This window comes from Antechinus flavipes, chromosome 4, assembly GCF_016432865.1.
Source record: "Antechinus flavipes isolate AdamAnt ecotype Samford, QLD, Australia chromosome 4, AdamAnt_v2, whole genome shotgun sequence".
Taxonomy (NCBI): Eukaryota; Metazoa; Chordata; class Mammalia; order Dasyuromorphia; family Dasyuridae; genus Antechinus; species Antechinus flavipes.
Genome location: NC_067401.1, coordinates 344,476,413 through 344,915,662, shown reverse-complemented (window position 1 = coordinate 344,915,662; position 439,250 = coordinate 344,476,413). Strand labels below are relative to the sequence as shown.

The following is a 439,250-nucleotide window of genomic DNA, read 5'->3' as shown; positions in this document are numbered from 1 at the left end:
AAGTAGAATGGGGTAAAAAATAAAATTTAATTAATTTATTATATGAAAAACCCATAATGAAATAAGGTGAAAATTAGAGATACACTGATATACATTCCTAAATTTTTAAAAGTTAGACATCAAGGAATGTACTCATGCTATTTCATAAAACACCCCCATTATGTCACAATAATTGATAGTGGGCTGAATGAAACATAATTCTGACTAAATATAATATTTTTTATGTTCTAAAGGGCAAGACTCTTTGCACTATAACCTTAACTTCTATCTTACTGTCTTCACTGAGTTTATCTTCAACAGTGATGGTGACCAGATAATAGAAAGGGTGAATGATATGGCACCAAGTCAAAATGAAGCTGTTTCCATTTTGGAAAGGACAAAAAAGGAAAAACAGAAATAAAATATCAAGGCAATAAAAAGTTTATAATAATTTGTGAACATAAAACTTGTACAACTGTTAAATGGGACAGTGTCAAATAGATTAATTAGTTAACATTTGGAAAGTGCATTGAAGAAGAAAATTGCCAAATAAGAACCACACATAGCAGCTAATTTCTCATCCTTTGTAACTTGATGGAATAAGAAACTAACCAATGAGTAAGTCAACTAATTTATTGGAATGCAAAGCATCTTATGCCCCCTGGAGGCAAAGGTTAGAATTATTGCAATCAGTGAAATAATAGCATGATAATCAGCAATAATGGTAAAGATGAGAGTAGCTGGCTAGTTTCAGCTAGTTCAGAGTAGACAGTTTTGAGCCTTAAATTACTCTATGGATTAAAGAGACTGTTAGAGTAGACTTCTAAACCTAAATACTGCTTACAATATTGTTTCTGTGGGAAAATGGATTCAGTGTACCAACCACTGACTTAGATCCAAAATTAAAAGAATATAACTCTTCTTAAATTGTGAATTGCCATTGATAGTATATCAACTCTATTAAGTCTACCTTTTTAAATGTTACCAAGAACCATACCAGTACTTGGTAATTTATATAAGCAATAATAATTAACTTATGAAATACTTAGCAATGAGTTTCCATTCTGGGATGATTATGAATACAGGGTCAATAATCTATCATCAAGCATTTATTAAATCCTTACATAAATGAAAGTTTCTTCCCTCAATAAGTATCATAGGAAATTATTTATATATATGTATGTGTGTACAAAATAAATACCAGATGATTTTGATTGGGGAGATACTAGCACTTGAAGAGATCAAGAAAAGTTTAATGAAAAGGTAGTATTTGAGTTGAGCTTTGAAGTGAACTAGGAATCTAAATATCTAGCAGCAACTTCTAGAAATCTATTCTTCCTACTGCTCCAACTCCTCAGAATCTTTTAGTCCTTAAGTCTGCTTATATCTCATGTAGGAGTCCACCTAAGACCAGAATGTTAAGGTCCTGGAGGGATGATTCAGATCATTATTTGGATTATAATTAAAAGATTCTGAGTTTCAATGAATGAATGGATATCACTTCCAGAAGCACAGAATCAAGGAAAAGTTGTTTTAAGAGAAAATGAAAGATAATTACTTCTACTTTTGAGCATATTGAGTTTCAGGTGGTTAAGATATTCAAGGAGAAATGTCCAATAAACGTTGACATATAAGTCTAGAGCTCATTTGAGTATATGTGCTATATATATAAAATTATGATATGATCAGATAGAAGGTTTAGTTGAAGCCATGGGAATAGAAGAGCTTTTAGGAGACAAAATATAGAGTGGAATCATCAGAGGGCTAATTCTTATGTTTTAGTTAACCAGCAACCAAAAAATGAAAAGCAGTGTAAATAAAAGCTAGTATCTAGTTTGGGCATTAAATGGCTTTTCTTCTTTTATATGCAAATCCCATTCACTTAAAAGGTCTCTGATCTCAAAGGTACTTCTGGGATACAAAGAAAATGAAGAATTTTTTTTTTAAAGATTTGAGAAAGCACATTATAACCAACTTTCCTCATACTCACTCAAATATATATGCTAGTTCACCAATTCATCTTCTTCATTGTGCTTCCTCATATAAACTTTTATATGAAAATTTGAAGTCAACCTCCATGTATTTCTCTAACCATCAAAATAGCCTTTCTATGTTTTCATCCTAGAGGGGAACCTTTTTTCAAATAAATTTTGCTTGAATTTCCCTTTGTTGGTCTCAGTAGAGCTCCTCTGCACTTCCAGCATCTAACTTACTTATACACAAGCCTTTTCTTTCATCTTCATGAGTTCAAATCTGGTCTCAGACACTTATAGCTGGGCAAGTAACTTCTGTTTGTCTCAGTTCTTCATCTGTAAAATGAGCCGGAGAAGGAAATGGCAAACCACTATAGCATGCTTGCAAAGAAAATTCTAAAAAGGGTCATGAAAAGTTGGACATGACTGAAAGAAGAAAAAACTTCTTACCTCAGCACTGTGTTACCTGAGTATTCCTATCTATCCAGAGATAGCATAGTGGATGGAGAGTTAGGAAGATCTGAGTTTGAATTTTACCCCTGAAATATACTAATTGTATAGCCCATGGTAAATCATTGAGAATTCAGCACCTTAGGAGACTCTCTAAGATCATAAATTGTAATTTATCTGCATTTTTTGAAATTTCTCCCTGAGAAATGAGAAGAACGAGGAGAACAGTGTATATAGTAACAGCAAGATTACAAGATGGAAAACTATGATAGTCTTAGCTCTTCTTAGCAATGCACTGATCCAAATAAATTTGGGATAGAAAATACCATCCACAATCCAAAGAGTGAATTATGGAAACTAAATCCAGATCAAAGAATAGTATATTCAACTATTTTTTTGTTTGCTTGTTTGCTTTTTTCTTTCTGTCTTTTTCCCTTTTAGTCTGATTTTTCTTGCATAACATGACAAATATGAAAAATATGTTTAAAAGGATTATACATGTCTAACCTATATCAAATTGCTTGCTATCTTGTAGAAAAGGTTGAAGGAGAGGAAAGGAAAAAAAATTTGAAACGCAAAAGAGATGAATGTTAACAACTCTCTTTACATGTATTTGGGAAGATGAAATACTATTGAGGAAAAGAATTTCCTTACTGAAACCTCCCTATACCAATATAATCATAGTTCTAGTAAAAAAAAAAAAACACCCTATTTCATAGGATTGTTTTGAAGCTCAAATGAGACAATGCATGCAAAATATTTTGCAAATCTCAAAGCTTTCTATAGTAGCAAATTATTCTTATTATAATCTGGGAGAGGAAAACAACTCATGATTTTGCTATATATATGAAAGTCCCATATATATGTGGGGAAACACTTCCAAGTGATTAAGATTGGAAACTCATCTGTAACACATAGTTCTAGAATAGATGTTCTTTATCCTTAGATCCCTTCCCTCTGATAAAATCTACACCTATGGTCCCCTTCTCACAAAAATGATTTTAAATGAATAAAATAAAATGCATAGGATTAAAAGGGAAACCCCATTACTTGAAATATAATCATCAATTTTTTTAAGTCCACAAACATTTAAAAGCTATGTTGTAAGAAAATTGCCAAGGATTGGGAGGGAGAGGAGGTAGAATAAAAGGTTACATTATTTATCCTTAGTGACACAGCTAGTATGTGTCAGAGGCAGGATCTGAGAGATTTTCTTGACTCTAAGGCACCTCCTATCCACTATTCTAGATTGAATCTTTTTTTTCATTTTAACTCTTGACAAACAGTACAAATAATTTTCATTTCAATTCTTGCTGAAACAAATAGTAGATTATATATCAAAATTTATCCTTGTAATCAGCAGTTGAAAACCTTGACTTTTTTCTCATCCTTTCCCCAGTCCTGGCCCTCATTTTCCTTTCCTAACCTTCCAATTTTATTGAAACAAGGCATAACTGATTTGTTGAAATAAGAATACATTTGTTTAATTTTGGAATAATAATACCTTTGTGAAATAAAAATTACAATTTTGTCATATGAAATGCATATATAATATGCTATGATTAAAACATTTTTCTATACATGATAATATGTCCATACCATTCCTTTGAAAGAAAAATTTTGTGTCATTTATGGGCCAGCTAGTTGGTGAAATGGATAGAGCTCTGGGCCTAGAGTCAGATAGACCTAAGTTCAAATTAGCCTCAGACTCTAGCTATATGAACCTGGAGTAAGTCACTTAACCCTGTTTGCTTTAGTTTCCTCATCTGCAAAATGAATTGGAGAAATAAATGGCAAAGTAGTCCAGTATCTTTACCAAGAAAATTCCAAATGGGGTCATGAGCAGTGAGACATGATTGAAATAACTTAGCATCATTATAGCTAGAGCATTTTACCAAGGGAAAAACGTTTGTAGACTATAACATTGAAGTTAATCCTTCCAAACCTTGTTTTGCATACATACACACACACACACACACACACACACACATATACATATACACACACACATATATATGTTTTTTCTAATGTTATTTATTCATGACAAATACAGTGATGATACTATTGGATGCATAGAAGGTATTTAATAAAAAAAATTTAATTGAGTTGATTTGATAGGGAGGAAAAGGCTGAAAAAATAAACTTCAAATGTAATTTAGAAAAGAACTGAAGCATTTCTATAATTCTTTACTTTTCCCTAAGTATATAAATAAAGGAGTTTTCATATCCTTCCTTTTTATAGTTATCAATGAGTTGCTCTTGGAGTAGAATCATAATTCCAATGTTATATAACTTTTTAATATAAATTATTGTTAATAAGAATTATGATGCTACCTTATAGTAAGATAAGGTCAATGGGTGCATGATTTACATAGAGGGTGATGCCATGAGCAAATTAGGAGAGCAAGGGACAGTTTACCTTCAGATCTTTGGAAAAGAGAGGAATTTATGATTAAAGAAGATCTAGAAAGCATTATAATATTCAAAAGGAATCATTTTAATTACAATAGATTAAAAAGTTTTTGCACAAACAAGATTAAAAGGGAAGCACAAAGCTGGGAAGAATTTTTATAGCTACTGCATCTGATAAAAGCCTTATTTCCAAAATACATAGAGAACTAAGTTAAATTTATAAGAATATAAGTTATTCCCCATTGACAAATGGCCAAAGGATAGAAACAGACAATGTTTCAGATGAATAAATTAAACATGTCTATAGTCATATGCAAAAATGCACTAAGTCACTATTGGTTAGAGAAAGCAAATTAAAAGAACTCTGGGGTACCACCTCACATTTATCAGATTGGCTGAGATGAAAAGAAAGCATCAAATGTTGGAGGGAATGAAAGAAAATGGTACACTAATACATTAGTGATGAAGTTTTGAACTGATCCAGCCATTTTGGAGAGTAATTTGAAACTAAGCCCAAAGAGCTATAAAACTGTTCATACCATTTGATCCAGCAGTGTCTCTACTGGGTCTGTATTCCAAAGAGATCATAAAAGATGGGGAAAGATAGCAGCTCTTTTTGTGGTATCAAGGAATTGGAAATTTAATGGATGCCCATCAATCAGTGACTGATTGAAGAATTTATAATATGTGAATGTCATGGAATTCTATTATTCTATAAGAAATGATGAGCAGGATAATTTCAGAAATGCCTGGAAAGACTTACGTGAAATGATGCTGAGTGAATTAAGCAGAACCAAAAAAAAAAAAATATTGTACATAGTAACAGCAAGATTGTGCGATGATCAACTATGATGGACTCAGCAATGAGGTGATCCAAGACAATTCCAAGAGACTTGGCATGGAAAATGTCAACTGCATCCAGAAAGAGAACTATAGAGACTGAATGTAGATTGAAGCATAGTATTTTCACATTTTTGTTTGCTTGTTCACTTTCTCTTTTTTGTGGATTTTTTCCATTTTGTTCTGCTTTTTCTTTCACAACATGACTAATATGGAAATATGTTTAAAATGATTGTATATATATATACAACCAATATCATATTGTTTATTATCTTGGGAAGAAGAAGATATAAGGGAGAGAGGGAGAAAAAAATTGAAACAAAAAAATTTTCCAAAGTGGATATTGAAAACTATTTTCAAATGTAATTATGTATGTATCATTTTAGTTCATAAAATAGCACCCATTTTGCTCCTGCTGAAGTATATCACTAAACAGAAAACACCTTTTTTTTTTAAGGCCCATTTCCCTCCTAACTGATGTACAGCTGCCATGACAAAGCTTGTGAAGATACCGATTGACAGGCTGATAATAAATAGACACTTGAAAAGGAAAAACCAGGAGGTAGTTAGTATTTTGCAGTCTCATACAATTTGTGTTCCTTTTGTAGTCTCATACAACTTGTGGTCCTAGATTTATAGTTTTGTTTTATTTTGTTTTAGCATCACTCTGAGCTGAGAATCAAAATCAAATTTTCTTTGACTAATAGAAGAAAAACAGAAATGATTTTAATTTAGCTCAGAAATATTTTTGAATGAGAAATGTCATTTATAAAACCTTAACAGAATGTTACTTTTGTTTTGTGTACAGATTATGAGACAAACAAATCTATTCAAAAATAAACTATAGCTTTTCTGTATTGTAACATTGAACTATATAGCATAATTTTTTTTCAGTTTTTGCCTTCATTCATGTTTAATGCTGTCCAGGCTATCCATGTGAATGGTCACATTTCTTCTCTATTTGAAGACTGCCCTATTCTCTGGCATTTTGTGCATCTGAAGCAATCTGAGACATTGAGTACACATAAAAGAACTTAGCAAGATTTGCGTGCCATCATAGCTTGAAAATGTGAAAATATGAGTAAAACCATTTAAGTTAATGAGTGTGATTCATGGTTTGTTGAGCCTATATTACTGGGGATGCTTTTTTTTTTTTAATGATGATCTACACTCAGACAAAGTTTAAGGGGAACCATGTTTTTTAATGGTAAATTCAGACCCATCTATAAATCAGAACAAGAATAGAACCAAACAGGGTAAGTATAAAGATTCATAAAATCAGAAAGGTTTTTTTTTCCTTTTTAAAGCTAGAAAAGAAGCATTCAAAGCAATTTTTTGTTAATTTGAACATTTTGCCCATAATGAAAACTAGATTTTGCAAAATAGCACAAAAATTAGCACTAGTCAATAAGTATTTTCAGTTTTCGCTGAAAATAAGTAAACATAATATTTGCAGTGTGACAGAGGGGAACTAGATGAAAATTCCAACCAAGAGAGTTGGAAGAGTCTTACTGTTTTGGGTCAATGTCAGAAATCACTCACTAATAACTCCCTTTTGAGGATCCCCTCTGTGCTGATGATACCTGAGAGAAAAGAAAAACGAGCATTAAATCTAAAGAGGGACACTGCAGGTGGAATAAATCAAGGAAAGAATGGTTTGGAAACATCCATTCCCTGATCTTCCTGATAAGTTCATATTAGCTGCAGAGGATATTTTCTTTATCTCATCAATTCTTTCAAAGTTTTAGTATATCATTTAACATTCTATAAAAAGTATTTACCAGGGAGACTGATGGCAAAGTGCTTATTCTCAAGAAATATTCTATTCATCTTGTTTCATTATGGAACGAAATCAAAAATGCTACAGAATCACAAGGTTAGGAAGAGCTTAAGAATTCACTGAGAATATCTCTCTATTTTAGGTTTGGTCTGCACCTAAACCATTCAAGACAGAGGCCCCAAACATTTTGAAGATTTTTTTTAAGTAAATTATTTTGGTGATACCAAAAATGTATTTGTTACAAAAGAAAAATGCGACTATTTTACCACATTCAAATCAATTTGATTATTTTCTTTAAACTTGAGTTTTTATCCTTGCTATCTGCTTCCAGCTAATAGCTGGAAGTATACACACAAACCACAATATTATTATTGCTGACTTCAAAAAAAGTTTTTTATTTGCTACTAAATTATAAGAAAGTTTTATACCTGAAGAACATTTGACTTTATTGCCTTATCCAGAAACAGTTTAAAAAGTATCTTTAAAAAATTTCAAGAAAATAGATTCTATTACCCTTCTTGTCAGTGTCTAACAATCTTATCTTCCTTCATTTCATACCTCTTCAAACATATCTTATAGAGGTATTTGAAAAGTGAACTGATTAAACTACTTGTTTATTAAAAATGGTGGCATAGATTCATGGACTGATTAACCATCTTGTTTATTAAAGAAGATGACACAGATTCAGGGGATCAATAGATTTTAAGCAAGAAGGGCTATGTACTTGAATATCTTTATTTGAAGAGAATAACTGAAGAAACTGAGAAAAACTGAAGCTCAATGAAATTCAGCAATGTGCCCAAAGTCACAGAAGTTAATAAGTAGCAGAGACAGAATTTCAAGTCTAGTGTTCCAGTTCAATATGGTGGACACTTTCATATCATTTGCCAAATTCTGTGGGTCTGTCCAGGAAATTATTTTTTAGATAATCATTTTGGGTGGAAATGGGATAAAATTAAAACATTTTACAAACTTTAAAGAGCTCTACAAATGTTAAACATTATTACTATTATTTAATTATGAGATCATAATTATGAGATCTATGTTTAGTCATTTATATAAGTCTTAGAGAATTGCCTGAGACCCATAGAGATTGTCTATGATTTGTCTAAGATCACTCAATTTAGTAAACATATGAGGGAAGAATTTAAGAGAGGGGGAAGAAAAGGGGGACAGAGAGAGAGACAGAGACAGAGAGACAGAGAGAGACAGAGAAAGAGACAGAGAGACAGGGAAAGAGAGAGAGAGAAAAAGAGAGAGAGAGAGAGAAAGAGAAAGAGAAAGAGATTTTTCATTCTTGATTTTTTGGAAGGAAAGTTATGCCATCTGGATGTATGAATTACACATAGCCTGTTATCTATATTGTTTCATTTCACTTACTGTATCTTTAAGTTATGATCCAGTCACTCTTAATTTTTTTCATTGTACAGTTAAGTACATTTATTTGATAGAATATCCTTAAGTTTTTTTTTAATTACAATTGATACTGCCCTTTGCCCACCTTAAAAATATGAGTACTTTGTAATCAGTCCAATAGCCAGTACAAATTAGAAGTATGACATGAATATTTTTGACTAATACCACTAAACTGAACTAATCTTCATGAATGGAAAAAACAAGCTCTAATAAATACCCAAGCATTGCTTCAATATGAGTATATCAAAGACTCCTTCCTCATGAGTAAATCCATTAAAATTTTGCTTGAACTCTAGTGACCTGTCTATGTCTGGAGAAATTTAACTTTTTTTGGTGCCTAGAGTACTATTAGGTACCCTAAAAGAGATAATTCACTGAACGATGCTTTGATAACTTAAAAAATTCATTACTTCATTTCTACAAATGAATTAGCTTAAGCCATTCAAGAACCATAGAAAATTGATTCCTTTTAAAATAGAGAACAACTATATCAGAGGCAAACTCTTAAACACAGCAACAAAATCATTCCAGCTTCTAATTACAAATGAGACTGCTTGTCCATTTTATCTAACAAAAAGAGATTTGTTATTTAAAGCTACAGTTAGTTTTTAGTTTTTTAGTTATTAAAAGATTGTTTATCCATTTTATGTATCATTGATCCTCTTGTGGGAAAGTGACTCTACTAGCAGAAGGGATTAAATATTGTCATTACTATAAGTTTATATTAAGTTTGACATTAAGAAACTAAAATATTAAGATTTTAGAAAATCACTCCCCTATGCAGAAGGAAATCTGGTTGACTAGTCCAAAACTAAGAAGAGTATATGTTGTTGCCTTAGCTAAAACAGTATTAAGATACTTTATTAGTTCTGTTTTTCATATGTTAGGAAATATATTGACAAAGAGATTTTCAAAGAGGCAAGTGAACTAAAGACCAAATTGCCAACATTCACTGGATTATGGAAAAGGCAAGTCCACTTCTGCTTCATTGACTATAATAAGGTCTTTGTGTGAATCACCCAAAAATGTGTCAAGTCTTCAAAAAGAAGGGAGTACTAGATATCTCCTGAGGCACTTGTGTGTGGGCCAAGAAGTAACAGAAGTGAACATGGAGTAACTGATTGGTTTAAAATTAAAAGGAGCACAACAAGGTTATGTATTGTCACCTTATTTTGCTACATAGGTATATTTACAGTATATCATGCAAAATGTCAAGCTGGATAAATCAAAATTCAGACTTAAAACTTCCAGGAGAAATTTCAATAATATTAAATGTGCAGACTACTCTTATGGCAGGAAGTGAAGGAGAATTAAGAAGCCTTTTGAGGAGGGTAAAAGAGAAGGCTATAAAAGTTGGCTTGAAGCTTAATATGCATATTAAAAAACCCTAAAATCTTGGCTACTGGGGCCATCACTTCCTAAAGAAAAGAAATGGAAACAGAGTCAGATTTTATATTCTTGGGCTCAAAGATCACTCCAGAAGGCAGTGGAGTCCACAAAATTAAAAAATTTTGCCTCTTGGAAGGAGTTATGGCAAATATGGACAGTATACTAAAAAGCAGATATCACCTTACCAACAAAGATCTACATAGGCAAAGTTATGATTTTTTCAGTTGTAATATATACCATGAAAGTTGGACTATAAGGAAAGCGGAAGGCTACAGAACTGATGCTTTTGAATTGTAATATTAGAAGATATTTTTTGATAATTCCCTTAAATATAAAGAAGATCAACTCAGTAAGTATTTAAAGAAATTAATTCAAACGATTTACTGAGGTCAAATATTAAAGCTGACGCTTAAATAGTTTGAGAAATAATTGAGAATTAATAGTTTGAGAAATAATGAGAAAACAAGACTAAATGGAAAAGTCACTGATGCTGGGAAAGAGTGTTGGCAAATAAAGAAGGGGAAACCAGAGGATGAAAGAGATAGAAAGTGTCATGGGAGCAATAAACATGAGATTGGACAGATTTGTGAGATAGCAGAGGATAGTAGGGCCTGGTGTTCATGGAGTCGCAAGGAGTTGAATATGATTGAATGATTGAACAACAATAAAAACAATTGGTGAACTGATGCCTATCCAGAGGAGAGTGACCAAGAGAGTCAATTAATTAGACAGCAAGGAATATTTAGCATGTAGTAGAGAAGATTTAAGAGTAAAATTAAAATATTTGGAGGATCTCATTTGGAAAAGGGATTAATTTTTTTCTGCTTGGTTCCAAGGATAAAACTAGTCTCAGTGAGCAGATTCTGTATAGAGACAGACTTAGACTTGACAAAAAGGGAAAAAAATTAATTGTTGAAATTTCCCAAAAATAAAATGGGATTCTGTACAATACTGCAATTTTCTCTATATTAGACATCATCAAGCAAATGTTGTTCACTTGTTAGTCATCGTGAGAAGGCATTTTTATTGTAGATATAGGTAAAGGATGGATTAGATAGCCACAGAAGTCTTGTCCAACTCTGAGTTTTATACTCTAATTCTGTTATGCTATGAGATGTCACCAAAAAAGCCCCAGGTGAAGAGTAGGATAAACTGCTAACCTGAGCTTCAGAAAGGTGTGAACATTCATTGAGCTCAGCATCTGTTCATTTCAGCTCTGCAAGTTAGCTAAAGGGTAAAAGCAGCCCTGAAATTAAAATACAAATTCTCTATGGGATGTTCAACAGAGGGCAGAGATCTTGAAACATTTGTATGAATGTACATGGCATATTTCATGGCAAAACCAGGTCCCCCAAGCTGGAAGCAGCTGTCATCGTGGCACATGTTATTTAAAGGCCTCAATCTAGTTCTACCAAGATCATTTAATTCATTCAACAAGTATTTAAATGCCAAATGTATGTAAAGCATTATTCAAGACAGGGTGAGAGGTACAAAAGATAGATATGATGTAATCCCCACCTGAATAGAACTTAGTAGGGGAATGATACATTTACACTTTAAAGACTTTTATAATTTTGTAACTTTTTTGTTAGTCATTGTAGAGAAGAGAAGGGGAAAAGGAAAGGAAAGGAAAAAGAAGAGAAAAGGGAAGGGAAGGGAAAAGGGAAAAGGAAGGGAAGGAAAAAGGAAAGGAAGGGGAAAGAGAAGGAAAAGAGAAGGAAAAAGGGAAAAGAAAAAGGAAGGAAAAGGGGAAGAGAAGAGAAAAAGGAAGGGAAAAGAAAGGAAAAAGAGAAGGGAAGGGAAGACAAGGGAAGGGAAGGGAAGGGAAGGGAAGGGAAGGGAAGGAAGGGAAGGGAAGGGAAGGGAAGGGAAGGGAAGGGAAGGGAAGGGAAGGGAAGGGAAGGGAAGGGAAGGGAAGGGAAGGGAAAATATAAGAAAAGGACTCAGAGAGAAAGTCTGAGGTGAGAGAAGCAGGTTTCACTCATGTTCATTTTTTTCTCCCCCATTCCTTCCAATTTTATAAGACCAAAAGAAATTGATAAATTTCCACATTAATTTTAGTGAACAAACTTTTAAGATTCTATTGTGCACCTGGCACAAAATAAAGTAAGTGTATCAGAGAGAATCAAAATAAAGTAGAAGGGAGGTTTTTCATTATATAAAACCAGTAAAAAAAAAAGTTAAATATGAAAGAGATAGAAACTATTAACTGAAAGATATTTAGGGACAGATTGTGTACTTTATTTATGGTCCCATTTTTATAGGAAATTGTTAGTAACTTTCATAATTTGACTTATACTACTTGCCTACTTGAAGTTATCCATTTTGTATAGTCTCTCTTTTTGATCAGTTAGCATTCTGATATGTTTGGGGAGCTCAATTGTTATATTAGCTGTGTGATTTTATATTGTAAAAAAAAATAACATTTTAAAATAGATTGTTAACTTGAGAACTCTTTATTACACCTTGTACAGTAAAGTCTCAATTACCTGGAGGCCATTTATCTAGTAACTTCACCTTACAACAAAGCCAAAAACCCAGGAGTAAGTAAAGAAGTCTTTTGAGCAATTAAAATAGGTCTCACAAAATCCAAGTATTAAAGCTCAACCACTTAATTCATAAAAGAGTCCTTGGGTCCCCATTCAAAGCAATTTATTCTCATGCTAGATAAGGAGTTCTTAACCTTTTCAGTATCACTGATTTCTTTGGCAGCCTGTGAAAAATCTATGAATCCTTTCTCAGAATTTACTTTTAAATGCATATAATAAAATATTTAGGATTACAAAGGAAACCAAAGATTAATTTTTAAAAATGCATTTTCCCATTCAAATTTATAGACATAAGATTAAGGATCCTTTAGTTTAGACAAAGTTTTAATAATAATTACTTGGGCTTTTTTAATAATTCTTTTGAAATGAGTTATATTATATCTTGTATAATTATAAATTTTTTAAAAACTTCAAAAAGTAACCACTTAAGCCTTGCTTGTTGTATAAATTCCATTCACACCTCTAATTAGATATATATTTCATTTGGCAGCTAGGGGGACTCATGGGTAAAATACAGGATTTAGATTATAAGAGTTAAATTCAAATTATGCCTCATTCTTTTTCTAATCCTGGACAAGTCACTAGTTCTCTCAGTCTTATTTTCCTCATATATAAAAGGGTGCTAATAATAGTTACAACACAGAGTTGTTGAGAGACTCAAATGAGATCATGTAGGTAAAGTATTTCACAAATTTTAAAATGTCAAATAAATGTTAACTGTTATTATCTGTTAACTGCAGTCCCAGAATTAGAAGGGGCTTCATGATAGAATACTACTGTACTAGAAAACCATGGATAAACTTTTATGAAATAATGAAGAGTGAGCAGAACCAAAAGAACACTGTATACAGTAACAGCAATATTGTTTTTAAGAGCAACTTTGAGTAACTAAGTCATTTTGACTAGTATAAATACCCAAATTAATTATAAAGTACCTATGAAGGAAAATGCTATTAACATACAGAGAAAGAATTGATAAATAAAAGTACGTATACAATGGTTTCAAATGTGTGTGTGTGTGTGTGTGTGTGTGTGTGTGTGTGTGTATTTAGTGGGAGTTGTCTTGGAAGGGGAGGGGAGAGTTACATGATAAGATTATTAAATATTTAACAGGCATAGCAAGTTATACATAATAGATTTACAATATCACATGCAATCATCTCTTTTTCTATTCTACTATGTTTGAAAATGCTAGTTTTATTTCTTAAGTTCCAAATAAAATAAATTTTAAAAAAGAAGGAAGAATCCAACTCCAACATCCTGCCCAGTGGTCATTTAGTATTTCAGTTCTTATTTGGCACAGTGCTTGGCACATGGTTAAAGTGCTTAATAAATGCTTTTAAAAATTCATTTTTCCCTTAGCTTGAAAAACTCTAGTGAGAAGAAATTCATTTGTTTTTGAAGTAACTCCTAACTTTCTAGAGAGCTGTTATTTTTAGGCCTCCACAAAATCCTACTTTGATGTCTCACAACATCATGAAAATGGTCCTGGGTCTTCTAAGGTCATGCCTTAATTGTGCTTAAAAGGCATTCAGAGTCCCTGCTTTTCAAGCTTTTCAAGCACTAACTTAGCTACTCAAGTATTAAAAGGCTGATCACCCATAAGCTGGCAACTTGGTGATGAATTCTTTGACCATGACAAACCAGCAAAGCCAGTTAAAATACAAAGTCCTGGGCGACTCCTTTATGTCTACAATAACAATGGCAAGGAAGAAGAAGCACAACTTTTGGAGTGGCTATTTCTATTCATTTATCTGTTGATGCTCTAAGTGTGAAATCATCCAGTGACTGACCAGTCAACAAGTATTTATTAAGCTACTACAATGAGCATAGTACCAGAGGGATTGACTCATAGCCTTCTTAATGGTCTCATTATATAGACAAAAGAAAGTTTCAGGAAGATGACAAAAAAACAACAAACAATTATCCTTACTATTAAATTCCTACTGTGTACACCATTACAAGAGCTTTATAGATGTCTCATTTGGCCCTCATATTAACCTTGTTAAGTAGGTGATATTTTGATTCCCATTTATACAGTTGAGAGAATGGAGGCAAACAGGTTAAGTGATTCCCATAGTCACACAGCTAATAAGTGTCTGAGGGCAGACTTGAAACCATGTTTATTAACTCCAGACCCAGCACTCTAGCTGTTATATCACCCAGCTGCCTAGCAGATCATAGGTTCCCCTAAGAGGGGCAAATAGAGGAGTTAACAAGGTTCATTTTTATCATGCATCTAAAGGCCACAAGAAAAACATTACTTCATGAAGCACTTGGTCATCTCTTATTGAAGTAACTATGAGAAGCTTTTATGGAAAGACACCCATGAAGATAATTGCAACTTATCAACAACAACAATAGTCAAGGATGAAGAAGTAGAGAAATTCTATTAAGAAATTGTTACTCCAAATTAAATCAACATGTATTTGAAAGGACTTAGAGCTTACTGGTATAAAATCTGTAGAAAACATTTAATTATTAATTCTTGATGACATGGTTTTGGTAGCTTTTATGCTGTTTTTTTTTAAATTGATCTTTAGTACCTTAATTAACATTTTAAAACCTTCAATTCTTTGAATCTTTCCTTATTTCTACTTAGAAAAGAAGATATTATTTTCTAAAGATGGAAGGATGGAATGGGTAGCATTCCAGTTCTATCTTAGAAAACTTTTTTGCCCCAATTGGCATCTAGAACACATAACCTGATGAGAAATGAAGCCAAGTCTCTACTCTTCTGCTACATGATAAGATGTGGGCCTCCTCTCCTTTTCTCTTTCCATTATTTCTGCCTGTTTTGGGGGAGGAGGGGAATGAAATAAAGAAGTAATGGGAACCTTCCCCAAATAAACTGACCACTACTTTCCACAGGTGAAATCTCATGAGATCTTTGTTTGACACTTTAGCTGAGAATTCTAGTCAAATTATTCAATAATTAAAGCTAACAAACATATATTAACTATTTTCTAAGTGTCAGTCACTGTGCTAGGCCCTGAAAATACAGGCAAAAAAAGAAACAATCTAGACCTTCTATTAGTTTACATTGGGAAAATCAAGAACATTAAAAATTAAATGAATAATATGTGCAAAACAATTTCTATAGGAAGTATACCAGCAATGGGGGAAATCAGAATAGGCTTCTGTAAGAAATATCAATTGAACTTCGAAGGAAGCTAGGGATACAGTGAGATATTAGTGAGGAAGGAGACCATTCCAGATATAGATAATAGACTGCAAACAGAAGGGTTAGGTCTATGCTGGAAAAGTTTAACAGCTGGCTATTAAGGAGAAAAACAGAACACACGGCACACTTTTAAATTTAATCTCCATTAACTAACATTTTCCCTATCACTGTCTTAATTCTAGACAATCACCAAGGCAATAAATCAAATCCTAGCTTATAATATTTGCTCTTTTCAAAGGTGTAAATTATACTGAAAATTAACTATTGGCTCTCCTGGCTGGTTAAAGTTGCTTCCAGCCTACCCTCTGGTACAATGAATACAGGTTGATTAGCTGGTAGGTAGAAATTGTGAAGGAGAGTAATGTGGGAAAATCCTGGGAAGGTAGGCTGTAGCTAGGTTGTGAAGGGCCTTAAAGCCAAACCGAGGAGTTAATATTTCATCTTGGAGATAAAAACCACTTGAGCTTCTTGAGGAATGGAGTGATACAGTTAAACTTGTGCTAATCTGTGTTATCCATGTTGCTTCATATCACATACCAAATGCTTTTAAAATGATAGAAGTATAATTGGAAAGGAACTTAGGGTCCATCAGATCTAATACTCTCATTTTTATAGATTAGATTACTAAGGCCTGCAGAGTTGCAGGAAGTTGTCCAAGATCATACAACTGATTGATGGAGCTGGAGTTTGAATCAAGAACTGACTCCAAATCCAGTACTTTTACCACATTGTTTTTCTGAGGCTGTTTTGTCCCCTTTTTGATGGGGTAATCGAAAATTTCCAAGAATATGTTCCACTCCTTAAAGCCAGAGATTCTTTGAGGGAGAAGATATAACTCTCTCTCCACTGAAGAAGACAAGAGTTCTTCTGTTGCATGATTTCCCTGCCAAATATCCAACTTCTATTCTTTCACAATTTGGAAACTTAGTTCAATAGTCTTAGAGTTCTAAAATATCTCCTCTTAATTCTAAAGAGAGAATCTTCTATTCTAAAATTAGTACCCTGTTTCCTTGGAGTTTAATCTACTATACTGAGTTTCTTCCTTTTTCAAAATTTCTTGCATCCATGATCTGAGAAACAATTTCCTATTTTGTTTTTCTTGCTCCATTAAAAGTCTACTCTTCTCATTAATGTTTCCCTGGACCAAGTTCTTTTTCCCAGGGTATATTTAGAATGTTGAGTACTCTGTATGGCCAACATAGCTGTGTTTATTCTGTATCCCTATCACCTCACCTATCCCAAGCTCAACAAACTATTGCTTTAACAGATGAGGAAAATATCTCCCTTTAATTAATTGTGTTAATCTATTCTCCTAAGTAGAGGTCCACAGAGAAGCAAATTTCAGTTTGATAGAAGGAAAAAAAATTCCTAACAAGTTGAATAATTCAAAAGCAAAAGGCTAGGAATCAATCTACCAAAGCACAACAAATACCTGCATAGATTCAATTACAAAATACTGCTTAATGAAATAAAGAACAACTTAGAGAAATATCTAATGTTCATGACTAGATAGTATTGTCAAAGTTCATTTAAACTTTTGACATTATCCAAACAAATTATCAAAAGAATGCTTAGAGAACTCAATAAAATAATAATAAAATTCATTTGGAAAAACAAAACATCCAAAATATCAAGGAAAATTATGAAAAGAATATAAAGATGAAAGGCTAATATCACTTCTAGACCTCAAAACTATGTCATAAGGCAGCAATCATTAGAACCATTAAATACTGCTTAAAAAACAGAGGTAGATCAATGAAACAGACTAGACAAAAGAGAATTAGAAACAATGGAACTCAATAATTCAGTGTTCAATAAACTGAAAAACATAAAGTGCTTAGGAAAGAACTCTCCATTTGCTTTTAAAAACTGTTAGGAAAGTTGGAAAGTGTTTAGCAGAAATCAGGCTTGGACTAATACTTTACACCATATTCTGCAATATATTGTAATGAATATATAACCTTTATATTAAAACCCATAATATAAAAAATTTGGAAGAGAAGCAAATCATATCTTCCCACAACTATGGGTAGGAGATGTGTTCTTAGCCAAAGGACAGAAGCAATTACAAAAGATAAAATAGATAAATCTGATTACATTAATTTTATTTTGTAGAAACTTTTCATTTATGAAAATGAATGATAGGAAGAATCTTTACATTAAATTTTTCTGATAAGAGGTTATTATCTAAAATATATAAATATATATGTAAGATCAAAAACCATTTCCCAAAGTCAAGGGTCAAGTTTATGAACAGTTTTCTAAAAAATTAATGTAAACTAGTAACACCAATATTTTTAAATCATCCAGATCATTACTAATAAGAGAAAAGTGAGATTTTGTCTTCTCTTCTTAAAAATGGCAAGGATAATAAAACTGGATATAATGCATCTTGAAGGGATTATAGGAAGATAGGCATACTAACGTACTGCTGGTAAAGCTGTGAATCAGAACAATCATTTTGGAAAGCAGTTTGGAATTGCAAATAGTAACAAAAATGTCCATACCCTTGAACCTAGAGATTTCATTACTAGATTCAATACCCAAGAAGGCCATTGATAAGAAGAAAGTTCCTATATAGGCCAAAATCTTTATAGCAGCATTTTTTTTGGTAGTAGTAATAGTGAAGGATTGCAAACATGCCCAGTGACTAGAAAATGGCTAAACATATCATGGCACATGAGTATAATAGAATATTATTCCTATGCTCTAAAAAGTTATGAATGTGATGACTACAAAGAAATATGGGAAGCTCTACATGAGCTTATGAGTGAAATAAGCAGAAGCAAGAAAACAATATACACAATGATTATAGCAAAGTAAAAAGAAAGAACTACAAACAAAATTAAAATCAAAAATGAATGTTGCAAAATTAAAAAGAACATATATTCTTTAAAATAAGAAATATAAAAAGAATACTCCTGTTCTACCCCTTTGCAAAAGTAAGAAATCTACAAGTGTTGTACAGCATATATATTGTTAGATTTTTATCAGTTATACTGATTTTTTTTCTTATGTAGTTTTGGTCTTTTTGGAAGTCTTCTACTTTATTAAAAAAATCTATTTTTCCCCTTTTAGGATTATACTGATTTTTGCTGAATAAATTATTCTGATTGTAATTTTATATGCTTTGCTCACTGGAATACTTTATTTCAAGTTCTTTACTCTGAATCCTGAAGATTAAAGTCTATCAGGAATTAGGAACATGAGGAATCTAATCTAAGATTAAATCTGATCACTGTACCCTTGTTAAGGTCTTTTCTTGCCTGATCCAGGTTAGGGTCTGAGTAACTAGCCAGTTTGGACTTCACTAGATTGCTGTTGGACTTAATCACTATCCACCAACTGAAATTCTGATGGTTCAGAGGAATAAAACTGTCAACTTCCCTTTGGCCTAAGATGTCTGCCCTAGTTACTCCTGAGGTATAAACCACGCAGTTCATATTTTGTACTTTTTTAACAGCCTGTAACCATTCTTCACAAGGGAATACTAACCCTAGCCATAGATCCTTTTCTCAGTATTCTCTGTATCTGTTACCTAGAACTGGATAGCATATGACCAGTTGGTATCTGTTTTTACATCTTACACAAATTTAGGACCCTTTCTGCTGGATCTTGCCAATATATATAACCTTTATCTGGACTGGGATGCTCTACACAGTGTGCTCCTACCAGACAATGTATCTAATATGCACAGAACTCTGTCTCCCTATAGTGACGTAGGCTAAAAAAATGAACTCCATGAGATTTTCTTGGCTTTCCTGATAAGAATTCAGTCCAATGTTTTGTTTTTATTTTGTTTTGCTTGGAGGACATGGAGTTATAGGGACAAAGGCATCTTACTGCAATGTAATTATTAATGCAACTCAGGCATCTTGACTCCACACATCTCAGTGGAATTTGAAAGGAATGACTTCACTATTATTTATCATCTCTCTTCCCATCTGTTGAGCTTGGGTTCAGAGTTTGAAAGCATCTTTCTTGTACTTCCTATGAGAAGAGCAGGGACTCCTCTCTTCCCAGAGCCCATAGTGACTGTCTGCTCATATGTGGAAGTGGACACAGGTACTTAATAAGAGAGCCTGAGGCAATGGTTGTCCGGAGCATGGAGTCCAAATAGCTGTCATGACATATGGACTTTCCTCAGAGAATTAGATTATCTACAAGATAATGAACTCAAGCCAAATCTTGGCTTTTAGATGATATGGATTTGAAGGAAACTTTCCATATAATATATACCTGATGACCTTCAGCAATCCAACTACGTGTTTCATGCTTCATTCACTGTTTTGAGTACCTAACTTCTAGAAGGATATAATTGAAGTTGTGGGTTTCTGTTTCATGTTTAAAGATTTCATCACTGACTCTGAGGTTCCATTTCACATCTCTCAGATTGATTAAGAAGACAGGAAAAAAATACTGATAAATGATGAAGGAGATGTGGGAAAATTGAGACATTAAGACATTGTTGGTAGAGTTGTGAACTGATCCCACTATTCTGGAGAGCAATTTGGAACGATGCACAAAGGTCTGTTAAATTGTGTAAACCCTCCGATTCAGCAGTGTCTCTACTGGATCTGTATTCCAAAGAGTCATAAAAAAAGGAAAAAGAACCCACATATGCAAAAATGTTTGTAAGTGGCAAGGAACTGGAAACTGAGTGGATGCTCATCAGTTGAAGAATGGCTGAATAAGTTATGGTATATAAATGTAATGGAATATTATTGTCCTATAAGAAATGATGAGCAGGTTGATTTCTGAAAAGACATGAACTGATACTAAGTGAAATGAACAGAACTAAGAGAATATTATACACAGTGACAATAAGAGTATGTGATGATCAACTGTGAAGAACTTGGCTCTTTTCGACAATGAGGTAATTCAAGACAATTTCAATAGACTTGTGATGGAAAGAGCCATCCACATCCAGAGAAAGAGGACTATGGAGACGGACTGTGGATCAAAGCTTAGTATTTTCATCTTATTATTGTTGTTTGTTTACTTGAAGTCCTTTTGATCAGATTTTTCTTGTGCAGCATGATGAATATAGAATTATGATTTGAAGAATTGCACATGTTTAACTTACATTGGTTTGCTTGCTGTATAGGGAAGGGAGAAGAGAGAAAAATTTGGAAAACAAGGTTTTGCAAAGGTGAATGTTGAAAACTATCTTTGCATGTATTTGGAAAAATAAAAGACTTATTTAAAAAAGATTTTGTAAATGGACATTAATGAATCTTTTTTGTGAAGGAAACAAGTAACTATCTACATTGTTCTATGGGACAACCAAGTAATGCAGTGGATAGAGCACAAAAACTGGAATTGAGAAGAACTGAGTTCAAATCCTGCCTCACTTATTAACTATATGACCCTGGCCAAGTCACTTAATCCTGTTTACCTCAATTTCTCATTTGTGAAATGAGCTAAGGAAATAGCAACTACTCCAGTATCTTTCCCAAGAAAACCCCAAAGTGGAACACAACTAAAACAACTGAATGACAACAACCACAAATATTGAACTAGATTGAATAATGGGTCTCTTTATGATCCCTTCTGAGGGTACTTTACATTTGAGGTTAATCTCAATTTGAAGTCATTTTTCCTGGAGCTTTGGGATAAGTGAATAAAAAACCAGGGACAAGCAAAGACTCTTACTCCTGTAGATAAAGGCCACTAACTTCAAGAGTAAAGCCTTGTGAACCCAGAACTGTGGTTACTTAGTAGGAGAGGGGACCTTCAGCTCCTCTAAACCAGTAGAATTACACCTCTGTCAAAATTATCAAAGATTTCACAATAGAAATAATTTTATTCAATGACCTAATTCTCTGATGAATATCAAGAGAAACATGTGTATGCTCTTTAGAGCATATACCTTTCAAGGAAGATGTCCATACAGAATGGAGATATCTACCAAATGTTCATTTTTGTGGATAATATTGTTCTGACTGCATCAAACATTGGGTCATTACAGAGTTTTCTAAATTATATCTATAATCTCAAAAAAAAAAAAAAAGTTTGACCCAACCTTTTTGCACAATAAAATTCAAGAGGATAAAGAATGCCTATTGTTTAAACTTGCATATTTAGTTGAAAAGACTGTTCACAGAGCCGAACCCAATACCTATATCTGGGCAGAAACTTCCCAAAGATAAGAAGTGGGACTCAGTATTGAACAGGAAGAAGTGGGTAGGCTTAATTGCCTTTAGAAAACTTGAGAACTTGCTGAACACCCAACTTGTATAGAGTAGGCTCCTTTTAAAGTCTTCATCTCCCAATACAGACTAGATCTCTCCCAACCATTAAATTGTTCTTCAGTGGAATTCCTTTCCATTCCTGATTCCAGCTCTCTTCTTTTTTCTTCTTCTTTCAATCTCTTTCTTTGCTACCTCACTCATTCCCCTGTAGCTGACCATCTTTACTAGAGACCACAAGAATTATCCTTCCTTCATTGTTTACCAGTAACTTAACTGTAATACCTTACATTTTCCCCTTTTTCTTCAGCTTCCCCGCTCCCATTTTACATCCTATATCTTTCTTCAATTTGATCCCATGAAATATATAGATTTATATGTTAAGAAGATTGGAGGATGAGAGGAGGAGAGTCTAGAAGTGCAATTCCTTTTGTATTTCCTCTGAAGGTAGCAATAGAAGCCTGGGCCTGGAGTCAGGTCTGTGTGATCATGAGTAAATTACTTAATCTTTGACTGCCCCAATATGCTCAACTATAAAGCAGAGATAATAACAGCACCTGCCTCCAAGCATGTTGTGGGGAAGAATGAGTTAATATTCATAAAGTGCTGAGCAAAGTGCCTGGTATATAGTATTGCTTAATGAATGCTTATTTTTTCCTTCCTTCCTTTGCCTTCAGAAAGTTGAAATTATTAGCAAGCTCTGAATCTATCAGATACCTACTTCCAGCAGAAAATTACAGCAAATGTACAAAGGGATAAAGTTTCCCATGTTAACAATATGTACCCTCTGAATAGTAAGCATCCTCAGTTTAAGGAAACAGAAGTTCATGAAAATGAAACTGCTTATGCAAGGTCCCAGAGCTGAGCCAAGACTGAAATCTAGGTTTTCTAACTCCAAATCCATTTCTTTTTCCTTTGAACCACATTATTTCCCTAATAAGTTCAATTAGCTGGTCTCTCAGACCACAGTGGATCAGAAACAATATGTTAAGTACTACCAAAGTAGCACACCTGCAGAAGTGAGATTGGTCACTTGAATACCAAAGAAGGAAGTAGAAAAATATGGAAGCACATTAGTCTAAAGATACCAAAATCTAGAGACATACCTCAATTTCCTCTCAGACTTTCATTTTATTATTGAACAAATAAAGGGATAAATAGGAAAGGAAAGGGTCATAGATGCCTACTATGTGCCCCAATGGAGCACCTTACAAATATTATCTCATTTGATCCTCACAAAACCATTGGGGTTAAATGCTATTATCTCCAATTAACAGTTAAGGAAATTGAGGCAAACAGATATTAATAACTTGCCCACAGACACACAGATCAGGGCTTCTTAAACTTTTTCCAGTCATGACCTAATTTTCCCTGAGAAATTTTTTCATAATTCTGTGTATATGTTTATAAAATAAGTGTACAAATAAAATATCGATAATAAATCACAATTTTGTGACCCCCACATTCAATTACAATTTCAATTACCCTATGTGGAGTTGTAACACACAGTTTAAAAAGCTGAGAATAGATTAGTCTAGATTTAAACTCATCTTCCTTGATTACAGGTCCAGAACTTTATACAATGCATCACCTAGCTCGCCCAAGAGGTTAGAATAATGATCTCTATAGTGTTTTCAGCTCTAGATTTAATGCTTCAAAGTTCATAATAATCCACTGGGTTATCAAGAAAAAATTAAAAGATACTTTATAAATTTTGTTCTGGAAATCAAGAAAGTATATAACACATTTAAGAAAGATCCATATTAAAAATTATTCAGATAAATATGTGATGCTTACAAGGTCAAATCTTGGGCTATTCTAAATGACACATTCCTTCTGGTATAGCTAAGTTCTTTTAGGGATATCTGAGGTTTTACTGTAACCTGGTTAAATAAATTGTCTTGCTATAGAAATATTGGAATCTACCCAAAATGAGTGGGCCTATCTAAATGTGTCCTCTTTCCTGGAATGAATATGCATAAATAGCAGCTGAATATAAGAATTTATATTATGAATATACATATAAAAACTATTTTCAAGTTTTAGCCCTTTTTACTTCCTTAAAGCCTATGGAACCTATGGTTTTATACCCCGTCCTCCTTCCACATGCTTTTCTATAATGTTCTTACTCATTTCATCTATCTCCTATAAAGACAATCTGAGATAAAAACCTTTTTCTTCTTTTATCCCTTCTTCAAAGGTTTTTTCCCTCCTAGTACTTAGTCTTGAGTCTACTACTCTTCTCATTTTATATTCATCTTTCTTAGAAAAACTAGTCCACAATTTAATTCCTTATAAATAAAAATAGTTTGAATTTATATAGTGCCTTTCATTAAGGAGACCAAAGTCCTTTCCAAAAACTGACTCATAAAAAAAACTTGAAGAAATGCTGGTCCCCACTTTTCTTTTGAAAAGCTTTTTTCTCAACTTCCTGCACAACAATTAGTGTTGGTTTTTCCAAATCCATGCTCAGCTTGCCTCAATTTGTTCAAATGTCACAATTAGTTTTCACTATTCATATGGTTCCCTTAAATAAATTTTTACCTTGATCAACAGAACTACTCACCAAACTAATCCTTTTAATTGTTTCTATTTTCTTTCTTTAAATTCTCATATTCTTAACCATTTTTGCAAAAATGCCATACATTTTCTCCTGCCTAAGAATCTCTTTCTACCTCTTTTTTTTTTCTTTCTTCTTCTTAAGAGGTAAAGTCTCACCTCAGAGTTTTGCTTTTTTCCTACCTTGAAGGACATTTTATGGTTTCCCTTTTTTCCTTGGGTTACACCTATGCAAAACTTTTATTAGGAATTATTGGAGATCTATCATATCAGTAACTGAGCCATATAAAACTTCCACTAGCTTTTCTTTTCCCACCTATTGCCATCAAGGTGCTAAAATGTGAAAATGTAAGTAAATCTTACTTTAGTAAATCTGACTAAAGACAGGGTAAAGTAAATACCTTTACATTTCACATTGCATACTTTCTAAATTATTTGTATGCGTTCTAGTTTATTGTTCTGTTTGCTGGGATAGTTTTATTAAAATCAATTGATAACCTTCTATCAAGCTATATTGTCTATGCTTAGACAGTAATTCACATTTATATAGTGCTTTATAAACTTAAAATCCTTTTGTCTTTGTTAAGTAGGTAGTGCAAGTATTATTATCCCTATTTTACAGATAAGGAGCCTGGGGCTCTGAGGGATTAAATGACTTTCCCATGGTCACCATAAGAACTTCAATAGCCTCCTCTCTGCAGAGTCACCCTGTCAAAGTAAGGCCTGCAGTAAAAAAATCCCTTTTCCTGCTGGAGGGGGCCTTTTGAATATCAAATTAGATGTCAATTCCCAGGCCCTGGCTCTAAGTTATTTGATTTCTCTCTCCCAATGTCTGGTCCTCATGACTCAAGTAAGAATTCTATGAACAATCCACTGGACTTTACTGGTTTGGGTACTCTTTTCCTGGGAGACCAAGCAGACCTGAATTTCTTCTGTCTTTTTTGTATTCCTCCCCAGTAAAGGTGGTTTATTTACTTTCTTTATACTGACTCTATCTTCTTGTGATCCATGCTTCCTTGAATTGGTCTCTGAGACCCCAACATAACTGAAAGCATCAAGATAGTCACACAGACCACGTGAGGCAAAGTCAAGACTGGAGCCCATGTTTTTTAACTAAAAGAAATATATCCCGTATTGTCCTACTATAAGACTATCTCTCTCTCTCTCTCTCTCTCTCTCTCTCTCTCTCTCTCTCTATATATATATATATATATATATATATATATATATATATATATGTATATATATACATATATATATATAAAACAGAGGTCTAATGATTAGATAAATATACACATTAATTATATATACTAATAAGTATCTGCATTAGAAAACACAAAAAGAAAAAGAATGAAATAAAGATAAAATAATATCCTATCCTAGAGTCAATAGGAAGCTATTGGAATTTATTGAGTAGAGGAGTAACATCATCAGACCTTCATTTCAGGAAAATCTCTTTAGCAAATATATGGAGAAGATGGACTAGAAAAAGGAAAGATTTAAAGCAGGGAGACCAATTTGGAAACTACTGCAATAGACCAACAGATAGCAGCACCTAAAATAAAATGGTTGCTGTGTAAGTAGAGAGGAGACAGAAAAAATTAAAATACTTGGTCACTGATTGTTGGATGAGTAAGAGTAAGGAGTTAAAGATGACACCAAGGTTGAGACCCAGGATAAGTGAAAATATGGCAATATTCTTGACAGTGATAGGAAAGTTCAGAAGAGAGAGAGATGAGGGGAAAGATAATGTAAAGAGCTTTTATTCATGCTTGCTTATTGTGTATCACTTACTCTATACCATACAAAATGAAAAAGTAGAATGGAAAAAAGTACTGTTCTTATCCACTAGTTATTGCCACAGAATGAAGACAGACCCAGCTCTCCAAGAGGTGTTTTCTATAGCCGTGAGGGGCAAGGATTGTTATATAGAAAATATAAGGAAGGGTAATTTTCCCAGTGGCATTTGTACTGTTGCTTCTGTGATCGCCAGCCTTCAGGGCTGCCTGCCATCAGAAGGATGGGGCATGGGAAGGTTGCTTATCAGAGGTAGGGGGATAGAGCAGAGAAGTGTTGTGGGATAAAGATAAATGGTTAACCAAGACCTTAGTTAATAATATAATATAATATAAAACTTTCTTTGGGGTATTTCCATTTCAATAGGTGACTCAAAAGATTTTTTTTTTTTAAGTATTTAAGACTCAAAGGCTAAAGTTGGTGTAATCACAGGATGAGGGGTAGGGATGAGGTGGGAGTGGACTAGTCATTTGGGGATAGGAAGTTTCCTAATTCCTCTTCCTAGCTAGCTGATGTCTTGTTTTGTTTTGGTTTTTGTTTTTGTTTTTTGATTAAAGCTTTTTATTTTCCAAACATATGCATGGATAATTTTTCAGTATTGACCCTTGTAAAACCTTGTGTTCCAAATTTTCCTCCCTTCCCCTCATCCTCTCCCCTAGATGGCAAGTAATCCAATATATGTTAAACATGTTAAAATGTATTCTAAATCATATATATATATATTTATACAGTTATCGTGCTGCACAAGAAAAATCATATCAAAAAGGGAAAAAATGAAAAAGAAAACAAAATCCAAGCAAACAATAACAACTTTTTTTGAGAGTGAAAATGCTGTGTTGTGATCTACACTCAGTTCTCATAGACATCTCTTTGGGTATAGATAGCTTTCTTCATCACAAGATCTTTGGAACTGGTTTGAATCATCTCATTGTTGAAGAGGGCCATGTCCATCAAAACTGATCCTCGTAAAATCTTGTTGTTCCTGTGTACAATGATCTCCTGGTTCTGCTCATTTCACTTAGCATCAGTTCATGTAAGTCTCTCCAGACCTCTCTGAAATCCTGTTTGGTCATTTCTTATAGAACAATAATATTCCATAACATTCATTTACCATAATTTATTCAGCCATTCTCCAACTAATGGGCATCCACTCCGTTTCCAGTTTCTGGCCACTACAAAGAGGGCTGCCACAAACATTTTTGTACATGTGAGTCCCTTTCCCTCCTTTAAAATCTCTTTGGGATACAGACCCAGTAGAGACACTGCTAGATCAAAGGGTATGCACAGTTTGATAACTTTTTGAGCATAGTTCCAAATTTTAGCTGATAGCTTTTAACCTGAAAGGAAGCGATATAGGATAGGTGAAGTATTGAGAGAGTTATTGTTGTTGTTTAGTTTATCAGATTTGGGGAAGGACCTTAAAACTCTTCTAAACCAACCCTCTATTTTTTTTTAACAAATGAGGAAATAGAGGTAGAATAACTTGTTCAAAATCATATGCATATATTCACAGAATCTTGGAGTTGAGAGGAATCCCCGAAGTTATCTAAGCCAAAGTATATATGGACAAGAATTCAGCATCCCTGTCAAGATTTTGATTAAAAACTTCAAGTCAGGGCTTCCCTTCCCTAGAGAAACCTATTCTGTTTTCCCATAACTACTGTTATGGATGTTGTTATGATAGTGGGTTTGTTTTCCTCTTTGAAATGAAGCCTGAATTTGTCTACCTTTCACTTCCTTGTTTTGCCCTCCAAATCGTAGGAAGAACAAATAGAATTCCTCTTCCCTATCACAGGGAATATTTGAAGGCAGATTATCATTCCTCCCTATTCTGTGAGGGCAAATCTCCTTTCAAGTGCTTAGACTTTTCATTTCTCTTGTTATATAATCTCAAAGCCTTTGAGATAGGTAGAAGACATCAAAATCTGAAAATGAATACAGGTCCTCTCTAATTTTAAATGGAGTGCTCTTTACTGTGGTTTATTACTTCCAGTGTTGTTGTGGTGATTGGTAGTGGTCGTGGTGGTCATGGTGACCAGAGGAACACACCAGAAATTTGAAGCACTGAAAATGGTGATAGGGAAGGGTAGCATGAAAGGACAAGAGAAAAAAAAATTCAGGATATATATATAAGGCATATATATATATATATTCAGGTTATATATTTTTATTCAGGTTTTATATATATATATATTTTATACACACATATTTATATATACACACATATATATTCAGGTTATATATAATATATATATATATTTTCAGGTTATATATATATATCTGTTCAGATTTTAGATATATATATATATTCAGGTTTTATATATATACACATATATATTCAGGTTTTATATATATATACATATATACATATATATTCAGATTATATAAAGTAGATGCAAATGGGGTAGAGTGTAGGTTCACAGATAAAGGGAAAACCATGAGGGTTCAGAGGCATCAAATTCCTATTTCCAGAGCTTCATATTCTAACAACTGTGGACCCCTCCCAGGTCTGCGCTGTGAGATGAGGAAGGAAATTCGGGAGAGAAATGGAGGGAAATTCACTTAACTGCTATCTGTTTCTTCTTCTATAAAACAGATCTAATACCACTGACCTTCCTCATAGAGACTGTGTGCAATAATTAATTAATAATCACAAAGCCCTTTGAAAGCATATAGTGCTATATAAATGCTAAGCATTATTTCCCTGTGCTCTCTGCTAGCTCTTCTAATGCACATCTTGGTCTCAGCGCCTTTGATCTGCTGTTACCACCTGAAATATAGCAAACAATGCCATTTTATCATTAAGCAAATGCATAATGAATACTGTTCATTGTTAAGGGGTTACTTAGCAATATAACTCTTTTTATGCCCCTCAAATGAGGACATCCTCCTGTGAGCGGATTATGTAAGCTAATAGCTCATGTATCAAACTGAAGGGGAGAAAAGAAACAGCCATAGCAACCAGAGCACAGAGGCCAAAGCTTTGGCCCTCAGAAGAAACCTGTTTCCATTCATCAGAGCGGAAAGAGAGGAGGTAACCGGGATGAAAATCAGAGGGGAAGGAGAGCAATTCGGTCAACAAAGGAAAATTGCAAGCTGTTGCCTTCAGTTCCCTTCTCCATCTGCCTTCCTTTCACTGCCCTGTAAACAGTTTTGCAATATCTGGGAATGAAAACCTTCCACGTTAGAATTCCAGCCTGCCACTTATGCATCCGGGCCTTCTCCCTTACACCTACGGGACTCTACCACCTCCTTGGTTTGGGAGCCTTTTTTTTTTTCTTTTTAATATCACCTCTTCTTGAAACTGAGATGGCTCACAAAGCTTTTATCTTCTCCTTCATTCCTCCTGATCCCTGTTCATCACCACAGAAACAGGCCTTTGAGATGGAATGCACAGCAGCCTACCATGCAGGGTAGGTCAATAACTAGAGGAGGAATATTGCTAGTTTCAAAAGAATTACCTTAAAGAGGCACAATCAACTTGAAAATGGGAAGATCAAAACCTGTTGAGTATTATGCATTTTAAAATATTAGAATGGTATATGTGAGAATTAACATTTATGTATCTCTACACACACACACACACATTTTGTTCGGCTTACACAATAGAAAAACTGCTGGCTAATTCACTTTGCTTTCTTTGTCACACCCCGATTCATATAGCTTAGCATAAGCTCAAGATATTTGTTAGCTGAAACTCTGTCAAAGATATGTGAGAAGAAATCTACAAAAATCTGAATCTGGAAAATAAACTTGCTTTTATATCAGGATTTTAAAACCTTTTCAAAGAAAACATAAATTTAGGGTCTAGTTTACTAGCCTGTATCCCTTTAAATAATCTAAAAGCCACAACTCTCATTTATCCTTTTATGTTTTGCTACATTTACTTTAGGGTTTTTATGTCTATTATTTGGCAGTGCTCTGTTTATCATTGTTCCTCCATGTTGTCCTGTTTTTGCTGACCTGCTTTTATTTCAGTGTTCTTCAGAAAACCTGACTTCACTAGGCTTAGTTAATTCAAACTTTGCGACTCTTGGAAAGGCTGTAAAAAGTCTCTTAACATGGAACAAGATTGCCACCCAGTGGCCAGGCCATTCTCCTCTCTGATTTAATTTTTAATTTACATTTCATAGAATGTCAAAAGCTAGGTAGAGACAATTTAATCTGGACTCTTATTCTATATTGTAGATGAAGCAGTTAATAGAGAGGGTTAATAATTACACGAGGTCATGCAATTAGTCAGTGGAAAAGCCAAAACAAGTACTCAGGTCTCCAGAATCTGAGCTCACTTCTCTTTTATGAAACCATAGAATGCTTAGGGCTGAAAGAGACTCAAGAGACCAGCTAGTTCAAATCATCATTTTGTAAAGTGGAAAGCTAAAACATTCAAGAGAAATTAAAGTGACTTGCCCAATGGGGTCAGGACGCCATGTCTACATCCATTATACAATCTAATTTGTTTTGTTTTTAAAAGCTAAGTGGTGACGTGCATAGAAGTCTGGGCCAGGCATCAGGAAGACTTGAGTTCAAATATATACTTAGAAGCTTATGAACTGTATGACCCTAGGAAATTACTTGAACTCCATTTGCCTCAGTTTCCTCAACTGTAAAATGGGAGCAATAATAGCTCTTCTCCCAGAATTGTTGAAAGGATTAAATGAGATAATATTTATAAAGCATTTAACACATAATTGGTATTTAACAGATACTTGTTTCCTTCTTTCTTGGGTGACCAAGATGAGTAACTTAATCTTTCTGGGCCTTAGTTTCTTTATCTATAAAATGAAGGGATTAAACTTTATGGTCTCTAAGCTTCTTTACAAATCTAAATTTTTTATCCTATCTCTCTGGTTCAGAAGGGCTTAGAGTTGAAGGCTCATTCTACTAGAGTCCGGTCATATTGTAGATTAGATTTTTTTTTTTTTAATGAGGGAAGAGGTAAGAGGGAGGGCTAGCTATAAACCTAACCATCATTTGTACTACTATTTCTGTAAAATAATGCATTCTAAATTCTAAATAACTAATTTAGAAATGCACATTTGGAATGCAACCCATATTTAAATTGGGAACCTCTTGTACAGTATTTAAAACACTCCACAGAGACTTCCAAAATGAACTCAAAAGTTCGCCTGTGGCAAATTTTCCTTGCCACTTCTAAATCCCCCAGGGCAACTTACAACCTACATAGTGATGCTATCTTGGCATGTGGAGAAACCTGGGTTCCTATCTATTTTCTGAAATTTATTCTTTGTGTGGTAGCCTCTCTGAACTTTGGTATCTGATTTGTAGAATAAGTGTAATACTAAACAGGAGCTAGCTGACAGGATACTTAGTATTTAAGAGTCTTTGCAAAGCTTAAAATGCTAATGTGAGCTGGTATCCTCATCTTCATCCTCCTCATCATCATCACCCTTCTTCCCTCCCACCAATTCCACCAAAATAGAATAACTAGAGTAGCAATAACATTGTCACTTTCTTCCAAGGCTCCTTCATGGTTTGCCATATTCACTCTCATGATGTCAGTGAATAGTAAAGTTAATTAGTTAAAAGAATATATATCATTATCATCATATTGTATAATACAATGTACATATCAAAAACAAGAAAATGAATTGCTTTAGAGATTTAGAAATTCGACTTAGTGAGTGTCTCCTTTCAGTGTGTTAAAGGGTCTCTTCAAACACAGTATCTTCCTTCTTTCCCAATGTGAAAACCAGGGACTGAGACACAAAATTCTCTATTATCCAAAGCCTTAAACACAAGATGGCATTAAATATCTGAGGCAGGATTCAATCTTAGGTCTTTCTGACTCAAAATTCTGCAATCTATTCACTATATCATCTATGCCAGATGGCTTAGTAATAGATCTATCAGCAGGAACTGAGGCCTTCCGTTGCGGGGAGGATTGGAGACTGCTTTTCTAACAGCAGTATCCGAGAGAATATCTGAGAAAAAAAGTTGACTAGAGAGAGTCTAGGGCCTAAGTTAGTAAAGGAGATGGGATTTGGAGTAGGATTAGGTAAGGTTATATAATTTTTTACTATTCAGAGTTGCTCAAAAGTTAGGTGTTGGTAAATTAGTTTTTCTAGGACTACTAACATTTATAATTGGCTGACTGGAATAGATAAAGTGATGGATAAAATGATCTTGAAAACAGGAAAGTATAACTTCTACTCATGATCCCAATATATTCTGGTTATGAAGCTATGGGAAAATTATTTAACTACTTAATAACATGAGACAAATATTTAAGAATATAAGCTATATAATTCCAGATAATCCTTGGTAGAAGAAGTACTTCTAGGAGATCCTTTGCATCTATAAAATTACAACTATAGATAACCCCTTCCTTTGTCCCTCCAAAAAATAGTAATGAAAATGTTAATTTTACTTGGGAAAGATGGTTGATGGGTTTTGTGTGTGTGTGTGTGTGTGTGTGTGTGTGTGTGTGATATATATACATATTATGATGAATAAGATCATATTAGAAACTATAGTTCTGTGGAAATAATTTGGAATCAAAAGAGCTAGGTTCAAATCCTGGCTCACTTTCTAACTGCATGATCCTGGATAAATCATTTAACCTTTCTGATTCAGATTCTTTATATGTAAAATTAGGGAGTCAGAATAAATGACCTTGATAATTCCTTCTAGCTCTAAACCTGCAGTATGATACTATGAACTTAGACATCTATTAATGTCTCATTGCCAGACATTTCAGAATATTTTACATTACTTAAAAGGATAATGTAGCAATAATTACAGGTGTAATTGGCAAAAATAGAGATGGTATAAGGATGTTTTTCAAGAAAGACATAAATGATGGAATTTCATTTATAGCCCCATTTTAGAACTAGACTTATATATCACTTTACAGTACAAATGAATACTTTATCATTTGAATTTAGTATTTTCTGCATCATTCAACCTTTTGAAACAGAAATACATAATTGTTACATATATTTCTCTGCCAAGTTGGAAACTTCAAGTAAAGTAATAGACATTGCCTTTTGATTGAACAAAATGAATATATTTTAAAACCTGGGAAATGGTAATTGCAAACTACATATTTGCCTTAAAATTATAATGATTTTAAGTATATCCTTAAGATAATTTTCAAGTGTCAATATTGTTAATGCCTACAAATCAAGAACCAAGGTGTAAATAGTTAATATGACAACTGCTGAGTTCAATGTAAATCTGCAAGAGGAAACTGCCATCATCATTCATGAAAGCAACAGAATAATAAATCATTATGCATCCCTCTGAGCATACTTGCCACATGTGACTACAACAATAAGAGAAAGCCATGCTAAGAGTTATTGGATTTCAATGCCACAAATACATTACCAAATCACAAATTCATTCTACATTCTACATTCTACATAGATATTCACAGTCTACCTGTATTATGAAACTTAGAAGTCATGAAAAACCTGAAAGACCTAGGATCAACAAAAAACTCTAGAGTTTGTCCAATAATCAATCAGAAAAGAAACTTGAAGTGCCTACAAACCCAAAAAAAAATGCCAACTCCTGGGATAGAGACATATATACTTTTAAACCATCATTTCCCCATAACTAATTTCCATTCTATTTGATCAGCCTTGTTTATTAGTAGATTGCAGGAAGAGGTAAGTCAGACCTCAAGAATGTAAATGATGAAGAATAGAATGTTAATGTCCAATAGACATATTTTTTAAAGTGTACCCCAAAGTATATACAAAAACTAATCCTAAAATATTACCTGAAACTATAGAAGCTTTAAAAGTGGTTCTCTCTTGTATATGTCTAAATGGCTTTAATTTGTGAGAAAAAAAAATACTGTGCCAGCAACAAACTAGGAAGCCTAAACACAGGTGGCCACAGTCTAGGGTTGTGGTCAAACAAAATTTACAATAGTTAATAACACATTTCATATGTGGATAATTGTTATTGTGTTGAATGATAAGTAGTAAAAGTTGCTAAGCAGTTTACTCAAGTACAAGTACAATTACTTGTACTCAGCCAAATCAAACAATTTCTAAGGTCAACTTGGAGGGGGAAAGAGGGAGAAACTGAATGAATGAGGAATATCTCAGCAGTCAATGAAGACCCTTAAATGTGTTACACAGCAGGAACATGAATAGCCAAGTCTACCTGCCTCTTTAGTAAGTAGCCTGAGTATTCTGGAAGCTGGAAGTCACAACTCTCCACTCCACAGCACTAATTTCTAATTCCTTTCTCTACTAAAGGAAAAAATAGGGAACACTGATCTTCTATCTCTTCCTTCATTAGTTTTCTATCTCTAACCTTAGTTTTCATTCTTCCTCTCCCCAATTTCATAATATTGTATGCTTCAGACATTCATTTATCCTTTTCCCCAAAGTTGGCCTTATAGTACATACTTTCCCTCACTCTGAGTTTCGCTCCAATTGTTGCCTGTGCCTAAAATGTCCTTCTCCAATTGTTCATAATCCACACATTTTTTTGAATCTCACTACAAATGCCATATCTAGTGTAAAATCTTCTCTCCTCTAACCATTTGAAACTGATTTCCTCCTCATTTGTTCTCCTAGACCTTTATATTTCTCTCATGAACATTTCAAATTTGTATTGTACCTATCTATCCATACATCTGGGTTATTCATCCAATTGCATATTATTCTGCACAACGAGCATTTTTTATACATTTGGTTTTCCCTGTATGAGTAGTTAAGCCAAACTCTTTTGAGTGATTTCAGATCTTATTTAGAAAGCTCTGCAATATTCCAAGGTTTAATGCCATCAAAAACATTGTCATATACAAACATAAGCATCTGGAGGACCTCATGATCTATTAGGAATCTCTCCTATATTTGGATCCTATGTTAAACATCCCTCATCACCATGGCAAACAATCTATATTCTGAGCCCATTTCATCTGCAGTGTCTGTTGAAAATTTCTGTAATTGTTTCCAATCTCTAGAATCTTTATGAGATTTAACTGTACATTCATTGAAGGTATCCTTGATAAAAGCATGAGAAGAAAAAAGGCAAAGTTTGCTAACCATGTTCTACAGTGGACTTTATAGTTATAGAACTGAATAAAACATATAAAGAATGGATAAAATAGTATTACTAAAAATAACTTTTTAGTTCAGTGAGTAAAATGCTGTCTTAAAGATTTTCTTCCAAGGAATATACAAAATCATGTAAGATTCTTTGTAAGATTTAACAACAGAAATAATTCCATTTGATAAGACTGATTTTTAGTAATATGAAACATAAAATAGGGTAACATTTTTCTAAAAATATTCACCACCATTGTGGAAGATGTCCAGTGTGAGTCCAAATAGAAGAGTTTTGACAAGAACTTTCAGATTATGTTGATCATATTCAACCTAGGAATATTTTATTTTCTAAATAGTATCCATTAACCACGCAAAGGAATTTGGCCTAACTCTCTATAAAGATGAATACATGTATGTATATGGATATATAGATAAATATAGATTGACACAAAGATATAAAAGCATATCACCTATATTATAATATGCAGCTGGACAGATCATAAAGATGGTCAATCTGTACAAACATACAAATATATTGGACCGAAAATCTAGCTGAAAACTATATGAAAAGAAAATCTAGCTGAAAACTATATGAAAACTTTTTTGTATGTGGAACATTTAGAAGAAAGACATACACATATGAAATTTTCAATGAAGATTCTCTCAGTATCTAGACCTCCTCATTGCCACTGCCACTTAAAAAAATGCTATTTCCACAGACTCTCTTGTCCCCATAGCAGACGGTGAGGTCTTCCAATGATGAAAGATTAAATACCACAGCACTTTTGAACAGAGCAATACCAGTCCTGACTTTCGTAATGCCTGTAATGGTAAGATATAGAAGAGTGAAGAGGTTTCACTTACCTGTGATTAAATGCCCCACTCTCAGACATTCACAAAGATTTATTCTTAGAAAGGGAAAAAAAGAGTATGATCATTAAATTTTATTCTACCAATGGTTCAGTTATTGACCATTTCTTGCCTCAATTTTTATTTTGCAAACTGTTGGACATATTCCCTAGAGAGTCTAAGACTTTCTTAGAGTATATAAAACAATAACCCAAATTATTAGATAACATTTTACAGGTCCTGCATAAATATGTATCAGTAAAAACAAAATTCAAATTGAAGCCATCAAAAGCAAGACTTAAATAATGAATTTACTTCAAAAGTTGAAACAGTGAAGTAATAATATTTACTATTGCCTTAGAAATAATCTCAAAGTTGAGTCAATATACATTTTTGATGCAGGTATAATTTTCATAGTCATTGGTGAGAGCAGGCTCACAACCCAGAAAGTTTTGCTATTGTGCTTCTTGTTGCTTTTATACATGGGATATAAATTCAAAGTTAAATAATTTTTTTTATAAAAGTTAAAATTATCATAATACTGTCCTATTTATCAATGTAATCCCTATCAATAAGCACAAAATGGTGAGATAGTTTCTCCTCCTAAGTTAATATATGTAAATTATTAAAATTAATTAGTAATTAATAAATTGAATTTAATTAAAAATTAAATAACTCAAAAATCATTATAGGTAATCAAAATTCTCAAAAATTATATTTAAATTAGATTGTCTTAAATTTTTATTATTTTTAATTTTTTTAGTGAAATAATATTAATCCTAGTATGCCAAATAAATATAGAACAAGAGAAAATCAGAGTAGCTGATTTAGTGTAAGCAGATACTAAAAACAAAAATAGTGCTTACATAAGTTTTGCATAGCACTTTACTCCTATTATCTCACTTGATCCTCAAGATAACTTTGTGAGGTAGATGGTATTTTCATCCATATTTTGCAGGTTTTGAAATGGAGGCTGACATATTAAGTGACTTACTCAGGTTCACGCAGTAAGTATCTATGGCCAGATTTAAACTCATGTCTTCCTGACTTCAAATCTACCATTCTATCCATGGTAAAGGTACATAAATATAAAATTTAAAAGTCAGAAACATAAAATGTGATCAACTATACTTATCAATGAGATTCACAAGCACTGTTATTTATTGAAAAGTAAGATCACTGTATTTGCTTTGCGTGACGAACCTAGTTACAGATAGCAGGAAACATAATGATTTAAAATATATCTTTAAAACAGATGCAGAATATATTGGCCAAAAAAAAAAAAAAAGGATTTTTCTGGAGGAAATATGCTTTTAAAAAGCAAAAATAGATTTATGATATGCAAAAGCCATGTGTGTGACATCAGATGAATAGCTTGTTTTATACAAGGTTGTTCACACTGAATTGCCAAATGTAATTCTTTCATTCAACTGGGGCAAAAGGACAAATTGTTTTGATACCTGTCATTAAAATGAAGCTTAGCAAATCATATGTAAAATAGCTTCAACTGTCTCCATATATAATATAATGTAAAAAATTGCCCATATATCTGAAAATATTGTCAGGAAATTAACTGAATTAACTGTTTCGCATTGCTAGTGGATGAAGGAATAGATATTGTTAAGGATGTTCTGGTTAGATGTTATCAAAACTGATATTAGGGAAGATTTATTACTATGTAAGTCTGTTTATGGTGATGCCAAATCAAGGGTAACTTTCAACATATTTAATGGATTTTGACATAATATGGGACAATTTCATTAAGTTTTTCACTGACAGAGTCAATGTCAAGATAAAAAAGAGAGGGTGCTAGCACTAGTTCAATTGTTATTCTTCTTGTAATTTGGACTCATTTTATGCTTCATAAGGAGTAACTTCTATCAAAAAAAAATTAGGAGTTACATACATTTTTCCATGTTCTTATGAGTAATCAATTTTATATTTTAAAAAGTGGCTTTAAAAGAAAGCACTTTATAAAAACTGTATGACAGTATTAAAGCATAACAAAAGGCATTTCTAAAACAAATTGCATTTTTAAACATGTTATTTTTCTTAGGACAAAACATTTCATGAGAGGGGTTGAGTTTTTTAAAATTGACATTTTTGTTGGAGATTATTTTTAAAAGTAAATAAAGTTATTTTAGACAAAAATTTACTTCTAAAACATTAATTTGGTAGCTATTTTATGGGAAAAAGTATACTCCAAATCCCAGCTTCTTAAACTATGGTTCAGGACTCCATATGGAATCTCATAACTGAATGTAGAGGTTACAAAATTATGATTTGTTATCAGTAAATGTTTGATGTATATGCCTATTTTATATACTTTTTACCCAGGGTCTTGTAAAATTTCTTGGGCAAAAAAGTTCTTTGTAAATAGAAAAAGTTTAAGAAGGCTTGCCCTAATAATATAAAGTCCTCAAATATATACCCTGATCCAGTAAAATTAACTTCATGCATTAAATTTACAAAATAATATTTTTTATGTTTCTCAACTTAAAAAATATTTGTATAGGAAATTAAACAGAAGGATAAAAACAGGATTATTAATCATCTAACTGGTCTACAAAAGCAATTCTCATTTGTTATAAGATCTAGATATTTCTTAATATGAATTTGCCATTTGGTCAAATAGGATCTATTTGGGATCATGCTATCTAAATAAAAATTGTTGCATTTTGAAAGTATGTTGAAACAAGAATTTGAATCTGACTTTACTACCATTTATAGAAACTTATTTATGTGAAAGGGCTCTTCCATTATAGTAGTCATAAAAACAAAATACTGATCTCAATTTGCTGTTGAAAAATTATGATAATAATAAAATTATAAGTAACACCATATTTTGAGAAACTTTTTACTGAAAAAAGATATCTACTACCTTGTTGATATTATTGTTGGTTTTTGTTATCTTTATAAGTGGCAAACATGAAAAATGTAAGGATTTTCTCAATGAATATCACTGTATATTACATTATTAGTCTTATTAGTCTGGCTCTAAGTCCAGTTTATTTTCTTAATTGACTTTAATGGCTGTTGTAGCTGAAAAAAAACTCACAAAGATGTAAAATTACATATATATATATATATATATATATATATATATGTAATGCATCATTAGCAATATTTGATAAATATGAAAATCTTTTTTTCAAATCTATCCAGCAGACCTGTCAATATTTTTCTTGAAATTTTATAAATTTCAAAATCCTTGATGTCAAACAGTTGTCTTTGCAAACAAATCAGGTAATGCATTTTTAAAAATATTGTTAACAAATGTATTAAAACCCATTTAAAACTGGAAGAATTTTAAATGGGCTAAAAATGTGTTTCCAAATTTTCAAAATATTTAGCAATGCAAGTAAATTTTACTTGATTTGGGGCAACAAATGTTCTATTTTTAAATGCCTTATTAATTATAATGAATTCATGCCAACATTAACTAATATTTCAAGGCACAATATAGCTTTAGGATAACAGTATATGTCAATGAATATATCAAATAATATAACACAATTATAATATAAAAATACATAATCTAAAAATAAAATGTAGTATCTTATGATCTAATGTATCTTCTCAAAAGAATTTAGGGGCTCACATTCTTGTCAGATTTGACTAGATCATCAATGGTTTTATCTAATAATGTGGCTGACAAAGATCTCACATTCTAGGAGCAGGACAAGTATCAGGCCTAATATTTGTTTTTAACTAGCATTCAGATTATTAGTGTTGTTTTCAACTCACAATTTCACTGTAGAGAATCTTTTAAACCCAGTTATCCATTTTTAAGAGTGAATCTGATTAAAATTAATTAGCATAATCTATAAATTCATTTAACCAATTATCCATACATAGTTCCATGATTTATGAGTTAGAAATGGTATGGTCTTGCTTGTTTTGTGTAAATGGGAAGCACACCAGTGGGGACTCTGGAGTTACAGTTTTAAGTAGTTGAAGTACAACTCTCCCACATCAAGGTTACCTCTAGAATCCTAAGAGTTACTTGTAGCAAGCACTCCCTAAATATCCCTCAAACCTGGATAAATGAGCTAGCCCCCAAAAATGAAGAGAAGATTTGAAGGTCTAAGGTCACACAACTACAAAAATAGTAAAGAAAAAAAATTTTATTCATTTAGGTTAAAAAAAAATAGAAATTCTATATTTCTGAACCTCCATCTTCCCAAAACTCATGTCCTTAGAATTTTTTGCTGAAGAGCTTATTTTAAGAAAGCTACAATGAAAGATCCCTTTTTTGGACTTCTAGCAGTTTCTATCTGAACACAGTCACTGAAACTCTCTTATTTGTTCTTATGTTCATATAATACCTAAGCGCTAAACCATTAGATGATACCTATTATATAAAATCTAATCCTGAACTAGGTCCAAAGAATCTAATTTCATATAAACAGTAATGCTCTAGATAATTTAGGAAGACTTCTATTTAGAAAACCCATGATACTGAGAATCCCATATCCACATCCACACCACCAGTTCTGCAGGGATGTTTTCAGGTCTTCTTCCTGCTTTTATAATCCTAAGGTATTTGTTTTATGTTTTGAATTTTTTTAAGAAAATTCTTTTTGGTACTATATTATGGCCCTCACAGACATAATATCTAATTTGCCTAAGTATGGCTCATATTTTACTTCTTCTATAAGAAATCAACTAAATAGCCATCTGACTTTCTTACACCCCCACTCTCCTCTTAGTGTAAGGCCAATTTGAGTGGGTAAATCTGGTATATTGAGTTGAGACAGATGTATCTTTATAATAGCTTTCCAAAACAAAGTATTTTATACACTGATACAATTTCAATTACCACCACTTAGATTCTTCTGAACCACTTCAATTGCTTCAGTTCTTCTAAGCTGAATGAATGCATAGCTGCATAAATTATAAGATAATACAACTGAAAAAGTAACAGGTTGTGGGAGAGCAGTCCAGAATGTGAAGAATTCACATCAGGCATTATTATAGTCAAAAAGGCCTTTTGATGTGAAAAGGTTCACTGACAAAATCAAAACTGATTTTTAGCAATAGGTTGTGAGTGAAGGGGCTTTTTGAAGGTCAGAGGATAAGGGGAATTGAAATAAGGAGGGATCTAGGTAGTTAGGGAGGATCCTAATTAAGAATAAACTCGCATGTGTATTATGTCTACATGAGCAGCTGTACAATGAGAAAAAAGGAATTGAATATATCTTTATATATGTTAACATGACCATCTCACTGAGACATTGTTGGTGGAACTGTGAATGAAGAGCAATTTGGAACTATGCTCAGAAAGTTATCAAATTGTGAATACCTTTTGATCCAGCAGTATTTTTCCTGGGCTTGTATTTCAAAGAGATCTTAAAGGAGAGAAAGGGACCCACATGTGCACAAATGTTTGTGGCAACCCTTTTTGTAGTGACAAGAAACTGAAAACTAAGTGGATGCCCATCAGTTAGAGAAGAGCTGAATAAGTTATGGTATATGAATGTTATGGAATATTATTGTACTGTAAGAAACGAGCAGCAGGATGATTTCAGAGAGGCCTAGAGAGACTTACATGCTGATGCTGAATGAAATAAGAATAACCAGGAGGTCATTATACACGGCAACAACAAGATTATACTATAATCAATTCTGATGGACATGGGTCTCTTCAACAATGAGATGATTCAAAGCAGTTGCAATTGTTCAGTGATGTAGAGAGCCATCTACACTCAGAGAAAGGAGTATGAGAACTAAGTGTAGACGACAACATAGCATTTTCACTCTTTTTATTGATGTTTGCTTTCATTTTGTTTTCTTTCTCAATTTTTTTCCCCCTTTTTGATCTGATTTTTATTGTGCCTCAAACACTTAACACTTCCTAGTTGTGTAATCTTGGGCAAGTCACTTAACTCCAACTGCCTTAGCCAAAAATACACACACACACACACACACACTGGATTTAACATATATTTTAACATATTTAACATGTATTAGACTACCTGCCATGTAGGGGAGTGGGAAGGGGGAAGGAGGGAAAAATTTGGAACAGAAAGTTTTGCAAGGGTCAGTGTTGAAAAATTACCCATGCAAATGTTTTGTAAATGAAAAAGCTTTAATAAAAAAAATTTTTTTTAAATGACAGTCTCCGGAATTTAGCCTATCATTGTATGTGACATTGGGAACAGGATGGGTTTGATTTTAAGTTCTAAATCATTCTTGACAATGGAGGCTGGATGAAGTGGTAAAAGTTTCTGTGCAACATACATAATGATATTTGTTTGCTATTATTCAGCTAATCTTGCGTCAGTCTTTTTGAAGAGCTACTATGCTATTGCATCTGAATTAGCTCTGTATAACTAGAATTAGTATTGCTCTGAGAAAGAAGAGTTGGTTAGCCACTCTAACTACTTCTCACTGCCTTAGCTTCCTCACTTGACTGCCTCCAATTGGGTATTCTGATTTGAGTACTGAATTTTTTTCATTTAAAAACAAAGCTAAAAAGAGGTCAGAATAGTTATAGCTTGTTCTCATGCCAAACTTAAAATTTTTAAAGACTGAAAAAAGAAATATATTAATATTCATTAATATAAATATTTGAATTTAAACCTAAACTAATTGTTCATTAATAGACTCCCTTCTTCTCTCTCTCCCTCCAGCAGTCTTTATATGTGCTTGCTTTTCATTGATAGACAAAAAGCTTTTTTTTTTTTAAAAATCAGACTTTTATATTAAAATAATAATTCACAAACAAGGGTCAAATACAGTCTAGCATATCTCCCATCACTTCACCTCATTAGAATATTTTTTAAACAATTTGCAAATCTTTAGGGATAATCAGAAAGCTTTCAACTACTCCCTAGAATAGGGGTAAATACTACATTTAACAAAGTACTATAACTGTATTGTAGTTCCCTCAGGCAATTACCCTATGTTCATTGCCACAGGCCCCATTTTCTATCCCCACTGAATAAGCATTTGGTCTGAGTACTCAGTTATCTTGTTATTTCCTCCTTCCCTCTAGGTAGGTCATGAAATTCCTTTGTGAACAGTGTGAATCAAACAGTCACTTTTAAAAACTAAATATGTGCAGAATTCAGCCTTTAATGCTTCTCAGGAGCATTGATTCATATTATATGGAATTATAAAATAGTATCAGAAAAGGGCACTTTACATACTATAATAGTCATTTTATAAAGTTCAATTTGGCAATTCTGAGCCACATTTAATTTTCTGTGAAAATTCCCATATGGCATGAAGAAATTGCTCTTTGTGACTCTCAAGTCTTTTTCCAGGGCTTTAAAATGACAACCTTTCAGAATTAGCACTTTGTCCAAGAACAGGCACTAAATTAATTATACCAAATAAAATCACATAAGTATCTTCATTAAAATAAATAATAAAATAAAAACTATTTTCTCCCGTAATACCCTTTTGGGACTTAAATGCAAATCAGAATACTTTTCCATTCTGTATTTTATTTTATTAGGAATCATTTGTAGTTCTTCATTTTCACTGATAGGTGGGGCTAGTAATTTCTGCATTAATTATAATATTTTAGCATTTTAAAATCTATACCTAGATGAAGTAGATACTTTGAGGCTTTAGAACTGATGAAACAGCATAATTTTCTTTAAATGGATAAAATCATTTCCATTAGTATGTGAAGTATATCCTGATAACACTCTCTTACCGATTGTAAAAGCTATCTATGTGGTTTCTGCCTCTTTTTTTTTTTTTAATGAAACCTAAAAAATTCTGTAAGATGACATTCTTGACAATGACAATTGAAACTGAGGGCATTATAATTGCATAGACCTTTGAGCTGAAGATAAAAAGAAATGTTAATACATTGAATGGACTCTTCCATAAGTAAGATTTCTCATTGCCCTATTCAGTACAAGTATTTATTTTATACTAAAATCTATTGTAGAGATTCTTAAACTGGGATACAGAAATAGTAACCATCTCTCAATATATTCATGGAAAGATTTTAAAGTGTTTCATAAACTTAGACAGAAAAACTAATCACATCTCTATTTTTACTAATTGAAATTTAGAATTTCCATCAATTATTTGTTTATCCAGGTTGTCAAAGTAGTTCATGACCCAAAACCAGGGATCTCCTGGAGAATAGTAGTCTCAGGTACCAGCTTCCTGTTTCCCTTCCTGTAAAGAATTTAGGTCTCCTTTGCAGAAGAATTGGGGGATTGAACTGTGGGGAGAAGTTAGAATATCCATTTTTGCCTGCCTTCAGATAACCCAAAGACAACCATTCCCACATGTGGACCTCTTTACATATGTAAAATCCACTTTCTCTATACTTGAGACTTTTCCTGTGCCAAGAGCTAGAGTTACAAATTTAAAAAGGACATTGTGCCCACTCTCAAGGAATTTATAATCTAACAAGGGAAGAAAAAGGAAGCTTAAAAAAGTGGGAAGAGAACAGTCAGCTCTGAAAATCAATGACCAGAGAGTCACAGAGGTTTTGCAACCAATGTTAATTCTAAAAATACTGAAGAGCTTACACAGGTTATTATAACCACAGTAAACTCTGAAAAAAAAAGTTAAAAATAAAATAAAATAAAACCAGGATAACAGTGATCATAGACAAAAAACTTTCTTTACTCCATTGGGGGAGTAGCAACTATATACATGTACCATGTACCTGGTCCTCTTCTAAAAGGAAACTCACTTTGGTGTGAGCAAATCTCAATATATATCCTATTAGCTTCATAGTGAACTACTCCCATAATAATGATGGGTAACAGCAATGAGACAAGTTTAATACATAGCAAGACTTCATGACTGAAATATAGCTACTCCAGGTGCCTTTCTAAGCTCAGAGATCACCTGGTGCTAGTTTTAAACAATTCTGGAATTTTGCTGTGGCTGAGATCATTCTGAGGATATGTGCAAAGAATTGTTATGTCAAACTCTAGTCACAGCTTGCTTGCTGAGTTTTAGCTCTGGAAAAGAGGATGTCTCCTAATAGTAAAAAGAGAGGGGTGGTTTTGACATGGATCCTGAATGACACCAATGGATACCTGGTAAGAGAGCATATTGTTTCCTAGAATCAAAGTCAAGTAAAATAGTTGCTAGAAAATAGAATTTACCTGGAAGGCTGTCAGTCCCCAATAAGGGAAGATTTTTGGAGATGTTAAGTATTCTACTCTCTAGCCCTAAAATTAGTAGAAAAAGGCATTTGAAAAAGAATTGAAAAAGTCAGGAATATAAAAATATGAATCATTCTTTTTAGTGATGAGATTTCTAGTGATCAGTTTATCTTGTGGGGGGAGGGCATATTTCCTGGATTCTGAAGTCAAGCAGAATAACTAATGGAGTATTCTCAGAAGTACTCAGTTGCGCAAGTTCTTATGGAACAAGGATATTTCATTATATTCATTCATCACAATTTGTTGAACAATTCTGTTTGATAGATGACCATTTTATTTTTAGTCTTTCGTACCATAAAAAGGATACCATAATCATTTGTGTGTGTGATTATTCTATCCCTTTGATCTCCTTGAGAAATATGCCTAATAGTGCTAATCATGGGGTTAAAACAAGTGCAGTCTGTATCCCAAAGAGATCATAAAAAAGGGAAAAGAACCCACATATGCAAAAATGTTTGTAGCAGCCCTTTTTGTAGTGGCAAGAACTAGAGTAGATATCCATCAATTGGAGAATGGCTGAATAAGTTATGGTGTATGAATATTATGAAATATTATTGTTCTATAAGAAACAATCAGCAGGATGACTTCAGAAAGGCCTAGAGAAACTTACACGAACTGATGCTAAATGGAGAGAACAGAACCAACAAGATTATGTGATGACCAACTGTGATGGATTTGATTCTTTCCAACAATGAGGTGATTCAAGGCAATTCCAATAGGGGCAGGAAAGATAGATTTGAGACTCAACAGTACAGAGACAGATGGTAGTTAAATCCATGGTAGCTGATAAGATGTAATGAAGGAGAATATAGGAAGAATCTATGACTAAGTGTTGGAGGAATAATTGAAAGATATGATATAGATGAAGATTCAGAAAAAGAAACAGAGAAAGACTGGTCAGATAGGTAGGAAGAAAACCAGGAAACAACAAAAGTATCAAGGAGAAGTGAGTGGTCAACAGCATTAAAAGCTGCAGAAAGGTCAAGGAGAATGAGGATTGAGAAAAACCCATTTTACAATTTTCTTTTTGTTCCTGCATTTCTATCTTGTTCATACTCACAGACCATCCTCCTAGTTGAGGCCTTTAATATTTTTTACCTAAACTATTAGAATAGTTTCACAATCAGCCTCCCTGCCTCAGTCTCTCCCTTTATCCTCCAAAAAAGCATAGGCCTGTCCTTGTTACACAGCAGCTCAAAAAGCTGTCTCTTACCTTAGATAACATAAAATTCTTTAATACTCAATATCTTTTACAATATGATCCAATCTACCTTTCAAAGTAGACACACACACATATATACACACAAATATATGTATATATACATATGTATGCTGTATATTTTATATACATATGTATATAAGTATCTGTGTATGTATGTGTATACAATCCCCTTCATGAACTCTACTTTCTAGTCAAACTGACCAACACAATATTATACTGCCATACTCTATACCTTTGCTCAGACCTCTAGTCTGGGATGAAATCTCTTTATGCTTCTTAGAATCCCTTCAAAGTTCAGATCAAATGCTACTTCCCAAAGGTGCATTTTCTGACCTCCCTCATCTAACTCATCTCCCAAAGTATACTTTTTTCTATTGTCTACATATTTTTGTATTTGTGAATATATATATATATTTTATACTGTTTCCCCAAGAGAACACAAAATCTTTGAAAACAGATATTATTCTGGTTTTGTCTTTGTAACTCTAAAAAGTAGCAAAATGCCTAGCATTTAGAAGGCACTTAGTAGAAGGCACTTGCTTGTTGATGGTTTGTTCTCAACCTGTTAGAATCTTTTTTTGAGACCAGCTTAAATGATATTTCTTCCATGAAGTATTTCTCTATTTTCCTTAAGCTAAAAGAGAGCACTTTTCTCATTAAACTGGATGCTTTTTTCTCTTATTTTCATTTATCATATCCTTTCTTGTACCACACTCATATATATCTTGTCCCTGTCTTATAGTCAGCAAATTTTAAAGCTAGCATTTGAATCCAAATCTCCTGACTCCAAGTCCACCATTTTTCCCAGGATAACAGCCTGCCTTTTACATTTGCTGGGCACATTGAAGTTCACAGAGTACTTTCCTCACAACAATCTTATAGGGGAATGCAGATATCATAATCCCCATTTTATAGCAATGGACACTAAGGCATAGAGGTAAATAAAGTAATTTGACCACACTTATACAGCTTGTATAATAACTGATGGCAGTTATTCCTTCCACATCATAGAGGTGAGGGTTGTAGCACTTCCTGAAATCTGGAAAATGTACATAAAAGTTTTGGGGCTTCATACCAGAGAAGAAAGCTGAATTTTTTTCTTTTTCTTTATAGGATGTTTATAGTACCTTACTATAAATTTGGGGTTAAATATAGTTTGTCATAGGTTCTGTGTCATCTGCTGGCTTTCATGAATCTTCTCCAGTTTCTGTAAAATTCCCCCCAAATTCCCATTTAATTTCTTATGTCGCATTGGCAAAAGTCACAATGTAGAAGGAATAACTGCATTGCATTCTTCCCACTATGCCAAACTGAAAGCTCCAAAAGACAATGAATGAATGTCCATTTTTGACCTTAACAATTAGCAAAGTAACATCCATACTAGAGGCTTAATAAATTTTTGTGGAGTTAACTTTACTAATATATAATAAATTCCTATCTAGAATGGCTGGGCTAATAAGCAGTCTGGTTCTCTCATTATTTTTCAGAGGTACTAGATTTTTTAAAAAATTAGCCAACAAAAAAAGATAATTAGTTTCTAATGTTTTTGTAGTTACTAGGAAGCTAGTTTGAATCTTTGACAGTCAACAACTACAGAGGATGGAATTTAGCCAAGGTAGTTTCCTTTCTCTTCCATTCTCTGACTTTGCAACTAACCTATCTAGGTTTAATTTCTCTAAATTTCCTCAATTGTAAAAATGGAAATTTGGACTAGATTAAACAATTAACAAGCATTTATTGAGTGCCTATTATTTGCCAATCAAAGTGTCAAATGCTGGACATACAGTGCCAGCACTGCCCCAAACTTCAGACCCTCAAGGAACTAAATTTCATTAAGGACATTCTAAGTACTGAATTAGGCTACTAGGTGGCGCCATAGTGCACAGAGTGCCAGACTTGCAGTGAGAAGGACTCTTCTTCCCTAAATTCAAATTGATGTCTCACACACTGACTAGCTGTGTGATCCTGGGCAAGTCACTTAATTCTATTTACTTCAGTTTCCTCATCTGTAAAATGAGCTGGAGAAGGAATTGGCAAACCACTCCAGTGCCTTTGCCAGCAAAATCCTCAAATGGGGTCATATAAGGAGTTGGAAAGGAATGAAATAATTAAATAACAAAAAAGAAGGGCAAGTGAAGGACATTCATTACTTTTACTATTTCCAGTGAGAGTTGCCATTAGTACTATTTCTAGCTTCTAAATGCTAAATTGCTAAAACACTCTGTTTCATAGTTTCTTTAGACTTTCCAGGTCTAAATCTATGATCCTTAAATATGACTGAAAAAGTAATAGAAGCATGGTTCTTCATTCTACTTGAAATAAAGTATTATCAATTAGTGTGCAAACAAAAAGGACATCTAGATATATATCACTGTACTTTGCAAAAATAAATTTATCCACACCTTCTCTGCTACCAAATCTCTCCCTTGTTTTCAGTACCAAATTACCAACTACCTACCTGAAATTTCAAACTGGATGTTATACTTAATGCCTCAAACTCAACATGTCCAAAACAACTCATTGATGTTCCTCCCACAAAATTCAATCCTCTTCCAAATTTTCCTCTTTGGAAATTCTTGCCGTTTTTCCATTTTCCCCCATTTGTAACTCTTACAATTGAAGAAAAAAGATGGTTTCAGTTTCATGCTTCAGTAACTCTCCCAAAGTCACACAGCTAGTAAGTGTCAGGTTGGATCTAAATTCAGGTTTCCCTGACTCTGGGCCCAATGCTCCATGTGCTACCTAGCTGCCAGTTTTAGCATTTTATATGGTCTAGCTAAAAGTTTCCTAAATTGTAGATCACAGCCCTATATGGGGTCAAATAACTAAATGTGGAAGTCATGAAAAATTTGGCAATGGTAAAAGGTTTCTGAATTCAATGATCAAAAATTAATTCAAAATCAAATGCATAATGAATTTGAGGTGTTTCTGGTAACACTTGCCATATTACATCCTGCAACTTAACTGCAGCCTTGGTTCTGAATACACACAATATGCGTACTCTGCATTCATACTCTGCACTATGTATGCATGAATGCTGCCAGAAATACCTTGGCTCAGACTGGAGACAGGATTGAATAAAAATTTCTCCAGTGAAAAAAAAATAGAAAAAGCTGAAGAAGCCCTAGTTTTAGCTAAACAGGCTTTCTCTTTACACCTCACACCAGCCTCCCAATCTCCTGTTTCTATGCTTTTGCACTATTAGTCCTTTCTGTCTAGAATTCACTTGTTCTCCACCTCTACTTTTGAGGATATTTTTTCTTCAAGATGTGGTTTGAGCACCACCTTTTATCCCATATTGAAAAGCACATGACTTCGTGGTCAAAAGGGCCTAATGGTTTTCAAAACAGTTTTTCTGGGAGCCACGCTAATTGCTTTTCATAAAACAACAGAAATTCAAAATTCAATTGAACCTTAGAGATCATTTGGCAAATCCTTTTATTGACGACATAAAAACAAAAAAGAATCATCTCCAGTTGTCCTGATCTGTATCTGGCCACTGGACCCAGATGGTTCTAGAGGAGAATGTGACACTTGTAAGGTCACTTAACACAACCTTACCTCACTCAAATCCAATTTACTTGCATGTCATAGAATCACCTTCTTGAAGTCATGGTCATCTTGGAAAAGGAAAGACAAACAATAGAAACAAAGGCATAGAGAGGCTGATTTGCCCAAGATTACACAAAGCTTGTTAGCAGCACTTATAATACAACTTTATCAAATGTCAATGAGGTGCAGAAAACTATTTGGTACAGGAATAAAGGAGACAATAAAATGTAAATTGAGCATTTTTCCTGCTTTTAAGAAGCTTACAATCTGGATAAGATATCACCAGATATACACAAAATACTTAGGTTCAAATTTTCTTTTATTATTATTATTAAAGTTTATTTTCAAAACACATGCATAGATAATATTCAACATTTCCTCTTGCAAAACCTTGTGTTCCAAATTTTTCCCTCCCTTCCCCCCATAGAAAATAATCCAATATATGTTAAACAGGTGCAATTCTTCTATACATATTTTCACAATTATGCTGCACAAGAAAAATCAGATCAAAAGGAAAAAAATAAGAAAACAAAATGTAAGCCAACAACAACAAAAAGAGTGAAAATATCATGTTGTGATGATCCATACTCAGTTCCCACAGTCTTCTCTCTGGGTGCAGATAGCTCTCTTCATCACAAGACCATTGGAACTGGCCTGAATTATTTCATTGTTAAAAAGGGCCCACGTCCATCAGAATTGATTTTCATATAATCTTGCTGTTGCTGTGTACAATGATCTCCTGGTTCTGTTCACTTCATTCAGCAACAGTTCATGTAAGTCTCTCCAGGCCTCTCTGAAATCATGCTGCTGATCATTTCTTATGGAATAATAATATTTCATAACATTCATATGCCATAACTTATTTAGCCATTCTCCAAATGACAGGCATCCACTTAGTTTCCAGGTTCTTGCCACTATAAAAAGGGCTGCCCCAGCATTTTTGCATATGTGGGTCCCTTTCTTAAGTTCAAATTTTCAAGGAGAGAAATATAATTCTGGCAGTTGTATGATGATGAATTGGCAGAGAAAATGAGGGTAATACAAGAATATGCAGTTGTATGATGATGAATTGGCAGAGAAAATGAGGGTAATACAAGAATATAAGGAGGGGGTGGTTTAAAAAAAAAAAAAAAAAAAGATCTTTCCTGGACATGTAGCTGTGGGCCTAATTATATGGTAGGAGCTATATAGTGATGTAATCAGTAAAACCTCAAAACTGATTTTTTTATGAAGTTAGCAAGAAAGAAATGTCAAACACTAAGGTTATGCACGAGAAGCCATAAGGCTTATATAAGGATGAATATATAGTTTTGTAGTTTATAGAAGCATTTAGCAGTTCTAGATCAGTAGTGGACAAACTAAATAGTAGAAACTATTCCAGAGATGAGAATTCAAAAGTGTGGTTGAGAAGTTCAGTGGGCAAAGGATTCTAAGGTAATCATAATGGCAACATTTACATAGAAATCCATGGAGTTAGAATTGGAAAAGGAGGTATGAAAAAGCAAAATGATGTCAATACAGTTAGAGGATAAGAATCAAGAGACCAAAGTCACAAATAAGAGCTAAGATTAGCTAAGGTTAAGGGCAATGTGAATGAAGAAATAAGAAAAGTAAGACTAGAGGTTATTACTAGCAGGCCGAAATTTCAAAGTTCTGAACTTAGAGGTGCAATTCTCCAAAAAAGGGTGGTTTTTAAATGTGCAAACGTGATGATTTGTGGCTGGATTAAAGCTTGGAGAAGCATGACCTGACAAATGAGATAAGATGAATTGTATTGCAAAAAATTACTTTCGGTTACTTTAATTAGTTTTAATTTTCATCTTCCACAATTTGACGTCATTTCCTATTTCCAGCTTTATCTTAAAAGACTCTCCTCCATACAAACTAGACTCATCCTCGTTCTCTCACCTTACACTTTGTCTTTGCTGAGGTGGTTGCTTATGCTTGCGCCACTTCTTCCACCTTTGCCTACACAACTCTCTATTCCCTGTTAACCTTAATTCAACTATCACTTTATCTAGGAAGTCTCTCTGATACTTAGAAAAAGTGTTTTTAGCTGAAAGGAATGCTTGTTAATAACAACCTCCCAACCGGAGCTTTGTTTTGCTTCTCTATTATTCAATCATCAAACAACACTACATCTGTTATGCTCTTTAAAAACAGAGGCTGGCACATGACAGGTGCTCGTAAAGAGCTTGCACACAGTAGGTGGCGTGCACAAACATTGAACAATGCTCTTCATAAATTGCTATTGTTTTTGGAGCCCGGGCACCAAGGCACATTTATTCAAAGGGAAGATGATTGGCTGCTGTGGAGGAAGCAGCGGAAAGCAGATAGCAGAGCCCAATCGCTAGCTGCTGCCGCTACAGGATTCCCAACGGATTGGGGAAAGGGCATTCCCCGGGAACTTGGCGTCACGGAGGGACGTTTACGTCAGGAGGCGGGCTTTCCTGTTCCGATTTTTTGGCAACTTCCGGCGGCGGGACCCAATCGGAGACGGGAACCGAAAGGGGTGGTCCCTTGTCCAGGCCAATGTGAGGAGTAGCTTGAGCCGGACTCATGGGTGCCCACATAAAGCAAGCTGCTTTCCGCCTCCCGCTGTTGCCCACGATTGGAGAGATCATTAAACTTTTCGGACTCCGAGCCCAGAAACAGCTATCCCAGAACTTCCTCCTGGACTTGAGACTGACAGGTGGATAAAGTCCTGACGCTACCGGAGCTTCCTCCCCGTGGTTCGAATGGTACAGGAAAGGGGCGGTGATACCGTGCGACTGAAGGCGTGCGCGCGGACGTTAGAGGCGTGTACGCGCAATCTGCAGGGGTGCATGCGCTCTCCTGTCAGCACCTTTCACGTGGGGAAGCTGTGGCTCCTTCAATCTAGAACTATTTCTATTACACGTGCAGTATTGACCTAATGATATATATGAACTTAAATGTTTTCAGAGCTGCACTTGGTCTAGAAAAAAATCTTATGAGTTTTTAAAGTGTGCCCCTCAGAAACTTCTTGCAAATGCTTTGGAGTGAGATTCTGAATTCATTCATTCAATAAGCTTAAAAGACCTCTCCGTGCCTACCAATACTTAGCAATGGGGCAGGGAACGGGGGAGCTACGTGGAAAGAAAGTTGTGGTAATCCTAAGAATTTAAATTTTTAATAAATATTTAATTTTCCCCCAATTACATGTGAAAATGAGCACTGTCGTATCTTTTGCTATTCCCTGGCCCACAAGTACATTGGCAGGCACGTAGTAGGTGCTTAATAAATATTTATTGAATTGGATGTATCTTGCAGATTTGAACTTCCATCCAAGTGCCGTATTGTAGAAAATCACCCTTTGGATTAAATAAGTTTCTTTAGTGTTCAGTTGTCAGTCTTGTGGAAGATACTGGAGTAGTTGGCCATTTCCTTCTCCAGCTCATTTTACAGATGAGGATCTGAGGCAAGCAGAGTTAAATGGTTTGTCCAGGGTCATATAGCTAGGAAGTGTCTAGGGCTGGATTGAATTCATGAAGTGTTTCCTGACTCTATTCACAGCTACCCTACATAAGAGTCAAACCCACTTCTGTGTTTTGATCGCTGGTCGTTTTTATTTCATTTAGTTCTGTTCAGTTCAGGCAGTGGATGGAGCATTCCACAGGGAATCAGGAACCTCAGCTCTTGAGCCTGATCTATGTAAATTTTTCATGTTATCTTAGAATTATTCTCTTTCAAATAGTTGTTTTTGTGGTTTATTCTTCAATCCACTCCTTCAGCAAATGATTATATCTCCTGTTAGTTCTGCTTCTTTTTCACAGATAAATTGCAATTTTTATTGTGTTATCATCTGTAAAGGAAATGTTAAGGTTTGTTTTTTTTTTTTTTTTTTAATGTGTTATGTATTTCATAATTTCTCAAAGTCCTAACAGGTAAAGGTTAAGGCAGATTTTTTTTTTTCCTCCTGGAAAAAGGTCCTTGGATTTGGTGACTTGGTCATTAATAAGGAGAGCAATTTAAATTTATTGGTGAAGATAGAAACTGTATTCTACAAGGATTTGAAAAGGTAGTTGATAGTGAGAGACCTGGAAATAGGGAAAAATTTGGCAAGAAAAGAGAACAAAGTGGCCTGAAGGGTAAGGAAAAGGAAATTGCCTACACATTCCCCTTCCCTCCCTCTTTCCTGCCCTCCTTTTCCCCCTCAGTTAAGTATAAAAGAAAACCTGGTCTTGTTTATAGTTGGAGGGGAAGGAAATAGAGAAATTGCAGATAAAGAGACAGGGCAGGTGATTGATAGAGAAAGTAAAAAGGACACAAGTGAAGGGAATTAGTCTGGGCAAAAAGACCATTCTTGATGCATGAGAGAACAAGGAAGGAAAAGACAGATGAAAAAGTTTTGAAGCATGGAAAGAATTAATGCTAAATTGTCCTAATATTATCATAATTGGAAGTTGAGGTTGCCACCTGAGAATCAAGGAGTATAATATTATATAGTATACTATATAAGCATAATATTATAGTAAAATCTTATAATGGTATATTTATTAATATAAATTGCTGTTTTGGTCAGTCTTTTGAAGCTTTGGGGTTTATGAAAGGTTTCATAAAAGGATCAGATTTATCAGTAATTGCTTAAAGCAGTAAGCTTTTGTTTTTAACATGTTTTAATTCAAGCAAGGGATAGCTTAAGACAGAGGTGTCACATTCATTGAAATGGGAAAAATTCCCAAATGTGGTCTAAACCATATTAAAGTGAAATTGGGAAATGATTAACAAAATAAATAAAATACAATATAACAATATTAATTTGTGTTTTTCTTACAATTCACTCATCAGAGATCCATTTCTATTTGAATTTAATGACTGGCTTACGAGACTCCTGGGATGGAAGAGGGTAGTTTGGAATCACTCCTCCCCATCTCACTCCACCTTTCACCTCACTGGCTATATACATGGCTTAAGAAACACCTTTAGGATACAAGAAAAGATCTTTTTTAAATCTTGAGCAGTTTGAAATTCACTCTTCCCTTTCATACACAGGCAAAAAGTACTGCCAGACTCTTGTCAAATCACCTGCAAAACAGAGAAGAGAAGGGATACAACTGTGGTATTCATTAAACTTCTGATGCATTTGTTTTCAGGCTGCTGCTGGTTGGATAGGGGATGGAGGAAACATATTAACAATGGTCCTGTGGTGAAGCTGCTCCTAAACTCAGCATCACTAAGTCTCTCTCATTTTCCAGGATCCTTTGTCATCTTCCTTCCATGACAGCTCAGTAACATAAGATATAGCCAAGAGTTTTTTAGGGAGGAATGTGTGCTCTCTTCTGATTCTCTATCTTTATAGAAAATATTGAGGATTAGCTAATGCAAAAGATCATTGACCATTGACAGAGACAGAGAAAGAGAGTATGTGTGTTGTTGAACATGGAGGTTTCTAAGAGTTTTCAGAAAGTAGTCTTTCTGGAGCCTGCTGCCTTTTTTAAATTTTATTTTAATTAATGAACAAAGAAAGGAAAGGATCAGTCCCCAAGTTCAAAACTTTTCAACCATTACAGTTACATTATTACAGGTTTTTAAAGGAATATAATAACTGAACAGCAATTAAAGATAAAGACTGTGTGCTCATTATATGTTGTTTACTACAGGTATTTATTTTAAAATTATCAAATAGATGGAATAGTAGATATTGTAATGTTCAGGCTAGTTTTCTGTAGGATCTCGGGATCAGCCTGAGGCCTTGATCTTAGTGGAAGAGTGAAGGAGGCAGGACAGCCACCAAGAGGCTAGTCAAAAATGGAATGTCTCATATCCAATCCTTCTCAGCCCTTATATACTTTATTACAATTACCTCATTACAGCATACTGATGATGTGTGAACCAGAGAACCATTACATCATCATGCTAAGTACTAAGTATATATATGAACTAGAGAACCATCATCTCATCAATTCCACAGAGTTAACATCTTGTTTCAAGTTTACTTTTCCAGAGTTCCGCCCTTTACAGGATATAATGCTAGACCTGGAGTCAGAAAAAACTGAATTTGAGTGTTATCCAAATGCTTACCAGCTGTATGACAGTGGGCAAATTATTTAACCTTTCTTAGCCTCAGTTTACTCATGCATAAAATGGGGGTGGTAATAATGACACCTACCTCACACTGTTGTGAGGTTCAAATGAGTAATGTAAAATTAAAAAAAAAAAATGTAAAATTTTTTGTAAACCTTAAAATGCTATAGAAATGCTAGTCATTATTCATGTGAAAATGATTGATGGGTGTTTGCATACTCATTTCACTTATAAATTCACTTCCAAGATTAGTATTTTACAAGATACATACATACATACATACTTAATTTTTTTTTTCTCCTAGATAAGATTGTACGAAAGACTGGCAATCTAAAAAATGCTTATGTTTATGAAGTAGGCCCTGGGCCAGGTGGCATTACCAGATCTATTCTTAATGCTGAAGTAGCTGATCTTCTTGTGGTTGAAAAGGACACTCGGTTTATTCCTGGGTTACAGGTGAGAAACTTAAGCTGTTTATTTTGATGGGCAAACATTTAATTTTAAGCTTTAGGCATAGAAGCTAAGCAGACAGATTATTTTAGGTAAACTCGGTTTATCAGAAATAACCACTCTTTATGTGATTGTTTTCTTTTACTAAAATAAGGGAGTAGTTTTAGGGAGATGTATGTGATTTTTTTTGTCAATTTAAACATAATTTAGAACTAACATCCTTAATTACTGATCAGGCTTTTTCATATTACATTTTAATTTTGTACGTTTATAAGATTAGGGGATAGTTGAGTTTTTTGTGGGGCCAATTTTAAATATATTTTATTCTCTAGGAGAAGATTTGTATTTCTATTTATTTACAGTATTGATAAAGTACAATATTATTCATTTTTCCCCCTCTGAAAATATTCAAGTATTCAGAATGCCAAAATTTATATAGGAGCTTAAAATTGTACTTTTCAATTGCTGTCTTGCTTAAAAATTTAGGTCTCTTAGTTTTGGGAAAGCTGTGTGAAATGTTCTTTATTCTGATACATTTAGTCAGCCTCTTTAATGGTGAGCTGGAAGAAGCACCTCCAGATGGGCTGCTCTATCCCTAGACACCCTCCAGTCGTGCCTCCTGGCATGCTCCTCTGAGCTCTGGTGTAGCTTACTACAAGTGTGGCAAATCTCCAGTTCTTTCTGCAGGTGCTCCTCATATTCTTCCTTCTTAGCAGTCTGATTCTTATCTCCTTAGTTGATTATTTTATTATATTTGTCAAAAATCTTCTGTTTTTGTTCATCACCAAGTTTGCCTTGGATTTTCTCTTCTTCTACAGTAGCCCTCATAAAGTTCAAGAAAATTCTTGGAAGACACCCTGTCTCCCTGCTTCTCCTCTTCATCTTTGTATTTCTCAGCTTCCTGAACCATATGCTCCATTTCTCCTTTTCTCAGACAACCTTTGTCGTTCTTGTCTTTCACTGTATCCACAACAGAAATATTGAGCTGCCATTTGCGTGGATACCAAATGTTGCCTAGTTCTGAGGAACAGAGGGAGGAAGGGGATTTCTGAGGCTCAGACTAGCCAAGCAGGTTGTTATCCTTTGTCGTTGATTGCTCACCTTCATAAACAGAAGCAGGCCAGGCTGGTTGTCCTAGTGGCTGGTAAAGTTTGCTTAGTAGGGATGGTTGGATTAGAACTGTTAGGACCCAGTCAATAGTTTCAGTTCCAAGGACAGCAGCAAGTCTTATATATTCTTGGATTTAAGAGGCAGCACAGGCAGTAGCCTCATCAGGGCTGATGTCTTGTAGAGCTATTTGCCATAAAAGAAGTCCTGCAGAAGCTTCTGAGTTTGGAGGATCTGAGTGGAACTACTCACCAAGACGGTCCTGAATTTTTAGTTTATCTAAATTGGCATCTTTGGGGCATTTTTCACAGGGGCCAGCATGCACGGAAGAGATCAGCATTGAGCTCTTCAAAACAGATGTGAGTGAAAGGGGGATAGAAGTTAAAACTTTCCTAATATCTTCACAGAAGGGGATAGTTTCAGTACTGATAGGGGTACCAGAAAAGAGGGTGTATTTTCAACATTGACAAGTGGTGCACAAATGGTGGACAGCCTTCTTGTTTCCATTACTGTCCTTCTTGGGCTTTTGTTTGGACTCAGAAATGAAAAGATGAACCATCTGTTGGCAAAGTCCTCGCCACTCTGGCGAGTGTCCCCAGCTGTGGACTTGACTCTAGAGATGCCTTCTTTAATGGTAAGAAGGGAGACATTGAAAGGCCCTTCTCCAAGGGCAAAGATCAGTACATTGCTCTTAGCACCAGCTTTTTGTCTAAGCCAAAGCAATGGCGGCAGCAGTTGCTCCCTGATGATTGAGACACATTGAGACAAATGGTCCCAGCATCCTTTGTGACCTGACATTGGGAATCCTTGAAGTAGGCTGGTACTGGTGCAGCAGCATTTGTGACAGTCTTCCCAAGGTACGCTCAGCAATTTCTGTTATCTTGGTTAATACGTCTTCTGGACAGAAACTTTTGGTCTCCCCTTCACTTGGGCCTTAGTACTGCCTGCATCATTCACCACCATGAGAGGCCCGTGCGCCATGTCTGACAGCTTCCTCATCAGATCTGTGACCAGTTAGACATTTGCATCAAAGACTTACTGTAATTTCATTCTTTGTAGCACCACCAGTTAAATATTCTGTCAGCGGAAGCAGTGTAGTTTGGGGCAGTCCTGTTTCCTCAGTCATTAGCAGTGTTCCTCATTTCTCCATGTTAGACGACTCCCACGCAGGAATAAGTGGTGCCAAAATCATTGCCAACTTAGTTCCCTTGACATGGTGGCTGGGATGTTGGAGGTCAGGGCCAATTACTGCGGAGCAAAAGGGTTGCTGTTGTACTGAGTAGCAAGACCTAACTCTTATATGAAAAAGATTTGGTGGTTTGGGTTTACCAATTCTTAAAAAGATTACATAATAGCTAACGTCTTCATTAATATGTATACAGGCCCAAGATCAAAAAATGCAGTAAATCTAATATATCCAGTACTTATTTGCTGCATGTGGAGTTCCATATTCCACAATGTTTAGCACTTTTAAAAAGAACAAGTCCAGATCTCTTAAATCCATGTGCATTGTTCTTTCTATTCTACTCAGCCAGTTTCTTAAACATGTATGTGATATTCCAAATAGTGAAATATAAGGCAATGCCCTTGAAATTCATAAAGATTTCTACTTCTTACATAATATATTTCTTTACTAGGCAAGAGGTGTATCACATTTAAATTTGTTCCCAAATTAATCTCTTTCCCCAAAAATGGTGTACAAATATACACATATCTTTTTCTAGCTTAAGTGAGCTAAGTCATGTGGTTTTCAAACATAGAAACTTAGTTTTCTCTACGTTTTCTAGGGCTAGTCTCTTAGCATCTAATTATGTCATATACTCTGTGAATACTTAATAAATATTAATAGAATTTAATTAAAATAAAAAAGCCTATAGCAGTAAAAGAGAAATTAAAACTATAAATAATAGTAAAGATGATAAACAATTATTTCTTATTTGCATTTGGCATTATGGTTTACTTAAAAAACTCCAGAGAAGAAACTTAATTGGGGCAATTAATAGCTCTAGTTAAGTAGTAATCCATTCTTCTTTCTTTTCTTCCTCCCTCCTTCCCTCCCTTCCTTTTTTCCCTTCATTCTTTTTCTCTCCCTTCTTTCCTTTTTTCCCTCTTTCTCCTCCCTTCTAAACCATTTCTTTTTCCCTCCCTCCTTCTCTTCTTCCTTTTTCTCCTCCTCTGTAATTTCACCAGGGTAGAGAGCCACAAATAATAAACATGTTATATGCATATCATTACCTTCCCTACAAATTATAGTTATAATGTTGCTTATATGCAAAAGTGCAATACTTAAAATAAATTGAAAAAAAATCACCATTATTTTTATTCAGTACTGAAAAAAATGAGGAAAGGATAGAAAAATCTCTTTTAAAAAACAATAAAATACATATGAGAATTGGTGATTAGTCTGAAAAAGGTTTTATGTATGATTTATAAAGACTATAGAAATCAAGAAAATAGAGCATATTTGTTAAAGGAATAGAGATATTATCATGGTTGGACCACAAATATACAATTAACATAATTATACCCAAATTAATTTATAGATTTTTTACCATAGCAAACAGACTACTAAGGAGAAATTGTATATAATTAAACAAAATAATAAAATCATTTTAGAAAAAAAAATTATCTAGACTCTCAAGAGAAATAATAATTATTTTAAAAGGTTGGAATGAAGGGGTACCTTGTAGCTTCAACTATATAATGAAGCAGCAGTTATCAAAATATTTAAATTTGATAGTTAAAATAGAAAAAAATAGGTCAGTGGAATATATTAGGTAGGACTGAAAAGCAAATGAGCTCAGCAGCTCATCCTTCCAAAAAAATTTCATGAATACAGTTTACTTTCTTATGGCAATACCATCAAATCACCAAAGATGATAAAAGATAAAAATCAATATTTTAGGGACTGTGGAAGCAAAGACAAGCAATCTAATCCACTGTTTGAGAAGCTATAAATTCGTCCAACTTTTCTGGAGACAATTAGAATTATGTAAGAAAAGTTACTAAACTATTCCTATTCTTTGACCCAGAGAATTTACTGCTGAGCAGATATCCCAAGGAAATCTTGACAGCAAGAGAGGTTTCATAAATATTAATGACCTCACTCATTATAACATCAAAAATGTTGGAAACAGAATAGGTACCTAGTGATTGACGAATGATAGAATTAATTGTGGTATATAAATATAATAGAATACTATTGACCGCTCTTCAGGCATTGATGCTGTTGATTTCTCTGTCCCCCTTGATACTCTCTTTTCTTTTTTTCTCAGTAGTATTTTGTTTTTCCAGATACATGTAAAGATAGTTTTCAACATTCATCCCCACAAAACCTTGTGTTCCAAATTTTTCTCCCTTTCCCAACCCCCTCCTTTAGACAGCAGATTATCTAATAGATGTTGAACATGGACAATTCTTTATATATATTTTCACATTTATCATGCTGCACAAGAAGAGATAAAAAAATGAGAAAAAAATAACAAAAAAGGTGAGAATACCTATGCTGTGATCAACATTCAAACCCCACATTCCTCTTTCTGGATGCAGATGGCTCACTCCATCACAGGTCTATTGGAATTGACCTGAATCATCTCATTATTGAAAAGAACCACATCCTTCATAATTGATCGTCACATAATCTTGTTGTCTTTCTATGCTTTTCTGAAATCGACCTGCCCATCGTTTCTTATATAACAGTAATATTCCATAGCATTCATATACCACAACTTATTCAGCCATTCTCCAATTGATGGGCATCCACTCAGTTTCCAGCTCTTTGCCACTACACAAAGGGCTGCTACAAACATTTTTGCACACATGGGTCCTTTTCCCTCCTTTATGATTTCTTTGGGATATAAGCCTAGTAGAGACACTGCTGGATAAAGGGTGTGCATGATTTTATAGCCCTTTGGACGTAGTTCCAAATTGCTCTCCAGAATGGCTGGATCCATTCACAACTCCACCAACAATTCAACATTTATTTTTGTGAAACTTTGTGTTCCAAATTTTTCTCCCTTCTTCCCAAGACAGGAAGCAGTTTGATATAAGTTAAATATATGTGTTATCCTTTTAAACATTTCCATATTAGTCATGTTGTGAAAGAAAAAATCAGATCAGAAGAAAAAAAACACAAGGGAAAAAACCAGAAAGATAAAAATATTATGCTTTGATCACATTCAAGCTCCACAGTTCATTCTCTGAATATGATTGATTTTTTTCTATTACAAATCTATTGGAATTACTTTGAATCACTTCACTGTTGAAAAGAGCCAAGTCCATCACAGTTCATCTTCATATAATCTCTCCAACATAATCTTGTTACTGTGTACCATGTTCTCTTGGTTCTGCTCACTTCGCTCAGCATCAGTTCATTTAAGTCTCTCCAGGTCTCTCTAAAACCATCTTGCTGGTCATTTCTTACAGAACAATAATATTCCATAACATACATGTGGGTTCCTTTTCCTTCTTGTATGATCTCTTTGGGATACTGACCTAGTAGATATCCTTTTTTCTCTAGGTTTTTAGGACACAAATCTTTCCTGGTTGTCTTCCTTTCTGACTACTTCTGAATCCTTTTCTGAATCCTCATCCAGATCATGCTTTCTGATTGTGAGTGTTACACAGGATTCCGTCCTGTATTCTTTTTTCTTCTTCTTCATCAGCTCTTATGGATTTAATAGCCATCTATGCTAATGACTCTCAAATTTCCATAACATTTCTCTTCCTCTCTGCTAACTTTCATTCTCACATCTACAACTACCTTTCAGATATCTCAAATTGGGTGTCCAGGAAACATCTTAAACTCAGCATGTTGAAAACAGAACACATTATCTTTTCCCCTAAATCTTTCCCATTTCTTTCCTTCCCTGTCATAGTACAAGATAACGCATCTTCCCATTATGAGTTTTACAGGTTCCTCAGAACCTAGCACAGTGTTTAGCATATGGTAGATGCTTGGTGGATGTTTATTGATTGGTTGATATAGAGAGAGGTCCATAAGAAATTGAAAGCCATATGCTCTCAATGTGATGTTCTTTTTGGTGCTAAAATAAGGTGTACTTGATTCTGTCTTTACCATCTACTACTTATGGCAAAAGCAGAAGAACATAGTAAAGGAAGAGATCTGGGAGAATGTATTTTGTTTTGATTGACTAAGTGGGTGATAAAGAGGAGTTACCAGTTAAGTCAGGTCAGCAAGCATTTATTAAGCTTCCACTAGGGGGAAGGAAAAAGCATTTATTAAAATCTTCCCTATGTTCCAAGTACTACATACTAAACTTTTAGGGATACAAATATAATCAAAATGACTGTCCCAGCCCTTAAAGAGCTTACATTCTAATGGGGGAAGTTAAACCATAAAAAGGGAGCTGCAGTTGTAGGGGAAGGGACTAAGGCCAGAGAAATGAAATGGCAGGGGAAGAAGGAAATATTATTGCAGTTTAGGAAAAAAAAACAAGACCAACAGGCCTGTTTCTTCACAAAAATCTTATTAAGTAGGTAATAGAGGCACCTTTTTCGAGAAAACTACCTCAGAAATGTTAAATAATTTGCTCACAAGTGATCTAGACTGCACAGTGGACCTGGAGTCAGGCCTGGAGTCAGGAGGATCTGAGTTTAAATCTGGCCTCAGACACTTAACATTAGTTGTGTGACTGGGCAAGTCATTTAACCCCAATTGCCTCACTAATAATAATAATGATAATAAAAATAATAACTTTCCCATAATCATAGAGCTGTTAAGTGGTGTTACCAGGATCTTTATCCAGGTCTTTAGACTCCAAATAAAGAATTCCTACCACTTTGTACTTCATCTCTGGCTGTATTATTTGATTCAACACCTCCATTTTAGTACTATTATATTAATTTGTTTTTCCTATAAAATTTCATTACAGCAGTGTTTCTTACTATGAATTTCAATAATATTATATCATATACCAGTAGGCACCTAGTGAATATTTGAAGATAGCCTAAGTCTATACTTAGAGCTGACAAAAAATTCTTTCAAAATTAGAATTTAATATCTTAATCAGACTACTTTTCTCAAAGTATTCCTTAAGGGGTAGGTGGAGAAGGGATAGAAAAAATGATTTTATGAGTTGAGGATTTTTTCAGCAGAGCTCCATCTTTTATTAGATAGAGTACAAAAGGAATGAGAGGAGAAAAAGGAAAGAGTTATGGAAATGGGCTATAACTATGTCCTAAAGCACTTGTGAAGTATTAACTTCAAATAGTTTTTAGAGAGTCTCTTGGTATTTCAGGGAGAATAATTTAGTAGATTTAATATAGCTAGTGAGTAGTAGTCAATCAAATTATATTTTGTACTCAGAACTTTATTTATTTGTTTGTTTTAGAAAATATGCTTTTTGATTTATGTAATGTGTCATGTTAGGTCTGGAATGGACCATAAAGTTAGGTCTTTAGATCTGAAGTGATCCATCTAGTTCTGTGACTTCATTTTAAGGATAAGAGGGAAAAAAAAGGTGCCAAGAAAACTAAAGTGATATGTTCAAGTTGGTACAATTCATTAGTAGCAAATCATAGAGAAAACTCAGGTCTTTTGCTCTCCGGATCAGGACTCTGCTTTGAGATCATCACCAGGGAGAGAAAGAAGTATCCTAGGAGTAAAGTATGGTAAAGCAAGTGGTAAAGGCAAGGATGTCCTCAGCTAAATTTCCCGCTTTCTTGGGAACCCTGGTAAATTGGAGAGGCCATGGCAGAGCATTATTAGTGAATACAGTGAGATATAGCAGTAAATCAAATAGTTGGGGACACATTAAATAAAAGTAATCTTATCTTAATAAAATTTGAAAGTTAAATGAATATTTAAATTTCATATGCTTCATTTCCTACATTTCATTCCATTTCCATTTTGTTTTTAACCTGTAAAATAAGAAAATGGTATCTTAGATAGAAGTTGTTTATTCAAAGTTTAAACTGAAATAAAAATCTGCTCTGAAGATAGAAATGAAAAGCAGCTAGACACAGAAAGCTGAAGGGAGGATAGGATCATGAACAAGTCATATGCTTCCATTTTACAGAAGAAAAACAAGTATTAGGATTTTTCCCCTATGGCATAGTTGTATGAAATTTTGGCCACGTGACAATAATAGTCAGAGTCAATAGAGACAGTGCTCCCTTGAGAATCAGCATGGCCAGCCTCTGACAGTGAAAGTACTGGCCCGATGAAGTATGACTGGTCCCTTCATCTTTCACTGCTTCACAATCTTTTTTAATCCTGAACTGCAGAAGGGATGTGACCAGCCATTTGTAGAGGGGAGTTCCTCGTTGGGAGTTGCCAGCACATCTAACATCTATCATCAGACCTCCTCCTTGCTATTAACAACTATTGAAATTTATGGAGCATTTTCCTTCTGATGATATTAAGAGGTCAATAGAACAGGAAAGTTTGTGACCATTTTACACCAGAGGAAACTCATGCTGGAAGGGATTAACTAACTGCCCAGAACCTCATGAATGATAAGCTCAGGCCTAGTTCCTTTTTTGCTTCAACTCTTCACCTTCCAAGTCCCAATACAGTAGTGTTTCTAGGCAGAGAGGCAGCTCTGATCTAGCTCTGCTCATCCCTTTCTACCCATGTACCCTTGATCAAGACACTGAACTTGCCTAGGCCCCACTTTATTTATCTGTAAAATTAGGTGGGAAAAAAACAATCTAAGTTTTATTCCAGCTCTGAAATTTAGTCACTCTTAGGTATCTGCCTGCACTGATGTAAACTTATTTTAAAGAGGCATGTTAGAGTTAAGATTATAATTTGTGTTGGTCATTACTTCTCATATCAGATTCTGTTCATGGCTTCTTATTGCTTAACCTGAAAAGCTTAAAATTCCTCAGACTGGCATTGAAAGGCCTTCATGATTTGGTACCACTGGTCCTCTAACCATGGAACCTATATTCTAGCCATCTTGGACTATTCAGCAACCCTGTGTTCTCCCTGTCATACTTTTCCCTAAGGCTTTCATCATGTTTTTCCCCTAATCCTGTAATATTTTCCCCTTCTACCCATGGAAATCTTTTTTTTTTCCTAATTAAAGAAATTACAATAGCTTTTTATTTTTCAAAATACATGCAAAGATAATTTTCAATATTCATTCTTTCAAAATCTTGTTTTCCATATTTTTTTCCCTCTCTCTTCCTCTTTCCTTCCCTAGAGAGCAAATTATCCAATATAGGTTAACATGTACAATTCTTCTAAACAAATTTCCACATTTATCATGCTGCCCAAGAAAAACCAGATCAAAAAGAAAAACAATGAGAAAAAAGGCTAGCAAACAAACAACAACAATAGATGAAAATATTATGTTATGATCTATATTCAGTCCCCATAACCCTCTCTCTGGATGCAGATGGCTCTCTCCATCACAGGTATATTGGAATTGGCCTGAATTCCATTGTTGAAAAGAGCCAAGTCCATCACAATTGATCGTCACATAATCTTGTTGTATGTACAATGTTCTTTTGCTTCTACTTACTTTGCTTAACATCAGTTCATGTAAATCTCTGTGGAAATCTTTAAATCTCAGTTCAGATGATATTCTTTTTCTTGAAGATTTCCTTGATTCCTTAATCAAGCATCATATAACAGTAATATATATATAATTATATGTAATACAATAATATAACATCATAATATAATATAATTACATGTACATAATGCATAATAGTATCTAATCATATAATGTATAATTGTTATATATATATAATTATGTAACTCTATAATCTTCATCAAGCATTATATAATACTGTAGCTTTCGTTCAATTACTGTGAATTATTTTGCGTTATAGTTTATCTTATGTGTATAATATCCCAGAATTGACTATTTCTTTTGAAGTTTCCCCCATCTAACTTAGTGCTTTATGTAGGATAGGTACCTAATGTTTCTTGAGTTGAATTATTAATAAATTTAGTGATAATCACAATATCACCACTTAAAGTAAAATCTTTATTAGTTTTCTTTCCCTCTTTTTCTATTCATTTTATTTCCTTCAAAATTTCATTTTATGGAGCATTTGATGTTGCAGTGGATAGAGCATTGACCATGGAGCCAAATGTGAAGTCAGGAAAACTCTTATCTTCCTAAGTTCAAATCTGGCCCCAGAAATTTTAACACAGTTACTAGCTGTGTAACCCTAGGCAAGTTATTTAACCCTAATTGCCTCAACAAAACAAAACAAAAAAACTTTCATTTTATTTCCTTTAAAAATATGATTGAAATTTGTAAATCCCAAGATGCCAGGAATTGTGTTTTAGTCATCTTTGTATCCCCAGTGCTTAAAACAGTTTTTAACACAGAGGTGACATTTTATAAATACTTGTTGAGTTGGATAAAGCATGCAAAAATATTTTTTTTCCAGTAAATTACACTGTTCAGAACAAAAGTAAGTCATTATTACAATGTTTTTTTAGGTTTGAAAGTAATTTTTAAATGTTTTAAAGGTGTTTAAGTATGCCTCTTAAGTTTTATATAATGTGAGGCTGTAGCAGATCTGGAATGAGGAATTTATATGACTTCCTGAGGTTGATTTATTCCCACATAAGTTTGAGATTGAAAATGTATAGATTTTTCCATAGCACCAGGAATGAAATAATGAATTTTATTTGGTTTTCATAAAATAGATGCTATCTGATGCAGCACCTGGAAAACTGAGAATTGTCCATGGTGATGTGTTGACATTTAAAGTAGAAAAGGCTTTTCCAGAACACCTTAAAAAAAAGTGGGAAGATGGTAAGTATTTCTTTGTGATTTCTATTTATTTTTAAATGTTTATTTCATTATTTCTCTGAACAAATATTTTAAAAATCACTTGAATTAAACTACTGAAAATAAAATGTGTTATGATTTTCTTATAAAAACTAACCATTTTTTCTTTGTTGAAATTTTTTTTAGTTCATATGTTCAAAATTTTGTTTTGTATATTTGTATATTGTTTTGTATTTATGTGTGCATTCCCCTCCAAAAGTGATATAAGCCACATATCTCTGATATTATAAAAGTATTGAAGAATGTTTAAAAATATCTGTCTCTCCTCAGTTTTTGGAGGTGGGGGAAACAAATGATTTAATAAGCTTAAGTAACAGTTTTCCTGTGTTCTTATCCTCATTCTATAGCTACATAAAAATTATATAGCTAGGAAGAGGAAGGAATTTATGACCAAAGAAAAACTAGAGATCATTATTGATCACAAAATGGAAAAATTTGATTATATCAAATTAAAAAGTTTTTGTACAAACAAAACTAATGCAGACAAGATTAGAAGGGAAGCAATAAACTGGGAAAACATTTTTACAGTCAAAGGTTCTGATAAAGGCCTCATTTCCAAAATATATAGAGAATTGACTCTAATTTATAAGAAATCAAGTCATTCTCCAATTGATAAATGGTCAAAGGATATGAACAGACAATTCTCAGATGAAGAAATTAAAAACTATTTCTAGCCATATGAAAAGATGCTCCAAGTCATTATTTATCAGAGAAATGCAAATTAAGACAACTCTGAGATACCACTACATACCTGTCAGATTGGCTAGAATGACAGGGAAAGATAATGCAGAATGTTGGAGGGGATGTGGGAAAACTGGGACACTGATACATTGTTGGTGGAATTGTGAATACATCCAACTATTCTGGAGAGCAATTTGGAACTATGCTCAAAAAGCTATCAAACTGTGCATACCCTTTGATCCAGCAGTGTTTCTACTGGGCTTATATCCCAAAGAAATCTTAAAGAAGGGAAAGGGACCTGTATGTGCCAAAATGTTTGTGGCAAGTCTCTTTATAGTGGCCAGAAACTGGAAACTGAGTGAATGCCCATCAATTGGGGAATGGCTGAATAAATTGTGGTATATGAATATTATGGAATATTATTGTTCAGTAAGAAATGACCAACAGGCTGATTTCAGAAAGGCCTGGAGAGACTTACATGAACTGATGCTGAGTGAAATAAGCAGGACCAGGAGATCATTATATACTTCAACAACAATTCTATATGATGATCAATTCTGTTGGACGTGGCCATCCTCAGCACTGAGATGAACCAAATCAGTTCCAATAGAGCAGTAATGAACTGAACCAGCTACACCCAGCAAAAGGACTCTGGGAGATGACTGAACCACTACATAGAATTCCCAATCCCTATATTTTTGTCCACCTGCATTTTTGATTTCCTTCACAGGCTAATAGTACACTATTTCAAAGTCCTATTCTTTTTGTATAGCAAAATAACTGTTTGGACATGTATACATATATTGTATTTAATTTATACTTTAACATATTTAACGTGTATTGGTCAACCTGCCGTCTGGGGGAGGGGATGGGGGGAAGGAGGGGAAAAATTAGAACAAAAGGTTTGGCAATTGTCAATGCTGTAAAATTACCCATGCATATAACTTGTAAATAAAAAGCTATAATAAAAAAAATTATATAGCTAGATGATATTTATTTAATTGTAGATGAAAGAATCGAGGCATAGAGTGACTAGTATAGGTTGAAATAAATGATTATTGCTATATTGTTTACAAAGTTATTTAAATTTTACTAATACTGCTATAATTGCTTTCAAGATAAAAGTTTGTTTAAAAGAAAAAAACTAAATTGTATAGTAGTTTGGGAACATTAAAAATATAATTACTTGTAAGTAAAAATTTTTATCAGACTTTATTATTGTTAAACTTCTTAATATATGTTTTATGTTTTTTCCTAAATCTTTTGGGGTCATTGTAAAGCCATATGCAAGAATTAAGCATTTAATTTTAACCATTGGCCTTTGGTTTTGCAATGAAAATTTTTGATCAAGTGTTTTTGTTTTGTTTTGTTTTGTTTTGTTTTGTTTTGTTTTTCCAATTCAAAAGTATCTTTTCATGGATGCTTTATGTTAGCACAATAATTACTCAGGCCTAATTTATACTTAAAATGTGTTCATAATATATTGATAAAATAATCTTAGACTTTTCCCTTGATTCCCACAGATCCTCCCCGTGTGTATATTATTGGCAACTTGCCTTTTAGTGTGTCTACTCCACTAATTATTAAGTGGCTTGAAAATATTTCTGAAAGAAATGGACCTTTTGTTTATGGCAGAACACAGATGACTTTGACCTTTCAAAAGGAAGTGGCTGAGGTAATCTTTTATTTGTCTAGGCTTCTTTACCAGGAGATCATATTCCAAAGGAATGTTGTTTTATTTTCTTTTTAATCAAATGGATTATATATATTTATCAAGTTTTAATGAAACAAAAACTAAACATGCTAGATATACCAGTTGTTATACTAATGTATACTCCATAAAGAAGGTTAAATGTAACTGTGGTATTGACATCTAAGTATATTAAACAGAATGAGGCACGGAAGTAGAGTCAGGAGAACTGAGTGTGAATTCTAGCTTTGACAAATACCTGTGTGATTACAAAGTCAGGGAATTTAAGCCATAAAATTGTCTGATATTAAGTAGGGATAATAATATTTCTACAACTTTGCTCAGTGTAGTTATATAGAAAGTATCTTTGAAAGCTCAAATAATTATAGAATATGAATTATCTGCAGAAGTAGCTCATAGCTTGAATGCTGAAGCTTTAAGTGCTTTAACAGAAGAAGTAGGGTCATGTGGAATGACTTGCCTTGGGCTTCCCTTACCACTTTGTTTTGCTCTTTATTGCATTCGCCATGTAATATTTTGTAATGTGGCTATTTGTAATATGACTATCTGTATATGTATCTTAGCTTCTTACATGACTGTTAGCTTTGTGGGATCTAAAACTGGCTTTTGCCCACAACAGGTGCTTAATAAATGTTAGCTAAATGAGTTAAAGGTAAGAGGGAAGACTTAGATTATTTAAGACACACACTCACTCCCTCCTTGTTAAAATTCCATTGTGCTTATATAAGATGAGGCAGAACGTATTAGACAGTTGAAAAATGTCAATCTCTTTATCTGTACTGATTTTTGAACTTATCTTGCAAATCATATATTTCAAAGCATTTTTTTTTTTTACACATTGTGTCATTATAGTCTCAGTTCACAGTAGATCGAAATTATCTTAATTTTGGACAGCACGTGGTAGAGTGGATAAAGTACCAGGCTTGAAGTCAGGAAGACCTGATTTCAAATTCAGCTTCAGATATTTACTAGATGGGCTCACACTTCTAGTGTCAAATCTGAATCTAAATTTGAACTCAGTTCTCTTCACATCAGAACTGGTCTTTTATTTATTGCACTACCCAACTGCCCGTGTATCTCTCTTTTCATTGCTGTAGATATAATGCACCATCCTATATCTTCTCTGAGCTGATGGACCATAGGAATATTCTTAGAAGAAAACTACAGTTGATTAATTTGATATGAAAATTGCTATTTTGCATATGTGATTTTCTGCCAAATTAAAATTTATGGATCTACGTAGCATTAATGTTATCTGACAAAGGCCCTTGCTGTGAGGCTCTGGAAATTTTAGTTCATCCTGGTTGCCTCTACTAGTTGATATTATTTCAAATTTGGTATGCTTGTCCTTAATACTTTAGTGTATCTATTATCAATTTGGCCTCTTTTGGAGCCCAGAAACTCTTTGGAGTGATTTTGGATCTCAGAAGATTCTATAAAATTCTAAAGATTGATGCAAACCAAATAATTCTGTCTATCAACAGGAAGATTTGGAGAACCACATCATCTTTTAAGAAATTTCTCTTCTAGGACAGCTAGGTGGCACAGTAGATAGAGCACCAGCCTTGAAGTCAGGAGGACCTAAGTTCAAATGTGATCTCAGACACTTAACACTTTCCAGCTGTGTGACCCTGGGCAAGTCACTTAACCCCAGTTGCTTCAGCCAAAAAAAAAAAAAAAAAAGGAAAGAAAAGAAAAGAAAAGAAAGAAATTTCTCTTCCACTTGAACTAAGTGCTAGATATAAATAAATTAGGACTCCCTGACTGCAGAATTTGGAATGAGGGAGTTTTGTGTTCAAGGGTCTTTTAAATCAGAAGAAAACTTGATGATTTCATTATAACCATTTCATTTCATTCACTTTGTCACAAATGCCATTTTAAAGTGCACAATTATGCAGTAACTGCAGTAAAGAGGGGAAAAGGAACCCCCACACAAAACATAATGTATCCACAGAATTATTTATTAAGAGGTATTCTTTCTAGCAACCTGGAGACAAGAGTGGGATGCTGTAGATTCAGGTAATAATGTGCCAATTTATAGATGGGAAGGGGGCAGGGTGTGGAAAGCTCCAAAAATGATTTCTAAGCTTTTCCTTTTTTGTAGAAAAGTCACAGTCTTTCCCATGTCTTAGAAAAAGGAATAATGGTAGGAATAGGGCCTGTGATTTCACTGATAAAGGAAATTCCTGGTAAGAAACATCCTCTGCTCTCTACAACTTAAATTGTTAGAGAGCTCTCTACAGCATGAAGCTAGATGTATTGCCAAGGTCTATCTAGCCATTGTGGGTTGAAGCAAGACTTGAACTCAGGACTTTCTGTCTCTGAGGACAGCTATCTATGTAACCTTTTGTGTTGGAAATTGTTTAGTTGTTTTTCATTATGTCTAACTCTTTGTGAATCTTGGGGTGAGGGCAGAATTTCTTGGCCAAGATATAGAGTAGTCTGCCATTTCCTTTTCCAGCTCATTTTACAGATAAGGAAACTGAGGCAAACCGGGTCACATAGCTAGGAAATTTGAAATCAGATTTGAACTCAGGTCTTCTTGTCTCCGGGCACAGCATTGTGCCACCTGGCTGCCATGTTAGAAATATCTTCTTTTTAGGGGATCTAGGAGAGTAATTAATGGGGAATAAGATAGTATTTACTACCTTTGCTCCCAGATCTGTGCTTTTCATCTTTGAATCTAATAATTTGTTGAGTTGGATGAGCATATGGGACTATAATATCCACCGATTTACATGGGATTAGTTGACAAGGAGTATGTGTAGTGTCTTATATAGAGAATCATAAGGCTATCTGGATCCAGATGTATGGATGGGAAACATCTTGTTGTAAAAAAGCTATAAGATGGAGCTTTCTTCTATTGAGTCAGATGCTGGTTTGAGATCTCATATTCTCTATACCTTTTGGTTAGTTCTGAGCAAAGAGACAGTCCATTATGGAATATTGCTTGTGAAAGTCTTGTTTTTTCCTACTAATATACTCTTTGAGGTGTACAATACACTAATTTACTCAATTTATGTGTAAAACACCCGCAGAGATTTTGTATAGATGTGAGAGTAGTGTAAGTGGATTCTAGTAATTTAAGTGGATAATTGTTCGTGTTTTCAAAAACCTTTTTTTTTTTTTAAATAAAAAGGGTCCAAGATTTTCTTATACCTTTTGAATCTTCCCTTTCTTCAAAAACCTTTTAAATCATTCTTCCCCAGTAACTCAAATCTAGCACAGATCTCCTGGGTGTATACTTGATACAATCTAGATGCTTTTCATGTCTTTGCTCTTTTTAGTAAGCTCTCACTTTTGCTTTCTCTGTAAGCACCTCAGGGACTGTGTAGGGTCCAAGTGTGATGGCTCCATTTTCCTTAATGGAAAAAAAAAGTTTATTTTAATAATTTATGCACATCTTTTCTAATTTTCTTCTGTTTTTTTTTTTTTTTTTCATTTTCATCCTTGAATGCCCATGGAATCAATTTGCTTAGTTGGCCATTTTGCCAAGTTTTCTTTAGACTGGTTTTACCCTCTGCTATATCTCACTGCTTTGTGAGATGACACTGCTCATAATTTCCAATCATCCTTCTTCATAGCAATTTGCAAATGGGAATCCAGTTTTGCCATTGATACCCCTCTGAATAATATGTTCTCTGGGCTCTTTTTGTCTCCTTATTGTAGCAATTAATTTGTATTGTTTTAACTTAGGAGTGAAATTAATATAGTTGATGTTGTCATTTCTGTAGTCACTTCTGATTTTTTTTTATTTAAATAGTTCAGAAACAAATCATTTTTATGGTATGTCTTCTCATTACTATTCTTCTTGTTCTTATAAAATCAGATGAGCCAATGGTTGGTCTGCACAAATACTAAACCCCAGGAATAATTCCCCAGGGACTTTGACAGGAACATGAAAAATACCTAGATGGAGAAAATGTTTAGGGCAATAGTTTGTGTTACCAAAGCAAATGGTTTTTTATAGTAAAAAAGATTAAGTATCATGGGATCTTATATTCTCTATATCTTTCAGTCAATTGTATGGTTGTAAAAATATGGTCGATTATAGCTTATCATTTTTGAAAGTCTACCTATCTTTTCCTCATGATTTTGTGGAGATAGGAACGTAGACAGATGTGTATAATTATTTGTATTTTTCTATCATCTATTTTCAATGAGGTATTTTGAGACAGCAGTGCCTTTAAAATTATAACCTACAGCAAAGATCTCCTCTGTATATACTTTGTTTATTAGTCAGTTCAATTCAGTAAATATTTCTTTAGTGTCTACTGTATGTCAGGTACTTTGCTAAGCCCTGAAGATACAAATAAGAAAAAGACAGACAATTTCTGACCCCAAAGATCCTACAATCTCATGGGGAAAGGAAAAGGGACATATTTAAGAGACGTAGGAAAGATGAAATTGACAAGCCTTGGCAGGAGATTGGATTTGAAGGGTTGAGAGATGAGAGTCAGGGAAGAATCTATGATGAATTCTAAGTTCATCTTTTGTAGATTTTAACCTCTTTGAGGCTTGAGAATATATCATTGCATTTCACTTAGTACCCAATGTGGTACATTACTTATAGTAATCACAATAAATATTTTCTTTGAATTGAGATATTTTGGTTCTTGCTTCACTTCTTGAATTGACAGCTTTGATAAGCAGTAATCAGCTACATAATATATATTTCAGAGATCTGAAGTATAGGCAAGTGGATAAACTTTTTATCTTTTGAAGTGATGAAAATTGCATAGACATTTCTTTTTTCCCTTGTGAGCTACTTGAAGGAATTATTGTATCCATTTTACAGACAAGGAAAATATGATTAGGAGATTTCAGTGGCTTACATAGTTATAACAATCATCTTTATAATGACGACTATGACTTGGCTTTTTGCTGTTACTCATTCTTCATTGCTGTCATATTAATGTGAATAGAATCTCAGTTTTGACATATTGTCACTTCTATAGCAACATGAGAAAATCCACATGACACTTTTTTCCTATTATATTTGTAGGTATTATTTTTAAATTTTGTGGAGGACATTTTAAATAGTTCTGGCACACTAGAAAAAACATTTTCCAACCTAAAAGCATGTTTTAACAATATGTACATCTTAGCTGAAAAGTCATGTGCATTTTTTGCAAAATTTTGTAGTGAATATTCCCCCATGAAGTTGTTCAACTAAAAGCATTTTCCTCTGAATTTTTCCCATGGAAGTCCTATTTTGATGTATGATTGTGACATCTAGATGTACATGGTGCCTGGATATCACATAAATTCTGACAAGAGGGGTAATGGTTTTATGTATGAGCCTAGTGAAATATATCTGTTATTCAAATATCAGTCTAATTAAGTTCAGAAGATTGGCCATCACATAATGACATTTTTTTGATCACAGCAATCATTTTTTGATCACAACCAAGATTGTGAAGTTTTAAATGAATGTTAAACTGCTGTTGAAGTCTTAGAATCAGGATTTAGAGCTGAAAGGAACATCAGATATAATCTAGATTTAAGCTTCTAATTTTATAAATAAGAAAATTAAGACCCAGAGAGATTAAATAAATTGCTGTACCACACAGGTATTCTGTAACAGAAACAGAATTCAATTTTGGGTCTTCCTTCTCCTGCACCATTTTATGATGCCCCATACTATAAGTGTTTTGATTGTAACAAACATAGTGCCATGTCTCTAAGAACAAATAACTTAATAATTTTATTAATAAAATCTGCCAAGAAATAAAAGGAAATAATTACCACAAAGCCATGATAAATTGTACTTATTGGGGATGATAGTATTAGATAAGTTTAATTTATAAAATGTTTTTTTAAAAATACAAATTTATTTCAATTATTCATTTAAAACTGACAAAAAATGTGGTCCATAGGGATCTGTGTTAATAATAAAGATAATTTGCAACTGACCAATTATTTGTATATATAACATATTGCAAATAGTTTGTTCTCAGGTTCATGCCTCCTATAACCTTGTTTACAAAATTTATTTGTTTAGTCACTTTTTTTTTCCTCCCAGCATGAACCTATTGCTTTATTTTTGTAACAGATAATGACAGATAACGCTATGAGAAAACACATTCCCAATTCCAAGACTCATGAGCTCACATTTCTTTAGGTACAAACGATTTTATGATTTTATACTTTCTTATTAGTGTATTTTTCTTCTAATCACTTATTGTAGATGAAATCTCTTCATTTCCTAGATCAGATAGGTTTATTTAGGATCAGGACTTCCTAATTTTGTATTACTGACTCTTTGGGCAGTCTGGTGAAGCTTATGAATTCTTTCTCAGAATAATATTTATAAATTCATAAAATACATAAGATTACAGAGAAAACCAAAAGTCAAAGGTTAGCAAAAATAAAGCTGTAATTCTTTTTCTCATTCAAATGTATGTATCCCTTCAACTCTATCCATGGATCACCAGTTAACCTGAATTAGAGGTTTCATTGAGCTCTTTCTTATTCCCTGTAGTTACATCTTTCTAGATAAAACAGAGGGAAACCAGTTCCAAACTCTTGTTCAAATAACTACAAACTCCAGTTTGTGATTTAACTATATGATTAAGCATTGTTGATTAGGTGATCTTTATTTTAGATCTAACATATATACCTTAGCTTTTGGGAAGCTCATTTGTCATTTTAGAGTTTTATATAAACTCTAAAGCTATATGTAAATATTAGAGATTATTTTTATTACTTAAGCTTTATTTTTATTATATAGAATTGTTTGTTTACCTTCAACACACGATAAATAAAACTCTTCTTTGATCTTGTAATATAAATTTTAAATGCAAGAAATACTGAAAAATATGCTTTACTAAAAGACATGCAGACATCTGTATAAACAGTGACAGATCATATAATAGAATCAGAGAACTTTATATCTGAAATGGATGTTAATATGCTCCACCTATCATATTATAGATGAGAAAACAGGTGTTGGTTCTAGGTTCCCTGTAACATTTAATTAAAATGTGGTCTCTGTCTTTATAAATTTTACAGTTAATTAAGGAGTTATGAAGATAATACCAGACAGATAACTATAAAATTATTTGATGCCTTTGGCCATATGTGGGGAGTAGGTGAACCAGAAGATGAGATCCAATGTTTCTCTTGCCTAACTGTTACAGCTTTTCACAGCTGTGACCTGATCTATGAAAATTGTACAAAGCACTTTACAACTGTTATTTCTCTGTTTCTTTTTCTAATAAATCAAAATAAAATTTATGCTATTTTCTGTTAAATTGGAATAATATCAGTAGATTAACTTGAAATAATTATTTTGTTTAAGGAAATATACTTAAATTCTTTAGGCCTTTTGAGGTCAATAGAGAAAAAATATCATCCACATGTTAGATAATATGTATCAAGCTTGTGTGAAGAAAGGACTATATTTTATATATACTATATAAAGGAATATATAGATTTTCATGAGAAAACAATCCAGGATAGGATTAATTTGGAAAATTTGCAACCATTTCTTTGGGGAATTAATTTTTATTTTTTTGTTAATTCTCTCATCAGTCCCATTCTATTAATCATTTTCATTAGAGATTCAGATGAAATTATGATTATAAGATTTGAAAATCACACTAAACTGGAATGGATAACTAACATACTCTATAATAGAATAGGGATTCAAAAATCCTAAAGGTTAGAATAATAGGTCAAATTGAAAACAGTGAAATTAAATAGCAACGTTTAAAGTCCCAAATTTGGAATTTATAATTTAGCTTTACAAGTACCGAATTGATGAGGCATAATTAAACAGTTCTTATAATGAAAACCTGGTTGTTTTGGTGTTACTCTGTAAATTTATTCTGATTTAACAATGTGACATGATAGCAAAACAAAAAACTAGTGTAACGTGATATCTAATTTAATCTTAAATGACTTTAATAGAAACATAAAGTTCACAGTGGGAAAAATGGTGGTCTCCTTGTACACTCTCCTAATAATACTTTATATAGAGTATTGTGTTCAATTGCAGACACCACATTTCAGAAAGGGCTCTGATAGGTTGCAGAGCACTTGGAAGAAGATGGACAAGTTGGAAAGAGATTGATCAGTATGTCATATGAGCATCTCTCAAAGGGCATAGGGATGTTTAGCCTAAAGAAGAAATGACTGAGGGTTTGTAAAAATAACTGTACTTAAGGTATTTAAAATTCTGTCATATAGAAGGAGGATTAATTTATTTTCCTTAGCTCCACAAACTAGAACTAAGAATAGTAGATTGTCAATTGGTCGATTTTGGCTCAGTACAAAAAAAAAGAGAACCGTGCATAAGTGGAGTGTGCTACCTTGAGAGGTCCTCATCTCTGAAGGCTCTCAAGTAGGTAACTACTTACTTGAATATGTTTTAGGAGAAAATCTTCACATCTAGATTGGGCTAAAGTGACTTTAAGATCCCTTTAAGCTCCGATATTCTTTAACTCTAGGTAATTTAATTTTTTAATTCCATCATGGGATATGCTAAGAATATTCTAGAACCTATATTTTAATTGTATTTTGAATTTTTGATGTATTTTTCTGCTTTTATAATTCCATGGTAGATATGTTTTTCCTAATTTATTAAAGAGAATTCTTTAAAACCAAGCATTTTAAAAACAATATAATACATTTGTGTATTCATATATAAAAATATGCATGTACATATATATGTATAAATAGATACTGATATCTATACATCTATTTAAATGTGTAACTGTTGATTCCTTTTATTTTCTCAACTTTTTTTTGTCTTTACATTGGAATTTATGCTTTTCTTGGTTTTCTTTTATGGCAGTATGTTTTTTGGTCGGGGTAGCGTTTTTTTTCATTCAATTATAAATTAGTTGCTCTTCTCTGTTATAGAGACAGGGTTGTAGAGTGGAGAGAAAAAGACAGATCTGGGTTGAAAGCCCTATACTGACACATATTGGCAGTATGACCTTGAACATGGTATTTATTTGTGAATTGCTCAGAGTCCTGAGCCACTCTGAAGCTTTTAATTGCTGAATTGCTTGAGTAGAGAAAGTTTCATCACTGAGCAATCTCCTAAATCAATGAAATTATAGGTTTGAACCAAAAAAAAAAAAAAAAAAAGAATAGTTCACTTGCCCAAGAAGTTTATATATTGTTGTGGACCATAGATACATCTCTATATTACAATGCAGTATAATAAGTTAGATAGAGTGACTTTGTCATTTAGAAAAAATATATTATCTTCAGTGTAATGTGTTTAAGAAGACAAAAAAAAAGTAAGCAGATTCAAAAAAGGGTCAGTTTTTAGCTCCCCAAAAGGCTTATATTCCTGGGATATGAGAAGCTAATGATTTTACTGGGTGTAAGGTTAGGGAATATAGACTAGACCTATGATTTCATTAGTGTAATAAACTTTGAGATGAGGAAATTCTCTCAATGCAAGTTGGAACCTTCTGTGTAATAATAATTAGCAGGTAACAGAGTACTGAGAGATTGTGACAATAGTTGTACAATGTATTTTTTAAAGATTCAGTTAAGTATTAAAAATCATTAAGTATCTATGTTAAGCAGTGTACTGGGCCCTGGGGATAAAGAATTAATACAAGATAATTTGAAAAAGGAGGGAGGAAGGGAAAGTGGAAGGAAGGAAAAGAGGGAGGAGAGAAGGAAGGAAAGGAGAGAAGAAAAAAGGAAAGGAGGGAAGAAAGAAAGAGAGAGGGGGGAGGAAGGGAGAGAAGGAGAGAAGTAAAGAGAGAAGAAGGAAGGAAAGAAGAGAGGAAGGAAAGAAGGGAAGAAAAAAGGAAAAAGAGAGAAAGAGGGAGGACATATTTATTAAGTGCCTATTCTGTCTTAAGTACTATGTTAAGCCTTTTACATATGTTGTTTTGCTTGATCCTCCCAACATCCCTGGGAAGCAGGTACTATTTTTATCCCTATGTTATAGATGAGGAAACTGAAGTAAACAGAGGTTAAAGGAACTTGCCTGGGATCCCACAGCTCACTAGCGTATACTGCTAGATTTGAGCTCAGGTCTTCCTGATTCCAGGCCTAGCGCTGTCCAATATATTAATAGCTGCCTCTAAAAGAACCAGAAGGATCAGGTCAGGTTTCACATAGAAGGTGACTCCTGAACTGATCCTTTTAGGAAATGGAAGCATCAAGGATGGGGTGGCGGGAGGGAGGGGAGGCCTAGAATGCCACTTGTATGAAGACTCAATGAAAGAGATGTGATGTGGTATTCGACATACAGTGAGAAGGGCAGTTTGAGTGGAATGGAGTAAATGCATTAAGGGAATGATTGAACAAAAGCTGCAGCAATAGACACCAAGACATTTGTATTTTATTCTAGAGGCAACAGGAAGCCATTAAGAGAGACAGCTGGGCAGTTAGGTGACTATAACAGTTCAGAGAAAAGTTAACTCATGTGGAATTAGTTTCACTCATAGATTAGATGTCCTGAGCATAGAAAGGGAAAGGAAATGGTTCAGGATGGAGGCTTAGCTAGTAGTTATGATATGGAGGAAAATATAGCAAATGAGCCTAAGAAAGAAGTATCAGATAGGTAGGAGGAGAACCGAACAAAATTAGTTTTTCCGAAGGCAAAGGAGAGAGTATTAGTAGAAGGTAAGTCAACACTGTCAGAAATATTATAATCACTCATCAAGCGTTAAGATATCTAGGTAGCACATTGGACCAGGAGTCAGGAAACACACCTGAGTTCAAATCCAGTCTCAGATACATACTAGTTCTATGGTTCTGTGCAAATCACAACTTCTACTTCAATTTCCTCATGTTAAATGTACGTCAAAACACCTACTTCTCAGGCTTGTTGTGAGGATGAAATGAGATCCTATTTGTAAAGGTATTTTTAAACCTTAAAACACCTACTTTTTTTTTTTTTTTCAAATTGGTCAGTAGTTTTTCACAAAGTGCACATAAATAATCAAATTTTTAATCCATTTTCACTGAGTGATTTTATTGTATGTAGCAATAATTCTTTTTTCTTAGAGGCTGATTGCCGGTACAGGAAATAAACAACGAAGTCGACTTTCCATCATGGCCCAGTATCTCTGCAAGGTTCAGCATTCCTTTACTATTCCAGGCCGAGCTTTTGTTCCCAAACCAGAGGTAAGTTTTTAATTGCAGTTATTGTTAGGAGAGAATTCAGCTTAGCAAATCTGACTCTAGAATCTAACTTACATAAGCATACAGACTAGATCCTTTGATTTTCTTTTCTTTTTTCTTTTTTTTAAATAAGAACTGTGACATATATACTTGATTCTTGCCATGAGTGAGATACATGAGTGAAATAAATCTAAATCAAAAATATATCATGTTGGTTTTTTTGGTTAGCCTTCCAAGTAAAGTTTTATTAAGCAGATAAATCATTTTATCAAAGGAATCTGTCTTGTTTTTTAAGAGATCTTATTTTAAAAGTAACTTATATGTAGGTGGATGTTAACTTTTAAATTTTGAATGCTGGTATTTTATAGAGTTGAAAGTACTAAATTATAGACAGAATAGTTCTCAGCAAAAAAAAAAAAAAAAACTTGTGTCCATGAGGAACAAATACTTGTTTGATGCTTGGTGAATTGTTGTAAAACAGTTAATGTGAAGGAACTAGAAATCCACTCACACTTAGAAATCTGAAATATAAAGTCTAGCAAAATTACTGTTCCATGCTGCCACCACATGTCACTAACTTTTAATGCTAGGTTTTTTTTAGTAGTTGAATTTCTTTTTATTCTCTGGCTGATTCAAGTTATTTGTAACTCACACTTGGTGACTTATAGGCAGAATAAATATCCAGAGTAATTTGAAACTGTAAAAGAAGTAAGATCTGAGTACCTATGTAGGACCTGTGTACTGGTCAACTAGTGAAAGTGGTGACTAAAAGCCAGTCTAAATGCTACTCCTCGTACTTCTGAAGTCATCAGATACAGGAAGGTTTCTACAACATTCACTAGATTGTCTGTGTGGATATTATGAAGAGATCTGGACAAGAAGAATGAGAATGTATAGTTTGTGATCTGCATAATTGAAGGGATTCTCCATACAGACAAAAATATTAGATTAGATTGATAATTGGTCCCCAGGTATTCATTTTATCATTTATGATCTGTTTAGAAGTTATAATCGTATTGTTAAATTCTAAAATAGAAATAGATCCTTGATATACTGACTTAAAAAACACAAATTAATATTTGCCTGTTGTATCATATATTTATTTATTTTCTTAAACATTTCACAATTGCATTTTGGACTCTACTCAGGAGTTTCTGACACCTCTGCTGTAACTAATGATTATAATAATAAGAGACATTTATATAGTGTTTATACTTTATGAAACACTTCTCAGAATAATGGCTTGCATTTTGCTTAATAAGGGAGTAGACCTGTGATTTCATTAGAAGAGTGCAGGTAATCACTTCCTATAACGTATCATCTAAAAGAGTTGCCTTGAACACTGAGAAGTTGTAACTTGCCTGAGGTTCAGTAGACAAGTATGTATCACCTGTGACAATTGAGCCTACATCTTCCTGGCTTTGAAGCTGAGTCTCTGTTCACTAGATTATATTACTTCTGGGAGAAATAGATAGAATAATTATTATCCTCTTCATTTTATCGATGAGAAAGTAGAATTAACCTACTTTAAGTCACTTTTTCATAAAATACAGCAAAGCCAAGATTCAACTCCAGGTCCTTTGAATTCAAGTTCAGGCCTCTTTACATTTAATCAATGTTGCTTTTATAATTGTAGAAAGGGAATATTCATTTTAATGGAGAAAAAATGGAGAATGGTAATTGTTATTAGAGGAAGTTATTAGTACTGTATACTAATTTTTGGTTTTATTCAGATAAAGCATTATGTTCATTTTATTGTATGCTATTTTCAATAGCACACACAACTCAATTTATCTTGTTATAGGAAATTATATTAGTCAAAGTCTTTGTTATCATCTCAGTTTGTCAAAGTATTCCTTAGGATAGGTGTCAAAGTAAAAAGCCTCAGCATTTGGCTTCTGTTTATCTATCCAGTTCAGAATTTTTGGAGGTATTCAAAAAATGTCAAGCTTGTCACTGAATTACATTTTATCAGTACTATTAGCATTTCATCTCCTGAGATATAAACTGTAATCTTGAAAAATGAATTTTGGGAAGGAATTATATTTTTTTTAAACCACACTGATGGCTATTTCTTTATTTCTTCATAAATTAAGTGTCTCATACGCAGTCAGTAATTTATTAACTCCCTGCTTTTTGCCAGGCTTTGTGTTGAATGCTGCAGTAGAGTACTTAATGAAGACTTTTTCAATTTAATTGATTTAAAATGCATGCTTTTACCTATATTTGTATATACTATGCCTCTCAATTGGTAGTTGCTTTCCTCTTTTATAAACATATCTATAGTCATATTCTATTTTGAATTACTATTTAAATATTTTATTTGCATTTGAATATCTTCGATGCTTATCAATATTTTAAAATCCTTAAGAGATATGTCCATATGTTATGCATGTAAAATGCTATTTACATAGTAAATGTTTCCTAAATCAATAAACAAATGAATTAATTCACTTACTTTTTTAACAAGTAATAATGATGAATAACAAAGTTGAAATAGATATGGCTATAACATTTGTTATCTGAATCATGGTTTACCTCTTCACAATATCAAATTTGCTTTTAGCAAAACATTTTAATGTTTTAATAAATATAAAATGTTAACATCTTAAACAAATAACATCAATCTTATTTTACAGCTTTCTTATCATTTTAATCTTAATTATAGTTAACATTCCTACAGTTAAATTTATCTTTTCTCTTTTTGTTTTCTGCAAAATATTAATACAACTCCTTAATTGAGCATAATTACAAAACAAAATGGTACTCTTCATTTAAGCATCTTTGAGTATATTTATGGATAATTTAAAAGACTACATTTTAAATATGCTTATTTCAGTGGTGAAGCAGGTTTAATAGCTCTTGCATGTTTTAAAAATAAAAATCACAGAATTTTAGAGTTGGAAGGGACCTTAGTCAACAGTACCCCTCAAAAAAGAATTATCTACTACAACTTATCCAACAAGTAGTCATTTAGCCTCTGTCAAAAAAGTTCTAAGGATGTAGAACCCATTACCTCTTAAGGTAACTCATTCTACTTTTGGAAGGCCCTAATTATTAAGAAGCTTTTCCTAACATTAAGTCTAAAATTGCCTCTCTAAAAATTCATTGTTTATAATACTTCCTCCTGGGGTTAAACAGAACAAATCTATTCCCTATTCTGTAAAACCTCTCTTGAAATAATTAAATAAAACTATTATGTTGTCCCTGAGTTTTCTCAGGATTTTTATTTTACAAAGTTCTTCACCATCCTTATTGCCCTCCTGTAAATACTCTTTGGAATATCTATACCCATCCTTAATTATGATTATGAACATACCTGACATGATTTTTGACCATGGCAAAGTATAATGGGACTCTTACTTCCTTATTTCTGGAATTTGTATCTCTGTGAAGTGGACACCTGAGTGACACAGTAGGTAAAATGCTGGGATTGGAATCAGGAAAACTCATCTTCCTGAGTTCAAATCTGTCCTCAGACACTTCCTAGCTATGTGAATCTCAGCAAGTCATTTAATCTCCTTTGCCTCAGTTTTCTCATCTGTAAAATGAGCTGGAGAGGAAAATGGCAAACTTGTCAAGAAAAATGCTAAATGGAGTTGCAAAGAGTAGGATATGTTTGAAAACAACTGAATAGCAACAACAATACCTCTGTAGATGCAGTCCTAGATTACGTTAAATGTTTTTGGCTGCCATATTGTATTGTTGATTCATTGAGCCTGTGTTCCATCAAACTTCTTAGATTTTTTTTTAAAGACATAATGTATTGTCTAAGGTCATTTTTTTTGAATATGAATCTAAAACATTATATTTGTCCCTATTAAATTTCATCTTGTTACTTTCAGCTCAATGCTATACCTATGCACACCTTTTTTGGATTCTTATATTGGCATCCATAGTGTTAACTTGTCATGTGTAAATTTGATAAGTGTGCCATCTAAGCTATTATCCAAGTCTGTTAAAAATGAAAAACAGCATTTCATTAGAGACCTCTTTTCAAGCTGAAATCTTTTAATGACTATTCTTTATATCCAGCCATTTGCCTGGTTTTTGAATCCTTCTAATTATTAAATCATCCAGCCTGAATTTGTACATCTTTTCTACCAGAGTAGTATAAAAGACCACCAAATATTTAAATTTACATAAACTATCCAAAACATTTCTTTGACCTATCTAGTTTAGTAATGCTATTTTTAAAAGGGAAAACAAAACTAGTTTGCTTAGACCTATTATTCTTAGTGAAGCAGTGCTGCTCTTTGTAATATTTCTTTCATGTTTACAAATAATCTTTTAAAAACAATAATATTCTAAAATTTTTCCAGTAATCAAATTTTAACTTACTGTTTGCAGACTTTCTCTTCTTCCATTTTAGAAAACTGAGGCAGCATTTGCCCATCTCCAATCTTGTGCTATGTCATTATAGGTAAATGAAATATATATTTCACTCTCTACCATCTTTCATATATCATTGTCAGTGCCATTCACATCTGCCTATTCTTTCACTTCCTCAAGATATAATTCCTCGAGGTCTAGTGTCTTTATTTTATTTAGGGCAATTGAGTTCTCTTATCACCTTATTCATATTGGGTATTAGTTCCCTATTATCAATCATTGTTTTCTTTTCAGTCCAAAGGCAAAACAAAAAAAAAAGGGAAACAAAGAATTAAGGAATTCTGTCCTCTCATTCTTATAAATTAGCATCATTCTATTTACCCTGAGCCACAGTTTTATTAGTTTGAATTCTTAAGATCCCTTGTCCAGCTATAAATCTGTGAGCCTATTACAAAGAATGTATTTCTCTAAAACTTAATTTTTAATTCCTTGTGAAAATAAAGAGATACACACTTGAAATGGATAGTGTTTTCATTCTTTATAGTGATAGTAAGATCATGCTGATTTGAAGTAGATATCCATTTTGGCTTATTCTTGGCAAACCTTGTTTTCAATTTTATGTTAATGTTAATACCTTTGCTGCTTACTTTACTACTTAATTTGTGATCAAAATCATCTTATTTTATTCACGCCTTCACACTTTTTACAACTCAGCAGGAGCTCTAGGAGAACCTGTGAAGCTAAAATACAAATTATCCCTATCCATAGGAAAAATAAAACTAAAAAGCTATTTCAGAATATGTAATAGTTACAAGACTTTTGAATGGATGTGGTTTCCTAAATTTCTTTTGTACTTAATTTGTATATTAAAGCTCTTCTTAGGTTGATATCTTGCATCCGTTTGAGTGATTATATCCTTCCCCTAACAAAGACTGGTGCTGAACAGAGCATTTAGTTCTTGCATTAATTTGATTATATATAGCATTTTTCCTTTCTGTTAGTACATTTGACAATCCAAACACATTTAAGCAAAGTAAGAAAACATATCAATGCAAAATTATTCCAGCTAATATATAAAGTATTGGATTAATATTTTTGTCTTACAGTATTTCTTTAGATTCATTTACTCACCTAGAAAATGATGACCATGAACAGTTAAACTAAAAACATTTTGTATAGCTATGGAACCATCTGTGATTTTCACATGAAATGATTTTTCTTCACTTTAGTCATCTTATTTTAAAAATTTCACTATAATGCTGATATGTGTTAATATGCACAGTAAAATAGTTTTGAAAATGAGTTTCCCCTATATGCACAAAAATCTTATTTTTATTAGCAACATATAAAAGTTACTATTTCTAATGACAGCAATACTATATTAGTAACTCATCATCTTATGTCACAAATTAATGAATATATATTATTAATAAATAACAATAACAAATACTTGGGGTAGCACTTTAAAATAATTGGAAAGTTATATTATTTGATTTTATAAAATTTCCACACATAGACACACACACATACACACACACACTCAACTACTTTAATGCATAATCCCAAATCAAAACTGTCCTAAATTTCCTTTCTACCTAAACAGACATAGACAAGTCAGATTTTTTTTTTTCTTTCTGATTAGAATTTGATATCTCATAACCTTAGATTTATAAGAGACAAAATGTTATAGTGAGGGAAGTCAGGAAGACTAGGTCAGAGCCAGCCTTTAACACATTCTGATGATATCATCTTAAGTGAGTCATTTTACCTCTCAATGCCTTCATATCAACCCTTTGAGAGATTATTATAAATTGCAAAACAACTAGTGATTGGCTTTGATAGAGAGAGCCTTATCAGGAGTTCCCTACACTTTTACAGATTTGGACCAAAACACAATAGTTTCTTTTATTCAAAACACTTTCATTTTAGTTATTGTAGGGGAGGTAGTTTATCTGTTTAAAGGAAAATAGTCCCCTAGTCTATTTAAATCATGGCTGGAAAAAAAAAGGCAAAGAATTTGAAAATAAACCCTTATTATCAACATATATGACATTTTATCTTAGATTAAATGAAAAAAGTGGAAAACCTAAATGATTGGAAGGAAATAAAAGAATACATCCCAAAGAGCTCACATCTTGAGAGATATGGAAATAGAAAGGATAATCATATAATTTTTTTCCCATATTGTTATCATAAAGGTTAAAAGTCCTACATCTTTTCTTTCTCCTTATAACATTTACCAATTTGTTCCCTCTTAGATTTAGCCTGAATTGTTTGGCTGAACGATTAGCAACAGTTGGAAACCTATGTAAACCTTTCCTTTGAAATGCAAAAGAAAAAGAGGGCCAAAGATACTGAACAGCAGGTGGGGGCTTGGGAGGGACATTTTTGGCAATATCTGAATGGCAATGACAGCTCTTCAGCTTCTGACATGCAATTATATATTGTGGCTCAAAAAAAAAAAAAAAAAAAAAAAGAACTGAGTTACCATGGTGTTAGAGAATTGGAAAGCAAAAACAGATGTTACTTTTGGTTAAAAGCAGGACATAGAGCTTTAGCCTGGATTTTAGTCCAGTTGAATACTCAAAATGAAACATCAAAAGCACACATTTTGGAATGTAGTTAATCCACTTTAAACGAATGTTTCAAGAAGTAAGCTATAATATTAATAAGCTGCCAATTGCTTTATAATGTTTTTCAAATAAACCTTGAGTATTAAATGTAAAAGTAACTATCAGTTTAAAAAAAAAATCTTGATATAAAATAGAATAATAGAAACACAGTATAAGATCTAATGAAGACAGTTAAATATGATTTTGATTTATTTTCAATCTAAAGTTAAAAAAAATAAACATTTCTAGTATTTCATTCACCATCTATAGTATATAATAATTTATACATAATCCTTCAGGTTATATCCTGCATTGTTCTCTGACTGAGTAGTTAAGATATCCTGCTGTGAGGAAGGATAGTGCCTAGCTTCTTGATGTCTTTTTAAACAGGAAGTGCAGAAAATCACACCTGCTACAAGTAGTAATGCTGTTGAAATAATTCCAAGGTAAATAGCTCCACCAGGTTCATGCTTATTGTGCTCTGGGACTGTTGGATCCCAAAAATTTGAAATGATCTCCTTCATGTACCATGATGTAGGTATTAAACCAGATACCCCTGAGAGAATAAAACATACTCCTCCGGCAAAAGTAGTACGATTTTTGGTTTCTCTGTCCCCTCCTAACCGTGTACATTTCATGCCAACTGTAGAAATGCAAATCCCCAAAGCTGAGAGGATGCAAGACAATACCATCGTGGTCCGTGCAGTCTGCACATAGACAGGGAGGGATAGGATTGAGTGTTTCAGTGTGCAACTGAACATCCCGGTGCTGAACCATGTGCAGTCCATCCACAGCCCTTGAAGTTGAATAATAGCTGTTATGATATTTGAGCCCACATTTACATTTACCTTCCAGTTTGGCAATAGTGTGGCTATAATTATGCCACAAATGCCAGATAAGGCTAGAATAAAAGCAATGAGCTGTAGACCTGCTGATGCCATAATGTTGATCTGTCTGTCTCCTTTTGTCAGCCCGATCCTCTCTCGTAGATACTGTCCAATAAACTGCAGTTGTTCCAATGAAGACTGTAACTGATTCTGTACAAGGGGAAATAAAGATAGTTGCAGATGAGTAATGGAAATCAGGGAAATGGAAAGGAAGGAGGAATGAGTGAATAAAATGCTTACATTTATAGTTGGAGTTTATCTGAAGGCACAACTGAATGTGACCCTGCAGTGAATGAGTGAGCACTCTGTAAAACAGCTGAGAAGGGAGATTACATAGCTCTCAGATACTTCTTTTTCATGCTTACACGACGGATTATTCAAGTTGTAGACTTCAGAGAAGTAATGCCTTTGCTTTTTCTTCAAGCTCAAAATATGTCCATTATTCTCAGAGGAAAGGTGTATTCTATTAAAGAATTGAATCACATATAAATCAAACAACTGAATTTACTTTCAAATTTTTGTTTTTTAGTTAGGGGAGTTCTCTGTCACCATTTTCAACTGTATAAAAAGAAGGCTTTTTCCTACTTTGTTTTGCAGAAGGATAAGATTATGGGTGGGGTACGCTATAGACCATGTCAACTTTTTTCAGTGTATAGGTTGGTTTTGTTGAACTGTTTTTCTCTCCTATTTTATTCTTCTTTATGAAGAATAGCCCTCTGGGAAGGGGAAGTATATATTGGGAAATCTAGGTCATGTAAAAAATAAAAGTTATCAATAACATTTATTTTGCATGTGATATATTTTCCAAAACCAGTACTTTATTTATTTAAACTTCATCTGCTCAAATCTCCTAAAGAAGTTAAACTATTGTTGTTTACTTTTCATCACATGTACTTCATAGTTCAAATTTGTGTGGAGATCTATATATGCTGCTATCTTAAGTATTATTATCTGTATCTTAATAAAATAAATAACTTAAATTGGTTTTTAAAATAAGTTTTTTGGCAAACCAAGATGGCAGAATAACAAATACAGACTGGTTTCCCAATCATACCTTCACACAGTTCTAGAAAATTCTCCAGACTGAATCTGTTTGGAAAATTTAAGAAAAAATAACCATGAGTGATCAATGAAGTGGAGACAGATCTGTGGTGTTAAAGTAAAGGTCTATCCAAGGACTTTTGAATAGATTATTTTAGCCTTAAAAGACTGAGAGAGGCTTCAGGTTGTATGCTAGGGCAGGAAGAGGTACCCAAGCTCTGTTGTTTATTACCCAGTTCTGAGTCACAAAGCCAGGAGAACTAAGAAAGGGACTCATGTCTAGGGGTAACAGAGAGGAGTAAGTGGTCTTAGTCATGAGCCCCATTTCTCAAATGAGTTCCATTTGAGGAGTAAGGAACAAATTCACAAGCAAATAAATAGTAGCTATGTAGCTTTGACCTCAGGAGCAGAGCAAGAACTCAATTCTACCTTTCAGCTCTGGCTGAAGCCTAAAATAGAATAACCAACACTGGAATCCCAGACTAAAAGGAAGCGTACAATTCATTCTCTCTGAACCTGCCGGGCTTCACAGCTGTCTGATAGTGTCGGAGTCCAACATCAGTTTATTAGAATGACTTCAGATGCCTGCCTAGCTCAGAAACTTGCAAAGCTTAGAACCAGAAGGTAATGAATATACTTCTCCATGGGTCACATCACTTTTCATGTCACCAGTTTGAGCTGTCCTTGAGATCTTGAAATAATGATGTTCAACATTCCCAGAAAGAAGACAAATCCTTAGTTTAGATAATTTCCTAGAAGTGTGCAGAACCCAGCCCTAATATAAAGTTCAATATCAAAAAGCAATTTGGTAAAATGAGCAAACATAATCCCACCTTCAAGAGATATTATAGTGACAGAGTAGCTCAAGACACAAACTTAGAAGAACATGACTATAAAACACCTATAAGCAAAATGTAAAGAAAACTATAGTTTGGGCATAAATCCAATAAGAATTCCTAGAAGTAGTTGGGGGTTTTTTGTTTGTGTTTTAAAGAGTAGGAAAAATGACTTTTAAAAACCAAATGAGAGTAATAAAGTAGAGAATTAGAAAAGAAATGAGTGCTATGTGCAAACACGGTACAGAGAGGCTCAGACTGAGAGGCCCGGCACAGGGAATCTAGCAGGAGGTTCATAAGCAAAATTTAACAACATTGGCTACTTTGTCCCTAATTCAAAAGGTCAGTGGATTAGCAGACCAGCTGTGAGACCTCCAATACAACTATGGAAGGCCAATAGTGAGCCCATGAACCCAAGCATAAAAAACTGAATTTGACCAGGCTCACAGTGCAGTGGGGAAACCTGCAGCAACACCAGTCCTGGGGCAGTCCGTGAGACTGTCATCCTGTAGAGGAATCTTGGAACAATCTCCCTGTGCCCTGGGTGCAGACTTCAACCTTTAAAAATGAGCAAAAAAGCAAAAAGAACTCTGACCATAAAGCGCTACTATGTAGACAGAGAAGAGCAGAATACAAACTTAGAAATGGATAGCAAAGGCAAAATATCTCCAGATGAAACCTCAAAGGGGGATATGAACTGATCTCCACCTCAAAAGGCTATCTTGAATGGATTCAAAAAGGATTTTAAAAGAGAGTTAGAAGAATAGTGGGGGGAAGATATGAGAGCTTTGCAGGAGAGTTTGGCAAAGGAAACACAGAAATTGATTGAAGAAAACAACTCGAAAAATAAATTTGCTGAAATGGAAAAAAAAAAAAACTAAAGAAAACTCTTTGAAAAACAGAATTAGTGAAATGGAAAAAAAGAAGAACTTCTTAAAAAAAGAATTTATGAAATGAGGGAAAAAAATCCAAAGAATAAAACAATTCCTTTAAAGGTACAATTGGCCAAATACAAAAAGAGGCAAAAAGATTAGTATTGAACAAACGGAAGTGAATGACTCAGTGAGACAACTAGAATCATTCAAATATAACCAAAAAAATAAAAAAATAAAAATAGAAGATGTAAAGTACTTCATTGGAAAAACAACTGACATGGAAAATAGATCCAAGAAAGAAAGACAACGTAACAATTATTCAGCTACTTGAAAGCCATGATGGAGTGGGGAGTGGGGAGGAGAAGAGAGAACCTAGACAACATCTTTCAAGAAATCAAGAAAAACTGCCATGATATCCTCAAACCGAAGGGTGAAATAGTCATTGAAAGAATCCACTGATCACTGCCTAAAATAGATGCCCAAATGAAAATTCCAAGGAATACTGTAGCTAAATTCCAGCATTATCAGATCAAAGAGAAAATATTGTAAGCACCCAAAAAGGAAATAATTCAGAACAGCTTCTACTTTAAAGGATCGAAGGACCCGGAATATGATTTTCTGAAGGGCAGAGGAGCTTGGACTATAACCAAGAATCAACTACCCAACATTATATTTTAGGGGAAAAAGATGGATAGTCAATGAAATAAGGGATTTTCAATCATTTTTTGCTGAAAAGACCAGAACTGAATAGAAAATTTGATCTTTAACTATAAGACACAAAAGAAGCATAAAAAGGTAAAAAGAGAAGGGAAAAAAAACCCTTTAATGTTTTAAAAGTTAAAAGGTACACATTCCTCCATGGGAAGATGATATATGTAATTCTTGAGAACTGTCCCTTTTTCAGGGCAATTAGAAAGGGTATAGTTAGAGGGTGTTGGTATAAGTTGACTTTAATGATATAAAAAAGAAATTACAGGTAGAAAAAGGATTGAACTGGGAGAAGAGGAAAGAGGAGGTAAATTGAAGTAAATTCTATCACATGAAGAGGCACAAAAGACATTATAGTTGAGGGGGAAAAAAAGGGAGGAGGATGAGCATTGTTAGAACCTTAATCTCATCAGATTTAGCTCAGAGAGGGAATATCATACATATTTAGTTTGGTATAGAAATGTGTTCCTCCCCTCCACTGAGAAATAAGAGGAGAAGAAAGAAAGGAAAGAGTGGCTAATAGGAAAGGAAGGCAGAAGTAAAAGAGGAAAAGGATAAAAAATGGGGAGGCCGAAAAAAGGGAGGGCAGATTGAGGGAGATGGTAATTAGAAGCAACACCCTAGTGAAGGAAAGGGTGAAAGAAGAGAGAAAAGTATAACTTGGGGAAAATAAGATGGCAGGAAATACAAAGTTAATACTTTTAATTGTGAATGTGAATGGGATTAACTCTCCCATAAAACCAAGTGGATAGCAGAGTGAATTAAAAGCCAGAATCCTACAATATGTTGTTCATAAGAAATACATTTGAAACAGAGAAATACGTAGAGAGTAAAGATAAAAGCCTGAAGCAGAATCTGTTATGCTGTTTGTTGTTGTTGTTGTTGTTGTTGTTGTTGTTGTTGTTGTTGTTGTTTTGCAGGGGTGGGGGAGGGGGAGGGACCCAATAGATAAATTTTTGATCAATTTGATTAGAAAAAAAGAAAATCAAATTAGTAATATCAAAAATGAAAAGGGTGAATTTATCACCAATGAAGAGAAAATTAGAGCAATAATTAGGAGTTATTTTGCCCAGCTGTATGCCAATAAATCTGATGATCCAAATGAAATGTATGAATACTAATTCAAAAATATAGATTTTTCAGATTAATAGAGGAGGAACTAAATTACTTAAATAGTCCCATTTTAGGAAAAAAAAAACTTGAACAAGCTATGAATGAACTCCCTAAAAAAAAAAATCTCCAAGGCCAGATGGATTTACAAGTGAATATTTAAAGAACACTTAATTCTAGTATTATACAAACTATTTGGGAAAATAGGGAAAGAAAGAGTCTTACCAAATTTCTTTTATGACACATATATAGTACTGATATCTAACCAGGAAGGACCAAAACAAAGAAAATTTAGACTAATTTTCCTAACGAATATTGATGCAAAACTCTTAAATAAAATATTAGCAAAGATATTATAGTATCTCATCACCAAGATGATAGACTGTGACCAGGATGTATACCAGGAATGCAGAGCTAGTTTGGTATCTGGAAAACTATTATCATAATTGAACATATTAATAACCAAACTTGCAGGATAATATGATTACATCAATAGATGCAAAAACAGCATTTGAAAAAATACATTAGAGAACATAGGAATAAATGGAGTTTTCTTTAACATAATAAATAGCATCTGCCCAAAACTCTCAGCAAGCATTAGATGTAATGGGAACAAACTGAAAGCATTCCCAATAAGATCAAGGATGAAACAAGGTTGCCCAACTATCACCACTACTATTCAATATTGTACTAGAAGTGTTAGCTTTTGCAACAAGAGAAGAAAAGAAATTGAAAAAGCTAGAGTAGATATTGAGAAAACAACATTATCATTCTTTGCAGATGAAATGATGGTATACTTAGAGAATTAAGTAAAAACTACTAGAAACAATAACTTTAGCAAAGTTACAAGATATAAAACAAATCCATATAACTAACAGAATCTAGCAGTAAAAGATAGAAAGAGAAATCACATTTTTAAAAACTGTAGAAAATATAAAATATTTGGAAGTCTTCCTACCAAGACAAACCCAGAAACTACAGAAATATAATTACAAAACACTTTTCACACAAATAAAATTAAATTTAAATAACGGGAAGACTATCAAGTGCTCATAAGTAGGCCGAGCCAATATAATGAAAATGACAATTCTATCTAAATATACTTTTTCAGTGCCACGTGAATCAAACTGCCAAGAGATTAATTTAAAGAATTAGAAGAAATAATTACAAAATTCATGTGGAAGGACAAAAGGTCAAGAATTTCAAGGGAATTAATGGGAAAAAAAGTGCAAAAGAAAGTGGCCTAGTACTGGACCTAAAACTATATTATAAAGCAGTAATCATCAAAACCATTTGATACTGGCTAAGAAATAGAGCAATGGATCAGTGGAATAGATTAGGTTCACAAAACCCAATAGTCAATGACTATAGTAATCTTATGTTTGATAAACTCAAAGACTCTAGCTTTGGGGATAAAAAAGTTTCTGAGAAAACCGGAAAATAGTATGGCAGAAACAAGACTAACCAACATCTAACATCCTATTGCTAAAATAAGGTCAAAATACATTCATGATTTAGACAGAATTATAAGCAGATTAGGAGAACAAGGGATAATCTGTCTTTCAAATCTGTGGAAAAGGAAGGAATTTATGGCTAAAGAAGTAGAGAAATTTGTGAAATACAAAATGAATAATTTTGATTATATTAAATTAAAAAGATCTGGTACAAACAAAACCATTGCAGCCAATATTAGAAGAGAAGCAGGAAACTGGGGGAATTTTTTTTTTATCCAGTGTTTCTAAAATGTATAACTCAAATTTGTTATAGATCTATAATATAGATTTCTCAGATTAATAGAGGAGGAACTCAATTACTTAAATATTCCCATTTTAGGGAAAAAAAAATGAACAAGCTGTCAATGAACTCCCTAAGTAAAAATCTCCAGGGCCAGATGGATTTACAAGTGAATTCTACCAAACATTTAAAGAAAAAGATAATGATAAATATTGGAAGGGGTGTGAGAAAACTGAGGCAGCATCTTATTGTTGGTGGAGTTGTGAACTGATCCAACTATTCTGGAGAGCAATTTGTAACTGTGCCCAAAGGGCTATCAAACTGTGCATATCCTTTGATCCAGTAATGTTTCTACTGAGTCTGTATCCTAGAGATCATAAAAAAAAAGGGGGGGGGGAAGAACCAGCATGTGCAAAAATGTCTGTGGCAGCCCTTTTTGTAGTGGAGAGAAACTGAACATTGAATGGATGCCTAACAGTTGGGGAATGGCTGAATAAGTTATGGTATATGAAGGTAATGGAATGTTACTGTTCTATAAGAAATGATGAGCAGGCTGATTTCAGAAACGTGTAGACAGATTTATATAAACTGATGCTAAGTGCAGAAAATATTGTACACAGCAACAGTAAGATTATGTGCCGATCAACTGTGATGAACTTGAATCTTTTCAACAATGAGGTGATATCAATAATTCTAATACACTTGTGCTATAAAGTGCCATCCGCATCCAGACAGAGAACTGTGGAGACTAAATGTGGATCAAAACATGATATTTTCACCTTTGTTTTTGTTTTTGTTATTGTTTGCTTGATTACTTTTTCCTTTCTTGTGTTTTTTCCCCTTTTGATCGGATTTTTCTTTCAAAACATGAGAAATGTGGAAATATATTAAGAAGAATTGTGCATGTTGAAGCTTTACTGGATTGGGGGAAGAGAAGAAGAAGAATTTGAAACATAAGGTTTTATAAGGGTCAATATTGAAAACTATCTTTGCATGTATTTTGAAAAATAAAAACTTTGGGGGGTTTTTAGGGAAAAAAATGAGTTCTGTGGAAGAAAGATATAAAAAAGAGACTTAACAGCTTGGTTAAATCATACAAAATGTTAGCAAAATAACTTCTTTAAAATTAGAAGCAACCAAAGAAAAGCTAATGACTCCATGAGATATCAAGGAATACTAAAATAAGCCAAAATTCTAAGAATAGAAGAAAATACAAAACATTCAATGAAAGTGGTCAGAAAGGCACTAATCTAATCATCTGGAAGCCATGGTAGAGGGGAAAAGAACTTAAACATCATGTTTTAAGAAATAAATTTTTTTAAAAATCTAACCTGATCTCTTAAAACAACAAATTAGATATAGAAAGAACTAATCAGTCACTTGAAAGAAGCCACAAAATGAAAATTCCCAGGAATATTATAGTCCCAAATCCAGAATTCCTTGGTCAGAGGAAAAAAAATTTTTTCAGCAACCACAAAAAAAAGTATTCAAATTCCAAAGAGCCATAGTAAATGTGATAAAAGATTTAGCAGCCACCAATATAAAGAAACAAAGAGCTTAGAATATTCTATCCCAGAAATCAAAATATTTGGGCTTATTGCCAAGAATAACTTAGCAGAAAGGGAAAATATAATCTACAGGAGAGGAAAAGTGAATCTTTAATGAAATGAGGACATCTAAAAATTTCTGATAAAAAGACCACACTTGCACAGAAACTTGAAAATATAAACTCTGAATTCAAGAGAAACCAAAAAAAGGTAAATATAATTGAGCAAGATCAAATAAGTAAAAAACTGTTTACCTTCTTATATGAGGATATAATTTTTCCTGAAGAATTCTGTCATCCTCAAGGGTCACAGAAAAAAGCAACTAAATGGTCTAGGAATGGTTCTGTTAAAAATGGATGATCTTAAAAGAATGGAAAGGGAGGGAAAGAAGTATATATTGTTGGGAGTGGAGTGAAAAGTGAGAGGATTGGGGGAAATTATTTCATCTAATTTTGTTGCAAAAGTAAAAATCTATACAATAAGGAGAAGGGGATGAGATGGGGCAAAGAGTAGGTGATAACTGAACCTCACTCTTATCTGATTTGCTGAAAGGAGAGTGGAATATACATTAATACACATCCGGATCCAGAAATATATTTAGCCCAGTGGAGAAACAGGAAGAAAAGGAGAAGAAATATAAGGAAGGATAAAGAGAAAGATTAGTTCAAAGCAAAATAAAGTCTCAAATGAACAATAAGAAACAGAAGAAAAGATAATATGATGGAGGGAAATGCACAGTCATAACTATGAATGTAAATAGGATGAATTCACCCACAAAACAGAAAAGGATATTAGAATGGATTAGAAACTAAAATCCAACAATATGTTGTTTATAAGAAATATATTCTAAACAGAGTGATACACATAGAGTTCATTCATAGAATGAAGCAGAATCTGTCATGCTTTAGATGAAAAAAAAAGTGCAGGGATGGCATTTGAGATCTCAAAAGTACAACAAAAAGTAAAACAGAGAAACTGAGAAACTAAATATCTTTAAAATGTACCATACACAATAAATTAATCTCAGGATGAAGCACATGCACTAAATGATATAGCATCTAAATTCTTAGGGAAAAGTTAAATTACTTCCATATTTAAAAAAAAATCATATTGAAAACAAGAAACTTTCACAACCATGATTCTATCTATCAGTACCAAAAAATGCCTTTGACAAAATACACAACTTATTTATGCTGAAAATCCTAGTCCAAGCACGGAAAGATCTTTTAAAAAAAATAAAACCAAAAGCAAGTATATTATGCTATGAAGATATACTAGAAACTTTTCCAGTAAATATAGGAGCAAATCAATGATCTTCATTCTCTCCAGTATTACTTGATACTATTTGATATTACTTGATATAGTTCTAGAAATGCTAACATTACATTTTACATTATAACTTTACATTAAGAATGTAAAGATAAGTAAAAAAGACATAAAAATCATCCCTGTTGACTTGTGATAAGATTTACATAGAAAATCTTAGGGAATCAACAAACACTAACTAAAACCATTGTTTCATCAAAGTTGCCAATTGCAAAAATAAACAACCAAAAAAAAAAAAACCTTCCAAAAACAAACCATAAAAATTAATAGTATTTTTGTACAATTATTAAATTTGACAAGCAGTAATAGAGAAATACCATCCAAAATAACTAGCAAACACATAAGATTTGGGAGATTCAATATACCAAAACATAAAAATATTTGTATAGAATCGATTCAAAAGTACTTCTTAGAGAAATAAAGAACAACTTAAATAATTCGAGGAAAGTACTCAGAATATAACCATATCAATATGAAAGAAATGATATTATAATTTTATATACAGTTAAGATACAGTTTTAATTTATGTGAATTAAACCAGAAAAGATTACTTTAGAATTCAATAAAATTTTTAATAATTTTTTTTGGAAAAAACAAAGATCTAAAATACCAAAGGAAATATTTTTTAAGGTAATAATGAATGGAGAATAATATTTTCAGACCTCACATTAGATTATAAAGCAGTTTCATCAAACTTCTAGGAAGTGAATAGAGAAATAGCATATAGAACAGGCTACATAAGGGAGAATTAGGAAGAATGAGAAACATTAAACTTTTATTTGACAAACCTCAAAGCATAAATCATTTAAGAAATAATTCTTATTTGCAGGAATTTAAAGGAAAGTTGAAAAGCAATTTGGCAGAAATTAGGCTTAGAATAATGATTGTACAGGTATGACCTATGTCAGATCATTTGCTGTCTTGGTAAGGAAGAAGAAAAAAAAAATTGGAACTCAAAATCTTACAAAAATGAATGTTGAGGAGGCAGCTAGGTGGTACAACAGATAGAGCACCAGCCCTAAAGTCCAGAGGACCTGAGTTCAAATGTGGCTTCAGACATTTACTAGCTGTGTAACCTTGGGCATCGCCTCCATCAAAAAATATATATATGAATGTTGAAAATCATCTTTACATGTAATTGGAAAAAATACTCAATATAAAATTGAAAAAAAAAGTTTTAGATAAATATCTTACAGTATAAGTAGATATGACCTAAATAGTAAAGACCATAATATTTTTAAAAATTAGAGTAGAGTAAATCATGCATAGCAATTGGGTAGGAAGTGTGTTCTTATCCAAACAAGAGATAGAGGAAATTACAAAAGCTAAAATACATCATTTTGATTACATTTAAAAGCTTCCATACAGACAAAATGTACATTGGATAAGAAGGGAAACAGCGTAATGGGAATAAAAAACTTTCTATCAGATTGGCAATAAAAGATGAAAAAAGTGTTGAACATGTTATGGAACATAAATGCACATGAATAATATAACCATTTGGAAAGGAATTTGTAATTATGAGAAGTGATTGAAATGTCTTTAGTTTTTTACCTATAATTTTATTACCAGACCTAAGGAGGTCATTGATAAAAAGAAAATCCCCATAAACATCAAAACTTTATATCCACTTTTTGTGGTACCAAAGATATGGAAGCAAAGTAAATGGCCATTGTTTAGGGAATGATTAAACCAATTATGTTACATGAATGTAATGGAATATTACCAACTTGTGAGAAATGACAAATGGGAAGTGAACATCATGGAATTAGATGAATTGATGAAGAGTGAAGTAAACAGAGCCAAGAAAACAATTTGGGCTAATTGTAATAATGTAAATGAAAAGAACAACTATCACAAAATAGTTGAACATGAATATTGCAGAATTACAAAGAATCAGAATAATCCTAAAAAAAAGATATAACAAAACACCTCCTTTCATGTCTTTGCAAAAGTGGTGGGTGTGAATGTGGAAGTTAAATAGGTATGATTTATTGTATATATTTTTGATATGGTCAACAGTTCGCTAGATTTTTTTCTTTTACCACTTTTAAAAAAATATTATTTTATAAAATGTCTCTCTGGGAAGTGGAGGGAAATGGTGCATAGTAAAAATTTTGACAAGATAAAAATAATATCAATAAAATTTACTTTAAAAAAATGGGATTACCTACCTCATTGAATTGGATACAAATAGCCCTCAAAAGTAGTGAACCCTAATTTTTAGGATTTATTTGTAAAAGAGAAAAAAGTTCTTCTTTTAGTCAAAATTTATTATATTTATGACATACCACTATCTAAATCACTTAAGTTCTAATCTCAAATTTTTGCTGTACTTGATTTAAATCTGTAATGTGATTCTGTGCTACTATGATCATAGTGGCATTTAGGTATTATAATGTTATATTTCTCAAAAAAAGTTACTTTAAAGAACTTTAGTATTCCTGTACATAATTTCAATTATAATTATGTAACTTGATGTTGCTGATTGTGATAACTTTTGAACCTTTTCCTTTCTTTCACTTATAAATAATAGGAAGTTTTTAAAAATCTTCAAGTCCAGGAATTCTTAACCTGGGATTTATGAACTTAATTAGTTGTTGTGCAATTTTAATAACTGTATTTCAATTTAATTCCTTTTTAATCATGTGTTTTGACACTTTTGTTGCACTATTTTATGCATTTAAAAACATTTCTTTGAAAGATCCATAAGTTTTATCAATTTCCAAGTGTTCCTCACACACAAAAAGTTTAAGAATTTCATATCTAGTTCATATCTCCCATTTTCCAGACAATAATCAGAGGCCAATTGAACTTAAGTAATTTGCTCAAGATTACAAATCTAGGGAATGGCAGAGTACTGATCTTTTGATCTATGTTTTTTTCTGTATGACACATTTTTTAAATACTGACTTCATGATATATTCTGCCCCTGTTATACTAATTAGACCTTCTTTCTCGTAGTATTTTCTTTTTATGTATACTCCAGACAGGTTTTGAAGCTTCTACAAAGCCATATTTATATACCACTTCTGAAGAGCAAATATTCACCATTTTCCTCTTTTATCAGCCACACTTTCTTTATTATCACAGGTAGGAAACAAACAAACTATTCAATGAATGGTTCTTTGAATAATTCACTTAGAAGATGAGGGCTTGTTTTTTATTAACCATCATAAGCAATTCTTTTTTTCCAATTTTAAAGCATAGGTGCTGTCAGAAGCACAAATACTCTAATGCTAAGAGAAACTTCCTTGGCTATATATATATATATATATATATATATATATATATATATATATATATAAACTCTTGATGACCCCAGGAAGCCTTGGAATCTTTTTGAGAAATACCAACATAAGTACAGACTATGGGATATTTTAGAATGATTTTGGAAGAAAGTTTTGGAGTCATTGTTGTTTTTCCTTATATGATTACAATAAACCAAAACCATTAATATCAAAGTTGCATTGCTATAGCTTGCCTAGCATCCATCATTAATGACTCTCCAGGACTGATCATTTAAAATCTTTTGGAAAGTTTCTGCCCCCTCCCCCACCTCAAATTATAGGATTTTAATATTTAAAATATTTTTTTTACTCATTTTAGCTGACTTACATTTAGCTGAATTTAAGTAGTTTTAAATTTGGGGTTTGCTTGCCCTCCCCGTGGTTCATCTTTGTAATAGCCATAATCTTTTTCTTATCTAAAAACTAAAGTTGAATGGAAGTGAATAAAAATTGTTAAATATCTTTACAATTCATTCATGATGAATATTTTTAAGATCTAAATTTTGATGATTTGCTTTTCAGCATTACAAACTCTTGTCTACTCCCTACATATTTTTATATCTTTACAGAACTTTTCGGAAATTTCTAGAGGGCATTTCTTTTATCTCTTCCTCATATAGTCTTTTTAAATTTTGATTAAGTAACTCGATTAAAAGATCTTCACCCTTTTCTATTGATCTGATTATACTCAATTTTCAGATTGTTGAACAAGTTTTGCTATATTCTCTATACAATTTGCTATTATTTGGATTTAAAAATTTCTCAGCTTGCTCTCATTTTTAGACAGATTATTCATCATAATTAGCTGGTCTGTGCTTTGCTAAATTACAGGTCTAGGAAAACCAGCATAAACAGTACAAACCAAACTAATATTTCAAATATAATCAAACCCTTTTGGTTGCTTGGGATTAACACAGCACTTACTTGTAGAATTCCAGGTTTCAAACTCTTTCCTCAATGTGAACAGACTCCATGAAGAAACCTTTTCCTTATATGCAGTTCAGTATTCTTTATGTACAAAGCACACTAGAATCTTAGTTATATTTTATGAGCATTTTTTCTCTCTTAGGCAGTACAGCAGCCTTTTCCTTTAAATTTCTGTCAACTAGTGAATAAAGACATGCTTTGTTTTTAATGGTGGTGGGGTGGTAGTGGTGTGGAGAAATACTGTATTAGTAAGCAAAAGCAGGAGATCCCTTTGGTTCTGAATAGAGAGCTACTTTGAGGTCCTACAACAAAATGCTTACATGACAGAACCTATGAATGTTAAATGTACACGAGGATATTTTTGCCAAGAGAAGGTTGAAAATGGACTTCATTTAAATTCAACTCCCAGTTTCTTATGTGAGTTAAAAACTAGCTTCTAAATCATGATTCAAAATCTGTCATATTGTCAATGGTTTGTAAATTTCCCATACCTGTTGTGGATATACTTCAAGACCTTGATTGTACTCTCATCAATCTTCCTCAGAGGAACTGGACCCAGTTAGGAACAAAGAAGGAAAGTCAACTAAACAAAGCTTGCTTTTCCAAAGTGTTTTGAATTGGTGATAAAAGTCTCTAACAAGTTAGCTTGCTGTGTAGCAAATAAAGAATAGCATATCAAATTGAGAAGTAAAAACTGCTGATCATGCTGGAAGATAAATACCAGGTTCTCTAGCTCATTTTCTGAGCTGTGGGAGAATTAGAAAAGGGGAGGCAGGGAGGAAGGAGGGAGTTACTGTTACAACATGATTTGTTGGAACCAAAAAGTCTGAAATGCCTCTCAGCCACTATTCGCTAGATAATTTACAAGTTGATTTGATTTTAATATCATGCTTTAATCATGTACTTATAATTTGTTACTGAATTTTTTCTAAGCACTCAATACAAGTTATCAAATTAATTGAGTCAATAATTTCTTTCAAATAGATAAAAAAGATTCTAAGAACATTTTTGACCTTATTATGGTTAAAATTGCTTTGTGATTTTGATACTGGGAAATTCAGAAATACCTCTCAGAAAAAGAGACTTCAGTGTTTTTGTGCTACTTTCAATTTTATATCTACAGCTTAATTTTTTCCCCTTTGAATCACCATTGGAAATATTTTCTCAGATAAAATCTTAGTAAACTAGATTGTTCATGAAATATTTAGAACTACATTAAAGCAACACTGATATCTAAATAAGAGGTTCTTAAGAACTAGAGTTGTGTTGACCAACCAAGCCATAAATTGTGGGTTGTTTTTTTGTTTGAAAATTATAACAGACAAATCTATACGTATATTTGTCATGTACCATTCTTTATCCCTTTTCACTTATGAAATGTCAGTACTACCCAAAGGAAACTATGATACTACAGTTATAGAAAACACTAGTTTTAGATTTTCTCAATCAAGAGTTCATATATGTTTCATTTTTGTCTGTTTATCACTTCCTGGATCTTCTCTAAACATTGTCACAATATTGGATTCCTTTGATATGCAGGGAAAATAGTTTGTACATATTCCCAACCTGAGAAAGCTCAACAATCGACAATTCCATTAAGATTTTTATTTTAGCCTCAGCTTTTCATTTTGAAATTTACAACCACTGTACTTCACCAGAAAAAACTTACTTGCTTTTGTAATATTGAGTGACTTTATGGTCATTAACAGTAGGTGATTAAAAGACCAATGCAAATGCATGAGAATTTCACTTTTACCATAAACTTGCAGATGTTAAAAAGATCCTTCTCTTTTATCACATACAATATTAGATTAAGAGCAATTTGCTTTTACTTTAGATTGCTAGAGGTGAGCTACTTTCACAGAATAGAGAATGTTGAAATGAGTGTCCATTATCTAGAGCTTTAACTTAGTGTATTTCATAGTCTTAGCAAGAGTCATTTTTGTATTATTCACAGAAGCATAGAACATCAGCAATGGAAAGGAAGGCAAAGGCAAATATATCTTTCTTACATTCTGAGACAGCTCTAATTATCATAAAGATTACCCTTAATTCAAGCCTAAATTTGTCTTTTTTGCAGCATATACCTTTGCTTGCCTCTTGAGCAAAACAGAGTAAATCTCTTTTCTCTTACTAGTGGCAGCCCTTCAGATACTTTGACAACTGTCATTTCCACCCCTCTCAACCTTCTGCATTACAAATTAAACATCCCTACTTCTTTCAGCTGAATCCCTTTAATATGGCATGATCTTGAAGTCCTGATGTCTCTTATGTTTATTGATTTTATGGATTTGTGGATGCTTTGTTGCTTTGTGGATTCTTTGTTACTTTTCTTAATAATGCATTGGTATTTCTCAATACACGTTGCAGTCAAAGCAATCTATTTGCTATTAGCTTAGAATTGTGTTTTCCCATTTCCATGCTTTTACCTATGTCCTCTTTGATCCCATTGACTGGAATATATGCCTGTATACAACTCTACCAGTTGAAGTCTTTTCCACACTATTAATGTAGTTGTAAGGGAAAACAATAATTTAAATAATAACTTTAAAATCAGTAAATATTAGCTAACACTATGCGCAGACTTCTGTGATAAATGCTTGAAGAAGATAAACAATTTCTGGAATTTACATGATGGGGTCTCTGACACATAACTGTAAATAACCATAAATAACTTTAAATTATATTTAACTGTATATTAAAAATAGAAGAAAAATTCTTTTTGAGTTATGGGGAGAATTATTACTAGTTTGGGAGAAGAGGGAATGAGGGAAGACTTCTAGAGAAACTGGCATTTGAGTTGAATTCTAAAGAATATATAGGAATTCCACAGAAATATAGAAGGGGAACACATTGGAGACATAGGCAAGACTGAAAACATGGGGTGTGTATGGAATGAATAGTCCAGTTTGTCCAGAGCATAGGGTAGAGAGAAGAGACGATCATAAAAGAAGGTTTAAAAAAATGTAGTATCCAATTATGAAAGACTTTGAAAGTTATCTAGTAAAATTTCTTTTTTAATTGATTGATGTAACTTTATTTCATAATGATATGAAAGATTGGTTACAATAGGGAGAGTAGAAACAAGATAACCTCTTATGCGATTGACAGAAGGGTTTTACAGTAGGCCAGGTAAGTAAGTGATGATGAAAGTACGAGAGAGAGAGAGTGAGCAGTATATTTAGAGAGGACAGGATGGATGTGAGAGCCATTATTGAGTTACCCTCAATGGAATTTGGTAGCTGAAAGGATAAAAAAGGTGAAGATGAGAAAAGAGGGAAAGCATTAAACTATAGTAGGAGTGCTGGATTTATAGTCAGATTTTAGCTTTGGTTCAAAACCTGGCATTTCTGTATGCTACTTGTGTCACTTTAGGGAAGTTACAAATCTCTTGGGATTTATATCAAAAAAAAGAAGTTGATTTTATAAGGGAAAAGAACCCCTGTGTGCAAAAATGTTTGTAGCGCCCTTTTTATAGTGGCAAGAAACTAGAAACTGAATGGATGCTCATCATTTGGAGAATGGCTGAATAAATTGTGGTATATGAATGTTATGGGATATTATTGTTCTGTAAGAAATGATCATCGAGATGATTTCAGAGAGGCTTGGAGAGAGTTACATGAACTGATGCTAAGTGAAATGAGCAGAATCAGATCATTATACACGGCAACAACAAAACTATATAGTGGTCAGTTTTGCCTTCCACATTTTAGGAAAGGAATTGATAAGCTTGAAAGTGTCTAATTGAAAACAATCATGTTAGTGAAGAGCCTTGTTTTAATTTCATGAAGATCAATTTAAAGAGATTTGGGGGCTGTGGGAGGGGTAGGAAGAGGAGGAAGCAGAGCCAAGATGGAGAGAAGCCAGGAATTTGCCCAAGTTCTCCCTATTTCCTTTGGAAACAATGTTAATCCTCTAAAAGAATTCTGGAGCAAAAGAATAGGCAAAAAAGATAGAGTGAATCAGTTTTCTAGTCCAAGATAACGTAGAAGGACTTTAGAAAGGGTCTGTCTAATTTGAGTAAAGGGAAGCATGGCACAGCCATGCTGTGGTGTCCAGATAAATGAGTGGGAGGCTCTTTCTTAGCTACAGCACAGATCTGCCACCAGTGCCCTGCAATCTGCACTCAGCAGGCTATCTATGAGGTTTTCAGCTCCAGCACAACAGGCAAATTGCCAACAGGGAACCCAGGGCATAATAGGCATGTAGACTTGGCTACTCCAGTGTAGTGGGCAAGCCACCAGTCCCAGAGGTCCCAGTGTAGAAAGCCAGTGACCCAGACTCCTGGTCTCTATTACAGGAAGCTTGAGACAGTGTCCTCTATACCCCAGGTGCAGAGTTCAATTTTTTTCAAATGATTAAAATATCTATATTCAGAGAAAGAATTGTTGATTCTGAATGCAGATTGAAGCATATTATTTTTACTTTTTTTCATTTTTTGTGTTTTGTGGCTTTTCTCTTTGTTCAGTTTCTTTCACAACATAATTAATGTGAAAATATGTTTAATATGATTTTACATATATAATCTGTATCTTGGAGGAGGGAGGGAGGAATAAAAATTTGGAGCTCAAAATCTTATGAAAAAGAATGTTGAAAATTATCTCTACATGTAATTGGAAAAAGAGAGAAAAAGACAGAAAGAGACTTAGGGGGATGGCATTTTCAAGTATTTAAAGGGCTGCCATTGAGAAAAACAAGTAGTCATTTTGTGTTTCCCTTCACAAGACAGAATTAGGAAATATGGCATAGAAGTTGAAGAGAAGCAGATTTAGGCTTTGAACAGGTATTCTCATTTACAGATACTCATTAACATAACAGGGTCACAGTCTTCCAATACTGTCAAGCACCCATTTAAATAGAGGTTTTACATTAGTCTCAAGTCTCTTGTTCGAAAATGGTGTTTGAAAGCTTCCTTGCTCCAGAACCCTATGAAAGTTGCCCCTCATCCATACTTTATCACCATGATAACATTGTAATCCTTCATTATTACTGATTTGATTGCCCAAGAACAAAATCTTATTATTTTTTCTTCCTTGCTTTCCCAAATAATTTGAGAAAAGGGCTAGTACTTCAGTGCTCCATAACTGTTAAAACATACACACACATATATTAGGCCTTTTGGTGCCAAAACACCAACCAAGAGAAAGATCTTAGATTCCAGCCCCCAGTAAGAACCAAGTACATATTCTGTGAACAGGGTATGTTCTGGACATTCATCACAATCTATCATTTTGGGGAGGAATCAAAGGAATAACTGTTATGGATTTTACTAAGTTAGAAGCCCTATCTAATTTTTCTTCTTCCCTAATACTTTAAAGAAACAAAATGACACTATCTTCTGTCATCTAGTATACTTGAGAGTGGTACCTCACATCAGTTAGTGTTTACCATTTCAATTGTAGGCAAACTTTCATCTCCTCCTATAAGTGTAGTGATAAAATTGCCTTCTGTTGAGGCAAAACCCATTCTTTGCTGATACTTTCTGCTTTCATACCAGTTTCCCTCACTTCTACCTCCTACCAGTCCTTTTAAGGACCCTTTTAAGACTCCTTTTTCCAACTCTAAATCTAAGATTCATCCTTGTAAAATCTTTTTTTTTTTAAATTCTTTCAGCCTCCTCAAATTGTTTTGTATCTCCTTATCTGTTTACAAATAATCCTCCTGTAGAATATAAGCACTTGGAAGATAAGAACTGTTTTTCATTATTTTCTTCTTGAGCTTTTTCCCAGAGTCTTTCTCTGCCTTCAGAATACTCAAAGTTTCTGTAAGCTATAAATAAAAAGATCAGGGTCTCTCCTTTCTTAAGCTCCCAAAAGAAAGTGTTGAGTAATCAATTTCTATTACTGAGGAAAGTCTAGTGAGCTTTGTCCTCCCCTGTATCTTAATATCCTCAGTGCTGAACACCATACTCTGTACCACTTAATGTTTATAAAAATAAATTAATGCATAAGGAGAGAACTTGTTAACGATAGAGGTTAGCCAGATTTGGAACAAATTGCCCCAGGAAATAGAGATATCCTTGTCACTAAAGATTCTTGTGAAGGTTGAATGACCATATATTGTTAAGGAAAGGATTCTTGTTCTGCACTAATTGATTAGATGGATTCTCAGGTTCCTTGGAACTGCCAGGATTTCCAGAATTTTCTCTTCCCAGTCTAAATCCAGTATTCTATCAACAGAAAACAGAATAAATGGTTATACCCCCAACAGATGTAATGAAGCTTTATTTAGCATGTTATGCTTATTTAAAATACTTTCTATACATCATTTCATTTGATTGCCACTACAACCCTGTGAAATATGTATATAAATACTTTTTATTCACATTTTACAGAAGAGGAAACGGAAGCCAAAAAAAGCAAAGTCACTTGTCTAAAGCTGCTTCCATTTTAAGTCCTTGTACTTAAAGAGATGGGATTTTAATTGTTCAGGAGAAATGACAATATACACCAGTAATTGTTGAAATCCTTACAAAGTGTTAACTCATTAGAGGAATCTCCCATACTTGTGAACTCCAATGAGTACTTAAATACATTAGTGAGTTAGAGAATTTGCTAAGTACCATCCAACAAATAATGACTCTAGTGTTTCTAAAATTGGATTTTACTAAGACTAATTGAAATCCTATTTCTTCTATATAACTTTTCCTGATCCCTAAAATTAAAGGGATCCCTTTTCCCATGAAATCTCATATTACTTTGTGCCAAGCTTTACTTGGCCTTATATTTTTCTTCCTTTGTCATAGTTTACTTCAGTGCCTCACTGTAGTTTAAAGCTAATCCTATCTTCTCAAAGATATCCCAGTGGAATGGAATCTAAGCGTTTTAGCTATATGAGAGCCTTTGTATTTTTTTTAATCTAAAAACAATAGTTTTGACATATATTTTGAATTCCGACTATTAGCAGATTTAAAGCAAGGGAAAAAATATTCATCAGTGACATGTTTTGTCTCTAAAATTGTTGATTAAATTCAGCTTTCACTAGCTGAATTCTAGTTTTAACACTGACTTGGAATACTTAATGATATTACTTATGTAAGCTTTAAATTACTCTTTTATTGGCCAAAGCATTACTTGGGACTGAAGTTTAAGTATTTTTGTATCTTGAAAAGTCAAAATGCATCAAGAGAGTGAGTGTTCTAATTTTGAGTTAGAGGACCTAAGTTTGGTCTCAGCTATGCTGTTTGCTCCCTGTGTAACCTTTAGCAAATCAGTTAACTCCTTTAGGCCTCAGTTTATTCATATATAAAATTCTAAGTTTGGACTAGATAACTTCTTAGGGACTTTACAAAACAAAATCTAAAATCCTGTGAAATTATTTGGCATATATTTGAATTTTTTTTTAACCTTTCTCAGTTATCTCTTAATTTAGGGAACAGTGCTTATAAGGGTAAAACCTGGTTGAAATCCTCAGTAGTTGTTAGAATAAATTAAATGTATGATTTCTTCTTAAATAGCTATAACAAAGTCAAATTTATGTTTAAGGGAAAGGGAAAGTTAGTATGGGCAGTAGTCTATATTGTTTTTTTAATTGCCAATATGAAGGCTAGATATAGGTTCTGGATCAACATTCTCCTCAGGGTAATTTATTATTGGATATAAATCATTGCTCTGTTATTTTAGTCCAAAGTATCTAAAGCAAAGGCGGAAGGTTGATGGAGAACTTAAAGAAATTCAAGATGACTAAAGTTTGAGTATGTAAAGATTTGAAATGAGGATTTATCATGCTCAAGTAAACTCTGAATAGATTATGTAATGATATTTAGTCTTACTCTCTAAAAAACTCAAATCATTTTTATGATATGTCCTTAATCTATTGAATATTTTTAAAAGAAGAAATTTAAAAGGTGATTTTTTCTATTTTGCATCAAATATGTGTTTATCTATGAGATTATCTTCCATTTGTCCATTATGCATTTTGTATTTATGTTATATATATGTAGTTATTTTCCTGTTGTCTCCTCCATTAAAATGTGAATTCCTTTAGACATTGTTTTTGCCTTTCTTTATATCCTCAACACTTAGTGCATAGTATCAGGTACATAGTAGGGATGGTCTTAATAAATAGTTGTTCACTGTCTGACTGACTGAAGGAAACTAGAAATTTTAAGAGATAAGGCATGTATTCCAGACATAAGAAACAGCCTATGCAAAATTATGGAGATGGGGAAATGGGAATTTTGTAAAGGGAACAGAAATAAGACCCATTTGACTAGAGCAGAGCTTGCATGAATGTATAGTAGATTTTGAAAGGCAGATTGGGTTTAGAGTAGGAAATTTTAAATGCCAAACAGAGGATTTTACATTTGATTCTTAAAATTATAAGGATGACCTCAACTTTATTGAATAAGGGAGTGATGTGGAGAGCCCATCCCTTTAGAAAAATCTCTTTGATAGCTTTATAAAAAGAAGATAGATTATTAAGGAAAGGGACTTGCTTTTATGGTGTTGTTTTAAATGATCTTGTAACATCCTTCCTACTCGCCTAACCTATGATCCTAGGAGCATCTATGTTGCTAACTTTCTATGTAGAAGCCACTAATATAACTTTATTTTAAAACAATTATGTTCTGTGTGTGTGTGTAAATTCTTTTGTATCCCAGAGCGGTTCTCAAATAGTGTTGCAGTGGCAAAGCTCATTAAGCAAAAGTTTGGCAAAATGCTTTAGACAGACCATTTTAATCATTATATATATATATACACACACACACACACACACACACACACACACACACACATATATGGTATTAAATAATGTAAGGTAAATTTGTTTTTATCGTATTTTAGCTTGTTTAATAATTTCTTACTTATTGATTCTGACCATAACTACAATTATCCATTAAGATGAATCTGATTGCTATCAATAATTGTTTTATGATTACAAATATTACTGCATTCAACTCAAATGCATATAACTACATATAAAAATATATTAGATATGACAGCATGTTTTCATGTTTTTATTAATTATCTAAACCAATAAAAGAGAATGCAAGATTACTTCAGGTTATGTTTTTGTGTTAAAAGTTTATTATTTTTAAATTCACTATATAATTTGTAAATGATTTTATGATTTTTCTGGAATAATGAAACAAGCTATTTTTAGTAATGTGCTAACATCAGACACTTTGAATCAGGGTAACAAGCAATAAACTTAGATTTGTGATAAATGTGATATATGTTTTGCCACATTCTTTTTCAATTTGGCACTAGGTTCATGGATGTTTGTTTAATTAATTTTTTGTATAGCTAGAGGAACAAACCTGGAGTCAGGAAGACCTGGATTCAGATGCAGCTTGGAGTCAGGAAGAGTCATCTTAAGTTCAGATCTACCCTCAGATACTAATAGCTATGTCAGCCTAGACAAGTCACTTAACCCTGTCACTTAACCTCAGTTTCCTTATCTGTAAAATGAGCTAGAGAAGGAAATGGCAAACGACTCCAGAATCTTTGCTAAGAAAATCCTAGAAAGGGTCATAAAGATTCAGACAATAACGAGAACAACTCTTAAATTTTGATTTTATATAATTATCGATAGTGGTCATTTAACCAAAATTATTTGTAATTAAACAATAAGAGTGTGACTAGACCCTAATTATTTTATACCAGACCTGCTGAGACAGACCTCTTCTCAATTAATTGTACCCTCATATTCATTGATTATTCATTGATTAGTTCATGATATGTCAACTTTTCAATGTTCTCATCCAGTTTTTGAAAACTCACTGAACTGACTTTCTACACTATGTTCATTGACCATACAAAGTAAACCTTTATGACATTTTCTTTGCAAAATCCCTTGGGTTTAAACTTAGAGTTTTTTAGGATACTGTTTGTAAAATACCACTCTAGATGTCCCAGTATAGTGGTAAGCTCACAACAGGTTCTTTATATTTACATTTGGTTAACTTACTTGATGAATGTCATTAAATGAGCTGGTCTGACCTAAGATTTGAAGTTTGAAAGCTTCTGACATGTGTTCTCTATTTAGTCCCAAACATAACTTCCTCTGAGCCTTTTGCAACATAGGGCTAAATACACTGAACTATAAAACCAGTCAATCAAAAAGTATTTATTAAGTATCCACTACATGCCAGGTATTGTGCTAAGTATTAAGAGATATTAACTCAAGTTCAAGACTAATATTTGGAATTTCTGCTTACGAATAACCTATGATATCTATTGTGTGATCTGTCTTTTAATCAAAAATGTTAGTGCTGACAAGTTTTTCACAAATTTGGATTTGGCATTGTTGTTGTAGAGTCGATGTATAATTACATTTAATCAACTTCTATAAACTGTTTTGACAATATTTAGGGTTGGTGTCTTTTACATTATTTTATCTATCTTGTCTATCCCCGGTCACATAATGTTCAAACTGAAAAGGGACCTTAAAGATCATTCAGCCTAACCATTACCTTGTGAGAAAACTAACAGTTAAGAGAAGTTGTGTCTTGTGCAAGGTCACAGTGCTACTAAGCAATGGGACCAAGATTAAAACTGGAGTCTCATGGTTTCCTTTTTCATCAAATACTTTTTCTGGAGGAATCTTTTGAAGATTCCTGTAGTTTATGCCTTCTGAGAATGTTGAAGGTTACTTTTGAAGATTTTTGATCATGCATTCTGAATTGCTGAGCACAGTTAATCAATATTAGTTCCCAAATTTTAAATTGATGTAATAAATTCCCTTTCTGGGAATTTTAAAATGCAGTGATTCCCAACCTCCCACCTTTCTTCTCCATATTTCAGATTTGAGGGATAGCCCTTAGTGTCAATAATAGTAATAGTCAGTAGTTATTTTGTTTACTAATTCAAAAGCTAAGGGATTCTTATCTGACAACCTTCACAAATGTTAAAATGCCATTAGTTATTCAGTATGTCTAGAAATTTTCATTGTGAATTAGATGTCCCTGGCTCTCATTTCATTGAATCCTATCAAGTGCTAATGTCATATTTTATAAATCTAGAAGAGATGTAATTTAACACGAATTTTTTGTGCTTTTTAGAAAACACTTTTTGAGAGGCATTTGGTATGAGAAATAAGGGTTATTGTTCTCTCTTCATCAAAAATTATACAAAAACCATTCTTCTTTCTTTCAATTAAGGTGGATGTGGGAGTAGTTCATTTCACTCCCTTAGTGCAACCACGAATAAATCAGCCATTTAAGCTTGTGGAAAAAGTTGTTCAAAGTACTTTTCAGTTCAGAAAGAAATACTGCCATCATGGGATTGGGTAAGAAATTTCTTCTTTGTATTCTCCTGATGCCTTATTTTAGTGTTCTACTACATTAGACTACCTTTTTTAGGCCAGACTGAATATGTATGGCTTGGTTTCCATCAATCATTCAGTCAATAAGCATTTATTAAGTGCTTAATATATGCTAAGGGGACCATCTCCAGTCACCTTGATCTATATCTTGCCACTGGACTCAAATGGCTCTGGAGAAGAGAGCGAGGCTGCTAACTTTGCACAGTCCTGCTTCATTTAAATCCAGTTCATTTGCATGTCATGGCATCATCTCCCTAACGTCATTGGTCCCCTTCCAGAGAAGCATAAACAACAACAACAACAATGAAGATTATCACAGTAAGGAAGGAGAATCTGTGTCAAGGTTGGAAGAATTCTATTCCAAGCATCAATTTGAATTTTAAGTACAAATTTGTAAGTTATTTCTATCCAAAGTTTGAAACCACACAAAAATTTGATGACTACCTCAGTGCTGTTGAGAATTCATGATGTATCAATCTTGAATAGTAGCTCATTTAGGGAGCTAAATCGTACCCACCATAAAACTTGAGAAAATTTAGTTAAGGCAGCCAGAGCCAAATTTTGTAAAATGCTACACAATTCTTAGGATATTAACACTTTAGATCTCTGGAACATGGACAAAAAGCATGAGGGGGGGAAACCCTTGAATGATGTCACCTAATTAGTTTACTTTTTTTACATGCAAATCTAACAAGCTTGACTTTTTGGTTTCCCAGCCCACAATAAACTGGAAAAGCCCCTAATTTTAAGAGATCTTATAAGAGAGCTAACTTATATCTAGGCAAACTAATAGGAAAGAAGAAAAAGGCCAGAAGGACAACAGTCTGGGCTAATGAGATAATGAATTATACTGAAGATGTTAAAAGTGATGATTATAGTAATGTTTCTCAAGTCTCAATAAAAAGACTAATTGCTATTGTAATGAGCATATTCTAATTCATACCATATATTTTTAAAAATTTTAAATGGTACTTAATGGGGTACACTTGCATCTTTATGAAAACTCGGTTACTTAGATTGTTAAAATGATTTCTTCTCCAAAAAGTTTGTCTTCTAAGGTTTTAATGATTTTTTTTAAATTTCCTTCATGCTTTATAGAAATATCAAATTTAGGGGCAGCTAGTTGGTGCAGTGGATAGAGCATCAGCCCTGAAGTCAGGAGGACCTGAGTTCAAATTTGGCCTCAGACACTTAACATTTCCTAACTTTGTGACCCTGGGCAAGTCACTTAACTCCAATTGCCTCAGCAAAAGAAAAAAGGGAAAAAAAAGAAATATCAAATTTATTACCTTTTAACTAATCCCTATGGAATTTCGGATTATTGGATCATAGATTTGGGCTAGAAGGGGCTTTAGAGGGCATCTATCCCATCTCCTTGGTTTTACAAATGAAGAAACTGAGTCTCAGGGAGGTTACATGAGTCCTTAAAATAAGGCAAGATATGATTCCATGCCCCCCAATTCCATCCACAACTAGTACTCTTTCTACCATACCTTGCTGCCTCTCTTACTTTATATGTTTTTATAGACCCTCACAACTAATAATAATTTAAATAAAAAGACAAATTACAAGTCACAAATCAGTTGGATTACATGTCATCAGGCTGGCTAATTATTAATCTTTGATGATGCTATAAAGATTATAGACTTAGAGCTAGAAGGCTCATCAATTATAGGATTCAATACTTTCATTTTTCAGATGGGAAGTTGAGGCTTATGAAGTTTAAGTGATTTTGCCCAAGGTTACACAGCTAGTTAAATTTCAGGGATAGAATTTGAGCCTAGTTTCTTTGGCTATAAAATGAGCTGGATAAGGAAATGGCAAGTATCTCTGCTAAGAAAACCTCAACTTGAGGCAGCTAGGTGGGGTAGTGGATAGCGTGCCAGTGCTGAAGTCAGGAGGATCTGAGTTCAATATGGCCTCTGACATTTAACATTTCCTAGCTGTGTGACCCTGGGCAAGTTACTTAACCCCGATTGCCTCAGCAAAAAGCAAAAAACAAACAAACAAACAAAAAAACCTCAAATGGACTCATAAAAACTCAGACATAACTAAAGTGACTTGTCAGCAATCATACCCCACCTTATCCAGGGATGTTATGAGAATAAATATGGTATTTGTAAAGTACTTTGCAAAGCAATATTCAAATGTTGACTTCTATTAATACTACTACTATTACCCCATTACTATTAATACTGCACAACTGCTTCTCATTAGTAATTGAAGCAAATAAACTCAAATCCCAAAATGTCTCTGTATTTAAAAAAAAAAAATTACAACATAGTCCAAAGCCAAAGAATTCTACATCCAGCTGGCCCTAGAAAAGTGTATTGCAAAAGAATATAAATTTTCTGAGCTGCTCTTATGTGACTCATTAGCCCCCATGGATCAGAAGCAGGGAGGAGAAAAGCCACTTGATAAAACTAGCTCCCTATTGAGTCAGCCATCAGATTAAGTACAACTCAGTCTTTCTTCAAGAAATCTTTTCTTTCAAACCTTTTTGGACTGGTTCCTTGGCATTTTTGAATCAGAATTTCATTCAAGAGAAAAATTTGAATTGAAAAAATCTCTATAAAGCAAAATAAACCACCAGCTGGTTAATTAAAAAGGTCATAGCACATGTGGTTTAATGAAATGATTTATACACTTTTAAACAACCATATTTTTACAATGCCTTCAACCCTGTAGAAAAAAGATTTATCTCAAGTCTTATGATTTTTCTTCCATTAAATGCCAATGTCTTCTCATGAAATGAAGGCAGCTTTGAATTCTTGTGGTCTTGCTAGCAGAGCACATGTTCTATCAGGTTCTATTGATTATGCTACCAAGTTGGAAAGATAGTGAACACAGGTTTTTGTCAGTAATTGAATTGTTTTGCTGAAGCCTTTGCCTGTGTGATTGTAAAACCCTTTTGCTATAAATTTGTGGAAGGCTCATTCCCAGAAAGCTGCTAAAGCACTTTGTGGGAATTGTTTACAGTATATGTGTAAGGGTTGTGATTTGCATTCAGAAAATTATCTACACTGAATTAGGTGATTATAAAAATGTTTACTATATAATCTGTCTGGTTTTCAAAATATTTTAAAGTATAAAAACATGCCTTTGAATGGAAAAGACTATTTCTTGATATTCAGATGATTTCAGAGTACCATAAAGAGGTAAGATCCATAGGTCCAAGTGTTCTTGGACCAAGTAATTCTGGTGTGATAGACATTCTTCAGTTCCCTATGTATAACAACCTAGAAAACGTGTTTGTGAGGTCCTGTGCCCAAAAATGTCATCACAGAAAGCCAACCTTCTACTGCTAAGTATCTTTAAACTTAACCTAGTAGGTTGGTCATTAGGTGACAATACCCAGTGTTATCAGACCCATCCTTAGTCTCCTTCATTCCAGAATGAATCATCAGAGAATAAAGCAAATAATTCCTCTGTACAAGAACTAGGGTAATGTTTTGGGTTTTTTTTTCCAGAAAGGCTACATGTAAACATATTGGTTAATAAGATTAGAAATGCATGCAGTTTACAATAACAAAATGTTATTTTGATGATAGCAACACTGCAGTCTAAAGGAAAAAAAAAAAAAAAAAAAAACTGTGTCTTTCAGCATATGCACCCAGCTCCTACCTTCTTTGTAGTTCAGTGAAGTATAGGGGCTTTTGGTTATTTAAGCTCTTTAAATAAAACTTCCCCCTCACCCTTTTTCTTCCATCAGAATCCTATTCCCACAAGCTGAACGCTCAGAAAACACTCAAAAAATGTTAATGTTGGCTGATGTGGACCCTACTTTACGGCCAGCCCAGCTCTCCATGTTGCATTTCAAGAACCTGTGTGATGTCTACAGAAAAATGTGTGATGAAGACCCAAATCTTTTCACCTACAATTTCAGGGATGAACTCAGGCAAAAAAAAAGCAAAAAGCCTTTAAAAGAAGATACAGATGATGATAATGATTGATTTAGATTCAATATAAGTTTCATTTGGACTATAATTAATAATGTGCATAAATTTTAAATTCATAATGTCAAATTTCAGATGTGGATTTTTTTTCCCATTTACTCTAATTGGGATAGAGATATTACTATGTTACATAGATTATCTAAAGGCTTTTTCATAGTGACAATGTTTCAGTAAGTTTTAATAAAAATACCAATACCCAGATGTGACTTATTTTTTCTTTTACTAGACAGGTTGATCGATAGAGAAAATAAATACAATTAAATAAGATTAAAGTACAAGCATTTTTAATAGATATACTGCATAGATATATTTATATATATATATATATGTTTATTATAAACAGCCTCTCTTATAACCTTACAAAAATGAAATTCTTGCACATTGTGCCCCCTAAACCATATTTAAAAATAACTTTAAAGCGTAATTAAGTAAAGATAAACAGCTGAAAGAAAATGCCCAGAGGATAAAAAAAAAGTTAACTTTTAATTAATCACAAATTTCCCACCTTACTTTTTTCACATAACTTAAAATAATTAAAATGCATTTTTATTTTAAAGACACCAAATAATTTTGATACCTGCTCAAAAAAGAATATAAACTAAGTAATTTACAGATTCTGACCAGCTTAATCTACTTTTCTGATATACAATAAATTAAAATAACTTAAACCTTTACAACTATTCTTTTGTGGGAAAACATATAGTGCACAAAATCAAAGTTAGTAGTTTTCCAGCAATTTCCACTTTACCACTAGTTGAAAAGCAAAAGGAGCCTTTAAACCATATGTGGATTAATATTAAAATTTTAGAGTCAGTGCTATGATTTTCCATGGCTCTCAGTCTCATAAAAGCACTCCTCATTAACAACAGATGTTAAGCTCTGGACACTGAATTCTCTCTCTAGTATGGAATTTAAATCAATGTTAGCATTTTCAGATTTACTGTCAAGAGACTGATGGCGTGCTTGTAGCGTTAATAAAGTCCCTCTATCCCTTTTGGTACTGTTTGCTTTCCGTTTAATGGGACAGAAATGTCCACGCACCAGTTTAGGATGCTCGACACTGTTATGATTGTTTGCAACCTCTGTTTGGGGCTGCTCTTCATTTGTGCTGCCACCATCAGGGTCCTCAGAGATCTTCAGCCTTTGGAACTGAATCTCAATGTCTTTTGTGGGGCTGCCCTTTTTCAGAGTCTGATGAAAATCATCATCTTCATCACTGAGAATATCAGACTCTTTAATAAGACTGTCTGAAAAATCAGATGAACATGTCTGTGGGTACTTCTCAGGTGATGAATCCTTGGATTCTTGTCTACTTTCTGTAGTGTGACAACCGCTGCTTTGTGTACTACTACTCAGGCTACATTCATCAGAATCCAGTAAATTTCCTTTTCCAGTATCACTGTTCCACTCATTGCTGGAAGAATTTTTTAATACCCTTAAGGACCTTGATGAAGCTGAAATTAAAAAAACACATTTTGCCTTAAGATATAGAAACATGATTTAAAATATTGTAATAGCATAAAGCAATCGAACACTTTAATACCATTTCAACTTGTAAATTTTACACATTTCACCTTTTAGTGATTTAAATAAATATGTGACATTCATTAACTATCATATTCAATAACTATAATTATATAATTCAATAACTATAAGTACTTATATAAAAGAAATACGTATAGCGACAAAAGGGACAATAGTTGTTTCTACTTTCTATTAAGATTGCTGGGAAAACAGCGAAAGTACTCTGGGAGATGACTATAAACCACTACATAGAACTCCCAATCCCTCTATTTTTGTCCACTTGGATTTTTGATTTCCTTCACAGGTTAATTGTTACACTATTTCAAAGTCTGATTCTTTTTGTACAGCAAAATAACTGTATGGACATGTATACATACATATTTAATTTATATTTTAACATGTTAAACATATATTGGTCAACCTGTCATCTGGGGGAAGGGGAGGAGGGAAGGAAGGGAAAAATTGGAACAAAAGGTTTTGCAATTGTCAATGCTAAAAAATTACCCATGCATATATCTTGTAAATAAAAAGCTATAATAAAAAAAAAAAAAGATTGCTGGGAAAAGATGATATAGTATTTTTATAATGGCTAATTAACAGAGCTTGAATTTTGTTTTCTTCTTAGGGAAGAAAATATCAGAGGTACAAAAATTCCACACTAGTCCACATGAAGTCAAAATACTGATTATTGATGAAATCTAGACTTGTTCCTTCCACTGCAAGTACTTCCTGCCTAATGACAAAGCTCCTCTTATTCAAAGAATAAGATTTGGGAAAATCACAAAATTATGTCATTTTTATTTGAGTAGCTTTCTAACCTTGGATATATCTCTTACCAACTTGGTTTGGAATTGTTTTTTTTTCTTTTTTATGATTTCTATACTTTGAATAGATAAAAATGATTGCATTTACTAATTTGTGTTAATTTTTGTTATTTAAGGAGGAAAGAATTAGACGTACCAGAATTTTTCATAAAATAACAACATATTGATAGTTTTTCTAATATAATTTGCATTTCTAAGCCATGGTATATTTGAAATGTTCTAAGTTATGAAATCAAAATTCTAAAAATAAATAAGGTTTTGAGAGACAGAATAAGTGGGATCTCAGAGATTATTATCTAATCTAATCTCTTCAATCCACTAATAAGGCATTTGGCATCAGAGAGCTTGTTTTATGTTACCAGTACACAAAAAATAATGTGTTATTCTTTTTCTTTTCAATATCTCAGTACTACAAGGATCAATGACTTTGTCAATGTGTATACATCCTCTTCAATTAGGACTTAGTAGTTTAAGTCAGTCTAGAGCAATTTGTAGTCCCACTAAGCTGTAAACCCAGCTACCAGAGAAGCTGAGTGCTTTTTGAATTTGAAACAGAGTAGGTCAAAACTGAAACTGATGTATAGTGAGATTGAAGGAAAGAGAGAGAAAAAGACAAGAATTCATTCCTGGAGACAGTCTAATGATGAACCTCTCTAAAATTAACTAAGTTGGTCTTTAGATCATAATTAACTTTTTCAAAGGCAGTAGAATCTTCCAAAGCTTATATTCCTGGAAATTGAGTTGATGCCCCTCAGCTTGGAAAAGGCTGAATAAGTTATGGCATATGAAGGTAATGGAATATTATTATTCTATAAGAAATTATGAGCAAGCTGATTTCAGAAAAGCCTAGAAAGACTTACATAAGCTGATGCTGAGTGAAATGAGCAAAATCAGAACATTGTGCACATTAACAGCAAAATTAGGTGACGATCAACTATGGTAGACTTAGCTCGTTTCAGCAATACAGTGATCCAAGACAATTCCAACAGATTGGGATAGAAAATGCCTTTGGCATCCAGAGGGAGAACTACGAAAACTGAATGCCGATCAGAGTATAGCATTTTCATCTTTTATTTGTTTGCTTTTTTTTTTCTTCTCATGAGTTTCCCCTTCTGTTTTGATTTTTCTTTGACTACATGACAAATATGAAAATATGTTTAAAAGAATGGTACATGTATTAGATTGCTTGCTGTCTTGAGAAAGGAGGAAGATAAGAAAGGGAAAAAAACCTGGAACTCAAAATCTTACAAAAATAAATGTTGAAAACTATCTTTACATGTAATTGGAAAAATAAAATGCTATTGAAATTTTTTAAAAAGCTTATATTTCATTTCAAGTAGCCTTGAAAAATTCTGTCTTGATAATACATTATAATTTTTAAAGGAAGTTTTTGTGATAAAACTCTGATAGTCATAATATATATAAGGAACAAATTCAAATATATAAAAAGGGCTATTCCCCAGTAACCAAAAGCTCAAAGGATAAGAATAGACATTCTTAGAGGAAGAAATCCCAGTGAATCAACAACCATATGGAAAAAAGCCCCAAATCACTAATAGAGAAATTCAAATATTACCTCTTTCAGACTCCATCTCATACAATCAGATCACAAATATTATAAAAAGGAGGTGGAGGATTGCAAGAAAAGAAATACACTGATGTATAATATTCCATCATGGAAAGTAATTTGGAACTTTGAGCAGAGACAGTGGACTGAGCATAGTTGATTAAGTGATACTAATCTGAGGCCTATACTCCAAAGGATCTATTTGTACAAAAAAGATGTAGCATATGATTTTTAGTCACAAAGAACTGAAAACCAAAAGGGTACCCATCAACTGGGAAATGATTAAACAACATGTGCAGATAAACAGAATATTTTTGCACCATAAGAAATTATAAAAGTATGATATCACAGAAACTTGGAAAGATTTATATGAACTAAAACAAAATGATATCAGGAGAAGATCAGATACAGTAACAACATTTTAAAGGATAATATCTTAATCAGATAATATCTTAATCACACTTAAGTCTGATTGATTGATACAATCACCAGCAATGATTGTAGCAAATCAGTGATGACTCCTGATAGCCACCTTCTAACAGTAAGGCAATAGACTCAAGATGCAGAACAAAATATATGCTTTTAGGCATGGCCAATGTGGGAACTTGTTAAAAGGATTCCTTCTTATCCCATTTGTGGGATGGGGGAGTAGCAAAAGGAGGGAAGATGAAAGAAAGAAAAGGGAGTAATTGAAGCATTTAAAAAAAAATGCAAAGAGAAAAAGACCAAACCAGACAACTTTGTAAGTTACACACTGAATTTATATGTTTAAAAGGAAAAGTAAGATGTATGTAAGAGAAATTTGTTTTGTCCTACTTTCTATATAAAACTGCTTTTATGTCTGTTAAATTTGGAATTTTCTTTAAAAAGTTTTAATCAAATTTGACTTTTAATATTTTCATATTTTCCCTAGAGGCTAAGCATTTCAAATAATCACAGTTTATAGCACCTTTAAAGTCTCCTTTGCTAGATATGCTATGTCCAAAGTTCTCTTTTCTTTTGTTCTACACATTTAATAACATCACTTCTGCTTAAATGGGTTTAATTAGTATCTTTATACAAATGGTTTCCAAATCAACACATTCACTCCAGATATCTCTCTAGAACTTCAGTCTCACATTATAAACTGTCACTGGGGCATTTTGAACTGAATATCCCAAGATTTCTCAAGCTAAAAGAGAACTCATTTGCTCCAAAATCTGCTCCTCTTTCAAACTTTACTTTTTGAGGGAACTATCTTCTGGTGCGTCTCATAATCCAGTTTACAACCTCAGAGTCATGTATTCTTAGCTCCTGATTTTTCCTCACTCAATATATCCAATCAGTCACAATTTCATGTCAATTCTGCCTTCACAATACCTAATATATCATCTACATTCCACACTGATATTGCTACCACTTACCATTTTAATTAAGAAGATCCTTTCTAAAGTTATAAAGCTCTAAAGTTATAATGTATGATTTCCTTTAGATGCTTGAACTTCCCTTAAAATTGTGCGCTCTCTCTCTCTCTGTTTCTCTTCCCCCCACCCCCCGCCCCACACAATTTCTCCTAAAGAATGTAAACTCCTTAAAGGCAGAGATAGTTCATTTGTCTTTTTGTATTTCTAATGCCTACCATAATACCCAGCACATAGTAGGTGATTAATAAATGCTTGCTAATTGGTTGCTATAAGTAATTATCACTGCTCTTTGAAATTCTGTTCATGGGAACAATAAACACTGAAAACTTTCCCCTCTGTTTTAGAAGTAAAGGGATCTATGAAGAGGGATCTATTATAAGTAAATATAATATAGAATAAATAAGCTAAGATTAAATTGATATTAAAAGAAATAAGACAGATATTGACAGCTATGTATAGAGGGTAAAAAAATAGAGTAAAATGAAAGCTAAGAGAAATGAGTTCACTAAAATTTTGGCAGATGGTATTGACAGTTTAAGAATTTCTACTGAATAATGTGTCCAAACACTGAGTAAAGTATAATAATCTTTGCTTCTATCAACATTGTTGTTATGTTCTTGAGAATACTAATCTGCTGCTCTGTTAACTGATGGAAGACTCCTTCCTCTTGGGATTTTCTCTGTCACAGATAATGTGCTCTTTTTCAAAAACAAATTGAATCACAAGGGTATCTTAAAAAAAAAAAAAAAAAAAAAAGCAATAACAAGCATGGAGCCCTGTTCTTTTTAAAAGAGAGCATATAGGTTATGTCAGGTTACCTCACCCAGGCTTCTTCCGTTATTTCATATGATGTGTCTATGTGACTCTGAATGCATAATTTTATGTCAATTTTCAGTGTTATTATGCAGCCTAAAAATGACGACAGATGATATTCTTCAGAGAATCAAAAACCTGAATTTAATTCCAGATGTATACACCTAGCACAATTCTTTCTTACCTAATTTGGCTGAAACGGGAACACGATTTTTTAGTGGTATCAGGCGATCTTTACATGACTTTTCCAGTGGCAATTCACTCTTTATGTGACGCCTGAAATTCTCCCTCAGGATGGAACGGATCACCTTTACAATATTGGTTTTACTTTCACAATCACTGCAATGAGAAGAAAGACCAACAACATTTAAGATGTTAATGGCATTTTACCTTTCCTTATCTATAAAATCTGAATATGAACTCATTTGAACAAAATTTTCTATCTTTTGAATTTGGAGTTAATTTTCTTCTTTAATTAGGCTGTCTTCATACACAGATACACACACACACAGACACACACACCACCATCCCCCAACATGTTGCTGTTCTTGGGAGTTACTGAAGGACCAAATTCTTTGAGCCAAAAATGTGACACCGGAAAATAAAAATCACCTTTCAAAATGAAATTGCCCTATCTTATTTCCACTGTGTTTAAGTTTATGAGCAATTAAAAAACTTCAACTTTACCTGCAACATAACTGAAAGATAGTTTCTGGCCGCCCTTCTATCTCTGATTTAGTGTGGATCAATTCCCATATCGAATTGTTTTCTGTACCTATAAAAAAAGAAATAGACAAAACTAAGCTAGAACACAATGAATCCACATAATCTCTAAGAAAAAGTATTCCTGCTAGAAAAACTTGACGGATAGGAAGAGATGAGGTGATTTTTAGACAAAATTTTTTGTCTTTCAGCCGTGTTACTTCCTGAATTTCGTTTAAATTGTACTTTTAGCTGAAACAAAGACATGTTCAAAAATATCTTTAAGAAATTTTAGGTATACTGGTAATCTCTCATACTTTTGCTAATTTTTTTTGCCTTAACCTCTTTCTTTTTTTCACTACTTAACTCTAGCAGCCCTTTAATAATCCATTCATGTTTTACTTCCTCCCCACATTTCTTGTCCTCTTCTGTTAACCTGAGTTCCTAAGCCAACTTAGTATTTAGAAAGCGACAGTACTTCACAATATCCAAGATTCCAGACAAAGCATAAACAATGCTCTGCAAACATAAAGTGGGTATATATATGTGGGGACAGAGGAGTTCAAGATTGACAAATCAAGGCCCTATCCTAATCATTTCCAAATAGCTTTCTCTCCCTACCTCCAATCCCACCCCGCAGGTCAGCACATGAGGATATATATAGGATCTTGAAAGATATAAGACTGAGGAAAAGTCAACCAAACTATGGGATCCAAAGTCTTATTGAAAATCTTTACCCACTGCTGCACCATCAGATTAGTTCCCATCCTTCCTTCTTCTTCTATCTCCTAAACTCTTATTCTATACTTTTCATCCTTTTCATACTCACAAGGTAAAAAACTTCCTATGATCCTTTGACTTAACTGAAATGGCCCTTTCCAAATTTGCTAATGATCTCTTGACTGCCAAATCTGATTGTCTTTTCTCAGTTGTCCTTAATCTCTGTAGCATCTGCCACTTTTGATCATTCTTTCCTCCTCAATGCTCTTTTTTCTCCTTAAGAACATACAGAGAATGAGGTTTTGTTATACATGACAATTTGATGAGACCATACAAGGAAAAAAATAGGAAAAATCAGGTAATCAAGATGCCTCCTGTCTGAAAAAGTGTCTTCCATACACATAATACATAATAACTATAGCATTTTGCTAAATTTATTTTTAGAATTGTTCATAATTCATAAGACTATACAAATATAAAATATTAAACTTTTAAATTATTTTTTTTAAAAAAACAAGTCTGTGGTATGAATACTTTTGAAGTTACTTAATTCTTAAAATTGCACTGAGACTTTTGGGACATCTCATATAAATTCAGGTTTTCAAAGCTCGTCACAGCTTGGCTCCAATCTATCTTTCCAATCTGACTTTATAGTATTCCCATGGAAATATTCTGGTCCTACAAAATGGTCTTTTCCCTCTTTCTCACATATAGTTCTATAATACTCATGCCTAGAATACACTTCCTCCACCTCACAACATACTTCATTTTCCTTCAAAATGCAGTTCATCACCATGGGAAGTATCAGATCTGAGAGCTGAATTGAGATCTTCAGGCACTAAATCCAGCACACTTTATACAAAACTACAATCCATTTCTGGGGATATCAGCCCTTTAGAAAAGCATTAGAAAAAACATTTCTAGACCAGGAGTTGTTGGAGTTGGGAGCGGGGGATGGGGAGGATTGGGAAGAGAAAAATGTATCTAGCAAGCCTATTCTGACTTAAAGATTTTCTCATTTTTAAAAACTAAATTTATTTAATATATTTAATATCTACTGGTCATCCTGCCATCTAGGGGAGGAGGTGGGGGGAAGGAGGGGAAAAACTGGAACAAAAGGTTTGACAATTGTCAATGCTGTAAAACCACCCATGCATATAACTTGTGAATAAAAGGCTATTTAAAAAATAAAGAAAAAAGAAAAAAAAAAAAAAAGAAAAGAAACTTAAAAAAAAAAACTGAGTTTAAAAAGGCTTAACTAAAAATACATTTCTACACAGCATTTCAAGTTATGCTACAGAAAATCAAAAATTACCATAAAAATAATTAGCTCTAGAAGCAAAAATGGGGAAAGTGAAAGATGCTTACAGCATAGAACCATGTTCTGACATCTGACTGCCAATATATTTTTTTAAATCATCAAATTTATAACTGACTCTATAGTGGACATTTTTCCTACCTGGAAGTCAGAAGGTCTCATCATAGCTGTGCCATTAACTAGCTGATTTTTCCTTCAGCCCTCTGGGTCACACAGCTTTCTCTTCTTGAAAAAAATGGTTTAATTTAGTTGGAGTCTAAGGTCCCTTTTAGCTCAAAAATTCTAATGTTCAGATAAACTTTCTTTCCTTTTCCTACTACTCTATTATGTGGGGATTTTTTTTTTACCTGCTGCATTTCCCAGTCTAACTTGAAGAGCAGATAAGGGAATTAGCCACCGGAATTTGAATGAGTCCAAGTCACCATGAACATGTGAAGGCCGGGAAGTGGAAGGCTACAAATGAGAAAACCATGAAGAAGAAATGAATAATTTTGCCCAGGAAGAGCTGCCTCTATTTCCTATTTGCAGTGAACTTTACCTCCCCTCCAGGAGAACATATTTTCTTTGAGAGTAAGGGTTGTTTAATCCTGTGATTATATTGCAAGCTCCTAGGTATGCCTAATATATAATACTAATGTTTGATAATTTATTGTCTCAAATATACAAATGGACAAAGTAGTCACCATTTAAAATAAGGATAATATTATTTGACCTGCTACTATCTAATAATCATTATTATAAGAAGTTAGAAGAGTTTACCATTAGAAGATAAACCAGTTTTAGTTTTAAATAATCTATAATAACAATATTTGCATCTGCTTTTGCTACATGTTACTCTATTTCCCAAAATGAAAAATGTCTTCATTTTTTTGGTCAAGGATGTTGTTACTTAGCAGCAGAGATCTACACCCCTGTCTAGCACTATAGCAGACACTTAAAGCATAAGAAGTAAACACAGGAAGAGGAAGAAGGTTATTTATCCTTCTTGTAGCCTGGCATAAATAGATACTACATTCCTTTCTCTGACTCTATCAGAATTTAACTTCCAGTCTTAAAAAAAGTGAAAATACAGTTTTTAAAGCTCAAACAAGAAAAAAGAATTGAGAAATGTATGAATTATCTCAGCTGATATTACAAGTCTCAAAGCTAATGAGAAGTTAGTTGGATTTAGGAGACTGGGCATAATGAAACATTAATAAGAAAAACTGATGGATTTCACAAATATTGTAAAAATTAACAGACATTATATTTTATGTGAATAAGTCCTGGTTGGCCAATATTTTGCTATAACAGAGGCATAATTAAGAGGAATTAAGAGAGAAACAAAAGAATTGATGATCATTTGACATTCCTGGTCTGTCACCTGGCAAGGAACTATTCTGTGCATTTTTATATAATTTAAAGTAATATAGGCTTTCTCACAAAATCTAAGTTATTTATTTCCTTTTAACTTTTAAATGAAAACATTTTCTTAATGTTTCTCAAGGATAACTAAAATTTGGTAGTTATCAGTCGAGAGAGACAGAGAGAGAGAGAGAGAGAGAGAGAGAGAGAGGGAGAGGGAGAGAGAATGAAACCATTAGCATTTCTTTTTTTTTCTCTATATTTCCCATATGTATGGTATAGTAGATGAAGGGAGTTCATAAGACTAATAGTCATAGACTGAAAATCCCCACTAGCCTATGAATAGGTGAAGCAGTTGCTGTTATATAAGCTGAAGACGTCAGAACCCAAATTTGGGTTTTCCAATGCCCCGTCCAGCACTCAAACTACACTCTTGCTCTCCTTATGTTTAGTTATAGTATCTCTTTTGTGCTCTGTTAAGAAATGTAAATTGTTATCATGTTAACATGTGTTCTGTGTTCTGTTAAAGGCACAGTACCTAGCACATAAGTACTTAATAAATTCTGGTTAACTGACTAATTCACCATGTCTTATATACTTATAGTTTCTAAAAACCTGGAACACCTAGTGGCCAGCAGGGTACGGGCATTAGGAATTTCTTGATAGAAAAAAAATTATATCTCAATAATTCCTTAACCTTGTAGTTGTAATCAGATAATACACTGAAGAAAAAGAGAACTGGACACATTTCATTTTTATTTCATTTATCTCCATTATATTTCCTGCTGGGTTTTTAAGTTGTCAGTTACATGCAAATACCAATCTTTTTCTTTTTTTAATGTCATGATTTGGAAGAGCCCTTGTCTAGAATTTGTAGCTTTTCTTTTCTTTGCCCTTTCTAAACACTCCACCATATTTCTTCTCCTCACAATTCTTTCTGATGCTAGAAATAACCTAATGTACAAGGGCCAATGAGATAACAATTACTTTATCGGTCCTTCTCCATCACTACTAAAATGAATGTTTTCCCTGTGGGGTAAGTGCCAAGACTCCTATAGCCTCATGCATGTGATCTGCTTAACTATATCAGGAATAAATCAAACTAGCCAATGCATGTTTTTAACTGTAATGCAAGAATAAAGGTCAGGTACATAGAAAAGGGTAATTTTTAATGATTGTTATTTCCAGTCTTACCAATTTCTTCTTCAGTTTGCAATTTTCTTTATAAACCAGTATGACAGCTCTTTTAAAAACTAAAAAAATGGAAAAGGAAAAGAAAAGGAATTAACCAAAGTGGAACAAAGTCCTTCAAAATAAATGTTATTTTTTTAAGATATCAAAGTATGCCAAAATATGAAGCAAAAGATAGCGCTTCCTTCTGTTCCTATTTGAATTATGCAGAAGAACCTGCTTATTTAAAAGCTATTCTCTCAAAAGGAACATGGCATTTACTTTGGGGAGGTGGGAAGAGGATATGAGCACTCAATGTTCATCACAATAACTAAACACTGTCTACTCTTGCTCTCTTGTCCTTGGGAGAACTTTGATAAGATTAAAATGGCAGGCTAATAAGAGAGCAGGTTTCAAAACAGCTTCAGGAGATCTGTTCTCATCACTTTTAGTGAGAATTACCAAGCTGAACAGCTTGGGGTGAAAGTGGGGTAGGGAGGAAAAGATAAAGACAAGATAATAAGCATGTAGATAAGGTTCTGATACAGTCTTTAAAATAGCAAGGGCCAGCATTAAGTCACTTACTAACACATAGCAAGGAGCTCTAATCTAACTCCCACATCAAAATTAGGCAGAAGGCTAATTTCTAGTGGTTTGCTAGAGAAGGGCTCTCTATTCACCATCAGCATTTTATGCTCCAGAGTCTGAAGTCTTTAACCCAATACTAACCAAATACTGTAAGTTCAAGATCCTTTCTTGTTTTTCCTAGAGACAGAAAGGGATTCAACCAGGAAACTGTAGAATGGAGCAGGAGCTCTCCCATGGAAAGTTCTGTAACCTGTATTGTCATAAAGATACATGTATATACAATTATCACTCAGATTCATTCATTCCATCTTTCTTCGTATCTCATGTTGTATTTTCATGCACACTATTATACCTTCAAAAATGAATATGAAGGTGTTTTAGCAAATGTGCAGCGAAGGACAAAAGACAGAGACCAGACTGACATTTCATTGCTATAGGGATTTCCCAGATTAGAAGGTTCCCTCTTTATCTCCTTTGCCATATAAACTTTTCAGAGATTATTGAGCTGATTTGGGAAATAATCACTGAAAGTACTTCCTTTTCTTATGATATATCACAAAGTTAATAACCTATAAACCTAGGAGATGAGTCTTATGATGCACATGTATGACCATTAATAAGACTATAGTATCCACAGTGACCTGAAAGTTAGTTTTTTACACATGGTCTTAAGATCAACTGAATTTATTTTCTCTAATTCATAAACCTCTGCAGGCCTATTAAAAAAAATTATGAGACCAGAAACTGACAGAATTAGGACGTTAATGTTTTAAAAACTCCTTCTGGCTTCCAAATATTTTCTTTCTTCTTACTTAAGCCATTCTGGTCCTTGTCAGAAGGTTAAAAGCAAGGTTATATAAAAATAGTTATGGATCAACTAGAAAAGAGCACAAAAAATAAAATCTGAATCTCAGAACTGGAAGGAATCCAAGAAGTCATTTAGTTTAACTTCCTGCCCAGTGCATCAATTTCTCCAGGAACGAGAATTCACTACCTACTAAGGCTGCCTCTTTTATTCCTCTTCCTACTCTTACTGTTAGATTTACCTTAAGCTAAAATCCACTTAAACTTCCACTCCTTGTTAGCTGCTTCTCTCTCCTTCACTTTTAGAATAGGCAGGCACCATTTTAAAACTTAAATTAAGAATCATTATCTTCATTAGTTGTGTTACTCTAAAAATACACAGGTACACTGTCCCACCCACATTGATTTAAAAAAAAATCAATCAGATGGATATCAAGCAAACATTTAAGTGATAAAAATGGTAAAAATTTATGTCTCGTTACAATCACCTCCCCAAATTCCCTCTGTAAATTTCCATTCTTTCTTCCTCGGTTTCTTGTATAATTTCCTCTTTCTCCCATACTGGTCTACCGAAAATTCATCTTTCATGCTTTCCTGATTTTTCTTAAACCATTCCCAAAGATTAAAATGACCTCTTTTTTCTGTTCTCCAATTTTAATCCATCTTAAACCTTAATCCCCAATTCTATGAAGCTTTTTCCAACTGTCCCAGCAATCCACACTGGTCCTCCTATACTTTGAATTCCTATAGCAATGGGCCATCAATTATTTGTCTATTATTACTTTGAACAACTATTTATTTTTCTATGAGGAGATATCTTAAATCCCAAATTATGCTGTAACTCACTGGACAAAGGACTGTCTATTCTTTTTTGCATGCCCCACAGAATCTTGCAAAAGAAACTCATTAAATATTTTGACTGGTTGTTAAACAATATAATATTTAATCACATTATCTCTTGCTCAAAAATATTCAGCAATTTCCTGCTGCGTCTCAAATTCTTTTGCCTAGAATTCAAGACCCTCTATACTCTTGAGCAATTCTATCTTTTTGACTTTATCTTATATTATTCCTATCCCATTCTCTGTTCTCAAGCTGAACTTTGTTATTGCTATTCAGTTATAAGTTGTATCTGATTCTGTGTGACCCATTTGAGGTTTTCTTGGAAAGTAATTTGCCATTTCCTGCTCCAGCTCATTTTATAGATGAGGAAACTGAAGCAAATAAGGATTTGCTTTGGTGACACTGTTAGCAAGTGTTTGAGGCCAGATTTGAATTCAGGATGATGAGTCTTTCTGATTGCAGACCTGACACTCTATCTACTGTGCCATTTTGCTGCCCCCAAATTGAACTACTTGGCTCCTAAATTTACCCCCTATACTGACCTGCTCAAAGCCTTGTTCATATTTTCCCTTACTCCTCACATGTCCTTTATCTGCTGAACTCTTCTCTATGTGTTAAAGACTAACTCAAATGTTAAATCCATTCTTGAAACTTTCCCCAGTTCCCACATTCCAAAATCAACTATTCCCATTGAAATCACCATTACACTTAAATGTGCACCTCTCTAATGTAGCTTCATTTTTATTATAGTATTTCTAACTGTCATGAAATGTAATATAGTGTCATAGATAGAAAACTGTCCCAAACAATAGAAAGGCATGTTTTCATCCCACTTTTGATAACTTCAGGCTGTGGTATCCTGAGCAAGGAAGTTCACCTCTCAATTGGCAAAGAAGGTACTGTCTCACTGAATACAGGGAAGTTTTCTCATTGAGAAATCCCTATATCCTTAATGTCATAAGTACAGTCTCCTTACTGAACTTACAACTTAAAGCACCATGAAGTAACTAAATGTTGTATCACAGCACTCTACCCAAGAGAAACCTAATAAATGTCTACTAAACTGAATTTTTAGTAAGAATCTGCTAAATTACATTCAGGCTTAAATTACGTTATTCTCATATGCATTAAGATGATGCTATGCAAAGATAAATAAGAAGGTAACATTATTGAAATGAAAGTTTAAACATTGGAATAAGCAAAGTCTAAAATGTTTTTGAAAAGGAAGGGCTTTATTCCTTTCCTATCATTTAAGCTAATAATAAACTATTATACTTGCAGTCTAACTTTTTTGGGGAGATCAATTTACAAAGAGTTCCCTAATTCAGTCTGAGATGAGATGACCTTTCAGTTTCTGCCAACCCAAGAAGTCAATGATTCTAAACTGTCCCTCATGCACAAATAGAATCCCAAAGCCTTACCTCCTTCTCTGTCCCACTCTGCTCTGCTACAAGCTGGTCAAACACAGTGCCATAATCTTCATATATCTTTTGCATTTCATTGATATGGCTTGCTACCTTTTCCATTGCCTTCAGCGCTTCTGCAGTATTAAAAACAAATGCCATTTACTTTTTGTATATTATTAATGAATTACCTTATTATATGTGTGTGTATTTAGTCATCCATAGCCGTAATATGAAAGCTATAAAAGTAGTCAGGAACAAAAATTAATGATACTCCAAACTCAGTCTGACCTCGTGGCAACGCTCTATAGTTTCTCAAATCACACATTTTCATTTTAAGCAATTATAACAAGATATTTTTGTGTATTATGATGAATTGTAAATAGATTGTAATTGTAAATATAACTGATCCAACTTCAGAGATCCAGAGTAACACAGCTCTAGACTACCATTAGAGGAAAATGGAGGAATTGGGTTTACTTGACTATGCACACTTGACATGGGTAACCAGTTTCTTTTCTTCCTTAAGAATTTGGTGGATGGGGAGTGAGAGAAAATAAATATTAGCTAATTGAAAAATAAAATTGAAAAACAAAAACTACTCAATCTTAAAAAGTAAGTTTCTGCCTAAACATTTGCTAATTTCTGTATATATAAGTAAGCAGCATGGGTTAGTGGAAAGAGAACTCAAGTAGGAATCAGGACCTCCAACCTTTAATCCTTTCTCTGTCATTAAATTGCTCTGTGACCTTTGGCAATGGGCTTCAACTTCCTCACATGGAAAATGAAATACTCAATGAATAAGAAGTTTTTAAATGGAGGTCTTAAATCATCCCTGATTACTTAGGGTTACCCCTATACTTCTGAGGAAAAGATATAGCCAACCTCTTCGGATCTGATTCATCAATGGGTGTGGAAGCTGGAATAAATGAGCATCCCTCTAGTTTATATGGGGTATCTTGCTAGGAAGTAGTCTGGGGCTGATGGGAAAATAGTAACACCAAAAAAAGGTATAATGACTTGCCTAAAGTCACAAAGCAACTAAGTATAACTTCAAGTCAGTGTTCTTCACAGGAAGTAGCCCTATTTAATTTGTTTAGTTTCAGAAACTGAAAAAATTGTTTTTGGTAGAAAGATTAGGAGAGAAGATTTTAACTGTCCCCTTTAAGAAATCACAATTGTGCTGGATACTTCTTATTCATTGTGGCTAGAATGGGAGTTTACAATTTCATATAGGAATTAGCTTGATTGTACATACCCCCTCAAAAAAAAGGTGTAATTTTAAAGGATCAATTATATTGATCAATTTAACCCCATATTTCTCCCCAAAAGGTACTCCATGATTTTTGGTACTTGACATTAAAGCATGAATGACTTTTAAAAATATAATTTATATTCAGCATTTTAAAAAAAGCTTATTCATGAAAGATAATACTTAATAATAGATTGTTTCTTCAATGATTTTCTTTATCTCCTCTAACTGAAAATATAACTAAATGCCTCTTTTGCTTATTAACAGAGCACTCTCCCTCATATCAAAAGGAATTGCTTATATACTATTTCAATCAACAGCATATATTTATAGCTTCTCTATCTCTGAAGTCATACAAAGTAATAAAAACCAGGATGAGCCCAAAAAGCATAAACATTTGGTCCCTGCAAAATATTTGTTTTAAATTGAGTTCTGCCAGTAGATGTCCACAAGATGGAGCCTCCCCCAGCATTTTGGATCAGCTGAATGTGGCTACAAAATAGCCAGAAAATTCCATCTATTCAAGAGGCTGTGTCTGTTTCTATCATCACAGGTTCAAAAAATTATTTCCAAAATGTTAACAACATTTCTAAAATTGCAACAGTACCTAAAACTAAACAAATTCAAAAATAATTTTGGTGAGGAGGGGAAATACAGGCATAAGGAGAGGGGCAGAGAAAGCCACAGCCATATGTTTTCTTTTCCTTTTGTAAAAGTCCATTAAAATGAGAAAGTGGTCCCCTTACCTGTCAGGTGATAGTGTTCCTCACTCTCATTGTCTGTCAATGACACTAGCTCTTTGAGCAACAGAGGGTACTTCAGAACTCTCTGAACAGGCTTGATGAGGTATGACTCCAATGTGGAGGCGTGCTGTTTCGTAGGGTTCCGGGCATCCAAGAATGCCTTAAATGCTTTGTCTGTTTTAGCTGTAAATTAAGAGACAGCAAACTTGTTCACAGCTGCAAGTTCAGGTCACCTTATCAAACAAGAATAATTCTTTATATCTCTAAACCTTTATCATATTGTGTAGCTGGGTATGACATATCTTATCCAATTAGACTGTAAACAACTTGAGGGCAGGGATGTTACCCTACTCAAATAATAAAAGTTTTCTGAAATAAAGTAATGGATGAATTTAAGTAGTAGCCTCTTGATTCCAGTATTTATTCCTAGTTTTAGTGACCCATATACTTTTGCATTTTATTTATTTATTTATTCTAATATGTTCTCTGGTGAAAAAAAAAATTTGATGCATCTAGTCAGCAAAGTCTCAACATCTGAATTATTGCCATAAAAGTCACTTTAACAGGAATGCCACAAAAGTAAAGAGTGAAAATCAAATTCAGTTTCTTCAGATCATTCAAACATGGAAATTTGCCATCTGGATTTTAAGTACATAAAAAATAGAGGGGAGGGGAGTTGGATATTTTCTTAGAGAAATTAATAAGTAAATGGCAAAAAGTTTAATGACATACAAAAATCATTTCTCATACTAGTTTATACCCAAGAAGGATTCAGATGGGAAATAAGATCTACCCATTTTTTGGTATTTGTTCTGTCCCTTGTCATAAATGACTACCTGAAAAGCACTATTCTCTTCCCATAAAATATTGAGTAAATGAAAATATGTTTGACCTTTGGAAAGCAAAGTCTTCATGAGAACTGACATACAGTGGAATATGATGGATGGGAGATTTTGCCAATAGAAAGCCAGCTGGTTCTGAATCTTTTTGCTTTTAAAAAATATCTTTGTAAGTTCTGACTTTAAATTGCTCATAAATGAGACTTGGGGTTAATATGACTTCCTATAATGAACATTTAGGTGAGAATTTAGATTACTTATGTTTTTGGTCCTAACCTCTTAAAAGCTATGATTCATGACCCCATATAGAGTTTGGTAATTGAATGAGGGAAATCACAAAATTATGATTTATTATCAGTGAATGTTTGTTTTTTATGCCTATATACCTGAAGTCATGTAAAAATTTCTCAGGTGAAAAGAGGTCACAAGTGGAAAAAGTTTAAGGACCCCTAGTTTAGGAATGGAAATATAAAGAAGAATGCCAATATAAACATCACTGTAGAACAGAAAACAAATGTTTTTAGTTATTAGCTGCTACCTGATAATAAAAATTATTATTTAAGTACAGGCTAATTAGAAATTTTTTATTTAACATTACTTTTAAGACCAAAACCAATGGCAAATCAAGTCAGTAAACATTTATTAAGATTTACTATGGGCCAAGCAACGTGCTAAGAGATGGGGAAACAAATAGAAGTGAAATGATGGTCCTAGTCTTCATATAGTTTACATTCTAATGGGGGAAAGACTCCACATAAAAAGAAGCTTAAAAAAATGGTAGCAGGGGCAGAGGAAGTTAATAGAGCAAAAAGTTTAAGTCATAAGGATACTCCCTATTTCCTTTACTACCTCAGTTTGCTAACTACAGACCTTCCACTTATCACAACAGCAAAAGAAATTAGTAAAAAGGAATATTGCTCAGAATTGTCACTTACCTCTCTCTAGAACTTTTTGTACTTTGATATGATTGGCACAGAATCCACTGTACAATTTAAAATGGTCTGCATAATAAAGAAAAGAACCTCCAAGGGAGAAGAGTAATTTCTGGGGAGAGGAAAAAAATCAGAATATATTAGAGAACTTTTGTTTAGGTTTAATTAGTGTTAGTAGTATATAATAAAGCGTTTGCTCACGATAGAGTCAAGCTAAAAAGGATAGTTGCCGTATTCTGAGAAGTGACCCAAAGTGTGTGTGTGTGTGTGTGTGTGTGTGTACACACAAATCATTTAGAGATATTGATCCAGTATGGAGAATAACTAAGCCCGTTCCCTACTAAGTCCTGCTGCCCATCTTTCAGACAATTCAGTACTCATCAGCATCTCCAATGGAAGAATTACTTTTAAACTGTTCTAGTAAAGATTTCAGTATGACTTTAAGTCATATCTAAATAGAGGTTTTAATTATTCATGTCAATTTTTCTCTATAATAATGACTTTAAGTCTTAAAGCCTTGTAAAGTAGGTAACCTGTAGGTAATACAGATATTGTATAGATGAAGCAATTAAGGCTCAAAGATTAGTTACTTGACCAGGGACATACAGTAGATAAGAATCAAAGCTGGTGTTTATAGATTCAGGAATCTTTCCACTCTATCACACTGCCTCTCATGCATTTCTTTTTAAAGCTCACATTTTTGTCCAGGATTTTCTTTATTATGTCTAGTATTTCCTTTAGTCATCCCAACAACTTTGTGAAGGAGCTTCTGGTTTTATTTCCATTTTACATAAAAGGAAACGGAGATAAAGTGATTGCTTAGGAGTCACCAAGTTGGCAGTGTCTAATGCAGGATCAAACTCTGGCCAAACTATCCATCAGTCAATCCAATAGCATGGGTTTTTTTTCCTCTCACATTTCCCTATGCCTGATTATTGTATAGCCTCACAGTTCTACTCAAGTACCAGTGGACCCCATTCCACCTCCATTTCTTCTAGAAAGCCCAGGGCTTTGGGTGAGCCAACTGACTTTTGAGTTTCCATTTCCTCAACTACAAATTAAGGGCATTGGTAAGGATAATCTCTAAGGTTTCTTCTAACTCCAAAAAGAAACATAAAACCCAAACCACTTTTTAGATGGGGTTGTGTGGAAACCTTTGCAGAAAACATAAAATGCAGTAAAAAAATGTAAGTCTCAACAAGCATGTGACTATTTATTTTCCTTTGGAACAGCAAGTCCTAAATACTCACTCTGAATTGAGAGGGTGTTTCAAGTATGTTAAAGTCAGAGGATGAAGAAATACCATCCTCCAGGGTCTCCAGAAACACCTTTTGAAACTCTAGCATTTCTGGCAAACTTCCAAAAAGGGACTCCATCTGCAAAGAGGCCAGAAGTAGAACAGAAGATAGCACATAAATATTTAAATAGCACATGATAGGTTGGTTGAATTTTAGTGAAAGGTAATTGCAAACCTCTCCATTTGAGTAGATGCAATTTCACTGGTATAAGAAACTCCCAATGAGGAAACTCCCTTTGCCAATGCAGACAATCTGCTCTTTAATTTACAGTATAGAGAGTTCCCTGGAGGCATGTGAATTAAAAGACTTGCCCAGGGTCACATAGCCAGTATGTGTCAAAGTCAAAATTTGAATTCATATCTTGATGACTCTGAAGCTAATTTTCTACTCATTATATCACATTGATTCTCTATAATCTTTTATATTTTCAAAATCCACTACTGACTTTAATTCAATTTGATCCAATATTTGTTAAGTGCCTCCTATTTCACAAGATCTCATACTACATTTGGGAAAAAACAGATATAACTATATCCTGATATCCAAAGAAGAAAATTTATTTTATAAATCATAAAATAATGCATAATTTATAAATTCTAAATATAAATTATATTGAATGAAATGAATACTATAAAGTATACCTTGATAGAAATGCATAAATGAACAGCTGAAAATGAAATCTGAGTTAAAATACATTTTAAATATATTCCCAATGAAATATTTTGTCAAAAAAAAATTGTTTAAGCCAGCAATTTACACCATGTACCACAATGAATTCCAAATAGACACTTGTCAAAAATTTAAAAATGGTGAAGAAAATAGAGGTGTCTTTCTTAACTAGCAGGTGCTGATATGAGAGAAAGAGAGAGAGAGAGAGAGAGAGAAAGAAAGAGAGAAAGAGAGAGAGAAAGAGGAGGAAGTATATGCCAGAGAAGTCAATCCTGACAAAGAGCTTGCCTCAAGACCCTACATGGGAACAGCCTGAGACAGACCAGGATCCCAAACCCAAGAACCATGAGAAAAGTAATGCTTGGAGCCCCCTTAGCCATCATCTTAAGAATCATTCCTGTAGAGACACAACTTAACAACTGTTTCTAGAGGGGTGAGAGCCACAACTAAAAACTCAGGAAAGCAAGTTCTTACCACCAACATCCTTGACGTGGTTAAATGGCTCTACATCAGAAACTATGCTTTCATCAGTGGAAATGGCATTCAAGAAGAAGCTTCAACATGTGCTTTACCTTCCAGTCTAAGGATTGTGGGGCTTTTCCATTTGAGCTGAATCTCATGTTATAGCCAAATAATCAACAAACATTTATTAAGCACTTAGAGCGTGCTGGCAAAGTGCTAAGTAATGGGGATACAAAAAGAGGCAAGCGATAGTTACTGTACTCGAAGTACTTATAATTTAATAGAGGAAACAAATATATACAAAGCAAGTTATATAAAGGATAAATAGAAAACAATGAACAGGGTGCAAGTGTTAGAATTAAAAGAGGTTAGAGAAAACTTCCTATGTTATTCATTAGAATGTGAACACCTTAAGAGAACAGAGACAATCTTCTATTTGTTACTCCAGGGCTTAGCACAGGGGTTTTGCATATGATAAATACTTAATAAATACTTTATTCTTTCCACTATAGCTGGAAGTAAAATCTTAACCCAGTATGAGAAAAGTTAGTTCTGATTATATGAAATTTAAAAGCTTTTAAATGATCAAAATCAAATTCTCTGCAAAAACGCTACTTGAGAAAAATATTTGCACCAAATATCTCTGATAAGAATCTAATATCCAAAGTTAACACACATATGACACCAAGGTTATGTTGAGGCTTCCATTTTCGAAATCTGATTAGCAGCTCCTCTAATATACATCTGCCTGGGATCACAACTTTGTTGTGATATCATAGATACACAGTAGAAGGATCTCTCACCTCATCTTGGGTAAGGAATGTCTCATTCTGAAGGGGTTCTAAGTATAATTCAAAAAGGCAGGTCAGATCCTGAAAAACAGAAAAATAAAAACGATCAATTTTTTTAAATCTATGTCACAAAAATAAACTGCATTTAAAAACATCATTCTGAAAAGTAAAGCTTGGATTTCTCCAAGCTGTCAATGGGTTCATGAAACAAAAAAAGGTTAAGAACCAGTGGTCTAAAGTAACCATCGTTATTTTCTCCAAGGACCCACTTCTGCTTTATGCCTTCCTATGCATCGGTGAGAGTTGATTGAGGCCCAACAAAAGGGGTGGGAAAGTGGAAAGAAGGGGAAGTTGGAAATTAACAATGTAGTTTCAGAAAGTATTATAAATGCCCCAAATACTGGAGACATCCATATTCAAACACAAATAAAATCTCCAGAATCAAGGAGAAAAACTTTTTTGGATTATCTAGACACCTCACACAAGTAGCCTAATAGCACAGTTAACGTGAGGTATTTTATGTAAGGACTCTTTTAAATAAAAGGAAAGCAAGATCCTGATAATTCAATAGTGGAATGAATCTTTTATTTTTTTATTAATTTTATGTATTCATAAATAAATGGAATATATCTACTACACTCTGGGAACCTAGCTAGCCAAGGAAGGTGAGGCTCATCAATCTCAGAATTGCCACAAGAGCTGAATTATTTAATCCTAACGATGACCTCCTTTAACAATGTTAGACCTGGAAGGGTGAAAAACATTTTGTTTCAGATGATCTTGGGCAACATCAAGACCAGGAACTCTAAACTTGAGGTCCATGAAGTTTTAAAAAAATATTTTGATAGCTATAATTTAATATAATCTATTTCTTTTGTAAACCTATGTGTTTTTATTTTATTCATTTGAAAGTATGATTCTGAGAATTCCATAAATTTCCCTCAAATTGCCAAAAGGATTAATGACTCAAAAAAAGCTAAGAATCTCTGATTTAGCCTAATCATCTTATATTTACATAGGAAAGAATTGAGGCTATATGAGGTAAAAATAATTTAGAACTCTGTTAACAATAATCTATGGTCTGGATCAGATTAACAATCCATAAATTTCAGCCAAAGGTGAAACCTTTGTTCCTTGCTTCCTTTCTTTCTAATTTTTTTCTCTCTCTCTGTTTTTTTCTTTCTCTGTCTTTCTGCTCCAATTCAATAACTATATTTTCTTATAAGGAAATTGGGGCCTATAAAACTCACAGGACTTGCCTAATACTTAGTGGTAGAAACGAGACAAGACTAGAATGTCAAGGCAAAAGAATAAAACAATTCAGTCAGACTGCTGTCTAAGTTCCGGTGCGGCCACACTGGTCAGTCGCCTTCCTCTCTGTGAAACCCTATTTCCTCATCTAAAGGAAGGGGACCAGATGATCTCTGAGGTTCATTCTAGGTCTGAGCTGTGTGAGCTCAAATATGTCACTCCTATAAAATAGGGGTGGGTAAAACTCATGAACCCATAATCAGATCCTGATCATATAGTTCTGAGAATTGTTCACCTCAGCCTAGCCTAGCATTATCAAAAAGAATCAAATTAAATGCTCTATCTAATGTGTTTTTCAACTATACAGGGTTGTATTGTGATACAAAACCTAGCATTTATATAAAACTTTAAAATTTGCAAAGCATTTTATATGAGTTTCCTCAATAGATTCTAACAACAAACCTATGAGGTATGTGCCAATATTATGCCCATTTTTGGGGTGCAGATGAAACTCAGGGTTATATAGCTAGTCAATATTTGAGGTTGGATTTGAATTCAAGTTCAAGTGTAGATTAAAAATATTAGAGAAAGGAATTAATAAGGTGATTTCATTAACACAAGGAACTCCCAGGTAAGAAAGCTCCTTCTACTAATGAGATCAGCATTTTTTCTGCAATTTATAATCTTATTTTATTATTCATTGTTAAGTGTTTCACCAGAAACACTAAACATCAGTGTAAGCAATTAAACTAAATTTACTACTAACTTCAGATTTAAATGAATTTTAATTTATAATGCACCATAACACTATTTCAATCTTTCTTTCCATCCCCCCAATCTTTTTTCCCCTTTTATTCTCATTCACTTTCCTTCATATGATTGATTGTATTTCATTCTTCCAATTCACCTCTTTCCTGTGTCTGCTTCTTAAAGCAGGTGAAATGTGGTATGCTTTGGAGAAGGGTGACATTGAAAAATCTAGGGGTCATAATTCTGACAAAGGCACAACTGCTCAAAATCATTTCAGGAGCATGCTGGGAGTGTAGTTAAAGCAAGCAGTCCCAGCAACATTAAATAACTGTACAGAAAAAGACACTAACATCATTAGAAGAGTTGGGAGGTACAAATCACATGGGATTACTAGGTGATTTGGTATTTTGCCAGGAAAGAGGGAAGAGGCTTTTTTTGTTTCACAAGTGGTATTTCTCTGGAAGAGTAATTAGGATCCTCCATGAAGAAGCTCCAGGGCTAGCTTGTGGCAGAGCCCTGGGACACTTGGGATCTGAGAAAAAGTAATGATAAAATGTCTTGCAGATAGAGAAGGTAGATGACTCTTTTTGTTGGCCTCCCCTGCTGTGGAGAATCACACGTCAGGACATTCAATGTCTCCTTTATTGTTTTAGTGAAACAACTGGTTTAAGCTTCATCTTTTTATCTCCCTTAGAACCAGTACATGACAATTATTTAATGAATGCTTAGTGAGTTAAATTTATTAAAGTATAAACATTAGAATACCAGTGTTGTCTAGTGATCAAAGAATTAGGAGCCTTGGGATTTATAAACATGCTATTCATTTTGGGGTGGACTTAAGAAATTCTTACATAAACTCTTAAATGTTTGCCTTTTTGACAATCTGTGAAATCTGAGCCCCACAGCTCTCCCTACTTCTGGAAATGGAGAGCTATATTGGACTTCAGGTGTCATCTGGTTTAGCCCCATTCAAACCAAGAATTTTCCTGTTACATCTCAGACAAGGGGTTATCTAATCTCAGCCTGAAGTAGACTTCTAGTCTAGCTCCTGAAGCAGCTCGATTTACTTTTGGACAATTCTAATTATTGATAATTTGTCTTTAGTCAGAATTTATCTCCTAATAGTTTCTAGTCCTTTTCTGTCATCCAAGACCAAAAAGAATATATCTTCCATTATGATAACTCTTTATTTATTTAAATGTGGATGCCCCAAATCTTTTTTTCTCCAGAGTAAATTTTCCCCATTCCTTCAACTACACCAGTGACTTGTTTTTGAGTACACTGCTCAGCAACCTCTTTGCTCCATTTTAGTCACTTGTCAGCTTGTCAAAGACCTTAATATAGCACTCCCAAAATGTTTTTTGTTAATTAAAATTTTTGGAAATTTTTAACTTTTAAACTTAAATACAAATAATAAAAGAAAAGAATAACAACACTGCTATGCACACAGCAGACCATAAGAGAAAATTCGATATAAAACAATAAATTTCCATTTCAAGCAAACTTTTATAACAATTACTATACATTGTTTTCAAAGATGCCCAACTTGTCTTTGTTTCCTTTTTGGTTTTCCTTTGTTTTCTGCTATGTAGTTTTAATTTTATTTTTTCCTTTCCCTCTCCCTACTACCTTAAAGAAGGCTACATGGATTTAGATAGAGATTTTATATCTATATATATAAACACATATTCATATATATTCAGACATATACAAACATATACATATATACTCATGTACTTATATAGAGACTGTATTATGCTTATTTCCTCCAATCATCTGTTTTTCCAGAAGGTAGATAGTATCTACCTTCATAAATTCAAGTATTTTCGTGTTTTTCTAAATCAACCAGCTAATCATTTCCTATACCACAGCAACATTACAACCTAATCACATCTTCTCTGAGAGAGTGTCTATAAAAGGTTTGCTCTCCCACTTTTCTGCATTCCTTCTTTTCTTGGATATTTACTTATAGAAGAAAATTTTAACTTAAAATCATTGAAACTATTCTTTTTACACTTTAACAATGTTCTCGCTTCATAATATAGTTTAAGATCTGATATTGCTGAATCTACTTCCTTTATACTTCTTCACCCTTCTTTGAAGTTTTGTAATGCCAGAGAAACTGAGCAAGACAGAGATTAGAGACCAATTCAATAGTTTATTAAATGGGAGAGATATACTATAATCTCTCTTAATGTGGAGAGTATATTTTTATTAATGTAGTGTAAAATTTCATTAGTTTTTTACTCTCCCCTGGACTCCCATTATGCTACACAATTCAAGTTGACCTTGCAGTCATATAAAACTAGAAAATTCTTAAGCCTAACTCAACAGCATCTAATAGTTATGAGCCACCTGGATGAAATATGGCAGCAGCAAATGGATACAGATAATTCTATCGAGAAAGCAAGATTGGATGCCATGAGTGCCAAATAATTGCTTCCACTATCTAACTGATCTATCAGGATAATAAATATAATGGAAAATGGAGTTTTAGGCCAATTAGTTTTGCTCTAAGACAGACAAATGGTCACTCAGGCATTTTGTTTCCCCAGAGACCCAAGCACTGCAATAGAAACATTCCCCTGAGCTACACGTCAATCATTTTTTGGAATGAAACTGACACTAAGAGAAAATACAATTTCAAGTTTTGATGGGGTTTTTTTGGGGGGGAAAGGGGGGAGCGAAGAAGGGAGAAAAAGAAGAGAATATTAGCAAAAGTGTGAGAAAGTTAAAGTGGGAAAAGAACCCTAGACATCACCCACCAACTTCAACCTTCTTGAAACACAAATAAGGAAAGTGGGACCCAGAGAACCCCTCCTCCAACCCGGGGCTCTACTCATACTGCCATAAAACCTGCAACCATCTGAAAATAGTAGCTCAGACATCAGTGTCCCCCGGCTGCTGGTCTTGTTTGCAGAATTTCCCTTAACTGAAGACTTACTTTGAGACTTGTCAGATGCTTGGTGTCTGATTATATTCTCTTAACACTTGACCTTGTTTTAGCATTTACTCCCTCTTTGGATATAAAACTATTTCCATGTTCTGTCCAATGCACCCAAGCTCTGGCTCATCTGTGTAGTTGCCCTAAGTAGCATCTTGAGCTCTGGAGTGACAACAGGATTCTTCCTGATCCCAAATTGGATTTTCTTGGCAAGGATACTAGAGTGGGTTTGTCTTTCACTGTCTGACTCATTTTACAGATAAGGAACTGAGGTAAACAGAGCTAAGTTGTAAAGGGCTGGAACTCTTGGTAGGTTTGAGCACTTAAAGCTAATTGGACAATACTCTATAAGCATATGCTTGGAGAATGGCCCTTCCCACTATCCTGTGCTGGCTCGATAATTGGTGTATACAGAGAATTGTAGGAGGGACTAGGGGATGGAATAAGACTATCCAGGGTCACTTCTGGGCGGGAGACGAAGAAGGAAGGTCACAGAGATTCTGCTTTCATCCAATTCAATCCTACCTCTAAAGACCAAGAATAAAACCTAAAGACTTTTGCTTATCTTTACTCGGGTTGATTCTAAGGTATCCAGGGTGTTAACTGGGTCATCACATTAAGTAACTTGTTCAGGGTCACACAACTAGAAAGTATCTGTGACCAGATTTGAACTTGGGAAGATAAGTCGTCCTGATTCTAAGCTCAGTGTTCTATATACTGAGTCACCAAGCTGTCCTACCCATAGAACATAAGCTTTTTTTTTTTTATTATTAGCACCTAGCTCAATGGCCAGCACAATAGTAGGTTTAATATATGCTGGTGAAATGAAACTGAATTTAATTTAATTGAATAGTATCAGTGGATTTCTTTGTGTTAAAAGTTTGTTAACTGCCCATCATCAAGTAAATCTTACTAAACCAACACAGTTGCCTCCCTTGCTATTGATTACAAAAGATAGATTAGTATCTATCTTTTATATAGAAACAGATATACTAATTTCCTTGTGGGTTTTTTTTAATTGTCTTGGAAACCAAAAGAGACATGAATTTAACATTTTTCCCTCAGAGTAATAGTACCTCTTTTTCATCTCTGAATTTTCCCTTTTCTTAATTTCTCATAGTCTCAAGCAAGAGGCATCTATTTTGTGATTTAAGGGACAAATCTTTTGTGGGTATACTTGACACAATACAGGCGTCACAAACACACAAGTCCATACTATCAAAGATTTATTTTCTGGTACCTTGACATAAGACTTCTCTGTGTCCATGAGCTCCTGGATAACTTTTCTTAGTCGATCTGCATCAGAGAGATGCCGAGCCAGTGGCCTTGGAGGTGGCTCCTGAGCCTCCTTGGGTCCTTCCATGCCGTCCGAGTTTGGCTGAGTCTCGTTAAAGTTCCTACACAGCACAGCGATTTGTTCAGCACTCTGAGGAATAAAGAGAAATGGAAAAAAATGAAAGCTGCTTCTCTCCATTATCACCTCTATACACTAAAACAAGAGAGTTCACAGTTTGCCAGAAGATTCCTTCACAAGAAAATATTTATCTGACATGTGACTCACACTTCTACAATGCTTTAGAGACTTATCATCAGCATTTTGTCCACAATGGCACTGAATTAGGTTATACAAGCATCATTATCCTTATGTTGAAACAGATTCAGGGTCAAATGATTCCATGTTTACACGGCTAGTCAGTGGAAAAGTCAGGCTTTGTAGATCTGACCATCATTGATATCAAATGATAATATCACCCTATATCGCCATATAACATTTACACTGCATCTTTCCTTAGTGGCCCAGTGTATTTTCATATGCATCTTTGCATTAAAAATATAGAGGACAGATATAGGTAGGGATAGAAGATGGAAAGCAGAGAGGATTTACTCTATTTCTCATTAATCATCCTCTAAGAACAAATATTTATAAAGATTTCTAAAGAAAAATCTCTTCTAAAAAGACAAGCAAATCTTGTATTTCACCTATGTTCAAATTCAGGCAAGAAAAAAACATTGAGACCACTCTAGATATATTCTATGCATGGTTTAATCAAAGCGAAAGCCTAATTGGTCTGCCAGCTTCATATCCTTGACATCATTCTTAACTCCTCATTATCTCCCACCCCAACTGCCTAGTCAGTTGACAAATCCTGCCACTCCATTTCACCACATTTCCTACCTCTGACTACTTAACTCTACTCAAAGAATTCCCACCTTAATTCAGAACCTCATCACTATCACCTGAGACCTAAATTATTGCAACAACCTTCTAACTGGCCTCTTTGCCTCAAGTATGCACATCCACCAAGTCTGACAGTACTATGATTTTCTCCATTCCTTGTCACAAAGAAGAAAGGAAAGTGACTTAAGATCTCTTTTTTTGGAACTAAGAGTGGTTACTATAATTAAACAGTACTCAGTTTCAGGTGTTTATTTTTTCCTTTCCTCTTCCATTATTGTATTCACCTATTCTTTCTTAAAGTAAAGGCAGAATCTCAACTTTGATTATCTTCCTCTGATTGTACTTTTTTTTTTTTAACAAAAACATTTTTTTGCTGACTCTACAAAACGGAAAGGGAAAACAAAGTTGTGAAGATTGTTGTTTGATCTTAGGATCCTAAGTACTTCCCACATAAACAACTGCAGATAAAAGTAAAGCATCCACAAAGAAAAAACAACACAATGCTGACATACATTGTTTCCTGGGTAAATTTTATTTCTCTGGTTGTAGATTTTTTAATACTAAATTTTTAGAATCAACTCTTTAATTCAAGAAGCATTTATTAATCATCTACAGCATGCCTGGTCCTGGGCTTAGTACTGTGGGAGGTATAAAAGAAATAAATGGCCCAGTCCCTGACCTCAAAGATGTTAAATTTAATAAAGGAGATATGCCCTGTATTAAAATTTTTAATACAATAAAAGATGATTATGATGAGACATGCTGAAGACCAGCAGAAGTCTAAAAAGAAATCTATAGGAATTTTAAGAATGAAAACAATACTCTGGACTAAGTATAATTGGGGTATTCAAAATAGAGCTGCAACATGAGCAAAGGTTTTGAGGCAATTATGTGTGTATGTATATGAAACAGCAAAAAGAATTGTCCAACTGGAAGAAAACAGCTGATCTGAGGTTTATTCTTCAAATACACAGAGAGAGCCCAAATTTGTAATTCAATTTAGCAAGTGCTTATTAAGCATCTAGTATATATTGAGGGGGAAGAAAGACAGCTAGATAGTGTAATGGGTATAATGTCAGGCCCAGAGTCAGAAAAATCTAAAGTTCAAATATGAGCCTAGAAATGTAATAACTATTATGGAGGAACATCATACACAGTCTTAAAATGTTCATCCTTTAAGAATGTTTGAACATTCATTTTGGTTCCAAAGTTAAAGCATCAATCAAAAGCTTCAACTAAAGAAATTTAATGTAAAATAATATGTTTCTAATTCAGCAAATTCATTTGAAAAGCAATGATTCTCAATGAATAATATGTTGCATGCAGAGCTCTGGGGGAGATATTGAGAGGCACAGAATTGTTGCTGCCCTTGGAAGCTTAGATGTAAAGGACCTAAAAATTCTTGTTGAATGGGGAAGATATGAGTCTCCATTCTTGCACTGCAAGTGCCAGCTTCGATAAAGATAGAACCAGTTGGCCTTATCTTAAAACTCCCATGAAAGCAGCTTGGAAAACCCAGTTCTTGGTCGTATTTGTCAAAAGATATTTTTTTTCCTATGAACATGACAGGAAGAGTGAAAGCAGGTGCAAATTGTTCTCAAGAGGGTAAAATGCCTGGATAGGATTGCAGCATGGACCCTGAAAGAAGTTCATTGTTAGGTTATCAACACTGGACAGTCACCTAACCACTCCAAGTGTTTCCATGTCATGTGGAACCTCTTTGTGACATTATGCTAGTTATTACGTAAATTCAGATGATTTGAATGTTCTCTTTCTAAGCAAGTCTTTGAGTCACAGCTTTTCACTCTTTCAACTAAACTGCTACCCTGATGGAAAGATGCTATCCTGTCATATTTAGTAAGACATAAATAATACAACTAACAATTCTTGCATCCTGATCCCACCAGCAGTGCAATCACCATAATGATCCCACCTGCAGTACAATGGGGGTGTTCCTTATGGCTCTTCCAGTATTGGTCAAGGATTTGCACCCTCCCTTCTTAACTAACATCATACTATGCAAGGCGATCAAGGTGACAAACACTGGACTAGCACCTCTGGTGCCTTGCCCTTTTCGGGGCTGCTCATCCAATTTTGGTATCTACCTTGTTCACCCAACTCTCACTTCAAGAAGTGACCACACATCCCCTGGCAAACCATTTCACCAAACAGGCTAACCCAGGTTGAGAGGAACTCAAGGGTCCCCAAACCATGAATGAGTTGGGGAAGATCTATGATAAGCATGTGAAGATTTCCCTGGGGGAACAAGTAGATGAGAACAATTTGTTCCAATGGCCATGGAGAAAGAAGGCCATGAGTAGTGGCTCAAGAATGAACTTAGAGCTTGGTGAGACATCAAAAAATGCCAAGGTCACTCACTGAATCCCAGACTATCACCAGTCCTTCTGACGTTTGTCTTGTCAGTGAACTCGATGACTCTGGAAGAGAGAGTGAGGCTGCCTCATTTAAATCCAATTCACTCCAAATGTTAAGGCATAACACAGGGCATCATTGATCCTATTCAGAAGCAAAGGACAAACAACAACATGGCAGTGGAAAAAGCCAAAGTTATCTTGGGCAATGGGAATACAAAGATAAAAAGAACATAGCTCCTGCGTTCAAGGAGCATATAGTCTACTAATTTTCAAAGACTCATTCATGTTAATTTCTTAAAAAGGGTACTGCATCATAAATTTATATAAGACAATTTTACATGCAATCCTGAACAATGACAGAGTCAGGACTGTGGAATCTATATTAAGCATCATATATACTGCATAAAATAACAAAATGCACCATAAGTTAAATGGCATCTGGTTAGATTACAGTTTTGCCATGCTGGATGTCAAAAATCACACCTAACAATCCAGTGTTAAAATAGCAAGATTTTAAAAATAAAACATCTTGCCATTTTGTAAAATTAGATTTTTTTCATTTTAAAAACTTTCAGGGCTAGGTTAACTAAGAAAATGATACTAGTAAACATTTTTCCCCACTAAAAATTTACTTTTTTCACACAATTCAGAAGTAGAATTAAAACTTACATGTTCAAAATCTTGCTTGGTCTGAGTATTAGAAAAAGTTTGAGGATTTCACATTGTATGTTGGGAAAGTATAGACTAGAAATAGAAATTGTTCTATGGTGATTTACTGCCTGGAATACATTAAGAAGTATCAGTTCTTACTAAACTTAATATAAAACTTCTGGAAAATTTAAGGACAAATTCAGATAAGATACTTAAAGAAATTTAATTTAAGTAAGGTTGTATGTTTATATATTTAAAATTATGTATGGCCTTGTAAAAATCACTTAGGCTCTCTTGGTCTCAGCTATCTCATAGATAAAATGAGTATGTTAAACTAGAGGAATTTGAGGTGTCTTTTAGCTCTAAATCCCATGGCTTTATGAGTTTGAGTTGAATAGGTTACATAATCAAAAAGAAAAATGTTTTTCCATCAAGCAGTTTAAATGAAGAGTCATTTAGTATTTAGTCCCAGTCTTTTAACCAACTCTTTGTAGTATCTCAGGTAAGTCACTTAACTTCCAAAGGTCTCATTTTATTCACCCATGAAATGGGTATAACAATATCTGTCCTACTCACTCCATAAGTGGTTCTATAAAAAAACAGAAACTATTTGTTGTAAGAATAAACCACCACAATTCTTTCAAATAAAAAATGTTACTTTATCTTCTGTTGTTTGTCCTTTGTTCTTGAAGAGCACAATGATATCATAGATGAGATAGAGGCAAGGTATATTGACTAAAATGGGGGTACATGCTGAATTTCTTGGTCAAAAAAGCTCCTCAAAAAGAGCTGAGGAAGCAATACCTGAACCTTTGCAGCATTCCCAGGGCTGAATCTACATCTACAAGGCTTCTTAGAAGCAATTCAGGCTGGGACACTGATGCATTGTTGGTGGACCTGTGAACAAATCCAACCATTCTGGAGAGCAATCTGGAATTATGCCCAAAAAATTATCAAATTGTGCATACCCTTTGATCCAGCAGTGTTTCTATTGGGCTTATATCCCAAAGAGATACTAAAGAAGGGAAAGGGACCTGTATGTGCCAAAATGTTTGTAGCAGCCCTGTTTGTAGTGGCTAGAAACTGGAAAATGAATGGATGCCCATCAATTGGAGAATGGCTGGGTAAATTGTGGTATATGAATGTTATGGAATATTATTGTTCTGTAAGAAATGACCAGCAGGATGAATACAGAGAGGACTGGCGAGACTTACATGAACTGATGCTAAGTGAAATGAGCAGAACCAGGAGATCATTATACACTTCGACAACGATATTGTATGAGGACATATTTTGATGGAAGTGGATTTCTTTGACAAAGAAACCTGAGTTTCAATTGATAAACGATGGACAAAAGCAGCTACACCCAAAGAAAGAACACTGGGAAACGAATGTGAACTATCTGCATTTTTGTTTTTCTTCCCGGATTATTTATACTTTCTGAATCCAATTCTCCCTATGCAACAAGAGAACTGTTCGGTTCTGCAAACATATATTGTATCTAGGATATACTGCAACATATCCAACATATAAAGGACTGCTTGCCATCTAGGGGAGGGGGTGGAGGGAGGGAGGGAAAAAAAATCGGAACAGAAACGAGTGTCAATATAAAGTAATTATTAAATAAAAATTAAAAAAAAAAAGAACCAATTCAGGGACACTTTACACTAGGATACTACTCCAAAGTGACTTCCTAATCAGAACCAGGATGGCACAGGGAAAGGGAAGTAGATCTAGAGTCAAGACAGTCTTGGGAGAGAGCTGAGGCTTTAAGTTTTAAAGGAAGTACAGATTTAAGTACATCACTTTACCCAAAACTCAGTTTTCTTATCAACAAAATCTTGCCTTCTAAAATTGCAGCAGAGAACATACCTTTTAAATCTTGAAGTGTTTGATTATTATTATTATTATTATTATTATTATTATTATTATTATTATTATTATTATTATTATTATTATGAAATGCTCAAGATTCCCCTAGTGCCAATGGAAATTGAGATAAACACAAGATAAAATGACTGGGAGCAGAGAAAGCTAAAGCAACCTCATTTTGTTGGTAGTTCCTCTAACTTGTCCCTGATTCTGTTTGTACAGCAGCTCTCCATCCCAGCTTCCTTACTGATGACCTTTTTTACTGCTGGCACAGCAAAGACAATGCTTTCTATTAGGACACAGTTACAAGACATCGCTAACCTGATGAGAAGCCTTTTCTGTTACTAGCCCACAACAAAAGGCTTGTCCAATCCTGAGGTACCAAATTGAAATTTATGTAAGTTTTGTCCTTTTATTCTTTGAGGAAGGAAACTCTGCCTGTGGTGTGGAGATTTCCTTTGTTGACTAACTCAATATATCTTCATTGATCCAAAATTTGTGGTATTACATTTGGATTATGGTGTTAGGATTTTGCTTCTGGTTCTGGTTTGTTGCAATACCAACAATTTTAACCACAACATTCAGCATTTATTAATGGCTTCTATGTACAGAATTAGGAAGTAATATAGTCCATTTTTCCATTAGTCATATATCCTTTTGGTATTAATTCTTTGTGGGACTATAGGATCCATGACTATTTGAAAAGTTTATGTCTATCTTACACCTACCTCTTCATTAAAGTAGTTCTATAAAAGCAAATGCCAGAGGTTCAGAATGTCAATGCCAGACTTACATGAGAAACTCAAATGGCCTAATTATATGAATGTGCATAATGAAGAGAATTTACAATCTTCAAATACTTGTTTCTTTTATTAATTAAATTTTAATTTGAATATGGCCAAGTACTTATTCCAATTATCTGCCTTTCTATTTAATGGTAAACATTAAAAACTTTAGGTTTATCTATGACTTTTTTAAGCGCTCAAAACAAATACCATATATAGGAATATATGTACATACATATATTTAAAAAACAGTGTAAGGCTTTAAAAAATTCCTTGTTGAAAAATATGGATATTAACAAAAAATATGGATACTGGCAAAAAAAATTTAAAGCTATTCTAAGCAAATTCTTACCAACAACAAAAAGATTTTAAAACAGAATCTCACACTTAGCTCTAAGAGACCACTTCTTTCTTTAAAAATCAAAGTATGAATATAAATTCAATTTTTTTATATTGTAGCTATAAATGTCTCCATTTGCAAGGAGCCCAAAGTAATTAAGCACAAGAAAACAGTTTAGTGTAACTATGTGTCTTCTCTGAGATTCTCTGCTCAAGTTGGATAAGATCTTGTCTATGGCAAACCAATCTCTGAGTCACTAATATGATTTCCTATCCTTAAATATATGCTATTACTTTTCAATCTGAAAATTATGACAGCCTTCTTTTAGATTGAATAAAGAAAACTTCTGTCTTGAAAATAACAGGGTTTTTTTTATTTGTTTTGCCTACACTCAATATCATAATCTGAAGCTTTTTGTATTCTCTATAACTTTTAAAACCCAAATAAAATCCCTTGAAAAAAGAATATATTAACTAAATAGAACCATTTAAACACTATCCCTGAGATTTTTATGGCTGCTTTGTGAAATATTCTGGTTTTATAAGAGTTATTCCTTTCCATGTTAGATGTTGAATTCAGTTGGCATCTATATTTTGGTTTATGGCATTGCCACTCATTTAGGGATACTGAGTACTGTCAATTCCATTCTGGTATAAGGAATCCACTTATTCTATTTCAGACTTAGAAAATATTTTCAACCAAAAGAAGGCTTAGCTAAAATGTTTTTTAAAAGTTTAGAAAATATTAATGTTTAAAAAATAATTAAGATAGTAGTGATGGTAAGGACTGGTAATAGCAGCAGTGGTAATGATAATAGTTGACATGTCTGCCACACTTCAGGGTTTAAAAATGCTTTTAGATGTTTGTGGCAGGCCTTTTTGTAGTGGCAAGAAATCAGAAACTGAATGGATGCCCATTAGAGAGAGAATGGCTGAATAAGTTATGGTATATGAATGGTAAATAAATGAATACAGAGAATTACATGAACTATGCTAAGTGAAATGACTAGAACTCAGAGGTCATTTTACACAGCAACAACAAGATTATATGATGATCGATTCTGATGGACATGGGTCTTTTCAACAATGAGATGATTCAGGCCAGTTCCAGTGATCTTATGATGAAGAGAGCCATCTACACGCAGAGAGAGGACTATGGGAACGAAGTGTGGATCACAACCATAGCATTTTCACTTTTTTTGATTGTTGTTTGCTTGCATTTTATTTTCTCAAAACTCCCCAAAACACCATTATGTATCTACAATTATATATTCCTCATTTAAAATGGAACAGGCCAGCCTCAGGGAAAAGAAGTCATTTAGGAAGGACAAAGAAATAGAATCTCTCCATCTTACCTGACTTGGAAAGGGACCTTTCCCACTAATGATTCCCATAGAAACTTTGATCTACTCTATTTCCTACTAGGACAATTTTACTCTTTCCTTTGATAACTTGGTAGTTATCTCTCTATGCTATACCTGGGCGCTAACTATAGATGCCAAATTTAGTATGGCCAGTCGATCAACATAGCCACTGTAGTTCAGAACTCCTGAGTTCAAGAGATTTTCCATGCTGACAACTAGAAGTTACTTGTGATAATTATGGGTCAATTTTTTTATAATCATGGACATATCCATCTATCAAATTAACCACTATGATCCATAACCTTTCACATCTAAAATTATGACTATTTTTAAGCTAAATATGGCAAGAGAGTTTGCCTAGCTGCCCTCAAATGAATTCAAGTTGCCAGTTCTGAATGAACCACCTTTCAGAGATTGAAAGAAATAGCAGCTGTACTTACTGAAACACTAAGAAATGGAAATGAGATAGGACTAGAGATAAGTAAATATTGTCTGCACCACCACCCCCATTCCCCAAAAAAGTTAACATAGTATATGCTAAATTCTGGGTTGGTGAGTTTAACTCACATTCCTTATAAACTTTTAGGATATATTATTACAGTGTGGATTGCTGGCCATTTAGAAAGGAATACAGTGATTGCTAAAAGCCAAAGTAGCTCCATCAAGAATGGGAAATTGGCTTTCTTGAAGAGACTACTAGTATAATAGATAAATGCAAAAATGTAGTGGAAAAGCCCATAACAATCAGGAGTAACCATAAGTAGAATGGATTTCTCAGTAGGTAGTAAGCTCCTCTTCACTATGGATTATCACCTAGAAGCTGGATGGTCATTTGCCAGATTATTATATATAAGGGGTTCTTGTTCTGGTACAGGCTTAACTAGATGCCTCTCTGCTCTAAATTCTCTACATGTATATGTATGTGGGTGAACCTCAACAAATTTTCATGATGCTGGTACTATGGGAAGCATTTCCAATGGAAATTCCAAATGGAAAAAGTAGCACAGTACTGCTACTTTTCTTCTTTAGAAAACTATAGAAGGGGCAGCTGGGTGGTGTAGTGGATAGCGCACCAGCCCTTAAGTCAGGAGAACCTGAGTTCAAATCTGATTTCAGACACTTAACACTTCCTGGCTGTATGACCCTGGACAATTCACTTAACTCCAACTGCCTCAGCAAAAAGAAAAAATATTTTTTCCATTAAAAAAAAAAAATTATAGGAAGGCATTGTAGAGACCACTACAAATGTGGAGTGTTATCTTTACAAATGTTTCAACAGTAGAAAAATGAAAAAAAAAAATCAATAAAAAGTGAGTGCCTCTGATCTCTGTATATTTCTGTTTTTCAAATCCAAATATTCAATTAAATTTGGATTATCCATTGTTTGTATTATTTACACATCATTTACAATATACTTAAAATAGTTATTTTTGTATAGGAAACATAAGGAGTCTGCATTACCAAATAAATAAATAATTTAATTCCAGTTTAACTAACAATGCTTCTTCTTCTAGAGAAAAAAAAAAAAAAAAACAGAGCCAGTTAACTGTTCCAAAAAGTGAGTTGTTTAGCAGAAGAAAGCATCTTCCCAATATCCCTATAAAAAGTCAGGTTATTTAAAGATTGCATAACATCCCTTCTCTCAACTGTGACATAATCTAACTTACCCTAGTTTTACTTTGAACAACACATCAACTTAATGAATCATCTCCAAAAAAGTTTGAATTAATTGTAATGCCTTGTTATGGAAAGTAAAAATCTTGAGGCCCAACAGAGAAGTTAAATAGCTTCCCTGAAAGGGTTAATTAAAAGAAACAACCAGTATTGGGTTTTTTTATGGATATAATAAAATCCAATCTGCTCCAAGGACAGCACACAACCAGAGTTTTCTAGATTTTCACCTCCTCTTATTTTCTAGTTTACATTATTCTCAAATTACTTTTAATTTTAAGTCACCTTTACTTCCAAATATATTTTCCTTTTCCTCAAATATCCCCCCAAAATAGTTTTCCCTTGAACAGATGCAATCATTCTGGAGAGCAGTCTGGAACTATGCTAAAAAAATCTATCAAACTGTGCATACCTTTTGACCCAGTAATGTTTCCATGGGGCCTCTATCCCAAAGAGATCTTAAAGGAGGGAAAGGGACCCACATGTGCAAAAATGTTGTATCAGCCCTTTTTGTAGTGGCAATAAACGGGAAACTGAATGGATACCCATCAATTAAAGAATGGCTGAATAAGTTATGGTCTATGAATGTTATGGAATACTTTTGTTCTGTAAGAAACGACCAGCAGGATGATTTCAGAGAAGCTTGGAGAGACTTAGATGAACTGATGTTGAGTGAAATGAGCAGAACCAGGAGATCATTGTACATGGCAACAACAAGACTATATGATGATCAACTCTGATGGACGTGGCTCTCTTAAACAATGAGATGATTCAAACCAGTTCCAATTGCTCAGTGATGAAGAGAGCCAACTATACCAGAGAGATTGTAGACTACAACATAGCATTCTCCCTCTTTGTGTTGTTGTTTGCTTGCATTTTGTTTTCTTTCCCAGTTTTTTCCATATTGATCTGATTTTTCTTGTGCAGCAAGATAATTGTATAAATATGTATACATAAATTGGATTTAACACATATTTTAACACATTTAACATATATTGGACTACTTGCCATCTGAGGTGGGGTGGAGAGAAGGAGGGGATAATTTGGATGGAGGCTTTGTAAGAGTCAATGTTGAAAAATTATCCATGCATATGTTTTACTAATAAAAAACTTTAATAAAAAAATTTCCCTTAAATTAAATTATAAGAAGGAAAAGGGGTATTCTACAAAAAACTAACATATCAACTAAGTCTGCCAATATATACAAAATTTCATTCGCAGTTTCCTAATTTCTTCAAAGAAGGGAGAGAATGAATTTGCAGTTATAGTTCAGCCTCTCTTCTCCATTCTGACTTCTTCAGACATAGTTTAATGGATCTCAAAAGTAGTACCATGGCCACAGGTCATTACTGAAGACTGGAGAACCAGGCCTGTAGTAATATGAATAGAACCAACAGTAGCAGTGTTAAGGCAGTAGAGACCTTGTAATCTGATTTTTAGCTATGTTTAATTATTTTCACCAAATCTATCTTCAAGGTTGCCTATTGTGGGGTGAAAATTGTGAGTATAAAGTAATCTTATTTCAAATTAGATTCCTTATAGAAATCATTCTTCTGTGAAAGAAAAGAAAAAAAGACCTTTCATAAGCTTTAAGAGTAGGCATATACCCTTTCTGAAAATATCCACTGGTTATTTGCCTATAATATGCCTGTTACCTAAAGCTTAGTGAGAAGTAGTTACTACAGCCCAGATCATTTCATTTTTTTTTTACCACTCATTTCAAATAATGGATAGTCGCATTTCATTTCAGTAATGGATAGTATTATGACAGGAAAATGCAAATTCATAGCAATACTCCATTATATAATCATCATCATATCAGTTACAATGTTCTGAACTCCATATCTCTTGTAGAATGCCATCATATATGAAGTATCTTAAAGTATCACCTGAAGAGGATACTTTGAAGTATTCATTAAAACAAGATTTCTTGAAAGTTTGCTTTTAACTGCTTAGCAGGAGGTATATTCAGTTTTTCACTATTTTGATTCAATCCAATGACTATATATTAAATGTGTAGCATTGTCCATACAAAAATGAATGAGTCCCTGCTTTCAAGAAACATGTAGTCTTGGGAATAAGAGTGTGAAGGGAGATGATATGTATTAAGTTCATAAATGTGAATGAATTACAATGAACTAGGAGAGATAATGGTAGGAAAGATTCAAGGACAATATTACTTTCACCTGGAGAGATGCGTGAACTTGTCAAGAGAAATTTATATCAGATTTGGTTCCCAAAGGCAGAGAAGGATTTCAACATAAAACACTGGGGACAGGGAGAAGAAATTTGCTGTAGGCATGAAGGAATAGAATGTAGATGCAAAAGCAAGGGGAAGGCAGAAAGGGACTTTAGAAAAAGTCATCAATCTAGTTTGGCAACCACAGAATGTACCAAGAAATCCATAAAATGAGGTTGGAGCCAAACTCCAGAAGTCCTTGAATGCCAAAATAAGGAGCCTATTCTTATTTGGTGGGCAATAGAGAGCCAATTTTTATTTTATTTTGGAGCATCTTTCTATATAATGGCAGAAATTGTTAATGACTTTATGTGTAGCATGTGTAATATATAGGTTTTCACTGCACTACACACCACTTTCAAAAGTGAGTCAGAACCATTTGCAGGAAGGTGCAGGTAATGCTTCATTAATATGTTGCTATGACAACAACCTACTTCATTTTTTAAAAAATGCACAAAAAGAGTTTTCAGTAGCCATGATACCACAAGTTATTAAAAATTCTGTCTTGATTTTACTCTACTCAGCAGATTATAAGCTACTGAACTGACTCAGGGGGACAGTGCCTCCATTTGTACTAAGCATCTGATTTGTAGTATGGTAGGCCAGTTGTTAAACAGGAGGTGAAATGAGGCCATTTTTGCATTTTCTTGTTGCTCTCCTTCTGTTCAATTTCCTTACTTAAAAGGAAGAGTTTAGAATTCAAGATTAAAATAGAAGTATCCCTCATTACCAGACAGAGCAAAATGCATTCTAGTATAGCTGTACAAATGTCTGTTTCTTTCTAATAAAATAATAATTATTTCAAAGTAACTTTATTGAAATTTACTCAAGATTACTCCTCCCAGGAACTACTTCTAATCCCATGTACTTATAGCACCTTTGGTTTTATTTATTTGTTTGTTTTTGGCTGAAGGCAACCTGGGGGTGATTTGCCCAGGGTCACACAGCTAAGAAGTGTTAAGTATCTGAAGCCAGGTTTGAACTCAAGTCCTCCTAACTTCAGGGCCGGTGCTCTATCCACTGCACCCACCTAACTGCCTGGGACCTTTGGTTTTAAAAGCATATTTTGTTCAGAAGAGAAAATGCATATGCTATTCCTGGTGTACAATTTTTCCCCTTTTGGGGGTATGTTTAAATTTTTTTTGTAATTATATGTAAAAAATCTTTAACATTCATTTTTTTAAAATTTTTAAGTTCTAGGTCCTCTCCCATTGTCCTTGAGGAAACAAATAATTTGTTATAGGACAATACATATATAGTCATCAAAACATTATTTTCATATTAACAATGTCACAAAAGAAAACACAGACCCAAAAAAAGCCCTAGAAAAATAAAGTATGCATCAATCTGCATTCAGACTCCATCAGTTCTTTTTCTGAAGGTGGGCAGAATTTTTAATCTTAAATCCTTCAGAATTGTATTAGATCATTGTATTGTGGAGAACAGCTAAGTCACTCATTCCTAATCATCATACAATATTATTGTTGCTGTATAAAATATTCTCCTGTTTTGCTGACTTCATATAAGTCATATAAGTTCATATAAATCTTCCCAGATTTTTCTGAAAGCATCTTGCCCATCATTTTTTATAGAATAATACTACTCCACCACCATCATGTATCATATAGCTTTTCCAGCCGTTCCCCAACTGATAGACTGGCTCTCAATTTTCATTTCTTTGTCACCACAAAAAGAAAGGCTATAAATATTTGTATACATATAGATCATTTTCTTCTTCTTTTTTAAATTCTTTTAGATACAGAGCCTGTAGTAGTATTGCTGGTCAAAGGGCATACTGTTTTATATCTCTTTAGACTTAGTTCTAGATTGCTCTCCAGAATGGTTGGATCAGTTCATAATTCCACCAACAATGCATTAGTATCTAAATGTTTCCATTTCCTGTCCAGAAAAGCATTTTCCTTTTCTGATAATATTAGCCAATCTAACAGTTGTGAAGTGGTATCTCAAAGCTATTTTAATTTGCATTTCTCTAGTTAATAGGGACTTAGAGCATTTTTTTTCATATTTCTTCTTCAGAAAACTGCCTGTTCATTTATCAATCAAGGAATGACTCATATTTTACATCCCATAATGTTCTCTATCTCTTGTTTGGTCATAAACTCTTCCCTTTTCTATAAATCTGACTCTTAAAATATTTCATGCTCCTCTAATTTGCTTATATCCATTTTGACTTTATCTTGGCAAAAGGTGTTAGTTTAAGTCTAGTTTCCCTTTTTCCTTTCCCCCAAATTTTTGTCAAATAGTAACCTCTTGATCCCAAAGTCTGGATCTTTACATATATCAAATATGAGATCATTATGGTTATTTTCTATAGTGTACTGCATACCTAATATATTCCACATATCTAGTACTCTATTTCTTAGCCAGCACCAGATTGTTTTGATGATTACTATTTTATGATACAATTTGATATCTGGTATGACTAGGCCATCTTCCTTCATATTTTTTCATTGATTCCCTAGATATTCTAGACCTTTTGTTCTTCCAGATGAATTCCATTATTTTTTTCTAGCTTTCTATGAAATTTTTTTTTCATGGTATGATTAGCACGGCACTGAATATGTAAATTAATTTAGGCAGAATTGTCATTTTATTTATATTGATGTGGCCTACTCTTGAGCAATTAATATTTCTTCAACTGTTTAGATTTTACTTTATTTCTGTGAAAAGTATTTTGTAATTGTGTTTATATAGTTCATAGGTTTATCTTGGAGGTAGACTCCCAAGTATTTTGTAATATTCCTGGTAGTTTTCCTTTGAGGATCTCTTTCAGAAAGTGATTGGTAGATTCTTTGTATTTCTATTTTACTCTCTGGTTCTAGTTCTAGGATATCAAGGCAGTTTTCCTTTATGTTTTCTTAGAATATAATGTTTGATTTTTTTTTTTTTTTTTTTTTTTTTTTGCTGAGGCAACTGGGATTAAGTGACTTGCCCGGGTCATGCAGCTAGGAAATATTAAGTGTCTGAGACTAGGTTTGAACTCAGGTCCTCCTGATTTCAGGACTGGTGCTCTATCCACTGTGCCACTTAGCTGCCCCATGTTTGAATTTTTTTAAAAAATCATGGTTTTCAGATAGTTCAAAAATTCTAAAATTATTTCTCCAATATTTATTGTTCAGGAGGAAATGAGGGGACATTTCACATTTACTCATGTTTTTTCTTTTTGAATTTTTTTTATTGTTTCTTGAAGTCTCATAGAGTCATCAACTTCTTACTTGCCCAATTATGCTTTTTTTTTAACTTCATAAGCTTCATTTGTGCCCCCGCCTTTTTTCCATTTACCATTTGGCCAATTTTGTTTCTTAAGATGATGTTTTCTTTAGAATTTTTTGTTACTCTTTTACTAAGTTGTTGACTCTCTCTTTTTCATAATCTTCTTGCATCACTTTCATTTCTTTCCCCAATTTTTCCTCTATCTTTTTGATTTTTCAAAATCTTTTTTTTAGCTCTTTCAGTAATTCTTGTTGGGCTTATGTCCAATTCACTTTTTTTCTTTAAGGCTGTCCTTAGAGCTGTTTTGACATTGTTGTCTTCTGAGTTTGTATCTTTACCTGCCTGTGACCGAATGCCTTTTTATGGTCAAATTCTTTTGTTGTTGTTGTCTTGTTGTTGTTTGCTCATTTTCTAGCCTATTTCTTGGCTTTCAACATTATATTAAAGTTTGATTTGATCCCAAGGTTGAAGGAGAACTATCCCAAGTTTCAAGATTTTTATGTTACTATTTCAAAAATAGTTCTAAGGGTCTCTATGCTTCTCTGTTACAAGTGCTAGTGTTCTTCTTTGCCCTGGGAATGCTATCTAGAACTGCAAGTTCACACAACTGCTAAATGGCATAGCCAGAACTTGTACCCAAATCTGTTAACTCCTCATCGAGTGCTATCTCCATGACATCAAGATGCTTCTATTTAACTCACATCCACCCCTTTCTGCAGTTCATCTCTATTGCTCTTTGGATCCTGTATTAATAGCTGCAGATAACTTGTTTATGTGATAACAGACAATATTATTGACTCTGGAATCAAGAACCTGGGTACAAATTCCACCCCTGAAAATTATCATTTATATGACTCAGGGAAATTAAATTAACATCCTGAGGCCTGAGTTTCCTCATCTATAAACTGAGAGGACTGAACTAGACTAGCCGCTAAAAAAAGCTCCAGATTTATAATACTATCACCACAAACTCCTCAAGATTAAGTTGACAAGCTTCAACTAAGGAAATCTATTTCCTGATAGAAATGTAAGATTGTCACTCAGGAACCAAGGAGAGTTATTGTCAACAGATACAAGAATCAAAGTACTAAGAATAGAAAGGATTAGCCAGACTGCCAGCGTCTAGAGATTATATATATATATATATATATATATATATATATATATATATATATATATATATGAAACATTATATATTTAACCATCTCTAATTTTTATAAGAAGAGATGGGTCTACAGCTGCATTAAATGTAAATTAAATAGTGGGAACAAGTCACTGATTTACTCTTTTGGCTAAACTTACTACTTTTGAAAGCTGGTACTTTTGCCCTTCCCCAAAAAACACGACAAAGAAAACACACCCTCAGTAACAAACTGGGAATGTCTCTTCCTTTTCCCCCCTGATAAGCCAACACCTGCAGTGACTACATTGACAAAGAGTCTCTGTAGTCTTTTTTTTTTTATAGTTGTTCCTTTTGATGTGGGAGTGTTAAACAATCTTATTTCAACATAAACATATTTATGCTAGGAAATGGCTTTAAAAGGGTATCCAACATCATAAAAGCACATTGGGAGCAGAAAAGTAGCAGGGTAAAAAAGAAATTGATAATAAATGACTGAGCAACTCTTGTCTGAGAAATAACAGCAACTTCCCCTTAAAGCAGGCCCTTTAAGATTCTTAGAACACCTTTTTCACGACTATCATATAAAGAATTTAGAATCATCAATAGGCATTTATGAAGTGTCCATTATGTGCTTCACACTAGGGATGCAAATGCACCCCACTCTGATGAAGCCACTGAGTCTTACACCATGTTTCTGTCAGTCCTTTTGATCATGTCGAACTCTTCATGACACCATTTGAGGTTTTCTTGGCAAAGATACAAGTTCACCATTTCCTTTTCCAATTCATTTTAAAGATTGACTGAGACAGAGTTAAGTGACTTAACTTGCCCAGCATAGTGCCTAACAGTGCCTGAGTGCAGATTTGAACTAAGGAAGATGTTTTTCTAACTCTAGGCCCAGTACTCTATCCACTATACTGCCTAGCTTTCCACCATACATACACCTTGGATTCAAATTAAAAAATCAGAGCTAAAATATGAACCCAAGTTTCTTGATTCAAAGCACTTTTTTTTTACACAGCACTATTCTTCCATCTTCAATTGACAGGTTCAATTTAAAGAGGGCTGAGTTCTCGTGTCCTGAACTTTTAACATCTTATCTATCTGTTGGGTAAACTAAGCCTCTGCTGAACTTTAATATAGAAATTTTTTAAAAAACCAACTTCACAGAAGAAGTTTCTCCCCAAAAGAAGACTACTCTAAAAAGCTATATAGTTTTCCCTAGGACTTTCTGGTAATACCTGGCACATAGCAGGCACCAAACAAGGGTTTGTAGACTGGCTGAGAGCCAATGTTATAATCAGAATCCTGTCAGAAATCATCTTCAGCTTTCAAAGGATTAAAAGGTTACAGCAGAATCACAGAGCTTTGAAATTTTCTTTTTATTATGACACTTTTTTATTTATGCATTTTAGCTAAAATGTATTTTTAAATACATGTTTTATTTATTAAAAAGAACCAAAAGTAGAGTTTGAATTCTGGCTAATAAAAATAATCTTATCCTCTACCTACACAAAAATAAAAGACACAGACTTACTCTAACTAGACCCTCAAGCCAATTAGGAATCCCCTTGCAATCAGACATAGACTAGATTTCCTGTTCTAGAGTTGGCTATATGATCTTACTTATCTCTTTTTAATAAGCAAGTATTTTGTATTTATTGTGTTCATACTATTTTCTCCCCAATCAAAAGTGGAGATGTTATCATTTTTCTTATATTCTCTGCATCTAACACAAAGGAAAGTAAATGGTTCAGTGGATATATTACTGGGCCTGGTCATATCAAAAAGATCTACCTTCAAATATGCCTCAGAAATTTAATAGTTTTGTGATCCTTCTTTCTGAGGGGTCCTACAGAAAGCTTTATAGGTTTTTAGGATAGTCTCCTTTTGGGGGAAATTTCTTGTCTCGTGAAGTTTTTATTTCTATAATAAAGTTCAGCAGAGGCTTAATTTACCCAACAAATAGATATGGTATGTTAAAAATTCAGTACAAGAGAGCTCAGCCCTCTTTAGGATGAAATGAAATATTTAGTTTCTACCTATTCAGTTTTCTCATCTGCAAAATGGGGATAACAAATAGCCTCTATCTCACAGAGTTGTGAGGATCAAATGAGGTAACTGTGTATAGTATTTCACAAATTTTAAAACACTATGTGATACTAGCTATCATTTACAAGTACTCAAATATATACAAAGTAAATACTAAGTGATTTCCAAAGGAGAAGGTACAAGCAACTGGAGAAACAGGATAAGATTCAACTATGAAGGGACACATGAGCTGGACCTTAAAGAAATCTAGCGGTTCTACAAAAGAGTGGAGAAGAGAATGGGTAGCCTTTGCAAAGACTTGCAGATGGGAAAAGAAATATTGTATATGGAGAACAAACAGGCTTGTTTGATTGGATTGTAGAAAACACAAAGGAGAGTGATGTGAAATAAGTTGAATTGGAGTCTGGAGCACTGTTCAAATCCCTACTTTAAAGTCTTTCTGCCTGTCTCATGGTATATAATTCACTTCACTTCCATGGGCTTCAACTTCCTTATCTGCAAAATGAGGGACCCAGGTAGGTCCCTTCCAGCTCTATAACTATGCTCTTATGAAATTCAAGATGTTTTATATTTTGTGTTAAAGGCAAATGGACCACATTTGGGCTTTATGACATGGTCAGACTTATGATCTGAGAATATCAAATTAACTCATGTATAGGGCAGTAGTTCTCAACTTGGGTTTCAGAAACCCTTTAGAGTCTTAAAAATCATTGGGGACTCCACCAAAGAGCTTTTGTTTATATGGGTCATCTTGGTGAGATGAAGTCTAGTTTTGAGAGCTCCCAGTATGGGAACCAAAAATATGATGAGGTTTAGGTTTTGGGGTTCCCTTTAGTAAGGAACTAAATGATAAGGTCTAGCTAGATTTAGGGAACCAAAATGAGATTAGGGTTTCGGGTGGTCAGGGAGTTAAAATAAAGTCTAGAGGCGGGTTTGGGGTTCATGAAACCGAATGGAGAGGTTTGGCTCCCCTGCAACTCCTTGGGATTTGGCGCAAGGGTAAGGAGTTTGGGGGAATCCCCTTTTGGCAGTGCAGAGATTCTCTGTAAAGGAATTTACAAACCCCAAATCCTAGATTGATAAAAGAGGTTTATTATAGGGATTGGGAAGTAAGCTTAGAAATCCTGACAGAGAGGCATAAAGTCTAGTTAGGGAAATAGGTAAGGATAAAGAGAGTGTAACACTGGAAAAGAAAATTATTCCAGTGGGCAAAGGCTTCCTTGGCATAGCATGGCACAGCCTGGCATGGCATAGCATGGCATATTTAGAATCTCTGCAAAGAGAGGATTTTAGATTGGCTCCTTTAAAATAGGAGCTTTGGCTACAAGCTGAAGGGGGCTAGTGGATGAAGTCCTAAGTTGGCTTTCAGCTTGAGCAGGAGTTTGAGTAGAATTGAATGAGTTTCTTTAATTGAATAGGGTTGGAATTCTTTTAGCTCAGGACTGAATCAACCCCACCTAGATAACAGAATGAAACTGTGTGTCTTGTTTCCCTCGGGTGGGGTCCCTCACTGAGGCAGAGTTGAAGATTTTCTCCTTCAAAGAGTTTTAGCATTTTGGGGTCCCTTCTTCATTGTCAATTAATATTTACCATATTAGAAATTGAAACATCTTATTATTATTTGGAAAATAGTTTTGGACCCCCTGAGAGAATCCCTCATCTCCCACTTTGATCTCTGGACCATCAAATTTGAGAACCATGGATATAGAAGATGGACTGGAGAGAGGAGATACTTTAAAAAAAAAAAAAGGAAGATTATTATAGGAATCCAGGCAAGAGATGGCATGCCAATACCCTAACAACTCAATTGCACAACCTCAAGTGGACTCAACCTAACTCCCTATGCCTTCAGTATGCCAGTGTACACTTTCCTTTTTATGCCCTTTGCAGGAGTCAGGAAAAGCCAGACAGACCTTAGCTATTAGCTTGATTCAATAATCCAAAACAACAGTAGGTAATGACAGAAAGAAGTGATAACAGTCAAGCCCCAAAATTTCAGTTATCCTGACACATGAACCTCCAGAATGAAGCCAAACCACCACCACCACTCTCTTTCCTCTCCCTGCCCTCACAAGAAGACATGATTCTAAGCTCAGGGTCTGGGTAGAAGGGTGCAGGTATTTACTTCCTGGACTCAATTCTGGCCCTTGTGGGCTGCCTCCTTGGTTCTGTGGTGAAGCCACAGGCAAACCCTAAAACCATAAAGACCATCCTCTAGCATTGCATTTAAATACTCTCTTTAGGCAAAACTGGGGGGGGGGGATGAATCTCTACTCCATTTTCATAATGGTGAAGCACAAGAGGCATAATTCCAGCCTGAGACTTTAGGAAACTATCCGAAAAGAGAATCCATTACAAGAAGGGCAGCAGTTAAAACATGTGCTTCCAATAAGTACAAAAATAAGAATTCTCATACAGCTCCAAGTCTCTGCCTACCACCCCCAAATACATACATTCAGTTGTCTACGCAGACCTCTCTCCTGACTCTATCTCAAGCTATTTTGCTTGTTTGTGACACTCTTTTGTGTTACTTCTTCCCTTTCAAATCTTGTTCCCTACTCAAAATTTCAGTTGTTTATATACCAAGTTGTATTAATGCAAAACTCAATAAATTTTAGCTAGATTTTCTCTTCTTTAAAAGGCCAGCAGGAAGGAAAAGTAAGTAGAGAGTAGGAAGATTCCATGTCTCACAAGTGTTAAGTGAGGCCCAAAGGTTTTTGCTTAAGCTGAAATTTTTTTGTTTTGTTTTGAAGCAACAGGAAGTTTTTTTTTAAAAGTTTCTGTATGAAAAGCAATCTTTAAAAAAAAAAAAGAAAAGAAAAGAAAGAAAGGTTACTGCCATGTCAAACACTGAGCCAGAGTGAAAAGAACAATAATAATAACAACATGGGCTCCTTTGTGATTACCAAGCACTTTGATTTCCCCAAAATCTTTCTCTCACAACAATCCTCTAAATGACTTCTAAATTGTATGATCATAAAACTAAAGCATTAAGGATCTGACTCCAGGGTTGGTTTTTATTCCCTTTTCCTTCAAGAAGCAGGAAACAATTAGATGTGGCACAAATCTCCAAACTCACAAAATATTAAACTGATATCCTAAAGTTTGGAGGAATTCCTCTTCTTCAGCGAAATCCTAGATGCCAATGGTATACTAGGATCACCATCTTAAAGAGGGGAAAACTGAGCATCAGAAAAAAGGACCAACTTGTGCAAGATCTCACAGCTAGTGAGAATCTGGGCTAAGTTCCAAACCTCCTCTTCTTACACCAAAATGCCAGGGTGCTTTCTGCTCTGCCATGATATCTCTCTAGAACCATAAGTAAACACTGACACAGATCTCTTTGGCTGCCTACATGATCCTTTAAGCATAAAGCTATTTCTGCAACCTTTGTTTTTCTGAGTAACTGCAATGTGAGAGTCTGTACCATTTGCTCTGGCTTTTCTCCTTATTGTTGGGACTTTCCAACATACTTATTTGTCTTAAAATAAGAATAATTTGAAAAAGACAATTATCTAGTGTGCAAATATAGAGGTGAATTTTGCTGCTATCAAGAAAACTAGTAAAATCTATTTTTAAGTTTACTATGGAAAGGGGAGTCAGTCAAAAAAATTTATGAAGCATTTACTGTGAGCTAGGCATTATGCAAAGTGAAAGAGATACAAAGAAAGAAAAAACAAAAAACAGCAACAAAAATTTCTGCTCTAAAAGAACTTTAATTCTAATGGGGGAAGGGGAGGTGGAAGAGACAACATTCAATCAACTATGGACATACAAGAAGGCTGGATAGATAGATAAGCATTGATTTAAATATACACAATATATGTCTGTGTGTGCATGTGTATAGGCCCATATATATAGTGCAAATAGGATGTCATCTTACAGGGAATCACAGTGGTAGGAAAGGGAATTCTGAAAAAAAAAAACTCTCACATATGGGATTTGAGGGAAGTCTTAAGCCAAGCAAGCCAGGAGACAACAATGAAGAGGGAGAACCTTCCAAGAATAGAGGAAAGCCAGTGAAAAGTCAAAAAGTGAGAACATGGAATGTCCTAGAGGAACTTCAAGAAGGTTAGTGTTGCTGGATATAAAGAGGAATCAAGGACAAAAAGACTAAAAAGATAGGAAGGTATTTAAAAGCCAAATAGAAGATTTTTTTTAATCATGGAGGTAATAGGGAGTCACTTATATTCAGTAGGGAGCATAATATGGTTAGATTTTCAGAAAAATCACTTTGACAGAACAGCAGATAGAAAGAAAGCATTAAAATATAACCACATTCCTAACTACTAGTCTTTACACATGGCCTAGCCATCTCAAACCAACTTTTGAAAGGCTGTGTCAGCAAAATAAGTTTTGGTCATGTTTTCCATAGTAGTATGTAGATCACTACCAATGAAGCTGTCATGTGTGCAACTAGCAAGGATGCTCAGACATGCATAAACAGAGACCTTTTTTGCACATTTACTCTGAGATTCAATCTGAAACAGATACAGAAGACAAAATAAATGAGACATTGGGAAGAAAAGCTCTTTTCTCACCCAGATATACACAAAAAAAAACTTTTAAAAATCTCACCTGAAAAATTGACTTGTTAGTTAGCCAAGCAAATCCAGTCAACACCTATATAGTAACACCATATTAAAGAATGAGCCCTTGCAAAGTGAGACTGAATCATACTGACTGAGAACTGTACAAAAAGAACAGCCTCTTTCTAACGGACAATCAGCACAAAGGTGCACACTTTGCAACATCCCGGATGCCTTGCGGTTACCACTATACTGTGGCACATGCATCTTTCTTGTTTTGAGTGCCCTTTGTTCTGTGGCTAATGTATAACCTTGACATAAAACTGGTTCTTTGTCTTTTGAAAGAAGCTTGTTTGAAGACAAAGCATGCTAATTGCAGGCATTATGCAAACTTTGTGGGTTTACAAGCAGTTAATTCTGAAATCCCCAAATAGTACAAATGACAGGTCAGCACCTTATGGGCACTTGCAAATTAAAATTTCTTTCCTAGTAGCTGGGTTGTTGCTGCTATTGATGTTTTAAACTTAAATGGAAGTGTAAAAAGGAACTGGAGGAAGCTTGCAAAAGAAGATAAATCATGGCAAAAGAATTATTAAATGAGAAAACTATATTAAATGAAAGAGATAAGAATAAAAGGAATAAAAATGAAGGAAAAGATAAAGTGGACACCTTGTAAAGCAAAATATTAATTTTTCTTATGTCATAATGATAAATAGGTTTTTATAAACAGTTGTTTCCCTGTTTTTTATCCTGCTATTAAGAACAGCAGGTGAGTGATTATACTTTGTATCATAATTCAGTCTTGGTTTTGAATAATTAGCTGTTGATGAAGGGCTAAAAATACTAAAACCTAGATAATAATAGCTAACATTTTTGCACAGCACTATACAAATGTCATTTGATTTGATCCTCACAGTCAACAACCCTGAAAGGTAGGTGCTATTATCTCCATTTTACAAATTGGGAAACTGAATCATATGTTGGATAGCTAATAAAGTATCTGAGATATGATTTGAAGTCAGGTATTCCTGCCCTTAGATTCATGCCTCTATCTACTGACACACTAACTGTCTAAAATCAGTATAGGGGATGACTCAGCAACTGCTCTACCAATACCTATTTATTTACAAATCTTAGTCTAAAATTGTTGCTACCACAAGGCATATCTTGAACCCCTTTCCTTTAAAAATGAAAATGACATTCAGTGTTGACCAACATAATATAAGTTCCTTAAAGGCAGAAATGGTTTCACTTTTTGCTTTGCATCTCCAACAGTAGCTATTACAGCTAGAGGATGTTCCAAATATCTTAGTGCAAAAGGCATAAACACTTAAAATTGCACTAAGATTTTTGGAATACCATATCAGTATCTGTAGCAAAATCATCCTCATCTATTTTTAGAATTTGAAATGGTAAAAAGAAGCATGCTATTTGGGTCTAGCTATAAAGAAAATGTGATCCAGACACATTTATCCTGGATTCAGAGATTAATTTATCCTTTTAGTAAAATAATCAAGCACATGAGAATTTAATGCTCAAAAGAAAAAACAGAAAAACAGAGCATTTATTGCCAATGGACAATATTACACAACAGAGGGATTCTTTATCTCTTTAGTATCATGAGCCCCCTTTTCAGAATATTTTTAAATGCATAATACACATAAGATAACAAAGGAAACCAATTATATTAAACTGTAGGGGGAAAAAAACACACACAGAGGTCCAAATGAAGAACTCTGTTAATCATCTAATGTCTTTGTGCAATGCAACTCAACATTTATCAAGCCCACTTATCTCCTAGAAAGGCCCTGTGCTTAAACTCTGTGGACTGCAATACAGTTATAGCATGTTGGCATGCTTTTTAAATTCCTTGGTAATATCAAACACATGATATGTAGAATCAATGCAGCTTGGGAAAAGATTGGCTGGTAAATAGTATTGTTAACCTGGAAAAGTGTGGGAAAGCAAGAGAGAAGAAAAACTTGGTAATTTGTAAATAGTTTCAGGAATGACAATTAAATGATGCAATTCTTGCAGTAGAGTAACTGAGTACTTTGAGTGTATCAGAGATGGCTATTTCTCAGGCAGCCTCTGAACAATAAGTATTCTCTCCCTCTTCCTTAAAAAAAAAAAAAAAAAAGTAATGGTCCCAGGGGTCCTCAAACTTTTTAAATAGGGGACCAGTTCACTGTCCCTCAGACTATTGGAGGACCCGATTATAGTAAAAACAAAAACTTTGTTTTGTGGGCCTTTAAATAAAGAAACTTCATAGTCCTGGGTGAGGGGGATAATCGTCCTCAGCTGCTGCATCTGGCCCACAGAGTCGTAGTTTGAGTGAACACAGGTTCACTAACAGGAAGGAAGTTTGAGTTGGTTTTGTTTGTTTTGTTTTGTTTTCCAAACTATTGACTTAGGACTCCAAATTAAATTTGTTAACTAACACAGATGAAAGAAATGATTTTTTGGTTGACTACAAAAAATAAATGACACTTTTTTAATGGTTCAGACTTGTTTGCAGAATGTGATTAGTAATCAATAGCTCAGGAACATTTGGTCATACCCCAAACTGAATATATTCTGTCTTTTGGTACACTGTATGAGATGTATGTAAGTGGCCTCAAGAATACATCAAATGAATATTAAAAATTCTTAATAATTAGCCCTGATCATAAAAAACAAACACAATTACCTATTGCCCCTCACCTAGACTCAAGGAGCATCAGACTGTGTAAATAGCAGGAACTCAATAAATATTTGTTGAATGAAACTGACTCTCTGGCAGTTGCTCACACACAACTTTGTATATATAATGCTTCTTCTTTGTATATATAATCCTATGTCTTTTATGTTATCCATGACTTTGTGCCTGGAATAAAGTCCTTCCTCTTCATCCCAGGCTCTTGGAATACCGTGTTTCCTTTGAAACTACTAGACACATTCTCTAAAGGAAGCCTTTCTTGATGCCTCTAGTTACTAGTGTCCTCCCTCCCTTATATTTATTTTTTACATATTTATTTATATTATCTCCTCTGTTAAGACCAGGGTAGAGACAGTTTTGTTTTGGTCCTTTTATCTTCTGTGTAATAACAAAGTGTAAAAACATATAAATGATTAATAAATGCCTGTTGATTAAGAACCCCAATGAAAACACAAGTCAATATGTTATGACAAAAGATTGCTGGACTAGTTAGGATGCCTAGTGTTCTAATCTCTGTTATGTGATTCTCTGGGCCTCAGTTTACTCATGTGGATTATAAAGATGTTGGGTTACAGGTTTTCCCAGTTCTATTACTAAGAAAATTGAATTATATGCTCTGCATAATGTTTTCCCTTGAGATTTTCCCTTTAAAATAAGATAGATGAAGTCAAAGGTGTAGAGAAGACTTATTTCAACATCATGACCCTTTCTTTTTCACAACTACCTTTAGTAACATTCATTTTTCTTTGAGAACAGGGAACAAGAGAAATGGAAGTATTTATGGCAAATAAACCATTATGTTAAAAAAAAAAAAAAAGATGTTCATTTTAAAAAAAATATTCCTTTCTAACAGAAATAAACCTTTGTGTAACACTTTGTATTTGCAAAGTCCCATAGGCACTTCATTAATTAATCATCATTTTGATTTTAAAGACAAATGCATTTAATAGCCTAGTCCCATCCCAGCTAGTTTAGGAGCCAGCGTTCAACCTGAAAAGCCCAGATTCCTTCCTGCCTTCCCCTTAGTCTGATGACTCATGCATTATTTCAGAAGCAATGCTACTTCTAAGACATCCTTTCCATAGTTAACATTCTGCTGTTTATTATATACCTTCCTATTTTCATCATGCTCTTTGGTTGTTCTGACAATGGCTGTGAACCACAATAACAATTGTTTCAAAATTTAAAAATAATTTAGGATGAAAAGCAGCAGGATAGGAGGCAAGGGAGAAAAAAAGAACTGACAGTAGAAGGGAGGAAAGGTTTGCTGTGTGGGAAGCGATGGGAGGAGAGAAAAAAATGACTGAACAGAAAAGCTAAGGTCTGAGGGTAAATGAGACAGACAATTAAGTCTTTTTCTATCCCCAAAGAACGTCCATTTCAGGATGCTTTTTTCCCCCTTCTGAAAGCTTTTTTGGCATTTTTTACAGACTAGAATAGAAAATGGCAGAAGTACAGGAGGTGAAGCACTTTGCCACTCCCTGTTCTACCCCAGGTCACTTAATTATTAGCAGTCAAGATCCTGCTATTAGCAAATTCTGTTTCTTAAAGCATCAAGATAATGCAGAACATGCCAGGTGGCAACAATCCACTGGCCTCTCTTACTGCAGCTCTAAGAAGTCCTATGAACATCACTGAAAGAAAATATTCTTCAAATCCTGCCCTACAGCCACAAGGCACCAGATTTAAGTTGGGTGGGGAACTGGAAACACCACTACTAGATGGGGCAAGGAATAGGAAAAGCAGATCTCAGCTAACAGACTCATCATTGTTTTCCAGCCTAAGCAACAAACTATCTTATTCAAATTTACCACCAACTTCTTTCTTTATTAGGACAAGCCTGTGTTTTAAAATGTTTTCCATTTAACTCACTTGCTTTCTTCTCAGTGCATAGACCTGCCAATGCCACTACAAATTTAATGTAAACTAGCTATAGTTATTGTTTTTACTTCAAAATTATGAAGAACAATTCTCCTAATACCAACTAGTGAGTAACAGCATATCCTTTTTCATTAAAAAAATGCTGGTGACCATCAGCCTGGGAAAAGGGATACAACTTGGCACACCCTTTCTTATCAGACTGAACAAAACTGGCAACTCACTGACATTTGCCTAATTAATCAAGCACAAATCAGGAAGGATGGGTTATTAGTAATATTAAAGGAGGTAAATATTATTTAAAATTTATCATTAAGATGTTAATAATTACTTTTACAAATATAAAGAAAATGAAATGTTGTCATTTCAAACTACACATTCATACTCTAAAACTTCCACAAGGGTGGAGTGTTTCTATCTCTCCCTGTCTTTCTGTTTCTCTTTCTCCCCTCCATAGATATGTAACTAGCTTACTCACACAGGAACATACAGTGGACACATATACATGCAAACACACACACAAACACAACTTCAGTGTTGAAAAAGACAGGCTGCTAAAGAGTGAGATGCACTTGAGAGTTTGGTATGAAAATGCAACTTTCAAACCCTGCCCATTTTGTATTCACTGTTGCCCACACTAACTTATTGCTTATGTAAGAAGGGAATTGTCTCTTCCTAAAATGTTCAGAACAAGTGGTGGTGCTTCCCAATTGTCAAAGCTACAGCTCATTTTGTTCAGCATTCCAGCATCCATAGTCTACCCCCTGCTAAAGGTAAAGGGAACGATACCATACTATTTTTAATCTGGCATTTTAACTTGCTCTTTGTAAAATCATATAAACTCACAGCACCTAGCCTTACCAAAAAGAGATCAACTGACTTTCTCTTAGCTCAGATGGCAAAAGGCACAAAAGACCTAGTTCTTACGGCACCTTACTTCAAAATTGTCTGTTTCAAACATGATGGAACAGACCAGTAGAAATTAATGTTAATACACACCATCATGAAGCTGAAATACAAAGAGTTCACCTTACCCCTTTGAGACATTGCACATTAAGTTTTTCATATTTTTTACTATTAACTATTTTCTGCACCTGGCTTTGCAAACAATTAGTTCCAGAGGGCATTAGGCAGCTGAGGAACTTCATCTTCCACATAAAGAAAAACAAACTCCTTTGTCTCTCAGTGGCTAAATACAATAGGAGCATATATCAGTATTACAAAAGGCAATCTATAATGAAGTCTAAATTAACATGTCTCATTTGCTGTATACAGTCAGGCTAAAAGGGGTGTTTTAGTAAGTAGTGACTATGACTGAAGGATGTTGATTGCTTATTTGAATACCTAAGATGTAACTAGAAAGGGGGATTCAGAAACGGCCATGGGGGAAAAGAGGTGGGGAGAAGAAAGAAAGAACAAAATTAAAAGGAATAGAGATTACATCAGTTTGCAGGAAAGCAGCCATGTTCAAAGAATCCTGTCCATGATTAACTTATATATTAGTTTTAATCTTAACAAAAATATTTCACAAACACAACAGCAGACACCAAAAGCCATAAAAGCGAGATTTCAGTGTGCTTTGAGGGTTGGGAGGGGCATAATTTTAATATTTTTCTTTTTTATTCTGTTTTTTTATTTATTATTTCCTAATTTAGCAGCAATTCATGTGAAAAGCCAAAAAGGAAGCTAAGTAAACAGTAATCATTAAATTTCAGGTGCAGGTCATATTTGTGCAGTATACCAAACAAAAGCCTAAACCTGAATACATGTCAATTTTTCTGCCTTTAACAAATAGGACAATCTATAGCTTAAATATGATTAAATTGCAAGGAGCACAACAAACAGTTGTCACACTGCATTACCAGATTTTTCAATGCTTTCTGTTCCATCAACAGGACGCCTACCAACTGCAAAAATAACCACTGCCAAGGCTCCATGAGGCAATTACATAAAATGCTGAAGAATTAGTGAATTGAAATTATCAAAGTATAAAACCTGCTTACCCCTAAGGAAAGGGAGGTTTCATTTGTGTGGATTTTGTCTTGCAGTGGTAAGCATGTTGCAAGGTATACACTGAACTCTGTCGAAATTTAACGAAGCCCAAGATTACATTCTATTTAAATTCTTTGTTATCTCCTCTTTATGTATTACTGAGCATAAATAGGCTTCTTTTTCTGAAATTTAAAATACAAGAATGTTTCTGTTGTTTTCATGATACAAAATTGCTAAACTCCAAAATTATTTTAAATCAGTATTCCTTTAGATATAACTTCCCTCCCCAGAAAGAAAAGTTGAAGGTGGGGGTACTACAACATCCTGAGTTTCCTTATTCACAATTAAGGCATATCCATGAGATACACTTAAAAGTAATGAATTTTCCCCTCAAAATTCCCTCTCTTTCCACAAAAAGGCACATCTTTTCATCTAAATAGTAATTCTGCAAAGTTTTTAGAACAAAATCAAAATTTTTAAAAATGAAGTTAAATCATGCAAACATACCTACATTTTCTACATCTATTCCATATCCACTAGAACCAAAGCTTTTGTTTACTTACATGCCGTATACAATGGAAAAGTTCAAAGAAATCTGCTCCCAAAGAACAAAGTGATTACATCTGCGGAGTCTGCTGGGAAATGAGTAACACACACTTTCTCTCTTGCTCTCATCCCTGTGTAATGAAATAATCCCAAACTGTCTGTTCTCCCAAGTTACAATCATAAGGACCTCCTAGCGCCACCAATCTTGTCTTCACAAAGCAAAAGCAATGATTCCAGAGTAGATTCACCCCCATTCTTCTGAATTTTTAAGTTGGGCTCTGATGCCCATCTACAGAAATACACCAACTTATAGAACATAAAAGTACATGCAGAAACCACAAAATGCTGTGTCTTCAGGGTTGCCTGAAAAAACTAGGAGAAAGCTAAACACAAGAACTATTTTGGTCCCTATACATTTAATTGTTTAATACATTATATTCCCAGAATGAATAAGGAAAGTCTTCCACTTATTCCACCTCCTCCCCCTACCTCAAAAAGAATGATTACATATTCTTTTTCAAACTCCAAACTATTACAATATTATATGTAAATTGTTAACAATTTTTCTTTAATCCCACACATGTTGGAGACGCTGACAGGGTCATACAAAAAGCAGTGACATTAATAGGTACCCTTGAGGAGAAAAAAAGCAATCAATTATGAATCATTGGCAGAAAATGTGGGGCTGTCAAAAGCCCCGTTACAGCTGTGCTTCATCAAATCAAACTGCATTTAATTTCCAAGTGAAATTATTCCTGTTTCTCATGTCTAGGGTACTTGTTTGTTAAAACTACAAAACAGGCCATATTTAACTAGACTCTAATCAGATAAGAAATTTTTCACACTAGAGAAGAAAAGTGAAAGCATGAAGAAAAACTTTAGAAATAAATGTATTTTTTCCTTTCTGAACTGGAAGTGCCAGGCTTTGATTTTAGACCTCACCTATTTGAACTTAAGACTACCTACGCACATCTATTTAGTGTTTTAAGCTTTACAAAGTACTTTCCTAAAAACAACCACCACAATCAGTGAAATAAGTGGTACAACTATCTTTATTTCTATTTTATAGGTAAGGAAACTACTATGAAAGAGCATAAGTACCTGTTTCAAAGTTACCCTGCCATCAAGAATTGAGCTTTAACCCAAGTCTTCTGACTCCAAGATTGGATGTTTCTCTTTAAAGACATGTTTGGGCCTATATGAAAACACTGTCCAATTCACTTTTTTTTTAAAAAGTATTCATTGTTTTTATGTTTTTGATTAATGTGACTTAAAAATTGTTAAGCAGAATAGAAAAATCATAAACATTTCTTTCTGTAAGTCCTTCAAAATAGGAATTTTCTCCTCCATCCAATATAAATCCTGCTCACTAGTAACATTTTTAGAATTCAAGATTTCTCTCATCACTTTCCCCAGGGTCCTTTAATACTATTTCTGTGAATCAATTTCATAATTTGCATAACAGTAAAAATGGAAACATTTTAAAAGAAATTCTAAGGAGGTATCATCTATATCAATGAGCAAGTTTGTTCCTCAAAGATTTGAGTGCTGCATATGTAGAAGAGGTCATAAAGATTCAAATAATTTACCAGCATGTTCTTAACAAGAAATTACCACTTTAGCAATTTTGCCAATGAAAAGCTCAGATAGCCTCAAAGTTAAAAAAAAGAATCATTATTTTTATTCTTTCCTAAATATCTAGCCACCTAGGGCTTAATAACCTTTTTCTAAAATGTTATGATTGGCATGGTACTATTAAATAGTCCATTTCAAAATTACTTCAAAATCTTAAACTTTGGTATATTTATTATACTGAGTCTTACAATAAAATAAGATTGGAAGAAAAATTATATTTCCCTTATACAAACTTAAAAGTATGACTTGACCAAGTTATAAAAGGAAGAAATCATTAAGACACATAAACACAAAAATACACAAGTTACTTTCAATATTTAACTCAACTTCATATTTGTAATTATTTATTTTTTTAAACCAATTCACAAAAACTCAACAGAATCGCCTTTTATAAAAGCCTAAGATTCTGTGTTAAAAGTTCTAGGAACTTTGCTTTTGAAAAATGGTTAAAATCAGTTTCAATACTGAGTGTACTGTAGATAGGCTATTCATAAGTTTAAAAACATAATAGTAGCAACTGAAAATACTAGTAGGCTACTTTTTAATAAAAGAATTAGATTCCTGTGAAAAGTGAATAGAACTGAAATCAATGCCAGAATATCAGGAATCAGGGCATTTAGATAGTCATCTTTTGGCTTGAGACTGGCCTATATTTAATGGGGGAAAGAGAGAGGAAGCAAAGGAGATAAATGCGAAGGGGAAGTGGAACTTTAACTTTTGATTCTGCCATGCTAAAGTTGTGTTAGACGCCACCAATTCTAGCAGACATATATCTTCAAACTTTTCCCAGTGGTCTGAAATTATTCCTAAGTAGAGATGATGGTATCTATCTTTTCATTTATCTATGAAAGAATAAAATCCATCCATATATAAGTTATTTGTGAACACCTTTCAACCATCAGATCTTTCTGGATAACAAGCTTCTAAGTTCATGCTAATCTTGGTACAGGCCAAACTATTTTTGGTAGAAGTGAAGGAACAGAGGTGAAAGACAATGAACAGACGAGATTAGTGAGATTCCTAGTTGTACCTCAATTATAAAAATGCTATTTCGTTCATTAAATAAAATCAATAAAACAAATAATCTGTAGACAAGAGACTCTCATTTTTGTCTTTATTCATGTAAAAGCTAAAAGTTAAATTTAGTCCAAGCCTTTCCTGTAAATATAAAACATTTTGGTATCTTACCCTGAATGTATGTTCAGTTTTCTCTCTGTGGGGAACCTGGTCCAAGGTACCATCAGTTTGGCTTCTTTTCAAGCCAGCCATAACATCAGGAACATTGCTGAAATCTGGATTTAAAAAACAACAAATACAAATACTTAGCATGGCTATTTTCAGGTAAAAGTACAAATCAAATATAAAAAAGGCTACATAAGGAAAAAAAGGGGGAAGAAGGCCAAAACAATAATATGGAGATGCAAGTTGTTATTAACAGTAAAGTAAGAAAATACACCAATCTGTTCTTCTCCAATCCACATCTCAGCTTCTTTCCATAACATCCAGTACCTTCTTTCTATTATCTAATATTTCCTAGGCAGCTTCATTTGTGTCACTATTTAGCCTCTTTATTCTTTCCTTTGGAATTCATGATATAATTTTAGACACCCTGAATGAGCCTTAAATCAAGCTACAGGCAATGTCATACTTACCTCATTTCACTGACTGAAGACAAATATCCACAAAGCTGGAAGCAAGTAGTTTCTCCCAACAAAACAGGCTCTGCCCATTTGCAAGTAAAATTTTATTTTTTTCAAAATTACCAAAGGCTAATAAAGACAATTTGATTTTCAATTAAAAGTAAAAAATGCATTAACATCCCTAAGTTCCAATGTGGAAATTAACACACAAGATTAAGTTTAAATGGAGCTGTTTTCAGTCCATAACTGTGCACATAAACCCATTCTTATCATCTCCTTCCATTAGCTTTTAAATTTGCAACTCCCTAAACTAGTAGAAATAAAAGTTCTCTTTCAGAAAAAAACAGAAAAGTTTTCCTTCTAACTTTTCCCACCAACAACAAACTGGCCCCTCAAAGGAAAGATGCCAAATTATTTCTGCTGATACCAAGGATCATAAATCACACACCTATGTAGCTGAACAACTAGGCTGGACTTATTTGGTATAAGACCAACCAAGTACGATGGAGGCATGGAAGCAAGAGACAAAGTTAGAGGCCAAAGACCCATGAAGTTTGTAGAACTCAGGAACAGGAAAACAGACACATGACATTTTTTCCCTCGGTAACTTAATCATGAAATGTTAATGTTGTGCATCAACTTACCTATACAGTCAAGTACTAGAAGAGATGTAGTCTTCAATCAGTACCCCTATTTCTGCTTTCTTCACACCTCATTCCCCACCTTTCAGCATTCAGCAACACAGTATCAAGTTGTGAATAGAGCACTGGTCTCAGAGTTAGAAAGATCAGATTCAAATCCCTATTCTAGTACATATCAACTGTGTGACTATGGACAACTCATTTCATTTTCAATGAAGTTGCTCTAGGAAACTCTCTAAGACTCTAAGTGTCATAGGAGGTATAGGTTTGCACTATCAGAGGAACATCCTTAGCAGTTCTCTGCACATGGCCAGTATGCAGCTCTCCTACAAAATGACTGCAAAAACCCTCAAATTTTCCATAGGAGTATGGCTAGGTACGAACTAAAGGAATGCAGGACATCCAGTTTTTGTCCCAAGGATATAAGTCTTCTCTTTGTGCTAAGAAAACAACATAAAATTTTCAGGGTAAAAAGGGAGAGCATGAGGGTAAAAGGGGATCTAGACAACAGTGAAACATCCTCCATATTGTAAGCTGTGATTTAAAAGACTCTCAAGGAAATTCCCAAGCAAGCTCTACAAGAACTAACCTGAATACAACCTTAGAAGTTAATTGTGTTTTATATAATTCTACAAAGCTAGTGTTCCCAGAAGCATTAAAGCCACCTTGAATTACTTGGATATTAAAAGGGTGAAAGGAGGAGATACAGTTGGGTAGAATCTAGGACATCAAGCAACTTTCTAAAATACAGGTTCCATTGTTTTACATGTACTTTTTCTGGAATGAGGGAAGGCTGGTAAAAAAAAAAAAATTAAGCGGAGGCTGGTAAAATTGCAATTCTTATTTACAAAGTTTTTTAAACAAGCACCAAATTGATATCCTGTCCTGGATGCCACCAAAACTATGTATAGCTCCACTTTTACATTCTGCGTCATGAGCAGCAGCTGGCTCAAGTGAGTCAACATTCCCCAGTTTCCCATCCAGGAAATTAGTTTCAGATCTTATGAACCCATTCTCTTACTGGTGTAAATGCTACAAAATTTAGAAGGAAATAACTTTGTATCAACAATGATAAGCATTTACTTCATTCCAACTATGCACTCAGTAGAAGAAAAATGTTCAGAGATGCTAATTTCATCAAGATTTCCACACACCTTTGGCATCTGTTCTTCGATCACTATTATCAATAAATACATTAAGTAACTGATTGATAGTATCATAGATTGAGAACTTGATGGTTCCTTTTAAATCATCTAGTTTTAAAATATTCATCTTACAATTGAGGAATTAAGGCTCAGAGATAAAGTTATTCCTTTCACTTCAGTACATACCTTAATATTTTGTTGTTTTGGGTATTCTCACTACTAATTTAAATAAAATTCTTCTAATTTAACAGATGGGCTTTTGTCATCTTTATCATCATCATCATCCTGCAAACAACCTGATGATGAGTCTCTCTAAACTTGTGCAACTGGTCTTCATAACTGGCAAGCAGAAAGTTTGTAATGGTAAAAGATATAGACATATTTTTAAAAAAGATTTTCTGGTGAATAGAGAACCCATTGAAGGGCAGAGGACAGAGAGCTATCTCAAAGACAGAATAACCTAAGTTTGTGTATCACCTCTGATATATCCTTGCTTTGTGAACTTGGATAAATCCTCACCTCCATGCTCTAGGTAACTCTAAGAGTATAATCTGCAGCTAAGACTATAATATGCCGACTGGCATTGGAATAAGGGTTTTTTTTGCTTGGAAATCCCAATGTCAATGACACCACAGATCATTTCGATCTCTCTCCTAAGTAATGAGAATGAGAACAGATTTTTATCCTTGATTCCTGCTTCCTTCATAAAACCCTTCCTGATTACTTCAACTCATAGAAAGCTCATTTTCTCCACTTCCTATGTCATTTATTTTCTACATCACCAATTATTGTACTTAATTCATGTGCTACATTATTATTTAACTAGTTTCATGTCTGCTAAGAAACTTGTCAAATCATTTATGTGTTTGATACTCCTTTTCTGTCTTCCACAGGGCAGACAATGATGTTACCACATTATCCCTATCCTGTCTTCTGTTGATATGTTACAGATTAGAATTTTATATAGCTAACATAAACCTATTAAACAAAATTAAGAATTCAAGGGAGATGACTGATCTATTAATATCTAATGGATAGAACTTACCTCTATACATACATATTTTCTCACTGATCAAGATAAAGCAGATCTTCTAGATGTGACTTGGCAGAAAAATGTGGAAGGCATAATGCTGCCTGCCTGTAGCCATGTTAGCAGAGCAGTGAAAGCAACACCACTATCCAGATTAGATTCTAAGGCCCATCACATATATTCCCTTCATCTTTCACCCAGGGCCACCAAAAGACAGTAATCTTCTACTTAGGGGTTATGCGATTGTCCTTAACATTCACTCCAGTGAACTATCATTTTGACTGACAACTTGGGGGAAATGGGGCTGAAACTAACAACCTTTAGGTGGAAGAAACATAGAAAGAAAGCAGTAATTCGGTTTCTTCTCTGAAAATCAGCATGTCAGCACTTATCGCATCAATGCACCACTGCCAGCCAAGTAGCTAGCAACTTTAAATCCCTTACAATTAAAGGGTAAAAATCCATGTTAAAGTTATACCAATGATACAAATTTAAATATAGCAACATCAGGAAATGCAAAAGTGCCTCACCCACACTGTGCATAATCTGAATTCATACAAATTACATCATTGCCAAATTAAATCTTACATATTTAATACAAAAGTGTAGGCTTCTCATCCAAGCATGAAAAAAATTCTTGCCACATCAAGGTATCTAGTTCAGATTTTCTTAGGAGTGTTCTTTGGAAAGAGGTCATAGGAGAAGCTATGACAGACAGATAGGAACATGGGACTGGATCTCGTCAGTTCATCATCATCTGCAACTCTAGCTTCTTTTTTCTGTCCTCACTTGCCATCATTCCCTTGGCAGTTAGCCATCTTTAAACATGAAGCTAAAAGGACTGAGAATGTGATATAGTTGCTGTGGAGACTTAAATATTCATGGTCATTTCATAACCCTCAACCTCCTTAACTGCTTCCTACTCGAGGACTCATATGGGAAACAAAAAGAAGATAAAAATAGCTAGAGATATCTTGGGTGAAGAGAACATTCAACTTGGAATCTTATCACCCTGAATTTGAACCTGAGTTCATATCAACTACCAATTATACAACTTTAGGCAAGTCATTTTATGTCTTTGAGTCAAGTTTTTCTCATCAATCAAATAGGGACCATCTGATCATTCAATTCATAACTGATCTCACAGAGTTATCATGACTAAGTCAAAAAATGTAATATACTTTGTATATATGGAGCACTCTAAAAATAAGCTATTATTAATTATTATCATTATCGTTCCATGTATACCTACCACAGATGAGTGAGAAGGGATTCTAGTAACAGTAGGTGACATTTATGATATCTGAGGTCCTTTCAAGTACTAAAACTATGAAATTATGAAATCTGGATGTGAGGCTTAGGGGAGGAAGAAGATTATGTATAGTAATCCCAACTAAATACCAATACCAAAAATCTACATTAGAATCTGATGACTAGCAAACAAGAGCCCAAAATACAAACCAAAGAAATGCTTATAAGAAAGATCAAGGAATATACAGCAACAGAAGTTAAAAAAGGAGTTGGATTGCAACCCAAAATGCAGAAAAGGAAGTGACAAAAACTCAGGAGGATTATTCATCCAACTTATTAGTACTATGACTGTAAAAGCTTCAGATGAGGTGTATTCACAATTTTTGATACAAATCAATTAATTTGAGAAAAAATCATATTCTAAGCTTTCTTATGGGTGTGTGGAGTTTTATTTGGGTAGAGATGGAGAAAAGAGAATTGTAGTTATCGGTTAATAGACAATTTATATCTAAAAAGTAAAGAGGTAATTGAACTTAAATATAAATTATTATATCAAGAGAACAATTAGGAACAATAACTACACAAAAAAATAAAGCATTTGGATTGTCAAATTATATTCATTATATTTGAGAAAAATTTTTATTAGATGATCAAAAACTTTTAATCATTAAATCACTAGTCCATCTTACCATCAACCACCACCACAGGTAGTAAATATAAAGAAATAATTCATGAAAGTATATATTTTTAAAATAGCAATCAAAAAAGTTATATAAATAATAAATGTTTTAATTATGTTTACAAAAGCCTAATCCATTATGGAATTACAATTGTGAATCTGACATACCATAATTTTTTTGTAACAGTATTTTCACAGTACAAGAAAGTATCAAAGTAATTTTTTTAAATCTTAGTATTTGTATAGTCTTTGAAGGTTTGCAAAGCATTTTATATAGTTTAGTTTATTTGATTTTCAGAACAATCCTGTAAACCTATTATCCTCTTTTTATGGAGGCAAAAACCTCCATTAAAGGTTAAATGACTTGCAGAGTCACAGAGCTAATAAATGTCTGAGACAGAGCCTGAATTCAGGTCTTCCTAACTCCAAATCCAGTACTCTAGTCACTATTATTTAATGAAAGCATTAATAACATAATCTTATAGATGAAAACTTTGTATTTATTCTTTATTTTATAATTATTTTTAAAAGACAAAGAATATAAAAAGAAGATAATTTCCTAATATATGCAACCCAAATATTTAAATATATGAGATTCTGGATAGGCAAAATTTAAATTTGTCATTGCAATTGTAAATTCCTTGTTCTACCCACACCAAAAATTACCAATTAATTCTCCAAATTTATAATTCATCACAATGTGTACAGCATACTGAGTTAGTTTGTACAGACAAGCTTTAAATTATGTATTTCTTAAAGTTCATGTTTAAAATCTACATATAATATTCTTCATTTAATTACATTTTCTCCAAATTTCAATTCATGCTTTTATTACAAAATCCTCAATGCTTTTATATACTTCTCTTAAGTCACATAATCTTATGTGTATTCTGTGTCATACTAGCAATTATTATTACTCACCACCATTAAATGAAACAGAATATTAATATACCCATAAACTCCAGAGAAATCTCTAAGACTGATATTATTTGAGTAAATTATGTCAGAGAGTTTGCAGAGGAGCAATTAGATAAGTAAGCAGATAAAATTTTGGTGATCAAGGATTTTTTTTCCCAAATCCAAGGATTATTCAGTTCTAAAATAAGAGGCAGATTGGCAACATACATATAATGCTGATCTCAGAGGCATAAGGCCCCAGTTGAATACCATTTCAGTCACTTACAAACTGTGTGCTCATGGGGAAACCAGTTTCATCATTTTTAAAATGAGGAAAATAAAGAAATGTTAATGATATAAAAAGAACCCCTCTAAAAAAAAACAAATTAAAAGGAAATAGTAATACTTATACTATCAAAGTCATAAAAGTGCTTTGTAAAACTTTGTCATTCCTTTTTTAATGATAACAGCTTGTATTTCAAAATTTTCTCCCTCTCCTCCCCCCCAGACAGCAAGTAATCCAATGTAGGTTAAACACATGCAATTCTTCTAAATATATTTCCACATTAACATGTTTTTGCAAAACTTTTTGAAAGTGCTTTACCTTATAAACCACAATGATTTTTTAACAACATCATATTATAATGATAACAAATACATATGTAATAATAAGAAAGAAATCAACATTTTGATGCTTTAAGAGTCAGTGGGTTGTTACAAAGCAGTTAATGTATTTTCTGTAGCATATTAAAAATGCTGATTTGGGTATTTCAGAAGTAGTCCCAGAATCATCAAAGATATATGTGATTAGGAAAGAAGAGAAACCTTTCCTAATCACGTAACAAATGTAACAAACAAATCACATAACAAATAGATTGACAGCTCAAATGCATTGATTGATGAAGTTAATGAGTTTGTAAATTTAGGTGACCTTAAAATTCTATTATTTACATGAGAAGAAAATCAAAGGCAATAACCTGAACATATTATTGTTAGATGGAGAGAAGCATAAGAGTACAAGAAAAGTATGATTTCACATTGTTCCCAAATTTACTTACCTTCTAAAGTTACCATTCAGTGGTACAAAGACATGGCTGCTCTTCCAATACTCCCTTTCCCGGATAAAAGAGGTTTCCAACTATTCTTGATCTTACCCCTGCAACATTTTGCCTCTCTTTTTCTTTCTTTCCCTTCACACTACCTCATTTCTAGTTCAGACCATGAACTATTTTTTTTTTTTTGCCTAGACTATTGAAACAACTTCCTAGTTTGTCTTCCTACTTGACGTTTCCTGTTTCTTCTCTTAGCTGCCAAAATGATACTCCTAAAACATAGATTGGACTATGACATCCCCCTACACAAAAATTGTCAGTGATTCTTTATTGTCTTGAAGACAAAATATAAATCCCTCAGTTTAGCATTTAAAGCTTTCAACAATCTAGTGCTCACTACTCTTCAGTCTCATTTCATGTTCCCTTTCACATACTCTATGCACATTTATTAATTACTTTTTTGACCCACTTGTTATTTAGGGGATTGGATCTGACTGTGGGGGAAAGATTGAAAAGGGAACTGCAAGGAAGGAAGTTTTAATGGTGGAAGTTCCACTGATAAATGTTCCTGTGGGTGAAGGGAGATATTCTGTGAAAGGAGATAAGGACCTTTGTACTGGATGTTTTTTGAAGGGATTTGGTGACTGAAAAAACTTTTTGTTATTTTAATGTTATTGCTTTCAGCTTCTCATCTAGATTATTCTCCATTTCCATGGATTTGCAGTTCCAATTAATTATTCTCTTTTTTACTTCTTTGGTGATACTTGCCAATGAAGACTCAAGATTTCCCTATTCTGCAAATTAGTTCTGCTGTTCAGGTCACAAATTCTGGTCTTACAATTCTCATTTCTTTTTTGAACCACTCAGGAACAGCATGTTATTGGTTTCATGTTCTTATCACATTCCACAAAGGAATGTCTCATCAAGTGTTGAATTGTTTTCTGTTTTTAATGACCGAACGTCTTTACTAGATCTGGAGGCCATATTTCCTCTGCTATTAATGTTGGCTTATCTATTTATACTAAAGGTTCTTTGAGTTTTCTTTCTCTTGAGATCTTGGATAATTCCAGCTTCTCCCCTCCCTTTATTTTCTCTGCTTCCTCATTTTCTGACTCCTTCCTCTTCAATTATAATTTCCCTGAGAGCTAGATCTCAAAGCATCTCAAACCTCTTCATATGTTAGGAAATTCACCATTCACTAGCTTGGTCTCTGCTCCAGTGACTTGGGCTAGACAGAACATTGGAACCCCTTCCTCTGGGATAATGGAGTGCCATATATGACCTATTCTTTTTGTCTCTCAATTCTCTATCCTGGCAGTATAACACTAGAGTGCTGCCCCACAGATGCTTTTGCAGCTTGGCAGTATTTCTGTCATTTGGATTGGGGAGTAGGATTAGGTATGGGGTTAAGCTCTATATACCAATCTTTTACAGAAATCTCTTGCAGCAGAATGCTGTAACAGTGTTGGATATCAAGACGTCAGCAATTATATGCAATTTAGAGTTCAGAAAAGGGGATAGGAACAGAACATGGAGTTGCAAGTCTGGTATTCGGGTTGGCTAGTATAGTCTTGTGCCTATAGTATGATGGGCAGAATGAGAAATAATGCTGTGCAAGCTCTTTAGGCATTAGTTCATGAGGTGTATTTTTAAAACTTCTTTGGTATTACTAGTACCCTAAACCATGAAGAAAGCTGAAATGTTTTCATCTTTAGCACATAATTTCTATTTTACAAAGGTGTTAGAGGTCCTGAGGATTAGAGAAAATTACCATCTTGTTGGTAATATGATTTGGAAGTTCATAAACTCTCAATTGTAATCAATTAATCCCACTAATCATTACCCACACGTGGCATTATATCTTTCCTTCTCTGTATCTTTGAAAAAGTGGTTGCCCAAGTCTAGAATTTCTATATTTTAGAATCCCTAGCTTCCTTCAAAATTCAGCTCATGATTCACATACAACGTGAAGCTTAAATATCTTCCTTCATAATATCCCTGTCTGTCCTTTTGCTAATTCTTTTTCTCTTTTGAAATTACTTTGTAAGAATGACCAACCTGGGTTGGTATTAGCAAGTCCTGATCTGAGCCCCCTGCTACTTGGTGAATGTACCCTCCTTTGAGAGGGTGCCTAGGTCTTTAAAACTGACAATTCTGAGTTAATTGCCCTTATTCAGCCACTCTTTTCCGCCACTCTTTTCCAAACTGTGTTCAGAGCAAACTTGCCATGAGCTCCCTCTAATTTATCCCAACCCCACCCCCTCCAAGAAATGGTCCTGAAGACATTTTGTCCTCAGTTTCAGGTACTGGAAGTGATCCTCAAAGGAACAGGAGTTCGAGCTATGGAGACCTTGGAATCAAGATTGCAGGCAGGATGGTGGAGCCAGCCTATCTGGCAAAAGGAACTTGAGCATGAGGAGTGTTTTTGGACTTGGAACTGCGAGTGTACTTTATAGGAACCAAGCTAAACTATAAACCTAACCTCTTTCCCTTCCCTAGAAATAGATAATGCAATGAAGGAGAACGGCAGGGAGCCTAGATATCCCAAATCCCCTAAAGAATAACAGAAAACTCTGGAAGAGGGGTGAAATTGAATACATCTGAGCCACAGTGGTCTATGTTTCTCTTTACATATATTTTTTACTTATATGTATACATGTTGTAAAATATAAATTCCATTTTGATTGATTACCACAATGTAAATGCAAAATGCTGCAAAGTTATAATGACAGAGCTTGGTGTCAACAAAAGAGATATGAAAAGATCCCTCCTACCTATCTCTTAACTCCCCATCCCCTGCCATTTGCAGAAGTAGGATACTACATATGGAACACTACACGTATCAGACTTTTTCCTATGCTGGCTAGTTTTGCTAAAGCATTTTCTCCCTTTTATACTTTATTATAAAAAATGGCTTTCTGGGTTGGGGGAAGTAGGAAAATTAATATCGTAGGAAATGAAGGTGACATAAAAATAAAAGACTTTTTTTCCTAAAAGAATATAAATTCCCCTATATTTGTCTTTGTAATGCAGTATCTACCACAATCCCTTAAAAATGATTGTAGAATTGTTTTTATTTGGAGTAAATTTCAGTTGTATGTAAATCAGATTGTAAACCAGACATCTTATCACTATTGATCTATGGGAAATTACAGAAAAACAAATTCTGATAGTAAAGAAGTTATAAAATAGCAGACAAAATCATGTATATTGAAAATTCACAGTATTTTAAATGTCTTTACAATAAGAAAAATGGAGAATTAAAAGACCCATGAACATAGAAGATCTTTTCAGGGATATCTGAAATGGACACAAACTTTTATTTCATAGTTTAAAAGGCAGACTGTGATTTTGGGCTCACCTCTCTGTCTAAAACAACAAATTGAAGGAAAAGAGCTGTCTAGAAGAACAACAGATGGCAGAGCAAAATTAGATGTACCCAGTAGCTCATTCTCCAGGCAGATTCATTGAGGTAATGAGTTTGGTCCCAAAGGAAAGAAGGGGAGGAGCCTTTCATTAGAGGATATAATAATAGTTGCAATCAATTTTTAAAATATATTATTATTAATATGTTTTTGTTTTTATACCAGCTGCAATTCCTTATTTAACCCTCTATCTTCCAGAACTATTCTTTGTAATAAAGCTGTTGAGTTTTTGTCTTTTAAAGGCGTAGAAGAAAAGTTTAGTAAAACTAACCAATATAGTTTTTTAAAATCTGATATTTTATATAGTGCTTCATACTTATAGTTCACAATCTGTGCAAAGAATGGAGGGAGATATCTTCTTCCATCTTATCTATCTATTTATTAGAATAATTTCAATAGTTTTGGTTTTTATAATTTTGTTTTTCTATTTACATTACTAGAGTCATTGGATATATTGCTTTCGTGGTTGTGTTTACTCCACTTTGTCCTCAGATCATATATGTCTTCCTATAATCTACATAATAGTCATCATTCTAACAACATAGTAATATTTCATATATTCATATATTACATATATAATCCTTGATTAGCCATTCTCAATTCATGGGCATTTATCTATGTTATGCCATTAAACACAATATAATGGCAAAACAGGCCTTAAGATGAGAAGCAAGAATTCTGTAACAGATTTTTTATTTTTGTTCAGGTACGTGTTGGACTAGCTGGCCTCTGTAGTCTTTGTCAATCCTGAGATGCTGTGACTCTGAGAGTTTAAGGTAGGAGAAAGCTGTCAATAGGGAAATGCTTAAGAAAAAAAGTTAAGTATCTAAAATATAGTGATCTTTCTAAAAGCAGGGTGAGTTGACATGTAATTCCTATTCCTGGCTTTGCTGCTGACTAAGTGACCTTCTCTGAATGACTTGTTACTTAATGGTTCTGTACCTCAGTTTACCCTGCTGTGAAACTAAAATGATAATAACACATCTCTGCTTTAACAGGGTGATGTAAGGATTAATTAATGCTTTTAAAGTACCCTGTGATCTTTAAGTTGCAGACAACCTACCATTATTAAGAAGTCTTAACCCACACCTGCTACACAGTAGGAAATTTCTCAGCTTATTGAGAGAGACAATACTTTTTTCCCATTTTAAAAAAGTTTTCTTTTATTAACTCCATCTTTAGCTCCAAAGTAAACTGAAAACACATTCATCATGTTACTTTCTTCCATGTTAGAAATAATAGGAAGTTCACATATTATTTCTGGAAGATAGTATCTATTGACCTTTTCCTCTCCCCACATACCTTACATTTATATAGGACTTACTATGTGCCACATGCTTTATAATTATTCTTATTTGATCTTCATAACACTTAGAGGCATGAAGTCCTATTATCACCTCCATTTTTCAGATGAGGAAACTGAGGAAGACAGGGGTTAAGTGACATATCTAGAGTCTCACAACTATTAAGTTTCCGAGGTTGAATTTGAACTTAAAAATTCCTGACTCTAAGCCTAGCATTCTATCCACTGCACCATCCTTCTGCATGAAAAAATACAAAGCATTTTAAAGCACCTACTACACAACATGTATTGTGGGGAGCAAAGGGGGAGAGGCAAGGTACAAAGAAGAAAGTGAAAGAAATAGTTTCTATACTAGAGCTTATATACTATCACAATGTCCATTCTATTACCAGGTTTTGCTGCTTCTACTTCTGCAATATTTTACATTTTTCTCCTCCTTTATTTTCCTACTGTCATTATCCCATGAAGCCTTCATTTACAATCAGCTATCATAATTGTCTCTCAACAGGTCACCCAGGTTGTAGTCTTTCTCTTCCAGTATACACACTCTTCTATGGCTTCAATGCTAATCTCTGTGCCTAGATTTGTTCCTATTTGCCAGGCATTTAAGGTCCACTACAAATTGGTACTGCTCTCTCTCGAGTCTCATCACATACTTTTCTCTTCCATGAAATCTACGCTTCAGAGCCTAATTTTGACTGCATGTCTTTACCTATCCTGCACCCGACAGCTGAAGCACCGTACCTCCTTCCTCTTGACCTAGTGATTTCCTACCCATCTTTTAAAACTTATCTCTAATTTCATGTTCTGCAGGAAGTCCTTTTTGATCCCTTTAGTTGAAAATGATTTAGTGTCCTTGTTCCACACGGCATTTATCTTCATACCTGTCTAATGTACTTACCATAATCTACTACATGAAGTATATGTATGTCATTTTCTCAATGTGGATAAAATCCCTTTACTATTGTAAGCCCAAGTAGAAGGTTTTAATGAGATACTGAGGCTAAAAAATCCACTGCCCTCAAATCAACTTGGTTATAAGCTTGTCAAAACATAAGTTAATCTATTCCTCAGACAACCAACAAAATACATCACTAGGCTTATATTCAAAACCCTTTCTGTTTGGTAGGACTTTCTAGAGCCTGAGTTCAGTTGGCAAAATCACCCACACCATAATAAGGTATCATGGAAGATCTTTAGTGAAAAATATATTACACAATGTTATGTATTATTCTGCATTAGGGCTATTCCAATTTGTAAGCTTCACTAAGGACAGGAAAAAAAGTGATTTTGTACAAAGAATTTCTGCTTCTATGTAGGTATGGATCTCTCAGGAGTGTTCTAATGTGATATCTATTTTTATAACTCTAACTCCCTCTTAAAGGATTAGCTGTGAAAAGTCAAAGGTCAAAGGGAAACAGACAAGACGAAAGGAAGATCTAACAAGACAATTTACAAACTGGTGCTGACTTTATATAGGAAATGGGGGCAAAAGGAGTATGTTATTCAAGAATACTATGACTTCCATCACACAAAAGTGTTTTAATTCATGACATTATAAAACTTTATCATCTTTACCACTGTACTAAGAAATAACAAGAACATTTTCTTTACTTATGTTTCTTTGATTCTCTACTTTCCAAAGATATCGTATTATGTTCAAAAGAATTCATCAATAAAGTATCTTAATCTTTCATATTACTCATTTTAATTTATAAAATGTGATCATAATTTATCACTTCATCTTTCTGGCACTCTGTCTTTAGTGAAATGAGAAAGTTGAACTTAATGGTATCTATGGTCCTTTCCTATTCCAAATATTCTAGGATTTCTTATAAGATATACTAGTTATAGATTTTAAAAGTCAAAGTCTTTCTTCCTCAGACAATGGGCTTCCTAGCCAGTACTAAGGAGATGGTTAGCTTTCAGAGTGAGCCACTACAGATGGATGACAAAATTTCATTTTAGGAAATTTTTGATGTTACAATTCAGAATTAAGATTAAATGTTGGCATCTCCTTTCTCACAAAAAAAAAGAAAGAGAGAGAGAAAAAAAACAGTTCAATTCTGAGCATGCAATTACCTTACTCAATAAACTTCAGTGATTCCCTATTATCTGTCTCTAAGATAAAATGTCAAACTATTCTGTTTGGTATTTAAAGCCCCTTGCACCTACCCCTAATCCATGCTTGCAACCTTATTGAACACTACATTTCCCTCTATGCATAGTGACCCAAATGGCCTGAAGTTGAGGAATGGTTGAATATGTTATGGTGTATGAGTGTTATAGAATAATATTGTTCTATAAGAAATGATAAATAAAAAAGATGATTTCAGAAAAGCCTAGAAAGACTTGCATGAATTGATGCTAAGTGACGTGAGCAGAACCAAGAGAACATAGTTTACAGTAACAACAAGATTATGTGATGATCAATTGTGATTTGGCTCTTTTCAACAATGAGGTGATTCAAGGTAATTCCAATAGACCTATGATAGAAAGTGCCATCCACACCCAGAGAAAGAACTATGGAGACTAAATGTGGATCAAAGAATAGCATTTTCAACTTTTTTGTAGTAGTTGTTTTGTTAGCTTGCTTTTTTTTTCCTTTCTTGTGTTTTTCCCTTTTTGATCTAATTTTTCTTGCACAGTATGATGAATAGGGAAATATGTTTAAAAGAACTGCACATGTTCTATCTATATGGATTGCTAGCTGTGTTAGGGAGGGGCAGTAAGGAAGAGAGGGAAAAAAATTTGGAACACAAGGTTTTGCAAAGGTGAATGTTGAAAACTGTCTTTGCATATATTTGGAAAATTAAATATTATTTTAAAAAATAAAATAAAGTGCAATGCCTTTAAAAAAAAAGAAAAATCATCAACCAATAAACAAAGACATGATAAAACTCTTAAGAATACTAAAGTAGATCAAGAGAGAGTATATGCTCCCTTTTTACCAAATAAAAATAAAATTAACTTTTATAACTAAATATATAAAATATATCAAGGTGATACATAGCTTTTTTTTTCCTCTTCTATATCCCTTCATTTGGCATTCTAGAACCTATAAACAATCCCCAATGCAAGCTGACTAACCTATTATCTGAGGGAGGGAAAATTTCAGCAGCTTTATTATAGGGCATGATGCTATAACAGGAAGAACACTCACTGACTTGTGAATCAGGACTGAGCTCTGAATCCTCGCTCTGCCACTGATTAGTGGATTGAAATTGAGCAAGTTACTTAAATGTCCCAAGCTTCTGTTTCTTCATATGAAAACAGGAATGGCTCTAGCTTTCTTTCCTTTAGGAGGACTTAGGAGGATGAACACAGTAATCTGAGATCAAAGATTTAAAATTAGAAAGGAGACAATCTAGGCTAAATCCCTCTTCTTATAGATAAGAAAATTCAGGCCCACAAGTCAGGTGACTTATCCAAAATCACACTGAAAATAATAGGATTTAGATGTAGTATTTTCCACAATACCCTGCTGCTTCAGGGGTAGCTAAATGATGCAGTGGACAGAATGTCAGGTCTAGAGTCAGGAAGATCCAAGTTCAAATCCAGCCTCAGACATTTACTAGCTGTGGGACCCAAGGCAAATCATTTACTCCTATTTGCCTCCGTTTCCTCATCGGTAAAATGATCTGAAGAAAGAAGCAAACTATTCCAGTTTCTTTGCCAAGAAAGCCCAAAATGAGGTTGTGAAGCGTCTGACACAACTGAATCTGCTCAACAAGAGAGGCATGCTGCTTGCCAGTGTGCAAACACTTTGTAAAAACATCCGTATAAAATGTACAGTGTAAAATTTTACAGTGTAAAATATAAATAATTATTATCATCACATCATAACATGAAAGTAAAATACATAATAACATTTCTTTACAAAATTTAGGTTTTGAGAAAAAAAGTAAGTATTCTTCTCTTCCTACCTCTAAGAAGTCATGAACCTTCCCATCACTGTGTTAAAAATGACATTTTCTGAAAAGTATTTGGGTACAGTTATAAGGAACATTTTAAAAAGTAACTGTTAAAAAAAAATCCTATGCTTCCCAATTAGACTTGGGAAAAAAATAATTCCCATACCAAACATCTTGGAGCAGTGATATATTTTTGCATCTAGGTAGAGAATCTGAAGTGTCAGCCAGACAAACACAGTAATAGCAAATCTACACACAGTCCATTTTCCTAGCTAAAGGCTCTTAGTCATCTCACACTCTTCCCTGGAAGACAAAATGTCCTTTCTCTTTTATAAACAGGAAATTAGTAGGCATGCCACGTCAGAACCAAGCTCCATAATTTTTTTACCTTCATGAAAACCTATAGAAAGGTAGTATGCAATTGCAATAGCTAATAATTCCAAAGAATAAATTTGCACTTGGGAGTTCTCATAGTTTGACACTTGCTATTTCTCACTCAGTAGTACAAAAAGAAAGAGGTAAATATGGAAAATATGATTTGTGGAAGGAGATAGAGGCATACTTCTAAATTTATTAATAACCTTCTCTTTAGGTATAGTGTAGGCCTGGACTGTATAGACTGAGCTAGGAATGTAGCACCCAGGGCAAGAACTAGATTTGTGTTTTGTTTTTATTTTTGTTTTCATTTTTTTCTGTTGTACTGCCCCTTCCTCAGTATATTTTCATATTTCAAAAGATAGTAGGAATGGCATTTATATACAATGAATAAAATTATTAAGTCAATGTTTCTGTAAAGATTATCATTCTGGGTCTTTCGTTCCAATGAGATCTGCTAAAAACACTGTTGGAATTTTTCAGAAGGGGACATATTCTAGAAAAAAACTTTCAAATGTAAATCACAAAGGCAATATTTATAGAAACTACACATTGACAGATTTGGCAGATCTAAGTCACTCAGTGGTGAGTCTGTTGGCTCAACATAATCCTGGCCTGTTGGGGAAATGTCACTGGTAAAATTCATTCTAGGTTTTAAAAAAATCCTCACACATATTTCCTATTAAGTCAGATACAACATATGAACATTTCTTCAGTTTTCACAGTGGATAAATAAAACCAGATTTCAACAACTTAACAGCAAGAATCAAATAGCCATACTTATCTAGAAACAAAAGATTAAATTTCAAACTTGCAGACATTATTTGTAGAAAGCTATTTACATAGCTCTGTAACACAACTCTCCAATACATAAATGTTATAATCTAATTGAAGAGACATTTATTAAAAGCCTAAAATGTTCAGATATTGTGCTAAAATCCTGGGGATACAAACATGAAAAAAGTCACTGATCTGAAAAAGTCTATGTGAAATTTTATGGAGTAGGAGTAAGGGTGGGATTCAGCATTGCTCAGAGAAGTATAATAAAAGATAGGGTAAAGACAGAGACCTAGACAAAGAGTTGTAAAGAAATGATAGACCTGGAAGGGAAGGAACCCCCAAAGACCATCTAATCCAAAATTTCATGAAAAAAATGGAGACAAAGGGAGGTAACTTATCCAAGATGTCCCAAGCAATAAGTCAATGGTGACAAGATTGGACTTTTTCCACGAAAAATAACAATTGCTTTTGGGGACAACAATGTGGCCCAATGGATTGAGTACTAAGTCTAGAATCAGGAAAACTCATCTTCATGAGTTCAAAGCTGGCCTCAGACACTTACTAACTGTGTGACCTTGGGCAAGTCATTTAACCTTGCCTCAGTTTCCTCATGTGTAAAATGGAGAAGGAACTGGCAAACCACTCCAGTATCTCTGCCAAGAAAATCCCAGATGGGATCATGAAGAATCGGACACAACAAAACAACAACACTTAACTGATTTAATTTTTTAGAATGGTGTAATCTCTTATAATATCAATGCAAAGTTGTTTTTAAAAAAAGGAAAGATTTACTCCAAAACCTCACAACAATGTTCCCTGTCTTCAAGGTAAGGTATATATGAGAGGAGATAAAAGGTAAATGAAATCTGTTTAGTTTCAGTCACACACAGTGGAATTCCAAATATAGGTTTGCTTCTAAGTCTGTAGAAGCCCATCTCAGGTAAAATTAGAGCCTACACAAGTTTTGTTTAAAAATGAAGTGGGCTGCATGAAGGTAGTGGTGGTCAGCCTGAAAAAGTCAATTATCTGGAAAAAGTGATGAGCTACTATTATAAAACAGCACAAAGTATTAATATAAAGTAAGGAAAAAGTTTCCCCAGCCATGCACAAAAATTGGCCTTATCATATTATAGATGTTTCTCATATAGTCCTTATTTATATGAATAAACATTCATTAAATGCTTATTATATGCCAGGTACTGTGCTAAGCATTGGGAACACAAAAAGAAGGGAAAAAAAACAGTCCCTGCCCTTAGGGAGTTCACAATTCAATGATGAAGGATATATGCAAACAAAAATGTGCAAAAAAAGTTATATATTGGAATTGATAAATTGAATTGAATAAATGGAATTATATTAATAAATTGAAACTAATTAACAAAGGGAAGGTACTTAGAATAAAAAGAAAGCTTCCTCTAGAAGAAGGGATTTCAAATGGAACTTAAAGGAAGCCGAAGAACTCAGTAGGCAAAAATGAGGAGGGAGGGCATTTCAGGAGTAGGGGATGATGTTGGAATCTTTATAAACTGTTAAGTCATTAGAGCTGAGATGTTTTGGGCCAGAACCTGAAACAAAGTACTAAGTAGAACTAATTGATACAATGCTTGTGTTTATACCTTTACTCATTGGAATTCACAAATATGGGAGATTCACAAAGTAAACTTGTAACTTTGTGAATTCACACCTCCCTTGAAGCTCTTAGGGCCAGAGAGTACTCTGGGAAGAAACCTATAATCCCTCTCTTTCACATCCCACAATCCCTGTCTCTCGAAGGAACATAAATAAAGCTTCAATGAGTCAAAAAAGTTTTTCAGAGTGAAGAAGCTACGAGTTGAGAGTTCAGCTGAATTAGATTGGAGAGGAACACGCTGGGACAGACACAGAGCACTCTGGGAGATTGAGAGCCAGAAGCCCTCTCTCCGAGGCAAGAGAGATTCATTCCATTTTCCACTTGGCTGGCTGGTGGCTGAAGAAAGCAGAGGCAGAAGCAAAGAAAAATTGCCCAGAACCCAGAGATGGAGTCCATGAAACAGCAAGATTTTGCCATTGGATCAAAGAGTAGTGTCAGGGAGTTAAGTAAGGAAGCTGGAAAAATAGGAAAGGACTAAGTTGTAAAGGACTTTGAGAAAATAGCAGCCTCAGAGGAAAGAAGGAAGCACATACCAGAGATGTTGCAAAAGTTAAATTGTCAATCCTTGGTGACAGATGATAGTTATGGGTGATGTGAGAGAATGAGAAGTCCAGTATGACCCAGCTTGTGAAGGTGAGATTCAGAAGATGGTGTTACCCTCTACAATAATAAGGAAGTTTGGAGGGATGGGGGAAAGAAAAGCATTCCATTTTGAATGCTGTATTTAAGACATCTACTGATCATAAGCATTCCATTTTGAATGCTGTATTTAAGACATCTACTGATCATACAGCTAAAGATTTCTGAAAGGAATTAGAAATGAGAGAGTGATGATCAGTAGAGAAAAAAGGGCAGGATAGATAAATCTAAGAATCGTCAGCTTAGAGATAGTAATTAAATTCATGGAACTTGATGAGGTCATTAAGTGAAGTAGTATATAGGGAGAGAAAAAGAGATTCCAGGTCAAAGTCTTGTGTAATACCACTACTAGAGGATATGTTGTGGGTGAGGATCCCCCAAAAAGAAACCAAGTAGTGATTAGATAGGAAGAAGAAGAATCAAGAGAGAATGGTGTCCTGAATATCAAGAAGGTAATCAATAATATCTGCAGAGAGGTTAAGGAAATTGACATTTTTTTAGTAACTTTGGAGAGAATAGTTTTGGTGGAATGATTAGGTAAGAAACTAGATTATAGGGATATAAGGAAAGACTGAGAGGAGAAAACACGGAAGAACCTATTAATCACATATTGTCTCTTCTAGAAGTTTAGTCACAAAGAGCAGAAAAAAATAAAGGATGAGAATAGGGGTGGAAAGATGAAGTAAGGTTTTTTTTTTTTAGGATGAGGGAGATTTGATATGTTTGTAGGCAGTAGGGAATGAGGCAGGAGACAAGGAGAGATTGAAAATAAGTGACAGGAGTGGTAGAGGCAACATTCTATTGGAGGAGATAGGATGGAATGTTATTATTTAGGCAAGCACAAAGACTTTGGCAAAGTAATTTCATCATATGAAACAGGAGCAAAAGACGAGATCTAAGTGATATGAGATGAAGAGGAGAGAAGAGGGAGCTCATGGTGAATGGCCTCAATCATTTCTATAAAACATGAGTCAAGATTCTCATCTACATGGAGCAGAAGGGTTAATCCAAGAGCTGTCCTCTAATTAGACAGATAGAAGACTTTCCCAAAAGCCCCAAGAGAAGGACAATAAATAAATGTTTCATGACTGAATGGCCTTTACCATCAGATAAAATGTACTCCAAACAACTAGTTCCTGCCACTTTCTCCTCTACCACATGTTATTCTCTGAGTTTCCACTTAGAAATAGATCTTTCATGTTTTACTGTATGGACTATCTTATAGAAAGTTAACTGCTTCATTTTTATTAGCTGGCAAAGAAAGTTCTGACTTCTATAGGAGCCAAAATAGTCATTTTTAAAATTCCCTTCATATATTAGGCCACCTTCTGGCAAGGATGAAGCAAAATAAAATTGGGAAAAGAAGGAGTCATACTTGCTAAGTATATTTTGAGTGGTGTGTGGAAAATTGCTCTTCAATTCTATTTAAACAAATCTTTTTTTTTCCTTCTGCAGACTTTATTTGTCAAGAAAGGAAACTAATGTTATCTAATTCAATGCAAAGGTAAAATAATTACCCTAAACATTAATATACCTTAATATATACTTGTTACCCAAAGAAATTTATTTAATTTTGATGTAAACAAGAAAATCTTTGTCTTTTCGTCATCCTTTTATTCCTCCCTTACTTTTCTCTCTTTGACTTAAAAAAAAGTACTACTGAAATTTTTCCTTAAAAATATTTACTTTGGTTCACATTCTCAGAAAAGCCATAATTTCCACATTTATACAATATTTGAGCAAATGTTAATGAACAGATGATTGAAGAGTTAAAGCAAGTGTGGTGACAGAAAGGGCTAGTTAAACATCAAAGGTCACTATCGGGCAGTTGGTAGGGTTTGAAGAAGACAATTCATTCTTTTGGTAAGCTTCCAATTTTTTTCTTTCCTTTTTTTTTTAATAAATGGGAGAGGAGAATGAAGAAAATAAATCACTGTACTATTGGTTGGTAAAGAGTAGGTAAAGGCACTGACAAAAAAATGAGGAATACAGCTCTTAAGACTTATAAAAACTAGAAAAAAAAGTGTTCTTTTTGATTTCAAAAGATGCCCAACTTGTAGACATATATGGGACAAAAGATCAAATCTGAGAATTCCATTGACTTGGGAAACTCTTGAATAAGGAAATTCTCTCTACCAATGAAGCTGAGCATCTTCTCTGTAATTTATAGCCTTGGATAAGAGACCCTTAATCTTTTTTGTATCATAGACTCCTTTCTCAGTTAGTAAAACCTCTGGAAGTCTCAGAGTAATGGCTATAAATGTGTAATACAAAATATATAGGATGAAACCAGCCATGTTAAAATACACTTATTAAAAAAAAGCTAACAAATAAGCATAACCAAGGTTGAAACCCCTATCTTAGAAAGCTGCAGACACTGAGAGGTTGAATGACACACCCAAGTCAGGATATGTCAAAGATGGGATTTGAACTCAGAGCTTGCAACTCTAAGATAGACTATCCAGTATACACTACCATATTTTATATAAACATACATAGTCTCAATGTAAACCACACTAGATTTAATTTGATATTTACCAAAAGCCATCTATATGCAAGAAACTTTTCTATCAAGCAATGTATAGACAACTATTTATATTTTGATAACCTTTATGGTTTACATGGAGCTTTCACAGGCAGCTATTGTAAAGTCAGAAATATAAGCACAATTATTCCCATTATAATTCAGATATAATTCTTCAGATGAAGAATCTGAAATTCAAAGAAGTGTCCTGCCTGTGTTTACAGAGGCAGGAAGTGTTAAAGCTGGATAAAGAAGATGGCATCCTTAGAAGCTTATAAATGAGTAGAGGACATAAGGCAAATTACATAAACAACTATAGTTTAAGATGAAATATGTGATAAAAAGATAAGAGAGGTCACATTGGATTGTTTGCTGTCACGGACAGAGGGAAGGAAGGAGGAGAGGAGAAGAATTTGGAACACAAGGTTTTGCAAAGGTGAATATTGAAATCTATCTTTTCATGTATTTGGAAAAATAAAATAAAATAAAATAAAAATTTCAAAAGAGAACCTGTTAATGAGACTTCAACAACAACAAAAGAGTGAGAGAAGAAAGGTCTAAACAGAGTTTTATAAAGGCTCAAAGAAGTGGGATAAAGATATTAGCCGAAGTGGGAGGAATATTCAAAATCCAAATTTCTGGTTTTATGGATTTGTTTGAAATGGTCTGTATATTAAAGTAATGCAGAAGTGTAATGATAGAATACACCTACTAGATTTATCTTTAGAAATCCCAAGTTGTCTTTGCCAATTCAAGCCAATTAAGGCAATTCAGTGATGAAATACTTGAAACTCTTACAGCATGTTTAATTTTTACAAAATGAAAAACAAGAAAACTTTGCTGCTTTTTAAACCTGAAAGACCAGTTTACTGAACTTTTTCCCTCAATAGCAAGAACATTATCAACTCTACAGTGGTTTCTCATTATGAAAGAATATATAGAGATTTAAAATGGGTTGAAAATGTATCCCTCAAGAATAATCAATCCAGTGAATGGACACATACGTTTATTATACTGAGCACACTAGGTAATTCTGGTCCATAATATCAACCTGGCAAGCTGAATGATGGTCTTAATATTCCTAAGTAATTAATTAGCTTCATCATAATTTTTGCTTTATGACACTCACTTTTATATGCCAATAGTCAATTTAATGGCATTTTAAATTGGAATAAGACCCCAAGAGAGAAAGAGAAAGCACCATGCTTCTTATTGAATCACAAATCTTACAATCTGATTTTTTTTTTAATTTCAGAAATGACCTAATAAACTTGCTTTAGAATTAAATCAATCTTAACAACCTATTCTTTTTGATTATTTCTTCATTTTTGGAAATTATACTGAGATTCTTATCTGAAAACATTTACCACTGTAATTAAGAATTAATAGTTATTTTGTGTGTATCTGTGATAACAACTTCTGGCAGGCCTCCTAGAGAACTTGACTAGCCTCCTCCAGAGGCCTAAAGGAGAAATACAACTTGTTCAGGGCAATCTGGGACCTTGTTTTCTTGGGAACAGAATCACAATACTAAGCGTGTGTAGTGATTCTCCACACCAGAAAATTCATACTATTGTTTTCAAGATTGATTTTTAGCTTGAGAAAACTAAGCTTATATAATCTTTCAAAAAGTTACATAACTTGGCGATCATTACATATTTGTTTACATAACATTATGAATCTGAGATTCATGTAAGCAGTTTTCACATCAAGAGGGCAGTATTTGAATTACAATAAATATGGAGAGGGAAATTGATGTAGTGGTGGAAGATCGGGCCTTGAAACCAGGAAGACCCTACAGAATTACTTCAATTTTTTTGTTCTCTAAGCAACTCTTTAAGATTACAAATAGCCAAAAGGAATCAAAGGGAGTTTCCTTACCAAATTGGTGTACCAATGAAATCCCAAGTTCAGTCCTTATCCCCTATTTTGAAAACTCAAAACATTATTGAATGAGGCTTTTGCTTTCCTGTAGTTGAATAAGAAGGGGGCAAATTTAATAGTAGGACACTTGGCTAAACCTATAAAACCTTTCAGTTCTGGCTGCCTTCAATTTCTGAGTAATTCTAGTGCTAAATATTATGAGTGACTTTCAAAGATGTTACATATTAAAGAGTGCAATTTTGTGCAAAATAATTATTTTCTATTTTCACAAAATTATCATAATTTCTGAAAGGCATGGAATTTTGCTGAAATTTACTTAGTTAGCATCTGTTTTTCTACTGATGCATATAAAGAATGTTCTTTGCACAAATTAAACAATCCAACTTTCCTAGTAAAATTAGAGCCTAAAAGGATTTTAATGATCATTGAAGAATAAAAGAAAACACAAAATCTCACCATTTGCTGTATTCTTTTTAAGGTTATCCAAGAACTCTTCCAGAAGCTGTGATTGGTTAGGAGGGGGGAGGAGGTTTCTCTGGTCCCTGGAAAGGTCACTGTCTGACCAGGATGTGCCCAGAGTTCGCTTTGTATCCAAAGGATTGGCTCTCAAGGAGAGCCTCACACTTCTCTCAGAAAATAATGACTCCATTTGCCTTACGTCAAGGTCAGAAACGACTTCCCCATTTATAGTCAAGATCTCATTGCCTGTTCTCAACCCTGAGAAGAAGATAAGTTGAAATGTGGTAAGAAAAATGCAGATTTCCCAGAGAAATACCATCTGACTGAAGAAAAAGACTATAAAACCACACTAGATAGATAGATAAGATAGATAGATAGATATTATATATGTGGTCACTGCTTTGTTTCTGTCATGCAAGAAAAATCAAAATACATAGGACTTTTGTTATTGACAATATAACTGCTTTCTGCTCTTCAAAGGCAAGAATCATAATAGTCCTTTGAAAATGGGACTGTTTTTGAAACTACTTAATCAATTACTCCTGTGTTCATTTGATAATGAAGTCTTGGGAGTTAACTATTCCTTCACTCCCACTCCTAACTATCTATGTATAAAACACTGGCCTCAATTAAAGTATTGTTGACTTTCATCAAAGTCCCAGAAGCAGTTTTTTGGAAAAACTGCAAGAGGAAAATTCCATGAGCAAGCTTATTCTTCAAAGACTCCAATTAAATGAGAACAATGACACTCTCTATGTCATACAAACCTTCCCCATATGCCAGGCCATCAGGGAGAACATCACTTATAAATATTCGGTTAAGATGCTGATGTTCATCAACTTGAGCTGTAACTGCAAACCCTAGGATAAAAAAAAAATCTTAAAAGATCATGCTATTGCTGAGCTTTTCCAATAAGAATAAATAGAATTTACTTGTATATTTTTCCCATGAGTTTCAGATGGTATTGAGGATTTGGTTACAATCATGATATAAGCACAAATATTTAAGAGCTCTGGAAAGGCAAGTATTTCATAGTCTAATGTTTCAGAAGTATAAGTATACCTTCATCTCAAATCTGATCACACACAACTTATACAGGACAAAAGTAATCTTTGCAAAATTAAGAAAAAAGATAATATATAAAAGAAATTTGAAAAACAGACTTTTAATTAATGTCTCAGTTTTATTAAGATAAAGAGGGAAAAAATGTGCAAAAGCAGAGAGGAAAAAAGTTACACTAACATGATAAAGTCTGATAAAAATAAAAATTAAATCTTTATCTGAGTCTGTTTATTAATTAACATGCATTTAAGTGAGCTCTTATGGTATGCAATTGGTATTGTAAAAAAAAAATACAAAGAAAAAGAAGAAATGACCCATAACCTCAAAAAGCTCTTAATCAAGTAGATGATCAAGTGGAACACTCATGTAATGATTAAGAGAAAAATGAAGTATATTATTCAATACCAAATTGTAGAAAGGAGAACTGAAGTATTTCAAATTCAGAAAAGGAAGAAATCAAAGATGGTGAATTAAGGGCAGCTAACCCAGCTGAACTCTCCCAATATTTTCCTTCAAACAACTTTAAAATAATATCTCAAAACAAATTTGGAAGTGGCAGAGGCAATAAGATGTCAAGATGAAAAATTTTCCCAATCTAAGAAAACTTAAGAGGTTGGTGGCAGAAATCTGTGAGAACAGGGTGGAGGCTTGTCTGGAGGCCTTATATGCAATGGATGCAATGGAAGCAACAGCAGCAACAGTAGCTTTGGGAGCTCTCAGTCCAGAATCAGAGGGTCAGACAACGATCAGAAAGAGATTACAAGGGACCCTTTCCTGGTAGTGGGTACAGATGGCCCTCACTGGTAACTACTTCCCATAGGTCTGTTAGCAGTTCCAGGGCAGAGAGAGGATTATCGCTGGTAAGTCATAAGGGAGCCCTGGTTATAATTCCAAACCAAAAAGGAGTATGACTATTTGTGGCTTCAAGAGATCAAGAACCTTTTCTGGTCCAGAGTGCAGACCAGAATAGTGACCACACCTCACTCTGGATCACACTGCTTTGGCAGCCCTGAAAAAAGCAGCTTGGGACAATACTTTCTCATTCCCAGGAAAGCATAGCTCCAAGTTTAACATAAAATTTAAAACCAATAATTAGATTGGGAAAATGAGCAAACAACAACAATAAAAAAAGAATTTGACTAAAAATTCCCTATGATGGCAGGGAAAGACAAACTCAGAAGAATTCTTGGAAGAGTTACAGAAAAAGATGAGTGATAGAAAAAATAGGGAAAAAATAAGAGTAATGCAAGAAAGTTATGAAAAGAATTAATAGCTTTGTAAAAGAAGCATAAAAAAGGGGCAGCTAAATGGCTTAGTGGATAGAGTGCTGGCCCTTAAGTCAGGAGGACCTGAGTTCAAATCCAGCCTCAGACACAATACTTCCTAGCAATGTGACGCTGGGCAAGTCACTTAACCCTACTTGCCTCAAAAAAAAAAAAAAAAAAAAGCACAAAAAATATTGAAGAAAATTAACACCTTAAAAATAGAATTGGCCAAATGGTAAAAGAGGCATAAAAATTCACTAAACAGAAAAAATATTTTAAAAATTTAAAATGACCAAATGAAAAAATACTTTTGTTGAAGAAAAATTAACTGAAGGACCAGTTCAAGTGGTTTTGTGATAAAGAAAGCCATCTGTACCCAGAGAGGGGACTGTGGGAACTGAGTGTGGATCCCAACATATTTTCACTTTTTTTTTTGTTGTGATTTGCTTGCATTTTGTTTTCTTTCTTATTTTTCTCCTTTTTGTTCTGATTTTTCTTGTGCAGAATGATAATTGTGGAAATACATATAGAAGAATTGCCTGTGTTTAACACATATTGAATTACTTGCTATCTAGGGAGGGGATTAGAGGGAAAGGAAGGGAGAAAAACATTTGGAACACAAGGTTTTGCAAGGATGAATGTTGAAAATCATCTATGATTATGTTTTGAAAATTAAAAGCTTTACTAAAAAAAAAACAAAAAATTTAAATAAAAAATAAACAAATGTATTTTCATGAAAAAAGAAAAATGAAAAACTCCTTAAAAAGCAGAATTTATAAATGGGGGGAGAAAGGCACAAAATCTCACTTAAGGAAATAATTGATTAAAAAATAAAATAGCCTAGTAAAACCTAGTGACTACATGCGATATCAAGAAACAATAAAACAAAGCCCAAAGAATGAAAAAAATCAAAGAAAATGTGAAATATCTCATCAAAAAAAAGACAACTTGGAAAACAGATCAAGGAGGCATAATTTAAGAATTATTGGTTGGAGAGAGCCAGAACTCTGGAGAAGTATACTTGAAACAAGGTGTTGACTCAGTGGAATTGATGAGATGATGGTTCTCTAGTATACATATACTTAGTACTTAGCAAAGTGATGTAATGGTTCTCTAGTTCATACATAATCAGTATGATGTAATGATGTAATTGTAATGGGGTAATTAAGATCTGAGAGGACTAGAAATGAGACATTCCATTTTTGACCATTCTCCTGATGGCTCTCCTGCCTCCTGCACTCAAGACTGTATCATACTATGACCCTCATAGATTGTGAAGGAGACAATAAAGACTCTAAACTCTATTCCTGACCATTCTCCTGGTGTCTATCCTGCTGAGACCAAGACGGACCTCCAGAAAGCTGGCCCAAAAATTACAATTGGCCTATCTTGAATCAATTAGCAATTAGCAAGAAGCCAATACATTATGTTTCAAGAACATTGTCAAGGAAAACTGCTCTGATATATTAGATCCAGAGGTTAAAAATATAAATTGAAAGGATCTATTCATTACTTCCTAAAGATATACTCAGTACTTCTGAGAGTAAATAAAGATAAAAACATATTCAAAATGGAGAGCAAGAAGGGACAGGAAAGACAGCAAGAATTTCTAGGAAGAGCTTTCATCATACTTACCAAAATCAGTAACATTCTCAGTCTTAGAAAGATGTACATGATAAACACTTAGAGGAAAGATTTCTATTTCATCATAAACCTATAAAAGGTAATAAAACACAAAACAATACATCCATGAACACTTGAAACAGAAGACTTATATGAATTCAAGCAAAGTAAAATGAGCAGAACCAGGAGAATATCATACACAGTAATAGTAATATTGTAAGGATGATCAACTATCAAAAACTTCAGTATTCTGAGCAAGACAATGATCTCAGACAATTCCAAAGGACACATAATGAAAAATGTTATTCACCAACACAGAGAACTAATGAACTATCAGTGTTGACTAAAGCATTTTTTTCATTATCTATTTCTCCCTCTCTTTTTTTGCAACATGACTAATATGGAAATACATTATATATGACTTCACATGTATAATGGGTGTCATATTGCTTAGTTTCTCAATGGGTATAAGAATGGCTGAAGGAAGAGAATTTGGAAACTCCAAATAAAATAATGCTTAAAGAAATAAAGATGGTAAAATTAAAAAAAAGAAAAGAACCACATTTGCCAGACAGGATGTCATTTATGTTACAAAGAACACGAATTTAGTACTGGAAAGAACTTACAAACCATCTAGTCTAAGGCCATCATTTCAAAGATAAGGAAACTTGAAGCTTTTTGAGCTCCAATGTTTATGGTCACATAGCTAATAAAGTATTAGAGCAGGGATTGGAACCAGGTCTTCCTGACAACAAAGCCATTATTCTTGCCACTATGCCATGTCAAAAGTCATTTGTTTAACTTGCCTGTTCTTGCATATATTCAAAAGGAGCTGGAATTGAATACTCAATGTTTTCATCAATTAGTCTTCTAAGTTGAAGGCAATAATACCTGGGATCCAGTTGCTTCATCTACAGAAGATTGGGAAAATTATTTAGGTGTTTGAGTCTTATTTATAAAAGCCATCACTGTTTATAATAAGCTATCTTGTCTTCTAACTTATAGAAATTTCTAAAAATATTGGCTATGAAGCTATAACTTTCTATATAAATCCTCATTTCAGATTTCAATGTTCAATAAAGAAAAATGGAATATATTATTGAATGAGATAAAATCAGCTTCTAAATAGTGCAAATCCAAGAGCATGAAGTAGTGTGTGTGTGTGCCTATATATGTATACACAAATATATACAATATGTGTATGTGTATATATGCATAGGCACATATGAGCATAGGTAATAGCAGAATTTATACCTTTATCTCAGCAAATCACAATTTTTTCTATATTGTCTGTCCATTTTATACGTGAGGAATTATAGATCAGTGAATTTGTAGCCAGTTAGATAATATAGATGTTGGGATTCAAACTCATTGCTTTTGATTTTAGAATCACCAACTACCCTTTCCAATCCATATACCATATTGGTTTCATACCTTATACTACTTATTGAATGCGGTTGACTAGTAATAAAAATACTTTCTATTATTAAATTTTCTACTGATTAAATGGAATATCAGTTCCTGATATAAATTACTGATTAAATTAGAAAAGCTTCTAAAATGTATATATAACCTCATTCCACAGAACTGAACAATAATCAATAAGCAACTATGTGCAAAATGTAAAATAAACAAGATCTCCTTCACAAAGTACAAATAAGTAAGCTATGGTTTTTTCCAACCTTTTTCATAATATATACATCATCAAAAATCAAAATATGGTTGGGTGGAAAAATATCAGAGTAGAGTTCTGACAAAATAGAAATTTTCCAACAATCCCTTAGAGAATAATTCCATTAAGTTGTTAATAACTTGTATTCAGAAGACCAAAAAAAGAAAAATACAGAAAAGGTAATATGATTTGTATTATGACAGATATTACACATGAGTGAAATGAAAAAGTGTTTAAAAGAATTTACACTATCAATATTTGTGAGTGTGCATGCCTAAATACATAAATAATTAATAATAAATAAATAAAAAATACATAAATACATAAATAATATACTTTAAATAGAGTTCCATATCAGCTTATTACTTCAGGCCAAAGTGACAAAAGAAAAATAAAATTACACATTTTCTATATTTAGTAGATATAAATGTGGAGCAGAGTAGTGAGGATTACACATGCTTTCTCACTTTCACATATATTTATTTGTATCAATCCAAATGCCTTTGCAAATGAGAATATTTAAGCTCTAGAATGCCACCTGGTGGTTTAAAAACTTTGATCTAATATATCCATCCCTAAACTATTCCTCAGGAATCAGAAGATATTTATTTTCAGTCACCACTACCTTGCTTTTCAGATTCCATTAGAAATAAAATTCCCAATTGATAATAAAAAATTCTATTACTTTAGAGATGACTACTAAGAACTTGGCAGTTAGTTACTTAGTTCGCAGAAATCTGGTATGTTTCATACAACACTTCAGGATAAAATTGTATTATTGAAAAATTTATTTTAATGCAATAAAAAACCACAACTTCCAAACCATTCAGGGTAGAGTATAATTTGTGATTTCAAATGTATAGGAAAGTACTAATGTATACATAACCCATAACCTTTCTCTAACCCTCCCTCCTATTCTCAAACCAGGCTTAGAGTCAACTATTTCTACAATCCTATTCTTATACTAATAGCTGAGCCTTGAAAAGGAAAGAAGCTTATTTGAAATATTTTTATTACTAGTCAACCACATTCAGTAGGTAGCATAAAGTGTAACACCAATATGGTATATGGAATGGAAAGAGTAGTCGGTGATTCTAAAATCAAAAGCAGTGAGTTTGAATCCCAACATCTATATTATTTAACTGGCTATAAATTCACTGACCTGTAATTCCTCACTTATAAAATTCCTCATCTATAAAATACAAACATTGCCTATCTCACAATAATAAAATTGTTCAATTCAAATCGATAAGCATTTATTAAGCCCTTCCTATATAAGCAGGCACCATTCTTGGTATTGGGGATAGGAAGACAAAAATGAAATAGTGCTTAAATTTTAATATAGTCTAATTTGTCATTCATTTAGATAAATGAGTAAAGGAGAGAGAGAGAGAGAAAGAAAGAGAGAGAGAGAGAGAGAGAGAGAGAGAGAAGAGAGAGAGAGAGAAAGCATTTAGGAGGTTAAGTCTCAGATGCAAGTGGCATTCACACCTGGAGATTCAGAAAATATTTTCTGGAAGAAATAACATTTCAGCTGCACCTTGAAAAGAACTAAATGACCAAAAAAAAAAAAAAAAAAGGAGGCAGAGCATACAAACTTTAAAATGCTACATAAATGCATTACACACTTAGAATGAAATATATGAGACAGAATAACATTCACTTTTATATAATACTTTTAAGATTTACAAAGATTTTTATCTTAAGTCATTGTGACACATGCATGTGTGTTTGAGTGTGTGAGACAAAGAAAGGCAAAGAGACAGATTCAAAGAAACACATAGACAGAGAAAGAGATATAAAAAGAATCTTAAAAAGGGAAGAAAAAAAAAACAAAAAGCTATAGAAAAGGAGGAGGAGAGGAAGAAGAGAGACTGCAATGAACTCTTAATGTAGAAACTTCCTTCATTGACATAGATCCACAGTTCCTCTGAGGGTGTTTACCTGAGGATCTTAGAACTGGTAGTAGAAAGCTCACACAGGTAATAGTGCTGCTCATAATATATATATTGCAAGTATTATAATGACAAAAATTAAAAAGCTGAGGATGAAAGATGACATAACTTAGAAATATCAGATAAAATTCAAACTCAGATCTTATTGACTCCTATCCCAGAATTCTGGCTGCTGTACCATGTCATTCCCTATCTCGTTTTCATTAAGGTGATAAATTATCTTTCACAAGTCTCTAACTAAGTAGTTTTCTAACAGACATCTGTAATTTAGAGAGCTGTCTGAACTCTAGTACAGCAACACATACAAATGAGAAAATATTAAGGCTCTAAAAATGTATTTATGTAAAATTTAATACCTTGCATGCTAGAGACAAAATATCTTCCACTCTGTGTTCTGGTTTGATGGTTAGAGTAACCCCTTGATTATCCTGAAAATGAACATAAGTCTGGATTTCCCAAATGTTTTCCCGGGGACCACTGTCTGATGCTGAACTGTAAATATGCAGAAATTCATCCACCTGTTGTCAGATACCATAAGAAAATACAATTAGTTGAGAACTAAACAGAGTGAATCACTTAAATTAAAACTCTTTTAATAATTAAAAATATTTTTAATCTTGACCACAATTCTAGAACATAACTGAAAAGGACATTTAACAGTGCTTACTTTTTTAAAAATTAGAATTGAATGCTATTTTCAATATATTCATCAACTCTTTCCAGACAATTATTTCTCTCTTTTAAAGTTGTTCCTTACAGATGGATAAAAAAAAATCCTTTACCTACTACAATTCCATAGCTATTTAATCCTTCAGAATTCTTACCAAATATTATCAAAATGCACCAACTCCACAAGAAGGCATTCCCAACATGTAGCACAGGGTCTGGTGCACAGTAAACTGAGTAAATATATGATATCTTGACTCGATTACAGGAAGCTTTTCCCAATTAATAATAGATTAATTATTAATAATAGATTCCCAATTAATAATAACCTAATATCTCTGATGGGTTCACATCCAGTTTCCAGTTGTACCAGCCACTCATGATATTTTTCACTTATTGTTAATACTATATCCTCATATTATATCCATTAGTTGTTTGGAGAACATTGCTTATTGACAGAAAGTTGCCCTCAGTCATTAGAATACTGGGTCTCAGGATTCTATCAATCTTATTTATTCGTTATGTATATGGTAAACACCATTGCAACGGAAGACTGCTTATACAAAATCTCTACTGAGCTACCTATACATAGTGATATGCCAGGCTATGTATAGGGGACTTAAATGTGTTTCACAATATTAGTATGCAAAACCCAAAGTGTGAAGAATTTGTTCAGAATCCTTTTGTAATAACAATCTGTGCTGAAAGCTGACAAAAAATGTTTTCATAAAAGAATAGGTATACTTCCATCACACTGAATATAAATGTAAGTTTTCTTGAAAGGTCTATCACATTTTAACTCACTTCACATTGAACTTTACAAAATTTTCCAGACAGAAGAAAAAAACCTAAACACGATTCAATAAATAATATACATATGTTGAAGAAGAACAAATAGATTCTCTCAGAGCATGCTTAGGAGGAATAATAGTCTTTTTACTAATATTTTTGAAAAACAGATTTGGATTTGGAAAATGGGAAGGGGACAAACATTTCTTAAGCCCTACTATGCATCAGAGCCTATGCTAAGGACTTTATAAATATTATCTTATTTGGTCTTTATAATAAGCCTGTGAAGGAGGTACTGCACTAACAAATTTAATATGTACCTATCACTTTAATGTTTTAAAAAAAGTAACCTGATTTGAGTTATCTTTACCAATAAAGGGAAAGGAAGGGATAGTACATTTTTGACTCAAAGACTTATGGGAGAAAATAATACAATCATAGGATCTGAGAATGATGATGATGCTAAGTTGTCATAAATTAGAGTTGAAAAAGGCCTAGAAACCAATTTTTTTCAATATTCTCACTTTATAGATAAGGGAAATGATGCATAGAGAGAAGTGCATTTGCCTGGGGTCACACACTGAGCCAGAATTGAGTCCAACCCAAATTTGGTGAATCCAAATTGAAGATTCTTTCCATTATGCCATTCTCTGTGAGGGATTCAGAGAGCAGACATTATCCAAATAATTTCTTCTAGAATAGGCCTAGAGATAAAAATGTATCTGTTCTTCCTATTCACATGTCATTTTCCAAAATGAGTTTTCAGACAATTCTTATCATTGGTATCATACTGGTAGTATGACTTAGAGGCGGAGGCCTCAAGCTATGTAAAATCCCAGTAGAGGTCACTATGGAGTAAGAAATCAAACCAAGACAATGCTAAATGAGAGACATTTGAAACTTTCTCAATTACTGATAAGGTAAAAAGTGTCTTTTGAGACAAGTGTTTCTATAACACACTAAGAAATACCTAAAGAAAAATTTGCGAACTTGCAAACACTTGCTAATAGTCATTTTTGCCTGCCTCAAATCTCTCCTTACTCCAGTTCAAGCTACATAGTCAATCCTAAAAAAGAATTTTCTTTGACAATATTATAATGGAATAAATTTCCCTTTAGGCAATACTACTATTCACACAGCTTACATAGTAGAAGCAAGGTATGGGTACTAAATGAAATATAATAAAACGTTATTCTTTGGAGGAAGCAGTATGAAGATGATGAATGGAAAACCTGAACTTGTGGAAGTGTCTACACTTCAATGAGCTGTGTTAAATAAAATGATTAAATGATTTCATTTTTCTGATGCTGTTGAAAAATTCATTAGAAAGATATCCAAATAAACCATTGCTTTAAATAGTATACTAATTTTTGGTGGATCAGTGAATCACAGGTCCAATCATTCTGGAAAGCACTTTAGAATTATGCTAAGAAAAGTGGCTAAGATATCCATACCCTCTGACCTATCGATCCCATTGCTAGCATATGTTTCAAAGAAATCAACAATAAACACAAGGAGTTTCATAAGCAGCAGAATCTTTGTAGCAGCATTTTTATATTAACAGAGCTAGAAACACAGTAGATCCCCTTCAAGCAAATAATGACTAAACAAGTAGCATATTAATGGAACAGAATCTATAAGAACCTATTCTTATTTGAAACAATGAATCCGAATTCTATGGGAAACAATGGCAAGTCATCTGAACTGAATCAAAGTTAAGTCATAGAATCTGGAAAACCATCCATAATTATAGCAATATAAATAATAGCAACAAAATACCTAGAACTTAATACTATAAAAGTATAATGACCAAACTTGGCTTCAAAGGGTCAAGGGAATAAGCATTAAACAGCTATTTTGTCCCATGTACTAAGCCAAATGCTTTATAAATATCATATCATCTGATTAAATGATCAAAAAAAGAGATATGAAAATGGATTTCTCTCCTTGTTTGACAAAGGTAAGAGACTACATTTGAGGAATATTATATATAATATTGGATTTGTCTTGCCAAGCCACTATTTTACCCTCTTTTAAAAAAAATTTTAGTTATGATTTCACTCTCCCTAGGGGAGAACATATTGGAAAATATAATTGACATAAAAACCAAAAGATGCCACTAATAAATTTAAATTAAAAATATAGTGACAATTCTTTAAAACAGAAGCCTATATCTTACTTTTTTGAAGCATGCATACTAAAATTATCTACTAGCTCATATTTATAGAGAGCTTTAAATGTATAAAACACTTTACATATATTATTCCCTTTAGGCATAAGGCTAAGAAAAAGATGTATATCAAGATGTTTTGAGTGATAATTTGAACTATAATTTAAAATAAAACAACTCTATCCTACCTGGTTATTCAACACACACACAAAGTCATTTACAAAGTGATGCACTGGCATGGAGATAGAGGTTGCACTAAAGAAATATAGGTTTGAGTTAAAACTGGCACAGCATGTCTACAAATCACAACTATTCCCCAATGTAGGTAGTTGAAAGCCAAACCACATCCCTGTATTTTTGTTACAGCTGTTATGACTTTCATTTAACACCTTCAATGAATTGTAGAAGTCTCAAGATACCTCTACCCATTGGCATTCATAACATCAAATAAATCTCTATGGTGTACTCTCTAGCCCCAAAAATAATTCAAACTAAAACGAATGTGAATTATAGGTATTCAGCAGAGGATGCTTATTTTATTTATATTTATTCAGTGGTTTGATATCAGAAACCTCAAAAACAAAGTGGATTTTTCAGATATAATAGAAATAATCCTAGGACCTCCCCCCCATCTACTCTGACTGGGGCATTTCTCAGGGAGTTCTAGGCACTTCCATTATGATTGGGATACTTCCAAAGACATGTGTATCTCAGTCCCTTGCTGAAGAGTGAGTAAACAAAAGCTTTGGATTCATTCACTGATCCATCTTATGGGGAAGAGTATATTTAGAGAAATGCATGCCAAAGAGAGATGTTTGAGGAACAGGAAGATTTGCCCAAGCATTATACTTTAAAAGAAGAGGAGATAACTTCTGTTCTCTTTCTACACCCACCACTTCTCATTTGTTAAGCATGTAATAGTTCTTGAGCTCTTCTCTAAACTTGCCTACCCTAGAAGCAATGGTGACTACTCACACAGAACAGGAAAAACAGATATTTGTCTAGGAGAGACTAAGGCTGAATCAAAAGGTTTTCATGTTTTCAATGTTTGCCTTCATGGAAATCAAGTAGGACTTGTTCGCAATTATTCATGTTTTAAGTATAACCCTGGGCAAGTCATTTAACCCTATTTGACTCAATTTCCTTATCTATAAAGTGGGCTGGATAAAGGAATGGCAAACCTCTGCCATTGTCAGTATCTCTGCCAAGAAAACTGCAAATGGGGTCAACAAAGTCAGATGTGATCAAAGCAAATGAACAGCAACAAAAAGTGGGCACTTATGAACCTTTTGTATCTTAAGGATATTTTGTGGTGGAAGAAATGTCTAGCTGTCACCTGACAGCTAGACACCTGGCAGCTAGTCACCTGACACCTAGAATGTCACCACATTCATTGCCTTTATGGAAAGACTCTTTTAGGAACACCAAGAAAAGAGCCAGATTTCATCTTTAAAAAAATTTATTCCCAGAGCTCCTTGAGCCAATGAGTTAGACAATGTTCCTAAAATTCAGAAATAGGAAAAAACCTGATAACCCAAGGACTTGCACTCAGCCCAAGTGAGCTCACAGATGTAGCCCTTTGGTGAGGCTCCCAATGCCCCAGTTCACATAAGGTTTCATATAGAAAATCAATCAGTCATTTATTAATCACCAATTATACATTCAACACTATATCAAATGCTGTGTAAAATACAGTTCTTATCATTAAAAAGCTTTCAGTTTAGGTGGAAAGACAATGGAATTCATAATGTGAATCTTCATACGTTTCATAGAACCTAATGAATATATAACAGAAGCTGGGAGAAAGAATTTATCTTTTATAACTTGCTATAAGGCTTATTAGCTATTATATGTTGATCTGTAATATCATATGATCTTTTCAATAATCCTATGAACTGTTTGCTAACTACAAAGCCGGACCAATGACTGTAAACTCTGATATATGCTTGTAGGGACAATTAGATGAATTTTCATACCATTCTTTATATAGAGAAGCAATGTGGAAGAGGGGATATAATGTTGACCTTGAAACCAGGATAATTTGTGTATGAATCCAGCCTCTAACACATTCCTGGGCTTGTATAACTCTAGGTAAGTCACTTAATTTATCTCTTAATATTAGGCAATTCTTTAAGACTTTGATTTGCACAAAAGATGTCAACCTGCACTGTTCCAAAGAGTTTCCTTAATCTGGAATTTCCTATACCAATAAAAATCACAGCTCAAATTCTTGTCTCTCTTTATCATTTTACTAAGAAGATTGAAAACTCGTTTGATTTTCACCTAGTAAAATGCTAGAAAATACTTACTTGTGAGTTACTTTAACAAAGGTAAATTGGAATCTTTGGGAAAAAATACAAAAATAGCCTAGAAAATTGTTTAACCTGTCTATTCCCAGCATAGTAAAAAAAAAAAAAAAAAAAAAAAAAAAAACCCAACCTACCTCATGAAATTATAAAAAAAGAATTTTAAAAACCATAAGACCTTATGAAAATTTGTCATAAATTAATATATTCATTATTCACTAATCATAACTAATAAAATTGGTATATTAATTTATTGGTATATTAGTATTAAAAGCCACTCTCTCAATGCTTCTATTACATAGGCCAAACCAGTGATTTCATTGATGCAGAGTACTCTAAGAGGAAACTTTCTTGAGTTTGCACCTGCTCTTCAACCTAATGTCATTTTTCAAACCCTGAAGGGCTGAATGGTTTCACCGGAGTCAGATGTACCAGATATGTATCAGAATATGTACCAGAGACAGGTATTGAATTCAGGCTTTCCTGTCTTCATAACTCTGAAGTTGGTTTTCTATCCTCTACACCATGCTTCCTCAATCCCTCAGCACATGTTTATTACATCACCTTCCAACAGACCATTTTCAAGCTTGTGGCCTCATTTACTTTGGATCAGTGATCTCATGATTACTAGTGAATTTTCTTCGATCACTCCTGAAGATCCCAAGCTAAGTTGCTACCACCAAAATAAACAAACAACAACAACAACAACAAATTCTATCCCTGACAGCCAGTATTCTAGTGATGATGCTAGTTCTTGGATGGTAAACACACAATCTTTTGCTAGGACAACATTTCAAACTTTTCCAGCACTTTAAGATGTGAAAAAACTAATTCTCTGATTGCAATATCTCCAAAGAACCTTTGTGAGGCATCAGAATAACCAGTATATCTCACAAAAGGTCCCACTCCCCCCATTCCCCCAAACTATCACAATCCAGTTAAAACTTCTGATAAACACCTATAATCAATTAAGAGTGAATCAAGGACTTATGCCATCAAATAACAGACTAGAATATGAGGCTCACAACTGGAAATAGCATACACAAGAAAAAAAGAATCATTTTTATCATATCACATAATTACAAGGAATCACAACAGCAATAATAACTTTCTCATACTATAATAGCAACAGATTTTCACATTACTTTGCATCATATTTTTCCATCCACATAATGGGAACAATAAAAAATTACTAAATAACCTCAATTGCCATTACTATGAAGATTAACTGGCTGATGTTTGTAAAGCATTTTTGATACCCTTATATGACAGTTTCTATGTAAGTACTGATTACTATTGCATTAACGGTCCTGAAACCACATGTCAAATTATTCATGCTCCATGTGCTTCATGGAGAGAAAATGGAAACACTGGGTGTTAGCACAGCAGATGCTTTTGGATCAAATGGCTTGTAATTACTACTTGGATCACTAAACGGAAATAAGAGGCAACATGGCAATCTGGCTGTCAGAAGTGGGCCTTCATCTCTATTGCTGCTGGTAAAAAGACATTCTATTAGCAAGTGAAATGAAAAAAAAAAGACAACATATTCAGGAGCAAAAGAGTTGTTATATAGTTCTACATTTTCTTTATCAAATATAAGCTGTCATAGAAAAGAACACATCGACTTCCCACTTGGGGAGATGCCCAAACACCAGGATTGCTATGGTTTCAACAGAAAGAAAATAGTATTTTTTAATGTCTGAAACATATTACTAAGTGATGATTAACAGAGTTGTTTCATTCATATTTTCCTTTTTAGAAACTGACAGGATTTTTTTTCTTTTTCCAGTTTATAGTCAACTGACTAACAAGGCAATGCTTCATTCATTCATTGCCACAAAAACTTAAGACACTCCCTACTCCTCTCAACCTACTGCTGGGCCCTGCCCCATATCTAATTTTCCAGCATAGAAAGCCAAGGATTATGGGCAATTCCAAGTTCTGCCATGATATAGCAAAAGCAATTGGCTACCTCATCACTTTCTTTTAACTTAGCTTATTATTGTCATCTTTTCCAAAAAGAAACTCCTTCCTTCAAATAACTACATTGGGCTTATTCATCAAAGAATACTTAGTAATATGAAAAAAAAAACTTTCATTTTTAGCTTGCCAGACTTTATTCCTGTTGGCTTAGCAGTCCCTTCTCTTTTCTTCCTTTCAAAAAATACTTTTAAATGAAAACTTATCACTACAACTTTAACAAATTTAAGACTGGGAATGATTAATTTCTGAGTCATTAATAGATGAGTACATCAGTTAGAGTGAGTTTTCTAATTTATAGAGTGTTATACCTCCAATATCTAAAAAATGGTTTTAAGTACTATGATAACACATATGAAAATGAAACAATCTATATCGATAATTAGAGAATTTTGGGGTTGAGAAGGGACCTCAATGTCTATTTACTTTAACCATAAATAAAAGGAACCCTAAAACAGAAAAATAGACATACTGCATCTGCCTGAAGTCTTCCAACAAAAAGGAATCCAACACAGCTTAAAGCAGTTCGTTCCACTTTGAGACAATTTTAACTGTTAAAAAGTTTTTCCCCATATAAAATTAAATTGTGCTCTTCTTTCAACCACTGTTTGACCTTCTAGCGCCAAAAAAAAAAAAGGTTTATCACTCTCTCTGCATAATTCTTCATATACTTGAAGATAGTTATCATCTATACCTTCTCTTCCCTCTTCCTGTTTCTTTCCTTCCTCAAGATTAAACATTCATAGTTCCTTCAAGTGATCTCAAGTGTCAGAGATACAAGCTCCTTTACCATTAGGATTTCCCTCATTTGGATCCTTTCTAGCTTATCAATGTCCTTCTTAAACCATACCCAGAAATGACCATAATGGGGTTTGGTGAGGACAAAATAGGAGAGACCATCACATCTCTGTTATACTGATATACTGTTTGGCTTCCATGGCACACAGATAATTTATGATTGAGCTTGTAGTCTATCAAAAATTTGAGAAATATTTGTGGAACTGATTTTCTATACTCGAATACAAGACTTTATATTAATTCTTAATGAACCTAATCTTATTAGATTCAGTTTAGTGCTCTGAAGGTCTTTGCCTTTTTGTGTGTTACACTCTCCCTCTGACAATCTGATAGTCTATGGACCCTTTCCAGAATAATGTTTTTAAATAAAAATAGATAAAATAAAATGCATAGGATTCTGAAGTATTTTAAACAATAAAATATTTTAAGATAAAATACATAAGATTACAAAGGAAAACTCATTTGAATGTTATCAAATAATATTATCAAAAAGTAATTTAAACCAACATAAAAGTTCACAGATAGTTGCTTTGCTCTGTCATCCACTGTTAGACTGCTCACAGAAAATTTAATGAATATACTATTTATACCTTTATGCAAGACACTGAAAGAAATGTAAAATAACACAGAGTCAAGGACAGATTTCTGAGTACTGGTTTAGAGACCTCCTGCCATAATGATATTGAGCCATCAAAAATTATTCTAACTGCAGCAATCCAAACAATTCTGAATCCTACTGATTGTATTACTGACTAATCTATTTTGCTCCATTTTTTTCACAAAGAACAGTACGAATAACTTTATCAAAAATTCCTTAGCATTCTTGCCATCTATTATTACTTTATATAATAGAAATATATGGAAGTATAACATAAATATTCTACTCCAGTGACTTTAAAGGAAAAAAGTAATATTTTTCTATTCAACCTCGACTGAAATCTTGTTCTTCTGCCTCATCATGGTCTAGATGTAATCTAGAGTCTGGAGACTGATTCATTTTTTTGTCCCTATGTCTCTGGCAAAATGCTACCTGGCATATAAATGACAATTAATAGATGTGTGTGGCTGCTAAAATAAATGACTGGCTGCTAAAAGACTACAAAATGCTAATAGAGCACAATCCAAGGTAGGTTCTACTACCAAGCCCAGTGATGGACCAAGCATCTGTTGTAAGACTTAGTTAATTCTAAAGAAGCTTTTTATAAGAATGGTCATGTGGTAATTACATTTACAGCAACTTTCAATGATAATCTGAAAAGGTCCCAGGGAAATATAAGAGGAAAGATGACTAACTCAACTGGGGGAGAAAGTACCTACATCAATAAAACCAAGTATTCTTTAAGTACTAAAGCATTAATTATTTAAATGGCTAAAAAGTATTATTTTAACTTGAATTTTTCATCAATAGGTTTATAGAAAGCCAAATTCTGTTCTTGTTTCAGTGATGGTTCTATTTGGACACAAATAGTTGGAGTCTTCATTCCCAGCAAAGTCATTCACATTGACACCATCAAAAGCCGTCCTGTGGATTAAAGAGTTTTTACTGGTAGTAGGACATGGTTTAAACTAGCTTAAACAAAAGGCACATACACAGTCGGGGAAAAAAGATGCCACTAAGGGGTCTATGGGCTAGCATATTCTGTAATTGCAATACTATCTATTTAATTTCATAAGATTCAAGAAGTGTAATAAAACACACCCTTCAAGGACATTTATCATCAGAAAATGGATGTAGGTCACATAGCAAGAAACAAAGATAACAGATGGAAAGCCTAAGTCCTGTCTTGGTACTCATAAACAATTTTTTTAATAGTTTCACAACATAAAGTATGAACAGCTAGGTGAGGCAATGGTTAGAATGCCAGGCAAGAGTCAGAAAGTTTCACCTTCCTGAGTTCAAGTCTGGTCTCAGACACTCACCAACTGTGTGACTCTGGCATGTTACTTAACCTTGCTGCCTCAGTTTTTTTCATCTATAAAATGAATTGAAAAAGGAAATGGCAAACCATTCCAGGATCTTTGCCAAAAAAACTTCAAATGGGGTCAAAGAGTCAGACATGATTAAAACCATTTAACAACATATGGTACATTCACTATGGAGGATCTATGGATGGACATAAATAAATAGCATAAGATAAGAAAACACAGATGGTACAGACGACATCTTCTCAAGTGAATTCATTCAAATATACAAAGTACTTAGGTAATAAAGACACAAAAATACATAAAGATATCCTTCTAGATATTCTATCAAAACATCAATCATTGCATAGTATATGTATATATAGTATGTATATGTATATATAGTATGTATATAGTATATAGGATAGTAGCTAGAATACTGGACTTGAAATCAGAAAGGCTTGGTTTTAGCTCAAAAAATTACTAGTAAATCACTTAAACTCTCTCAAGCTCAGTTTTCTCATCTGTAAAATGAGAATAATAAAGGAACTTACCTTGGAATTCTTGTAAGGATCAAATTAAATTCTAAATACATTTATTAATTAATTACTATGTGTCAGGTACTATGTTAGGAATTGATATACAAAGTCCCTAACCTCAAGTTATCTATACTTTATTGGAGGAAAATGGCATATACAGAGGTAAGTAAATGTATGTTTCTCATGTAGAAGGTGGTTCCTTCAAGTAAACCTTAAAGATAAGAACTCTGAGAGGCAGAAGAACACTAGGCAAATCTGGATTCCTATGTAAATATCAATCATCATTATGTGCAATACTGACTAGATCATCTTCCCTACCTAAGATCTGCCCATCTTTAACTTTTCTCTTTTTTAACAGCACTACTCAATCACTGAGTCTCAAAATCTCAGTCATTTTTATTCTTCTTGTTCACCCATCTTATACATCTAAGTTCCCAAGTCAAGTCAAGTCTATTTTACCATTTTAATTCTCTTGTCTCTCCTCCCTTCTTTACATTCTTACTACCATAGTTCAAAAAATGGGAATCCTACAAAATCTATCTCAGGTTAATAGTCCATTAAAAAAAGGTGGACTTGAGATAGAAAACAACAGTGAAAAGATAAATTTATTGACTTGTGGGAAAGGATCAATCTCTGATTTTCTTTTCTTTTAGAAAGATCAAAGACAAGATGGATACCAAGGATATGAATGACCATAGTCACCCAAATTCCTGATCTTTCCTACCCTCTCACATCCTTCATTTTTCTGCTATCCAATCTCAGAAAAGTGAATAGGGGACTGCAGAGGATGCAGATTTACTGTAATGATTCTGAGGTAGTGAGGGAAAAAAAAATGAAAAACAAATGACCTCTTCAACAGCAAACTGAAGAATAGACATGGCACATTAAGCTGTTGAGAGTGGATTATCTGTGGCATTCAGGGTCATAGAAAGAGCCAGAAGGCTATCTTTTTCAAGAAAGTTGGGAAAAATTCCTGCCCCAAATATCTCTTCTATTGTCTTAAAATAGTACCTAAATTTTTATCATTTCTGAAAGGCTTTTCAATATTCTCAATATTTCTTTTTCAATAAGACTTGCTTTTACTTCTAATCACTTTTTTCAATTAACAAGCATTTTTCTTTCCCTCCTCTATCCTGACATGTGCTTTTAAAGCTGCTATCAGATATTAGCATTTTTATTTCTATTAATAATAATAGCTAACATTTACATAGCACTTGCTATGTGCTAAATGTGTCATAATATATATTATTTGATGTTCACAACAATCTCATGTGTTTGCTGTTCAGTTGTTCAGTCATATTAGACTTTTGTGACCCTATTTGGGGTTTTCTTGGCAAAGATATTGGAATGGTTTGCTATTTTCTTCTCCAGCTCATTTTGAAGATGAGGAAATTAAGGAAAATAGGACTAAATGATTTGCCCAGAGTCACACAGATATAAGTGAAGCTGCTATTTTCAAATTTCTTCATTGTCAAATCCAATGGGCTTTTCTTAGTTGTTCCTCAACCTTTTCAACTTCTCTACAACATTCCAGACTGCTGACCATCCTCTCTTCCTGGTTACCCTCTCTTCTTTCAGTTTTTGAGACACTATTCCTCCCTCTAGTTATGGTTCTCCTCCAGGTGCTCAGTGCTATTGGTTAGAATTTTCATCTACTGCTCCAAGTCATTATTAATCAGAGAAATGCAAATTAAAGACAACTCTGAGATAGCACTACACACCTGTCAGATTGGCTAGAGTGACAGGGAAAGATAATGCGGAATGTTGGAGGGGATGTGGGAAAACAGGGACACTAATACATTGTTGGTGGAATTGTGAACACATCCAGCCATTCTGGAGAGCAATTTGGAACTATGCTCAAAAAGTTATCAAACTGTGCATACCCTTTGATCCAGCAGTGTTACTACTGGGCTTATACCCCAAAGAGATACTAAAGAAGGGAAAGGGACCTGTATGTGCCAAAATGTTTGTGGCACCCCTGTTTGTAGTGGCCAGAAACTGGAACCTAAGTAGATGCCCATCAATTGGAGAATGGCTGAATAAATTGTGATATATGAATATTATGGAATATTATTGTTCGGTAAGAAATGACCAACAGGATGATTTCAGAAAGGCCTGGAGAGACTTACACAAACTGATGCTGAGTGAAACGAGCAGGGCCAGGAGATCCATATATACTTCAACAACACTATATGATGATCAATTCTGATAGATCTGGCCATCTTCAGTAATGAGATGAACCAAATCAGTTCCAATGGAGCAGTAATGAACTGAAGAGATGACTAAGAACCACTACATTGAATTCCCAATCCTATATTTTTGCCTGCCTGCATTTTGGATTTTCTTCACAGGCTAATTGTACAATATTTCAGAGTCCGATTCTTTTTGTCCAGCAAAATAACAGTTTGGTCATGTATACTTATTGTGTATCTAATTTATATTTTAATATATTTAACATCTACTGGTCATCCTGCCATCTAGGTGAGGGGATGGGGGGAAGAAGGGGAAAAATTGGAACAAAAGATTTGGCAATTGTCAATGCTGTAAAATTACCTATACATATAACTTGTAAATAAAAAGCTATGAAAAAAAAAAAGAATTTTCATTTACATCATACCCCAACTGTGGAAGCAGCCCTATGGCTTTAGTAATCATCTTTTTCCAGATGACTCACAGATCTCTATATTTAACCTTTATTTCTCTGGTGCTCTAGTTTCACATCATTAACTGTCTACTGGACATCACAAACTATATGTCCTTCAAGCATCTCAAACTCCATATGTTCACAGCAGAATTTATTCTTTCTTTATAAAATTCTTTATTTATTCTTTATTTATCCATTTTTCTTCTAAACTTATGGTTTACTTTTTAGGTGCCACCTCCTTCCAGTTACTCAATCTCATAACACTGAAGTCATCTCTGACTTCTTTTTATATCATAAGCAAGTCTTATCAATTTTATGTCCACAATATCTTTTGCATGTATCCCTTTCACTCTACTAGCCCAGATGTTAACCTGTTTCAATGTCTCATCACTCCTCCTCCTAGACTTCCTATAAGAGCTTCCTAAAGTGGTTCCATTATCTCAAGTCTTTTTTCTCTCCCAATTATCCTAAATACAGCTGCTTATTTAAGAAAACATTTCACTGTTCAATATATTCTAGTGGTTCCTATTACTCCTAGGATCCAATAAATATCTCCTCTGTTTGATATTTAAGACCTTTCACAACCTAACTCTTACCTACCTTTCTAGACTTATTACACCTCCATATTTCAAAGTCCAGCTTACTTAACTTCATACCTGTTATTCACCTAAGACACCCTAGTCTCTATGGCCTGTCACATAGGCTATCATTTATGTCCAGAATACCTTCTCTACTCAGCACTATCTCTTTGAATTCCTAATTTCCCTCAAAGTACATTTCAAGAGACCTTTCTTGATCTCAATCCCCTAAAATTGTCTCATATGTATTTTATATTTGATTAAATAGGCATATATTACCTCCTCTGACATAATGTAAGTCCCTTTATAGAAAGAACAGTTTTAATTTTTATCCCCAGCAGATAATATGATGGCTGGCATATAGCAGGAGCTTAATAAATATTTATAGATTGTTAGATTTATGGATTTCAGCTCTAGATTCTTGGAAAAAAGACTTAGTATTTATCATCTGGCCTTTCAACTGGGAGCTAATGATGAAAGCAGTAAAGAGCTTGGATCATGAGTCTTTAAAAGTACACTGTTGCATTGGTCATAGCATAATTTTGAAGTAGAATAATGTAGCATTTAGCAAATTTCTATAACAATGATAGTATTACCTGAAAGAGTTATTTTTAGAGGTACCTAATTTCTTCAAAGCGTGATTTATGAATTTAAAAGAAACTACCCCCTACTCTCAATTTAATGGAACCATGCAGCCATTTCTAATGAACATTCTTTCTGGACCTTTAAGATTTTCAATTTCATTGGTCACCAAGACTAATATTCAAAGCTCTCTCCCATTGGTAAGAACTGCCAGATTTTATGATACACTGGATAAATTATTCTCAATAAGGTAGGGACATCTTCACACCAGGAGGAGGCATGGGAAGAGTTCTTTGGTATAATAATTCAACAACATTTTTTCCACAAATTAAAAAAATATATATGCAAAATAGCTGGCATCTACAGCCAAGTTTACCTCACTGGAATTATTGGAGTTCTGGGGAAGCTGAGTTCCAGGAAATCCATGATTGCCACTTGAATCAAAAATCTAAATGAGATAAATATATTAGAGAGAGAGAAAGAGAGAGAGAGAGAAGCAAAAGACAGAAAAAAGAGATAAATGAAAGGGCTATATCACATGAATTTGACAGCTAATCATTTTCAATATTAAAAAACCTGAAGTCAACAGCTTCACATAAATATCCCACAAATTTTATTATTTACTACCTTAATACATTTAAAGGTGAATTTTTAAAAAGCAATATCATTAACCCCTGTTCTCTTCCTCCCCACACATTTGCATCTTTTAAGTTTTTTATCATGGGCCATTCAAGTTACTTTGAAAATGATAGCTCTTGCAATTAACAAAGCATCTTCTGAAGATCTGATTTCTAGCTCACCTTTCAATTGCTGCACAGTAATCAGAGTTGCATTAATTTAATAGAAAAAAAATCTTAAAAAAATTTCAGCATACTTGCTTATTAATTCTACTTAGCGATATGGGCATCAAACCCATTAGAAAAGCTCCATATATACTTAAGGAATGACCACCTCAACCAAAAACACTTTTTCCTTCCATTAAGAAAATGTTAAGATCATAAAAGATGTTAAGATGTTAAATAGGGACTTCATACCTGTAGACCAAATCCCAAATAATATTCAACAGAACATTTACTATCTAATACTAAGAGCTAAGGAGACAAAAAGAAGGAAAAATTGTCCTTGCCTTCAAGAAATTTACAATCTTATGGCAGAGATAACAAACAAATACAAACAAATAAGCTCTATTCAGAAAGAAATGGAACTAATTAAAAGGAAGACAGTAGAACTAAAAGGGCTTAGAAAAGGCTTCTGGGAAGAGCCTTAATGGCTACTTTAAGGAACCCAGGGAATTTAGTAAGGTGGAGATGGGTAGGGAGAGCATTCTCAGGGCATGAGAAAGTTTATGAAGGGCTTTAAATACCAAACTAAGGATTTTGTATTTGATCCTCAAAATGAAGGGAGCCATTGGAATTTAGAGAGGGATGATATAATAGCTAATATTAATATGCACATTAAAGAAAAACCAATGATCACTGGATAAATTAATTTTCTTTTTATAATTGTTAATAGAAATCAACAATTGTATTCATCACAATATTTATGTTAAATACATCTTACATTTCATGATAAAGAAATAAATTTAGTCAATACTTTGAAGTTCTGTAATAAATGAATAAGGTCTGTCTTAATTATGCAAATAAGTATTTTTCAAAATGGGACCATAAACAGAAAATCAATAAGATTTTAAAATTGTTCTTCTCATAATATAGGTGTGTATATATATATATATATATATGTATATTATATTATATATTATATAATATATTACATATTATATATATGCACACACATATATAAACAGTTATGTTTTTATTCACAACAGGAATGTTTTAAAACATAATCCTTATGTTTTGAGGTCCATACACAAAGATTTGATATAGTGGATTTTTTAAAAAATCAACTTACTATATATTCCCTGTTAAAAGTATTTCAGATCCTTACCCTTTAGTATTCAAGTTAGCCCTGAGTATTAATGCTTGACATCCATTTACTCAAGAAAAGTTTCAGGAAAATAATTTTTAAAAAACCAGAGCCCACACTGAATAACTAAAATTAATTATTTTACTACTACTCTTCAAATAATAGGATTTACCTGTGTTATGGATGGTCTTTTGTCTTTCCCTTTTCTTGCCAAAGTGTCCAATCCTTTCAGTGATGAAAACAATCCCTTTTTACTTTGACCTTGCTGTGTCAATGACAATGTTCGTTTACGGAGAGCTGATTCATCTCTGGAGCATATCTAATTTAAAACATTTATTTTAAAATATTACTCTAGAACCCTTTGTAAGACAGAGAGAACTAGCTGTCTATCAAACAGGTATACTTTCTGTCATGAATACTGATTTTCTGGTCAACATGTCAAAGCCATAATTTCATTTTATACCTTGACAACATACAAGAAGAAAGAAGCTAGTTGATACATTAGAAAGACTCCATAGCAAACACCAAGATTAAGAAAACAACCCAATGGTTCCCAAACTATACTTATGCAAAGTTGGGCCTATGCAAATTCAAGTGATCTCAGAAAACCCAGAGGGGCTTTCAACAGTCCCAGGAAAAACAATCTTCACTTAGTCATAAAATTATTTATACAACCATTGCCAATTCCCAGGGATTACATCTTCCTGCTACTATGAAGTGGGAAAAGGCATGAAGAGGAAAGAAAGCAACACATCTCAGTATGACTAAAGAGTCCTCTACTATTAAAAGGACTCTAGGTAAAGTAACAAAAAACAAATAAATAAGAACATAACTTCTGTCATCAAATGTTTGAGAATTCAGAGAAAAGTTCAAAGACATGAACTAATGTAAAATGAAGTGAGCAGAACCAGAAGAACAATTTACTCTATAACAATAGTCTAAAAGCAAACAATTTAGAATAACTTAAGAATTTTGATCCAAGGAATGATCAATGATGATTTGAAAGGAGCAACCATAAAGAATGTTATCTATCTTCTGAGAGATGATGAAATCAAGATGCAGAATTGGACATTCACAGGAACTGCTATGAATGTTTGTCACAGGACTGTTTTCCTTCTCTTTTTTTCCACTGGAGGGAAAGTGGAATAGAGAAAAACATAAATACTTGACACTGAGGGAAAAATAAAATTTAACTTTAAAAAGGTTTGAAGGATCTTCCTATAGAGACAACTAGAGCTAAAGGATGGAATCTACAAGAAGGATGAATCTTGCTTAGTACAAGCAAGGGCTTTATATCGATTAAAGTTTTCTGAAGATAAAATAGACTGCCTTGAGAAGTTGTGAATCTCCTGAAACTTGAAGTCAAAAGGATTCAATTCAACTTAATAAATAATTATTCAATATTTACTCTGTGTCAGGTACTATGCAGGGGGAATACAAAGGGACACTATCTCCTTTCAACCAGTTTACATTCTGTTGGGAAGAAACAAAATGTGCAATAGAAAATTAAATGCAAGATATATACAAAGTAATACCCATTGGGGGGATACTAGCAACTAAAAAGATCAAAAATGGCTTTTGATGGAAGAAGATATGTTAGCTAAATTTTGAAGAATTAAAAAAATTGTCATACTTATTTAAGGGACATTTTCCAGGTCATCTAGCCTACCCCTTCTACTATCCCCAGACTATGGATGTTAGTAGATTATAGAACCCAGTCTTTAAGTACAGGCTGCGTGATCATTATTAAGAATCTATAAAGCAACAATAAAACTTATATAAATAACTTCAATCATCTCTTTTGCATCTGGACTACAACTACTTAACTTCTTTCTGAGACTTACCAGTGCATGGAAGGAAGAAACTGATAAAATGCCCAATCTGCCCAGTGCCAGTTTAGAAGGACGACTTGCAGCAGCTAAAAGACTCTTAGGATTTGGTAACTCTCCCCCTTGTAGACTGGCCAAATAGCAGCGCATCCTGAAGAGATCCATGTGAAATTTTTCTAGATTCTGCTCCCACTGCTGGATCTATTTAAGCAGCAACAACAACAAAAGGATAATTAAAACCAAAAAAAAAAAAAAAAAAGTCTTCATGGGTCAGATTGAAAATTTGATTTCTTTCATGAACTGAGGAAAAATTAGTTTCAGCTGGAAGTACATGGTTTAAATTAGCTTTCCCTGTTTGTCCTACCTTTAACCCCTCCTGCTGAAATGCATTTGGTCATACGGTTCTGCAGTTTATCAAAGACAGCTGAAAATAAAACAAAGTCGGTGGTCTTAAACAGAGTGACCAGTCTAAAGCAGCACCACCTTCAGAGATTTCCACCATTCCAAAATAATCCAAACTTTAACACAGATCTTATAATTTACAAAAAGTTTAACCAATTGCTTCACGTTATTTCCTTTATTTTTAGACTGCAACCCTTTGATTCTAAACTGTACTTACTTGACTGCAAAAGAACAGATGCACAACTAAATGAAAGCAAGATTTCTAACTTTACAATCCTTTTCATTCTGGGGAGATGATTCTAATCAACAAAAAGCAAATGGGTTTCAGGAACAAGGATAATTAGGGGTTTTACTCCTATTATTAGCACGTTCTCTGCATAAGTGCCATCTGTACATCTGAATAAAATTATAAGCATACATAATTCTTTGCCTACCATAGTATCATGTGTACTTTTGCAAGCTTGATGTCATGGATGACAAAAGAAAGACAGTTCAAACTCTCTCATGTCTCTCTTTTCTTGTAGCCATTTAAACTCTTTTCTAATGCAAGGTTTAAACTTATTTAGAGATAAAGTAGCTGAAGAAAGAAGACAACAACTTGCTAAAACATAGATTGAGTAGCAGAGTAGGAAGTTGAAACTCAAATACTAATAAGGACAACCCCAGGCATGAGTGTCATTTGACAATTCAATTCAAGAAACCCATCACTTAATTGCCAACCATTACATTTCAAAGAACTTGCTTTGTCCTTTGTGGGATGCCAGGTTCTATGCTCCATCATGTGCTGTTTAGCTGCTTAATGGTTTAGTACCATATACTGAACATTACATTCCTCATTAACTTTTCCTCAAAGGAATTATCTTACAGAATAGAGACAGCATAAGCCATCTAAAGAGAAACAGAGAGGGGATTTACTGAAGTTGTTAGATGAGGGAAGAGAAGAATTTGTCCAGAGACCCAAAATGCTTTGCTTACTTTTCAGATTTCTCTTAGAGAAGTGAATGAATACACTTAGTATACCTGCATCTAATGCCAATTATTTAGTTTTTGCCATTATGAGTTTTTGTTTTGAGAAAGCTTCTCTGAGATTAATATGAGAAAAGAGACATGAAGGCACATATTTTGTTCTTGACTCCCTACTTTAAATTTTATCTCCTCCAACACTTTCCCCTAATATATGAATATAAAATTATCCTAATTAGTATATTTCTCAAAGTGAATATATGAAACTATTTCCAGAGTCACTCAATACTAACTTCTTTGTAATTTACATGCTTTCTTTCCACTTAAATTTTTATATTTCAATTTTCCATTATTCTTTGGGTTCTGGTAGAGCTCAAATTTTAAATAATGTCCATTTAAAATAAATTACTTTTTTATGACCAATCATTCAATAGTTTAAGAAGGGACCTAAAAAAAGGACCAGAGTAAGGAAAACAAGCTCCTCAGTGGAGTTTTAGGAGTGGAACTATGGATACCATTCAACTAATTCTGAAAGGGCTACTACGTATAACATTACATTCAATAATAATATTATCTGGCAGTAAATTTAGCTAAGAATTCCTGGAGATTGTTCTGTATTACAGAAAATGAATGCCTGGAATCAATTGTCCTGAACCAATAACAGCTGTTATCTTTAAAAAATATATTTCTCTAAGTACTTGCAATTAATCTATGTCTTTATGTTTCAAAAACTAAGATTAGAAAGCAATAAAAGAGAATTTTCAACTTTTAAGTAGATTAAGTGTAAAAACACCAAAAAATATTTATTCTATGAAAATGTTTATTGTTGTTTTTCTCTGCAAGAAAGTGATCAATACAGTGAAAAACCAAATAATTCCAGCTACAAAAGTTGTACTTTATACAATTTAAATATCATTAATTTAGGCATAACTGTAAAATGGAATAACCTCATAAAGATTGAACAAATCCAAAATAAAGGAAAGGGAAATTATTAGTCTGCTAAAAATCCCAACTAAATAAAAAGGAGGTCATATTCAGACCAGACAAAATTTCTTAGGAAAAATACTTTCCACCAATTGGTCATTTTACCAGTGTTTGGTCATTTGTCTATTACCACATTTATTCTATTTGATCATAAACTTTTCCCTTTTGGCAGATGGGATAACTTATCCAATGTTTTCCAAACACCAAAACCTACACAGAGAATCAGCCTGCATTAGAGTGTAAGTAAAAGTTCAGAGTATATTTTTGGGCATAATCTAGAAATGTGTATGTTCCAAGTCCCTCATAAAAGTGCATCACTAAGAAAATCAAATAATAATAATAATAATAATAATATATATAATAATAAAATCAAAAATATAATCAAATTATATATCAAATCACAAAGAAAATACAAATATGAGTTAATAAAAGAGAGAGACAAGGGATTTTTTGAAATTCATGTGTATAGGCATTAGTTTTATTTTAAATAGCAAACAAATTATTTTATTAACACAAATTCTCCTCTGAAGATATGCTTTAAATTACCTTAACTCTTTAACTATATCCCACAAAGTTGTGTGGAAATAAGATATATCTATTGAATTTGTGCCCCTCATCAAACCTCCTAAATAAATACGCTTAGACTTCCTGGAACAGAGAAGAAGCTATTTATAAAAAATCATTTTCCATCAGACCTCATCTAAAATATTTTGTGTCCAATTCTGGGCCACTTTTTTAGAAGGACACCAGTATGCTACAAAGTATCCAGAGATGAAGAAGAGCCTCAAATCCATTCCATGTGCTCTCCCAAAGTCTTTTTTTCTTCAGGTCTATGAAAATGTTTATTGCTGTATGACAATAATGTATGACCTGAAAAAATATAAGACTTTGGGAGAGCCATGACAATCATCTTTATGTATAGATTGGTTTGGTTTGGGCACCAAAGAACAGAAATAGGATCAATGGATAGAAGTTCTAAAAAGAGAAATTTAGACCAAATATAAGGACAATCTTCCCAGAGAATTAGAGCAATCTAAAAATAGAATGTTCTGTCTTGGTAAGCAGTGAGCTTTCCTTCATTGGAGTCTTCAGGCAAAAGCTAGATGAGCATTTTTCAGATGTATTGTAGAAGGTATTACGTGAGTTTGTATTGGATTAGATGGTCACTAAAATCCTTTTGAATCAGAAATTCTTTGATACTATCATGGCAATCATCACTTATCACATAGCAAATTCCTAACATGAATTTAAGTGCTAACTTGTTCAAAATCAAAAAGTGAAACAATCTCTTCTCTCAAAGATCTTAAATTCTATCAAGAAGGACAACATGTACATATATAAGTATATGGAGAATAAATACCAAATAATTACAAAACAGCTAAATATAACATGGATGTAGTCAGTGAAGGGGAACATTAACACTGAGGGAATGAAAAAAAGGCATCATTCAGAAAGAGATGCTTGTCCTGAATCTGGAATAAAGTGAGGAATTCCAGATGAGCTGGAGATAAAAAGGTAAAGCACTCCAAGCCCCAGGGGACAGCCAGTACAAAAGCACAAAGATAGGAGTGTTCTAAGTGAGGAAATAAAGAGAGAGAAGACCAGTTAGGCTGACTAGAGTAAAAGGAAGTAAAATATAATGAGACTGCAAAGAGAGGTTAGAGCCAAATTGTGAAGGACTTTAAAAGCCAGAGAAGTTTATATTCAGGCTATAGGAGGCCACAGGAGTTTATTGAGTAGGGGAGAAACATCATCAGATCAATGCTTAAGGAAAGCCACTTTAGCAACTGTTAGGGGAATGAACTCGATTGAGGAGAGGCTTGAGGCAAAGAAACCAATTAGAACACTGTGTCATATGAGAAAGAGATGAGAAGGACCTAAATTAAAGTGATAGTTGTGGGTATAGAGAGAAGGGGTCAGACTTCCCAGGTAGAGACAAGATGGCAGAGTGAAGAAAACACATCTGAACTTTTCCAACATTCTAGTCCATACAATTTTAACATAATGTCTCAACTCAAATTCTGAAGTGGCAGCACCAACAAAAAAGTCAGAAAGAGAGATCTGTGACAAAGGGGTAGAGGCCAATCCAAAATCCACGTGGATTGTAGTGACAGAAGCAGTACCAGCTTCAAGAGCTCTCAAGTGAGAGAGCATAAGGGGACCTAGCAACTGGTTAGAAAGAGATTACAGAGTTTTTTATTGGATGCAGGACCAGCTACTGTTTGGCAACTCCTTTGCCTATGGTTGTCCTTCCTGATGCTATAACATGCAAGTGAACCGGATGTAAATAAAGGAGGCCTGTGCAAGGTCACTTGCCTGGACTCACTTTTGGGTCATAGTTTAAGGGTAGAGCGCAGCATTTTCAGTCAGGAGGGAGTGGAAGCCCTGAGTGGCAGTATCACTTTTGGACCCAAAAGAGGTTCCAAAGGCAGAGGAGACCTGAGAAGTACTGATTGTAATCTCAAGAAAAAAAGGGCACCTTCTGGGCTAAGTAAGACAGAACATAAACATCCCCCAATCATACCTCCTTGGAAGTACAAAAAACTTTCAAACCCTAGGACAAGTTCTGAAAAAAGCCAAGAAAAAAAAAAAAAAAAAAAGCTTTAGACTGAGCACCTTCCTCACCCCATGCTGAGAAAAGAGCCCAATATTAACATAAAGTTCCAAATCAAGAAATAGAGTAGAAAAATGAGCTCCTCTGACTCCATCCTCAATGGCTGATACTCTTTCTTTTTTCTCTTTCTCTCCCTCCTTTCTCCTGTCTGCCATACTTAGGTTTCTTGGAACACTAAAGAGTTTTATCCTTTGAGTTCAACATTTCAAAATACTACCAAGTGGTTTTGAGTACCTAGAGTATCTAAAACTAATATCATTAAGTTTACTTATTTGATGATTGATGCCACAAAGGGGAGGTCTTAAATTTTAAAAAAAATCACTTTGGTTTTGTTTCTGAAGGGGTTTCCCTCACTTTGAGGGAGGCCAAAATACCACCATCTGCCCTTCAATAGGAGCTCCAGTTCCTTCTGCACACAATTTGTCATTGTCTTTTGAGTCCCCTTCCAGTTTGTTGAGGGGTTATGCCTATTTTAAAAAACAGAATAAAATCAGAAAAGAGCAATTTACTTCATTAAGGGCAGAAAGTTTTAGCAAGATATTTAGACAGTTGCCAATTTAGAAAAAATTTAGAATTGCCAATATTGCCTAAAAGTTCTTATTAATTCATTTATCCAAGCATTTATCATAAACGGAAAAGAAAGTATGAGCTGGATTCAATTTTACAATTCTTCCCCACTTTGGACTTCAAAAGGCACCCTCCATATGAAATGACTACAGGATCTGGACCTCATTGGTTATGCCCAAATTAAAGTTGCATCATCTTGCAATATAAAATACCAACAAAGCACAAGAAATAGAACATCTGAAAAAATATTTTTAAAAGCATATTAATAGATAAAAATATGAAGTGCATTTACTTCTATTATTAATACATTGGATTGGGATTAGCAGCGGGGGTAAAGTATAAGTCACTATCAAATACCAGAGCTTACAAGAGCTCTCAGTTCAGAGACTTCATTATACAAAATACAATATTTTGTCGTAAATGCAAGCCATTTTTAGCCTATAAATGACTATTACTGAAGGTCTTGAGGAAAATCACAAGATTTTTCTGCACTTTGTTAAAAATTTTTAAAAGTAGATGAGAAGAAACTTCACATTTAAGGAATATTGGGGGTAAACGTGTTCCTATTGATCTTGATGTGTAAAGGCTTTTTGCTTTTGTAGTTTCACATAAAATCTTCCCAATCAGAAGAAAATCCCTGTAAAAGTAATTTTAAGCATGTGCCTGTTTTTGTTCTTAATATGTTGAACTCAGAATGCCTGCAACTAAAAAGCAAATACAACAGTACAACCATCTGGTCAATGATTTAAATAAAATAGGCAGAGACAACATTATAGATGAGAAAGCTTTTTGTAAAAACATTTTTAAATCACAGCAGAAAAACTGCAGAAATAGTGCCAGGATATTTTCAGGTGGCATTAATTTAAATGGTTTTTACTAAACCTATATAAAATAATGCAGAAGAAGGAAGGCAGAAATAGGGAAGAATAAGGATCTAGCTAGATCTTTTAGAATATAGCAAAGTTGACAATGAATGAAAAAAGACAGCCTGAGATGATTTTCTCAGTCTCCTAAATGGCCATTCAGGACAATGACAACTGAGTTCTTCAATAAGTAAATATTTCATCCCCCAAAAAGGGAAATAGCTACAAAGATAGCAGCAAAATTTGTATAATATTAAGAGAAGCAAAAAAATTTTGATTAGAAAAAAATGAATAGCTGCCAATAATATTCTGAACAAAAAGCAAGACATAAAGTAGCTAGAAGAACTTCACCTTACTTTATAAGAATCATAGGGTCAAAAATTAAAGTCCCTTGGAAGGGACTTTAAAAGTCATCCTATACTATCTCCTTATTTACAGAGAAGAAAACTGAAGTCTATAACTTTCCCAATGTCACACAAAACCAGTAGGAAGGTTAGGATTTGAATCCAGATCCTTTCACTCCAAAATCAATACTGATTCCATTTTGCAAAGCTATCTTCTAAGGAACTTAGTCAATTAACTTGAAGAGGCTAAGCCTAAATAAAGTATGGAGAAATGAAGACTTAGAACAGACGTAAAAACATTTTTCAAATACTTAAAGACTAGTAATGGGAAAGAAGCATGAAGTTTGTTCTACTTGGTCCCAATGCACATAAGTTATAGAGAGGTAGATTGCTAGTTCAATACAAAGAACTTCCTTACAAGTAAAGTTAGTGGTCCCAAAATGGAATAGTAGTGAGTTCTGAGTCACTAATAGCATTCAAGTAGAGTCTAAGTTTGTAAGAAAGTTATAAAAGGGTCTCAGAGGTTCTTGTTTCAGGTAGCCACTGGGGGGCCCAATGAACGCCAAGACCCCTTCTAACTGAAGTTTAATTTTAACTTACAGAGAAGATTCTGCTAGTAGCACCTCAACGTAGCTATTAACATTTAGATAAGAGATAGACTTAACTTTTTTTTTTTAATTGACTTAAACTGGAATTTTTAAGGGAGTTTACTGAGCACTTTAAAAACCCTGGCAAAGTTTGTTTCCTCCTGTAGATTAATTTTTAAAAATCCATTTCCCCAAATCTGATTATGGGCCACCACAAGTTTAGTCTAGTAGAAGCAATTAGAGGCACTGGTTTTCCTTTTCATCATCCTTTGTATTTGTCCATATTCCCAAATTGCCTGTCACATCCACATGTGCCACCTAACTAGGCAGATAGAAAGATATATCTACAAACAAAAATTCACTGAGCTATAATGATACTGCCTCAGGATGTGAATACTTTCCAGATGTAAGTTGGCCTGGCTTCCTTTCATTACTTACATGAGAGAGCTAAACAAATACAACAATATGAATTACATCACTTTTTCTTGGTGTGTTGGTGATGGTGTCCTGGCTAAACTTCAAAAGTAATTGTCTTCTACCACTTTCCTTACATTTCCCAAGTTTTACATATCGGTGTCTCCTTTATTCTATACAAAATCCATCTGTACCTTGCCTTCATAAAACAAATACCAAATTCTGCTTTAAGGATAGTCTGATTTAGCAAAAAAATTAAATATTTTTATAATAACATTTTAAAAAGTTTTACAGCATAGTATTAACTCTTGCTTCCTTATCACAAGGCTCTATCCCAGGTCCCCTACTCTTTTGTCCATATATCCACTTCATTACTGTGTTCTCCTGTTCCTAGGGGTTCAATTATCACTGCTTCATTTGAAGCCTAAATCAATATATCAAATTCTCATGTTTTCCCTTGAGCTATTGTATTGCATTTGAAACTATAAGAGACAAAATGAGAAGGAGCATAATACAAGAGCAGAGAAGTAACAGCAGCATGAGTACAGCTCTATTTGGATGAATACTCAGCATCTCCAATCAACATGTCAAATTGGAATTTATCATCTTCCACTCAAAACCTGCATCTCTTCTCCAATTGTCTATTTCTCTTGAAGATATTACCACTTTCTCAATTACCATGCTCAAAGTACATCAGTTTTCTCTCTCCCTCAACCCTCCCCATTCCACCTCCTATTCTTTCAATCAATTAGCAAGTCCTATCAATTCTATCTGTGCGAGATCTCTTGCACCTTTTCCTTCTATCTATACACATGGCTACCACTCTAGTTGAGGGCCTTTTCACCTCATACCTGGATTATTATAATGATCTTCCAGTCTGTTATCTTTGGTTTCACGCTCTTTCTTCTCCAAGGAGAAGGAAAAGAAAGAAGATGAAAGAAGAAAAAGAAGAAGAAAGAAGAGGAGAAGGTAGAGGAAGAAGAAGAAGAAATCGACCTTTATTGAATAACAAAGATCCTTCTTGGGGACAAAGATTGCGTCATTTCCCATATTTATAACCAGCTCTTAGGATTACATGTTGCATATAATGGGCACATGGTAAAACCTTTTCAAATTAAATTTAAATTTTTTCAATACAAAGTTCTAATAATTTTATGAATTTTAGTCTTGGCTCTCAACATTTAGCAAAATCACATTAATTTTATAATGAATTAGTGGATTAGCAACCATTTGGTCCAACATATACAAAAATTTATATGTTCGGCTCCCCATCTCCCCTAAGGCTCTCAGCCTTCCTGAGAAGTGGGGGGGGGGGAGAGGGGGTGACAACCTGTGTTGAGATTGAGGCAGAGTGATACCAGGTGGCAAACACACACATACATATATATCCATGTTACTTTAAAAATTATCCTGTTTGCCTGTGCATCCTTCTCAACTCCTTTTTTTCTTCTGTGCAATGACTAAATGACAATTGTGAAATAAATTTTGTAAAGTAAAACTACATAAACTCTTATTCAAGAACAATAGGTAGTTGTTGCAACAGTAGATGAGATCATCTGCTTTACTATGTCCTTGTATAATTTGTTCTATTTTTTTGCTCCTTTAATAGAGAGATTTTCTAATATTAGGCCATCAGGTAGTTGGTAATCATTCCATCAAGATATTACAAGATAATTGTGTTTCCTATTTTTCCCACACACATTTTGATTAGAATTTGTCTTATTTTCCTTTTCTTTCTTAAATCTGTCAAAGTTAATTTTCTTTACAGTCTTTTTGCTCTCACATAAGATACCTTATCATGTAGAATTTTTTGAAATTCTCTTTTGTCATTTCTTGCTAGACAGTAATATTCCATTACATACGTATAGCACAATTTGTTCAGTAATTCCTCAATTACCCAAGAAGCAATCTTATATTCTATTTATTTTCTTTTTAAAATCCATTTGAATTCCCTTTTTAGGTTCAGGAAATTTGTTTGCTGTGACTATTACCCTTCCTCTTAACCACTCCCCTTCCTCTTTTCTTCTTCCAGGGCCCTAATTATTTGATATATTTCAACAACACTGTGCATGTTTGTGTTTAATCCTCCTTTACTCATTTCAGATAAGAGTGAAGTTCGCATCTCATGTTTATTCTTTGCATACCTTCCTCCATCTTTCTATATTCTCATCATGCTTCCTAATTATAAAAAGTACTAAGGTCTACCTTTTTCATTCTACTTTAATGTATAGCTCCTTATCCTCTCCCTTCTCTTAATGCTCTTTTTAAAAATGGAACCAATTCCTTCCCCACCCCACCCTCTGTTTTTCTTATTTAATTATACCAACATCCTATGAAGACATTACAGTTCTAAAGAAACCCCTATATTTTCTACACTTAGAATGTCATCACACAATTTCTTACAACTGCTCAAACATTAACATTCTAAGCTTCTCAAGAGTCTTCTGTTCATATTTCAAAGTTCCTAATCCATTCTGATGTTTTCATCAAAAATGAATGAAAGTCATCCACCCCTAGAATTTTGCCCAACTTTACAAAGTAAGTTATTCTTGGTTGTATACTTATCTCTTTACCTTTTGGAATATTATATTCCAAGATCTATCATTTTGAGTAGACACTGCCAGGTCTTGTGTGATCTTAACTACAGTTCTTTTGTATTTGAACTACTTCACTTTATATGCGTGTAATGTCTTTTCCTTTCATATGAAACAGCTGGCTTTTAGCTAAGATAATATTGGTATTTTTTTTTGGCTCCTTTCAGGACATGATCTGTAGATTCTTTATATCTTTCTTTTGCCCCTTGGTTTTAATAAATCTCAACAATTTTCATCTGATTTCTTGAAATATAATATCATTTTTTTATCATGATCTTCAGTAAATCCAGTGATTTTCAAATTATTTCTTCTTGAAAGAACCTCTTCCAGATTGGTTGTTTTTCTTTCAGATATCTGATATTTTCTTCTACATTTTCAATCTTTTGATTTTGTTCTAATATTTCTTCCTGTCTTGTGGATTCACTGATTTTTGTTCAATCAATTCTAATTTTCAGGGATCTAATTTCTTGAGTTTTACAACTTTTTCTTCTAAGCTATTTGTTATCCTTCTAACTTTCATTCAGAGTTATTTCTTTTTTTAAATATTTTGCTTTATTTCTTCTAGACATTCATATCGTTCCATTGAAAAATCAACTTTTTGCTTTCAATTCTCTATGTGAAATTATTATGGAATTAGTTAAGACTTGCAATATATTTTGATACTGAAAAGTTTTTTCTTTGAATTATTCGTTTTTCTAACTTTAATACCTAAATTGGGTCTGTATCTTCTAGCTTCTCCCCTGTGTCACCTGGGTAGAATGGTGCCTACTTGGTCTTGATCTTATTAGCTGAATTCTCCCTGTATACATAGACTTCTCTTTAACTCTTGGGGACTTTGATCCTCGAGATCTTTGAAGTTCAGAATGCTGAGTCTTCAGGGTCCTCATTGGTGTCTCAGAACAGTTTTATAAACCAAAAAGTCCCTTGCCATGGATTGTCTGGCCTGTGAAATGCAGCACTTACTAATTTGGTCAGCACCATGCTCAATGCTAACTGCAACTATTCTCTGGAGCTTCTAAAGTTCCCATTAGGGAGTTTTCTATCCACCCTGAAGTTTGGATTTTTTAAACTACTTTTATCTATTCTTTCTCCTCCTGTTCACAGAAAGTTTCATGCTATAGTATACCTGTTCCTAATGGTCCATGACTAGGTTGAGAGTCTATCCTGTGCTGGAAATGGCTGGGGTTGGGAAGGCAGGTCAGGCTAACATTTTATACAGTTTTCAAAGGAAGAAGTCACTATAGTTTCTCATTATATTCCCTAATATAATTTGATCAAACTTCAGGGATTTTCAGGAATAATTAAGTAGAAGTTGGGCAGGCTGCCTCTGGTTCAGACAGCCAAAAATCTATAAATATCCTTTCTAAAACTATTGCCCCAAGAAGTGAATATATGGGGTCAAATGAAGCAGAATTGGTTAGAATTGGGAACTTTCACCTCTTTATGCCCAGAAGCTGTGCTTCTCAATGTTATTCAAAATTATATTAACTTTCTTGGCTACTAAGTCATACTACTGAGTCATAATGAGACTGTACCCACTTAAATTTAGAGATCTTTTTCAGCCAAACTGCTGTCTCTTTCCTGTGAGTCTATCCCGTGCTTCCAAATGGTTGTTTTTTGAACTCATGTGTAAGACTGTCTTCATCTCTATTAAATTTTAACTTGCTAGATTCAGTCCAATGTTGGAGTCTATCAGATCTTTTGGGGTCCTGATTGATTTGTTAGCTATCTCTCCTAGATTTTATTTTAATAAATTTTAAGAGTTTCTTTGTAATGTATTGGAAACATATTCCAAGAAGAAAATTAATCTGTTAGCAGGTTGCAATACAAAACTGCCTTTCCCTGTTGAATGGGGAAAGAACAACCACCCAGACTTTTTCTTTATTCTCTAAGTCTTATATTGAATGATTTTTTTAACCTCCCCATTTTTGTTAGTCTACTTTATCACTTTTGGGGAGAATAAGCAGCTATTTTCCCTCAAAACATGTAGCTTCCACCTCTCTAGAAATAGCTCCAAATTTATTTTTTAGCTCCAAGTGTATAATGTTCTTTCTATTCTTTCTTCTTTTATGTGATATTCTTTTACCCTCCAATCTCCTAACAAAGGTCAAGTTTCACAGCCTAGATTATAGTACAAAAATCTTAGCTGGTGTCGCTACCAACTTTTCTTCCTCCTATCAACTGTGGATAGTGTCATCAGATTAATTTTCTTAAAATACTATATTCATCACATCTCTCCTCCTGTTCAAACTCTTTCATTAGTTTCCCCATCATCTACTGAATACAGTCCAAATTTCTCAGCCTGACCTTTAAAGTTCTTCATAATTTGGCTTCAAACAATCTTCTGAATTTAATCCTTTTGCTATTTAGCAAACAAAATCTTTTAATCCCAGGTAATCTGATCTACTCATTGTTCCTACTTGCCCACCTCTGTACAGTTCATTTGGATTTTCAAAATTTGAATAATTGATAATTCTCTTTTCGATACTCCTATATAAGAATCTAAGGAAACAGGCAAATGTCTCTGGTAGGTAGGGGCCATCTTTTTACTACAACTTCACCTGCATTGGAAACCAGAATGCCTGAGCTTGAATATTAGATTGCTACCTACTACTACTAGTACTATTAATACTACTACTACTACTACTACTAGCGAAGAGATTGAACAAGTTCACTTCACTTGGGGCTAAATCAAAGGTTCTTAAATTGTGGGTTGCCACCCCATCTGGATTCACATAATTGAATGTGGGGGTCAAGAAAATATAATTTATTATCACTAAATGTTTGATTTGTACATATCTATTTTATACACCTGTATACCCTGGATAGCATAAAAATCCCTTGGGTAAAAATGGGTTGCAAGTTGAAAAAATTTAAGAATTCCTGGGCTAGATGACATCTTTAGATCATTTCGGTCATAGAAGTCCTTTACTTTGTGCTATAATTTTTATTACAATTTGAGGAGTAACAACACCAAAAGAGATCAAGAAAAAAGAAAAAAACAATTATGAACAGAGTTAAAAAAGTATTTCTATTAGACTTTTTCAGTATGTTATAATAATAATGTCTCAACAACATAAAATAAATTTATCACATCAATTTAGCAGTTTGCTGTGGCAAGAGTCTAGGGTAAAAGTTCTCATTATCTGGACTAACATCTCCTAGGGCAGCAACATTGTTACTAACAACACATTGTTACTACTTCCACTTAAATGTGCCTGATGATTACTAGCCGGCCTGACAAACCTACCCCAACCCTCTACCATCAACCTATGAGGTGAACTAATAGTAATCATAACTTCATTCTCCTGATCTAACTTCTCACACTTATCCTCCTAGGTATTAATACAGTAATTACTGTCCTTTATTCACTCCACATACTAATTATCTCACAATGGGGTAAATTTACCCACCACATATACCCTATCAAACCAACCTTCACCTGAGAACATATGCTAATGGCACTCCACCTCCTACCCCTCCTAATTATTTCCATCAATCCTAAATTCATACTGGGCCCTACATACAAATATAATATAATTTAACAAAAACATTAGATTGTGAATCTAAACTTAGAAGTTTAAATCTCCTTATATGCTCAAGAACTGCTAACTCTTGAACCCATGCCTAAAACCCATGGCTTTCTTACTTTTAAAGGATAATAGTCATCTATCGGTCTTAGGAACCAAAAATTTTGGTACAATTCCAAATAAAAGTAATTAACCACCTATTAAATTCTTCACTCTCACTATCATACTTACTTTTCCTCTAATCTATACCGTTATTCTCCCACATAACACTAACAATTTCCCCTCACTATGTAAAAATACAAATAAACTCTCTTTACCAGCCTCATCCCACTAATCCTCTTCATCTAGTCAGGACAAGAAGCCACAATTACCAACTGATAGTGATTCTCAATAAATATCTTTAATCTAACCATAAGCTTCAAACTAGACTACTTCTCCATTATCTTCATCCCTATCGCACTCTACGTTACATGGTCTATCCTAGAATTCTCAGCATGGGACAAAAACGCAGACCCTAACATCCACCGCTTCTTTAAATAAATAAAATAAAATCACTTTGCTATTTATCATAATCATTCTTATCTCTGCAAACAACCTATTTCAACTTTTCATCAGATGAGAAGGCACAGGAATCATATCATTCATACTCATCGGATGGTGATTTGGGCAAACCGACGCAAACACTGCCTCCCTACAGGTCATCCTCTATAACTGAATTGGTGATATCGGCTTTATACCAATTATAGCATGACTAATAATCAACAATTCTTGAGACATTCAACACATCCTCATAACAAATGTCAACACCTTGGCATTGCTAGGACTTATCATTGCCACAACTGGCAAATTGGCCCAATTCAACCTCCACCCATGACTACCTGACTACCTTCAGCCATAGAGGGACCAACTCCTGTCTCAGCCCTACTCTACTCTAGCACAATTGTTGTTGCTATTCTTGTAGCAATTGTTGAATTTACATGAGTACAAAGTAATATCACTTAATTTAGCTCTAAAAAAGATATACTTTAATATAATGACAAAACATATTTTTCAAAATTTATTGGGTACTATAATTAACAAAATATAAATCATTTAAAAGTATTGCTGAATTCATAATAAATTGTGTCATCATCATCATCTTTTTATCAAACAAAAGACTATGTTATGTGAAATTCCACAAAAGTGATCTTTTATAATCAAAAAAGTTGGGAAATGTTGGTCCAGAACTCAATGTCACATAGTAACAGATTTTTTTTAAATTTACATCAAAAGCCCAGGTAACATTTGCTCCAAAGATGTAAAGCAGCCTCAAAAGTCTAAATGACATGGGTGGAAGGAAGAGTTCCTTTAAAACTACATCAAAAACAATAGTAAATCTCTAATTTTCAGGATATATAAAGAACTTATTCAAATTAATTAGAATAAGAGTCATTCCCCAATTGATAAATGGCCAAACTCCTTTTGGGATAATTTCAAAATGTTTTCCAAAGATCATATCCTTTGATCCAATGATACTTATTCTAAAGGAATAAAAGGAATAAGAGAATGATCCATATGTATTAAAATTATGATAGCAGTTCTTTTCTTATGGCAAGAATTTAAACATGGAGTAGCTAGCAATTGGTGTATTATTGAACAAATAATGATATAAGAACATGTGTATGAACTGACATCAAGTGAAATGAGTAGAATGGTGACAGCAATTTATATAATAATAATAACACTGTAAAAATGAAATCACTGATTTTTTTTTTTTTTTTTTTGCTGAGGCAATTGGGGTTAAGTGACTTGCCCAGGGTCACACAACTAGGAAGTGGTAAGTATCTGAGGCCAGATTTGAACTCAGGTCCTCCTGACTTAAGGGCTGGTGCTCTATCCACTGCACTAGCTAGTTGCCCCTGAAAAATTTAGATATGGATCAATACAATGACCAATCTTGATTCCAGAGGATCAAAGAGTAATGCTACCCCACTCTTAATTATATATGCCCAAAGTAAAGAATGAGACATACAATTTGGGATATGCACAATGTGAGAATATATTTTACTTAAGCATACACATTTGCTTCTTTTTTTGTTGAAGAAAATATAGGAAAAGATAGGAATAATTTTTGTTAATTAAAAAATAATTTTAACAAGGGAATGGGAATAAATACCCCAAAACTTCTTAATTAGTCATACCTGATTTTCTATAGCTTTTCTGTTCTTAGGATCACTAACTACAGAGAGCTGCAGCTCAGCCATTTTCTTCATCTTGCTATCCATGTCAATCTTTTGGAGCAAGTTTTTGGTCTGATTCTTTAACAACCGGACTGTGTCTTCTTTCCCATGCTTCTTTGCAAAAAGAGAGGCACAAGCAGAATGTATGGCAGTCACCCAGTTTTCCAGATCAGTCTGGCTAGTAGCCTGAAAAAATCAAAAGATGGTGAGAAAAATCAGGGATACTCTTCCAAAGCAGCAGGTAAGGGATTTTCTGTTTAAGAGGTACTGGTGATGAATGACATGCCTTGATTTTTATGACCTAATAATAGTAATAACAGTGATAATAGAATATATGGACTATTCCAGGTCTTCTGGCTTCCTTAACTTGTCATAAGAATAGTTTTGGAATGATATATCAGAAGGATCAATGATTGACAAATCAATTATACTGTCAAAGTTTTTATATTATTGTAATTTTTTTTCCTTTCTCCAAGTTACTAAGGAGACATTGAAAATTGAACTGTCCTATGACCCCTAAGATAAGGAGATACAGTTTTCCTTTTTCCCCTGCTCTAACACAGTTTTCTACTCTTGAGGATTCTAGATCCTCTTCAAAATTTAAGCCCAGGTCAAATGTTATTTCTGTCTTATTTCACTCTTGATTTTCTTATTCTACTTAATTTCATTCATTATTCACTTCTCAAATGAATGCCATTTCACTTTTGCTCTCTCTGTTTTAAACTGGAAAAATATAATAGTACTTTCCCTCTGTTATCTAGTTATTATTATTATCCAAAGCCCTTAATTCCTTTTTTTCTTTTGTGAGATATTTCCACATTCCTTTAAACTATACATAATGTAAAAAGTCAGCAGTACCTGGAAAAGGTAGACATCTCCAAAAGAGTTGCTGAGGCAGAATACATTTTCCTTCTTGGGATGTTCGGGTACGGACTGTACAATGCTATCTTCCGCAAAAAGAGCACATCTAGGTGAACTACACTGATCCATGGAATTTCTTCCATAAGTCTCATAGAACAGCAGAGTACATCCTGTTAAAGAAAGGGGGAAAATGAATTCCCTCTGTGATATCTTCAAATTCTCTCAAAGGAGAACTCAAACACAATAAGATCAGAGGGACATTAAAAGAAAGAGAAAAAGTCAAAGGTTATGAAAATATTTGGGAGGAGGAATAAGTGTGAGGGTCTTTGTGGGAGTGGGACTGGAGAGGGAATAAAGGAATTTTGATCTTCACTAAAACTAAAAAAGGAATGTTTTGGTAAATTTGAGATATTGAAATATAATAAGACAAAAATCTTCATGTTTTTTAACTAAAGAATCAATTTTTACTGATTGACAAGTTGTGTAAAATTAAATCTCTGAAAAGAAATGCTGCTTTGTTCTTTATTGCCAAGTAGGCTATCAAAGAGCCTTCTTAGTTAAAAAGGTGAAGCCTTCTGCATTCGTTCAAAAAGAAAACATGCTAGGTCACATGATCTTTTCTCCCAGGTGCTGAATTATTAATATATATACATATAGATATATATATAAAGAGAGAAAGAGGGAAAGATTAAAATATTTTGTTTCAATATATCATAGGAACCCTTAATGGACTCTCAAATGACCTTGACAATGAATAATTATCTCCAAAACTATTATGTAAACAAATATAAGAACAACTTCATCAACTCTCTAAATTTAGAAGCACCCACAAAATTGCATCCTTCCTGGAAGAAACAAAGATCAAGAAAGGAAGTGCTCCTCATTTCTGTGACTACATTCATGGTAATAAAACTTAGAGACAAAAGGCAAATGTGCAAATTTTTCATAAGCCCAACTTGTTTTCCTAAAGAACTCTTCCTTGCTATTTTATCTTAATGCTCAGTGCATTCAACAATACTCAGTGTATACTCTAAGAAACTGCAAAGATAATGTTTCTCAAAGTAAAGAGAAGCATAAGAGAATCCAACTCTAATAGAGAATCATTAAACTAAAACAAAGAATCTCATTTTTTGCTAAATTTAAAATGTAGAGTCAATATGAAAAATTTCATTGTCATAATTATTTTGAAAAATCATCAAGTTAACATGATATAAATGTCAAATTTTAATGGAATTTTTGGATTTTAAAAGTTATACTATTGGGTACTAAGGGAACAATTATTATCAAAATTTCTTCAATGCTATAATACTCTTTGCTAAATCCTGGCTCTAAAACTGGGTACCACAATACAAAGTTATCTAATTAAAACTTTAATTTAATTCTCAGGGAAAATCCAACCATAAAGACAGATGAGCAGCTTCAATAGAGAGTAGATATAAAAGTTCCAACACCAACATATGTCCTATATCAATGATCCCAGTTTTCCATCTTTATTTTCCTCCCAAAATACCATTCCCTTCAGTTATTATTAGCCAAGGACATAATCACTCTTATAGATAGAGATACAATATCAGATGTTTTCTTTAGAACACGTTTCCAAATTCATAAAGCAAACTTTCATATATTGAATTCTAATATTGTTTTATCTACAACCTTTTATGAATGGAACTATTTATACATAGAAGTATAATTAGAAATAGCACTATAAAAAGCAATATCAGAATTTTTCAATGTGAATTTTAGTTCATACTATGAACTACATTCTTCCACCAAGAAGAAATTTTAAAAAGGGGGAGGGAAGTGGAATGTAGTTAGTCCATTCATTAGAATAAAGATAGAAGTGGGGAAAAAACTGATCCTTAAGCACAAGAGTAGCCTTATAAAACCTGTAATTTCAAACTAGGTAATAGATGATCATCTGCTTTATACATAAGCATTTCTCTCCAGACAAATATTTTCAATTCATTTATTTAGGTACTTAGTTGGCACAAAGAGAAGTCAGCTTGATTACAGTTATAAATATTCATATGCATAGCTATAGATATATTTTAACTACTTATACACACACACACATACATATATGCATTTTGTCAAAAAAAAATAATTTGAAAAGTTAACTCCAAACATAAGGGATGCTAAAAATCAGGTATGTTGAACCTGACACTGTGTTCTAAGTAGGAAGCACTGTTTAAAACCACATGGAGAAAGTTTTGTTGGCCAAAAACATCTTTATCACATGCTTTTCCTTTGCTGAAAAGGAAATGAAAGAATGAACATTCAACAATATTTTAGGCTTATAAAACTCCCTTCACTTCATAGAATCTCAGTGTTTCACAAATAAGCATGGAGGAAATTCTAAATATACATAGCACTAAGTGTCTTGTTTACTGTCAAAGACACTCAAAGCTGTATTCAGTAACCATAAGACCCAGGTCAGTGTTCAAATCTTCAGATTGCTTTTCCCCCCCAATAATAGAGTCACAAAGACCTATCTTCACAGGGTGGCATTCATGCTAGTGATAGCTGCAAGATATAAGAAATGTTAGTTTCCTTGAGCTTAATGAACTCTTTTCATTTTAGAAAATGAAAGGCAGTTTTGCCAATTGCTGGTTGGCTTTGTGGATGCTTGAGACAAGGTTCTAATCTGCAAGCCCATGGCAGGCTTATTATTTATACAAAGAAGCCAAAACAAAGTTAGAAACAAGTAATGCTGAAGACTTACTAGTCTTTTCTTCATACTGGCTGCAAATAGAATTCACTTTTCTGCCTCTCCCAAACTGACAGGAAAAAGGATTGCCAAATTAATAAGTCTGACTATTTACCCTTATATGTAGCTCTTTTGACAATTTTTCATAGAAACTCTATATAAATATGCCAAAAAGTGTTTTGTTATTTTCCCTTTATCTTTGCATAAATCAGCACTGTACTGATTTAGTCATTCTGAAGATCATCAGGTTATTTTTTTTTTAACTTTCAGCAAAGCTATACCTACATGTGAAAAGAGTATAAATTAAGAAAAGGCATGCTCTTAGGAGAAAGTTTTATACAGTCTTCAGAAAAAATGTAATTTGCTTAGTCTGAAAAGACATACTGTTTGTTAAGATTACCACTTCACTTTCTTAGTTGAGATCAAAACAATAAGAATATACATTCTATTTTCCCCCAATGTTCATTAATGTCCATATTTGAAATGTATGTACAAACTATGAAGCTCAACTTCCCCACTTAATCACAAAAATTAGATCGGTATGATGTTCATTCCATGTACTAGAAATTGTCCTTAGTGCTTTCTAAATAAGATCTCACATCAACCCTGTGAAGTGGGACCTATTCTTTAGGAAACCAAGTCAGGTAGAAGTTAAAGGACTTGTCTAGAGTCAAAGAGCTAGGAAGCATCTAAGGCTAGATTTGAACTCAGTTTTTTTATTGCAGCCCCAGCACTGAAGCCACACTGCCCACATAGATGTCTCCACTATAAGCAACATTTACCTATGATGAGCCAAATACTGAAAGAGTACTCAAACAAACATCATCTTATGTTTTCCATCATTTTTTTTAGCAAATCTCAATCAACTGAATGGTCCATACAAGCATTAAACTGGCAATATTAGACTTAAAAAATGATTGCCATGAAAGGATGCTATGCATCGGTCAAGTTTTGACCTACCTTTAAGAGTTACCCAGTACTGTTTCCATTTCCTCCGGGCCACAAGCTCCAGCTTCTTCTCTTTCTGAAGAGTTACGAGAGGCTTGAAAAAGAGCCAGCCCGCTTTGCGGACCACTCCTTGTTCCTTCTCAAAGAGCAGGTCCAGTTGCTCTAATGAACTAAGTGAGTCACTACTGGAGTCGGCTGTTTCTGTAGATGTTTCTATGTTCTCCACATGAGTCCTACTCATTTCCAGCTCCCGCATAAAATTTTCATAGATGTTCTGTCGCAAGGGATCACTGCTAATTGCATTAGTGGACTCACTTCTCTGAGGCAGGGTCTGGCCAGATCCACTTGACCACAGCAAACTAGACAGCTGTGAAGGCAACAGTACTTCTCCACTGAGCCCATCAGTTCGGGTATCCAAGTGGTCATATCCATCCTTGGATTTGGGCTCCTATGCGCAAGGAAAATAGTTACTGATCAGAGATTATATCTATTCCATAAGACTTTAATTCTTTTTTCTAAAGGCATTGAAGGACAAAATTTTAAATTATCTGTTTTTAGTAATGTTAACATAAAGCAAGGTTCCTTTGGGGAAAACCCTCTAATTATATAATTTAAAGGATGAATAGGATGATCATAGAAATAATCTAATTCAAACCAATCCATCAAATGAATTCACTGGTGTACTGTTAGTCAATGAAATATTGAGGAAATAACAGATTATAATTCAGTATAATATTTATAATTCATGGGAGCTATTCAGGCATACCAGATAAGTTGGCTTAGGGTTAGGAGGAGTAGGTTCAAATGAGATCTTGGACAAATCAGTACATCTCCATGAGCCTTAAGTAATTCCCTAGGACTTATTGCTCAAATATTACAACTTTTGGTGGAGCTAGTCTCTAAACACTGATCTGCCTATTTATCAGTACATCCAATAGCTTGGTGGTAGAACAAATATCTAGAATTATTAATCTTTGTTAGCTATTAATTAAATCCTAGCAAAAGTGACTGCTGTTTTGCAGCTTTTTCTATGGCATTTTAAAATAAATTGTAAAAGTTAAATCCATTTTTGACACAGTATATTTATGATTTGAGAATAATTTTGTCTTTTTAAAATACTGAATACTCTTCTTAGAATACTAAATACGCTTCTTAAAATACTGAATACTCATCAATATATCCTCACTAGAACTCATAAAAAATATTGATCCTGGCTGACTGTCCCATTATTGTTATTCCCCTAGACTAAGTTCTAGAATTAGAAACATAAATTTCTCTTCTCTGTTCTACCTGACCTTCACAACTGAGATCATCTAAGCATAGAGTTTCAGTAAAGAGGAAGGAACGTCAGTGGGATTTAACCAATCATTAAGAGAGTTTGATAAAAGGACTAATTCCACATTCCCATGACTTCTGAAAGGAACTTTGGTATTCACAACTATTACATAGCTAGCTGTGCAGATACACTGCAGGTCTCTGTACCTTCACAAATTTCCCATAATTCCATTCTCATGTCTGGTGTAAAAGTTTCTCAATTCCTGCCTTTTCCCACTCAGATCTAGAGCCTGGAACCTATAGCAATAAAACTTCCTCATCCCCAATCCCGAGATCAGATTCAGAACCATGCACCTGGAATCTCTTTCCTACAAAGAGCATTGATCAGGAGGCCTGACATCACTGCAGCTGCAACTCTCTCTCATGAGAAATATTCACTCCCTATATACTCCATGCCCTAAAAATATTCCTACTTGAAGATAGAAGTCAAGCAAAGACAAATCTTGATAAAATAAACAGTTTAATATCAGCTCCCTTATGAGTTAAAATTATTTGCACTATCTGAAGATACTCAACAATTCCAAGTTTAAGTCCTAGTGACTGGTGGCATTAGAGAAAATGCTTTTTAAGAGCACAACCAACTAACACTTTGGTAAATAACATGAAAATAAATTCCCTGTATTTGGAAGAAAGAAAAGTAATTTGAACCTTAGATTCAGAGGACCATTGGTATTCCATTAGTTGTTTAGACAACTAAGATATTCATCCATGAATTAATTAGTTAATTAAATGATCATTAAGTAGTGTATCAGTGCAAAGTACTGTGCTAAAGAGTAGGATAGCAATAATTCATGTTTAGATAATTCTGAAATGGTTATAGAGCACTGGCTTCTAAATAACTCAATAAAAGAAAGTAATAACCCTAATGATACTCTCCCATTTTATACATGAGTAAATTAAGACAGAGAAGTGAACTGGTTTGTCTATAGATTTGGATACAGATCTGTCCATACTATCCTAAATTTGCCTATACCAAAATTATCCTTTACTCATAATAGGAAGCTGTATGCTCACTTTTATTTAATAACTTGTCTTTTCTGAAGCTTGTGTATTTGCTAGAGTCTTTTTCCTATACTTTCAATTACATTGAATTAATGAAAATCAAAAAGTCAATCTTAGTCATTGAAATGTTTTGAACTTATAATATTTTGAATAATTTTTATTAGTATACAAATGAAGCAGCAGTTATTGCCTTTTATAGGAAAATCATCAACCAACTATTGCTTCCAAATACTCAGGACTTTAAACAGCTGAGCCAAAAATATAGCTACTACCAATGAAAATATTATTTTTCTACTCTTATTTACACTATGTCCCATCATGATATTTGTTTACTTTTTTGATGCTTATGTAAGAATAAAGCAAATAAATGAACTCCTGTGAATTACTTATACCGGAAACTTTGAAAAATGCTTAAAGCTAAAAAAGAAAATCCTTTTCTATTTGTAGCTCTTCAAAAACATCCAGGGGGAAAAGATGTTTCTCACTTGGCTAATATTAACATTATTCAATTATTAACAGGAAGATCTGATATGCAGCCCAAAACCAACATGGGATTACCTATGGTTGCTGGCATCAGCTATAATGAGGCTTTTCAAAATAAGAGAGGCTCTATGCCAAAAGGAGTTTCTGAACTGGCAAAGTCAAATGCAACCTACAAACACACTGTACTTTGTTTGTCCTAAGACATATTTATGGTCCTAAGTTTTAACTCCTTACTCAGCAAAGTCAAGTGTTCCTCTCCAAGCATATCTGGTATTTTCAGTATTTGTATCTGGTACCTATCTGATCTTGTTGACTTATGAGACACTTCTAATTCTCATGATCAGTGCTTCCTAATTCTAGTTGCCATTGGCTAACATTTAAGGGCTAATGAGAGAGTACCACTCTTATATGTTGAGGCGACATGGACTCTTGTCCTCATTCTGATACTAGCCCTGTGACTTCAGGAAAATGACTTAACTTTTCTAAACTTCCATTTCTTCATCTGCAAAGTGAATGTAATAAAATGATAGGGTTATGGTCAAAACACTGTTTTTATTTTGACATAAATAAAGTGACAGACTTGAAGTTGGGAAGTCCTGAGTTTAAATGTTGCCTCAAATCCAGTGACTCTGGGCAAGTCACTTAGCTTGTGTTTGCCTCAGTTTCCTCATTTATAAGATGGAAATGATAATAATAGGAGAGTTGCTGTCAGGATCAAATGAGAAAATAATTGCAAAGCTCTTAGGACAATATCTGGGGCATAGTAAGTGATATATAAAGGTGAGCTATTGTTACCACCAGCTATCATCGGGAGTAACAGTATCAACTATTTCTATAAGGGAGACTTTGATGGCTACTAATCAGTTTTCAATAAAAGCCACTAATTTCACTGTCTTGTCTCTTTCCACATGATGTTTCTTCACTTAGTTACAAAGCAATGAGGGTACATATATCAGAGATCCTCTTGCCCTACTTCTCTTATTTTACTAAATATGCATGACTAATCAGCAATAATTAGGATTTTAAGCTCAGATCTCCTAAATAAAGAGTTCTTTCTCCAATACCATGCCAGTAGAGGCAAAACATAATCACTAAAAATCAAACTATACCTTCACCTGTGTCCAGTGTATCTACTGTTTCTCCTCTCACTCAATTTCTCTGTAGAAGGGTGATGGAAGCTGTCTTTTTTCCTGTCTTCCAATACAATCAATACCCAAAGATGTATGGACATGCTCAGAAATGATGGTGATGTTTTTTGTTTTGTTTTGTTTTTTTCCAATCTCTCAAATAAAGTCTACCTATTTTGTTTCAGAAGGGGGTCACGGATGCTTTGGAAATTCTCTGGGTGGCTTTGTATTAGGAACTCTTCAGGAATAAAAAGAGTATTTATAAATAGGATAGTGATTTATTAATTTCTTTGTAAAAATAAGATGTACTTATGAGTCCAGTATAAGTGCTTTGGTTTGTACATGACAACGAAACATAATAAACTCTAGAAAGGGTCTTCTCAGGAGACTGTTGAATCTTCCACATAGGAATGAAGCTATGTGGGTTAAACCTAAGGCATCTAGAAATTCAAGAGCTTTATGTTTCAATCTAATCCTACCTTTGCAATGAATTCCCTATGGCTGTATAACTGATATTTTAACCAGGAGCTAGTATGAACAGAACAGAAATAGAACTTCACTTCTCTTACTAGAGCTACATTCAATACTGAAAATACATTCATGTTAAATACATTCTTCTCCACCCTAATATGTTTTCCTTCTATAATATGGCTTTTGTGCATTTATTTTTCAGATCATTTTTAGATATTTGAATTGTTCATTGCAGCATATATTTTCAATTTGTTATAAGTAGAAAGAACACTCAATCAGGAGTTAGAAAATCTGACTTTGAATCCTGGCTCTGATCACTTCATTGGTGGTGGAGTTCACTGATGATAATTGTGATGATAGCATTTATAGAAGGGTTGAAAATTTGTGAAGTGCTTTAATAAGCATTATAAGTGTTAATATTAGCCCTATTTTATAAATGAGGAAACTGAGGCAGATAATGCTTAAATGACTTGCTCCGGGTCACAGAGCTAAGTAACTGAGGCTGGATTGGAACTTGGCTCTTCCTATTCCAGTTCCAAACTTTATCAACTATACTACCTGGCTCCCTTGTGTAAAAGTAACTGTTAACATTTATATATTTTTTAAATTTTAAAAATATTATCTCATTTATTTTATATTTTACATGTTATCTAATTTTATTTAATTTTCTACAATAAAATGATTAAAATCTAGAATGGAATAGACACTTCAGGAGGCTGTGATATGTCCTACCCTGAAGTTTGGGATTTAACTTTTAATGATATTTTAGATATCTTGCTTTTAAAAAAAAAAAAGCAGATAAATTTATATTGAGTGGAGAAAAAAATAAACATTTCCTTCTTCTATCATGCTCAAATAAAAGTATGTTTTATGCTAAAAAATATGGAAGCTATCAGTAGTTATTTTGAAAAAAGAAAACATCAAACCTTGAAAAAAAATGTCAATGATAAGAGTTCTTTCCTTTCTTTACTCACAATCTATATGCTGTTGTTTTTGCCATCATTATTGTTGCTATAGGTGTCAGTCACTACCACATACTATTTGTCAGATGCCTATAGTCCTAAGTATTTCCACATATTTAGTAATATTTCCATCCCAATAGTTCCACTATGTTAGAGGAAGGAGCATGGATTATTATCAGTATTTTGCTGACGTGGCAACTTTAAAATGTGACTTTCCCAAAGTGCCAGCAAACAATTTTGGTGACTCATATTCAAAAATCTTACCCACACAGTGGGTAGGACGACTTAATGATACCTACCTCCCCCCAAATTCTGACAATGTTCTCTTTGCCCTTTCTCCAAACTCTAATTATAGAGAACAGCCTAAAGGAGTGCTCAGATCACCAATTCACTCAGGAAATCTCTCCACCTCTTTTCTTGGCAAGGGAATTTTCAGTTGGATGGAGCCTAAAGAGCTGAGAAAACACTAGAGGCAACAAGAAATTGGGGAAACGTTCAGCTTTGGCCTAAGTGAAAGGCTAAGGCTCAAGCATTATATGAACCCAAATCAAATAAATACACAAAACAGTCTTCTGGGAAGAGAGGGAAACTTAAAAATGTAAAATCAGAAAGTACTCAAAAGATAAGCACAAAAGTTTTTTGTTTATTTTTAAGGATTAGATTTACAACTTTATATAAATACTTCTCTTTTTCTGCTCTCCTTTATATAAGAAAATGTTCACTTTATTTGGTGTTCAAATCCAGATTTTTTTAAATGACAAAAGGAAGAATATTAAAAATGGTCTCTTCCCTTCTCTCCTAAAAAATATTTGCTCTACCTATGAATATTTTTTGAAAATAAAAAGCAAAAAAAATGAACTAAATTTAAAAAACAAAATTATACTGGCTTTACCACCCCATAAATAATAAATATTACTTCAATTGTGAAAAAAAATTGCCAAAGTTCATTTCAAATCTTTTTTGATGAGAATGGGGCTGGAAAATTTGCCACAGACTAGGAACTTGTCCCCATACTCCTGTTCCTTCATTGAAGAAAGGAAATTGACCTTTAAGATCATTTCTGTTATTTAAAACCTAACTTAATTTAGACATTAGAAGTCACTATATTGGGCTGAATGTGATTATTTTCATTTTATTTTCATTTCTCCTGCCTTTATTCACATAACTAGTAAAGAAACATTATTTTGTAAATGTACTAGATGAAAATAGAAATTTTGAGCTTTCTAATATTCCCTTATGTGCAAGGGGAGGAGGGAAGACTTAAGGTTTTATAAAAGCATAAAATTATTTGAAAGAGGTAAAGATAAACTGCCTTAGAGTAAGATGTGGATAAGTGCTTCATGTGTTTTTCGGTATTATTGTCAAACTAGAAGAGACATGAAGATCCCATTTGAAAAAAAATTCAATCAGAGAACCTGAGTACTACTTGGGAATTCAAAAATAAACTGCATCAAAATAGGCATTTCAAAGATGAGGTCTAAAGTGCAAGAAAGTTAAGTTGTCTAAGATCTCCTTGCTAGTTAGTGAATATCTGTGCTGGCTTTAAAACTCAAATCTCTTGTTTCTCCACTCAAAGTTCTTTTCATCACACTGTGTTGCTTTTGTGTGGGAGAGAATAATGTCTATCTATGAAATGTGGCTTTCTTTTGAAACCTGATTTAATTAACTAAATAGGATTTGTTGAATGAGTTCTCTAGGTACAGTAGAATGTATGGTATTGATTTAGACTAGAGACATTTTTATTTCTTCCCTCAATCATGTAAAGAAATATACAGGTACCCACAAACATTTATACTATAATAATATTGAAAAGCTAATGGTATTTTAAAATTATTTCCCCCAAAATTTAATGAGAATATCTCCATATTTTTGTTCCTCCCACCAAAATTCAAAAATAATCCATCTGAACTGAAAAATCAAAGTGAATTTTATTTTGTACCCAAAAGGCTTATATACCTGGAGTTTCCTTTTCTTTCTTGAGAGACTTCCTGTCCAATCACTGATTCGCCTCATTCTAGTTTTTAATGTGTCTTTTTTAGAAGTATCTTCTGTTAAGGGTTTGGACTTCCGGCAGGGAAGTGTATAAGAACAGTACTGTACAGGGCCTCTCTGCTCTGTCCTCGAGGGCACATCCATATCTGAGACAAATGAAACTCTACTATTTAAACTGGCATGTGTACCAATGTATTCATCAGAAAGTCTAATGCCTGAGGGTGGAAGACTTTCTAAGGTGGCATCTTTGTACAACTCCCTTAGGGAAGAAAGAGATGAACTTTGGTTAAAAGGCTTTTTGGCATCATCTGATGGAAAACTGGAGTGAATGCTGGTATCTGGAGTGCTTCTGGTCAGGTAAGATCCCTCCAATTCATTGATGTCCCCAGTATTTCCCCAGGGGGAGTCATACCACGAAGACTCAGAGCTAAAAGAACTGCCTTTGCTAGATCTCAGCCGGGAATCAGTAGGAGAAAGGCAATGGCCAGTAGAATATTCAGTACTAGAATTTCTTCGTACTTCAGGTAAGTTGGATGTTTCAGTCTCCAATGTAGGGGAATATCTCAAAAGTTGGACTGGCCCAGTGGAGTCCTCTGTAGGCACTTTGTTGTTGCTGCTATTGTGAAACTCAACCCTTAAACATCCATCCCATTTACCTAGTGTTTTGATAAGAACCTTGGGGCTTTTTCGGTCTTCAGCTGGTGGGGTTGATGCAAGACTCTCATTTTTCCCATAACAGTTCAGAAGGTGTCCATTACAGTCTCTAGAGGTGATATGGTTATCTGCTGGTTCATGACTAATATAATGAAAGCCATTATCAGACAAAAAGGCAGCATTCTTTTCATGGAAATAGTTTCCTGACACATTCACTTTGTGTTTTGTGTGGGTACTGCCTTTGGATCCCTTAGTCATTGGGTCACTGAGTCGTGATGAATAAGGCTGGTTACTCTTAAAGTGGGAAAGGCAGCTCCTGGCCAGGGATCGAGACTTGTAATTTGTCCCACTGCTTCCATGATTCCACCCATGCAATGAGCAAGACTTTTCATCTTTTGCATGAATGCTGCGGATTTTTAGGGGACAAGGTTTCTGTTTTGCACCAGTAGAAGAATTACTATGATTTTTGGATCCTTGAAGGCTGTACTGACTCTCAGAGTTCCCCATCTTCACCTAAAGTAAGAATAGTTGAATCAGTAACATCAGTGACCAACTACTATGACAGATAATCTTAAAATAGCATTTACACTCCATAGGACAGGAAGGATGAAAGATACTTTTCAGTTATGAAAGGCTCTTTGATAATGTTGGCAAGAAAGGTTAGATAGATAAACAACATTGCAAACTATGTGAATTAATGATGATGATAATCTAAAATATTTAAAGCATTTAAATATTAAAAGAATCTTTTACTGACCTCTTAGATCTTTCAGGGTTGATTCAGAAGAGGTCTTAAGCCCCCATTTTAAGAAAAAAGGAGGAAAAAGCTACCCATGGCTGGCTGAGTTTATGCCCGTGATACCAGGCTTAATCACACCATGATACCAGGCCTTATGATAACTCATTATTGTAGCTAAACACAAATTTTAAATATGTAAAAAATTTATAATATCTATACTTAAACTAGTGGAAATTGGTAGCTCACAGAGCATGAAACTCTATGATTTTGCCCTGATTTTGGAAAAAGGACAGTTCATAATAAAGAAGCTAGTAAATTCTGGTTATAAGCCATGATTCCAAGTTCAGCATTAAAAAAGCATTAGGGTTAAATAGTAGAGGACAATATTGTTAGAAAAGGAGTGAAAAATAAGCAAAAGGAAGAATTAAAAATTAAGAATTCCCTTTAAAGGAAGGTTAAAAAGCACATGTTCAGAAAAATACAGTTCTATTTTCATACAGAAGATACATTTGCAAAATCTACATAAGAACTTTATAAAGGATTTTACATATGCCACTTTATTTATTGTACAATAATCCATTGTACATTATACATGTTCATTCACTGTTAAACAGGATTTTGGATGGGAGGAAAAATAACAGTTTATGCAATTAAAAAATATATATCTATGAGTTCTTATGAATGGCAAACTCATTATGAGTCAGCAGTGTAATGTGACAGGCAAAAAAAAAATCCTAATGAAATCTTGGTTCTTGTTAGGAGAAACAGAATCTAGAAAGACAATGAGTTATTGCTTTACTCTTCGCTGTTTGGACTTTGAGGTACTATACCCCAATCTGGACATCATGATGAGCTGGCCAGTTTACAGTTGAACATGAACTGAAAGGTAAAGCCATAAGCAGTCTATCAAAGAAATTAGGAATGTTTGGCCTTAGACGGAAGACTGGGGGCAGGGAAATGATAGCTAAATTCAAATATCTGAAAAGATATTCTGTGGAAGAGGGGTGAGAATTTTTTTCAGCTTAATTCTAGAGGGCAGGAAGGATAAAAGAGTGAAAAGTAGAGGGAGGCAGAGTTCAGTTCAACATAAGGGTTAAAATATTTTAACAATGTGAGTTCTCTAAAAATAAAAAATAGTTGCCTCTGAACATAGGAAACTCCTCAACATTAAAGACCTTCAAGAGGATGTTGCATTGTAATAATAATGGTAATGATTTTTGCAACTTCAGCAAAGCACTTTCCTAACAAATTTGTTGGGGATATCATAAAAAGGATTCATGATTCATGGAGGACCTGGAGTAAATGAGCATATGTCCCTTGTACCTCTAAGATTTTATGATTTATATTCAAATTATTAAAAGTTCAAGACTGGTGATTAAATAGAAAATCTTTTGAATATAGATTCTTAATCATTTTTATATAGCAGACCCCTTTGGTAGATATTAACACCTTCTCATGATGATTTTTTTTAAATAATTGAAGTAGATACCAAATTTCAGTTAGAGATTAGTGAAAATAGAGGTGTAATTTTCTTCCCATTCAAGTTCTTGGTTCCTCTTCCTTTAGAGCATGAGGGGATGAATTTGGAGATGAGTGGGAATGACCTGGCTGAGTATGTATTGTTCCCTTTAATTCCTTTTAAAAGTCATCTTGATCAATGAGTTGTTTTTAATTTTTAAAATGATATAGACAGAAAACATTTCACATTCATATGAAAGATAACAAAAATTAATGCTGATAATCTATAAAGTATCATATATAGGGATTTGAAAACTCTTTTAAAAGTCAATTTGTATGATAGAACTCAAAGTTATAAACAGAGAATATTAGAGACTATCTATTACAATCCTCTCAATTTACAGATTAAAAAAATTTTTGACTCAATAAGTTAAGTTCCAAAGGGCACACAAATAGTTGCAGAACCAGTTTTTGAATTCAGATTCCTATTTCCTAGTGTCCTAAATACATTATATTTCTATAACTATAATAAAAATTATATAGAAACTTTTAAATCCAGGCAAAGAGAGAAAGGAAATTAATTCACTATTTTCTCTTGTAGCATCAATAGAGGCAGTGGATAAAGGAATCTGGCATGTCCATATAATAGCAAACAGCATAACAATAAGCAATTCGTTAATTTTTACAGTCACTCCAAGGGAATCTCAAAGACTATAAATTATAGAAGAATTAATCACCAATCTGTTTCAATAAAGGAAGTTCACTACACTGGTGATATCAATGATGCAGATTACATCTTTCCTATTCCTTCCTAAAAAAAAAAAATCAACATCATTTCTTCTACTTCTTTTAACAACACCCATTAGTTTTTAAACTGCATTTACTCAATTTTATGTAAATCACAATTCACTTTAAGCTAGATTACCTGAAGAATAACTTTTTGATGCAAAAGCGTTTAGTGATTAATTCAGTTCACATGATCTTGAGAGCAGGGCAGTATGTTTAACAACCATAGAAACAGGATCCATGAAAACACTCTGAAAAACATCAATGAGGAGAAATCACATCAATTTTTATCATGCTTGTAAGCAACATAAAACTTTTGGCACCTTTTGGTGCCTAAAAATGACTTTGGTACCATAATCATTATTACAATTTATGTAACATTTATCAGCTATTCAATTTAGTTGGATAGGAAAGTTATGATGCCAAAGAAGTCTGTCTTGTCAAGGGCAATTATTTTGACAAACCTTTACTCAAAGCAAAGGAAGCTAGGGTTGGAGAAGGTGGGAGGAAGAGAAACAGGTGGTCATAGCGGCACAGAAAGTCAAGTAAGAGAAGATATCTTAGCCAATGAAAATCTATCAACACCCTTGAAGAGGAACAAATTTCTCAAAACTATGTGTTCCACTGAGGTGATGGTATTATTTTCATAAAGAAAATGACAGATTTTAAAATTATCTCATTATTGAATAAAACTAAATTCAAAATTTGGAGATACATCAATCTATATACCTTGTTTAAAATATTTAAGATATTCAAACTAGTCATACATGACCTTTAAAAAAAAATCCTGAAAGATGTGTCTGGCTTTTGCAGTACTAAAAGTGGGGCCAGTATACAATCTTTAGAGGAATTTAAGGGTCTAACATGGGGCAGGGAACAAGAATGGGGGTCTGCCATCTGGCAGTACTCAGTGAAAACACAAAGCCTTTTTATGTCCTTGGCTATTTAGACAGCAGTAGGTTTCAATAGTGACATTTTGTGTGTGTGTGTGTGTGTGTGTGTGTGTGTGTGTGTGTGTGTTTTAATAAGGAAATAAAAGAAGCAATAAGTTCTTGAATCCTTTTTCTGTAATGTCCTAAGATATATTTTCAATCTCTTTACCTTACAAATATGAAAAGTACAGCATGGAAAGAGAAAAGTTACATTGGGAAGTTAGGGGATAACACTGAATGAAAAATAGAATGAAAGAGTGAAAAGGGCACTGCAATCAAGATGAGTCAAATTTGAATCCCACAACAGATCATTATTAGTCTCATAAACCTAAGCAAGGTACTTGATCTCTTTCTTTCTCTCTTAGCTTCCTTGTTTATAAAATAAAGGTAATGGACTCTATAGTTTTTCATGGTTCCTTCCAGGTGTCAATCTATGATTGAGTCAAATTCAGATATATAGGAGTTTTTACTAAACTATTTGAGCTGTAAGCTAGCCCTGTTAAAAGCCAGGGACCAAAGTTGTTTTCCCTTTCCTCCTGGAAACTGGCAGTCAGCAACTCTCACAAGCAACATGGAAAAAAGCACTTTGATAGTAAGATGATTTTCATATCCCTTTTTATTTATGTAGTATAAGTTATCAAGATCTGTACTAGGCTTTAAAAACCTTGATGTTTCAATTTTTTTTTATTTTAAACCACCCCTCCATTTAATTTATTCTTAAACCAATTTAAAATATGAACTATCTGCTTTTCATAGCTTTTCATGCTATACCTCTTTATTTATAAAGTAAATTTAAAGTTTCCAGATCAAGGCCAGTTTGAACTAAGCAGAGTAATTTTTTGTGCGTTTGTTTACTCTTGTCAGAACCAAGTTCCAAGGATGACCCCAGAGGTGAAAGACCATTGAGTAATTCACTCAGCTGGCAACTCTTCTTTGTAAGACTATTCTGATTCTAAGTTAATATGCTTGAAGAGCAACAAATACAGCACTAGGCATGGTGTTCGCCAAAGGTAGCAAGACAAAAACTGCTATTGAGAGGCTGAATGTGTCAGCTGTTCACATTGCACACAAAGACGGTGATTCAAAAATTTCACCATTATAGATCTGAACTAGAGTCTTCTTAGCCCCAGTAGTAGGTTAGAACCTAAATGCATTTAATAACAGAAATGTGATCTCTGACATTAAAGACTTCAATTTTTGTGCCTATTACTTGGAAGGAAAAAAAAAAACAGTACCTTCCCCTGCATTTCTTTCCCCTGGCAAATGTTCTCTCAAAATCCTAAAAGTGTGAGTATGTATATTGTTGTATTGGACTATAGAATGCTATACAACTCAACAGACTGATTTCAACAGTCACTCCAAGTTTTAGTCCATATTGTGCATGGCCAACGAATAAAACATAAGCCCAAACGTATTGAGGAACAAGGAGGAAGAGACAACCAGCAGCTTAAAGAATTTAAATAGTAGTCTAGAGAAGAGCAAGAAAAAGGGTAACAAAGGTGAACAAGAATATTCATTATTATAAATGGGTAATAATGACCAGCTGTTATATGTCTCCAGTCAGTTCAGAATGGGAGGAAATGGTCTTAAATTATAGCAGCCAGATCTGGTACTATATATACTAGGAAGGGAAGTTCTGACAAGTCCCCAAGGAACTCTGTGTAATCACTTTTCCTTGTGATCATGACAAAAAGAACAGACATTCATCTATCTTGTCATGCTCCAACTGGAATTCCATTTGCAAGCAAGTAGATGAACTAGTCAGGTTCTTAGAATTTGCCTCTCTACTTTTTTGCTTTTATACCAGAAACTTAAGCAATTAAGGAGAATTAAAAGAGTATGGTAAAATGTCAAAAGATAATTTAGTTAGTATCTCTTCCCCTTCTCAAAAGGAAGAATCATCTTCCTGAGTTCAAATCTAACCTCAGATATTTACTAGCTGTATGACCCTAAGCAAATCATTTAACCCTGTTTACCTCAGTTTCCTTATTTGTAAAATGAGCTGGAGAGGGAAAGAGCAAACCACCACAGTATCTGCACCAAGAAAACCTCCCAAATTCAGGCACAACTGAAACCAGTCAACAACAACAAACAGCAATCCCTCTCAAAGATGGAAGAAACAGTCTCAGATGCATCTTTGGACAGCCAGAAGGCAGTTTTAGATATGTTATTATCTCACAACTAAATAGATTCACTAAATTTTTTTTTTACTTTTAAAGATAAGATCATAATAAAAAAAATTAAAATCACTAAAATCAATGAAAATAAGCAAATCCCAGTCTGCAGAATGCAGAATACATGTACAAATCCACCAACATAATCCACTTAACCACATGGACTTACTGAATCCCAGAAGAAAATGCTTCCCAAGAGGAGATGCAAGATCCATCTTTCCTGTGCTCACCTATGATCTCCCCTTGATATGATGCATCAGATTCTCAAAGTTTCATTACTGTATGATCTGGGTCTAGAATAAAGTAAACAGGAGCACTGGACCGACTCTGCTTTGTTCCCTGGCTATAACCCTGAGTAGTCTGGCCAGGAGGATTATGTAAAGAAGCTGAGGAGTGGGGATAATGAGGGAAGTTTTCTGATAGGACAGATGGTGATCTAAGGCCTAGACAGAGAAGAGATGAGGTACTGATTGGTGAAGGAGAAAGGAAGAGAAGTGTTCAATTACAAACATCCTTACTGCTTCAATGGGGAATAGCTGAACAAGGGCAGATTTACATCTGTCCAAAACATTCCTGGTTAGGGAAGGCTTGTCTTCTGTGATCTCAGAGGTCCCCCTTATGTTTCTGTGATTCTTTTCTATGTTTCCAATGTAGATCCCATGCTTCAAAAACAAATAATATAAAATCAAGCAAACATCCTGAAGTATTTGTATAGAAATAATTCTCTTATCCAAGTCCTAGGTACTAGAATAGAGAAACAATTAGAGAGGTGAGTAGAAATGGAAAAATCAAATAGGTTTGCTTTTTTTTTAATAGAAGGAAACAATTTTTATCCTATATTTAGGGAATGTAACAGCAGCTAAGTGGCACAATGAATAAAATGGCACAGGTCAGGAGTCAGGAAAACTCACTTTCCTGAGTTCATATCTGGCCTCAGATACTTCCTAGCTGTGTGACCCAGGGCAAGTCACTTAATCTTGTTTACCTCAGCTTCCTCATTTGTAAAATTAGCTGGAGAAGTAAACAACAAATCACTCCAAATCACTTAGCCAAGAAAATCCAAAAAGAGGTCATTAAGAATTAGACACAACTCAAAAAACTGAACAACAAAAAAGGATATGTTAGCCTGGTGTTCCAATTTTAAGATTAATGAAATGGGACCTTAGACCTATACTCAAATGAATTTAAACATTTCTTAAGACTTTAGTCTTGAAGATGGCGGAGAGGAAATACACTTCTGTGTAATCTCCGTGTTTTTCTCTCACTATTCATTTCATTTCATGCCTCTGAATTAATGCTCGACTGAAAAAAAAACCATACAATTACTTACCAAGAGAAACCATCCTTGAGACTCGTCAAGAAAGGTCTGTTTTTGCGCGAGGGCGGGGACGGTATTTGGAAGCAGTCTGCGGGTAGCAGCAGCTGCAACCAGAGCACAGATAGCAGCTCAGAACCGGGTGGAGCGGAGAGGGGGTAGGACCGCAGCCGTCTCTGCGGTGAGAGCTTTGCTATAGGAGCAAGTCAGCAGCCCAGCAGAGAAGCTAAAAACACCGGGGGTGAAGAATACAATCCCAAACAGCTGGAGTTTCTAGGGACCTGGCCACCCCTCCCCCACAGTGTCTTAGCCCGCTCGGATCTCAGAGCGCTCGGATCTCAGCGCGCAGGCGCCATAGCACAGTAGGACCTGTGCCTCACGAATACCCTGCCCCTCCCCCAAAGAAAGCAGCCTCCATTCAAGGGGTTTTTTTTCCTTCTGTTTCTTTGATAGTTTGTCTTTGATAAATAGACAGAATGAGCAAGAAACTGAAAAAGAATTTAACCCTGGACAGCTTTTATACAGATAAAGAGCAGACTCCAAACCCTGAGGAGACTAAAAACAAACAGTCCCCAGGTGAATCCCCGAAGGAGGAGACCTTATATCCCTCAGCACAGATGAATCTCATGGAGGAAATTAAAAAGGCTCTCACAAGGGAGCTAGAAGAAAAATGGGAAAAGGAGAGGGAGGCTCTGCAAAAGGAGAGGGAGGCTTGGCAAAAGAGCCTGGAGAAGTCAGTTAAAGAGAGAGTGGATAAAGAAACCAAATCCTTGAAAAATAGGATTAGTGAACTGGAAACAGAAAACAGCTCTCTAAAAAACAAAATTGGCGAAATGGAAAAAAATTCCACAGAACAAAAGAACTCAATTGGACAATTAGAAAAAGATCTTAAAAAAGTGAGTGAAAAAAATACCTCACTGAAAATCAGGGTCGAACAATTGGAATTGAATGACTCGAGGAGACAAGAAGAATCAGTCAAGCAAATCCAAAAAAATCAAACAATGGAAAAGGATGTGAAATACCTTCTGGGGAAGACAACAGACCTGGAAAACAGATCCAGGAGAGACAACCTGAGAATCATCGGACTTCCAGAAAAGTATGATGAAAAAAAAAGCCTGAACACTATCTTCCAGGAAATTATCAAAGAGAACTGCCCAGAAGTCATAGAAACAGAAGGTAAAATAGACATTGAAAGAATTCATCGATCCCCTACTGAAAGGGATCCTAAAATCAAAACACCAAGGAATATAGTGGCCAAATGCCAGAACCCTCAGGCAAAGGAAAAAATACTGCAAGCGGCTAGAAAAACCCAATTCAAGTATCAAGGAGCCACAATAAGGATCACCCAGGATCTGGCAGCATCCACATTAAAGGATCGAAGGGCCTGGAATATGATATTCCGAAAGGCTAAGGAACTTGGTATGCAACCAAAAATAACTTACCCAGCGAGATTGAGCATCTTTTTCCAGGGAAGAAGATGGTCATTCAACGAAATAAGCGAATTTCATCTATTTCTGATGAAAAAGCCAGAACTTAACAAAAAATTTGATCTACAAGCACAGAACTCAAGAGAAATCTAAAAAGGTAAAGATTAATCTTGGGAACTATATTTCGGCTGTAAAGATGTATAAAAAATACATGTATACCTTGTTCTAGAAACTAGTTGAGGAAAGGACATTGTACTAGAAAAAAGGGAAAGTGGGGGTACTACATTTCATGAAGAGGCAAAGAAAACCTAGTATATCTGAGAGAAAGAATGGAGAGGAATGAAAATAGTGAGTATTTTACTGCTTTCAGAATTGGCAGTAAGAGAAGAATTTTAGACATATTCAATCTATGGTGAAACTTCTCCCACCTCATTGAAAAGTGAGAAGGGAAAAGTGAAAAAGGAAGGAATAAGCTAAGTGGAAGGGAATACGGGAACTGGGAGGGAAAGGGGTAAGTTGGGGGGGGGGACTCTAAGGGGAGGGGAGGGATACTGAAAAAGGGAGGGCTGTGAGAAGCAAGGGGAGCTCACAAGCTTAATACTGGGAAGGGGGGTAAGGGAGGGGGTAAGGGAGTAAGAAGGGAGAAAAGCATAAACCGGGGTCAACAAGATGGCAAGTAATACAGAATTGGTCATTTTAACCATAAATGTGAACGGGGTAAACTCCTCTATAAAGAGGAAGCGGTTAGCAGAATGGATTAAAAGCCAGAATCCTACAATATGTTGTATACAGGAAACACACCTGAAGCGGGGTGATACATGCAGGTTAAAGGTAAAAGGTTGGAGCAAAATCTACTATGCTTCAGGTGAAGCCAAAAAAGCAGGGGTAGCCATCCTGATCTCAGATCAAGCTAAAGCAAAAATTGATCTAATCAAAAGAGATAAGGAAGGGCACTATATCTTGCTAAAGGGTAGAATGAATAATGAAGAAGTATCTATATTAAATATATATGCACCAAGTAGTGTAGCATCTAAATTCCTAAAAGAGAAATTAAGAGAGCTGCAAGAAGAAATAGACAGTAAAACTATAATAGTGGGAGATCTCAACCTTGCACTCTCAGAATTAGATAAATCAAACCACAAAATAAATAAGAAAGAAGTCAAAGAGATAAATAGAATACTAGAAAAATTAGATATGATAGATCTCTGGAGAAAATGTAATGGGGACAGAAAGGAGTACACCTTCTTTTCAGCAGTTCATGGAACTTATACAAAAATTGATCATATATTAGGACATAAAAACCTCAAACTCAAATGCAGTAAGGCAGAAATAGTGAATGCATCCTTTTCAGACCATGATGCATTGAAAATTACATTCAATAAAAAGCCACAGGAAAGTAGACCAAAAAATAATTGGAAACTAAATAATCTCATACTAAAGAATGATTGGGTGAAACAGCAAATTATAGACATAATTAATAACTTCATCCAAGAAAATGATAATAATGAGACATCATACCAAAATGTATGGGATGCAGCCAAAGCGGTAATAAGGGGAAATCTCATATCTCTAGAGGCCTATTTGTATAAAATAGAGAAAGAGAAGGTCAATGAATTGGGCTTGCAACTAAAAATGCTAGAAAAGGAACAAATTAAAAACCCCCAATCAAACACTAAACTTGAAATTCAAAAAATAAAAGGAGAGATCAATAAAATTGAAAGTAAAAAAACTATTGAATTGATTAATAAAACTAAGAGTTGGTTCTATGAAAAAACCAACAAAATAGACAAACCCTTAGTAAATCTGATTAAAAAAAGGAAAGAGGAAAATCAAATTGTTAGTCTTAAAAATGAAAAGGGAGAACTCACCACTAACGAAGAGGAAATTAGAGCAATAATTAGGAGTTACTTTGCCCAACTTTACGCCAATAAATTCGACAACTTAAATGAAATAGAAGAATACCTCCAAAAATATAGCTTACCTAAACTAACAGAGGAAGAAGTAAATATCCTAAACACTCCTATCTCAGAAAAAGAAATAGAACAAACTATCAATCAACTCCCTAAGAAAAAAACCCCAGGACCAGATGGATTTACATCTGAATTCTATCAAACATTTAAAGATCAATTAACTCCAATGCTAAATAAACTATTTGAAGAAGTAGGGATTGAAGGAGTCCTACCAAACTCCTTTTATGACACAGATATGGTACTGATACCTAAACCAGGTAGGCTGAAAACAGAGAAAGAAAATTATAGACCAATCTCCCTAATGAATATTGATGCTAAAATCTTAAATAAAATATTAGCAAAAAGATTACAGAAAATCATCCCCAGGATAATACACTATGACCAAGTAGGATTTATACCAGGAATGCAGGGCTGGTTCAATATTAGGAAAACTATTAACATAATTGACTATATCAACAACCAACCAAACAAAAACCATATGATCATTTCAATAGATGCAGAAAAAGCATTTGATAAAATCCAACAGCCATTCCTAATAAAAACACTTGAGAGCATAGGAATAAAAGGACTTTTCCTTAAAATAGTTAGGAGCATATATTTTAAACCTTCAGTAAGCATCATATGCAATGGGGAAAAACTGGAACCTTTCCCGGTAAGATCTGGAGTGAAGCAAGGTTGCCCACTATCACCATTATTATTCAATATTGTATTAGAAACACTGGCCTCTGCAATAAGAGTCGAGAAAGAGATTAAAGGAATTAGAGTAGGCAATGAGGAAACCAAACTATCACTCTTTGCAGATGATATGATGGTATACCTAGAAAACCCCAGAGATTCTACTAAAAAGCTATTAGAAATAATTCATAATTTTAGCAAAGTAGCAGGATACAAAATAAATCCCCATAAATCCTCAGCATTCTTATACACCACCAACAAAATCCAAGAGCAAGAGATACAAAGAGAAATTCCATTCAAAATAACTGTTGATAGCATAAAATATTTGGGAATCTACCTACCAAAGGAAAGTCAGGAATTATATGAGCAAAATTACAAAAAAGTTTTCACACAAATAAAGTCAGACTTAAATAATTGGAAAAATATTAAGTGCTCTTGGATAGGCCGAGCAAATATAATAAAGATGACAATACTCCCTAAACTAATCTATTTATTTAGTGCTATACCAATCAGACTTCCAAGAAAATATTTTAATGATTTAGAAAAAATAACAACAAAATTCATATGGAACAATAAAAAGTCGAGAATCTCAAGGGAATTAATGAAAAAAAAATCAAATGAAGGTGGTCTAGCTGTACCTGATCTAAAATTATATTATAAAGCAGCAGTCACCAAAACCATCTGGTATTGGCTTAGAAATAGATTAGTTGATCAGTGGAAAAGGTTAGGTTCACAAGACAGAATAGTCAACTATAGCAATCTAGTGTTTGACAAACCCAAAGATTCTAAATTTTGGGATAAGATTTCATTATTTGATAAAAACTGCTGGGATAACTGGAAATTAGTATGGCAGAAATTAGGCAAGGACCCACACTTAACACCACATACCAAGATAAGATCAAAATGGGTCCATGACCTAGGCATAAAGAACGAGATTATAAATAAATTAGAAGAACATAGGATAGTTTATCTCTCAGACTTGTGGAGGAGAAAGAAATTTGTGACCAAAGATGAACTAGAGACCATTACCAATCACAAAATAGAAAATTTTGATTATATCAAATTAAAAAGCCTTTGTACAAACAGAACGAATGCAAACAAGATTAGTAGGGAAGTAACTAACTGGGAAAACATCTTTACAATTAAAGGTTCTGATAAAGGCCTCATTTCCAAAATATATAGAGAACTGACTCAAATTTATAAAAAATCAAGCCATTCTCCAATTGATAAATGGTCAAAGGATATGAACAGACAATTTTCAGATGAAGAAATTGAAACTATTACCACTCACATGAAAGAGTGTTCCAAATCACTATTGATCAGAGAAATGCAAATTAAGACAACTCTGAGATATCACTACACTCCTGTCAGATTGGCTAAGATGACAGGAAAAAACAATGATGAATGTTGGAGGGGATGCGGGAAAACGGGGACATTGATGCATTGTTGGTGGAGTTGTGAACGAATCCAGCCATTCTGGAGAGCGATCTGGAATTATGCCCAAAAAGTTATCAAACTGTGCATACCCTTTGATCCAACAGTGTTTCTATTGGGCTTATACCCCAAAGAGATACTAAAAAAGGGAAGGGGACCTGTATGTGCCAAAATGTTTGTAGCAGCCCTGTTTGTAGTGGCTAGAAACTGGAAAATGAATGGATGCCCATCAATTGGAGAATGGCTGGGTAAATTGTGGTATATGAACGTTATGGAATATTATTGCTCTGTAAGGAATGACCAGCAGGATGAATACAGAGAGGCTTGGAGAGACCTACATGGACTGATGCTAAGTGAGATGAGCAGAACCAGGAGATCATTATACACTTCGACAACGATATTGTATGAGGATGTATTCTGATGGAAGTGGATTTCTCTGACAAAGAGACTTAACTGAGTTTCATTGGAGAAATGATGGACAGAAACAGCTACACCCAAAGAAGGAATACTGGGAAATGAATGTGAACTATTTGCAATTTTGATTTTCTTCCCGAGTTATTTTTACCTTCTGAATCCAATTCTCCCTGTGCAACAAGAGAACTGTTTGGTTCTGCAAATATGTATTGTATCTAGGATATACTGCAACATGTTTAGCATATATAGGACTGCTTGCCATCCTGGGGGGGGGGGGGAGGAGGGAGGGAGGGGAAAAAAACGAAACATAAGTGATTGCAAGGGATAATGTCGTGTAGAAATTATCCTGGCATGGATTCTGTCAATGCGAAGTTATTATTAAATAAAATAAAATTTATTATATAAAAAAAAAAAAAAAAAAAAAAAAAAAAAAAAAAGACTTTAGTCTTAACGTATTGTGCTAGGTGAGTGTGGAAAGAAAGAAAAAAGAAGGAAGGAAGGAAGGAAGGAAGGAAGGAAGGAAGGAAGGAAGGAAGGAAGGAAGGGAGGAAGGAAGGAAGGAAGGAAAAAGGGAAGGAGGAAAAGAGGGAGGGAGGAAAGGAGGGAAGAAAGAAGGAAGGAAGGAAGGGAAGAGAGGGAAGGAAGAGGGAGAAAAGGAAGGGAGAGGAAGGAGGGAAGGAAAAGAAAAGAAAATATCTCCTGCCTTCAAGTAACTTAAATTCTTCACATATATACAATTTTAAACCTTTTCCAGGGATTAGCATAAAGTGGCAGGTGAATACAAATGTATGACTGTAGGTAAAGAGGGAAAAAGAAAAATGCAAATAAGTTTTAATGGATTTGGAGATCAGTGAGCAGAAAAACAGCAAGATTTTATATCTATCTTTTGTTTTTATTTCACCTGAACTGCTCAACTATCTCTATGTAAAACGGTTTACAATTGGCTTATTCTATTTGCTGAAAGAAAGGTAGTGAGAGACATGCATTATAAAAATTCAAATGCCTATTGTATAACTGCCTCCTCTTAAAATGTGATCTTAAGGACTTTCATAATAAGTAAGTATTAAGGAATCAATCTATTACAAAAAATGTCAAAAATAAAATCACAACTATCCTTAAAGAAATCAAAACTAAACTCTTTCCAATACCAAAACTTAAATATAAAACTTGTATATTTTCTCCTAAACTGGCTTTGGTTTTCTCAATTCAATGAACCATGCTCAAAATACATGAACTATGTGTCACAAAGCTTATTTCTATTCATGAGGAGACTTGAACCCACATTGTCTAAAGAAGGAGGCAAATGGACTGTCTGGTCTCCATAGTGATTATGCCCTGGGTAGTTAATCCTTTTTAACACAGTAGGGAAAAAACAAGCTGCTAAGGGCTTCTATAAGCTAGGCATCAATTGTCCAAGCATCACTGGTATTTCAACTGAATTGGGCCCTTCACATAAGATGAATAAATACATAGATCTGCAGCAAGAAGTGCCTGTGAAGTAGGGTCTCAATCAGAATGTAAACTAATTAGAAGTTCAACAGCCAAAAGGATAGAAGGAAAAAGCCATAAATTCCACAGAAAAAAATAGCACAACTTTTCACATCGTTCATCGCCTTCCTCAGCAAATTTATTACAAAAAGAGCCTAAGCATTCACACCTGTTTTATAAGAAATCATGACATCTGCAACAGTGCTTACAAGCCTTATGTGGTAATTTTAGTCAGAGTAGGAGATCAATTCTAACTAAATCCGAGAGCATCCATACTCCAGGGAAATAGTGTCAGAATTTCTGAAGTGGTTGAAATATAGTTTTATGGAAAGTTATAAAAATTCAATCTTTAACATAAATACCATATCCCTCATCATCCAGAGGACTTATGAAAGCACCCATCTGTATACTGTGTTCTACACAGCAAGGTAGACACATGGTCTCTAGCCCTTAGGATTTTACAATCTACAAAAATATTTTTTAAGATATATGGTCAGGTGCCAACTGTAGAAACACTGAACATACACAAGTTAAAACAGAGGTTGTAGTACGTACAGGATATAGTACAAATGCCTCTGGCAAAGAGGGGAACCATGAGTAACTTGGAAGTTAAACACAGTGGAGTAGGGAATAACATTTCAGAATTGGTAGAAAAGAGGAAAGTAGCTTGTTTTGAAAGGGATGATAAAATCTCAGGGAAGACTCCAAAGCACTTTATTAAATGAAAGCTCTGATGACTTAAGTTGAGGTGGGGAGAAGAATACAAAAAATAAATTAAAGTGATCAAAAATAACTGGTGATGACACTTTTGGAGCTTAGCAACCCCTTTTTATTTAAGGTGGAAACAGATTTAAAGTGGAGTGACTTACCTAGAATCACACAGTGAGAAATCAAACAGTAGTACACAGTCACTGATTCCTGATTTAATGACCTTTCTATCATACCATGATGCCTTCCCATTAGTCCAGTGCTTTAGTCCCTGGGCAATACTGGGGAGATTTCTGATAAGTAGAAGGAAACAAGTATTTATTAAGTGGCTACCATTTATTGTACTAAGAGATTTAACTAATATTATCTCATTTGATTGGATATTATCTCTATTTTACAATGAGTTAAATTGAAGCACAAGAGATTAAGTTACTTGCCCCCAAAAGAATCTGAGAACAAATCTGAACCCAGGTCTTTCTGACTTCAGACACAATGCTATTTATGGAACTACTTAAAGAAGAAATATAAAGATGGAAGTTCAAACCCAGTAAGAATTTCCCTGAAAATCCAATCTTAAAAAATATTTCTACTTAAATGGGGAGGGAGCAGGGGGTGAGAATCTCTTACACATGTCTCATGAAACAAACACAGTCAAAAAAGTGAATTTCATTCAATTTAAGGGTTTATTATGTTTCAGGCACTTTCTAAACAAAAGGTAAATAAATACTTGTTAGACAAATTGTATAAGAAGTTTTTGTTCAAGTATTCATTGTACTAGGTGGCCTTGAAGTCTCTTTAAGCTCTGAGATTGTGAATTTCTTAAAAAAAAAAAAAAAAAAAAAGATCTAGAAGTAGAAAGGGGAACAAGGATGGTGGCACATATTCCAGGGCATCCTTATAATGCAGTATGAAATGTAGGAGTTGATTTATAACAATAGCAATCCCATTCAGAAGAACAAAATAATAGTAGAAAGGGATCTGGTCAGAAGTTGACTCAATTCAAGTCCTAATTCTTAACACTTATGCACCAGTCTTTCTTATCTGTTAAATATAGAGAAAAATACTTGTACTGCCTTCATCACAAAGTACTTGTGAGGGAAAAGTCAAGTAATGTGAGTTGTTACCATCATTATAGAACTTTAACAATGGCAATGTTGCATGATCAAAAAGATAAGCAAAGTACACACTTATGAAGGAGAGGAAATGGAAAACAGGGAGTCTGGCAGGAGATTGTCAGAACAAGAAGCAATACGTATCTTAGCACAGAGAATGATATTGAGAAATTGGGCTATCTTCTATACTGATTGCAACATAGACATGGACAGAAGGAACAAATATGGGAATATATCAGTTGAGATTTGGGGTTTTTAAAATATATATACCAATCATTTATTTAAGCAGCTATTATGTGCTGAGTACTACTATTACTACTACTACTACTACTACTACTACTACTACTACTACTACTACATGGGAGGGGTATGAAGAAAAGCAAAAATAAAATCACTGCTCTCAAGGAATTCGTGTTTTAATGGGTCTAATACACAGGTACGCAGAAGATATAGATAGATAGATAGATAGATAGATAGATAGATAGATAGATAGATATGTGACTTGCCCAGGCTCACAAAGTGTCTGAGGCCAGATATGACCTTGTATAGAAAGAATATTTATAATGAAACTATTCAAAATCATTTTTAAAAATTAGACATTCTGATTAACTGTAATGGACTTGACTCTTCTCAACAAGACAATGATTAAAGATAACTAATAGACTTGTGATGGAGAGAGCTATCTGCATCCAGAGAAAGAACTATGGAGACTGAATGCAGATCACAACATAGTATTTTCCTTTGTTGTTGATGTTGTTATTTGTTTGCTTGCTTATTTTTCTTTTTCATTTTTCCCCCTTTTGATATGACTTTTCTTGCACAGCATGATATATGTGGAAATATGTTTAGAAAAATTGCACATGTATAACCATTACTTGTTGAATAGAAGGAGAGGGAGAGGGGGAGGAAGGGAAAAACATTTAGAACACAAGGTTTTGCAAGGGTGAATGTTGAAAACTATCTTTACATGTTTTTTTAAAAATAAAATACTATTTTAAAATTTTTAATCAAATTCTTTGAAGTTTAGCAAATTGGTATAATACAAAGGGAATCAGGGTTTGAATCTTGATTGTGTGAAATAGTTGTCATTTAACTTCTAGAAACTATTTCATTTTCTTCATTTATAAAATGAGGATAGTCTTAACTGCATCATTTAACTCATACCGTTATTCAGAAGAAAGTATTTTGTAAGTATTTACACAGTGTTTAAAGGCAAGCCAATAATAACAATTTAGCAACATTTTATATGCTAAGACTATAGAGTTCTGATTTTCATGAATTCTTTTTCTGTTATAATTATTCTTTCCACATCATATCTTTCCTCATCATAATTTCAATATATCACAGGTCAGCATAAAAAATTAAATGGGAATTTGGCAGGGAGTTTTGCAGAAGCCACAGATAACACGCAATGGCCAGCAGATGACATAGGAAAAGTTTAGAAAATCTGAAATGCAGAAACGATATGTATTATATAGTATTGTACATGTAAAGTATTTGTAATATCAACATATTTTATCTTTTAATACCATAATAATTAAGACTTCTTTGGTATTATTGATTTTATGCAGAGTTTCCAGATTGTAAGGGCACTACACTCCTGATCCCTATGATGTGGAATGAAAAACTGCATATAGGTTTGATGAAATTTATGTAAATGAGCATGGTCCTTTGCTCCATGTAACAATGTTAAATTTTAGCATTTGTAAAGTTATTCAATTCAAGCAATCTATGCATCAATACAAGTGGAAAATGTGGCATTAATTAAAATTATAGAAGTACAAAAGAAAACACAGTTCACTTAAAATCTATTTAAGCAGAATAATTTTCATAGCCAGTTTGCTCTTAAGGTCAGAATCCAAAAATTTTTTAAGAGAAAAAAATTATTTCTGGTTAGGTATTGATTGTGCAGACAAGTGTGTATATCATGTGCTCACTAAAAGCGTATGTGTAGCTTTTTTTTTTTTAACTGAGAATCTCTTTCCTGGAGGAGAAAAATTCCAAGGAGGATTTGCCCCACATCTTTCAAAGAGCAGTCATGTGAACATGAAATGCCAGTAAAAAAGAATCCCTTTGCAAAGATAGACAGTGAACCCATTGCTATATCTTAAATCCTCAGTACATGGGCATGGCTCAGCAGCTCAGCTTGAAATTCCAAATCCAAAAGAAAGAGTGAAAATAATTCATTCCTTCCTCACCCCCAACAGCATGTGCTTTAGTATAAAGAGATCCCAAAGGATCAGATTCAAGGCTGAAAAAATTTTAGTTAACAGCATCCAAATTTCTCCTTTTATAGAAGAGAAACTGAGGCCCAGAAAAATTATGAAGCCTGGATGACTTCTGGAGGTCTTCTGACTGCAAAGATATTTTGTGCTCCACAGCACTATACCCCATAAGTATCCCCATTCTTAGTATTCTAGTTTGCGGTTTGATAAAGAGTTTTATAAATAGTTAAGAATAGATCTTTTTTTCCCTATTATTTTGTATCCCCAATGTTTAAAAAATAAACCCTAAAAGACAGAGTCAGAGAAAGAATGGAAAAACTTGGAAAACAATCATCTTTAAATATAACTAGTTTATATTAAGTTGTAGATTATTGCCTAAATAAGGGTTAATGCCAAACTAAGTTCAATTAAACAATCATCAGTTTCAAATGCAATCTCTACTCTTATTGATCTGTAATTTTTTCTTCAGAAAATCAGTTCATTACTAATCTTCTGGGAATAAATTATTATTAAAAAAAAACTCAAAATTTGTGAAATTCTAACATCATGATTCTATTACTGTAAGAGTACCCCATAATATTATCAACCTTCTGTGGGAGCTTGTATGGCACAAAGGGAAAAATTACCTTGAAATAAGTTTCTACTCCCTGACTCATGCAGAAATCTAGGGAAAACCTCTGCACTGTATAGATTAAATGTCAGCAAACAAAGCAAAACATCAAAAAACCTATTCACAAACACATAACAAGTAGGATCCTTAGATGAATGCTTCCAAGAGTTCTAATCTCAATCCAATGCACCAAGCACAGAATAGGCGATTACTAAATACAAGATACTGGGCTAGGTGTGAGGATATGATAACAATCAAAATCCTCCAAAGAGCTTATATTCAACTAGAAGGACCAAACATATACATGGGCAAATAAATTAATTTGAGGAGAGAAAAAATATGTCCTGTGTGCAAGGCTCAGGGAAGGTCTCTAGAAAGTGGAACATGAGCTGAGCCTTAAAAAATTTGTAGGATCAGAAGTGAAGAAAAGAGTACATTCCAGACAATGATTGGTCAAAGATGAAGAAATCAAGAAAGAAATATTGGATTCAGAGAACAGCTAGAAAACTACTTTGTCTGGAACTATAGTAGATGAAAGATAATAATATGAAAAAAAATTAAAAGGTAGGTGAAAACAAGATGATAGAGGGTTTCAAATGCTAGGCTGAAGAGTGTGCCTTTTATCCTAGAGACAATTGGAAAGCACTAAAAAATCTCAGTAGAGCAGTTATGTGGTCAGATCTGTATCTCAGGAATATTCATTTTGGATATAAAGGATTAAAATGGGGGAAGACCGGAAGCAAAGAAATGGAGCTACTGCAATAGTCCAAGGGAAATGCAAAATGAAACACAAAATAGTCCAGAGAATACCTGGCCATATGAATTGAGGAAAGGGGATGAAAACCAGTTGCCTGCTTCTTGTGGCAGCTTCTCTCAGGACAGCACCTGCAGGTTTGCTAGGTTCCAAGCAAGCTTCCCACATGTTTTTCCCATACTTGGACATGGTCTCAAAGCTCTCTTCAGCTGACACCAATCTATTTTCTGTCCATAATTCACCTCACAATTTTTCTTCTCTCAATGCTGGGGCATTCTTCTGCTCACTGGACAGAAGTATCTCACTGTCTCTTTTCTCCCTCTAGAGGGATTCTTTTTGCTTTGACTTTGACATCCTTTTATCTTATTTATAAGCCCAACCTTTTATGGGCAAGAGTTATCCCTTCTCTTTGCTGAAAATTAAAAATTGATGACATTTCTTACCTAATGATTTGATCACAGGTAAAGTTTTGGCTGAAGAAGGAAATGGCAAACCACATCTGTACCTTTAACAAGAAAATCCCAAATGGGATAATGAAGAATTGGGCATGACTGAAAAAGGAATGAACTTACAACAACAAAGATTTTGACCACCCATTCTTGGAATACTATTAATATATGCTATACAGAAATCCTCCTCAGAATAAATGGGTTATAATCACATAGAGTACCTCTCCTACCTGAAAGACTGCCTATTGTGAACTGAGAACCGACTCTTGGAGGAGAAAGAAACTCAGCACTTGAGATCCTGCACAGATCCAGAATAGAAGGGTGAGTGCGATTAGGCAGACATGGTCAATCAGCTCCTTAATCTCTTTTTATAATCCCATATCGACTCCCATCAAAAGTAGTTAGATCACAACAGCTAGCTCTACATCCTATCTATAATCAGTTCAGATAATCAGGAGGATCTTGGTTTCCTCAGTCCTTGTCCTTGTCCCTACAGAAACTTGTTTTTTATCATTATGACCATCAAAAGCATCTCTCTCATCTCATTTCTCCTGACTTACTGGCTTTTTCCCTGAGACTAAAAAACATAACCAATCTTTAAAATAATATTCATTTGGAAGAAAGCAGAACTAAGTGAACAATATTCACATGAATCATAATTATGTAAGTGAAAAGAACACTAAAATGAAACACAAAATTAAATAATTGTAATGAGCAAAATTGGCCTCCAGAAGAGACAAGGAAAGACATCCCTTTTTTTTTCAGTAGAGAAATGGGAGAAAGACAGGCATGGAATTTTACAAAAACTGTCATATGAGGCCACTGTATTAGTTGGTTTTGCTTAATGGGTTTTTTTTTTTTTTGTTACAATGAAGAGCTAATGGGCAGGAGTTAGGGGAGAGAGAAAGAATCTTATATCCCTCAATTCCTATGTTGTAAAAAAAAAAAAAAAAGAAAAGATTTCAATAAAGCTTTTTTATTACTAAACAAATAAAATTCACTAGACTTTGCCACTCTGAGTTTTCATCCTATTATCTCTTTAGCACAGTGGATAGAATACTGGACTAAGACTTAGGAACACCTATATTCAAATCTAGCCTCAGACACTACTAGCTATGTCACCCTGAGTAAGTCACTCAACTTAGTTTCCCCAGATGTAAACTAGGGAAACAAAAGCACCTGTATCACAGAGTTTTTATGAGGATCAAACAAGATAGTATTTGTCAAAAGCACTTAGCCCACTACTCAGCACATAGCAGATATTAATAAATAAATGCTAGTTGCCTTTCCTTTCTCCTCCTTCTCACCTTTACAGCGAAACTTCAATTTTAAAATGTAATCTACACTGGGATACATTTTCTTACCACCCAATCACTTCTCAACCACTTGCAATCTGGCTTCAAACCAGGACACTTGAGTGAATTTGCTCTCATTAATATTATCAACAATCTCTCAACAACTACACCCAAAACCTTTTTCTCATTCCTGTATTTCACTTCCCTGAAGCTTCCAACACTGATGAATACTTCTTACTCTTAGATATCTTCTCCATTAGGGTCTATAATACTGATTTCTCCAGATTCTCCTCTAATCTTTCTAACCATTTCCCCAATTTCCTTTGCTGGATCATCCTCCATATGGACTCCTAAAAGTAGATATTATTTAAGGTTCTTATCTTATCAATTCTATTCTGTCAACATACTCTTAGTGACATTGTAAGTTCCCATGAGTTCATTTGTCATCTCTATATAGATGACTTACAATTCTACATAGCCCATTAAAAATCTCTCTCCTGAACTTTAAGCCCATATTTCTAACTGTCTGCTGCATATATCTACTTGGATATTCCACTGGTATCTTAAATTGAATATGTCCAAAATAGAACACATCACCCTCAATGTTAAATTCTTCCCTCCTCTACATTTCCCTTTATCTTTTTAGAATATCCCATATCTTTCAATCACTGAAGTTTGCAACACTAGAATTATTCATGATGCTTCACTCTCATTCTCAACATGCAAGTAATTGACATGTCTTGTCGAATCTATCCCCAGAACATCTCTTACACCTGTTGTTTTCTCTCCATTCACATGGCCACCACCCTAATTTAGACTTTTATCAACTCTCCCTTAGAGACTACTACAACAGCCTCTTATTAATCTCCCTATTTCTAATCTCTACTCTCTCCAATTCTCCCTCCACAGAGCTTCCAAAATAATTCTTATTCCATAGCACAGCCCTGACAATTTCTCCTAGTCAAAAACCTTCAAGGTCTTCTTATTGATTTCAGGATAAAACATAAAGTACTCAATATGCTGAAATCTTGCTTCCCACCTTCCTTTCTAGAGTTATTTGCATGATTCCTTTTCATAAATTATTCTAGCCCAGATAGCTTGTTTCTTTGAACTTGATCTTCATTTCCCATTTTGGTATCTTTCCACAAGGCATCAGCCATTCAATCCTTTCTCAACCCTATCTCTGAAAAACTCTAAGCTTCTTTCATGGCATAGCATACTTCCTATGCAAAAGTCCTTACTAATTCTTCCTAAGTACCCATACTTTCTCTCTTCCTTCAAGTGACCTTGAATTTATTTATTCCATAGTCCATAGAATTTAGAGGTGGATGGAAGCTAGAGATTAACTATTGTAATCTCCTTGTTTTACAGATGAGGCCCAGAGAGAAGTAATTTGCTTAAGATTATGCCTGATTTTAACATTTTGTTTAGTTATTTACATTTGTTTATTGCTTATACCTTTCTCTCCTTCAAAAGTTCTAATCTCCCTAGCGTAATAGGATTTAAGATACAAGGTCATTTTTATTATTTTTATATGTTGTGGGTTTATAGCCTTAAAACAGTTTTTAAGCAAGACTTCAACTATTTTGAGTACATCCTTGAACAAAAAAAATCTCTTAGTCATTTTAGCTAAGCTTCTCTGAACCTTCTATAATGTCATCCATAGAAGATAAAGAAACTAGATTTAATCAATAAAGTCTTTATTAAATGCCTTTTTAATGTCAGGTACAATGCAAGGTACTAGAAATAGAGAAACAAAAGTTAAGAGGTCAGCCCTCTAGAGCTTTACATTCTGTTAACAACCAAATATAATAGTTCCATTGTGAACAAGATCAATACAATGTTTGTCACTTTCTTTCTACAAGACCCTTCCTGATAAAATATAGTATTGTTATTTAACTCTGAGTAGACTGAATCAATGTCTCTTGATAATAAAGTGATTGCAATCTCTGTCCTAGGATAACTATCAACTTATCAATAGTATGTATTATTTTTCTACAAATATTGCAAACAACTTCTGCTTATACCAAAGATAATCTTCCAACTTTCTGCCTCTTATGCAGAAAGAGGACTCAACATTTCTGCCAGTCAATCACTTGGGAAGAGATGAGACACTCAATCTAGGAGAGAAAGCAGAGAGAGCTTCAATCTAGCATATGAATCTCAGAAAAGAAAAGAAAATGTTAGTTTACTCTCAGTTAATGATTGGTGTTTCCTCATCTTAGATTAAAGATATTTCTCTGGAATCAGGAAATCTGTCACTCATCCTCAATGTACTAATACAGCAACTGAATCTAGAAATTATATTGGGCACTTTGGAGGAATAAAAGAAACTAGATTATTCCCATCTTCAGTTATAAAAGTGATCTAGAAGACTATAAACATATTTTCAGGGCAAATGGCAAGAGAAGATTTATAAAGCAAGACATAAAAGTAAGCAATACTGCATATAAATTAAAGGGTAGAGTCACCAATGGGAAGAGCATCAGGAATTTGAAGAAATGAATTATAATTCAGGCTTTTCTCCTATTTAACTTGGAAAAGTCATTTAATTTCATTGGACTTTGGCTTTTCTTATCTAGATTCCAGATTTACATGCTTCCTGACTGAGCCTTGCAAAACACATTCAAAGTAATAACGTTCAATTCTTTGAAAAATGAAAATTAGTATTTTTAAAAGTATTCTAAAACTTTTATTAAAGCAAGAGACTGGTATTGGAGGACAATCTCTTTATCTTACACTTTATCACGTACACTTACAATCTCTTTATCCAAATTTCCACACATGCTTCAGAGTCTTCACTGGACTGATCACATTTTAAGAGTAACTTCCTAACTCCCAATTCCAAAACAAAATGAAACAAAAAAAAAAAAGAAAAGAAAAGAGATGTGATTTTATTTGTAATACAATATGATTTACAATCAGTTTATGTGTTACAAGGTTACAAAGAGGACAGAAGCCGATAGTTATGTTTCTATTAAAAATCAACATAACTGACAAAATTTAGTCTGACTGAAAAGGAAACCAGACTTTGTTCGGTCTATATCTGCTCTTAACATTTTCCATAACTGTCAGTGTGGCATTTCATCATCAATAAGAGATATGACAAAAATAAAATGTGTTGAACATTTGCCTAACTTCCCATCTATACTCTCAGGAGAGAAGGAATGTGGAGAATTTTTAGTTTGGAGTTGTTTAAATAAACAAAAGCTCATTTTGTTCACTAATCTTTAAGAGTTTATTGAGCACTAAAAAAATTTTTTTTTACCACATTGGTCACTACTGTATTAGAAAGAAATATAGATTTTGTACCTAGCAGTGCTAGGACAAATAAAAACAATTCCAATTTGGTGATACTGAATGTGTCAAAAACAGAAATTAAAATTCAGAAATACTTTGAGAGCAGTAGAAAACTACTCAGTTTTGTTACCCTAGGCAATGTGGAAAACCCCAAAACAGTGATTCAGCAATACCATATTCTCTGAGATTTCTATAAATAATCACAACGTTAAGGGACTATTTTAAACTATTTGTGTACTTCTACCTACTAATTTTCTATGAATTACATGCTTGACCAAATAAATGTAAAGCCAAAAAAGAAATATGCCAGTGTAGGAGCCATGACTCTGTCATTCATAACTGAAACACACAGTGACCATCATATATTATTTACACTTCTCACAAAACTCCTAAGGAATTAGCCATTTCTGCTGAATTGTAAAGAGAATTAATCATTCTGTTTAAACAAGATATTCCCTACATAAGAATGGGTTTATTTTTTGATGCAGAGGGTTCAGGAAAGAACTTCAATATTTTAAGTGATGCTTAACTTTATTTGAAATATTAAAGTTTAAAATTCAACTGTCAAATTGTAGGACTTTCACTCAGAAGAAAACAGGCATCATGGGAAATTAATAATTGACAAATCAAAAAATACACTAGTTTTCTTTCACACTGCAGCCATCCTAAATACACCAGAAGAATAAATTTAGAACAACTTTAATGAATAAATATAGAATATCTTAAGTGCCCAGGTTGTAAAAAAAAAAAAATGATACATCCCTGATATGCTATCTTCAACAAATTAGTGGAGTCAGCTTTTGCTAGAATTAATTGAAAAATTGAGGCAAGCAACAATACAGGACACTTATAGATAAGAGTTTTGAGAAATAAATTTGATGACAGTTAAACTTGAAAGTAATAAATTCATTTGTATACAGGGAAGTACACTGTATAAGTTAGAAAAAAAAAGAAAACAAGCATAAAACTTCAAAATAATGAACAATATTGTCTATGATTAAAATCATTTTGTACTGACATTTATAGTTTAAAAACATAGGAAAGCTATAATTCAAATCATTCCCTCCCAGACTTTAGTCAGTAACAACCTTACCTTCACCAAAACTTCTATCTTAACCAGTTTTTCCCATGGTTCTGTGTATCAGGAATAATCTCACAAAGAGGCAAAGTATATACACATATATACATACTCCTTTCTTTTCTGCCCATGGTAAGCCAGGAAACTGTGTCTAACACTTCAAAATGTTCGACCGTTAGGAGCTAAAAACAGATCCTGTGCAATGCTGGATGTATTTTTGTCTGCAAGCTACACACCCTCATCATGTTCAATTTTTTCCATTGGTGGAACAGGATGATGCAGACTTAACCAGAAAGTGGTTTTCCATGGGCCGCTTGAAATGATTAGCCTGGACAGCGTGCCATAATGCCTCAGAGCCACCAGGGAATAATTTATGACTGGGCTGTTGTTTGACCCTGCATTCCAGAATTACCACGAAAGTTCCATAGGAAAACTATTCAAAAGTTTGCTGAATAAAGGTTTACTCACTTGAAACTAGCCTCAGTTTCTTTTTAAAGCACCCTCATAGCTAAAATACACACCTAATGCCTTTTGTATGGAGCTTCAGTAAACATATATTCTCTAAAACCACAGAAGGAATGTTAGTCATAAAAGCTGCTCTCCCTCTCTCTCTTGAGAGCAGCCCTTAAAAATAATTTTATAATTTTGCAAAATGATACTGTGTATAAGCAAACTCTGTGTTCATTTCAAAGTTATTTCAGTTTTAAGTTAGCTTGAACTGCAGTGCCCTATGCTGGAAGCTCTTGTTACAACTACACAATTTTTCTACTTAATAAAAAGTAATTAAAGCACAATTTTTTCTAAAGATACCTATAATTCAGCTAATTCAGGTTTTCGCTTTTTCTAATTAAAATCATTTAGCCTAATAAAATCCTAAAATTAATTATTTTTCGACCACAGTAGCTCAATGCTAAGAGTGATGGGCTAGAGTGGAGTAAGGCCACCTAGAGTAAGATGAGACAAGAAGGAACCTAGAGTAAAGGTCTACAAGAATTTTTAATCTTTTTTTTAATCTAATTTTAAACACAATAATAGAGTTGAAAAATTTGTGAGTTTACCAAAATATTTAATACTTTACCAACTCATATGAGGGGGGAAAGCAACAACAGCTTTCATGATAATGTATTATTATATAATAAATAATAAAAGAAATATATATACATATACATCTGTTTTATGTTTATTCTATATTTTTAGAATTTTTGTGGGTTTTTTGAGAAGAGGTTTTTTGGGAGTTTTTTTTTTTAATGATTATATCACTTTTCCATCCTATTCAATTCTAGGCACAACTCAACTGTTCATCTACAATACATTTCTAAGGCATATGCATTGGCATATCAAATCAGTAGATTTACCTTTCAACTGCATAGCATATATCTCAACATTAGGTTTCTCATCCATTCAATTTTTTCAACATAGCTTTTTAGATTTCTCTTTTTGAATAAGTAAGGACCTCAGCTAGACAGCACAATAATTTCTATGAAATTAGCACAATATCATATGCAAACAGGATCTAAGAAACTTCATTTAAAGATATTTCTTCTTTTTGGATCCTACACAAGACATCCTCCATTCCTGGTGATGACATATGGTTCCATATATTAGAATACAAAGTTTCTGAAGAATCAAAAATGTGGGTGAGTGAAAAGGTAACAGAGAGAGTGCAAGTAGGCTATAAATATACTGAACAATTACCTTACACAAAAAGGGTAATAAGTGATTTTTTTATTTGTTGTTTTTTGTTATTTTTGCATAATTCCTGAAATCTTATTGAAATGGAATTCCCAGTGAAAAAACTCCCTCTATCACTGTACATCAATATTTGTTCTTCAGTTGTCTTGATGTAATTCTGACCAGTGGATATGTAAAATATATCCTACTAAACCTTCAAAAGTCAAGAGTGCTCATAAGTGTGAGCTATTGACAACATTCTTGATATTTTGGAATTTGTTTTTATTATTTAGTTTCTTTTTTATCACTGAAGTAAAGCAAGTCAAAGATCAGTTAACATAGTGATCTTACACTTATTTGCTCACCCTGTCTTCTCACTCTATCTCTATGCCAACATAGAGCTGTTCAAGTTCTGAAGGCTCAGAGCAAACAAGTGTAAAACATTCTCAGTATTCTTTCTTAAATGACAGTGATTGGAACTTTTCCCATTCATAAAATGGGAGTCATTACAAGATAAAGCTATAAGACATGCAACTTAACCCCTTTCTGAAATTAAACTCTCAAGGAAAAAAAATCACAAAGAATTACTTTGATTTTTGCCTCAACTAATTGCTTAAGTTACTCAAATGCTTCATCATTTCTTTAAAGACTACAATTTGAATTTAATGTCATTATTCTAAGGCAGATATTGAGTGAAGTCATCTTATAGATAGATAAACACATGCCTAGTAGTCATCATAATTTTCTCCCTAATATCTTACATGCCCTGAACCCCAAATACTTCTCTTGCTTCTTTTTTTAAGAGGGCAGAAGAGACTTGTTTGGTGGGAGATAGGAATGGGTTAGAGGTGCAGGTAAAAGAAAAGGGGGAAAGAATAATAATAAATCCATATAACTTAAAGGAATCTGAGGATCACTTTTTAGATTTATTAAGGTAGAAATTGTCTTTAAAAGGACAAGAAAAGACCTTCAAAAATGAATTAATTTTGAAAGGGTATATATGATTATTTAAATGAAAGCAATTAGGATGATTCAAATGCATTTCATCTTAGCATGAAAAACACACATTCAAAAAAATCTGAAAACATTATTAGAATCTGATATTAGTCACGTTAGGATTCTAAAAAAGGGCAATATTATAAAAACAATCTATCAAATGATCTTTTTAATCAATAGACAATAGCCTAATCTATTGGCTTTTCATGGGGGGAAACATAAAAAGAATAAACAATTGTCACTGAAGCAAAATTCCAAGAGATATGATATCCCATAAATGTAATAAAACTACTCTGATGCATTTACACGAATACAAGATTTAATGATAAGCAACAAAATGTAAAAATACATTAATGAAAAGAAGATATTTATCTTATACTGATTTTTTTTTAAATAGTCCAATAGCTGGGCTATATATTCCAAGCTGAAAGAAAGCACAACTCAGGAAACAATATTGCAGAATTTTCCCCAAATAAAAGCAAGACAATTCTGGAAACATATTAAGCATAATGACATTTCATCTGAGTAAATGATAATAGCTTAAGAAATTTTATTCTCAGTGGAAAACATTTTTTTAATTTAGGTCACAAAGTCCAAAGACAACCAGCCTTTTTCTGAAATCAAGTATTTCAAATAGATATTGCTTTCATGTTCAAAGATGATGCTACTGGAAGATTTAATTATCCTTGTACATAAGTATGATTTAAAATTCTATTATCTGTTGTGAACAGAATACAGGTATAATCTGTACTTAAGTCTATATTTTTTATGCGATTGCTCTGTCTTTGCCTTTTGGACTCTTTGATACCTTTGTTGGTGATATGTTGTCCTGTCTTTCATTACTATATATCAACAAGATCTGCTAATTATTAGTAACTATGATGAAATACTTATAATTTTTGTCAATCTTCAGTGGTAGTTCCTCTCTCCATGCTTTCACCATCAATCCAAAGTGATCTATCTAGGAAGAATTGCTTGGAATCTACACTTGACATTCATTTTCAATTTACAATTAAAATCCAAAGGAACTCATCTCACACCTATCAAATGGATTAAGATTATAGGAAAAGATAATGATAAATGTTGGTGGGGATATGAGGAAAATGGAATGCATTGTTGGTAGAAATGCGAACCGATTCAACTGATTCTGGAGAGCAATTTCAAATTATGCCCTATCAAACTGTGCACACCCTTTGATCTAGCAGTATCATTATTGGATCTGTATCCCAAAGAGATCATAAAAGAGGGGAAAGGACCCTGTACAAAAATGTTTGTAGTAGTTCTTTTTGTGGTATCATGAAATTGGAAAACAAATAGATGCCCATCAATTGGAGAATGGCTGAATAAGTTATGGTATTTGAATGGAAAAGTATATTATTGTTCTATAAGAAATAATGACCAGACTAATTTCCAAAAAGTCTGGAAAGTGAAGTGAGTAGAACCAAGAGTACATTGTACATAGTATTAGAAAAATTACATGATGATCAGCTGTGATGGATTTGGCTCTTTTCAACAATGAAATGATTCAAGGCAATTCTCATATAGTTGGGAGAGAAAATGCCATCCACATGCAGAGAGAGAACGATGGAGACTGAATGCAGATCAAAGCACTTTATTTTCACCTTTTTTTATTTCATTTTTTTCCTCATGATTTTCCTTTTTGTCCTGAATTTTTTTTACAACATGATTAATATAGAAATATATTTTAAATTATTGCATATGTATAACCTATGGGTTATACATATACAGACTGCTTACTGACTTGGGGAGGGGAGCAGTAAGAAAGAGAAAAAAATTGCAACTCCAAATTTCAAAAAATGAATGATGAAAACCATCTTTATATGAAAATAGACAAATAAGATAGTACTGAAATTTTTAAAAATGGTACTGATTTGCAGCCAGAATAATATTAATGCCATTGTGTTAGCTATAGTTTGGAATTTAGGTAATGGTAGTAGTGGTAACAATAATATTATTAACAACAACAATAGGTAACACTTATAGAGTGCTTTTTCCAGATTAAAAGTGCCTTAAATACATGGAAGTCTCAAAACAACCTTGTAAAATGGTTACTATAGATATTATTATCCCATTTTAGGAACCGAGGCTCTGAAAAAATGAAAAAGTCTTGCTTCCTATTTTGAGCAACATGAAGAGGACCTTTAGTGTTTATGTTTTAGAAAACTCCAACTATCATCTGTGAAATTCTATCAGTCATATTATGAGTTAGAAACAATTTCTGCTGTCATATGTCTTTAGCCTATTCTAGAGCTTGCTAACAACAACCAATTATTTGATAAGTATTTATTAAATGCCAAGAAGTGAGCTGGGCATTGTGAATACAAATCCTAAATAAAAGCCCCTGCCCTCAAGAAGCTTACAATCTATTGGGAGAAACAACACATACATATATAAGTGAACACAAATAATCCAGTAAATACAAAGTAATTTGGAGTCAAAATGTTAGTCTGATGAAACTATAGAGTGTATGGAACAGAATAACATATAATGATGTGAATATAGATTGTGAATAGTATGTGGTTTGATCTTAAGAGTCAAGAAGGAACCATTAGATTTTATTGAAAAGGAAATCTGTTTTTTAGGAATATAATTAGCAACTCTATGAATCCATGCCTTGGGAAAGGGTGGGAGCTGGATCATGTCTTTTTTTTTTTTTTTCAGAATAAAAAGTCTCTTATTTATGATCTTTTATGATAAAGACAAGAATGCTTAATCATATAAAATGCCACAATAACAAAACTTATATTTTGCAGCTCCAGGCATGTTAGACTACATGAGTTCAGAGGTTCCTTACAATTCCGAGATTCTCTGATTTTGTCTATGTCTTAGACCTGGCACATTTATTTCTTAGTGCCTTGATGTGACACAGGAATATTCTTTGATCTATTTGGTGCCATGAAGTCTAGGGAAGATCTAAGGAGGCCAATAATGCAGGCAACCCAGGCAAGATAAATGAAACCCAGGCTAAGTGTAAACATGGAACTGTTATCATCATACCAAGTTAGCACATCTTAATCAATAGTTGGAAGACTGGATTAATTAATTATTTTCTATATTTAGAAAGGGTTAAATAAATAAAATAAAGCAGGACATTATAGGATCATACATTTAGAATTGGAAGTGATGCTGAAGATCATCTAGTTTGGCTTTTTAATTTTAAGGATGAAGAAATTGAAGCTGAAAAAGATTAAGTTATTAGATCAAAATCACACTGAGTCAGAATTTGAGTGTAGATCCACAACTTTTAATCAAACATTCTTTCTACCACACAATAAAGAGAAAAGTTATTTTCATCTAGTTAAAATGATAAAACACTAAATATATCAAAGGAAATGATTGAGATATTATATTCAAGAATAAGAAATATTCATGAATAAAAGATACAACTACTAGACCTAAATGATTAGTTTAAACCCCTCACCCCCAAATATAAGAGAATGAAATTCATTATTTTTCCAGATTCCTTAAAATCTATTATGTCTAATGGTAACCAAAAGGACTCTAGATGTTGGTATACAAGATATATACTTAAAATAAAGTGGAATAGATGACAAAAACAAGAGTCAGGCCGTGATCCTGTTTAGAGTTCAACCTCCTACCTAGTGCAGGAATTAGTGTTACAACATATCTAACAAGTGACATGTTCTCCTTTAATATTGCTGTAACAAGGAGCTTACTCTATCACCTGGTATATGTTTTTTTTAAATTTACTTCATTGGATAGTTATCTTATTAGATTAAAACTTATAATTTTATAACTCTTATCCATTGGTCATGGTTTGGTACTCAAGAACAACATCGTTCTCATTTGCTCCATCTAAATATCTGAAGCCAATTAATAGGCTATCCCTAATCTACCGAGCCCCTACTGACACCCCGCCCCTCCCCAAAAAAAATCCTCCTTTATGGACTAAGCATTTTCTCCCTTCAGTTTACTCACATGACTAGTTCCTAGATTTCACACCATTCTGGTTTGTTTTTCTCTGGATGTACTAATGGAATAATAAAAAATAGAGCTGAACTAAATTAAAAAAGAGACCTAAGTTCAAAATTCCCTCTGATTACTTACTAATTGTACAACCACAGGTCACTTACTTTCTGTGTCTCAATTTCCCTATTTGTAAAATTTAATTCAACAAATACCTGTTAAGTGATTTCTTTTATGGTAGGAGATCTATGTTTTATTTCACCATATGACTTTTATGGAAATATTTTGCATAATTTCACAGGTGGTTTCTTAATGGACCCTGGGGATGAAGATAAGGAAAAGAATCAAGAGTTCAAAAGTTTTAAAAACAAATGTAAAAAAAATTGTATAAAATGTAATTGGGGAATATTTAATTAATTAATCATTTATTTGATTTTTTAAAGATGTGAGCAATTAAAGTGTTACCTATAAATTCTTGCCAGCACAACAAAGGTGGCTAATATCTTACCTTTGATCAACTAGCAGGTAAAGGTCAGTATGCAGATGCTTTAGCACAGATTAATTACTCTTTGATAGCATATGAGCAAATTACTGCTGCTGCTATCAAAGCATAGGGCACTCTCCCAGGAAGACAAGATAGAGGGGAAGCCTTTACAAAAATAGAGCAAGGTTCATTTGAACCCTTTGCTGATTTCGTGGAACATCTGAAGACAGCTATCATACAAACTATTGGTGAAAATACAGCAACAGGAATAATGATAAAACAACTTGCTAGAGAAAATACTAATGAGATTTGTAGAAGAATTATATTAGGACTACATAAGGATGAATTTTAGAGGAGATCATAAGATGCTATGCCACAGTGGGCACAAATGCCTTTTATACCCAGGCTATGATGCAGAAGTGAGAAGACAGGGTCCCTCTTGGCAAGGGACTCCCAGAGAGACTCGTCAATGCTTTTAATGTGGTAAAGTAGGGTATTTGAAATCTCAATGTTGGCATAGAGATAGAGTGAGAAGACAGGGTGAGAGAATAAGACCCAAAACCCCATGTCCAAAATGCAATAGAGACTTCCATTGGGACTCAGATTATAGATTGACTCAGGGAAACGAGAAGCGGGGCCCAGCTTCAGGGCCTCAGACAAAAAATAGGTGGAGCATGATGACAGCCAAGCTTACACCCAAAGAGTCTTTAGAAGTTCAATACTCTGATATGATCAATCAGCCAAAAAGCAATCCAATGGGAGAAAGGGACTACAATTGGGGAGAATACAGGTTTTTTAACCTGACTGAAGGGCAGTGTCCAGTGTGAGCAGCTCCAATATAATCTCCAGGTGATGTGGAAAGATCCAGGATGTGGTGAATGGAAGGCACCAGAAGGGGTAACTGCTTAGAGGAAAGAGTTTGCTTATATCTCTATAGATGGAGAAGGAATCAGATGGTACCAATCAGCCATATTTGTCTTGTCCATAGGAGAGAGACAGAAAAAGAGAAAAAAAAACTTGAAACAAAGAAAACCTAAGAAGAATCTGCCACTGAAAGAGCATGGCTGATAATGAGACTATTACAGGATTTTAAAACCAGCAGGAATCATTGGACTCCCTGAGATGAAAAATTGTTGATAAGACTGTTGCAGAACTTCAAAACAAGCAGCAATCATTGGATTCCCTGACACATGATGAGACTATTGCAGGACTTCAAAACTTGCAGGAATCATGAAGTAATGGACAATAAATTGGTTTTTGGACTATTTCTAGGACTAATGGACATGTATAATTCCTCATGTTGATTCATGTTTTTTGTTACATCACTACTAGCCTGTGCTATATTGCTATGTGCTTGTGTTGATGAATTTATGTACATCCATTTCAAGTGAGACCCTTCAAAAACCACTAATGTGGTTTGATGCCCCATTTCCCTTTGATGTATTCAGCTCCCTCCCTCTCTTCTCCATGTCAGGGAGGATGTGATCACCTCCTTTTTGGTGTTTTCACCCTCTTTTCTGAGAAGTCAGAGAGGGTGTTCTAAAACAAAAGAAAGCAGAAGGTGAAATAGGCCATAACTCTGTACTTAAAACAAGGATTCTTACAAGGTGTTAACTCAGTGGGATTGATAATATAATGGTTATCTAGTTTAGCATGGTAATTAATAGTTCTCCAGTTCAGTAAGACTGAATTAATCTTACAACAAATAATGGTTCCCTAGTGATAATGATTGACTTATACTCAGTATGATGAATGGACTTAACTGTAATAGAGTATTTAAGAGGTCAGAGGCAGACCTAGAGAGGTCTCTGAGATAGACTCAGAGAAGATAGAAGACTGGAGGCTGGAGCTCAAAGTCTCGGAGCCAAGGACAGACATTCATTCCATCTTCCACCTTCGTGGTGGCTGGCCTGTCCTCCTTCATTTCTCCATTGAGACCAAAGCCCATCTAAAGGGCCTCCAGAAAGCTAGCCAAGCCCCAGGTGAAGGAGACAGATTGTGAAGGAGATAATAAAGAATTTGGACTTTATCCCTGGCTATTCTTGTGATCATTACTCAGCTGAAACAAACACTGGTCCAAAGACTTCCAGAAAGCTAAACCAGAACATTACACTATAGAAACAAATCAATTGACTAATCATGACAGGTTGCCTTTATACATCAACCTAGTTGTATAAACTTAGGCAAATCATTTAATCTGTCTGGGGACCACTTTCCTTGTCTGTAAAAACAGGAGGTTCAGCTATATGAGCTCTAAAGTCTGATATTATATTATGATTTTGTCTTCCCCTTGTTGGACTATTTATAGAATTACATATTATTGGGAAACATTTACTTGCATTAACCAATGAAATTACAGTTCCACTTTGAATCAAAGGATAAGGTTATAGAAATTATTATAAAAGATGCCATTGATTGCTTTGTTTAAATTGTGCCTTCTTAATTTATGTGATCAATTGTGTGGACCTATGAAATTCCAGATCGCTAAGTCAAAATATCAAAGAGTAATCCTTTTACTTTTTATAAAGTGAATCTTCATCAGAAAGAGATCCATTGTTCTCATGGTACCCTGTATAACAAAGGTATCCTTATAAAACAAAGACTACTTAAATTTTTATAAAAATCTGAATATTATTGAAATGTATTTATTTCATTTAATGATAAATTTTATCCTTAAGTAAGGAAAGAAAACTACATGCAAAAGATGAAAAAGAGCCATACAAATTCCATTATTAAACTCTGAACATAAATGATATTCCATCTTTGGACCATCTCTAATATACTACATTAAAAATAACACTGAATGTGATAAAGACAGGAAGAGAAACTAGAATAGATCAGGTAGATGATGAGTAGTTTTATGCTAAGTGGCATGGTTTGAGGGAATGGGACCTTAAATGCCAGCTCTCAAGATATTGGAAAAAGAGAAAATATCAAAAACATTTTGGGGAAAAATATGAACTGAAAAAGTTGATTGATAAAATAGAGAAAATATCCCTAATGATCCAGACATCATTTTTTCCCCCCATTTCCCCAGAGTCTTTATGAGATTAGTTTATATACACATCAAGGTGTCTTTGATATTGAGAAGAGAATAGACAGGCTTTCACAAAACATATTCTACAACAATCTGTATCTGTACAGCCATTCAAGTACCTAAAAAATACAGAGATGCCAAGATTTCTACAATGTTTATTATTCTTGTAAATATCAAAAAATCATAATTCAATACACCAAAATACCCACTTTAACAATCCTCCTAGGCATCTTCCTCACATATTAAAATCATTAAAGACCCCTTAAAAGATGTAAGATAATTTTGTTCAATAATCTCTATTAATACCAATTTAGGTATAAAAAGAAAGGTATGTTGTCAGACACCACTAGATGGAGCAGTGGGTAGAGTTCTGGACCTGGTACCAAAAAGATTTCTGCATCTTCCGAGTTCAAATATGTCACGACACCTAGTTTGTGTGAGCTTGGGCAAATCATTTAATTCTATTTGCCTCAGTTTCCTCATCTGTAAAACAATGTGGAAAAGAAATGGCAAATCAATCTAATATCTTTGCCAAGAAAACTCCAAATGGAGTCATGAAGTGTTAGACACAATTTGAAATGACTAAACAATGATAAATGCTAGCCAAAAGCATTGACTACAGTCATGTTAGATGTTCAAGATAGAATCCAAATGGAAGGATTTCCAGTAGATGGTAACGTCTTCTAGAGCAGTAATATCAAACTCAAATAGAAATAGAAGTCAATAAAGCATATACAAAGATCTCTAAAGGAAGCATATTAAATTAAAATCATGTTAGTATTATCGATATTCTATTGTATTTTCATTTATTTTGTTAAATATTTCCCAATTACATTTTAATCTAGTTCAATACATATCAACAAGTATTGTAAGCTGTAATTCAAGCTAGTAGACTACATGTCTGACACAGATGTTCCAGTCTTATGTACTGGTTACATTGAAGCACCAGAATATGGCAAACTCACCTAAATGTGATCCACAAATGCTCAAAATAATTAGTTGAAATTGTTGACACAGTAAACACCAATTTTATATATTTTTTCTGTTATCCAAATCATAATATGCAGGTGGTGAGCAGCCCCTTGATCCATTAACACATGTTTCTTGGTTAGACAATGTAGAAGGACAATGATCTTATTCAAGAAATAAATAAGAGAATGGTCTAGACTGCATTTGGGAAAATTGCAGTGCTGTTTTCCTCAACCTTCTCCTGAAAAAAATAACCATTTTTTAAAACAAGTAAAGAAAGTTTTCAACATTCACTTTTGTAAGATTTTGTGCTCCAAACTCTTCTCCCTTCTTCCCTGACTTCTTTCCTCCCCAGAAGAGCAAGTAATATGATAAAGTTGCCTATGTGCAATCCTTTTAAACATATTTCCATATTTGTCATATTGTACGAGAAAAATCAGCCCCAAAAGAGGAAAAAAAAGAGAGACAGAAAAAGACAAAAATGTGAAAATACTATAGAGTCACATTTTTATATCAAGTAATACTACATGGCTGTGAATCATGAAACACCAATAATGAAGATTATAGTTTGCGAAGTAACTTTTAAGACTCTAAATCAGGGATCCTCAAACTTTTTGAATAGGGGGCCAGTTCACTGTCCCTCAGACTGTTGGAGGGCTGGACTATAGTAAAAAAAAAAAAAAACCAAACTTCGTTTTGTGGGCCTTTAAATAAAGAAACTTCATAGCTCTGGGTGAGGGGGATAATCGTCCTCAGCTGCCACATCTGGCCCGCGGGCCAGTTTGAGGACCCCTGACTAGTGGATTGTTTTTTGTTGTTTTTTTTTTTATTTTTGCTTCTTTGTTAAAGAAATTATTAGTGTGCTCCTGCCCAAATGAAGATGGTGAACTCAGACACCTAATACACAAAAACAGTCTGAGCACATTAAATTCATCTTCAACAAAGCAAAAAAAAAATAAATATCCATCAAAGTAGCCAAAGTCAGTGAAGAAGATCTGATTCTGACAGACTGGAATTTTTAACACCAATATGATTTAAATTCAATCCTAGCTTGCATTTGTACCACACCACTGTGAGCTGGATGAACAACAGACGGTAAAATTTGGCTTCTTTCATTACTGATCATTTGGGATTTAAATACTTGTACTCTGAATTCTTAGAATGATAAAATATTAACATTAAATAAGAGTTTAGACACTATCTGATCTAATTCCTCAATTTTAGCAACACTGAAATAGGTCCAGAATAACTTACCCAAAAAGATACTGGCCTATGACTAAACTAGATTTCTTGATTCTCATTCTAATGATCCTCCACTATTCCACATTAACAGATGACAGGAATTGTTTCCCAACTCTTCCTCAAGTTTGTTTTAGTTACTTTTTCTACTGTCCTTATGTAGATCATTCACATAAATAATTAATATTTAATAATTAGGTAACTAATTTACTACAAATAGGTACTTTTGTAAGTTTCAGTTACTAGCATCCAATATCCCTTGTGTTATGGGCCAGAATTCTGAACTTGAAATAAGGATTCTTACAAGGTGCCAAATCAGTGGAATTGATAAAGACCATGGTTATCTAGTTTAGCATGGTGCTTAATAGTTCTCTAGTTCAATACATGTACTTAACATTTAATATAGTTCTACAAGATTCACACCTATGATAATGTAATTATAAGAGAGCATTTAAGGTGGGACAAGCTCAGCCAGAGTGAGAGCCAGAGAAGCCAAGTGGACTGGAGGTGGGAGCTCAAACTCTCAGAGCCAAAGAGAGAGACAGATTCATTCCATTGTCCACCTTTGTGGTGGCCGGAGGCTGAAGCCAAACCCTTGGAGTGAGAGTCAGAAACAGACTCAGAAGGGCTCGAAGAGAGACTCAGAAGAGCCAGACACAGACTCAGTCAGAGCCAGAGAAGACAAGTGGACTGGAGGCAGGAGCTTAAGCTGTCGGAGCCAAGGGGAGCCAGATTCATTTTCATCTTCATCAGCCTTGCAGTGACTGGCCTATCCTCCTGCATTTCCTCTACTGAGACCAAGTACCATCTGAAGGCCCTCCAGAAAACAAGCCAAGCCCCAAGTGAAGGAGATAGGACTTTGAAGGAGACAATAAAGAATTTGGACTTTAACACCTGGCTGTTCTTGTGATGATTACTCTACTGAAAAGAAGACTGCTCCAGAGACTTCCAGAAAACCAAATGAGAACATTACATCCTTGAGTCAAAAACAGCCCAGTTTAAGCAACCCAATGTTTTATTTAGGTTAAAAGAATTAATAAATCAATAGGACATAATAACTTGCCCACTGCTACTATAGTATAATAAATGACTTTTAATGTTAGCCAATATGGGATGAATTAGTAATTATCATTGTAGATGAATGCAATTTGTTGCTTCCTAAAATAAATAATAAAGTTACTTATTTAACTAAATTAATTGAAAATATACCTAGTTCTGATCATGTGGTCTACTATTTTAAAATTTTTCCCAAAGATGATTTAGATGAAATAACTATTCACTAAAATTTTGCAAATGCACCTTGCTAAATTAGTATGATGAGTTAGGGTAGTGTCCAAGTAAATATCACCAGGCTGCTTCATCCTCCAAATTCTTAAATCTTCTAGGGACTGATTTGACAATAACTACACATAACTAAATTTAAAGTAGTTGGATTTTTTCCACTAGTAATAACATAAATGATTTTTTAAAAATCATATTTGAATAGACTTTTCCAAAGATTTCATTGCTGTCTCTGTTTAATCTTAAAACCATTGCAATCAGGAGCTATAAAAAAGTGAGGGAAAGAAGGAAGGAATATAATGTCTACAAACATTTATAATATCACCATGATTTAAAAGGAATAAATCTTATTTTTCTCCCTCAGTTTTAAAGATCTTTTTTTTTTTTTGTTTTAACAAAGTGAAAACTTTCTCCTCCCTTACTGCCAGCCCCCACCCTCAATCTTGAACCCAAAGCTGTAGTCTTGGAATTCTGATTCCTCAAAAAGGAAACCCAAGAGGAAATCCACACCTAATGTAACCCTCTACCATCCATCAATTTGTAAAGCTATTGTCAAGGTTTCCCTCTCAGTATTTACAAAACTTTCACTACTCAATGGCTGCAGACTGTCAAGGATCTGGAATGCACTTATCACAACAGTCCATTCACTTAGGGCAAATCTTTTGGGGGAAAGGAAGCTGAAGTTACTACTTAACCTGTGCCCTTAAAAAACATGTCTTTTCTCTTTGCTCCCTTCTGGCCCCCACTTATCTCCTAGATGTTTCTTTAGCTACTTTCTTTTGAAATTCATTTGTTTTTCAAATCTTGTTTCCCCTTTCTCTCTAGGGGGATAGGGTAGAGGTGGAAGGACAGTTTATTATCCTAGATTTTCTTTAACCTTACTAACAATCAGTGCTGCTTATCAATTCAGATACCATTTACTGTGAAACAAACCAGTAAGTGGGAGGGGAAACATTTTCCAGGAGCCATCTCTAGCCTATCATTAACTCCTTGTGAGTCACTGACCAGTAGAACTTGACTTAAGTTTCATCTCTAGGCTTCAACTCAGACAAAGATCATTTATTATCACAACCTGCCTCAAGGTAGTGTGAGACTTAAGAAACATGATGAATAACGTAACTAAAGGCACTGGTTCAAATTACATCATTATATACTATAACAGTTTTCATTGCTGACTGTCAGGCACAATGCACAGAGCTAATGTCATCAAACACTAATCATAACAAAGCAAGAGTGTACAGTCCTTCAGCAGACCATAAAAAGTTAAAGAGACATTCCATTCCCATCAAAAGGGTGACTGATTATGATGAAAAAGAGAATTACAGCAGTCCACTCAGTGTCAGAATTCTGGATATATGGAGCAAAAGCTTCTTCTTTATGATAAATCAAAATGTTCATCATTTATAAAGTCCTACCACACATAAGATGTCCCCAGCATCCCTCAAAAAATAAAGCAAAGATAAATAAATGGCTGGACAGATCAAAGAGAACTGCATCCCACCAAGTGACATAACTGTCCAACTCAATGAATTCCTAAACTAGATATACTTTGAGCTAATCTGGATTCAGGTTAGAATTAGTTTGGCTGGCACTTCAAAGGCAGGCATTGGAAGGTTTATTATTATGCTATATTTTTCTTATAAACAGATACATACTGGCACTCCTTCACACAAGACATTCCAATTCTCAGTCTAGAGTATTCTCATTGACTATCCCCCATTTCTGAAATTTTCTATTCATCTCGGTCCCCTGGATTTCCTGCCTTTTTTCAAATGCCAACTAAAATGCCTTCTATGAGAAGCCTTTCTTAATTGTCATTAATGCCAGAGCCTTCTTTCTGTGATTACCTATTTCTCTTGTGTATATAGTTTACTTGTTGTCTCCCCCATTGAACTGAGAGGGCTGATTTTTACCTTTCTTTGTATCCCCAGAACTTAGAACAGTGCCTGGCACATAATAAATACTTATTGACTTGACTTGTATCGAACCACACCAATCACGGGAAATACTACTGATAAGAATCTATTTTGTAAAACAGGACATACAATGATCAAGAATATGATAAGGGGAGAAGGCTGAAAGAGCCAGACGAGCAGTGCCATAAGTCAAAAGAAGCTAATCCATCACCAAGGGGCAGAATATCCACTGGAGTTGCCATGAGGATATTATAGAATATGGTACATGGTAGATATTGAATAAATGCTTACTGATTGACTAAAAAGCCTAAAAGGAGAGGCATTATATAAATGGACAGATCATGGGAAGGAAAGTTTAATCACAGAGAATAATCAAACAGGAGAGCAGCTAGAATGCAGGGTCTGAAGACAGGAAGACTCTATTTCATGAGTTTAAAGGTGGTCTCAGACACTTAGTAGATGTGTGACCCTGGGCAAGTCATTTAGTCCTGTTTGCCTTAGTTTTCTTATCTGTAAAATGAGTTGGACAAGAAAATGACAAATCACTCCAGTATCTTTGCCAAAAAAATCCTAAATGGGCTTACAAAGGGTCAGACACAACTTAAATGACTGAACAACAATAAAAGCACACACCTATAAAAAAGAAGACTTAAAGGTTACAGAATATGGTAGTATCTAGAAAGAAGAAATAAACCAGTTTAACTGGACTATATTTATATACAAATAAGAGTAGAATCTGATGCAAGACTAAAGAGGGGTCTGAATGTTAAAATAAGGGATTTGAACTTTATCCTGAGTGGGAGAGTCACAGAAACTTAAGGGCAGGGAGAAATATGAAAACGGTGTTTTAGTCTTCAGAATGATCATTCTGATTATTCTATGATAACTGAATCATAAATTTAGAGTTTAAAGAACCAATAAGAAATCATTTAGTTCAATCCTCCCATTTTATAGGTAAGAAATTGAGATTAAAGTACTAGCCAAAAGTACCTTACAAACTCTCCTGATTTTCAAAGCCTTTCATAATCTACCTCTCACATTTTGAGTATTTTCATATACCTTAATCCCTATTATATACCTTTCAGTCCAGTAACTGAAAGTCATTTATAAATTTGACTAATGACTGAATTTCTATGGATCTTGTATATAGTTTTTTTGTATATATTTTATGTTTGCTTAATATCCCCCTAACTAGATTGTGAGCTTCTTAAGAGCAGGGATTGTCTTTTGCCTGTTTTTGTATCCACAGTGCTTAGCAAAAGGCCTGACACTAATAGGAGCTTAACAAATACTTAATGACGTCGGTCCAAAGTCACACAGGTAAGTGACAAAGACAAAATTTGGGGAAAAAAAAAAACAACAACACAGGTATTCTGTTTCCAAATTCAGTACTTTTCTCCCCCCCAAAAAAGAGTTAAAATAAGCTCTGAAGCAATTGCTGGAAGTTTGGGGAGGCTAATCATCTTATGCATAATGGTGCTGGAAACCTTAACCAAACTTAATGCCAATCTTATATTCAATTCAGGGCCTCTTTCAAAAGAAACAGACCCACCTATTCCAGGAGCCATAGAATGGGTTACTCTGAAAGATGCTGATAAAGGCCATGCTGACCTCAGTGATGAATTCAGTTGAACACCTATTTGATTGGAAGGAGCATTGGAAGGATTGCCAGATTTTAAGGTAAAGGATTTAATTTGAATCTGAGCTCTTCTACTTAAATTATACCCTATATAACCAAAGCAAGTAATTTATTTACTTCTGGCTTCAATTCCTTTTCTATAAAATGAGATCATTTCTAAGGTTCTTTTCCACAACTATGATTCTATGATCTCTATGTCAGTATCAATGATAGACATAGCTGAGTGTTGAGATTATTCTTCCTTTCCATTCTTACATTATATTTATCATTTTAAGGTCTTAAATGACTTCATTTCTTTGTGATGAAGGTTAGAGATAAGGGTTAGATATCTATTTGTACATATACAAGTTGTTGTTGTTCAGTCATTTAAGTTGTGTCTGTTTCTGTGACTCCATTTGGAGTTTTCTTGACCAAGATACTAATGTGTTTTGTAATCTCCTTTTCCATTCATTTTATAGATGAGATAAATAAGGCAAACAGAATTAAGTGACTTTGTCCTAGGTCACACAGCTAGTAAATATCTGAAATAAAATTTGAAGTCAGGTGTTCCTAACTTCAGGTCTGGCACCCTATCCACTTGGCTACCTAGCTGCTGTCATATATGTATGTATATATACATATACATATGTATAGAGAAAGTGTTAACTTTCTTTCCTTTTTCTATCATCTCTAAAACAAATATCCTGACAACATTCAATCAGTTGTTCAACCAACAAATATGTAAGTGATTATCAAAATCTAACTAATGCTTTAAGAACTGGGGAGAAAAAGAAAAAGAAAAAAAAAAACAAAAACCCAGTAACAATCCCTGCTCTCAAGGAGTTTATACTCAAATGGGGGAAACGATATATAGTACGTAAATAGATGAAGCTGCATTTTACCTTTATTTATTTATTTTATTTTACATGATGACAAAAAGAAGAAAAAGGGAAGGAAGAGAAAATGAAGAGTATGCATGAAAATATTATCTGGAATTTTTTTCAGGTGCTAAAAAGAGACAAAATTGAAATATGTTATCAAAAGAAATAAGGGTTCTTAACAAAAAAATTTTTCTTATCATTTAATGAATTACTAATTCATCACTTTGCTACTTTAAGCTCTGAGTATGTTATGATGTTCTCTTTCTTTCAGAAAAGAGGGAAACATGCATTTCTAAAATACTCAATTGTGTCTATAAGTCAAAGTAAAAGAAAAACAAACTGGAGCACAAAAATTAGAATTATGATTCAGAATTGCAGCTTTTAAACAGTATAAAAACTACTGTTGAAAACTCATATTTCTAACTGATATGATTTTGAATATTCAAAGTAGCTTGTTCAGTCTTTAGATAAGAAAAATATGATTAGTTTGGCATATTCCTTTATAATCCAATCCAATTCCAAACTCTAACACACTAGAATAACCTTTATTAGTCTTTGATCGTCTCACTCCTTTACTATTCCCTATTCCCTTCTTTTCATCATTGTTTACTACCATCCCAGTCCAGGAAACTACCAAAAATTATTTCTGGACTTAGTGCAAAAGTCTCAAAACTGGTTTCACTTACTCCTCTCTCTTCCCAGTTTCAATTCATCTGATACGCAGGTCCTTGATCAATTTAAAGTTCTTCTCTTATCTATAGGATGAAGTATAAGCACACTAGCATTAAAAAGCCCCCATAATTTAATCCTAGGCTACAAATAATTTTATTTCTTGCTAAAATCTCCACTAAATCTGGTCTCTCCTTTTCACTTTCTCTAAACAAGATAGGTCTCAATCCCTAGAAACTGAACATTTCTACTAGGAAGATCTTATATATGTACAGCACAAGGGAAATTGTGCTAACAACTGGGAGATGGAGAGAGAAAGGTTAGAAACACTCTCATGTGGGTAATAGCACCTGAATTATACTTGGAGAAACAAGGGTTTCTTCTGGGTAGAAGAGAAGAGGAAATACATTCCAGACAGTGGAATGTCCCAAGTCAAGGAGGCAAGAGACAGAATATACTGTATAAAGGTGAGAGACAGAACAACAAGGACGTTCTTGAATATGACATACTAATCTTCCAAAGAAAGTTCATGTTTCTGCTACTATTTACTCCAAATCTACTTTCTGAAATACCTTTTACTTTCTTTTTTCTCTTATTCAGAACCTATCTAAATAATGGAATAATAAAGCAAGTATCATAGAATGGGAAGAGTATTCTCTTCGGAATCAAATGATCTATTTTCCAAGTTTGATTTTGCCACTCACAATTCATGTGAACCTAGGCACGTTTCTCATCTGGGCCACTGATTCCTTCTCTGTAAAATCAGGAAATTGAACTAGATTACTTCTAAGGCCCTTTCAAGCCTTAAGTCTATGATGACATCAATACCTCATGTCTACATAGCTTACAAAAAATGCTTTTTTCATCACATTATAACTATCTGGTTATAACTACCTAGTTATAGCATTAGAACTAACTAGTATTATGGCACTTTAAGAATCTTAAAGTGCAGATTAATGAAAATGAAATTCATCAGGGTTAAATTATTTGCCTAAGATCACAAAGTCATTCACTATCAGAGGGGCGATTGGAAACCAGGTCTCTCGAGTCCTAAATCCAAGTGTTCTTTCAATTACACCATGGTACCTTAATGAACTCCTACAGTTGTTGTTGTTCTTTCTTAGCTCTCCAAAAGGACTAATGGCATAATGAGGGTGATGTCTTGACTTGCCTGTGAATTGGAATTAAGTGAGACAAAACTCTGCAAAGTCATCGGCTTCTCTCTCCTCCACAGTTAATAGATGCCAGTGGGTAAGGCAAAAGTCAAGAGCAGAGATGATCCAGAGCTAGAGAGCAAAAACTACTACTTACTGTTTCAATCGTGCATGTCCTAACTCCCAGATTACATTTTAAATTTCTGGAGGGAAAATGGAATCTTCTTTAGTGTCATCTTCAGCACCTAGGTGAAAGGACTGCATAGAATCAATAATACATAAATATTGGCTGAATAAGTGATTATTTTCAATAAACGAGGAGTAGTGACAAGAATCGTGTTCTTTCAAATAGACAGTTTAATGTCTATCAACCTATTTTAAAATAATAATAATACTGAATGGGACCCGGTGAGATTTTCTCAAAAAGTCTATAAGATAGAGTAGGTCAGACCTTAGGCCTAAGTCACATGATCCCTATTTCCAGAGAGCTGCACAGCCCAGATTGCAGGAAGTCACATGATCTCAAAGCTGGAGGTCTCTGGGCTCAAAACCTAGGTCTAAGATTCGCAGTGACAGGAAGTGTCGTGACCCACAGGAAGTAGACAACCTTGGTGCCCATTGGTCAATAATGGTGACTTCCTTTTGAGTCCATCCAATGAAAAACTTGGGTCTTTTGCTATTTAACCAGCTTTACTATTTCCAGCTTGCCAGATCAGGCACATGTTGGGCGCTGAGCTGCCTCACAGGTGTGTGTCTGGATCTCTCCCTGCAGGGACTACATAAATGCTTTCTCCTTGTATCTGAAGATGTCTCTGATCAGTTAATTTGGGTAAGTGGGTCTAGCACTAGTCTCACACAATACTTTGAATAATTTGAAAATCTGAAGATAGGATGAAAGTAAGATGTATTATTTTTACAAAAGCAAAATGATGGAAGAGAGAAGTAACTACTACATGGCACAGTGGAAAGAATGTCAGACTTGGGACCAAGAAAACCAGAGTTAAATCCAGCCTCAGCCATTTACTGGGTCTGTGGCCCTAAGCAACCATTTAAGTTTGTTTGCCTCAGTTTCCTCATCTGTAAAATGAGCTAGGAAAGGAAATGGCAAATTACTCCAGTATCTTTGCCAAGAAAATTCCAAATGCTATTGCAAAGAGTTGGACAGGCCTGAAATGATTAAACAACCACAAAAACTATTAAACAACCAATCATCCCCCCTTTATTCTATTCAATCTCTGATGGGAAATATGGTTTATTTAAGAATTAGTAATAAAATTTTAATGTCTATAATTAAAAATAGCTAAGACAAAGTAAATTTGTTCTTCAGTTATCTGGTTACACTATTTTAGAAGCAAGCTTTATAATTCACTTTCCTGATAACAATAAAAATCCTCATGTTAAATTTCACACACACATACATACACATACACTCACACACAATGTAGTGTCAAGTACAAAGATCACAGATTGTAGATTTAGAGTTGGAAGGAACCTCAGCTCAGTTAGTCCAACATTTTCATGAGACACACAGAGGCTCGGGGCTAGGATTTAAAACTGACTCTTCTGATCCCAAATTTAGAGCTCTTTGCCTTTATTTTCTCTATTGCTCCTTCTATCTAAGAAGAGCAGCATTTAAGGCAAAATTTAGCTAATTCAACAAATGGTTTATCAAAAAAACTTTTCTTAAGCTTCAGCCATAGGCAAAACATACTAGATCCTGGGACCTGATAAACTAGTAGAAGTTGTAAGACAGGGATAAGAATAAAGACACAAATACTGAACTGAAACTCAAAAGAAGGGAAGGATTCAAAATGCAGGAGAAGACCATGCCAGGAATGAGGAATAGATAAAATATTGATTCTATTTTTAAAGGTCTATGGTGATTTCCCAGAGTTGAAATTTTGGTGAGAAGAAGGTTCCATAAAATGTCTAAGGAAACCCTGAGTTTTTTATTATAATGGCAGAACCAGAGTTTATTACAATAGCAGAGTTTATGGGAGACTGGAGTTCAGACATAGAAGTTCACTTTTCTACAATAGGAATACCATAAGATTTCTCTTCTACCATAAACTCTAGTTCCTCTGAGAATATAGTCATTTCCCTTGTTCCTTAGGGAATCATTTGAACACCTACAAACTTTGAGAAACATCTTCTCCTCCTAACCAAGGAGTTATATTGTGCAGTTAGTTTAGAATGTAATATCAAACACTGTCAGGAAGTGTGGCATCTTCTTGAAATTGAAAATTCCTTGGTTTTGAAGATTTGATTAACAGGAAGCAAATTTACCTATTTTATCAATTTCAATTAACATTCCAATTTGCAAATCAAACCTGATTAAGATTCTTTCCTTGCCTGACTTTTGTTAAAAATGAGAGTGCTATTAAGCACACAATAACAACTGTCAAAAGATGAAACAGAGGTTTCAATGAAGGGGAAAAGTCTGACCCCAAGAAGAGGAAAAGGAAGATTACACAAATATCTTTTTTTCTACTTCATTCCTATGGTAAGCTGTCATTTGTCTAGCTGACTCCTAAGTCGGTTATTAGTTCAGAAATAAACAAAGTTTTTACTCATGTGGCACCCCATAACATTTGAAGATGGGATAAAGTGTAAACTATCACAGATAGTTGTTTTATATTGAAGGTACAGCAAAAAAGAGCGATGATGTGCCAAAGGGACAAGGGCCCCTAGGCACAGCCTCTCCCTGGAATGCTGCATATGAGGTGTTCCCTTGGTCAGACACCCTACCAAGTATCTAGAATCCTAAGCAATACAAACTTAAGCAACTCCTTTTGAGGTGGCAAATAATTATGATCTGAAGGAATACCCATCAATTGGGGAATGGCTGGATAAGTTATATCATATCAGTGTGATAGAATACTATAGTGTTGTAAAAAATGATGAAGAGGATAGGTTCAAAGAAACAAACTGACGCAAAGAGAAGAAACCAAAAGAACAATTTATACAACAACATTATAAAAATGAACAACTTTGAAAGACTCAGAAACTCTGATTAACACAATGATCAACCAAAATTCCAGAGGACTTATTCTATCCACTTTCAGACAAGTGATGGATTCACAGAATGCAAATTTGAAGCTTTTGTTTTGTTTTGTTTTGTTTTGTTTGATATGGTCAGATTTGCTTGTATAAGTTGCAGGCAAATTTTATACAAATCAGATTTGAGGGAAAGAAGATTTTGAATTTTGGTTAGATCAAAATGGTGCTGGTTGTTTAAAGGATGGGGCAGTTGGATGCCACATGGATAGAGTGCCAGGACTGGAGTCAGGAAGACTTACCTTCCTGAGTTCAAATATGACCTCAGATACTTATTAGCTATGTGACCCCGAGCATATTACTTAACCCGTTTGCCTCAATTTCCTCATCTGTAAAATGAGTTGAAGAAAAAAAGGAAAACCACTCCAGTGTGTTTGCCAAGAAAACTTCAATTGGGGTCACAAAGAGTAGAACATAACTGAAGTAACTGAACAACAACAAAAGTTCAGACTGTGTATGTTCTCTAGGCCTTATTGCAGATAAGCACTAGGAATTTTCATCAACAATTTCTCAGCAGTAAGTGTATGTTGAAGCAGTGCAAACTTCAATATATTAGCATATTTTGATTTAAAGTGGATATGACAACAGAATCTCTGAATTTTTTTAAATGGAAATTCCTATGATGCAATTGAAGAGTTTAATTGTTATTGTATCTTCAAGTTCTTTCTTCTCAATTGATTCCTACCTCTCTCACTAAAAATAGAAAGTCCACATAAATTGGCATCAAATTACCATTAGTTGATCTAAATTACTTGCATTTCCCCAAAGAATCATAATCATAGGTTTTCATTAAAGTGCAAGGATTGTGGGTCTTTTCATTTTAATTATTTCAACATGAAATTGGCAACATATTTCCCATGGGTCCTCATGAAAGTGAATAACTTAAATCTCAATTAGAGAATTCTTTTATATAATCTTTTAAACACATACTTTTATTGATATTTTTTAAAGAATGCATTATGAGGGGGTTAAGAAAAAGATTTCAAGGACCTTCTCTAACTGTTTTGCTAATTACATCACTTCATGTTACAACCCCAGCCCAAATGATTTCTTTTCTCTAAGACTGTGCACATGCCATTGCCTCTGAAAAACCTGAAACCTTTCTTCTTGTTTATCTCAACCTTTTTGCCTTCTATCTACTGTATCCTTAACTTTAAACTGAATGGCACAACTATTTTTCTTGTAAAGTGAGAAGATTGGAACTAAATGATGTTTAAAGTATTTTCAGCTCCAAATCCTAGGATCCCACTAAGCATCCTGGTTTCTGTTCCTTTTGATTCTGCATCCCTCTGAGACCTACATACTTTTTTTCCAAATCAAGTGTGAATATTTGAATTTCATCACGTCCACCAGTTTATCAGCAAATAGCACAGTTTTCATAGTATTTACTCTTTGTTTTTAAATTTTATTGACATATTTTGTTTTAAAATCACCATGCTTCACTCTGGCCATCTTTAACATGGATTTTGTGAATCCAATGATCCCAATCAAGGATCTTATTTAAAAAAAAAACAAAAACTATTCCTGTTCTGGAAAGAAAACGTCAGTTACTTATAACTCCTAGACATATCACTCCTAGAGAATAGAATAGCAAATCACCCCAGTAAATGCCAAAGGAGGGTGATAAAGTCAGAAATTACTGAAAATAGCTAAATAATAAGACACAACTTCTCAATATATTTTGTTTCACAGCAGAGAATATATGCCCTTAAAGAACAAAAACTATACTTAATCTGACAGGTAAAATGTTCTTTGCTCTTCTAATTTGCTTACGATATTATACTTTATGTCTAAATCATGTACCCATTTTAACAATATCTTGATATATCTTGTGAGATGTTGATCTATTCCTAACTTCTGCCATACTATTTTATAGTTTTCCCAAAAGGTTTTGTCAAAAAGTGAATTCTTATCCTAGAAGCTGGAATCTTGGGTTTATCAAACAGTAAATTACTACAGTCACTGACTACTGTATCTTATGAACTTAATCTATTCCACCGATCCACCACTTTATTTCTTAGCCAGTACAAAATAGTTTTGATGATTGTGGTTTAATAATAGTTTTAAATCTGTTATGGCTAGGCCACCTTTCTTTGCAATTTTTTCCTTTAATTCCCCTGATATGCTTGATCTTTTATTCTTCCAGATGACTTGTTTTGTTTTTTTTCCTAGCTTTATAAAATATTTTTTGGTCATCTGATTGGGTATGCACTGAATAAGCAAATTAATTTAGATAGAATTATCATTTTTATTACATTAGTTCAGCCTACTCATGAGCAATTAATATTTTTTTTCATTCTATAGATCTGACTTTATTTGTATGAAAAGTGTTTTGTAAGGCTATTCATATAGCTCTTGGGTTTATCTTGGCAAGTAGATTTCCAAATACTTTATAATATCTACAATTATTTTAAATGGAATTTCTCTATCTCTTAATGTTAAGCTTTATGATGATAAATAGACATTCTGATTTGTGTGGGTTTATTTTATGACTTTGCTAAAATTCTTAATTATTTAAAGTAGTTTTTAACTGATGCTTTAAGTTAAAACTGTGTTGTTGCACACAATGCTGTGAATCACCCAAAGAATGACAGAGAAGTTAACGATAGTCACAACTAGGCTACAAAATGCATTACCCATGAAGAACCATACAGGGAAAGTAGTGGAAAGTATGTGGTCATGTAGCAAGGACAAAGATCCATCTATATCTATACATTATCAAGCTCTATCATACACATGCATACACATATACAGCCAACATATTAACTACACTTTGAAGGAGTTAAGGGAAGACATGGATAAGAATCAAAGAATGAGAAGGTGTATTCAGATTATAATCTGGCCTATGGAAGGAGTACCCACATTCATGGAATCACAGAACCAGCAAAGTATCACTATAAATGCTCTAACAAAAGGATCTTAGTTAAGAATATTAATTCAACAGAAACTTATGAATATTTATTACAAGGAGTTTTGTATCTATTTAATACAATTACTCATATCTATATTATCAAGCTGTCAATGTTGGTCGGGATATAAAAGTATTCAATATTAAACATTATTTTGATAATGAGATTGATAATCATTAAAATTAATCATAAAAAAACATGTTTGATTTAGATGGTTAAAACCAACATCCTTAGTTCAACTGGCTAACAAACTAACAAAGTAACCCTAGAGGAAGTTGTACTTTATTCAACTGGTGGATTAACTGTCCCATCTATTCACTTAAAAGTGGGTTAGTAAAAGTAAATCATCTTCAAAAACATTTGATCTTCAATGAAAGAAGTAAATAAGTATTTTGTTATATTGCAGTAATACTTTTACAGTATGGGAAGCTTTAGAATTTCTCTATTTAGGATTATACATTATAGATAGTAAATATATTTGAAGTAAAATTTCTGATGCTTAATTACAGGGAAAGCAGATGCCTCATTAGCTAATTAGTGGCTATGAGTTCTAATTCCATCTCTAATGTGGTGTTGTATAAACATTTAAACAACCCTTATCTCAATTTCTTCATTAGAAAAATAAGAACAGATGTATAAAATCTATCTGATAAGTTAATGCATATGATGGTGAATTGAAAACTGAAATGTTTATATATGTTGATTAGTTGATAACTTTTTTAACTTTCAGAAATATTAATCTAACAACAAGACAAAAAAAGATCAAGCAGGATTCATTTTATATTATTTCAACAGAAGAAATTAGGAAAGAAGATGCTTCTAGGGCCCCTGAAAAGAGGCAAAATCATAATTATCTAGAACTGAAAGGCTGATTATTGCTGAACAATCATTTGTCAGTTGTGACCTTATTTGGGGTTTTGCTTGGAAAAGATATTGAAATAGTTTGACATTTCCTTCTCTAGCCCATTTTACAAATAAGGAAACTGAGGCAGACAACATGAAGGTGGCACTGCTACTAAGTGTCTGAGACTGGATTTGAAATGATGAAAATGAGTTCCTGACTCCGGGCTCACCAGTCTTCCATCTGTATCACTTAGCTGCCCAGCAAGGATGATAGCTATGATCATAAACTTAGAGCCTGATCTTTTCAAAGAATTCACAAGTATTCTAAATCCAATCCCCTTATTTCATGATAAGAAAACTGAGGCCCAGATAGGAAAAGTGATTTAATCATGGTCACACAGATAATCAACAGCAGAGCTAAGATTGACACCCAGATTCTCTGACTCCAGATATGGTACTCTTTTCACTGAACCATATTCAACAATATCCTGTCTTAGTTAACTTACTTTGGACTTTGCTGAGATGTAACTATACCTAGAAATTATATTTTTGAAATTTTTAATCTGAAAGATTTTTCAGAAGAAAAAGGAGTTTCAGCACTTGACATAGTGGTTTGAGCATAGTATTATGCCCTTTAAAATTGTTTATTGACCAACTGCAGGTATAATTAGAAGGGGATAATAAACATGCTAATAAAGGGTCATTTCATAAGGATAGTGGCAGGACTTGTTACCTTCTCATAGTTCTGTAAGGTTACCTAGGCTAATTTATTTAGAGCACACAGTCAGAAAGTGTCAGAAGGGAAGCTTGAACCAGGTATTCTCAGCTCTGAAGCGGATTCTCTATCCACAATGCCGTAATGTATTTTTTAAATTTTTATGTTTTAATGATCAAAAACTCAAGTTGTAAACATGATAAAATCCGTCAATAAAAGAAGTGGAAATTTAATGGTCTTCTCATAACAGATACTAACTTTAACTGTATTAATCACAAAAAACAATTTGCCCTTGATTCTACAATAGCTACTTTTTTTCAATCACAATATCTGAAATAAAAATATTTTATACACAACTTTTTACATACCTAAATTATTTTAGTTCAATAACTGCATTGTTATAGTCCAAATGTTTCTCCAGTAGCTACAAAATATGAAAAGACTTAGTAAGGAAGCCTCCAGCATATCAGTAGAAACTCTAATGAGGATTAATGGAATCACAGAGACACAAATCTCAAAGGATAAGAAGACATGTAGAGGTTGGAATCTGCATCAGTGAACAAAGTATCCATGCCAAGGAGTTCTATCACAAACTTATCAATTAATATGTGTATTTTGTCAATTTTTTAATATATTGACTTATCATTCTCTTAAGCCTTTCTTACAAATCCACTGCTCAGACACAACCATGCTTAAACTCACTGGATATATTGATGCAAGCATGAAAAAAGCAGCATCTTTGAAAGAGCAATCTCCACTTATGCCTCTGGGAATATTCATCTTTACAAAAATTATCCCTTAAAAAACAAATGGAATCAACTAAGCTCACTGCCCTTTTTAATTCATCATAAAGAAATTGGCTTCAAGTCAGAGAGGATAGCAGAAAAAAATAATAAAAACAAATGAACATTGATTTGACACAAATTAATTTTCTTAGGCAGTTCTTTCTCTCACAGAGGTAGTTATAGAAAAACAAAGAACTAAAAGCTAAATAAGTCAAACTGCAGTGTGTGTGTGTGTGTGTATGTTTTAAAATAGCCCACAAAGAACACGTTTTGAACTAGACAATAATGAGGGTACAGCTCTAAACTTTAGACAATCAAACAATAACAATATTCCTTGTTCATGTTACTAAGAAATATAACTTGTTTTTTCATTTTCTTTGCAAAACTATACAGTAACTTGTGACTTCCCACAATATTTTACTTTCTGAACATATTTATATTTCTGTTCTTTTAATATGTTTTTCTTATCAAACAAACCTTTAATTATATAATAATTTTCCTTTTCCCTGTGATTTTTTTTAAAAATTGACTACCTTGCTTTTATTCCTTTCTCATTTTCCTTTGATCTCTTGATTCAAATAACTATTTACTCTGCATGTGTATAAGCTTTAATTCTCCAATTGTGGCATGTATGCTTTTTGACAGGGATTATGTCTTGATAAATGCTTTGCCAAGGAAATGAACTCTCTTCCAAACACTGAGACAGTCAACCTCTGTAAGTCGAGGCCAAATAATGGAAAAATTAAGAACCAGTAACTGCCAACCTGTCTTGGAAGGGTTGTAAGGTACTAAAAAAAAAGGCTTTCTTACATCTTATTTTTCCAATGGCTTGTGGGGAGGGGGAGAGGGGGATTACTGGAGTAGGGCAACTCATACAGTTCATAATTTCTTGGAACATAGTAAAAGCAAAGATTTTCCAATTTTCTTGGGCACCAAAACTTGAATTGACTCACCCTACAAGACTCATAGCTTTCTTCTCAGCAGCTCTTGCAAGGCTTGAAGACCAAGTGATAAACATAGCCAGAAAATGCCAATTCTAGGTACCCATACTCATTCCAGAAAACACTGCCAATTTATTACAGGACATTTTTGGAATAAATAAAAAGCAGAGACACTACTGTATTGACTAAGTTTCTATAATCAAAGTTCAAATTTTCCAGAAGTAAAGTATGGCTGTGAGAGTTGGACTACAAAGAAAGCTAAATGCCACAGAATCAACAGTTTTGATTTATGGAGCTGGAGAAAACTTGAGCTTTTTGAATTGCAAAAGTTAATACTTAAAAAAAATTACTTCAGGCAATCTATTGGAAGGACAAATATTAAAGCTGAATCTTCCTTTGGCCACGTAATAAAAAGACAGGACTTATTGGAAAAGCCCCTGATGCTGGGAAAGATAGATTGAAGGCAAAAGGAGAAAGGCATGGTAGAGGATGAAATGGATAGATAACTGTCATAGAAGCAATGAACATGAGCTTGATCAGACTTTAGGAAATAGTGGAAGACAGAATGCTCTGGAATGCTATGGTCCATGAGGTCAGTGAGCATCAAACATGGCTCAGCAACTGAACAATAAAACTCTTGGAAAATGATCAGACAATTAGATGGTCACAGTCCAATCCTTTCATCTTACTTGTGAGGAAATGGAGGTACAAGGAGGGGAAATAGCTTTCCCGAAATACATGATAAACATTAGATGCCTAGAAATACTATCTGAAAACTTCTATGTAAAAGCCTCTGCTGAATACACAATTTCCATATTAGAGTAGATGACTTAGAATTTACTAAAAATATCTCTGGTTATCTAGCAATGAGAGTTCAGTTTCCTTCTACATGCCTCAGTTCTTCTCATCTTCATCGTCATCCATTCCTAGGCCTCAGGTCTGGTCGCAAAAGATGATGTAGTCCTACTTCCCAATAATGCTAATTTCTTTCTTCCTATACTCTGTATCTCATTCCTTCCCACTCCACCAAGCCCTTGTTCCTGTAACCATTACTCCTCCCTCTTTCATCTTCAGTCTATTTCTCTCTTTAATGCCTTCTTTTAATTCCCTGAAAATAAGTTTTCTCAACCCTAAAAAAAGCTTGCCTTAAATGTATCTATGCCCAAAAAACTACTATTCCAAGTCTCACATCTTCCTTAAAAATATACAGGGGCTAGGACAAGAATGGTACCTAGTTGAGTAAAATAAAGCCCTGGATCATAAGAATTTTAAATCCTAGAATACACTGAAGCCTATCTTTTGTTTAGCATCATCTTGAAAGCTAGTGGTCTAAAATAAATTTATTTGAATTTCATTAATTACAAGTTATATGATATAAATAAAACCACACAGATATAATTCCTACTCTCTAATAGTTTCCAAAATCAAACAAAAAAGACAGAAACAAACATGATGTTAGAAGAAATATTAAACTAGGTCATGTGACCAACAAGTTGCTACTTAACCATTTTCTACAGATCTCAATACTCTGAATCTCCAACAAAGGAATTATTTGTCAGGTGTTATGCATCTGTTAATCTATTAATTACAGCTAAATCCATAGATGACAGAACCTCCAAGAAGATAAAATCCTTATGACAACACAAGAGAACTCTAATATTTAGAAGACTTCCTCAGTTCTCCTCCCCCAATCAGCCTTTACATGTCTACAGCAGCAAGTACAAGCAAAATGAGACAAGCTTGTTCCTGGAACTTGCCTTACTACTACAGTACCTTCAAAAAAGTGTGGATTTTGAAGTGGTTTATGGTTGTGATGGAATACTACTATTATATGAAATGATGAATTCATGATCTTGGAAATCCTTGGAAAGACTTACATGAAATGATGAAGAGCAAAATGAGCAAAACCAAGAGAACATTATATGCAGTAATAGCAATATTGTCTTAAGAACGATTAAATCATTTCAACTATTATAAACAAATTAGAAATCAAAGTCATATGAACAAAGACACTATCTGAAAGAAAAAAATTCAGTTTAATGACTCCTCCCAAAGTTAAGGTTTTCTTAATTATTCCCATCCCAAGCTTCTAGTGCTTCATCAAAAATAAATAAATGTAAAAAAAATTTTGCATATGTTTACATGTACATGTGCTTCTCTTCCTGCCCCGCCCTGAAAATATAAATAGTTATAGACAAAAACTGCTCTTTCTTTTTTCTTTGCATCTCCAATGATTAGCATGATTCATTGATTGATTGATTCAAGCTGATTAGAAAGTACAACTGTATAACAGGGCTGGATTGAAAAGAAAGTTCTATGCTCAACTTGTGTAGAATGAATGGAAATAGTCTGCTCTGATCACTCTGGAAAGATTTCCTATAAAGAACTTAACCCCCCATTCTGAAGCTAAACTCCAGACTTTTAAATTATGAAACTGACATGCTAAGGCAAGGCTCACCATAGATTGCCAATACTAACCAGGGATGCTTTATGATGTTTCCACACACAAAAACAGGAGGTCAGCCTGCCTGACTATCACTGCCACACAATCTGCAGTATTATCAAATAAAGTACAATGGCTAATTGGGATTTTGTGTTCTTTCTTGCCCAACATACTTTTATCAAAAAACAATACCAATGGGGTGCCATGCCCTTCTTTTGTATCCATATGACATCATTCTCATTCATTCAAACATAAAACCTAACCTCAATCTACAGAGAGGAAGTGGTAGTTGGGGGAAAAGCATAATAATTTCCATCAATTTCTGTTTAGCCCACTCTGGTTGTTATTAGGCTACATTCCTGGAATATGAGCACAAACGGAAATTTCAACCATCTACATCCATCTGACTGGCACCTTTATGAGCTGAACTTTGCTCACTCATTGTTTTATTAGCTCTCAAAAAAGGTGGTGGGAGGGCTGACGATACTCTTCAGCGTAACAGCTAAAGCTAGGAATAAATTTGGAACTTTAAAGATCAACTTGTTTATTTTGAACACAATAAACACAAGTTTATTAATCAAGTTCACAATCCAACACAGTATTATACAATTGAGTTCCAAAGTGAAAGCCTTTCAAAATCTCATTGGGAATTATTCAAAAAGTTTCTGCCCTTATGAAAACCCAAATCAAAGAAACAAAATCTCTTAACCATGGTAGTAAATAAAGGGAAGGGGAAGCTGGGGTGAGATGCTTTTCTCCATCCCTACTTAGGCTCATGTATTGTCAGATCTGTATTGCCAAAAATTCTGAGCTTGTATTCTTGCTCTAGAAGCATGTGCAATTCACAACTGATCATAGACTCTTTTAGACACATTATCTTAAAAAAATTTAAAAAAAAAGATTTGTTTTAGATTTATTCTCTGTTCTAGCTCCTCCACCACTATTTTTTTAATGTGCATTTCAGCCTATGACATATACCAGGCTCTCAGCATCCCAACACGTTTCTAAGACTAGAAATTACCTCCCAAAAGATTCAAATATACATTGGTAGAGAGAGTTTACTTGCCAGGAGTTTCCTAGACCAATAAATTCATAGGTCAGTCCAAAAATGGCAATAAATTCATGTGAGCTACTATTATTGCAACCAGAATTTTTAGGTCTTAATAGTATAGGAAGCTATATAATGCATTTCAGGTGTTAGTCCCCACAGAGCATGATAGTAAATTTCACACAACAGTACTCTACAATATCAAATCCATTCCTCCACAAGACTTTGAAAACTTCTTTAAAAAGAAAAAAAATTATTAGAAGTAGGTTGAAAGCTCCCTTTTGTTTCCTTATACAATCCTTTTATTTTATTCTGTTCAATTCAACAACCGTGCCTATTATATACAAAGTATTACTAGCTAGGTGCTGGGTATACAAAAATAAAAGTAGATATAATTCGTTCTCTAAAGTAAATAGTATTAATAATGTCTAGTATTTATATGGTACTTTTAGATTTGAAAAATGTCCTATATTTATTACCCTATGAAGTAGCAGCTATTATTAACATCATTTCCCAAATAAGGACATTGAGGCTTTCAACAATTAAATAATTTGGCTAGGATCATGCTGCTAATAAGTGTCTTAGGCCGGATTCTAGATCTAGATCTTTCTGATTCCAAATCCAACATTCTTCTACTAAGCAACTTCACAGACATGATATAATAAGGGAAAATTGTGTGACTTTAAAATGTAAATAACTATGATAAAAAGCCATAATGCAGAGGAGATACAGACAAAATATTGTGATAGATCTAAGTAGGGAATTGGGAAATAGAGGTTGGGGGAGTCAGAAAAGGGTCATGGAACTAGCATCCCGGGAGCTAAAACTCTAAGGAAGAGAAAGATTTCTGGAGGTGTAGATGAGTGGGGATTGGCACAAGGGATAAGAGTGGGGAATATTCCCCAGAAAAAATGCAAAAGAATTACTCAATGCAATAATCAACCATGATTCTAGGTAGTTGAAGATGAAGCACACTATTTACCTGGTGACAGAGAAGCGATGGACTCAAAATCAGAATAATACATAACAATTTCTGATATAAAATGAAGAAATGAGGGAAATCTGCTTCCCTAAATATGGATATTTATTACAAGGGTTTTCTTGTGTGTGTGTGTGTGTGTGTGTGTGTGTGTGTGTGTTGTTCACTTGGGAATGGGCGAGAGGAAGGAAGTAAAGGAATATAGAAGTAATACTAGTTAATTATAAAAAATAATAAAATTAAATTTTAAAAATACAGCTTGCATTGATGCTTGCCAACAGTGCTATGGCATTGGAGATGATGAAGTGTGACATTTGAATGCTCCATTGCCTTGTATGCCAGGACCACAGCAAAGGAATGGAACATACCATTTTGGTGATGACATTACAGGTACAGGACCAACACTGAGGCAAGAATTGGACCACCAGGCAATCATTTTCACAAAATGATCTTATTAGGATTGATGAACAAAAAGTATTTAAATTATTATCTTGGAGATGACATAGAAATCTCATTCCTGAATTTGAAATCTGAAACCACTGTCATCATCATTGAATTAATAAAGTTTTATCATTAACTTTAGTCAGTTCCTTTCTTTTTCAAAAAATTGAACAGTAAAAACTTTTTTCTAAAATAAATTTGAAGTATAACAGTAACCAGAAAAAGTTTACTGAAACACATTTGAAAAGAATATAAATTAAATGTAATGAAAACAATATTAAAAAGATAAATTAACTATATCTATTTTGGTAAAAATGCTATTCTAAAACTAAATCAAAAATGGATAAAAATGACTAAATGAATGAATAAATAAGCAATTATTATTTATTAATTATTAATTGTGCTAAACATTGGAAATACAAATAAAAAATATGATGGTGCCTGCAATCAAAAAACTCATAACATATATATATGGAAGGCTTCAATTAATAAGCCCTTCTGGGCCCAAATCTATAGGTGGCACATAATAAGTATTAGCTATTATTAAATATGAACTATTGTTACTTTAATTATTCTCATTTTTATCTCTTTCAATGAAATTAAGCTTGACATGTTCCTGAGACAAATTGCTATTCTGCTATTTATAAAACTAATATTCTGTGTACTTCTGTACAGATAATTGCTTTTTTTTTAACAGAAGAAAAGTACTGAGATATAAACTCTTTTTTGTAAAATTCATTGAAAGTGTCTTTGAGACAATTCCATTAGTAGAAAAGATGACAAAGATGATATATATCTTATTCTATTCCCACTTGATTTTAATTTCTTCCACAAATTCCCTATATTTCAAAAGTTTTTCATTCCATGTAGATTAGAAATTAAAAGTATTAGAGAAGTATCTAATAAAAAGGTTGTTCTTAAATTTTTCTGGATTAATGTGGTATTAGTCCAGGAGCACCAATTCCAGTACAATTTAAAACTGCTATTGTTCAGTCTTTTCAGTCATTTGATTTTCCTTAACCCATTTGGGGTTTTCCTAGCCAAAGATACTGGAGGGGTTTGTCATTTTCCTCTACAGATCATTTTCTAGATGAGGAAACTGAGGCTTTCCCAGGATTATACAGCTATTAGGTGTCTGAGGCCAGACTTGAACTCAGGAAGATGAGTCTTTCTGACTCCAGGACTAGTGCTCTATCCCTTGGGTCACCTAGTTGGTCATTAATTTAACCACAGGATTCTTTGTAGCATAAAGATTTGTTGTCTGTTAATATATGGAATAAAGCAAGCTCTTACTGTATAATTCTAATACCTTGATCACATCTTTCAAGGTAATAGCAGATGCTAATTTTTTCAATATCTACTGGCTCATCAATCGTCATTCCTTTTTAAGATGTATTTAATTCCTTTCTCTTTCTTTACCTTATCACAGAATTCTGGAATTGAAAGACTTTCTAGAAGAGTTCCTAGATGTCAGATTAGGGCTGAGGACAGAAACTTGGAGAACACCCACACAGAAGGAGACAAAGATTGATTAGGTGACTAGTTTCAATAGAATTGGGACAGAAGTCAGTAAGAAAGTGAACCACTTTTTTAGGAAACATGGCGGAGATAAGTCAGTAACTAGATGAGGTAAAAGGGTTAACAAAAGGGTTTTTTTTTTTTTTTAAATGAATAAAGAGATGTGAGTATGTTAAAAAGCAGTCAGGAAAAAGCCAGTACAATAGAAAAGCCTGAATATTTATGAGGGAATAAACTGATTTAGTAAGAGCCTGGAAAAGATGGTAATGCATGGAATCAAAGGCACCAGGAAAGGAACTAGCCTTATTTTGAAACAGGAAGAGAGAAGCAAATGGCATTCCTAAGAAGGATTTAGGAGTGAAAAAAGGACAGTTGAAGGGGTCTCCAGAAATAAAATGTTCCCAATCTTTTTAGTCTCAAAAAAGTTTAAGTCTTCTGATATAATTGTTTTTAGTGAAGAAGGGTAGCAGAGTGCTTCTTAAAAGCCTGCTGAGAAAGTAAAGCTGTAGAATAACTCACTTAGAAAATAAAATAGGAAGAAAATAAAAGAATAGGAAAAATACTGCCAAGTGGAAATGAGAACCATAAATTTAAAGTGATAAAACCAGACCAATTATATGATTTTTTTTTCCTGGTGAGTCTCATCAGTCTAATTTCAGGAGTGGAAAAATTTGGTGGTAGGAATTGTGCAGGGTTAAAATTTATCTGATCAGGAAAAGGGAAAGGTGTGAAAGGAAAGGGATTTTCATGTGGCAACTAATCAAATGTGAAAGTGGCAGGCTATAGTTTCAATGTTAGATATGAAAGCAAGTGGAGCCAAAGTGGGTAAGATGAGAACAAAGGAGAAAAAGGAAGGGGTCAAGGTACTAGAGGTTATGAAGAGGGTAAACAACTAGGTGCTGGAATCACTGAAGAAGATATGAATGACCTGGACATCAAAAAATGATGTAAACAAGAACATTTATAGGATATTACACTGTATTAAGTACTATACAAAATCTTGAAATGGAAAACATTATTCCTCACCTCAAAGAATCTAAGAGGTACAAGATAATAAGAAAATATTTAACATCTTACAAAGTGAATAAGTTTTGGAGAAATTTCCAATAAGGAGGGAAGAAAATTAGATAAGATTTATCACAGAAAGTTTCAGCCCTCACAACATTCCCTTCAAAACAACTTTAAAAAACCATCTCAAATCAAATTCTAGAGTGGCAAAAATCAATAAAAATTCAAAGTGAGACATTTTTTGAGGTCCAAAAAACTAAGGAAGTTAGAAAGAGGAATCTATGGCATTGGAGTGGAAGCTGAATTAAAGCCCACATGGATGAAATATCATTGGTGGGACATAAGCAGCATCAATTTGGGGAGCTCTTAAGTCAGAGATGGAAAGGGGACTGACAACTGGTCAGAAAGAAATTACAGGGAACTCATGTGCTAAAATTGGATACAAGAACAGAGCCAGATGCCTGGCAATTACAATACTTATCCCCATTTCTCAGTCATAGTTCAAGAACAGAAAAGAGCACTTTCTGCCAAAAGGGCACAGGAGACCTGAGAGATAATACTGATTTGTTCACAAGGATTCATGGACCCTGAGGAATAGTATCACTTCTGGTACCAAAGTAAACAGAGATCCTGAGGAGTAGTATTTATTACTTCTTACATACAGACCAGAGTTCAGACCAGAAGAGCAGTGACCACTTCTCTTCCCAGATCACACTACTTTGGGAGAACTGAAAAGTAACAAATATACAAAACTATCTCTAAAAACAGAAAAAGATTGAAGCTTGAGATAATGCACTCCATCTGAATTCCAGGAACAGAGTGCAACTTTAACATAAAGTTCAAAGGAAGAAATAGTGCAGAAAAATGAGTAAGCAACAAAAAAGCATCTGATGTCAAAAAGATACTATGGTGATAGGGGAGATAAAGATGCAAACTCAAAAGACAGTAAGTTAAGATAAGAGGGAAGGGGTGATTTTTAAAAGGGTAAATTGTGGTGAGCTTTTTCTTCTCAAAACACAGCCAGGTGATAAAAGTTCAGATCTTTTATTATCTCCAATATAGCCCGATTAGCTTAGAGGCCTATCTCTCTGCTTGGTTCCAAGAGCTCCCTCTGAATGTCACCAAATCCAAAGGTTTTGTCCTTCAGCCTCTGCCTCTGCTTTCTTCAGCCTCCAGCCAGCTCCACTCTTCATGTCATTCCGGAGAAATCTCGACTTGTAGCTTCTTCACTCTGAAGAACTTTTTTGACTGGCCCATTGAAGCTCTATTTATGCTCCTTCAAGAGAGGGATTGTGGGTTTTCTCCCATAGTGCTCTCTGGCCCAAAGAGCTTCAAGGGAGGTATGAACTCATTGAACTCCAATGAGTAAAGGTGTGAACACAAGCCTTGTATTAATTAGTTTTACTTAGTACCTTGTTTCAGGTTCTGCCCAAAACATCTTCTTGTAAGATTAGATCAACTCTAATTAGTTAGCAGTTAGTAAGGATTCCAACAGTAAATAAAAGAAGGCAGTGGTCAGAAGCAAAATAGACTTTAGAGAAGAAGCGAGATTTTTAAAAGGAGACAGAGAAAAGAAAAAGAAGAAAACAGGATGGAGGCAAATGTATAGTTAGTAATCATAACTGTGAATGCAAATGGTGTAAACTTAACCTATAAATAGAAGAGAATAGCAGAATGGATTAGAAAACAGAATCCAATAATATGTTCTTTACAAAAAGTACATGTAAAGCAAAGACACAGACTTAAAATAAAGGACTGGAACAAAATCTATTATGCTCTAGCTGAAGTAAAAAAAAAAAAAAAAAAAAGGTAGACCTAGCATCATGATCTCAGAAAAAGCAAAAGCAAAATGGAGCTAATTAAAAGAGATGAGAAGATAAACTATATATTGCTAAAAAAATACCATAGAAAATGAAGTAATATCAATACTAAACATTCATGCATTACGCAGCATAGCATTCAAATTCTTAAAGGAAACGTTAAATGATTTACAGGAGGAAGTGGACAATAAAACTGCTAAATCTAAGCAATTGTCAGGTTATGTTGTAGTGGGAATTCTTTTTCAGGTATAGGTCGATAAGGGAGCTACTGAAGTCTCTTCCAACTCTATAATTTTGTGATTCTTCCCTTAAAGGCATTATAAAAAATTCTTATAAGCAGTCCAGACCCTAATGAATGTTTTAGTTACAGAGCTACATAACATGATAGCAAGACTGGGTTGGTCATGATCTGTGGTGTCACTGGCATAAAAAGGCACAGAAATTCCTTTCAGTCACCCCAAGCAGCAACTCATATGTAACTCAATCTCTAGTGCTGGTTCACTAAGCACAAAAATATGGAGCTAGTAGGTTTCAGAGAAGGGACTTCAACCAGATTTTTTTTTACTCTAAGACTGATCTCTCTCCTCCTGCCAGACTCTACACCATACTATAGCCTCCTGATGTCAAGGATATTTTATTTAATCCTATGCAAGCATCTTTCTAGACTGCTAAGTGGCACGGTAGATAGAACACGAACTATAAGTGGGGAAAACCTGAATTCAAATCTGGCCTTGGGCATTTAAGAGCAATATGATATTTAACCCTGTCTGCCTCAGTATCCTCATTTGTAAAATGAGCTGGAAAAGGAAATGACAAACCACTCCAGGATCTTTGCCAAAAAAACTCCTAATGGAGTCACAAAGAGTCACTCATAACTGAACAATAACAACAATAAAGCATGTTTTTCATGACTGAACATCATAAAAACTATATAGTGAACTTTCAGAAACTACTTTTCTTGATAATTAGTACAGTTTTAAAACTTGCTTTGTATAAGGGCTGTGATAAAAACATGACATGTTAAGAACATTTCTGAATCTTGAAGCTGCTGTTCAAAGCACATCACTGCTTCTTCAGAATTTTCTCCCTTAAGAATAAGCATAAAACTTAGAGTACATACATATATACATACCAAGAAGACATACCTCTCTCACATTGTAATGCAATGTATCTTGTTGCAATCAGTCAGTGATCCAGATTATCTTTCCAACAACAAAAAAACACACCCAAACAATGATTCTCCAAGTGGAGGAAATGGTGTGGCCCAGGAATGTCAGCCAACATTCATACTTTAGAGTTTCCTGAAACTAAAAAAAAAAAAAAAACGTTTTAAGCCATCTTTTTTTCCCAAAAAAAATTATTCATTCAGCAGAAATAAAGACCAAATTTAGCTAATTTCCTTAATTAAAGAGGCACCCACTACTAGATACAAAGACTAAATCCCTCTACTCATTTTCACAAACCACCTGAGAGTTGCTTGATTGAGATAAAACACCCTTTGCCATCCTTTGAGGGTAGCCAAAACCCTTCTAGAGAGACTAGGTTACCATGGAATAACTAGATCAGATGAATGCTCAAACAGTATAATACCCCAGGAGATGCTTTTTGTTATCCTAATCCAGGTATTATATAACAACAAAATACTTTGTTCTTACTTAATTGGAGGGCAAAAGCTATGCACCCAAGAATTTCTGGCAGCACTCTTCTGCAAAATAGAATCCCTACTTTTATCTCACTTTACTGATTCACTTTATAAATGAAGAAATTAAGGCTTAAAGAATTAAACTTTCTCATTGTTACAAAGCTAGTAAGTGTCAGAGCAAAGGTTTAAATCCAGACCTCTTGGTTCTAAGGTTAGAGTTCTTTTCACCATGCTGTGAATAAAGGCATCCATGTGCCTTGAACTATACTCTCCACACAATAGTTACTTAATACATGCTTATTTATTATTAATTGATTAACATATTTCTTGGATTATTTTTTAAATCTTATTAAATTCTATTATGCCACAGCTATTTCCCAATAATACATGCACACAGCCCAAAACACACACATACTAAACTCTCCCTTTTCATAAGGAAAAAGCAGGTTAAGCAAAAACCAGCTGACCTGACACATCTGGCAGCATATGCAATATTTAAAACTCATAATTTCCCACCTATGCTAATATAATTAGGATAAATAGAATGATCAAAAAACAATATATTTTGTAAAACAGAACTCCAGAATTTCAGAGATAGAAAGTATCTTTGAGATCTCTTAGTCCAACCCTTTCATTTTATAAAGAACCACAGAGATGATGTGCTAGGATCACAAAGCTAGAGGCTGACCTGGGTCTAGAACAATCTCTCCTGATTCATAGTTTGTTGTGCTTATCCTAAAATCATACTTGTAACTTTTAGCTATGGCCTCTAGCAAGACTTACTTGAAAAGAATAATATACTGGCTCTTGGGAAATCTATGATTTATAAAATTATGGAGGCAAACATTCAATTCAGGTTTTAATTTTTTAACTTATGAAATTGCAATAAGGCTATGATTAAAAATTTATTATTTCTTTAATAATAACAAAAAAGACAAAAAGGAAAAGCTCAATAAAATTGCATGTTTACCAAGAGAGAAAGTTTATTTAATTTTCTAAATACAATGATTTTCTCAACATCAAAATAAAATGTAGTTTTTATCTGAACAGCATCATTACTCAAAAGATTCTGATTTTCATCTTTAATTTTCATTGTATAATACTGTATATGTCAACAGTATAGGAAATTGTGCTGAATTTTTATTGACTTCAAACCTTAGCCTAGAAATTATCTTTTTGAATCAATAGTTAATATCAACCCTTGTCTCATAATTTGCTTCTAATAAAAACAGAGCACAGAAAATATGCCAGTATTGAAGTAAGATATAGCTTTTATAAGGTCCCAACTCCCAGACACACTAATGAGTCATGGCCTTTCAAGTTGCTGAAGATATCCTTGAGCGGTAAGAAGTGTCTTTCTCTAAATCTATCAGTCTGAGACCTCATCCGGTATGTTTTCCCAAATATCAACTTTCACTGATTAATGCCCAGGTACATTTAACCAATTAACTAACATCAATTAACTTTTACAAAGAAATAGTTATTGATTGTGAGAACAGAAATATAATTTTACCCACCCCTCCCACAAACATTTGGGGTCCTGTTCTTCCTTACACCATGGACAAAAGGCATTTTAAATCTAAAGCAATTTCTACATAGCATCAGACTCTTCAAGTTCACATTCAAAGTCAGGGAAACCACTGGAATGGCCAGTGCTTCAGCTACTGTGGTCTTGAATCAAACAAGTCATGCTCCTCAAAGCCCTTTTTACTTCTTCATCAGTGCTCAATTGCTGGCAAATCGTGACATGAATCCCAGATCCCCCATCTGTGGAACACATTATTCTGACCTTTCTAAACTCACAAGACCATACCCATCTCCAACAGACCTTCACTTAAAATCAGGAACAAATGCATGCAATAGAAACAGAAGTAACACGAGGGCTATGTGTTCATGCAGGCCGAAGGCTCTTTCCCTTTGAAGGATTTCAAGCAATCCTTGCCTTCTTATTCAAGAAAAGAAAAAGGAAACTACAAATACATTCTCAATTACACTTTTACACTTTTGCAGCCAATCAGATGGCCCCTTTCTGCTTCTAGGACAGGAATCAGAAACAGGATACCTGTTTTCAAATGCCTTGGAATCAGGGAGCAGAGCCCTTCCATTACACCTCATCATGCCTTTCTGGAAACAAGTTCCCTAAACTACTTCTTTGTGAGCTCCCACCATGAGAATATTCTGAGAATAGGCTCCACTGGTCAGGCTTTTATTGCAAAAGTTTCAAATTTTATTATATTATGTGAATTTAAGTACCAGAATGTTTTGTTCCTTCTACTCAGCTAAGTATTCATTAATATTGTGGTTGTTCAGTCGTCCAGTTGTGTCTGACTCTATGTGACCCCACAGACCAAAGTCATGGGGTTTTCTTGACAAAGTTATTAGAATGATTTGTCAATTCTTTTCCCAATATGTCCCCATTTTACAAATGAAAATCAGAAGCAAATAGGGGACGACACAACTAGTGTCTGAGACGACATTCAAACTCAGATCTTCCCAATTCCAAGTCAAGTATTTTCTGTCCATTGCACCACCTAGCTGACCTACTCTTAGTTTCCTTCTAATTCTCTTCCCCAAATACTCTTGACTTCCTGTTTCATTATCAATGCTACTCAAATGTTAATTGGAACATATAAAAAAAGCATTGTATATAACAGTTACCTCAAATAATTTGCATGGCATATAGTTATGTCTAAAAGGTGAAATGTCATTAACCATATAAAACATAAAGAAAATCTTAATGCTCAAGAATGTCTTCAAGATGGGGAAGTTAAGAAATAATTTACAATAGAACAAATGAAAAACAACAATAACTGGTAGAATTATTCCTGTGTAAGACTGTTCTTTTGCTATTTCCTTAAACACATACTTAGGCATGCACAAGTATGTATACATATACACACACACACAATCTTCCATGAAACAAGCCAAAAAATAAATGTATTTTATGGGTTGGTGATTAGAAGTATAGTTATGAAAGATATGTTTTTTAAAAGAATAGTAAAGTTTCAATTCAAGAAGTCCTGGAAAGCTTTTAAGGATTCACATCTTACCAGTTTTCTCAACTTTTCCCCCATTCATCACTCTAAAGAGAAGCATCACTTCTAAAACTTTGGTGTAAAAAGAACTATAGTTTCTGTCCGTGTCAGCTCTGTGCTTTACACCAACCTGGAGGCGATAATAATTGCATGTTTTAAGGTGTTAAACAAACATTTTTTTGTTTGTTTAAGAGCAGTGTTTCATGATGAAAAGCCAATCTTAGAGAAAGAAAGATCCATCAAAATCCTATCTGTCTGCATACTGACTATGTAACCCTAAGCAATCAATTCTCTCAGACTCTTAAGTTGCAGACATCTGTTGATCTATATTGGTAGAGTAGTTTCCCCACATCAATGAAATCACAGGTCCAGACAAAATAAAAATTCAAACCTCAAACCTCATTAAAGGTTGTGGCTAAAATACTCAGACTTAGATGTTGATAATATCTCAACAAAAGTTGAGGCAGCAGATTTATCAGCCACACAGAATTCAAATGACAGTTTCCTTTTAAAATGCAACTCTTCAAAAAAACCCAAAACATCATCTAGGTATTGCTCTTCTAATCCTTCAAAAGATTCCTGATTTAATCAGTAGGAACACTGATTCCACTGATTCAGAGACATCTTTGTAAGTTACCTGGTAGCCCCATTTCTTGTAATGATCCTCCCTAACATTGAATCTCAGCCAACACATATCCAGTCCATTGCTCTACTTCTATTTAGAGTCCTTTCATTTTATAGTCTGCCAAGTCTCAGGTTCTCTTTACAGCATCTATAACACTCACCTGAGTGATATATTGTGACAGTTACCCAAATTTGTTAACTCCAGAAACATTGTACACAGTAACAGCAGCAGAGTGTGGATGATCAACATTGATCATCTGCCAGGCCTAATAAGGCATCAAGGTAGCATCTTAGAAACATTACCACTAAATCATTTATCTGATTTTTAAATGGCATTGTGAAAGGGGGAAATTAGCTTTAAGATTTAAAAAATAACAATACTTAATTGAGCAACTGTAATGCAAACTCGTATATAATCCAAAGGTCAAAATAGATGCTCACACTTCAAAAAAAAAATCTTCAAATTGGTATGCATTTTCACTTGCAGGTTACAGGAATCAATTCTGTGCAACAATAAGAGACTTCACCATATTGATAACTCAAAGAATAAAAATAATATAGTTAATATTTTCCTTCAGATTGTGTTGTCATTAAGTCATTTAGTCACGTCCAACTCTTCATGAGCCTACAGGAGTTTTCTTGGAAGAGATACTGAAGTAGTTTGCCATTTCCTTCTCTAGCTCATTTTACAGATGAGAAAACTGAGTTTAACAAGGTTAAATGAATTGCTCAAGATCACACAGCTAAGACGTATCTATGGCTGAATTTGGTCCTCTTGGCTCCAAAGTTGGCACTCTATCTACTGTAACACCTGGCTGTTCTTTCTATTAGACTTTATAGCTTACAAATTACTTTCCTTACAAGCCCACTGAGGCCATATACAATTCTTTCATGCTACAGATGAGGATGTTATATAGGAGCTAGCTCAAATTGACTTTCAGGAGACGGTTCTTAAATTTTCAGTGTGACCATACACATATATCAGAAATCAGCAAATATGCAAATCATGACTTGATTTACTATTTTGTTGATTATCTAAGGAAAACGATAAAATAAACACTGATTATGAAGATTGAGCTTATGTGTCTCCTATATTTCACACATGTACACACACAGCTTTTATTATGTGCAAGAACAAAAAAAGACAGGGAAGCAAATATCAAGGGACTTACAATTTAGGAAGAGGAAGAGGCATGGGAAATATGAAAATAACTACAATTTTAGGTAAATCGCTAGTGCTACTTTTAGCATTAGTCATGTCCAATTCTCCAACACCCCATTTGGGGTTTTCTTGGCAAAGATACTGCAGTGATTTGCCTCCCCCAGCTAATTTTACATACAAATATTTAAGGCAAAAAGAATTAGGTGACTTGCCCAGAGTCACATAGCCAGTAAGTATCTAAAGTTATTTTTGAACTCAGGAAATCCTGGTTCCTAGTCCAATGCTCTAGCCACTATGTCACCCAGCCATCCTGAAGTGCTTCTGGAGAAAGGCATAGCAAATCATAGATTTAGATCCAAAAGAAATCTTAAGGAGCCAAAGAATTTAGCATCTCATTTAAGAATCTGAGGCTCAGAGCAATTAAGTGATTTATCCAGGGTCACACAGCTAGCAAGAGTTTGGGGCAAGGGTTTGAACTCCATCTCCCTGATTGAGTCCAAAGTTCAATCCATACTGCCATTTAGATGGTTGAACAAGTTCAAGAGACAAGATTATGTTACCTGTTAGGAGAATTACAAAAGCTTCATGGAAAAGGTGATATTTGAGCAGACTGCAAAATATATTGTACAATAGAGTAGGAAGATTTGAGTTCACATTCTAATCTGTGAAACACCGGGCTAGTAAATGTTTGTGGGACTCAATTTTCTTATTCATAAAATGGGAGGTTTGAGCTGTATTTGGGTTTTAATCATCCTTGATTAGACTCCTTTCATATTTGGGTTAAACCCATGGAGTCCTAACTTAGAATGATGATTTAAAATACATAATACTGTGACACAGTTACCCAAATATTTTTTTTAAATTCACTCTAGAAACATTGTACACAGTAATAGCAGCATAATATGGATGATCAACCCTGATACACTTTGCTTTTCTCAGCAATTCAATGATCTATGACAATTCTAACAGATTCATGATAGAAAATGCTACCAATATCCAGAAAACTATGGAGGCTGAATGCAGATTGAAGCATACTATTTTTACTTTGCTGTTAGTCATTTTCCCTTTCTTGTGGTTTTCCCTTTTATTCTGATTCTTCTTTCATAACATGACTAATGTGGAAATATATTTAATATGAGTAAACATGTATAATCTCTATTAAATTAATGGCCATTTTGGAGAGGGGGAGAGAAAAAATGGAAATCAAAATCTTATAAAAATTAAACATCAAAAACTAATAAATAAATTTTTAAAAATAAAATAAGAATTTACCCCAGGTTAAAAACCTTTGGACTGGACAAATGCTTTCCAGCTTTAAATTCTAGGATCTCTATGAAATTCGCTATTAGTTTCAACCACTGGAGCCCAAAAATCTAGTTGGATAGTATGTTACTTTGCTAATAAGGAACATACTTAAAATATTATGTGTAGTATAGTACATTAGCAACAATACTGAATGTGGAATCAGCAAGAACTGAGTTCAAATCCCCATTAAATTCTAGCAGTATAAACTTGGTCAGATCTTTTAAGTCTCAGTTTTTTCATCTGCAGAATGGGAATAACAAAAACATTTCACAAGGTAGTCTTGACTATCAAAAGCAAGGATATAGAGGAGTCCACAAACCTTAAAGATGTTTATACATATCAGCTATGATAATTATTAATTGATAATATCTGTTAAGGAAAGTCTACAGCTAAAAATATTAAGAACTCTGCGTCTGTAGAAAATAATTATTACACCTACCCATCCTGAGCAACTTTTCCAAATCATAAATTCATGGGGCATATTAAAATTATATTTTCCTTCAGATAACCTTTTCAATTTAAAAAAAATTAATTTTTAATAAAACTTAAAAAATAAAAAATAGCTCTTTTTTTGACCAGCCTTACCTTCAGATTGAAAAAGGGAAAAAAAGGAGGTGGAAGGGAATCAAGTTAAAAGAACCAGCCTGACTTTATTCTTTTCCTTTCCTATAAAAACAAAGCAAAACAAAACAGCAAATCTTGGACAAAGATTCTTTTAAATATTTATAGTTTCCTTTTAAGTAATACATAATTTCATATATCAGAATTATGCTGATGAGGGGAAATAAAAAATGAGCACTGCTGAAGATTCTTTAGAGCAAAATGATATTCCAAACAAAGTCAGACACTACTGAGACTTTGAACATGCCAAGACTTAGCTAAAAGTTGTATCAGACAAACTCCCTGGCAACATACAAATCTGCTGATTGCTGTAGCACTAATGACCTGTTGTAAATGAATAAACTTGGCAAACAAGTAAGAAGGAAAAGTAAAGAGGGAAAAAAGAAAAGAAAAGGGGGGGAGAGGAATGGGAAAAGAAAAAATGAGGAACTTGAGTGAACAGAACTACATTATTTTGTGAAAAACAAGGATTTCAGTAGAGCCCAGGGTGGGGTCTCACTCTACAATCAGTGTATCCCACTCAGCATTAGCATTAGTCATCATCTACTGTTAATTACAGCTACTCTTCTCCATGGGGTAGCAGTAACTTACCATCACTATTTTATAGAAGGAGAAACCAGAGATCAGGGAAATGGAGCTCCTCAGTCCCAACATTACACAATGAATTAGACCTCCCAGGTCTGCATCTAGCTATGGCATCTATGCTCTTTTTATGGGTTAGTTGAAGATTTCATGCTCCTCCTTTTTCAAGCACGCCCTAACAAGTTCTATCTATTTATTGTTCCATCACTCAAGTTACAAAAATATTCTAGAGCATCTTCATCAAAAAGCTCTCACATTTTCTGTTGCCTTCTAATCAGATATCTTCCTGATACCCCTTATTCTTTTCCTCCCCAATTCTATAAATTTATTGTTGTTGAGTCAGTTCAATCATTTCTGACTCTTCATTCTGTCATCTTCTGACTCCCTTTGGAGTTTTCTTAGCAAAGATACTGGAGAACCTGGCCATCTTTTTCCCCAATTCATTTTACAGATGAGGAAACTGAGGCAAACAGGGATAAGTGACTTGTTCAGGGTCACACAGCTAATAAGTATCTGAAGCCAGAAATGAACTCAACAAATCCAGTGCTCTATTCAATATACCACTGCTACACTGCTCTGTAAGTTCTAATTCTAATTCTAATTCTCTTCAGCAAACATTCCTGACTTCCCTTCCCCTTTCTTTGCTATCTCTTTGTTTAATAATAGCTTTATATTTTTCAAAATGCATGCAAAGATAGTTTTCAACATTCACCTTTACAAAACCTTATGTTCCATATTTTTCTCCCTCCCTCCCCCGATTCCTCCCATAGACAGCAAGTAATACAAAATAGGGTTAAACATGTACAATCCTTCTAAACATATTTCCACATTTATCCTGCTACACAAGAAAAATCATATCAAAAAGGGGAAGAATGTGAAAGAAAAAAAAAATAAGCAAGCAAAGAACAACAACAACAAATGTGAAAATACTATGGTATGATGCATATTCAGTCTCCAGTATTCTCTCTGGATATTTTTCTATTTCTTAGAAGCAGTATACCATAGAAAAAGTTCTAAATTTTGAATTTGAGGACCTGTATCTTTGTGTCTCTAGGAAGGTTGACATTCTGACCTCTCAAATTCCTCTGCAAAATTAAGAAATTAGAAGATCTCCAATGTGTTCTCTACAGCTCAGAGACAAGTCATTTAACATTTGAGTTTCTTATTTTGTCATCTCTAAAGTAAAGGGATCTAGCTGGAGCAGATATTGTTAACCTGAAGTCGAAGGAGACTGTGAAGTTAGATACAAAAAAATGTACAACTTTCTTTTCATTAACCTCTAACTGAAATTTATCATTCCCTTTGATTATGAATGCAGACAACAAATTCCAGTAGTTTTAGTAGGACTTCGGACTTTGTTATCAATAGAAATCCAAGATATAGTCACAGCATATTACAGTTCTTACCAAAGAAATGCTCTTTATGTTCATCACTACTCTGAAATGAATGCTGTTATTATATCACCAGTAGACTACGTATGATCTCAGTCTTCCTTTCTATAGATTCTATTTCAAAAGAATGGGTTTCATGCTACATATTTTCTTAAAATATTAAAAACAGAAAGGAATCCTTCCATAGATCCCATTCAACTGCCAGAAGAGTCAATGACAGTTTAAAAGACTATATGATCGTTAATTGATCTTTTAACTCTAAATCCCAATGATTAATGTTTTTGGTTGCTTTTTTGTTTTGGATTGGTTTCATAATGCCTAAATATTTCCTTATTCATTTAATGCTTTATTCTTTTTATAGAACCCCCAAAACATTGTTGTTTGTAAAACTGCATCAGGCAAAATGAACAAACTGAGTTTTTAAAATTAATTAGGCATTTATATATCATGGACTGAAGTAACTCAGTTTGATGATCTCTATCTCTCGTGCAAATTGGAAATGATTTTCTTAAAAAAAAAAAAAAAGGAAGAGCTCTTATTGTACTTTTTATGTTTAGTGCTATTATTCTTCCTTATCTTTATGATGCCACATAAATTAATTATTATCATGAGTATTGCTATTACAGTATCAACTGCTATATTTATTTACATTCTTTATGGTTTTTTATCCAAATATTTTCCATTCTAAAATGGAAAAGAAAAGAGAAATGATGGGAACATGGGTGTTATTGTCTGTTTCTCCCCTTGGCTGATAAAGAAAAAAGCTTTTCAGTTTTTAAGTTAGAGTTATTCATGTATATGTTAACAAACTTACTAAAAGAGACCCTTAAAAAAGGAAGGGGAAGAAAAAGGAATAAAGTGATTTAAGAACTTATTAAAAAGTGGTTGTTTTTAGGAATTCTTTTCCCCTCAACTTTCAGATTTAGAATTTAAAACCAGAAAACTTCTAGAGCTCCAGAACACTGATAAATGATCTTGCAAAACTAGCAGAGGTACTCTGTTTCTCCATAAGAGTTGTTTCTTGGCTAAGCCCTTGGAAGTTTCAACAATCTACTGCTCACCAAATAACAGCCTGGAGGAGTCAAGGCTGGGAGAGATAAGAATAGAGAATAGAAAAAAGCAGCTAGGCTAGAATGAAGAAATGGATAATGACTCCCTTTCCTTAACCTTATTCAGTAGGATGAAACCCATGCTGCTCATTGCTCTCACTGATAACAAAGCACAATCTGCTTTATGTTCAAAGTGTTCCCAAAAGAAAGTTCTTTGCCTCCAACTGTGAAAATAATTGATGTCTTTAATGCCCCTAAGGAAATAAGCTTCTCATAGAAGCAGTTATAGTTTTCAATAAGTGAAAAATTATAGATGGGGACAATTATGAAGATAAATTTTTTCTTCTTAAAATTAGGATCGGGAGGAGATAAAAATAGTATCTCGTGATCAATCTTATTCACAGACCAATTTATATCTAAGGAGCTAGATGTAAGGAGTGATGGAGTTATACAGATCAATACCTTTGGTATGGGTTCCATAATATAAATTATTACATATAATAACAACATCTATTTTTAGGGTTGTTCTGAAGATTAAATGTAATAACATACATGAAGTGCTTTGAAAACTTAAATTTTTCAAATTAATGTTAGTTATAATAACAATAATCATTATCATCAATAATGGATATCTAAACTTTTTTTAAAGGAGATCTGACAGCTTTTGCGGATGTAGTTTATGTTCAAGGAACCCTATATTCAAAGCATTATGGTACCAATGACTTATTATTCTAAAAGAATTTCTTTAATATCTGATATTTTAAGGCTTCCTTTGTACTAAAAATAACAAAGCATCCTTTAAAAAATATTCAATTAGAATGTGGGTAGCAATACAGTATTTGCAATTTTTTGTTGTTCTTTGCCTTTTTTCCCTTTCTCATTTTTTTCCTTTTTGATCTTATTTTCATGATAAATGTGGAAATATGTACAGAAGAATTGCACATGTTTAACATATATCAGATTGATTGCTGTCTAGGGGAGGGATAAAAACTTGGAACATAAGGTTTTGTAAAGGTGAATATTGGAAACTATCTTTGCAAAGATTTTGAAAATTAAAAGTTATTAAAAATAAAAAATTCAGTTATATATGCTACAAGTAGAGGAAAGATAATGCCCAAGTTCACATTTTTAAAGTCTTGAGTCTCCATAATATGAGATAAGAAACAAATAACATTCCATGAAAAGTGCTTAGTCCACAGAACTATTTGTATAATCAAATCCATGTTATCATTTGCAAGGAAGTTTGTACTTCTCATGCTACCATACAGATGTGCCTAATGCTTTGGAAATTCTTTGAATCAAAACTACTTTCAAGCTATTATAGGATTTGATTCATACTGAGCACTGGTTATATCTTATTCAAGCTTACTAATCAATAACTAAAAAACAAAAAATTTAGGTTCAAATGGTCTCACTAAGCAGAAAAGACAGATTTGCTACCAAGCATTACAACATATCATAAGTATCCTCATATGTTTAATGGGATTAAGAACACTAACCTCACATGGCGGTTACAAAGACCAAATGAGATAACATGTAAAGTGCCTTGCAAATCTTAAATGCCATATTATTATTATTGTTAATAGTTTCTGTCAATATGACCCAGACACTGAACCAAAAGTAATAGAAAGAATATATGTGTGTATGCATATGTGAACACATATATACCATAGCACATATCCATATGTGTTTTTCTGATGCTAAAATAATGAGATACATACACATATATTAAATATGTATAGTGTGCATGTGTGTGTATATATTCTGACATGTATACATGCCAAACAGTAGAAATACTAGTATAGTTCAAAGAGGAATTTACTTGGTTCCAGGATGAATTTTCAGAAACAGAGAACATCTATGTAGAATTTGGTCTGCTAAGCTTCTATGATTCAATTACAAATGGAAAATGCAGCATCAAAAAATGGAGAATTTTACCCACTTGAAGAATAGAAAGAACTCAGATGTCAAGGCAGAGAAAGATATTTTCAAAATTAATAATGTGCAAGTGAAAAGGCAGGAAAATCAAATTTGTCATAAATTTTGAACTTATTATATCCAAAGGAAAATAATTCAATGATAAAATTTGAGCAAAAATAATTTTGGGATTTCCATCTGGTACTTGATTAAAGTATAATCTGATTTATAAAAATTATGATTAACGTGACATGTTGATTATGTCTAATCAGTTCAAATATTCCCAATAGAATGTTATGTGAAAAATCCACTGACATTTTTCTATGCTAAATTTCCCTACACACATGAACAGAATAAACCTAGATACCTCTCAATTGAAAATGAAATAGGATGGAAATATTTGAAGGTCTTTGTTTTAACCATCACTTCCCAACTAAATCTAAAGATTTAACAAGCTACTTAGCAAGTTATAAAAACAAAAAAAGGGGGGGAAGGGATTAGAATTGGAAGTATCTTCAGAAATTCTCCAGTTCATTATCTTCATTTTTCAAATCATACACTTATCATAGAAGAGAATGCAGAGGCTATTTAATATAATCTCATTTTAAAGATAAGAAAACTATTGCTAAGAGAGAAGAGACATACAGAGGATGTGAGTGGTAAAGTCAGTATTCAAAGCCTTGATTGAGCTTGAGTTGGTTGAGCAACTCAATACCCAGTGATGTAATAACTGATCTAATAACTCTATAAGAGTTTAATACAGTGATGGATCTGTAATCTGATAGACAGCTGTTACTGTAAGCTCTGAAATTCACTAGCTATAGAAAAAATCATTTTATCACTCAGATTCTCAGTTTATAGATCAATAAAATAAGGTTGGATCAGATGATATGAAAGGTCCTTTCCAGCATTAATAGTAAATATAATTCTATAACTTTCCTTTTCATAAGTTTTCTGTCCCAAGGACTTTTTTTAAAGGAAAAAATGAAGAAAAGGGAAAGAATTTATAATAGTAAGAAGAAGAGGAGGAAGAAAAGGAGATCGTGGTGGTGATGGTGGTGGTGGTGGTGGTGGTAGTAGTAGTAATAGTAGTAATAGATATTTTACAAATATCTCATTCTGTCCTTATAACAACCCTATAAGGTAGGAGCTATCATTATCCCTATTTTATAATTGAGGAAACTGAGGCAGACAGAGACTAAGTGATTTGTCTGGGGTAAGTATCACAGGCTAGATTTGAACTATGGTTCTTCTTGACTCTAAGAACAATACTATAGCTTCTTTATTACCTTGCTGCCTTAAGAAAGCACTGTGATAGAGTGGAAATAACACTGGTTTGGGGATCAATAGTTCTAGTCCAAATTTTGCTTGTGTCAGTTTCTTGATCTATTAAATGAGAGAGCTGGCCTAATTATCTACCTGGATACCTAGATACAATCCTGTCCAGATTTACTATAATTCTATGAGTATGACTTTCCAAGGCAGTTGTAGCTCTGTATTGGTAAAGGAAATTTACTTGGAATTTACAAGTTTCAATATGTCAATGAAATCACAGGTACGGAACAAATACACACACACACACACACACACACACACACACACACACACATTAGATAAAATCTCAAAAGGAATTTTTGTTTAGTGAAAAAGTTCCCATCTTGGGTAATCATCCTCTTATTGTAAGTGATGCTCACTGCTACAACAAAATGACAAAAAACTCTACAATGTGTCTTGGAGTCCATTGTAAGCCCTTTTCTCTCAATAGCAAAAAGGACTCCCTTTGTAATGTTTCATGACAACTGAGTACAGAATCGGGAGACACAGAATTTAAGTTTCTATGGGACTGCTTCCCACCCAGCTATTTCATTGCTTAATTGACAGGAAGATTTTGTTCAGAGTAATTACCATTCCTGCTGGGTTTGACAATAACACCCTCCATGAGGTCTTAGGGAACATATGGAAAGGTTATAAGACTAAAGAGTGTCAGACATTTTCATTCTGATTAAGGCCGTTTAGAAAAGCTTTTTTTTTTTTTCTTTTAAACAATAAACACAAGTTTTCACAGTTCTAGCTGAAGTTGCTAAAAAAAAACAAAACAAAAAAAAAAAACACTTTGTTTTATATCTCCAGAATATTTTAAAATGTTCAATCTTAAATTTCTGTTTATTTGAATTCTTGGTCACTTCCTATTCTATCACAAAAGATTTATCAGAGTCTCTATAACTCCATAGAAAATAATAAATCACTCTCCATTTGATAATAGTGTAAAGGTCACTGGACATGACTAGGAACTCCAGATTCTAGTTTAGACCCCTTTGGAAAAAAAATGACTTCACTTCTTGGTCCTCAGTTTCCTTACCAGTAAAATTTCATAGCTGAATAAAATAATTTCTGCAATCCTTTAGGCTCAGAACTTCTACCATTTTGTTTCCTTTATGCCATATATTGTGTGAATCAATAATATTATTCAAATTTCTCAGTTGATGAAAAAGAGAAGAAAAATTAATCCCAAAGTGCCAATACAATCACCTGCTGGGTCTGCCAGAGAGGCTGACCCTGCTGGGAGAAAAAAACACCACCTTCCTCAGCATGGTATCCATGCCTGAGGACAGCAAATAATAAAGATAATTATGTGATGCAACTTAATTAGAAATCTGCCCCTAGCTATATTCATTAGTTGTGATTAACCAGTGCTAGCACACAAAAAATTACATATTCATATTCATATTATTATTCTAGACATGCAAAGGAGCAGAAAGATGCACTAAAGTACATCTCCTGAATGAGAAAAAAAAAAAAGATAGTTTTTTTTTTCTTTTTTAATTTGTAGCTTTCATTTCACTCAAGTACTAGATTCAAATTAGGGAATAATTGAGTATAAGTGGATATAAGCTTATTCAAACTCAGTCTTCACCAGTCTAAAAGACCAAAACAGGAAGATATATTTTAAAGGTAATCTGTTTATTAAGAATTTTGGAAAACACAATTTACCTAACTCTACATTTTCTCTCTCTTCCTTTCCTCCTCCCACAAACAGGATTAGGGTCGTATCCCCTAGTGACGAGTAGCAGAGACTCTGCCAATACCCAGACTCCAGTGCAAGAGAGTAACATGGCAAATGGCTCTTGAAAGACCAGATTTGGGGAGAGAAAAGGGGGTATGGAATTTACATATTCAGTGTTAGAATCTCCCCACTCACAGCAGCTGCTGCTGTTCTATGTCTCAGTCACAGCAGGACTTTTTTCTTATAATCTCAGCAACCCCTAAGCTTGTTCTCAGCTGCTGGCAAACACTGAAGTCCAACTTCCTTTACCATATACACTATATCTGCTTTTTTAAAGAACATTTCCTTGCACAACATTGTGGTTTTTAGGGTACAAACACTTAGGTTCTAGAAACAGAGACTCATAGGAAATGGAGCTCTGAGAACTTCTTTCAAGCCCATCCTCAAGGCCTTATGGAAAATGTAAGCTTTCCCTTAGACATGCCCCTTTTGAAAATGTAAGTGTGACCCCTGGTACTAGTCATGGGCAGAATTACTGCATAAGTCTGTGTATAGCATGGGAAATTATGGAATACCCAAAGTATGGGGAGAAGATATTTCTGAATATAATATGACTAGTGAGAGTTTCTTTAAAATTATACTTAACTCAAAATTTAAACTTATGCCTTTGTAGAATTTTTCATATAACTAAGATTAATAATTCACATTTGTTTAAAGTCTACAAAGTACATTTCTCCTGAAAACCCTGTTAGGTAAATAATACAAGTATTATTACCTCCATTTTGTAGGTGAAGAAACTGGCACTGTGAAGTTAAGAGACTTTCCTAGGCATGAAATGACTGTATCAGCACCAATTATCAGAGCAAGGATTTAAACAGAGGCATCCCCTTAACAGTAAGTCTAGTATTCTTTACACACACTAGGCTGCCTTTTATCAGACAAATCCTTATTAAAAGCATAAGTATATACAAAAGTATGATAATCTTAGTAAGTCAAAGATTCTAAACATTTGGGGAATAAAAATTGTCTGAAATCTAGTTTTAGTCGTCTTACTTCTCCATTGCCTAAATATTAAAATATCATCTCCCTTATTCCTTGGGACAGCTAAAAAACCTAAAGTAAGTTTGCACTTTTAGAAAATGAGAACAAAACATGTTGGTCTTGTAAATTTAATAGCCAACATGTTATTCCTGGCTTATTCTTCTTAATATTTTATCATATAAAAATTAAGACAATAAATACTTATCTAACTCATCTGCCATAAATTTATATACATACTGTCTAGTAAAAACAGTTGTTTCCAAAATACTTTCTTGACATTTCCAAATTTTCATTCCTAAATTGAAACAAGCTTAGAATTATAGAATTTTTGTTTGTTTGTTTGGTGAGGCAACTGGAATTAAGTGACTTGCTACTATGTGTTAGGTGTCTGAGATCAAATCTGAAATCAGGTCTTCCTGACTTCGGGACTGATACTCTATTTAGCTGCCCCAGAATTGTAATGTTAATGGTAAGAAGGGATCTTGGAAATCATCAAGATACCTCCTTTTGATTTTACAAAATAGGAAAGTAAAGACCAGGTTGGGCACATGACTTAAGTATGTTCTTCTAGCTCATTTGTAGAAGATCTAGAGCAACTCAAATCTCTTGGATCCCAGGAAAGTGGTTGTTTTATGTAAATTTAAAGAAGTATTTCCCAAACTCTAGTCCATAACCCATAAAGCAATTCAGAGAATTTCTTAAAGAAAAAAATGTCATGGCTGAAAACATCTAACTTCCCTGTCAATGTGGTTTGTATACAGGCTTATTCATCTGATGAAAAGAACCATTAATTTTATCTCAAACATCTGTACTGGCACCAAATGATTAAAAATGATCAAATAACATCTTTAAGGCTGAAGAAAACAGCTAATCTGTTCTATAGATCATGAAATTGTAACAGGTTTCTTTCTTATGACTCTAGTATGTTATATTACCAAATTTTATTTTCTGGTTTTAGCAATATAGCAAAAATATTCAAAAGCAAAGTAAGTAACCAAGTAAACCAGGTACCCAAGTAAAAAAGAATGCCTTCAAATATCAAATAAGTAACAAGGAAAATGAAAATTGTACCAAGTCCTTTTAATGATATTTGGAAGTATGTTTTCAGGCCAGAAATTAAGATTATGAATTAGTCTTTTTACAGGAAGAATCATATTGTAAGAAAATTTTATTTTTCAGTTTTGCTTTCAAGAATATAGTCTATTCCAGTTAAGAAGCAAGATTTAAAACAAAGTCAACAGGAATAGGAAAGATATGGGTGTATGTATGTAGGGGGTGGGGGTGGCGTGTGTATGTTTATATTTACATAAATATATCTTTTTTCTTAACTATAGCTTACTTAAGGGTGGGGGGTGAAAGGGGAGAAAAGAATAAAAGAATTAACAGCAAAGAACAAAAAAAATTTACAGGAAGTAAAGAAAAATGGAGTTCATGAATACAATTTCTTCTACTAACATATATAATTTCTTAATCTGGTAATTTGTGGTTATATATTTTGAAACCTCCTTGATATTCTGCTAATCATATGACAATGGTCTTTTTTGTTTTGTTTTGTTTCTTTATTCCTTTTCTGTTTTTCTCTCTTTTTTCCTATTCTGTTTGTTTTTAAAATAAAAGAAAAAGTAAGCATAGAGCCTATTTTGAATATATAATAATATTTGGGTTATTTTATCCATTCTAGCATAGAAAGTATTTAATGTAGGTCTCCAGATTTTATCATCACAGATATATTCCGAATTATAGCTTATAATAAAATAGAAAAATGAAGGCATTAAATCTATGAATTATATTCTTGAAAAATATTCCTATAAGCATAACATCATGGAAGCCAATGAGTGGTGAAAACAAAAAAGAGTAAAATTCACACCAACAAGACTTCCATTATTACCTAATGACATCTCTTAAAGCCTTACCAGGAGAGTCTTATCCAAAAAAAAATCCTGTATATAGCTAAATTCACCCAAGAGACAACTGCTCTGGGGATATACATAAGCATGAACACATGCACACACACATACATATGTAAATCACCAAGAGATCCCAAATATCGATTATATCTAAGGTAATATGATGCATCAGTCAATTAAAGAAACATTTATTAAACCTTATTAAGTACCAAAATTTGTTCTAAGTGCTAAAGATACAAAGAAAGGCAAAAAATAAAAACAAACAAAAAAAGGAGCTCACATTCAAATCCAAAGTACAGACAACTATGTACACAAAAGATATATTCCTTAAAAATGTGAGGTAACCAAACAGGGAAGGTGTTAACAGTGGGAAGTAGGAGAGCAGTAAAGATCACTTTTGGTGGAGAAGTTGAGATTTGAGCTGAATCATGAAAGAAGCGAGGTGAGCCAAGAAAAATAAAGATGAATGAGGAGAGTTCAGGCATGGAAACAGTAAAAAATGGTGAGGGGCTAAGAACGACCCCAAAGTTACAAAACTAGGTGATTGGAAGGATGGTGATATCCCTACCAATATTAGGAAAGTTTAAAAAAGAATGGTCAATAAGTTGGAGGAACAAGGAGGAGGTCATTATTGTGAGATCCCTGAGGACAGAAGGGAATAAGACTTGTAAGGTGGAAAGGGACCAGGTTAGTAAAGGCTTTAGAAGCCAGACAAGAAATCTGCTATTTGATCCTGGAAGTAATAGGGAGCCAGGGAGTGTTCTGCTAAGAGAGGAATAACATAGTCAGACCTATGGTTTACATCTATGATTTTGGCAGTTGAAGGGAGGCTGGAATGGAGTAGGTTGGGAATTAAAGCAGGTAAATCAACCAGCAGGCTATCCCAATTTTCCAGGACCAAGGGGGTAAGGATCTGCACCAGAGTGGGACTGTGAAAGGAAAGAAGAGGAGAGAAGGGAAAATATAGAAGAGATGTTGCAAAGGTAGAAGCAAAGATAGAAGACTTGGCAATAAATTGGATATGGAGAGTTATGGGTGAGGGGCTAAGAATGACCCCAAAGTTACAAAACTAGGTGATTGGAAGGATGGTGATATCCTTGCCAATATTAGGAAAGTTTAGAAATGAAAAGGATTTAGAGGGAAATCTAATGAATTCAGTTTTGAGTCTGAAATGCCTACAAGACATCTAGTAATATAATAGCTTAAAGCACTAATCTTAAAGTCTCTCTGGGCCTTAGTATCCTAATCTGTAAAATTAGTGAATTGAATTAAATAACCATTTCAACTATAAATCTAAAATCCTGTATTCTGCCAAATTGCATATGGGCCAAAGAACCAACAGGAACAGGAGACTTTATGACTGCTTTACAAGAAGTGAATTTATTTCAAAGAATGGCATAATTATGTGTATACATATACAGGAATTCAAGCTGCCTTGACATAAATGAAAGAGGCATTTCAGTGAGGGGAAAAATAGGGAAAGAAAATAGTTTTCTTGACGTTCACCCAATATATAGATTTTAAAAGACAAAAACAAAAAACTCAGCTATTACATTTTAGTTTTCAGCTAACCTGAAGGGGAAAGATAAAAGAAGGGGAGAATGAGTATGGAGAAGCTTAGCATGTGATACTTTCAGTTGCGGACATTGGCTAATTTACTAGAAAGCACCTTGCTGTCAGCAATACCACTTTTTTCCTCTCTTTTGAAAAAAAAATACAGTTTTCCAATTTGTACTTTGAGTCTAGTATCACACAGTATCACAACTCCTTTAGATTGAAAGGAGAGGGAAGTCAAGATATTAAAATTTGAGATTTTTTTAGTTAAAAAAATAGCTTAAAGATTTTTAGATGAAATGCATTGTTTACATGTAGTATTTGTTTATAATAAAGCTTTTCATTTCAAAAAAATTAATTTTAAAATAGTCATGTATTACTAGGGAACTAAACTTGTAAACAAATTGAGGAGAGGAAGTTAACTCTTCTGCTTTATTCTATTACAGAATTCTCCCCTTCTTCTAGTGATTATGGACAAGGCTTCTGTATAATACTAACATTTTTACTCAGTCCAACTATGTTTTTTCCACCACACCCTCTTTGGAATGAGGCTAGTCCCAGCCAAGCATAACCCAGTCAAATTCATTCCATAGTAAATGGCCACTACAATGAATTTAACTGGTACTAAGAAACATCAATCTCATTTCATCACTCCAAAGATGAAACCAGAGTAAGCAAGAGTTCTATTCAACACAATCAAAAACAAGTTTGGAAAACCTTTCTTCACTCCCACCCTTTCTTCCCCTCAAAAGCCTAAAAAGAATCATTTGTCTTCTTTTTTTTCCCTTTTGTGACATAAAACATCCTGCTTAAGAGACAGTTAAAGTTTGACAGGTTTGGAGAAGCTCTTATTTCATCCTTGCAGACATGAATGCAAATTCTAGTTTTGTCCAAGGAGTAAAAATGAGGTTGACAATTGTCTTCCAGTACCCTGTTGGCACTCAGAACAGTTGGCAATCTGGACCCTAAAAATCTACATCTAAAAATAAGAGATTTACTCATGTTGAAAAGCTAGATTGGCATCTGTCCATACTATACTTTGCTATCCCAAATAATTTTCTCCTTCCTAAGGCAATACATTTTCTAACAAAAGGTGAATGGAAAGCTAGCTCTATGCTAATGTCCCCATTTTCTTTATCATGAATAAATATGCATTATGTTGCTTATCTCAAATTAAAAATTGTACTCTCTTAAGGTTTAAAAAAAAAAAAACCATAATAAGACCTTGTTCTTTCTTACACTAAATAGCTGTGCCTCATTAAATTTCTTCTTCCAAAACACTCAGCAAATTGTTTCCAATGATTCCATCTGGTCACTAGGCAGAGCTCCTTACAATGACAAAGGCTGGGTAACAACTCCATTGAAGCTATGAGTGGCACTGAACAATTCCCTGAAAGGATGTGATTATTCTGATCTTAGATTGATGAAGTATTTATCTAAGTAAGGAAACAAATCTAAAGGCTCATCAGAGAGGGGGGAGGGGAAGCTGAGAAAGTAATTATAAGTCCACATGAAGAAAAGATTATACATCTTCTCTGAAAGGAAACTGGCCCAAGGTCAGAGTTATTATGGAAATTTGATACAACCTCTCAGAGAAGCCCTCTAAAAAAATTCTTAATTTAAGAGGACATGAGAATAAATTCAAAGTACACTGATTTTGGTCAAAGGTGTCTTCATAACAGAAAATTACAATACAAACTATTGCCAATATGAGGTAGGTGGAGGGGGAGAACTATAAAAACAAGATGAATATAGATTAGATTAACTAGCACTCTTAACCCTGAAGGCTAACATACAGCAGCTTCTTTTGAATACAACTTGTCCTTGGCTATATTATTGTTCCTTGGATATGTCCCATTAATTACCTGAATGATGTTATTCTGCTACAAGGTCCTATTTCCCTATTCACATTTTGTTGCCCTGCTTATTTAAAGATGTCCAAGACTGACCTGCACAGAGCTATTAGTGCTCCAGTCTCACCAGTCTCACTGGACCAATGTCCAGATAAAGGTAAGAACACACATTCAATTACATTCTTACCTTTGGGCTATCTGCTCCAAGAGGCTGGTCGGTAGGACTTCACATACCTAAAAGCAGAAAATTATTCTAATTACCAAAGAGTCAAACACAATTTTGAAAAGAAAAAGAAATTCTTGTAATGTTATTAAAAATTAATCAAGTCAATAATTATTTCAAATTTTAATGCTTTGCTAATCTGACTTCAAGTTATAAAACAACATAATGGAATTTGAAATTTCCATTCAATATTTTGATCTTCTGCTAACTAAATTCCTATTCAACTATACTTGAGAGTTATACGCATATGTGTTTATGTGTGTGTGTCTGTGTTTATATGTGTACAACACATACTTTCAAAGAATCTGGGAGTAAAATATAGGAGGTTTTATTTAATTTCTTTAAGGTATAATGGCTTTTTGATCCCTAGGAAGTATCACTTGCTATTATAATCTTAACCATTCATGGGCCAACCATCACAGAAATATGAAGATGTTCTAAAAGAGAAGTTGGGCTGCTGACAGATTGTGAAAGCACTCAAATATCAGGCTAAAAAACATGGACTTTAGTCCATTTTTAGAATTTTAGCAAATTATTTTTATTTAAATCTATTTTCTCTTGATCTTAGATGGTATAATGGATAGAGGTCCAGGCCTGGAATCAGAAAGACTTGAGTTCAAATTAACCTTGGAAACAGACTAAAACTGTATATCTTTGGGCAAGTTCTTTTACCTGTTTGCCTCAATTTCCTCATCTGTAACAGATGGAGGTAACAGCACCTATATCCCAGTATTGTTAAGAAGATCAAATGAGATAATAATTAAAAAGCACTTAGCACAGTGCTGGCACATAGTAAGTGATATAAATGTTAGTTACAATTATTAACTCAACAAATAATATAGCATCAGAAAATTCAGAGCAGAAATTACTTTAAATAACTTGAATTCAAACTCTCATTTCAGAGATGAAAGGATTTGAGGCCCAGAGGAATAAAAAAAAATACTTTGCCTAAGGTTCCACAAGTTGTAAGTAACAGAAAGGAAATTCAAATTCAGTTATAAAATTCATTTAAAATTCCACTACATAACATATGGAAAATGTTTACTTTCCAGTACTCAAGATACTTAAAAATAAATAGCATGAGTCTTCCTATTCGAGATGAACTCTAAACCATTTCCCATGCTAAGCTGGAAAGGAGTTTCAATCTAGGATCTAGCAAGGTTCAACATTTTTCTCTGTTAAACAGTTAAGTTGAAAATAGCAGAAAGGATGCCTGGATGCAGGAAAAAAATAATTAAATTTTGTTCTTTAGTCTAAAGCCCACCCATCCTCCAAATGTTGCCAAAAAAGATACACAGTCAAAGCTACATAAAGGGAGAAAAAGAAGGATGGCATTCTGCCTCTCTTCTTCCCAGGCCCTTTAAACTATCAGTATTCTAAAGCAAAGAATATTCAGAACAAATGAAACTGTCTCTTCCTTAAGAGAATTACAATCTGAAGACAAGAAAAAAAAAAAAGCAGAATGAAACAGTGGCCATAGAGGGCAGCTGGCAGATGGTAGGGCAAAGGGTAACAGGAGCTGAAATGCTCAAATTCTTCTCCCACTAACAGGTGGGTTGTGTGGAAGAAGAGTGAGAAGGAGAAAAGGATAGGGTAAGGGTCTTTACAAAGTTCAAAATCCCCTTCCCAAATAAGAAATGACTCTCACCATCACAGAAAAGAAAAGCAGAATCTGGCTTTCCTTTCATGGGTTAGACAAGATCCTAACAAAAGAAAAAGAAGAGGAGATGAATAAGGGCTTGCTAAGTGCAAAAAAGCAGGAAGAGAAGGAGGAAAGGAAGAAGAAAGAAAGAAAAAGAAGAAAGAAAATGGGAGAAAAGAGAATAGGAGGAAGAACAGGAAAGTAAAAGAAGAAAAGCAGTAAAAAAGAGTAGAAGACCGTGGCAGCTAAATGTTATTATTGTTCTTTATAGGAGAAAGTTTGGACCTGTGTTCTACTCTGACACTGAGTGATTGTGGGGACTCTGGGCAAGTTATTTAACTCATCAGTGATCTAGACACCTAAGTATATAAATTGAAATAAAGGTCCTGAAGGGAACTGGCAGTTATTTTCTTAGTCATGAGTTTCCTATACTAATGAAAACACAGGTCCAGATCATTTTATATTAATAACTCATTATGTTATAAACACAATCCATAGTTTTATTGAAGAGAATAATAATTAGACAGCACACCAAAATGTATGGGATGCAACTAAAGCAGTTCTAAAGGAAGTTTTATATCTCCAGATGCTTACTTGCATAAGATAGAGAAAAAGAAGATTAATTAATTGGACATGCAACTAAAAAAGCTTAAAAAAAATTAAACCCCCCCAAGCAAATACCAAATTTGAAATTCTGAAAATAAAAGGGGAAATTAATAAAATTGAAAGTAGGAAAACTATTGAACTAATAAACAAAATTAAAAGTTGGTTTTATGAAAAAACCAACAAAATAGATAAACCTTTAGTTAATTTGATTAGAAAATAGAAGAAAATCAAACTGTTAGTATCAAAAAGGAAAAAGGTGAACTTTCCACCAATAAAGAGGAAATTAGAACAATAATTTTATCCAACTGAATGCCAATAAATCTAATATCTAAGTGAAATGGATGAATAGTTACAAAAATGTAGATTGCCCAGATTAACAAGGAAGGAAATAAATTACTTAAATTGTCCCATTTTAGAGAAAGAAATTGAACAAACTATTAATTAACTCCTAAGAAAAAATCTCTAAGGCTAGATGGATTTACATGTGAATTTTATCAAACATTTAAAGAGTAATTAATTTCAATACTATGCAAACTATTTAGAAAAATACGGGAAAAAGAATTCTACCAAATTCCTTTTATGACACAGAGCTACTACCAAAACCAGGTAGGGTCACAATAGAGAAAGAAAATTCTAGACTAATTTCCCTAATGAATATTTGTGGTGGCAAAGAATTGGAAGATGAGTGGATGCTCTCAATTGGGAAAAGGCTGATTAAATTATGGTATATGAATGTAATGGAATACTAATATTCTATAAGAAATGATGAGCAGACTGATTTCAGAAAAGTCTAGAAAAACTTACATGAATTGATGTTGACTGAAGTGAGCAGAACAAAGAAAACACTGTATATATCAACAGCAAGATTATGTGTTGATCAGCTATGACAGATTTAGTTCTTCTCAGCAATTCAATGATCCAAGACAATTCCAATAAACTTTAGGTGGAAAATACCATCTGCATTCAGAAAGAGAACTAGGGAGACTTAATGTGTATTGAAGCATACTATTTTCACCTTTTTTCCCTTTTCTTTTGTTTTATTCTGTTTTATGGTTTTTTTCCTTTTGCTTTGATTTTTCTTCCTAACATGACTCCTATGAAACAATGTTAAAATGAATGTTCACATATAATCTATATCATATTGCTGGCTAGTGTGTGTGTGGGGGGGAAAATGAGAGAGAACTCAAAATCTTATAAAAATGAAAGTTGAAAATCATCTTACATATAATTGGAAAATATACTATTAAAATAATTTTTAAAATACTGAATGAGTGCACCTCTCATCTCTAGCTTTGCTAGCAACCTCTCATCATCTTTATCAATTTGCCAAGTATAAATTAAAACCTCAAAATAACTTCATTTGCATTGCTCCAAATCACTATTAGTCTTTCGTGTGTTTTTTGATAACATATAATTCTTTTTTTTAAAATACTGTTTATTCATACTGTCCAAAAAAATTCTAAAAATTTTTGATAGTTGTAATTGGGATAAACTTTCTCTTTCTCTGATCTTAAGAATTAAATTGCCCATTTTACCTATGAGTGAATATCATGGTTGGTGATAGTCACATGGTGAACCTATGATTTCTCTGATTTGGGGAACTTCAGAAAGTTATTCAAAAAGTACTTAGAATGCAAAATTTCATGATAATTTATTCTGAACTGTCGTGTAGATTTGTAAAAAATAGACTTCTTTTTTCTGAAAAGCTCCCTCTTCTCTCTCAAATAAATCCCAGTCTCATAGGCTTATGACAAACATCAGCGTTCCCAACTCTATAATTCATTAACAGTAACAGGGTAAAAAAGACGTGGACAAATATCTTAATAATGTATTTGCTATGAGAATGGTCACAACTAGACCCATCCCTACTGGCCAATACAACCAATGCAGATTCCTCCAAAACCTCAGTCCGGTGATGGTGGATGATGCTCAAAGCCTCTCAGAAAATTTCCAAAGAAAACACCTTAAACTCAGCTCTCTCACAAATGTATCTTCAGCTTCTCTCAGACAGGACAATGAACTTTCCATCCCTCATAGAGCTGCTTTCTCATTTTTCACACTCTTCATTTTCTAGAATAGCCAAGTCTCTAAACTTCTTCAAAAAAGGATTTCTCTGTCTTTTGTCAGGACCTCCCACAAGCTCCAAAGATGATGATTAACTTACCTTTAATCACTAAAGTTTATTCCCCCTCTCTTAAGTGTATAGTAATGATATTTAGAGTCTCTTTAAGAAGGGTTATTTAAGGGGGAGTTACATATAAAATGACATGTCTATGAAAGTTTTAAAGTGTATTTACATATGTATGTGAGAAAGGCAGGCGTTAGTTTCCCTTGGGAAAATGTTAGCAATCAAATTTTAGCACCATACCCCCTCTTCCTTCTAAGAGTTATTATCAAAGCTACCTTAATAATTTTCAAATGAACAAATAACCAAAGAAATTGAGTTTGTTTGAGATGGACCACAGCCAAACCCAGAAAGAGTGCTCTTATGGCTCACCTTGACGTTAGCACAATCTGGGCCCCAATGAGAATAAAAATACCCTAACAATGAAGACAGTCATGGAAAGGCTAGAGGACTGATGATCAGGTTTGCCTGATAATAATGAAGGATTCTTCTTCTGGTATGTATTGGACTTATGGGGCCTCTTCTAACTATGAGATTTTGTGATTCAAAATCAAATGAACCCAGAAGTGGCCTTTCCAATATTGAGGAAGAGCACAAGAAAACCAGGAAACAAGGAAAAATCCAAAACCGGTTTGACCTGATTGGTACTTAATGTCTATTGAAGATAATATGCCAAAAGCTCCAATGTATGTGTAACTTGCAAAAGCCATCTGAATGACTGGTTGATCCAATCATTTAAAATTTTTACAGTTTACTTGACCCTAGGGACAAAAAAAAAAAAAAAAAAAAAAAACAAACAAACAAAAACCATGATATATTACAGCAAATTAATTTATTTATAAAAATTATTATTTTATATTTTCATAGTTCCATATCCTATGAGCTGTTGCTCAGTTACCTATACTGGCTGCAGAATCAAAATGAACCATAAAAATCACTGAGTTTATCAAGGACTCAAATTACTCTCAACAACAGTTTTTCACCTAAATGATCCTGGCAATTCCGTCACGTCTCCAATTCATTTGTGTGGACAAGGCTTTAATTATTAGCAGTTAATACCATTCATGAAAAAGACCACCATAAGTAATCTTGTTCTACAATTGAATTAGCAAATGAAGTGATCTCTTCTATATCTCATACACACACTGAGTGGGAGGCACAAACAAGGTTATGATTAAACTGCTCCAAACTTTCGTTGCTATGCTCAGAGGTAGAGACAGGTTTATACATGTATAATGATAGACCTGCGAAAGAAAAATATCCATCAGAAAACTTGGTAATTAAATATTTAAGCAAAATCTATTAGATTATTCCATCTAAAAATTACCTTCATTAGATAGAAAGAAATCAATACTATTTTTGTCACAAAAATACATTTTTACTCAAACAGCTCTTTAAAATAGTTTTCACTTTGAACAAACCTTTGGTTTCATTGATATAGAGAACTACATATTTCTACTATATCTTTCTATATTCCCACATGCAAAAAATAAGCATTTATAACTGAATAAAAGTATTGTTATTTGATAATCAACATTATTAAAAATGCAATATCCCATACTCAGATTCAAAACAGTATTATGAAGATTCAAAACATTCTTATGAAGAATGTATATGGCAAAAAAAAAAAAAATGAGGGATTAGCTTCTCATATGTCCTCTTCGGATCGTTTTAATTATTTTGTTGTTAATTTCCATTCCATTTATATTGCTGTAGTCTTTGTCCATACTGTTTTTTTCTGGTTCAACTTATTTTACTTTCCAACAGTTCTATAATTCTTATCATACTTCTCTGCATTCAACACATGCATCATTTCTTACAACAAAGTAATATTCCCTTTACATTCCTGTATTACTTTTTGTTAAGCCATTCCTCAATCAGTGGGCATTTCCCCCTAGTTCTCTGCTACTACAAGGAGTCCTGGTATAATTATTTTTTGCTGTAAAATGGGGTCTTTATTTTTGTCATTGCCCAAGCTTTCCCCTTTGGGACTTTGTGCTTAGACACTGTAGTTATTTCATTTGTATACTTCTAAATAATTTTCCAGAGTTATTGGACAAATTCATAGCTCTGACAACAATTCATGAATGAATACACTCTTCCATGATTCCTCCAAAACTGACTATTCCCATTTTTTTCATCTTTCACCAATTTTCTATAAGATGAAATCTCAAATTTGTTTCAATTTGTCTTTCTATTATTTTATGTGATCTGGAACATTCTTCATTTGAGAATTGTTCATATCCTTTGACAACTTCTGTGGAGGGAAAAGCCTTTTGGTTTCATATATTTCTATTTTTGTTGTTCAGGTAATTTTCAGCTGTGTTTGACTATTTGTGATCCTTTTTGAGACTTTCTTAGCAGAAATTCGGGAATGGTTTGACATTTCCTTCTCCAGCCCATCTTACAGATGAGAAATAGAGGCAAAAACAGGGTTAAGTGATTTGCCCAGGGCCACATAGTAAGTATCTGAGACCAGATTGAACTCAGAAAGATGAGTCCTGACTCTAGGCCTAGGTTACATATGATATCAGACTCATATCTCATACAAAAATTTCTCCCAGTCAATAGGTCCCTTCTGATATTACCTGCATACATTTTGTTCATACAAACAATTTTTCTGTTTCATGTAACTGGAAACATATAATCTTTTGTCATCACCTATATTCCTTTACTGCCTAAGAAATTAGTGACCCTCATATTTAACATGTATTGGTCAACCTGCCATCTGGAGGAGAGGGTCGGGGAAAGGAGGGGAAAAATTGGAACAAAAGGTTTGGTAATTATCAATGCTGTAAAATTACCCATACATATAACTTGTAAATAAAACACTATAATAATAAAAAAAAAGAAATTAGTGGCCTAAAAGTTACCTCTATGTATATAGAGCTTATTATGTGCCAGGCACTGTGATAAATATTTAACAAATATCTCATTTGATCCTCCCAACAACCCAAACTGCCATTTTACAGATGAGGAAACTGAGACTAATACAACTTAAGTGACTTCTCCAAGATCAGTGTCTAAGCCCAGATTTGAATTCAAATCTTCCTGACAACATCCTAGCCAAGCAATAATAGAATTTTTTGTATTATCTTTAGCATTCGGATGCCAAGTCCATTTTAAGTATACTGTGGCATATGATGTAAACTTATGGTCTAAACTTAACATTTCCAGACTGCTTTCCAATTTTTCCAACAATTCTTATCATATAGATAATTATGTTTTCCACTGTGCTCTCTGGAATGTGTGCTCTCTAGGTAACAAACTAGCTTTCATATTAAAGAATTTCCTTTTTCACTCCTTCTGTCTTCTGATTTACATTGAGACCTCATTCCCTTCCAACACACAGCCTTCCTTTGTATTCCAACTACACTTTCACTCATTCCCCTGACTCACTGGTCAAAATATTTGAGATAAATACTGCTTCTCTTGGTTATCACTTCCAGACTCTCCTTCAACCATCATTAATTACTCAGTACTCTCTACTCCTTTGAAGGTCATAAAACTTCTATCTACCACTCAATCAAAATTCTAATAGTTGTTGTATACAGACCTCCCAGACACTCCCCACCCCCTTTTTAATGAGTTTAGTGGGTAGTTCACGAGCTTTTTCTTCATATTGATATTTCCTCAAATATCTTAAACTTCTGATCCTCAACTGAATTATTTCCCACCTCCTTCACTGTAATGCAGTTACACAAAGAGCGACTCACATCTTTAATCTTGCTATCACCCACAAATGCATCACTTTCACATTCATGAACTCTGATATTTCTTTATCTAGTAACAATCTGCTTCATTCCAGCTGTCCTTCTGCCCTGCATCCCCAAAACCTGATCTTCATTCTCAGCATGATCTCCTTTCCCTTGAGACCTCAGTTCTTTCTACTGCACTGGCTACATCCTCCTTTTCTCAACTTGACAACTCTGCTGAACTAATTCAATAACCCTCTTCTCTTTATGTTTTTGGTCTCTATACCCTCTCCTTTTTCTACTTGCCTCAACTTGCCTCAGTCTTCTTTGCTGGATATTTATCCAAATCAAACTCTCCATACTTTTTCATATACTGTCCACTTCTTTGAATCTCTAGTCCCCATATCTTAGCAGCAATCTCAATTTACCAAGCTTTAGTCTTAGATTTATGCCTTCACTCCTCCCAAATACTGTTGAACTAAAATGGAGAAAAATCACAAAATTGTACCCAAAGGATTGACTACAAATTTGTATTCCATAACCTCAACTGGACTCTCACTCTACTAAAACAATCCTTTTTACATTTCCCTGACTGACTCACTATCTAGTCAATATAAATGCTTCTTCCAAATCTTGTCATGTCTCCTTACAATTCCCAAAGCTCCCTCTCTGGCCATTGTCCAGCTGAGAACTTTACCTCACTTTTCATTGAGAAAATTGAAACCATTTGCTGAAAAACAAATCACTCAGATGCCTTCTGCCACTTTTCTCCCTCATCCCTGTCACATGAAGAGATGGTTCTTCTCCTGGTTTAGGCAAACCCCTCTAAATGCACAAAAAACTCTATTCCATCTCATCTTCTGCAGATTATTTCTATCATCTTCACTGCCTCATTAATCTTATATTTCTCTCTGCTATTCTTGTATCTCTGCTGACTGGCTGCTTCCCTACTACCTACAAACATGCCCATGTCTCATCCATTCTCAAAAAAATTTTTACTTGACCCCTACAGTCATGCAAGCTATACCCCTATATAGCTCTTCTCCTTTTTGTGGTTAAGTTTCTAGAGAAAGTCATCTACAATGGGAAACTTTACTTCCTTTTCCCTCTCTCACCTAAATTCTGGCTTTACACTTTCCATCTGGTTTCTAATCTCATCATTCAATAGAAACTTCTCTCTCCAGAATTACACAATGATATTTTATTTGTCAAATCTAATAACATTTTCTCAGTCTTTATTCTTCATGACCTGAACTGGCCTTTCAATAACTGTCTTCTATGTTTTTGGGCTCTACTTTCTCCTAATTCTTCTACTTGCCTGAACTTGCCTCAGTCTCCTTTGCTGGATATTTATCCAGATCAAACCCTTCATACTTTTTCATTTGGTGATTAATTATAATCTCTATGATTCTCAGATCTATTTGTCCAGGCCTAACCTATCTCCTAACCTGTATATTATCTCCAATTTACCCAAAGTATATTCAGTTTGTACCTAGCTCTTTGCCAATTGTCCCTCCACCTTGGACTGTGAGATGCCTGAGACCAGGAACTACTTTCTGCCTTTCTTTGCTTCCCTGGCATTAAAAGTACCTTGACATAAGTAGGCACTTAATAAAAGCTTGTTGACTTACTTGCGACTGAACACTTCACAAAGTTTAATTATTTCTTATTCTTTTGTGTCAGTCTCTGCCAGTGATCTACTTCTCTATTTTTTTTATCCAATATCAAATAGGTTTGAGTTTTAGAATTGCTATTCCTCCTTTATCCCTTCAAATTGTAGGATCCTTTAATTCTAAACAAGTAAGTGATCTTTTATTGCTTTCTTCAAAATTTGTTGAGTTGTTATATAAAAGATTACATAAATTCTCTTTGACTTGAGATAACAAAAGTGGAGATAATGTTTAAATAAATGAATAAGGAATAGCTAACACTGAGAACTGTTCAAAATAGAGGAAGAAGAATTGAATCAAATGAGTTTCAAAGGTTGTTTCCACTTTAGGGTATGATTCTGTATTCTCTTTTCTTGTCCTTAGCCATGCAACACTGACACTTTCTCCTGGTATAACCCATTCTCTATTACATGGAAGTTTTTCTTTCATATGGTAAGGCTGTAGAGTCAAGTAGAAAGATTTCCCCAACAGAATAATACCACCATCTTCCAAAAACTTAATGAAGTACTGAGGTCATTGAAAAGAACTTAAGATGAATTACTAATGAACAGAAAAATATGTTGCTATGTTGGCTGGATTTTTCAAACTGCCAATTTAAATTTGTAGAAAATGAGTGATTTATAACTTATGTAACTGCATCCAATAGTCCATATGTTTTTGGATTTTAAGACCAGAAGGTTGACAAAACCAGTAACATCTTTTACTTTGTTAACTTAACTTGCAACCAGTTTTTATGTCTGTATCATTCCAAGATCAAGTCTTCACATTTGAGACTTAGAAAATATAAATGCTCTAGAATATCAAAAATCTTAAAAATTGTATTGTGATAATTGATTATGTAAAATTCTATTATAAATCCTATATGTAGCTAATAGGTAAAAGTTAAAACAATACAGCAAGTAACTGCTTGCTTAAAGAACCAAGATAATTGAACTGCTAAAATTCTATTCTTACTTTGTAAGATTTTAACACTGGTAAGAACTTGAGTCATTATGTTCAATTTCCTCATTTTACTAATGAGACAATAAAATCTAAAGCTTAATGATTTTCTTGAAGCCACACATCTTATATCCTAGTTGAAGGAATAATTGAAAAGTACAAAATAAATGATCTGATGAAACTTGAATCTGCACAGTAAAAAAACTTTATAAGGAGAAATTTTTATGGGAAGGGAGGAGCCAGGGTGTTTTGTCTAGATGAACAACATAGATTTTATGCAACAACAACAAAAAAGATACAGCATGGTACATTAGAAATTGCAATGATTTGGACTTGAAAAATCTGGATTCAGCTCTCACTTTTGATGCTTACTACCTGTATAACATTGAAGAGATTATTTACCTAAGCTTCCTCATCTATAAAATGAAGGATGAAATTATCATTAAGAAAAATTAAGAGCTCTTTGCTCTCTTTTTAACAAAGAGAGTATTCAATATACTCCAGAAAGGTAATTGATGGCTCCTACCACTATCACATCATACTTCTATCCCAGGTCCTGATCTTTTTAACAAACTTATCTATTTCCTTTTTTCTGCACAAATAGTCTATTGTATATTCTCACGATACTATTGCTTCCATATATCTTTCCATTCATACATTACAGTTTGCTTCTTCCTCTCTGATTCCTGGATTTCCTCAAGAATATTTCTTATTAATATAATATTCATTTATAAAGAAGAAATGATTATATTTCCTTATGAGTATTCGTCTTTGTATATGTAAATATAAAGAAGAACACTCAAGAGGAAATAATTATTAAAAATTAATCATGTGGTACCATTATATATTATTATATATTACATGTAAATATTATATATGTGTGTTTATATGTATATGTGTGGAAAAAGAAATACTTATGAGAAAACCCAGGAATCAAAAAAGAGAAAGCAAGCTGGAGTACATGAATGCATACATGCATACACATTTTTGGCACCTAGATGGCACAGTGGATAGAATACCCAGTCTGGAGTCCAGAAGATCAGAGTTCAAATTTGACCTCAGATACTTACTAGCTGTGTGACCCTAGGCAAGTCATTTAACCTTATTTGCCTCAGTTTCTTCATCTGTAAAATGAACTGAAAAAGGAAATGGCAAAACACTCCAGTATCTTTGCCATGAAAACTACAAGTGGGTCATGAAGAGTCAGACATGATTGAATAACAATCAACTAATGAATAAGCATACATATGTATGTATGTATATATAGAGATATACTCACATACGTTTATACACATACATATTTATTTTTAATGCTACACTATTATTTATTTTGCACCTTTCCCAAAAGATATACACCCTTAGGGCCATCTTCCAGTCACAAAACCTGCATTTCATCAAATCTCAGAAATTCCTCATTCAAATTTGTCCCTTTACATCAAGATCTCTTGTCCACCTTGCTGATTACTTCATTCTCTAAGCACCTGTACATAAATACATGGGATTATAAATCTGATTAGTACATTCTTTTTTGAATTTTGTATCTTCCAGGCCTTACCAGCGGTCCCATCTTACAGATTCCTGGCACTGTTATCTGACTTACTGAAATAACCTAAGGACCCCTAGGTTTTGCCTTCGGCCCCACCTTTGCACCTGTGGGACTTACAGATCTTTCCTTCTGCCCCTCAGACAAACTATCTTTAATGTGTTGTCTCTTCCAGCTAGGAAAGGCTGTTTGAAATCAGATATCGTCTCACTTTTTCTATTTGTATCCATGGCATTTAGCATAGATGAGGGAACTGAGATGGAAAAAATAGTTAAGTGACCTGTCCAAGATCATACAGTGAGTAAGCACTTTGAATATTGATCCAATTCCAGTACCATTCACTATGTTATCCAACTGCACTGGAACATGGAAATAAGAATAGAATCACAAAATGATGTCACAATTATTTCTGTGGAATAAAAAGTAAAGAACACCATGTCTTTTGAAATGATGTATACTTTAAAAATGTATCAGAGATATACAGTGTGAAAAAAGTTTATTCTAGAAGCAGGTTTCTCTTTTGCAGGGTTACTAGAACAAAGCAGGTAGCATATATACCCAAAGAGGGTAATTTTCAGATATTTAATGTTGTGTGTTCCAATCCAGAAACTCAGTCTATAATTATGAGAGCTCCAGCAGAGACTGCAGGACCACTGTAAGCATAAAAGTTAAAGGAAGCCTATTACGTTCTGTGAAGGGATTACAAAGGAATGTATATACTGCTCCCTGATGTTCCAAGTCCTCAGAACTGCAGGATATAATTCACATCCAACCAGGCAGACCCATCTGGTAGCTCATTAGCAAAACATTCTGGCTCCTTTAAGAAACCACTGATTTTTTTTTTTTTAAGAGAGCCCAAAGTAGGGGGGATGGGAGGGAAAATAGTGGAACAGTTTATTTTCCAAATAAGTATTCTAGTTAAACACAGACACGCAAACATAGTTGTCAAATTAATAAGAAATAAACTAACTTCAACAATCAAAGTTCTGATAAATGAAAACTACTATAATATAATGGGGGGGGAGGGGGAAATCCTAGTAGCTCTCTGGCATAACTAAGATGAACACAAGCAATTTACTAGTCATGTGACCATCAGCAAATCATTTATTCTCCCCCTGGGCTCAGGTCACTATCTACAAAATGAGTAAACTGGCCGAGAGAATATCAAAAATCTCTACTGTTCTAAGTGAAAACAGTTGAATTCCCAGGATTTGGGAGGAAGAAGTGGTGGACATTTGCTCAGGAAATTGAAATTCTGACTTGGCTTTCTTGAATCATTTACTTTATATAGCTAGATTTTCAAAACATAGTAATTGCTTTCTTTTTATATATAGACATAGATTTAAACCACAACTAATTTGAGAGGGTTGCTATATATAGGCTTAACTCTACTTATAATAGCAAATCCACAAGATCCCAACCCTGAAAACCTAAATATAACAGCAGTGTAGAATTCAGTTTATCTCACATGAACCATAAATTATTCAAGATTGTAAAAAGACAGCAACTTCACTACTTTCGAACAAAAGAAAAAAATGATTAATAAAAAACAACCTTTTCACAACCAACACACACATACACACACACACACACGTACAAATACACAGACACTATATTGCCAAGAAACCACTTCCTTGTAAACTCCTCAATGCATTTAAATATCTATACATGTTATTTTATTTCTACTGGTTATCACAGAGTTCTGGATTTCTTACAAAAAATACTAAAATATATTTTCAAACTCATAGAACAGATATGGCATTTACTTCTATTCTTTTATTTATTTTTTTATAGCAGATAGAAATCAGTGAATACAGTACAGACCAAAAGAATATGAGATTCATTAAGTGGATCGTGGAACAGGGCAATTTTAGAACTCACTAAGTACTTTTAAATCTACTAATGGAATGCTAGACTTAAAAATCAAACTGATACTTTTTGCCTTGAACAATAACTGAATCTCTTGTGTCTGTGAAGACTCTCACCCTGAAATAAAAGCTGTATTTCAGAGTTCAAGCTTTCCCTGGTTCAGCTTCACATGATTCTTCATCTTTGGTCTAGCCACTTAGATAATTCAGCCATAAAGGAACAAAAATCTGGCCACAGGCCAAAATGCCACCCAACATATCAGGCTACAAAAAGCTCTACATAGTATACACATTCAGTCTGCCACAGCTGTAACCCAGATGCACTGGTCCCCGCACATGAAGGTTTAAGAGGATAGTAAGAAACATATATACTAGATAAGCAAAGCAGTGCTTAGGCATGGAAACACAATATTTCAATTTTTAAAATACCATCCCAACAGTTTTCATTGCTGCTGCTTTATTATCTTTTTATTGTTGTTTTTTGTCTTTACCATGTTCATTTTTGCATACTTCTCCTATTATTTACCCAATAAGCTATGCCTCACAATAAGATTTTAAAAGAAGGAAAAACACACTTCAGCAAAATTAACCACTGCATTGATCAAGTATAATAGTCTACGAATTAGCCCACCCTCACAGCTCCCCACCTATGTAATGAAGGACACAAGATACATGTTCTTAACTCCTCTCATGGCCCAGTTTCTCAGTCATTATGATTATATGATGTTCAATTTTTCTTTCTGTTTTAATTTGTTTCCATTTACACTGTAATAAGCAATATACATTGTTTTTCTGGTTCTATATTCCTTACTCTGCATCAGTTCATTTAAGTCATCCCACACTATTCAAATTCTTCACATTTGTCGTTTCTTACAATGCAGTAACATCCCATCCCATTAATGTACTACAATTTGTTTAATTATTCCCCAATGGATATCTACTTTATGTCCCGTTCTTTTCATACACCCCCCAAAAAAAGGCTTCTAAGAATATTTTGGTGCAGAAAAAAACCTATCTTTGTAACTGTAAATGACAATGAACTTCCTCTTCTTTTTTTTTTTTTGAGGCAATTGGGGTTAAGTAACTTAACCAGGGTCACACAGCTAGGAAGTATTAAGTGTCTGAGGCCAAATTTGAACTCAGGTCCTCCTGATTTCAGGGCTGGGGCTACATCTACTGCACCATCTAGCTGCCCGACAATGAACTTTCACATAAAATCCTTCCACAGTCTACCTTGCCACACTTCTTAGTTTCTGTGTAAGGCTGAGATTTGTCTTCCAGAAACACATGCACCATGTCTAGTTAGCATCTGTGTATCAGATTACTTCCTTGCCCATTTTATCTCCTATTCAACTCGCCAAAATCAGATATTATTTCACTAAGATCCAAAAGAAATATACAAATTTAGATTTATCTTGAATAAAGATAAAAGTAATGATAAAATTTAAAAGTAATTCCTTTTGTCAGGAAAAATAGATCTCTCCTCTCAAAGATCCAATTAGAAAACAAACAAATCAAAAAACACTTCTTTAAAACAAAAGATAGAGAAAGAAAGAATGGATATGCAAAAAATTGTACATTCATACATATCAACAGCTGAGTGACCAAGTCAACTAGTAATATAAGTACTTTTTTTTTTCTGGAATAAAAAGAAAAACCATTGCTCTGCCTAACGATTACTTACTTGAACCCTATATTTAAATAGCAAACACATTCTTATTTTTTTGTACCTAACCAGTAAATTTTTACTTTTCTTAGCTTTAAGGAATCTGACAGCAACAGGCATAGCATTGCCCTTGAGATATTTGCAGGCAATTTTCTATATAGGGTGAAAAATGTCTTAGTATAGTCTATATTTCTGCTACAGAGGCACATAAGTATCTGTAATATCATTGATCAATGCATTCACTGACCAATGTGTCACGTTCTACACAACAGCAAGAACACAGTTTTAATCAGTTATTTAATATAAACTTTGTGTCAATGTCAATAATGATCTCAGTAAATTAGACATTTACTTTTTCATTTCTAATGCTTCACACATTTTGTAGATATGTTGTTAGTTCTTTCTATCTTTATTATAACAAACATACTTACTGCTTCAAACTCTTAGAACTAAAATAGCACATTATTTCATAAATGTGTGAGGCAAATCCTAATACAGCAAATATTGAAATGAATCAAAGTTCTCCAATTCAATCACAAAAGTGATTGCTCAACAGGAAGTAAAACATAGCTAACTGATACCCAGGGCTGGTGATAGTGACAAAAAAGCATGAGTCCATCAAAAAACAAATCATTTTAAGCCACCTTCATTTTCTTTTTTAAAAACAAGGTTAGTGGGGCAGCTAGATAGCAACAGTGGCTAGAATACCTGGATTTAAGAAGCCATGAGTTCAAATATGGCCTCAGATATTTAACTCATTAACTTTGTGACTCCTATTGCCTTGCAAAAAATAAAAATGGGGTTAGTTTGCAGCCCAGTCTGATAGGTCTCTGACAGTTAGATAGGGAAAATGTGATGGAAAAGATATACATAGATTTTAGTAAAGTGTCTGGCAGTCTTTAGGATCTGAGTTCAAAGCCAGCCTCAGAATTTACTAACTATATGACCCTAGGCAAGTCACTTTACCCTGTTTGCCTCAGTTTTTCATTTGTAAAATGAGCTGGAGAAGAAAATGGTAAACACTCCAATTTCTTTGCCCAGAGCACCTCAAATGGAATCATGAATAATCATACATGACTAAAAAGACTCAATAATAATAACAAAATCTGGCAGTTTCTAACAGTAGTCTTGGGAACAAGATGGCAAACAAAAGGTTAACAACAGAAGACTTAGAAAGACTGAGAATTGTTTGAATAAGCAGACAAAAGTGGCTACAAAAAATCTACAGCAACCAGTAGGAATGTCTCTAATAGATGAGCAAAGGACTCTATTCTTTATCATGTTTGGTACAATTTATTATCTGTAACAGATTCAGAAATGAGTGTAAAGCTTGTCAAATCTTTTAGTCAGTTAATAAACATTTGTTAAGTGCTTAACGTGGGCTGGGCACTGGGCTAAGCAATGAGCATACAAAGAAAGGTCAAAGACAGTATCTGTTCTCCAGAAATTCACAATCTAATTGGAGAGGCAACATACAATTGTATACAAACTATATACAAGATAAATTGGAAATAATCAACAGAGGGAAGCCACTAGAATTAAAAGCCTTCCTTTTATATAAAATTAGGAGCCAATATGTTGACAGATCAAATTGGGATCCACAAAGATTTCAAGAGACTAGCACAATTTAAATATAAAAAAATCTAACAAATTTAATAATAGAACAGAGTATCTGGAATAAAGGGGGTTATATATAATCTCACTCTAAACTGTGTTAAGTTCTGGGCACCACATTTTAGAAAGTCATTAATGAGCTCAGGTTTATCCAGGGGGAAGCAATCAGGATGGGAAAGAAACTATAGATCCCATCATATAATGATCACTTAAGGGGTAATTAGCCTGGAAAAGAGATGAATGGAGATATTTAATAGCTATTTTCAAATATGTGCAGAGGTTTCATGTCTGGGGACATCTGAGGGGAAAGTCTAGGTTAGTACTGTGACTACTTTTTTGGTCATCAAGCCTTGTTTTATTCTAAGATCAGACTTACAATCTTAAAGTGCTCCCCAAATGATCTGATCCAAGGAAAACTTTGATAACCACTTTTTAGATCTTTACAAGTTCCTGATCTGAGTATAGGTCTGAGCAACATACCTAATGGCTTTCCCATTTGAAATTACACTAGACCCAGCACTGTCAGTTAGCTGGAAATCTCTGCTGGTTCAAAGTGATAGAAGAGTAGCCTTCCATTTGTTCTAGGACTCCTGCCCTAGTGATTCTGCTACAGACTTGAGATTGATCTAAAAGCTGGAACTGAGACTCTTCTCTACTCATGGAAGTGAGCCTCACAGCTGCTGCTTGTTTGTGAACTTGTTCTTACTTCAGGATACAACCTAGAGCCTATTCCTTTTCCTTATTCCTAGGCTCAGGTGCCCTTCTTATCTGCCCAGAACTTATTAGCTGGATCTGAGTCATATATGACAAAACTGTCTTTTGGCTCCTGTTGCTTCATCTTATACAAGTTTAGGTCATTATATGTTGAATTTGGGGCTTCTTCTTAATCTAGTAGATAGCCTCTCCATATACCAAAATCTCTGCCAAAGTCAAGATTTCATCTTCAATGTCTACAGACCCTATCTCCTATATCAAAATAATATGTTTTTTTTCTTTTTTTACTAAAGCTTTTTATTTTTCAAAACATATGCATGGGTAATTTTTCAACATTAGCTCTTGCAAAACCTTGTGTTCCAATTTCCCCCCTTCCCCCAACCCTTACCCTAGATGGCAAATAATCCAATATATGTTAAACATGGTAGAAATATATGCTAAATCCAATATTTATACAATTGTCTTGCTGCACAAGGCAAATCAAATTAATCCAGAAATAAATGAGAAAGAAAATAAAATGCAAGCAAACAACATCAAAAAGAGTGGAAATGCTATGTTGTGAAACACACTCAGTTCCACATTCTTCTCTGAGTTGTAGATGGCTCTCTTTATCACAAGTATGATTTTTTTTTCCTTGGATTTCTGGATCAGGATTCAGTCTGGTTCATTCTCTGGATGTATTTGGAGGAGTTTATGTTTTGTTTTATTATTAGGAGGGGAGGGGAGAAGGAGGACAAAACTATATTTCTTGCTATTCTACCACCACATAGAAAAAGGATCAAATATATTCTATTTGGCCCTAGAAAGAAGATTAGGTCAAAATGGATAGAAGCTTTAGAGAGTTACATTTTAGGCTTCTTCTTCGGTCATTTTTTCAGTTGTGTCCAACTCTTTGTAAACTCATTTGGATTTGTTTTTTTTAAAGCATGAAGATATTGGAATGGTTTAGCATTTTCCCTTCTCCAGCTCTTTTTACAGATGAGAAAATTGAGACAAACAGGATTAGGTGACTTGCCCAAGATCACAGAGCTACAAAGCTGAGTCTTCCTGATTTCAAGTCTAGTGCTCTGTCCACAGCACCATCTAGCTGCCCGCATTATCAAGAAAAAAACTTCTTAACAATTGGAGCTTTCCAAAAGTAGAGAGAGCTATGTCAAAAGGCAGTGAATTTATAATAATGCAATAAAAATTGGAGAACTTTAAGCAGAATTTAAAAGATCTCTTTTTTGGAATGTTGCAGAAAGTATTTATGTTCAGGTACAGGTTGGACTTAATATTTTCTGAGGTCTTTTTCAATTCTGAAAATCCCTAATTCTAAAACAGCATGGTAGTAAAAGAGGCAATAAGGTTCAGTAGAAAAAATAATGGGCTGAGAAGCAAAAGATCAAGAATGTTTACCAAAATCTGCCAAAAATTACTCGTACAAATCTGGCCCCACATACTAGCTGTGTGACCTTGGGCAAGTCACATAACCCCTATAGCCTTGACAACAAAAAAATTTTAGTGAACAATACATTTTAACTCAGTAAATGGTTTTCTATAAATTTAGTCCAGGCAATTCAGAAATCACAAGAGTTGATGAAACACTGTGATAAGTGAACAAATCTCAGAGTCGGGAAGACTAGCATTCATATCCTTGCTCTGGCACAAATTGGATCTGTGACTTGGCAAATCATATAAACTCTTAGGGTCCCAAACAATACTCTGAGTCTCTAAATTGCTAAACAAATACCAATTCATATTGGTAGAGGGATTTCTTCAATGAGAATTATCTATGCCAGTGAAATTACACGTTTCATAAAAAAAAATCTAAGTATGTAGAATGTTCAACAAATGAAGTGAAAGTGAACATCAGATATTTTTGTTGCAACAATCTGTTGCACAAATCAATTTATTAAATGTTATACAAAAATAGAAAAGGAAAAAATTATCAAAACACAGAAAGTCTTGTCAATCTACAGAACTAATTTATTTGAATGGCTTTTAAAATGCTTTAAGACAAATTAGTTTTTCAAAACACATTTACCCATGAGCATTAATGATTGCAGTTCTTTAAATTTATGCCTGTATTTATGCGGAATATGCAAGCAGAAACAATTTGATCATATTAAAAGTTAGCTAAAGGGCCTCTCATTTCTCTCTCTGGAGGGAGGGAGGGAAGAAGGATTAGTCTTGGTAAACAGGAACATTTCTTCCTCTAGAAGAATAAAGGAGGAATGAATGGACAAAGGCACAGAGAAATTCTGATATGAAAAGGTAATGAAACACAGGAATGATAACCTCAGTCTTCTCACTCAGATAAAAAACAAGCGATTTATCTGCAGAGAATTTCTGAAAAAGAAAATGTTGCTGGTGAAATCGAAATCTTAAAAGTGGAAAAAAAATTAAGGAGATGTTGTGGGAAAAGGTTTAGGGAGTAAACCAGAGGGAATTATAACAATTGCTAAAATCATCATCATAGTCATCCTAACAGGTAACATTTATATGCTGCTTCAAGATTATCAAAGCACTGTATACATGGTATACTTGGATCCTTGAACAACCCTGAGAAGTATATACTGTTATTATGCTGATTTGGTAGATGAGAAAACTGAGGCTGAGAGTCTAAATGACTCATCTATGAAATAGATCAAAACCCTGTGGATCATAAATGAAAGTGAAGAACAAGTAGGATGCAGAGACTAAATCAGAATTCCTCATTCAGATCCAGACAGAAAAAGAAATTACTATGACTATGAATAATTAACCCTGCTTTTTGGTTAAGAGGTGAATGATCCTTTAGAGGAGAACAGAACATGAGCACTAATTTGAATGTGACTACTATGAATTAGATGACTTCTCAGGTCCATGCAACTCTTAAGAATTTATGAATTTTGTTTTGACTTAATAAAATGACTCCTTTCTCATGCATTCAACAAACTCTATTTGGCTTCCAACCAACATGGATCATGACTTCTAACATCACATTACATCTTATTCGTGAGTTATGATTATCATTTAGTCCTCTTTGGACAATCCTCTTTGAATTTAGTTAAACTGTTCCTCAATCAAAAAGCAAACATTATCACTGAGTGTATGCTTGAAGTCTTGGACAAGTCTTATCATAATATGAAATCTCTTGGCACAGTCTTTGACAAATTAGAGTTATCACTGTGCCCTAATATAGCTTTGGGGCAGGATTTTAAAGAAAGGACTAAAAACATATAAGCCTGAAATCCATCCATTGAGCTCAAATAGAATTATTATAAATATCCAACAGGAGAATCATTTTAAAATTAATAAAATAGACCAGGATACATTCTATGTATTAGTTATTCATATTTAAATCTTTGAGGAAGATAAAACAAAGAGTTCCTACCCACTCTTCTCTGATGGGAGGAGAGAAGGAGAAAAGATGAAGGAAGAATAGATGGGCTTCACAGAACTCATCTATACCTTCTATTACCTGCTGTTCCCTCAGCTCTTGTGATGACCTCATAGGAGATTTCAGGCAAGTATGCAGGCAGTGAATAGGAATGTGCAAATGGGAAGGACCTATCTCCCTTACTTCAAAGCATCAGGAAGTCCCCTGGTGTCCCAAAGTCATAAAAAGGCTAGCCCACTGTAGAGTTGGAGCCTTTCTGGTTTGGCAGATAGCCTGAGATTGATCAAGATCACATTTTGCCCTGCTAACCAGATTAAAGATGGAGACAAGGAATCCAATTCTGCCTATATCCTTTCTCAACTATAACTGAAGAAATCTCCTTTTGTCAATTATTGAAATGAGAGAGCTGTCTCAGAGGGCCTAAACTACTAGTGGAACAGCCTGTTTTTAAATCCAATCCATAACCACATACATATATTAAATTTTATTTGACCCTCCCAACAGTTATATGAGGTTGGCGTAACTAATATCCTAATTTTGCCAAAAAACGAAAACTGACAGAGCTCAAATGGTTTGCCTGAAATCAACAAACATGTAATAAGTGTCTACTAGTACTAAATACTGGAGATACAGAAAAAAGCTCTGTGCAACCCAGCTGGTCTCTAAACAGCACAAAACAAAAAGAATATTAAAATCCTAAAAGTCATTTTGAACATCATATAATGATAATGACCAATTTTACACCCAGTGAGGAGGAAATATACCTCTGTCCTTGGAGATAGAGGAGACTACAGGTAACAAGTATTACCTACTGTCAAACAAAGATACTGTGTATTAACTTGACTTTAATTTTTTCTTTAGGAGGATCTTAGAGGAATGGTATATACAAAAATGACTATGATATGAAAAAAGTCATCAATAAAACTTAAAATATGAAAATAAAAAGAGCAACTCTTATGGAACAGTGAGCCTCTCATTCTTAACATTTTCTAAAGATAGAGTAGCCATGCACCATTTGGAACCCTCAATCCAAAATGCTGCCCAATTCTTTATGACAATGCAAGACCAATATTCAAAATATTTGTTTACATAAGAATTCCATTTTTATTTGCATGTGCACAAAGGATTATTGTCTTCCCACTGAGAGTTTACTGTTTTTACTGACTTGGTCCATGTATCAAAATAACTAGTAAATTAAATGAGCTTCTGAAAAGTGGATAACAAATTAAAACTAGGGTGTTCCTAAGGAGTCTAAAATTGTGCTCAGCACATGTCTAAACACATAGTAATTAGAATGTAAATTATTGTCAAAGCTTGCCTTTCAATAAAATAGATCAATATAACTGGAGGAAAAGTTCATTTTACACAATCCATGTTAAAATGTAGCTCAAATTGGAAATGGCTAAAGTCACTGCCCCAGAGAAAAAATCTCAGCCTCCATCCTCAAATATTTCATGAAAAGTACAAGACTCTGAAGGAACAACCACAACTGCTTGAAATTTGAAATCTTTTGATCATCCTTGATTTCTATTTTATCCTTTATACTCTCTTCTCTCTGGGATTTTCTGACATTGCTTTCTCTTTGTCCTTTTCCTACTTCTCTGACTAACCCTTACCATTCTCCTTTAATGGATTTTTTTTTCCTAACTTATGCTGTGCTTGCTAACTACGGGTGTCCCAATGGCCTGTTATCTAGCTGGTTTTTTTTTTCCTTTCCCTCTAGAGCCTAGACCATCATCAGCTCATTTGGATTCATTTGTCATCTCTCCCTGCAGATGAATCTCAGACATAATTATCTATCCCTAACCTCTTTCCTGAGTTCATCTCAAATTACCAATTACTTTTTGGACATCTCAAACTCAAAATGTCCAAAACAAAACTCATATCTTTCACCCCCAAATCCTCCTCTTTTCTTAACTTTCCTATTACTCTCTGGTCTCCTAAACTTGCAACCTCACTATCATAATCAATTTCTCCTTTGCATTTACGCCATATTTCTAATACACTGCAAAGTTTTTTTTAAATCATTACTACCTTCATTTCTTCTCTCTGATATGTCTCCTTTTTTTTTTCACTACATGATGTCATCTTGGTATTGACCCTTATCCTCTCAAATCTATAATAATGAAATAGCTTTCTGGTTGATTCCTCAGTATATCTATTGCCAAAGTGATCTTTCTAAAGTGAAAATCTATGTCTCACACACATATTTTCCTTAATCAATAAACTTCAATGGCTCCCTTTAACCTCCAGGATTAAATACAAATTCTGTTTAATTTTTAAAATTCTTCATACTCTAAACCCTTCCTAACTTTCAGATTTTCTTATATTCTTCCCTTTTCATATACTATTTTCCTCCCACCTAATATTCAGAACTTATATGTACATAGTTATTTGCATTTGTTCTATTCCATTAGAACGGGAGCTCTTTGAGGCCAATTTTTGCCTTTCTTTGTATCCCCTAGTTTAGCATGTGACACATATTCATTCTTCTTCATTGGTCAACCCAAGGTTACTAAATTGAACATCTCAAAGAGCTACATTGACCTTGAAAAAAGTGTGTTTCTAATATAACTTATAAAAGGAGAAAAACCATCTACTTGCACCATCCATTGCAGGGGCTATTGAGATGGAAGTACTTTACAAACCCTACAAAATAAAAAAAAAATGAGCTTGTAGTATTATTATCTATATATCTTAATTTTTAAAAAATTTACATACTTAATACATAAAGGGAACTGCACAAGGGTAAATTAAAACACTTTTGTATGAATATAAGCTGATCATAGAAAAATGTTATTCAATAAGAACCTTAACAATTTTCAAAAAGAATCGAGTCTTGTATTTTACAGGATAAAAAAAAAATGAGGCCATTTGCCATGAATTTACTCTACTCCCCTCTTCCTTCTATCACCTAGGTCCCTTCTATCACTCCTCCTTCAACTATATCTCATGATGAAGTGGGTTTATTTCTTACCAAGACTAAACCCTCTACCTGCTCAAGTAATGCCTTTCTACTGTGTGACACTAGGCAAGTCACTTAGCCCCAATTGCCTCAGCATTAAAAAAAACTGAAAAGTAATCCCTTTCTATCCCATCTCTTTCAATAGATTGTCCCCTCTAACATCCCTATTCTTTCACTTATTTTCAATCTCTCCCTTTTTGTTTATTTCTTACTGTTTAAAATCATGCCCATGCCTCCCTTGTTCTGAAAAATAAATCCTTGCTGGATCCTTCCATTCCTACTTTCATCCTGTATCTCTTCTGCCTTTTGTAGCTAAACTCCTTAAAAAAGATTCCACTTTCTCTCCTTTCACTCTCTTCTTTTTGTTATTCAGTCATTTCAATTCTGTGCAACTTTTTTGATCTCTTTTGGGGCTTTCTTGGCAAAGATACTTCTCCCATTCTTTTTTTCAAATGAAGAAATTTAGATAAAGATGAGTGACTTTCCCAGAATCACACAGCTAGTAGGTGTTTGGGGCCAGATTTGAACTCAGGAAGATGAATCTTCATGACTCCAGGATGGACACTCTATTTACTGCACAACCTCGCTGCCTCAGGAGTTATCCTGGATTCCTCATTAACTCTCATGCCCATAGCCAAAGCCTTTAGATTTCATCTTTGCAACATCTATCAAATACACTGCCTTCTCTCCTCTGGCTCTGTTACCACTTTAGTGTGGGCCCTCATCATCTTACATTTGAAACATTGCAATAATCTGCTGGTGGGTCTACTTGCCCTGTCAAGTCTCTCTCCACTTTAAAATCCATTCTCCATTCATCCACCAAAGTGATTTTCCTAAAACTCGGGTCCAATCATGTCACTTCAGTGATTTCTTATTGCCTACAAGATCATGTACAAAATGTTCTGTCATTGAAAGTCTTTAATAATCCAACTCCCTTCTGTCTTTCCATCTTTTTGCATCTTACTCTCTGACATGTGCTCTTCAATCCACTAAGACAGGTTTTTCCACAAACAAGACATTCCACCTTTTGACTCTGAACATATTCTCTGACAATGCCCCATGTCTGAAACACTCTCCTTTGCACCAATCTACCAACCTTCCTAGCTTCCTTCAAGTCCCAACTAAAATCCCACATTCTACAGAAAGATTTCTCTAACTCCTCAAAAGTCCAATGCCTTCCCTTGGTTGATTATTTCTTATTTATCCTGTATATAGCCGTGATTTGCCTCCTTTTTATCTTAAGCACTTTGCACAGTCCTGGAACTTAATAAATGTTTATTGATTGACTGATTGCTTCTCACCTTCCAAAGCACATAAACGATCTGTAAAGATTCAATTACAAAACACTCTTTGAAGAAACAAAGAACAATCTAAAAAGCTAGAGAAATATTCAGTGCTCATGGCTAGGCCATGCCAATATATAAAAGTGACAAAACTACCAAAATTAATTTATGCTTTTGATATTATATACATAAATTATCAAAGGGATACTTTGCAGAGCTTGATAAATTAATAACAAAATTCATTTGAAAAAGCAAAAGATCTAGACTATCAAGGGAAATGATAAAAAGAAGGACAAAAAAGGAATAAGCACTTGTAGACCTCAAAGTAAATGATAAAGCAGCAGTCAATAAAAACATCTGGAATTGATTGAAGAACAGAAAGATAGATTAATAAGGGATATTCAGAAATAATATAATTTAATTACCCCAATAAAGTGGAAAAAACAGGCCTCCCAGGGAAAAACTCACTATTTGATAAATTCTAAAGGTACTACAGGACAAATCATATTATGTACTAAATAAATATTATGTACTAAATGTATGTATTGTGTACAAATTTATGTCAGAAAAGTTCAGCACCACACACTTAGCTGTTAATTTGCATATTTATTCTATCATTTTAGGTAATTAGCACTGTAATAAAATTATATTGAATAAGTGGCTATATATCAAAAAATATTTATAAAGCATTTATACTGTTGAAGGCACTACCATTTTTTTCAATTTTCCATATCCATAACCTTACCATTAGTCTCAATTCCTCAACATACCCAGTCAATTGACAGATCTTATTATTTTTTCCTCTACAATATTTCACCAATTTAACACTTTTCTCTACTCTCTCAACTACCCTGTTGAACTCTTATAATATTTTCCTAATTGGTCTTCCTCCCTAAAATCTCTTTCTATTTGGTGAATTCTCCACACAGTTACCAAAGTGATTTTCCTTAAACATGAAGCTGACAATATCACTCCCTCACTCAATAAACTACAATAATTCCCTATTGCCTCAAGATTCTAATGTAAACTCCTCCATTTAGCTTTTAAAACCCTTCAAAGCCTAGGCCCAAATTATCTTTCTGGTCTCATTATACTTTACTGTCTCATATATTGGCCACCATCTCCCAGCTCCAAGTATTTGCACTAGCTTTCCCTCATGCCTGAAATGCATTCCCTTTCATTCCCATTTTATAGAAGTTTACTAACTTCAAGATGTAGCTTAAACATCACTTTCCACATAATTTCCTGATTCACTCCCCCACAATTGCTGTCATATTTATTCCATATATAGGTATAAGGGCTTGATTTCTCCTTCATTCGAATATAAGTTTCTTTAGTATAGGGATTATTTCATTCTATTTATGTCCACAGAGTCTAGCATAACATCTGAAACAAGGTATGTTTTTAATACATGCTTGTTGCATACCCTTTGATCCAGCAATGTTACTACTGGGTCTGTAGCCCAAGGAAATCATAAAGGAGGAGAAAAGACCCACATGTGCAAAAATGTTTGTAGCAGTTCTTTTTGTGGTAACAAACAATTGGAAAATGAATGGATGGTCATCAATTGGTGAATGGCTGAACAAGCTGTGTTATATGAAGGTAATGGAATATTATTGTTCAATAAAAATGATGAACAAGCTGATTTAAGAAAGGCCTGAAAAGATTTAAGGAACTGATGCTGAGTGGAACAAGTAGAACAGGGAATATATAGTAGAGAGTAACAGCAAGAAAGACTTGATTCTCAGTGATTCAATGATCCAAGGCAATTCCAACTTTGTATAAAAAATGCTATTTGCATCCGGAGAGAATTATAGAGAATGAATATAAATCAAATCATTACATGCTATGTTCACATTTTTATCTTCTTTTTTTTTTTCTCTCATGATTTTTTCTTTTTGTTTTGATTTTGTCTCCCAAAATGATTCATAAAGAAATGTGTTTTTCACACCTCTCAGATTGACTAAGATTACAGAAAAGATAATGATAAATGTTGGAGGGGATGTGGAAAAACTGAGACACTAAAACATTGTTGGTGGAGCTGGGAATTTATCCAACCATTCTGGAGAGCAATTTGGAATTATGCCCTAAGGGTGTACTGTGCATACCCTTTGATCTAGCACTGTCACTACTGGGACTGAATCCCAAAGAGATAATAAAAAAAGGGAAAAGGATGCACATATACAAATATGTTTGTAGCAGCTCTTTTTGTAGTGGAAAGAAACTAGAAACTAAGTTGATGTCCATCAGTTGAAGAATGGCTGAATAAATTATGGTATATAAATGTTATGGAATATTATTATTCAATAATAAATAATCAGCAGGGTGATTTCAGAAAGGCCTGGAGAGACTTACATAAACTGATGCTGAGTGAAATGAGCAGAACCAGAAGATCATTGTACACAGCAACAAGATGATTATATTAAGAACAATTTTGATAAATATGGCTCTTTTCAACAATGAAATGAATGAAGCCAGTTCCAATGATTTTGTCATGAAGAGAGCCACCTGCACTCAGAGAGAGGACTTTGGGGATTGAGTGTGGATCATAATATAGTATTTTGTTGTTGTTGTTGTTTGCTTGCATTTTGTTTTCTTTCTCATTTTTTTTCCTTTTGATTTTTCATGATAATTGTGGAAATATGTATAGAAGAATTGCACCTGTTTAACATATATTAGAGTACTTTCTATTTAGGGGAAGGGATGGGGGGAAAGAAGGGAAAAATTGGAACAAAGATTTTGAAAGAGTGAATGTTGAAAAATACCTATGTATATGTTTTGAAAATAAAAAGTTTTAATTTTAAAAAAAGAAATGCATAGTTTTTAAAAAGATCAATGCACATTTATAACCAGAAAAAAATATATGCTTGCTAATTGACTGTATAGGCAGTATATAGAACCAGATATTTTATACCTAGAATGAACCATGAAGGTCATCTAACTGGTCACCCATCATTTTAGAATTGTGGATAACAAAACATAGAAATATTAATGACTTGCCCAAAGCCACAACTAATTTGTTGCAAACCAAAGACTAAAAATCAAGTTTTCTGACTTCTAGTCTAGGGCTTTCCCCATCACATCATGCTCTGCTACATCACTAAGCACATTGTGGTACATGGGAGAAAAGACTGAATTGGGAGTCTGAGGCTTTGTTTTGAATCCTAGCTCTGTAACTGCTAGTTGGGAAAATAATTTACCTTCTCTTGGCCCATGAGTCACTTAATCTCTCTAAATCTCGGGAGGCATTGAACTAGAGATGGCCTGAGGTTTCTTCCAGAGCTGAATCAGGAAAAGCTCTTCTGGAGCTATGCTCTTATGAGCCCAGTAGAAATTTTATCACATACAACCTGTTTCCTTTAACATTTTTTAATCATAAATAATTTATTATAATCCTTTAAAATGTTTTAAAGTAGTTGCTTCATGATTTTTAATCATGTGGCACTAAATGATTCTTAAATACCTTTTAGCAGGTGAGCCATCCCAGCTGCTCTACTTTGATTTCTCTGGTGAGAATAACTAGGACCATAAGACTACCACCTAGAGACCAGAGAAGTCACCTACTAGTAGCACCTCCTCACTTCTTCTCCACATCCAGAGATCTTGGGCTTTCAGGTTAATTTGAGAAATGGGAGCATCAAGCAAGTCTGCTTGATGCGGTAGCACATTCTCCATACATGATTTTCTTTCTCAAGCAACTGAAAGATTCTTCTACAAAGATTAAAGTCTTTTTCATAGCAGTAGGAAATCATCTTACCTTTCTAAGATTTCACAATTCAAATGTCCACAATAATTTAAGCCCCCTATTATAACTAATTTTTTTCCTTTCCTTTTCCCCTTTTCCTTTCCTTTTTTTTCCTTTTTCCTTTCCTTTCTTTTCCCCTTTCACTTTTCCTTTCCCCTTTCCTTTCCTTTCCTTATCTGAGGACACCCTTTACTTCTCAACTCCTTCAAACTTCCTCAACAGTTATACAGCTGCTAATACCTATCCTTGTGCCCTTCCTTTGCCCCTCTGAGTTCAAAAGAAAGAAGAGAATGAGCTAGATTATTTTAAGGAAATTGCAAAGCACTTTTACTGACCAAATTTCCCAAAATATCAAAGACCCATTTTTCAGTGCCATCATTTGTCAAATATAGCAGTGAAACCTATCTCCAAAGAAATGAAAATAAGCATAAACAATGTTTGAATCCTTGCTATTACTTTCTCTGTGTCATTCTTGAAGCTATAAGGAGTTTGGTCAGGTAACCCATTTATTCATAAAGGATATGAGGAAGTTTGAAACACAAGGTTTTGAAAAGATGAATGTTGAAAACTATCTTTGCATGAATTTTGAAAATAAAAAGTTATTGTTTAAAAAAAAAGAAAAGAAAAGGATATAAGGAAGAAAACTGCTCCCACAAGAAGAAATAGGACTATAGCCCTGTATCAACTAAATAGATTTAATACTATTTCAATGCTTTAATATTGCAAAAAATTCATTATTTTATTGATATGAAAACTCCTTCTAATAATGCAAGTGGCAACCCACTACTATTTTTATAAAGTACAAATATTCTCTGCTTAACCAATATAGAATTGAGTGTATTTTGAATTTTTGGACCTCGATTTTATAATCTGTTTGGCTACAATAAATACAAACTATTATACATTAAGATTTCAAAAAGTTGCATCTTAAAGATATCAATAATGAAATAAAACTATGAAATACAGAATGGGCATCCATTTTACAGTTGAGAAAATGAAGCCATTGAATTAGTTTATTTTTAAACTCTTGGGTCCATTGGGGTTATATGACCTTAGATTTGATAACTTTCTGATAACTTAATGACTTTTCAAGAAACATATTTATTTATTTTAGTCTAAATTATATAATTCTATAAAACTTTAAAAGCTCAATGAGGCTTGATCATGGTAATATGAACTAGATTAAAAAGCTACATGGTGGAATCTTTTCCAAATTTTATATTCCCTCTAGAATATATAGCTTTTCACATAGTAGGCATTTAAACATTTAATGAATCCAGTTCAATTAAAACAAGCTTCAATTGTTAGCTGCTCTTTAACAGCTGTAATTTCCTTTGGGAATAAGCAAAATTGTTTACAATTGTTATTTTTTTAAAATAGCCTTGTTTCCCACTCCTACAGAAGAGCCAAATACATGACAAGCAATTTCTTCACAAGTACTACTATTTATTTATGGAATATGGTAAAAAAAAGAAATGGTTACAGAGCAACTAAAAGTAATTACATCGCCTTCAGACAATTAAAATAATGCTTATGAAGTTGGAAGACATCACACCTAGGGAAAAGAATGCTGGGTCAGGGAATCAGGAGATTTAAGTGGTAATATCAACTGTCAATGTAGCTTCTCAACCTTGAGGAAGTTGCAAAACTTATATGAGCCTCAGATTCCCCATTTTTTCAAAATGAGGAGAATTAACTTGATCTCTAAGATCCTTTTCAATTATCAAATTCCATAATTTATGAAAAATAGCATCATGTAGTAGATAGAAAACTAATCTGGGAGTTCATTAGGCTTATGCTAAAGTTCTGTTTCTGCCATAGACTGGCTGTGTGAATGTGGGCAAGTCATAGTGCTTAGACCAGGGCTTCTTAATCTTTTTCCTCTGACGATCCCTTTTTGCCCAAGAAATTTTTATGTGACTCAGGTATATAGATGCAAAAAAATAGATATAAAAATTAAACATTTACTAAATAAATCATAATCTTACAATCCCTCCATATTCAGTTACAAAACCCTGTATGGGACAGCAAACCATAGTTTAAGAAGTTGGGTCTTAGACAACTCTGAAACAAGTTGTAGAAGTGATGCAAAGCTGCACTGGGAATTCCCTACATTAATGAAATCTCAGATCCAGTCTCTCCCAATTCTTATGACTACCAATAAATTATTAGATTCTTTGTGACTTGGTTCAAAAACATTTAAACATTGAGAACTTCTAATAATATAACAGGGCCAGTGCCTTGCCCTCTTCCTAGGACTGCTAGTGAATATTAGATTCTTTGCTTCAAATCTATTTGAACATAAATGAAAAAGTTCATAAGTCTAAATTATTTGCACTTTTTATAATCAAACCATTATGTTTTCTTACTATATATGGAAATTTTTTTCTATTAAAGCTTTCCATAAAAAACATATGCATGGACAATCTTCAACATTTAGCCCTTGCAAAACCTTGTGTTCCAATTTTCCTTCCCTTCCCCATGCCCTCCCCTAGATGGCAAGTAGTCCAATATATGATATTTTTTGTATATGCTAAATCTAATGTATGCATACATATTTATGCAATTATTGTGCTGAACAAGAAGAATCAAATCAAACCAGTAAAAAAAAAAAAAAAAAAGCAAAATAAAATGGAAGCAAGCAACAAAAAAAAAAGAGTAAAAATGTTATGTTGTGAAACACATTCAGTTCCCAAAGTCCTCTCTCTGGATGTAGATGGCATTAACTGGAACTGGTTTGAATCATCTCATTGTAAAGAGAGCCATGTCCATCAGAATTGATCATCATATAATCCTGTTGCTGCTGTGTATAATGATGTCCTGGTTCTGATCATTTCACTTAGCATCAGTTCATGTAGGTCTCTGAAATCATCCTGCTGATCATTCCTTACAGAACAATAATATTCTATAACATTCATATGCCATAATTTATTCAGCCATCTTCTAATTGATGGGCATTCATTCAGTTTTATATGGAACATGTTTAATGTACTTTTGCATCTTTAATTAGTTTGCATACACAGTGGAAAGGTTTAAAGGTTTTCCTTAAGACAAATATGGATATTCAAATCTTTCCATAAGTATGAATCCATGGCAACAATATCATTTATTTCCCATGCTAAGATCTATGCAAACATAGAAGATTTTATTAAATAAAGTTTTAAAAAATTTTCTAGTTAACCAAATTTCCATAATTTTATCTAGAAGATATCAAAATGGAAATTTGGTGATAACGATTCACAAAATGGTATACTTGGAAACTTATTCTTTTTTACAAGAACTTTTAGGGAAATCCCTGGGCATGTTATTCATTCACCTGGATTCAATTACAGAAAAACTTCACTAGTTCAGTACAATGCCTTAAGTACAGCACAAGACGAGAAAATGGTGGACTATATTGGGAAACATAATAAGCTGGGAATCAGAATCAGGAAGGACTGAAACTAAGCTCACAGTCAGAAAAGGAATTGGATTCAAAGACCAACTCAAATACTTGCTGTATGACCTTTGGACAATTCAAGTTACTTCACTTCCCTGAAACTATTTGATTATTTCTATAACAGGGATTAATAATACTTGCCCAGCATAAAATTGTTTCAAGGAAAATTTTGATAAAATATAAAAGTATGTAGAAATATGTTATACTAATTGTTCAAATAATTAATAAAGCTAGCAGGGCAGTGAGATTGTTTTAAATGTTGAATTATAGATTATATTGTAATCAGTTAATTTTATTACTTTCAGGAATGTATGTTAAATAGAACTAAGTTAAAGTACTTCCTTATGAAAATTCAGAGAGTTGCAATAATGAATAAAAAGTAATCGTGAAAGTTAATATCAGCTTATATTCTCATAACATTTTACCATTTGCAAAAACTTTTACATATAGTGTATTTCTTTAAATTCTTGTGACAATCCCAGGAGCTAAATAGCTGCAAGATATCTAAGTGAAATAATGGAAAGAGACCATTTAGATTCAGGATTTAGCTTCAGGAAGACCTGCATTCAAATAAACTTGGTCAAGTGACTAAACATCAGTCCTTTTATCTGTAAAATGAAGAAAATAATAGCACTCACTTTCCATTCTTTTTGTGAGGACCAAATGAGAATGTGTGTGTGTGTGTGTGTGTCTGTGTGTGTGTGTGTGTTTCCAAAAATTTAAAGTGATATACAAATAAATGTGAGTTATGTTTTTTATTATCATTACTGTTATTATTAATAGGGAACGCTTCTGGAGGATATTCTATCAGTTCAGATTGGCAATTTAAGGATAATAGGGAATGACCCACCCCTGAGAGATTAAGTGATCTTCCAGGGCAACAAAGCCTGTGTGTATCAGAGGCTGAACACTGACCCAATTCTTTCTGTCCCCTAGACTTGCTCTCTATCCACAAGACCCTACATATTAATGCTGAATTAATGTTTTCTGAATTTAAGACAGAAACAGTTCCAACTAGAAAGAAAATGAAAAGCTAGCTAAAGGGACCAACATCTCCAATTTTCCAAGAGTACTTTATTTACCTATCTCCTTAACCCTATACTCTCATTCTTTGCATTCCCCTATGCTATAGTATATAAATTCTTTGGTGGAAAAAGAAACTCTTTTGAGATTCAATGGAGATCACTGTTGTGCTTCATTCTTCTGCTGGTAAATGTTCTCATCTTCATTACCTGGTGAGCAGTTTTTCTTCAGTTAACAGATGATTCAAAGGATCTTGTTATATTATATAAAATATGATTCCCGTATTTTCAGTGACTAGCACAGGATCTTCTTGAATGTAGGAGGGACTTAATAAATGTTTATTATAAAGACAAAGTATTCTCATTATTAAATGAGAAGACTAAGGCCTACTGAGGTTTAGTGATTTATTCAAGACCACAGAAGTGAGTAAAGCCTTGCTTATAAGTAATTCACTATTAAATTATATCCTCCCAAAAGGCAAACAGTCTCATTGAAATTTTGTCCCACCAAGCATCAGCACTGTGTGTTCTACAAATAATTGGAGTTTAATAAATTTCCACTGGTATTCTTATTTGTTAAATCTTTTGACTCCAAATTCAGGTTTACTCCTTCCCTCCTTCATCTATGTAAAGATGCCTCCCATAAATAAAAATGAGAAAGAATAAGTTAAGGATCAATGTTTACAAGTGTAATATCAATAACACTTACTTGGGTCTTGCTAGGTAGGTTAAGCTAATTTTCCTCCTACAAAGAAAGGAAGTTGTCTCTTTCAATTGATTTCTTTAACAGAATAAGATTTCAGCCACTGATGCAGGTTGTCAGTTATTAAAGAACAGCATTGCACTGAGCTTGAAGTCAGGAAAATCTGAATTAAAATTGAGCCTCAGACATGTATTATATGTGTTACTCTGGGCACATTACTTAACCACTTTTTGTCTCGTTTCCTCAACTATAAAATGGGGATAATAAAAGCACCAGCCTCCCAGGGTTGTCATGAAGATCAAATGATATAATATTTGTGAAGTTCTTAGCACAATGCCTGGTACACAGTAGATACTTAATAAATGCTTCCACCCTTCTTTCCAGAAAGATCAATCTACAAAGATTCAGAAAATCATAGCCTACTGTCCAGATGAGATTTTTAGATGGAAACAAGGAAAGGAGGAAGGATATGCATGCTGCCTGAATCTCTGCTATGGGTTGACTGACTTTTTTTTTTCTTTTTTGCTATAACTGGATAAACCTCTTGGCCTACAACAATAAATAAATAGCTGTTCTAAAATATTGGAGAATTTTTAAAAAATGAATAATTTTTAACATTTTCCTACAAATTTGTTCACATTACTAACAAGCTTAACAAATTATTCTATCATTAAAAATGCAAAGAGAAACATCAGTCCCTGCCAACTCATCACAAATTGTGACTTAGTCTGAATTAATAAGGTTTTGCTTTAAATGGAAGTGACACTCAAATTGACTTTTCTATCTTTTGACATATTGGTTAGTTGAGTAGTACAAAATATCACTAGCAAGATCTATCACACTGCATTCTATCAAGTTAAATGTGAGAAAGATTTCATCTTCGCTCCCTTCCTGCCATTCTGCCCTTTGTCTACTGCCTCCAAAACCAACAAGTCATCTTTGCTTCTTCCTATTCTTCACTCTGTGCACTGAAAGAAAACTCAAATATGGACATTTCCTTCCATATAGTTCTGATTTCTATCTTTTCGTTAATCTAAGGGTTTTACTTTTTAATAAAAATTTAATTTCCAATCTCAGTTGCCTTTTCTTCTATTTCCAAAGTACAATTTCATCTTTATCTTGAGTTACTGTTCCTAAATGCCAACAAGAAATGAGTCAGAAAGAGAAGAGTACAAGTGTTGCTAAATATTGTTGAAACATTCATTATATTTATTTTATTATGATCTGAATAAGGAACAATATAAAAATTTAAGAGACTAAATCTTCATTCTCAGCTGCATTACCCTAATATTTACTTTACATACCTCTGAATCTAGATCATTGCCTATGAACTGATATGTTATGAACTTGACTTTACCATCATTACATCATTAGAAATTATTGCCTGATTGGGATTCTATAAATCTTGAGAATATTTGCAAACACACACCTATAGTCCATTGAAGTCCTTCTTTGATGTTTTCTCCTAACAGGGAGGTAAAGACATGTATATATGTATATGTGCCCATGTGTGTATGTATATATACTAATATACAAACATGTACATATATATTAATGATTTTTTAAAAGTTTGTCTTATTTAAAGCTTGTGTTAACACATTCAGAGTTTATGCTTTGCATTATTTAAACTTTGGGTTTTCAAATATAAATTCTTAACATTTTAATCTCATTTTAAAATGCCAAAAAGTAACCTTGAAGTTGCAAATAACAGCTTTAGCATCAAGGTGCAGTGGAAAGAGTAAATATAGAGTAAGAATACCTAAGTCCCAATCCTATCATTGCCATTGACTATCTAAGTCACCATGGATGTATCACTTAATTTTATGGGGTCTCTGCCTACTCTATAAAATGAAGGGGGTGGAAGAAAGGGGGTCTTTTAAAGGCTCCTAAAGTTCTAATTTATGATTCTCCAATGCTTTCAGAAATTTCCTCTTTCCTAAGAAAAGTGCAATGGGATTATTTGGAAAGGGGGAAAATATATATCATTCCCTTCTCCATTCTGATAAAGGGGGATGGAAATATGTTAGTATTAATCACAAATATAGAGAGCTCCTTGAAAAAGTAGAATAGCTTCAGTTTTTGTAATCCTAACAGGAAGTAAAGAAAGAAGGAAAACTCAACTATAAACAGAAGAATTTATTGAATATGAGTAAAGTATTTTAAATCAAGACAAAACAACATTTATTAAGTACCTATTATGTTCTAAGCATTATGCTTAGTGCCAGGAATATTTTTAAAATGTCCCTCTCTCAAGGATTTCACAGTCTAATGGGAGAGACAACATTAAAATAACTATGTACAAAGAAAAGACGTAACAATAATTTGGAGACAGAAAACAGAGAGAAGGCACTAGTATTAACAGTGATGGAAAAGGTTTCTTGCATATACTGGGGATTTAGCTGAGACTTAAAGTCAAGGAAACTAGGAGACTGAGATGAGGGAAAGAGTTCCAGGCATGGGGGTCACCAGTGAAATAGCTGAGAATTAGGAGATGAAGTATTGTACGAGAGGAACAATGAGGAAACTAGTGTTACAAATAGGTAACAAAGGAAGAAGAAAAGGAATGGAGAAGGGAAGGAAGGAAGGAAGGAAGGAAGGAAGGAAGGAAGGAAGGAAGGAAGGAAGGAAGGAAGGAAGGAAGGAAGGAAGGAAGGAAAGAAGGAAGGAAGGAAGGAAGGAAGAAGGAAGGAAGGAAGGAAAAGAGGGAGGAAGGAAGAAGGAAGGAAGGAAGAAGGAAGGAAGGAAAAGAGGGAGGGAGGGGAGGGGGAAGGGAGGAGGGAAGGGGAGAAGAAGGGAAGGGAAGGAAAAGGATGAGAGGGGAGGGGAGGGGAGGTGAGGAAAGGAAAGAGGAGGGGAAGGAAAGAGAGGGAAGGGGAGGGAGGAAATGAGCATATTTATATAGCACCTACTATGTGCTAGGCACTGTGCTAAGTACTTTAAAAATATTATCTCATTAGATCTTCACAACAATCCTAGAAAGTAAATGCTATAATTATCCCCTTTTTACAGTTGAGTTACACCTAAGACAGAGGACAAGTGACCTCCCCAGTGTCACACAACTATTAAGTGTCTGAGGTCAAATCTGAGCTCAGTCTTCCTGCCTCCAGACTGAGTGTTCTTATCACCTCTGCTGTACCAAATGGCTGCTTATACTTGCCAAGTTTAGCACACAGCAGATTGTGCATCCCACCCTCCTTGAAACAATGGCTTTAAGTGAAGCTGATTGCAATGATTTTGTGCATTTCTAACAACTACAAATGTTCCACCATTATTAGCAAGAGGCTCAGATTGTTGTCAATGAAGAGTTACAAAAAATCACTGTGGTTTAACAGAACCATCATGATTTTCCACAGAGAACATACAAGACAGACAAGCCAAAGAAGAACATATTTTGGTTTCTGCATCAGCAGAAGTTAGTTCATCAAAGCTTCATGTCCCCACATTGTTATATAATTCCAATAGTTACAACTTCCACCAGTTAAGGCAATAGCTTAACTCATGGAGAGTATATCAGATGTGTCCTAATGTGGTATCTATTCAATCCAATGTCCAAATTCCTTCATTTACAACCATTTGAAAGCAACCCCTAAGACCACATCATTCATAAGGAAGAACAAGTTAGCTGTATTTCTCAGTGGTCTCATTAACATATTGGAAGGAAAGTAAGCTCAGGTTAATTCTCTTCATGAGAATAGTGAATTAACCTATTTTACACTCCAACTTCTTTCAAAACAGTTTCATTTACAGAATATTCCATCAAAACAACTATTTTGGCAAATTAGCAGAAAGAAAATACTTTATTAATAAACTTTATTAAGTAAACAAAGTATTGACAAATGAGTAAAACTTCATTTAAAAAGTCAAATATTTGGCTAAAAGTCTACTTCTTTTAAAGTTCTCAATACTATGAGTGTGCTATTAACTTTTTTTTTGGAAAGCTTTTAGAAGTGCAATAAATACCAAAATATTCATAGCAGCATTTTTGTGGTAATGTAGGAAGGAACTAGGAACAGCATGGGTATTCAAAAGGAAACTATCTTTCCCCAAAAATTTACTCTCTTTTCCCCTATACTTCCTTTTTCTAACAGGGGTGCCATCATCTTTCATTCCCATTCTCTCAGGTTTGCAATCTAATCATCCTCAACTTTTTATTCTCTTTCACATGCTACCACCTTCTTACTACCCATCCTCCCTCATACACTAACCCATCTCTATCTCTACCATCAACAACCAGTCACCAGGTCCTGTTCATTTTAGCTTCCCAGCATCTCTTCTGCCTATCCTTTTTTTGTGCGTTCATCCCACAACCACCTTAGTTAAGTCTTCCTTATTGGTGTCCCTGACCCCAGTCTCTTACCTCTCTAATCCATTCTCGAGTTTTATTTAAGAGCTGCCAAGATAATATTCTTAAATCAAAAAACTAACCACGTCACTATTCTTTTCATAAAGCCTCAGTGGTTCCCTATTTCCTCTAGGATAAAATCCAAATTCTTCTGTTCCTCATTTAAAATCCTTTAAAATCTGACTGCAGCCTACCCATTCAGGCTGAGGATACATCACTTTTCCTCACACCTTCTCTATTATAGTCCAATTGGTCTGATTGCTGTTTGCCACCTATAGCCTCCAAGTCTTTCCCTCATTCCTGAAACACTCTATCATGAACTCATCCCCTATACCACTAAATCCTCCCCTCCCCTTACAAAAACTAAACCTTCTGTAATTCAGCTAGCTTCAAGGCTCAGCTCAAATATATTAAGTTATTTAAATTCACTTTCCTCCAACTTTCCATTGTATGATCTCCAAAATTACTTTTTGGATTTCACATATATTTTGTATTCACTTATCTCTAAATCTATTGTCATATATTCCATCACTATGACAGTATGTAAGCTTCTTGAGGATAGGGACTGTATACCACTATTCCTTCGAGTTTTTTTTTTTTTTGGACATTTACCTATATTTCTTTTCCCACTCTAAGAAAAAAAACTGTCTATACTCTGTCATCTCAACTTTTTTTCCTTTCACTTCTTGGACTTTTCCCATCTAACTTCTGCCCTTAAAAATCATAAACAATCCTCACTCCATAGTTAGTAATGATCTCCTTTCTCCATCCTCATCTTCTCTAGACATCTCTAATTCATTCAACTTTAACTATTGACTATTCTCTCTTCCTGGACATTCTCTTTTCTGTGGGTTTTCTTTCTCTCTTCTCCTTGGGTGGATCATGATCTATAACATGCCCACTAATTTTGTGGGCACCCCAAGGCTCTAGTCCTGGTTCCCTTTTCTTCTCTTTCTATATGCCCTTGATAATATCATCAGCTCTGGTAGAATGAATGATTCTCACTTCAAAAATGACTACCAGATGTATTTATACAGACCTAGTTTCACAACTTTGATTAATTCTCCCTCACCCCACATATCCAAATCAGTTCTCTTACATGACCTTCTCTCTGGTTACATAGTTGCTCCTACAGTTCTGGCTCTCATTACATTTCACCTGAACTATTACTACAGCCCATTCATTAGTTTCCTTCTCTGAAGTCCTACTGAATGATAAAGTGATTCCCATTAAGCACAGGTCTTATCACGTAATTCTCTTACTCAATCAATTCCAATAACTCCCTATTGCCTCTAAGAGCAAATATAAACTCTGTTCTAGCATTTAAAGCCCTTAGCAATCTGGCCCCAATCTAACCTTCCAATCTCATTGCCCAATAGTCTCCTTCACATACATTACAATGGAATTTGACTATCTTGTTATTCTTCATACATGATACTTCATCTCCCATCCCTGTATTTAACATTAGCTACATATCTATAATGTACTTCCTCTTGATCTTCCCCAATTCCATGGTTTATTTCAATTATCCCCTTCTGTTGATATTGTTCAGTTGTTTCAGTCCTATCTGACTTTTTATGACTTCATTTGGAGTTTTCTTGGCAAAAACACTGAAATGGTTGCAATTTCCTTCTCTAGCTCATTTTACAGATGAGGAAAACAAAGGTAAACAGAGTAAAGTGACTTGTCCAGGGTCACACAGCTAATAAATGTCTGAAGCTGGATTTGAATTCATGAAGGTGAGTATCTCTGATTTCCAAATCCATTGTTCCATTCACTGCACTACTTAGCTGCTTGTCACCTTCTACATGAAGCCTTTTCTGATAACCCACAGTGCTAAGGCCTTTTCCCCAAATCATCTTACCCTTATTGTGTACAGATCTATCTGTTTCCTTAAGGGCAAGGATCTTTTTCACTTTGGCCTTTGTATTCCCAGCACCCAGTACTACAGCTAACATAGAATAGGCCCTTAAAAATGCTGGCTAAATTGCTCAAGTGGTGAATGGCTGCCCAAACTGTTATGTGTGCAATAAAGTAATATTGTTAAAGAAAGAGATTATAAATACAAGGAATTCAGGGAGACATGGGAAGATTGGTAATGAACTGATAAAGAGTAAAATACTACAGAATTAGAACAACAATATGCACAATGACAATCACAATTTCATCACTCAGAGGAAGCTCAACAATGAGTAAATGAAAAGCAATAAAAGTCCTAACAAACTGATAATTAAACATAGCTCCTTTCTCTTGGTAGGAGTCAAGGAACTCTAGAGACAAAATCTAGCATATGTGTGAGACATAGTCACTGTTAAACAGTTGTTTTTGCTTAACTGTTTCTTATAAGAAAGGACCACATTCTGGAGTTGAGGAGGAAAGAAGGGGAGGAGGGAGATGACTGATGTAAAAACAAAAGGCATCAAAAAAAATTTTTAAAGGCTGTTAAAAAATAAAATTTAAAAAGCTGTTAGCTATTTTAGTCCTTCTATAATCTATAATACATAAAATAATAAGTGATCAACTACATCAAAATTGGACAGATTTCCACAAAACTCAATGACTTCTACTAAATTACACTTTTGTGTTTTTAATTTGAAAGCCCTGGAAAAGCTTGACATTGACCAATTTATGAAAGTAAAGGTAATCTGAGTAAGAACCACTCACTATTAGGGTTAGATTTTTCTAAGGTACTGATAAAAATAATTGCAAACAATTCCAATTTCTTTCCTAAAGCCTAAAGCAATAATTTGATTTATTGGAAAGCTGGAAGAAACATAACTGAAAAATCTGATCACTTATTAAAAATTGTCATCTGACCCCATAAAAAACAATCCAAACTGAAGGACAGATCCTATTTCTCAATCTACAGATTTCATAAACTCAAACAAAGCAAATAAATTCAAACTGGATTGGATTCCTGAGGCAGACTTGGCCCCACACCAGACCATACAGAATCCAAGTTAAGAAATATACTACAAATCCCTAGTGAGGAACTGTCCCGAGACAGTGGCCTAGAGGTCTGACAGTCTCACACTATGTGGGCAGACTAAAGAATGAATAAAGAGTTTTTGCAACTTTTAAGTGTCATTATCAGCTCAGGGAGATAAAAACTATTCCAAATGTGTGAAGGGCTACTAGCTCCTTTCCCCCTCCTCCAAATAAGTACTAAAATACCAAAATCTACAAAGATTGTTTTAGCTCCTTTTAGGGGACATGTTGCACAGAGAAATAACAATGTTTCTACCAAGATATGAAATTATTTGTTTAATAATGTGATTCAGTGTAACATCTTTGCCACAGAGAATGGTATAGATCTGATGGCATTTATTGGAGAACATAGGTCAAATTCCATTTTATTGACTTCTGGGAGACAATCTAAATTATTTCAGTTGCACTGCATTTTACTGTATCACATGTTACATGAAATGAGTAGGTCATCAATTGGTATTAAGAAGGCTTTATAAATACAAAAACTTTTGCTAGTTTGACACTCATACGCTAAGTGGCACAATGGATTGTGCTGGACCTGGATTCAGGACCTGAATACAAATTTTACCTCAGATATTTATCTGACCCTAGGCAAATTGTTTAACCTTCTTTATCTCAGTTTCTTCAGCTCTCAAATGAGTTAGTAAATGGAAATTGAAAAAAAAAAAAAACTCCAGTACCTCTATCAAGAAAATCCCAAAGTGGTTACAAAGACTAAGATATGATTGAAAAATGACTAAACAAGGACGATACTCGTAGCAAGATTTGGCTTGTGTACAAAGTTTCCACGTGAAGCCAAAAGGTGTAAGACAAAATAGATTTCTTCCTATGCAACTAACACATTCTTTTGTCACTATCACTGTTCTCATTTCACACCATTTTTATACTGAGAGGCAATAAGATACAGTAGGACAAGTCACGGAATTGAAGCCAAGAATTCTGAATTTAAAGACAGAAATTTACTCATATCAACAATATGATCCTAGTCAAATCAATTCACTGCCCTCTGCCTCAGTTTCTTCACCTGTAAAATTCAGGAAATAATACACTACTTATTTTGTAAGGCAAGAGATAACTAAATAACTAAATAAATCTGATAATTTTTTTAAGAATTTATTGTGGCTTTAAAAATGTCTCCACATACACAAATTATTAGAAAGTATATTAGCTATTCATTTTAAATCAAATGCACAAACTGTAACTTTCTATCCTGCAATTTTGAAAAATAACTAATACTATAACTAGTTAAACTTTTATTGACAACTAACTGAACTTTTCCTTTTGGTAAACTATAAGCTCCTTGAAGGCAGAAACTTCCTATGCTTTGTCTTTATAGCCCAGATGCTAGCATAGTGACCGGCCTCAAGCAGAGCCTTAATAAATGCTCACTGAATGAATTTTTGAAAACATACCTATGCAATGTATCATTTACTCCTTTTGTCACTTCTTATTTTATCCATTAATTCCTGTCTTTGTGTACATACTTTTATATTCTGCAGTTTCTATTATGTTGCGTTACAACCTCAACAACAACTAAGTATTGATTTCTATGGTGAATAACATGAAGGTTTCAGTGAAAATGTATCTAATTCAACACTTATTAACCATCTACATGCAAAATGTAGATTTTGCAGTAGGAGCTAAATATACAAAGTCTAAGGCTAGGTGGTGTAATGCAACTATTTCCATTTTTGACCTCTTTTCACCTGAAAAAATTTTACATGACTCTGGGTATATAGGCATATAAAATAGGTATACAAATCAAACATCTACTGATAAAGTCATAATTTTGTGATACCCACATTCAGTTATGAGACCCCATATGAGGTGGTGATCCACAGTTTAAGAAGCTGAGATATAAATGGACAGAATGATGTGAAGTCCGGAAGATATGTATTCAAATCATACCTCAAACACTTACTAGCTGTTTAATCCTGGGCAAGTCACATCACTTTTCTCATCTGTAAAATGCAGTTATATTGAGAACATACATCTCCTAAGGTTATTTTGAGATAATATTTGTAAAGTGCATGGCATAGTAAGTGCCACATGTTAGTTATTGCAGTGTGGTTTTAATCACTACTGCCATAATCATAATATTTTTACACTAAAACTTTTGGGACACCCTGTAATTCTGCCCTCAAGGCACTTCAGTTTTATTTCGAAGACATAATGTGTAAACAGATAAATAAATGCAAGATGATTTGAAGGAGAGGAAAAGGCTAACAATTAGGGAAATATAGAAAGATTTCCTAAAGAAGGTAGCACTAGAACTGTGGATTGAATGAATATAGGGATTCTAAAAGGTAGAAATAAGGAAAAAGAACATTTCAGGAATGGGAGTGGGACAGGGAGAGGAGGCTGTATAGAAACAGGGAAAGAGATGAGAGAGTGCTGAATTCTAGGAAATTATACATAAACTTATTTGGCTTGAATGTAAAATGTGTATAAAAGAGAATAATCAGAACATCACAACTTTAAAACAAAGATCAAAATTCCTAAATTTCAGAGAAATAATTTTTCAATCCAACCTGTATTTTCCTTAATATAAGAAATTCCTGGTGTGGAAAATTCCTTTCATGAATATAAATGTGCTGTAACTTTTCTGTCATTTCTATTATTAGACAGATATCTAAGGCACTGATAAATGAAGTGATTTGCTTTAGATCGCCAAGTTCTGTATGTCATAGTCAGGAAAATACCCAGGTCTTCTTGACTTAGTCTGTCTTTATCATCTACCCCATCAACAATCCATAGCTCCTAATTATTCACCCAGAATAACTCAACACCCTATCTGCTATTGCACCATTTTGAAGATTAAACTTTTATTTAAGAAAAAAAATTAAATCAATTTGTTTTATCAATAACTTTTACATACCGTTCAACAAATACTCTATCTGTTACTAAGTTTGTTAAATCTCTACATGCTGTGCTAGGAAGCAAACCTCTTGTTTGGAAAACCTATTTGCTAGGAAGCAGTTAATTAAAGAGGCAAATTGCATGCTAGGATATATCACACTGTATTCTTATATATGAAACTCTTTTTGTATAATCCATAACGTGTCATTTTGTTGTATGCCTAATACCTAGAAAAACACAATGGAAATCCCCCTATACTTAGGTGGATGTACACCTTCAAATTCTGGTCTCTTTCAAAATAAGAACTCAAAACATTCTTTCACTAGAAGAATGCAGGAATGCAGGAAAATGAAGGAAAAAATGACCCCCTCCCCCCACTAAGAGTATATTGACTCATAGATGGGATGCCTTAGAGATTAACTTGTTCAGATAAAAGAAACACTTGAAGTTACAGATGAAGAAACTGAGGCCTAGGAGATATTAAATTACTTGCTCAAGTACATATCATCAGTGGTATATCTAAGTTTGATTTTTTTAAACCTTTATTTACATTTACAATCTTTAAATTATTTCTTTCCAAAACCAATCCACAGCATCCAAAAATAAAATTAAGTCATGTCCAGTGTAGTGAAACTGAAAAGAATCAAGTCTCAAAAAGCAAAGGTCTGAAAATTAAACACTAAGAGTCTCTATCTCTTTATGGATTCACTTTCAATAGATCTGGAGTAAGGATTCAGCAGATTGGGTGGAACTCCTGGGAACATAGGACATGGACAAGACTTAATACAAGTATGTGTGGGTTCACAATATGATCTGGACCATAGGAAGAACCACCCACATCACTGAAGTAACAAATACAACCTATCAGTGATTAGGACAAATAGCCTAGGTTTATTTCCAAAATCAGAACTGAAGCTTAATACTTCTGGACAAATACTTCTGGGGCTTAGAGATACCCCAATCCAGAACTTCTTGGGCTAACTGAGCCATTCATTGCTCTTCTAGGTATCCTCACACTTTGGCAAACTTTGATTTCTGTATTACATTGAACATCCAAAGATTTCTTAGGACAAGTCTTATTATCCAAGAGATTCAAAAGATAGAGTTTCGTGGCAGAGAAATAATGGTTTTTAGAAACACTACAAAACATGATGCTAAAAAAAGAAAAGAAAAGAAAAGAAAAACATTACTTTAAAGATAAAATTTGTTTTAATAAAAAGAAACATGCAAGAATAAACTAAATTGTTCCACTTGTTTTTCCCAATATAGGAAAGAGAATCTAAATGTTAAAAAGTAATTCTTCAGATAAATTCAGCAACAGATACTGCTTTTCTAAACCAATCTGAACTAGTCACATCATAAGTGCTTGTTATATTTAATTGAACCATAAGAATGGGACCCATTGGGGAGTGAATGATTTGGTAGGTTTCCTTAAAAAATATAACTTTAGAGTATTGTTTAGAATGTATTTGAAATGAAATTAGAATCAGGATTTCCCCCCCCTTCCCCTTTAAAATAATGCGATTAGTAGCAATTGGGTGAGGATATAAGAATCGAATAGTAAGAGAAAGAAGTGGTCCCTAATAAGAGAATTTGGTGCCAACAATCCTGTTTTAATTGTGAATAACAGCCTTATCACAACATTCAGATGCTTTAATGATTACAAGTGTCACCAGGCTGCTACTGCCTGAGGCTACTGGAACCCAAGCTCAAAGAGAGCTCCAGCTGGGTAGTATTTACTGCAAGGATGCACAACTTCTTTTTCTTTTTTTAAAATTGATGACATTCCCACTTTTAAAAACCATACAAGAAAAAAAGGCATTCGGTTTTCTTAAAGATAAACTACTAAAACTTCGAAATCCTTACAATAGTTTGTCCGGAGTAGTTGGAAGAAGGTATTCTTTACAAATCAATTCTTGTGAATTTAAATCCACTTAGAATTCATCTTATCACAGATTCACACAAACTGACACTTCAAACCCCCAGGAACTTTTCTGATCTTCCACAATTATTTAGAAAAGGAGCCAGCACACTTTACACAGAGCTTCTCTGCATCTGAATGTAATTTCTCCCCTCTCTCTCTCTCCCCTCGTTTCTCTCAGCCCCTCCTTCCCGTCTGTCCTTCCTCCTTCCCTCCCTCCTTTCCTTCCGTCTTTCCTTCCTTCCCTTTCTGTCTCCCTCTTCCTCCCTCCCCTCTCTCTCTTTTCCTCTCTCTCCTTCGCCCTCTCTTTCTCTCCCCACCCCTTTCTCATAGAATAGTGGAAGCTATATACTATTCTGAGCTGTAGAAGAACTTAGAGGAATCACCATCCCAAGTGAAGTCGCTGGAATCCTTTCACTCTCCCGCCCAAGTCAGTTGTAGTGAAGGAGGGATGCAGTCCGCTGCTAGAGTACTTCGATCTGACAATAAACTTCTCTTTTGTGTCAAGACTTAAGTCTCAAACAGAAACACCCCACTCCTACTTCCACGTCTCCTCCATCCACCCACCGTCCGGATCCCCACACATTGGGAAGGATGGAAGTAAAGCACTCTTAGAGAACTTTACAAAGAGGTCCGTAAGTGGTATTCAGTGGACACCCCATTTCAGAGATGTTTTAGGAAGTGTGGACTCTCGCCCGGCTCAGGCTAAGTATAGAAAGACTGACCTTACCGCCTGAGGTGCTCCTATGAGTGGCCGACCCCCCCTGTCCAACGCAGAGAGAGAGAGAGAGATACCACCTCACATTTCGCTCCCCACCACCCGAAGCCCGGAGCAAAGGAGAAAGATGCAAGAAAAGATAAATGAGCGCCACCAAGGAGAAAAAAAAAGGGGGGGGGGGGAGGAGAGGAGAGAAGGGAGGGTGAATGCTGTTTCTTAAAGCTCTAGTTCGAACTGGGACCCTCCTCCTATCCAGCAAACTCAAGCTTCCTCCCCGAAGCTGTGGCAGCAACTGGAGATGTACAAAGAGAGAACTGCCAAGTGTGAGAGGGAACAGGCTGGGGTTGGGCTGGGGCTGGCATGAAGCACTCCAGCGCCGGAGGTCGGTGGGCAGGTGAGCCAAACCGAAGCTAGCCGACGTCTGGCTCCCACGCCTTCGGGCCTCTGCTACGGCTGTCCCTCGAGCTGGGCTCACGGTGGGGGGCGGCGTCCTTTGTCTGAAATCTCACGGGGTGAGTGGGTGGGCTCCTTACCTTGAACAGCCGGTCCTCGCAGCCTCCAACTCAGACTCAGCAATCGAGCACAGGGAGCTCGCCTGTGGGGAGCCTCCTCGCCAGTTCCTTCGGTCCCTGGTCTGGAGAGGCAGCTAGAGGCCGAAGCAGCAACTGGGGAAGTTTGCGTCTTCACTTTGTTCCAAGATCGCGCTCCAAGTAGTGGCTGCGGCGGTGGCGGCGGTGCAGAGACGCCCTCTCCCTGCCGAACCCTCCCCTGCCCCCTCCTTCCGCACACTCCCTCTCCTCCCTCCACCAGCCCAGCCCTGGCGACCAATCCCGCCCCGCCGGGCAGGCCTGCTGCACCCCCCCCCTCCAAACCCCGAACTAACGCACCCCGGGACCCGGCAAAGAGAAACTCGAGGCAGACTGAGTACACGGAGTGGGGCTCCTGCTGGCCAATCCAGTCCGGCTGTCCGCCCCAGGAGCCCCCTCCACCTGGAAGGACGGTTTACTTTCAGACAGTAAAAGCATAGGAAGCTCTTAGGGAAAAACACGTCCAAAGGCACTCTTCACGCCTGGAATCATTTGCTTTCAAAGGAGAAGACGAAAAACGAGCTTAAATACCGGCAATTTTTCTCCAACTTCCAAAAGTTTAATTTACCAAGAGCGTTGCCCAGAGAAAATGACTGTCAGCTTACAGAGCATTTCTCCAAACATTTCAAACCAGGACGAAAAGCGGGTGAGGTGGTAAGAGAGCAGCCCTCCTAATGCTCCCAGCATCTATTTCCATAGTCTAGAAAGAAGGGGCTTCAACAGATAGGGAAAATATTTATAACGGGGAAGCCAGGCTAGGGAAGTTATTTGACCTGCACCTCAAACTCAAGAATGCCCTCAAACTGAGCAGGTAAGAACTTTGGATCTCGGCACAATAGTATTTTGATGCTTCCATTGCAAGAAAAAGAGTTTTTCTCCTTCAACGATTTGCACATTTTCACAATAGAAAGCTGCAAAGACATCTGTTTTTAAAAACCAAATCTATCTCACTTTTGTTCGTACATTAATGTATGTGTGTTAATCAGTAATAATTGTTATTATGGTTAAGTGACTTAAAAGCTAAAATCGACCAAGGACCTCTCAGGATGTCTGAAAAACCTTCCTATCTGTTCTCCTTGACCTTTCTTCTGAGGCCAAATCCCTTATTTTAAAAAAAATTAGTCTCTTAGAAAACTTTTTTATTAATCAAGGCATGCCCCCCAAAAAAGTTCCAGATGATTTTTAAAAAAGGAGCTTTTCAAAATTAGCACATGGTAACTATAATAGCACCATGTGGATTCAATTATCATTATGCAGATGAGTCTTAAATCTACATATCCAGCCCTTAGTTCTCTCTGGGAAGTCATACCCAAATCATTAAGAACTTACAGGACCTTTCCTCCTCAAACTTTGGATATAAAATAAAATAAAATAGGACTTATTTTATCTGTAGCCCTAAACTTCCCTCTACTCCTAACACTATCATCTTTCACTTCTCCAAAATTCACAACCTTAGAGACATCCTTCCTCCTCCCCTTCTCTGCACATGACCTAATCAGTTGTCATCTTACTTATTCAACTTCTACCACCTGACTTCTCTCATCCTTACACTCAGCACTCTAGCTAAGACTCTCATCCCATCTAAGCAGGACTATTACATTCTAATTTTGATCTCCAGCTTCTAATTCTCTTTTTCTCTAGTCCCTCTTTATGTACAGTTGCTAACATAATGTTCTTAAAATATATGTCTGACCATGTCACTCCCCTGCTCAAGAAGCTGAATATCTCCTTATTGCCTCTAAAATAAAAATCTTCACAATTTGACCACTTTATCTTTTCAGACTTATGTCACATTAATCTATCTCATGCACTATACTTTCCAATCAAATCATTCTACTAAATTTTTTTTTGTGCTTTCTCACAAATTGTCTTACATGTAAAAAACCTTACTCCCTCACCTCTCCAACCTGGAATTCTTAAATCCTTTCCGGATTCCCTATAGAGGCCTTGCCCTTCATGAAACCTTTCTAGTAAAACACAAACTCTTTGAGGACAGAGACAAAATGCCAAGCAGAGTGCCTGGAACATTGGAAAGGTTTCAAAAAAAGTTTGTTGGATTGAATTAGATAATTCATATTCATATAACATGTAAGAATTGATATAGTAATTACCTGATAATAGCATATACCTAGAACTCTTAGATAGTTCTATTCCTCAAGCTCATATTTATATTTTGTCATCCACTTATTAGCTATCCCCCTCAATTCTTTGTCATTTGCAAATTTGATACAAATGTCATCTATACTTTCATCCAAATCAGGAATTTAAAAAAAAAGTTAAAACAATACCATAGATCTTTCAAAGTTGATCTTGAGCCATTAAAGACTACTTTTGGCACGTAGAGGCAACTAGATGGCAAAATGAACAGAGTACTATACTTAGATATAGGAAAATGTTATAGGAAAATTTGGGTTTCACTTCTTCCACAGAGGGTGCCCCATAACAGTTGGGGAATAGCTGATCTAATTATGGTATATAAATATGATGCAATACTTTGTTGTTGTTCAGACCTTTCAGTCATGTCTAACTTCGTGATCCTATTTTTGAGGTTTTCTTGGCAAAGATACTTGAAATGATTTGCCATTTTCCTCTTAAGCTTATTTTACAGATGAAGAAACTGAGGCAAAAGGAGTAAAATGACTTGCCCAGGGGCATACAGCTAATAAATCTCTGAAACCAGATTTGAAATCAGAAAGACTCATTTTCCTAACTCCAGACCACTAATCTACTTTGCCACCTAGCTGCTCCAATGCAGTACTATTGTACTATAAGAAATGGCAGAGCAAATGCTTTAAAAAAAAAAAAAAACCTCTTCAGAGACTTATATGAACTGATGAAGAGTGAAGTGAATAAAACCAGAAGAACAATTTTAAAAATGACAATATTGTAAAGGCAAACAGCCTTGAAAGACATGGGAGCTATGATCAGCATAATTACTAAAGGACTAATGATGAAACATGTCATTGTTATTCCCTAATACTATTACTATTACAGGTCATTTATTTAGATCACAGCTCTCCCATTTTAGTCCCTGACTCCATTATCTTTCCTTCCGGGTGGAAAGGGTAAAGATAGATGTTGGACAGCTTCTCCCAGATCCTTCAACATTTAAGGAAGGTGCAAGGACTACTTTCCTGAACTTCATGATCTCTAAAAACTCATCATTTCAAATGATGGACTCAACTCCAACTCATGGCTCTGCAGATTGTTTCCCACCTGGCTTCAGGACTTCATCATGCCATCCCAGCTAAATTCTTGTATCGCCTGACAATCCACCCAGAAACTTTTCAATTTCAGCTGGGTGGCACAATGGATAAAGTGCCAGATCTGGAGTCATAAAGACTCATCTTCCTGAGTTCAGATACTTGCTAGCTGTATGACCCTGAGAAAGTCACTTGACCCTGTTTACCTCAGTTTTCTCACTTGTAAAATGCACTAGAGAAAAAAATGGCAAATCCCAAAAGGGATCACTAAGAGTGGGACATGATTGATAAATGACTAAATAACAAACTTCTTCCATTAGATTGTAAACTCCTTGAGGACATGGACTGTCTTGGGCATTTCTGGGCGACCCAAGCACTTAGCACTACTTGTTCCTGGAACATAGTAGGACTCTTGATTCTGACTGCCTCTGCTTCCTACTCAGGCAAGACTCTGCCACAAACCTTGGTTTCTATGCCAAGCAGCACAGTGACAAAGCCCAATAGTAATATTTATCATCTATTCAGCTTAATTCCTTTTCCCAAGGGTTCAAATCAAGTTTTATAGTCTGCTAGTAGGAAAGAACCAGGATTCTAGAAATTATTCATTACACTAAATCCATTTCTCTCTCTTTTTTAACAGGTTTATTTGCAGTCTCCCATACATTGCCTAAGGGGTTAGTTAATGGGGAGGGGGAAGAATTCATACAGTCAGGCCAAGTTTTTCTCTCTATTCTCAGTTTTGGCAGACTATTCTGCCAAGGGATTAAAATAAAGTGTCAAAGGTTAGTAGAGGTTTCCCAAGAGGGTCTTTCTCCCTGAAGGCTTTCTTGCCAAACTTTTGTGGATTTTCTTTCTGCTTAGTTTACTTCATTTTCTTTTTCAGCGGTCTGAGAAGAGTGAAGGCAAATTTTCTTAGTATTGTTTAGTGTACAAGACAAAGCTAAATCAAAATGTTTTTGACAACCGAGACTCAGCCCTCCTAGGAAGCATAATCTGTGAGAGCTACCCTCCTTGCTGCTGATTCAGCAACAAACACAGGTGTATGTTTGCCTTAATCAAATAAAGAGGAAATGATTAAATCCTTTCTGTCTGTTTCTCTTTGAAATTAAATTTTCTGGTCCCATACATACCCAGATACTCATAGTAGTCCATTCAATGATCGAAGAACTGGAAACAATGTAGATGAGCATCAAGTAGAAAAATGAATAAGTAAATTATGGTATATAAATTTAATGACATGATACTATGCCAGAAGAAATGAAGAATATGAAGTATCAGAAGACGCATGGGAAGGTTAATGCAAACTAATGTCCCATGAAATAAGCAAAAACAAGAAAACAATATGGGCATTTAAGTAGAATATTAGATAGAGGGCTGGATTTGGAATCACAAAGTTGTTATTCAGTCATTTCATTTATGTCCAACTTTTTGTGACCCCATTTAAGATTTTCTTGACAGAGATAGTGGAGTGGCTTACCATTTCCTTCTCCAGCTCATTATCAAATGAGGAAACTGAGGCAAACAGGATTAAGTGAGGATCATACAGGTCAGGGGCATACTATTTGAATTTATTTGGGGCCTGACTTTTAGGCCCCAGTTCTGTCCACTACATCACTAAGTAAACCCTGAGTTCAAATCACACCTCAGGTGCTTACTTCACCTTATAATTCTAGACAAGTTTCTTTTTTTTTTTCTTTATATTTCAGTTGCATTGTTTGTAAATCAGAATAATATCTATGTTACAAGAAGATCATATGAAATAACATGTAAAATGTTTACAAAACTTAAAGTGCTATGGATATCTATCTTCCACAATGAAAATTGGGACACAGATTAAGAAAGGACATTTGTTTTACAAAACATCTCTAAAAGTACACACACACACTCTCCAGAGAATAGTGCAAGGTAATCCATGATATGGCATTGAAAGTAAACAAAAGGTCAAACTCTTTTCAATTTATATGGAGTGTCAAGAAGATCACCTTTTTATTGCTCCTATTCAGAGATAAGTCAGACATTTGTATTCATTTCTAATGAAGATTATTATTGTTAATTAAAGGTTCTGATAAAGGCCTCATTTCCAAAATATATAGAGAACTGACTCAAATTTATAAAAAATCAAGCCATTCTCCAATTGATAAATGGTCAAAGGATATGAACAGACAATTTTCAGATGAAGAAATTGAAACTATTACCACTCACATGAAAGAGTGTTCCAAATCACTATTGATCAGAGAAATGCAAATTAAGACAACTCTGAGATATCACTACACTCCTGTCAGATTGGCTAAGATGACAGGAAAAAACAATGATGAATGTTGGAGGGGATGCGGGAAAACGGGGACATTGATGCATTGTTGGTGGAGTTGTGAACGAATCCAGCCATTCTGGAGAGCGATCTGGAATTATGCCAAAAAGTTATCAAACTGTGCATACCCTTTGATCCAACAGTGTTTCTATTGGGCTTATACCCCAAAGAGATACTAAAAAAGGGAAGGGGACCTGTATGTGCCAAAATGTTTGTAGCAGCCCTGTTTGTAGTGGCTAGAAACTGGAAAATGAATGGATGCCCATCAATTGGAGAATGGCTGGGTAAATTGTGGTATATGAATGTTATGGAATATTATTGCTCTGTAAGGAATGACCAGCAGGATGAATACAGAGAGGCTTGGAGAGACCTACATGGACTGATGCTAAGTGAGATGAGCAGAACCAGGAGATCATTATACACTTCGACAACGATATTGTATGAGGATGTATTCTGATGGAAGTGGATTTCCCTGACAAAGAGACTTAACTGAGTTTCATTGGAGAAATGATGGACAGAAACAGCTACACCCAAAGAAGGAATACTGGGAAATGAATGTGAACTATTTGCATTTTTGATTTTCTTCCCGAGTTATTTTTACCTTCTGAATCCAATTCTCCCTGTGCAACAAGAGAACTGTTTGGTTCTGCAAATATGTATTGTATCTAGGATATACTGCAACATGTTTAGCATATATAGGACTGCTTGCCATCCTGGGGGGGGGGGGAGGAGGGAGGGAGGGGGAAAAAACGAAACATAAGTGATTGCAAGGGATAATGTCGTGTAGAAATTATCCTGGCATGGATTCTGTCAATGCGAAATTATTATTAAATAAAATAAAATTTATTATTAAAAAAAAAAAAAAAAAAAAAAAAAAAAAAAAAGAAGATTATTATTGTTACATCACTTACGGTTTTAATCATTTAACATTTGTTAAATTATCTTAAATTAAGTCTCTGGTAAGTAGAAAGAAGTTTCATTTTATTTTAATATGTTTCCCTGGTAGTGATAATCATGGTAATGATGATAATAATAATAGTCCACAGTTCTATAGTGCTAAACAGTTTATGGGGCAACTAGGTGGTGTAGTTAAAATAAACAGGAACCTGAGTTCAAATATGATCCTAGATGCTGAGAAAATTACTGACCCTATGTGCCTCAATTTTCTTATCTGTCAAATAAACTGGAAAAGGAAATGGCAAACAATTCTAGTATCTTTGCCAAGAAAACTCCAAATAGGATCAAAAAGAATTGGACCTGAACAAAACAACTGAACAAGATAATTTACAAAACACTTTCTTCATATGCAGACATTATGATTTCCATTCTTCAGAGTAAGATAGCCTATTTTTTATAGTAGTATAATTAAATTAGGCTCACGAAAATTAAATGATTTGCCTAAATTCATGGACTAAGTAAATGGCAGAGACAGTACCCGAATTCAGGTCTGTTGACTTTAAATTCAGCAATCTTTCCACTGTATCAGGTAGTAATCCAAATGCCGTATAGAAGACACATATCAAGAGTCCTTCACCTCATATAATATTCAAGGTATGAAGGAATATATCATATCTCTTTTTCCAGGATTAGTAGAGGCATCTTTAAACTATCCAATGTATTATTTCTATTAAACTAATGAGTATAAGAAACGATTAATCAACTTTTCTGATCCAGTGAAATACAAGCTTAAGTTTATGGAAAAATTTAGGAGATCCTTGCAGGCATCTTTGAGGATGCTGCCTCTTTTCATACTAACTGATTTTCATGGATCTCCTGGTTGGTTTCTTTTGACTGTATCCCCACTTCCTCCACTTCTAGTTTTGAAACTATGATATCAATTTCTAAGTCTAAGAACTCCAAAATCCTCAAATTTAAATGTGGCTTTTGTGTCTCTTGCCCTTCCTGGACTAAACTAACCATCTCTTCCTTTTCCTGACAAGCTATCAGAGTCAGGCTTCTTTAAAGAAATACATTTAAAGGAATGATGAATGGTAGAATTTCTAAAGTAAAGCAAAAGGAATTATGTTCAGTTTAGGCTATTGCTTAAAATTCCAGGATTTATCAATTTGTTTAATCCCACAAAGTCTGAGCCTGGGTACCACTGCTTCCTCCCTAAGCCAGAAAACAAATCCAGATATCACCCATAAAGGATTGAATTACTCTCCATGATCATGAAAAAAGTATACTATTCTTATAATATCAAATGGCTTCTGTTCAGAATAAAATTAAATACTGATACACAAATTTAACTACCTAAAAAAATTAGCACAGTGAAAGACTATTAACTCTGTTATTTCTAAAGCTTTTTTAAAACCACATATTAATGTCATCTTTATAATTATATTATATCATTAGCTTTCCACTAAAAGCTACTTCTAAACTTGCCTATTTCTGTTGATGGTGCCATTATGCTTCTAATTGTAACTTGGGTTTCATCCTCAACTATCCCATTGAATTCATCATAATATTTAATTGTTGGCAATTGTCATTTTTACCTGCATGTGTCTCCCATAGTGATCTTCCCACTACCCCTCACATAGTCACCTCCCAATTCAGGCTCTCACCACTTCTTGTCCTAGGCTTTTGCAACAGGATCTTAATTGGTCTACCTCCTCCCCAAACCATTCTGCACATAATTGCAGTCAAGCTGATTTTCCTAAAACTCATTTCTGATCATATCCAAAACTCTCATGTCTCTCTACCAATTCTAGGATCAAACGAATTCTAGCATTTAAAGTCCTTCACTTCTTGGATTTGACCTAACTTTCTTTTCTTATTATGTATTTCTTTCCTTTGTTCACTCTATGATCCTACATATCTGACCTTTTTTCACATCTTCCAATTCTGTCTCTGCACTCTACATGTTCTATCCTGGAATGTACCCCCTCCTCAATTTCTTTTTCTTAGAAATCTCTATTTTTTCTTCAAAATGTAACTAAATCAGCATCTTCTATGTGAAGTTTTCTTGCCTCTCATCTGCTAATGCTTTCTCCTTAAAAATTACTTTGTATTACTTTATATTTATTTCAGGCATGCCTAGGCATGTACATACTGTCTCAAATATATGTACATAATTCCCTCTCATACACACACACACAATAGAATGAAAACTCATTAAGGGCTGGAACTGTTTCATTTTTTGTCATGGGTGCCTAATACCTAGCAAAGTGACTAGACTAGCATGTGGTAGATCTTTAATAAATATCCTGGAATCAGGAAAACCTGAATTCAAATCCATTCTCACACTTCTATCAGTTGTGTGGCCCTGGGCAAGTTATTTAACCCTTTTTCCCTCTGTTTCCTCATCTGTAAAATGAGCTGGAGAAGGAAATGACAAATCTCTCCAGTATCTTTGTCAAAAAAACTCCAAATGGGGTCATGAAGAGTTGAGAATGACTAGAAAAGATTGAACAACTACAATAAATATCTGCTTGTTAATTTGTTGATTTTTCTAATAGAGCTAAAATACGAAACATTTAGGTGGTACAGTGGATAGAGCAGTAGGCATGGAGTTTGAAATACTTAAGAATTGTAACTCTGAGAGGAGAAGAAGCTTTGCCCAATGACACAGAAGCATTTAGTGGCAGAGGCGGGATTCAAATCCACATCTTCTTCCATTTCATTTTCACCCATTTGCTAAACTAGGTTCCCTAGCTGATTCATATAACTTACAAAACACAAATTCATGATTTTTTTTTGCCCTTTTAAACAAGGTAAACTAAATGGATTTTACTCAGACATTCTAAATGGTAGATTAAATAAAAGGGAGAAATTGGGGGAGAGAAGTTTCCTGTGCACACAGATCAAAGATAAATAGGTTATAAATAGTTAAAGATAATTCTAGTTGGCATGGGCCCATCTGTTGTGTGAGATACCTTTAGAACTGAGGTAACCTCTGTAATTAAACTATGTAGAAAATAGACTTCAGTCCATATATCAGAATTACTACTTCTGTCCTTGAAGAAATATCCATGAATTCAAATTTAGGGTATTTGAGATGTATTTGAATTGGCACAAAATAATATTTTGATAATATTTTGGTAGTATATGTGAGTATTTAATCCAGTAGATTTAAATTCAATCTAAGATTCAAAGTCCAATTTATAGTGTATGGATTTACTTAATCTCTTCTTAATTTGAAATACCATGTTTTGGGAACAGAATGTAAGAAAAACATTGAATAAATATAATAAAAATATAGGAAATGTTTTAAAATCTATAACCTTCATTAAGTTTAGAAAACACCATGGAGATTTTTTGCATCAGTTTACAATCTTGGAATTAAAGAATCCCCAAGCTGAAAAAAGAATTTAGAGATTTTTTTTTTTGTCTCATTGTCTCATTTCATTGATAGGTAAAATAGATAAGGAAAGGTAAGGTACAACACTCAAACTCGTCTTCTTTTTGATTTAATTCAATTCAATAAACATTTGTTAAATGCCCACAATGTGCCAAGCACTGTGCTAAACACTGGAGATATTAATAATGATAAGAAAAACAGTCCCTGCCCTCAAGGAGCTTACAGTCTACCTGAATCTGGGTAGATTTTGTTCCATGGAATTCAAATCAAGTACAGCTGCCTATGGAAAGTGGAGAGGGAGGTAGAAGGTCCAAGTCTTCTGATTCTAATCTAGTTTCCTTTGTGGTAAATCAATCACTCAACAACTATTTATTACCTACCTACTATGTGCCAAGCACTATGTAACTATGTGTTAGGCATTAGGGATACAAGTACCACAAAAAAAAAAATTATTAATAATAATTCCCATTGGCAAAGTGCTTACAACAACATATAAAAGATCCACAAAAATTCCAAAAGGAAGTGTTTACCCTAAGGCTTAGAAATGTTTTATGACTCATTATTATGAATGAATGTGATCTTGAATTAATATAGTAAAAATATAAATTAAGAAATTTTTAAATGACCAATAATTCCACCATAGAATGATGCAGTACTGAATAATAAAATGGATAATTCAGCAAATAATATGAACTCAGAAGTCAAGTTATGCAAATACAACCTATCAGTCAATTGCTTTTACTATGAGAACTTTTTCAAAATAATTTGCTTTCCCATGTTAAAGGTTTGTGTAACAGAGCAGTTTGGAGATGTTTGCCTTCCACTTCCTAAAGGAAAATTTTAAAGTCAGATCAAGAGAAAAACTTGAGAGGTAGTAGACTGTATAAGAAACCTGTAATGGTTTTAGTTTTTTCAATGATACTATAAATTTGAGGTTCATGTTTTTTTCTGCCTCCATTCCCTTACACTTTCACAAAGTTAAGCTTTCAAATACATTCTATAAGTTTAATATTAACATTCCAAACTAATTATTCCTTTTAAGCTAAATTTCTATTTTGTTTCGCATGCCTATGTTAAAATATATTAGCAAGAGACATAGACTATGAAGACTATATTTCATTTGGAAATTTTTTTTCAAGTTTAAGGAATTAAGTTTCAATTTTCTAGAAAATTGTAGAATATGTTTTAAAAAAACATTCAGTGGGGCCTGAAAATTACAGGATATATGACATCTTTCTGCCCACAATTTTCCTCTACTATTGTGCCAAAAGTTTTGAAGTTTAGTCATATTTCAATTTTTTAAATAAAAAAGGGAAAATACTAGCAGTGTACAATTCTAAATTTTTAAAGTAATCTGCCTCTTACCTCCAAATGTTTAAAAATAAGATAATGTGTCTAAGTTTTTTTATACCTTTCCAGGGAACCAATATCAACAAAAATAGACATAAAGCCTTAAGGATCTTAAGGAAGGGAGGGTAGGTTAATAGATCTTTTTAACAAACAAATGTTCATGCAAACAAAAGGATGAAGAAAAATACCGTGCTCAAAGCTCTTTATTATTCATTTCTTACCTTCACTCTTACTGCTAAGTGCAGTTGGTATAGGTACACTCTGCTTACTATAATGGAAAGAATGCCAAAGGATCAAGAGTTCAAATTCTACTCTATCACTTATCACCTGTGTGACTCTGATAAGCCACTTAACTCTGGAATTTAGCTTTCTCATTTATAAAATGACTTTAGCATTCAGTCATTCCAATTGGGTCTGACCCGTCATGACCCCATTTAGGGTTTTCTTAGCAAAGATATTGTGGTTTGCCATTTCTTTTTCCAGTTCATTTTTAAAAATGGAAAGTGAAGCAAATGGGGTTGAGTGACTTGTTCAAGGTGAAACAGAGTTAAGTGACTCGCCCAAGATCACATAGCTAGCAAGGGTCTGAGGCCAGATTTGAACTAAAAAGATCAGGCAGATAGTACTACAGTGAGATTTCAGGACAATTTATTTGATCATAATATATTAAATTTGGTTGGAACAACTCTAAACAGGATATATTTGCCTTTATTGGCACAGATGCTATGACATGGTTGATAAAGAATGCTTGGCAAATTTTTTTAAAGTTCACATAATTCTTATTGTTATACATTTTGAACAAAAGACATTAGAGAAACTTCATATTTTATGAAAATTTATGAAGATACCTTTTAAAAATATGTTAAATTTGGAACTATGGGAAAATACTCATTATTACTAAGAAAGTTATAGACTTAAAACAGTTAATTAAATAAGCATCAATTTCTGAGAACATTCTTACTAACATTAACTGTAAGCATGTCCACAATCAAGCAAAAAAAGTCTTGTTGCTATGTACTCCAATAGAAACATCCAAAGCTTCTTAGTTTACCTACTAGAAAAGGAAACACTTAGTAAGAACTCTCTGCATTATCTTCATGTAAAGTAAATAATGAGAAACAAATCACTTTAAGGAGCTCATCTCTTTTCTCCTAGACTTCAGTAATAGTCTCTTAACTGGTCTTTATGCCTCCAATCTATTCCTTTCCATCCATTCTGTACACTATCTAGTACTGCTTTGACAATGGCACTTACTTCCTAACAAATTCTCAGAAACATTTCCTTGCTTACAAAATACAATTAAAATTCTTAAATGCCTCCTAGCCTGACTTTCTCAATAGAAAAAAAAAAAGTGCCCCTTATCTATACAAATTAAAGCTGAATCAGTGAGATAAGAAGACAGAAATACTGAACAAGGTAAAAAAGCTTTATTAGAAAAAAAATCAGAAAACTGAAATGTATAAAACTCAGTCTAACTAATGGCCTATACTGCACTGAGTACTGTATGTGTAAGAAAGTTTAGAGGGTTTCAGGATCTGGCTGACCAGTTTCCTCATAGTGATGACTCAGTTTGAACTTTCTATATACTGTAAGAGGTGGAAAATATGATTATGACTAACCATGTGAAGAAAAGGAATTTCATCTTTTTCTGTTTAGGGGTGGCAGGAGTAGTGAGATAAGGCATTTCAGAGATGACTAGAGAGAAGAGACTTTTGTAACATTGAAATCTAAGAATTTAGATTCTTTCAGGCCTCTTCTGCACAGTTTATTCTAGGCAAAGAACAACTATGGTCTTCTGCTTCAGAAAGCTGGGGATGTGCAAGAGAAAAATTATGATGGAAATGAAATAAAAAATCAGACTTCTTATGACAGAATTAATGAAGGCAAAAAACATAGTAAGACAACTTGGAATACATAATGGTGAATCTTTTCAAAATAGTAGGGATTTTGAAAGAATGAATGACAGATCTGGAACCTAAAACATTCCGTATTAGTGAAAGCAACCAACCTTGGAGATGCTTAAGGATCACAGATCTCCCAGAAAACCCTAATAAATAAACAAAAACTCTGAATACTGAAAGATATGTAAAAATTCCCCAGAAGTCTTAGAATATAGACAACAAAGTATTTAAATCTATAGATTTATACAATAAAAATTCCTTGCAACAAATTTTCCAAATAGGTTGGAGAAAGACCTTCAGCTATAAAGGACTGTTATATGGAATAACCCAGCATCCATGGCAGTTTGATGACACAATAGATAGAATGCCAAGCCTAGAGTGAAGAAGACTTGTCTTCCTGAGTTCAATTACACATAGATATGTGACTCTGGTCATGCAACTTTGTTTGCCTCAGTTTTCTCATGTGTAAAATGAGCTGAAGAAGGGGATAGCAAACTGCTCCAGTATCTTTGCCCATAGAGCTCCTAATGAAGTTACTAAAAATTGGACATGACTGAATTGACAGCCAAAAATTCACTATATGGTATAACATTTAAATTAATAAAGGAAAAACTAACTGCATTGTCAAAAAGACATCAATTAATAAACTACTAACTAACCTGGTTGTAAAAATAAAAAGATATAATCAAACAAAATTCCTAAAATTAGCAAGATAGATTTTCAAGGGAAGAACTATAAAAAACTATTAGTATCTATTATACACAATTACATGTCAGAAAAAGTAGGAATTTTAAGGAAATAGATTAACTACAAATACATAAAATATCCACATTAAAAAACAAGCGATAGATTTTTTTAAAACCTCAAAAAAATAAAATGGAATGATCCATAAAGGAACAACAAAAGAAGAAAAAATCCCGTCTCAGATATATATAAAATTGAATACTATCAGAGAGGAATTGATACTGAGGCTAAGACAATTCTCAAAAATTGAGAATGAAAACAATCTACCAAATGCCTTTGATGAGATAGATAAAAAATTATTACCTAAAAAAGGGAGAGATAACAGAGAAAAAAAATTTAATCACTAGTGATTGTTAATGCAAAAAAAAAAAAAATCCTAAAATATAAGCAAAATAGATTCTAGCAATAAATTCTGAAAAAAATTATTTCTCATGACCAGCTTGGATGAAGGTGGAAAATTCTGATTGACTAACCATGTGAAGAAAAGGAATTTCATTTTTTGCTATTTAGGGGTGGCAATAGTGGTAAGATAAGGCATCTCACAGGTGAACAAAACTACTTAGTGAACAAAAACTACTTCAAGGTCATAAACCTAGTGATTTGGATGATGGTACTTCCAACATAAATTGGATCACTCCAAATAGGGATGGGGTTGGAGGGAATCATAATAAGTTGTGTTTTGGTTATGTCAGGCTTTGAAATGTTAACGAATCATTCCACTACTGGGCATATATTACCTATAAGAGATGACAGAAAGAAACATTCCATATGTATTGTAATACAACTTTTTTTGTGATAGCAAAAGACTGGAAACAAAGTAGGTCACCAATGACTAGGGGATGGCTAAACAAATTATGCTCAGGTCTGGGGATACAGAATAATATATCATATAAAATGACAAATCCAAGAAATTCTGAGAAATATTGAAAGACATAAGAATTGCTACAGAATGAAAAAAAATCACATGCATAAAATATGGTAAGCAAAACAATATGCAAATAACTATAGCAGTCCAAATGAAAAGAAAGTCAAAATGAAATAAAAGAGATAAAATTATAATGACCAATCTTGGTTATGGAAAAGAAATCAGAAAATGCATATTTCTCCTTCAGTCAGTGTAATGGGCTGAAGCTCGAGTTGATGAACTGAGGTCCCAAGCATGTGAGGCTAAATAGTAATTGGACCATACTCTATTAATATATATGTTTGGAAGTAACAAACTGGGAAAACATCTTTACAATTAAAGGTTCTGATAAAGGCCTCATTTCCAAAATATATAGAGAACTGACTCAAATTTATAAAAAATCAAGCCATTCTCCAATTGATAAATGGTCAAAGGATATGAACAGACAATTTTCAGATGAAGAAATTGAAACTATTACCACTCACATGAAAGAGTGTTCCAAATCACTATTGATCAGAGAAATGCAAATTAAGACAACTCTGAGATATCACTACACACCTGTCAGATTGGCTAAGATGACAGGAAAAAATAATGATGAATGTTGGAGGGGATGCGGGAAAACGGGGTCACTGATGCATTGTTGGTGGAGTTGTGAACGAATCCAGCCATTCTGGAGAGCGATCTGGAATTATGCCCAAAAAGTTATCAAACTGTGCATACCCTTTGATCCAGCAGTGTTTCTATTGGGCTTATACCCCAAAGAGATACTAAAAAAGGGAAGGGGACCTGTATGTGCCAAAATGTTTGTAGCAGCCCTGTTTGTAGTGGCTAGAAACTGGAAAATGAATGGATGCCCATCAATTGGAGAATGGCTGGGTAAATTGTGGTATATGAATGTTATGGAATATTATTGCTCTGTAAGGAATGACCAGCAGGATGAATACAGAGAGGCTTGGAGAGACCTACATGGACTGATGCTAAGTGAGATGAGCAGAACCAGGAGATCATTACACACTTCGACAACGATATTGTATGAGGATGTATTCTGATGGAAGTGGATTTCTCTGACAAAGAGACTTAACTGAGTTTCATTGGAGAAATGATGGACAGAAACAGCTACACCCAAAGAAGGAATACTGGGAAATGAATGTGAACTATTTGCATTTTTGATTTTCTTCCCGAGTTATTTTTACCTTCTGAATCCAATTCTCCCTGTGCAACAAGAGAACTGTTCGGTTCTGCAAATATGTATTGTATCTAGGATATACTGCAACATATTTAACATATATAGGACTGCTTGCCATCCTGGGGCGGGGGGAGGAGGGAGGGAGGGGAAAAAACGAAACATAAGTGATTGCAAGGGATAATGTCGTGTAAAAATTATCCTGGCATGGATTCTGTCAATACAAAGTTATTAATAAATAAAATAAAATTTAAAAAAATATATATATATATATGTATATATATATATATATATATATATGTTTGGAGAAAGAATGGCCCCCACCCACTCTTTGTGCAAGTCCTGATGTATTGTATAGAAAATGACAATTTTGGTGGGTGGAGGCAGAGGGGCGGAGAGAGAAGAGGAAAGAGACTGCTGGCTGGCATCTTGTTGCAGCTGCTCACATTGCTAATCCTCCTTCACCTCAAAAAGAATAAAGATTGAAGATTTTCCCTTAACCTGAATTCCTAACTCTGGCTGATTTTAAAATACGCGGTCATCACATTTGGCACCCTAGAGTGGGAACTAAGGACCCTACTTTCATTGAAGAAGTCTCCAGTGACCAGGAACTTAGGTGAGTATAATAGACAAACAGGGAACTTATTTTCTTAAAGACTAAATAGTAACCTTTTTTGGCTGAAATGGGACAGATGCTAGCTAAAGATTCTCCATTTCCCCTCCCCCAACCTCCCCCACCCAGGAGTGGTTCTATAGAAAGCATGCTTAAGCTGATAGAACAGATAATATCCAGATTATTGGATATTAATTGGGCAACAGCTCTCCACATATTACAACGAAAAAGTTCCTCATTCAATTTCCATTGAGGCATTCTATTTATACAATTTAATACAGTTGGCCTTAAAGAACCCTATGATTTATAGAAGAAAGAAAAAAAGCTCTAGGAACAGCCAAATGGGGAAGCCTAGGATAAAGGAGGAAGACAATGAACAGATTAATGACCATATTCCAACAGGGCATGGAGACTTAAGTGAGGCTCAAGGGTGTGGTGACTTTCCACCCAGGAGGCAGCTTCAGCCCCACCTAAGGAGCAGGTAATTGACTCTCCTCCATCAACTCCACCCTCCGGGATGGAGGGAGGAGGGGTAGTGGCAGGGGAAGTGACAGCACCAGCACCTTCCCCCCAGCATCCACCCGCTCCTAAGAGTAGATTGCAAAAGGGACTAATTAAAACCAAGATGGAAGGGAGAGATGTAATGAACTCCACGCTCACATTTTCCCTGTGATTCAACAGTTTAACTCTTCAGGTCAAGAAAGTAGAAAATACGCTCCTTTTGATATAGAAATCCTCAAGGATCTGAAAAAGGCTTGCACTCTTTATGGGGCTACATCAGCTTATGTTAAGATGTTATTATAGAATTTGGCTTTTGAAATCTTGAACCCCTAATGACTGGAAATCTATAGCAAGGGTATGCCTAGAACTTGGACAAAACTACTTGTGGCTTTCTGAATATAGTGAGCTCTGTAGGATACAAGCCCAACAAAATAGTCAAAGTGCAGTTCATGCTGCAATCACCTGTGACCTACTAACAGGTGTAGGTTCCTATGCAGATGTCGCAGTACAGATTAATTAATTAATTATTCCATAGCAACATATGAGCAAATTGCTCCTAATGCTATCAAAGCATGGGCTTCTCTCCATAATAAAGATGACAAAGGTAAAGCCTTCACAAAAATAACACAAGGGCCAAATGAACCTTTTGCTGACTGCTATCACAAGAACTAATGGTGAAAATACAGTAACAGACATTTTGATAAGGCAACTTGCTAAAGAAAATGCTAATGAGGTTTGCAGAAGAATTATATTAGGACTGCACAAGGATGCTCTTTTAGAGGACCTCATAAGATGCTGTGCCATAGTGGGCACAAATACCTTTTATAGCCAGATTATGATGCAGACTTCTTAAGATCTCAACATGGGAAGACAGGGTCCCTTCTGTCAAGGGACTTCCAGAGAGACTCATCAATGCTTTCAGTGTGGTGAAGTAGGGCATCTGAAAGCTCAATGTTGGTATAGAGACAGAATAAGAAAATAGGGTGGGAGAACAAGACCCAATACCCCATGTCCAAAATGCAACAGAGGCTTCCATTGGGCCTCAGAATGTAGACAGATTCAGGGAAACGGGATGAGGGGCCCAGCCCCAGAGCCCAGGCAAAAAACACTTGGGGCATGATGGCAGCCAATGGTGCACCAGAGAGTGCCTAGAAGTCCAGTACCCAGACATGACCAATCAGCCAGGAAACCATATGATGGGAGAAAGGGATTACCCAATCAATCAGCCAGGAAGCAACCTGATGGGAGACAGGAATTACAATTGGGGAGAATAGAGTTGTATGCAGCTGGAATAATAACTGAGATACCCCTGGAGAGGTGAAATCTGTTCCTCTCCAGCCTATGGATCCCTTGCCTCCAGGCACAGTAGCCTTGACCATTTCACCTCCTTTTTGTATGTACAAAACAGTGTCCATCCACACACTGATGTGGGAAACTGGGGAATGTGTAGATAATATCCCAGTCACTAATATAGGTAGACAATGTGTGACTTATCACCCAGGTGAAGTAGTAGCATCAGGTTTACTCATACAGAATCCTAATAAGCAACCTGGTGATAATCACCCAGATTCTGACTCCAGACCACAAAATCCAGGAATATAGTAGACAGCAGCTGTAACAGCTGACTGACCTATACTCACAGTCTATATAAATGGCCTACCATTAGAAGGATTGATAGACACAGGTGCAGATTGTACAGTCATTAGAGGTACCAATTGGCCCAGTCACTGGCCAAAGATTAAAGCAGACACCTACATGTCTGGCATAGGAGGATCAATAGCAGCTGAAGTTAGTGCTGCCCCTATGAGATGGACTTTTGAAGGCAAAACAGGAATTTTTACTCCTTTTATAGTTGAAAAAATCCCCATCAATCTGTGGGGAAGAGACATTTTACAGCAATTAGGGTTAAAAATGAGTACTTCAGTTTTTTAAGCAGGGCTGCTATTGAAGGCCTGCCAACACTTTTATCTGTTCCTATTCAATGGAAAACTGATACACCAGTGTGGATAGAACAGTGGCCCTTAGGTAGCGATAAAATTCAGGCCTTATTGGATATAGTACAGGAGCAGCTTGACCAAGGGCACTTATAACCTTCTCTAAATCCTTGGAATTCCCCAGTGTTTGTTATAAAAAAGAAATCTGGAAAATGGAGGATGCTCACTGATTTAAGAAAGGTGAATGAACAGATGGAAACTATGGGAACTCTTCAGCCTGGACTTCCATCTCCTCAATTGCCTAGAGAATGGCCTCTTTGGGTCATAGATATTAAGGATTGTTTCTATTCTATCCCTCTGGATAAGGAGGATATGAAAAGATTTGCCTTCTCAGTGCCTAGAGTTAACTTAGCTGAGCCTTATAAAAGATATGAATGGACAGTTTTGCCACAGGGAATGAAAAACAGCCCCACTATGTGTCAAAAATATGTTGCTGCTGCTCTTGCTCCAGTAAGAAAAGCATTTCCAAAAGTTATGCTATTACATTATTTGGATGATACATTGGGATGTGCACCTGAGAAACAAATGTTAGAAGCATATCTACAAAACATCATAGAAACACTAAAGAATTACAATTGTATATAGCTGCAGAAAAAAATTCAAAGACATGCTCCTTTTCAATATATAGGATATGAAGTATACCCTATAGTGCTTACAGTACAAAAACTGTACTTACGAACAGAGAAGCTAAACACCTTAAATGATTTTCAGAAATTGATAGGAGATATCCAATGGATGCGATCAGTGTTGGCCTGACTACCTATCAATTGCAATCTTTATATGATATTTTAAGGGGAGACAGTGCTTTAAATTCACCACGCCAGCTTACAAAAGAAGCTCAAAAGGCTTTGAGAGAAGTTGAACTGGCTTTATCCAATGTGGTTGAAAGAGTCACTCAAAAACTCTTGGAAATATCAGTTTTTGCCACACAAGAGGCACCCACAGCAATCCTTCATCAAGGAGACAGTGTGATAGAGTGGGTGAACCTCCTGGCACAACCAGAACAAAGCCTGACTCCTTACCCAGTGCTTGTGGCTAGAATTTTATCAAAGGCCATTAAGCGAACAGTACAATTATCTGGGACAAGACCTGACAAGATACACATCTTTTATACCAATACACAAATTAATGTTTGCTGTGAGACCATCCCAGAGTGGCAAATTTTATTAGCCATGGTTCCAAATTTTACACATGGGTCTCCATTAAAGATAACCAGACTATTACATAATTGGCCATGGATTCTTGAAGAAAATGTTTCTAAAGTTCCTCTTAAAGGACCAACTATCTTTACAGATGCATCCAAACATACTATTTGTGCTGTATACTCTCATGACTTAACTATAAAGAGAGTAGTCAGTCCACTCAGCAGAATGATTGTATGCGATCATGCTAGCTCTCACTTATTATCCAGGAGACATAAATATAATATTTGATTCAGCCTATTCAGTAGATATGGTAGAAAGAATTGCCACAGCCCAAATAAAATTTGCATCCTCTAATATATATCAGCTCTTTAAGGAACTTCAAGAGCAAGTGAGAAAGCATCCAGGTAAGAGTTATATCTTGCATGTCCACTCTCATAGTGGACTTCCAGATTCCTTTTTTGATGGTAATTCAAAAGCAGATAGCCTTCTAACTATGTTGGTCAACACTCCTTTATTCCAAGAAGCCCAGGCATCTCATTATAAATATCATCAGGCTGCTCGAGCTTTGCCTTTACAATATGGGATAACAAAAGAGGAAGCTAGGAGCATAGTAAAAGCCTGTACAGCTTTCCTTCCTTTCCATGCTACTACACTGCCTCCAGGGAAGAACCCTCGTGGTTTGAGACTCAGTGAAATCTGGCAAATGGATGTGACCCATTATAAATCTTTCGGTCGTCTGCCTTTTATCCATGTTGTGGTAGACACCTTTTCAGGATTCACTTTTGCAATACCAGCAGCAAAAGAGACAGCCCGAGTGGTCACTGAATTCCTCACGCAAGCATTTGCCATTATGGGTGTGCCATAAGCAATAAAAACAGACAATGGTCCTGCATACACCTCCAAACATTTTGCACACTTTTGTGCACAGTATAAGATTTTACACACCACTGGCATACCCTTTAATCCTCAAGGACAGGCAATAGTAGAGAAGAGAAACAGAGACATTAAGACACTGCTCCAAAAACAAAAGAAAGGGAGAGCCACAGGTAACCCTAGAGAACTTCTAAATCTAGCCCTTTATGCTATTAACTTCTTGATTTTTGACAAAGATACACTGGCTCCGGCAGATAGGTTTTATAACCCACCGGAAGGGCAGTGTCCAGTGCGAGCAGCTCCACTATCTTTAGATAATCGCCAAGTGATGTGGAGAGACCCAGAAAACAGTGAATGGAAGGGACCAGATAGGCTAACTGCTTGGGGGAGAGGGTTTGCTTGTATTTCTACAGGTGGAGAAGGAATCAGATTGGGTGCCAACGAGCCGTATTCGCCTTGTCCATCACAGAGAGATGGAGCAGACCCTTGAAACGAAGGAGAAGACCCAAGAAATATCGGGTGGTTCTGTTGCTGATTGTGCTCATCATGGAAAGAGCGTGGCAGTTATGGCGTTTGACTCATGGACATAGAAAATTGTTGGACTTCAAAACCCTCAGGAATTATTGGATTCTCTGAGACATGATAAGATTGTTGTAGGACTTGAAAGCCCTCAGGAATCATTGGATTCTCTGAGACATAAGGTTGTTGTAGATCTTGAAACCCCTCAGGAATCATTGGATTGTTTGAGACATAAGACTTGAAAGCTCTCAGGAATCATTGGATTTTCTGAGAAATGATAAGACTGTTACAGGACTTCAAAATCTGCTGGAATCACTGGATTCCCTAACACATAAAAAGGCTTTTGCAAGACTTCAAAAACTTTGGGGAATCATTGGATTCCCTGACATGTGAAGCAATGGACAATAGATTGGTTTTGGACTATCTCTTGGCTGCTGAATAAGGCGTATGTGTGACTACTGTTTACATACCCTCCTTCTAGGACTTCTGGCAATCTTTTACAACACTATGTTGATTTACATTGTTTGTTATATTGCTACTTGAGTGTACAATTTATGTTTGTCACACCACATCGAGCCTGCACTGACTGAGGGGAGAGTCATCACTAATAGCCTCTGCGTTATTGCTGTGTGCTTATGTAATACCTCCCATGCTGATGGGTTTGTGCATAATAAGACCCTTCAGCCCAGAAACCTACTAGCAACCCCCACTTCCCTTTGATGTTTTTCATCTCCCTTCCTGAGATGTCAGGGAGGGCGTGATCATCTCCTTTTTTAGTGTTTTCACCTCCCTTCCTGAGAAGTCAGGAGTGGGGTGTGATCACCTCCTTTTCGGTGCTTTCACCTCCCTTCCTGAGAAGTCAGGGGGATTGTGATCACCTCTCCTTGGGGGCTCTGACCTCCCTGAGGGGTCAGGGATGGCATGATCACCTGTGTTCTAAAACAAAAGAAAGTAGGAGATGTAATGGGCTGAAGCTTGAGTTGATGCACTAAAGTCCCAAGCATGTGAGGCTAAATAATAATTGGACCATACTCTATTAATATATATGCTTGGAGAAAGAATGGCCCCTACCCACTCTTTGTGCAAGTCCTGATGTGTTGTATAGGAAATGACGATTTTGGTGGGTGGAGGCAAAGGGGCAGAGAGAGAAGCGGAAAGAAACTGCTGGCTGGCGTTGCTCACATTGCTAATCCCCTTTCACCTCAAAAAGAATAAAGATTTTCCCTTAACCTGAATTCCTGACTCCTGCTGATTTTAAAATACATGGTCATCACAAGTCAGAGAAGTGACTATAGATGTGGAATGTAAATGTAGTCAGTGGCTGTCCATTTTTCTTAATTTCTGTGGTTGTTGTTAAGTAAGGAAGACTTAATTTAGGCATGGAAATGATGTATATCTTAAAATGATTTACATGGGAAAATCTAGATGGCATAATGGAGAGAGCACTGGCATGAAGAATACCTGCATTCAGATCCAGCCTCAGACTCTTGTGTAATTCTGGGCAAGTCACTTAACCCTTGTCTCAAAAAAACACAAGACATAAAAAAATCACATAAAAACTTAAATTTTTTTAAATAAAGTTTTTAAGAAAAAACATTTAAAAGGCATAAATAAAGTTTTTAAAACTAAAGTGAATACAGTTGAAAGAAAAAATAAAATCAATTATTTGGCCTTGGTTTGAAGGATAGATATAGAGTGAACTCCCTATAATATTCTTGACTAGCTCCAAGAGTCAAGGTCTGTGGCCTTCTAAACAGGGCAAGGACAAAAATCATTTAGAAAGAAACATTTTCCCAGCATTTTTAATTTTGGGGAAAAAATGACCAAAATGAAACTAAATTAGGGAACTCTATACTTCACCTATATGTACCTTAGGTTTGCTGGAGATTGTTAAATTTTCATTGTACATCTTAGAAATTGGCAAGTACTACATCAGGACTTGATAAATACCATCTTGTTTGACTAGACTTTAGAAAGTGATGAAGAAATGTTAATAATTAAGATTAAGCTTAAAAGTGTATAAAACATTTACTAGCATACTATTGTTTGTATCCCCAATATCTTTCACATTGTATTAAAGTTTGATATGATTTTGAAGGGAGAGAGAAAGAAAACAAAAGAAATACCTGTTATTTGCCTTTGTTGTTGTTGAGTTGTGTTCAACTTATGTGACTCCTTTTTGGGGTTTTCTTCACAAAGATGCTGGAGAGTTTTGCAATTTCCTTTTAAAGCTCATTTTATAGATAAGAAAATTGAGACAAACAGGGTGAAGTGATTTGCCTAGGGTCACACAACTAGGAAATAGCTGAGGCCAGATTTGACTTTGTCCTCCTTAAATCCAATTCATTTGCATGTCATGGCATCACCTCCTAGATGTCATGGTCCTCTTGAAGAATGAAGAATAAACAACAATAAAGTAGCCAAATAAAGAAAAAGACTACATTTTACAAAATATTTTTAAAAGTCTTGAAGCTAACATATACCCTTAACCCTTAGACCAAGACAATGGATTTCCCTTTTAGAACTAACTTCTCCAGGATATGTTTCTATAGATATGTCCCTTTTGAATCAAGACAGTGTTCTGATGGTGGAAAAAAATACTGAATGTGGAACCTGAGTTATAATACTGGCTTTGCTACTGTGCAACTTTTCTGGACCTCAGTTTTCTCATCTGTAAAATGAGGGGTTCACACTAGATGTTCTCATGCTTCAAGAAATATTTATTAAATAAGCTACAAGCTCTGAAAACTCTGCTAAGGTCTGGGGATACAAAGATAAAAAGTGGCTCAGTCTCCACTGTCAAAGTTTACACTCTACTGGGAGAATTATAATCTATAAACAGATAAGTATAACTAGAGATAGAGGAGGGAACAAAGGAGGGACACAGATGAAGTGCTAGAGGAAGATGAGAGGAGTGAGAGAGCATTTTCATCTGGAGGGGAGAGAAATAAGAAAAGGATTGATAAGGTAGCTGATCTTGGGGAAGAAAGAGGATTCTGAAAGATGGAAATGAACAAGGGGTTAAATCCATGTATGTGGGATAACCTGTGCTCCTCAGAGGAAATAGGAGGTAGAATGTTTAGGGACTAGTTTTACGAATGTAAATTGTGCAAAACAAAATAATTTGAAATAAGAATTTTAAAAGTATGCTGTGTATAGACTGTATATGGATTTAAACACTAGGATGAAAATCCTAGTGATTTTTTTTTATCTTGAAAACAATACCATGGGAGGTTTTTGAGCAGAGGAGTAATTAAAATCATATCTATGTATTGAAGAAAAATATTTTGGCAGTAGTGTGAAAGATGGATTAGAGAAATGAGAGACATTATGAGCGAGGAGATCACTAAAAAGAACTGCAAAAATATCAATTTGATAGGACCCCAGAGACCATCTAACCCAACCTATGAGTGAACAAGAATCATTTCTACAGCATCCCAGGTAACTGGATATCCAGTATTTCTCTAATAAGTATAATCCACTTCCTCCCAAGATGGACATCCTACTTTTTAATGGCTTCAATTGTCAGGAAAGTTTTTTTAAAATTATATTGAGTTGAAATTTGTCTCTCTATAATTTCCATCCATTCTCTCTTTTTGAGATGAAATTGAACAAGATTTCCACATTTGGAAGATAAAGAGAGGTTAAAGAGGCAGCAAAAGAGATTCACATGATATAGCCAGGTTGGTAGGATGAAAACCAGAAGAAAGCAGTATCATACAAGCAAAGGGTAGAGAAAATACAGGATGAAGAAGGTAGATGGTGGTATTGAATGATTAAGAAAGGAGAATGATTGAGAATAAAGAGATCATTGGTGACTTTTGAGAGAGAAATATTAGCGGAATGGTGGGATAGGAAGCCAGATTGTAAGGAGTTGAGAAGTGAGTGACTAAACTAGGTGATGGACTGGATAGTACACCAGCTCTGGGGTTAGGGGGGCCCGAATTCACATTTAGTCTCAGACACATACTATGTGACCTTGGATCTGTCACTTAACCTTCATTGACTCTCCATGGCTACCCCTCCTCCCCAAAATGAGAAGTGAGTGGTAAAAAAATATAGGCAGAATGTATAAATAACACTTTCTAGGAGTTGGGTATAATGGGGAATATAATATAGACTAGCAGAGTCAAGGAAAGATCTTTAAAAAAAATTTTTAATGTAGTTATTTTCAACATTTTCTTTTATAAGACTGTGATTTTCATTTTTTCTTCTCTTGCTCCCTCACCTCCTATTTTCTCAAGCCAGCAATAAATCGATATGAATTACTCGTGGACAATCGTATGAAACATATGTTGAGATTAGTCATGTTGTGAAGAAAGAATCAGAACAAATGGGAAAAACCATAAGAAGTGAGGGGAGTAAAAATACTATGCTTTAATTTGCATTCAGTCTCTACAGTTCTTTCTCTGGATGTGGATAGCATTTTCTATCATGAGTCTTTTAGAATTATCTTAGATCATTGTATTTCTGAGAAGAACAAAGCTGGTTATAAAGTTGATTATCCGGACAATGTTGCTGTTACTGTATACGAGATTCTGATTCTGCTCATTTCACTTAGTATCAGTTCATCTAAGTATTTCCAGGTTTTTCTGAAATCCACCTGCTCATCATTTGTTATAGAATAACCACATTCTATTACATTTATATATCACAATTTGTTCAGTTATTCTCCAATTGATGGGTATCCCCTCAATTTCCAATTCTTTGCCACCACAAAGAGAGTTCTATAAACATTTTATACATGTGGGTCCTATTCTCTTCTTTATGATCTCTTTGGGATACGCACTTAGTAGTGACATTGCTGGATCAAAAAGGTATGCACAGTTTTATAGCCCTTTGGGCAATGTTCTAAAGTGCTTTCCAAAATGGCTGATCATTTCACAACTAGTGTTCCAATGGAAAGACTTCTTAAGAATGGGAGAGCCCCTAATATATATCAAAATACAATCAGCATGGGAAGAGCCAGTAAAAAAGGGGGAGATGACAATTCAATGGAGTTAGCAAAGGATGAATGAAGGAATAAATGAAGCATTTATTATGTTTCCTATATGCAAAGTCATGTGTTAACTGCTGGGAATACAAAGAGAAAGCATAATCCCTCCTCTCAAAGGACTCACATTGTAATGGGGAGAGGTTTCAGCTATAAATCTCACAGAAAGGTTCTATGGGAGCAGCAGAAAAGCAGATGGGAATCTTTCTTGTTTCATGTGACTGCTACCGATAAATTTATTATCATGTTAAATCATTTGATGAGACTAATGAAGACTTTGGTGGCCTTCAGTGGCAGGAATTCAGTAGCTGTGGCAACAGAATCTGCAGGAATATTTTCCAGGCTACATGTCTATGGAGTTTCTTCCCAGGATGATGGCTGCAGGCACTAGGCTAAAAGTATTGCTATTCCTAAGACTCTTTTGGGTTCAGGACCCTGAGCTGTCTCCATCGGGGTTTAAGGGATGATGGTGGGGGGGCTGGTTTGGTTTGACTTGCGTGGCTTGTCTGTTTCTGGTTTCTCCCTAACTTACTGCTTCACCTAAGTTGGCTTGCCTGTCCCATGTGTGGCACTCACTGGAAAAGGGTTAGCCCTTTATCTACAGGAGTTACTTTCCTAAATGAGAACTTTGAGGACAAGGCTGGAATTAGGACCAAAAATCTGAGAGGTGCTGCCACTCCCAGAGTCCCTGTTCCTATATGCTCTTGGCAGCAGCTGGTCAACAGTTGTTGATCAAGAAATAGGCTCCCTTTCCTCAATGCAAAACCATCATTTAGCAAAGCTCCTGCAGGAGATGGGAAGGAATTACTAGAAGCCATTATTGCACATAAGTCATTTAACGCTGCTACTCTGAACATCTGGGCTTGCAATTAGTTGTGCAACTACATAACTCCAAGCTCTGTCCTGCATCTGGCCTCATGCTGTAAATGCTTTGCATCCAGGAATTCCTTATCTTTTTAGCCTCTGTTTCTTCCTGGTCACATCTTTAATTTTCATTTATTTAACATTTTAACACAGCTAGGTTTTGAAAATCTGCCTTTTCCTCTTTGCCCTTTAATCTAGTAACTAGCTGCTGATAACTGTTGCTCGCTATCTTGTTCTGTCTGCTTACTGAGAGAGAAAAGATAATCGGAGCCAGCAGCTACAAGCAGATTCTAACATGCACCTAGGTTTCCTTCCACTTCCTCAAATTTTTGTCAGTCTGTAAAATGAACTCTGGCTCGACTCCTATTTAAGAATCCTATCTCTTTCTGGTTTTAGCTATTTCTATTGCTTCACGCAGATTAGTGGACTAAGTGAATGTGAGCTGAGAATAGAATCATGGAACTATAAATTTAGATGTGAAAGGGACTTTGGAGGTCTTGTAGCTCAACCCCTTCATTTTGTAGATGATGAAATGGGCACCCAGTAAAGAAAAATAAGTTGTCAAAGGTCACATAGGTGATAAGTGACAGAGATGGTATAACAGATATATTTAAAATTCTCCTAAATCATAAAATCTCTTTGAAATCTAAAAGTTCATTTACCAAATATTTTTTGAGTATCTATTTTCATACAAAGAGAGCGAGATAATTGCTTGAGTACAAACTGAAAGTACAAAGGAAGGAGAATATTTCCAAAAAGATTTACAAAAAATTTTTTGAGGAAGTATATTCATTTTATTTTAATATTATATTATTTTCCATTACATGTGAAAATGGTTTTCAACTTTCATTTTTGTAAGATTTTGAATTTGAGTTCCAAAATCTTTTTTTAAATTCCTTCCTCCCTTACCTCCCTTCTCCCCATGCTAGTAAGTAATCTTACACAGGTTATATAAGTATGTTTATTTTTAGCATATTTCTATATGAATCATGTTGGGAAAGAAAAATCAAACAAAAGGGAAAACCACAAGAAAGAAAAAAGATGCCCCAAAAGTGAAAGAGTATGCTTCAATCTTCATTGAGACTTTATAGTTCTCTCTCTCTCTGCATGCTGATGGTATTTTCCAATCCAAATCTATTGGAATTGTCTTGGATCACTGAATTGCTGAGAAAAGCAAAGTATATCATAGTTGATCATTGCACAATCTTTGCTATTATTTTGTAAAATGTTCTCCTGTCTCTGCTTAACTTCACTCAGCATCAGTTCATGTAAGTCGTTTCAGATTTTTCTGAAATCAGCCTGTTGATCATTTCTTACACAATAGTATTTCATTACATTCATATACCATAATTTATTTAGCCATCCTCCACTTGAGGGACACACACTCATTTTCCAATTCTTTGCCATCACAAAAAGAGCTGCTATTTTGCACATTTAGGTCCTTTTCACTCTTTTAGGATATCTTTGGAATATAGACACAGTAGTGATACTGCTAGATCAAAGGGTATGCATAGTTTTATATCTCTTTGAGCATAGTTCCGAATTGCTCTCCAAAATGGCTAGATCAGTTCACAACTCCACCAACAATGAATTAGTGTCCCAATTTTCTCATATCCCTTCCAACATTTATCATTATCTTTTCCTGTCATTTTAGCCAATCTGACAAGAGTGAGATAATACCACAGAGTTGGTTTAATTTGCATTCTCTAATCAACAGTGATTAGATGACTATAGATAACTTTAATTTCTTCATTTAAAAATTGCCTGTTTATATCCTTTGGGAAATGACTTGTATTATAAAATTAACTTAGTTCTCTATATGTTTTAGAAGTGAGGTCTTTATCAGAAACACTGGATGTAAAAATTGTTTTCTAGCTTTCTGCTTCCCTTCTAATCTTGGCTCCATTGGTTTTGTTTGTGCAAATCTTTTAAATTTAATGCAATCAAAATTATCCATTTTGTAATTAATAATATTCTCTAATTCTTGTTTGGTCATGAATTTCTTTCTTCTCCAAAGACTCCAAAAGTAGATTAACCACCTTGTTCTCCTAATCTGCTTATAGTATCTCCCTTTATGTCTACATTATGTACCCATTTCAACCTAATCTTGGTATAGAGTGTAAGATGTTGGTCTATGCCTATTTTCTACCATACTATTTTCCAGTGTTCTTAGCAATTTTTGTCAATAGTGAGTTCTTATCCTAGAAGCAAGAGTCTTTGGGTTTATCCAAAAGCAGATTACTATAGTTATTGGCTTTTTAAATAATCTACCCCTCTATTTCTGAGCCAGTACTAAGTAGTTTTGATGACTGCTACTTTTTTATAATAGCTTTTTATTTTTCAAAATGCATGCAATGCAAATTGTTTTCAACATCCACCCTCGCAAAACCTTGTGTTCCAAATTTTTCTCCTTCCCTCCCTTATCCCCTCCCCTAGATAGCAAGTAATCCAATATAGTAAAACATGTGTAATTCTTCTAAACATATTTCCACATTTATCATGCTGCACAAGAAAAATCAGATCAAAAGGGGGAAAATGTGGGGGAAAAAAGCAAGCAAACAAACAAAAATTTTAAAAAATTAAAATACTAGGTTCCATTCAGGCTCCACAATTCTCTCTCTGGATGTGAATGACTCTTTCCAACACAAATCTATTGGAATTGCCTTGAATCACCTCCTTGTTGAAAAGAACCAAGTCCATCACACTTGGATCATCACATAATCTTGTTATTACTATGTACAATATGCTGTTGGTTCTACTTGCTTGAGTACAAACTGAAAGTACAAAGGAAGGAAAGAATATTTTCAAAAAGGTTTACAAAAGTTAATTATTTTTGTAATTATTTTTTCTAACTCTAGAAAAATATTTTTGGCAGTTTGATAAATAGAATTGTCATTTTTATTATATTAGCTTGGCCTTGCACAATTGATATTTTTCCAATTGTTTAGATCTGACCTTATTTGTGTGAAAAGTGTTTGGTAATTATGTTCATAGAGTTCCTGGATTTATCTTGGCAGGTAGACTCCCAAATATTTTATCTTGTCTATAGTTATTTTAAATGGAATTTCTCTTTCTATCTCTTGCTGCTGGGTTTTGTTGGTAACATATAGAAATGTCAATAATTTACGTGGATTTATTTTTTATGCTGCAGTGTTAATTTTTGTTGTTTCAAATAGTTTTTTGGTTGATTCTCTAGGATTCTCTAAGCATAACATCATATTATCTGCAAAGAGTGATCATTTTGTTTTCTCATTGCCTACTCTAATTCCTTTTATTTCTTTTTTTTCTCCTATTGCTAAAGCTAACATTTTTATTATGATAATAAATAATAAATAAAAAATTTATTATGATAATAAATAAATAAATCAAGGGAAAATGATATGAAATAAATAATAAATAAATGAATGATATTAGTTATCTTTGGTTCATCCTTGACCTTATTGGAAATGTTTTAGCTTATCTGCATTACATATAAAGCTTGCTGGTGATTTTCAATAGATGCTATATATCATTTTAAGGAAAACTCCATTTATCCCTATGCTCTCTAGTTTTTAATAGGAATAGGTGCTGTATTTTGTCAAAAACTTTTTCTGCATCATATGATTTCTGTTAGTTTTGTCATTGATATGGTCAATTATGTAGTTTTCCTGATATTGAACCAGCCCTACATTCCTGTATCAATCCCACTTGATCCTAGTGCATTACCCTAGTAATAGATTGATGTAATCTCTTTGCTAACATTTTATTTAATATATTTGCATCAATATTCTTTAGGGAGATTAATCTATAATTTTCTTTCTCTGTTTTGGTTCTTCCTGGTTTATACTATTTGTGTCATAAGAGAAATTTGGCAGGACTTCTTTTTTGTCTACTTTTCCAAATAGTTTATGTAGTATTGGAATTATTTGTTCTTTAAATGTTTGGTAGATTTCACTTGTAAATCCATCTGGCCCTAGAGATTTTTCTTAGGGAATTCATTGATAGCTTGTTCAATTTATTTTTCTAAAATGAGGTTATTTAAGTATTTTACTTCTTCTGTTATTCCAGACAATTTACATTTTTGCAAATATTCATCCATTTCAATTAGTTTGTCAGTTATTGGTATACAGTGGCAAAATAGCTCCTAATTTTGCATTAATTTCTCCTTAATTTGTGGTAAGTTTATCCTTTTCATTTTTGATATTGGTAATTTGGTTTTTTCCTTTTCTATTTTTAATCAAATTAACCAAATATTTATCTATTTTTGTTGATTTTTTCATAAAACCAACTTAGTTTTATTTATAACTTAGTTTTCTTACTTTCAATTTTATTAATCTCTCTTTTGATTTTCAGAATTTCTAAATTGGTGTTGAATTGGGGGGGGGTTAATTTATTCTTTTTCTTGTGTTTTTTAGTTGCAAACCCAATTCTTTGATCTCTTTCTCTGGTTTTTAATCTATTCTACTATCCATTTCTATTTTATGAGAGCATTCATCCCATTCACATTCATAGTTATGATTATCAGTTGTGTATTTTATTCCATCTTACTTTTAAGGAGGTATATTTAAATGGAACTTTGAATTTGCATAACATGTAACCAGATAAAGAATAGTGTCAGTGGAAACAAAACATATGGACAAAAAGGTACATTTAGGGAACAATGGATAGGTCAATTTGATTTAAGAATAGAGGGCAAAAAGGAAAATAATGTGACATAATGTTGAAAACCACTTATTACCTATAAAATCAACTGCAAACTCTTTGGCATTTAAAGTCTTTTACTACCTGACTCCAGCTTCATTAACCTGCCTTATCTTCTCATATTCAAGGGTCAGCCAAGCTGACCTTTCTATTCTTTGAACATGACATTCCATCTCACATCTCCATGCCTATGAACATTTTATCTCCTATGCTTGTAATGACCTTGCATTTCATATCTGCCTCTTAGAATCTTGAGTTATTGCAAAAACTACATTCAAATGCTTCCTTCTCTATAAGATCTTTAACTTATAGTTAGCCTTCAGCTGTTACTATCTCCTGGGGGATTAGAGGAAGATGGAAAGAGATACATGAGTTCCAGGAGCAATGATTAAAAAAAAAAAAAAGATGTAGCTATTTCAACGTAATCATAAGTAGTTCAAGCCTCTTCTCTCTTGCTGATCTATTTAAGAAATCGTCTTGTTTACACAGAATTTGTTTTTCGTCCATCTGACCTTGCCTCTGTATTGCTTGAATCTGGTAAATGTCCACTTCTTTACTTCTTCCTCTTCTAAGTAAAGTCAAGTGATTCAGGGGCATTTTCTTTTCTTTTCTCTCTGTTAAGGCAAAGCTGAAATCCATCTCATCATCATACTTCTTACAGTAAGCATGGTGGTTTGTGAACCCAATTCTCTTTTATAAAAGAATTTGTTTCCTTGGTCTGTGGGCATGTTTTCTTGAGATCAGAATGTGCACTACAAGATTAACTAAGGGTTTTTAATATTTTACAGACTATTTGCCAAGACACTGAAGTTATCAAATGGAAGGGTAAAATAACTTCTTATTTGAGGCAATCACATTCTAGTCTGCATTACAAGAATTAATTTAAAACTCTCCCAAGAAGTAGCCCAAAACTTGAACTTAAGATTTCACTTAGCTCTCCCCTGGAAAATTCAGCCAATTGAAACCATGTTGCTATTGGTTTCATAGGCATTAGCCCTGGAGATTAAATGCTGCCTCTTTTTTGATCTTAAGGAAAAACTAATCCCCTGGTACTGCAAAGCAACATTAATTGTTATACTAGAAATTAGTTGAGTTTTGAAAAAAATTAGGTATTCTGTGGAGGTAATGAAATGATATATTTCAAACATGAGGAACAGACTGTACAAAAAGCATGAAGATAGGATACGATGGTGAACCACAAATAAGTCAGGGTAGCTAGAATGCACAGGGCTTCAACTTTATGCCAATAAATTTGATAACCTAAGCGAAATGGTTGACTACCTCCAAAAATATAGGCTTCCCAGATTATCAGAGGAGGAAGTAAATTGCTTAAATAGTCCCATCTCAGAAAAAGAAATAGAACAAGCTATTAATCAACTCCCTAAAAAAAAATCCCCAGGACCAGATGGATTTACATGTGAATTCTACCAAATATTCAAAGAACAATTAGCCCCAATGCTTTATAAACTATTTGAAAAAATAGGGAATGAAGGAGTCCTATCAAATTCCTTTTATGACACAGACATGGTACTGATACCTAAACCAGGTAGGTTGAAAACAGAGAAAGAAAATTATAGACCAATCTCCCTAATGAATATTGATGCTAAAATCTTAAATAAGATATTAGCAAAAAGACTACAGAAAATCATCCCCAGGATAATACACCACGATCAAGTAGGATTTATACCAGTAATGCAGGGCTGGTTCAATATTAGGAAAACTATCAGTATAATTGGCCATATTAATAATCAAATTAACAAAAACCATATGATCATCTCAATAGATGCAGAAAAAGCATTTGATAAAATCCAACATCCATTCCTATTAAAAACTCTTGAGAATATAGGAATAAATGGACTTTTCCTTAAAATAATCAGTAGCATCTATTTAAAACCAACAGTAAGCATAAGCATCATATGTAATGGGGACAAACTACAACCATTCCCAATAAGATCAGGAGTGAAACAAGGTTGCCCACTATCACCGTTACTATTTAATATTGTATTAGAAATGCTAGCTTTGGCAATAAGAGTTGAGAAAGAGATTAAAGGAATAAGAACAGGCAACGAGGAAACCAAATTATCACTCTCTGCTGATGATATGATGGTATACTTAGAGAACCCCAGAGACTCTACTAAAAAGTTATTAGAAACAATCCACATCTTCAGCAAAGTTGCAGGGTATAAAATAAACCCACATAAGTCATCAGCATTCTTATATATCACTAACAAAACCCAACAGTTAGAGTTACAAAAAGAAATTCCATTTAAAGTAACTACTGATTGTATAAAATATTTAGGAATCTATCTGCCAAGGGAAAATCAGAAACTTTATGAGCAAAACTACATAACACTTTCCACACAAATTAAGTCTGATCTAACCAACTGGAAAAATATTAAATGCTCTTGGATTAGGTGAGCAAATATAATAAAGATGACAATACTACCTAAATTAATCTATTTATTTAGTGCTATACCAATCAGACTCCCAAAAAAAATACTTTGATGAACTAGAAAAAATAACAAAGTTCATATGGAAAAACAAAAGGTCAAGACTTTCAAGGGAATTAATGAAAAAAACATCAAATGAAGGTGGCCTAGCTGTACCAGATCTAAAATTATATTATAAAGCAGCAGTTACTAAAACCATCTGGTATTGGCTAAGAAATAGACTAGTTGATCAATGGAATAGGTTAGGTTCAAAGGACAAAACAGCCAATAACTTTAATAATATAGTGTTTGACAAACCCAAAGACTCCAGTTTCTGGGATAAGAATGCACTATTTGACAAAAATTGCTGGGAAAATTGGAAATTAGTATGGCAGAAACTAGGCATTCACCCACACTTAACACCATATAGCAAGATAAAGTCAAAATGGGTTCATGACCTAAGCATAAAGAATGAGATTATAAATAAATTGGAAGAGCATAGGATAGTTTACCTTTCAGACCTGTGGAAGAGGGAGGAATTTATGACCAAAGAAGAACTAGAGATCACTATTGACCACAAAATAGAAAATTTTGATTATATCAAATTGAAAAGTTTTTGTACAAACAAAACTAATGCAGACAAGATTAGAAGGGAAACAATAAACTGGGAAAACATTTTTACAATCAAAGGTTCTGATAAAGGCCTCATTTCCAAAATATATAGAGAATTGACTCTATAAGAAATCAAACCATCCTCCAATTGATAAATGGTCAAAGGATATGAACAGACAATTCTCAGACAAAGAAATTGAAACTATTTATAGACATATGAAAATATGCTCCAAATCATTATTAATCAGAGAAATGCAAATTAAGACAACTCTGAGATACCACTACACACCTGTCAGATTGGCTAGAGTGACAGGGAAAGATAATGTGGAATGTTGGAAGGGATGTGGGAAAACAGGGACACTGATACATTGTTGGTGGAATTGTGAACACATCAAGCCATTCTGGAAAGCAATTTGGAACTATGCTCAAAAAGTTATCAAACTGTGCATATCCTTTGATCCAGCAGTGTTTCTACTGGGCTTATACCCCAAAGAGATACTAAAGAAGGGAAAGGGACGTGTAGGTGCCAAAATGTTTGTGGCAGCCCTGTTTGTAGTGGCTAGAAGCTGGAAAATGAATGGATGCCCATCAATTGGAGAATGATTGAGTAAATTGTGGTATATGAATGTTATGGAATATTATTGTTCTGTAAGGAATGACCAGCAGGATGAATACAGAGAGGACTGGCGAGACTTGCATGAACTGATGCTAAATGAAATGAGCAGAACGAGAAGATCATTATATACCTCAACAATGATACTGTTTGAGGATGTATTCTGATGGAAGTAGATCTCTTCGATAAAGAGAGCTAATTCAGTTTCAATTGATCAAAGATGGGCAGAAGCAGCTACACCCAAAGAAAGAACACTGGGAGATGAATATAAACTGCTTGCATTTTTGTTTTTCTTCCCGGATAATTTATACCTTCTGAATTCAATTCTCCCTGTGCAACAAGAAAACTGTTTGGTTCTGCACAAATATTGTATCTAGGATATACTGTAACCTATTCAACATGTAAAGGATTGCTTGCCATCTGGGGGAGGGGGTGGAGGGAGGGAGGGGAAAAATCGGAACAGAAGTGAATGCAAGGGATAATGTTGTAAAAAATTACCCTGGCATGAGTTCTATCAATAAAAAGTTATTTAAAAAAAAAAGAATGTAGAGGGCTTATAAGAGAGTAGTGGACACTATCAAGAAAGGTAGAGTGAAGTAAGATTGTGAAGTGCTTTAAAAGGCAAACAGAAGTATCTGGTTTTTGTCCTAGTTGCAATTGTGAGCCAATGGAACTTCTTGAGCAGAAGAGTAATATAGTCAGGATGAAGCTTTAGGAATATCAACTTGGAATCTGCATGATTTGAATTGACATGAATTGAAAATGAAAAATTATAGAAGAGAGGTAGAGAGATCAATTAGAAAACCATTAAAATAGTAGATGTGAGACATAATGAGGGTTAGAACTAGAGTAATGGTCCTATGAGTAGAGAAAATGGTAGTCAAAAGAAGATACATTAGAACTAACCAACCTTGGCTACTGATTGGATGAGAGGAATGAGAATGAAGAACTGAAGATGATTATGAAAGCGTAAATTTGATTGGAAGAATTGTGCCACTTTAAACAGAACTAGGAAACTCTGGGAGAATGAAGAAGTTCTTTTTTGAACATGTTGAATTTCAGATGTCTTTGAAGATGTTCAATAGGCAGTCAGTGATGTGGGACTGGAGTTTAGGAAAATATGTTTAAATGGTAACTCTCAAAGCCTAAAAAAACTTCAGGATCCAAAAAAAAATTTAGCTAATAAATAGCTAAGTTGGAACTTCAAGCACTGTCACAGGTAGGTGAGAGATATGTGGGGAATGAAGGTCCCTTCTGGAGTTCCTCAATCATTTCACAATGATGTCCATCCAATCATCCATTGATCTATCAATAGAAGAAGGTATATATATATATGAAACTAATAAATGTAGCCTTTTCTTTTTGCAATAAGACCTTGTCTGATTTTTTTATGATCCCATTTGAGGTTTGCTGGAACAGTTTGTCATTTTCTTTTCTAGCTCATATGATAGATGAGGAAATTGAGACAAACAGAATTAAGTGACTTGACACATACAATTAGTAAATATCTGAGGCTCGATTTCAACTCAATTCTTCCAGATTTCTGCTAATAAATATTCACAGTTGAATTTGATGGAAGATGTGTCTTCCTGACTTTAGGCCTGGAATTCTATCTACTGGAGCCACCTATGATTCCAAAGTCAACATAAATTTTGACCCCATCAAGGTACAGATAATATAATAAGAAAAAATCTAGAAGTGGCAACTGATTTCTATACCTTTTTCACTGATCTGTCCAAGATAATTATTGTGAATATGATATAGACTTGAGGAATTGATATAAATAGTACCATGAAAACATTCTGAGGACAAGTGATTTCATTCACTTTGTTCTACATCTGACTTGGAAGATGTGAATTAAAGTTTTGAAATGTGGGCTTGTTAACATGAAATATCAGCTTATCCTGCTTCTTTTAATTTCTCCATAAATTCAGCTCAATTCAATTAAACTCCAACTATGTGAAAGGTAGTACATTATAGTGGAAAGCATACAATTTAGATTTAGAAGACTTGGATTTTAAACCAAGTCCTCTAACTTATTACCAGTGTGTCTCTGGGCAAGCAAAATTTTACTTCTCTTTTTAAAGAAAAGAATCCCTAGTTTTGACACCATTGGCAAGTCACTCAACTTTTCTGAGAGTTTCCTTATCTGTAAAATGAGTATAATACTATGTATATAACCTATTTTATAGAGTGGTTATAAACCATAATGCTATATAAATGTGACCTCCCATTAATGGGACAATTGGTATTTTTTTCTTGATTTCACATAAAATTAGTAACTAAAAACACAAATAAGCATAAACTGGAAGTTTCCCTCTTCAATTCTGGAAGGGGCTCTTCATTTTAGGATCTTCTTATGTTGTTTCACATAATCCATTCTTAATTTAAAGACATCATATTAATTTAAAGACATCATATGCTATCTTTTGAAAACTTCTCTTACAAGGTTTTGCAAGGGTGAATGTTGAAAATGATCTTTGCATGTATTTTGAAAAATAATACAAAGCTATTATTACTTCAAAATAAAATAAGATATATAGAATTACAAAAGAAAAAAAGACAAAGAAAACTCTTCTCTTACTCTGAGGCTCCTTTGAGATAAATTTTTGAATTCATTTAATTGTTTTTGATTTTGCTCTGACTTTACTACTTTTATATTTCCAAGACTTTGTGATCTCATCAGCATAGATCCTTCCTTCCCTGGTGCTAATTGTAATCTATTCATGCCTGGTTGGCTCTACAAATCTTGTTCACTTTCTCAGTGGTTATCAAAATAAAACAACTTAAAAAAAACTTTGGGGAGATATTTTCAAGAATTATAAAGTTGCTTTGGGACAGATTTTTTCCTCCTTGGGTCATTACCCCTCATGTTCTCATACCCCAACCTGCCCTTATCTGAAATTTTCCATGCTTGAAAATGTCATAGAAATTACCACGCCCCATGACGTAGTCTTGGGCCACCAATGGCTAGTCCCTCACATCTCTCTACCTGTGAGGTGCACCTAACACCTTGCTCCTCTCGAGAAAACCCACAACCCTTTCCTGTGATTAGAATTGCCAAAGTAGCTAAATTATCTTAGGCTTTCTTAGTGAATTCTAGAATGGAGAGAAGCCTCGGGCATTACCCTTGGGATATTGGCTTGCTGCCTTCATTTTTGTAGTACTGGATTTTCCAGTCCCACCAGTGTTGAGGGAGAGGTTCAATGAACTTCCCTGGTGCAGGAAATGAAATTTCATTTTTCTCCAACATGACACAGGTCATTCAGCAATTCCCTAATTATTGGATATATAAATCGCTTCTATTTTTGCATTATTATACCTGAAGTATCTAAAAATATTTTTGTGTATATATCTCATTTTGAAGATGTGAAACTTGGGCATAGTGACTTACTAGATAGCAGAGTTGCAATTTGAACCACACTTCTAGAATCTTGACTTTCTTTTTTTACTATACAACATCAGGTGGCCATTGTTATCTTTAAATTTTTTACTATTTTTGTCAATTTAATGACTATCAGGTGGTATCGCCAGATTTTCTTGATTTGAATGTCCCTGATTATTAGGGAATTTGAAGAGCTTTTCATGAAATTATTAGCAATTCATATTTTCTCCTTCAAAAATTGCTTATTCATGCCCTTTGATTATTTCTACATTTAGGAATGCATGTTGCTTATTTCTGGTTTCTTTTCAAAATACAAAAAGATTTTTATTCAATTCTGTTACCTGTTCTATTTACTGTATAAAACATAAGATACCCAAACCATAAAATGTTGAAAATCTAATTAATCTTTCATTCAACTAGTTTTACTTGTACATTTGCAGATGGTCAAGATGTACAGGCTTCCAAGCCAGAAATAGTGCTTTTTAATTGAACACTAGGTCTCCAAAATCGAGCAATTACTGCCACATGCTTTCTCACTAATGTCACTGCCATCAACAAATGTGCATGGTGAGCAGACCATAGCTACAGCAGCCATAGCTGACTTTGATGCAGTCCGGCACAGGAAGTGATCACACTGGCTTCTTTTGCATCAACAATCCTTTCACAGGGAGAGTACTAGCTTTGGACACTCTCACTGATGAATCTGTGTCTTTGGTCTGTGCACATCTGCTAAGCAGCTTCCTGTCTTGTCTAATAAGTATTTGCTCACTATGCACACAGATTGCTTGCCTTTTGGGCTTTGTGTTTATGCTCCATTGGCTCTGGAAGACAGTGCATGGTACAGCTCTCACCCCATCACATGGTCCATAGAAATAAGAGCTGCTTGATCTTCTCAAAGATCTTCAATCTCTCTTTTTTGCTTTTTGTCATAGACCCCTTTCATAGTCTGATGGAGGCTATGAACTCCTCAGAATAGTATTTTAAATGTGTAAAATAATGCATGAAATAAATGCTTAAGATTACCAAAAACCCAATCACATTGGTAAAGTTATCAAGATTTTTTTAATCCATAGACTCCATAAAAAATTTCCATAAAACCTTTAGGGATCTGTGAACCCCAAGTTAAAAACTCCTGATCTAGGAATTTGTGAAATCAAGGGGAGATGAGATGAAACTTAAGAATATTATAGGGTAAAATGAAGATTTTATAAAGCTAGGAGAACTTTGAAAGCAGTAGAGAAGGAACCAGTTATATTTGCTTCATTTGAAAAAAATCTATATTTTAAACTATGGAAGTTATATGTTTTTTCAGTGTTCAGTGTCAGTGTGAATCTGATTATCCTGGTAGTTTTCCTCCTTTCCTTTTGCACGTCCTTTAATGGTCTGTCTGATTTCTTAGAAAATAGAGAATTTGAGGGACACTTAGAAACCCTAAGCAGAAATGTTCCTACAACTTATCTGTCAAGTGGTTATCAAATATTCCCCTGAAGTTATATTGGATTTCTTTATGTTTGGTTTTCCTTATTATGAAAGATAAAAAATTTCACCTTAAAATTACTTGGCTGTCCTTCTTTCTTCCTTTTACTTGCCCTCTTTTTTCTTTGTTATCAAAAAACACCCTTCTGAAACATTTAATAGTATTGTAAATACAAATTCTATAGATCCTCACATTTAATGATCAACAGGCTTTATTTTCATTTGAGAAATGAGAATTGTTTGAAATACTTATTTTTTTAGGCTTATTGACTTGGTTATTGTTCAAAGATCTCTTTGAAATGTATATGCCAATTTAAAAAATTTTCAAATTCTGAATGCTTTTCTAATGTTCATCTCTTGTCTTCAAATAGCAAATTATATTTTACTGAATAATTTTATGATCTATGTCTGCATTTTGTATATATCATATTCTAATTTTTTCAACCATCTTTTCTCTTCCTTGGAAAAAATGCAGTAATATTGATTCTTGTCTTTTGGTTTATTAGTCTTTCTTGTACTTTTCAAGATTTTTCCTTTTCATTTTAACACTGAAGTTTAACTATATTTGTCTAGAGAGGTGAATTTTGAGAGGGTTTTTGATAATTGTTGCTAAAATCCTATGTATTTTATTTATATAGTTTTATTTCTGTTACTTCCAGAATGTTTTCTTGAATGATTCCCTGTATTATATAATCAGTAGTATGCTCTTAAATCAATCTGCTTCCAGGAAAAAAATGTATGCCTAACAAATTTTAAAGTTTAATTTGCTTTAATAACATTTTTGCCACCACTTTTTTAAATGTAAGCAATCAACAAAATAATAAATCAAATCTGAGGTACAAATGTTCACACAGAAATTTTAACAAACAAGCCGATTCAAACTGGCCCAAGAAGGCCTGCATATAATGTTTAGATTCTTTTATTTTTCTTAACTTTTGTGATTTCAGTTATCCTGAGATTTTTGCATCTTAAATTATATTTCAGGCCTGTCAAATCTGCATGGTTTTGAATTTTTTTTCAGTAATTGAATTCCTGAACATGTTTCTCCACTTGATTTATATTATTTGCCATTCTATTTTGCTGATTTTTTTCTTATTTTTTGTGGTTTTTAATAATCTCTATACTGTTTATTCTTTAATAATTTCCTCCTAATATTTTTCATTTCTACAAGCTATTATTTGCTTTCAACATGCTTAATTTTTGCTTACTTCCTTATATCTGTCATTTATCCATTTGGAATCTTAGATTCCAAATAAATTTTGGAATATCTTGAAATTTTTCTTTTTTAAAAAATGTGGCATTTTATTTTTATTATCCTACATGGCCTTTTATCTATTTTTGTTTCTTTTGGATTTCTGTTTGTAGATTTTGGTGAGATGTGTAAAAATCCTGGATCCCTTTGAGTTCCTCAGTCCATCATTTTACGTAGAAAGTCTTACCTGATATTTTCTGAGAAGATTGAGATCAGCTTTTGTGAGCTCTATCATCTCTTTATTTCCCTTCTTCCACGCCTAGTCTTTATATATTTAATCATCCTTTATTTCTCTGTTTCAGGTTCTGAGGATGAGGCAGGTCTTGTCTTTACCAAGGGCAGTTGTGAACTTCTTTTTCTGATCACACTTGATTCCTTCAGTCTCCTTTGGAAGCATGTCTCCATTAACCACTTTCTATCCTTGCCCTTGAGGACCTTAGATGAGAGACCTTTATACAGACATAAATCAAAAGTAGTTGGAGAAGAGAGAAAATGCTAGCAAATTGGAGACTTAGGAAAGACTCTGAGTAGGTGACATCGGAGATGAGTCATGAAGATATCTAAGGAGAATAAGCATCCCAGGCTTATAGAACCACCTTGATGAAGGCACAGAGAGGAGAAGCTAAATGCTAATTTAGAAAATATCTATTATGACCCTTTGGCTAGAAAGTAGAGTACTCAAAGGGAATCACTATAAATGTGGAAAAGGAAAATGGAAGTCTAATTATAGGGAGTTTTAAATTATATTTTAAGGGAATTTCAATACCAGCCTTATTTGCATCATTTCTCTTCAGTATTACTAGTATATTGCACTATACTATTAGTATTTTTGTTATATATATATGCATTATACTATTAGTATAGTGTTGTTTAATTGTGCTTCTTACATGACACTCCAGTTCTCATCATTATACCATTGCATTATCCTATGTGCAAATAGGAATGAAATGAAGATTTTTGAGAAAGACAATGATGATATCAGACCTGTGTTTTAGCAGCCATGAGTAGAATGTAGGCAGCTATTTTCGCATTCCAGGTGAAAGCTGATGAGGGACTAATCTAGCATAGTGGTTCCAGGGTAGTGAAAAAAGGATAAAGAGGAGAAATCTTAAGGAGGTAGAATCCTCAGGCTTTGACAACTTGATTATGGGGAAGAGGGGAAGTATAGAGTCAAATATGACTTGGAGGATAAATGGAGAGATGGTGATACTCTCAACAGAAGTAAGGAACTTTGTGGGGAAAAGTGAATTTATTGGTTTGGGGAGATAATGAACATTGAGACATATTAAATTTGAAATGTTGACAATTTGTCCAGGTGGAAGTTTCTACCGGGCAGGTACCAATGTGGGGATGGAAAATCTAGGAAAGATATTAGGGCTGGATAGAGATTTATGAGTGCAATTGGGGATACAGTGGATAGAGTAGCAGACCTGGAGTCAGGAAGATCATCTTCATGAATTCAAATCCAGCCTCAGACACTTACTGGCTGTGTGACCTCGGGCAAATCCCTTAACCCTGCTTGCCTCAGTTTCCTCATCTGTAAAATGAGCTGGAGAAGGAAATAACAAGCCACTGTAGTATCTTTGCCAAGAAAATCCCAAATGGAGTCATAAAGAGTTGGACACAATTGAAAAATGACTGAACAAAACAGATTTGGAGTCACCTACATATAGATAAGTTAACACATGGAAGCTGCCAAGATCATTGACTGAGAGAATATAAAGAAAGCAGATTGGAACTGTCCCACTCAGAGCCATTTATAGTGGTTAAATATGAGAGACAATTTAATGAAAAAGATGGAGCAGCATTTTAAAATGTAAGTCCAGTGAATTGTGCTTCATTTCATCCCCAAATCAAACCTGAACTGAGACTGTGCTAGCCTTATCACTGCCTCTAATACACTTCCTTTCAATATCTTCCAGACATCAGAGAAGGTTTCCAACATTTTGACAGAACCCCCAGAAATAAACGGTTCAGATGATATGAATGGGGTAGGCAAATAAGGAGGGGTTGCAAGCTACATTATTGGAAGAAACTCTGATTGGTGGGTCACAGATTCACTTGACCTCTCATTTGAGAATTCCCCCGATTTACCCAATTTCTCAATTTATGTTTAAGCTTTTGGAATGCAGAGATCATTATTAATCCTTCCACGTGGAAGGAAATGTATTAGGAACTGGGAATATGATGACCCTGGTCTCAAGAAATTTATATTCTCCTTGGGAAGGCAAGGATATGTTAGCAGATATATGACCTATATACGCAGAAGGCAATCCAAGGGTAAGTATGCAAAGCAATAAAAAAGGATTAGATGTGGACAGACTGACCCTGAAATCTTTCTCTGCTTACTGTACTGCTTCCTCACAGAATCCTGCCTTGTTATGTTTTTTTTTTCCTGCCATTTTCAGTGTGCTTTTTCAGAAGAGGAAACAAAACCATAGGGAATGACTAATAACTACTCCCTCCTTCTTTCCAGAAGCAAGTCTGTGGAAGTGAGTCAGAATACATACAAGAGGTAAAAAGTATGGGGGGAGGGGAGTGTAATTTGTAATGTTCCTAAAAATTTCCTTATTCCTTTGGGATCACCTAGCTTTCAAAGGATCTGATATCATCACTGGCTCTCATAAACTATAGCACTAACTGAGATAATTTGGCAGGAGCTGGGAAAGACCAGGATTCTTACACTTGTTTTTTCATTGAAGAAAAAATGACAGGGTGAAGAAATATTTTAATAATACCAATGGGATGGGAGGTCCCCTTTCAAAAATGGGGCTTTGGGACTGTGCATCCCTTTTTTAGTTTCATCAGCTGCTTAGTAAGCAATGCAATCTCAACATCACAGACTCTCAGAATTGGAAAGGGCCTCTGAGGCTTTCTATCCAACTCAGATTTGGGCAAAAATCCACACTTCAATATTATGCTCTGAACTCTCAGTAAAGAGCGTTGTAAAAATGGTCTTGCCTGTTCCCTGAATGACCCCTCTGAAAGTAGGGGAATGTTTTCTGCCTGTGGTAACGAACCAATTAATCAGTAAAAAAGCATTTATTAAGTTCCAACTATATACCTAGCATTTTGCTAAATACTGCAGAGGCAAAGACAGAAGTAAAAGTGTTCTGCCCTTCAAAAACATTTCTAATTGGAGGAAGATAACATGTACATAGGTGGGTACTTACAGATTAAATGCAAAATGACTACAAAATGGTTCTGGGAAAGAGGACACTAGTAGTTAGAGATCCAAGATAGGCTTTAAAAAGAGACCTGAAAGAAAACGGTATACTCACAGGCACAGGTTAGAAGGAAGTGCATACCAAGAATGGAGTACAGTCAGTGCAAAGACATGAAGGTGGGAGCTGAAGCTACTATGGCTGTATCACAGAATGCATGGAAGATAATAAAAGCATCACAGAGGCTTTTCCCTTTACTTGGAAGAAGCAAAGCTCAAGTCTCTACAATGACCCAGCCTGGAGGGCTCTCCTCCCCATTTATTCAACCACCAACAATTTATTGAGTACTACTAATAACACAATTCTGTGCTAAGCTAATGGGGGATGGGAAAAAATGAGTAAATTACCAGTTAGTAATATCTCTTTTTTTGAGGCAATTAGTATTAAATGACTTGCTCAAGGTTAAGTGTTAAGTGGCTGAAGCTGGATTTGAACTCAGGTTCTCCTGACTCCAGGACGGTCACCTGTGCCATTTAGTTGCCCTGTCAATTAGTAATCTTAAGGAACTTAGACTCCAGGAGTGAGTTATACAGTAACTATTCAATGGATTTGAACTCCCAAATCAGCAGTCTTTCTATTGTACCACACTAAGACCA

At 34.1% G+C, this 439,250-nt stretch overlaps 3 protein-coding genes and 1 pseudogene across 6 annotated transcripts; 1 reads left to right on the top strand and 3 right to left on the bottom strand.

Moving 5' to 3' along the window:
* The first annotated feature begins 52,787 nt into the window (after positions 1–52,787).
* Positions 52,788–117,853, top strand: TFB1M (transcription factor B1, mitochondrial). Of its 2 annotated transcripts, none has more exons than XM_051997991.1 (7): positions 52,788–53,018; positions 56,676–56,827; positions 67,566–67,674; positions 69,915–70,066; positions 81,089–81,208; positions 113,535–113,662; positions 117,411–117,853. In XM_051997991.1, exons 1-7 carry the CDS (start codon positions 52,886–52,888, stop codon positions 117,649–117,651), a joined length of 1,035 nt encoding a protein of 344 aa, XP_051853951.1. In that variant the 5' UTR covers positions 52,788–52,885; the 3' UTR covers positions 117,652–117,853. The 2 variants fall into 2 exon arrangements, with proteins under 2 accessions (XP_051853951.1, XP_051853952.1); XM_051997992.1 differs by having other exon boundaries at positions 52,927–53,067.
* LOC127559244 (heat shock cognate 71 kDa protein-like) lies at positions 57,358–59,121 on the bottom strand (annotated as a pseudogene).
* CLDN20 (claudin 20) lies at positions 86,057–103,046 on the bottom strand. Its single transcript, XM_051997993.1, has 2 exons — positions 102,922–103,046; positions 86,057–89,186 (listed from the first exon to the last, which is right to left on the bottom strand). Exon 2 carries the CDS (start codon positions 89,088–89,090, stop codon positions 88,431–88,433), a length of 660 nt encoding a protein of 219 aa, XP_051853953.1. The 5' UTR covers positions 89,091–89,186; positions 102,922–103,046; the 3' UTR covers positions 86,057–88,430.
* A 63-nt stretch (positions 117,854–117,916) lies between the features above and the next one.
* TIAM2 (TIAM Rac1 associated GEF 2) lies at positions 117,917–323,911 on the bottom strand. 3 transcript variants are annotated; one of them, XM_051997990.1, is made up of 27 exons: positions 323,806–323,911; positions 261,070–261,181; positions 257,258–258,460; positions 249,934–250,369; positions 246,264–246,436; positions 245,367–245,591; positions 229,340–229,525; positions 227,668–227,814; positions 225,949–226,020; positions 210,972–211,133; positions 207,795–207,899; positions 207,001–207,079; positions 203,806–203,898; positions 203,036–203,296; positions 178,959–179,062; positions 145,849–146,034; positions 139,676–139,744; positions 137,694–137,819; positions 136,447–136,555; positions 134,676–134,855; positions 132,696–132,814; positions 129,769–129,877; positions 129,064–129,122; positions 126,873–126,978; positions 124,473–124,560; positions 123,970–124,124; positions 117,917–119,108 (listed from the first exon to the last, which is right to left on the bottom strand). In XM_051997990.1, the coding sequence occupies exons 3-27, from the start codon at positions 258,452–258,454 to the stop codon at positions 118,471–118,473; spliced, it is 5,184 nt and encodes a 1,727-aa protein (XP_051853950.1). In that variant the 5' UTR covers positions 258,455–258,460; positions 261,070–261,181; positions 323,806–323,911; the 3' UTR covers positions 117,917–118,470. The 3 variants fall into 3 exon arrangements, with proteins under 3 accessions (XP_051853950.1, XP_051853947.1, XP_051853948.1); XM_051997987.1 differs by lacking the exons at positions 203,036–203,296; positions 203,806–203,898; positions 207,001–207,079; ... (9 more) ...; positions 261,070–261,181; positions 323,806–323,911 and adding an exon at positions 186,112–186,853; XM_051997988.1 differs by lacking the exons at positions 178,959–179,062; positions 203,036–203,296; positions 203,806–203,898; ... (10 more) ...; positions 261,070–261,181; positions 323,806–323,911 and adding an exon at positions 176,153–176,490.
* Positions 323,912–439,250: the final 115,339 nt, after the last annotated feature.

Bases quoted from the DNA above. Each gene is read 5' to 3' on its own strand.
- TIAM2 (XM_051997990.1), bottom strand. From the start codon at position 258,454: ATGGGGAACTCTGAGAGTCAGTACAGCCTTCAAGGATCCAAAAATCAT. The intron at 203,899-207,000 runs GTAAGTATGATG...TTTTTATCCTAG, and splicing joins TGAGAATGTTACTGATTTTG to GGTTTGCAGTTACAGCTCAA. The intron at 126,979-129,063 runs GTAAGACTGGAA...TCTCATTTGTAG, and splicing joins GCAAACTGAAGAAGAAATTG to CCTTCCACTTCCCGGCCTTC.
- TFB1M (XM_051997991.1), top strand. From the start codon at position 52,886: ATGGGTGCCCACATAAAGCAAGCTGCTTTCCGCCTCCCGCTGTTGCCC. The intron at 70,067-81,088 runs GTAATCTTTTAT...CTTTTTTCTTAG, and splicing joins TTCAAAAGGAAGTGGCTGAG to AGGCTGATTGCCGGTACAGG. The intron at 81,209-113,534 runs GTAAGTTTTTAA...CTTTCAATTAAG, and splicing joins CTTTTGTTCCCAAACCAGAG to GTGGATGTGGGAGTAGTTCA.
- CLDN20 (XM_051997993.1), bottom strand. From the start codon at position 89,090: ATGGCATCAGCAGGTCTACAGCTCATTGCTTTTATTCTAGCCTTATCT.